This window comes from Coenobita brevimanus, chromosome 98 (genome assembly GCF_032717465.1).
Source record: "Coenobita brevimanus isolate Jiangsu-jjx chromosome 98, ASM3271746v2, whole genome shotgun sequence".
Lineage (NCBI taxonomy): Eukaryota > Metazoa > Arthropoda > Malacostraca > Decapoda > Coenobitidae > Coenobita > Coenobita brevimanus.
The window spans coordinates 29185902-29762617 of record NC_137051.1 but is presented as its reverse complement, the minus strand read 5'-3'; the positions used below and the strand labels follow the sequence as shown (position 1 = coordinate 29762617).

At 43.0% G+C, this 576716-nt stretch overlaps 2 protein-coding genes across 3 annotated transcripts in view; one reads left to right on the top strand and one right to left on the bottom strand.

Moving 5' to 3' along the window:
* LOC145414009 (uncharacterized) overlaps positions 1–62870 on the top strand; it is a 110953-nt gene extending 48083 nt beyond the window's left edge. The window contains exons 2-3 of the mRNA XM_080283578.1: positions 60484–60622; positions 62757–62870. Coding sequence (XP_080139704.1) covers positions 60484–60622; positions 62757–62870 — 253 coding nt within the window. The remainder of the gene's footprint in view (positions 1–60483; positions 60623–62756) is intronic.
* A 51925-nt stretch (positions 62871–114795) lies between these two features.
* On the bottom strand, positions 114796–524446 carry SrpRalpha (signal recognition particle receptor alpha). 2 transcript variants are annotated; one of them, XM_080283804.1, is made up of 14 exons: positions 524278–524446; positions 463766–463963; positions 404260–404455; positions 369119–369157; positions 338427–338518; positions 337560–337709; positions 336519–336641; positions 278915–278993; positions 240980–241146; positions 185980–186171; positions 184174–184338; positions 172428–172562; positions 127694–127870; positions 114796–114943 (listed from the first exon to the last, which is right to left on the bottom strand). In XM_080283804.1, the coding sequence occupies exons 1-14, from the start codon at positions 524401–524403 to the stop codon at positions 114818–114820; spliced, it is 1965 nt and encodes a 654-aa protein (XP_080139930.1). In that variant the 5' UTR covers positions 524404–524446; the 3' UTR covers positions 114796–114817. The 2 variants fall into 2 exon arrangements, with proteins under 2 accessions (XP_080139930.1, XP_080139931.1); XM_080283805.1 differs by lacking the exon at positions 369119–369157.
* Between the last annotated feature and the right edge of the window lie 52270 nt (positions 524447–576716).

Below are 576716 nucleotides of genomic sequence, written 5' to 3'. Positions count from 1 at the left end.
CAGACAGCTGAGTCTCCGTTAGAAAAAGGTGAGGTTTAGAGGAGGAGAGGTGGTGCCAACAGATCGAAAGTTAGAGGAAAGGCCGCGAATGTTGCAGAAATGATGAAGAAGAGAGTCAGACAGTGGTTCCAGGCACCTTGAGTCGTCACCGGGAGAGGGGCAGATGGTGGGGGCATTTGTGGTCCCCCCTCCTGGGGACTCCGAGGCTTGATAAATCGACGCTATTTTTGGTGAATTTTGAATAGGAAGTGTAGTGTGTACTGTGCATGTAGTTTGGTGAAGATAGTTAGAGAAATTTGTACTGGAGAGCATGCTGGCCTACTCTCTGTGTAACTGAGACACTGAAAAAGTTCAGCAAAGGGGGATGGTCAGGAACTAGTCCTGAGGGCTGATGAAACGGGAGCTCCAGCACTCTCTGTCATCAGCTTTCCATCCACCTCGGGAGTACTGCCCTGCTCGACTGGTGCTACAGTCTACCCCACACTTGGTAATGAAAAATACCAAATGGCAACCTTGACAGGGGAGGGGGAAGGGGGGAGGAAGGAAGGGGTGAAGGGACCATGCTGTAACAGCTGTTTGGCGCCACGCGGGAATTTCAAATTACGGGTGGGAAAAAAGTCATATTTTTTTATAATTTTTTGCGGTTTTTGGCCCACTTTGGGAATATTGGATCCCGGGACGATTATGTCCAATTAGTGGGGATGTTTGGATATTGGGCGTTCGGATATTAGAGGGATTACTGTATATATACAGTATATATATATATATATATATATATATATATACAGTATATATATATATACTGTATATATATTACTGTACTCTCTTTCTCTCTCTCTATGTATAGGACACAAGTCAAGAGTGAAAGCAGTGGAAATGAGTTATTTAAGAGGAGCCTGTGGAGTCACATGGAGAGAGAGGCTGACGAATGAGGATATAAAGGAACGTTGTGGTGTTGATGTGGATGTGATAGGGAGCGTTATGAGGAACACACTGAGGTGGTTTGGCCATGTGGAGAGGATGGAGGGTGAAAGACTGACGAAGAGAGTGTATGTGAGTGAGGTGGAGGGGGGAAGAGGGAGGGGGAGGCCGAGGATGAGATGGAGGGATGGGGTGGAGAGGTATATGAGAGAGGGGGGGTGTGAGTTGGGAGCAGGGCAGTGAAATGGCGGGGGACGGGGCGACTTGGAGGCGATATGTTTGTGGCCACCCCAAACGGGATTGAGGCGTCTGGCAATAGATAGATATATATATATATATATATATACAGACGCACATATATGAGGCCCCGCATGCAAGAGTATACTCATGCACCATTTTTTAAAAGTGGCAGAAATTGCTTTTAAAGTTTTTACAACTTTGAAGAACGATACTGCAAAGACTATTATACCTAGGATAATGGCGTTTACATCATTTTGAAGCTGATTGTCTCTACTTTATCTAAAAACCTTTTAGTAAAGGTGCTGTTGTTTTTACCTGAAAAAAAAAAAAATCTACATATTAGCATAAAATGCCGCTACTTTTATGCATAAACTAGCACCGCAGGCCAATAGCCAGTGAGTTCCTTTGTTTTGTAAGATGAAGTTGAATGTGTTTATAGTGGTTAGTTATGAATTTGCCTGGTTATTGTCATAAAAAGTAAGTTTTATAATTTTTCAAAAAAATTATCAATACACACATTGTTTTTTTTACCTGGTCCTCGTTTTTGTGTGTTCGTATTTGAACAATAGACACTTTACATCTCTTAAATGCAATAACAAATAAATTAACAACAATAATACTAGGAATAATGATGTTTTACATTAATAATATTATGAACGAATACAGTGGTTGCACTTGATAAAGGGTAGTTATGTAAACCCTGTGTTATTTCTGTGGGTTTTCGTCCTTATGTCTTGGATCATACATCACAGTCACCAAGTCCAAATGAAAGTACTGTACATACTCTGAGAGACTGTGGGATAGCATTCTCTCAATTTTCGACAAGGTGGTGCATGGGTATACTCATGCACATGGGGCCTCATGTATATATATATACTGTATTTACACAGTGCGTTCTCAAATTTCGCTGGGCATGGGTACCTAAAAATCACCGCGAAATTCAAATCATTGAAATTTAAACTGAACATCTTATGGGAAAAATTAGTTTGGGTCCGGGGCCTCTGAACCTAACCACGTAAAATCATGATTGTTTGCCCACACCCCCTGTAAACTTTATGAACTATAATTGTGGTTAAGTAACTAGTTCTTCATTGTATTGCCATACTGTCAAAAAGTGTATACTTGGTGTATTTCTGCCCTTTCCTGTATTGCCATTTCTCCTTTGGCTACGAAGATTTGGAGGTGCCAAGCTGCACTTGACATTACCAGTGCCACCCAAAGAACCACTCTTGCTTGCCATCTTGAAACAGATAAGTTGCAACGAAAATACAAAGAAAATACATACAACAAAATTGCAGTGAAATGCATGTCCACAGGTGGAAGGTTCAGGCTGAAAGTGCAACACTTTGCTGTAGAGGGCTGGCTGCTGGCAGGACAGTTGTAAGATGGCAGCCGACAACTGAACATCACCTTGCACATGGCATGTTGTTGATGGTGCCTACTCCCATCCAGGAGCTCTTGTCTTTGAACAATATGACTTTTTTTTTCTCAGTCTCTATTCATTTCTATGTTGCTCCTTATATTCATAATTCTGTATAGTGAGTCCTTGATATACAAAAGGGATAGGGACCCACAAAAACTTTCGTAATTCGAAATTTCGTATATCGGAATGATTTTCCCCATTGAAATACACATATATGTACTGTATATATATATTTTTTTTATGTGAGGAAGAAGGAACCAAAGGCCATGAGCCTGCAATAACAGTTCCCTCCAAGAGAAAAACAAAATACAAGAGAGAGCCAAATTCAAGATCCATTCATTTCGAGACACCTGGACACACTGCGTTTGAAAGACTGGAGATCATAGGCAGCAGGAAATACAGACAGAGGGAGACAGTTCCAGAGTTGACCTGTTGCATAAATGAAGGACTGGGAGTAATGGGTAACTCTTGCATTAGAAAGTTGGAAAGAAAGGGGATGAGAGGTTGCTGCTAGATGGGTGCTACGCGCCCATCGTAGAGGTGGAGGAATGCAAGCAGACAGTTCAGAGGAGCAGTGACCATTAAAGTAGTGATAGAAAAGAGATAAAGATGCGGCGAAGAGACAGAGGTTGAAGGGAGTCAGTAAGAGAAGTAGAGTTAATGAGACGAAAAGCCTTTGACTCCACCCTATTCAGAAGAGCTGTATGTGGGGAGCCTCCCCACACATGAGAGTTGTACTCCACACAGGGGCGGATAAAACCCCTGTATAGAGTCAACAATTGTGCAGGGTAAAGAAAGAACGGAGTCGGCTTATCACACTCAATTTCTTGTAAGCAGATTTTACAAGAGATGTAATATGATCTTTCCAAGGTAAGTCCTGAGTAAATGAAACCCCAAGAATGTTCAAGGATGATGCAGGATTAAGCTGAATATTATTAAACATTAGTGGGTATACCTGTGGAAGATTTTGATGGGTTGATAGGTGTAAGAACCGAGTCTTAGATGCATTAAAAACAAGATTACTTTTACCCCAGTCAGAGATACGAGCCAAGTCAGACATTAGGTGTGCCATAGCCTCATCCCTTGTTTGTTGAAGTAACTGCTGAGATGGGCATTGCAGGAACTGAATGGAAAGGTGAAGGGTGGTGTCATCAGTGTATGAGTGGATAGGGTTAGATGTACAGCTTAGAAGGTCATTGATGAATAAAAGGAAGAGAGTTGGTGATAGGACAGAGCCCTGAGGAACACCACTGTTGATAGATCTAGGAGAAGAACTGTGGCTGTCTACAACAGCTGCTATAGAACGACCAGAAAGGAAACTAGTGATGAAGGCACAGATAGAAGGATAGACCGTAAGAGGGCAGTTTGGAAATTAAAGATTTATGCCAGACTTGATCGAAAGCCTATTGAGATGTCAAGTGCAATGGCAAAGCTTTCGCCAAAGTCCCGAAAGGAGGATGACCAGGAGTCTGATAGGTAGGTGAGAAGATCGCCAGTGGAACGTCCCCGACGGAACCCATACTGATGATCAGAAAGAAGGTTGTGATAGGAAAGATGCCTTAAAATTTTTCTATTGAGTATTGACTCGAAAACTTTTGCAATACAGGACGTTAAAGCAATTGGACAATAGTTGGAGGCTTGGGAATGGTCACCCTTCTTTGGGACTGGCTGAATGAGAGCAAACTTCCAGCAAGAAGGAAAGGTATAAGTTGATAGACAAAGGCGAAAGAGTTTGCCTAGGCAGGGTGTAAGCACAGAAGCACAGTTCTTGAGAACAACAGGAGGGACTCCATCAGGCCCATATGCGTTATTAGTATTGAGGCCAGTGATGGCAGAAAATACATCAGCTGAAGAAATTTTAATGTCAGCCATGAGGAAGTCAGAGGCGGGAAGTGATGGAGGAACAGCACCGGAATCGTCTAAGGAGGAACAGCACTGGAATCGTCTGAGGTGGAATTGGAGGAGAAAGTCTGTGTGAAGAGATCTGCTTTATCAGTAGAAGGAATAGCTACAGAACCATCAGAGTAGAAAAGAGGAGGGAAGGATGATGAGGTAAAATTGTTAGAAAGGTTTTTGACAAGGTGCCAGAAGGAGCGGGAAGAATTCGAGTTGGAGAGTTGAGAGCATTTAGTACGGATGAAATTATTTTTAGTAGAGTGAAGAACAGACTTAGCACGATTCCGGGCAGAAACGTAAAGATGATGTGATTCAGGGGTGGGTTGGCTCTGGTACCTTTTGTAGGCCCTCTCCTTGTTGCGGATAGCATTAGAACAAGCGTGATTAAACCAAGGCTTTCTTGCGTTAGTCAAAGGATATGAGAAAGGAATGTATGCTTCCATGCCCGAGAGAATAACCTCTGTAATGCGCAAGTCACACTCAAATGGCTCCCAGCCGTGGAAGCAATAATCATACCAGGGAAAATCAAAGAAGTACTGCCTGAGGGCCTCCTAATCCGCGGCTCCAAAATGCCACAGACGACGTTTCCCTGGAGGGTCCACAGGCTGTACCGGAGTAATAGGACAGGTTAAGGTGATAAGGTTGTGATCGGAGGAGCCCAACGAAGAGAAAAGATTAACAGTGTAAGCAGAAGGATTAGTTGTAAGGAAGAGGTCAAGTATGTTGGAGCTCTCTCCAAGGCGGTCTGGGATACAGGTAGGTTGCTGTACAAGCCGCTCTAGGTCATTAAGGATAGAAAAGTTGTAGGCTTGTTCACCAGGTGGATCAGTGAAAGGAGAGGAGAGCCAAAGATGGTGGTGAACATTGTAATTTCCTAGAATGGAGTTTTCAGAGAAAGGAGAAATGGATAGAATGTGTTCCATCGTAGGAGTAAGATAGTCGAAGAATTTTTGATAGTCAGTAGAATTTGGGAATAAGTAAACAGCACAGATATATTTAGTCAGAGAATGACAAGAAAGCCGAAGGCAGAGTGTAGAGAATTCTGAAGAATCAAGTTCAGGAACACGAGAGCAAGATAAGTCGTTGCGTATATATACACAACAGCCACCTTTGGCTTTGAAATGTGTGTAGAGAAAGTAGGATACAGAAAAGTGTTTGCTGTCAGTTGCCTCAGACAGCTGAGTCTCAGTTAGAAAAAGAAGGTGAGGTTTAGAGGAGGAGAGGTGGTGCTCAAGAGAGTGAAAGTTAGAGGAAAGGCCGCGAATGTTGCAGAAATGAGGGAGAGAAGAGTCAGACAGAGGTTCCAGGCACCTCGAGTCGTCACCGGGAGAGGGGCGGAAAGTGGGGGTATTTATGGTCCCCCCCCCCCTGGGGACTCCGAGGCTGGGTGATGAGATGCCATGATTTTTTTTTTAAATTTTGGAAAAGGAAGTGTAGTGTGTACTGTGCATGTAGTTTGGTGTAGATAGTTAGAGAAATTTGTGTTGGAGAGCATGCTGGCCTACTCTCTGTGTAACTGAGAAACTGAAAAAGTTCAGCAAAGGGGAATGGTCAGGAACTAGTCCTGAGGGCTGATGAAACGGGAGCTCCAGCTCTCCCTGTCATCAGCTTTCCATCCACCTAGAGAGTACTGTCCTGCTCGACTGGTGCTACAGTGTACTCCTCATATAAATGGGAGGATGTGTCCCTGAACCCCCTCGGACCCCCACCTAAACTTCACCCCCCCCCATTAAGACGTAAGCAATACCTGTATAGAATTGTAGAGAAGTGGCCATATTCTTGTACATCTCCTTTTTCTTCATCATAGTTCCAGTGGTGGAAACAGCAAGGCCTAAAGCACGCCCAATCTCCGAGACTCCCTGCCCCTCCTCATGGGGTCTTATAATTTCCAATTTCCTTTTCAGAATTAGAGTACGGTGCTGCTGCTTCTTTGCAGCGGGCTCCCCCAATGCTGGAGATGATGCAGGGTGCTTGGAAGACATGGCGAAACAATACAAAAAGGTGAAGGGCTGCAAAAATATCCTCACGTACAGCGAGGCTGTGAGGAGAGGAGGGACGTGGACTCAACTGAGAAGCATGCAAAAATTTGTTTACCAGAGAGGGTTTAGTTCGTTTTCTCTCGACAAGCAAGTGAGGCGCTATGCACCGCACCCATTTTGAATTTTTCATACAGTATTCCGTTAACCCCTTCGTAGTTGCCGGCCTTAAACAACACTTCACTGTTTTGGTGTGAATGATGTTGAGTTAGGGCACTATAAAAAACTGCGAACAATTACGTAAAGAGAACGAAGGTCACTGGTGTGTGTACATGACCATACTCTACCATCCCATCAGTCATGCTTTCTCTTCACTCCATGCTGATGTTTACATGCTTGTGTTACATGCACCCTAATTTTGAGTAAGTTTCTTTCAGCAAGAGAACATAATGTACCATCCTCAAAATAGTCAGAAAAATATAGAAGACAAAACTAGAGGAATATGAACTGAACTGGTATGGTCTTTAGGCTGTATGCTTACACGAAAGATTATGGGTTTTACAATTTTAAGAGACGATATGGAACGAGTATTTGCTAATCAGAAAAAAATTACTCTTTCGTCCCACATTTTCTTGCGGGTTAGCATTCAGTTCCACATTCTTCGTTCGGTATCACCCTTCCCAATATATTTCGGACCGACTGAGCACAGTTATTTCTGCTCCTTAGAGTTAGTGTACATTTACTGCTCATTCTTTTGTTTGTTTTTATGTGTATGAGTGAAAGAGAGAGGATTGATACAAACAATAATGTATTCCATTATCGCTTTCATAGCTGCTGGTGCTGAACAACGCCTTACTGTACAGGTCCCACTTGTTCTCGTAGGTTAGCATTCAATTCCACATTCTTCGTTCGGTATCACTCTTCCCAGTATATTTCGGACCGACTGAGCACAGTTATTTCTGCTCCCTAGAGTTAGTGTACACTTACTTCTCATTCTTTTGTTTGTTCTTGTGTTTATGAGTGAAAGAGAGAGGACTGATACAAACAATAATGTATTCCATTATTGCTTTCATAGCTGCTGGCGCTGAACAACGCCGTACTGTACTGGTGTCAGTAACGTTGAGTTAGGGTGAGCTAAAAAAAACTGTGAGCAATTATTGGAAGGGAATGAGGGTCACCGGTGTGTTTACACGACCCTACTCTACCACCTCAAGCAGTCTGGCGTTCACAGTTCACTTTGTCCCAGATGTTATCGGCCGATGTATACATGCTGATGTACACACATCCTAATTTTATTAATTCTTACACGAATCATAGCAAATCATAGGATGGGTTTAGGGGAAAAAATAATAAAAAACAAAAAAAGTCAGGTGTGCCAGACAAGTCTTTTCCATATGTAAGAAAAAGAAATTGATTTTAGAACTTTGAAAAAATGGTCCCAAGGCTGACCACGGGAGCACGCAAATATCTGATCCCACAGCCACTAAGGGGGCTAACCATATGTTTTACTTTAAGCAGTAAAAGCATCTTACCAAATCAATTCTTCCTGATAGTCTGTTATATTTTTCAGTTTATTTCTGGGTTGGTAAATACAGTAAACGTTTCTTATTAAATCTGTTTCCCCGTCATTTTTAGCTGTTATGGTGTGACAACTCTTGTTTATTTTGTTAACATAATGGCAGAAAGGACTGTTCCTCCTTAATTAAGTGTTTAACTAAACCTGGCCTAACCGAGCTTATCTGTACCTAATAATTTTAACCTAACCTAACCTCCAGTTGGGAAATTATGAATCGATATCCACCTTTGAGCACGTTGAGTTTCTTCCACTGCGCTGGAAATGATCGTCAGGGAAAGTGACGATAATAACTGGGTGGAAATTTTTCAGCAAGAAAAAGTAATTTGCCAAACTGAAAGTTGTCAGAAAATTATGGAAACAAGCTGGAGGATTATGCATTGAATTGATAAGGTCTTTCTGCTGCTTCAAGTGTACGATGAACGACACAAGTACACTCAATCCTCGTAAACCGCGTGTTTATAAACCACGGATTTGTAAACTGCGGCAAAGTGGCTGTCGGACTGCTGGCACCCTTATATCACTGTTAAGTCACAAAAATCGCGGATCTAGGCACCGAAGTGGGCCTTTTCTGAGAAGAATTGTAAACCATGGCATTCAATTTGATAACGGTGACCCAACAACCATCATCATCAAGCATCAGTCATCTCTGAGGCAGACTTTGAGGGCTTCCTGAGGGAGGCTGAGGAGCTGGAGAAGGGAGAACAGCATGAGGGAGCACCCCCACCTCATGCTGAGAGATTCTAAGTTCTTCCCAACACCACCCCACTTCATTCACTTAAGCAATATTGTCATAGGATTAAGGTGAGATCCCTTAACATTGCTTATTTCTATTAAATACATGCACTGAATACCTGTATTCCTAAATTTGTATGTTTGTGTTTGATGGTGTCTAGATAGATGTAGGTAGGGTGCTTTGGGGGGTGGTTGGCCAAAGTCCAGACCCTAATTAATTTTTCACATAAGAGTTATTATTTATAAACCGCAGATTTTGTAAACCGCGGCAGTAGTCCAGACCCAAATTGCTGTGGTTTATGAGGATTGAGTGTATCTTCCCAAAATTTGACGAATACAACATGGAAAAATCGAACCATTTGAAACATGCACTAGTAGAAACAGGGTTTTCATTGTATTTCGCCTGGTGTAAATTTTCTTCAGACTGAACTGGGAAGATAGTTGCGTCTTTCATTGTACATTTACCGGTAAATAAATCAATCTTACTACTGTATTTCCAATTTCCTCTCAAGAGTGACAGTATGATGCTGTTTCTTCTTTGCACCTGGTTCCCCGGATGCTGGAGATGATGCAGGGCGCTGGGGAGGCATGGTGAAAATACGAAAAGGTGAAGAACAGCGAAAAACAGCGTAACTTACAGCGAAGCTGAGAGGAGAGGACGGACGTGACTTGACTGGGAAGCGCGCGAAAATGTGTTTACCAGAGAGGGGTTAGTTCGTTTTCTCGTCGCAAGCGAGCGCGGAGCTGTGCAGTGCGCCCATTTTGAATTTTTCGTATGTCCTCTCGTACCGTTTTTCATACCATTGAGACAGATACTTTCGCACTGTGGAATTTGTCCTACATTTATCACTTTCGTACCATCGGAAATTCGTACTTCGAGTTTTCGTATTTCAAGGACTCACTGTACTTCTCTTTGTTTCAGTATTCTGCCTTCTGTATTTGCTACCACCCATACAGATATTCATTTTGTTTTAGTATTTTTATTATTGATTCTTTTTGTTTGTCTTGTTATATCTTCGAGTTATTAAAGTATTGATTAGTTAATAATACTGTAAGTATATTTATAGAATGACGAGGAATAGTCCAGGGTGCGAATTGTCCTGACGGGAAATTGTCCATGTTTTGACGGGGAATTATCTGACGGCAAATTGACTTGATGGTGAATTGTGTCAGAACCTTATCATCGTGTGCTCCGCATGTGAATAAGTGATGTTGATTTTCATTCTCGTCTTGTCACGTACGATATTAGGTTAGGCTCATAATTTTTCTTATAATTTTCCTTCACTTCTAGCATTTTGGTTCACATAAAAAATATTATCTTTGCTTATTTTGGTTGGAGTCTGGCCCTGAGAGCACTTGTCACATACGATATTAAGTTAGGCTTATAATTTTTCTTATAATTTTCCTTCACTTCTAGCATTTTGGTTCACATGAAAAATATTATCTTTGCTTGTTTTGGTCGGAGTCTGGCCCTGAGAGCATCGAAATACACGACTTTTTGCATTGAAAAATGAGGTAGGCAAACTACTCCAATATGCATCGAAATTTGATTAATCGAATTCTAAACTGTCGAAATTCAAGAATCCGCTGTATATATATATATATATATATATATATATATATATATATATATATATATATATATATATATATTTATCTATCTATCTATCTATCTATATACCTAGGCTGCTTCCCCCAAGGAAAGGGAGGTAGCCGAGACAGGACGACTCACTCTCCATTTACTCATCCATTCAAACACATTTATTCGCATCTTAGCCCCAAAGGGGAGAACGGACAGATCCTCACTGCATCACAACGCACAAGGGTCAACTGCGCAATGCAATCAGTGACATCCACAGCAGGGCCCGACAGCAGAACTGGTTTACCCCTGCCACATCATAACAGACCCATCCCCTTACCCGCACCTGACCTGACTAGCTGATCAGACCAAAAGCGGGAGAATATCCCTCAGGGCTGCGTCATCACTTATTCATTCACAATTTCTCTCCATTTATTTCTGTCACGCACAGCCACTCTTCCTTGCTCAACAGACATCCCTCTCGCATCCAGCGCTCTCTTCACACTGTCCATCCATCCTATTCGTGGTCTTCCTCTCAGTCTTACACCTCTCACATCAGATCTAGTTATCTTTTTCACCAATCGCTCATTATCCATTCTCTCCATATGCCCAAACCATTGCAACACCCTCTGCTCAACTCTACCAGCCATCTCCCGAACAACTCCAGTTCTCCTTCGCACTTCATCATTTCGCACTCGATCCATACGCGTCACTCCACACATACTCCTCAGACATCTCATCTCCATTACATTCAAACTTTTCCTCTCTGCTACACCCATATTCCATGTTTCAGCCCCATATAATGCAGTCGGTACCACAACACCCTCATACAGCCTTCTCTTTACATCCATTCTAAGCGAACGACATTTAAACACTTTTTTCATTCCTCCCAGCACCTTTCCTACTTCATTTATTCTAAACTTCACTTCTGCATCTATTCTTCCATCCACAGCAACATGTGACCCTAGATATTTAAAACAATCTACCTCCTCAAGCAACTCACCATTCAAAACTATATTCATCCCCCTACCATCTATCAACCTCGTACACTTCATCACTTTACTCTTATTCTCATTTACTTTCAATTTCCTCCTTTCACACACCCTTCCAAACTCCTCTACCAACTGTCTCAATCTCTCCTCTGAATCAGTCACCAGTGCAGTATCATCTGCAATCAGCAGCTGCTTCAGATTCCACTCTCCTCCATCAACATTTACCAGACTCAGACCACCTAAAACTCTTGCATTCACCTCCCTTACAACACCATCCATGTAAATATTAAACAACCAAGGCGACATCACACATCCCTGTCGCAGCCCCACTCTCACGGGAAACCAATCACTCACAGCATTTCCCACTCTTACACACGCTCTACTATGTACATAAAAACTTTTCACCCCTTTTAGTAACCTACTATCAAGTCCATACAATCTTAAAACAGTCCACAAAGCCTCCCTATCAATTCTATCATACGCTTTCTCTAAATCCATAAATGCCCAAAACACATCCTTGCCTTTCGCTAAATACTTTTCACACACTTGTCTCACAGCAAACACCTGATCAACGCATCCCCTCCCTCTCCTAAAGCCACACTGCTCATCACTAATCACTCCCTCTGTACCCTCTCTAACTCTCATAATTAACACTCTACCATACACTTTACCTACAACACTCAACAGACTTATACCCCTAAAGCTAGTACATTCATACTTATCACCCTTGCCTTTATACAACGGGACCACACAAGCACTTGCCCAGTCAACTGGCACCATACCTTTCTCAAAGCACACATTCAATAATCTTACTAACCAGTCAACAATATTCACTCCACCACCCTTCAGGCATTCCACAGCACACCCATCCATACCTGCAGCTTTCCCTGTTTTCATCTCCTTTACTGCCTTCTCCACTTCCTCCTTCGTGATCAAAGAATCATTCAACTCTCCCAACACATTTATTCCTTGCACCCTTCTATCTGCCACAATCTCAGCCACCCTTTCCTCCTCTACATTTAACAATCTTTCAAAATACTCTGCCCATCTCTTCCTTACTGCATCCATCTCAATTAACATCCTTCCATCCTCTGCTTTTACTCGTTCTTCCTTCCCAGACTCTCCCTTTCGCACCCTTTTCACCTCCTTCCAAAACATTTTCTTATTCTGTTGAAAATTCTCTGTCAGCCGCCTACCCCACCTCTCATCTGCTGCCACTTTAGCATCACGCACAGCCCTTCTCGCTCTATTCCTCTTTTCCTTATACCTTTCATATGACATCTCATCCTTCCTCTGCAGCCACACTTCATATGCACGTCTCTTCTCAGCCACAGCCATACTTACTTCCTCGCACCACCATTCACTTCCTTTTCTTACACCACCACCCACATGTCTCACACCACACACCTCTTCTGCATGCCCCACCACAGCACTCTTAAACAACTGCCATTCCTCCTCCACGCTGCCATTTTCCCGATCTTTCACTGCGTTCCACTCATCTCTCAATTTCTCCTGATACTCTATCTTTTTCTCTCTTTTATCCAACTCACTCACTTTCAAAACCTCCCTGCCACACCTAACCCTCCTAGCTCTCACCCATCTCTTACCTACTCTTAACTTTCCCTCCACCAGGTAGTGGTCAGACATACCTCCACCCTCCCCTCTCAGAACTCTCACATCCAACAATCTTCCTATTACATTCCTAGACACAACCACATAGTCCATCAAGGCTCTATCAACAACCCTTCCACCCTCCTGTCTCACCCATGTATACTTATAAATATCTTTCTTCTCAAACAGCGTATTCCCAATCACCATCTCTCGCTCAACACACATCGCTATCATTCGTTCCCCATTTTCATTTCTTCCAGGCACACCATGCATACCAACTACGCCTTCAACTGCTACATTTCCCACTCTAGCATTCAGATCTCCCATCATTACCACATTCACATTCGCTCCAAAACTCTGCAGACACTCATCAACATCATTCCAGAAAGACTCCCTCTCTTGTTCATCCCTTTCACTACCAGGCCCATATGCACTCACAAACACCCACAACTCACGTTCAAATTTCGCTTTCACCCACATCAGTCTCGATGACACCTCCTTCCATTCAATCACACACTGCTGTACTTCCGGACTCACTAACAAGGCCACACCTTCTCTTGCCCTTCCTCTATCAACACCTGACAATCTTCCATTCACACTTCCAAACATAGATTCCCCCTTCCCTTTCATCTTCGTTTCACTCAAAGCTAACACATCCAACTTTCTTCTCACAAACATTCTCCCAATCTCCTCCCTTTTAGCCTCAATTGTACTACATCCACGCACATTCATAGACCCAATCTTCAGGGTACGGGGATAACTCCATCCCCCATCCCTTTCTCTGGCCTGTCTCTTTTTAGGAACTAAAAAACAGAGGAGGGGGTCCCTAGTCCCCTCACCCCGCCCCTTTTAGTCGCCTTTTACGACACGCAGGGAATACGGTGGCAGTATTCTTCCTAACACAACCTGGCCGCAGAGTAGTAGTACCACCCCATAGTGCGGCCAGGTTGTGTCCCCCCCGCCACAGGGGGGGGGGACACATCAAAAATACAGAGACAGTCCTCGACTTATAACACAGGCCCCATATAGTCTTCACAAGTACTTCTGAGTTGCAACCAGCAGCAGTTACAGTCATCAGTGGCCAGTCAGGCAGCGTTCCCGTGGCCTGCTCACATAACAAACTTATTATGCTCCCAGCAGTATGAATAATGATACTGAATACCAAATTATAATACAGTACTGTACAGCTATAATAAACACCTACGTTACAGGTATATGATACTGTTTATTGTTACATGTTACTGTTTACAGTTTCTCTTTACTGCAAAGATAAAGATATGTATATCACACTATGTGATAGTTTGCTACCAAGGATGCACTTGTTTCATCTCAAACCCAAGCCTACAGTCTGTTTTTTATATGTGATGCTAAACGAACATGTGGCCCTGATTGTGATGTGCAGTTTAGTGCAAGTCACAGCTGGTTTATGCTCCTTCCACAACGTTAAGGTGACACGCTGAGGCTGCTGTGCCAACGTGACACCAGCTGAGACATTCATGGTGGATTTTTTTTTTTTTTAATCATCATCCGGACCTCCATTCCCATCCTAGGGAAGGGTGAGGGGTAGCAATGTCCAGACAGCCCAAATTTGCCAATGGGCCACGCTACCATTCACTCATCATTCAAGACCCCGGAATCTTGGTACTATCTGATGTGCAATTTGTAATAAGTAATATCTGGTATAAACCATTAATAATATCTGGTACTTTGTTCATGAATAGTAAACAAACAGAAAACTACCTTACTGCAAAGCAGCACATCAAACACGATCAGTGTGATTATCTTTTCTCTTACTGTGGTGCAATGTGAAGAGACACAGCAACGACTTGTCAACAAGTGCACATATCTTGTTGCCATCATGAAGCCAGGATGGTGAGTTGAGGTGACTCCACTGATGATGGGGCAAGACTGCACTGCACTGCATAGCACTTATGGTATGCCTCCTGCAGACTCTATCTATCTATCTATCTATCTATTGCCAGATGCCTCAATCCCTTTTGGGGTGGCCACAAACAAATCGCCTCCAAGTCACCCTGTCCCCCGCCATTTCACTGCCCTGCTCCCAACTCACACACCCCTCTCTCATATACCTCTCCACCCCATCCCTCTATCTCATCCTCGGCCTCCCCCTCCCTCTTCCCCCCTCCACCTCTTTCACATATACTCTCTTCGTCAGTCTTTCACCCTCCATCCTCTCCACATGGCCAAACCACCTCAGTGTGTTCCTCATAACGCTTCCTATCACATCCACATCCACACCACAACGCTCCTTTATATCCTCATTCGTCAGCCTGTCTTTCCACGTGACTCCACAGGCTCCTCTTAAATAACTCATTTCCACTGCTCTCACTCTTGACTTGTGTCCTTCCAACAATGTCCAAGCTTCACTTCCGTACGTTAGAGTTGGTATCACAATACTGTCATGTAGTAACTTTTTCACTTCCATGCTCACTTCCCTGTTTCTTATCACTGCTTTCAAAGAACCAGCAACCTTTCTTCCCTGCTGTACCCTTTCAAGCACTTCACCCTCCAAACCTCCATCCTTACTCATCACACTACCCAAGTACTTAAACGTACTCACATTTTCCAATTCCTCACCATCCAACCTCGCTGTACATTCATTAACTTCACCTCTCTCAAAGACCATCACTTTACTCTTCCCTACATTCACCTTTAGATTCCGTTTCTTACACACTTTCTCAAACTCATCCACCAAGCCTTGCAGCTCCCCTTTGTCTTCACTCAACAACACAGTATCATCTGCAAACAACAGTACAGGGAGTTTCCAAACACTATCCTCTCTCACCAGGGCCACTCCAACATCCACTACCCTACCTTGTACCTCTTTTATTACCCCATCCATGTACAGATTGAACAACCATGGAGACATGACACATCCCTGTTTCAACCCAACTTTCAAAGAGAAAAATTCACTTAGTTCACCATCCACACGCACTGCAGCCTTCGCACCATCGTACATACTCTTCACAGCATTCAACAACTTCCCATCTACTCCATATATTCTTAACACTTTCCACAATCCTTGTCTATCCACCCTGTCATATGCTTTCTCCAAATCCATGAAAGCCACATACAACTACTTTCCCTTCTCTAGAAACTTTTCCACTAAAGATCTAAGAATGAATATCTGATCTACACAACCTCTTCCCTTCCTAAAGCCTCCCTGTTCTTCTCCAACTAATTTCTCTGTTCTTTCTCTAACTCTGTCTATAAGTATCCTACCATACACTTTTCCTATTATACTAAGAAGACAAATGCCCCTATGATTACCACACACTTCTTTTTCCCCTTTTCCTTTGTACAAGGGAATAATTATACCTGACTTCCAATCCTCCGGGACTCTACCTTCCTCCCAGGCCAATCTGCACATCTTCCACATCCATTCTACTACTATCTCTCCCCCATGCTTCAGCATTACACCACACACTCCATCAATTCCTGGGGCTTTCCCCGATTTAACTTTCTTCATTGCTTCCACAACTTCTATCCTACTGATTTCTTCCTGTCTTCTCACCTCCCTCCTTCTCCCAGCCATTCCCCAGCCACTTATACTCGCATTACTTCCATCCTCTGCGTTCAACAATTCCTTAAAGTGTTCTCTCCATCTGCTCACTTTTTCTCCCTTCTTCACTAGTAATCTACCATTTTTATCTTTCACTCCCCTGCTAACTTCACTTCCACCCTGTCTTACTCTTTTCACTTCTCTCCAGAACATTTTCTTACAGTCCCTCCACTATACACTCAAATTCCTTCCAAATTCCTCATCCACTCTCTTCTTACTCTCTCTTACTAATCTTTTCACCTCTCTCTTTCTTTCCACATATAACTCTTTCTTCTGCCTCTCAACTTCTTCCACGCCCCTATTTCTCATCCATTCATTGTATGCTTTCTTCTTTTGTGCCACAGCCTGTTTCAACTCTTCAGTCCACCACGCTGTTCCTTGCACCTCCCTCCGTCTTCTCTTCCTTCCACACACTACATCACATGCTGCACATATTTCTTCTGTAAATATGCTACACACATCTTCCACGTCTCCCATCTGCTCCACTTCATATTTGCCCAATCGTTCCTCCACTTCTCTCTTATACTCTGCCTTTTTCTCATCCTCTTGTAACCTTTCCACTCTCCTTGCAACTACTCCTTCCTCTCGTCTTTCCCTTCTTCTGTTCCTCCATCTTACTTGCATTCTAATTCTGGCCACCACCAAGTAGTGGTCAGAAAGTCCACTCCCCCAACCTCTATACACTCTTGCATCCTTTACACAGCTTTGCATCCTTTCATCCACACACACATAATTAATCATTGCCTTCCTTTCATTCAGTTCACCACCCACCCTTCTCATCACTCACTATGTATACCTGTGGATCATTTTATGCCTGAAGAGGGTATTGGCTATCACCAACCCCCTCCCAGCACAAATGTCCACTAACTCACTCCTATTCTCATCTATCTCAGCAGGCACACCCCACTCACCAACTATTCCATCCACCTTCACATTCCCAACTTTACCATTCATATCACCAATCAGAAACACTCTCTCATTCCTTCCAAACTTTTCCATTTACACTTCTACATTTGTCCAGAACTCTTCTCTCACTCTTCTAGCACGATCTTGCGTTGGTGCATACACACACACAATCGCCCACATTTGTATTCCAACTTTCAACTTTACCCACACAATCCTTGACCCAACTGATCCATACTGTCTTATGCTCCTCTTCCATCTTTTACTCATAACTATACATACTCCTTCCTTTGCCCTCTCATTCTCACCTACTCCTGCACATATACCCCATCCATACTCCCATTCTCTCACACTTTCTCCTCTCCATTTTGTTTCAGTTATTCCACATACATCCACTTTCGCACCCTCAAGCACCTGGACAATCTCTCTCTCTTTCACCTCATCATTCGCTCCTTGTACATTCCATGTACTCATTACCAAGTCCTTTGTCCGGTCCTGGGTTGTCATCGTTTGGTCAGTCCTTGTCCGAAGCTTCTTCTTTGTTTTTTTAGTTAGTTGTTTTCCGGGGAGGGGCACTAACCCTCCGCCAACCCTTTTAGTCGCCTTTTACGACAAGCAGGGATACTGGGGGAGTGTTCTTGAAAACCCCCCTACCCCCAGGGGGGATATATATATATATATATATATATATATATATATATATATATCTATCTATACACACACAATTGGCGCATCTCGATGCGATCGCGGTGAGTAGCGCGTGGCCAACTTGTGTGACTATTATTTTGCCACTGCTTCCACCACGGAAATGCCACGTGGGATAAAATGACTGCATAGCAACTCTCTCAATTTCTCGTCTGTTGCTTTGTGGGATAATAATGGTCAGTTTTAGTTACACGTGATTGAGTGGACGTTTGCCTTCTCACCCCCACCCCTTTCTCCCTACCCCCTCAGGGGCTTTGTGCAATACCAACAAATTTGCATGTGCATATTTTCCGTGATGTTAAAGGCTTAAACAAGTGAGGGTAATATAGCGAGAGTGACTGAGTGCTACAAATTAAGGCTAAGTACCAAGGAAATAAGTCAGCAAACTGGCGTAAACCAAGTTATATTATGCTGCCTCATATCTAAGTTTAAGGCCTCTGAACAATGTGAGATGCCCCGCCGCAAACATGGTGGGAATGGCATCCCAAGATTAGTGGTAGGACTTTGGCTCACATAAGGTGCCAGTTGGAGAAAAATCCCACCCCTACAGCAAGACAGATAAAGGAACAGAATCCCATGCTACTCCACGATGTCAGTGTACGAACCATTCATTCAAACAAAACTGGGATATCGGAAGATGCGAGCTTAAAGCAAGCCTTTTATTTCCGAGGTTCAGCGGAAAAAGAGGCTAGCTTTTGCACACAAGTACAGCTCCTGGACCGTAGATGAATGGAGACGAATCTTGTGGACTGATGAATCCTCATTTAGAGTCAGTGACACAAAAGGCAAGAGGGTGTGGCACTGGAAAGGGTCGGATCCTTGCGACCCGAAATACACCGCAAAGTCCACCAAGCATCCTCCTTCCCTCATGGTTTGGGGTGCATTCTTGTATGGGGGCATGGCTGATCCACATATCTCCCCCAAAGGCCAGGCAGTCACCAAGGACGTCTACCTGAGCCATTTAGACAACCGTCTGGCAGACTGTTTTGCAGCGACTGGTGCTGAGGTGCTGCAGCAGGACGGTGCCTCGTGCCACACCACGCATGCTATCAAGGAATGGCTTTCTGCAAGGAAGGTGGAGTATATGCCTGACTGGCCAGCAAACAGTCCAGGCATACCACCCACAGAAAACCTGTGGGCCATCGTTAAAGGCAAGTTGAGGAATGAGGACACATACGCATTGGCCAAATTAGAGTCTGCACTTTGTCGTGCATGGAGCAGCATATCCAGGGAAACTTTCAAGAAACTCGTGGAGTCTTTCCCCAGTTGCCAGTTGGAAGTGTGAAAATGTAAAGGTTACTGCATAAGTAAATAAAAGGTTAGTTAATAAGTATTGAGAGAAATTTTCATCGCATTCTGTAATGTAGTTTAGTTATTGTTATCAGTAGAAGTCATGTTGTACATGTTGTTTTAGAGCTATCACGTCGAGATGCGCTGACTGTATATTCTTTATACATATATATACAGTAATCCCTCCACTATCCGATGTAATAGAGCCAAAGACTTGTCCGGAAAGTGGTCCCGTCCGGAAAGTGGGCCCCTGGCTCCTGGACTAATACTTAAGGACCCTAACCCAGGCTAACTTTGAAAGCCACCTTAATAACTCCCTACCGGACATGCATAGCACCTATTTAAACCTATTTAAGACCTTATTCACACCAATAATGGACATAAAGCATGAACTGCTGTAAATGAAAAGGAACCAAAGAATGAGGAATTAGAAGTGACTACCTCAGCCAGGGTACTTACAGCACGTCTATGGCTGTCTGCTCTAAGGCTTTGGCAGTGGTGAAAATGCTCTTGAAGCACGTACAGTAATCCAGCGTTATGCTGCACTTACAGTAATTCTTTGTACTGTGAGTTATAATTGTTTAACACTACACAGTGTTAATTGCACCACACTAGGTTCAACCACCAGTTTCAGCCGCCAGTGTCACTCCACAGTTAATTCTTTGCACTCTAAGTTCTAATTTCTTAACACTGCACAGCACTGTAAATTCCCGTGTTGTCTAGTGGTGAGGTATTGCAGTTTATTCACTGTTTATTCACAAAAAACGAGCACTTTTGGCTTCCATTGTGATAAGCATCTACTCATGATCAAAGTCAGGCAGTAACTGTTGGTGGTGACGGGGAAACAGAGTTGCCAGATCGCAATGGCCACATTACCAAACTCCTCAATTTTCCTTATCAAATTTAAAGTTTCATGACCAATTTCGTAAAGCTAGCATATATTCTTCACTAATTATATATACAGGTGGAAAGTAATCCCTCCACTATCCAACGTAATAGAGCCAAAGGCATGTCCGGAAAGTGGTCCTGTCCGGATAGTGGGCACCAACCTCCTGGACTTGTACTTATGGACCCTAACCCAGAAAAACACCTATACAACTCCCTCTGGACATGCATAGCACCTATTTCAGACCCAAATCACACCAATAAGGGACATAAAAGTCTGAAATAAATGCAAAAGAACCATAAAGTGAGGTTTTTGAGGTGGGTTTAAACAATATCAAACATTCTGGGTACTTACAAGTCCCTGGCTCCTGGAATGGTAGTTATGGACTCTAACCTAGCCTAACTCAGAAAAACACCTCCCTACTGCACGTGCATAGCACCTAAGACACTATTCACACCAATAAGGGACATAAAAGAGTGAAATGAGGTGTTAGAGGTAAGTACAGTATGGAAAATACAGTACAGTACAATATGAAACATTCTGGGTACTTACAGCAAGTCCCTGGCCATCTCGATGAATAACCGCCTCCTCTCAGACTCTGACAGTCAGCTGAAGCACTTGCAGTACACTGTTCATGAAGTCTTGCACTGAACTTAGTCATTCGCAATCAGAAGTCCATTCTCTTTACACTGCACACTCATGTCTTACTTATGCTCCATTGTAACTTAATGAAATAAGTGTTGCACTCTGAATAAGTGTTGCACTCTGCACTTTAAGTCTTTCCACTCATAAAACCATTTTCTAAACAAAACACACTCAAGTTAATTTACGTTAAATTTACAGTCCAAAAATTCTTTGTCTTTTCACTCAGATTTCTAATTTCTTAACAATACTGTATGCACTGTTTTTCTTTCACTGCACAACACTAAATTCCTGTGTGGGCTAGTGGAGAATTTCTTTCCGTTTAATCACTGTCAGAGTCTGAGAGTAGCACAGGGAGGTGACCTAGGGGTGCGTCGCTGGGTCGTGGTGATGGACTACCCACTGCAGACGACTCTGAAGATAGGTGCAAACTCATGTCGAGCGGTGACTCCACCGTGACTGATGTGCTGGGCTGTGGCTCGGAGCATGAGGGCCTGTCTTGGGGAGGCAACGGAGTGGAGCCAGGGCTGGGCACAGCAGGGGCCACGGGCCTGAAAAAGCTGTCAATCGTTGATTGACGCAAGGAACGACGATGCTGATGATTAATGATGCGCTGCCTGAAAGCACGCAATTCCTCCACAAGTCCCAAGGGCTCCATCTCCCTGTCGCAGTCTGGGTGTTCCAGGTGGTCCAGAACAAACTCTAGGTGTTCCCGGATTGCACTCAGCTTGGGGATGGCTGGAGTAGTGTCATGCTGAGAGGAATCCACATCATCGTTTCCATCCTTGTCGGAATCTTCAAGCTGGGTACTGACACCTGCAGCTGAAGATGCGATCTCGATATCAGACAGGGTCTGATACCCAGGATCGCCCTCTTCGTCATCCAACCACTCTCGCACTTCGTCCACATCAACATCGTCGCCATGCGCGGGTAGACGTACATGGAAGTCATCCACATCGAAACCTAGGAAATCGTGCTCCACATCTGTTCCAAGAAGCAGAGAAGACCAACCATTTTCTAGAGTCTTGACAGGGACTTCCTTCCATGCACTGGCCCAGTTGTAGATTGCAGACTTGATGTTGTAGCGGCAAAGGTTTTCTAAAGTCCACTGGCCTCGCGTGTCCTGTCCCTCCCTGTGCTCGTCCTTGTCCTCGAGAACAACCATCACCTCATCCAGGAACTTCTGTCGGTATAGCCGCTTCGTTGCCACGATCACTCCTTGGTCCATTGGTTGGATGAGAGCAGTAGTATTAGGTGGCAAAAACATGCACCTAATGCAGCTATTCTCAGCCACCAAGTCCTTGTCGCACGGGTGGGCAGGTGCATTGTCGAGGAGAAGGAGGGCCGTTACCTGGTCGCGTGGGATTCCCAGTTTCTCCGTCTGGTAATGTATGGCCTTCTTGATGAAATGGCGGTGGAACTAGTCTTTGAAGATGTGCGCTGTGAACCATGCCTTCAAGGAATGGTGCCAGACAGCAGGAAGGACATCCATCACCCCACGAAGACACCGAGGCTGCTTTGCATGGCCAACAATAACGGGCTTAAGCTGGTGCATGCCGTTAGCATTAGCACAACGCAAAGCAGATATCCTTTGCTTAGAGAACTTGCGGCCAGGTACATGCTTCTCTGTCTCCTCGGCTAGAGTGTTCGTAGGCAAAGAGCGATAGAATAAACCAGTTTCGTCAGCATTGTAGACTTGACCGAGAGTGAGGCCCTCCTTGTCGATCAAGCCCTTCACCTTGTGCTGAAACTCCTCTACTCCATCCTCGTTAGCGTCCAAAGCTTTGCCATGAGACATACGGTTGGTAAGGCCATGTCGTAACTTGACCGCGAAGAGCCAACCCTCGGTTGCCTTGAAGTCTAGGGTGTCGTGAAGCCTCGCGAACTTCTCAGCAGCAGCCTTCAGCTCCGTACCACGCACTGTCACACCAGCAGCACGTTGCTGTCGATACCAAATCAACGTGGAGCGGTCGACTTCAGCAAACTTGGGAGTAAACATCATCTTCCTCTCCACGTTGCGTTTGCTTTTCGACGAGAAGTCAGCTGTGTACTGCATGAGTTTGTCTCGGGATCTCTTGATATCAAAGAAAGTAGATCGGGCCAGGTTGAACTCACGAAGGATGCGTGACGAAGCCCATCCTGCATCTACTTTCTCCAATATCTCCCTCTTCTCCAGAGTCAAAACCACTCTCTTCCTCTTCTCAGGCGGTGGGGGCATCACACACACGAAGGAGAGGCACGAGAGCAGCAGGAGAGCCTGCAGCAGGTAAGGCACCACCACAAAAGCGAGCACGTGGGCAGCCATGACGACGAGTGTACACTCATGACAAGAAACGGGCGGTAAGTGGGGAGGATGCAGGGGCGCTCTAGCGGACGTCGGAGAAATGATGCACCAAAACAAAGCTGTCCCGCGCTGCTCGTGCTAAGTTCAAATTACGGGCGGGAAAAAGTCGGATTTTTTTTTTTGGTGGTTTTCGGACCATTTTGGGAATATTGGATCCTGGGATGATTATGTCTGGTAAGTGGGGATGTCCGGAAAGTGGGCTTCCGGATAGTACAGGAATTACTGTACATGTAATCACTTTCCTTATAATTAACAGCATGTTGATTATTTTCACGCTATGTAGGGTAGCAGATTAATCAGAGAGAGCAAACAATGCACCATCTGCATCCTGTGTATCCTCATATATGTGAAAAATCCATTTGGTAATGCATTATTCTGAATCATTACCAAACGAATTTTTCATTACCAAATTGCCCCACATTTGGTAATGAAAAATACCAAATGGAAACCCTGAGAGGGGAGGAGGGAGGAGGGAGGAAGGAAGGGGTGAAGGGGCCATGGTGTAAGCAGCTATTCGGTGCCGTGTGGCAATTTCAAATTACGGGTGGGAAAAAATTAGGATTTTGGGGGGATTTTTTTCATTTTTGGCCATTTTTGGGTTCCGAAGGTCCAGGCCCATAATGTCCAGTAAGTGGGGCTTCCGGAAAGTGAGCATCCGGATAGTATGGGGATTACTATATACAGGTAAGCCCTTAATTCACGCGAGGGTTACGTTCCCAGACCCTTCGCGTATGTGGTAAATTTGCGTATATGTTCTGCCCTTGTGTGCACATAATTATGCATGTCTACTAAGTATATTATATCTGAATAATACTGTTTATGCACTACATACACCTTATAAACTAGCATAAAGTATGAAAAACAACAAAAATGTAAGAAATTTAACACTGACACCTGACAAGCACAAATGTAGGTGGAGACACTTCAACAGTCTGGTGCACAAGCCCTCACTCCTCCCATATGCTACATTCTGCCTTCTTTATTGTCCAAACAGTTGACTCATGCACCCCAAACATACGGTTCCGAGCCAGTTCACAGGCGTAGGTGGAGACACTTCAGCACAGTCTGGTGCACTAACCGTCACTGCCTCCCGTATGCTACGTTCTGCCTTCTTTATTGTAAGAACAGGTGACTCACCGCAAACACACGGTTCCAAGACAATCCACCACTAAGTCAATTCACCATCAAAACATGGATGATTTCTTGTCATTCTATAAATATTCATTCATTCATTGCCAGATGCCATGTATCCCAAACGGGGTGGCCAAGGGCTTAGAGTTAATTGTTTTACGGGGAGGGGCACTAATCCTCCTCCAACCCCACTTGACACGTAGGGAGAACGTTATGCCAGCAGCATCTGGTGTTCCCAGGCGGTCACCCATCCAAGTACTAACCAAACCATTAATTAATTAATACTTTAGTAACTAATTTTCAGGGTAATTTTATAACTCATGTAAGTAAAAAACTAGTGTATTGTACTTGCTAAATAAACTGGTATGTAAATAAATGATGGGGAATCGTCCTAACGGAGAATTGTCGCCAACATTCCTCCATTAAGTTTGTCCAACAATTTAACTTTCTCTGTCAGCAACATCACTTTACTAGTCCGTTTTGGTGTGTTACCACATGCATCACTAGCACTATGCTTAGGCCCCATGTTGGCAGACAAGGCAAGCAATTACTGGAAGGCAGAAAAATAAGCCACAAATAACGATTCGCAAGTCACGCATATTTCGACCGTCGGATTCAAACTGACTGTGTGGTGCGTAGTAGACCGACCTCCCACACACACACACACACACATATATGTATGCACACGGGCAGCAGGTAGGCATTTTTATATTTTATTTTTTTCTCTTATATTAAAATTATTTATTTGAATACTATAATTTTATATTTTAATTATTGTATGAAAAATTCGTGGATAACCGAAATCATGTGAAAAAAGCTTGCGTGAATTAAGGGCTTACCTGTATATATACAGTATATATATATATATATATCTATATATATATATATATATATATATATATATATAGATAGATAGATATTTAGATATATATATAGATTGTGATAGATATATATATATATATATATATATATATATATATATATATATACTGTATATATATATATATATATATATATATATATATATATATATATATATATATATATATATATATATATATACATCTATATATATATATATATATATATATATATATATATATATATATAATACAGTAATCCCTCCACACTATCTGATGTAATAGAGCCAAAGGCATGTTCGGAAAGTGGTCCCGTCCGAATAATGGGCCCCAGCCTCCTGGACTTGTACTTATGGACCCTAACCTACCCTGACTCAGAAAAACACCTATACAACTCCCTCTGGACATGCATAGCACCTATTTAAGACCCAAATCACACCAATAAGGGATATAAAAGACTGAAATAAATGGAGAAGAACCAGAGAATGAGGTTTTAGAGGTGAGTTTATACAATATTAAACATTCTGGGTACTTACAACAAGTCCCTGACTCCTGGACTGGTAGTTATGGACCCTAACCTAGCCTATTCAGAAAAACCACCTCCCTATTGCACATGCATAGCACCTAAGACCCTATTCACACCAATAAGGGACATAAAAGAGTGATATGAGGTTTTAGAGGTAAGTATGGAAAATACAGTACAATATGAAACATTCTGGGTACCTACAACAAGTCCCTGACCATCTCAGTGAATAACCTGCCTCCTCTCAGACTCTGACAGTAAAAAGGAGTACCTGAAGCACCTGCAGTACACTGTACATGAAGTCTTGCACTGAACTTAGTCATTTGCACTCAGAATTCCATTCTCTTAACACTACGCACTCTAGTCTTACTTGTGCTCCATTGCACCTTAATGAAATAAGTGTTGCACTCTGCACTTAAGTCTTTGCACTCATAAATCCATTTTCTTAACATTATACACTCTAGTCTAATTTGTGCTCCATTGAATGTCAATAAAATCAGTGTTGCACTCTGCACTTTAGTCTTTGCACTCACAATTCTAATTTCTTAACACTACGCACTGTTTTCTTCACTGCACAACACTGTAAATTCCCATGTGGTCTAGTGGAGAGTTCTTGCCATTTAATCACTGTCAGAGTCTAAGAGTAGCTGATTCAGGTGGTCTAGGGATGCGTCGTTGGGTCGTGGTGATGGACTACCCACTGCAGATGACTCTGAAGATAGGCGCAAACTCACGTCCAGTGGTGACTCCACCGTGCCTGATGTGCTGGGCTGTGGCTCGGAGGATGAGGGCCTGTCTTGGGGAGGCAATGGAGTGGAGCCAGGGCTGGGCACAGCGGGGATCACGGGTCTGAAAAAGCTGTCAGTGGTTCATTGATGCAAGGAACGACGATTTTGGCGATTAATGATGCACTTCCTGAAAGTGTGCACTTCCTTCACAAGTCCCCAGGGCCCCATCTCCCTGTCGCAATCCGGGTGTTCCAGGTAGTCGAGAATGAACTCTACATGTTCCCGGAGTGCGCTCAGCTTGGGGATGGCTGGAGTAGTGTCACGCTGAGAGGAGTCCACATCATCGTCCCCGTCCTCGTTGGAATCATCAAGCTGGGTACTGACACCTGCAACTGAAGATGCAATCTCGACATCAGACAAGGTCTGATACCCAGGATCGCCCTCGTCATCATCCAACCACTCACGCACTTCGTCCACATCAACATCGTCGCCATGCGCACGTAGACGTGCATGGAAGTCATCAACGTCAAAACCTTGGAAATCGTGCTCCATATCTGTTCTGAGAAGCAGACGGGACCAATTATTTTCTAGAGTCTTGACAGAGACTTTCTTCCATGCACTGGAACAGTGTAGATTGCAGACTTGATGTTGTAGTGGCGAAGGTTTTCGAAAGTCCACTGGTCTCGCATGTCCCGTCCCTCCCAGCGCTCGTCCTCGTCCTCGAGAACAACCATCACCTTGTCCAGGAACTTCCGTCGGTACAGCCTCTTCGTTGCCACTATCACTCCTTGGTCCATTGGTTGGATGAGAGCAGTCGTATTAGGTGGCAGAAACATGCGCCTAATGTTCCCATTCTCATCCGCCAAGTCCTTGTCGCATGGGTGAGCTGGTGTATTGTCGAGGAGAAGGAGGGCCTTTACCTGGTCTCGCGGGATTCCCAGTTTCTCCATCTGGTAATGGATGACCTCCTTGACGAAATGGCGGTGGAACCAGTCTTTGAAGATGTGGGCAGTGAACCATGCCTTCAAAGAATGGTACCAAACGACAGGAAGGACATCCATCACCCCACGAAGACACCGAGGCTGCTTTGCACGGCCAACAATAACGGGCTTGAGCCGATGCATGCTGTTAGCATTGGCACAACACAAAGCAGATATCCATTTCTTGGAGAGCTTGCAGCCAGGTACACATTTCTCCGTCTCCTCGGCTAGAGTGTTCGTTGGCAATGAGTGATAGAATAAACCAGTTTCGTCAGCATTGTAGACTTGATCGAAAGTGAGGCCCTCCCTGTCAATCAAGCACTTCACCTTGTGCTGAAACTTCTCTACTCCATTCTCGTTGGCATCCATAGCTTCGCCATGGGCCTTACGGTTGGTAAGGCCATGTCGTAACTTGAGCGCGAAGAGCCAACCCTCGGATGCCTTGAAGTCTGGGGCGTTATGAAGCCTTGTGAACTTCTCAGCAGCAGCCTTCCCCTCCGTGCCACGCACCAGCACACCAGCAGCACGTTGCTGTCGGTAACCAAATCAACGTGGAGTGGTCGACTTCTGCATACCGGGGAGTAAACATCATCTTCCTCTCCACGTTGCGTTTGCTCTTCGACGACAAGTCAGTCGTGTACTGCATGAGTTTGTCGCGAGATCTCTTGATATCAAACAAAGTAGATCGGGCCAGGTTGAACTCACGGAGGATGTGTGAAGTTGACCATCCCACGTCCACCTTGTCCAATATCTCCCTCTTCTTCACCAGAGTCAAAACCACTTTCTTCCTTTTCTCAGGCGGTGGGGCCACCATTACACACACTAAGAAGAGGCAGGAGAGCAGCAGCAGAGCCTGCAGCAGGTAGGGCACCACCACAAAATCGAGCACGTGGGTGGCCACGATGACCTGCGTGCACTCACGACGAGATGGGCGGTAAGTGGGAAGGATGCAGGGGCGCTCTAGCGGACGATGGTGGAACTACGCACCAAAACACAGCTGGTCCACGCTGTGCGCACCAAATTCAAATTACGGGGAGAAGAAAAGTCGGATTTTTTCCAATTTTTCGCGATTTTTGGCCCATTTGGGGAATATTTGATCCTGGGACCAAAATATCCGGTAAGTGAGGATGTTCGGAATGTGGGCGTCTGGATAGTACAGGGATTACTGTACATATATACAGTAATCACTCCAATATCCGACGTAATAGAGCCATAGGTAGGTCCGGATAGTGGTCCTGTCCGGATATTGGGCCCCAGCTTATGGACTTGTACTTATGGACCCTAACTCAGAGAAACACCTATACAACTCCCTCTGGACATGCATAGCACCTATTTAAGACCCAAATCACACCAATAATGCACATAAATGACTGAAATAAATGCAAAAGAAACATAAAATGAGGGGGTTAGAAGTAGGTTCATACAATAATAAACATTCTGGTGACTGGCTCCTGGACTGGTACTTATGGACCCTAACCTAGCCTAACTCAGAAAAACACATTCCTACTGCACATGCATAGCTCCTAACACCCTATTCACACCAATAAAGGACATTAAAGAGTGAAATGAGGTAGGTACAGTATGGAAAAAAGTACAGTATGAAACATTCTGCCTACTTACAGCAAGTCCATGGCCACCTCGATGAATAACCGCCTCCTCTCGGACTCTGACAGTAAGAAGGATTTCCTGAAGCACTTGCAGTACACTGTTCCTGAAGTCTTGCACTGAACTTAGTCATTCGCACACAGAAGTCCGTTCTCTTCACAGTGTGCACTCTTGTCTAACTAATGCTCCATTGTAACTTACTAAGTGTTGCACTTAAACTTTTTCCATTCTTCTAATAATTTTCCAAAGCCAAAACAAACAAGTCTATTTACGTTAAATTTTGTTTCAATTGAGTCTTTTCTCTCACAACTGTAAATCCTTAACACAACACACTGTTTTTTTCACTGCACAACACTCTAAATTCCCGTGTGGTCTAGTGGAGAAGTTCTTGCTGTTTATTCACTGTCAGAGTCCAAGAGTATCACTGGCAGGTGACCTAGGGGTGCATCGCTGGGTCGCTGTGATGGCGTACCCACTGCAGACGACTCTGAAGACAGCCGCAAACTCACGTCGAATGGTGACTCCACCATGGCTGATGTGCTGGGCTGTGGCTCGGAGCATGAGGGCCTGTTTTGGGGAGGCAACGGAGTGGAGCCAGGGCTGGGCACAGCGGGGGTCATGGGCCTGAAAAAACTGTCAATGGTTGATTGACGCAATGACCGACGATTCTGACGATTGATGATGCGCTGCCCGAAAGCATGCACTTCCTCCACGAGTCCCAAGGGCCCCATCTCCCTGTCGCAGTCTGGGTGTTCCAGGTAGTCTAGGACGAACTTTAGATGTTCCCGGAGTGCTCTCAGCTTGGGGATGGCTGGAGTAGTGTCCTGCTGAGAGGAGTCCGCATCATCGTCGCCTTCCTCGTCGGAATCTTCAAGTTCGGTACTGACACCTGCAACTGAAGACGCGATCTTGATATCAGACAACGTCTGATACCCAGGATTGCCCTCGTCATCATCCAGCCACTCACGAACATCGTCCACATCAACATCGTCGCCGTGCGTACGTAGCCGTGCATGGAAGTCATCCACATCAAAGCCTAGAAAATCGTACTCCACATCCGTTCCTAGAAGCAGATGAGACCAACCATTTTCCAGAGTCTTCTCAGGGACCTCCTTCTATGCACTAGCCCAGTTGTTCAGCGCAGACTTGGTGTTGTAGCGGCGAAGGTTTTCCAAAGTCCGCTTGCCTCGTGTGTCCCATCCCTCCCTTTGCCCGTCCTCGTCCTCGAGAGCAACTATCACCTCGTCCAGGAACTTCTGACGGTGTAGGTGCTTTGTTGCCATGATCACTCCTTGGTCCATTGGTTGGATGAGAGCAGTCGTATTAGGTGGCAGAAACATGCACCTAATCCGGCCATGTTCAGCTACCAAGTCCTTGTTGCACGGGTGGGCAGGTGCATGGTCGAGGAGAAGGAGGGCCTTTACCTGGTCGCGCGGGATTCCCAGTATCTTCGTCTGGTAATGGATGACCTCCTTGACGAATTGGCGGTGGAACCAGTCTTTGAAGATCACAGCTGTAAACCATGCCCTCAAAGAATGGTACCAGACGACAGGAAGGACATCCATCACCCCACGAAGGCACTGAGGCTGCTTTGCGCGGCCAACAATAACGGGCTCAAGCCGGTGCATGCCGTTAGCACTGGCACAACACAAAGCAGATATCCGTTCCTTGGAGAGCTTGCGGCCAGGTACATGCTTCTCCGTCTCCTCGGCTAGAGTGTTCGTTGGCAGCGAGCGATAGAATAGGCCAGTTTCGTCTGCGTTGTAGACTTGACCGAGAGTGAGGCCCTCCCTGTCGATCAAGCCCTTCACCTTGTGCCGAAACTCGTCAACTCCATCCTCGTTAGCATCCAATGCTTCGCCATGAGCTTTACAGTTGGGAAAGCCATGCCTTAACTTGAACGCAAAGCGCTAACCCTCGGATGCCTTGAAGTCTAGGGCGTCGTGAAGCCTGGCAAACTTCTCAGCAGCAGCCTTCAGCTCCGTTCCATGTACCATCACACCAGCAGCACGTTGTTGTTGATACCAAATCAACGTGGATCGGTCGATTTCTGCAAACTTGGGGGTAAACATAACCTTCCTCTCCACGTTGCGTTTGTTTCTCGATGAGAAGTCAGCCATGTACTGCATGAGTTTGTCTCAGGATCTCTTAATATCGAACAAAGTAGACCGGGCCAGGTTAAACTCGCGGAGAATGCAGGAAGAAGACCACCCCACATGTACTTTCTCCAATATCTCCCGTTTCTTCTCCAGAGTCAACACCACTCTCTTCCTTTTCTCAGGTGGCGGGGCCATCATCACACACACTAAGAGGAGGCCCGAGAGCAGCAGGAGTGCCTGTAGCAGGTAAGGCACCGCCACAAAAGCGATCATGTGGGCAGCCATAATGACGAGCGTGCACTCGCGGCGAGAGACAGGCGGAAAGTGGGGAGGATGCAGCGGCACTCTATCGGACGTTGGAGGAATGACGCACCACAACAATGCTCTCCTGCGCCGTGCGCGGCAAGTTTAAATTACGGGCGGGATTTTTTTTTTTTTTTTGTGGGGGGGGGGGGTTCGGACCATTTTGGGAATATTGGAGCCCGGGATGATTATGTCCGGGTAGTGGGGATGTTCGGATATTGGGCGTCTGGATATTAGAGTGATTACTTATATATATATATATATATATATATATAGATTTATGTATATATACACACACGGTATAAATGCAGTACAATAAAGGTATACCTTAATATATAATACCCCTAGATGCTATACCCCAACTTAGTGATGGGGATAGAAATACCACTATACCGCACCTACTGATGGCCAAACCCCGGTTTAATGATGGGTTTTGAGTTTTTAAAATTGATTTTGATGATATTTTAGACTTAAATTTTATGTTTAGGTTGATTTGTTAACTGTTTTTAGATTTAGATCAATGTTTTTTAGTCATGTGTGGGGTGAACATTGTCATTTTGGGGTACAGTTTACTAAGTTTGGTTTTCTCCAGACTTATATATGATGATTTTCAGATTTTATTTTTGGGTTTATGTGAGTTAAAACTGCTTTTAGGCTTAGTTTAGCTTGTTTTAAGCCATGGATTGTGAGCCACAGCTCAGGCTGGGTAGCGTCGCATTGTGAGCCACAACTCAGCCTGTGGTGGCTGTGCATCACCATAAACAACTCGACCCCTACGCAAACTCATTCATGGTGCTGCTCGAAGACGGACAGAGAGAGAGATTTTTTTCTTTTCACTAGATGATGCCCTGGATGTTTATCTTCAAGTTTATAATAAAAAAAGATAAATAAATAAAAATAAATCGTTTTGGCACACCACAGGGTGGGATAAAAAAAGGTAATTGCACAGTGCACAGGTTAAAGCTATTTAGGGGTTTAAGTTAGCTAGAAACTTATTTCTGGACTCATTTGGGTGGGTTTAGGACTTGGTTGAGGGGGAAAACCAAGGCTCAGAAATGCAACCCTACACTCCACATGTTAAATCTACCCCGAGATTACGATATCTCGCCTAGCGATAGTTTTTTACCTAACCATTTTGCATCAGTAAACCGGGATATACCTATATATATATATATATATATATATATATATTATATATATATATATATATTTATATATATATATTTTGTATATGACAAATAATCCAGATCAGTACAGGATAGAGGTACTGTCACCACTTGGATCCTCTGACCACGATCTCATCAAAGCCTCATTAGTTAGCCACCCCAAACCTTCCTGTTCTGAACCTGTCAGGGTGACCTGATGGCACTTTGATAGGGCAAACTGGGATGGATTTAGAAATTATCTTGCTGGCATTCCATGGCAGTCTTTCTTCTCTAGTGATGCCAATCCTACCCAGTCCCACATTTGTGACTTAATACTAGCTGGTATGGATTTATTCATACCAAGTCAGCAGTTCACTAAAAGATCAAACTCTCCAAAATGGTTTAATAGCAACTGTGCCAGAGCAACAGCCCAAAAGTCATTTGCATATAACTCATATTTAAAATAAAAAACATCTGAATCACTCTCTCAATTTAAAATTGCTAGAAACCATGCAAAAGCTGTAATAAATCTTGCTAAATCAAACTTTCTTCAAAATCAAGCATGAAAACTACTTAACAGCCCTAATGGCAATAGAATATTCTGGTCAACTCTCAATTCTTTCAATAATAACTTTAACAAGACATCATCCATTCCCCTACTAAAATCATCAGATGGCAGCGTTACTAATTACCTGCATGGGAAAGCAGATATCTTTGCCAGTACATTTGCCAGAAATTCTACCATAGAGGAAGTCAGCCAGGATGTCCCAGTACTAGAACTTGACCCTCCCAAAATTTGTTCTACTTAAAATTTAGGCAAAGTGCATAAAATTCATCCTAGACAATTTACCCACCAACAAAGCTCCTGGACCAGATGTAATTCCTCCAGTTGTTTTGAAAAAGTGTTCACCAGAACTTTTTTTTTTTTTTTTTTTTTTTTTTTTTTTTTTTTTATGCGAGGAAGAAGGAACCAAAGGCCACGGCCCGCAGTAACAGTTCCCTCCAAGAGAAAACAAAATACAATAGAGAGCCAAATTCAAGATCCGATCATTTGGAGATGCCTGGACACACTGCGTTTGAAAGAATGGAGATCATAGGCAGCAGGAAATACAGATAGAGGGAGACAGTTCCAGAGCTGACCTGTTGCATAAATGAAAGACTGGGAGTAATGGTTAACTCTTGCATTAGAGAGCTGGACAGAAAAGGGATGAGAGTTTGCTGCCAGACGGGTGCTACGCGCCCGTCGTAGAGGTGGAGGAATGCAAGCAGACAGTTCAGAGGAGCAGTGACCATTAAAGTAGCGATAGAAAAGAGATAAAGATGCAACAGTGCGGCGAAGAGACAGAGGTTGAAGAGAGTCAGTAAGAGGAGGAGAGTTAATGAGACGAAAAGCCTTTGACTCCACCCTATTGAGAAGAGCTGTATGTGGGGAGCCTCCCCACACATGAGAGTTGTACTCCACACAGGGGCGGATAAGACCTCTGTATAGAGTCAACAATGGTGCAGGGGTAAAGAAAGAGCGGAGTCGGCTTAGCACACCCAATCTCTTGGAAGCAGATTTTACAAGAGATGTAATATGGTCTTTCCAAGATAAGTCCTGAGTAAATGAAACCCCAAGCATGTTCAAGGATGATGCAGGATTAAGCTGAATATTATTAAACATTAATGGGTATACCTGTGGAAGATTTTGTCGGGTTGATAGGTGTAAGAACTGAGTCTTAGATGCATTAAAGACAACCATATTATTTTTACCCCAGTCAGCGATACGAGCCAAGTCAGACATTAGGTGTGCCATAGCCTCATCCCTTGTTTCTTGAAGTAACTGTTGAGATGGGCGTTGCGGGAACCGAATGGAAAGGTGAAGGGTGGAGTCATCAGCGTATGAGTGGATAGGGTTAGATGTACAGCTTAGAAGATCATTGATGAATAAAAGGAAGAGAGTTGGTGATAGGACAGAGCCCTGAGGAACACCACTGTTGATAGATCTAGGAGAAGAACGATGGCCGTCTACAACAGCGGCTATAGAACGACCAGAAAGGAAGCTAGCGATGAAGGCACAGATAGAAGGATAGAAACCGTAGGAGGGCAGTTTGGAAATTAAAGATTTATGCCAGACTCGATCGAAAGCCTTTGAGATGTCAAGTGCAATGGCAAAGCTTTCGCCAAAGTCCCGAAAGGAGGATGACCAGGAGTCTGAAAGGTAGGTGAGAAGATCGCCAGTGGAGCGTCCCTGACGGAACCCATACTGACGATCGGAAAGAAGGTTGTGATAGGAAAGATGCCTTAAAATTTTTCTATTAAGAATTGACTCGAAAACTTTTGAAATACAGGACGTTAAAGCAATTGGACGATAGTTGGAGGGTTGGGAGTGGTCACCCTTCTTTGGGACTGGCTGAATGAGAGCAAACTTCCAGCAAGAAGGAAAGGTACAAGTTGACAGACAAAGGCGAAAGAGTTTGCCTAGGCAGGGTGTAAGCACAGAAGCACAGTTCTTGAGAACAACAGGAGGGACCCCATCAGGCCCATATGCCTTGTTAGTACTGAGGCCAGTGATGGCAGAAAATACATCAACTGAAGAAATTTTAATGTCAGCCATGAGGAAGTCAGAGGGGAGAAGTGATGGAGGAACAGCACTGGAATCGTCTAAGGTGGAATTGGAGGAGAAAGTTCTGTGCGAAGAGATCTGCTTTATCAGTAGAAGAAATAGCTACAGAACCATCAGAGTAGAAAAGAGGAGGGAAGGATGATGAGGTAAAGTTGTTAGAAAGATTTTTGGCAAGGTGCCAGAAGGAGCGGGAAGAATTCGAGTTGGAGAGTTGAGAGCATTTAGTATGGATGAAATTATTTTTAGTAGAGCGAAGAACAGACTTAGCACGATTCCGGGCAGAAACGTAAAGATGATGTGATTCAGGGGTGGGTTGGCTCCGGTACCTTTTGTAGGCCTTCTCCTTGTTGCGGACAGCATTAGAACAAGCGTGATTAAACCAAGGCTTTCTTGCGTTAGTCAAAGGATATGAGAAGGGAATGTATGCTTCCATGCCCGAGTGAATAACCTCCGTAATGCGCAAGGCACACTCAGATGGCTCACGGCCATGGAAGCAATAATCATTCCAGGGAAAATCAAAGAAGTACTGCCTGAGGGCCTCCCAGTTCGCAGCTCCAAAATGCCACAGACGACGTTTCCCTGGAGGGTCCACAGGCCGCACCGGAGTGATAGGACAGGTTAAGGTAATAAGGTTGTGATCGGAGGAGCCCAACGGAGAGAAAAGATTAACAGAGTAAGCAGAAGGATTAGTTGTGAGGAAGAGGTCAAGTATGTTGGAGCTCTCTCCAAGGCGGTCAGGGATACGGGTAGGGTGCTGTACAAGCTGCTCTAGGTCATTAAGGATAGAAAAGATGTAGGCTTGTTAACCAGGTGGATCCGTGAAAGGAGAGGAGAGCCAAAGGTGGTGGTGAACATTGAAATCTCCAAGAATGGAGATTTCAGAGAAAGGAGAAATGGACAGAATGTGTTCCATCGTAGAAGTAAGATAGTCGAAGAATTTTTGATAGTCAGTAGAATTAGGGGATAAGTAAACAGCACAGATATATTTAGTCAGAGAATGACAGGAAAGCCGAAGCCAGAGTGTGGAGAATTCAGAAGAATCAAGTTCAGGAACACGAGAGCAAGATAAGTCGTTGCGTATGTGTACACAACAGCCACCTTTGGCTTTGAAATGAGTATAGAGAAAGTAGGAGGATACAGAAAAGGGTTTGCTGTCGGTTGCCTCAGACAGCTGAGTCTCCGTCAGAAAAAGAAGATGAGGTTTAGAGGAGGAGAGGTGGTGCTCAACAGAGCGAAAGTTAGATGAAAGGCCGCGAATGTTGCAGAAATGAAGAAGAAGAGAGTCAGGCAGTGGATCCAGGCACCTCGAGTCGTCACCGGGAGAGGGGCAGATGGCGGGGGCATTTATGGTCCCCCCCCCTGGGGACTCCGAGGCTTGATTAGTGGACGCCATTTTCGTTGATTTTTGAATAGGAAGTGTAGTGTGTACTGTGCATGTAGTTTGGTGAAGATAGTTAGAGAAATTTGTACTGGAGAGCATGCTGGCCTACTCTCTGTGTAAATGAGACACTGAAAAAGTTCAGCAAAGGGAGATGGTCAGGAACTAGTCCTGAGGGCTGATGAAACGGGAGCTCCAGCACTCCCTGTCATCAGCTTTCCATCCACCTCGGGAGTACTGCCCTGCTCGACTGGTGCTACAGTCTACTCTGTTCTAGCTAAATTATTCAGACTATGCATACCCACTTCTTCATTCCCTTATTCATGGAAAAAAAAAAACATTATCCACCTAATTCCATAGAAAGGAAGTTCCTCTGACCAATAGCTGTCACATCTTCTCTTGGTAAAGTATTTGAAATTTTAATTAATAAGCATATAGTTAAATATCTTGAATCCAATGATTTAATTAGTGATAGAGAATATGGTTTTTGCCATGAAAGATCTACAGTTGACATACTCAGTCACCTGATTCATACAATTCATCAATCAATCGACCTACATGGAGAAACTCATGCAGTAACCCTTGATATTTCTAAATCTTTCAACAGAGTATGGCACCATTCCCTGCTGTCCAATCTCCCTTGCTATGGACTAACGTCTTTTGTTCCTCTGCTTTCCTCATATCTCAGTGACAGAAAAATAAGAGTAAAAGTAGATGATGTATATTCCACTTTCCACTCAGTTAACACCAGCGTGCCACAGGGACCAGTTCTGGTGCCAACCCCGTTCCTATTAATGATCTCCTATCTGTTACCCACAATCCCATCCATTCATATGCAGATGACACAACACTTCATAGTTCATTCACACTCAGACACCCATTTACAAAGTCTAATATCTCTAATTCTCAATTCAGTACAGCCATCTTCATAAATCAAGACATATTTACGATCAGTGAATGGGGACAAAATAACCTTGTCTCATTTAACGCTAGTAAAACCAAATACTTGTATATACAGTTTACCGATAGACAGATATTGCCAGACTCATATACACTGTATTACTTTCATTGCAACTAATATTCCCATCTCCAAAAGTATTGAAATTCTCAGTGTCCCAACAATGCCCTTAACTGGACCTCTCATGTCAGATCACTTGCTAAAACCGCCTCAAAGAAACTTGGATTATTGTACAGAGTCTGTAACGTCTTCACTGACGAGCAGTTAGCTGTAATTTATGAGGCATGTGCGCTCATAGCTTGAATATTGCTCATCCTTATGGAGTGGATGTGGAGAGGTTGCATTAAAACAACTAAACAAAATTCAGAATAAAGCTGCTGGAATTATTAATAACCCTGCTGTTATAAATAAACTACCTCCCCTACAAGTAAGAAGGAATGTTGCCTCCTTTGCATTATTTTACAGGTATTTTTATGGCAGATGCTATGACGAAGTTGCATCCATTGTGCCTCCTCTCCATGCCTTCCCTCGTGCTACACGGGCATCTGGTAGCGCTTATGACTGGAATGTCACTCTGCCATATTGCAGAATTGCCTATCAGAATTCTTTCATTCCCCAAACTGCATCTCTCTGGAACTCGCTTCCCCAGAGTTGTTTCCCTCCAAACTTCAACCTGTAGCAGTTCAAGTCCAACTGTTGCAGATATTTTATGAATGGAAGACACCAGTAATCTGGTGTATGAATTATTATTTTTACTCATTTGTTTTTCCTTCCAAGCAACATGAAGAAATAAAAGAAGGGAAGGACGGGAAGAAGGAGTAGTTGCAAGGAAAGTGGAAAGGTTACAAGAGGATGAGAAAATGGCAGAATATAAGAGGGAAGTAGCAGAACGATTGGGCAAATATGAAATGGAGCAGATGGGGGACGTGGAAGGTGTGTGCAGGATATTTACAAAAGAAATATATGCAGCATGTGATGTGGTGTGTAAGGTGAAGAGAAGACGAAGGGGGGTGCAAGGAACAGCGTGGTGAAATGACGAGGTGAGAGGCTGTGGCACAAAAGAAGAAAGCATACAATGAATGGATGAGAAATAGGGGCGTGGAAGAAGTTGAGAGGCGGAAGAATGAGTTATATGTAGAAAGAAAGAGAGAGGTGTAAAGATTAGTAAGAGAGAGTAAGAAGAGAGTGGATGAGGAATTTGGAAGGAATTTGAGTGTAAAGTGGAGGGACTGTAAGAATATGTTCTGGAAAGAGGTGAAGAGAGTAAGACAGGGTGGCAGTGAAGTTAGCAGGGGAATGAAAGATAAAAATGGTAGATTACTAGTGGAGAAGGGAGAGAAAGTGAGCAGATGGAGAGAACACTTTAAGGAATTGTTGAACATAGAGGATGGAAGGAATGCGAGTATAAGTGGCTGGGGAATGGCTGGGGGAAGGAGGGAGATGAGAAGACAGGAAGAAATCAGTAGGATAGAAGTTGTGGAAGCAATGAAGAAAGTCAAATTGGGAATTGATGGCGTGTGTGGTGAAGGGATGAAGCATGGGGGAGAGATAGTAGTAGAATGGATGTGGAAGATGTGCAGATTGGCCTGGGAGGAAGGTAGAGTCCTGGAGGATTGGAAGTCAGGTATAATTATTCCCTTGTACAAAGGAAAAGGGGAAAAAGAAGTGTGTGGTAATCATAGGAGCATTTGTCTTCTTAGTATAATAGGAAAAGTGTATGATAGGATACTTATTGACAGAGTCAGGCAAAGAACAGAGGAACTAGTTGGAGAAGAACAGGGAGGCTTTAGGAAGGGGAGAGGTTGTGTAGATCAAATACTCATTCTTAGATCATTAGTGGAAAAGTTTCTAGAGAAGGGAAAGAAGTTGTATGCGGCTTTCATGGATTTGGAGAAAGCATATGACAGGGTGGATAGACAAGGATTGTGGAAAGTATTAAGAATATATGGAGTAGATGGGAAGTTGTTGAATGCTGTGAAGAGTATGTATGATGGTGCTAAGGCTGCAGTGCTTGTGGCTGGTGAACTGAGTGAATTTTTCTCTTTGAAGGTTGGGTTGAAACATGGATGTGTCATGTCTCCATGGTTGTTCAATCTGTACATGGATGGGGTAATAAAAGAGGTACAAGGTAGGACAGTGGATGTTGGAGTGGCCCTGGTTAGAGAGGGTAGTGAGAAGCAGGGAAGTGAGCCTGGAAGTGAAAAAGTTACTACATGTCAGCATTGTGATACCAACTCTAACATATGGAAGTGAAGCTTGGACGTTGCTGGAAGGACACAAGTCAAGAGTGAGAGCAGTGGAAATGAGTTATCTAAGAGGAGCCTGTGGAGTCACATGGAGAGACAGGCTGACAAATGAGGATATAAAGGAGCGTTGTGGTGTGGATGTGGATGTGATAGGAAGCATTAGGAGGAATACACTGAGGTAGTTTGGCCATGTGGAGAGGGATGGAGGGTGAAAGAAAGACGAAGAGAGTGTATGTGAGTGAGGTGGAGGGGGGAAGAGGGAGGGGGAGGCCGAGGATGAGATGGAGGGATGGGGTGGAGAGGTATATGAGAGAGGGGTGTGTGAGTTGGGAGCAGGGCAGTGAAATGGCGTGGGACAGGGCAACATGGAGGCGATATGTTTGTGGCCACCCCGTACGGGATTGAGGCGTCTGGCAATAGATAGATATATATATATATATATATATATATATATATATATATATATATATATATATATGTATCTATCTCTCTATCTATCTATCTATCTATCTATCTATGTGTCTATATATATATATTTATATATTTATATATATATATATACTTATTTATTTATTTATATATAAGTTGTAGTATTATATTTGTTCAAGTAAAATAGAAAACACATACAAAAGATAATGAAGACAATGAATAGTGTAAAGAAAGCATAAATGATGAATATAGAGTTCAATGGTGAAGAGAAGCAAATGAGTGAATAGTTTGGTAGCCTTGCCCTAGGTGCGCCTGGTGATAAGCTGCCTGCCCGCTCTCCTCCCTCACTCCTCCCCTCCTCCTCCCTCACTCCTCCCCTCCTCCTCCCACAGCCAGCAGAGACGTATTACCACTCATGTAACACTCTTGCCTTCGTTTTTCATCCATTTTCATCAATTTATGCATGTTTAGGCTTATTCCTTGATACTTTATTTTTCCGAAAATATGCTGCCCCACACGGTGGTATAATTGATAAGTTGCCCGCCCATAAGAGGTTAATAATATTGTAAGTATATTTATAGAATGATGGGGAATAGTCCAGGGGGCAAACTGTTCTGACGGGAAATCGTCCATGTTTTGACGGGGAATTATCTGATGGCGAATTGACTTGACGGTGAATTGTCACGGAACCTTATCATCATGTGCTCCACATATGAATATATGATGTTGATTTTCATTCTCTTCTGACACGTCACATACGATATTAGGTTAGGCTCATACTTTTTCATATAATTTTCCTTCACTTCTAGCATTTTGGTTCGCGTTAAAAATATCATCTTTGCTTGTTTTGGTTGGATACTGGCCCTGAGAGCACATGTCACATACGATATTAGGTTAGGCTCATACTTTTCCTTCACTTCTAGCATTTTGGTTTGCATCAAAAATATTATCTTTGCTTGTTTTGGTTGGAGTCTGGCCCTGAGAGCATCGAAATGCGTGACTCTGCATCAAAACGTGAGGTAGGCAGACCACTCCAAAATGCATCAAAATCTGATTCATCGAATTCTAAATTATCGAAATTCGAGAAACCACTGTACCACAATGTTTGTTCATGAAATGCCATTCATTAATATGAAATCATGTTTCCCTTGTTTTTCAAGACCAGTTGGATGCGTTTTGGCATAGAATCACTTAGATCTCTAAAGTAAACTAAGGACATTTCTTTGCACCAAACATTTGTCAGTTCAGTCTTGAGGTTGTCCAGATTGGGTGTCTTCTTCTCTGCCTTGATTTTCTTCATCTTTGCCCACCAGTTTTCTATCGGATTTAGGTTCGGATTGTTGCCAGGCCAGTTGAGGACCTCAATCCGATTATCCTGAAGCCATTTTGTCACCTTTCTTGACTTGTGGCATGGAGCTGAATCGTGCATGAAAAAGTCACACCCATGAATAGCAAAAAAGTTTATAAATGATCTTTCAGAACTTGAATGTACTGGCCACCATTCATCATCAGGTTCTTAGGAAGAAAGTAGTGGCCTCTCCATTTCACCTGAGAAACACCCCCATACCATTACTGATTGTGGGTGCTTAACAGTCGGCACCGTGTAAGCAGGGTCATATCAACTGTAGCACCAATCGAGCAGGGCAGTACTCCCAAGGTGGATGGAAAGCTGATGACAGGGAGAGCTGGAGCTCCCGTTTCATCAGCCCACGGGACTAGGTCCTGACCATCCCCCTTTGCTGAACTTTTTCAGTGTCTCAGTAACACAGAGAGTAGGCCAGCATGCTCTCCAATACAAGTTTCTGTAACTATCAGCATGAAACTACATGCACAGTACACACCACACTTCCTTTTCCAAAATTAAACAATCATGGCAGCGCAACACGTGGCCTCGGAGTCCCGGGGGGGGGGGGGACCATAAATGCCCCCACCTTCTGCCCCTGTCCTGGTGACGACTCATGCTGCCTGGAACCACTGTCTGATTCTCCTCTTCTTCATTTCTGCAACATTCGCGGCCTTTCCTCTGACTTTCGCTCTGTTGAGCACCACCTCTCCTTCTCTGAACCTCACCTTCTTTTTCTAACTGAGACTTAGCTGTCTGAGGCAACTGACAGTAGACCCTTTTCTGTTTCCTCCTACTTTCTCTATACTCATTTCAAAGCCAGTGGTGGCAATTGTGTGTATATATATATATATATATATATATATATGCAATGACTTGCTCTCGTGTTCCTGAACTCGATTCTTCTGAATTCTCTATGCTCTGGCTTCGGCTTTCTTGTAATTCTCTTACTAAATATATCTGTGCTGTTTACTTATCTCCTAATTCTACTGACTACCAAAAATTCTTTGACTGTCTTACTTCTACGATGGAACACATTCTATCCATTTCTCCTTTCTCTGAAATTTCCATTCTAGGAGATTTCAATGTTCACCACCACCTTTGGCTCTCCTCTCCTTTCACTGCTCTACCTGGTGAACAAGCCTACATCTTTTCTATCCTTAATGACCTAGAGCAGCTTGTACAGCACCCTACCTGTATCCCTTACCGTCATGGAGAGAGCTCCAACATACTTGACCTCTTCCTTACAACGAATCCTTCTGCTTACACTGTTAATCTTTCCTCTCCATTGGGCTATCCGATCACAACCTTATCACCTTAACCTGTCCTATCACTCCGGTATGGCCTGTGGACCCTCCAAAGAAACGTCATGTGTGGCACTTTGGAGCTGCAGACTGGGAAGCCCTCAGGCAGTACTTCTTTGATTTTCCCTGGAATGATTATTGCTTCTATGGCCTGGAGCCATCTGAGTGTGCCTTGTGCATTACGGAGATTATTCTCTCGGGCATGGAAGCATACATTCTTTTCTCATATCCTCTGACCAGTGCAAGAAAGCCTTGGTTTAATCACGCTTGTTCTAATGCTGTCCTCAACAAGGGGAGGGCCTATAAAAGGTACCAGTGCCAACCCACTCCTGAATCACATCTTTTGTACGTATCTGCCCGGAATCGTGCTAAGTCTGTTCTTCGCTCTGCTAAAAATAATTTCGTCCGTACAAAATGCCCTCAAGTCTCCAACTTGAATTCTTCTGCTCCTTATGGCACCATGCCAAAAACCTTTCTAACAACTTTACCTCATCATCCTTCCCTCCTCTTTTCTACTCTGATGGCTCTCTAGCTATTTCTTCTACTAATAAAGCAGATCTCTTTTGCTCAGACTCTCTCCTCCAATTCCACCTTAGACGATTCTGGTGCTGTTCCTCCATCATGTCCCCCCTCTGACTTCCTCATGGCTGACATTAAAATTTCTTCAGCTGATGTATTTTCTGCCATCACTGGCCTCAATACTAATAAGGCATATGGGCCTGATGGAGTCCCTCCTGTTGTTCTCAAGAACTGTGCTTCTGTGCGTACACCCTTCCTAGGCAAACTCTTTCGCCTTTGTCTGTCAACTTGTACCTTTCCTTCTTACTGGAAGTTTGCTGTCATTCAGCCAGTCCCAAAGAAGGGTGACCATTCCCAACCCTCTGACTATCGTCCAATTGCTTTAACATCATGTATCTCAAAAGTTTTTGAGTTAGTTCTTAATAGATAACTTTTAAGGCATCTTTCCTATCACAACTTTCTTTCTGATCGTCAGTATGGGTTCCATCAGGGACACTTCACTGGCGATCTTCTCACCTACCTTTCAGACTCCTGGTCATTCTCCTTTTGGGACTTTGGCGAAATCTTTGCCATTGCACTTGACATCTCAAGGCTTTCGATCGAGTCTGGCATAAATCTTTAATTTCCAAATGTCCTTGTACGGTTTCTATCTTTCTTTCTGTGCCTTCATCTCTAAATTCCTTTCTGGTTGTGTAGACAGCCATCATTCTTCTTCTAGATCTATCAATAGTGGTTTTCCTCAGGGCTCTGTCCTATCACTGACTCTCTTCCCTTTATTCATCAGCCACCTTCTAAGCTGTACATCTAACCCTATACACTGATGACTCCACCCTTTGCCTTTCCATTCAGTTCCCGCAACGTCCATCTCAGCAGTTACTTCAACAAACAAGGGATGAAGCTATGGCACACCTAATTGTCGGGCTTGCAACGATCAAGTACTTGCCGCCCACCTAAATACCGTTGCTCCTGACATCATCTCCACCTCTTAGTCACACGGCCCCTTCAGACCGAGGCCTGGATTGAGTAGGAGTAGAGGGGGAGAGGAGGAAGGCAGAGAAAGGAGGAGTGAAGGAGAAGACGGATGTGGGGCAGGCAAATATGAAGCAGGGGACGATAGGACAATGGATCGCCAGCGTCAGAAGTTCCTGAAGGTAGCGTTTAAAACACTCCGACATAAGCAGGGTGCTGAGGTTTTGGCACGTGCCCAGCAGGAGTGGGAAAGAGCACAGGGAGCTAGGAGACAGTGAGGGCTGGAGAGAATTGCAGAGGCAAGGGAAGATGAAACACAGGAATAAATGAAGTGAATAAGGGAGTGATGGGAGAAGGAGGGTGACTATGTAAGGGGCAAAAAACACCCAGGACGTAGATTAATAATAGCTCTTGAGGGGCCAGGGTGTAGAGGCTAATGTACTCGGAGTGCCCTGGAGGGTCCCGGAGGTGGCTGTCATCTGTGAAATCTCCACCCATAATGGTGTGCCAGTGAGTGAGAGCAAAGGGTGTATACTGGGATGGAGTATGGTGTATTGGTGACACAATATCTGTATGGAGGTGTATATAAGCACGCTTATGAGAGAGATGGGGCTAGAGAGGGTTTGGCAGTCAGACAAATTGTCTTGTGTCCAGCTGGGACTGACAGGGAGAACAGCCACGACCATGGGCTTTGCGGTACTGGCGAGTAGAAGTAGTTGAAGAATAGTCTTGCGGGAGAGTAACACAAGGTAAGTGCCGTTAAAGTAAAGTAAAGTACCGGCAGTCACTACTCGGAAAAATCAGCAATATTATTTGATGCGTATGTTCCAGGTCGTGGTGAATATTAATTAAGTAGTAGAATTAACTTAGAGTAAGCCTTATAACATTTAAGTGAACATTTATCATTCACGGATGGTTGTCTAGTCTTTTGGATAAGTAGACTAACGTCATATATGGCTATCAAGTTAAGTACTTAGTTGCTGTCAAGTCGTAATTAAGCGATTGAGACTTCCCTTGTGTCGAGATGAGACTCGGGATATTAATGTTATATATAAGCTGTGTAACTTGTTTCCAAAGTAGCGTAAATACTGTGTATCAGATTGTCAAAAATTAAACTAAAAATTGTTTCTGTGTTCTGTAACCTTAGTGTGGAACTGTTAATTTTTGGAAGTCCAGGAGGGAGTCTGGGGCAGAAAGGAGTATTTAATATCTTGTTGTCCTAACCCACGAGGTTTTAGGCCTCCTCTGGGCTTGTCTCCAAACTCTCTGCTGCTAGTGTTACATGCTACCAACTACTAATTAGTGGCAGCCGTTCACCATACTCGGCGAAACTGAGTGCGAAGCATACCAAGGGTTATGTAGAGAGTGTAGGATACGACATAATGTCTGACTTGGCTCGTATCTCTGACTGGGGTAAATATAATCTGATTGTTTTTAATGCATCAGAGACTCAGTTTTTACACCTATCAACCCGACAAAATCTTCCACAGGTATACCCACTAATGTTTAAAAATATTCAGCTTAATCCTGCATCATCCTTGAACATGCTTGGGGTTTCACTAACTTGGGACTTATATTAGAAAGATCATAGTACATCTCTTGTAAAATCTGCTTCTTAGGGATTAGGTGTTCTAAGCCGACTCTGTTCCTTCTTTACCCCTGCACAATTATTGACTCTATACAGGGGTTTTATCCACCCCTGTGTGGAGTACAACTCTCATGTGTGGGGAGGCTCCCCACATACAGCTCTTCTCAATAGGGTGGAGTCAAAGGCTTTTCATCTCATTAACTCTCCTCCTCTTACTGACTCCCTTCAACCTCTGTCTCTTCATCGCACTGTTGCCTCTTTATCTCTTTTCTATCGCTACTTCAATGGTCACTGCTCCTCTGAACTGTCTGCATGCATTCCTCCACCTCTAGGACGGGTGCGTAGCACCCGTCTAGCAGCAAACTCTCATCCCTTTTCTGTCCAGCTCTTTAATGCAAGAGTTAACCGTTACTCCCAGTCCTTCATTTATGCAACAGGTCATCTCTGGAACTGTCTCCCCCTGTCTGTATTTCCTGCTTCCTATGACCTCCAGTATTTCAAACGCAGTGTGTCCAGGCATCTCGAAATGATTGGATCTTGAATTGGCTCACTCCTGTATTTTGTTTTTCTCTTGGAAGGAACAATAATTGCAGGCTTGCGGCCTTTGGTTCCTTCTTCCTCGCAAAAAAAAAAAAAAAAAAAAAAAAAAAAAAAAACTACGGGAGGCAGGGCAACGAACCTTGGCAGAACGCACCTGGAACACTTCAAATGTTCTTTCATCGGAAAACATAACCTTTCTCCACTCATCTGATGTCCAGTGTGCACACTTCTTGGCAAACTGAATGCATTGTTTCCTCATGCAGTCAGTAAGAAACGGTTTCTTGGCTATGGTGTGGCTTAGCAAACCCAGTTCCTTCTGCAAGCGGTGTTGGATAGTTTGAATTGAAACATCATGTAAGAGGTGGGGGATGCATTCTCTTCAATTCTGCTGCTGTCAGTTGAGGATTCTTGATTACTTCCTTCTTCAGAAGCGTATCTGTACCTCTGGAAGTCGTCCTCTTCTTTCCACTGCCATTCTTGTGCATCAGGTGGCAGGCCGCATGCTGCAGCAAGAATCTTCATGACGTTCGACTTTGCACGTCAAGTATGTTGACAGTTCATGTTGACAGGGACATTATCCTGCCTCCATGGAAAGATACGGACCCTCTCATCCCTTGAGCAGTACTTTCCAGGCATGACAACTCAACTCTAGAAAAATAACAGGGCAAACAGTGATGCATCCAAAAAAAAGAGGGAGGTGCAAACTAGGAGCGACGGGAACATATACTCCCACTCTCGCTTCTGGGCAAGCACAGACGTGCTGAGTGTTTCACCACCTCCTGCCAACACCAGAGGAGTTGCCAATTACTTCTTGCCCAAAATATTCATTTGGTAGAGGTGGAGACACAAAGCAAAGACAGACAACTCTCCCATAAAAGGCAATATATTATATATATGTAGCAGCCGTGGCTCAGTGTGTTAGAGCACTCCGCTCTGACCAAAGGGTCGGGGGATCGAATCCACCCAAGAGTCACAGGTATACATCAGGAAGGGCATCTGGTCATAAAATGCTACACGCTTCAATCCAAAAGTCCTCTACCCAGGGGCAACACCTTAGCCCTTCGGGGATACCTGGCGTAAAAGCAAATTGTTATTACAGTTGGATCTCACCAATAATGACTTCAACAATAATGTTTTCAGCAATTACGGTAAGTGAGAATAGATACCCGGTTTCTATAATAACGTTTGGTTTAACATGAACAATGGTTATTTCACAAATGCCAAGCTGTTATACTACGAATATGCCCATAACAAGATGAGGAATGAAACAGACAAACAAGAAGAGGTGAAGGAAATTGTCAAAAATGTGAGCAATAGCGAGGAGGAAAAGGAGGATCCTCCCCTCACCACCTCCCCTGACTCGCCTGCCGCCGTCCCCTCCACCTCCACTGCCCCACCTGACTTACCAGTCGCCTCCCCCTCTGCCTCCACAGCCCCACCTGACTCACCTGCTCCATGTGGCATACCTGCAACCCCAACCATAATTACTGCTGCTGTATTCTGGAAGAAATATAACATTCTACAGGTCATAAATTTCCTCCTCAAAGCCTGGAATAATACAACACTGGCAACCTTTAAACAAGCGTGGTCAACACTCCTGCCACAACTCAAGTCTGTTGAGATGGGGTGAGAGCAGCCATCAGAAATAATGACTAATGATTGGACTTGCAAATCAGATTTCAAGACAGTGCTATAAACAGTATCATGACTGACTGAATGCCCGTCATCAGTCACTCATCACTCGCTTTCTTTCAAAACACTGGCCAGCCAAGGAAGAACAACAGAGAGGGGTTGAGTAGATGATGACATTGATGATACTGGGGACTTGCCTGAAGATTTTGACTTTGTGGGGTTTGATGATCTGTTGACGGAAGTAGGGGACCCTGGCACAAGAGGCAGGAGTGGGGACGAGGCCAGCAAGGGGTCAGAGGGTATGCTGCAGTAGCCTCCATCCACAGGCCTCAAAACAGTCATCACACCAAACACCATATTAGCTCATTTAAGGTGAGTTTTATATTACTTATGACAATTTAACAACTAATCTTATTATTTCAGAAAAAAGTAGTGATAGGAGGGCTGCACATGGAAATAATGGGTAAAAGTTGTGGGGTGGCAGTACCAATAAACCCATTATACATGTATTTTAATGTCACGCAAATAATGTTTTTGCTAATAACGGTGTTTTTCTGGCACCAATTAAACGTTATTGGTGAGATCCTACTGTATTTATATGTATATATACTGTATACATATATATATATATATATATATATATATATTTGTGTGGTAGATGGAGGCGCCCACCATTCATTCATTCAATGTAGTGCTGCTCTCGGGTGTCTGCCCTTTCCTCTCCTCCATCCTTTTTTCCTTCCATCTTCTTCTCTCTTTCTTTCCTCGTCTTTCTACCTGAGGGTGACTTTACACTCCCTCTTCTGTCTTTCATTCCTTCATTCTTTCCTCTTCCTTCTGCCTGTGGGTGACTCCACACTGAGTGACAAGCCAAATGGTTTCCTGTACACCAGGAAACCATTTACTATGCTGGGTGGTAACCATATAACCAAATTTTGGCGCCTGGTGGTTTAGTGGGTAATTAAGTTGCACCAGTCGGATTGAGCTGTTCAAAGTTTATATCCAAGGGGTGGTTGGGGTTTACTGCTCACATAATGCCATTCAGGGATGAGGGAGGCTGGTCACTCTCATCTTAAATGTCAGGACCAACTGCCTAGCCCCGGGTTGCTGCGCTCCTCATGGGGCAATGTGGGATTGGATGATGGATGGATATATATATATATATAGATAGATAGATAGATATACAGTATATATATATATATATATATATATATATCGTTTCGTTTTTAAAGGCTCCAACATGCTTGCATGTGTCAGCCTTGGTCACCTAATGGCGGCTGTCCACGCTGCAAGATCCATTGCAGCCTCCCTGTTCAGTCCCTTAACCCTAAGGTCACAATGACCTCGTCCCATGTATTTCTCGGTCTACCCCTCATAACCCCACCCCCAATATTAACACTTCCCACCTTCCTCACCCAATTATCATCCCCCATCTTCTCCACATGTCCAAACCACCACAATCTACCTCTCCTCATCACAACACCAATACACTCCAGTCCCATCCTACCTCTCAACTTTTCCATCGTAAACCCAGCCCCTCCAGGCCTTGGACGTGGGGACGCACTGCACATCCACCTAATCATTGTCATTTCTGTACGTCTCAGCTGGCGAATATCTTCCTCCTTCACTGCCCAGGTCTCACTACCATACAGCATTACACTCCTAACACATGCTGCATACAAAGACCCCTTAGCACGTAGGGAGAGCCCTCTCAATGTCAGGAGAGGAAAGAGCTCCCTGAACTTCTTCCAACCACCTCTCACCCTAGCCACGGAGCTAGCTCCAGCCCCACCTCCAGCACACAGCATGTCTCCCAAATAACAAAACTCTTCCACACACTCAAGAGATTCACCAGCAAGTTCAATCCTTTCACGTCTGACAATCTCCACCTGCTCACCCCGGCACACCGTACACATAAAATCAGCATTATCTCGCAGTCTACCTCTGATACCACTACATCTCTTATGCACCCATTTATCACACACACCGCACAAGATGGAATTACTTCCCACGCCCTTGTGGCAAACTGCATATGGCCACTCTCCCACGTCTTCGACAGTACCGCCACCAACCTTAGATATCATCACTTTTGTTTTATCTGCATTTACCCTTAAACCCTTTTGCCCCATACCATCTCTCCACTTCCTAAACCTTTCCTTCGCCTCCCTTTCGTTTTCTGCAATCAACACCAAATCATCAGCATACAACAACTTCCACGGGAGTCCATTTCTAAAGTCACGTGAAAGGGCTTCAAGTACCATGATAAACAACATGGGACTCAAGACTGACCCCTGATGCACACCAACAATCACGGAAAACTCATCACTCAAATCTCCATTCACTCTCACCTGGGTGTGAGCACCCACATACATGGCCATAACCACCCTAACCAGCCACTCCTCCAAGCCAAGCTTTCTCATTGCCCACTTCACCACCTGTCTAGGGACTCTGTCAAAGGCCTTTTCCAAATCAACAAAAACAAAATAAAGATCCCTTCTCATACCAATATATTTTTCCTGAAGCTGTCGAACAATGAATATGGCATCAGTGGTCCCCCTACCTAGCATAAACCCAAACTGCATCTCATCAATATTCACTCTTTCTCTAATCATACCTTCTAAAACTCTCTCCATTACCTTCATTATCTGATCAAAAAGCTTTATACCTCTATAATTTCCTCTTTCCAGGGCATCACCCTTCCCTTTATACACATTTACAATTACTCTCTTCAGCCAATCATCTGGGACAGCACACTCATAAATAATCCTATTTATCAGGTCAGTGATTAAACTCACCCCTATATCGCCTGAGGCCTTCAACATTTTGGCAGTCAACCCAGACACACCTGCTGCCTTCCCCACCCTCAACCTGCCTGTTGCCTCACTCACAGTAGCAGTATCAATCAAAGGCCAAGGGCCAGACACTGGATCTGCTGGCTCCAAACCTTCCCTGTCCCAGTCAAACTCCTCATTCAACAACCAGTTATAATGCTTTCTCCATGCATCTTTAATATCCTCACTGTTCACCACTACCCTTCCTTCATCATTCTTCACACACTGCTCACCTATAATATCCCGATTATCCCTCTTCACCTGACCTGCCACCCTAAATATATTTTTCCATTCCCCATGATTTAGGTTATCAAGTAATTGTCTCTGTGACTCAGACTTTGCCTTGTATATATATATATTTTTTTTTCTCCATCAACTACCACTAACTGAAGATGAAGAAGTTGCAAGGCTTGGTGAATGAATTTTGGAGTGTTTGCAAGAAACAAAATCTAAAAGAATGTCAATCAATCAATCAATCATTTCCTGTGGCACCCTCGGGGATGCATAGGGCCTCGATGAACTCACACCACCACATCCTATCTTGTGCTAACTCCTCAAGATCTCCCCAACACTCATCTGCAGCTTCCCGTCTCATTGTCCTCACCCAAGTCTCTTTTGGCCTTCCTCTACCTCTCCTACCAGGTGCCACCCACCCTGGTGTACCTCGTACTATTCCCTGTCTCCTATACACATGTCCTAGCCACTTCCATCGTGAGAATCTAACATATTCATCGATCGGCTGCACTCCCGTTATTTCTCTAATTCTACTATTTGGTATCCTTTCCCACCACTTAATTCCTAATATTCTTCTAAGTGCTTTATTTTCAAACACCAAGAATTTATTTTCCATAGTCACTGTGCTGTACCAAGACTCGTGTCCATAAATTAAGATACTCCTAACCATTACCTTATAAAGTTTGATTTTTGTATGCACAGAGAAATTGTTATTATTCCAAATATTTTTAAGCATTCCCATTGCCTGATTAGCCTTCTTTAACCTTTCCTCGAATTCAAAGTTCAAAGAACCATCCTTGGCTAAATAAGTACCTAAATATTTAAACCTATCAACTTGCTTTACAACCATACCTCCAATTACACATTCCTGCGCATTTTCCATATTCATATTGATTATTTCAGTTTTTCCACAATTAATAACCAAACCCACCTTGCGACCTTCACTCACCAAACAGTCCAACACTCTCTGCATCTCTTCTGGCCCATCACAAATCAAAACTATATCATCTGCATAATCTAAATCCAAAAGTGTCCTGTTCTCTCCCCAAAGTATACCTGCACCGGTTTCTGTTCCAACACGTTTCATAATGTAATCAATGACCAATATAAATAGTAAAGGCGATAGAACACCACCTTGAATTACTCCGGACTTGACTTCAAACAAATCACTCAGACAACCATCAACCATCACTTTACAAAATGTGTCCTCATGCATGTTCATAATGACCCTCACAAACTCCTCTGGTATTCCATAATGTCTCATGATCTTCCCCATAGACTCTCTCGAAACACTATCAAAAGCCTTTTCAAAATCAACAAAACAAAGACTTAATGGTACTCTCATTTCATTAACTTGCTGCATCAAATGCCTAACTATAAAGATCTGATCATTGCAACCACGTCCCTTTCTAAAACCAGCCTGTTCATCCCTCAGAATACCCTCAACCACCGGCTCCAACCTATTTAACAACACTCTACTGAAAACTTTCAAAGCTATCGGTGACAAAGAGATTCCCCTCCAATTACCACATTCACTCAGGTCTCCCTTCTTCGGAACTTTAACAATTACACCATTCTTCCAAACTGATGGTAGCAACCCCGTCACCCATATCTTATTGAATAGCTTGGTCAAGATCATTATTAATCTATCCCCCTCCACTTTAAACATTTCCGGAAATAAACCATCCTCCCCTGGTGCCTTATTATTCTTTAACTGTTTTACTGCTTTCTCCACTTCTGCAAGCCTCAACTCTCCTGTTTCTATATTTAAATCTTCCTGAGCAGACGGTATATCCTCTTCTGGTGGTATTGGTCTATTAAGAACTGTCTCAAAATGCTCTTTCCATCTATTTTTAATATCTCCATCTTTGGTCAATAAATTTCCTTCCCTGTCTCTAATTGGTATTTCCTTGCGTTTACCTGCATTACCACTCAGTTCTCTAATCGATTCATATGCTATTCTTTGACTCTGTCCATCATTTTTGTTTATTAGGATTTCAGTCTCTGCAACCTTTTCATCCACACATCTTCTTTTATCTCTCCTAGCTAACCTTCTTACTTCTGAATTCAAACTCCAGTACGCAGCTCTTGCTAATTCAATCTCTCGTTCATCAACGCATTGCATCTCACTCCTCAATTTAGCCTCACCTCTCTTTTTTTATCATATCCCACGTTTCCTCTGATATCCATTTCTTTCTCCTGAATCTATGTCTCCTTCCAATCATACATTCAGCAGTCTCATGCAAAACTTTGTTCACATCCTCCCACATCTCATCTACACTTCTCTCCCCCTCTTCCAATGTTTCCAACACCAAAAACCTATTTCTGCATTCTAATCTGAATTCCTCCTTTTCTTCTCCTTCTCTTCTAAGCTTAACAATATCGTATCTACCAACACCAGATTTTTCCTTCTTCTGATTTTTAAGTTTAAACCTTATTTTTGCAATGCTGAGTTGATGGTCACTACCAATATCCGCTCCCCGTTTAACATGAACATCTAGCAGAGAACTTCTATGCCTCCTACTGATAGCGATGTGATCAATCTGATTTTTATATTTTCCACACGGCGACACCCAAGTTGTCTTGTGTATATTGCAATGCTGAAAGAGTGTGCCCCCGATGACTAAGTCATTTGCTAGACAGAAGCTTCCAAACCTCACTCTGTTTTCACTCATCCTACTACCAACTCCCATTTTACCCATACATGCCTCAAATCCCTCATTTGAACAGCCCATTACTGCATTAAAGTCTCCAACGCAGATCAAAACATCATGTCTAGGTACCCTTCCTACTCCTTCTTGCAACTTTTCATAAAATGTGTCTTTCCTTTCATCGAGTGCATCATTAGTAGGTGCATAACACACAAACAGACTGATGTTGCCATGATTTGATTTAAACCATGCGTATAGCAATCGCTCATCTATAGGATCCCACTCACATAAAGCCTTATTTGCTTTACAACCCAGCAACAATCCTACTCCCTGATAATGCATTCCGTCCTGTCGGCCAGATATCAATAAACGTATACCATCCTCCAAATCCAACTTATCGACTCCAGTTAATCTAGTTTCTGTCAGAGCACAAAAGAATGTAGTTTTAGTAAAGTCATGGTCTCTTGGAGAAATGAAATAACAGAATGCATAGTGAGAGTGGATGGTCAAGAAAAGGAGAATGTTACAGTTTTCAGATATTCAGATTGTGTAATGAGAGGGATTGAAGTGTAGAGGATGATGTCCATGAAAGAGTACAGTAAGGAAGAAGAAAGGTTGCTGGTACAGTGAAGCAGTAACAAGAAATTGGAAGTGTTTAGGGAAGTAAAAGGTCACTGCTTGACAGCATTATGATTCATATGCTAACGTATGGAAGCGTGGACCCTGTTGGAAGAACACAAGTAAAAAATGAGAGCAGTAAAAATTAGTAATTTCAAAGGAGCCTGTGGAGTTACGTGGTGAGACAGACAGACAAATGAGGAAGTGATGGAGTGTTGTGATATTGATGTGGATGTGATTATAAGTGTTGGGAGAATAATCTGAGATGATTCGGCCTGTAGCCAGGGCAACATCGAGAGGGTTGGACAACGGTCTGTTTTTTATATCTGTGCAAAAAGAGTCACTCCTTTGTTCAGAAGTTTTGTGCTGCTTCTCAACATTGCTTATGCATACATTCAGACCCCCATAATAAGCATGCAACAGACCTTTGGCCTGCTGTCTGCTATGTAACTCCAGATTCAGCAGAAAAGACCCCCTCTTTCCTTTGAGAAGTCTGGCTATGGGCTAGGTGAAGAGGTTGGAGAATGATAGGCTGACTAGAAGAGTGTATGTGAGTGAGGTGAGGGGGGCAGACTTACATGAGATGGAGGGATGGGGTGGAGAGATACCACATACGAGAAAGGGTGGGTGTGAATTGAGGGAGGGCATCCTAACAGCAGAGGACAGGGAAAAATGGAAGCAGTTTGTTTGTGACTGCCTCATACATGATTAAGGCATCTGGTTATAGATAGGTAAAGATATAGATAGAGCTTGTCTCTCAGAAATTCTCCCATGGCATTGGACATAAGCATCCTCCCTGTCCATTTTCTTGGTAGTCAGTGGATTGATTCTGTCCCATAGGTGTTGCAAAAGTAACTTAATTCTGCCGAACACACAAATACAGAAGAATTGTAATGCCTGTAAGGCATAGCCAAGAATTTTAAAGTCTTCTTTGCTGTAAATTTTGATAATAGTATTCTTGATTTTGTGTTTTTCGTTATCATGTGTTTACATCAACCCATTCCCCATATAGCAGTGAGAAGAGGATAAAGATGGAGATAATGATAGGAAATTACAAATGCTTTACTTTATCATATGTAAACTAGCTGTGTACTTAAATGGTACTCCATGACTGATAAATATTGTACAGTGTAATACATTAAGATTGCTGAGGTCTGCCCAAAAGGAAACTGAACTTTTCAAATAGCACACCAGCTATCCAGCACAGTGTGATCACGGCACAAGCGCTGTGTAGCAGCAATTTTGAGCTTTAGTCTAACACTAGCTGCATCACGCCACTTCACATAGTCATTGAGGTACATGTGCTTGAGTGAACGTGTCTTGTGCTCATCTTGGCGTTTGTTGCAAGTTGAACAATGAAGGATCTTGAAGAGCAACGTTTTTACATGCAATTCTGTTTCAAATTGGGGAAACTTTTTTTGAGGCTTTTCATGTTGCAGCAGGCTTATGGAGAGGATTGTTTGAGCCATACACAATGTCATAAGTGGTTCCAGCAGTTCATATTGGAAAGCATTAAAGATGATCTCAAGTCTGGACAGCCTTCCGCATCAAGAGACAACAATCACATTGAGAAAGTGAGTTACTGTGATTTGTGAAAATAGTCGCCTGACTGCCCATGAAGTTTCCACAGAAGTAGGCATCTGTAAAAGCTCGTGCCTCTTGATTTTAACCAAAAGACTGAAGATGCATCATGTTGCTGCAAAATTTGTGCCGCATCTGTTGACATGAGCATAAAGAGAACCGTGTCAGTTCGTCAGGAGTTATTTGATTCTTTGAATGCTGATGAAAACTTTCTGAAAAATGTCACAACAGGTGATGAAATAGAGTGCATGGCTACAATGTTGAAATAAAAAGGCAGTCAATACAGTGGGTTGGAACATCATCACCGAAACCAAAAAAAAGCCTATTGGACTCGCTCAAATGTGAAGGTGAGGTTTATTTTCATTTTTTATTGGAAAGGCATCGTTCATCACAAGTTTGTTCTTTGTGGTCAGGCAGTCAATAAAGAGTTTTACTTGGGTATCTTGAAGCGTTTAAGGGAGGCAGTATGAAGGAAGAGGCCCAAGGCATGGAGCAACAAAACCTGCATGTTGCACCATGACAGTGCACCTTTTTTTTTTATGCGAGGAAGAAGGAACCAAAGGCCATGAGCCCGCAGTACCTTTTTTTTTTTTTTTTTTTTTTTTTTTTAAATGCGAGGAAGAAGGAACCAGAGGCCATGAGCCCGCAGTAACGGTTCCCTCCAAGAGAAAAACAAAATACAATAGAGAGCCAAATTCAAGATCCGATCATTTTGAGATGCCTGGACACACTACGTTTGAAAGACTGGAGATCATAGGCAGAAGGAAATACAGACAGAGGGAGACAGTTCCAGAGCTGACCTGTTGCATAAATGAAAGACTGGGAGTAACGGTTAACTCTTGCATTAGAGAGTTGGACAGAAAAGGGATGAGAGTTTGCTGCCAGACGGGTGCTACGCGCCCGTCGTAGAGGTGGAGGAATGCAAGCAGACAGTTCAGAGGAGCAGTGACCATTAAAGTAGCGATAGAAAAGAGATAAAGATGCAACAGTGCGGCGAAGAGACAGAGGTTGAAGGGAGTCAGTAAGAGGAGGAGAGTTAATGAGACGAAAAGCCTTTGACTCCACCCTATTGAGAAGAGCTGTATGTGGGGAGCCTCCCCACACATGAGAGTTGTACTCCACACAGGGGCAGATAAAACCCCTGTATAGAGTCAACAATTGTGCAGGGGTAAAGAAAGAGCGGAGTCGGCTTAGCACACCCAATCTCTTGGAAGCAGATTTTACAAGAGATGTAATATGATCTTTCCAAGATAAGTCCCGAGTAAATGAAACCCCAAGCATGTTCAAGGATGATGCAGGATTAATCTGAATATTATTAAACATTAGTGGGTATACCTGTGGAAGATTTTGTCGGGTTGATAGGTGTAAGAACTGAGTCTTAGATGCATTAAAGACAACCATATTATTTTTACCCCAGTCAGAGATATGAGCCAAGTCAGACATTAGGTGTGCCATAGCCTCATCCCTTGTTTCTTGAAGTAACTGTTGAGATGGGCGTTGCGGGAACCGAATGGAAAGGTGAAGAGTGGAGTCATCAGCGTTTGAGTGGATAGGGTTAGATGTACAGCTTAGAAGATCATTGATGAATAAAAGGAAGAGAGTTGGTGATAGGGCAGAGCCCTGAGGAACACCACTGTTGATAGATCTAGGAGAAGAACGATGGCCGTCTACGACAGCAGCTATAGAACGACCAGAAAGGAAGCTAGCGATGAAGGCACAGATAGAAGGATAGAAACCGTAGGAGGGCAGTTTGGAAATTAAAGATATATGCCAGACTCGATCGAAAGCCTTTGATATGTCAAGTGCAATGGCAAAGCTTTGGCCAAAGTCCCGAAAGGAGGATGACCAGGAGTCTGAAAGGTAGGTGAGAAGATCGCCAGTGGAGCGTCCCTGACGGAACCCATACTGACGATCGGAAAGAAGGTTGTGATAGGAAAGATGCCTTAAAATTTTTCTATTAAGAATTGACTCGAAAACTTTTGAAATACAGGACGTTAAAGCAATTGGACGATAGTTGGAGGGTTGGGAGTGGTCACCCTTCTTTGGGACTGGCTGAATGAGAGCAAACTTCCAGCAAGAAGGAAAGGTACAAGTTGACAGACAAAGGCGAAATAGTTTGCCTAGGCAGGGTGTAAGCACAGAAGCACAGTTTTTGAGAACAACAGGAGGGACCCCATCAGACCCATATGCCTTGTTAGTACTGAGGCCAGTAATGGCAGAAAATACATCAACTGAAGAAATTTTAATGTCAGCCATGAGGAAGTCAGAGGGGGGAAGTGATGGAGGAACAGCACCGGAATCGTCTAAGGTGGAATTGGAGGAGAAAGTCTGTGCGAAGAGATCTGCTTTATCAGTAGAAGAAATAGCTACAGAACCATCAGAGTAGAAAAGAGGAGGGAAGGATGATGAGGTAAAGTTGTTAGAAAGATTTTTGGCAAGGTGCCAGAAGGAGCGGGAAGAATTCGAGTTGGAGAGTAGAGAGCATTTAGTATGGATGAAATTATTTTTAGTAGAGCGAAGAACAGACTTAGCACGATTCCGGGCAGAAACGTAAAGATTATGTGATTCAGGGGTGGGTTGGCTCCGGTACCTTTTGTAGGCCTTCTCCTTGTTGCGGACGGCATTAGAACAAGCGTGATTAAACCAAGGCTTTCTTGCGTTAGTCAAAGGATATGAGAAAGGAATGTATTCTTCCATGCCCGAGAGAATAACCTCCGTAATGCGCAAGGCACACTCAGATGGCTCACGGCCATGGAAGCAATAATCATTCCAGGGAAAATCAAAGAATTACTGCCTGAGGGCCTCCCAGTCCGCGGCTCCAAAATGCCAGAGACGACGTTTCCCTGGAGGGTCCGCAGGCCGTACTGGCGCGATAGGACAGGTTAAGGTAATAAGGTTGTGATCGGAGGAGCCCAACGGAGAGAAAAGATTAACAGAGTAAGCAGAAGGATTAGTTGTGAGGAAGAGGTCAAGTATGTTGGAGCTCTCTCCAAGGCGGTCAGGGATACGGGTAGGGTGCTGTACAAGCTGCTCTAGGTCATTAAGGATAGAAAAGATGTAGGCTTGTTCACCAGGTGGATCCGTGAAAGGAGAGGAGAGCCAAAGGTGGTGGTGAACATTGAAATCTCCAAGAATGGAGATTTCAGAGAAAGGAGAAATGGACAGAATGTGTTCCATCGTAGAAGTAAGATAGTCGAAGAATTTTTGATAGTCAGTAGAATTAGGGGATAAGTAAACAGCACAGATATATTTAGTCAGAGAATGACAGGAAAGCCGAAGCCAGAGAGTGGAGAATTCAGAAGAATCAAGTTCAGGAACACGAGAGCAAGATAAGTCGTTGCGTATGTATACACAACAGCCACCTTTGGCTTTGAAATGAGTATAGAGAAAGTAGGAGGATACAGAAAAGGGTTTGCTGTCAGTTGCCTCAGACAGCTGAGTCTCCGTTAGAAAAAGAAGGTGAGGTTTAGAGGAGGAGAGGTGGTGCTCAACAGAGCGAAAGTTTGAGGAAAGGCCACGAATGTTGCAGAAATGAAGAAGAAGAGAGTCAGACAGTGGTTCCAGGCACCTCGAGTCGTCACCGGGAGAGGGGCAGATGGCGGGGGCATTTATGGTCCCCCCCCCCTGGGGACTCCGAGGCTGGGTGAATTGACGCCATTTTGGTGAATTTTGAATAGGAAGTGTAGTGTGTACTGTGCATGTAGTTTGGTGAAGATAGATAGAGAAATTTGTACTGGAGAGCATGCTGGCCTACTCTCTGTGTAACTGAGACACTGAAAAAGTTCAGCAAAGGGGGATGGTCAGGAACTAGTCCTGAGGGCTGATGAAACGGGAGCTCCAGCACTCCCTGTCATCAGCTTTCCATCCACCTCGGGAGTACTGCCCTGCTCGACTGGTGCTACAGTCTACTCCTCACATGTCTTCACGCATGTCTTCATATCTGTGACTAAACCTATCGTTCCCCAGCCACCCTGCTTTCCAGATTTGGCCCCTGTAGGACCCCCCCCCCAAAAAAAAAAAAAAAAAAAAAAAAAAATTACCCTGAAAGATCAGTTTCAGATGATAGAAGAGCTAGAAGAAAGTTCATCAGGTGCACTAGTTCTTTCAAGTGCATGTACCTCAATGACTAAGTGACATGGTGTGATATGGCTAGTGTTAGACTAAAGCTCAAAGTTTCCGCAACACAGCGCTCCCATCGCAATCGTGTGACAGTGACTAGTTGGTGTGCTATTTAAAATGTTTGATTTCTTTTGGGACAGACCTAGTACACTTAAGTTTTGGCACTGAAACTGTACAAAATATCGGTTGATACTGCTGTGTTTGAAAGACTACAGTTCCTCCTTTATTTTCCTGAACATTGTCATGATTAATCTTGTGTTTTGCAGATCATTCAAAACTGGATGTCCTGCTTTCATTACTGCATCTGCTAATCGACGCAGAAACAGACTGGTGATTGTCAAGTGTCAGCTGGACCATAGCCATGAAACATCATCAGAAATATATAAAAAGTATCCAGAGGTGAGGGTGAGCAAAGATATAAAAACTTTCTCATTATACAAATTTCATTTACCCCTAAACTGTATTAATGTACAGTATTTTTTTTCTACATACAGTATGCTGCTGTTCTTTTCTTACATGTTTCCTTGTATTCCCACATTTAATCTTTGTATATGTTCAGAATGGTGTGATCTTATCGGCTTACATAGGGTCAGTAATGGACTGAATGCACTTAGGGCCCTTGCAGAGACAGAATATGGACAACAAAAAGAAACACTTCCTACTCAACAACACAAAATCAGATGAGCGATATCCTGCGCTTCCCAGGCATGGGATTCCATCCTATTTTACAGCCACTACAGAACTTTGCAGATCATACAAAACAACACTTATGTATCATCACTGGCTGCACTAGTACTACTCCCATAGCCCACTTTCACTTTGAAAATAAAGTACTGTAATTCATGTTTGAATATGTAATGATGTGAGACACTCAGAGCAAGAAGGGAGTCCGATGCCAAATTTTAGAATTAGAGAAAAATGCAATTAAACATTTCTGTACTTCAAACTGCCATTAAGATTGTTGATTGACATATAGTGCTTGTCAGAAGTATCAAGCGCCCTGAGTCCCTCCTACGAAACAAACCTTTCAACATTGAAAAAACATATAAATAATACATTTTATTTACCTTTAGTGCTTCGTAGGGTATCCTTCTTACACTTCTTCACGGACCTGAGACGTCTTGGAAGTGAAAGGGTGAGGTTCCTGAGGTGCTGGAGGGGTATTTTGTCCCAGGAGTCACAAATGGCGGCTTCCAGCTTTGGCAGAGAGCTCACGTCCTTCCCTTGGAGATTCTTCCTTATGAGGAACCAGAGGTTTTCAGTCTGGGCTATTGCATGGCCAGTCTTTCATGGATGATACCTCGCAGTCACGAAGCCAATTGGTGACCGATTTGGCCTTATGAGCAGGTGCACCGTCCTGCTGAAACACTCGTGCACTTGTGAGCTCGAAGGACTCTGGTAAATGATCACAAAGAAGCTCAAGATAAACGTCCTGATTCACTCTGCAGTTCATGGGAAGCACAACAAGCTTCCCCAAACCTTTACCAGAGAAACAAGCCCATACCATTAGAGAATCAGGGTGTTTAACTGTGCTTTCCACGTAACGTGGGTCAAGCGGGTCACTACGTTTGCACCGGTACACCCGTGCTTGATTACAGGTAACACTAAACGTTGCCTCATCAGACCACAACACTGACAACCATTGCTCCTCACCCCAGTTAAGGTATTTGTTAGCAAAGGCAAGCCTACAGAGTCGCTGGTTACATGTGAGAAAGGCTTTCTCACAGGTCTGTGACTTGTGTAACCAAGTTCATGGACTCTTCGAGACACTGTGCGCACAGACACCTCACCAAACACTTCCAGGTTGCTCTCCTTTATTTTTCTTGCACTCACACGAGGATTAGACTCCACTGCACATTTTAAAACATTAACAGACCTCGGGGAAGTTTTCCTGGGCCTACCAGACTGCGGTTTCATTGTGGGGACGTTACCACTGTTTTCCAATCGAAAACGGGCACACCACCTACGCACTGTCGATCGAGCCACACCAACCAATTCACTAATTTCCTTTGTCTGGTGGCCTGCCTCCTGTAGAGCAATGATCTGGGATATGATTTCACTCGATAGTTCACGGGTAGGTGCCATAACAAAGTGGCGAAAGCCAAAACACTGCGGGACACTCGGTAAAAAATGACGCAAAAAGAGAGGGAGACGCGGCGGAGTTCGTCTCTCTCACGCAGCCCATAGGCAACTGAGGCGGGAACCAACCAGCGCGCAGTAAGGCCTCAGGCTCCCATGACGTCATGCTAGCGCCTCAAACATCTGGCTCAATTTTTAGTACCAAAAACGGGTGATTCTTTTTTGGCCATAAGTATTGTGCACCCTGCCATAGGCGCTTGATACTTCTGACGAGCACTGTACAGTCCAACTTCACTATACAATTGGGTTACGTCTAGTGACAACCAGTCATAATACCAGTGCCTTCATAACATGGGTTCAATAGGGATATGTTTTTGGTCAAGGGTCACCCCCCTAAAAAGTCCAAAACAAATTTCCAGCTCACCAAAAGTGCTTCTTTGGCCTGTCTGATTTGTCACAGTGTGTCCTCCCAGTGGCTGGGGGACAGCTGGTGTCCCTAGATACTCAGGAGCAGGTAATGAACAATGAGGGGAGCGATCCGATGAAGCAGCGGGAGTGTGATAAAGTGGTGTAACAGAAGTGTGATCTGAGTGGGTAGGGGAGCCAGACAGTGAGCAGGAGAAGGGCAAACAGCATAGGGATGGATGCTGCGAGAAGTGAATGGAAAGGTGAAAGGTGGAGTCATCAGCATGTGGGTGGATAGGGTTAGACGTACACCCTCCCAAAAAAGTATCAGCACTCTTACAGCACATACCATTCTGAAACATGGATGAAGCATTGTGATACAGTATATGGGGCATCTTGTATTTATAAATGCAAATTTTATCTTTGGTAATTATTAGAACAAAAAATTGCAACAAGATTCACTTACTGGGTGGTATATGTTTTGAGACACCACATTTATAGACTCATATGTGTTTGTGGAAGTTGCTCATTTTCACAACCATCGTACCCAAAGATCCCAAATAATTTTTGTGTGGATGAATAGAAGGAGGAGAGTTGGTGCTAGGACAAAACTGTGAGGAACACCGCTGTTGATAGCTCTAGGAGTACAGTGGCCATCTACAACAGCAGTTACAGAATGACTAGACTGGAAGCTAGAGATGAAGGCACAGACTGAAAGATAGAAACCGTAAGAGGGCAGTTTGGAAATTAAAGATTTATGCCAGACTTAATCGAAAGTCTTTGAGATGTCAAGTTAAGTTCAGTGGCAAAACTTTCCCCTAAATCCCGAAAGGATGATGGCCAGGAGTCTGGAAAGAAGACGAGAAGGTCGCCAGTGGAGCATCCTTGGCAGAACCCATACTGGCAATTATTGTGATAGAAAAGGTGTTTTTAATTTTTTTTTTAAGAATAGGTTCAAAGACTTCAGAAATACAGGATGTTAAAGCAATTGGGCAATCACTAAGTTTAGAAGGATTATAACATCTTAATGATCATTTGTAAATGATCACAAAGTAATCAGTCATATACTGAAGTTGTGTAGACTGTTCATTCTGATTTTGTTGGAAAGGGTAAGTTTTCTTCCTTTGAAACGATGCATAAAATTTTCTTGTCATAGTAATTATCATGATATCCATCCATTCCTCCATCATCCAATCCTATGTTGCCGCATGAGGAGCGTGGAAGCCTGAGGTTAGGCAAGTTGGTCCTGACATTTAAGATGAGAGTGACTAGCCTCACTCATCCCTGAGTGGCATTATGTGAGCAGTAAACCCCAACCACTCCTTGGATATAAATCTGCACAGGCTCAATCTGTTTGGAGCACCTTAATTGCCCACTGAACCACCAGGTGCCAAAATTTGGTTATATGGTTACCACCCACTGTAGTAAATGGTTTCCTGGTGTACTGGAAACCATATGGCTTGTCACTCAGTGAAGAGTCACTCATAGGCAGAAGGAAGAGGAAAGAATGAAAGAAAGACAGAAGAGGGAGTGTAAAGTCACCCGTAGGCAGAAGCAAGAGGAAAGAATGAAGGAAATAAAGCTAGAGGAGGGAGGAAGGAAAGAAGGAAGACAGGAAAGGGCAGACACCCGAGAACAGCAGTACATCGAGTGAGTGAATGGTGGGTGACAGAAAAAAAAATCTTTGCAGACATCATTGTCTCCAACATCGCTTCTTTTAATGGTCAAAATGATGTTTGATTTCAGTGCATTAGCATCAGATTTGTGTTTAAATGCAGCTTAATTCCTTTATTTTGAACTGGTATAGAAAAAAAAAGTTAATTCACTTTGTTTCCAAAGTGATTGAAACTTAAACAATCGTCAATCAGTAACAGCTCTTTAGTCACAAGTGATAAACTTTAAGTTGGTGTGGACAGAATTAAAAAAAAAAAAAAAGTTTGTACCATTTAATAGCAGAATCATGGTGCTGGATTCCATAAGAAGCCTGAAGCTCCAGCAGAGAGAGCAGTATTCATTATTGTCAGTCAAGTCTTAAGATGCCAGATGGGAGATGTTGTATGCTGATGATTTGGTGTTGATTGCAGAAAATGAAAGGGAGGCAGAGGAAAGATTTAGGAAGTGGAGAGATGGTATGGGGCACAAGGGCTTAAAGGGTAAATGCAGATAAAACAAAAGTGATGATATCTAGGGTTGGTGGTGGTACAGTCAAAGAAGAGGGAGAGTGGCCATGCGCAGTTTGCCACAAGGGCGTGGTAAGTAATTCCATTTTGTGCAGTGTTTGTGATAAATGGGTGCATACGAGATGTAGTGATATCAGAGGTAGACTGCGAGATAATGCTGATTTTATGTGTGAGGCGTGTGAGGGAGAGCAGGTGGAGATTGTCAGGTGTGAAAGGATTGAACTGGCTGGTGAGTCTCCTGAGTGTGTGGAAGAGTTTTGTTATTTGGGAGACATGTTATGTGCTGGAGTTGGGGCTGGACCTAGCTCTGTGGATAGGGTGAGAAGTGGTTGGAAGAAGTTCAGGGAGCTGTTGCCTCTCCTGACATTGAGAGGACTCTTTCTACGTGGAAAGGGTCTTTGTATGCCTCGTGTGTTAGAAGTGTAATCCTGTATAGTAGTGAGACCTGGGCAGTAAAGGAAGAAGATATTCACAGGCTCAAACATACAGAAGTGACAGTAATTAGGTGGATGTGCAGTGCATTCCTGCATGCAAGACCCGGAGGGGCTGGGTTTACAGTGGAGGAGTTGAGAGGTAGGATGGGACTGGAGTGTGTCAGTGTTGTGATGAGGAGAGGTAGATTGAGATGGTTTGGGCATGTGGAGAGGATGGGGGATGATAATTGGGTGCAGAAGGTGAGAATTGTTAATATTGGGGGTGGGGTTGCGAGGGGTAGACCGAGAAAGACGTGGGATGAGGTCATTAAGTGTGACCTCAGGGTTAAGGGACTGAACAGGGAGGCTGCCATGGATCGTGCAGCATGGAGAGCTGCCATTAGGTGACCAAGGCTGAACACATGCAAGCATGTTGGAGCCTTCAAGAACGAAACGAAACGATATATATATACATATATATACAGTAAGCCCTTAATTCACACGAAGGTTTCGTTCCCAGACCCTTCGCATATGTGGTAAATTCGCGTATACGTTCTGCCCATGTGTGCACATAATTACGCATGTGTATTAAGTATATTACATCTGAATAATACTGTTTATGCACTACATACACCTTTTAAACTAGCATAAAGTATGAAAAACAACAAATAAGAAATTTAACATTGAAAGCTGACAAGCACAGGCGTAGGTGGGGACACTTCAGCAGTTTGGTGCACTAGCCCTCACTGCCTCCCATATACTACATTCTGCCTTCTTTATTGTACGAACAGTTGACTCATTCACCCCAAACATACAGTTCCGAGACAGTTTGCAGGCGTAGGTGGAGACACTTTAGCACAGTCTAGTGCAGTAGCCCTCACTGCCTCCCGTATGCTATGTTCTGCCTTCTTTATTGTATGAACAGTTGACTCACCTCAAACGTACAGTTCCGAGACAATTCACCGTCAAAACATGGACGATTCCCCGTCATTCTATAAATATACTTATTATTGATTAATTAATACATTAATAACTAATTTTCAGGGGGATTTTATAACTCATATAAGTAAAAAACTAGTGTACTGTACTTGCTAAATAAACTGGTATGTAGATAAATGACAGGGAATCGTCCTGACGGCGAATTGTCACCGACATTCCTTCCCTAAGTTTGTCCAACACTTTAACTTTCTCTGTCGGTGACATCACTTTACGAGTCCATTTTGGTGTGTTACCACATGCATCACTAGCACTACGCTTAGGCCCCATGTTGTCAGACAAGGCAAGCAATCACTGGAAGGCAGAAAAATAAGCCAGAAATAACGATTCGCAAGTCACGCATGGTTCGACCATCGGATTCAAACTGACTGTGTGGTGCGTGGTAGACCGACCTCACACACACACACACACACACACACACACACACACACACACACACACACACACACACACACACACACAGTAGAGATCAACACATCCGAAGGTAAAGTAATTGTAGCCAATTTGTACATGTCACCCAGATCAAAAACATGGGAAAGAGATGAATATGAGGACCTGGCAGAGAGTACAATTCAGAGTTTAAGATCATTACTACATAAAATGGAAGAGAAATCGGAAAGAATTATACTACCTGGGGATTTTAATACAAATATAAATTGGAATACTCTAGATATAATTAGCCAAGAAAGCTGTTGGGATCAAAAGCTCCTGGATCTTGTGCAAGAGTTTTTCCTAACGCAACATGTGAGGGAAACCACCAGAAAAAGAGGACTTGATGTACCTGCAGTGATAGATCTAATATTTACTAGGCAAGAAAATGATATTGACAGTTTAATATATCACCCTCCACTCGGCAAAAGCGATCATGCAGTACTAAATTATAACTTCAGGATAGCATATAACATAGTAAACAGCAATGACAGTTACAAAAAGAGCCTAAACTATAAAAAGGGAAATTATCAAGACCTAAAGAAGTATTTCTTAGAAGTTGATTGGGAAAATGAGCTTAGAGGACAAGATTTAAATGCTGTATATAAAAAATTCTGTGAATTTTATGAAATAGGAGTCCAGAAGTACATCCCACAGCACAAAGAAGCAGATAAGAAAATACAGAAATGGTTCAATACAGAATGTAAAAAATCAAAAGAAAGAAGAGATTTGTTGTGGAATAGATACAGAAGACACAATAGTGAAACGGCATATAATAATTACAAACAGGCAAGAAACGATTATACAAGATTAAGGAGGGAAGCCCAAAAACAATTTGAGGAGGATATAATAAATAAAAGTAGTGATCAACCAAAGCCGTTTTACAGCTATATCAGAAGCAAAACCAAAGTAAAAGTTATAATACAATCCATTACGGACGAGGGAATCACTTATACACAAGAGAAAGATATTTGTGAAGCACGAAATAAGAATTTCCAATTAGTTTTTACAGAAGAAAAAAATTTTGAGAGGGACTATGTGGAACATGCATGTCCACACATACCACCAGATATACAAATAGCAGAAAAAGTAATACAGGAGGAGTTAAGTTGATTAGACAGAGGAAAAGCAAGTGGTCCTGATGAAATTTCATGTTGGGTACTACGAGAATGTGCAAAGGAGTTAAGTAAACCATTATTTTTAATTTTCAAGAAATCCTTGAGTCAAGGTAAACTACCTGATATTTGGAAAAAAGCAAATATTGTCCCCTTATTCAAGAAAGGAAATAGACAAAATCCACTCAACTACCGACCAGTATCACTGACCAGTGTTGTAAGCAAGGTATTAGAAAAGCTTATAAGAAAAGCTTGGGTAAATCATCTAGAAGAACACAGTATGATAACAGAAAGACAGTTTGGCTTCAGAAAAGGAAAATCATGTGTTACTAATCTGTTGAGCTACTATGACAGAGTAACAAACACAATACAGGAAAGGGAAGGATGGGTGGACAGTATCTATTTAGATTTCAAGAAAGCTTTTGACACAGTACCACACCAAAGACTTTTATGGAAACTGTACCATCAAGGAGGAATTCGAGGCAAACTGTTTTGTTGGATGCAAGACTTTCTCATAAAAAGAGAAATGAGGACAGTACTAAGAGGAAACTACTCATCATGGAAAGAAGTGACTAGCGGAGTACCACAAGGTTCAGTGCTGGCACCAATCATGTTTTTAGTGTATATCAATGATATAAACAGTAACACTGGAAATGAGAGCTATCTGAATATGTTTGCAGATGATGCAAAAATACAAAGGAGAATTACTAACACAGACTCTTGTAGGGAGCTACAAGAAGAATTAAATAAACTTCATGAATGGAGTAGTACATGGCAAATGGAATTCAATGTCAGTAACACTGGAAATGAGAGCTATCTGAATATGTTTGCAGATGATGCAAAAATACAAAGGAGAATTACTAACACAGACTCTTGTAGGGAGCTACAAGAAGAATTAAATAAACTTCATGAATGGAGTAGTACATGGCAAATGGAATTCAATGTGGACAAGTGTCATGTAATCAAATTTGGTAAAAGTGGAAAAAGACCTGATTGGGATTATAAGTTAGGAAATAAAACCCTATACACATCAGAAAGAGAGAAAGACCTAGGTGTGATTATCAATAACAGACTATCTCCGGCTGACCATATCAGCGAGAAGGTACGTAACATGTATACACTGCTTGCAAATATGAGAGTAGCATTCACATACATAAATGAAGACATGCTAAGAAGGATAATAACGTCATTCATTAGACCAACCCTGGAATATGCATCAGTAGTCTGGAGTCCTCATCTCAAAAAGCACATAGACAAGATTGAAAAAGTTCAAAGGGCCGCTACAAGATGGATACCAAGCTTAAGGGACCTAAGCTACGAAGAAAGACTAAATAAACTGAATCTACCAACACTACAGGAGAGAAGTAAAAGAGGTGACATGATAATGCTATATAAGTGAATATCAGGGAAGGAGAAAATAGACATAAATGATTACTTAACATATGGAGAAGCATCAGCAAGAGGACACTGCAAAAAACTGCATAAGAAGAGAGGTGATAAAGACGTAAGGAAATTCAGTTTCCCAAACAGAGCAATTGATCAATGGAATGCACTACCGAATGAAATAGTGTGTGCCAAAACAATTCACAAATTTAAGGATATGTACGATAAATATGGTTTAAGACACGGGACAGCACGAGCTTGACTCATTCCTGTAAAGATACAATTAGGTAAGGTAAGAACACACACACACACACACACACACACACACACACACACACACACACACACACACACACACACACACACACACACACACGAACAGCCGGAGAGAGCAGACGTCCCAGCCATCGCTCCTAGCCTTGAGTAGTTTCAGGAATTTTGTCTGTCCTGTCTCCTAGGGTCCTTCTTTAAATTTAAAATAATGAAAGTTAGTAGACTACCAAAAATGTAAAGATTTGTTGGCTATAGTATACATGAATGTTTGTGGTTTATTCGGTAACAGCTGTTTTGGTACTTTACATTAAACATGGCCGAAAATGTAAACAGTGAGGGAATGGAATTTCAAGGATTTGATGCTAATACTAATGTCATGGACCTGGTGAAAACATTAATTATGAGGATTAGTGAACTCGAAAAGAAAGTAGAGAATCTAGTGATAAAGGATGTGTCAGTAAATACGGAAACCACCATACAGAGTCTGATCCAGTCCAATGAAACAGCCAATGAAGAGATTAGGAATTTGAAGCGGGAAAATGTTGAACTGAGGAGGAAACTAGAAGAGAGTACTAATAAAATGGAGAAGGTGAGTAATGTATTAGAAGAACATAAGGCAAAGTGGGCACACGTAGAAGAAGAACAGAAAGAAGTGGTCAGCTTAAGAGAGATCATCCAGGAAGAAAGGGAAATGAACAAGAAAGAAATGGAAGAAAATGTAGTGAAAATACTGAAGAAAAAAGAGAAAATAGTGAGAGAAACTGTAGAAAGGAACAGATGTGTGGTTAGTATTTGGAAACAGGGAAGAGGAAGAAAAGGTTAGGTTCGTAAGACTCGAGAGAGACACGAACAAGGTGAGAGGAATATTAGGCAAGATTGACCCTGAGGGAGACAAGTGGGTAAAAGAAATTGAGGAAGTAAGGAGGATAGGGCCTTATAAGAAAGGGGAAACAAGACCAATGAGAGTCAAGTTTACATGAGAAAGTGTAATAAATGAGATACTTAAAGTGACCTGGAAATTAAGCAAAGAGGCGGGGATGGAAAATATTATAATAAGAAAAGATCTGAATGAAGAAGAAAGAGAAGTTTTAAAATCATTAAAGGAAGAAGTAAAGGAAAAAAATGATAAGAGGACAGAGGAAGAACGTAATACTTTTTTTTTGGAGAGTATTGGATATGAAAGTAAGGAAATGGTATTTAAGGAAATAGAAGTGAAGGAAACTAGGGGGGATGGTTGTGAAAGATCAGAAGTTGAGGAAGTGGTACGGACAGAGAGTAGGAGAGAAGAGGGTATTAAAAACGTCAAAAATAATTTGAAGATGATATATACTAATGTTGATGGTTTCATATCGACAAGGATCGAAATTAATGATTTCTTGAGAGAACATGAACCTGATGTCATGTGCTTTGTAGAGACCAAATTAAGAGAAGATATTGATGTTCATTTGGGAGATGGTAAATACAAAGTATGGAGAAAAGACAGAAAAGAAAAAAAGGGAGGAGTGATGATAGCAGTGAAGAACAACATAAATGTAGATACTGTGGAAATGGGAGAAGGCAGGGCTGAAGTGATATATATGAAATTAGAAACTGGAGAGAATGTTAAGAGAGATATGACGGTAGTGTATGTCCCCCCAAAGACGAGAGCATGGAAGGATGACGAATACCATGAGATGTTGTCAGATATGGCTAGCTACTTGCAAAAAATAATTGAGAAAAGCAATAATATAATTTTGGTGGGTGACTTTAATTGTAAAGAGGTGAACTGGGAGGAATGGTACTCGGGAGGCGGCGAGGATTCTTGGGGCACTATGTTATTAAAGATAATAATGAATAATGTGATGACGCAATGGGTCAAAGAAGAGACACGGTTTCGAGGTGAGGACACACCAGCAAGGTTAGATTTACTGTTCACCAAAGAACCCGATGTAATAGAATCATTGGAATATCTCTGTCCTTTGGGAAAAAGTGATCACGTGGTCATTGAGTTCCAGATGTTAATAGGAAACGTCGAGCCAAGAGACGAGCTTCATAGACAGGGAAGATACAACTTTGGCAAAGCAAATTTTACAGGATTGAGAAACTTTTTTGAAAATGCGGATTGGAGAAAATTCAGAGAAACAAGAGAGATACAGAGGAAGTGGGATATCTTTCTAGACCTCTATAATTTGGGAGTGGAAAAATTTGTACCAAGAGTAAGAGGGAAAGAAAACAGGAAAAAGGAGTGGTTTAATAGAAGGTGTATGATAGCAAAAAAAAGAGAGAGATAAGGTGTGGAACAATTGGAGAAAGAGAGGTAACGACAGAACAAAGGAAGAATATAAAAGAACAAGAAATGAATACACAAGAATACGTAGAGAAGAAGAAAGGAATTTTGAAAAAGGTATAATTGACAAATGCAAGGATGAACCCAAACTGTTTTATAGATTTGTTAATGGCAAACTGAAACAAAAGGAAGGAATCACCAAGCTGAAAGTAGAAGGAGAGGTCTTTAAGGATGCGGCAATGCAAGCAGAAATAATGAACAAACATTTCCAGTCAGTTTTCACTAAAGAAAAGGAGCTTGTGGAAGGGGAGGGAGTGATTAGAAATGTTCCGGTGATGAAAGATATAAAAGTGGAGGTACAGGAAGTGTATAAATTACTGGAAACTCAAGATGTAAGGAAAGCCCCAGGACCTGATGGAATTTCTAATTGGGTACTGAAGGAATGCAGAGAACAACTGACGGATAAAATTCACAGCTTAATTGTATGCTCACTGGAAGAGGGGAAAGTGCCAAAAGAATGGAAGAGGGCAAATGTGGTACCAATTTACAAGGGAGGAAACAGGGAAGAACCCCTGAATTATAGACCAGTGTCTCTAACCAGCATGGTCGCAAAATTGTGTGAGAGAATCCTGAAAGACAGATGGATAAAATATCTGGAAGAGATGAATATTTTGGCTGAATGTCAGTTTGGATTCAGAAGTGGAAGGTCATGTGTTTCAAACTTGTTGAGCTTTTACTCAAGAGCGATTGATGTGGTACAGGAGAGAGATGGTTGGGTGGATTGTGTGTACTTAGACTTAGAGAAGGCCTTTGACAAGGTACCTCATAAGAGACTAATGTGGAAACTAGAATATATAGGAGGACTAAAGGGGAAACTTCTGGAATGGATGAGAGACTTTTTGAGAGACAGACAAATGAGGACAGTAATAAAGGAAAAGATGTCTGGATGGAGGAAAGTAACAAGTGGAGTCCCTCAAGGCTCAGTGTTGGCGCCAGTAATGTTCCTGATTTACGTAAATGATATGGTAGATGGAGTGAACAGTTACGCAAGTCTGTTTGCTGATGATGTAAAGATCTTGAGGAAGATAGAGGTTGAGGAGGATTGTAAAATACTGCAGGAGGATTTGGATAGGATACACAATTGGAGCTGGACGTGGGAAATGAAATTTAATGTAAAGAAATGTAAAATATTGGAAATGGGTAAAAGTACCAGGAGACCATCACTGAATAATTTTTTGGGTAATGAATTAATCACAAAAAGGAGAGAAGAGAAAGATTTGGGAGTGCTGGTCCAAGATAGTTTGTCACCAGAAAAGCACATTAACAAGATAGTTGGAGAGACTTATAAGCTCTTGACCAACATAAGAGTAGCATTTCATTATATGGATGAGGAAATGATGAAAAAATTGATAGTGGCCATGATCCGCCCTAGGTTAGAATATGCAGCGGTAGTGTGGTCCCCACACAAAAAGAAAGATATAAACAAGATTGAGAGAATACAAAGAACAGCAACCAAGATGGTCCCCAGTCTGACAGACCTGTCATACAGAGAGAGGCTGGAAAAACTGGATTTGCCTTCATTAGAGGAAAGGAAAAAGAGGGGAGACATGATTGCGGTGTTCAAGACCATGGTGGGAGTAGATAAAATTGACAAAGAAGATCTGTTTGTATGGGATAAGAGAGCAACAAGAGGACATGGAATGAAATTGAAAAAGTCAAGCTGCTTGAAGGATATCAAGAAGTATAGCTTTCCTTACAGAAGTATAGACTTATGGAATAGCCTGGACAAAGAGATCGTCCAGTCTAAAAACTTAAACGAGTTTAAAGTTAAATTCGACTTACTGAGAAACAGCGACGGAAACCCACGAGCATAGTACATTCCGTGTATATCACAATTAGGTATATTAGGTAAATACTTAAATATTTGGAACGACTTAGACAAAGAGGTGGTGCATGAGAAAAACATTCATGTGTGTAAAGGTAGACTTGATAAATGTGGATATGGAGACAGGACAACACGAGCATTGCTCAATTCCTGTATACTACAAATAGGTAAATACAAATAGGTAAATACACACACACACACACACACACACACACACACACACACACATATGTATGCACACGGGCAACAGGTAGGCATTTTTATATTTTCGTATTTCTCTCGTATATCAAAATTATTTATTTGAATACTGTAACTTTGTTTTAATTATAGTACGAAAATTTCGTGGATAACCGAAATCGCGTGAAAAAGGGATTATCTGTATATATATATATATATATATATATATATATATATGTGTGTGTGTGTGTGTGTGTGTGTGTGTGTATACAGTCGACCCTTTGTCTTCGCGGGGGTTAGGGGCCTGAGACCCCCGCGATGATCGAAAATCCGTGTAAAATTGGTGCCCCCCTAAAAACACCCCTAGCCCCCCATTTCCTTCTTTAACCCCTACACCGCGGGCATGTTTACCGATGTTTTGTGTGTGCCGTGGGGTTATTCGGGCTCCGACAGACTCTCAAAAAATATTTGCCAAAAATCAGTTATTAGTCCTAGAATATTAAAATTACATATGCTTATGGCACATACCTTCAGCTTTCTCCTGGAATGTTTGTTGAGCCTTCGTCAGTTACCGTAGGACTTGTGGAGACCTCTGAAGTTGGGTAACGAAGTCTCCACTTTACACTTCCCGACAACCCGTAATATGATTACCACAGCCAGATATTAACACTATAAACACTACTCTACGATTTTCAAGTAATTTGGGATCCATACTCCCCCAAAAAAAACACTGTGAAAGCAATGAAAATTACGAGCGCGTCTGACCGTCGCACTGGCACTAGTTCGCTCTTGGTACTCTGTCATTTATTATTCATAAAACCCCTCACACTTTATATTTCTATTACTATTAAACACATATATATATCTACAGTCTTTATCCATAAGTTTCCTTCAGTAGTGTTAGTTTATTGTCACTGTAGGGATTCAATTTCTTTCAGTAAAATACATAGCATTCACTTTCTCGTCCTGTATACTAGCATTGAGAGTGAATGCCACTTTCATCTTCACTTTCATAACTCATAGCATTCAGACATGCTAGAGTGAAACTTTCACTTTCATTACTCCTAGGGTATATACTCGTATTCTTATAATACTGCTCATTTACATTTCTATTTACGTTCTCTATTTTATTTACGTTATTTACATTTCTATTTTATTTACACTGGTATGCACTGTCACTTGAAGTAACTTATAAAACTATTTTCCATTGTTCACGTATATTTACATTCATTACTTTCACTTGCTGTTTACACATTATTTACACATTATTTAGAATTCCACTTGCACTGTTTTACTCAATAGAAAGATCGTAGTCACTCTTTTATCAATTGTCAGCCCTTTACCTCTTTCGACACGAGGTTTAGTAGGGAGTAAAGGTCACAGGGCCCTTTGCATGGGGGTGAAAAAGTCCCTGAAGTCAGCAAGAAGAAACATACGTACCCTCACTTCGGAAGATGAGAGTAAACTGATAACGGAGGGCCGGGGTAGAGGCCTACTTAGGGGATATTCAGTGCTACCAATGTTAGCTCTTGAAACAGCTATGTCTAGCACTGAAATGATTGGCAGGAAATCTAGACAATACATTATAAATTAGATAGTTCCAGGTGAATGTAAATATCACTTAGGCTACTCCCATCCCTCCTTACATGTATATTTATTACGAAAATAGATTATACGGCATATTTCAAGGGGAAAAAAACAGCGAAAATTAGCGAACGAGTGCACGTGAGGTGTTGTCAGGTGATAATTAGCCAATTCCGGGTGTATGGCACTCTCACTTACCTTATTTCTTTCTTGTATATATTATTTGGTATAAGAATAGGACATAGGGCTTATTTCAATGGATGAAATAAGTGAAAAATTCCAGGGAAGATTTACTTAGCGTAGCATGGCCGGGCAGGCGAGAGGATAGGGTAATGGAGGGGAGTCAAGAACGGGGAGAAATGGCTAAATTGTCAACAATGGATGGGAGTACAGATGAGATTAGGAGTGCTGACTAGTGTTGGACATTGGCAGTACTGATAGATGATACAAGCCCCCACTTGGAAGCCCGGGTGAATTCAAAATAACACAGAATCACAAAAGCAACGCCCCGCGGTATGATCCCTTGCTCCCAAGCGTCACGAAAGTGACTCCCCGCGGTTAATGGGTTAATGAAAGAAAACCCCTGTGTACATGTCAAAAAACACTTTATTTATAATTAAAGTATGAAAAAAATAGTTTAATTGCGTAGGTGGATGGCCGCTTACACCGCTCGTCACAGCTACACCCTCACCCTCCACCATTGTTACCAGGATTTTCCCTCCCGTAACTTGTCCAGCAATTCTACCTTCTCCAGCAGGGTCATTACCTTCTGGCACTTTGGGGTGCCTTCAGGAGATGTCTTGGCTGCTCTCTTAGGGCCCATGGTAAATAAAATGATGGTGTCACGGGGAGATCAGCGAGTACAAGCACACACAAGCATGGTCACAGTGAGAATGGGTTTCGGGACAATTCGCCGTCAAGTCAATTTGGAGTCACAACAATAACAAGACACTTCGCCGTCAGGACTTTTCGCCCTCAGGACGATTCCCTGTCATTTATTTACATACTATAATAGTCTTTTAAATATGCGAGTTTTAAAAGTGGTGGTGGTTTATTGTTTTTATAATAAATGTAGTGACATCTGTTGAGGCTCAGCCATATCTTTCCCCACGGTTTGCGTCCATTATGACCGATCAGAATAACACGTTGGATATTGTCATTTGAGATGAATATATACCTGTACCTCTTCAGAGCCGTTTTAAAATATACCCAGGATGTTGTAGTACCAATGAAAATTAATGAATCAGCTACGGATGAAGCTAGAATATAATTCAAAGTTGACTACAGTGAAGTAGAAACACGTTAATTATTGGCTAAAAGTGCAACTTATAAATGATATCCAAAGCCTACGCTATTGAATGAACATAGACTTTGATAGATCCCCCTGAAAATTAGTTATTAAAGTATTAATTATTCAAAAATAAGTATATTTATAGAACGACGGGGAATCGTCCAGGGTGCAAATTGTCCTGATGGGGAATCGTCCATGTTTTGACGGCGAATTGACTTGACGGCGAATGATCTCGGAACCTGAGAATGAGAGAGCCTGCCGCAAGAGATTCAAAACAATGCGGGGGTGGCGCGGGTGGCGCTGCGGGCGGTATACAGCGTGTGGCGTGCGATTTGAATGTGTTTCCATTTTTCTCTGGACTTCAAAAAAGGTGATTTGGTTTCCCTGGTGACAAACCACGAACAATCGAAACTGCAAACAGAGGAACCGCGAGGACAGAGGGTTGACTTTATATATATATATATATACAGTATATATACACACACACACACACACACACACACACACACACTCAAACATTGATTATTGAAGTTATGTGGTCACCTTCTCTGCGACAAAGCTCAAGCAAAAAGTTACAGGATATATAGTTCATTCTTGCGCAGTGTGGTGCCCATCATACAGTGTCAGCTCTACTCAGCTTCCACAGTCCCACTCAAACTATTCCCCTTGCATCTCACCAAAGTCTAGGTGCATTATTATTTGGGTGTAGGTGTGAGTGTGGGTGTGTGTTCTTACCTAATTTTATCTTTACAGGAATGAGTCATGCTCATACTGTCCTGTATATTAAACCATTTTCATCATACATATCTTTAAATTTATGAATACTTTTGGCACACACGATTTCATTCGGTAGTGCATTCCATTGATCAGTTGCCCTATTTGGGAAACTGAATTTCCTTACATCCTGGTTGCATCTCTTTTTATGTATTTTTTTTGCAGTGTCGTCTTGCTGTTGCCTTCCCATAGGTTATATACTCATTGATGTCTATTTTCTCTTTCCCTGAGATGCATTTATGTAGCATAATCATATCTCCTCTTTTCCTTCTCTCTTGTAATGTTGGTAGGTTCAGTTTTTCTAGTCTTTCTTCATAACATAGATCTTTTAGCTTGGTACCCATCTTGTAGCAGCCCTTTGTACTTTTTCAATCTTATCTATTCATTTTTTGAGATGAGGATTCCAGACCACTGATGCATATTCCAGGGTTGGTCTGATGAATAATGTTATTATCTTTCTAAGCATGTCTTCATTTATATCTGTGAATGCTGTTCTTATATTAGTGAGCAGTGTGTGCATGTTTCGTACCTTCTCATTTATGTGGTCAGCCGGAGATAGTCTGTTATTGATAATCACTCCTAGGGGTGTGTGTGTGTGTGTGTGTGTGTGTGTGTGTGTGTGTGTGTGTGAGTGTGTGTGAGTAAACAAAAACAGCAAGCTCAATGCATGAGGCCTGGGATGGCCGTTGTTTACGACATTATTCTTGTCTCAGTGTTATAATGCATTAGTTTCTTATTGCATCGTGTTGATAGTTATAACGCGCTATCACAGAGCACGATTCTCACATAACACGGGAGGTACCATTTTGTGTCCCAAAAATGTTACAACACAGAAATAAATAGGTACAGTAGTCTCTCATTTATCCGAATGCTCAGTATCTGGACATGTTCATTATCTGGATGCTGGACCTTGACTGTATTAAACCATTATCCAAATTTACTTGCTATTATCTGGATGTAACAGTCCTCGAGAACTTCTGCTGGCTGGCCGATATGTTCAAACATTTGGCATCATGGCTGCTGGGCTTGAGCCATGAGCGGGAAGTAGTCCGTAACCCACAACCAGAGCTAAAATGCCCGTCCGCCCCTGTACTGAATGGCCAAAGTCGTGTGCTCATCCTATCACTCCCGACTCACTTCCAGCTCCCTAGTAATACGATTGTAACCCGCAAGCGGTGTCAAAATGTCCGTACGCATCCTCACTGAATGTCCACTGTCGTCCGGCTGTGATCAGTGGGCCAGGTCTTTCCCAACCACCACCACCATCGAACACAGACCACAAGCCATGATTACATGTTTGGTGACAGTGGCTGTCCGCCTCTGTACCAAACGTCAAAAGTTCCCTGTTCACCATGAGTTGTGTTTCCACATGGCCGCTCGGCATCTAACAGACTGCAAGCCATGAGCATACCTATGGTAAAAGCGCCCATCTGCCTGTTGACAGAAGGGGGAGAATCCTACCCAAGGCCTCGCTTCACCCCCATCCCGTCCCTCCTCCATACTCTCCTGGCTCCCTCCTCACTGCCTCAGTCCCTACCCTCCTCCATGATGATAACACTGACTCATGAATTTTCAGAGTTTTTTGCGATTTATTCAACTACTATTGGTTGCATTGAAATTCCGAAGTGACCACGAGAAAGCTCATGAAATTCTGCATCCAGACATATGCCTAACTCTTGGAAGATACTGGCAAAATTTTGCACTAGGATGGTGGGAAGTTATATGAAGGTAAGTTTATTCCTGAACACATTTTTCTTGCAACATTTCTGTACTTTTAATGATCAATCTTATGTGTTTTTATTAGCTTATAGTATAAACACCAGCAAAGATGATGGTTTACCATTTATACCAATACAGTATAACTAATTTCCGGTGGCATATTTGGCCATGGAATACTTTTTGAGCCCCTGGAACAATCACATGTCACAAATGAGATTTTCAAACTGTCATAAGGTTTTTTGTGGATTTTTGTTGATTATGCTTTGTTTTCTTAATGTTTAGCATAATATGGATAATCCTATGTATGTTTTGATGTCTCAATATGGCAGAATGACTGGAAAACAGAACCAAAATTAGGAGGGGTATTGTACTATTGCCGGCACTTATAGCTGGCACAATTAGCGTTGTCAATCCTCTTTTTCTTTGATGTGAATCCCATTCAGCTCGAATCAGTTTCTCCAGATCATTTATTAGTGAGGGGGAGAGTAGCCGAGAGATGTCTGGCGCATGTGTAAGGGGTGGCGTTGTTGGTGGGCAGGGGGTGGGGGTGAGGGAAATGTGACTGAGTAAGTGCGGCACCAGAGGAATACAGATGTGACACCTGCATATTTGTTAAAAACGTAGGTTTACAATGTGAATGAGCTAAAACAACCTCTTTTTAGTGGTAATGACATTGAGTTAGGGATTCCACTTATATCTCAGAATGCTACTACAATCTGTTTGTTGAGGTTAACATATACAGGAACTGTCATTTAACAACAGTGCTAGAAGTCTGATAAATGTTGACAGTTGGAAGTGGTGGCACGTTACATATGTTTTACAGGGTAATAATCAGGGAAACTAATTATAGTTTTAATGAACAAGCGGCAAAAGGTATTGCAGTAGCATCTGACTGTATAATAACCCTTAACCCTTTAACCGCGGGTATTGTTTTGGCCTGACTGTCCTCTCCCGCGGGGGTTTCAGCCAAATGTAAACAAACCTTTAAACCTTAATAACTCTGCACAGAATAAAGCTCGAGAAAAAAATAAGGTACCATTAGAAAGTACTAACCTTCAGCTTTCCATTGATGTAGGTTTCATGACTTTGTTGACTTTCACAGGACGGGCAGTGCCGTTAGATGTGAGGGGTGTAAAATCACTATTTTTCGCTCACACACCATTACCTTCGCTCATACACCATTACCAAATGCCAACCTCATTCTGATAATAATACTATAAACATATATGGACACTGCACATACGATAAACACCCACTCTGTGTTCACTGAGGCAGGTAAAAGGCACTGTAATTACCCGCACTTCACTGCCACATCAGCGGTGTTGTAATCACTATTTTTCGCTCACACACCATTACCAAATGCCAACCTCATTCTGATAATAATACTATAAACATATATGGACACTGCACATACGATAAACACCCACTCTGTGTTCACTGAGGCAGGTAAAAGGCACTGTAATTACCCGCACTTCACTGCCACATCAGCGGTGTTGTAATCACTATTTTTCGCTCACACACCATTACCAAATGCCAACCTCATTCTGATAATAATACTATAAACATATATGAACACTGCACATACGATAAACACCCACTCTGTGTTCACTGAGGCAGGTAAAAGGCACTGTAATTGCCCGCACTTCACTGCCATATCAGCTGTGTTGTAATCACTATTTTTCGCTCACACACCATTACCAAATGCCAACCTCATTCTGATAATAATACTATAAACATATATGAACACTGCACATACGATAAACACCCACTCTGTGTTCACTAAGGCAGGTAAAAGGCACTGTAATTGCGTGCACTTCACTATCACATCAGCAATGTTGTCACTCACACAGCTGGACAGATACTGATGCGTGTTTGGTCCGGGGTGGGGTGGGGGGCCCAGGGGGTGGGAGGTGGGGCCCCAGGGGGGGGAAGAGGGAGGTGGGGGTCGGCTGGAGTGAAAGAACTTAATAGCTACTCTCCCTTGAAACAATTGGCGCATGGAAAAAACGCGGGGTATTCAAAATATTCACAAACATTCGAGAATGACACCCGCGGTTTGGTCCAGTTTTTGCAACGTCATTCTGGAATGACACCCGCGGTTAAAGGGTTAATGGACAACAACAGTAAGTTTTGCATAGTATGACCATACCCACAATAATTTGAGTTTTTTTTTCAAAGTGTGTTCAACATTGCTTAAGAAAGGCTACAATTATTGAATCCATGATGATCCCTTAACATTTGAGACAGATAATTTTAATGTTTACCATGAGATTAGGACTGACTCTTATTGCACAATATGCTATATTTGCTTGTTCATGAATAATTGTTACATTAATCTTACGATTGCCAGGGCATTTATAAGCAGACATGATTATTTATCTTTAGCCAATATAGCACTATCAGATAGGGCACTTACTTTAGATTTCTGTATCTTATCTTTGTAACCCCAACGGTGTTTGCCAGTATAATATACCCAAGTTCTTAGCAGACCTTGAAGGGCTAAAGTCATTGGCACGAGTATATTACTCACTGTGATATTGACAGTTGATAATGCATGAGAACATAATGCAGCATTAATTAAGGGAGTATAATATCACTTGATACATCTTAATTTATTATTTTACAGACATTACACTCAGTAATGAGTCCAGCCACCCTCCTTCTCTACGACCTCCCAAAACCTATTGGGCATTATGGCCACATTATTCCTTACGAAATGTGACTTCCTTTGGAATATTTCCCACTGAGTCATAATGTGGGCCATCAGCTGGTCTGCTGTTTTCTTTCATCCTGGTACCCATGTGTTGACCATGGTTCCCCAGATATTTTCGATTGGGTTGCAGTCACAACCCTCGTTCGGCCAATCTATGAGTTGCAGGTTTTCTTGACTACTAAACCATTCCTGAACCACTCCTGCTGTGTGTTCTGGACAGCGATCTTGGACAAAGATGACTGGTCCAGGGGGGAAGGGGAAATTTTTCTCTTGTAGCGAAGGTGAGGGAAGTCTTGCATAATTTCAATATATTTTTGCGCATTGAATCATCCCTTTACCTTCACTATATCTCTTACCGCATGGATGGAAATATAACCCCACACATTGCATGTAATGTACCCACTTCTCATCTCTTCATAAACATTGTTTTGCTCATAGCTGGCAAGAACAAAAATTACATTGTAGAAGGATACCATGTTTGTATTAATAAAAATTATGACTGATTTGAATTCTATCCTATGCTCATCTCACTACAGTCTCCTTGGAAATCAAAGGAAGGTGATCTGTGGGTAACAACTCTGTATTGTGGAACGTTGTTGCGGAGACGTTTAGGAGTCTAAAAGTAATAAAGGGAGAATATTTTAATAATGCGCCAGTTCACTGAGTGGTCCTGCCATTTGGTGGAAGTCTGTGAGTGTCTCCCAGATACATGATTTGCGGGTGTGAGGGTTACAGCTACCAATATTTGATGTTACTCTACCCAAAGCCAGCAAAAACTGAGTGTTGTTATATTGAACATCAGGTTTACACCAACAAAACTAAGGGTTCTACAGTATTCATGGCCTTATAAAGAAGATGGGTTGGGGAAAAAAGTAGTATTCAAACGTATGTTCTACTTCTGTCTATCAGGTGATTTCTAGGGATGTATTAAAAAGGGTTTATATGGAATTATTGCCTTCATGCATGTATAAGGACGGTAAATAATTCGTATAAGGGTAATAGGATTTCCATTTCTTAAAAACAATGATGAAACATACGGATAAATTCTCCATGTGACATTTCCATGTGGTACTTGGCTCTGCCACACATACGACTGTAAACAAACATGAGACTGGCAAGGTGCGTCGGTGATAGGGATCACTTGGTTCTGAGACATTGACAATGAGAACAGTTAGCAAAATGACAGACATTGTTTGCGCTGTGGCTGACTGCAAATCAAATTCAACTTTCAACGAAGATCAGCACCCATTCATGAAATAAGTGAAAGGATGGGCCAGGTTTCAATCAAAGATGGATGCCAAACATCGTAGGCTGTGGGGGAGACAATGTAGAAGAGGTGAAGAGTGGACAGCAACCAGGAAAACATGTTGTACATTTCTCTGGCAGCAAATTTTAAAATATGGCAAAATTTGTGCTTGAAAACAGTTCTCCATATATTTACCATGTTATAGTCTTACACCAATTATAGGAGATGTTTATTGAACAGTAAATTGTAAGCAGAAGTTAATTCCATGGAGATGATGATGCCTGATTTATGATTTTTTTTTTTCTTTCCTTCTTCTAATGCCACTTACACACCAATAACATGATTGCCAAAGGCATTTGAAAAATTTTGTGATTTGAGGAAACTACATGAAAGTGCATAGAAAAATTTATCTTTGAAACCCGCAAAACATGTTTCTGGGAGAAGTTCACAGACTCCCACCAGATGGCAGGACCATTCAGTGCATTGGCCCATTCAGAACACGCACCAACACCAGGGCCTTCACATTTATCTTTGTTAGTAATTATTGATTTAACGAACTTTCATACCACATTATGATTAGAAAGTGAACCATGGTCTTTCTCATTTCTCATTGTTATTTATTAGTGATTAAACGAACTTATATACCACATTATGATAAAAAGTGAACCTTATCTTGACGAGGTGTGTGTGCGCGTGTGTGTGTGTGTGTGTGTGTGTGTGTGCATGTGTGTGTGTGTGTGTGTGTGTGTGTGTGTGTGTGTGTGTGTGTGTGTGTGTGTGTGTGTGTGTGTGTATGAATTATCAGGTTCAGTTATTTTAATGCAGTAAAACCTCGATATAACGGACTTCAATAGAACAGAATTCACTTTTATTGGACCCGAGAAGGTACTGGACTAAATTCCTATATATCGGAAAAAGTCCGATAAAGCCAGCAGTCTGGACTGCCTGACCACTTCAGCTGTGTTCACCACAATTAGGTAAATAAAAGACATGTTTATCAGTGTACAGTACAGTATTATTATATATATTATACCATTTATTAATGTAGTGAAGTTACAGCACAGTATAATACCACAATAGTTGTCAAAACAGTTTAAAAACCGTTCATGCAATACAGACTAATGTCTGATATATCGGAAAAAGTCCGGATTAGCATGGGGAAGTCCGGATGTTGCTTTTATCGGAATTTCGCATTTTTCGGAATGGTTTGGGTCCCAATTAGTCTATTATAGTGTAGTCTTACTGTATTATTGTTTTAGCATTCTACAGCAGTTCAGTATTAAACATTACTGGGTGTTGATCTTCCTCCACACATGTATATTTCCATGTTGGAAGATTTTCTGATCTGAGAACACCATCCTGGACCAGAAGTCTAGGCCTTTGTTGACATACTGACGTGCAGAGTTAAGCCTGGCAGCATGGTGTGCCTTAGTGAGCAACTCCTTTATGGCCAGAACCCGGTGGTGTATTCTGGCCTTTTAAAGCCGCCTCTGGACTATAGCAACAGACACGTCCAGCTGGAGTCTGCTTCGGAGTGCCACCACGTTCGTTATGGAGGTTTCCTCAGCCACTTGTATAATGTGCTTATCTGTGATGGTGTCGTTACACGGGAGCACGGTGTCCTGGCTGTGAGGAAATGTTATAAAGAGAATACTGTACGTCATTGGAAACAACATCCCCACTATCCGGACATAAGAATGTTTCATACTGTAGTTTTTTCCATACTATACTTACCTCATTTCACTCTTTAATGCCCTTTATTGGTGTGAATAGGGTGTTAGGAGCTAGGCATGTGCAGTAGGAAGGTGTTTTTCTGAGTTAGGCTAGGTTAGGGTCCATAAGTACCAGTCCAGGAGCCAGTCACCAGAATGTTTATTAATGTATGAACATACTTCTAAACCCTCATTTTTATGTTTCTTTTGCATTTATTTCAGTCATTTATGTGCCTTATTGGTGTGATTTGGGTCTTAAATAGGTGCTATGCATGTCCAGAGGGAGTTGTATAGGTGTTTCTCTGAGTTAGGGTCCATAAGTACAAGTCCATAAGCTGGGGCCCAATATCCGGACAGAACCAATATCCGGACCTACCTATGGCTCTATTACGTCGGATATTGGAGTGATTACTGTACGTCATTGGAAACAACTATTTTACATGCTCGTAGGAACGGTGGTTGAGGGTGGAGTGGGGGACCAGGGGGGGGTTGGGGGGGTAGGGAGGGAGAGGAGATGGACTGTGGTGTGAGGGAGGATTGCAAAGGAGATAATATGTCACACAAAATTGACGTCCTGTTACCTGTACAACAGGGTTAGTATAACATGATGTCGTTGATGCTGGTATGCATTTTTGTAGGTAAAAAGTATGTCATACATCGTTGACGCTGTGCTTCGGGTTATTGTCAAATATATAACTATATACAGTATAAGTATTGATGTAAGCAAAAACATTATGAAACAGTCACATCATTCATGTTCGGCATACACAAATGGCAAAAAAGGTAACTACCAACCAAGTCTGCCATAGTTAGGCATTCTTACCCTGTTTAGTAAGATCTGTTTCTTTCCACATCTTGATCCATTTTGCCACAGTTGTTGGGGATATGCTTGGTTGGCGATGGCCCAAATACTTGAGCCTCCATTCTGCAGACCAGTGATCTGCCGTCGCAGGGCTACTTGCTTTTCCTGTCTTTTCTTTGTGAATCCTGAACTGTGAACGGTGTGGGAATGCTATGTATATTTCAATGGGGAAAACGATATACAAAATTTCGGATTACAAAAGTTTTTTTTTTGGTCCCTATCCCTTTTGTATTTCAAGGACTCACTGTATATGTATGTACATGCACGCATGCATGCGCACACAGTTGGGGCATCAGAAAGACAACACTCATATCCCCTTGCTCCGTGCTGGTCACCCTTGGCCACAGCCAGCCATACCTAAATAATATTTTTATATGAGTCAAGCTCTGAATGGTGTTCGAATATAGAAGAGTAAGTTTAAGCAAATGTGTTGTCCAAGTAGCAGAATACAGCCAGTTAGTGCAGGAATGCGCTGATCAAGCATCAAGCTGTGTCGTCTACCTCAGACATGTACCAAGGTGATGCATACTTGTAAGTAGAATTTTTTTCTCAATACCACAGTATTGCAGGAGTTAAGAAAAGGGATAAAGGAAGAAAACAGGATGATGATATCTACCAGGAACTGGTTGAAATGGAAGCATATTACAAACTAGTAGAGAGGGTGTACAGATTGAAGAAGGCATTTCAGAGTGAAAAGGATGAAATAAGAAGCAGTTGCACTTGCAGAAGGAGGAAAATGAAAAATTAGTAAAGGAATTAAACTAGAAAGACACAACAATAGATGAGCTGTCAGTTGAGGTGGGTTCACTTAGAAAGAAGATCAGTGAAATGGCAAGCACAGTTGTCAACCATCAGAGTAATATAGAGGAGTTCAGAAATGATACAGCAAGCAAGTAGTCTGATAGACCAAAGCATTGATATTGAAGAGAAGATAATCCAGGTAAATGAAATAATGCAAAGTTACAAAGATGATGGGGAAACTACATATTCTGAAATGGTGAAAGTAAAGAAAAACTTAGAAACAAGAATTGAAGAAAAAAACATTAGAAAGGAAGTGAAAAAATAATCTAAAACAACCCAAAATTGGTCAAAGATTCAGCAGATATCAACAGATCTATAGTAATCACTGGTACAGATGAGGAAGAAATAAAAAACAATTTCGAGAGAGAAAAAGGAAATGGCAAATATAATGAGCATATTGAAGGAACTATCAGAGGAAATCTTTAATAAAGACATAGAGGAACACAAAAGGCTAGGGAAATATGAGAGAAATAAGTCAAGGCCACTGAAAGTAACTCTCCACAATGCAAACAAACTTATAGGAAAAGAGGGATTTAAAAAAGTATGGATAAAAAGATGGCTAACTCAAGAGGAATTGGGAATACTAAAAGAGAAGAGGGAGGAGGCAAAAACAAAGAACGAGAGAAGGTCAGAGGAAGGGAAGAGTACATTTTTTAACAAAGTAATTGGATCGCAGGTACGAAAGTGGTGCTTAACTAACAGGGAATGAAAAAGAGGAAGGTAGTAGACTCAAGTTATGACAAGTATGTAAACAAGATGATTAAGTTGATGTACTCAAATGTAGATGGATTGGTGTCTAAATTTTTAGAAATAGAAGACTATACCAAAGAAAAGGAACCACATATTATTTTCCTAACTGAAACAAAATTAACCCCAAAGATATCAAAGGGTACCCTAAACTTAGAGGAATTCATTTTATAGAGAAGAGATAGGAATTGAAACATAGGAGGAGGAATTATAATACTAACAAAGAAAAATCTACAGGTCAAAGAAATAGAACTAGATATACCCTCACAAATAGAACTGATTGCAGTAGAGATTAATACATCTGAAGGGAAATTTAAGTGTGGCAAATTTTTACATGCCACCCAAAACAAACACTTGGAAAAGAGGTGAATATGAAGACCTGGCAGAGTGTACAATTCAGAGTTTAAGAGCATTACTATATAGAATGGAAGAGAAATCTGAAAGAATTATATTAACTGGAGATTTCAATACAAATATAAATTGGAATACTCTAGATGTAAGAAGCCATGAAAGCTGTTGAGAGCAAAAGCTCCTGGATCTATTGCAGGCATTTTTCCTAACACAACATGTAAAGGAAAACACCGTAAAAAGAGGACTCAGTGATCCATCAGTACTAGAGCTTATATTTACTATGCAAGAAAATGATATTGACAATATAATGTATCACCCCCTATTCATCAAAGGTGACCATGCAGTATTAAATTGCAACTTCAGGATTTATATGACATAGTTAACAGCAATGGGAGTTACAAAAAGAGCCTAAACTACAAAAAGGGCAAGTACTGTGGCCTAAAGAAGTACTTCTTAGAAATAGATTTGGAAAATGAGCTTAGAGGACAAGATATAAATGTTATATATAGAGACTTCTGTGAACTTTGTGAAATAAGAGTCAAAAATTACATCCCACAGAAAAGTCTGTGAACTTGTGAAGTAGGAGTCCAAAATTACATCCCATAGCACAAAGAAGCAGAAATGAAAATAAAGAAATGGTTTAATACAGAATGTACAAAAGCAAAAGAAAAGAGAGACTTGTGGAATAGATATGGAAGATGCAATAGTGAGACGGCATACAACAAATATAAACAGGCAAGAAACGATTATACAGTATGAGGATAAGGAGAGAAGCCCAAAGACGGTTTGAGGAAGACATTATAAATAATAGTAGTGATCAGCCGTAGCTGTTTTACAGATACATCCGAAGCAAAACCAAAGTTAAAAATAAAATACAGTCCATTACGGACAAGGGGATCATCTGTACACAAGAGAAAAATATTTGTGAAGCACTAAATAAAAATTTCCAATTAGTTTTTACAGAAGAAAATAATTTTGAGAGATGATATGGAACATGCATTCTCACACTTATTACCAGGTATACAAATGTCAGAAAAAGAAATACAGGCAGAGTTAAGTAAATTAGACAAAGGAAAAGCAAATGGTCCTGATGAAATTTCATGTTGGGTGCTACATGAATGTGCAAAAGAGTTTAGACCAATATATTTAATATTCAAAGAATCCTTAGGTCAAGGTAAACTACCTGATATTTGGAAGAAAACAAACATTGTTCCCCTATTCAAGAAAGGGAATAGACAGAATCCACTGAGCTACTGATCAGTATCACTAACCAGTGTTGTAAGTAAGATACTAGAAAATCTGATAAGAAAAGTTTGGGTAAACCATCTAGAACATAATATGATAACAGAAAGGCAATTTGGCTTTAGAAAGGGAAAATCGTGTGTTATTAATCTGTAAAGCTACTATGATAGAGTTGCAGAAACATTACAAAAATGAGAAGGATGGGTGGACAGGATCTATCTAGATTTAAAGAAAGCATTTGACAGAGTACCACACCAAAGACTTTTATGGAAACTATACCATCAAGGAGGAATCCAAGGCAACCTGTACTGTTGGATGCAAGATTTTCTCAGAAAAAGGGAAAGGAGAACAGTACTTCGGGGAAATTACTGTACTCATCATGGAGGGAAGTGACTAGCGGTGTTCCGCAGGGCTCACTGCTGGCACCAATTATGTTTTTAGTTTATATAAATGACATAGATAGTAACATTGGAAATGAAAGCTATCTAAATATGTTTGCTGATGATGCAAAAATACAAAGGAAAATTACTAACAGACTCTTGTAGAGAGCTACGAGAAGAATTAAATAAACTTCATGAATGGAGCGATAAATGGCAAATGCATTTCAGTGTGGACAAGTGTCATGTAATTAAGTTTGGTAAAAGTGGAAAAAAAAAAAAAAAAAAAAAAAACACAGATTGGGATTATAAGTTAGGAAGTAAAACCCTACACATATCAGAAAGAGAGAAGGACCTAGGAGTGATTATCAGTAACAGACTATCTTCGGCTGACCACATCAGTTAGAAGGTACGAAACATGTATACACTGCTTGCTAATATGAGAATAGCATTCACATACATAAATGATGACATCTTGAGAAAGATAATAACATCATTCATCAGACCAACCCTGGAGTATGCATCAGTAGTCTGGAATCCTTATCTCAAGCAACACACAGATAAGATTGAAAAAGTTCAAAGGGCTGCTACAAGATGGGTACCAAGCTTAAGGGATCTAAGCTACGAAGAAAGACAAGAAAAATTGAATCTGCCAACACTCCAGGAGAGAAGGAAAAGAGGAGACATGATTATGCTATATAAATGCGTCTCAGGGAAAGAGAAAATAAACATAAATGACCACAATCTCATCAAAGTCTCATTAGTAAACCCTCCCACACCTCCCCATTCTGAACCTATCAGGGTGACCCGATGGCACTTTGATAGGGCAAACAAGGATGGATTTAGGAATTATTTTGCTGACATTCCATTGCAGTCTTTCTTTAGTGATCCCAATTCTACCCAGTCCCACGTTTGCGACTTAATACTCGCTGGTATAGATTTATTCATACCGAGTCAACAGTTCACTAAAAGATCAAACTCTCCAAAATGGTTTGATGGCAACTGTGCCAGAGCAGTAGCCCAAAAGTCATTAGCATATAACTCTTACTTAAGATCAAAAACATCTGAATCACTTTCTCAATTTAAAATTGCTAGAAATCATGCAAATGCTGTAATAAATCTAGCTAATTCAAACTTTCTTCAAAAGCAAGCATCAAAACTACTTAACAACCTTAATGACAATAGAATATTCTGGTCAACTCTTAATTCTTTCAGTAATAACATCAACAAGTCATCATCCATTCCTCCACTAACATCTTCAGATGGCAACATTACAAATGACCCACGTGCAAAAGCAGATATTTTTGCTAATACATTTGCCAGAAATTCTACCATGGATGATGCCAGCCAGAATGTCCCAGTACAAGAACTTGACTCTTCTGAAATAGTTCCACTTAAAATAAAGATACGTAAAATCCAACCTAGACAATTTACCCACCAACAAAGCTCCAGGTCCAGATGGAATTCCGCCAATTGTTTTGAAAATGTGTTCCCCTGAACTTGCCTCTGTTCTAGCTAAATTATTCAGACTATGCATATGTACGTCTTCATTCCCAAATTCATGGAAAGAAGCCAATATCCACCCAATTCTGAAGAAAGGAAGTTCCTCTGACCCCTCTGATTACAGACCAATAGCAGTCACATCTTCTTTAGTAAGGTATTTGAAACTTTAGTTAATAAGCCCATTGTTAAACATCTTGAATCCAACAACTTAATTTGTGATGGACAATATGGTTTTTGCCACGAAAGATCCACCATTGACATTCACACCATCCTTCAATCAATTGACCTACATGGAGAAACTCATGCAGTAGCCTTGATATTTCTAAAGCTTTCGATAGAGTATGACACCGTTCCCTGCTGTCCAAGCTCCCTTGCTATGGACTAACATCTTATGTTCCTTTGATTTCCTCATATCTTAGTGACAGGAAAATAAGAGTAAAAGTAGATGATGTATATTCCAATTTCCACTCAACTACACCGGCTTGCTGCAGGGATCAGTTCTGGCCCCAACTCTGTTCCTGGTTCATATTATTGATCTCTTATCTGTCACCTGCAATCCCATCCACTCATATGCAGATGACTCAACACTTCATAGTTCATTCACAATCAGACACCCATTTACAAATTCTAATATCTCTACCTCTCAACTCAGTACAGTACAGCCATCTCCATAAATCAAGACGTATCTATGATCAGTGAATGGGGACAAAACAACCTTGTCTCATTTAATGTAGTAAAACTAAATATTTACAATTTAGTAATAGACAGATATTGCCAGATTCGTATATTACCTTCAGTACTACAGTACTAATATTCCAATCTCCAAAAGTATTGAAATTCTCGACGTCTCACTTAACAGTGCCTCAGCTGGACCTCTCATGTTAGATCACTTGCTAAAACTGCCTCAAAGAAACTTGGTTTAATGTACAGAGTCCGTAACTTCTTCATTGACGAGCAGTTAACTCTAATTTATAGAAGTCGTATTGCTCACCCTTGTGGAATGGATATGGAGAGGTTGCATTAAAACAACTAGACAAAATTCAGAAAGCTGTTAGAATTATTAATAACCCTGCCATTGCAAATAAACTACCTCCCCTACAAGTAAGAAGGAATGTTGCCTCCCTTGCATTATTTTACAGATATTTTTATGGCAAATGCTGAGACGAAGTTGCATCCATGGTGCCACCTCTCCATGCCTTCCCTTGTGCTACATGGGCATCTGGTAGCGCTCATGAGAGGAATGTCACTCAGCCATATTGCAAAACTTCTGCCCATTAGAATTCTTTCATTCCCCGTACTGCATCTTTTTGGAACTCACTTCCCCAGAGTTGTTTCTCTCCAAACTTAAACCTACAGCTGTTCAAGTCTAACTATTACAGGCACTTTATGAACAGAGGACACCAGTAATCTGGTGTATGGATTATTTATTTATTTTTTTTTTTCCTTCCTCTGTTCTGATATTTAATATATATATATATATATATATATTGACTGTATATGTATATATATATATATATATATATATACAGTAGAAGTCCGATTTTTCGGCATCTATGGGACCAGGCAAGTGCCGAAAAATCAAAATTGCCGAATTATCAAAAACCCTACCCACTCAGTACCTTATATGTTTCGGTGAACACTATCATCACTACTCATATCATTACAAATGTGTTTGGAGAGAGTACTGTATACTGTTTGATACTGTACAATACTGTAATGAATACAGTACTATACATGAATATGAAAAATAAAGAAATTAGTGAACATACTGTATATAAATGTAATGGTACAGTAGGCCTACAAGTTCACATGCACTTACCAAAACTTATAATAGGTTCCTTATTTACATATGTACAATAGAAGGGGTTGATTGGAGTCTGCTACTGCTGGAAGAAGTCCCCAGCAGTAGAGGGAACGAAAAAAATTGGAAAATCTGGCGAGCGATCAGAGATTTTCGTAAATGGGACTATTTCTCAAAACTGCCGAAATGTCAGATTTGCCGGGGAATTGGATGCCGAAGAATTGGACTTTTACTGTATATATATATATATATATATATATATATATATATATATAACCTATGAGGAAGCATCAGCAAGAGGGCTTTGCAAAAAACTGCATAGAAAGAGAGGTGATAAAGATGTAAGGAAATTCAGTTTCCCAAATAGGGGAATGCACTACTGAATGAAATATCGTGTGCCAAAACAATTAATAAATTTAAGGATATGTATGATAAAAGTGATTTAATGCGTGAGACAGTACAAGCTTGACTCATTCTTGTAAAGATAGAATTAGATAAGAACACACGCATGCACGCGGACACACACACACACACACACACACACACACACACACACACACACACACACACACACACACACACACACACACAGTAACGCTTAAGTATATATGGTACCAAGGCTATAGTTGCAGTGCACGACTCTGAGGTCTTCATTATCGTTCCCTGGCAACCTACCATTCAAAAGTGCGTCCCATTTCATGTATAATATGAGACGCGATTCGTGTATAATATGCTACAAAATCGGACGCACTTTTGAATGCTAGGTTGCCTGGGTACGATAATGACAACCTCAGAGTCGTGCACCGCGACTATAGTGTGTGATAATGAAATTGCATGATAACGAAAGCACAGAACCTGTGAGACTTATTCTAATTGGTACCAGCCACCCCAGTTTTATCTTTTACAACAATTTTGACCCATTAAATATATACATTCTTTTATGGTAAGTGTCAGAAACATGTATAGGCATGGTTAGGTTAATAGAAAATGATGAAAAGGGAACTATCAGGAAGAAACACATAACATAGAGATACCCGAGATGGGATTGAGGATAGGGTTTTGAGCCTAGGGGATGAAGAGATAGTGGTTTCCACCACCTGGGATTAACTCCTCAAGGAGGGCCTCATCTTGAATCCCTCAGAGCCATCAGAAACTACAGATCCTGCATCATCATTGTCTGCAGAACCCAGCTCTGGTGCACAATACAGTAACAATGTTTTTTAGCCGAAAAGTTAATGGTAACAGCAGGAGTTCAGATTTCATATTGCAGTGATAACTAAAGCTGTTTTAATTAATGGGACACTGTATTTCGAAATAACAATATATGTGTATAATTGCTGCAGTTCAAAAGTACCTGTAGTATCATTAGCCTTTCTGTAAAAAGAAAAAAAAAAGAAAAAAAAAAAAAGTAAGGATTTTACAGTAAAACCTTCATGGTTAGCAAAATTCAGCAGTGGGAAACTCATGTTTTGTACACTACCTGTATGGATGGATGTAGACCACTTCCACTCTCTCTTTATATGTTGCAGATTGAGTTAACTGTCATTCATTGTCACTGTTGACAAAGATGGTTTCAGGTGGCTCTGGTGTCACATCTGGTAGAGAGTCCTGAGGTGCTGGGGATGGGGGTCCTGGAGGCTGTACTGTTGGATCCTGAGGCTGGTTGAGGATGTTGATGCCAAAGATACACTGGAGGTCTCTGACTCTGTGCGGATCCACTTAGCAGGAGAGGGCGCAGGCTTAAAATCTGAGAGATCTTAGGCTGGATCTGTCTTTGCTGCTGCAGCTGCATTAGCTCCAACTACAGTAGTGCCAACCTCTCTGATGGTTAGAATTACATTTGCAGCATCAGTGCCTGCAGCCAGAGATGGTCCAGGGGCCTCTACCTCCTCTTCCTGTTTATCTTCCTCTGTGGTCAGTAACATGTTGCAGGTCAGCAGCAATTTCCTTTTCTGTCTGGTGATGGTAACCAGGCACACCAGCATCCTTATCCGGCCATTTTTGCAACCTCCTCTGCAAGATTGCCATGCCCTGCAGCTGCCAACATTTCTGCCATCCTTGGTGGTTCAAACCCCTCAAAATCATATAGTGGTGCTGGAGTCTTAGGGGTCCTGAGGAGTTTGCACCACCCGTTCTTCAGGGTGGCAAGAGACACTTACCTCCATACTTCTGCCCATATCCTTTGACTAACGCAAGAAAGCCTTGGTTTAATCATGCTTGTTCTAATGCTGTCCGCAACAAGGAGAGGGCCTACAAAAGGTACCGGAGCCAATCCACCCCTGAATGACATCATCTTTACGTTTCTTCCCAGAATCGTGCTAAGTCTGTTCTTTGCTCTGCTAAAAATAATTTCATCCGTACTAAATGCTCTCAACTCTCCAACTCGAATTCTTCCCGCTCCTTCTGGCACCTTGCCAAAAACCTTTCTAACAACTTTACATCATCATTCTTCCCTCCTCTTTTCTACTCTGATGCCTTCCCTTGTGTAGCTATTTCTTTTACTGATAAAGCAGATCTCTTCGCACAGACTTTCTCCTCCAATTCCACCTTAGACGATTCCGATGCTGTTCCTCCATCGCTTCCCGCCTCTGACTTCCTCATGGCTGACATTAAAATTTCTTCAGCTGATGTATTTTCTGCCATCACTGGCCTCAGTACTAACAAGGCATATGGGCCTGATGGGGTCCCTCCTGTTTTTCTCAAGAACTGTGCTTCTGTGCTTACACCCTGCCTAGGCAAACTCTTTCGCCTTTGCCTGTCAACTTGTACCTTTCCTTCTTGCTGGAAGTTTGCTCTCATTCAGCCAGTCCCAAAGAAGGGTGACCACTCCCAACCCTCCAACTATCGTCCAATTGCTTTAACCCCTTAAACGCGGATCGTCTCATTTGCGACGCTCGGCCCAAAGGACATAACGGCGGATCGTCGCGTTTGCGATTCTAGTAAATTTTGAATAACCGCGGGCAAGCAGGCTCCAGCTGGTATTGTCTATCAGTACCGCCACCCTTGAGCTACTTTTAGCACACTTGACCTTTGTACTACTGACCTCGGTTGTTGCCAAGTTTAATTTTTTTTACCCACCCACGCACCGATGCGCGGCCCTCCCTCGTCGTGCGATATGGCAGCGTGCGGACGGCTCATATTTGTCAATCTGTGCCTTACTCTCGCAAGCACTTTATGCTATTTGGAAACGCTTGTTTCCCCAGTTGTCACACTAGCATTTTTTCGCGCGGTTTGCCCCTGTTTAGCGTCAGTCCACGCGAATCTTCCAAGGTGACACCATGTCGAATTCAAGCTCTTCCGAGTCTGTGCCTTCCAGCCCTCCGAAAAAGGGTTTTGTGACCTCCACCCCGTACAAAACCTTACAAGGAACTGCTAAGGGACTGAGTGACTCGGCAATAGCTAGTGAATTATTGAAAGCGTCCATGGATTATGGAAGTGATGTCGGTGTTTGGTCTAGCCTGGCAGAGTCGGACACGCAATCGAGTGCTGAGTCTGAGGTGCCAGAAGTGACTGTTTCTGTGCCAAGCACCTCAACAGGCAAGGCTCCTGTGAAAAGAGGCCTAGAATATGGAAAGGGGGCCAAGAGGAAAAGGAGTGGTGACCCCGCTTCACAGCCATTGTCCCCTACGCCACGTCACGCCACCGCCAGCCCGCCACGCACTCCCAGCCCCATTCTCTCGTCCTCCTCTTCAGCTGCCCTTTCTCCGGAGTCTTTGGAGTTGCCTTCACCACCTCGGAAGGGAAGTAGACAGTCGAGTTTACGTAGTAGAGGTTTCCGTAGGCCCAGTGTTCGTGGTAGTAGGGCTAGAACTTTGTTCCCTAGTGTAAGGCTAGCTCATAAGGTTACTCGCACTAGGCAACTCGCCAGTCACGCCACCGCGAGTGACCTTGAACCCTCTGCTAATCTCCCCACCACCACCACCACTACACCAACACGACCTAGGACAGCCTCTGCCTCACGCACTGTCTCACCGCCTGCCTCACCCACTCCCACACAACCTGCCTCACCCCCTGTCGCCCCCAGCACCTCCCAGCCTAGGCAGGGCACTCTTGATGCCTTCGTGTGGTCAGAGGGCTCAGATTTTGTGTTGGAAGATCTGCCCTTTGATGACAGTGGGTGTGGAATTCAGGCTGACTTCCCTGTCCAAGAGGATGGTGAATGCTTGGACTACCTGTTGGCCTTCCTTGACAACGAGGTAATGGAGCAGATTTGTACCGAGACGAACAGGTACGAGGGGCAATCTGCTGCAGTTCGTGAAGGAGAAGGTGAGCCTGCAACGCCATCCACGTCGCGGATGGCAGCATGGGTGCCTCTAACGATCAGGGAACTCTTTGTATTTATTGGTTTGATGTTATTGATGCCCCACAATTGGAAACATAAGCTCGAGGAATACTGGAGTTCAGACGATCTTTGCCCCACACCAATCTTCAATAAATACATGAGCCGCGATCGTTTTAGGCAGCTCATGACTTACCTTCACTTCGCGAACAATGATGAGCCTTCCCGAACTGACCCATTATGGAAAGTGAGGGGAATCCTGAACTTGATCAAGGATAAGTTTACGAGGTTCCTGCGCCCTTTCAAGAAAGTGGTGATTGACGAGTCCTTGGTTTTGTTCAGGGGCCGTCTTCGGTTTGTGCGGTATATTCCAAGCAAACGGCACCGCTTTGGAATCAAGTTTTTTGTGCTGTGCGACTGCAAGACGGGGTTCATCTTAGACTTTGTTATTTACACCGCCAGCAATGTCGATTTGGACAAGACTGACTCCCTTGGATTCTCTGGTTCTGTGGTGAAAGTGCTGTTGGAAAAGTACTTTGGTGAGAATCATGTCCTGTATACGGACAATTGCTATACAGCTCCTAAACTCGCCAAGTACCTTTCTGAACACGGCGTCGGATCCTGTGGCACTGTCAGGAGCAATAGGGCACACTACCCTGCCTTCCCCGAGGCTGAAAAATCAAAGCAGGGAGACGTGCACCTGAAGAAAACTGACAAGATGCTTGCGATCAGGTGGCACGATAAGAGAGTCGTGAATGTGCTCACCACAGTACACAAGGGGGAAATGCTGGCCACAGGGAAGGTCGACAGAAGGATTGGCGAGCCTGTGATGAAGCCTGATGCTGTCATTGACTACAACGTCGCTGGTACAGGAAGGTGTTCTTGCACTTGATTGATATGTGCATGCTGAACGCCTTCATCCTGTATAAGATCAAGAACAGGAAGCCAGCAAACTACTCTCTCCGACGATTTTCAAAGACTTGTGTCTACCAGCTGCTTCAGCGTTATGGGCAGGTACTGCTATCAGGTCCCAAGCGCTACCCACAGACACCTCCAGACCGCCTACAGTGTCAGGCCTACCTTCAGCGACACCGCCTGGAGCCACTGCCTGCCACTGCCAAGAGGGGAAAAGCACTGAGGAGCTGTCATGTGTGCAGCCACACTACCAGGCAGGACAGAACATTTAGGTGCACCTCCTTGCAGTGCAAAGAGTGCAAAATTCCCCTCTGTTCTTACCCGTGTTTCTTTGACTACCACAGCCTGACTAGATATTGAAAATAAGGGTAAGATTCTTGGAAATAATACTGAGAGTGACAGTGATACTAGTGTTTTGTTTTCTTTTACGTACTGACAGTGACAGTCTGATGAGTGTAAATTAGTGTATGTACTTGTAAAAGCACTGACAGTGACAGTGTTTTTTTTGTGTAAATAATTGTACATAGTAATAATATAAGTATTGCGAGTGACAGTCACTCCAGTGTAAGAAGTTGAAAGCATATGTTCCTATTCTATGTTCTGACAGTGACAGTTTGTTGTGTAGAAAATATTATTTTTATAACAATAGACAGTGACACTGATGAATAAGGCAAAAAACGGACAGCTACAGTGAAAGTGAGCGATAGAAATGAAGTGCGAGTGGCCGACCGGAGCGAGAATAAAGTGCCTGCCGAAAGGCTGAATAAACTCGCGCCGCGGTGGTCTTCCTCATTCCCGCTTCACAATACTGGCAGTGACAGTGATTTTTATGGCCGTAATAGTGCCAAGCGAGCCATTGCGAAGTACAGGTAACTCGCACGGAACACGATCTCACGGAACGCGCTCGCAATTATACACGGTAAGGGCTGGGATACATATTAGACAACGTAAGATTAAAAAACCATTATGAAAACTACAAATTAACGCAGGAAAGGCCTTTGAAAGATCAAATCCTCAAACGTCACCGCAGCGCGCGGTTTGTTTTGATTACGTGACGATCTAGGCGGGAAATTATTCAGTGAGTGAGACATTCCCGAGTACAGTAGCACAGTATTTGTAAGTTAAATATTTACAGTGCTGTACTGTTCTGGTAAGTTTATGTGCAACTTAAAGTACTATTAAATAACGTTAAAGCAAGAAATAAAGTCTTATAACCAGTTTACCTGATAGGCGTCAGAATATTGCCTTTTTTATTTGTTCGTTTTTTCCACAGTGCTGTTCAGTATTTGTAAATTAAATATTTACTGTTCTCGTATGTACTGTACTTGTAAGCACTTAAATAAAGTTAAATCATTAAATAAAGCCTTGTAACCAGATAACCCGAATTATATGATTACCCATGATCGGCGTCGGAATATTGCCTTTTTTGTTTGTTCGTTAAACTCTTACTGTACTGCTTTTCTACAGTACTGTATTTGTAAGTTAAATATTTACTGTTCTGGTATGTACTTGTAAGCAATTAAAGCATTAAATAAAGCCTTGTAACCAGTTAACCTGATTTATATGATTACCCACGATCGGCGTCGAAATATTGCCTTTTGTTTGTTTGTTCGTTAAAGACTTATAATAAGAGAAAAATACATTTTTGTCTAGGTATCTTTACCTATTTGCTCAGGTTTGCTGTAATGGTGTGCAACTTGTAGAGAATTGTGAAAACTTTCGGGAAGTGAACGAAAATCTGGGACATGACCTTGACTTCACCGTCTCATGTATCATCTGTCATTTCACCACCGGCTATCGTGATGAGTGGATGTACGATTTTTTCGCTCGTGGCCATGCCTAACCACACATAGTTACACCCATTATCTCGACCCAGACAGAAAATACAACCTTTTTCCTCCCTTGCAAAACACAAACAACCACCCTGTTTACGAGACAGCAATATATATTGCGAAAATAACAAGGTAAAATGATAAAGATGAACGTAAAATGATTGAGAAAGATGAACATGTTATGACGGAAGAAATACGTTTTCCCCGTCTGTAAACGTATTTATTTCTGCTTTGTATCTGTATTCGTAATAATTAGACTTATTGTTAGTTCTGAAACTGCATTACGATTCAATTTTTAGCCATTCTCGTGGTGTGGGAGCTGGAAGTTGTGACGCAACTTCCTTATTGCTAATCGGACTGACCCTCCACTTTATTCTCCCGCGGCAGAGTCTAGCCTTGCAGGACGTGCAGTTTTCTCATTTAGGACTGATAATTCAACTCTTTCGCTCCCTTTTCCAAGCATGGGCACAACGATAACGTAAAAAATAACTCGAAACTACCATAAACATATATCAAAAAGGTGAAAATGTATTCATAACATTTTTTTTTTTTTTCCAGCCATTCCTAACAGATTATGCACTGAAATCATTCGATATCACAGTACTGCATTTCTAAGTTAAATATGTACTGTTCTGGTATGTACTTGTAAGTTAAAGCACTGGTACCAGTTAACCTAATTTATTACCTATGATCGGCGTCGGAATGTTTCCTTGTGTTTACGTACAGTATTTGTGTGTTGAAGTTTTGCTCAGGAGTACTGTATTCGTGAGTTATAAAATTAAATAAATCTTCTAACCACTTAAAGTGCTTTCTAGTGACAGATAACAGCAAAACAACACATTTGGGGGGTCTAGGGAGCAAAATACGGAGTAGTTTAAATATACGCGATTTCGCACCTAACACGGCACGGTAGGAACGAAACCCTCGTGTTCCGTGCGAGTTACCTGTACTATGAAGGAAAATAATGTAGTATACGTGTTTTTAGCCGTGAAAAGGGAAATGTGTGTTCAGTGACAGGAAGATCGCCGCCGCGCTGCATGTCGGCCGTGCGCTCCGTTCATTATAGCCTTATTTTCAGTGCTTATTGTACAAATACGGATTCCAAACAACCTGTACGTTGTTGTATAAAGTGTACTGTGACAGATTGAGGCTGTGGTAGAAAGAAAACCGGGTTTCTGGAGGTGTGAAAGTGAAGACTTTGTTACCCAACTTTGCAAATCTTCACAAGTCCTTTGGTAGTCCACGAAGGCTCAACATCTGTCTCAGGAGAAAGCTGAATGTAAGTACTATATGCCATAAAAATTTTAATGTTCTAGGGTTAATCTCTGATTTTTGGCAAATATTTTCCCACAGGTACTCAGACCCCGCTACAACCCCGCCACAGCGGGGGGATCGGCCGTACACAGCCGCGTTTAAGGGGTTAATGTCCTGTATTTCAAGTTTTCGAGTCAATTCTCAATATAAAAATTTTAAGGATCTTTCCTATCACAACCTTCTTTCTGATTGTCAGTACGGGTTCCATCAGGGACGCTCCACTGGCGATCTTCTCACCTACCTTTCAGACTCCTGGTCATCCTCCTTTCGGGACTTTGGCGAAAGCTTTGCCATTGCACTTGACATCTCAAAGGCTTTCGATTGAGTCTGGCATAAATCTTTAATTTCCAAACTGCCCTCTTATGGTTTCTATCCTTCTATCTGTGCCTTCATCTCTAGCTTCCTTTCTGGTCGTTCTATAGCCGCTGTTGTAGACGGCCATCGTTCTTCTCCTAGATCTATCAACAGTGGTGTTCCTCAGGGCTCTGTCCTATCACCAACTCTCTTCCTTTTATTCATCAATGACCTTCTAAGCTGTACAGTACATCTAACCCTATCCACTGATACGCTGATGACTCCACCCTTCACCTTTCCATTCGGTTCCTGCAACGCCCATCTCAACAGTTACTTCAACAAACAAGGGATGAGGCAGTGGCACACGTAATGTCTGACTTGGCTCGTATCTCTGACTGGGGTAAAAATAATATGGTTGTTTTTAATGCATCTAAGACTCAGTTCTTACACCTATCAACCCGTCAAAATCTTCCACAGGTATACCCACTAATGTTTAATAATATTCAGCTTAATCCTGCATCATCCTTGAACATGCTTGGGGTTTCATTTACTCAGGACTTATCTTGGAAAGATCATATTACATCTCTTGTAAAATCTGCTTCCAAGAGATTGGGTGTGCTAAGCCGACTCTGTTCTTTCTTTACCCCTGCACAATTGTTGACTCTATACAGGGGTTTTATCTGCCCCTGTGTGGAGTACAACTCTCATGTGTGGGGAGGCTCACCACATACAGCTCTTCTCAATAGGGTGGAGTCAAAGGCTTTTCATCTCATTAACTCTCCTCCTCTTACTGACTTCCTTCAACCTCTGTCTCTTTGCCGCACTGTTGCATCTTTATCTCTTTTCTATCGCTACTTTAATGGTCACTGCTCCTCTGAACTGTCTGCATGCATTCCTCCACCTCTGCGATGGGCGCGTAGCATCTGTCTAGCAGCAAACTCTCATCGCTTTTCTGTCCAGCTTTCTAATGCAAGAGAACTGTTACTCCCAGTCCTTCATTTATGCAACAGGTCAACTCTGGAACTGTCTCCCTCTGTACGCATTTCTTGCTGCCTATGATCTCCAGTCTTTCAAATGCAGTGTGTCCAGGTATCTTGAAATGAATGGATCTTGAATTTGGCTATCTCCTGTATTTTGTTTTTCTCTTGGAGGGAACTCTTATTGCGGGCTCATGGCCTTTGGTTCCTTCTTCCTCGCATAAAAAAAAAAAAAAAAAAGTTCAAAATGGTGTCCTTGATGGTGCATTTTTTGATGTTACACAGGGTCTTCTTGCTGCTGGTGTCCTCATAGCCTTCCTGGTCCATCCCATCCTCAGTCACAATGAGACACTGGTGCAGGTAGAGCCTCCTGTAGTACTTTTTTGCACTCTCTAAACTCCCTGGTCCATGAGCTGTATTATGGCAATGGTGTTGGGTGGCAGGGACAAAGCCATGATTCATCTATCCTTGCTGCCGAGTTTGGTGGAGGAAGAATGGAGTGGTGTGTTGTTCAACAGCAGCACTGATCTCATTTTGTCAAGACTGAGGCCAAATTTTTTTATTTTTTTATTTTTTATTTTTTTTTGCTCCTTCATGGAGGGATCAAAGCTGTGGTGAAACCAGTTATTGATGATAATCTGGATTAACCAGGCAGCCTTATTCCCTTAGTACTCCACAGAAAGCTTGACCATGATGTCCTTGAGTGACCTACAGTATGCTGTTTGCTCTTACCTGTTATGGCTGTTTGTAGGTGATGCGACCCATCAGCATTGGGACAGACCAGAATGGAGAGATGCCTCTTCGTTGTTTTATGCCTTGGAGTGCTGCCAATATCTTTGCAAGACTGGGTATTTTAAGGGAGACCACACCAGAAGAACTCAATCGCATATGCATTGTAGATTTGAAACTTGTGTAGGCCCTCCTCCTCCATCAGCTTCCGAAGATGCTAGATGAACTGCTCCACAGCGTTGACATTGGTGCTGAATATCTCCCCAATTATGGCCTTATTAACAGTGCCATGGTGCCTCCTAAACCTCCACAGCCAGCCATCTCTACACTTGAAATTTTCAGCTTCAAAGTGAGTGGCAAGCCTTTGTGCTGCATGGTGGATATCAGGGCCACATACAGAACACCTGCAGATCGCTCCTGCGTGTACCATACATAAACCGCTTCATCTTGATTCTCGTTGGCCAGCTTCCTGCTCCTGAACATATCCTTAGCCTTCCTCACACCTTCCAGTTTTTTTTTCAAAACCTCCCTTGTTTTATTCTTGCACTTCAGGATGTCATGAAGGGTTGACTTCTTGATCCCATATTTACAACTGAGGTGGCCCCTGTTTGTGGCTTTCTTGTGTGTCCTGATCACTTCCATTTTCTTTGCAAGGCTTCAAATCTTTCTCTGCTTTCTCAGTGGAGGAGGGGAGTGATTCCTTATGAGAAGCCATTTTTCACAGTCACTTTAGCAAAACATTTTTTACACTCAAGATGTGAAATATGGCAGCAGAGATGTTAACACAATGAAAGACACAGCATAACTGATTCTAACCGTCTGTGGTACAGTGTGTCCACAGCATCTGTCCCACCCAGGCCTACCAGAAATAGTCCGATACGCCACCGCTTCCCTCCTGCTCCTCCCCAACCTAGCCCAGTGGGTGGGAAAAACTGCCGCCAGCATTGGTAACAGCAGTCTGAGTCACGTTGCGCATGGGAAACAATCCAGTAGCCTTGTGCAATATGCTCTATGTAACAGATAGCATACATTAAATGCAAAAAAGTATCCAATGGACCCAGAGTTTTCCTGTACATCCAGGTGATTTTTTGTCCATTTACTGGATGGTATTCATTATGTACAACAGTTTGTCTGGGGGTCCTCAAATTGTTCATTACAGCCAATATCCGGTAGCAGGGTACAGTAAAGTGAGGGTTTTCTGTACGTCAATATATTACTAAGCTATGGAAATGTTATGTAAAGAAAACTAATATCACATTTTTCTCACTAGTGAAGGATTGTTGATTCATTTAATTCTTTCCCCCCTTCTAATATGGTTTTAGAACTGGCTCTGCGTGGTAAAGCTTGCATGTAACTCATAAAGAAGGTTCAACATCATGCCTCTACTGATGATTGTTGTTGTTGGGGAGGGGGAGGGGAGAGACTGGGGGGGGGAGGATGTGGCCAAGCTCAGAACGTCCAACCCCAAACAAAAATGTAGCTAAATTTGCAGGCATTTCAGCCTTCCACTGCCTAATGGGATCTGTTCCAGTGGTCACATACTGTACTGATATCCATCAAAAAATGGGCTTTGGCCCTGAGTGGTACAATATCCTCTTCTAACTCTGAGCACCTCTTAAGGGAGGCACACTACTCTATGTGACAGTCTGTGCTAACACAATGCAGCTAGCCATATAAAGTATTACCAGACCCTCTTCAACATCCCAACATTCCACCTCCCAACTTCGTACACTAACAATGAATAAACACTTACATACCCTCTTCACGTGCAGGGCAATACAACATATTATACTGTATTGATCGAATGTTATACAAGACCCCCTCCCCTCTCCTGATGTCCACCCATCGCAGGTATCCTTCAGCAGAGTTGATTGACTTCATATATCTAGGCTTAGAGCAGGATATCACCCAGCCCATCAAAGATAAAGGCTTAGATCTGGGTTGAGTGGAATCACAGATGGCACACAATGGAGCACTGCACAGCACATGCTATGCTAAGCTGCAGGCATATCAACAATGTAGAGAACCTAGGGGACAGCCCCACAGGGGCAGTTGCTTATGTGTGGTTGACAGGTCTGCTTGGCCAAGTTGACTGCATTAAAAAAAAAAAAAAAAAAAAAAAAAAAAAAAAAAAAAGAATGGGGCAAATGGAACCCAGATTCCCTTCAGATCATCTCCCTCTCAGTATCATCATAGGAAATACTCCAAACTCGAGCGATTACATGTCGCTTACACTGGCTAAAAGTCCTCAAAGAAATAATAGCACTTCACCATAATGCACTAAGCAACACCCACCACTAACATTGAGAGGCACATTACAAAATGAAACAGGATCATATTAAATGCTGGCAAACACCATATTCCACAAGGTCTCCCCCTTTCCCACACACATAGGACATCACAAGACTCCAGCAGTTGAACAGCAAAATTGAACACAACTTTATCACAAGCATAAAACTAGAAAGCTACTGGAGTCACAAGTTAAGCTCAACAATACACACTTAACAGTAGGTACTACTAACTTGCAAACAAGCACTACCAAGACCCAAGACCCATGCCACCATCACCTCCAGACACTCCAACACTAGCAGTGAAGAAACGCCTACATACGCAATACAGAACCTCAATCAGAACCCTATGGTCTCAAGCCCCTCCCCCCCACCCCCACCCTGCCCCCCCAACATTCACTCATCAGAAGTATCCTGAAATAGAGCTGATCAAGTCCACCCAGGCAGGCATAGATCAGGACCCAGCCCTCCATCTAAGATTTTGGTTGGGTGGAATCACAGATGACACACACCTTGCTTGTAAAATAGGCCCATACAACATAGCACATGGAGCCTACACAACACATGCCACATAAAGATGCAGACACACACATTAACTTGGGGCTGATGGGTCTGCCAGGCCAGGCATGACCACAGTTATCAACAAAAATTATTAACCACTTAAACGTTCATCTTCTCTTACCTATGTTGCAGTATCATTATAAAAATTCTTAATGAACATCAGCCATTTATCTTTCATAAATACATAACCCCCTCCATATTGTTTCTCTCTCCACACAATCATATGCTATTTCCAGCCCCACAAATGCTATAAAGTCACAGAACACAACTAGGCACTTAAAACAGTCACCACATAAACATTAACAAACCCTCTTCAACAAAATCTCAACTCCAGACATTCCAACACTACCAGTTAAGAAACACCAACATACTGTATTCATTTCACTTGCAGAGCAAAACAGTGACATTATCAGAGCACTACAGAATACTATTTGTCCCTCCCTCCCCCTCCTGACATCCACCAATCAGAGATATCCTTAAAAAGAGATAATGATTTCTCCTACTTAAGAAATAGGGGCGTGGAAGAAGTTGAGAGGCGGAAGAGAGAGTTATATGTGGAAAGAAAGAGAGAGGTGAAAAGATTAGTAAGAGAGAGTAAGAAGAGAGTGGATGAGGACTTTGGAAGGAATTTGAGTGTAAAGTGGAGGGACTGTAAGAAAATGTTCTGGAAAGAAGTGAAAAGAGTAAGACAGGGTGGAAGTGAAGTAAGCAGGGGAGTGAAAGATAAAAATGGTAGATTACTAGTGGAGAAGGGAGAAAAAGTGAACAGATGGAGAGAACACTTTAAGGAATTGTTGAATGTAGAGGATGGAAGTAATGCGAGTATAAGTGGCTGGGGAATGGCTGGGAGAAGGAGGGAGGTGAGAAGACAGGAAGAAATCAGTAGGATAGAAGTTGTGGAAGCAATGAAGAAAGTTAAATCGGGGAAAGCCCCAGGAATTGATGGAGTGTGTGGTGAAATGCTGAAGCATGGGGGAGAGATAGTAGTAGAATGGATGTGGAAGATGTGCAGATTGGCCTGGGAGGAAGGTAGAGTCCCGGAGGATTGGAAGTCAGGTATAATTATTCCCTTGTACAAAGGAAAAGGGGAAAAAGAAGTGTGTGGTAATCATAGGGGCATTTGTCTTCTTAGTATAATAGGAAAAGTGTATGGCAGGATACTTATAGACAGAGTTAGAGAAAGAACAGAGAAATTAGTTGGAGAAGAACAGGGAGGCTTTAGGAAGGGAAGAGGTTGTGTAGATCAGATATTCATTCTTAGATCTTTAGTGGAAAAGTTTCTAGAGAAGGGAAAGAAGTTGTATGCGGCTTTCATGGATTTGGAGAAAGCATATGACAGGGTGGATAGACAAGGATTGTGGAAAGTGTTAAGAATATATGGAGTAGATGGGAAGTTGTTGAATGCTGTGAAGAGTATGTACGATGGTGCAAAGGCTGCAGTGCGTGTGGATGGTGAACTAAGTGAATTTTTCTCTTTGAAAGTTGGTTTGAAACAGGGATGTGTCATGTCTCCATGGTTGTTCAATCTGTACATGGATGGGGTAATAAAAGAGGTACAAGGTAGGGTAGTGGATGTTGGAGTGGCCCTGGTGAGAGAGGATAGTGTTTGGAAACTCCCTGTACTGTTGTTTGCAGATGATACTGTGTTGTTGAGTGAAGACGAAGGGGAGCTGCAAGGCTTGGTGGATGAGTTTGGAAGAGTGTGTAAGAAACGGAATCTAAAGGTGAATGTAGGGAAGAGTAAAGTGATGGTCTTTGAGAGAGGTGAAGTTAGTGAATGTACAGCGAGGTCTGATGGTGAGGAATTGGAAAATGTGAGTACGTTTAAGTACTTGGGTAGTGTGATGAGTAAGGATGGAGGTTTGGAGGGTGAAGTGCTTGAAAGGGTACAGCAGGGAAGAAAGGTTGCTGGTTCTTTGAAAGCAGTGATAAGAAACAGGGAAGTGAGCATGGAAGTGAAAAAGTTACTACACAACAGTATTGTGATACCAACTCTAACGTACGGAAGTGAAGCTTGGACATTGTTGGAAGGACACAAGTCAAGAGTGAGAGCAGTGGAAATGAGTTATTTAAGAGGAGCCTGTGGAGTCACGTGGAGAGACAGGCTGACGAATGAAGATATAAAGGAACGTTGTGGTGTGGATGTGGATGTGATAGGAAGCGTTATGAGAAACACACTGAGGTGGTTTGGCCATGTGGAGAGGATGGAGGGTGAAAGACTGACGAAGAGAGTGTATGTGAGTGAGGTGGAGGGGGGAAGAGGGAGGGGGAGGCCGAGGATGAGATGGAGGGATGGGGTGGAGAGGTATATGAGAGAGGGGGGTGTGAGTTGGGAGCAGGGCAGTGAAATGGCGAGGGACAGGGCGACTTGGAGGCGATTTGTTTGTGGCCACCCCAAACGGGATTGAGGCGTCTGGCAATAGATAGATAGATAGAAGCCTATATCCAGACATCACCCAGCCCTCCTCAATTACCAGCTTAAATTTGGGTGGAGTGGAATTGCAGATGACACATCCCACACATGTAAAATAGGCCCACAAAATGTAATACATATAATGGAGCCTTGCACAGCACATGCCACACTAAGATGCAGACACATCATCAAAAAGGTAGGGAACCTATTGGACAGAGGGGCAGTTGCTTACCTTTGGTTGACAGGTCTTCTCATCCAGGCAAACCAAGGTTGAGTAACAACAACAGATGTCATAAACATCATTGTCCATTTTACATGCTTTCTTTACCATCTTGTTTGCAGCAGATACAGTACCATATTTGACCTACAGTACAGTACACATGTTTTGCTGCTTGTGACAATCTGGAAACATGAATCTTGAGCAGTGCATGATCAAAATCTTCTTGGTAACTGGTTATAAAAGTACCTATTAGAATCTAAGTTGTAGGTATATGCAGGTAGACAGCCTAAATTGTTGAGAACAGTCAATGAGAACTGTGATACTGAAACCAAGCTGCAGGCCCTGGTACTCCTAAATGGGGCAATAAAGGATTAGATGACAGATTAGATGTAATCTTTTATATAAAGAAATTTAGTGTAGAAAAATTTGGCATTCTTGACTAAATAAAGAAACAGTATTAACATAAGACTCATTGGTAAGGATTCAGTAAAGTTAGAAATTATTTCTGGGGTAATATAATACAGAAAAACAATATGTGGTGTGAAGTAGGAGAGAGAAAGAAGATGAAATGCGGTCACTGAAAGATTGAAACAGGTGGAAAAATTAGCTTTGATGCAATTCAGTCAGTTTACATTAAACTCTGTCTTACAAATACAAAATGGATGTCTTACAAATACAACATGGAATCAGTTCCAGGGCTTCAATGGTGAGTAAAGAGAGTGACACACTTGGCTAGGTGTTTTGTTGGTAATTCTTTATCAGAGTTTCTGTTGCTTTATAGAGCTTGCCTCACCCCAGCCTTTGGTGGGAAGAGGTGGTTAGGATGATGGTGAAATAAACTAGTGTCCTAGCCATAATTTTTACTGCACCTAACGTTGCCTTACACTAAGGTAAATACTGTAATATGGGAATGTTTATTTATGTTTGTCCAGGTGCGTCGCATTAGTGCAGACTTTGAAGATGCAGCCAACTTACTGATGGACTTCAAGGTTCCAGCCTCCAGTGTGGCTAGACAACTCAGGGAGTCCTCTGGTAAAGTAATTTCCTCCAGGGATGTCTACAACATGCGAGTGAAAAAAATAAAACAAAACCTCAAGTCCACCACATCCCTCACAGACTGCCTTCGCAAAATTCTTTCATGGAATAAGGAAGAGCATTCTGCACTTGGCCATGAAGACCTCCTTCAAAACTTAGCAAAGAGACATCAGGTGGGGGATGAAAGTGCCACATTGGCACTAATAGAGGCTGTGGCCCGACCCAATGCCGCCAATGAAGTCATATCTCAGGCTGAGGAAAGTAGAGAGAGGGGCTATGATATTACAGCAATAGACAGCTCAAACTTTAAGGTGAAATCAGGAGAGGAAGAGTTCAATGTTCTCTTCACTTCAAAGGAAATTGGTTGCACTTGTAATTTTCACATTAAAAAAGGTTTACCTTGTTGCCATATATTTGCTGTCTACCTTCAGTTTCCTGATACACATTTCAGTGAAACTTGGCTTAATCCAAATACCTCCAAAAACTCCAGTCCATCAAAGAAACCAGTGAAAAGTGTCCAGATCAAGGTTGAAACTGAAAACACTCACCATCAGTGTAATCGGAGTGAAAAATATTGTGACATGCATAAGCTTGTGAAGGACATACCTGAACTTTGTGCTGATCTTAGCCACAGAGAGTTTTGTGAACGTTACGAGCTCCTACGTGTTTTACAAGAGGCTTGGAGAGAGAATAAACCTGTACGAATTGTGGTTGGGGAGAGTTTCATGGACACATATGATCACACTTACATACAGCAGCCACAACAAACAATAATACAGGCTGGTAATGGGGACATCCCTACAGTAGAACAAACTATGATTGAAATTGATAATTCTATTGTGACACATGTTATATTTTAATGTTTATCCAGACACTGACCTACAATGTAATATTTTTAAAAGGATGAGTTTTTGTTGACATGAGACTATTTGTAGTATCTGAATTTTTGCACCAGTATAGGGATGAGCATATGTATAGTGTCTCAAAAGTTTTTGAGTCTATTCTTAACAAAAAATTTTTAAAGCATCTTTCCTGTCACAACCTTCTTTCTGATCATCAGAGTGGGTTCCGTTAGGGACACTCCACTGGCAGTCTTCTCACCTACCTTTCAGACTCCTGGTCATAATCTTTTCGGGATTTTGGTGAAAGCTTTGCCATTGCACTTGTATCTCTCAAAGGCTTTCTATCGAGTCTGGCATAAATCTTTAATTTCCAAACAGCCCTCTTACGGTTTCTATCCTTGTCGGTGCCTTCATCAGTAGCATCCTTTCTGGTCGTTCTATAGCTGCTGTTGTAAATCTATCAGCAGTAATGTTCCTCAGGGCTCTGTTCTATCACCAACTCTACCCTTCATCTTTCCACTCACTTCCTGCAGCATCCATCTCAACAGTTCTTCAGCTAACAAGGGTTGAGGCTATGGCACACCTGTTGTCTGCCTTGGCTCCTATCTCGGACTGGGATAAAAGTAATCGTGTTGTTTTTAATGCATCAGAAACTCAGTTCTTACACTTGTCAACCTGAGAAAATCTTCCACAGGAGTACCTGCTAATGTTTAATAAGATCCAGCTCAATCCTGCATCATCTTTAAACATGCATGGGGGTCTCATTGTCTCGGGATTTATCTTGGAAAGATCGTTACATCTCATGTAAAATCTGCTTCCAAGAGAGTAGATGTGCTAAGCCGACTGCGTACGTTCTTTACCCCTGCACGGTTGTTGACTTTATACACAGGTTTTATTTGCCCCTGTATAGAGCACTACTTTCATGTCTGGGGAGGCTCCCCTTATACAGCTGTTCTCAACAAGGTGGAGCCAAAAGGCTATTCGTCTCATTAACTCTGCTCCTCATAGGCTTTCTTCAAATCTTCAACTTATGTTTCTTTGCCACATTGATGCATCTTTATCTCTTTTCTATCATACTTCAATGGTCACTGCACTTTTGAACTGTTTGGTTGCATCCCTCCACCACTATGACAGGTGTGTAGCACCCACCCGGCACCAAACTCTCATCCCTTTCTGTCCAGCTCCCTAATGCAAAAGTTAACTGTTACCCCCAGTCCTTCATGTATGCAACTGGTCAACTCTGGAACTGTCTCCCTCTCTCTGTATATCCTATTTCCTATGATCTCTAGTCTTTCAGATGCAGTGTGTCCAGGCATCTGGAAATGAACGGCTCAAATTTGGCTTTCTGTTGTATTGTTTTTGTTTTTTCTTGGAGGGAATGGTTTGTGCTGTCCTAGCCTTTGGTTCCTTCTTTCTTGCAAAAAAAAAATAAAAATAAAAATAAAAATAAATAAATAAAATAGAAATAATTGGAAATTTTGTTATCTAAACTAATGCAGAGTTTTTACAGTATTCCACAATTATGTAGATTTTCATGGGTGTTTATGTTCTTTTTCCTACAATCAATAAAACTATATCCTTTCAAGAAACAATTTTTTATTTGACAGAAATGATACATAACAAGATTTCACAAATTAAATACTGTCACCTTAGAGCTGTTGATATATTTACAAGTGCTCATTCCATATTTTATACAATGATTTATAGTTGAATAATATTTGCCTCCAACAGCAATATAATCTAGCATATGACACCACAGTAAAAACTTTAACATGTACTGTATATTTCATTATAGTTAGGATATTTAAATAAAAATAAAAAATAAGTGTAATTAAATGTTGGCGCATTAACTCACTGTACTTAACATCTCATACTGAAAGTACAGTGACAAATATTATTAACACTTATACCTGTGTTGGGCTTTATTCAATATTTCCCATTTCAAACATCTTTCCTAAACACAGTCACTGCTTGACACTCAGATACAGTAACTCTGCATGTCTAAAAACTGCATAATGTACTTTTCTCAAGTCTCAGCATTATTACTATTATTATTATCATTATTATTTAATCATCCAATGTATGCACAGAGTCCACACTGGCAGGAAAAGATGAAGATAATGTGCTTTGTTACATACTGTACAATAGGTCTGACAAGTTAATCTGGTTAATATACACAAGTAAACAATAATTTTATACTGAACTTTATTTTTCCTCCAATAACTATGAACACAGCAATAAAAACTTTATGTACTTTATAGTTTCAGTACCAAAATAAATTATTCAGGTACAGTAATATTACCAATACTGCAGTGCTGTACCTACTAATATGCAGTCAAGGAACAGTACTCAAGCATTTCTAATTCTCATGACAGATTATACTGAGGCACAAGTCCACACAATTAAAAAACTGAGGAAACTTCCTCATATTGTGTATATACTAATATTCCGAGTTTATAAAATCTGAGAGAGACACTGCAAGACCATATTCATCCTAAGTATCACTCTTTAGTCACATATCACCCACATGTATGTCCCAATAACCAACATTTAACCACTACTGGAACTGCCTTGGTAGCACTACTGGTATTTCAAAGTAGGATAGTGAAGGGAATTTTGAATGTGCAATAAAATGTGGATTCTGAATAGCAATTTTTTTTCTTTTTTCCCATGGCCCCTTCACTCTGATGACAGAGTATTAGTTTAGTTTGTTCATGCAACACTACTTGTAGATGATTTATTCAACTTGTGAGAACCTCCTCATAATGAAGGGGCTATTAAAGGCTATATCCAACTCCTCCAATTTAAAAATACAGTATCTCCAGGGCAAAATATAATAATCTGGAGGTTTTCAGAACAAAATCAATACAGTGCCCTAAGACAGAAAAGGTTCATCATTCTGTCACTTAGGATATCATTACCCAATACTCTGTTAGTATTTACCTACATTCTATCAATGAAAGTCTTGGTTTAATTTAATGTAACTACAGGAATTACTGATGTAATTGGATTACAAAATGTTCTTAAAAACTATATTCTAATCAGTAGTACCTGTGTATATATATATATATATATATATATATATATATATATATATGCACACACACAAACACACACACCAGGCCCTCCACATTTGCGGATTCTACTCCTGTGGGCTTCACACATTTGCGGATTGTCCCTCTGTGGAGCCAAGACCGAATTTAATGGGTATGATTGCAAGAAGTTGGGGTATATATATAGCTGATGACTTGCCCACAATCATGTGTGGACAAATCATCAGTTATTTGTGATATTTTATGCTGCTTTCAGGTCCCTAATATGGTTTATTAGGTACAGATGTGCACAGTTGCTCAAAGAGGATGATTTGCAGTTGTAGAGGCATTTACGGGAGGTTCACCAAACATTTGACGAAATTCCACACGCGAGGGTCTGTGTCCCCTAAACCGCGCGAACGTGGAGGGCCTGGTATATATTATATTTCTGTCCCCTAACCCCTGTGAATGTGGAGGGCCTGGTATATATACATATATATATATATATATCATCCGGACCTCCTTTCACACCCTAGGGCAGAATGAGGAGTAATATGTATGTATACATAGAGAGAGAGAGAGAGAGAGAGAGAGAGAAAGTGAATGGAATTCCATTCATAAGCAGTAAGAACTACATATTCCCTGCTTGCAATACAATTCTGCTTGGAAAAATAAACCATAACCATTAAGCCTAATCACCTAAATATACTTAGTCACCACTGATAACTAATATAATTTTACAATATACAATGTTCACATCACCCTGCTGGGGGAAAAAAAAAAAAAAAAAAAAAAAAAAAAAAAAAACTTTAATCCCTGGCTAAGTACACTGACATACAGAACTGAACATGTAATGCATATTATAATTACATCCTGTAGAATAGATAATGATGCTCAGTCATTTTTATTATTGGAAAAAAAAAAAAAAAAAAAAAAAAAAAAAAAAAAAAAAGACAATGCTGTTACACTTTACTGTATGATTTTTAACTTTTATTCTGGAATGCTTATCCAGTGCTGTATTAACAGGCTACAGTATAATTGGGTCAGAGATCAGTTTATTATACTCATAAAAATTTTTGATTTATCGAATATTTTCAAGATATTTCAGTACCTTTTTTTTTTTTTTTTTTTTTTCCTGATATGAATTTCCACATAATCATACTCTGTATCAAATGAAATATCTAATGAATACCTAAAATAACAGTCATTCAAGCTTAAAAAGAAAGAAAGAAAAAAAAGGAAGACAATGCAAAATACTACTAAAAACATAAATATAATGCAATGTATCCATTTACACTGTTTTCAATCATAAGTGTTCTGTATATGATGGTAAGTACTTATTTCAGTCATCCTTCCAGCACTGCCTAAAATTCAGAATCACCAAAATATTTATACAGCAACCCTATCATTCTTAAATCCATATTTTTCTTTCATCAATATGGCATTCAGACATCATGAACCAAAAATCCCAATTAATATTTCCTGCCCCCTCCCTTCCTCCCTCCCTCCCTCCCCCCATCACAGCCATGGGTAGCGTGGAAGTTGTTACTTCATAAGTGCATGCACCACTGCTTTGGCATCCAGCTTGCGAAGGTCTGTGTATGTCTGACCAGTCCCCACGAACACAATTGGCTGCCCTGTGATGTATGTCATGGAGATGGCTGCACCAACCTGGGTAATAAAAATCATCATTATCATCATCATCGTCATGACCTTTTTCCCCGCCAAAGAACGGGTGGTAGAATATTAAAATAACAACCTCTATATGATTTTTTTTTTCCTCAATGATAACTTGTGTGACCAATTCTAGTACAGTGCTCTCTCCTTTACCGCGGGTAATGTAGACTGGCCACATGACGCAGTATACTTTTCCGTGGTAAACGTTCCATTTGTTTCCATTATAAAGGGCTAACCTAGACTGGACATTTTCCAAAGTCGCCTTTTTCATCCCAAGTCCCACCCAACCCCTCCAAAAAATGCTGTTCTGACATTCACTGTGGTACTCATACACAGGAAGTTATTGAAAATACATAAGGAAGGTTCCTAGACATTAACCCCCTCGGGCATCATAAGTTTTCTGTAAGTGTATGTGTCATGATCAGAGAAAATGCCACAAGAGCAGGCTGGACTTGCACACAAAGGAAAACATTCCCACATATTTTATTTGCCCTAGAGATTGGCTATAATGGTATAAATTGCATACCATCATCTTACCTGACGTTTATACTATACAATAAGCAAATAAAAACACAAAATTGTTGAATAAAAGTTCTGTGAAAGTACTGAAATGAGGTGAGAATACTGTTGTTGAACAATGAAAATAACTGCCCTACACTGTAGCAGAAAACTTTGCCTGCATGATGCAAGAGCTATGCATATATCTATATGCAGAATTTCATGAACTTTCATGTGGTATTTTTGGGATTCTGATACAACCAGTAGTTTTTGAGTAAATTGCCAACAATAGCGGATGCGCCCCCTCCCCCCCCGAACTAAAAACCATGAGAATGCCGACTATTTGAAAGTTTTGGCCTGGAAATAGACACCCTCCACTATGACGACCAAATATTGACGCATTTCATGCTAAAACATAATTTTTGATGAATATTTTTGTCCAGAATTGCCTAATTGGCATCCCTTCAGACTGCCACTGCAAGTGCGTCATCGGTTCTTCGTCAGACCAAAACTGTATATGTATATATATATATATATATATTCAGTAACCCCTGTAATATCCAGACGCCCATTTTCCGGACATCCCCAATAACCGGACATTTTCGTCCTGGGATCCAATATTCCCAAAATGGGCCAAAAACTGCAAAAAAATTAGAAAAAAATCTGACTTTTTTCCCACCCGTAAGTTGAAATTGCCATGTGGCACTGAACAGCTGTTACACCATGGTCCCTTCACCCCTTCCTTCCTGCCCCCTCCCCCCTCCCCTGTCAGGGTTGCCATTTGGTATTTTTCATTACCAAATGTGGGCAAATTTGGTAATGAAAAATTCGTTTGGTAATGCCAGAATAATATAATACCAAATGGATTTTTCACACTGAGGTGGTTTGGCCATGTGGAGAGGATGGAGGGTGAAAGACTGACGAAGAGAGTGTATGTGAGTGAGGTGGAGGGTGGAAGAGGGAGGGGGAGACCGAGGATGAGATGGAGGGATGGGGTGGAGAGGTATATGAGAGAGGGGGGTGTGAGTTGGGAGCAGGGTAGTGAAATGGCGGGGGACAGGGCGACTTGGAGGCGATTTGTTTGTGGCCACCCCAAACGGGATTGAGGCGTCTGGCAATAGATAGATAGATAGATAGATAGATTTTTCACATGTATGAGGATACACAGGATGGAGATGGTGGATTGTTTGCTCTCTCTCATTAATTTGGTAGCCTATATAGCGTGATAATTATCACCATGCTGTTAACTATAAGAAGAGTGATTACATGTATTTCCACTTGTGTATATAAGCAAGAAGTGGAAGGAGAATATAAGAGAGTATGGAACAGTGGGTGCAAGGATTGTATGGGTGAGGATGAAAGTAGGTATACAAGCATGGGCGATTGTATGTGTGTATGCTCCAACAGAGGATCGAGTGGCAAGAGTGAAAGATGAGTTTTGGGTGAGAGTAGAAGCATGTATGGACAAGTTTGAGAGGAGCGAGAGAGTGCTGTTGATTGGAGACATGAATGGCAAAGTTGGGAATGTACGAGTGGATGGAGTGGTTGGTCAGTGGGGTGTGCCAGCTGAAGTAGATGGGAATGGTAGTGCTTGGTGGACATCTGTGCTGGTAAGGGGTTGGCAATAGCCAACACCTACTTTCGTCATAAGATGATCCACCGGTATACATGGAGAGTAATGAGGAGGATGGATGGTGAACTTGTTGAATGAAAGGCAATGATAGACTACGTGTGTGTGGATGAGCGAATGAGAAGACAAGTGTTGGATGCAAGGGTGTGGAGAGGGTGGGGGAATGGAGTCTCGGACCATCACTTAGTGATGACCAAGGTAGAGCTGGAAAGAAAGTGGTTGAGGAGGCGAAGGGGAAGACAGGAGGAAGCAGCTCCTGTGAGAAGAGTGGAGAAATTGCAAGATAGTGAGAAGAGGACAGAGTATAAGAGCATAGTGGAAGAAAGATTGGGAAGGTATGAGCTAGAGCAGATGGAAGGGGTGGAAGACGTATGTAAGATATTCACGGAAGAGATAAGCGCAGTGTGTGAGGCAGTTTGTGGAGTGAGGAGGAGATGCAAGGGACAGCATGGTGGAATGATGAGGTGAAACGAGCTGTGGAACAAAAGAAGAAGGCATATGGTGAATGGTTGGCGAGTAGAGGTAGGGGAGAAGATGAGAGAGAGAAGAGAGAGGTATATGTGAGCAGGAGAAGGGAGGTTAAGAGACTGGTGAAGGAGAGTAAGAAGAAAGTGGATGAAGAGTTTGGGAGGAATCTGAGTGTGAAATGGAGGGAGGGTAAGAAATTGTTTTGGAAGGAGGTAAAGAAAGTAAGGCAGTGTGAAAGGGGAAATAGTAGGGGAGTGAAAGATAGGAATAATAGATTGTTGGTGGAGAAGAGAGAGAAATTGAGGAGATGGAAGGAGCACTTTGAGGATTTGTTGAATGTAGAGAAAGAGAGCAGTGTGAGTATAAGTGGTTGGGGAATGGCTGGGAGAAGAAGAGATGAGAGGAGGGAGGAAGAGATCAGTAGGTCGGAAGTAGTGGAAGCGATGAAGAAGATTAAGCTGGGAAAGGCCCCAAGAATTGATGGAGTGTGTGGTGAAATGCTTAGGTATGGGGGTGAGATTGTTGTGGAGTGGATATGGAAGTTGTGTAGATTGGCTTGGGAAGAGGGAAGTGTTCCAGAGGACTGGAAATCAGGTATAATTGTTCCTCTGTACAAAGGAAAAGGGGAGAGAGAAGTATGTGGTAACCATAGGGGTATTTGCCTTCTTAGTGTGACTGGTAAAATATATGGTAGAATACTCATTGATAGGGTTAGGCATATGACAGAGGAGCTAGTTGGAGAAGAACAAGGGGGATTTAGGAAGGGAAAAGGGTGTGTAGATCAGATATTTGTTCTAAGATGTTTAGTGGAGAAGTATCTAGAGAAGGGAAGGAAAGTGTATGCTGCCTTCATGGACTTGGAGAAAGCTTATGACAATAGATAGGAAAGGTATGTGGAAGGTATTAAGAATATATGGAGTGGAGGGGAAATTGTTGAGTGCTGTGAAGAGTATGTACGAGGGAGCTAGGGCTACGGTGCGAGTGGATGGTGAGCTGAGTGAGTTCTTTGATCTCAATGTGGGACTGAAACAGGGGTGTGTAATGTCTCCATGGCTGTTTAATATATATATGGATGGGGTTGTAAAGGAGGTACAAGGTAGGGCAGTGGATGTGGGGGTGGCCCTAATGAATGAGGGTGAGATTTGGAAGCTTCCGGTGTTGCTGTTTGCTGATGATACAGTATTGTTGAGTGAAGATGAATGGGAGTTGCAAGGTTTGGTGAATGAATTTGGGACAGTGTGTAGGAGGAGGAAGCTGAAAGTTAATGTAAACAAAAGTAAAGTTATGGTGTTTGAGAGGAATGAAGTCACAGAGTGTGCAGTGAGGTTGGATGGTGAGGATATGGAGAATGTGAGGTGTTTAAGAGGAATGAAGTCACAGAGTGTGCAGTGAGGTTGGATGGTGAGGATATGGAGAATGTGAGTGCATTCAAGTACTTGGGTAGTGTGATGAGTAAGGATGGAACTTTGGGGGATGAAGTACGTGAAAGGGTACAGCAGGGAAGGAAGGTTGTTGGCACACTGAAAGCAGTGATGAGAAATAGGGAGGTGAGTATGGAAGTTAAGAAGTCACTGCATGATGGTATTGTGATCCCTACCCTGACGTACGGAAGCGAGGCGTGGACCTTGCAGGAGGGGAACAAGTCAAGAGTGAGAGCAATGGAAATGAGTTACTTGAGAGGAGCATGTGGAGTGACGTGGAGGGACAGGTTGACGAATGAAGAAGTGAAGGAACGTTGTGGGGTAGATGTGGATGTGGTTGAAAAGATTAGGAGAAATACACTGAGGTGGTTTGGACATGTGGAGAGGATGGAGAATGAAAGACTGACTAAGAGGGTGTATGTAGGTGAGGTGGAGGGAGGGAGAGGGAGGGGTAGACCGAGGATGAGGTGGAGGGATGGAGTTGAGAGGTATATGAGGGAGGGGGGGGTGAGTTGGGGGGAGGGGAGTCAAATGGTGGGTGACAGAGTGACTTGGAGGCGTTTTGTCTGCGGCCACCCTTTGTGGGATTAGGGCGTCGGGCTATAGATAGATAGATAGATAGATAGATAGTATAAAATTAGTGAAGAATAGATGCTAGCTTTACGAATTTGGTAATAAAAGTTAAAAATGGTAATGAAAATTGAGGAGTTTGGTAATGTGGCTGTTACGATCTGGCAACTCTGTTACCCTGCCATCATCAACAGTCACAGCCTAACTCCGATCGAGAGCAGATGCTTATAGCAGTGCAAGCCACAGGTGCTCGTTTTTTGTGAATAAACTGAATAAACTGCAATACCTCGCCACTAGAACACACGGGAATTTACAGTGTTGTGCAGTGTTAAAAAATTAGAATTTAGAGTGCAAAGGATTAACTGTGGACTGCAAACTGACAGTTCAGACCAGTCCAGGAGCCAGGGACTTTTTTGTAAGTACCCAGAATGTTTAATATTGTATAAACTCACCTCTGAAACCTCACTTTATGGTTCTTCTGCATTTATTTCAGTGTCCCTTATTGGTGTGATTTGGGTCTTAAATAGGTGCAATGCATGTCCAGAGGGAGTTGTATAGGTATTTTTCTGAGTTAGGGTCCATAAGTACAAGTCCAGGAGGCTGGGGCCCAATATCCGGACGGGACCACTATCCGGACATGCCTTTGGCTCTATTACATCGGATATTGGAGGGATTACTTATGTATATATATATATATATATATATATATATATATATATATATTGAGCTGGTCAAACCAATATCTTCAACTGATGTATTTCCTGCCATCACTGGCCTCAGTACTAACAAGGCATATGGGCCTATTGAGGTCCCTCCTGTTTTTCTCAAGAACCCTGCTTCTGTGCTTAAATCCTGCCTAGGTAAACTCTTTTGCCTGTGTCTATCAACTTGTACCTTTCCTTCTTGCTGGAAGTTTGCTCTCAGTCAGCCTGTCCCAAAGAAGGGTGATCATTTCCAACCCTCTATCACCCAATTGTTTTAACATCCTGTGTTTCAAAAGTTTTCGAGTCTATTCTTAACAAACTTTCCCATCACAAACTTCTTTCTCATCATCAATATAGGTTCCGCCAGGGACGCTCCACTGGCAATCTTCTCGCCTACCTTTCAGACTCTTGGTCATCCTCCTTTCAGGACTTTAGTTTTGCCATTGCACATGATATCTCAAAGGCTTTTGATCAAGTCTGACATAAATCTTTAATTTCCAAACCGCCGTCCTACAGTTTCTACCTTTCTACAGTATAAGTCCAATTATTCGGCATCTACGGGACCGGGCCAATACTGAGTAACTGGATTTGCCGAATAATCAAAAAACCTACCCACTCAGTACCTTATATGTACTGGTGAAACCTGTCATCAATACTTATTACTTATTACAAAAGTGTTTGGAGAAAGTCTGTATACTGTATGATACTGTAATCAATACAGTACTATACCTGAATCTGAAAAATATAGAAATCAGTGAACATATACAAGTATAATGACACAGTAGGCCTACAAGTTACAGATAACACTTCCTGGACTGTCGAGATTATTTGACATGTCTGCCGAACAATCAAAGACTTTCAAAAATGGGACTGTTTCTCAAATCTGCCAAAATATTGGATCTAACAAATAATCAGCTACCGAATAACTGGACTTTTATTGTATCTGTGCCTTCATCTCTAGCTTCCTTTCTGGTCATTCTATAGCTGCTGTTGTAGACAGTCACCATTCTTCTCCTAGAGCTATCAATAGTGGTGTTCCTCACAACTCAGTCCTACCACCAACTCTCTTCCTTTTATTTATCAATGGCCTTCTAAGGTGTACATCTAACTCTATCCACTCATAAGCTGATGTTTCCAAGCTTCGTCTTTCCATTCTTTTCCCACAGTGTCCAGCTCAGCAATTACTTCAACAAACAAGGGATGACCTGGGGAAGTTCCCCACATACAGCACTTCTCAACAAGGTGGAGTCAAAGGCTTTTCATCTCATTAATCCTTTCAGGTCTCCTGGCCACAATTGTGGCTTTATTGGTACAGGTCTCCTGGCCACGATCATGGCTCGCCTATCTGAGCGCATCTCAAAACTGTGGCGGGAAGCTGGTGAATGTCATCAGTATTTCTCTCAGTATTTACTCATTTTCTGGGTATTGGACAATCAAACTGAGAAGATATAACACAGATTTATGATTTTAGGTTAGCAGGAGTGTACTGTATACAGAAATGCATTTATTTGTGACAACAAAACCCACTCCCTGCACAATTTCCCATCATTATTACGGTTCTTGTATTGTAAATACAGCCCTGATAATTTGCAGACAGATGCAAATTAGTTCCTTATGCATGAATATTATATTTGTTTCTAAATTTACAAACCTTTATTTTTTTGGTCAAAAATGTGATTTTTCAGACTGGACGTGCAAACCTGTTTGCAACTCGAAAGGGTTAACTCTCCTTTTCTTACTGGCTTCCTTCAACCTCTGTCTCTTTGCCACAATGTTGCATCTTTATCTCTTTTCTATTACTACTTGAATGGTCACAGCTCTTCTGAGCTGTCTGCTTGCATCCCTCCACCACTGCAGCGGGCACATAGCACAAGTCTGGCAACAAACTCTCATCCCTTTTCTATCCAACTCTCTAATGCAAGAGTTAACCATTACTTCCAGTCCTTCATGTATGCAACAGGCCAACTCTGGAACTGTCTCCCTCTGTCTGTATTTCCTACTGCCTATGATCTCCAGTTTTTCAAATGCAATGTGTCCTGGCATCTCAAAATGAAACGAATCTTGAATTTTGCTTTCTGTTATCTTGTTTTTGTTTTTTCTGCAAGGGAACAATTTATGGGCTCCTGGCCTTTGGTTCTTTCTTCTTTGCACTGCTAATCTTTACACTAACATGCTCTTTGCCCTTATTTCTCTTTTGCTGCACTCCTTTTCCCCTTACTTGGACCACATAAGTTTCCTTGCACGTGAGGGTCTCTCAGAAGGAGGATGTATCAAAATCCTCCGTGATATATATACTGTATATATATCCTTCCTTCCTCCTATGTCCTTCCTTCCTTCTTTCTTTCCTCTTCCTTCTGCCTATGGGTGACTCTACAATGAGTGACAAGCCAAATGGTTTCCCGTACACCAGGAAATCATTAACTACGCTGGGTGGTAACCATATAACCAAACTACAGCATCAGGTGGTTTAATTAAGGCGCTCCAACCAGACTGAACTTGTGTCGGTTTATATCCAAGGGGTGGTTGGGGTTTATTGCTCACGTAATGCCACTCAGGAATGAGCGAGGGTGGTCACTCTCATCTTAAGTGTCAGAACCAACTTGCCTAGCCCCAGGCTCCTATGCTCCTCACAGGGCAACACAGGATTAGATGATCTATCTATCTATCTATCTATTGCCAGACGCCACAATCCCGTATGGGGTGGCCATTTGACTCTGAGTTATTTGTTTTACAGGGAGGGGGACTAACCCCCCACCAACCTACTTGACACGTAGGGAGTACGTATGGTTTGGTTGTATGGTTACCACCCAGCGTTGTAAATGGTTTCTTGGCTTACAGGAAACCATTTGGCTTGTCACTCAATGTAAAGCCACCTGTAACGGAAAGAAAAGCATTAAGTAGTGACAGGAAAGATGGGAGAAATAGGAAGAGAGTAGGGTAGGCACAGAAAAAGAATGATAAATTCTAAGGAAGAAGTAGGCAGCATTACATCAAGTGAGTGGATGATGGTCGCCACCATCATAATTATATTACAGTAATATGTTACAAGGCTATTAAGGACATGAATGAACATAACAATTTATATCTGTAATATACGCAGTAAGGGAACGGATGTATGGTGCTGTTTTGATACTCTAAGCACTTGCTTGAATATGCTGACTAGCACTGACAGCTTCTTTTCGCAAATGTGCAACTAAGGAGAACACTGAGATGACTGTTTTATGCGTACAAATCCAAAAATTCATTAACTCAGTAAAATGTGATGGCACTGGGTAAACAGATGCTCTCTTACATCTCTCCCAACAAAATTAGGAGAGACAGTGATCAAGTACACTCCTAGAGTATAGGACAGCCCTCGTCCAATAATGTAGCCCGTCCCCACGGGAGCATTTTAATATCCTGAGTTCTTGATAGTATATCTATAGTCCTACATGTCCCAGCTTCCATAATCTAGCACAAACCCATTCTACATAATGAAAATAACTGAATCTAGGAGAGACAAATCAACTGTACTCCCAGAGTAAAGGATAGCCCAATTCTAATAAGTCATCACGGGAGCTTTTTAATAACCTGAGTTCCTGTGGTATCACTGTAGTCCTACATGTCCCAACCTCTATAACTTGGCAGAGACCCATTCTGCTTATTGAAAATATTAGCATGCATCAGAACCCAATTATTTATGTTCACAACTTCAGGGCGTGGGCAACGCTTCCTGAAACTCACCTTCTACCCCCAGCTGTGATGGTATGAGTCAATGAAAAGTGAGTATTTACAGCTAAAAGGTTCTGGCCAATGAAAACAGCTTACTCATGTGATGACATCAACAAATGATGCGCCTGGCCAATGTCTGTAGTCTTGGGCTCAGCCCAGCTCAGGAGTACAATAATAATGTTTGAAGCTGAAAAATGCACAATAATGGCAGGAGTGCTGATTTTCACTGGGGAAGTGATAATGAAACTGCTACAACCAAGTGCACTAGCCAGGGGATCACTGTTGTCATCCTTCAGTATGTGCAACTAGGTGTTAACCTTTGCTTCCATGCATATAATGATCACTTTAGCATATAATAAAGCAAATGAGTTAACAAAGTCTCTGATCTGACCCCAGTTTGCTTACTAAAGCCTCTCAATGACTGCAACCACTCAAAACATATGCTTCCTAAGTGCATATCCTGCTGTACAATGGTAAGGGAACCATGAGACAGTGGCTTTAGGAAGGTTTAAATTGATAAATAAGTGAAAAATTAAGCACTGTACTATAAAGGTACTTCCTAAGGGCATAGCCTACAGGAAAATATAAAGGTACATCACAAACAGGACTGACATTAAAGAGGTTTGAAGGAAGAAAAAAGTATAGCAAATAAGTAATTCAGATATGCTTCCCTAGGGCACAGACTAGTGACATGTCAGTGACACTGTAAAGCTTAAAGCAATAAATAAGTGGGAATTATAGTAAATACCACATACAAAACAATAAATAAGTGAGCAATATGTATCACAGTGACACCCTCTGCTTATGTGAACCAAGCTTGCACAGATTCCCCCAGTGCAGTGCCCAATAGTTGTGCCAATATTCATCCAGGCACCCATTAACCGTGGCCAAATCAGCCAGGCAATTAAAACAAAACTCATATGGCAACATTTATGTAGCCATCTTGCATGTCGGTTCGGCTACAATGAAAATGTGACTACAACTGACCCGCTCTCGATTTGCTACACTATCCCATTAAAAAAGTTTATCATGCAGGCCGAGTGTAATGGGTGTTATCTACAGTTCAGCAGCTTTTTGTGTGACAAGAGCCTGTGTGCTTCCAGTGGTGCCATGCTAGTGACTTTTGCTATAGTTGTGCCCTGTATGCATCTCTCCGAGCCCTGCCAGTGACTCTTGCTAAGGTAGTACAGTGTCAGCATCTCCAGTGGACCCTGACTGCGAAGAGTTTTGAGGGAATGACCTAACACTACTGTAGAGGAATTGGAGGCAAGTTCCACCCTTAGATCCCAAATTTTATTCATCCAACTTGGAGTTGTCAATTTTTTATACAGTATGTCATGCCCTTAGAAAGCATATCTGTGGTCTAGTTTTTGGTAAGCAAATAGGGGTCAGGCTGGAGACTTGGTTAACACACTCCCTTTATTATAATGGGTTAAGAGGCCTGTTTACACAGACTCCTTGTATGTGGTCAGCCAGGCCTGTTTACACAGACTCCTTGTATGCGATCAGCCTGGCCTGTTTACACAGACTCCTTGTATCGGTCAGCCAGGTTCATAATTTTACCTGTTAAAGTGAAGAGGTCACTATACAGTACTCATATATTTCCTAAAGGCTTGGCTTACTGCATGATGATAAAGCTGACATAAAGCACTGACATTAAAGAGAATGAAAACTACTATTATGTGGGAAATAAGCACCTCACTGCACACTCAGCATTCTTTTAACATGTATACAGTAGTGCACCAACTTTCGCTACAGCAGGATTCGCGGAATCCACTTTCGCGGCATGCACCAAATATTCCCTAACTTCCACTTTCACTTGAAAAAAATCGATTTTCGCGCACAAATTTTGGGTTTGGGACAATATTTTGAACTTTGAATTTCCTGCACCGCCCGCCCGCAACCCACCGCCATCTTGAATGACGTCATATCAACACTCTGTCCACCCATTCCCGCCATTGTGTACGAGCGTGCTAGCTCCATTGTGTTGGATTCTCACGGTTCAATGGCCTCTACTATACCTGGTAGTGTGGGGAAAGGGCCTGGTGGTGTAGGGGGAGAGCCTGGTGGTGTGGGGGGAGAGCCTGGTGGTGTGGGGGGAGGGCCGGGAGGCAGTGGTGGTGATAAAAAGTGGCCGGGACATTCAAAGTCGGGAGGAAAGGCCAAGGCTAAAAGAGAGTATCGTGTTGGAGTGAAGAAATGGCAGTATAATAATGAAATGAAAAGGAAGATAGTTGAGCACATGGACAAGGGCGCAAAAAACAGTGAAATCTGCCGTATATTTGACATCCCAGAATCAACAGTGCGTAGTATGAGGAAACAGCATGGTGGTAGCGAGGCAGCAAGAGGTGGTGCCAATACGTCTGGCGTGGCTAAATAAGCCCGCCACGCGCCTCGGATACTTACCCCCAACATCCATTAAACACCTCAACCTGGTCTCTGTGGAATGTTTCTCCTCATATAATGTGTACTGTACAGTTTTTATTGTTTGTATCTCACAATGCAATGTACAATAGTGATTTGATGTACTGTATTGCAAGTGAAAATGAAAATCTGATGTTACTTTAGGATAACCGGGAACCAATTAGCCTTTTTGCCATAAAGACAATGCCCCAACTTTCGCTAATTTCACTTTCGCGCATTATTTTTGGACCCAATTAGGCGCGAAAATTGGTGCCCCACTGTATGGTGTTCCTGTCTGCACTTTGAGTTGCCATGCACTGTGACTCTGTGTATACTTTCTGTGTCCAATAAAGCAGAACTTTAATTAACTGGTGTCCAAATATCTAAGAACTCCAAGCAAATCAAGAGTTCAGAGGGAACATTACAAAACAAAACAAAAATACATAAAAGAAAAAAGTCTATCTATCTATTGCCCGACGCCATAATCCCGTAAGGGATGGCCTTTGACTTTGAGTTGTTTGTTTTATGGGGAGGGGCACTAACCCTCCACCAACCCACTTGCTGACACATAGGGAGCAAGTATGGTTTGGTTATATGGTTACCACCCAGTGTTGTAAATGGTTTCTTGGCTTACAGGAAACCATTTGGCTTGTCACTCAATGTAATGCCACCTGTAAAGGAAAGAAAAGCAATAAGAAGTGACAGGAAAGATGGGAGAAACAGGAAGAGAGGAAGGCAGGCACAGAAAAAGAATGATAAAGGCTATGGAAAAAATAGGCAGCACTACATCAAGCAAGTGGATGATGGTCACCACCACCTACCACCAAGAAGAAAGTGAATATTTAAAAAAAAACTGACTTCATATGACCACTTTAAAACTGAGTCTGCAGATGGTCCTCACCCCACACACACTGTTCAAGAATGCTACTGTCTGGTGACAACTCCATTCCTGCCACCATCTCGTATTTCTGTAAATGAACTAATGCTTCTCATTTACAACCTAGCTGCATCCAACACAAGACTGTACAGTGCAAACCATCTCCACATAAGTGTTTGGTTAAACATTAAAAACTAAAAATAATAAAAATTTAAAAAACAAACAACCTACATGACATCTGCAAAAAAATACTTCAAATGTGGTGCATTAGCTCTCTGTGCAATGTCTTCATGTCTAATACCATATACTGTGATGTCAACACAAATTTACCCCCTGAATTATGCAAGGTATATACAAAATATCCAGTACAGTATAAGAAATATAAATTTTTCTATGACAGATATATCTTTATAACAATAACAAACAGAATTATCCAAGTAAATGATATAAGGCTCTACCTACCTTGTCATCAATGGTGTCAAATTTAGTAAGAAGAATGCCATCAATGACCTGGGGTGAAGAGGAGGTGGAATGGTCAGCCAGGGCACGGTTGAATTTTACAAGCTGATCCACTGCCTCATTACCCACCAGTGCCTCTCCCACAAACAGGGTCAGGTCAGGCTCGTTTACCATGATCAACTGAGGAGAAATACTCTCATATCAACATGAAAATACAAGTACAGTAAACCCTCTCTAATTCAAACCCAAATAATTCGGAAATCAGTTAATTCAGTTCTATTTTGACCACCAGACAAATAATATTAATTTGGACAGAAATTCGAATTAAGCGAGACAAGCCCGAAAATTGATTCAGTGTTAAGAGGATGTGAACAGTTTTTGTGGTGATAAGGTTAGTAATAAAAGTAATTTTTAAGAACTATACAGTACTTTCGGTACAGTTAGGTGTACTGTACTCTGCTACTGTGTTGCATGACTTCATTATCAAGGGTTGACACTATCTTATTTATTGTATTGTGCACTCTTTGAGTATAAATTAATAATATACTGTACTGTTCAATGTTTTTGTGAAATAGCCATGTTTTAGTGAGCAGGGGTGTGATTTGGGGATAAGGGCAAGCATGAGCTCCAATAATTCGGATTTTTGGATAATTCGACACAGTGTTCTCCCTAATTAATCTGAATTATACAGGGTTTACTGGAATGCAGTTTTTTCTAATAAGGCTATAAAAATATCAAACTGGTGATTATATGGTAGCTATGCAAATACTGTATGTCCTCTTAATACATAACACCATACAGCATAATATTAGATGTTGACATTACATTCATAAGAAAATAAAAAAAACTGCCCAGAGTTGCACTGCTGCCTGTAAAACTGATCTGCCAGTTTCATCCAATTTACAGTACTAATTGTAATGAAAAAGTTGTGATACTGTGAACAACATTCTTGACTTACAAGTGGACCTGACTGTTGTAATAACTAGCTTATCTACTGCCTGATGCTAATCTTTGCATCTCATCTTAAGTAGCTGCAATAAAAACAGAGTACAGTTAACTCCTGCAATTTGCAAGGGTTACGTACTGGACCCCTCCCCCAGCGAATGGGTGAAATCCATGAATAATCTGTACCTTCCACAAAATCACTGGTTTCACTATTTTAAATATCCCCATTATGGTACCTACAGACCCACTATGGGACCTGTAAATGCATTTTATGGCACATTAATACCCCCTAAAATGATAGTACATGATGATACACAAGCCTTTCTGGGTACGGGGCACTGCACTCATCCATGCGATGATGACGAAGAGAATGCGGTGCAGTACATGAAGGACAATGAATGATGAATATTTTGTACTGCATGGCAGGATGTGCTCTAGTTGAGCAAAAAAATCACTTATGAAGCACTAGGAACAGTTGATGCCGTAGGAAAAGCAGGAAATATATTTCTGTGAATTTTTGAAATAATTTCCCTTAAAAATCCACAAACATGTGAACCCACAAATAGCAGGGGTTGACTGTATCATGCAAGTTCCCAGTTGCTCATGTCTGCCCATCTTTCTTTGACCATTCACTACACTACTTCCATCCAACCCAACCACATGACCAGACATGGGTAACGCAAACGAAAACTCAATTTCGCAACGCAAATCCCCAAACAACTACCTTCCACAACCGCAAATCCACAAAATTTTTAAAATTTGTGATTCCGCAAATGCAAAAACACAAACACAAACCATTTTTATCCCTTTCAATACCACGGAATCAGCTTTATTTTATTCTGGATACCAATAGAGGATTACGATTAGGATGATATTTTACATAATTATGGGGTTAAAAATCACCTCTAGTTACTCATCTACTACAATTATATCCTTATTTACCCTGTTCTGACTAACGATAAGTGAGTTTATGAAGTGGTAGGTGGGGGTGCCCATCATCAACCTACTTAGTGTAGTGGTACTCTGTTTTTAGGGTAGCTCTACACTGAGTGAGAAACCAAATGATTTCCTGTAAACCATACAACACTGCGTGGTAACCTTATAACTAACCAATATGTGTTCCCTACATGACAACAAGTGGGTTAGCGGAGGGTTAGTGCTCCTCCCCGGAAAACAAGTACTGTACTGTAACTAAAAATACGAACAAGAAGCCTCAGACTAGGACTGATCAACAGGTGATGACTAAGGGCTGAACAAAGGACATGGTATGGATTACAACATGGAAAGTAATGGGTGCAAATGATGAGGTGAGATATTGTCCAGGTGCCTCAGGGATGTACAGTATGTGGAGTAACTGAAACTAAATGGTGAGGTAAGAGTGTGAGAGAATGGGAGTATGGATGGGGTATATGCGCAGGAGTGGGTGAGAATGAAAGGGTAAAAGAAAGAGTTTGTATTTTGTGTGCAAGAGATAGAAGGAGAATATAAGAGAGAATGGATCCATTAGCACAAGGATTGTGTGGGTATGATTGAAAGTTGGACTACAAATGTGGAAGATCGTGTGTGTGCATGCGCCAACACAAGATTGTGCAAGCAGAGTGAAAGAAGATTTCTGGACAAATGTGGATGCATTCATGGAAAGTTTAAAAGGAATGACAGTGTTTTTGACTGGAGATATGAATGGAAAAGCTGGGAATGTGAAGGTGGCTGGAGTAGTTGGTGTGTGGGGTGTGCCTGCAGAAGTGGATGAGAATGGCTGTGTTCTAGTGGACATTTCTGCTGGGAGGGGGTTGGTGAGACCCAATACCCTCTTCAAACACAAAATGATCCACAGGTATACGTGGCGAGTGATGAGAAGGGTAGTGAACTGAATGAATGGAAGGCAATGATTGATTATGTGTGTGTGGATGATAGAATGAGACAGTGTGAAAAGGATGCAAGAGCATATACTGCAGAGGTTGGAGGAGTGGACTTTCTGACTACCTCTTGGTGGTGGTGAAAGTCAAGGTTGAAATGAAGCGGAGGAACAGAAGAAGAGAAGGACAGGAGGAAGTAGTTCTTACAAGAAGGGTGGAAAGGTTGCAAGAGGATAAAAAATGGCAGAATATAAGAGAAAAGTGGAGGAGAGATTGGGTAAATATAATTTGGAGCAGATGAGGGACGTTGATGGTGTGTGCAAGATATTCACAGAAGAAATCTGTGCAGCATGAGAGGTGGTGTGTGGGGTGAAGAGAAGAAGAAAGGGGGTGCAAGGAACAGCATGGTGGAATTAAGAGGTGAGATGGGCTGTGGCACAAAAAAAAGAAAGCATATACTAAGTGGATGAGAAACAAGGGTGTGGAGGATGTTGAGAGACAGAAGAGAGAGTTATATGTAGAGTAGGGTGGATCGTTTTTACACGTTTTTAGAAATTCAAAATCCAATAGTGTTCAAAAGTTGTGTACCCATGAGAAAAAAATTACTGTGAAATATCAAGTTTCTACAACAATATCTTCTGCCTCCCCAAGGTGCACAAACTTTGCAAAATTCAAGATAATATATGATACATTTTGGACTTTTTAACTAGTATACTAAGCAGGGCATAAATCATATAGCAATAGTTATAAATATTTCCTAGTTTGCTTCCTAAACATACAGAAAAAAGTTGCTCTTTACTCTCAACTCAGTACAGCCATCTCCATAAATCAAGATCTAGCTACAATCAGTGAATGGGGACAAAACAACCTTGTCTCTTTTAATGCTAGTAAAACTAAATATATACAGTTTACTAATAGACAGATATTGCCAGATTCGTACATTACCTTCAGTGCTACTAATATTCCCATCTCCAAAAGTATTGAAATTCTTGGTGTCTCACTTAACAGTGCCCTCAGCTGGACCTCTCATGTCAGATCACTTGCTAAAACCGCCTCAAAGAAACTTGGATTATTGTACAGAGTCTGTAACTTCTTCGCCGATGAGCAGTTGGCTATAATTTATAAGAGTCATGTGCGCTCTCAGCTTGAATATTGCTCACCCTTGTGGAATGGTTGTGGAGAGGTTGCATTAAGACAACTAGACAAAATTCAGAATAAAGCTGTTAGAATCATTAACAACCCTGCCATTACATATAAACTACCTCCCCTGCAAGTAAGAAGGAATGTTGCCTCCCTTGCATTATTTTACAGATATTTTTTTGGCAAATGCTCAGACGAAGTTGCGTCCATGGTGCCACCTCTCCATACCTTCCCTCGTGCTACACGGTCATCTGGTAGCGGTCATGACTGGAATGTCACTCAACCATATTGCAGAACTTCTGCCTATCAGAATTCTTTCATTCCCCGAACTGCATCTCTCTGGAACTCGCTTCCCCAGAGTTGTTTTCCTCCAAATTTCAACCCACAACTGTTCAAGTCTAACTGTTACAGATATTTTATGAATAGAGGATACCAGTAATCTGGTGTATGGATTTTTTTTTTTTTCCCCATTTGTTTTTCCTTCCTCCGTTCTGTTATTAAAAAAAAAAAATAATAATAAAAGAAATAATATCTTCTGCCTCCCCAAAGCATCAGTTTATAAACAAATTTTCCTGAAATAACCATTTTTTCATAATATTTCTAAAAATCACAATAGAGCCCAAAACGCTTCTAATAGTTGAAAATATACTATTGGGTAACATACATGTCTGTATTTCAAGTCTCAGTGCTGTAGTCTAATATCTTCTACCTCCCCAGATAGGCTTCATGTCATAACATGTCACTACATGTTTCCTCTTCTCTCACTGTCAGTCAGTCTTTACTTGTCTGCTCCCTACGGAAAGGTCTGATTTGATTCAGAGGGTGGCCTGCCACGAAACAAGACTTGCAAGTATGTGTCCCATTTTTGGGACACCAGATGATTTAAATATGAACTCTCTCCCAATATATCATGATGTAATGAGATATTATTTTTATGTACGGCAAAATCTGAAGACTTCTAAAAAGGAGCCAACATTTTCTGAGATAAGTGTTGCTGTCATTTCAAAGGTGAAGTCTGTGTGGCAGCGAGCTTCAATTCCAACTGTGTCTGATGAACGAGTTAGGCAGATGTTGAAAAGCTATCACAACAAATACAACATATTACAAAAGCCAGGAAAAGAAAGGAAGGACATTAAGACTTACCAAGAGAAAGTATAAGCTTTTCAAAAAGATGCTTTGGACAGATTATTTGATATTACAGCTTGCAAATGTAAGGACTTCAAGACCTGCAAGTGTGAGAAGGAGAAAAGAGTACAACAAATGGAGCAAGAATTTTTAGTGGACCAGAGAACAAAGAGAAAAATGGTTATTGGATCCTTAGATGCTACCACAACTAAAAGAAATGTAAAACGACTGAGTAGAAAACAAACAATGCCGGGACCAAGTTCAAACACCGACTCCTGTGAAATTGAATTGTATTGTAGTACAAGTTCAGCAAGTGAAGATGATGAAGATGATTTTGCTCAACATCTGCCTGCTAGAGCAAAACAGGCAGATGTTGAGCAAAATCATCTTCATCATCTTCACTTGCTGAACTTGTACTACAATACAATTCAATTTCACAGGAGTCGGTGTTTGAACTTGGTCCCAGTATTGTTTGTTTTCTACTCAGTCGTTTTACATTACTTTTAGTTGTGGTAGCATCTAAGGATCCAATAACCATTTTTCTCTTTGTTCTCTGGTCCACTAAAAATTCTTGCTCCATTTGTTGTACTCTTTTCTCCTCACACTTGCATGTCTTGAAGTCCTTACATTTGCAAGCTGTAATATCAAATAATCTGTCCAAAGCATTTTTTTGAAAAGCTTATACTTTCTCTTGGTAAGTCTTAATGTCCTTCCTTTCTTTTCCTGGCTTTTGTAATATGTTGTATTTGTTGTGATAGCTTTTCAACATCTGCCTAACTCGTTCATCAGACACAGCTGGAATTGAAGCTCGCTGCCACACAGACTTCACCTTTGAAATGACAGCAACACTTATCTCAGAAAATGTTGGCTCCTTTTTAGAAGCCTTCAGATTTTGCTGTACATACAAATAATATCTCATTACATCATGATATATTGGGAGAGAGTTCATATTTAAATCAACTGGTGTCCCAAAAATGGGACACATACTTGCAAGTCTTGTTTCGTGGCAGGCCATCCTCTGAATCAAATCAGACTTTTCTGTAGGGAGCAGACAAGTAAAGACAAGTAAACATACATAAAATAACAGACAAGTAAAAACTGACTGACAGTGAAAGAAGAGGAAACATGTAGTGACATGTCATGACATGAAGCCTATCTGGGGAGGTAGAAGATATTAGACTACAGCACTGAGACTTGAAATACAGACATTTATGTTGCCCAATAGTATATTTTCAACTATTAAAAGCATTTTTGGCTCTATTGTGATTTTTAGAAATATTATGAAAAAATGGCTATTTCAGGAAAATTTGTTTATAAACTGATGCTTTGTGGAGGCAGAAGATATTATTTAGTAAAGAGCAACTTTTTTCTGTATGATTAGGAAGCAAACTAGAAAATATTTATAACTACGGTATTGCTATATGATTTATGCCCTGCTTAAAATAGTTAAAAAGTCCAAAATGTATCATATATTTTCTTGAATTTTGCAAAGTTTGTGCACCTTGGGGAGGCAGAAGATGTTGTTGTAGAAACTTGATATTTCACAGTAACTTTTTTCTCATGGGTACACAACTTTTGAACACTATTGGATTTTGAATTTCTAAAAAAGTGTAAAAATGATCCACCCTAATGTAGAGAGGAAGACAGCAGTGAAAAGATTAGTAAGAAAGAGTAAGGAGAGAGTGGATGAGGAATTTGGAAGGAATTTGAGTGTAAAGTGAAGGGAATGTAAGAAAATGTTCTGGAATGAGGTATAGAGAGTTAGACATGGTGGCAAAGAGGCTAGTTGAGGAGTGAGAGAGAAAAATGGGAGAAAAGGTGAGCAGATGGAGAGAATACTTTAAGGAATTGTTGAACATAGAGAATGAAAGTAATGTGAGTATAAGTGGCTTGGGAATGGCTGGGAGGAGGAGGGATGTGAAAAGAGAGGAATAAATCAATAGCATGGAAGTTGTGGAAGCAATGAACAAAGTCAGAGAAGGAAAAGACCCAGGAACTGATATTGTGGTGATAGGCTGAATTATGGAGGAGAGATAGTAGTAGAATGGATGTGGAAGATGTGCAGATTGGCCTGTGAGAAAGATAAAGTCCCGGAGGATTGGAAGTCAGGTATAATTATTCCCCTGTACTATGGAAAAGGAGAAAAAGATGTGTGTGGTAATCAAAAGGGCATTTGTCTTTTTAGTGTAATAGGAAAAGTATATAGTAGGATACTTACTCACAGAGTTAGGGAAATAACAGAGGAATTAGTTTGAGAAGAACAGAGATTTTAGGAAGGGAAGAGGTTGTGTAGATCAGATTTCATTCTTAGGTCTTTAGTGGAAAAGTTTCTAGAGAAAAGAAACAAGTTGTATGCAGCCTTCATGGATTTGGAAAAAACATATGACTAAGTGGATAGACAAGGATTGTGGAAAGTATTAAGAATATATGCAGTGAAGACTATGTATGAGGGTGCTATGGGTGCAGTGTGTGTGTGGACAGTGAACTGAGTGAGTTTTTCTATTTGAAGGTTGGATTGAAACAGAGTTGTGTCATGTCTCCAAGGCTGTTCAATCTGTATATGGATAGGGTTATAAAAGAGATACAAGGTAGGGCAGTGGATGCTGAAGCAGCCCTAATGAGAGAGAGCAATGTGTGGAAGCTCCCTGTACTGCTGTTTGCAGATGATACTGTGTTGTTAAGTAAAGACGAAGGGGAGCTGCAAGGCTTGGTGGATGAGCCTGGAAGACTGTGTAAAAAATGGAATCTAAAGGTAAATGTAGGGAAGAGTCTTTATGGTCTTTGAGAGAAATGAAGTCACTGAATGTACAGTGAAGCTGGATGAGGAGGAAACAGAAAATGGAAGTTTAGAGGGAGAAGTGCTTCAAGGGGTACAACAAGGAAGAAAAATTGCTGGTTCTTTAAAAGCAGTGATAAGAAACAGGGAAGTGAGCATGGAAATGAAAAAGTTACCACATGACAGTACTGTAATACCAACTCTATGCAGTGAAGCTTGGACCTTGTTGGAGGGATACAAGTCAAGAGTGAGGGCAGTGGAAATGAGTTATTTGAAAGGAGCATGTGGAGTCACATGGAGAGCCAGACTGACAAATGAGAAAGTGAAGGAGCATTGTGGTGTGGATGTGGATGTGATAGGAAGCCTTAGGAGAAACATACTGAGGTAGTTTGGCCATGTTGAGAGGACTGAGAGTGAGAGACAAAAGAGGAGAGTGTATGTGAGTCAGGTGGAGGGAGGGAGAGGCCAAGGATGAGATGGAGGGATGGAATGGAGAGGTATATGAGAGAGAGGGGTGTGAGCTGGGAGCAGGGCAGTGAAATGGCGGGGTACAGGGCGAGGTGATTTATTTGTGGTCACCCCTTTAGGGATTAATGCGTCTCACAACAGATAGATAGACACTGTCTAAAGTAATGAATGGGATATATAAAATTATAGGTATAGTATACCTAAAATATATATTTCAATTATTATTATTAGTATATCAGACTGTTTTTACTACAAAAAAAGGGCAAATCCTTCACTACCGTAAAGCATATAAATGAATTATATTTTTACACCTACCCGCTGGGGGTAATTTTTTTTTTTCAAGAATACTCCCCTAGTATCCCTGCTTGTCGTAAAAGGTGACTAAAAGGGTTGGCGGAGGGTCAGTGCCCCTCCCCGGAAAACAACTAACTAAAAAGACAAACAGTAAGCCTCGGAAAAGAACTGACCAAAAGATGACGACCAAGGACTGGACAAAGGACATGGTAATCGCAACATGGAATGTAAGGGAACGAATGATGAGATGAAAGAGAAAGAGATTGTTCAGGTGCTTGAGGGTGCAAAAGTTGATGTATGTGGAGTAACTGAAACTAAATGGAAGGGTGAGAGTGTGAATGAATGGGAGTATGGATGAGGTATATGTGCAGGAGTAGGTGAGAATGAGAGGGCAAAAGAAGGAGTGTGTATAGTTGTGAGTAAAAGATGGAAGAAAAACATAAGAGAGTATGGATCAGTTGGGTCAAGGATTGTGTGGGTAAGATTGAAAGTTGGAATACAAATGTGGGCGATTGTGTGTGTGTATGCGCCAACACAAGATCGTGCAAGCAGAGTGAGAGAAGAGTTCTGGACAAATGTGGAAGTGTGCATGGAAAAGTTTGGAAGGAATGAGAGAGTGTTTTTGATCGGTGATATGAATGGTAAAGTAGGGAATGTGAAGGTGGATGGAATAGTTGGTGAGTGGGGCGTGCCTGCTGAGAGAGATAAGAATGGCAGTGCGTTAGTGGACACTTGTGCTGGGAGGGGGTTGGTGATAGCCAATACCCTCTTCAGGCACAAAATGATCCACAGGTATACATGGCTAGTGATGAGAAGGGTGGGTGGTGACCTGAATGAAAGGAAGGCAATGATTGATTGTGTGTGTGTGGGTGAAAGGATGCAAAGATGTGTAATGGATGCAAGAGCTTATAAAGGCTGGGGGAGTGGACTTTCTGACCACTACTTGGTGGTGGCCAGAATCAAGATCCAAATAAAGTGGAGAAACAGAAGAAGGGAAGAACGGGAAGAAGGAGTACTGTATTTGCAAGGAGAGTGGAAAGGTTGGAAGAGGATGAGAAAAAGGCAGAATATAAGAGAAAAGTGGAGGAACGATTGGGCAAATATGAATTGGAGCAGATGGGGGATGTAGGTGTGTGCAGGATATTCACAGAAGAAATATGTGCAGCATGTGATGTGGTATGTGGGATGAAGAGAAGACAGATGGGGGTGCAAGGAACAGCGTGGTGGAATGAAGAGGTGAGACAGGCTGTGGCACAAAAGAAGAAAGCATACAATGAATGGATGAGAAATAGGGGCATGGAAGAAGTTGAGAGGCGGATGAGAGAGTTATATGTAGAAAGGAAGAGAAAAGTGAAAAGATTAGTAAGAGAGAGTAAGAAGAGAGTGCATGAGGAATTTGGAAGGAATTTGAGTGAGGGACTGTAAGAAAATGTTCTGAAAAGAGGTGAAGAAAGTACGACGGGGTGGAACTGAAGTTAGCAGGGGAGTGAAAGATAAAAATGGTAGATTACTAGTGGAGAAGGGAGAAAAAGTGAGCAGATGGAGAGAACACTTTAAGGAATTGTTGAACATAGACGATGGAAGTAATGTGAGTATAAGTTACTGGGGAATGGCTGGGAGAAGGAGGGAGGTGAGAAGACAAGAAGAAATCAGTAAGATAGAAGTTATGGATGCAATGAAGAAAGTCAAATTGGGGAAAGCCCCAGGAACTGATGAAGTGTGTGGTGAAATGCTGAAACATGGGGGAGATACAGTAGTAGAATGGATGTGGAAGATGTGCAGATTGGCCTGGGAGGAAGGTAGAGTCCCGGAGGATTGGAAGTCAGGTATAATTATTCCCTTGTACAAAGGAAAAGGGGAAAAAGAAGTGTGTGGTAATCATAGGGGCATTTGTCTTCTTAGTATAAAAGGAAAAGTGTATGGTAGGATACTCATTGACAGAGTTAGAGAAAGAACAGAGGAATTAGTTGGAGAAGAACAGGGAGGCTTTAGGAAGGGAAGAGGTTGTGTAGATCAGATATTCATTCTTAGATTTTTAGTGGAAAAGTTTCTAGAGAAGGGAAAGAAGCTGTATGCAGCTTTCATGGATTTGGAGAAAGCATATAACAGGGTCGACAGACAAGGATTGTGGAAAGTATATTAAGAATATATGGAGTAGATGGGAAGTTGTTGAATGCTGTGAAGAGTATGTATGATGGTGCTAAGGCTGCAGTGCATGTGGATGGTGAACTGAGGGAATTTTTCTCTTTGAAGGTTGGGTTGAAACAGGGATGTGTCATGTTTCCATGGTTGTTCAATCTGTACATGGATGGGGTAATAAAAGAGGTACAAGGTAGGGTAGTGGATATTGGAGTGACCCTGGTGAGAGAGGGTAGTGTTTGGAAACTCCCTGTACTGTTGTTTGCAGATGATACTGTGTTGTTGAGTGAAGACGAAGGGGAGCTGCAAGGCTTGGTGGATGAGTTTGGAAGAGTGTGTAAGAAACGGACTCTAAAGGTGAATGTAGGGAAGAGTAAAGTGATGGTCTTTGAGAGAGGTGAAGTCAGTGAATGTACAGTGAGGTTGGATGGTGAGGAATTGGAAAATGTGAGTAAGTTTAAGTACTTGGTTAGTGTAATGAGTAAGGATGGAGGTTTTGAGGGTGAAGTGCTTGAAAGGGTACTGCAGGGAAGAAAGGTTGCTGGTTCCTTGAAAGCAATGATAAGAAACAGGGAAGTGAGCATGGAGGTGAAAAAGTTACTACATGACAGTATTGTGATACCAACTCTAACGTATGGAAGTGAAGCTTGGACGTTGTTGGAAGGACACAAGGCAAGAGTGAAAGCAGTGGAAATGAGCTATTTAAGAGGAGCCTGTGGAGTCAAATGGAGAGACAGGCTGACAAATGAGGATATAAAGGAGCGTTGTGGTGTGGATGTGGATGTGATAGGATGTCTTAGGAGGAATACACTGAGGTGGTTTGGCCATGTGGAGAGGATGGAGGGTGAAAGACTGACGAGGAGAGTTTATGTGAGTGAGGTGGAGGCGGGGAGAGGGAGGGGGAGGCTGAGGATGAGATGGAGGGATGGGGTGGAGAGGTATATGAGAGAGGGGGGTGTGAGTTGGGAGCAAGGCAGTGAAATGGCGGGGGACAGGACGACGTGGAGGCGATTTGTTTGTGGCCACCCAGAACGGCATTGAGGCATCTGCCAATAGATAGATAGATAGATAGACTTCACAGCTCACACTTGACAAGTTGACACACTATTCCACCTCTATTCCTGGGCTCTAACCTCAGTCCTCTCTCCTTAGTCACATTCAAACTCCTCCAACAACTGAGACAACTCTAACATACAGTATATCATCTATACTGACACTGCATGGGGAAAGGTGGTTGTCTGGTAAGGAAAATGGTAAAATTGTGTTCAGTTTCATTTTGTATGTTTCTTGTTTAATCTGTTATTTATCCACCTATGTGATTTTGTTGAGATTGAAATACTGGCACTAGCAATGCTATAAGTCTGACAAATTTGAATTTTAGACTAAAGGTCATACTCTAGTTGGAGTGGGAGGCTTCATAGCACATCTTTGCACTTTTCATCTTGTAAATGACTTGTATGCTAAACAAGTCTTTCAGGATCAATGTACAGTGCTCGACAAAAATATTGCACGCCCTGCACCCCTCCTACAAAACAAATCTTTCAACTATGGAAAAACATGTAAATAATGCATTGTAATTACCTTTAATGCTTGGTAGGGTATCCTTTGCGCTTCTTCACGTACCTGAGACGTCATGGAAGTGAAAGGGCGAGGTTCCTCAGGTGCTGAGGTGATATACTTGTCCAGGACTCATGAATGGCAGCTTCCAGCTTAGGCAGAGAGCTCATGTCCTTCCCTTGGAGACTCTTCTTTACGAGGTACCAGGGGTTTTCTATCGGGTTGAGGTCTGGGCTATTGCCCGGCCAGTCTTTCATGAAGGAGACCTCGCAGTCACGAAGCCAATTGGTGACAGATTTGGCTTTATGAGCAGGTGCACCGTCCTGCTGAAACACTTGTGCACCTGTGAGCTCGAAGGACTCACGTAAATGATCACAAAGCGGCTCTAGGTAAACGTCCTGATTCACTCTGCAGTTCTTGGGAAGCACAACAAGCTTCCCCAAACCCTTACCCAAGAAACAACCCCATACCATTAGAGAATCAGGGTGTTTAACTGTGCTCTCCACGTAACTGGGGTCAAGCGGGTCACTACCTCTGCGCCGGTACACACGTGCTCCTCGATTACAGGTAACGATAAACATTGCCTCATCAGACCACAACACTGACAACCATTGGTCCTCACCCCAGGTAAGGTACTTGTTAGCAAAGGCAAGCCTACGAAGTCGCTGGTTATGTGTAAGAAGAGGCTTTCTCACAGGCCTGTGGCTTGTGTAACCAAGTTCATAAACTCTTTGAGAAACAGTGAACACTGAAACCTCGCCAAACACTTCCGGGTTGCTCTCCTTAATTTTCCTTGCACTCACACGAGGATTAGACTCCACTGCACGTTTGAGCACATTAACAGACCTCGGGGAAGTTTTCCTGGGCCTACCAGACTGCGGTTTCTTTGTAGGAACGTCACCACTATTTTCCACTCGGTAACGGGCGCACCACCTCCGCACTGTCGACCGAGCCACACCAACCAAATCACTAATTTCCTTCATGGGGTGGCCTGCCTCCTTTAGAGCAATGATCTGTGATATTATTTCACTCGACAATTCATGGGTAGGGGCCATATTAAAGCAGCGAAAGCCAAAACACTGCGAGTCACTAGGTAAAAAATGGCGCAACAAAACAGAGAGGAGCGGCCTGGTTCCTCTCTCTCACGCAGCCCGCAGGCAACTGAGGCGCCAGCCAACCAGCGCGCAGTAAGGCCTCAGGTTGCCGTGACATCATGTTAGCACCCAAACTTCTGGCTCAGTTTTTTCTCCCAAAAAAGGGTGATTCTTTTTTCGTCAAAAGTATTGCGTGCCTTGATACAGGTGCGCAATACTTTTGTCGAGCACTGTACAGTACAGTAGCGTACATTATATAGTAGCATACATTATATCATCTAAGAAACTGGAAAACACACTGATCATGAATTAGGCGTTGTATTTTTCTTTATTTACTGGGGGGAAAATGCATCTTTACTGGCTTTCATCCTTAGATTCTTATTCCTTACCCTCCTCCCAGGAAGCACATTCAGTATAACATTATGATAATGTTGTGCAGAACCCTCCAATGTAAAGTGCAAAATGACATACTATAACAATGTTATGCTTTAATATTTAATCACGAGTGCGAACGTTGCCCCCTCTTGGCTTATACAGTAGAGTCTTGATTTAAGACAAAAGAAACAACGATCTTACAATAACACGGATATTTAATTTCTCCCATAATTACTTAACCCCTACACCGCGGGCTTGTTTACCAATAACTTGCGTGTGCCGCGGGGTTATTTGGGCTCCGACAGACTCTCAAAAAATATTTGCCAAAAATCAGTTATTAGTCCTAGAATAATAAAATTATATATGCTTATGGCACATACCTTCAGCTTTCTCCTGGAATGATTGTTGAGCCTTCGTCGGTTACCGTAGGACTTGTGGAGACCTCTGAAGTAGGGTAACGAAGTCTCCACTTTACACTTCCCGACAACCCGTAATATGATTACCACAGCCAGATACAAACACTATAAACACTATTCTACAATTTTCAAGTAGTTTGGGATCCATACTAAAAAAAAAAACACTGTGAAAGCAATGGAAATTACGAGCGCGTCTGATTGTCGCACTGGCACTAGTTCGCTCTTGGTAGTCTGTCATTTATTATTCATAAAACCCCACACACTTTATATTTCTATTACTATATAACACTTATATATATCTATAGTCTTTATCCATAAGTTTCCTCCAGTAGTATTAGTTTATTGTCACTGTAGGGATTCAATTTCTTTCAGTAAAATACGTAGCATTCACTTTCTCGTCCTGTATACTGGCATTGAGAGTGAATGTCACTTTCATCTTCACTCTCATAACTCATAGCATTCAGACATGCTAGAGTGAAACTTTCACTTTCATTACTCCTAGGGTATATACTCGTATTCTTATAATACTACTCATTTACATTTCTATTTACGTTCTCTATTTTATTTACGTTATTAACATTTCTATTTTATTTACACTGTGTTGTGCACTGTCACTTGAAATAACTTATAAAACTATTTTCCATTGTTCACGTATATTTACATTCATTACTTTCACTTGCTGTTTACACATTATTTACACATTATTTACAATTCCACTTGCACTGTTTTACTCAATAGAAAGATCGTAGTCACTCTTTTATCAATTGTCAGCCCTTTACCTCTTTCCACACGAGGTTTAGTAGGGGGTAAAGGTCACAGGGCCATTTGTATGGGGGGTGAAAAAAGGCCTTGAAGTCAGCAAGAAGAAACATACGTACTCTCCCTTCGGAAGTTGAGAGAGAACTGAGTGATAACGGAGGACCACCAGCGTAGAGGCCTGCTAGGGGTTATTCAGAGTTACCAATATTACTTCTTGAAACAGCTAAGTCTAGCACTGATATGATTGGCAGGAAATCTAGACAATACATTATAAATTTGGTAGTTCCAGGTGAATGTAAATATCACTTAGGTTGCTCCCTTCCCTCCTTACATGTATATTTATTACGAAAATAGATTAGAGGCCTACTTAGGAGATATATATATTCAGAGCTACCAATGTTATATCTTGAAACAGCTTTGTCTAGCACTGATATGATTGGCAGGAAATCTAGACAATACATTATAAATTAGGTAGTTCCAGGTGAATGTAAATATCACTTAGGGTTCTCCCTTCCCTCCTTGCATGTATATTTATTACGAAAATAGATTATAGAGCATATTTCAAGGGGAAAAAAACAGCGAAAATTAGCGAACGAGTGCACGTGAGGTGTTGTCAGGTGATAATTAGCCAATTCCAGGTGTATGGCACTCTCACTTACCTTATTTCTTTCTTGTATATATTATTTGGTATAAGAATAGGACATAGGGCTTATTTCAATGGATGAAATCAGTGAAAAATTCCAGGGAAGATTTACTTAGCGTAGCACGGCAGGGCAGGCGAGAGGATAGGGTAATGGAGGGGGGGGTAGGGAGGGGTCAAGAACGGGGAGAAATGGCTAAATTGTCAACAATGGATGGGAGTACAGATGAGATTAGGAGTGCTGACTAGTGTTGGACATTGGCAGTACCGATAGATGATACAAGCCCCCACTTGGAAGCCCGGGTGAATTCAAAATAACACAGAATCACAAAAGCGACGCCCCGCGGTATGATCCCTTGCTCCCAAGCGTCACGAAAGTGACGCCCCGCGGTTAAGGGGTTAATAGCACAGTAATATCGCTAAACTGCGCGAGAGAAACTGTATGGGAAATGGGTGTGTTAGGGCATTGGATTTCCAGATGACTGCGTCTGTTTACAAGTCATGTGTTATGCCCTTGTCAGTTGCTGACTGGCTTCCTCGACCTAACCTGACCCACATGACCCATGTCCCATACCACCTGCCACAGCCTGCCTCAGTGTTGTGTGGGCGGTTGCTGCAATGCGAAGTGTTCATTTGCTTATTTCCTTGCTCCTCATTTCTTCTCAGAACTCTGAGCATGTTGTTCCAAACTAACTTTAGTTATACCTAAGCACCCTGAAAGTGCTATGAACACAAGAAAAGTATTTATTCCAAAGGAAAATGTAAAACTGTTGGATGAATGTGTGGTGTGGGAGCTTAAATGCAAACGATCAGACAAATAAAATGAGTCGGGTGTGTTCATGATGTGGATAGTTTCTTTTTTGGAAAAAAATGTTATTGATGAAGGAGCAGTAAAATTCAAGTTTTCGCCTTTAATTCAAAGTGTGAAAAAAAAAGGGGGGGTGCTTTGTGCCCAGTCTTTGTTATAAACTGATGGTCTCTGGTTGAGAAAATTTGGCTTTTATGGAATGGGAAAACACTGTGTGTTAACGTAAACAGTTAGGTAAGATAATTGTGAGAGTTCAGTTCCTGCAAATTATACTGTTATACAAATTATACTGCTCGGCTGACTTGTTTATTATTCAAGATGACTTCATCTGTGTGTATCTGTGAAGTGAGAAGTACACAATCATTCCATGCTGACGACTTCAGTATATATATATTTTCCTTTATTGCTGATGACTGACATTCAAAAATAGTTTCACAATGCTTTTCTTTTTTTTTTAATGGGCACTGAAAGTGATTCCTAGAGAAATATGTGTGATGCTGGGCGGCCACTATTCACGTGTTGGTTGGGTCAGAAGTTTTTGCTTGATTGGTAATGAGGACTTTCAAGAGGCTTAGTGGCAATCTGTGGTGGTTAAAATTTTTTGGGGAGTATTAAGGGGGCAAAACTAGTCAGTTAGGTTAGGTTGGAATGCACTGATGTGTCCAGTCAGCGAGATCGTATGTAAACACACTGTCCTGGGTGTCATAAGGCAGAGATATTTGTAATAACCTTTCTTTAAATATATTTTTAATGAAAAATATGGGGTTCCTAGAACCTAACCCTCTATTTTAAATGTAAATATATGTCAACTTTTAGTGCGAAATTGATTTTGCACAAAGTTCTGCATAACCAATCTCGAATTGTGTGAAGACTGTACTGTACCCATTTTCATTCCTTTCCTGAGAGCTTGGTATGAAGCCAGTGAATATCAAAGAGATGAATCTGATCTTCAGCAGTTCTCCCTCTCTCTATACTGTACAGCACTTCTTTTTGAAGGAATCATAAAATAATAATGATAAATGCTATTGTACATCATATCATAGGTGAATTTATCTTATATATATACAATATTTATCGTACATATGGCAACAGTGAGGAAGTGACAGGCATCGCCAGCAGGCTGGCGACTCAACCGTCACCTGCCAAGCTAGGCCACACAAATGTTCGTGGGCATATTTGCGTTAGCAGAAGTGCTTAAGCACACGCTAAACTGTGAATTTACATGGAATTTGTTGCAGATGCATATCCGCAAACAAAATCACACTTCCACAATTGTGGAATTTGCGGTTTGTGGAAGTGATTGTGGGAGTGCCCAGCTCTGCAAATGACCTGGAGCGGTGGTGTCTTCGTCGTGGGTCTACCCCCCAGAGGCTGTCGAAGAGAAGAGGAGGACAACATGGGGGCCAAACCACTGCAAACCCCCCCTGCCCCTTATGGGGCTCGAGTACCTGGGAGCGGCTTCGGTCACCCGGGCAAGTACCACATCTCCCAACACAGCACACACAACAACACCGTTTTTTCTACACCGAGAAATGACTCCCCGGCTGTCATTTCTCGACGACTTCTTCTAGCCGGGGACATTGAGAGCAATCCAGAACCCACCAACAAATACTATCTATCTATCTATCTATTGCCAGACGCCTCAATCCCGTTTGGGGTGGCCACAAACAAATCGCCTCAACAAATACACATGTCTAATATCCTCAAAAACTATCACGTCGAGCCGACAGACAAAGGGTTCAGTTCAGTGCAATTCCTGCAAGAACTGGACCCATTACCCCTGCACAACACTTGCATCCAGAAAACATTACACAAACACCAAGACCTGCTCCTTATGCTCCTTCCCCCCACCCATCAACCCCCCTTCCAATCCTACTCCTACTTCCTTCACACCTCCACAGCCAAACCCACCGACCCTTCCCACACCATCCAGTCCCCCAATTCCTCCCATTCCAACCCATCCTAATCCACCTCAACCCTTACCTCCATCACAACTCCTCCTACCCCTTCCCCTCCACCCACACCACCTCCCCCCTGTGCTGCAGCAGCCAACACACATCGCACACACAACATAAACATCCTTCAGTTAAACACAGATGGCATAAACACTAAAAAACATGAACTCACACAATTCATCAAACAACAGAACATACACATTGCCATCTTACAAGAAACAAAACTACACAGAGCACAGAAAACACCGACATTTCATAACTTCACCACCAATCGACAAGACCGGGCTGACGGCGGTGGCGGTGGACTCATCACCCTGGTACACAAATCCATCAACTTTGCAGATATCAGTGCACACACAAAGTCAATTCTCCCCCCACATGACACCACAACAGAAATACAATCAATTGAAATACGCACTGGTAACAAATCACACATAACAATCGCTAACACATACATTCCCCCCCAATCGTCCCCCACAGTACCACATAATTACTCTCCACAGATACACCACATCACTAACATACCCATCATCATCCTGGGTGGTGATTTCAACGCCAAGTCGTCGGCCTGGCATGTCAACAACCCTGACACAGACAGAGGGCTGGTACTACAATCCCAGACGGATCATCTTTCCATACTAAACAGTCTAGACCAACATACCCATATCCCACACCAAGCCCTCTTCCTCCCATCATCTCCAGACATCACCTTCTCCTCCCAAACCTCGCCTCCACTACATCATGGAGAGTGGTCAAAACCCTAGGTTCTGATCACCTCCCAATCATCATCACTACCAAAACCAGAATCACCCCAGCTGGCCACAAACACACATACACTAATTATAAGAGAGCCAACTGGGAGGCCTTTGTAACGGAAACAGAACAACATTTTGAAACACTAAACAGTACACCCATCACAAACATCAACACTGCTGAGAACACTTTCAATACAGTCATAAAAAATGCAGACAAAAGACACATCCCTAGAGGCAACAGAAAGAGACACAACCCCAACTTCACACCAGAAATTCAAGGCCTCATCAGACAAAGGGACACACTGCGACACTCCCCAACACCCCATACACAAGACACCATACAACAAATACAAACTCAACACTCAGATAAACAATAAAATATCAGAACTGCAAACACTAAACTGGAAAAATTACCTCCAAACACTTGACCACAAAGCAAACATCAGCAAACTCTACAAAACACTAAACAGCATCACACTTTCCAACAGCAACACCACACAATCACACGCTGCCATTACAACAACAGACACCATACCCTCAAACAAACAACAAGCAAACACTCTCATCAATCACTTTTCACAAGTCAGCCATCTAAACCCCCATCCTGGAGACAGACGTATCATCTGACATAAGAGACAGTTCCCCAAAGACCCAGACTATGCACCTTTCACTTACAACCAGACAAAGCACATCATTAACAACCTCAAGCACTCATCTGCCTGTGGACCAGACAACGTAAGCAACATTCACCTTAAACACCCAGGACCACAAGGCATACAAGCACTCACCAACATATCAAACTACAGCTACACACACAACATAATACCCAACATCTGGAAGCATGGCAATATCATCACTATCCCTAAACCCAACAAAGACCCCATGTTACCCTCCTCACATCGCCCCATCACACTCCTCTGCACCCCCTCTAAAGTCACTGAACAACTGGTACTACAACTAGTCACACCTCACATTCCCCTAGCCCAGTCACAACATGGCTTTAGGCCACTACACTCCACAAACACCCTTCTTACAGACCTTACACAGAGAGTTTTTGATGGTATGAATTTAGCTAGGCCACCACACAGAACACTCCTAGTCACACTAGACATTAGCAAAGCTTTTGATGCCATCCCCCGCCACAACCTCACAAACAAAATACTCAACACAAACATGCACAATAACACAAAAAGAAGGCTGGCAAACTACTTAGCAGGCAGATGTGTGCACGTAACATTTGCCGGTCAGTCTTCTAACATCAGAAACTTCACAAACGGCGTCCCCCAAGGATCTGTTTTGTCCCCTACACTCTTTAACCAATACATGCATGACATACCCACACCCCACACACCACAGATACACATAGCTTCCTATGCAGATGATATAACACTTACATGTACGCACCAAAACGCAAACACAGCTGCACACATCATTCAACCTTACCTCAACACACTACATGAATGGTTCACCACAAACAGGCTCAAAATAGTCCCAGCCAAATCTACAGTGACTCTTCTCACAAACTAGACAGCAGAACACAGTCACATCCCACACCTCACCATAAACAACACTCCCCTACCACACACACACACACACACCCAAAACCCTTGGTGTAACATACAATACATCAATGTCATTTAAACAACACATCACGAACATTAAAAATAAAATAACACCAAGACTCAATGCTTTGAGGTCACTTGCCCATACAACACTCGGACACAACAAAGAAACCACCGCCACAGTATACAAATAATACATACATTCAGTGATGAATTATGCAAGCCCTGCCTGGGCTTCTAACCTCACCAAAACACACTACAACACTCTACAGACTATATAGAACAAGGCCCTAAAAATAATCACAGGCTGCACAGCTACTACACCCACAGACCACCTATATCAAGAAACCAAAGTCCTCAAAGTCAAGGATCACCTAGACATGAGAGGCACCCAGTTTCTTGCTGCAGCCTCCACAAACCCACAACATCCACTATATTACATGGGAGCACATCCACCCACACCAAGGAACATCAAAACAACACCCACACGATACCATACACAAATACTGTCATCTCTCCCCCCTCGCCCACCTCAGACCAGCTTCCAGAAGCATATCCACACTCAGATCACTCGCCGCTCCATTCAATCACTTAAAGACAACACACAGCTGCATGCACAGCCTCCTGACATCCACCCTTCTGAATCCTATCTACCTCGTGAGGACAGGGTCCACCTGGCCAGGCTGAGATGTGGACACCATCCAGCCCTCCTAAGCTACCAGGAGAGGCTGGATGACTCCATCACTGATGCCTGTCCAGGATGCAACACAGCATCCTATACTATTCAGCACATTATGGAAGACTGCATTGCACACAATCACCTACGCCAACAACACAACAAACACTCTTTGAGAGCTCTGTGTGAAAGCCCGGTCTCGGTCATGGCCTTTCTAAGGGACTCGGGGCTGTTCAGCCAGACCGCCTAGGGAACAACTTTTTTTTTTTTTTTTTGTCCGACTCTGGGCAAAGGCTTCAGGGCCTATATCTTGGGGGCAGTAGCCTATCCCAAGGCCCAGTAGTCCTCCTACACCTCCACATGTCACCACTACTACTACCACTACTACTACTGCTGTTGCTGCTTAACTCCAGTCTCATTGGCAGAGCAGACCTGTTGACCACAGTTAACCCCCATCTGCCAGGTGACATGCATAGCTGTCACGATTTGGGGCGTGGAGCACAGCCAGTTGATGTGTATAGCTGCAAGCATCTTCCCCTACCCTTTGAACCCGCGACCATTTTCTATGACAACTATAGGAGAGGTAGGTCCCCTCGGTATCCCACTGATGCGTGGCTTTGTCTGTACATGGCACTGGTAGAATGTGGAGTGATGTCTTCCTCATCCTCCTTGTCTGATTCCATTCCCCCACGCACAAGGCTAATTGCATCATCGATCCCCACAAAAATTCTGCCCTTACCGCCAGGGAAAGGGCTCAATGACAGTGCTATCAGTTGTGCCTTGGACAATACAGTGTCCTCACATACTCTGAGTGAGAGTACAGTACTTCTTCTGAAGAGAGAAGAAGTTATCATGTGGGAAGTGAACTCTCGCCCTCCGACCCTTTCCTGCTCTCAGATGCCTGAAATGGCTCTCAAACTGCTGCAGGAGGGGGGCGGGGCCTTCGACAGTGATGAGTTCATTGAAGAAGAGGAGGCTGATGAACCAGCATACCAGGCAGGTGAGAGAGGAGTTGGCAGTCATCTGGGATATAAATGACGAGCCATCTCACCGCCACTCTCGCAGCCTGCTTGCTGCTGTCTCGCCCTCGAACGTCCAGCATCACCTCAGCCTACTACTTCAAGGGCCAAATCACCACAACCAGGCCCTTTAGAAGAGGAATTTTCCATATGGGCCCCATGTGATGTGACACAGCAGACAGTGTCTCCCCAGGGAAGGCCCGCGTCAGGTGAGTCATCATCCCCATACTCCCCCCCACCTCCCACTCCTCTCCCTCTCCTTCCCCCTCACCCCTGCCCGTGTGCGTGCACGCACTCAGAAAAGACGTGCTGTCCATGGAAAATGGCTTTTTTGACCAGGTGTGGGCACAGTTGATACCTTTGTGTGGGAGGAAGGAGCAGGATTTGAACCTTCTGTGCCTGTATTCGATGAGGAAGGAGCAGGTTTACCTAACTGTATTTACCTAATTGTGACATACAAGAAATGAGCTACGCTCATGGGGTCCCATCTCCGTTTCTCAACGTCAAATTTAGCTTTAAACTCGTTTAAGTTTTTAGACTGGACGATCTCTTGGTCCAGGCTATTCAACAGGTCTACACACCTATAAGGAAAACTATATTTCTTGATATCCTTCAAGCAGCTTGGCTTCTTCAGTTTCATTCCGTGTCCTCTTGTTACTCTCTTATCCCATAAAAACAGATCTTCTTTGTCAATTTTATCTACTCCCACCATGGTCCTGAACACTGCAATCATGTCGCCTCTCTTTCTCCTTTCTTCTAAGGAAGGCAAATCCAGCTTTTCCAGCCTCTCTCTGTACGACAGATCTGCCAGACTGGGGATCATTTTGGTTGCTGTTATTTGTGTTCTCTCAATCTTGTTTATATCTTTCTTTTTGTGTGGGGACCACACTACTGCTGCATACTCTAACCTGGGGCGAATCATGGCCATTATCAATTTTTTCATCATCTCCTCATCCACATAATGAAAACCTACTCTTATATTAGTCAGGAGTTTATACGTCTCTCTAACTGTCTTGTTAATGTATTTTTCAGGTGACAAACTGTCCTGGAGCAGCACACCCAAATCTTTCTCTTCTCTCACTTTTGTGATTGGTTCATTACCCATCGAATAATTCAATGATGGCCTCTTGGTACTTTTACCCATTTCCAATATTTTACATTTCTCTCCATTTAATTTCATTTCCCACATCCGGCTCCATTCGTGTATCCTATCCAGATCCTCCTGCAGCATTTTACAATCCTCCTCAACCTCTACCTTCCTCAAGATCTTTGCATCATCAGCAAACAGACTTGCATAACTGTTCACTCCATCTACCATATCATTTACGTAAATCAGGAACATTACTGGCGCCAACACCGAGCCCTGTGGGACTCTACTTGTTACTTCCCTCCATCCAGACATCTTATCCGTTATTACTGTCCTAATTTGTCTGTCTCTCAAAAAGTCTCTCATCCATTCCAGGAGGTTCCCCTTCAGTTCTCCTATACGCTCTAGTTTCCACATTAGTCTCTTATGTGGTACCTTGTTGAAGGCCTTCTCTAAGTCTACGTACACACAATCCACCCAACCATCTCTCTCCTGTACCATGTCAATCGCTCTTGAGTAAAAGCTCAATAAGTTGGAAACACATGATCTTCCACTTCTGAATCCAAACTGACTATCAGCCAAAATATTCATCTCTTCCAGATATTTTATCCATTTATCTTTCAGAATTCTTTCGCACAATTTTGTGACCATGCTGGTTAAGGACACTGGTCTATAATTCAGGGGTTCTTCCTTGTTTCCTCCCTTATAAATTGGTACCACATTTGCCCTTCCATTCTTGAGGCACTTTCCTCTCTTCCAGAGAACACACAATTAAACTGTGAACCTTATCCGCCAGTTGTTCTCTGCATTCCGTCAGTACCCAATTAGAGATTCCATCTGGTCCTGGGGCTTTCCTTACATCAAGAGTTTCCAGTAATTTATACACTCCCTGTACTTATACTTTTATATCTTTTATCACTACATTTCTAGTCACTCCCTCCCCTTCCACAAACTCCTTTTCATTAGTGAAAACTGACTGGAAACATTTGTTCAATATTTCTGCTTGCATTGCTGCATCTTTATAGACCTCTCCTTCTACTTTCAGTTTGGTGATTCCTTCCTTTTGTTTCAGTTTGCCATTAACAAATCTATAAAACAATTTGGGTTCATCCTTACATTTGTCTATTTTACCTATTTCAAAATTCCTTTCTTCTTCTCTGCATATTCTTGTGTATTCATTTCTAGTTCTTCTATATTCTTCCTTTCTTCTGTTGTTACCTCTCTTTCTCCAATTGTCCCATGCCATGTCTCTCTTTTTTTGGCTATCATACACCTTCTATTAAACCACTCATTTTTCCTGTTTTCTTTCCCTTTACTTTTGGCACAAATTTTTCCACTCCCGAATTACAGAGGCCTAGAAAAATATCCTACTTCCTCTGTATCTCTTTTGTTTCTCTGAATTTTCTCCAATGTGCATTTTTGAAAAATGTTCTCAATCCTGTAAAGTTTGCTTTCCCAAAATTGTATCTTCCCTGCCTATAAAGCACGTCTCTTGGCTCCACATTCCTTGTTATCATCTGGAACTCAATGACCACATGACCACTTTTTCAAATAGGACACTGATATTTCAAGGATTCTATTATATCGGGTTCTTTGGTAAACAGTAAATCTAGTCTTGCTGGCGTGTCCTCACCTCAGAACCGTGTCTCTTCTTTGACCCATTGCGTCATCACATTGTTCATTGTTATATTTAATAATATAGTGCCCCACGAATCCTCGCCGCCTCCTGGGTCCCATTTCTCCCAGTTCACCTCTTTACAACTGAATCACTCATTAAAATTATATTGTTGCTTTTCTCAATCATTTTCTGTAAATAACTTGCCATGTCCGACAGCATTTCCTGGTATTCATCATCACTCCATGCTCTTGTCTTAGGGCGAACATACTCTACTGCCATCTCTCTCTTGCTATTCTCTCCAGTTTCTAATTTCATATTTATCACTTCAGCCCTGCCTTCTCCCATTTCCACGGTATCTACATTTATGTTGTTCTTCACTGCTATCATCACTCCTCCCGTTTTTTTTTTTTTCTGTCTCTTCTCCACAGTTTGTATTTATCATCTCCCATATGAACATCAATATCTTCTCTTAACTTGGTCTCTACAAAGCACATAACATCAGGTTCATGTAACCTCAAAAAATCGTTGATTTCTAGCCTTGCCGATATTAAACCATCAACATTAGTATATGCCACTTCCAATTATTTTTGATGTTTTTTATACCCTCTTTTCTTCTTCCCTCCACCGGTACCACTTCCTTAATTTCTGATCTATGACTCTCCAATAAAACACTGTCTTCTCTTCCTCAGTTCTCTGTTCGTTTTTTACCTTTGCTTCCTTTACTAATTCCTTTATTTGAGCTCTTTCTTCCTCATTTGCATCTCTCCTTACCCAAACATTTTTTAACCCTTCCTTGTCTGATAATTTCCATGTTCTACTGATAATTTTGTTTACTGTTGCCTGAGACTTAAACTTTATCTTCAATGGCCTTGCCCCTCCTTCCTCGTACTTTCCTAACCTAAACACCTCTTCAATCTCACTTAAGCTTCGTTGTTTTCCTCCATGACTATTGATATTATTTCTTTAACCTTACTCAGTTCTTCTCTTTCTCTTTCTGATCTTATTGTCATACATTTTTCTTTAACTCCTGAAATTATTACACATTCTTTCTTATCTGCAACATCCCTAACTAAAGATTCTCTACTTCTCAGCACCCTAACCACTTCCCTCTCCACCTTTCCCTTGCTTTGTTGTTCTATAATCTCTTTCAAATTTACATTTCCCTCTTCCTGAATTTTCTTCCACCCCTTATGTTGCTCCTTGATCTCTTTAATGTGCTAGTCCTGTATTCTTGATTTGGATTCATACTCATCTAGTTTGCTTTTCATCCTGTCCCTTTCTTCTTCAAACCTATTATTCTCCCTCTTAAGCTGTTATATTTCATTAGAGGCTGATTCATTGTTCACTTTTAATTCAGTAACTTCTCTTTCTTGTTCGTCACGGCGTGTACAAATTTTTTCCAGTTTATTCCGTAAACTTTTGATCTCGTTTTCCTGCTCTATGGTACGTTCCTGCAACTCTTTAATTACTGCTCATACCTTTTTTATCTCCTGGACATTCCTCTCTGCTGTTTTCTCTACGCCTGCTATTCTTGTTTGGTTCAACTTAATACTTCCATTTCCCACATCCTCTTCACAGAAGCCCTCAAACTCTTTCTCGCCGATTGTAAACAATGCACCGTCCCTTTTCGCCGTGATTCAACCATATGGAGACTTTCTATTTGCACTACATCTTGTCCCTTTTATGACCGAAATCGCGTTTTATTTTTTACTACTGTCCGACGGGACCACCACTCACGCACTCATTAACATAATCACAAATAGGTTGCTCTTCCTTTCATCGCAGATTCAGTGATTATTTCCCCACAATCCTGGAAGAACTCCATCTCTCTCTGTCGGCGACCCGTGTGTGTTCAGGAAGATGAGCTTCCCCCCTGGCCCTGGACTATAAGCAATATTTTCAGGGCAATATTCACGACTGCAGTTATGCAATACCTGGTGGAAGAAATTAATTTCCACCAGACTATGTGCATATGCGGTGGCTGGACATGCCTGCCAGCAAAAGCAGGTACATGAGGGACTGGCAACCTGTGGAGGTGGGGGAGTTGTTTGTGTGGCTAGCTCGAACCATGCTGATGGCACACATAAGGAAACATGTGCTCCATACTACTGGTCAGCTGATAAACTCGTGGGCACACCTGTCTTCAGTAAGTATAATACCCATGACAGGTACAGTCAGAGAAAGTTCTGCATTACCCACCTCTCGAAGCACTGGAGTGAGACAGGTGAATGTAAAGCGCAGGCAGACCTCAAGTGTCTGGTAACTGTGAGTGTGAAGCAAGGGAAGGAGGGGCATTGGGAGCAGAGGAGGGTTTGGTGATAGGTTGGAAATCATGTGTAAGTCTGCAGTGAATGACTTGGACGGTGTGTTTGAATTATTTTAGTACGGATATATGACAATATGTTAGCATTTTATTTAAAAAAAAAAAAAAAAAAAAAAAAAAAAATGTAGATGTCTGCAGAGTTAATGTTGTCAGGAAAGTTTTGAAGTTGCTGGGTTCGGACAGAGGTTTGAAATGCTTCCATTCCCTCTCAACTTTAACATGAGATGTTTCCTCAGGAGATATTCATAATGATGTAACATATATTTTGTGTTGACAACAAAGCCACAATATTACATAAATAATGTAAACTCACTGAAATCTGCTTAATTATTTATCCTCTGTCATCCCACAATAAACATCTGCCTGCAAACATTTCCAGTGTTATTCTGGTAATTATTCATCCTGAACTCAGACGAATAATAATAATAATAATAATAAAGAATCTATATAAGCAATTAAGAGATTTTTCGTTTTCCTTTAGAGTTACACAGAATGACATGGGAAGTCCTAATTATAAGATCAGTCTTTGAAAATATCATTCTTATGGAACATTACAAAACGAAAGCAAAGATGCATACCTTTGAGAGTAAACATGTATTCTATATGCAGTAATGTAGACAGACTCCAAGAACGGTGTGATACCATACAAACAACATACCGCTTTTGCACTCCGACAATACGTTGGACGCATTATCATTGGCTATTGATACTGTGACGTAAGCAACTCTCCAAACCCTCCCACCGCTGGCCACCCTCCCTCCCAATCACAGTTACCAGACATGTGGGGTCTGGCTGCTGCTTCATGATTATTCATCGACCACCAATGCTCCGAACAGTGGGTAATGCAGAACTTTCCCTGACTGTACCTGACAATCCTAATGTTCCTCCATTTCAACAGAAATTATGGGCCTGCACTGAATGACAGGTTGTGAAAAATTAGACCCATCCTGACCATGCTCAAAGAGTCATGTTCCAGGGTTTTTCATCCGTTTCAGAAAGGAGTAACTGACGAGTTGCTGGTGTTATTCAGAGGCAGGCTGGCATTTATTCAGTATGTGCCATCCAACCGTCACCGCTTTGGACTAAAATTCTTTGTCCTTTGTGACTGCAAAACTGGATATGTGCTTGATGTGATAGTTTATTCGGCTACGGATGTTGATACACCTAGTGATGATCCTCACAGTTTCTCAGCATCAGTCATGAATGTGCTCATGGAAAGGTACTTCAACAAGCACCAAATTCTATACACCGATAACTATTACACAGCCCCGGCGTTGACAAAGTATTTGCTTAAACACGGTACTGGGACCTGTGGAAATGCCCGGCAAACATAAAATTTTTTTTCCTGTATTCCCAGCAAATACTGAGAAAGGAGCCCTTCTTACCAAGAAATGTGACATGTTAGCCCTTCTCTGGCATGACAAGAGATGGGTTAGCATGTTGTCAACAGTACAAGCAGTCCCCAACTTACAAAAATAATTGGTTCTTAAAGGTCTTTCTTAAGTCATTTTATTTCGTAAGTCCATCTCATTTTTGCTCTCTCTCCCTCTCTCCACTCCATCCCAACCCTAATCCCATAATTACTGAGGTTGAAATTCTTTCTCTCTATCCCATTGCCTTTCTACACCATACCTACTTCTGTGCTATCCTCTCTCTCTCTCTCTTTCTCCAACTCTAACCTCATAATTACTGATGACAAATTTCTTTCCTTCTACCCCATCGCCTTTGTACACCATACCTACTTTTGTGCTATCCTCTCTCTCTCTCTCTCTCCAACCCAACCCAACCCTAATCCCATAATTACTGAGGTCAAAGTTCTTTCCTTCTACCCCACCGCCTTTCTACACCATACCTAGTTCTGTGCTATTTTCTCTCTCTCTATCCCAGATTAAAGCCCACTATTGTCTCCACTCCTCCCCTATCCTTCCCTGAACTGCAATTATCACCTCAGTTCCTTGTCAGTGTCTTCACCTGACTCCATCCTTCCTTGCTATGACTGCCCCCCCCGACACACATCTTTTTCGTATCCGCAGATTTTTTATACGTTGATCCTTTATAAACATGGGTCTAACTGTACATGTAGGTGTGTTTGAGGAAACAAGAAAGAAAGACAGACTACAGGACTGGGAAACCCATGTTGAAACCCAATGCTGTCAACAATTATATTATCAACATGCGGCTTGTTGATAAGTTGAACGTGCAGATTGGTGAGGTTGCTTGCCTTCATAAGTCCTGCCGGTTGTACAAGACGGCATTTTTACACCTTCTTGATATCGTCATCCTGAACAGTTTCATGCTGTTCAAGGAGGTCATCATGAAACCTCTCTCTCTACAAGAGTCTGTGAGAGAGCTAGCACGTGAACTCCTTGAAGAGTATTCAACAGCACAGGTGCCAGGTGCGAGGTAGGGGACGCAGACAGCGCATACAGCTGACAGGTTAAGCTGTACAGACTACTTCTGGTGGCACAGGATGGTAGAGATTGACCGTACCACTGCAGGTCATTAGGCGTACAGGTGATGCCACATTTGTAACACCACCAAATGCCATTCCCCAGCACGAAAACATACAGCCTACCAATGTGCAGAGTGAAAGATCCACCTATGCCCTAAATGTTTTAGCAAGTACCACTTCGAGCGTGAGTGCTGAGCAGGTGTGTGGGAAATTATGGTAAATAGTAAACAGGTACGCATGTGTGTTATTTTTTATACATAAGTGATGTGTAAGATATTATAAGTTGTATCTAGTGTTATGATATAAGGGTTTTACAATAAGTTTTACAAGTCACTGCAATAAGTGATACAGTTTAGGGTTACTGGTGAAACAATGACTGGAAATACCTTGAGTAACCCTACCTGCTTCATGAAAGAAAACCATAAGTGACCGGGAGAGAAAGAGAATTACCTGGTTAGCTATAACTAAATTTTTTCCCTCGTTGCTCTGAAAATAATGCTGAACATGTGAGCATAGGCATACAGTGCTCGTCAGAAGTATCGAGTGTCCTGCGTCCCTCCTAAGAAACAAACCTATCAACATTGAAAAAACATATAAATAATGCATTTTATTTACCTTTAGTGCTTCGTAGGGTAGTCTTTAAGCTTCTTCACAGACCTGAGACATCTTGGAAGTGAAAGGGCGAGGCTCCTGAGGTGCTGGAGGGGTATTTTGTCCCAGGAGTCACGAATGGCGGCTTCCAGCTTAGGCAAAGAGCTCACGTCCTTCCCTTGGAGACTTCTTTATGAGGTACCAGAGGTTTTCAATCGGGTTGAGGTCTGGGCTATTTCCTGGCCAGTCTTTCATGAATGATACCTCGCAGTCACAAAGCCAATTGGTGACCGATTTGGCCTTGTGACCAGATGCACCGTCCTGCCGAAACACTCGTGCACCTGTTAGCTCGAAGAAGTCTGGTAAATGATCACACAGAAGCTCCAGGTAAACATCCTGATTCACTCTAAGGTTCTTGGAAAGTACAACAAGCTTCCCCAAACCCTTCCCTGAGAAACAACCCCATACCATGAGTGAATCAGGATGTTTAACTGTGCTTTCTACATACCGTGGGTCAAGTGGGTCACTACCTTTGCGTGGGTACACACGTGCTCTTCTGTTACAGGTGACACTAAACGTTGCCTCATCAGACCACAACACTGACAACCATTGCTCCTCACCCCAGTTAAGGTATCTGTTAGCAAAGGCAAGCCTACGAAGTTGCTGGCTGCTAGAGAGAAGAGGCTTTTTCACAGGCCTGTGACTTGTGTAACCAAGTTCATGGACCCTACGAGACACTGTTCTCACAGACACCTCACCAAACACTTCTGGGTTGCTCTCCCTTATTTTCCTTGCACTCACATGAGGATTAGACTCCAATGCACGTTTTAAAACATTAACAGACCTTGGGGAAGTTTTCCTAGGCCTACCAGACTGCAGTTTCTTTGTGGGAACTTCACCACTGTTTTCCACTCAAAACTGCGCGCACCACTGACGCACTGTGGATCGAGCCACAGCAACCAATTCACTAATTTCCTTTGTCTGGTGGCCTGCCTCCTTTAGAGCAATGATCTGGGATATGATTTCACTTGATAGTTCAGGGGTAAGTGCCATCACAAAGTGGTGAAAGCCAAAACACTGCGGGACACTTGGTAAAATATGGCGCAAAAAGAGAGGGAGACGCGGCGGAGTTCCTCTCTCTCAGGCAGCCCATGGGTAACTGAGGCGGGAACCAACCAGCACATCGGAAGGCCTCAGGCTACCGTGACGTCATGCTAGTGCCGCAAACTTGTGGCTCAATTTTTACCCCCCAAAATGGTTGATTCTTTTTTGGCCATAAGTATTGCGCGTCTGACGGTAGGCGCTCGATAAATTTGACAAGCACTGTATTGTGAAGTACAAATAATGTATGCTGTGTATAACATTAGTAATATTTTCATGATGCCACTGATTAGTACAAATATGTCAATTTTACTACAAGTGAGGAATTGGAAAATGTGAGTACGTTTAAGTATTTGGGTAGTGTGATGAGTAAGGATGGAGGTTTGGAGGGTGAAGTGCTTGAAAGGGTACAGCAGGGAAGAAAGGTTGCTGGTTCCTTGAAAGCAGTGATAAGAAACAGGGAAGTGAGCATGGAAGTGAAAAAGTTACTACATGACAGTATTGTGATACCAACTCTAACGTACGGAAGTGAAGCTTGGACATTGTTGGAAGGACACAAGTCAAGAGTGAGAGCAGTGGAAATGAGTTATTTAAGAGGAGCCTGTGGAGTCACGTGCAGAGACAGGCTGACGAATGAGGATATAAAGGAGCATTGTGGTGTGGATGTGATAGGAAGCGTTATGAGGAACACACTGAGGTGGTTTGGCCATGTGGAGAGGATGGAGGGTGAAAGACTGACGAAGAGAGTGTATGTGAGTGAGGTGGAGGGGGGAAGAGGGAGGGGGAGGCCGAGGATGAGATGGAGGGATGGGGTGGAGAGGTATATGAGAGAGGGGGGTGTGAGTTGGGAGCAGGGCAGTGAAATGGCGGGGGACAGGGCGACTTGGAGGCGATTTGTTTGTGGCCACCCCAAACGGGATTGAGGAGTCTGGCAATAGATAGATAGAGAGATAGATAGATAGAATTACCTCATACTCAACCATACTGTGTGAAACAGCTACAACATTTACTTTTCAAAGTGAAATTACCTGCAAACGTGATGTCAAGTGCAACTATAAGTGTCATAGTAGAGGGAAATTATTATATTTGATGCAAGAAGTGAGTACAAGAAATCAAAGAGCTATTCTTTTCCCACAGACCTACAGGGCATTGTGGCACTATGAAACGGGCTGAAAACCCTATACGGAGCCACATGAACAGGGTGATGACTCATCCTTATGATGGTGAGTAAGGAAAAGTCAAAGACTGAATGGAAAATTCCAATTTCCTTCGATGGAAGCCCGGGCAGTGTTACAATCACCACTCTGGTCAGTGCTGCCAACCCCAGCCAGTGAGTCCGTCACTGGCAGTGGTGCATGCTTGGAAACAGCCCGTCAAAACATGGAAAACCAGTCATCTTCAACCTATCCTTACTCATCGATGGGACCACCTGGAGACCTGGGGATACTTTAATTTAAAAGAGGATGAGTTGATAAGTCTTATGTATCATTATTTTCTTTCTCTGGCTATTACAGTTTGGCAGATATTAGGGTTTGAAGTAGGGGTATTTTTTTCCAAAACCACAGAAATCCCCCATGGGGAGGAGTGGGTGATGTCGGAAAACCCCTGGCGTGTGGAGGTTAAGCCATTGCTAATGCAGAACTATCCTATACACACATCAGGCAGGGATCCAGAGTCCCAGCACCTTGCCAGGGTCAAACCAGGATCCATCATACAGAAAGGTTCATTCATTCATTCATTCATTGCCAGATGCCATGTATCCCAAATGGGGTGGCCAAGGGCTTAGAGTTAAGTGTTTTACAGGGAGGGGCACTAATCCTCCACCAACCCCACTTGTCACGTAGGATGCTGGGAATATACTGTGTAAGGAGGCTTAGCTCCAAGGTGGACATCACAGCTGCTCCACCAAGTGTGCACAGCACCACCACACACATGGTAGGCTCATCATCAGTGCCACCACATCGCTGTACTTATTTTAAATGAATCTTTTTCTTGTACAGTAATACCTCGATATATGATATCCCTAGATACGATACCCTGACTTAACGATGGGGGTAGAAATACCACCATACCCTGCCTGATAATTGCCAAACCCCAGTTTAACGTTGGGTTTTTATTTTTATTTTTTACCGATTTTGATAATATTTTAGAATAAAATTGTGTATTTACACTGATTTATAAACTGTTTTTAGACCTAGATTAATGTGTTTTAGCCACAGGGGGGGAGAACATTGTTATTTTGGGGTACAATTTACTAGGCTTGATTTTTTCCAGACATATTTGACGATTTTCAGAATTTATTTATTGGTTTTATTGAGTTGTTTACAGGTGTTAGGCTTAGGTTTGCTTCCTTGACAGCTGTCAGGCCATTTAGATTGGCTTTAAACTTGTTTTGAGGCTCATTTGGGTGGGTTTTGGCCTTGGTTTGGGGGTAACTCAAGGCTGGTAAATGCTCCACACTGTGTTACAAGTTAACCCGTTAACTGCTCTATACAGCCTGGGCTGTTCTGAGTGCGACTGCTCAATACAGCCCTGGCTGCACAGGTGAATTTCAAATATAGTGCCATGGTGACCAAGGCCGACCCATGCAAGCATGTTTGAACCTTCAAAACCGAAACCGAAACCGAAAAAGAAACCGAAAACCATATATTCCAATAGGGAATCAGACACTTTGATGTTCATCCATGGCTTGACAAAGGTAAATATAATAATATTGGTCTAATATTTCGTTACTATATACTTTGGCATGTGTTCTCTCAATTCCTTTCACAAAATCAGGCCTTTGGGAAATTTCATTTTTATCCCTATGTCTGCGCACCATGGACACCTCCAAAAAATCGCCATGCGCAGTTAACGGGTTAAAAGTACCCCGATAAACGATACCCCACCTAACAATGGGGTTTTACCCGAACAATTATGTCATTAAACCGAGGTATGCCTGTACCTCTATCTCCATTCCCCACTGCCTAACAGACCGCCGAAGTGATGACATCATGTTACCATGACAAACGCCGTGTTGATCCAACACAAACATCCGACAAGGTTTTACAATGTCATCTTTTGTTTCTTTTTTATGGGAGGAAAGTAGTCAATATTTAAGTGCAAAAAAACACGATAAAATGTATTCATCTATCAACCTTCTCATACTCTTGTGGAGTAATATTTGGTAAAGTTAAGGCTAGCATCAAAGAAAGTCTGCAAACTGGAAAGTGTCAGCTTTGGCTCCAAACTTTTTCTTAATACGCTTTATATCTTTCCTTTATTTAATGATAACATTTAATTCATCAATGCTGGTAAAAGAAAGTTTCTTTATGCAGCCATCATTTTTTGTGTGCCTTGCAAAGCTTAAGTCGGTGAATATATAGTACTGTATTATCAGATGATTTTGGTTTCTGTGGCACACAGACAGCACACTAGAATTCACAACAATGTAAATGTAAGAGAAAACCCTGAGTTAAGCAATAATGCTTATCACTTAAGCATATACTGTAGTACCAATTATCAACTGTTTTCATCTGATTTTATTTTTTGACACAGTACAATACTGGGGCACGCTACTGTATAATACGCTGTGTGCCCAATATCCAATTTAAGGTTCATTCACTATAACTTCAGGTTCTGTGGGTAAGGGCTCCCCTAGGTTTTGTTTGCAGGTAAAGCTACAGTAAGTAAGGTCAGGTCAGAATTTGATTTAGTTAGGTCTAGTGGCAGTTTGTGTTAGGCTCAGTGGCAGTCCATGTTAGGTCTAGTGGCAGTCTGCTAGTCAGGTTTAGTGACAGTCTGTCGGTTAGGTCTAGTGGCAGTCTGTGATAGCCAGGTTTAGTGGCAGTTTGTATTAGTTAGGTCTTGTGGCAGTATGTGTTAGTTAGGTCTAGTGGCAGCCTGTGTTAGTTAGGTCTAGTGGCAGTCTGTGTTAGTTAGGTCTAGTGGTTGTCTGTGTTAATTAGGTCTAGTGGCAGTCTGTGTTAGTCAGGTCTAGTGGCAGTCTGTGTTAGTCAGGTCTAGTGGCAGTCTGTGTTAGTCAGGTCAAAATTTGATCTGGTTAGGTTAGCACTAGTAGCAGTCTAGATTAGTCACCTAGGCTGATTTGGTTTGGTTGGGTTACGTGGTAGACTAGTAGTATGATGAATGATTGCTTTAGTCAATGCTACCAGTACTACTGCATTCTACTTTAATAAGTATAAAACTCTTCCATACAGTTTTACCAAGAGTCTGCACAGCACCCAAAACATGCTGGTATTTCTGGTATTTCATTATCTTATTCACTCAAGCATAAATTTGCCTTTCCATATGTTTTCTGCACCCTGGAACTGTTTTTGCCTCTTTTATTTCACACACTTCTTCTGTACTGTGGAATGGAAGAATAATTTTAAAGACCTTGCATAAAGAAACTTTATTTCTGCCTGCAATGATAAATTAAATATTACCATAAAATAACAAAAAATTATATACCTGCATTAAGATAAAGTTTGAAGCCAAAAGTGACACATTTAACCCGTCACGCCCCGAGGTTTTCCGCACCTATGACATCCCCCAGTCCCGAGCCTTTTTGGAAAAAATTTTTTTTTGCTAAAACTTCCACTTAGGTCGAGAAACGAAGGAAAATCACAAAGAAAGTGGTTCCCGCAGTCTAGAAGTGGTCCGTACAGGTGCGGTTCCCCCCGGCAGGTGTGGTGTTCTGTAATGGGCAGGATATGCGCTTACGTTTTCTATGGTAAGGAATAATGGGAGAAACAACACACAACACCTCTATATTTATTGAATTTGAACTAATAAACAATAACAGTAACAATATAATGGATTTCAGACACATATATATGAAAAATAAGCATTGTACCATCGCGCGAGCATAGCGAGTTTGGTCCGAGTCATAACATGCTATATGCTAAGTGTCTGGTATGAGTCAACCTATCATTTTTTCTACTTGTATATTTCTGTTTCAATGACATTTTACCAATTACAACTGTTTGTAAGTGTTTTCAGATGTTTTCATTCATTATGATGACATGCAGCATAAGTATAGCGCACATCAGCTTAGTAAGCGCACTCGCTATGACTTGTATTTCAACGTACCAAATTGTTTTATCACTTTCCAATTATTCTCCCCTTTACATAGAACCTTTCCTCCACCACTGAAAAGGTTTTCAATTATTTTCATTCATTACGAGGGCATTTAGCGATATGCTAGCGCATGTTCACGTAGCAACCACGATCTCAAACACTCGTGTTTCATCATCTACTTTATTTATTCACTCCAATTATAATTTCCCACTGACATTACACACGTTTACACCCCTATAATGCACTGTACATACTTACTGCCATTATTTATTCAAGTGAGCATGAGAATATTGCATGAAAATACCCTCGCAAGGAATGTTTCGATCAACATAATACTCACACACTTATATACTAATTCTTCACATATATTACACACTTTACCACTTGCTGACTTTTATTTTCACTAATACGTGCCTTATTCATTCAACTGAGCGTCAGGAAATCGCATCTCTATACACACGCTATGAATATTTGACTTAGAATATATATCAGCACTTACAATAATTTGAACTTATATTATACCCGTAAAAATTTCCAATAATAATAATTATATAATTACGGGCCGTATTTATTGCACTGAGCGACAGAATATCGCATCATAAAACCCTCGCTGTGTAAGTTTCAACTTAGGGCAGATTTATATACTTACATACAATGTTTGCACTTATGTTCTACCCGTATGCACTTTATACTAATATTTGGAGATCAACATGACTGATAATTTCACTGAGCGTCTGTCTGTCGCATTTACCTCATAATTTCTGCGTCCTTTCACATTCACACCATACTAAAGTTGCATCAACGTGTGATATTCACACACGTTGATGCAACATGGGTGAATACAGAGACCCACGTCACACTGCACGCACTCATAGCGGGTGTCCTTCCTCTGTGTCGTGAGTCTCACCTGGGAATTACTGCACACGTGACACCTGCGTTGGGGCCTAGGTCTGTTTGGCTGGGGAGGGATAGGAGTGGGGAAATGGTGGCCGGATATTCTCAGGGGAGTTTGGGCAATAGGGGCAGTGCGGGTGCGATGTTGGGGCCTTTCAACAGCATACTTTGCAAAGATTTCTCTTGTGAGCTCCCTCACAAACCCTTCAAATGTTTCCTGAACTCCTGTTGTCATGGCATGAAGGTGGTGGCAATTCAGAGCAGTGATATCTAGCAAGTGAAAGAACAGTTTCTTATACCACTTCATCGTGATCCTGGCACACTCTACCGTCGATATCATGAAGTCTGACTGGTCCACGAGGCGCATGTTTATATTGTAATCCATGACACACTCAGGTTTCCAAACACGACGCCTGTTCTCTCTACGGTAATCTACGGAATCAGTACGGTGCATCAAAGGGCGGTGAACCGTGGACAAGAGGCTTACTTCTCTGTTGTGGTTCCACATTGTTGCAAGGATGTTGTTGGCTTTGAAGAAGACAACCTCATTCCTTGCAAGTTTCCGCCCTACCTTGGCCATGTGACGCCGGTTCACCTTTACGGTTCCACAGACTCCCGTTTCATGCGTGTGAAGATAACGAGCGAGAAGAGGGCTAGTGTACCATTTGTCCAGGTAGAGAACGTGACCACGATAAAGGTAGTCTTCTATCACCGTCTTTACCACTGCTCCCGACAGTCCAATACTTCGATCTTCTACTATGTCTGCCTGTGCACTGGTGTACAAGACTATGTCTTGCACGTATCCAGTCCTACAGTCGCACATAACAAAGATCTTGAACCCAAAACAGTGCCTTTTGCTGGGTATATACTGTCTGAATGAAATATTGCCTCTCCACAACACGAGACTCTCGTCTATGACGAGGTCTCTATAGGGATAGAATGAGGAACGAAAGGTTTGCCTGAGGTGATCAAAGACCAACCTAATTCGCCTCATTTTATCAGTGTTGTTTGCATTTGCAGGGTCATGAGCATCATAGAAATGGAGGCGACTTAGAATTTGTTGAAACCGATTACGGCTCATCACTTGACCAAATATTGGGGTAAACATCACAGGGTCCCTAGTCCAGTAAGAAGGAATTCTATTCTTTCTTATAATACCCATCAAAAGGACCAGGGCAAAAAATAAGAACATTTCTGGAAGGGAGACAGGGTAATCATAGATGATAGAATGCCTACTCCTTGTTCCCAATCTTTCACTCTCTAGGTGCTGGGCGCTTGCAAACAGGTTGGTTTGGTATACAATCTGATCAACAAATGCCTAACTGAAAAACAGTTGGAAAAAATCCAACCTGGTGGAATTACGGTGAATTCCTGGAGCAATGCAGCCAGATCGCCCCTGCTCAGTGAAGGGGTGAATGAGGGGAGAAAAATCACTCCCATCCTCCCAATCCCACGACACAAATCCCTCGTCCCCATCATCCCCATCACTGCCTTCGTCTGGGTGGGGAGGAGATCCTGGTTGGGGAGGTGGGGGAGAAGGAGTGCGGAGGGCTTCCCCACTGTCACTCCTCTTCCCTCTGCCTTTACCCTTTCCCTTTCCCTTACCCTTACGGCCTTGAGGAACATTAGGGGGCTGTGGGGATGAAATAGGGGAATATTGGGGAGCAGAAGACGTGCTGGGGAGTGGTTCCTCCCCTCCATGACAACACCACATGCTTTCTCACGCACCCTAGCTCGACCACGTGTTAGGGGATATTGGGGAGCATAAGACATGCTGGGGAGTGGTTCCTCCCCACCTTCCCCCTCCATGACAACACCACGTGCTCTCTCACGCACCCTAGCTCGACCACGTGTTAGGGGATATTGGGGAGCATAAGACGTGCTTTGGAGAGGTTCCTCCCCACCTTCCCCCTCCCTCACAACCCCACGTGATAAGGAACGCACCCACACTGGCCCACGTGATCCACTACGCCGCCTCACACTACGTAGGGAGAGCAATGACTCACTCACGTCACTCTCACTTTCCCTAATCCTCCCTGGACTTTCCCTTTCACTCCCCACTCCCTCCACTTGACTTCCTAACTCCCCAAACAAAATGCTAGGCCCATACCTGCTCATACGACGTGGTGTGCGCTCTGGGCCACAATGTGTTATCACCTCACATCCATACCACGTGGCAGCACGTCCCACAGCTCCGTCATCGTCCTCATCCTCGAATTCTGGTTCCAAATCACGCTGGGGATAGGGATAGGATATTGCACGTGCCTTCTTTGCCTGCTGCCCCTCTCTAGCAGCACGGTAAGTCACGTACTGCCGCTTCCTGGGAGACGGAACTTCCTCGTCACTGCTGGTGGTTTCTTCCTCCTCTGGCTGCACATAATCCTTGTCCATATCCTTGTCGTCCAGTGGGGAATCACTGTCGCCGGTAAAGGTGTCCAGGGCGACTTGAATTTTGCTGTCTGAGAGACCTCTCTTAGCCATGTCTGAGCAGGACCGTGGCTACCAGGTGAGTGGACAAGTGGTGGGCTAGCGCGGGTCGCGAGGGGTCGCCGAGTGTCCCCGCCTGGTGGCAGGTAGGGGAAGGTCATGCGAGGGTACGTACCGTAAATCAAGCGCGAATTTTGAAAATTGTCGAAATTATGCACATTGCAATTGCACGACGTACCAGTATGTCGCCGGGACTGGCAAATGCAAATCGTTGCAACTTACCCATACGTCGACGGGACGGGGCGGGTTAAGACACCCTCATTTTTGTAGACTTTCTTTGAATCTAGCCTTAACTGTACCACATATTACAACACTAGAATAAATGAAGGTTGATATATGAATACATTTATAGTGGTTTTCATTATTCATTGCCTCCCTCCCAGAAAAAACAAGAAACAACACTGGAGAAGCCCTTTATCGGATGCTTGTGTTGAACCACCAAGTAGGTTGTCATGGTAATGTGATGTCACACTTCACCTTGCAATTTCCTGAATTTCATTAGTAAACTTATCTCCTCCAGCAACTCATGTACCATCATGATCAAAGTTCAATGATGCTTTCCAGCCAGCAGTGGTAACATATACTTGAACTGCTCTTAGCAGTCTACCACATATGTCATTAGTTGACAGCAGAGTACCAGTCAATATGCTTACCTCTCAAGTCATGCTATCCAACATCTATGAATATTGTAAACATCCAATCCTTTAGTGGTATTGTTTAATTATATAAGCAAACAACCTCTAATTGTACAGTATTACTAAAAATTATATGAGCTATTGATTTACAAGATGATAGTGTAATTATTGCAATGTAGAATACAGTAAGTAACTTGTGGGAAAATTATCAGCTGTGAATCCTAGAAAAAAAGATGGGAACCCGGTAACTGAAGTCTACTGGTATGCTCTATTACAGTACTGTACTGCCCTGCCCTATTTATTTCTTCAGTCAGGAGTCGTCTTTTAAGTTTATTCTGATTAATGCTAGATTATTTTATTCAGTTTACAAGAGGCACTTCTCAGCTGTACAAGTTAAGCCCTGCACATATATAATCGTGGCAAACATTTGAGAGAAAAACAAACATATACATCTAGTAATGGATTTTTTTTTTTTTTTTTTTTTGGGGGGGGTTCATTTTTTTAACATAAAAAAAATGTGTTTTTTATCATTTTTCTTATTGTTTTTTTCCCAATTTCCCAATACGAATATTTGATTATTCTCATACCATTTTCTATGCCAAAAGTTCATATTTTTTGGGTCGGACATTAATCAAACATTCTGACAGTCCTGGAAAGAGTAAAAATACAATAAACATTTCCCCTATAACCTGTTTGAACTGAGTTGACAAGGTGTTTATTTATTCCAAAATTTGCAAGAAATTAACCAAGTTTCCTATTCCACGTTAGAGGAGGTAGCAGGGCCAGGAGCCAGGACTAGAACCTCTAACAAGTCTGACCTTCAGGCTTGACAACTGACTGCCTTAAACCTTATAACCACAGTGAAATTTCTTTACTCCTTTCCTAGTTCTTGTTCTCATGATCGTAATTATTTGATAATATTGCTTCAGCCCAAGGCTCAAGCAGTACAGTTAAGTTTATCAGTAGTTCAAATGGTTCTAATTCTATTACACATATGCTAGATTGGCTTAAGGAACTCTTATACTGCTGTAAATTCCTGTAATAACCTTCAAATGAAATATTTTTGTCTATTAAAAAAAAACAAAAAATTTTTTTTTTACTTTTTTTTTTTCCCTATCTATCTATCTATTGCCAGATGCCTCAATCCCGTTTGGGGTGGCCACAAACAAATCGCCTCCACGTCGTCCTGTCCCCCGCCATTTCACTGCCCTGCTCCCAACTCACACCCCCCTCTCTCATGTACCTCTCCACCCCATCCCTCCATCTCATCCTCGGTCTCCCCCTCCCTCTTCCCCCCTCCACCTCACTCACATACACTCTCTTCATCAGTCTTTCACCCTCCATCCTCTCCACATGGCCAAACCACCTCAGTGTGTTCCTCATAACACTTCCTATCACATCCACATCAACACCACAACACTCCTTTATATCCTCATTCGTCAGCCTGTCTCTCCATGTGACTCCATAGGCTCCTCTCAAATAACTCATTTCCACTGCTCTCACTCTTGACTTGTGTCCTTCCAACAACGTCCAAGCTTCACTTCCATACGTTAGAGTTGGTATCACAATACTGTCATGTAGCAACTTTTTCACTTCCATGCTCACTTCCCTGTTTCTTATCACTGCTTTCAAAGAACCAGCAACCTTTCTTCCCTGCTGTACCCTTTCAAGCACTTCACCCTCTAAACCTCCATCCTTACTCATCACACTACCCAAGTACTTAAACGTACTCACATTTTCCAATTCCTCACCATCCAACCTCGCTGTACATTCACTGACTTCACCTCTCTCAAAGACCATCACTTTACTCTTCCCTACATTCACCTTTAGATTCCTTTTCTTACACACTCTCCCAAACTCATCCACCAAGCCTTGCAGCTCCCCTTCGTCTTCACTCAACAACACAGTATCATCTGCAAACAACAGTACAGGGAGTTTCCAAACACTATCCTCTCTCACCAGGGCCACTCCAACATCCACTACCCTACCTTGTACCTCTTTTATTACCCCCATCCATGAACAGATTGAACAACCATGGAGACATGACACATCCCTGTTTCAACCCAACCTCCAAAGAGAAAAATTCACTTAGTTCACCATCCACACGCACTGCAGCCTTAGCACCATCATACATACTCTTCATAGCATTCAACAACTTTCCATCTACTCCATATATTCTTAATACTTTCCACAATCCTTGTCTATCCACCCTGTCATACGCTTTCTCCAAATCCATGAAAGCCGCATACAACTTCTTTCCCTTCTCTAGAAACTTTTCCACTAAAGATCTAAGAATGAATATCTGATCCACACAACCTCTTCCCTTCCAAAAGCCTCCCTGTTCTTGTCCAACTAATTCCTCTGTTCTTTCTCTAACTCTGTCAATAAGTATCCTACCATACACTTTTCCTATTATACTAAGAAGACAAATGCCCCTATGATTACCACACACTTCTTTTTCCCCTTTTCCTTTGTACAAGGGAATAATTATACCTGACTTCCAATCCTCCGGGACTCTACCTTCCTCCCAGGCCAATCTGCACATCTCCCACATCCATTCTACTACTATCTCTCCCCCATGCTTTAGCATTTCACCACACACTCCATCAATTCCTGGGGCTTCCCCCAATTTCACTTTCTTCATTGCTTCCACAACTTCTATCCTACTGATTTCTTCCTGTCTTCTCATCTCCCTCCTTCTTTCAGCCATTCCCCAGCCACTTATACTCGCATTACTTCCATCCTGTATGTTCAACAATTCCTTAAAGTGTTCTCTCCATCTGCTCACTTTTTCTCCCTTCTCCACTAGTAATCTACCATTTTTATCTTTCACTCCCCTGCTAACCTCACTTCCACCCTGTCTTACTCTCTTCACCTCTTTCCAGAACATTTTCTTACAGTCCCTCCACTTTACACTCAAATTCCTTCCAAATTCCTCATCCACTCTCTTCTTACTCTCTCTTACTAATCTTTTCACCTCTCTCTTTCTTTCTGCATATAACTCTCTCTTCCGCCTCTCAACTTCTTCCACGCCCCTATTTCTCATCCATTCATTGTATGCTTTCTTCTTTTGTGCCACAGCTTGTCTCACCTCTTCAGTCCACCACGCTGTTCCTTGCACCCCCCTCCGTCTTCTCTTCCTTCCACACACCACATCACATGCTGCACATATTTCTTCTTTAAATATCCTGCACACACCTTCCACGTCCCCCATCTGCTCCAAATCATATTAGCCCAATCGTTCCTCCACTTTTCTCTTATACTCTGCCTTTTTCTCATCCTCTTGTAACCTTTCCACTCTCCTTGCAACTACTCCTTCCTCTCGTCTTTCCCTTCTTCTACTCCTCCATCTTACTTGTATCCTAATTCTGGCCACCACCAAGTAGTGGTCAGAAAGTCCACTCCCCCAACCTCTATAAGCTCTAGCATCCATTACACATCTTCGCATCCTTTCATCCACACACACATAATCAACCATTGCCTTTCTTTCATTTGGTTCACCACCCACCCTTCTCATCACTCGTCATGTATACCTGTGGATCATTTTATGCCTGAAGAGGGTATTGGCTATCACCAACCCCCTCCCAACACAAATGTCCACTAACGCACTGCCATTCTCATCTATCTCAGCAGGCACACCCCACTCACCAACTATTCCATCCACCTTCACATTCCCTACTTTACCATTCATATCACCGATCAAAAACACTCTCTCATTCCTTCCAAACTTTTCCATGCACACTTCCACATTTGTCCAGAACTCTTCTCTCACTCTGCTAGCACAATCTTACATTGACGCATACACACACACACAATCGCCCACATTTGTATTCCAACTTTCAACTTTACCCACACAATCCTTGACCCAACTGATCCATACTGTCTTATGCTCTTCTTCCATCTTTTACTCACAACTCTACATACTCCTTCCTTTGCCCTCTCATTTGCTCTGCATCACTACATATGGCATCTACTTATATTAATGAATTTTATCTAATAAAACACAGTATGGTACAGTAAGCCATCATATTCTTTCTCATGAACAATGGGCTAGGACTACATTTGTTATATGTCCCTTTCAGCAAATGACTAGACAGTATAATGTTTCCAACAAGACTAGGATGTTTACCTTGGCTAAAGCCCTCATAAGTGGCTCATTGTCTTGCATACGACCAGCAGTATCAATGAGGACAACATCAAAGCTGTTCTTGCGGGCAAACTCAATAGCATGTCGGGCAATCTCAGCAGCATCCTTACCATACCCCTGGAATTGATTAGTGTTTCTTATTATTAAATGTTCCTTATATTCCTATCATCATTTCACATGTAGGTAAGACATAAATGTGATCATATTCAAGGTTTCTGAGTCCCCAAGAGCAACAACAACCAACACTTAGATGAATCAATGTATCCATCTATCATTATTGTATAACAGCAAACCTATATATTCTACTTAATACTGAGTGTGGTACATGCCAGTGCTATAAACTATGTAAGACACAGGCCATCCATCCATCATCCAATCCTATGTCACCCCATGAGAAGCGTAGGAGCCCGGGGCTAGGCAAGTTGGTCCCGACATTTAAGATGAGAGTGACCAGTCTCATTCATCCCTGAGTGGGATTACGTGAGCAATACACCCCAACCACTCCTTGGATTTAAACCTTCACTGGCTCAATCCAATTGGAACACAATAATTACCCACTAAACCACCAGGCGCCAAAATCTGGACAGCACGTTAAAAAAAAAAAAAAAAAAAAAAAAAAAAAAAGTAACATCTAGCTCCATACTACTCCCATCAAGGCAAATGGGTCTGAGGTCAAGCTATTACAGTCCTGAACACTAAAGGGTAAAAGACTGACCCACACCCTTGATAACATTTCATTAGATCAAAAGCCTCAAATCACACCCTTGTGCATATGGCAGGGCCTTCACCAGAAGTGGTATATTCTACTACTAGACCACCAGGTGCCCTATTCAGGGAACTTCCAGGTGAACCAAGTTCACTCGGTAATTCACTAATCTGTTATACAAAACAAAATCCATTTCATTGCCCATCATTAAAATTAAATAACATAGTTCAATCATCAATTTGTCTGAACTATCAAACTAATAAGTACAACAACCTTGGTTATCTGACCCTCCAATCATCATTCTTTGGCAAGGACTTCTGGACACATGTCTGTATTCTGAAGACCAAGGTTAGACTTTTAAATATTATTATGTCTTATTTACACAACGTCAATGGGTGGCAGGTGGTCATGACCATAATTCACTCACTTTTAGTGCTGTCTACTTCTTCCCACGGTGACCCTACAACTAGTGACATACCTAATGGTTTAAACGCTGGGTGGAAACCATATAACCACATAATGAGATGATGTGAAGCCTACTATGGTGCCCGTAAACTGGGTGGAAAGTCACAAATCCAGCATCCATCTAGAAACCAACCCTCCACACACTTCCCTGCACCTTGCTGTGGTGAGACACTGTCCACTGTGAGGGAACATCAGTTCACTGCAAGGGATGGCCCTGCAGGGGCAACAATTTGCCTGTGGTTCATCTTTCTGCTTGGCCAGACAGACCAAGGTTACTCTACTACTACACTACAACACATCATCAATTCCTTTGCACCAGAAATATTTTACTATACCTTGCTGGTTAACCACAGAATGTACAGTAGACCCTCATTCATCCGGATGCTCAGTATCCAGACGTGTTCATTATCCGGACAAAACTACAGAATGCCTGTTACCTTTCCATTCTTCAATTCTGCCACTGTCACATTATCAAGTACAACACTACATTCCCTGCACCTCACCAGGGGAAGGCCCCTGATCTGACCCTGGTGAGGTGCTGTCTATCACATGGGGAAATCGTATCCCTACACAGTGGAACTAATGCACTGTACTGTACCTACACAATGCCAGAGAAGCAGTTACTTACCTGCGGTTGATGAATTTGCTCAGCCAGACAGACTGAGATTTAAGCAACAACTTTCTGTCTACACAAAACACTAAATCTAATCATGATTACCACAACTCTGCTCCTCATTCCCATCATTAATTACACAAAACAGTATTGATGTCTATTCCTTATTTTTCTTCCATTTTATGGCATTCTTCAACCTTCATCTTCTACATTTGCATATACTTTTCTGCATTCATACTATTATTTTAACACCCTTTTCTATAAATTTCCAGTTTTCACAGCTAACATTTATTTTTCGTCCAAATTTCTCATATAACTTCTTTCTTTTTACTGCCAAGGATCATGTAGCACTGATAGCATCTACCAAGTGACCAAATCTGACACATGCATGTACATAGCCTTTCAAAAAGAAGCTCCTTACACATTTTATACCCTTAATTTACTTCTTCTTTACCTAAATTCCGATTTTGCATCCACATTAACCACTCCCCCACCACCACCTCCCCAACTGCCACATCCTTACTTGCTGACATCTTATAACACCACACACTGCTTTAGCATTCCATATCAAGCACTCCTTGCACACACCACTCATTTTCAAGACATAGGTGTTATCTGTTCACTGACCACAATTACTCCAATACCTTTCATTCATAATCCTCTGCATCTTTGTTTTCATCTTTTCCACTTGTACTCTATCCCAGCACTCTCACTGATTTCCTTCATGCTCCTTTCAATTTCACCTTCCATTTGACAATTGCAAAGTCATCCCTCAACTCTGCAATCAATAACACTCCCAAGAATCCACTTCTCTGCAAACACATAATCAGTTTTCCTTAACACCCTCTCATCTCTCACTACCACATTACTCTGTTGTACTTCTCCAACTCAAAATATGAATATCTATACTCAAAATAATGAATACATTAAGACCTCACTATAATGGACTAATTGGGGCCAAAGCCATTCCGAAAAATGTGAAATGCCGATAAAAGCAACATACTGTATGGACTTCCTCCTGCTAACCCGGACTTTATCCAATATATCAGACATTAGTCTGGATTGCACAAACGGTTTTTAAACAGTTTTCACTACCACTGCGGTAATGTACTGTGGTATAACTTCAATACATTAATCAAATGGTATAATATATATAATAATACTGTACTGTACACTGATAAACATGTCTTTTATTTACCTTATTGTGTTGAACATAGCTGAAGTGGTCAGGCAGTCCGGACTGCTTCTGGCTTTATCGGACTTTTTTCAATATACAGTAATCCCCATACTATCCGAACGCCCACTTTCCAGACATCCCCACTTACCGGACATTATCGTCCCAGGATCCAACATTCCCAAAATGGTCTGAAAACCGCAAAAAAAAGAAAAAAGAAAAAAAAATCCGACTTTTTCCCACCCGTAATTTGAACTTGGCGCGCGCGGAGCGGGACAGCTTTGTTTTGGTGCATCATTCCTCCGACGTCCGCTAGAGCGCCCCTGCATCCTCCCCACTTACCGCCTGTCTCGTCGTGAGTGCACGCTCGTCGTCATGGCTGCCCACGTGCTCGCTTTTGTGGTGGTGCCTTACCTGCTGCAGGCTCTCCTGCTGCTCTCGTGCCTCTTCTTCGAGTGTGTGATGATGGCCCAGCCACCTGAGAAGATGAAGAGAGTGGTTTTGACTCTGGAGAAGAAGAGGGAGATATTGGAGAAAGTGGATGCGGGATGGTCTTCGTCACGCATCCTTCTTGAGTTCAACCTGGCCCGATCTACTTTGTTTGATGTCAAGAGATCCCGAGACAAACTCATGCAGTACACGGCTGACTTCTCGTCGAAAAGCAAACGCAAATGCAATTACTCCCAAGTATGCTGAAGTCAACCGCTCCACGTTGATTTGGTATCGACAGCAACGTGCTGCTGGTGTGATGGTGTGTGGCACGGAGCTGAAGGCTGCTGCTGAGAAGTTCGCAAGGCTTCACGACGCCCTAGACTTCAAGGCATCCGAGGGTTGGCTCTTCGCGTTCAAGTTACGACATGGCCTTACCAATAGTAAGTCTCATGGCGAAGCTTTGGACGCTAACAAGGATGGAGTAGAGGAGTTTCGGCACAAGGTGAAGGGCTTGATCAACAGGGAGGTCCTCACTCTCGGTCAAGTCTACAACGCTGACAAAACTGGTTTATTCTATCGCTCTTTGCCTACGAACACGCTAGCCAAGGAGACGGAGAAGCGTGTGCCTGGCCGCAAGCTCTCCAAGCAAAGGATATCTCCTTTGTGTTGTGCTAATGCTAACGGCATGCACCAGCTTAAGCCCGTTATTGCTGGCCGTGCAAAGCAGCCTTGGTGTCTTCGTGGGGTGATGAATGTCCTTCCTGTCATTTGGTACCATTCCTTGAAGGCATGGTTCACAGCCCACATCTTCAAAGACTGGTTCCACTGCCATTTTGTCAAGGAGGTCATACATTACCAGACAGAGAAACTGGGAATCCCACGCGACCAGGTAAAGGTCCTCCTTCTCGACAATGCACCTGCCCACCCGTGCGACAAGGACTTGGTGGCTGAGAATGGCCGCATTAGGTGCATATTTCTGTCACCTAATAATACTGCTCTCATCCACCAATGGACCAAGAAGTGATCGTGGCAACGAAGCGGCTACACCGACAGAAGTTCCTGGACGAGGTGATGGTTGTTCTCAAGGATGAGGACGAGCACAGGGAGGGACGGACATGCGAGGCCAGCAGACTTTGGAAAACCTTCGCCGCTACATCAAGTCTGCCATTTACAACTAGGCCAGTGCATGGGAGGAAGTCCCTGTCAAGACTCTAAAAAATGGTTGGTCTCAACTGCTTCTCGGAATGGATGTGGAGCACGATTTCCTAGGTTTCGACATGGATGACTTACATGGACGTCTACGTGTGCATGGGGATGATGTTGATGTGGACTTAGTGCGTGAGTGGTTGGATGACGACGAGGGCGATCCTGGGTATCAGACCCTGTCTGATATCGAGATTGCATCTTCAGTTGCAGGTGTCAGTACCCAGCTTGAAGATTCCGACGAGGACGGTGACAATGATGCGGACTCCTCTCAGCATGACACTACTCCAGCCATCCCCAAGCTGAGCCCACTCCGGGAACACCTAGAGTTCGTTCTGGACTACCTGGAACACCCGGACTGCGACAGGGAGATGGGGCCCTTGGGATTTGTGGAGGAAGTGCATGCTTTCAGGCAACGCATCATTAATCATCAGAATTGTCATTCCTTGCGTCAACCAACGATTGACAGCTATTTCAGGCCCGTGACCCCTGCTGTGCCCAGCCCTGGCTCCACTCCGTTGCCTACCCAAGACAGGCCCTCATGCTTCGAGCCACAGCCCAGCATATCAGCCACGGTGGAGTCACCACTCGACGTGAGTTTGCGCCTATCTTCAGAGTCGTCTGCAGTGGGTACGCCATCACCACGACCCAGCGACGCACCCCTAGGTCACCTCCATGTGCTACTCTCAGACTCTGACAGTGATTAAACGGCAAGAATTTCTCCACTAGACCAGACGGGAATTTAGTGTTGTGCAGTGAAAGAAAAACAGTGCATACTGTTAAGAAATTAGAATTCTGACTGAAAAGAGACTGATTTAATAGACTTTCAATGTAGCTAAAATTAACTAGAGTGTGTTATGTTCAGAAAATGGATTTATGAGTGCAAAGACTTTAAGTGCAGGGTGCAACACTTATTTCATAAAGTTACAATGGAGCATAAGTAAGACAAGAATGCGCAGTGTTAAGAGAATGGACTTCTGAGTGCAAATGACTAAGTTCAGTGCAAGACTTCATGAACAGTGTACTGCAAGTGATTCAGGAAATCCTTCTTACTGTCAGAGTCTGAGAGGAGGCGGTTATTCATCGAGATGGCCAGGGACTTGCTGTAAGTACCCAGAATGTTTCATATTGTACTGTACTGTATTTTCCATACTGTACTTACCTCTAACACCTCATTTCACTCTTTTATGTCCCTTATTGGTGTGAATAGGATATTAGATGCTATGCATGTGCAGTAGGGAGGTATTTCTCTGAGTTAGGGTCCATAAGTACCAGTCCAGGAGCCAGGGACTTGTTGTAAGTACCCAGAGTGTTTAATATTGTATAAACTCACCTCTAAAACCTAATTTTACAGTTCTTTTGCATTTATTTCAGTCTTTTATGTCCCTTATTGGTGTGATTTGGGTCTTAAATAGGAGCTATGCATGTCCAGAGGGAGTTGTATAGGTGTTTTTCTGAGTTAGGGTCCATAAGTACAAGTCCAGGAGGCTGGTGCCCACTATCCGGACAGGACCACTTTCCGGACATGCCTTTGGCTCTATTACGTCGGATAGTGGAGGGATTACTGTATAGGAATTTAGTCTGGTAGCTCCTCGATTCCAATAAAAGCGAATTCTGGTCTATTGAAGTCCGTTATATCAAAGTTTTACTGTATTTTGAACTTTATTTTTATGAGCAAATGTGAAGCCCTCGTAAGTCTCTTATCAAGTACTGTAGTTGCATTTTCACATGTGAGCAGCCTGACCAGGCCCGGCCTGACCATAATGCTTTTGAGAAGCTCATATCTTGGTAACCGAAGGGCCGATTACTATGTGGTTTGCACCATATGATAGCCCATTTCTTTAAGATTTGTTTTTGATACGTGTCACCACAACCAGGCAGTGCAAGTGGCATGTGACATGTGCCAAGTGCAGCTTGTCGAGAATCTTCAAAAGAGGAACACAGGCCAAACAGTTTGTTGTAATGGCATGAAAATTGGTAAGTAGATTGCCATCAATATATTGTAGGCATCCTTGGTGTAAGGCGACATTTCAATGCTTTCGGATTTAAATGCCCTCGCTTCGCTTGTACCTCGCCGACCAGGGCATTTTACTGGTTGATATATGACTTACTTATGCACTACTCTTGCCTGATATGCCTTTCAGTCAGTCTAAATCTACTTTTCTCACCATTTACAAAGCTCAAACTTCCGTTGAGACTCCCCATCACAAACATACTATAACCCCTTGGCAAGGGCTCCATCATTCTATCTATAAACATAATGATGAAAGTAGGGGGCAGATGCCATGAGGAGCATAGCCACAGTGCTATCTCCTTAACTTAGACCTTTGAGCCTGTACCAAGTTATTCACCACCCATCCTGAGATACAAGGCCACTGCATCATACAGGTTACCACAGTCATGATGGCACCCATCATTTACTCACTTGAAGTAGTGCTGCCTACTTTTTCCTTTATCTTATATTTTTAGTGTGTATGTCCTCTTTTCCTATTTCTCCCATCTTTCCTGTCACTTTTTATTACTTCTTTCCACTTCAGGCTGCTCTACACTAAGTGGCAAGCCTTATGGTTTCCTATAACCCAGGAAACTACTTGCCATAGTGGATGTTACGTAACCATATGACTAAATAATGGTGTGATGTAGAGCCTATTATGGTGCCTCTGTTAACTGGGTGGAGAGAGAGAAATGTGACATCCATCTGGGAACCAAACATATACTGTACACTCTTCCCTGCGTCTCACTGAAGGGGCAGCTGCTTGCCTGCAGTTGATGGGTCTGCTCACTCAATGAAACAATGTTACCACAGTTACCTCCCCTAGTTGTTACCCTAGATATTCATTTTACCTACCAACCCACAAGGGGTGGATGGACACCTTTGCTGAAAGGCACCAACTGCCCATTCCAGAGGGCTGCTAGCTACTCAACCACCATGGCCGTATTCTCTCTAGCTGACCCCAATACCTATCTTTCATTGCCACTTCCACCATATCAAATTAAAACTTGAACTTGAGGTAATACAATCACAATCATTTATTCTTCTTCATCCTTCATCATTCATCAAGACCCCAAGTTCTTTTATCTGTCTATGAGTACTTATATTTGATCTTAAAAATGATATCACACCTTTTCAATTACCAACTTCACTCTGTTTCATCTTCATGTTGCACAATGCCTTCACATTACATCTTTCTACTTTAAGTACCTTCACAAATTTATCTTAATTTCTTCATTCACACCTCTAACATTTGCAACAGCCACATGGTCCTGCTTAGTTTTACTGGTGCTGAGCAGAAGCAAGACCTAGCATTCAGAATTCCTAACTTCCCAATGGCTGTGAGGTAATACATTTGTGTGCACCACAGGCAAGTCCCAGGACAATTTTTTAGAATTCTGAAAAGATTTTTCTTTCTTACAGATGTGAAGAGAATCATCTGGCGCACCTGGCGAAGTGTTTTTAGCTTCCCAAACCTATCCTGTGATTCACTATGATTTGCAGAAAAATTCATCAAATGACTACATACCCACCAATAACATGTAAAGCAATGGGTGATAACATGCAAGATGAACTGACTGCCCGATTTTTTTGTTTCTTTTTTTTAATGCAAAGAAGGAACTAAAGGCCAGGAGCCCACAAATTGTTCCCTCCAAGAAAACACAAACAAAAACAATATAACAGGGAGCCAAACTCAAGATCCATTCATTTTGAGATGCCTGGACACTGCTTTAGAAAGAGTAGATATCATAGGCAGTAGGAAGTACAGACAGAGGGAGACAGTTCCAGGGTTGACCTACTGCATACATAAAAGCCTGGGAGTAATGGTTAATTCTTGTATTAGAAAGTTGGACAGAAAAGGGATGAGAGATTGTGGCTAGACTGGTATTACCACCTGTCATAGTGGTGGAGGGATCCAAGCAGACAGTTCAGACGAGCAGTGGCCATTGAAGCAGCGACAGAGAATGAGATAAAGATGCAACAGTGGGGCAAAGAGACAGAGGCTGAAGGAAGCCAATAAGAGGAGGAGAGTTAATGAGATAAAAAGCCTTTGACTCCATCTTGGTGAGAAAAGCTGTATGTGGGAAGCCTCCCCACATGAGAGTTCTACTCTACACAGGAGAAAATAAAACCTGTGTATAAAGTCAACAACTGTGCAGGGGTTCAGAAAGCATGGGGTCGGCTTGGTAAACTTAATATCTCAGAAGAAGATTTTACGAGAGAGGTAATATAATTTTTCCAAGTTAAATCCCAAGAGAATGAAACCCTAAGCATGTCTGAAGATGACATAGGACTGAGTTGGATATTGTTAAAAATTAGAAGATACTCTTGCAGAAGATTTTGTTGGGTTGAAAGAGTATGAACTGAGTCTCTGATGCATTAATAACAACAAGATTACTTTTACCTCAATCAAACATATGAGCCTAGTCAGATATAAGGTGTGCCACAGCCTCACCACTGTTTGTTGAAGCAACTGCTGAGATGGACACTGCGGGAAACGAATGGAAAGGAGATGGGTGGAGTCATCAAAGTATGAGTGGATCGGGTTAGATGTACGTCTTAGAAGGTCGTTGATGAACAGAAGTAAGACAGCTGGTGAGAGGACAGAGCCCTGAGGGACACCACTATTGACAGCTATTGGAAAAGTACAATGACCTTCAACAACAGTAGCTATAGAATGACCAGATAGGAAGCTAAAGATGATGGCACAGACAAAAGGATAGAAACTGTAAGAGGGAAGTTTCGAAACTAAAGATTTATGCCAGACTTGATCGAAACCCTTTGAGATGCCAAATGCAATCACAAAGTTTTTGCTGAAGTCCCAAAAGGAGAATGACCAGGAATCTGAGAGGTAGGTGTCATCACCAGTGAGGCATCCCTGGTGGAACCCATACTGACAATCAGAAAGACGGTTGTGACAAGAAAGGTGCTTTAAAATTTTTGTTGTTGAGAACAGACTCAAAAACTTTTGTAATACAGGATGTTGAAGTAATTGGATGATAGTCAGAGGGCTGTGAATGGTTACTCTTCTTCAGGACAGGCTGAATGAGAGCAAACTTCCAGCAAGAAGGAAAGGTACAAGCTGACAAAGACAAAAGAGTTTACCTAGGGAGGGTGTAAGCACAGAAGCATAGTTCTTGAGGACAACAAGAGGGACTCCATCAGGTCCATACGCCTTGTTAGTACTGAGGCCAAAGATGGCAAAAAATACTTCAATTAAAGAAATTTTAATGTCAGCCATGAGGATGTCAGAAGGGGAGAGTGATGGAGGAACAGCAACAGAATTGTCTAAGGTGGAGCTGGAGCAGACAATCTGAGTGAAGAGCTCTGCTTTATGAGCTGGAGCAGACAATCTGAGTGAAGAGCTCTGCTTTATAAGTTGAAGAAATAGCTACAGAGTCATCAGTGTGGAAAGAGGGTGGGAAGGATGATGAGGTAAAGTTGTTAGAAAGGTTTTTGGCAAGGTGTCAGAAGGAGCAGGAAGATTTTGAGTTGGAGAGTTCAGAGCATTTAGTATGAATGAACTTGTTTTTAGCAAAGTGAAGAACAGACTTAGCACGATTCTGGGAAAAGAAGAAAAAAAAATGATATTCAAAGGTGGGTTGGCTCTGGTACCTTTTGTAGGCCTTCTCCTTGTGGACTGCATTAGAACAAGTGTGATTAAACTTTTTTTTTTTTCACTGGATATGAGAAAGAAATGTATGCTTCCATTTTCGAAGGAATAACTCCATAATGCGCATGACACACCCAGATGGCTCTCGGCCATGGAAACAATAATCATTCCACTAAAATCAAAGAGGTACTGCCTGAGGGCCTCCCAATCAGCAGCTCCAAAATGCCACAGCCATCTCTTCTTGAGAGAGGTCCACAGGCCTAACTGGAGCGATTGGATAGGTTAAGGTGATGAGGTTGTGACTGGAGGAGCCCAACAGAGAGAAATGAATAACAGCATAAGCAGAAGGATTAGTTGTAAAGAAGAGGTCAAGTATATTGGAACTCTCTCCAAGGTGCATCAGTGATATGGGTACACTGCTGTACAAGCTGCTCCAGGTCATTAAGGATGGAAAAGATGAAGGCTTTTCCACCGGGAGGATCAGTGAAGCGAGAGGACAGCCAAAGGTGATGGCGAACATTGAAATCACCAAGAATGGAGATTTCTGAGAGAGGATACACCGATAGGATGTGTTCCACCTTAGATGTAAGACAGTTGAAGAACTTTCCAGAGTCAGTAGTGGATAGATAAACAGCACAGCTATATTTGGTCACAGAATGAAAGGATAGCAAAAGCCAGAGAGTAGGATAGCTTGGGATGGAAGAGTAGGTTCGTGTAAACATACCATAACTGTTCACAGTTTTTTATGGATCATGCTAATTCGACGCCTACAGCACTCATAAATATAGCATCATTCGACGTCGTCGGCCATTAAGGAGCTAAATTACTTCTGGGTAGAGGTTTTACAGGTAGACAGATTCTTCTTCAAATCATCCCCTTGCTTTTCTCACCTCAACTCATAAAGAGTGTGTCAGCATATTATATCTCTGCCTGTCCCAGGGATACCAGAAGAAAACAAACAAGAAATTAATAAGAATACTCGTAACTATGAGAAACTCGGCATGATTTTTAAAAAATCAAACCAAAGTTTCACCCTGAAAGTAAATGTCTACATGGTGAGCTTCCAATATTGTAGTCACACTTAGCCCTAACTCTCATTTATACCTGTACTTTTGTACATTCTATAATTTGTATATTTGTACTTCAATAGATGAAATATGAATTTTGACTACAAAACTAACTCACTATGCAGGTTTGCTACTACTATACTACATAAATCAACTAGATGCTCATGAGGAGCCTACACGTGGTGGTGGTGTGTACTCTAGGTGGGGCAAAGCAGTTGCATTCTCCACTCAGGAGACAAAGCTCCTCATTTACTTGCACCTCACTGCAGGAGAGGACCCTGATCCAACCCTGGTGAGGTGCTGTCTTCTGTGAGGGGGTGCCAGTTCCCTACATGGTGTACGAGTACATACTGTACTATACTGTACCTGTAGGACAGCCCCCACAAAAGCAGCTGCTAGCCTAAGGTTGACAAATCTGCTCGATCAGACAGATCAGGGTTACGTAACAACAAATTAGCTTACCTGTTCAAAAAGCTGTACCATTGTCACACCATTGTGTTTTTCTGGTGGGTGGAGATTATTAAGGTGGTGCATGTGCGTGCGGAGCTGCTCCACAGCTCCTGCACGGAAGGTATCACATGCAGCAATCAGGACACGGAAGTTATTTTCAATCAACCAGAAGGTGATCTGCCCGGAAGAAGCAAAACTACATTCACCTCTATAGAAAATTTATTCCTACATTCTTGCAACTTCTTCTGAAAATTTCCTCTGTTTACAGACACTCATATTGATCTGTCTTAAAAATGTATTCTTTACTTTCATTTTCATACTCTATACTAAACTCTACACTTTTCTTATTTTTAGTCCTCCTCCTCCTCTTCCTCCTCCTTCCTTCTTCCTCCTCCTCCTCCTCCTCTATTTTTTTTTTTTTTACATAATTCCTTTCTTCCAACCAAACGAACTCCCTTGTATATTCTTCTTCCACTGCTCTTCAAACCTCCCCACCCCACCAAGTCATTCCTCTCTTACTAGTTTATGCCCTTACAATATTGCACACAGCTCTGGCATTACTACATAAACACTCCTTGTATGCACTCTCTTGTACGCACTCCACAAATTTTTAAATTCCATTCGTTCTCATTTCATTTGTCCTAGTCTCCTCCATCACCTTTCATTCACATTCATCTACTGCTGATTTCCTTTATTTTCTTTGTATACTTTCCACACTCATTTTTCTATATGCTCTTGTCAGTTTCACCCTGTATAATACAAATGATCAGATAAACTCTTGCTTTACCCTCTCTTCCTTTAAAGAACTACGTTTTGCAGGTTTCCAGTCACTATTTTTTTTTCCCATTTCTTTTTTTAAACAAAGAAGCTGTCACATATCTTTCTTCATAGCTAACGAGTGACAGCCTCTCTCTTTCTCTCTCTAACACAGTGGTTCCCAAACTGGGGGCCATGGCCCCCTTGGGGTCCATATATCAGAATGTAGGGGGCCATAACCTGAACCGAAGGAGTTTAGCGAGTAGGTAGTCAGTGGAGAGAACTTACACTGAGTGGAATGGGGATTCAAATGAAGGAAAAATGAACCTGGCATGAATGTTCAGAAGCAAATGGTCTGGGAGGAGGTGGGTGTGTCGCAACTGAAGGCCATGGTTGTGACAGATAATTATGACTCACTATTATAGCATATCATTTCAGAATTATAAAGTTATCAGATTTGTAAAATTCAAAGATCAGATCAAATTGCGTGGGATTAATACACTTTTTCAATCCAGTGAATTTTTTTTTTATTGCTGAATCAGCTTTTTGCAATAATGCAATTTTTAATTACTCTAAGTATGGATTTTTTTAAGGTGCATTTTATTATTCTTTTAGTACCATTTCAATAATTATATGATTCAGCTAAGACAAAATACACATTTCTTTATTAATACTTAACAAAAGAGAAAATAAAAAATGGAATCAATAAAATTACAGGATTTGCTAAAGTGATTTTTATATGGACATGATGAGTGTAGGACTGTAGTGTAGACAGTCACTGTAGTCATGGGTTATGGTTGGGGAAGGGGGGCCATGGACAAGGATCATGTATGAAAAGTGGGTAACGACCAGAAAAAGTTTGGGAACCACTGCTCTAGCATAATAAAAAATCAGCTGTCATATATCTTTCTTCATAGGTAACAAGTAACAGGCTCTCTCTCAAACTGATAGACAGACAGATAGATAAATAGATAGACAGACAGATAGATTGATAGACAGACAGATAGATAGATAGGTATGATAGATAGACAGGGTCCACTACAAAACTTAAAGGTCACCCACCTTCGCAAGATTGGTTGACTTGCCTACACCATTGACCCCACAAAAGGCCATAGTGTAAGGCCGGCCAGACTTCTTAGCCTCAACGACATCACGCAAGATATCCAAACGTCGTTTTGGGGTCAGTAGCTGCACCAAGGATTCAGTCAGGGTGGCACGCACAGTACTAGTGACACCTTCAAAAGTACCAATCACCTGTGGAACAAAAGTTTGTTGGCTAGGGGAAATGTACTGTAGACAAAAAAGAAACAACACTAATGTTACGAGGCTGTACCACACCTTACTGTATTTCTGATCATTAATTTTCCTGTAATTAGTGTAAACAAAAATTTTTTCTTTTTAACCCTTCTGTGGCCACCAGTATCGAACAACATTTTATGGCAATGTGACCACCAGCACTGACGTGGAACTACAAGGCTTAGTGAATTAGTTTGGGAGAGTGTGTAAGAAAAGGAATCTAAAGGTGAATAAAGATGATTGTAGGAAAGAGTAAAGTTAAGGTCTTCAAGAGAAACGTAGTCACTGAATGCACAGTTATGGTCTCCAGGAGTAATGAAGTCACTGCATGCACAGTTATGGTCTTCAAGAGAAACGAAGTCACTGAATGCACAGTTATGGTCTTCAAGAGAAACAAAGTCACTGAATGCAGTTACGGTCTTCAAGAGAAACGAAGTCACTGAATGCACAGTTATGGTCTTCAACAGAAATAAAACCACTGAATGCACAGATATGGTCTTCAAGAGAAATGAAGTCACAGAATGCACAGCGAGGTTGGATGATGAAGAAATGGAAAATGTGAGTGCACTTAAGTATTTGGGCAGTGTGATGAGTAAGGATGGAAGTTTGGAGGATGAAGTGCTTGAACAGGTACAACAAGGAAGAAAGGTTGCTGGTTCTTTGAAAGCAGAAATAAGAAACAGGGATGTGAGAATGGAAGTAGAAAGGCACTACATGACTGTATTGTGATACCAACTCTAATGTACAGAAGTGAGGCTTGGACCTCGTTGGAAGGACACAAGAGTGAGAGCAGTGGAAATGAGTTATCTGAGAGGAGCACGTGGAGTTACATGGAGAGACAGACTGATAAATGAGGAAGTAAAGGAGTGTTGTGATGAGGATGTGATGGCAGGCATTAGGAGAAATACAATACACTCTATCTATCTATCTATTGCCAGACGCCTCAATCCCGTTTGGGGTGGCCACAAACAAATCGCCTCCACGTCGCCCTGTCCCCCGCCATTTCACTGCCCTGCTCCCAACTCACACCCCCCTCTCTCATATACCTCTCCACCCCATCCCTTCATCTCATCCTTGGCCCCCCCCTCCCTCTTCCCCCCTCCACCTCACTCACATACATTCTCTTCATCAGTCTTTCACCCTCCATCCTCTCCACATGGCCAAACCACCTCAGTGTGTTCCTCATAATGCTTCCAATCACATCCACATCTACACCACAACGCTCCTTTATATCCTCATTCGTCAGCCTGTCTCTCCATGTGAATCCACAGGCTCCACTTAAATAACTCATTTCCACTGCTCTCACTCTTGACTCGTGTCCTTCCAACAACGTCCAAGCTTCACTTCCATACGTTAGAGTTGGTATCACAATACTGTCATGTAGTAACTTTTTCACTTCCATGCTCACTTCCCTGTTTCTTATCACTGCTTTCAAAGAACCAGCAACCTTTCTTCCCTGCTGTACCCTTTCAAGCACTTCACCCTCAAAAACTCCATCCTTACTCATCACACTACCCAAGTACTTAAATGTACTCACATTTTCCAATTCCTCACCATCCAACCTTGCTGTACATTCACTGACTTCACCTCTCTCAAAGACCATCACTTTACTCTTCCCTACATTCACCTTTAGATTCCTTTTCTTACACACTCTCCCAAACTCATCCACCAAGCCTTGCAGCTCCCCTTCGTCTTCACTCAACAACATAGTATCATCTGCAAACAACAGTACAGGGAGTTTCCAAACACCATCCTCTCTCACCAGTGCCACTCCAACATCCACTACTCTACCTTGTACCTCTTTTATTAACCCATCCATGAACAGATTGAACAACCATGGAGACATGACACATCCCTGTTTCAACCCAACCTCCAAAAAGAAAAATTCACTAAGTTCACCATCCACACGCACTGCAGTCTTCGCACCATCGTACATACTCCTCACAGCATTCAACAACTTTCCATCTACTTCATATATTCTTAATTCTTTCCACAATCCTTGTCTATCCACCCTGTCATATGCTTTCTCCAAATCCATGAAAGCCGCATACAGCTTCTTTCCCTTCTCTAGAAACTTTTCCACTAAAGATCTAAGAATGAATATCTGATCTACACAACGTCTTCCCTTCCTAAACCCTCCCTGTTCTTCTCCAACTAATTCCTCTGTTCTTTCTCTAACTCTGTCAATAAGTATCCTACCATACACTTTTCCTATTAGGCTAAGAAGACAAATGCCCCTATGATTACCACACACTTCTTTTTCCCCTTTTCCTTTGTTCAAGGGAATAATTATACCTGACTTCCAATCCTCCGGGACTCAACCTTCCTCCCAGGCCAATCTGCACATCTTCCATATCCATTCTACTACTATCTCTCCCCATGCTTCAGCATTTCACCACACACTCCATCAATTCCTGGGGCTTTCCCCAATTTAACTTTCTTCATTGCTTCCACAACTTCTATCCTACTGATTTCTTCCTGTCTTCTCATCTCCCTCCTTCTCCCAGCCATTCCCCAGCCACTTATACTCGCATTAGTTCCATCCTGTATGTTCAACAATTCCTTAAAGTGTTCTCTCCATCTGCTCACTTTTTCTCCCTTCTCCACTAGTAATCTACTATTTTTATCTTTCACTCCCCTGCTAACCTCACTTCCACCCTGTCTTACTCTCTTCATCTCTTTCCAGAACATTTTCTTACAGTCCCTCCACTTCACACTCAAATTCCTTCCAAATTCCTCATCCACTCTCTTCTTACTCTCTCTTACTAATCTTTTCACCTCTCTCTTTCTACATATAACTCTCTCTTCCGCCTCTCAACTTCTTCCACGCCCCTATTCTCATCCATTCATTGTATGCTTTCTTCTTTTGTGGCACAGCCTGTCTCACCTCTTCAGTCCACCACGCTGTTCCTTGCACACCCCTCTGTCTTCTCTTCCTCCCACACGCCACATCACATGCTGCACATATTTCTTCTGTAAATATCCTGCACACACCTTCCACGTCCCTCACCTGCTCCAATTCATATTTGCCCAATTGTTCATAAATCACGGATTCATAAATCATGGCTAGGTGGCCATCAGACTGCCGGCAACCTTAAATCACTGTTATGTCACGAAAATCGCGGACCTAGGAACCCAAGTGGGCCTTTTCCGAGGAGAACCGTAAACCGTGGCATCCAAACTGAAAATCACGACCCAACAACCAATAACTGTGCGTCCCTGGTGGCTTATGTGCATACTAATGCTGCCATGTTATTGTTGTTCTTGTCCCGCCAGTCCACACACTACAGACCGTCGCTGTGGAGTACGAGAGTTACCTGCCTTTTTTGTGCAATTTCCCCCCGCCTCCTACCCGCCATGGCCCTTCCCGACCTCCCGATGAAGTGCTCTAAGCAGTATGGCGTCAAGAAGCTGCGGCAGTTGTTGTACAGTAAATGTTTGGAGCTCATTCGTCGTGTTGAGATAGGAGAGAAATTTTCAAAGCTGGCGAAAGAGTTTGGGAAGAACAAGTGCTGAGAGGTTCTAAGGTCTTCCCAACACCACCCCACTCCATTCACTTAAGCAATTTCGTCATAGGGTTAAGGTGAGATTCCTTAACACTGCTTATTTCTATTTAATACATGCACTGAATATTCCTTAATTTGTATGTTTGTGTTTGATGGTGCCTAGATGGATGTAGGTAGGGTGCTGTGGGGGCGGGTTGGCCAAAGTCCAGACCCAAATTAAATTTTCACAAAAGAGTTATTATTCATAAATCATGGAATTCGTAAATCACGGCAGTGGTCCAGACCCAAATTGTCACGATTTACGAGGGCTGAGTGTACATTAAGGTGGTCTGGCCATGTGGAAAGGATGGAGAGCAGGAGGCTAACAAGGAGAGTGTATGTGAGAGAGGTGGGGAAGAGGAGAGGAATGGGGAGGCCAAGGATGAGGTGGAGGGATGGAGTGGAAAGGTATATGAGAGAGGGAGGTGTGAGGTAGTGAAGGGCAGCAAAATGGCAGGGAAGGGTGACATGGAGGCGATTTGTTTGTTGACACCCCTTACAGGATTAAGGGCTCTGACAATTGACAGAAAGCAAAGGGACATCCCTTAGATTAAATCAAAGTGCCAAGGATGCCTTGATTCTTGTCTAATTTATGGTACTGCATATATAATTTACCAATTCTAAGCATAATATAGCAGTTTGGCTGTTAGTGACCTAAGCTGTGCATAAGTATAAGAATGCATGGGTTAGGGAGGCTGTGACTGACCTGTTAAACCTTCTGTGTGCCTTCGAACAGCTACATTTCTCTTCACATGTCTTAATTTACAAGCCAAACTTCACCATACAGGTTAAGCATTTTCTGTTGCAGAAATCTGAATAAAACTTGAATTTTAGTAACAAATTTATGCAAGAATTTTGTGGTTTATGAGAATCTGGGGGATATTTCTTCCATGGGTATCTTCAAGGAGACATGGGACTGTCACAAAGTTGAGAAATTGTTATTATGCCAATTCGTGACATTGAATTATTAGGGGAGCTTGTGACATTGTATTATTATGCGAGCCTATGAACGCAGTGGGAAATCCCAGAAAATTTCGCTCACGCAGCTAACCGTCCTGTGACGGCACTCTAACTGTAACTGTTTTTCAGAACATTCACCACTGCTTCATAAGTGACTGTTCTTATGCATGACATTAGAGCTTCATTGAACAATATTTTTAGTGTAATCATTCCTCTGCCTTGCCTCTCTAGCCATTAAGTCAGGCCACGCCTACTATCGGTGATCATCTATTTGCTTTGAGGCCAGCGTATGAACATTGGCCAGTTGGTGTTGAGCTGTCAAAGGAAGAGGACGTCGTGAGCAGTGCGGAGAAGGCCCCGTTTTAGCTGCTACAGTCTCTAACAGTTCTACGATCCTCGCATCTCCCCACTAAGTTGGTGATCGGCAGCAGTGGATGTCAGCAGTGAGAATTGTTGTGCCTCGAGTATCAAGCAGAGCCGCCCAGTTTATTCCCAACCACGACTCCATTTTCTTCACTGACCAGTATTTCTTTCCTTGTTTTCTAGGCTTAAGATTATTAGGCTGTTGTTTGAGTGCATGAGTGTATTTACTTTCACTGATATTCTGAATTTACTCAAGTTCCCGTGTAACACAAATTTATTTGACATAATTAATAAATTTACAGTTCTTCTTTTTGAGCTCAATTAAATGTAATAACTGTGTTTGATTTCTCCACATTGATCTTACTTTAATTTGCTTACTCCCTGTTTGCACAAACTTTCCTTGTTATTAATCACAACTGGTAGTTAAGCCAGCTCTTTTGTACTGGTTCATAATAAATCTGTTGCGCCAGCTAGGAGTTAGCATCAACAATAGAATCTGTCTGTTAGTATTAATTATAGACTGTCAGGGGTAAGGACACTTTCTCAGACGCTAACAGTATCATCGATTCGGCATTCGTGAGTGATTAGTCTTCGCTGTGTACTGTTGAGGAAGTTTATGAAATTCTTGTCTTTAACAGAATTGGAGAAGTAAGCCAGCATAAAGTAAAAACTTACTACATGATTCCATAAGTCAATTCCTTTTGTGACAACTGACGATTCATTCACAATTTATTCTTATTTTCACTTCCCCCCTTGACATCTGGTGACTTCATTCCAGGATATTAACTCCTAGCATTAAAGTTATTAATGAAATAATAAACTCACTCACTCATAACTAGTTATTTGTTATGATCATTAAAGTTTATAGGCACTACCTTACTGGTGGTTACTGATTCTGCTTGATTGCCAGATGCAATTTTTCATTTCTCTTTCCTTACCACTTTAACTAGATAAAACTGGTCACCACCAACCAGTGCCTATATTCTTTATTTTTGATTATTAGCGTTCAATTGTGAAACAGCAGTCAGTACATCAGTCTTTAGTTCACTCAGTCTCAGTTTGGGTTTGCACCATGGCTACTAGTTCAGACATACAGGAAGCCAAGGATATGGGGCTTACCAATCCCCAGGATTTTAAAGACTATGTTCTCTCACAGTACACTTATGAACAGCAACGTGAGAGTGATGCCTGTGAAGAGCGCAAAATTCAACATGAGGAACGTGAGAAACAGCATGAGGAATGTGAGAGAGAACATGAACTTGAACTTGAGGTGTTGAAGCTCAAACGAGACTCCTTGGCTTCGGGCACATCTGGTGCAGCCAACCCGAGTTCCACGAGTGCTCCGCTGCACATGTTCTGGCAACCCCACACCTCAAGCTTCCTTCGCACAAGGAAGGCAAGTACAAGTCGTGGCTCGCTGTGCTTATGGGTCAGCTAAAGATTTGTCAGGTAAAGGATGCCAGTCAAATGGTGGAAAAGGCTGACACATTCTTCACTGCATATGGGTACCAAACTCGTAAGCAACAGTCCTGGAACAGGGAAGATACTGCCAAGTCTGGGAAGCCATCTCAGAGCAAACCCCAGCATCAAGGCCTTTCTCAAAATAATGGCCACAGTCCAAACAAACCACAGAAAAAGGACCAGGGGCAGAATATGTAGAAACCCGATTGGAAGTGATACAAGCAGTACCCCAACCAGCAGCAGTATCAGCCACGCAATCAACACTCGGGACAATCTTTTCAGCACCAGTCCCAGCGTATCAGAGGCAGGTGGCAAATGCAGCCTCCATTCCTTGACATGCGCAAGATGGTGTCATCCCTAGCAGCACAAGTCCTCCCTCATAAGTAACTAATCCTCAGACAGTGAGCCCTCCTCCACAGGTGGTAAATGTTCCAACTCCCCAGATGGTGATTACGACCCTTCAGGCATCTAGTCCTCTGGGCGTTACATTCGCAGAGTTGTGTGCTATGCAGCCTTATCAACGGCTGGCCACTTCCTCCACAGGCCCTCCCACAGGTAACAGTGCCTTCCTTGTTCAGCCAGGGTTTGTGGGAGGTGTTTCTGTAACTGTCCAGAGAAACAATGGTTCCTCAGGCTGCTCTGTCAGGCAGAGTCTAGTTCAGCCTGAGGAGTACACAGGCAGACAGATCCATGCTCAGCTTATTGATGGATCAGTGAGACTGTTTCCTGAGGCACGTATCTAGGTAGCATCTCCCTTTTACACTGGTTCGACAGTTGCAGTTGTCATGCCAGAACTTTGTTTGACCTTATTATAGGTAATATACCAGGCGCCAAGTATAGTTGCACCATAGATGTCGCTACTCAGACTTCGGCAGCAGAAACATGAGCTATGGCCAAGGCTCCAAACTGTGTCACCCCACTGACCATTGCATCAACACCAGATCTGATTTGTAGTCATGATGTTGTCCTGGAACAACAGTCTGATCCGACACTTTGTGTTGGGCAGAAGAAACTAAAGGGTAATGTGATTAAGTATGCACAGGGAGGTTAAGCCAGGTTCCTTTGTAAACAAGAACGGCTGTACGGTGGGTCACAAACACCCCAGGGTGAGGTTTGACTGCAGCTTGTCGTTCCTGCAACATATCGCCGAGCAGAATTCGAACTGAGTCATTGTTCAGCGTTGGGAGGTCACATAGGCAAAAAGGAAACCCAAGACCATATCTCGGCTGACTTTTTCTAGCCAGGAATGGGACAGAAAATAAATAGGCTTGCGTGCTTCTGCAATGTGTGTCGAAGTACCACCAATTAGGGACATGTCCTTCCTGCGTCATTTGAATCCACGCCCGTAATCTCCGAGTCATTTGAGAGAGAGGGCAGTGGCAATTTGGGTGCACACCTGACCACAGTGTAGAGGCTCAAACAGTGTGCTCATCTTTGGACCAAAATAAGGTTGGTTTTGCCCAGGTCATCTATGATTGGTCACCCTGACCCATGACGTCACTTGGATACCTGCCCTCGACCTGCCTCACTCACGAAGCAGGACAATAGTGTGTTTTTGCCAGCCATTTGTGATGCATAGCCTGCTTTATTTTATACATTTCATGAAGTTACAATGCCTTTCACGATGTGCTGTGTGTTTGGGTGTTCAGGGAAGACATCTGATGGCAAGTTTCTCAGATGCTCTTGCATGCCAAATGATAAAATCAACAGGCAAAAGTGGATACATTTGTGTGGACGGAGTGGCCGTGTCTATGAAAGGCATGTCAGCTCGCGAAAGTATGTAAGAGATCTGCTATGCGAGTTGCTGAGGACACCACTACCAATCAAAAGAAGACTGTTAAATGTGACCTGCCCGAGTTTGCGTATGGATTCTCAACTTACTGATATTGGTGTATGCGTTGAAATACTGTATAAGGGAAAGTATGCTTTTAGGATGTCCGAGTGCATAGGAACAACTACCACCGGACAGTACTTAGACTAGGAACATATGCACAGAGCCCTGAGTTAACACTCACTACTCTTACTTTCGACCTGTGATGGGCTGTGGGTCACTGAGGGCCCTGTTAGTTAATCGGCACCTATCAGGATCTTTTTAACATACCAGGGGTTGATGCTGCAGGGGGTGGATCAGCTGAACCAAAGCATGGTCTCGCAGATGAGAGGAGGAGCTGGTGCCTGACGGATTGCTGTCTTCCTTGAAAGCGCCAGGCAAGGCTTCAGACCTCACCCTTCATATTCACACCGTGTCTATGCGTTAACCATGGAGTACTTTGTTCTCTGATTAACAAAGATATAGGTTTAACCAGTAATCTACAGGCATCCTCAGCAATTTATGTAATCCAAGGACTAGCACATTTCCTGGTTAATAATCTACCCAATAAGAAAATAACGGCAACCTCGAACTTTTGAAGCTTTGGCTGTCAGTTGAATTTTCAGCTGAAGCGTACTTTTCATTGTGTATGCATTGACTGCTACGCATAGGGTAATTGCAATTTAATATAAACTGTTTGTCACATTGACTCTATTGATGCTCCACCCTGATTAATTTCACAGGTATATTTGGCAGGTGATGCAGTTTTGCTGTGAGGGTACAGCACTTTAGCTGATTGTCTCTGCTGCACGCTGCCGCCTCTTCTTCTCTGCCCTAATCATCTCCATTTACTATCTATCTATCTATCTATCTATTGCCAGACGCCTCAATCCCGTTTGGGGTGGCCACAAACAAATCGCCTCCAAGTCGCCCTGTCCCCCGCCATTTCACTGTCCTGCTCCCAACTCACACCCCCCTCTCTCATATACCTCTCCACCCCATCCCTCCATCTCATCCTCGGCCTCCCCCTCCCTCTTCCCGCCTCCACCTCACTCACATACACTCTCCTCGTCAGTCTTTCACCCTCCATCCTCTCCACATGGCCAAACCACCTCAGTGTGTTCCTCATAACGCTTCCTATCACATCCACATCCACACCACAATGCTCCTTTATATCCTCATTCGTCAGCCTGTCTCTCCACGTGACTCCACAGGCTCCTCTTAAATAACTCATTTCCACTGCTCTCACTCTTGACTTGTGTCCTTCCAACAATGTCCAAGCTTCACTTCCGTACGTTAAAGTTGGTATCACAATACTGTCATTTGTATTATATCATTTTAGACATAGGTACAGTTACACTACAACTGTCACACCTACACCGTGTCACATACACCATGCTACATAACAATCAGTTGTTAATGTAAATGTAGCGAACTTTTCTTCAGTTTGACCTGAGTACATTTTTTCTCACCGTTGTCACACAGTTTTTTCCCTCAAGCTTGCTTCTATTAATGTAAATACTAGGTTTTGACACTCACTGATGACAGTGCTCTTCTCCTGTAACAGGATACTACACACACCACAGTGTGAATCTTGTGTGACTCAGTTAGGATGTATATATTACCTACTGTTAAATTTTCTCTGAAAATTTTCATTTTGATGGTGCGTAATGTCATGGATTCATGAGACCGTTATTATGCCAATTCATGACACTGTATTACAGTGAGTCCTCAAAATACGAAAGGGATAGGGACCAAAAAAATCTTTCGTAATCCGAAATTTCGTATATCGAAACGATGTTCCCCATTGAAATATACACATAAAGGGAAGGATGCATTCCAGGACCCCATTGGACTCCCACTAAAACTTTACCCCTCCTATTTAGAAGTATGCAGTACACGTATACAGTACTACAGGTAAGCCTTTAATTCACACGAGAGTTACGTTCCCAGACTCTTCGCATATGTGGTAAATTCGAGTATATGTTCTGCCCTTGTGTGCACATAATTAAGCATGTCTACTAAGTACAGTTACCCCTCCAATATCCGGATCAATAGAGCCATCGGTAGGTTCGGTTATTGGTTTCGTCCGGATATTGGGCCCCAGCTTATGGACTTGTACTTATGGACCCTAACTCAGAGAAACACCTATACAACTCCCTCCGGACATGCATAGCACCTATTTAACACCCAAATCACACCAATAAGGCACATAAATGACTGAAATAAATGCAAAAGAAACATAAAATGTGGGTTTAGAAGTATGTTCATACATTAATAAACATTCTGGTACTTATGGACCCTAACCTAGCCTAACTCTGAAAAACACATTCCTACTGCACATGCATGAGGTAAGTATAGTATGGAAAAAAGTACAGTATGAAACATTCTGGTAAGTATAGTATGGAAAAAAGTACAATATGAAACATTCTGGCTACTTACAGCAAGTCCCTGGCCACCTCGATGAATAACTGCCTCCTCTCGGACTCTGACAGTAAGAACGATTTCCTGAAGCACTTGCAGTACACTCTTCCTGAAGTCTTGCACTGAACTTAGTCAATAACACACAGAAGTCCGTTCTCTTCACAGTGTTCACTTTAGTCCAAATAATGTTCCAGTTAACTTTAATGTTGCACATAAACTTTTCCCAATCTTTTCAATTTCTAAAGCCAAAACAAAGAAGGTTAGTTACGTTAAATTTTGTTTCCACTGAGTCTTTTCTCTCATTTCGAAAACCTTAACACAACACACCGTTTTTTTCACTGCACAACACTCAAAATTCCCGTGTGGTCTAGTGGAGAAGTTCTTCCTGTTTATTCACTGTCAGAGTCCGAGAGTATCACTGGCAGGCGACCAAGGGGTGCATCGGTGGGTCGTGGTGATGGCGTACCGACTACAGAAGACTCTGAAGAAAGCCGCAAACTCACATCGAGCAGTGACTCCACTGTAGCTGATGTGCTGGGCTGTGGCTCGGAGCATGAGGGCCTGTCTCGGGGAGGCAACGGAGTGGAACCAGGGCTTGGCACAGCGGGGGTCACGGGCCTGAAAAAACTGTCAATCGTTGACTGACGCAAGGACCGACGATTCTGGCGATTGATGATGCGCTGCCGGAAAGCACGCACTTCCTCCACGAGTCCCAAGGGCCCCATCTCCCTGTCGCAGTCCGGGTGTTCCAGGTAGTCTAGGACGAACTCTAGATGTTCCCGGAGTGCGCTCAGCTTGGGGATGGCTGGAGTAGCGTCCTGCTGAGAGGAGTCCGCATCATCATCGCCTTCGTCGTCGGAATCTTCAAGTTCGGGACTGACACCAGCAACCGAAGACGCGATCTCGATATCAGACAACGTCTGATACCCAGGATCGCCCTCATCGTCGTCCAACCACTCACGAACATCGTCCATATCAACATCGTCGCTGTGCATACGTAGCCGTGCATGGAAGTCATCCACGTCAAACCCTAGAAAATCGTACTCCACATCTGTTCCGAGAAGCAGACGAGACCAACCATTTTCAAGAGTTTTCACAGGGACTTCCTTCCATGCACTAGCCCAGTTGTACAGCGCAGACTTGATGTTGTAGCGGCAAAGGTTTTCCAAAGTCCGTTTGCCTCAAGTGTCACGTCCTTCCCTGCGCTCGTCCTCATCCTCAAGAACAACCATCACCTCGTCCAGGAACTTCCGACGGTACAGGCACTTTGTTGCCACGATCACTCCTCGGTCCATGGGTTGAATGAGAGCAGTCGTATTAGGTGGCAGAAACATGCACCTAATACGGCCATTCTCAGCAACCAAGTCCTTGTCGCACAGGTGGGCAGGTGCATTGTCGAGGAGAAGGAGAGCCTTTACCTGGTCGCGAGGAATTCCCAGTGTCTTCGTCTGGTACTGGATGACCTCCTTGACGAAGTGACGGTGAAACCAGTCTTTGAAAATCACAGCTGTGAACCATGCTTTCAAAGAATGGTACCATACGACAGGAAGGACATCCATCACCCCACGAAGGCACCGAGGCTGCTTTGCACGGCCAACAATAACGGGCTTAAGCCGGTGCATGCCGTTAGCACTGGCACAACACAAAGCAGATATCCGTTCCTTAGAAAGCTTGCGGCCAGGTACACGCTTCTCCGTCTCATCGGCTAGAGTGTTCATTGGCACCGAGCGATAGAATAGGCCAGTTTCGTCTGCGTTATAGACTTGACCGAGAGTGAGGCCCTCCCTGTCGATCAAGCCTTTCACCTTGTGCTGAAACTCGTCAACTCCATCCTCGTTAGCGTCCAATGCTTAGCCATCTGCTTTACGTTTAGTAAGGCCATGTCGCAGCTTGAACGCGAAGAGCCAACCCTCGGATGCCTTGAAGTCTAGGGCATCGTGAAGCCTTGCAAACTTCTCAGCAGCAGCCTTCAGCTCCGTTCCACGTACCATCACATCAGCTGCACGTTGCTGTCGGTACCAAATCAACGTGGATCGGTCGATTTCTGCAAACTTGGGGGTAAACATAACCTTCCTTTCCACGTTGCGTTTGCTTCTCGACGAGAAGTCAGCCATGTACTGCATGAGTTTGTCTCGGGAACGCTTGATATCGAACAAAGTCGACCGGGCCAGGTTAAACTCGCGGAGAATGCGTGAAGAAGACCAACCCGCATCAACTTTCTCCAATATCTCCCGTTTCTTCTCCAGAGTCAACACCACTCTCTTCCTTTTCTCAGGAGGCGGGGCCATCATCACACACACTAAGAGGAGGGCAGAGAGCAGCAGGAGGCCTTGCAGCAAGTACGGCACCACCACAAAAGCGAGCACGTGGGCAGCCATTGCGAAGAGCGTAGGTCCAGTCGCGGTGAGAGACAGGCGGGAAGTGGGGAGGATGCAGCGGCGCTCTATCGGACGTCGGAGGAATGACGAACCAAAACAATGCTCTCACGCGGCGCGCGCGGTAAGTTCAAATTACGGACGGCAAAAAATCGATTTATTTTTTTATTTTTTTGGATTTTCGGACCATTTTGGGAATGTTTGATCCCAGGACGATAAGGTTCGGTTAGTGGGGATGTTCGGTTATGGGGCATCCAGATATTAGAGTGATTACTGTATATTATATCTGAATAATACTGTTTATGCACTACATACACCTTATAAACTAGCATAAAGTATGAAAAACAACAAAAATGTAAGAAATTTAATACTAAAACCTGACAAGCACAGGCGTAGGTAGACACTTCAGCAGTCTGGTACACAAGCCCTCACTGCCTCCCATATGCTAAATTCTGCCTTCTTTATGGTCTAAACAGTTGACTCATTCACCCCAAACATACGGTTCCGAGCCAGTTCACAGGCGTAGGTGGAGACACTTTAGCACAGTCTGGTGCACTAGCCCTCACTGCCTCTCGTATGCTACGTACTGCCTTCTTTATTGTAAGAACAGTTGACTCACCCCAAACACACGGTTCCGAGACAATTCACCATGAAGTCAATTCACCATCAAAACATGGACGATTCCCTGTCATTCTATAAATATATTTATTATTGATTAATTAATACTTTAATAACTAATTTTCAGGGGGATTTTATAACTCATATAAGTAAAAAACTAGTGTACTGTACTTGCTAAATAAACTGGTATGTAAATAAATGACAGGGAATCATCCTGACGGAGAATTGTCGCCGACATTCCTTCCTTAAGTTTGTTCAACATTTTAACTTTCTCTGTCAGCAACATCACTTTATGAGTCCATTTTGGTGTGTTACCATATGCATCACCAGCACTACGCTTAGGCCCCACGTTGGCAGACAAGGCAAGCAATCACAGGAAGGCAGAAAAATAAGCCACAAATAACGATTCATGAGTTACGTATGGTTCAAACGTCGGATTCAAACTGACTGTGTGGTGCGTGGTAGACTGACCTCACACACAGACACAGACACACACACACACACACACATATGTATGCACACAGGCAGCAGGTAGGCATTTTTATATTTTATTTATTTCTCTTGTATATTAAAATTATTTATTTGAATACTATAATTTTATGTTTTAATTATTGTACGAAAAATTTGTGGATAACCGAAATCACGTGAAAAAAGTTCATGTGAATTAAGGGCTTACCTGTATACTATTGTACAGACATAAAAAATAAAACACAAGTAATTACTGTAGTGTTAGTACGTTAAATATAGACCTGTGCTGTAGCTGGAGATTCGTGTCATTGATATGGTGCTAAGTCACATGGTGGCACCCTATTGCTCCTCTGGTACTTCCTTGACTGGTGCAGATGATGATGCAGAGAGCTTGGGAGGCATGGTGCAAATAGGAAAAGGTGAGAACAGCGAAAAACAGCGTAATGTACAGCGAAGCTGAGAGAAGAAGACGGCCGTGACTCGATTGGGAAGCGCGTGAAAATGTGTTTACCAGAGAGGGGTTAGTTCGTTTTCTCGCCACAAGCAAGTGCGGCGCTGTGCAGCCCGCCCATTTTGAATTTTTCGTATTTCCTCTCATATCGTTTTTCGTACCACTGAGACATACTTTTGTATTGTGGAATTTGTCCTACATTTATGGCTTTCGTACCATCGGAAATTCTTACTTCGAGTTTTCGTATTTCAAGGACTCACTGTATTATGGGAACTCACGACACTGTATTATTGTATAAGCCTTCGAACGCAGTGGGAAATACCAGAAAATTTAGCTCAGGAAGCTAACCGTCCAGTGATGGCACTCCGACTGTAACTGTTTTTCAGAACATTCATACTGCTTCATGAGTGACTGTTCTTATGCATGACATCAATGCTTCACTGGGCGATATTTTTAGTGTAATTATCGTTCCTCTGCCTTGCCTCTCTAGCCGTTCAGTATGGCCACGCCTACTTCCGGGAGATCATCTGTTCGCTTTGAGGATGGCGTGAGAACATTAGCCAGTTGATATAGAGCTGTCACGGGAAGAGGACGTCCTGAGCAGTGCAGAGAAGCAAGACCCAATCTTAGCGGCTACAGTCTCTAGCAGTTCTACGATCCCTGCATCTCCCCACTAAGTTGGTGATCGGCAGCAATGGATGTCAGCAGTGCGAACTGCAGCGCCTCGAGTAGCAAGCAGAGCTGCCCAGTCTATTCGCAGCCATGACTTCATTTTCTCCACTGACCAGTACTTTCTTTCCTTGTTTTCTAGGCTTAAGATTACAGTAATCCCTCCGCTATCCGATGTAATAGTGCCAAAGGCACGTCCGGAAAGTGGTCCTGTCCAGAAAGTGGGCCCCTGCTTGCTGGACTGGTACTTATGGACCCTAACCCAGCCTAACTTTGAAAGCCACCTATATAGCTCCCTACCAAACATGCATAGCACCTATTTAAACCTATTTAAGACCCTATTCACTCCAATAATGGACATAAAGCATGAAATAAATGAAAAGGAACTAGAGAATAAGGAATTAGAAGTGGAAAATATTTAGCAGTGTACAGGGTAACTACAGCACGTCTGTGGCTGCCTCCTCTAAGGCTCTGGTAGTGGTGAAAATGCTCTTGAAGCATGTACAGTAATCTAGTGTTGTGCTACACTTAATTCTTTGCACTGTGAGTTATAATTGTTTAACACTGCACATTCTATTCTTAATTGCACCACGCCAGTTCAACCACCAGTTTCAACTGCCACTTTGCACTCCACACTTAATCCTCTGCACTCTAAATTTTAATTTCTTACCACTGCACAACGCTGTAAATTCGCATGTGGTCTTGTGGCGAGGTATTGCAGTTTATTCACAAAAACGTGCACATGCGGCATCCATTGTGATGAACATCCATCCTCTACAGTGATTAGGCAGTAACTGGTGAGAGGGGGAGGAAGGAAGAGATGGAGAGGTGCATAAACAGCAACTGTTAGGCGCCGTGCGGCAATTTCAAATTACGGGTGGGAAAAAAACTCCGATTTTGGTGGGATTTTTTCTTTTTTTTGGCCATTTTTGGGTTCTGAAGATCCAGGCCCACAATGTCTGGTAAGTGGGGAGTCTGGAAAGTAGGCATCTGTATAGTACAGGGACTACTGTATTAGGTAGTTGTTTCAGTGCGTTTTTTTTTTTTTTTTTTTTTTTTTTTTTTTTTGTCCAACTCTGGGCACAGACTTCACAGCCTGCTCCCACACCCCATTAGTCCTCCTGCAATTACTTTCCTTGATATTCTGAATTTAATTAAGTTTCCTTGTAATGTAAATTTATTTGCTGTAATTAATAAATTTACAGCTCTTCTTTTTGAGCTCAATTAAATGTAATACCCATGTTTGATTTCTCCACATTGATCTTACTTTAATTTGCTTACTCCCTGTTTGCACAAACTTTCCTTGTTATTAATCACGACTGGTATGAATGATAAATCTGTTGTGCTGGCCAGAAGTTAGCACCAGCAAAAATTTATGTTGGCATTATTTATCGATTGTCAGGAGTAAGGACACTTTCTCAGAGGCCAACAGTATCAACGATTCAGCATTCATGAGTAACTGGTCTTCGCTGTGTACTGTTGAGAAAGTTTATGAAACTCTCGTCTTTAGAGAATTGGTGAAGTATGTCAGAATAAAGTAAAAACTTACTACTTGATTCCATAAGTCGATTCCTTTGTGACAACCACCGATTTATTTGCATTTCATTCTTATTTAAACTTCCCCCCTTGACAGGGACCATTTATTTTGCAGTTTTCTTCACTTTTTTTTCTCTCTTTAACAAAGAGCTTCATGGGATTCTTTTAGTATTTTCTGTGTTCAATTTCATGTTTTGATTTTATCATTTCTTTTGTAAGTGGTGAAAAGCATTTAAAAATAGATTTTCATTTGAAATTCTCATGAGACCAAAGACAGACTGACTCCACCTTAGAATACCATCTTTGGTACAAAATTACCCTAGTCAGTGCTGATTTCTCCATACCTAACCTAAGTTTTTTGACATCCAACCTAATTTATCCTACCTTAACCTATTTATACTACCCTAACCAAACTTACTGCAACCTAATCTAACCTATCCCTTATTTGGTATAATCATATTTTCAATGTTCATTGGTGGAACCTCTTCATACTCAAAAATGCACTTCTGTACACCTTTACAGACTCACTGAATCAATTCAGGAGATAATTTTTTTCCCTAATATTTAAGACTTGGTTTTATGTCTCCCTGAAGACTGGCCAAACATTATCTTAATTTTCTGTTAGGCTGTAGTACCAGCCAGTCACAGTGGTATTCTCAAGGGGAATGGGAATGCTGGTGAGAGGGAAAGCTGGAGCTCCTGTTTCACTAGCCACCAGAATATCCTGACCATCCATCTTTGCTGACCTTTGCAGAGTGACACTAACATGAAGACTAGACAGCATACTCTCCCAATCACTTTTCTCTAATTATCTAATGCATTGCCCTACATACACTTTACATACCACACAACATATATAACTACGTCACAGGGGTTGACATCAGCAGAGGTATGCGGCCAGAAAACCTTGTCCTCGCTATCTATAGGCAGACCTACTGAGGGGAGGGGAGGCACTAGCTCCACCAGCATGTTTTTTCTGGACCATGATGGGATGGGGTTCGGATCTGTGCTAGAGGTTACAGGACATTGTGGTTCCCATGCTGGCGCTTCTGCCCAATAGAGAGGGGCCTGAACCCGGACGCAGCGCCCAAGGATGCTGCCTTATCAGTGGGAGTATAATGGTGAGGCAGTTACAGTGCCAAGGTGTGCTTGGAGGGTGTCCCTGTAGCTGTCCTGGCAGGGTGCCCATAGGCCACTGCCATAGCCACTAGTCATGGCTGGTAGGCTATGGGTCCCAGATCCCATGCCTGGACCTGGGACTGTGCAGGTAGGCAGGGCCAGTGGTCTTAATAACAAGGGAAAAATGAGAAAACATGGAAGCCTGATGATACTAAATCACCCATAGGTGGAATGTGGGTAATTTGAAGGGTAGAGCAGTGAAAGTGGTCAAAGCAATGAGCAGGAGGTGGGTGCATGCTGCCTGTGCACAGCAGGTTAGATATAAAGAGGATCAGCCAGAATGACTGCCGGGAGGGATTGTTGGTATAAGATACATTGGCAGAGAAGGGCAGATGGATGTGGTGGTGCAGGTGTGCTGCTTATGGAAAAATGGGTAGAACATGCCATAAATGTAATGAGAGTCAATGAAAGGTGGGCCTCTTGTCCAACCACATATTGCAACAGTAACTCTCAAGAGATTGTTCTTGAGAGTTCTGTACTGTTCATTAACGCCTCTGTCTACGGTTCCCTGTTCAGCCACCACTCTCCTCATCGCGTTATAAAAGGCATCCCTTAATACTTGGATTTCCAGCTTCCATATTTTCCTCCTAGGTACATAAGTCCTCCTTTTCATCACTCGTTCTTTAAGCACCATGTCACAAATCAATAGTTTGTGCTGCTGCACACACTCCTCGCTACCTATAACTTTAACATTCCTCGCTAACCTCCTATCAGCTCTCCTGACCAGAAAATAATCTATCTGACTGCTAATTCCCCTAGACTAGTACGTAATCAACCTAATCTCTCTTTTCCTAAAATGTGTGTTAAACAAAATCATGTTCATTGCCTCCCCAAACTTGAGTATCCTTTCCTCTTTCAAATTTTTTATACCATATGCACATCCCCCATGTACTCCTTCATAACCTTGAGCTGCTTCACCTACATGACCGTTAAGTCCCCTCCCAAGACCACTATCTCATCATCCCCCATACCACCTACTACATGCATTAAGTAATTCCAAAATCTATTCTTCTCTACCTCATGCAAGCCTGCCTGTGAAGCATATGCCGATATAATTGCAATCATCATTCCACCGAACAAAATTTTCACTACCAATATCCTATTGCTTACTCTCATAACGTTCATAACATATTCCACCCATTACTCTGCAACCAACACACCCACACCCCCCTATTCATCTGTCCTCCCCTGCCAAAACAACTTATAGTAGCAATTTTTCCCAACAATCTTTCTGGCTGATCCATCCCTGTACCGGACTTCCTGCAAACATGCCACATCCACCCACCTCCTACTGAATGTCTCATTGACTTCCTCTGCTCTTCCCCTCAAACTTCCTACATTCCATGAACCCACTCGCATCCCCCTGGGCGATTTAATGTCCTCAGGTTTGTTTTGAAGCTTACTCCTGTATTTAGTCATAATTAGTAATAATAAAGGGGGGTAGCCATACCACAGGCCCCACCCACTGCACAGCCCCAGGTCCAGGCAATGGATCTGGGACCCCTAGCCCACCAGCTTACCAGTGGCTGTGGTAGTGGCCTAGGGGCACCCTGCCAGGACAGCTGCAGGGACACCCTCCAAGCGCGCCTTGGCACTGCAATTGCCCCGCCATTAAACACCCACTGATAGGGCAGCCTCTTGGGGCGCTACTCCTAGGTTCAGGCCCCTCTCTACTGGGCGGAAGCGGCAGCCTGGGAACCGCAATGCCCTGTACCCTCTAGCACAGGTTCGAGCCCCATCTCGCCCCAGACCCATGATCTATGCCGGTGGAACCCCCGTCATGCCCCCCCCTCATATCATGAAAAATAATATTTATCTCTATATATTGACACATACTAATTATACTTTAATGGAGATGAACATTAATTCTCAAATACTGTAAGAAAGAAATCAGGCAATTCGTAAACAGTGTTAACATGGCATCATGGAACAAAGTACAGGTTATCCCTTAATTCACGCAAACTTTTTTCAGGCGATTTCAGTTATCCACAAATATTTTTGTACAATAATTAAAACAAAATTATAGTATTCAAATAAGTAACTTCAATATACAAGAGAAATAAATAAAATACAAAAAATGCCTACCTGCTGACCGTGTGCACACATATATGTATGTGTGTGTGGGAGCCTGGGAGGTCGGTCTACCATGCACCACACAGTCAGTTTGAATTCGATGGTCGAATCATGCGTGACTCGAGATCGAGAATCGTTATTTGTGGCTTATTTTTCTGCCTTCCAGTGATTGCTTGCCTTGTCTGCCAACATGGGGCCTAAGCGTAGTGCTAGTGATGCATGTGGTAACACACCAAAGCGGGCTGGTAAAGTGGTGTCACTGACAAAGTTAAAGTGTTGGACAAACTTCAGGGTGGAATGTCGGCGACAATTCTCCGTCAGGACAATTCCCCGTTCATTTATTTACATACCAGTTTATTTAGCAAGTACAGTACACTAGTTTTTTACTTATATGAGTTATAGAATCCCTCTGAAAATTAGTTATTAAAGTATTAATTAATCAATAATAAGTACAGTATATTAATAGAATGACGGGGAATTGTCCATGTTTTGACGGTCTCAGAACTGTATGTTTGGGGTGAGTCAACTGTTCATACAATAAAGAAGGAGAACGTAGCATACGGAAGACAGTGAGGGCTAGTGCACCAGACTGTACTAAAGTGTCTCCACCTACGCCTGTGAATTGTCTTGGAACCGCATGTTTGGGGTGAATGAGTCAACTGTTCATACAATAAAGAAGGCAGAATGTAGCATACGGGAGGCAGTGAGGGCTAGTGCACCAGACTGCTGAAGTGTCTCCACCTATGCCTGTGCTTGTCAGGTTTCAGTTTTAAATTTCTTACATTTTTGTTGTTTTTAATACTTTATGCTAGTTTATAAGGTGTATGTAGTGCATAAACAGTATTATTCAGATGTAATATACGTATAGACATGCGTAATTATGTGCACACAAGGGCAGAACATATACGCGAATTTACCACATACGCGAAGGGTCTGGGAACCTAACCCTTGCATGAATTAAGGGCTTACCTGTAACTTTTTGTAAGGAAGGAGCTTTTTGTTTTCTTTTCCTGTACCATTCTTTTATATAATAAAATAAACCAGTGACTGAACGACAGTAATGATTAAGAGATTCTAATAGGCAAGTGCGTATTTGAGTTAAAACAACGCATATCAAGCAATCTTTCCGCAGTCTTGGTCGAGACAAACTTTTTTTTTTTCTCAGAACTGCCCTTCCACAATTAGAGTGCATCTTTCACACTGCACCGTCTTAGATGCCGTGAAATATGGTATTTCTTACTTGAATCTATAGCCTCTCGAGCCCTATTCCTAAGAGAAACCCGAATCTCTTCCTCAACTGACTTATCCCTGTACAGTTTTCCTTGTTACCATCTCCTCACTAACTTCTGTAATGGGTGATACTTGTTGCTATATTACAGTATATCAGAATACGAAATTGACATGATCACTGACTTCATCTGTATTAATTTTGATTACTCATTACACAAACTAAATTTCCTTAAAATAACCAAATACATCTGTACAGTTTATTGCTCCCCCAGTGCCTCATCAGAACCCAGTGTATTTGACTCTATATCCACAAAGCTGACCAACCTTAACTTCACCCTTACTCCTGAAATAACTGTGTTGGGTGATTTTAACATCCACAATGTAGAATGGTTATTGTTTTCTGCCAGGAATGATGACGCTGATCTAGAGTGCGAGGGTTTGTAGAATTGTTTAATGCCAAGCAACCGAACATATAACTAACCTGAATACCTGACAATCCTAACCACAGCGCTTCCTGACAAACAATGCAGATCAATACAGGATAGAGGTACTATCACCACCTGGATCCTCCAACAACAATCACATCAAACCCACACTTGTCAATTCCCCCAAACCTCCCCATTCTGAACCAGTCAGGGTGATCAGATGGCACTTTGACAGGGCAAACAAGGATGGATTTAGAAATGATCTAGTTGACATCCCATGGCAGTCTTTCTTCTCCACTGACATCAATTCTACCCAGTCCCACATCAATGACTTTAACACAAGTTGGTAAGGAATCCTTCATACCCTGTCAACATTTTACTGCAAGATCAGACTCCCCAAAATGGTTTGACAGCAGCTGTGCTAGAGCTAAGACCCACAAATCTTTACCATATAACTCTTATTTAAAGTAAAAAACTACTGAATCCCTGAATCACTATAAAATTGCTAGAAACCAAACAAAAGCAGTAATAAATCTTTCCCAATCAAACTTCTTCACAACCAAGCATCCAAATTATTAAATAATCCTAATGACAACAGAATACTCTAGGCAACTCTCAGTTCTTTTAATAGTAACTTTAACAAGTTTATCACCCTATCCCCCTTTGAAATTATCAGGCAGGAACACTGTAAATGACCCATGTGGAAAAGCTATACATTCCTGCCAATACATTTGCCAGAAATTCTACCTCAGAGGAAGTCAATCAGAATGTTCCTGTACTAGACCTTGACTCTCCCAAAACTGCTCTACTACTGATACAGACTAAATACATAAAATCAATCCTAGACAATTTACCAACCAACAAAACTCCAGACCCAAATGGAATTCCTCCAATTGTTTTGAAAAAAAGTTCCCTAGAACTTACTCCTGTTCTAGCTAAATTATTCAGTCTATGCTTACATACTTTTTCATTTCCAAATTATTGGAAAGAAGCAAACATTCACCCTATTCCAAAGAAAGGAAGTTCATCTGATCCCTCTGATTACAAACCAATGGCTATCACGACTTCTATTGAAAAAATATTTGAGCCTGTCATTCATAAACACAGTTAACCCTTACACCACGGGCATGTTTACCAATGTTTTGCGTGTCCCACGGGGTTATTCGGGCTCCGACAGACTCTCAGAAAATATTTGCCAAAAATCAGTTATTAGTCCTAGAATATTAAAATTAAATATGCTTATGGCACATACCTTCTGCTTTCTCCTGGGATGTTTTTTGAGCCTTCGTCGATTACCGTAGGACTTGTGGAGACCTCTAAAGTTGGGTAACGAAGTCTCCACTTTACACTTCCCGACAACCGGTAATATGATTACCACAGCCAGATATTAACACTATAAACACTACTCTATAATTATCAAGTAGTTTGGGATCCATACTCCAAAAAAAACCCACTGTGAAAGCAATGAAAATTACAAGCGCGTATGACCTTCCCACTTGCGCTAGTTCGCTCTTGGCTCTCTGTCATTTATTATTCATAAAACCCCTCACACTTTATATTTCTATTACTATATAACACTTATATATATCTGGAGTCTTTATCCATAAGTTTCCTTCAGTAGTATTAGTTTATTATCACTGAAGTCATTCAACTTTTCATTCAGTAAAATAGAGAGCCACGGATTCACTTTCACTGTTATAACATCAAGTATTTGTACTCATATTCTTATATTACTAATTACTTACATTACTATTTACATTTTCTATTGTATTTTCAATATTTACCCTTCTATTTTACTTACACTATGTTATTCACTGTCACTTTCAGTAAGATAAAACTATAATACACTGTTCAATCATATGTACTGAACATCCATTGCTTTCACTTGCTATTTACACATTATTTTCACATTACTTTCCTTTCCCACTTGCACTTTTAGAACTGCTTCTGGCTGTGGTAATCAGAGAAGCAGGTAACACAGAGGGGAACCTGGCACTTAGCGCACTGCCAAGAGGTGCGTTTGTGCTCAGATGTGTGTCGGGTGGTATGTGCACACACCTGGCACCTGCGGATCGAAGCCTTTCTCTTGCCTGTGGCAGGCATTTGCACCAGTCTGTGCCGATCCATGTACGCCCTCTGCTCAAGTCTGTCGGGAAGTGTAACTGGATGGCGCCTTGGAGTTGCTGCTGTCACCCTACCATATCTTTCCAGCACCTGCTGAACACAAGTCCTGGCGAACAACCTCAAGGAGAAGGATTTGGGTGGCTTGACCTTCATCTTGTACAAGATGAAGGCGTTCAGCATCGTCATGTCTATGAGATGCAGAAAAACTTTCCTGTACCCCCTAGTACTCTTCCTGAGGCAGTCGATCTCACCAATCATCATGTCGGACTTGTCCACCAGCCGCATGTTGATATTGTAGTCTAACATAGCATCAGGTTTCATCACAGGTTCGCCTGTCCTACGGTCGACCTTCCCACTGTCTGTCATTTCCCCCTTATGTATGGTGGTGAGCATGTGCACGACCCTCTTGTCATGCCACCGTATTGCCAGCATCTTCTCAGACTTGCGTAGGTGTACATCTCCTCGCTGCGAAGTTCCTGCCTCTGGGAATTTAGGGAAGTGGGCACGATTACTTTTGACAGTGCCGCAGGAGCCAATGCCGTGCTCTGAAAGGTATTTGGGAAGTTTCGGTGCTGTATAATAGTTGTCTGTATACAGCACATGATTCCCACCAAAATACTTTTCAAGGAGCACTTTCACTACACAGCCTGAGAAGCCAAGGGGGTGTGTTTTATCCAGATCGACAGTGCTGGCTGAATAAATGATGAAGTCAAGGATGTACCCCATCTTACAGTCGCACAGTACAAAGAACTTGATTCCAAAGCGATGGCGTTTGCTTGGAATGTACTGCACAAACCGAAGACGTCCTCTGAACAAAACCAAGGATTCGTCAATGACAACCTTCTGAAAGGGGTGGAAGAATGACATAAACTTATCCTTCATTCTGCTCAGAATCTCCCGGATCTTCCAGAGTGGGTCGGTTTGGGAAGGTACTGTAGTTAAAGTTACATAAAAGTTACATCTTGTTAATGCAACTGTTACATAAATTGGTACATATTGTTTGTAGTTACATAATTGTAGCAAGTGTAACATAATGCAATCGTTTGTCGTTACATAATTGTTACATATCGTTTGTAGTTACATAATTGTAATAAGTGTAACATAATGCAATCGTTTGTCGTTACATAATTATACAGTAAAAGTCCTATTATTCGGCAGCTGATTGTTCGGTAGATCCGACATTTCGGCAGTTTTGAGAAATAGTCCCATTTACGAAAATCATTGATTGTTCGGCAGATGTACGGAATCATCTCGGCAGTCTAGGAAGTGTTATCTGTGGCTTGTAGGCCTAATGTTTCATTACACTTCTGTATGTACACTAATTTCTATATTTTTATTCAGATTCAGGTATACTGTAGTACTGTATTGATTACAATACTGCACAGTATCATACACTACAGTAACCACCCCCACCAAATTAGCAAGGGTTACGTTCCAAGCCCCCACGCTAATTCTTGAAATTCTTTCATTCTTGATGCCTTCCTGAAAATGACACCGGTAATTGAGTAGCCCATGAACCACTGACACTGTAATGCATTACCCATAAATAAATGTTGCTTGTTAAATCAGTTTCCCCGTTGTTTTTAGCTGTATGGCTGTAACAGCTCTAGTATTTTTATTCCTCAGCATAATGGTGGAAGGGACTGTCCTGTTTAACTGAACCTAACCTAACCGAGTTTAACTGTACCTTATAATTTAACCAAACCTAACCTAACCTAAAGTCAGAAAAATACTTAAAAATAAACTGGAGGAATATGAATTGCTAAGGTCTCTCTGATGAAAGTTAAACGTACATTTAGTGCTCATTCTTTTGTTTGTTTTTGTGATTAACGTGAAAGAGAGAGCATTGATGCAAACAGTAATATATCCCATTAATCCTTTAATAACCTCCGGTACTGAACAACCTTTTACAGTACCGATGTCAGTGATGTTAATTATAGTGTGAGCTATAAAGAAAACTGAACAATTATGGGGAGGGAACGAAGGTCAGTGGTATGTTTACATGACTATGCTACGATTCCAAGCAGTTAGGCGGTCAGTTAATCTCAGATGTTTTCGCCCATTTGGTAAATACACCGTAACTTTATCAATCTTTCCGTGACTCATAGCGAATCATAGCATGGGTTTAGGAAGCTAAATAACATATTACTAGGTGAGCCAGACGATTATCTTCACATCTTTAAGAAAAATAAATTGATTTCAGAAGAATGGAAGAACTTTACTCTACGTACTCAGACAGGGATTTAATTTCTTCCATTTTCTTATAAGATGTGAAGATAATCGTCTGGCGCACCTAGAAATGTGTTATTTAGCTCCCTAAACCCATGCTATGATTCGCTATGATTGACTGGAGAATTGATAAAGTTACGGTGCATTTACCAAACTGGCGAAAACATCTGAGATTAACTGACCCCCTGACTGCTTGGAATCGTAGCATAGAGTCGTGTAAACATACCAGTGACCTTCGTTCCATTCCCATAATTGTTCACAGTTTTTCCATAGCTCACTAACTCGACATCGGTACTTTAAAGGGTTGTTCAATGTCAGAGGTTATTAAGGGGTTCATGGAATACATTACTGTTTCCATCAGTACTCTCCTTTCACATGTAAAAAAAAAAAAAAAACGAACAAAAGAGTGAGTGCTAAATGTAATTTATGACTTTCATCAGAAAGACCTTACCAGTTCAGATCCCTTTATTTTATGCAATTTTCCGACTATTTTATTTTGTTTGGAAGAAGTACTGTATACAGTACTCACTCCAAACATATTTGTAATAATATAAGTAGTGATGAGTTCACCAATACAAGTGATGTACTGAGCTGGTAGGTAATATTCCGTATCATTTCGACCATCCAGGAAGTGTTATCTGACTTGTAGGCCTACTGTGTCATTACCCTTGTATATGTTCACTAATATATATATATATATATACAGTAACCCCTCCAATATCCGGATCAATAGAGCCATCGGTAGGTTCGGATATTGGTTTCGTCCGGATATTGGGCCCCAGCTTATGGACTTGTACTTACGGACCCTAACTCAGAGAAACACCTATACAACTCCCTCCGGACATGCATAGCACCTATTTAACACCCAAATCACACCAATAAGGCACATAAATGACTGAAATAAATGCAAAAGAAACATAAAATGTGGGTTTAGAAGTATGTTCATACATTAATAAACATTCTGGTACTTATGGACTCTAACCGAACCTAACTCTGAAAAACACATTCCTACTGCACATGCATGAGGTAAGTATAGTATGGAAAGAAGTACAGTATGACACATTCTTGTAAGTACAGTATGGAAAAAAGTACAATATGAAACATTCTGGTAAGTATAGTATGGAAAATAGTACAACATGAAACATTCTGGCTACTTACAGCAAGTCCCTGGCCACCTTGATGAATAACTGCCTCCTCTCGGACTCTGACAGTAAGAACGATTTCCTGAAGCACTTGCACTACACTCTTCCTGAAGTCTTGCACTGAACTTAGTCACTAACACACAGAAGTCCGTTCTCTTCACAGTGTTCACTTTAGTCCAAATAATGTTCCATTTACTTTAAGTGTTGCACATTAACTTTTCCCAAGTTTCATTAATTTTCCAAAGCCAAAACAAAGAAGGTTAGTTATGTTAAATTTCTTTTCTACTGAGTCTTTTCTCCCAACTTGAAAACCTTAACACAACACACCGTTTTTTTCACTGCACAACACTTAAAATCCCCGTGTGGTCTAGTGGAGAAGTTCTTGCTGTTTATTCATTGTCAGAGTCCGAGAGTATCACTGGCAGGCGACCAAGGGGTGCATCGGTGGGTCGTGGTGATGGCGTACCGACTACAGAAGACTCTGAAGATAGCCGCAAACTCACATCGAGCGGTGACTCCACTGTAGCTGATGTGCTGGGCTGTGGCTCGGAGCATGAGGGCCTGTCTTGGGGAGGCAATGGAGTGGAACCAGGGCTTGGCACAGCGGGGGTCACGGGCCTGAAAAAACTGTCAATCATTGACTGACGCAAGGACCGACGATTCTGGCGATTGATGATGCGCTGCCGGAAAGCACGCACTTCCTCCACGAGTCCCAAGGGCCCCATCTCCCTGTCGCAGTCCGGGTGTTCCAGGTAGTCTAGGACGAACTCTAGATGTTCCCGGGGTGCGCTCAGCTTGGGGATGGCTGGAGTAGTGTCCTGCTGAGAGGAGTCTGCATCATCATCACCTTCGTCGTCGGAATCTTCAAGTTCGGGACTGACACCAGCAACCGAAGACGCGATCTCGATATCAGACAACGTCTGATACCCAGGATCGTCCTCGTCGTCGTCCAACCACTCACGAACATCGTCCACATCAACATCGTCGCCGTGCGTACGTAGCCGTGCATGGAAGTCATCCACGTCAAACTCTAGGAAATCGTACTCCACATCTGTTCCGAGAAGCAGACGAGACCAACAATTTTCAAGAGTTTTCACAGGGACTTCCTTCCATGCACTAGCCCAGTTGTACAGCGCAGACTTGATGTTGTAGCGGCGAAGGTTTTCCAAAGTCCACTTGCCTCGAGTGTCACGTCCTTCCCTGCGCTCGTCCTCGTCCTCGAGAACAACCATCACCTCGTCCAGGAACTTCCGACGGTACAGGCGCTTTGTTGCCACGATCACTCCTTGGTCCATTGGTTGAATGAGAGCAGTCGTATTAGGTGGCAGAAACATGCACCTAATACGGCCATTTTCAGCAACCAAGTCCTTGTCGCACGGGTGGGCAGGTGCATTGTCAAGGAGAAGGAGAGCCTTTACCTGGTCGCGAGGAATTCCCAGTGTCTTCGTCTGGTACAGGATGACCTCCTTGACGAAGTGGCGGTGAAACCAGTCTTTGAAAATCACAGCTGTGAACCATGCTTTCAAAGAATGGTACCATACGACAGGAAGGACATCCATCACACCACGAAGGCACCGAGGCTGCTTTGCACGGCCAACAATAACGGGCTTAAGCCGGTGCATGCCGTTAGCATTGGCACAACACAAAGCAGATATCCATTCCTTAGAAAGCTTGCGGCCAGGTACACGCTTCTCCGTCTCATCGGCTAGAGTGTTCGTTGGCACCGAGCGATAGAATAGGCCAGTTTCGTCAGCGTTATAGACTTGACCGAGAGTGAGGCCCTCCCTGTCGATCAAGCCTTTCACCTTGTGCCGAAACTCGTCCACTCCATCCTCGTTAGCGTCCAATGCTTCGCTATGTGCTTTACGGTTAGTAAGGCCATGTCGTAACTTGAACGCGAAGAGCCAACCCTCGGATGCCTTGAAGTCTAGGGCGTCATGAAGCCTTGCAAACTTCTCAGCAACAGCCTTCAGCTCCGTTCCACGTACCATCACAGCAGCTGCACGTTGCTGTCGATACCAAATCAACGTGGAGCGGTCGATCTCTGCATACTTGGGGGTAAACATAACCTTCCTCTCCACGTTGCGTTTGCTTCTCGACGAGAAGTCAGCCATGTACTGCATGAGCTTGTCTCGGGAACACTTGATATCGAACAAAGTCGACCGGGCCAGGTTGAACTCGCGGAGAATGCGTGAAGAAGACCAACCCGCATCAACCTTCTCCAATATCTCCCATTTCTTCTCCAGAGTCAACACCACTCTCTTCCTTTTCTCAGGAGGCGGGGCCATCATCACACACACTAAGAGTAGGGCAGAGAGCAGCAGGAGGCCTTGCAGCAAGTACGGCACCACCACAAAAGCGAGCACGTGGGCAGCCATGGCGAACAGCGTAGGTCTAGTCGCGGTGAGAGACAGGCGGGAAGTGGGGAGGATGCAGCGGCGCTGTATCGGACGTCGGAGGAATGACGAACCAAAACAATGCTCTCATGCGGCGCGCGCGGCAAGTTCAAATTACGGACGGCAAAAAATCGATTTTTTTTTTTTAATTTTTTTGGATTTTCGGACCATTTTGGGAATGTTTGATCCCAGGACGATAAGGTTCGGTTAGTGGGGATGTTCGGTTATTGGGCGTCCGGATATTAGAGTGATTACTGTATTTCAGATTCAGGTATAGTACTGTATTGATTGCAGTATCGTACAGTATACAGTACGCTCTCCAAACACAGTTGTAATACCGTACCATAAGTGGTGATATGTGTTCACCAATATATTTAAGGTACTGAGTGGGTAGGATTTTGATTATTCGGCAAATCTAATTTCTCGGCATCATCCTGGTCCCATAGATGCCGAATAATGGGACTTGTACTGTAATATGGAGTTACATAATTGTTACATAATTGTAATAATTGCAGTCCTAACACAGTACATCATTGTCGGCAAAGTGCAGGTTTCCCATGATGTTCCGGAAGCGATCTCTGGCCATGTACTTATTGAAGGTGGGTGAGGGTAGTAAGGGGTCCATGGACCAGTATTCTTCCAACTCATGCTTCTTTGAGTGTGGCATGAGAAGCATGAGGGCGAAGAACACATACAGCTCCTGCACTCCCAGCATGGACCACTGTTGCATCTTGGCTGCACCTGTAACACTTGCAGCACGTTGTGATTCATACCTGTTGGTCTCATCACATATGTGCTGCATGACTTCATCATCTAGGAAGGCCAAAAGGAAGTCCACACACTCAGCATCATCGTCAAGAGTGAAGGCAGGCTGTACTCCTGAGGAACTCTCATCAAAATCTAAATGTTCTGGGACAAAATCGGACCCTTCCGTCCACTCGAAGGCGTCCGGGATTCCCTGTCGTGGCGGTGTAGGGTGGGTGAGGATGGTGGGTGGCTGTGAGGGAGTTTTACCACGTTCAAGGTCACTCGCACTGACCCTGGGTTGCCGTACAGCACTAGTAGCCCTTACTCTAGTAGCAACTATTTTTACGGGTCATGGATTTACCTCTTCCTCTACGGCCTGCCTTCACTGTTGATGCTGGTGGTGACTCCGACGACGAAGACTCCGGAGATAATTCAGCAGAAGAAGAGGAAGAAATGAGTGAAGTGGGGCTTGGGGAACGGGGAGGTGAATCAACTCGGGACTCATGGCAGGCTGGGTCACGCAGGGCCATTGTTCCGGGGCTAACACGCTGCCTTTTCACTCCCTTCCCAAATTCCTTCCCTTGCTGCACTAACGGCTCCTTTCCCTTGGAGCTAGGGATAACTTTGGACACTGAAGCACTCGTACTAGTATTTTCTGGAACGATTTCCTCACCCGGCTCATCACACGAATCCCCCGAAGGGTCAAAAATCACTATCCATCATCACCATTGACAATTCCGCTAGTTCACGTTCCACTGCAGAGTCACTTAGTCCTTTCCTGCTTCCCTCACGAGTTTTTCTGGGTGTAGAGGTCACGGGGCCCTTTGCAATGGGCGCAGAAGCGGCAGAAATGGTGGGGCGCGAGTGCGACATGTTTTGACCACAGCGGAGGACAAGGAACTAAATGCCGCGGCTTATCTGAGAAGGCAAGGGTTGACAGTGACAATGAGGATGACAGCTGCTAACTTACATGCTAATAAATTACTGGTAGAAAATCTCGGCAATACATAAAGAAATAGGTAGTTCCAGGTGAATGTAAATGTCACTTAGGCTTCTCCCTTCCTTTCTGATATATATTTTTATTACAGAAATATATTACAAGGCATAATTCAAAGGGGAAATTACCGTGGTAATGTAGCGAATGAATGCATGTGAGGTGTTGTCAGGTGATAATTAGCCAATTCCTGGTGTATACCACTATCACTTACCTTATTTTGTTTTGGTATATATTATTTTGTATAAGTATAGGACATAGGGCTTATTTCAATGGATGAAATCTGTGGAAAAATCCGGGGGAGATTTGCTTAGCACAGCTCGGCCGGGGAGGTGAGAGGACAGGGTAATGGAGGGGAGGTAGGGAGGGGAGTCAGGAAGGGGGGAAAATCGCTAAAATGTCAACAATGGATGGGAGTACAGATGAGATTTTGAGTGCTGACTAGTGTTGGACATTGGTAGTACTGATAGATGATACAAGCCACCACTTAAAAGCCCGGGATAATTCAAAATAACACAGAATCACAAAAGTGACGCCCCGCGGTATGATCCATTGCGCCCGAGTGTCACGAAAGTGACGCCCTGCGGTTAAGGGGTTAAACATATTGAATCCAACAACCTATTTAGTGGCAGACAGTATGGTTTTGCCATGAACAATCCACTGTTGATATACTCAATCTCTTTAACCCATAAACTGCTGTACGTCTCTTCAGCGGCTTGGGGGGGACGGCTATACACCTCTTAGATGCCTGATTTTCAAATTCATTCCCCCCAAAATCGTGAGGGATGTACAGCCCTGATATTTTGCACACTGGTAACACTGTCTATCAGGCAGCATACAGCACCCTCACCACTTGAAGCAGAGAGAGAGAGAGAAAAATATAAATATATATATATATATATATATATATGTCCTTTATACCAACCAGTTACTATTTTGGCAACACAAAAAGAAACAAACACATAACTAAAGCAATTCAGCTGACTTGTCTTGAAGACAGCTGGGGAGTCTACACACACTGTTTCCATGACAATGAGGCCATTATCTACCCCTCCCATCCATCCATCCCTACCATCTCACCTCCCTCTCGCTGCGGCAGAGTGGGGTTGCCATTCGCGCCAAGAAATAACTTCGGAGTGCCAGGACAGTGAGTCCTCAAAATATGAAAGGGATAGGCACCAAAAAAAAAAAAAAAAAAAAAATTCGTTATCAGAAATTTTGTGTATCGGAACGATTTTCCTCATTGAAATATACATATAAATGGGGGGATGCATTCTAGGATTTCACTGGACCCCCGACTTAAACTTTACCCCTCCTATTTAGAAGTATGCAATACATGTATACAGTACTATACTATTGTAGAGACATTAAAAAACAAAACATACAACTAATTACTGTAGTATTAGTACACTGTACAGTTAAATATAGACCTGTGCTGCAGCTGGAGATTCGTGTCGTTGATATGGTGCTAAGTCACATGGTGGGACCCTAATAATTTCCAATTTCCTCTCCAGAGTGACAGTACGGTGCTGTTTCTTCTTAGTAGCTGGTTCCCCGGATGCTGAAGATGATGCAGGGAGCTTGGGAGGCATGGCAAAAGTATGAAAACAGGAAGAATAACGAAAAACTGCGTAACGTACAGCGAAGCTGAGAGGAGAGGACGGACGTGACTCAACTAGGAAGCGCGCAAAAATGTGTTTATCAGAGAGCGGGTAGTTTGTTTTCTCGCCACAAGCGAGCGCAGCGCTGTGCAGCGCACCCATTTTGAATTTTTCGTATTTCCTCTCGTATTGCTTTTCGTACCATCGAGACAGATACTTTCGTACAGTATTGTGGAATTTGTCCTACATTCATCGCTTTCGTACCATCAGAAATTCGTACTTCGAGTTTTCGTATTTCAAGGACTCACTGTACATGGAAATGCACGGGAGTAGGGCTGAAATACATGGGAAATAAGTGCTCCATACTATTTCTAAGAGGCTGATTTATGTTTTAGTAATATTCGTTAGAGTCAATTTGTTACCAATACAGCCGCACCAAGGAGTAAGGTTGTCAGAGGCGTTCAGCAGTTTACGGGTTAATCATACCATATATCAGTCAATTAACCAACGTAGAGAAACCCATGCAGTAGCCCTTGGTATTTCTAAAGCTTTTAACAATGTGAGGAATCATTTCCTGTTATCCAAGCTCCCTTGCTACGGCCTATCTTTTGTCCCACTGATTTCCTCATATCTCTGCAACAGAAAGATAAGAGTAAACATAAATGATGGATATTCCAATTTCCACTCAATTAATGCCAGCATGCCACAAAGTTCAGTCCTGTTCCTCATTCATATTTGTCTGTCACTCATAATCCCATTCACTCATATGCAGATGACTCAAACATTCAGAGCTCTTTACAACACTGGGGTATATCATCAGTATGGTATATAGCACAGATATAAAAAGTGTGGTAGGACTCCATATCAATTGGTTTCCTACCCCATTTGAAAAGAAAATATTTCCTACCAATTTTTTTAGCGATGACTATTTATTTAAGGGTAAAGCTTTTGGGCACACTTTTATGGAAACAGACAAGCAGTGACAAAAAGCAGAACTTTATTAGTGAAGTTTATGCAAAAGTGACAATCTCAAAGTGGACTCCAATGGAACTGGGTAAATTTGTGAGCCACTCCCGCCTTTGTTCTCCAAGCCGTTTTTCTGTCATTGTGCATAATTTTTGGAGGGAATTGTTTCTGCTCATCGTCCTTGCATCAAGCGTTGAGCCTCTGAATCATTGCAGTACCTTGTTCTGCAGCATCATTTAAACTTCAATTTTTTACAAAATTGTTGAGGTTGGAGGCGTAAATGTCTTCAGGGACCTCCTGCTAAACTCCAGCCTTAGCAGCCAGCCACCCTAGCCTTTCCTTTGTTCAGATGGTCACAAATCTGATTAGGGTGTCTGCCAGCAATGCTGAAATTTTTCCCTCCAGCCTCTTCAGACACTTTCTGGCTGGCTGGTGAAGGTTTTCCAGCATACAGTAGACCCTTGTTATCTGCAGATTTTGCATCCACGGATTTAAGTTTCCGTGGAGCAATCTTGAACAAATGGTTCAGTGGTATGGTAATACATAAAATCATCAGTACGATAGCTCCAGCTTAAACAGCAAGCATCCGGTTGCTGGCGAGCAAGTCACAGGTAAACAAGCTTGTCTACTCCCCACCCAAACCTGCTCACAACTCGATCACAAGGGTGGTGGTGACTGATAACCTAACTACCTACTGATTTAACCTAACCTAACCTAACCTGGGCTCCAGCTGGGAAACTGGGAAACGAAATCCATGATAGAGTACATTGAGTATGTTTCATCCATTATGCTGGAAACAATCGTAGGTACAGCTTAAGGAATGTTGTGATAATAAGGGAGAAAATCTTTCAGCAGAAGATAATTTACCACCCTCAAAATACAGTAATCCCTGTAATATCCGGACACCCATTTTCCGGACATCCCCAATAACCGGACAGTTTCATCCTGGGATCCAATATTCCCAAAATGGGCCAAAAACCGCAAAAAATTCGAATAAAATCTGACTTTTTTCCCAACCGTAATTTGAAATTCCCACGTGGCGTCGAACAGCTGTTACACCCCTTCCTTCCTCCTTCCTATTGGCCCACATTTGGTAATGAATCAGAATAATACAATACCAAACGGATTTTTCACATGTATGAGGACTTGGTAATGGCAACTTGGAATGTAAGAGGAGCGAATGATGAGGTGAAAGAGAGAGAGAGAGAGAGATTGTCCAGGTGCTTGAAGGTGCGAAAGTGGATGTATGTGGAATAACTGAAACAAAATGGAAAGGAGAAAGTGTGAGAATGGGAGTATGGATGGGATATATGTACAGGCGTAGGTGAGAATGAGAGGGCAAAGGAAGGAGTATGTATAGTTGTGAGTAAAAGATGGAAGAATAGCATAAGACAGTGCAGATCACTTGGGTCAAGGATTGTGTGGGTAAGGTTGAAAGTTGGAATACAAATGTGGGTGATTGTGTGTGTGTATGCGCCAAAGCAAGATCGTGCTAGCAGAGTGAGAGACGAGTTCTGGACAAATGTGGAGGTGTGCATGGAAAAGTTTGGAAGGAATGAGAGAGTGTTTTTGATCGGTGATATGAATGGTAAAGTAGGGAATGTGAAGGTGGATGGAATAGTTGGTGAGTGGGGTGCGCCTGCTGAGATAGATGAGAATGGCAGTGCGTTAGCGGACATTTGTGCTGGGAGGGGGTTGGTGATAGCCAATACCCTCTTCAGGCATAAAATGATCCACAGGTATACATGGCGAGTGTTGAGAAGGGTGGGTGGTGAACTGAATGAAAGGAAGGTAATGATTGATTATGTGTGTGTGGTTGAAAGGATGCGAAGATGTGTAATGGATGCAAGAGCTTACGGAGGTTGGGGGAGTGGACTTTCTGACCACTACTTGGTGGTGGCCAGAATTAGGATCCATGTAAGATGAAGAAAAAGAAGAAGGGAAAAACGAGAGGAAGGAGTAGTTGCAAGGAGAGTGGAAAGGTTACAAGAGGATGAGAAAAAGGCAGAGTATAAGAGAGAAGTGGAGTAACGATTGGGCAAATATGAATTGGAGCAGATGGGGGACATGGAAGGTGTGTGCAGGATATTTACAGAAGAAATATGTGCAGCATGTGATGTGGTGTGTGGGAGGAAGAGAAGACAGAGGGGTGTGCAAGGAACAGCGTGGTGGACTGAAGAGGTGAGACAGGCTGTGGCACAAAAGAAGAAAGCATACAATGAATGGATGAGAAATAGGGGAGTGGAAGAAGTTGAGAGGCGGAAGAGAGAGTTATATGTAGAAAGAAAGAGGTGAAAACATTAGTAAGAGAGAGTAAGAAGAGAGTGGATGAGGAATTTGGAAGGAATTTGAGTGTAAAGTGGAGGGACTGTAAGAAGATGTTCTGGAAAGAGGTGAAGAGAGTAAGACAGGGTGGAAGTGAGGTTAGCAGGGGAGTGAAAGATAAAAATGGTAGATTACTAGTGGAGACGGGAGAAAAAGTGAGATGGAGAGAACACTTTAAGGAATTGTTGAACATACAAGATGGAAGTAATGCGAGTATAAGTGGCTGGGGAATGGCTGGGAGAAGGAGGGAGGTGAGAAGACAGGAAGAAATCAGTAGGATAGAAGTTGTGGAAGCAATGAAGAAAGTTAAATTGGGGAAAGTCCCAGGAATTAATGGAGTGTGTGGTGAAATGCTGAAGCATGGGAGAGAGATAGTAGTAGAATGGATGTGGAAGATGTGTAGATTGGTCTGGGAGGAAAGTAGAGTCCAGAGGATTGGAAGTCAGGTATAATTATTCCCTTGTACAAAGGAAAAGGGGAAAAAGAAGTGTGTGGTAATCATAGGGGCATTTGTCTTCTTAGTATAATAGGAAAAGTGTATGGTAGGATACTTATTGAAAGAGTTAGAGAAAGAACAGAGGAATTAGTTGGAGAAGTACAGGGAGGTTTTAGGAAAGGAAGAGGTTGTGTAGATCAGATATTCATTCTTAGATCTTTAGTGGAAAAGTTTCTAGAGAAGCGAAAGAAGTTGTATGTGGCTTTCATGGATTTGGAGAAAGCATATGACAGGGTGGATAGACTAGGAGTGTGGAAAGTGTTAAGAATATATGGAGTAGATGGGAAGGTGTTGCATGCTATGAAGAGTATGTATGATGGTGCTATGGCTGCAGTGTGTGTGGATGGTGAACTAAGTGAATTTTTCTCTTTGAAGGTTGGGTTGAAACAGGGATGTGTCATGTCTCCATGGTTGTTCAATCTGTACATGGATGGGGTAATAAAAGAGGTGCAAGGTAGGGTAGTGGATGTTGGAGTGGCACTGGTGAGAGAGGATAGTGTTTGGAAACTCCCTGTACTGTTGTTTGCAGATGATACTGTGTTGTTGAGTGAAGACGAAGGAGAGCTGCAAGGCTTGGTGGTTGAGTTTGGGAGACTGTGTAAGAAACGGAATCTAAAGGTGAATGTTGGGAAGAGTAAAGTGATGGTCTTTGAGAGAGGTGAAGTCAGTGAATGTAGAGCAAGGTTGGATGGTGAGGAATTGGAAAATGTGAGTACATTTAAGTACTTGGGTAGTGTGATGAGCATGGATGGAGGTCTGGAGGGTGAAGTGTTTGAAAGGGTACAGCAGGGAAGAAAGGTTGCTGGTTCTTTGAAAGCAGTGATAAGAAACAGGGAAGTGAGCATGGAAGTGAAAAAGTTACTACATGACAGTACTGTATTGTGATACCAACTCTGACGTATGGAAGTGAAGCTTGGACGTTGTCGGAAGGACACAAGTCAAGAGTGAGAACAGTGGAAATGAGTTATTTAAAACGAGCCTGTGGAGTCACATGGAGAGACAGGCTGACGAATGAGGATATAAAGGAGCATTGTGGTGTGGATGTGGATGTGACAGGAAGCATTATGAGGAACACACTGAGGTGGTTTGGCCATGTGGAGAGGATGGAGGGTGAAAGACTGACGAAGAGAGTGTATGTGAGTGAGGTGGAGGGGGGAAGAGGGAGGAGGAGGCCAAGGATGAGATGGAGGGATGGGGTGGAGAGGTATATGAGAGAGGGGGGGGGGGGTGAGTTGGGAGCAGGGCAGTGAAATGGCAGGGGACAGGGCGATGTAGAGGCGATTTGTTTGTGGCCACCCCAAACGGAATTGAGGCGTCTGGCAATAGATAGATAGATAGATGAGGATACACAGGATGGAGATGGTGGATTGTTTGCTCTCTCTGATTAATCTGGTAGCCTATATACCTTGATAATAATCAACATGCTGTTAATTATAAGAAGAGTGATTTCATGTATTTCCAATTGTGTATATAATTAGTGAAGAATAGATGCTAGCTTTATGAATTTGGTAAGGAAAGTTAAAAATTGTAATGAAAATTGAGGAGTTTGGTAATGTGGCCATTGCGATCTGGCAACTCTGTTACCCTGCCATCATCAACAGTCACAGCCTAACTCCGATCGAGAGCAGATGCTTATAGCAATGCAAGCTACAGGTGCTCGTTTTTTGTGAATAAACAGTGAATAAACTGCAATACCTGGCCACTAGAACACACGGGAATTTACAGTGTTGTGCAGTGTTAAGAAATTAGAATTTTGAGTGCAAAGGATTAACCCTTTCCGGTCTCAAATAGGTCCCAAGGTCACGTTTGAGAGAGACATTTTTTTTTTTAAAGTCAGGGTTTGCAAATAAAGAAAAAAATATCATATTCATGCACAGGGAAATAATACACATCTGCCTATAAAACATTAGAGCTCTACTCACTATACAAGTGCAGCAAAAATTATGGGAAGTTGCATAGCAAGTGGTGTGTGGTAGCGTGGTGAGTATTGCCGTCTCGGTGGGTAGGTAATTTCTTGGTGCATAGGCGACATGATTACATTGTTTGTTTGCATGTTTTTTCCATTAAAAAAAAAAAAAAAAAAAAAAAAAAAAAAAATGCACTAATATATGTACATTATATCTCACGTGATTTGTGAATGATTCTTGAGATGTTTTCTTTACAAAAAATAAACTAAACAGTTACAAGATCCATATAAAACTATCACTTACTAGTTACTACTGACATTGATTTTACTTTGCTCTTATTTTGCTTAGTACTGTCCAAGGTGTGGATATGTGAAGTGACCAGGTCAGTCATATGTATCGTAACACATGTATGTAAACCATGTATTGTATATACCACATATACAGTATTTACCCATGCCTCATATACCCTTATAACCATATAACCATTTCTACTTCTCCTTTGTCAAGCCTACATACCCTGCAGTCGTGGCAACCCTGTAATTGCATATGACAACACTGTAAGCCCACCAACGCACGTATGTTGGCTGATCACCACACCAGTGATCTCTTGGTAGGCGGTGGGGCAAGGTCCACACTTTGCCTCACTGTCGTGCCTGTCTGTCCTGTCAATAAACCCAGAGATTAAAAGAACCTACAAACTTTACTTCAGTCCTTCAGTGACAGTGGATGTGCCTACAAACTTTACTTCAGTCCTTCAGTGACAGTGGATGTGCCTACAAACTTTACTTCAGTCCTTCAGTGACAGTGGATGTGCAGTGAGTATGCACATGGCGCAGTGATATTGTGAAAACCCTGGGTTTAAGGTGGGCAACCAAGATCGGATCTGACAACGTCATCTTTCCTTCATTCACAAGGATAATATACTCCCTCCAGCTCTAAGTGCTTCAGTGTAGTGTTGTGTGGTAGTGGGATACTCTCAGTGAAGTGTTGCAGTGGCCTGTGTGCAGTGTGGTGTCAGTGCTGTGAAGTGTTATGTGCAGTGTTAGTGTGCACATGGTGTCGGCGGGTTACGCCTTTTGCCGGGTGTCCCCATTCACCTCTTCCCAGAAAGAGCAGCAGCCAGACGTCCACTCGCTTGCATGTCTGGGGGCCAACTGCCGCCTGGCGCCTGCCCACACACGCACACAGCCACACCACCCATAAACTCTTCATTTGCTGAGATAATTCTGCTTTCTTTTACGTGGTGTTATTAATTCCTGTGTTTGTCACATCTCTCAGGCCAGCACCATGGAATTTTCGCTTTTTCAAGAGGATTCTGACGACACCTCACAAGACAGCAGCCCACACCCCACGGGCTCAGAACAACCCAACCCCACGGGTAACCCCACGAGTCCCCTCACAGCAGGCCAGCGGTCCCCACGGATGCCGCAACTTACGCCCAACTACACGACAAGTACACCTCCGAGTTCTGACTTTCTACACCTGTTACAGTATTTTGAAGAAGCCAGACTTGCTGCGGATTTCAGAGCTGAAGAAAAACGAAGAGAGGACGAGCTCAAACGCCATGAGGAAGAAAGAAGATGGAAACAAGAAGAAGCGGAACGTCGACAGGCCGACTCGGAGCGTTTTCTTCAAATGATGCAAATTTTCCAAGCTTCTAATCAGGTCTTGCTTGCAGTTCACGCACCTAGCCAGCTTAATTATCCAGCTCAAGCTCTTCACACGCCCACACTGAACCCTACGGCCCACCCTTTCGCCCCACATTCAACCCCAGCGACGTGTTCAGCTCCCACCATCAGGATTTCTACGACTCCTACGTCTACTACATCGCCGATTACGACGCCTACAGCCCCTCAGGCGCTGCCTCAGGCAACAGTCACGCCTCCTGCGAGCAAACCTATGGCTCACAGCCCTCCAGCACTCCAAGCGGACGCCAGTTACCAGGTTTTTTGGCAGTGGCGACGCTGTTGGGCAGACTTTTCCATGATGATCGATCTCCCCAAGCTTTCACAGGAGAAGCAACTCATACAGCTATGGATGTCGATATCCCTAGACCAGAGGTACAGCGGATCCTGGAACACACTTTGGGAAAATCTCCGGATACTACTCTCTCTGTTGACGAAGTTCTCGACGCCCTCCAAGACTTCTTCAAAGGTCAACGCAACGAGGTATTACGTCGCTGGGCACTTCTTTGCTGCCGTCAAGCGAAGGGGGAAGACTTCGGAAAATTTTACGTGAGACTCAAGAGCTATGCTGAGGAGGTTGACCTCTGTCCAGGCCACTCTGTTACGTGCGCCGAAACCCAATTAAAGATGGTTATCCTTATGGGTGTCCGGGACGAGGAACTTGACCGAAAGTTAATTTCCCTCGACACCAGTGTTTCTCTGCAAGATGTTGCCAACTGTTGCAGATCCTACGAAGCCACCCGGACCACAGCATCAGCCATTCACACCTCACCTAGCCAGATGTGTGCGGTTTCCTCCTACAAGAAGCAAACACGACAGGAGAAAACCAAGAGAACATTAACTTCAGGTCAAGAAGGAAACTCTACACCACAGCAGTCTTCTGGCCAGCCTTGTCCCTCTTGCGGCCGCAAACATGGCCCCTCCAACTGCCCCGCCAGTGAAGCCACCTGTTCCAACTGCGGGCGCAAGGTCACTGGACCAAGAGAGAGAAGTGTCCTGCCAAAGCAGCCCAGTGCAGGTACTGCAAGAAGATGGGTCACTACGATAAGTGCTGCCGCTTCAAGATGACTTCTTCTGCCACGCCAGCGTCAACCCCCACCCACAAGCGCAGTCAAAGCCTGCCTTCGTGCGGCTGACGTCACGCCTCCAGATTCCAGCTCTCCCAGACCCATCTGTGTCCAAGTCGTTCATGGTAACACGTCTTCCCAGCTACACATGTTACCGGACACAGGTGTGGATGTCACCGTCATCAGAGAACAACATCTCACTGCCCTAGACGTACCGAGGAGCAGTCTCCAGAGTGTACCCACCACCGCTACCCTCACAGCTGACGGCACGGAGATGTCACCTGCCCTTGGGTGTTTCACGGTGACTTTGAGGCTTGGCAGGCAGTCTTGCAAAGCCAAGATTCAAGTTCACAAGGATATTCTGACGCCTCTTCTGTCCTACAGTCACTGCAAGGCGTTGGCCATCATCCCTCAAGAGTTTCCAAAGCCCATTCGGCACGTGCAGCACATCAACCGCTGCACTCAGTTGCCAACTTCTGACACCACATCCCCAGCAGCTGCCAAGGACTACTTCCTCAAGGAGTTTAGTGACGTCCTGGTGTCTAAGGAGGACCTCAAAAACGCCCCCTCAAGGCCATGACGGGTCCGCCCATGCGAATCCACCTGAAGGAGGGTGCTGTCCCTTTTGCTGTACACACCCCTCACCGCATTCCTCTAGCGTTCCAGCAGCAGGTCAAGGACAAACTCTAGTCACTAGTCCGCCAAGGCATCATCAAGCCTGCCAGAGACAAACCGTCCGAATGGTGCCACCTGCTAGTCGTGGTCCCAAAGGACGTGGGTGTAAGGCTCACTGTGGACCTCACGAAGCTAAATTGTCAAGTTGCACGCCCCACACACCCCGCCCCTTCGCCTCTCGACGCCGTCCGCAGTGTCAGCACCTCATCCCGCTTCTTCACCACCATGGACGCCCTTCACGGCTACTGGCAGCTCGAATTAGCGGAGGAGGACCAGTACCTGACCACCTTCATAACACCTTATGGACGCTTCATGCACTGCCGCGGCCACATGGGATTCTCCACCACTGGTGATGAGTATTGCCTTCGCGGTGACACAGCGCTCCAGGGTGTGGAAAATTGCGTCAAGGTCATCAACGACGTTCTTCTTTACGATGAGGACCTGCCCACTCACCTCCAGCGGGTCCACCAGACCCTTACCAGGTGCCGCGAGTTCGGCATCACCATGAACAAAGACAAATTCTACGTGGCAGAGCCCTCAGTTCATTTCTGCGGATACAACATTTCATCTACAGGCATCTCAGCGGACGAGAACCAAATCAGTACCATCCAGGACTTCCCGACACCTGCCAATATCACTGACCTCCGCTCCTTTATGAGCCTTGTTAACCAGCTTTCGGACTTCACACCCGACATTGCAGCTGCCGCCCAGCCCCTTCGTCCTCTACTCAGCCCGAAACGCTCTTTCACCTGGACCCCGGATCACGATGAGGCCTTCTGTCAAGTCAACAGCCTGCTTCTCCAGCCTCCCGTCTTGGCACACTTCAACCCCGCCTTCCCAGTGATCCTCCAGATGGATGCCTCACGACTCAACAGCATAGGATACGCCCTTCTACAAGACCATGGCCAAGGGAGGACCTGTCTGGTTCAGTGTGGCTCCCGGTTTCTCATGGACGCAGGAACGCGCTCTGCCACAATTGAATTGGAGTTACTCGCCGCTGTATTGGCCATGTCCAAATGTAGGCACTACTTGGTTGGCCTACCCTCCTTCACTTTGATGACGGATCATCGCCCCTTGATCCCCATTCTCAACAGTTATACCCTCGAAGCGGTGGAAAACCCACGACTTCAATGCCTCAAAGAGAAAGTCTCACAGTACGTCTTCACAGCTGTCTGGCGCCCCGGCAAGGATCTCTCGATCCCAGATGCCCTATCGCGTGCCCCAGTGGGCCGTCCTGCCCCTGAAGACGAGACTCTGTGCTCGGAAGCAGCCACACACCTGAGGAACATTGTCAACACCGTCGTCAACGAGGATTCTCAAGAGTCAAAGCACCAAGACGCCGACCGGAACATTCAAGACCTTTGAGACGCCGCCCGGATCGACCCAGACTACACACGCCTCCTCGACTGCATCACATCAGGCTTTCCATCACATCGGTATGCGCTACACTCTTCACTACTCCCGTATTGGAAACTCCGCGACAACATCTTTGCAGATGGAGAATTGGTCCTCTACAACCAACGTATAGTCGTCCCCAAAGCCCTCCGACACCGCACCCTTGCTCGACTCCACGACAGTCACTGTGGTGCGGAAGCGACAAATCGCAGGGCACGTCAAACTGTCTTCTGGCCTGGCATAGAAGCAGACATCAAGAGCACCGTCCAAGCCTGCGAACCATGCCAGACCCTTCAACCCAGCCATCAACAGGAACCGCTTCTGTCGGATGATGCCCCCTCCAGACCTTTCGAGTCAGTCTCCGCGGACTTCTTCACTGTCGCTGGAAAATCCTTCCCCGTCATCGTGGACCGCCTATCTGGATGGCTCTCCATCGTCCCCTGTGGGCCCGACACATCTACATCTCGCACAATCAGGATGTTCTGTCGCTATTTTAGAGAAGTTGGTGTCCCCATCCACCTCCGGACAGACGGCGGACCCCAGTTCACCAGCTCCGAATTCAAGTCATTCAAACCACGTGGTATCATCGCCACATTGCCCCCAGTCAAATGGCCATGCTGAGGCGGCTGTCAAATTGGCCAAGTACCTGATCATGAAGACAGCACCCACAGGAAATTTAGACACCAAGGACTTTGACCACGGCCTCCTGGAGCTGCGTAACACACCCACCGCTGCAGGAAGGTCCCCTGCCCAGGTGCTATACGGCCATCCACTACGTTCGTGCATCCCCACCCACTCTGCATCCTTCTCCAAGGAATGGCAGGAACGCACAGAAGATTGCGACCGCCGAGCCGCTGCCCGTGCTGGCCAAGTCACTGACCAGTATAATTAGCACGCACGCCCCCTTCCCAGGTTGAGTGTCGGCGACCACGTCCGCATCCAGAATACAGACACTCACCGCTGGGACAAGGTTGGGGTCGTCATGGGCTGCGGCAAGAACTGGGATAACGAGGTGCGGCTCCCAAGTGGCCGGGTGTGGTGGCGTAATTGCCGCTTTTTACGTCCCATACCGGATCCCAGTGCTGACCCCCTCCCCCACATCCCTGTGGTCCCTTGTTCGGATGAGAAATCCAAAGAAGTAGAGACCCCCCAATGCCCCATGCAGATCTCAAAGGCTCAGAAAAAACACCGCTTGAGACACTGCTACAAGCACAAAGGGGGGAGGGAGGTGTGGATATGTGAAGTGACCAGGTCAGTCATATGTATCGTAACACATGTATGTAAACCATGTATTGTATATACCACATATATTTACCCATGCCTCATGTACCCTTATAACCATATAACTATTTCTACTTCTCCTTTGTAAAGCCTACATACTCTGCAGTCGTGGCAACCCTGTAATTGCATATGACAACACTGTAAGCCCACCAACGCATGTATGTTGGCTGATCACCACACCAGTGATCTCTTGGTAGGCGGTGGGGCAAGGTCCACACTTTGTCTCGCTGTCGCGCCTGTCTGTCCTGTCAATAAACCCAGAGATTAAAAGAACCTACAAACTTTACTTCAGTCCTTCAGTGACAGTGGACGTGCAGTGAGTATGCACACAAGGCTGTGGGGGTGAGGACATGGGGATAAGCCTACGAGCTTGCCTTTTTTATGTACGTACGTTTAGTTTATTGTTGCTAACTATATCGTCCTGTGTACTTACAGGAAGCAGTAGAGACAGTGATCAAATATTTATAATTTCTCAAAATTGACGGTGTTATAAGTATAACCAGGAAATGTGAGAAACTCATGAAATATAAATCAGAAAAAAGTATGGAGACACTAACAATCATTTGTCAATGAAAAATGCAACACTCGCTGCACATGTATGTCTGCCTAGTAACAAATAAATGCATGGTAAATGTATAAAAGGCTATAGCCAACAACCTTAGAAACCTAAAATCATAAATCTGTAATTATTCTCCTTCAGTCAGACACTCTAACGCCCAGGAAATGAATAAATATTGAGACATACAACGCGGTAATCTCTTGCTTGCCTGTGATGCGGCACTATGTGTATAGGTGGGAGGCAAGGGGTGGGGGATTGGAGGGAGAGTGGAGGGTGGAGGGTGGGAGGTAGAGGGGTGGGGGATTGGTGGGAGGTAGGAGGGTGGAGGAAGTAGGGGGTGGGGGATTGGAGGGAAAGTGGAGGGTGGGAGGTAGAGGGGTGGGGAATCGGTGGGAGGTAGGGGGCTGGAGGAAGGGGGATATGAAAAGGAGGAGGGAACTGAGAGCTATGTATCCTCCAGAGCAGTAAAAATATGTTGGAGTGGCCCTGGTGAGAGAGGATAGTGTTTGGAAACTCCCTGTACTGTTGTTTGCACATGATACTGTGTTGTTGAGTGAAGACAAAGGGGAGCTCCAAGGCTTGGTGGATGAGTCTGAGAGTGTGTGTAAGAAACGGAATCTAAAGGTGAATGTAGGGAAGAGTAAAGTGATGGTCTTTGAGAGAGGTGAAGTCAGTGAATGTATAGCGAGGTTGGATGGTGAGAAATTGGAAAATGTGAGCACGTTTAAGTACTTGGGTAGTGTGATAAGTAAGGATGGAGGTTTGGAGGGTGAAGTGCTTGAAAGGGTACAGCAGGGAAGAAAGGTTGCTGGTTCTTTGAAAGCAGTGATAAGAAACAGGGAAGTGAGCATGGAAGTGAAAAAGTTACTACATGACAGTATTGTGATACCAACTCTAACGTACGGAAGTGAAGCTTGGACGTTGTTGGAAGGTCACAAGTCAAGAGTGAGAGCAGTGGAAATGAGTTATTTAAGAGGAGCCTGTGGAGTCACATGGAGAGACAGGCTGACGAATGAGGATATAAAGAAGCGTTGTGGTGTTGATGTGGATGTGATAGGAAGCATTATGAGGAACACACTGAGGTGGTTTGGCCATGTGGAGAGGATGGAGGGTGAAAGACTGACGAAGAGAGTGTATGTGAGTGAGGTGGAGGGGGGAAGAGAGAGGGGGAGGCCGAGGATGAGATGGAGGGATGGGGTGGAGAGGTATATGAGAGAGAGGGGGGTGAGTTGGGAGCAGGGCAGTGAAATGGCGGGGGACAGGGCGACTTGGAGGCGATTTGTTTGTGGCCACCCCAAATGGGATTGAGGCATCTGGCAATAGATAGATAGATAGAATATTCTTTTGCTAAATGAACTGTCTGATACCAAAATAGTAAAAAATATTGCCAGATCAACAGTATAATAAAACCAGTATGTGCAGCCCAACCCCCCACCATGATTAGCTCTTCCCAGACTGTTTAAACTAAAATATTGTGATCTGCACATGCCTGGTGGAAGCAGAGGGATCTGGGGAGCAGCTCGTATCCTCATTTCGTTCACCAGCCTCAAGCAACAGTTTTCATTCATGCCTAAATATGCCGCCACGGGAGTGGCTAGGAGACCCCTATCGGGAAAGCCACTATAGTGGCCAGGAGACCTGAAAGGGTTAACTGTGGACTGCAAACTGGCAGTTCAAACCAGTCCAGGAGCCTGGGACTTATTTTAAGTACCGAGAATGTTTAATATTGTATAAACTCACCTCTAAAACCTCATTTTATGGTTCTTTTGCATTTATTTCAGTCGTTTATGTTCCTTATTGATGTGATTTGGGTCTTAAATAGGGGCAATGCATGTCCAGAGGGAGTTGTATAGGTGTTTTTCTGAGTTAGGGTCCATAAGTACAAGTCCAGGAGGCTGGGGCCCAATATCCGGACAGGATCACTATCCAGACATGCCTTTGGCTCTATTACATCGGATATTGGAGGGGTTACTGTAGTCAAAAATACAGAAGACAAACTAGAGGAATGTGAATTTAATTGGTAAAGTCTTTAGGCTGTATGCTTACACAAAAAACTATGGGTTTCACAATTTTAGGAGACAAAATGGAACAAAAATGTTTGCTGATTTAAAAAAATTACACTTTCAACCCACATGTTCTCATAGGTTAGCATTCAGTTCCACATTCTTCATTCGGTAGCACTCTTCCCAAAATATTTTGGACTAACTGAGCACAGTTATTTCTGCTCCTTATAGTTTATGTACATTTACTGCTCATTCTATTGTTCGTTTCCACGTGTATGTGTGAAAGAGAGAGGCCTGATACAAACAATAATGTACTCCATTATCCCTTTCATAGATACTGACCTTGAACAACACCTTACTGTACCGGTGTCAGTGATGCTGAGTTAGGGCGTGCTATAAAAAACTGCGAGCAATTATGGTAAGGAAACGAAGGTCACTGATACATTTACATGACCCTACTCTACCATCCCAAGCAGTCAGGCATTCACAGTTCACTTCATCCCAAATGTTTTTGCCGATGTTTACATGTTAATGTAACACGCATCCTAATTTTATCAGTTCCTTCATGAATCATAGCAAATCACAGGATGAGTTTGGGGGGGGGGGGGGAAACAGGTGTACCAGATGAGTCTTTTCAAATCTGTAAGAAATTGATTTTAGAACTTTGAAAAAATGGTCCCGAGGCCGACCACAAGAGCATGCAAATTTCTGAACTCACAGCCATTGAGGGGGCTAAACATACTGCTTTACATTAAGCAGTAAAAGCACCTTACTAAATCAGTTCTTCCTGATAGTCTGTTATATTTTTCTGATTATTTCTCGGTTGGTAAATGAGGTTTCTTGTTAAATCTGTTTCCCCATTGTTTTTAGCTGTTCTGGTGTGACAACTCTTATTTGTTTTGTTAACGTAATGGCGGAAAGGATTGTTCTAAGTGTTTAAACCTGGCCTAACCTAGCTTAACTGCACCTAATATTTTAACCTAACCTAACCTAACCTCCAGTTGGGAAACTAGGAAACGAAATCCACCTTCGAGCACATTCAGTTTCTTCACGGCACTGGAAACAATCGTAGGTACGGCTTCAGGAAATTCACGATAATACCAGGGAGGAAAAAAACACCAGTCAGTTTGCTACTTACGTCGTCGTTGCCCTTCTCGTGCTTACAACTCGACTGTATTTTCATTATTTAAGTGAAAAATGACTCCCAAAAAACGAGTAAAGGATAAAAGCAATCCATCTATGCCAAAGACAAAGCATAAGGTGTTATCATTAGCAGAGAAAATAGAGATTTTAGATTTGCTGAAAAGTGAAATGTCATTGGCTGAAGCCAGGTGCTTATGTGGAAATAAAATGCCATTTTGTGACGAGTATCCGCCGAATTTGCCTTCCGCGGGGGTCTCTGGAACCTAAAACCCAGCGGATAACAAAGACCTACTGTACTCTGCCTGGTCTCCAGTTCAAGTCTCTTGTTGAAGAAGCCCAGAGAGATGGCCTCCTTTCTGAAATACTAGAGGTGACATCGAAAGGCCTTCTCAGCCACTGGTGCCACCTCTTGGTCTGGGTAGTTGAGGAGGGCCTTGAGAATGTCCAGACTGTCTTGGAAGCCCTGGTTGGCATGATAGTTTCATGCCAATACAGTACTTGATGTAGATAAATCAGGAAAATTTCACCACTCTCATTATTCCGTGGCCTGCAAATCAATCTGGTGTGCAAAGTGCATAATCTTGCGATTACAGATAGCCCTGACCATTTATCTTGCTTGATGGTATGCACCTGGGGCTCATAATCTGACACCAACTCACTCCTGGACTTCATCCTTAAATTACAGAAGGCAGAGTCTTAGCGGCTCTTCCTAGTCCTCACATGGATGACAGTTGCAGAGAACGCTGTCGATGTATTCCATAACGAAAATGTGGCAAACAGGCGTGACCTCAAAATACACTTCAATTTTTTGAGAGATTTTTGCTTAAACATTTATGGGGAGAGTGAATCACAGCCACAAGTGATATGAACAAACTGTACAATATTTCCAAATATGAAACATCTTATTCACACGTGGATTGCGCAATTACCTTTTTTTATCCCACCCCGTGGTGCACAAAAAATGAAGAAAAGCAAGTTTTTTTTTTTAAGTTTTGTTCATTATAAACTTGAAGATAAACATCCAGGGCATCATCTGGTGAAAAAGAATAATATCTCTCTCTCTGTCTTTGCGTAGGGCCAGGCGTAAGTTTACATAGGAGAGTAGTGAAAAAATGAATTGAAAAAAAAAAAAAAAAAAAATTCTGTTTATTATAAACTTGAAGATAAACATCCAGGGCATCATCTGGTGGAAAGAAAAAAAATCTCTCTCTCTTCATCTTTGCGCTGCGCCATGCGTAAGTTTGCATAGGGGTGGAGTAGTTAGCGGTGATGCATGGTCAGCACAGGCTGAGCTATGGCTTGCAATGCAATGCTACCCAGCCTAAGCTGTGGCTCGCAATCCACAGCTTAAACACCCATTCAAACAATTTGATATCTCTAACTACCAACTGAGCACAGCAATCTCCATAAATCAAGTCTTATCCAAGATCACTGAATGAGGACAAAACAAGTCTCAATTAATGCAAAAAAAAAAACAAATACGTAAAAACTCACTATAACAGACTAACTGGGGCCCAATCCATTCCCAAAAAAGCAAAATTCCAATAAAATAAAAATCTGGACTTCCCCCTGCTAACTCTGACTTTTTCCAATATATCTGACATTAGTCTGGATCGCACCAACAGTTTTTAAACTGTTTTCACTACCATTGCAGTACTGTACTGTATTATACATTCACTACAATAATCAAATGGTATAATATATATAATAATAGTGTACTTTACACTAATAAACATGTCTTCTGTTTATCTTATTACAGTGAACACAGCTGAAGTGGTCAGGCAATCCGGACCTCTTCTGGCTTTCTCGGACTTCTTCCGATATTTAAGAATTCAGTCTGGTAGGTCCTCAATTCCGATAAAAGCGAATTCTGGTATATTGAAGTCTGCTGTATCGATGTTTTACCGTATACATAATTTACTAATAGACAGGTATTGCCCAATTCCTATAATACAGTACCTTCAATGCAAAGAATATGCCTATCTCAAACGTACTGAAATACCCAGAGCTATGCTTAACAATACCCTTGGTTGGATATTTTAGCATGTGATCCAACATGTCTCACATTGGATCACTTGCTAAAACCATCTCAAAGAAACTAGGATTATTATACAGAAATTGTAATTTCTTCACTGATGAGCAGTTAGGTATAATTTACCAGAGTCACGTTCACTCTCAGCTGGAATATTACTCACCCTTGTGGAGTAGATATGGAGATGTTGCACTAAAACAACTGGACAGAGTTCAGAACAAAGTTATAAAAATAATTCATAATTCAGCAATTATAAATGAAGTATCCCCCAGACAAATATGATGGAATGCATTATTTAGAGAGCCCCAGGAACTGATGGCGTGCGTGGTGAAATGCTGAAGCATGGGGGAGAGATAGTAATACAATGGATGTGGAAGATGATGTGTAGATTGGCCTGGGAGGAAGGTAGGGTCCCAGAGGATTGGATGTCAGGTATAATTATTACCTGGACAAAGGAAAAGGGGAAAAAGTATGTGGTAATCATAGGGGCATTTGTCTTCTTAGTGTAATAAGAAAAGTATATGGTAGGTTATTTATTGACAGAGTTAGGGAATTAACAGGAATTAGCTGGAGAAGAACTGGGAGGTTTTAGGAAAGGAAGTGGCTGTGTAGATCAGATATTTATTCTTAGATCTTTAGTGGAATTGTTTCGAGAGAAGGAAAAGAAGTTGTATGCAGCCTTCATGGAGTTGGAGAAAGCATATGACAGGGTGGATAAAGGATTGTGGAGACTATTAAGAATATATGCAATAGATGGGAAGTTGCTGAAGGCCGTGAAAAGTATGTATGAAGGTGCTAAGCCTGCAGTGCGTGTGGATAGTGAACTGAGCGAATTTTTCTATTTGAAGGTTGGATTGAAACAAGGATGTCATGTCTCCACAGTTGTTCAATCTGTATATGGATGGGGTTATAAAAGAGATACAAGGTAGGGCAGTGGATGTTGGAGCAGCCCTAGTGAGAGAGAGCAGTGTTTGGAAACTCCCTGTACTGTTGTCTGCAGATGATACTGTGTTGTTAAGTGAAGACAAAGGGAAGCTGCAAGGCTTGGTGGATGAGTTTGGAAGTGTGTGTTGGGAACGGAATCTAAAGGTGAATGTAGGGAAGAGTTAAGTGATGGCCTACGAGAGAAGTGAAGTCAACTAATGTACAGCAAGACTGGATGGGGAGGAAATGGAGAATGTGAGTGTGTTTAATACTTGGGTAGTGTGATGAGTAAGGATGGAAGTTTAGAGGGTGAAGTGCTTGAAAGGGTGCAGCAGGGAAGAAAAGTTGCTGGTTCCTTGAAAGCTGTGATAAAAAACAGGGAAGTGAGTATGGAAGTGAAAAAGCTACTACATGACAGTATTGTGATACAAACTCTAACGTATGGAAGTGATGCTTGGACCTTGTTGGAGGGACAGAAGTCAAGAATAAGAGCAGTGGAAATGAGTTGAGAGGAGCATGAGGAGTCACATGGAGAGACAGACTGACAACAAAATGAGTGTTGTGGTGTGGATGTGATAGGAAGCGTTAGGAGAAACTGAGGTGGTTTGGCCATGTGGAGAGGATGGAGAGTGAGAGACTGATAAGAGTGTATGTGAGTGAGGTGGAGGGGGGGAGAGGGAGGGGGAGACCAAGGATGAGATGGAGGGATGGAGTGGAGAGGTATATGAGAGAGAGGGGTGTGAGCTGGGTGCAGGGCAGTGAAATGGCGGGGGATAGAGCGCCATGGAGGTGATTTGTTTTTGGCCACCCCTTACAGGATTAACCCCTTCTTTACCGACCCCTCCCACCAATGTAAACATTACATTTACCCCCCATACCGACCTGATAGCTCCCACTCCCGTAGTGTGAGGGGTAGTGTATATTTTTTGCCATGTTGAAACTATTCACTCTTTTTTATTTGTTTGTATACTGATGATCACATAAACCCAGCATGATGTTGGTAATAAAAAAATATTATAAAATAAATCATTAAAGGTACAGTATATAAGTTTACACATCTTATGCTAGAGTTCTGTTACCCAGGTAACTACTGTACAAACTGGCTTGAAAAAAATGTCCTGCACAGATGGATGGTTTATTTATTTACCTTGTAAGCTGAGCATGAAGTGTGTGGACACACGAGATGGTGATGGCGACCTTGACCCATTTGTTGCCGAGAGTGCAGCGACACAAAGCTCACTACTAATTTCCTCCTCCTCCACACTCACATCAACTTCGCTATCATTTTTAGGACCACAGTCATCTACCGACACATCAGACACTGCTGCATCATCATCTGATACATCTAAATAAGTATCCTCATGAGGAATAAACTCGTCACTCTCGGAATCTGCCAGAGATGCCATGACAGAAAAATATCCTATACACCCTCTCTCGTGGTAAAGTGCATGGTAACTGACTCTCTCAGGCAGGCCAAGGAGTGTAAATTTTGCTGTGTGTCAGCAGAAAATATAGTACGATATCTGTAGTAGAAATCATAAATAAAATAATGATTGGTCTAAAAGAGGTTACATCACAGATGAGTGAGCAAGCCACTGGTACCACAGCAACTCAGTCATGACGTATCTTATGATGTCAGAATTTGTCAGAACTTCGTCACAGTCTTTGTCGTCAAAACACAGAGCTGTTGCTAACACGAGGTCCTCAGAAACAGTCTTACCGAGCTACCCTGAGGCCCATAAGCTGCCACTCATTAGAGGGTGTACCAGCGTACCATGGTAGCGGTTCCGGTGTCTCACGGGTGTTTACTGGCGATGTATGGGGGTACATCAAAACACATTTTCGGTAAAGAAGGGGTTAAGGCATCTGGCAATAGATAGATAGATACAGTAGGATCTCACCAATAACATCTAATTGGTGCCAGAAAAACGCCATTATTAGCGAAAACGTTATTTGCGTGACATTAAAATACATGTATAAAGGGTTTATTGGTGCTGCCACTCCAGGACTTTTATCCACTTTTCCCACCTGGAGCCCTCCTATCACTACTTTTTTTTAGCTGAAACAATAAGATTAGTTATTAAATCATCATGAGCAACATAAAACTCACCTTAAAGACGTTATGAGGTGTTTGGTATAATGATTGTTTCGAGGCCTGCGCATGGACGCTACTGCATCGTACCCCCTGACCCCTCGCTGGCCTCGTCCCCACTCCTGCCTCTCACACCAGTGTCATCCACTTCCATCAACACTTCATCAAACCCCATAAAGTCAAAATCTTCAGGAAAGTCTCCAGTGTCATCATCTACTCAACCCTTCTCTGATGTTCTTCCTCAGCTGGCTAGCTTTGTGGAAGAATGGGAGAGATGAGTGACTGAAGCGATGAGTGACTGATGGCAGGCATTCCCTCAATCGTGGTACTGTCTCTGGTATTTTCTTGAAATCTGATTTACAAGTCCAATCATTAGTCATTTATTCTGATGGCTGCTTTCTCTCTGTCTCAACAGACTTGAGTTGTGGCTGGAGTGCCAACCAGGCATGTTTAATGGTTGCCAATGTTGTATTATTCCAGGCATTGACGAAGAAATTTACGGCCTGTTGAATGTTATATTTCTTCCAGAATGCAATAACAGTCATTATGTTGGGGGATGCAGGTATGCCAGGTGGAGCAGGTGAATCACGTGGGGCTGTGAAGGTGGAGGGGGAGGCAGATGTATGAGTCAGGTAGGGCAGTGGAGGAGGAGGGGACGGCGGTGGGCGAGTCAGGGGAGGTGGCAAGGGGAGGACCCGCCATCTCCTCCTCATTATTGCTCACATTTTCGGTGATTTTCTTCATCTTTTCTTGTTTGTCTGTTTCATTCCTCATCTTTTTATGGACATATTTGCAGTATAACAACTTGGCATTCATGAAATAACCGTTATTCAAGTGAATCCAAACGTTATTAAAGAAACTGGGTATCTATTCTAACTTACCGTTATTGCCGAAAATGTTATTGGTGAGATCCTACTGTAGATACTTTTATGGCTAAGGCTCAGAAAAACTTGCATCCATTGTGCCACTTCCCCATGCTTTCCCCCATGCTACACGGGCATCTGGCAGTGCCCACACCTTTGCTGTCACACTGCCATATTGCAGAACTTCTGCCAATCCAAACTCATTTATTCCCAGAATTGCTTCTCTTTGGAACCAACTTCTGATTAGTTTCCTCCCAACCTTCAACATCCAGCAGTTTAAGTCTAACTGTTAGAGATTTTTTATGAAAAGAGGACATACACCAGATTACAACACCTGTAATCTGGTGTATGGAACATTTTTAAAATTTAACATGCATTTCCTTCCTCTGTTCATCTCCTGGAAAAAAAAAAAAAAAAGGACAATGGTGGCTTCTTTATCACCACCACCATTATTGAGCTTACCTTTCTCAAAGCTTGTCCTCATATTCACTTCCCCTTTACACCCCTTCTTAATACTCATATCTTCCACTCACCTTCCCTTCAAGCTTCTTTCCAACTGACTGGCAAAGCTTGTTTGCAATCTCAGCAGCCACATTCTTTCCAATGAGGTGGTCTCGTAGCTTTTCCAGAACTGGGCTGACATCACCCTCAGTCAGTGTCTTTCCACCCACCAGGCCACGAAACATTGAGAACATGCCTCCTGTAACATAACAAAATCAAGACTAACCTTACAACCCTTCATATGGCGTGAGAGTTACCAACATTCACAAAGATATACTGTATGGCTTAATCTTCACTGCTGATCTGTTTTTAATTCATATACATATACACAGACACAACACCAATTTTTCAGCATCAGATGGTATGGTATCTCTTTTTATCCAGGCAAATATACAAGAGGGCACTTGAAATTCACGCACCCATCAGACTAGTTTACTGGGCGGCCACAGATAGTGTTGAGAATAGCGTGTACTCACTTGGACTGCTTACACTGCATGTCATGATGGTGATCCCTGTATTTTGTATGATTATCTCATTTTACCTCCAGTTAACCCAAGCTATGACACCTAAGAAAGATGCAAGTGTCAGTGGTAGTGTCAGGTGGTGGATGAATCGGTAGAGAGGTGGCCTGCAGTCCTAATGGACCCAGGATCAAATCCCGGCTGGGGCAGGGAACAGTTTAAGGATTTGAATTTCCTAAAAAGCAGACTCTCCTGATTTACCAGATGACCTGCCAACATGTCATAAAAATACCCCCGCTAATATCAATACACCAGTCCTGTATGAGACAGCCCTAGCACATATTCAACATGGATGGATGGTGCTAGCACCGAAGTGATGACATGTGGAGGTGTAGAAGGACTACTGGGCCTTGGGATAGGTCACTGCCCCCCAAGAAATAGGTCCTGAAGCCTTTGCCTAGAGTCGGATATGTATTTAAAAAAAAAAAAAAAAAAAAAAAAAAAAGTTCCAATACAATCAAACCACCTTGATCATGGTTAATTGGTCCCCCAAACTACCACAATGACGAAGCCCATCAATAACTAAATAAAGCAATGAACGGCAATAAATGGTGATTGGTTCAGGGCATACAAGTTTACACACATTTTTTTGCCTAACACAGTACCTGAACAAAATCTCCTAAAAAGAGTGGAGGGACTGGATCGACAATGTTTACACCGATTCTGCTACTCTCAATTGTAAACCAGACAACCCTTTCTTTTATATTTCTCCAAACTTTGTGAGCCTGAGGCTGGATTCATTAATGTGTTCATATGGTGAGGCACCTAACTTAAATCTGGTAACTCAGACTGTGCACTATTAAGGCACCGTAACACACACTGCAGCTTGTTATTCACAACCATTTTCAATGGCACCTTACCCAGTTCATAAACTGCATGCACCTCGAGTCTGCTGCACCAGATGACTTTCTGTCCAGCCAGTTGCAGACGCTCTTACGAGTGGACCTTTGACACAATCAACCAATCATAGGGCTTGCTCTCATTAGCTGTCTGGCTCTATAATGTTAACACAAAGTTTGTCTGTCCACTAAGGCAGGACAGAACACAACTATCTCATTATTCATATAAGCCAATGGCAAACATGAAGAGGAAAAGAAATACTCTCAACCCATGAGAACTTGCCTAAAGATGTCCCAGCTTTTCCTGTGATGAACTAATAAACTGTGATGACACAAGGGAATGATTTTTTTTTTTTTTTTTTTTTACGTTATTTTCTTTTGGTGCCAGGTCCAATCAGTGCCACCAGTTACCCTTGGAAATATGCTTACTTGACTAATTCATTGCTCTAGATTATTTATATCTAACACCGTTTCTTAACTTCTAGGTTTTTCATACAGCACAACTCACTTGGATGACTATTCAACACTGGACTTGCTTAGTTTGTGGCATAATCAGCAACTAACCTAAACTAACATAACGTAACCGTACATTATCCAACACACCTTTACCAAACATGAAAAAAAAAAACTAATATTAATACTGATACCATAATGGGGGTTGAAAACCTGACCTAACCTAACTGGGCCTACTGAAAATTTTAGCTTAAATGCCACAACAGCAGGATGTAACTTAATATACTCACACCTGAACTAACCTAAATTCAATGCAGATCCCATAATAGAGGGAGATAACCAGAACTAACCTAACCAGACCTGACAACCTAATTTAATGCATAGCAGACACCACAAAAAAGGAAGACAACCTAACCTAACATTACCAGACCTGACCTAACCTAACTGTAACAAAGATGCCATAAAAGATAACCTAACCAGATTTAACCAAACTTAAATATTAATGTAAATGCCATAACAGAGGGAGATTATCTAACCAGACCTGACCTAACCTAATTTTAATGTGAATGCCATAACAGGTGACAATCTAACCAGACCTGTCCTAACTAATTTTAGGGCAAATTCCAAAACAGAGGGAGATGACCACACCTGATCTAACCTAATTTTCACATTGAGGCCATAACAAGAAATAACCTAACCAGACCTAAACTAACTTTATTTTAAACTAATGCCATAACAGTGGGAGATAACCTAACCAGACTTTACAATCATATTTTCACATACAGCTGCCATAAGAGAGAATTTCTAACCTAACTAGACATGACCTACCATAATTTCATCATTGATGCTGTAAGCTGCCATAGCAGAGGGAGAATTTCTGACCTAACCAGACATGCCCTAACATGATTTCATCGTAGATGCCTTTTTTGCTGCCATAACAGGGGGAGAATTTCTAACCTAACTAGACATGACCTAACATAACTTCATATTTCTAACCTAATTAGACATGACCTAACATAACTTCATATTTCTAACCTAATTAGACATGACCTAACATAACTTCATATTTCTAACCTAACTAGACATGACCTAACATAATTTCATCATGGATGGCATAAGAAATGGAAATAACCTAATCTCGCTTAACCAGATATAACCTAACCAAACTGTACTGTAGATGCTGTAACACAGGGAGATAATCTAACCTATCCTAATCAGACATAACCTAATATTATCGTACATGCCATTAGTGGGAGATAACCAAACCGAACCAGACGTGACAACCTAATTTTTACCAAATCTACCGGTCTATCTATTGACAGCCACACACCTTAATCCAGTAAGGGGTGGCCACGAACAAATCACCTCCATGTTGCCCTGTCCCCTGTCATTTCACTGCCTTCCCCAACTTACACCCCCCTCTCTCATACACCTTTCTACTCCATCCCTCCATCTCATCCTGGGCCTCCCGCTCCCTCTCCCTCTCCTTTCCTCTACCTAACTCACATACAATCTCCTAGTTAGTCTCTCACTCTCCATCCTCTCCACAGGGTCAAACCACCTCAATGTAATTCTCCTGATGCTTTCTATCACATCCATAACCACACCACAATGCTCCTTCACTTCCTCATTTGTCAGTCTATCTCTCCACGTGCTTCTCTCAAATAACCCACTTCCATTGCTCTGGCTCCTGACTTGTGTCCTTCCAACATGGTCCATGCTTCACTTTGATACATTAGAGTGGGGATCACAATACAGTAATCCCCGTACTATCTAGACACCCACTTTCCGGACACCCCACTTACCAGACATTTTGGTCCTGGGATTCAGTATTCCCAAAATGGCCTAAAAATTGCACAAAAATCGAAAAAAATCTGAACCCCCCCCCCCCCCCCCAAATTAAACTCGGCGCACGGTGCAGACCAGCTGTGTTTTGGTGTGTAGTTCCGCCGCCGTCCGCCAGAGCGCCCCCGCATCCACCCCGCTTACCGCCCGTCCCTTGTTGTGAGTGCACGCAGGTCATCATGGCCACCCACGTGCTTGCTTTTGTGGTGGTGCCCTACCTGCTGCAGGCTCTGCTGCTGCTCTCCTGCCTCTTCCTTGTGTGTGTGATGATGGCCCTGCCACCTGAGAAGAGGAAGAGAGTGGTTTTGACTCTTGAGAAGAAGAGGGAGATATTGGGCATGGTGGATGCGGGATGGTCAACCTCATGCATCCTCAGTGAGTTCAACCTGGCCCGATCTACTTTGTTTGATTTCAAGAGATCCCGAGACAAACTCATGCAGTACATGGCTGAGTTCTCATCGAAAAACAAACGCAATGTGGAGAGGAAGATGATGTTTACTCCCCGGTAAGCCGAAGTTGACCACTCCACATTGATTTGGTATCGACAGCAACGTGCTGCTGGTGTGCTGGTGCATGGCACGGAGCTGAAAGCTGCTGCTGAGAAGTTCGCAAGGCTTCACAACACCCAAGACTTCAAGGCATCCAAGGGTTGGCTCTTCGCATTCAAGTTACGACATGGTCTTACCAACCGTAAGGCCCAAAGCTGGACACCAATGAGGATGGAGTAGAGAAGTTTCGGCACAGGGTGAAGCGCTTGATCGACAGGGAGAGACTCACTCTCAGTCAAGTCTACAATGCTGACGAAACTGGCTTATTCTATTGCTCTTTGCCCACAAACACTCTAGCCGAGGAGACAAAGAAACGTGTACCTGGCTGCACGCTCTCCATGCAACGGATATCTGCTTTGTGTTGTGCCAATGCTAACGGCATGCACAGGCTTAAGCCCATTATTGCTGGCCGTGCAAAGCAGCTTCAGTGTCTTCGTGGGTGCTGGATGTCCTTCCTGTCGTCTGGTACCATTCTTTGAAGGCATGGTTCACTGCCCACATCTTTAAAGACTGGTTCCACCGCCATTTCATCAAGGAGGTCATCCATTACCAGACGGAGAAACTGGGAACCACGCATGACCAGGTAAAGGCCCTCCTTCTCCTCGATAATGCACCAGCTCACCCGTGCGACAAGGACTTGGTGGCTGAGAATGGTCGCATTAGGTGCATGTTTATGCCACCTAATACGACTCCTCTCATCCAACCAATGGACCAAGGAGTGATCGTGGCAACAAAGAGGTTGTACCGAAGGAAGTTCCTGGACAAGATGATGGTTGTTCTCGAGGACGAGGACAAGAACAAGGAGGGACAGGACACGCGAGGCCAGCGGACTTTGGAAAACCTTCGCCACTACAACATCAAGTCTGCAATCTACAACTGGGCCAGTGCATGGAATGAAGTCCCTGTCAAGACTCTAGAAAATGGTTGGTTTCGTCTGCTTCTCAGAACAGATGTGGAGCACAATTTCCTAGGTTTTGACGTGGATGACTTCCATGCATGTCTAAGTGCGAATGACGACGATGTTGATGTGGACGAAGTGTGTGAGTGGCTGGATGACGACGATGGCGATCCTGGGTATCAGACCATGTCTGACATCGAGATCGCATCTTCAGTTGCAGGTGTCAGTACTCAGCTTGAAGATTCCGACGAGGACGGTGACAATGATGCAAACTCCTCTCAGCGTGACACTACTCCGGCCATCCCAAAGCTGAGCGCACTCCGGGAACATGTAGAGTTCATTCTCGACTACCCGGAACACCCAGACTGCGACAGGGAGATGGGGCCCTTGGGACTTATGGAGGACATGCGCGCTTTCAGGCAGCGCATCATTAATCGCAAAAATCGTTGTTCCTTGCGTCAATCAACCATTGACAGCTTTTTCAGACCCGTGACCCCCGCTGTGCCCTGCCCTGGCTCCACACCATTGCCTCCCCAAGACAGGCCCTCATCCTCCGAGACACAGCCAAGCACATCAGGCACAGTGGAGTCACCACTGGACGTGAGTTTGCACCTGTCTTCAGAATCATCTGCAGTGGGTAGTCCATCACCACGACCCAATGACGCACCCCTAGACCACCTGAATCAGCTACTTTCAGACTCTGACAGTGATTAAATGGCAAGAACTCTCCACTAGACCATACAGGAATTTACAGTGTTGTGCAGTGAAGAAAACAGTGCGTAGTGTTAAGAAATTAGAATTGTGAGTGCAAAGACTTAAGTGCAGAGTGCAAAACTGTTTTTTTTAGATGTTCAATGGAGCGCAAATTAGACTAGAGTGTGTAATGTTAAGAAAATGGATTTATGAGTGCAAAGACTTAAGTGCAGAGTGCAACACTTATTTCATTAAGGTGCAATGGAGTGCAAGTAAGACTAGAGTGCGCAGTGTTAAGAGAATGGAATTCTGAGTGCAAATCACTAAGTTCAGTGCAAGACTTCATGTACAGTGTACTGCAGGTGCTTCAGGTACTCCTTTTTACTGTCAGAGTCTGAGAGGAGGCGGATTATTCATCGAGATGGCCAGGGACTTCTTGTAAGTACCCAGCATGTTTCATATTGTATTGTATTTTCCATACTTACCTCTAAAACCTCATTTCACTCTTTCATGTCCCTTATTGGTATAAATACGGTCTTAGGTGCTATGAATGTGCAGTAGGGAGGTATTTTTCTGAGTTAGGCTAGGTTAGGGTCCATAAGTACCAGTCCAGGAGCCAGGGACTTGTCGTAAATACCCACAATGTTTAATATTGTATAAACTCACCTCTAAAACTTCATTCTCTGGTTCTTTTGCATTTACTTCAGTCTTTTATGTCCCTTATTGGTGTGATTTGGGTCTTAAATAGGTGCTATGCATGTCCAGTCAGGGTAGGTTAGGGTCCATAAGTACAAGTCCAGGAGGCTGGGGCCCAGTTTCAGGAAGGGACCACTTTCCGGACATGCTTTTGGCTCTACTGCATCGGATAGTGGAGGAATTACTGTGTACTGTCATGCAGTAACTTTTTTTACTTCCATGCTCATTTCCCTATTTCTTACCACTGCATTCAATGAACAAGTACCCTTTCTTCCTTGCCATACCCTTTCCTGCACTTCATCCTCCAAACTTTCATCCTTACTCATCACATTACCCAAGTGCTGTGGGGTTGTCCAGTATGCAGGATCTCAATATGAGAAAAACCTAATATGCAAACTTGGCTCAGGGTGGGGGTCCTCACACACCACTCACTCAATGTAGTGCTGCTTTGGGTGTCTGCCCTTTCCTCTCTTCCTTCCATCCTCCTCTGTCTTTCTTTTCTTCATTCTTTTCTTTTCGTTCTGCCCAAGGGTGACGTTACACTCCCTCTTCTTTCTTTCTTTCCTTCATTCTTTCCTCTTTCTTCTGCCTATGGATGACTCAACACTGTCAAGCCAAATGGTTTCCTGTACACCAGGAAACCATTTACTATGCTGGGTGGTAACCATATAACCAAATTATGGCGCTTGGTGGTTTAGTGGGTAATTAAGGCGCTCCAATCGAATTAGGCCTGTGTAGGTTTATATCCACGGGGTGGTTGGGGTTTATTGCTCACATAATGCCACTCACGGATGAGTGAGGCTGGTCACTCTCATCTTAAATATCAAGACCAGCTTGCCTAGCCCCAGGCTCCTATGCTCCTCATGGGAAAACATAGGACTGGATGATGGATGGATGGATGGATGGCTCAGGAAAAAATAAATTTTTTAGTATCTGAAAAGTGATTCTAAAATGTGAATCTGCTGTCTGTAAGCAAGGGAAAAATGGTGTTCCCACTCAAAATGGTAGTATCTGAAGCAACCACCAGATGGCTGATTGGTTTCACATCCTTTCCCTCCCTCATGGCATCTCTCAAGTCAAGTCTCAAGACTGTTAGTCTGTGTCTGCCCACGCCGCGCTAGCATACTGTGGTGTTTTTAGCACTGTACAAGACCTGCTCTTGCTCACCTGTTACATCATGGCCCCACCACTTCATCCCAAAAATTAGAGGATCACTTTGGAGCTGAATATGAAGGTTATAGTGTTGATTAAGCAAGATAAAAGGAACTCAAACATTGGACATGAACTTGGCTTAGGTGAATCGACAGTGAGGAACATTCTTAAGAACATGGAGCAGAAATATGAACCGCCAAGACTTATGGAGGCCAGCAAGTGGACGGGCACAGCAAAGTTGCCTATCCCGTAATTATACAAATGGAGCATTACCTAGCACACCACATTCACAATTCTATTATCTTTCTTTGAGCAAAAGTCATTCTTAACCCATGGACACTGGGCTAAAATCCGCTCATGCCTCACCTCAGTACAGGTCTCCCTTGTTGTACGACGTTTTGTTTTACGATATTTCGCATTTAAGATCGTTCTTCTTTAGTACCAATCATTTGTTTTATGACTGAGCTCCCCCGCAGTTACGATTGGTAATGTGGAGAAATCCCACGCTCACAGGCAGATCACCTGAGAGATGAGTGGCATACCCACCCCGTGCACACAGGCATATCCATCCCACGCACACAGTTTCCTGTGCTTCCGCCAACCAAGCATCACTGGTTCCAAGACAGTTTGCCATCGTCAATTCACCGTCATACAATTCGCCCTCAAAACATGGAAGATTCCCCGTCGGGACAATTCACACCCTGGACAATTCGCCATCATTCTATAAATATACTTATTATTAATTAATTAATACTTTAATAGCTATATTTCAGGGGGATCCATCAAAGTCTATGTTCAATAGTGTAGGCTTTGGATATTATTTATTAGTCGCACCTTTAGTCAATAATTAACTTGTTTCTTCCTCGCTGTAGTCGCCTTTGAATTATTTTCTAGCATCACCCATAGCTGTCTTCATTAATGACGGCAAATTATCGTTATTTTTGTGATGGCAAACTGACGACGGCAAATTGTCCCGAAACCGCATCACTGCCCAGTCTCACCTGCACGCTTGTTCAGCTTACAACCTCCATGCGTCTGTGTGCATCAGTGCCCAGGATATTACGTTTTCTCCTGTTCTTCATACTTCATGTTGTTATTTATGCTATTTCGTGTCTTTATGTTTCCAAATGTACATTCATATGTGATTCTGATGCACTACAATACATAAAGCATCATTATTATTATTATTATTATTATTATTATTATTATTATTGCATATCAGATCACTTGTATGGGTGTTGGGTGTCTTATATACGAGTCCAGGAACGCATCCCTGTTTTTCCCATTAAACCTTAAGTTCGCTATCCAATATTTTGGTATACGATTGCCTTTCTAGGAACTCACACTGATTGTAAAGTGAGGGAGACCTGTATGAAAAAAAAAAAAAAAAAAAGCTTTACTTCTAATCTTAATAACTCAGAAACCATAGCAGTTAGGGAAATGAATTCTATCTATCTATCTATCTATCTATAGCCCGACGGCCTGTCACCCACCATTTGACTACCCTCCCCCCAACTCACCCCCCCTCCCTCATATACCTCTCAACTCCATCCCTCCACCTCATCCTTGGTCTACACCTCCTTCTCCCTCCCTCAACCTCACCCATATACACCCTCTTAGTCAGTCTTTCATTATCCATTCTCTCCACACGTCCAAACCACCTCAGTGTATTTCTCCTAATCTTCTCCTCCACATCCACCCCACAACATTCCTTCACTTCTTCATTTGTCAACCTGTCCCTCCATGTCTCTCCACATGCTGCTCTCAAGTAACTTATTTCCACTGCTCTCACTCTTGATTTGTTCCCCTCCTGCAAGGTCCACGCCTCGCTTCCATACGTCAGGGTAGGGATCACAATATTATCATGCAGTGACTTCTTAACTTCCATACTCACCTCCCTATTTCTCATCACTGCTTTCAGTGAACCAACAACCTTCCTTCCCTGCTGTACCCTTTCACACACTTCATCCCCTAAACTTCCATCTTACTCATCACACTACCCAAGTATTTAAATGCACTCACATTCTCCATATCCTCACCATCCAACCTCACTGTACATTATGTGACTTCATTCCTCTCAAACACCATAACTTTACTCTTGTTTACATTAACTTTTAGCTTCCTCCTCCTACACACTGTCCCAAACTCATTCACCAAACCTTGCAACTCCTATTCATCTTCACTCAATACTGTATCATCAGCAAACAGCAACACCGGAATCTTCCAAATCTCACCCTCATTCATTAGAGCCACCCCCACATCCACTGCCCTACCTTGCACCTCCTTTACAACCCCATCCATATACAGTATATGTTAAACAGCCATGGAGACATCACACAACCCTGTTTCAGTTACACACTGAGATCAAAGAACTCACTCAGCTCACCATCCACTCGCATCGTAGCCCTTGCTCCTTCGTACATACTCTTCACAGCACTCAACAATTTCCCCTCCACTCCATATTTTCTTAATACCTTCCACATACCTTGCCTATCTATTCTGTCATAAGCTTTCTCCAAGTCCATGAAATGATTTAAAGACCATATTACTCATCAACTCTTCTTGCAAAATGAGAGTATCCCCAGCTCTCTAGGTTGCTGCGCTGATGAGTAATGACGTGAGGAACAAGACTAATTTTCGCCATGAAAAACAGGATGTGTTCCTATGTCTGCCAGTGGCCCTGACCATGGCTTTGCTCTCAATGTGATAACTTCTCCATTACTAGATAAACTAGACAGAATGGTGTCCAAGGCATGCCCTATGACACTATCACCATGCCCTTTCCTAGTATCCTTGGAAACAGGGTTGGCAGGGGTGGATGTGGCTAAAGTCCATGTGAGGCAGGAACGAAATTAGATGAGAAAGGCTAAGAAAAATTGTCCTACACCTGAGAAAGTCACGGAGACGACTGAGGTATGGTTGGGCGAGCTGGTGGGAGTCTCTCCTGAGTTTTTGGTGATGAGATAAACTGGCGGCCACTTCAATTGTTCTGGGAAAACAAGTGCGGTTCTTAATGACACCTGGAGCCACTGCAACACTGATTTTTTGACAGTTCTATCAACACCCAGCGGTTACAGGTTAAAATGATGGTCGGTAATGTGCAAGTACTGTAAATGACAAAAGATAGGGTGAGGTGTCAACCATTTACACTTATTTCCAATGATTCAATGGTTCCTAATACACAAAACTTCTAATACGAGGTGCATTTTGTCAACCATATTCTCGTAGATTCGATGACCCCACTGTACTTAACCCCTAAAATACTACGACTGATGATTGTCAGTTTGCAAGTTTGCCACATAGAGTCCTATGACTGACATCATAGAAGATCTGTCAAAAACTGCTAAGCACTAAGTCAGCCCCTTTCATGATGTAAATGGTTCCTACCCAATCAGAACTAGGTGATGAGGTGGTGGGAAGGAAGATCCCACCCCCTTACCAGGTCTGTGGGGGAGGACCCCCCCCTTAGCCACTTCTCTAACTCCCTCTGGCTGATTGGATACTGCCTTCTCTTTCCCCTCCCACCCAAACTACTCAAAAATACCACATCTACATCGTATGGGGAGGGTGTCTCATGCCTGCTCACCCCCCCCCTCCTCCACCTCCCTTCACTCCTCCCTTTATATCAAATGACGCGACAATTACTCTGCTATAATAGCTTTGTAAGTGTGTTTTCTCCCACCATAATACCCCCCACATCACTTCCCCTGCATTGGGGGTGTTTCTCATCCCCTCTCATCCCCAACAGAGACCTCCCACCCCACCTCCACCTGCCTCCCTCCCTATCCTTTGTCCTGAATATGATGCAGTAATTTCCCTGCCTTAATCAGCCTGTGTCTGTCTACTCACACCAAATATATATTTTTTGCTCCTTTTTTTCTCATGTTGACTCTGGCACCTAGTTTCATCAATAGAAACATATTTTACATTGATACCAATGATTTTGTAAGGTTCTTTAGCAAAAATTAGGTTCTTGCCAAATTTTTCAAGTTTTAGATTTTTTTTTTTTTTTTTTTTTTTTTTTTTTTAAATGCTGACCCCTACACCTAGTTTCATCAATAGAAATTAAACATGTTTTACAATGATTTAATTGATTTTGGTATTACAGTAGAAGTCCGATTTTTCGGCATCTATGGGACCAGGCAAGTGCCGAAATATCAAAATTGCCTAATTATCGAAAACCCTACCCACTCAGTACCTTATATGTTTCGGTGAACACTATCATCACTACTCATATCATTACAAATGTGTTTGGAGAGAGTACTGTATACTGTTTGATACTGTACAATACTGTAATGAATACAGTACTATACATGAATATGAAAAATAAAGAAATTAGTGAACATACTGTATATAAATGTAATGGTACAGTAGGCCTACAAGTTCACATGCACTTACCTAAACTTATAGTAGGTTCCTTATTTACATATGTACAATAGAAGGGGTTGATTGGAGTCTGCTACTGCTGGAAGAAGTCCCCAGCAGTAGAGGGTCCTGCAACAGGCTCTAAGGACTCTTCTCCCTGTTGCTGCGGCAGTAGAGCTTGAGGTTCAGAGACTGCTGTTGGTGATGGACAGGAGGGAGCAGAGGAGCTTACGTTAAACTCATCCATAATCTGTTTCCTACTCATGCCAGCCTCTAATTTTTTCAACAGCTCAATTTTCCGAGCAATAGTCAACATCTTATGTGTACGCTTCTTGCTAACACCAGTTAACTTTCCACACGTGGAGGCCATTTTCAAAGCACACAGAAGATGTTTATACTGTTCACAACACACGGCTGGTCCACTCAGGTGTTACAAAGCTCCTGTCTGATGTTACGGTGCTTACAGCACACTCGAATAGTAATTTCAGAGGTATTTCGGTACGAAGTTCACAAAGCACACAGAAGAATCAAGAGAAGTCGGCAGCAGCACGGCAACAACTCGGAAGAATGGCGGAAGAATGGTGAAACAGATTCTCTTTCCCATGCTAGACTCACTACATGTTTGTCCTCTCTTTATGCTATAGGAGAAAGAGCTAGCCTCTGAGCTTCATGGCAGTGGTAGACTCGTTCCATCACTTTCACTATCTCACTCACTAAGGCGGGTAAAGGCGGGTAGCTAGCTGGCAAGCCTCATGGAGAATTTCAAGACTGACGAAAAAAATCGGAGAATCTGCCGAACGATCGGAGATTTTCGTAAATGGGACTATTTCTCAAAACTGCCGAAATGTCAGATTTGCCGGGGAATTGGATGCCGAAATATTGGACTTTTACTATATTCTGTAGCGAAAATTAGGTTTTTGCAAAATTTTTCCAGACTGGAAAAAATTTATTTGCTTTTTTTTTCTTTACTACCATGCTCAACCCTACACCTAGCTTCATCAACAGAAACATATTTTACATTAATTTCACTGATTTTTGTAAGGTTCTTCAGGGAAACTTAGGTTTCTGCTGACTATTCTCATTTTCTCTCTTACCACCAGGGGGAATTTTTATAATCTTTGATGGGTAGTTTTGTGGTAACCATTATGCCTAGGGGATTGAGATTGGCATTTTCAGGTTCGCAAATTCAAGCACTTTAAATCTGAGAGAAAATTTTACCTTGGTAAAAGCTAAAAATATACCCCATTTGTGGCTGGGGTGGAATATAGCTTCAGAAAAATGTGGTCTTAACCCTTTGCTGGCGGGAGGTTCCCAGCCACCGCACACTCCTCCCTATGGGCGATTTCCGAGATTTTGGAAAAAATACCCTTACTTCAAACCCTTATATATGCCAAACTATAATAGCTGGAGAATCAAATAAAAGTTCCTAAGACTCAACAACTCTTTCTCTTTCCACTGAAGGTATCCTGAGGTCTCTAAGTGGTCCCATCGATAAGTAAGGATGAGTTGAAGACGAATGGTTTTTCACATTCTGGCGCATGGCTCTGAGCTCACACCACTGGCCATGGCCTTGGCCCAGCTGGTTAGCACTGGCAGCACTGACTGGAGTGGTCATTGTAACACTGCCCGTGCATCCTTGATTGGAATGCGGATGATTCCACTCATTTTTTCTACACCTCCTTACTCACTACTGCGAAAATGAGTCATCACCAAGTTCATGTGGCTCACCCAAGGATTTACCACCAGCTCCACCATGCCACTATGTCCCATAGGCGTGTGGGAAAAGAAACATCTCGTCATTTTTCTGTACTCACTTCTTCCGTAAAGAATCATATTTCTCCTTTACTAAGACATTTAGAACTGCACTTTACATCACAATTAAGGGTACAGTAAAACCTCGATATAACGGACTTCAATAGACCGGAATTCGCTTTTATTGGACTCAAGGAGCTACCGGACTAAATTCCTATATGTCGGTAAAAGTCCAATAAAGCCAGAGGCAGTCTGGACTGCCTAACCACTTCAGGTATGTTCACTACAATAAGGTAAATAAAAGACATGTTTTTCAGTGTACAGCACAATATTATTATATATTACACCATTTGATTATGGTAGTGAAGTTATAACACAGTACAGTACCGCAATAGTAGTCAAAACAGTTTAAAAAACATTCATGCAATCCAAACTAATGTCTGATATATCAGAAAGTGTCCGGGTTAGCAGGGGCACGTCCAGATGTCGCTTTTATTGGAATTTCATGTTTTTCGGAATGGCTTAGGCACAAATTAGTCCGTTACAGTGAGGTCTTACTGTAAATGATGTTGCTCTTTCACGCATTATCGTAGAGTATAAGGTAATCATTTGTACTGAAATTTAGACTGCTTTGTATTAATCAGGGTTATAGTGAAAATCATATAAATGTTTTACACAACTAACATTATTTGTACTTCACATCACAGATACACTGATGCTCATATTTGGCACAATCCCCCTGAGTACTGAATGAAATAATTTAGGTATAGCCAAGCAGGTATTGTTCTTTGTGGCCTGCTCACAAGTGGTTTTCTTTCAGGTAATAGGCTGGCAAACACAAGATACTTCCAATAATTTTCTAACCAATATCCAATAAACAGTATCAATTTCTATACTGCACTTACTATAAATCACTTACATGCACTTGTAGAACTTATTATAAAAGACTTATATCTTAGCAGTTACTATAATTCACTTATAATATCACACATTTCACTCATCTAAGAAAATACATAAACTCGTGCATTGCTGTACACTATTTACACTTCCCCACACACCTGCTCAGTACTCACACTCGGAGTGATACTCTGAGAAACATTTGGGGCATAGGGGGACCTTGCATTCTGCACATTGGTATGACGTCTCTTTTCGAGCTGGGGGATGGCGTTTGGTTGTGCGGCAGATGTGGCACTGCCTGTATGCCAGATGACCTGCTGCAGTTCTCCCGATCTCCACCAGCTTGTGCTGCCAGGAATACTCAGCACAGCTGAGCCTGTCCGCTGGAGCCACTGTCCCCCTGCTAGCACCTGTCACCTGAGTAGATGAATATTGCTCAAGGAGTTCACATGCCAGCTCTCAAACTCTCGTAGAGAGAGAGGTTACTTGACAAGATCTTTGAACAGTATGAACCTGTTCAGGACAGCAATCTCAAGAATGTGTAAGAACGCCTTCTTGTACCATCTGCAGGACTTACGTAGGCAATCGACCTCACCAATTTGCATGTCCGATTTATCAACCAGACGCATGTTGATATTGTAATCGTTGACTGCATCTGGCTTTATCAAGGGTTCCCTGGTCCTGTAGTCTGTCTACCCAGTTTCCTCCAACACACCCTTATGAACTGTTGACAACATGTTAACCCATCTCTTGTCATGCCAGAAAATGGCTAACATGTTCCCACATTTCTTTGTCAGAAGGGCTCCTTTCTCAGTATTTGCCGGAAATACTGGGAAATTCTTTCTCTTGGCCCTAACAGTTCCACAGAATCTAGTACTATGTCAAGCACATACTTTGTCAATGCTTGGGCCGTGTAATAATTGTTGGTATACAGGATGTGGTGCCTGTTGAAATACCTTTCCATCAGCACTTTCACTACTGATGCAGAGAATCCATGAGGATCATCGCTAGGTATATCAACATCTGTTGCCAAGTGAACTATTACATCCAGCACATATCCAGTTTTACAGTAAAAAAGAACAAAGAATTTGAAGTCAAATCTGTGATGCTCTGATGGCACATACTGAATAAATGCCAGCCTGCCCCTGAATAACACCAGCGACTTGTCAATAACCACTTTCTGGAATGGACGGAAAACTCTGGAGAATGACTCCCTGAGCATTGTAAGGATTGGACTCATTTTCCATAACCTGTCATTTGGTGCAGGACAGTAATTTCGATTGAAGTGTAAGAACCTCAGGATTGCCAGGTACCTATCACAGGCCATGTACTTGCCGAAGACAGGTGTGCTAACAAGTTGATCCACTGACCATTAGTCGTGGAGCACATGTTTTCTTACGTGCGCCATCAGCATGGTCAGAGTGAGCCACACAAACATCTCCCCCACCTGAACAGGTATCCAATCACGCATGTGCATGCTCTCACTGGCAACCACGTCCAGCCAACGCACGCAAATGGCCTGGTGGAAACTGATTTCATCCACCGGGCACTGCATTATTGCAGTCGAGAAAATGGCTTTGAACAGACTGCTAATAGTCCAGGGCCTAGGGGGAAGCTCATTATCCTGCACATCTGCAGCCTCCTCATCAAATGACGGCACAGATAGCTCAAAGCTGGCACCATTCTCCTGTGCAAATGTATCTTCTCTACCCACACGTGGTAGAGCAGGCCATCTGGCAGTTGCACTACATTTTTTGCATCACTTGTGCATGACCACGTGCACAGCCATGGGCAGGGGGGGGGGGAAGGAGAGGGAGAGGGAGAAGTAAGGGAGGCGGGGGAGTAAGTAGGTGATAACTCACCTGATGCAGAACTTTCAATGGAAGACACTCGGCGCTGTGTAGCACCATGTGGCACCCGTCTTGGAAATACCACTCCCAAAGGGCCTGGTTGTGGAGATTCTGGCCTTGAAGTGGTAGGATGAGATGTGGGGGAGCGCTGGATGAAGATACGTTGGTGAGCAGGCGGCGAGAGCGAGGGGGAAACGGCTCTGAGGCGTTTTTTTTCCGCAGATGACCACCAGGTCCGCGGCACTTTTCTGATGTCCTGGGTAATCTAGAGCCTCCTCATCGCTGAAATCATCACTCTCGTAGGCTGTCCCTTCCTCCTGGAGAAGTTGGAGAGCCTTCTCTGGTGTCGGAGAGCGAGTAGTGGTTGGAGTGCAAGAGAGCTCACTCTCCACGTGGTAGCTGTTTTTCTCCTAAGAGGACGTACTCTCGCTGAGTGTATGAGAGGAGACAGTATCTTCAAGGGTACGTCCTATGGCACCATTGCTTAGCCCTTTCCCTGGCACTAAGGGCTAAACTTTCACGGGGGTTGATGAAGCGATTGACCCTTCACACGGTGGGACAGAATCGGACGATGTCGAGGAAGATGACTTGGCTCCTCCCGCTACCACTGCCGAGTACAAACTGAACTACGCAAGTACGGGTACCTGGGGGTCCTACCTACCCCGTAAGTATCACAGAAAACGGTCCCGCGCTCAAACAGTGGCGAGAAGGTGAGTGCAGTATATTGTCAGCCGGCGGCCCTCCGTGCCCTGAATCCTGTCACATGTACAAGTCAGCCGGTGGATAGGGGTTAAGCGGTTAAGGATACATGCACTTACATTTTCCATTTCCTCACTATCCAGCCTCACTGTACATTCTGTGACTTCATTTCTCTCAAAGACCACAACTTCACTCTTCCCTATGTTCACCTTTAGATTTTTTTTTTTTTTTCTTTATGCAAGGAAGAGGGAACCAAAGGCTGGGGTTGCAAAACAGTTCCTTCCAAGAAAAAAACAAAAACAATACAAAAGAGAGCCAAATTCAAGATCCATTCATTTAGAAATGCCTGGACACACTGCGTTTGAAAGATTGAAGATGATAGGAAGTAGGAAATACAGACAGAGGGAGACAGTTCCAGAGTTGACCTGTTGCATAAATGAAAGACTGGGAGTAAAGGTTAAGGCTTGCATTAGAGAGCTGGACAGAAAATGGATCAGAGTTTGTTGCCTGACAGGTGCTACGCACCCGTCATAGAGGTGGAGGGATGCAAGCAGACAGTTCAGAGAAGCAGTGACCATTGAAGTAGCGACAGAAAAGAGATAAAGAGGCAACAGTGTGGCAAAGAGACAGAGGTTGAAAGGAGCCAGTAAGAGGAGGAGAGTTGCTAAGACAAAGAGCCTTTGATTCCACCCTATTGAGAAGAGCTGTACGTAGGGAGCCTCCCCACATGAAAGCTGTACTCTAAACAGGGGCGATTAAACCTGTGTATGAAGTCAACAACTGTGCGGGAGTAAAGAAGGCACGGAGTCAGCTTAGCACACCTGATCTCTTGGAAGCAGATTTTACAAGAGATGCAATATGATCTTTCCAAGATAAGTCCCAAGTGAATGAAACCCCATGCATGTTCAAGGATGATGCAGGATTGAGCTGGATATTATTAAACATTAGTGGGTACTCCTGTGGATGATTCTAACAGGTTGATAGGTGTAAAAACTGAGTCTGATGCATTAAAGACAACAAGATTATTTTTACCCCAGTCACAGATACAAGCCAAATCAGACATTAGGTGTGCCACAGCCTCATCCCTTGTTTGTTGAAGTAACTGTTGAGATGGACGTTGCAGAAACCGAATGGAAAGGTGAAGGGTGGAATCATCAGCATACGAGTGGACAGGGTTAGATGTACAGCTAAGATCACTGATGAATAAAAGGAAGAGAGTTGGTGATAGAACGGAGCCCTGAGGAACACCACTGTTGATAGATCTAAGAGAAGAACGATGGGCGTCTACAACAGCAGCTACAGAATGACAAGAAAGGAAGCTATAGATGAAGGCACAGACAGAAGGATAGAAACCGTAAGAGGGCAGTTTGGAAATTAAAGAATTATGCCAGACTCGACTGAAAGCCTTTGAGATATCAAGTACAATGGCAAAGCTTTCGTCAAAGTCCCAAAAGGAGGATGATCAGGAGTCTGAAATGTAGGTGAGAAGATTGCCAGTGAAGCGTCCCTGATGAAACCCATACTGACGATCAGAAAGGTTGTGATAGGAAAGATGCTTTAAAATCTTTCTGTTAAGAATAGACTCGAAAACTTTTGAGACACAGGATGTTAGAGCAACTGGACGATAGTTAGAGGGTAGGGAATGGTCACCCATCTTTGGGACTGGCTGAATGAGAGCAAACTTCCAGCAAGAAGGAAAGGTACAAGTTGAAAGACAAAGGCAAAAGAGTTTACCTAGGCAGGGTGTAAGCACAGAAGCACAGTTCTTGAGGACAACAGGAGGGACCCCATAAGGCCTATATGCCTTGTTAGCATTTAGGCCAGTGATGGCAGAAAATACATCAGCTGAAGAAATTTTAATGTCAGCCATGAGGGAGTCAAAGGGGGGAAGTGATGGCGGAACAGCACCAGAATCGTCTAAGGTGGAATTGGAGGAGAAAGACTGAACAAAGAGATCTGCTTTATCAGTAGAAGAAATAGCTACAGAGCCATCAGAGTAGAAAAGAGGAAGGAAGGATGATGAGGTAAAGTAGTCAGAAAGGTTTTTGGCAAGGTGCCAGAAGGAGCAGGAAGAATTCGAGTTGGAGAGTTGAGAGCATTTGGCACAGATGAAATTATTTTTAGCAGAGCAAAGAACAGCCTTAGCACGATTCCAGGCAGAAACATAAAAAAGATGTGATTCAGGGGTGAGTTGGCTCCGGTACTTTTGATAGGCCCTCTCCTTGTTGTGGACAGCATTAGAACAAGCATGATTAAACCAAGGCTTTCTTGCATTAGTCATTGCATTAGTCAAAGGATATGAGAAAGGAACGTATGCTTCCATGCCCGAGAAAATAACCTACATACTCTTCCAATTCATTCACCAAGCCTTGCTGTTCCCCTTCGAATTCACTTAACCCATGGATTGCACAATTACCTTTTTTTATCCTGTCCCGTGGTAAGCAAAAAACAAAGGAATTTTTATTTTGCTTTTGTTTTTATTATACACTTGAAGATAAACATCCTGGCCATTATTTGGTGAAAAGAAAAAAAATCTCTCTTCCCGTCTTTGCGTAGGGCCATGCATAAGTTTACATATGGGAATACAAGTGAAAAAAAAAAAAAAAAAAAAATCAATTTTTGTGTGTTTATTAAAAAATTGAAGATAAACATCCATGGCATCATCTGGTGAAAAGAAAAAAACCTCTCTCTCTCCATCTTTGCGTAGCACCATACGTAAGTTTGCGTAGGAGTCGAGTTGTTTACGGTGATGCATGGCCAGCACGGCCTGAGCTGTGGCTCGCAATCCACAGGTTAACAATACAATATCATCTTCAAACAACAGAACAGGAAGTTTCCAAACTGCCCTCTCTCATTAGGGCCACTCCAACATCCACTGCATATCCTTGTGTCTCTTTTATAACTTCATCCATTTCCAAACTGAGTAACCATGAAGACATGACACATCCCTATTTCAATCCAACACTTAGATAAATTCACTCAGTTCACATCACACACACACTGCAGCCCTAGCACCCTCATACATGCTCTTCACAGCATTCAGCAGCTTCCCATTTACTCCACATGTTCTGAATATTTTCCACATTCCTTGTCTATCTACTATGTCATGTGCTTTTTCCAAATCCACAAAGACAGTGTACAACTTCTTTCCCTTCTCTAGAAACTTTCTCACTAAATACTTTAGGATGATTATCTGATCTACAGAACCTCTTCCCTTCCTGAAACCTCCCTATTCTTCTCCAACTAATTTCTCTGTACAGTACTTCCCTAACTCTGTCAGTAAGTATCCTATCATATACTTTTCCTATTACACTACGAAGAGAAATGCCCCTATGATTACCACACACTTCTTTTTCCCTTTTTCCTTTGTACAGGGAAATAATTATACTTGACTTCCAATCCTCTGGGACTCTACCTTCCTCCCAAACCAATCTGCGCATCTTCCATATCCATTCTACTAATTTCGCTCCCCTGTGCTTCAGCATTTCACCACACTCTCCATCAAATCCTGGGGCTTTCCCCATTTTGACTTTCTTTATTGCTTTCACTTCTTCCATCTGACTGATATCTTCCTCCTTTCTCATCTCCCTCCTTCCCCCAGCCATTCCCCAGCCACTTATACTTACATTACTATCATTCTCTACGTTTCTTCCATCTTTGTATGGACTGCTTCCTCTTGCCCTTTTCTCCTTCTATTCATCTAACACATTTGTACCTTGACTTTCACCAATATAGTACTATTTGGTGGTCAGAGAGGCCACATCCCCAACCTCTGTATGCTCTCACATCCAGCATATCTAAAATTCTCTCATTCACAAACACAAATTCAATCATTGCCTTCCGTTCATCCAGCTCATCACCCACCCTTCTCATCATTCGTCATGTATACCTGTGGATGCCATAAAAGTGAGATAACAACCTAACTTGACCTACATACTTGCCATAACAAGAGAATAATGCTAGAGCAGTGCTTCTCAACCAGGGGTAAATTTACACCCAAAGCGTAAAAAATCCCACGGCCAGGGATAAATATATCAATCCAAAAATACCGTAATACTTCTGAAATATTTGCTACATAAGTAAACTGACTGAGACACTGCGGCAACAATGTTTTCACTTGCAGTGTTTCTGACACTTTTAAATTTCATTCTGACTGATACGAGTGAACTGTATTTTGTCTTCCATTACCAAAAATAATTTTTTACAGTACCTTGATATTAACCCCTCCATGGCTGCCGGCGTCGAATGACGTTTAGCCAATAAATGGCTGCAGGCATCGTTTGAGCGCGGCCTATAAAAAACTGCAAAAATTTTTGGGAAGTGAACGAACGTCTTCACACTGACCTACACTACACTCCCATACACCTCATCACGCAGTTCAAAGCCTGCTGCTGTGAATAGTGGATATTCGATTTTTTCACTCCTGGCCATGCCTAAACAAGCACAACTACACCCATTATCTTAACCCAGGCAGAACATATCATCATTGTCCTCTCTTGCAAAACACACACAACCACCTGCTTACGATTGTGAAGTAATACAGGCACATACAAAAAAGACATGATAATAAGTGAAAAATACATTTTTGTCTTGGTATCTTTACCTATTTGCTTAGGTTTATTGTAATGGTTTGGATCATTTGATGCAGTGCAATGTATAGAAAACTGTGAAAAACTTCGGGATGTGAACGAAAATCTGGGACATGAGACTGACCTTGACTTCACCCTCTCACATATCATCTGTCAGTTCACCACCTGCTGTCACGACAAGTGGATGTACAATTTTTTCGCTCGTGGCCATGCCTAAAAACACATAGTTACACCCATATCGACCCAAACAGAAAATACAATCTATTTCCTCCCTTGCAAAACACATACAACCACCCTGTTTATTAGACAGCAATATATATTGCGAAAATAACAAGGTAAAATGATAAAGATGAACGTAAAATGACAGAGAAAGATAAAAATGTTATTACGGAAAAAATGTTTTCCCCCGTCTGTAAACTTATTTATTTCTGCTATGTATCTGTATTCGTAATAATCAGACTTCTGAAACTGCATTACGATTCTATTTTTAGCCATGCTCATGGTGTGGGAGCTCGAAGTTGCAACTTAACCTCCACATTGCTAATTGGATCTGACCGTCCACTTTATTCTCCTGTGGCAGAGTCTAACCTTGGAGGACATACAGTTTTCTCATTTAAGACTGAAAATTCAACTCTTTCGCTCCCTTTTCCAAGCATGGGCACAACGATAACGTAAAAAATAACTCCAAACTACCATAAACATATTTTATATTAAAAAGGTGAAAAAATATTCATAACAATTTTTTTTCCTGCCATTCCTAACAGATTATGTACTGAAATCATTCAGTATCATCATATCTCATATATGTACATCATTTCAGCACCATTCGCATTGTTTTGGGAGGCAAAAAAAAAAAAAAAAAATAACAACACCTGACCAGTTGCGTTGCGGCAGCGCCCCTGGGCGGCGATATTGATTGCCGATATTTCCGCAACTTCCGCACTCCATTGCAAGCAATAAAATGCATCTAGGAAGCTGGGATGTGCACTGTTAGGTGCATCTGAATCTTTCTCTTCAATATGGCAAGAAAAAAAAATATCAATTTTCGAAACTTCAAAAAATGGCCCCGGTGTCGGCCTGGCGTGCATGGAAAATTCCGGGCCTTCGGCCACGGAGGGGTTAAAGGTATATTCTGTCTTTGTATTTTATGCCTTTGTGTCTTTAATGAGTGGTGGTTGGGGCAGGAGTGGAGGTAAATGGTTGGCTACATCAAGCCTTGAAGGTAAATGACAGAAGAAAAGTTAAGAATCACGAAGCTTGAGAATCCCACTTCCCCCCTCTTTATTTACTTAGGGTATGAAAATGCATTTGAAGCAAATTATTAATTACTTGTATTATTATTACAGTTTTTTAAATGTTATAGGTAGGTTTGTGAGAGGCAGGCCGAAAAAGACCTAAGACAAGGTCACTGAGTGTGATCTCAGGGATAAGGGACTGAATAGGGATGCAGCCAGAGATCGAGTAGCATGGAAAGCTGCCGTTAGGTGACCACGGTCGACGTATGCATGCATATTGAAGCCTTCAAAAACAAAACAAAGCAAAATGAAAGCAGAAGGAACCAAAAACCTGGGGCCCATATAATTGTTCCTTCCAAGAAAAAAAAAAAAAAAAAAAAAAAGATAACAGAGACAAATTCAAGATCTGTTCATTTTCAGACATCTGGACACATTACACTTGAAAGACTGGAGTTCATAGACAGCAGGAAATACAGACAGAGGGACACAGTTCACCTGTTGCATACATGATGAACTGGGAGTAAAAGTTAACTCTTGCACTTGAGAGCTGGACTGAAAAGGGATGAGAGTTTGTTACTAGATGGGTGCTACAAGCCTGCTGTGGTGGTGGAGGGATGCAAGCAGACAGTTCAGAGTAGTACTGACCATTGAAGTAGCAACAGAAAAGAGATAAAAAGATGCAACAGTGTGGAGAAGAGATGGGGTTGAAGGGAGCAAGTAAGAGGAGAGTTATTGAGACCAAAAGCTTTCGACTCCACCTTGTTGAAAAGAGCTGTATGTAAGGAGCTTCCCCACACATAGGGAATTCTACAAAAGGGCGAATAAAATCTGTGTATAAAGTAAAAAAAACTGTGCAGAGTTAAGAGGGCATGGAATCTGCTAAGTACATCCAATCTCTTGGAAGCAAATTTTATCCATCTATCTATCATCCACTCCTATGTTGCCCCAGGAGTAGGAGCCTGGGGCTAGGCAAGTTGGTCCTGACATTTAAGATGTCACTCATCCCTGAGTGGCATTACATGAGCAATAAACCCCAACCACTCCTTGGATATAAACCTACACAGGCTCAATTCGATTGGAGTGCCTTAATTACCCACTAAACCATCAGGCAACATAATTTGGTTATTTGGTTACCAGCATAGTAAATGGTTTCCTGGTGTAAAGGAAACCATTTGGCTTGTCACTCAGTGTTGAGTCACCCACAGGCAGAAGGAAGAGGAAAGAATGAAAGAAAGAAAGACAGAAGATGGAGTGTAAAGTCACCTATGGGCAGAAGGAAGGGGAAAGAATGTAGGCAAGAAAGAAGAGGATGGAAGGAAGAGAGGAAAGGACTGACACCCAAGAGCAGCATTACATTGAGTGGATAGTGAGCTCCCCCCTCCACCATCAAGCAGATTTTATAGGAGAGGTAATACAATCTTGCCAAGATAAATCTTGAGAGAATGATATTCCAAGTATTTTTAAAGATGATGCAAGACTGAGATGGATTTTGGAAAAAATTAGGAGATGCCCCTGCGAAAGATTCTGATGAGTAGAAAGATGTAAGAACTGAGTTTTTGAAGCATTAAAAAACAATAAGATTACTTTTACCCCAATCACAGATATCAGCCAGGTCAGACATTAGGTGTGCCATAGCCTCATCCTTGTTTGTAGAAATAACTGCTAAGATGGTCACTGTGGGAAGTGAATGGAAAGGTGAAGGGTGGAGTCATCAGTGAATGAGTGGACAGGAGTTATATGTACAGCTTAGGTCATTGATAAATTGAAAGAAAAGAGCTGGTGATGGGACATAACACTGAGGAACTCCACTACTGATATTTCTAGGAGAAGAATGGTGACCATCTACAACAGCAGCTATAGAACGACCAGAAAGGAAGCCAGAGACGAAGGCACAGATAGTTGGATAGAAACCGTAAGAGGGCAGTTGGGAAATTAAAGATTTATGCCAGACTTGGTTGAAAGCCACTGAGATGTAATGTGCAAGATGTTTATAGAGCCACCTGAAGTAAGTGATGAACATACTGCTTTCAGTATCAGTTTGCTGAGTGTAAATTTAAAAAAAAAAAAAATACCCTTCCCACATTGCTCAAGCGAACTGAAGATAGCTTTCCCTCTACTATCTCCTTTTTTACACTGTAATTATACCAATGACTGAATATTCTCAGGAGTTTCTACTGTACAAAAATATTATTAAGGCACTTCTTTTATCATTGTAACAGTTCCTTTAATGTATTAATAACATTGATTTGAGTGGAACAGAGTCAGAGACTACTGACAGGACAAGGGATCACAAAAATGATAAACACACTGTTTCTGTATCGTGGCATACGTTAAGGCACTTCTTTTATGACAGGATGAGAAGGTGTGTCATGGATGGAAGAGTATAGAGGTTGGGGGAGTGAACTTTCGGATCACCACTTGGTGGTGGTCACTCTCAAGGTACAAATGAAATGGAGAAAGAGAAGAAGGGAAGGTCAGGAGGAGGTAGTTCATACAAGGAGAGTCAAAAGGTTACAAGAGGATGGAAAAAAGGCAAAATATAAGACGGAAATGGAGGAGTGACTGGGTTGATATGAACTGGAGCAGAAGGGGGATGTGGAAGGTGTGTGCAAGATATTCACAGAAGAAATCTCTGCAGCATGTGAGATGGTGTGTGGAGTGAAGAGAAGACGAAAGGGGGTGCGAGGAACAACATGGTGGAATGAAGAGGTGAGACAGGCTGTGACACAAAGAAGAAACCAAATAGTAAGTGGATGAGAAACAGGGGCAAGGAAGAAGTTAAGAGACAGAAGACAGAGTTACAGTATTTTCAGGCATAAAAGGCGCGCTTTTTTTCCAAAAAAATGTCCCAGAAAATCACCCTGTGCCTTATATGCTCAAGGTCAGGCTTTGGGTAGGCTTGGGCTACTGGCAACTGGTAGTTTCAGTGCTGCGGTAGGTCTACCAGAATCGTAAATGAACTCCAAACACCTTCCTTACAAAGGTGTTTCCCAAATTTCTTTAGAACAAGCAACTAAATATTGTAAATTACATAGTAATACACGTGTAATTATAGTAATAAATTACAAATATAGTTATTCAGTACATAATAAGCAAACCTGTGTCCACAGCAGCTATGTACTGTTTGTTTAAATCAGAGGACAGCGATCAGTATTGCTGAAACAAAAAAATACTGGTAAGTTTTGGTACAATATACAAATGCTGTGGGTGTCTGTCTGATTGTTGACATCTAATATACTATAGCAGTAGCCGTGTGTCTGTGTGTGTATTTTGGGCAGCCAAAGCTGCACATTCAAATCGCACCAAAATTGGCACAAAAATCGCAAAAAATTTGTTGATGTGAAAAAACTTTGTCCCATCACGACTGAAAAACTTTTACTACATTTAATGAGTGATCAAAGTTTGATAAAAAAATGCCGCTCCCAGCGCCCAGTTGGTTGCTGGGGCAGAGTTGTTAATATCTCGGACTTGCGGTGTGGACAACTTGGGTTCCATTCCCGAAGCTGCAAATAACACGATCAATTGGTTAGCTGCAAAAAATCCAAGTGACAACATTAGACTAGAATATCACATAAACGGACCATCATAGGCCCTTCGATGTCGCCTTGACGGCCAATAGTGACAACGTTAGACCAGAACAGCACATAAACGTGACTCAGATTACCGGAAATGATTGCAACAAGTGCGTGAAGCACAAGGAAACAAGTGAGAAACATGAGGAAACAAATGCAAACCATGAGAAAGCAAGTGCCCAGTGCGAGAGCCCTCCACGGGAGCATGTGCGAGAGGGCCCAAAGGGCCCACAAGCACTTGTTATTTACTAAGGTAACAGCACATATCAGCAGTGCTTTCTTGATATAAATTACCACTTCAGCAACTTAAAAAAAACACAGGGGTAATTGTAATAAAGAATAACAAGGGATGTAAAATGTAAACAGCTGTTAACAACTAGTAGCGGTTTGTTTTGGTGGTGATGGTGAGGGTCGGTGGTGATATTTTGTAGTGTTAAGGCAAGTACTGTAACCTAGCCTACCATGATAGCTTACCAGAGGGTGTCAGTCTAAATTTTCGTGATTCCTGTACATGAAAATTTTATAACCAGCACATGAATGGTTATATAGTGGTATGTAAATAGGCTGAGCGCCGAAACCATGAGACATTCAGCTAGGGGGTCTGGGGTTAGGTGCATTTTTTTATTTTCCCAGATAAAGTCTGCCATAGTTGGGGTGCGCCTTATATGCTCGTGCGCCTTATATGCCCAAAAATATGGTATATGTAGAGAGGAAGAGAGGCGAATAGATTAGTAAGAGAGAGTAAGAAGTGGGTGAATGAGGAATTTGGAAGGAATCTGAGCGTAAACTGGAGGGAATGTATGAAAATGTTCTGGAAAGAGGTAAAGAAAGTTGGACAGGGTGCCAAAGATGTTAGCTGGGGAGTGAAAGATAAAAATAGTAGATTACTAGTGGTGAAGGGAGAAAAAGTGAGCAGATGGAGAGAACACTTTAAGGAACTGTTGAACATAGAGAATGAAAGTAATGCAAGTGTAGGTGGCTGGGGAATGGCTGGGAGACAGAGGGATGTGAGAAGAGAGGAAGAAATCAGTAGCATGGAAGTTGTGGAAGCAATGAAGAAAGTTAAAATGGGGAAAGCCTCAGGAATTGATGGAGTGTGTGGTGAAATGCTGCAGCATGGGGGAGAGAGAGTGCTAGAATGGATGTGGAAGATTTGCAGATTGGCCTGGGAGGAAGGTAGAGTTCTGAAGAATTGGAAGTCAGGTATAATTATTCCCCTGTACAAAGGAAAAGAGGGAAAAATTGTGGTAATCATAGGACCATTTGTCTTCTTAGTGTAATAGGAAAAGTATATGGTAGGATACTTATTGAGATAGTTAGGGAAATAACAGAGGAGTTAGTTGGAGAAGAACAGGGGGGTTTCAGGAAGTGAAGAGGTTGTGTAGATCTGATATTCATTCTTAGATCTTTAGTGGAAATGTTTCTAGAGAAGGGAAAGAAGTTGTATGAAGCCTTCGTGGATTTGGAGAAAGAATGACAGGGTGGATAGACAAGGATTGTGGAAAGTATTAAGAATACAGTAAAAGTCCTGTTATTCGGCAGCTGATTATTCGGTAGATCCAACATTTCGGCAGTTTTGAGAAATAGTCCCATTTACGAAAATCTCTGATTGTTCAGCAGATGTCCGGAATCATCTCGGCAGTCCAGGAAGTGTTATCTGTGACTTGTAGGCCTAATGTTTCATTACACTTCTGTATATTCACTATTTTCTATATTTTTTCAGATTCAAGTATAGTGCTGTATTGATTACAATATTGCACAGTATCATACAGTTCAGTAACCACCCCCTCCAAATTAGCGAGGGTTACATTCCAAGCCCCCTTGCTAATCCTTGAAGTTCGTTCATTCTTGATGCCGTCCTGAAAGTGACATTTACCAGTAATTGCATAGCCCTTCAACCACTGATACTGTAATGCATTACCCATAAATAAATGGTGCTTGTTAAATCAGTTTCCCCCTTTGTTTTTAACTGTATGGCTGTGACAGCTCTAGTATTTTTATTCATCAGCATAATGGTGGAAGGGATTGTCCTGTTTAACTAAACCTAACCTAACCGAGTTTAACTATACCTAATAATTTAACCAAACCTAACCTAACCTAAAGTAAGAAGAATACTTTAGCTGGAGGAATATGAATTGCTAAGGTCTCTGATGAAAGTTAAATGTACATTTAGCGCTCATTCTTTTGTTCGTTTTTGTGTTTAATGTGAAAGAGAGAGTATTGATGCAAACGGTAATACAGTAATCACTCTAATATCCGGACGCCCAATAACCGAACATCTCCACTAACCGAACCTTATCGTCCTGGGATCAAACATTCCCAAAATGGTCCGAAAATCCAAAAAAATTGGAAAAAAAATCGATTTTTTGCAGTCCGTAATTTGAACTTGCCGCGCGCGCCGCGTGAGCATTGTTTTGGTTCGTCATTCCTCCCACATCCGATAGAGCGCCGCTGCATCCTCCCCACTTCCCGCCTGTCTCTCACCGCGACAAGACCTGCGCTGTTCGCCATGGCTGCCCACGTACTCGCTTTTGTGGTGGTGCCGTACTTGCTGCAAGGCCTCCTGCTGCTCTCTGCCATACTCTTAGTGTGTGTGATGATGGCCCCGCCTCCTGAGAAAAGGAAGAGAGTGGTGTTGACTCTGGAGAAGAAACAGGAGATATTGGAGAAGGTTCATGCGGGTTGGTCTTCCTCTCGCATTCTCCGCGAGTTCAACCTGGCCCGGTCGACTTTGTTCAATATCAAGCGTTCCCGAGACAAGCTCATGAAGTACACGGCTGACTTCTCGTCGAGAAGCAAACGCAACGTGGAGAGGAAGGTTATGTTTACCCCCAAGTATGCAGAGATCGACCGCTCCACGTTGATTTGGTATCGACAGCAACGTGCAGCTGGTGTGATGGTACGTGGAACGGAGCTGAAGGCTGCTGCTGAGAAGTTTGCAAGGCTTCACGACGCCCTTGACTTCAAGGCATCCGAGGGTTGGCTCTTCGCGTTCAAGTTACGACATGGCCTTACTAACCGTAAAGCACATGGCGAAGCACTGGACGCTAACGAGGATGGAGTGGACGAGTTTTGGCACAAGGTGAAAGGCTTGATCGACAGGAAGGGCCTCACTCTCGGTCAAGTCTATAACGCTGACGAAACTGGCCTATTCTATCGCTCGGTGCCAACGAACACACTTGCCGATGAGACGGAGAAGCGTGTACCTGGCCGCAAGCTTTCTAAGGAACGGATATCTGCTTTGTGTTGTGCCAATGCTAACGGCATGCACCGGCTTAAGCCCGTTATTGTTGGCCGTGCAAAGCAGCCTCGGTGCCTTCGTGGGGTGATGGATGTCCTTCCTGTCGTATGGTACCATTCTTTGAAAGCATGGTTCACAGCTGTGATTTTCAAAGACTGGTTTCACCATCACTTCGTCAAGGAGGTCATACATTACCAGACGAAGACACTGGGAATTCCTCGCGACCAGGTAAAGGCTCTCCTTCTCCTCGACAATGCACCTGCCCACCCGTGCGACAAGGACTTGGTTGCTGAGAATGGCCGTATTAGGTGCATGTTTCTGCCACCTAATACGACTGCTCTCATTCAACCAATGGACCAAGGAGTGATCGTGGCAACAAAGCGCCTGTACCGTCGGAAGTTCCTGGACGAGGTGATGGTGGTTCTCGAGGACGAGGACGAGCGCAGGGAAGACGTGACACTCGAGGCAAGCGGACTTTGGAAAACCTTCGCCGCTACAACATCAAGTCTGCGCTGTACAACTGGGCTAGTGCATGGAAGGAAGTCCCTGTGAAAACTCTTGAAAATGGTTGGTCTCGTCTGCTTCTCGGAACAGATGTGGAGTACGATTTCCTAGGGTTTGACGTGGATGACTTCCATGCACGGCTACGTACGCACAGCGACGATGTTCGTGAGTGGTTGGACGACGACGAGGGCGATCCTGGGTATCAGACGTTGTCTGATATCGAGATCGCGTCTTCGGTTGCTGGTGTCAGTCCCGAACTTGAAGATTCCGACGACGAAGGCGATGATGATGCAGACTCCGCCCAGCAGGACACTACTCCAGCCATCCCCAAGCTGAGCGCACTCCGGGAACATCTAGAGTTCGTCCTAGACTACCTGGAACACCAGGACTACGACAGGGAGATGGGGCCCTTGGGACTCGTGGAGGAAGTGCGTGCTTTCCGGCAGCGCATCATCAATCGCCAGAATCGTCGGTCCTTGCGTCAGTCAACGATTGACAGTTTTTTCAGGCCCGTGACCCCCGCTGTGCCAAGCCCTGGTTCCACTCCGTTGCCTCCCCAAGACAGGCCCTCATGCTCCGAGCCACAGCCCAGCACATCAGCTACAGTGGAGTCACCGCTCGACGTGAGTTTGCGGCTGTCTTCAGAGTCTTCTGTAGTCGGTACGCCATCACCACTACCCACCGATGCACCCCTTGGACGCCTGCCAGTGATACTCTCGGGCTCTGACAGTGAATAAACAGCAAGAACTTCTCCACTAGACCACATGGGAATTTTGAGTGTTGTGCAGTGAAAAAAACGGTGTGTTGTGTTAAGGTTTTCAAGTTGGGAGAAAAGACTAAGTAGAAAAGAAATTTAACGTAACTAACCTTCTTTGTTTTGGCTTTGGAAACTTAAAAAAACTTGGGAAAAGTTAATGTGCAACACTTAAATTTAATGGAACATTATTTGGACTAAAGTGAACACTGTGAAAAGAACGGACTTCTGTGTGTTAGTGACTAAGTTCAGTGCAAGACTTCAGGAAGAGTGTAGTGCAAGTGCTCCAGGAAATCGTTCTTACTGTCAGAGTCCGAGAGGAGGCGGTTATTCATCGAGGTGGCCAGGGACTTGCTGTAAGTAGCCAAAATGTTTCATGTTGTACTATTTTCCATACTATATTTACCAGAATGTTTCATATTGTATTTTTTCCCATACTATACTTACCAGAAAGTGTCATACTGTACTTCTTTCCATACTAAACTTACCTCATGCATGTGCAGTAGGAATGTGTTTTTCAGAGTTCGGTTAGGTTCGGTTAGGTTAGGTTCGGTTAGAGTCCATAAGTACCAGAATGTTTATTAATGTATGAACATACTTCTAAACCCACATTTTATGTTTCTATTGCATTTATTTCAGTCATTTATGTGCCTTATTGGTGTGATTTTGGTGTTAAATAGGTGCTATGCATGTCCGGAGGGAGTTGTATAGGTGTTTCTCTGTGTTAGGGTCCGTAAGTACAAGTCCATAAGCTGGGGCCCAATATCCGGACGAAACCAATATCCGAACCTACCGATGGCTCTATTGATCCGGATATTGGAGGGGTTACTGTATATCCCATTAACCCCTTAATAACCTCCGGCACTGAAGAACCCTTTACAGTACTGATGTCAGTGATGTCAAGATAGTGTGAGCTATAAAGAAAACTGAACAATTATGGGGAGAGAACGAAGGTCACTGGTATGTTTACACGACTCTACACTATGATTCCAAGCAGTCAGGCGGTCGGTTAATCTTAGATGTTTTCGCCCATTTGGTAAATGCCCCGTAACTTTATCAATTTTTCCATGACTCATAGCGAATCATAGCATGGGTTTAGGAAGCTAAATAACACATTGCTAGGTGAGCCAGACGATTATCTTCACATCTTTAAGAAAAACAAATTGATTTCAGAAGGGAAGAAACTTACTCTACGTACTCAGAGAGGGATTAAATTTCTTCCATTTTCTTAAAGATGTGAAGATAATCGTCTGGCGCACCTAACAATGTGTTATTTAGCTTCCTAAACCCATGCTATGATTCAAAGGAGAAGTTACAAAGTTACGGTGCATTTACCAAATGGGCGAAAACATCTGAGATTAACCGACCCTCTGGCTGCTTGGAATCGTATCGTAGAGTTGTGTAAACATACCAGTGACCTTCGTTCCCTTCCTATAATTGTTCACAGTTTTTTCATAGCTCACTAACTCGACATCACTGACATCAGTACTGTAAAGGGTTGTTCAATGCTGGAGGTTATTAAAGGGTTAATGCAATACATTACTGTTTCCATCAATACTCTCCCTTTCACATGTAAACAACAACAAAAAACGAACAAAAGAATGAGTGCAAAATGTACGTTTAACTTTCATCAGAAAGACCTCACCAATTCATATTCCTTCACTATATTTTATGCAATTTTCTGACTATTTTATTTTGTTTGGAAAAAGTACTATACACAGCACTCAAACATATTTGTAATAATATAAGTAGTGATGAGTTCACCAATACAAGTGATGCACTTAGCTGGTAGGTAATATTCTGTATCATTTCAGCCATCCAGGAAGTGTTATCTGACTTGTATGCCTACTGTGTCATTACACTTGTATATGTTCACTAATTTACATATGTATTTCAGATTCAGGTTTAGTACTGTATTGATTGCAGTATTGTACAGTATACAGTACTCTCTCCAAACACAGTTGTGATACCAAAGTGGTGATGACAGTGTTCACCAGTATATTTAAGGTACTGAGTGGGTAGGTTTTTGATTATTCGGCAAATCCAATATCTTGGCATCATCCCGGTCCCATAGATGCCGAATAATGGGACTTTTACTGTATATGGAGTAGATGGGAAGTTGTTGAATTCTGTAAAGAGTATGTATGAGGGTGCTAAGGCTGCAGTGCGTGTGGATAGTGAACTGAGTGAATTTTTCTGTTTGATGGTTGGATTGAAACAGGGATGTGTCATGTCTCCATGATTGTTCAATCTGTATACTGATGTGCTTATAAAAGCGATACAAGGTAGGACAGTGGATGTTGGAGTGGCCCTAGTGAGAGAGGGCAGTGTTTGGATTTTCCCTGTACTGTTGTTTGCAGATGATACTGTGTTGTTAAATGAAGATGAAGGGGAGCTGCAAGGCTTGGTGGATGAGTTTGGGAGTGTAAGAAATGAAATCTAAAGGTGAATGTAGGGAAGAGTAAAGGTATAGTCTTTGAGAGAAGTGAAGTCAGTGAATGTACAGTGAGGTTGGTTGTGGAAGAAATGGAAAATGTGAGTGTGTTTAAGTACTTGGGCAGTGTCATATATAAGGATGGAAGTTTAGAGGGAGAAGTGCTTGACAGGGTGCAACAGGGAAGAAAGGTTGCTGGTTCCTTGAAAGCAGTGATAAGAAACAGGGAAGTGATCATGAGAGTGAAAAAGTTACTACATGACAGTATGTATTGTGATACCAACTCTAACACATGGAAGTGAAGCTTGGACCTTGTTGGAGGGACACAAGTCAAGAGTGAGAGCAGTGGAAATGAGTTATTTGAGAGGAGCCTGTGGAGTCACATGGTGAGACAGACTAACAAATGAAAAAGTGAAGGAGCATTGTAGTGTGGATGTAGATATGATAGGAAGCATTAGGAGAAACACACTGAGGTGGTTTGGTCACGTGGAGAGGATGGAGAGTGAGAGACTGATGAGGAAGGTGTATGTGAGTGAGGTGGAGAGGGGGAGAGGGAGGGGAAGGCCAAGAATGAGAGGAGGAATGGAGTGGAGAAGTATATGAGAGGAGGGGTGAGCTCTGGGAGCAGGGCAGTGAAATGGTGGGGGACAGGGCGAAATGGAAGCGATTCGTTTGTGGCAACCCCTTATGGGATTAAGGCATCTGGCAATAGATAGATGGATAGACTTCTTTTATCATGGCAACAGTTCTTTTAATGCATTAACAACACTGATTTGAGTGGAATAGGGCCAGAGGCTACTGACAGGACAGGGGGTCACATAAATGATAAACACACTGTTTCCTCCCTCCACTTACCTTGCAGTGCCAGATATTTCTTCAAGATGGCTGTGCCCATGCTCTGTGAATGACTATATCTGCTTCAGTGCCATATATTAAGGGAACACTAGGAGATCCAGAACCTTAAATGTTCAGTGAATCTGCCCCACCATTGTTTTGGATGTATTTTGTCTAAGAATATGAAATTATCACAATTAACCATTCTTAACCATCAATTTCTCTCCTCACTATTACAGTACAACACTTCCCATCAAGTTTTTTTTTTGTTACGTTGCTCACCATCCATTCACTCGATGTAGTGCAGCTCTGGGTGTCTGCCCTTTCTTCTATCCTTCCTCCGCCATCTTTCTTTCCTTCATTCTTTCCACTTTCTTCTGCCTATGGGTGACTTTTCGCTCCCTCCTCTGTCTTTCTTTCCTTCTTTCTTTCCTCTTCCTTCTGCCTATGGGTGACTCTACACTAAGTGACAAGCCAAATGGTTTCCTGTACACCAGGAAACCATTTACTATGCTGGGTGGTAACCATATACAGTAATCAAATTATGGCACCTGGTGGTTTAGTGGGTAATTAAATCGCTCCACTCGGATTGAGCCTGTGTGGGTTTAATGCTCACATAGTGCCATTCAGGGATGAGTGCAGCTGGTCACTCTCATCCTGGATGTCGGGACCAACTTGCCTGGCCCCGGGTTCCTGCACTCCTCGTGGGGCGGCATAGGAATGGATGATGGATGGATGGATTACCCTTAACCCCTAAAATGCTAACAGGATCGATCGATCCTTTTTCAGAATTACTCAAAATACCGAATATAATCGATAGAGGAGCTTTTGGGAAAAACTGCGGACACTAGCCTTCGGCCCAACTGTGACATATATCAATGCAAACCAATGAAAACTAAGTCCTGAGTTGGGATGGGGGAGGATCTGGGCCCCTACCCATGGTGGTGGTGGTGGTGGTGGGGGGGATTCCCCCACCGCCATCCTCTCCCCCAATACCTTTGTTCCCTCTCCCCCTCGCCTCTGATTGCCTCCTACTCCCTCCCTCCCCCTCCACCACCATCCTCCATCATGCCACCACAGTTCCCTGCCATCCATGTCTCCCTGGGGAGGGTTATATCCCCCCTACCCCCCTCCACACCCCTATACTCCCTCTCTGCCTGTCCTCTTTGTCTTGGTTCTGTCTCTCACCTCTATACCCCTGTACCACCCCTCCAGGCCTCTCCCCACCCCACTCCCACCCCCACCCCCTGTAGTATGTCATCCACTTACAACTCCCCCCCTCCCTCCCCTGCCTAGAGTATTATACATCATTGTTACTATTCATATTGCATATTTTCATTCAATACCAGATTACTGTTTGTATAACTGCATACAACACAGGAAACATAGAATGTATATTTTTTCAATTTTTTTAAAAATGAATTTCCATGTTTTTTTGCATGTTTTTTTTTGGGGGGAAAAGCGTGTTACTGGCACAACTGAAATTCTTACAGCTACTTAATTTGACAGCTCTGAGAGGAGGGGATGAGGGGGAAAAGGTGAGGGGAGAGGGTGGTGGAGTGTATAACACCAAGAAAAAGATTTTGCATGCTTTTCCTCAATTTTTTTACTCTGATAGCTACATGGCTATGAGGGAAGGTGGGGAGGGGAGGGAAGGTGGGGAGGGGAGGGAAGGTGGGGAGGGGAGAAGTGTTAGGGGAGAAGTGTTGGTGGAGAAGTGTTGGGGGAGAAGTGTTGGGGGGGGAGAAGTGTTGGGGGGGAAGGGTGTTGGAGTGAGTGGGGACCACCAACATAATTATTTTGCATGCTACTGTTTGGGGGGGGGGGGAAAAAAAAAAAAAAAAAAAAAAAAAGCTGGAAAATTCTGAAGAAGGGGTAGATTTAGCTTTTTTTTCCCCTTGAAATTCTTACAGCTACTTCATTTGACTGCTCTGAGGGGAGGGGATGGGGAGAAAGGGGTGAGGGGAGAGGGTGCTGGAGAGTATGAGTAACACCAAAAAAAAGATTTTGCATGCTTTTCCTCTTTTTTTTTTTTTTTTGGGGGGGGGGGGAGTGGCAGCTATACAGCTATGAGGGAAGGGGATGGAGGGAGGGAAGGTAGGGAGGGGAGAAGTGTTGGGGGAGAAGGGTGTTGGGAGTGAATGAGGAACACCAACATAAATATTATGCATGCTATTGCTTGGGGGAAAAAAAAAAATTGAGCTAGAATTATCTGAAAGGAGGGGGGGGGTGTAGTGGGGAGAGGGACACGGGCTGGAGGGGAGGAAGAGGGGGGGGTGATGGGAGTGCATGGGGAAGGTCATGGGAAGGGAGGAATGAGGGAGGGATGGGATGGGAGTGCATAGATAACTGGAGTCGACCTGCCTGGAAGGGTATTTTTTTTCAACTTTGAAGGGCCATAGCTCATGAACCAGTTGGTCTAAAATGCTCTGGTTTGCAGCACAAGGTGTGTAAATTCAAGCTCTAAACATTGGGCATAACACTTTTTACTTTTGTAAGAGCCAAAAAATCAGCTCCATATACAGATTTTCAAAGCAGTAAGGACGATCGAATTGTGTATCCTAGGGGTTAAATACTGTATCACCACTTCAGTTTATTCTGATTTACTACCAGTCAAACCAAAAGGTGATTTCCATCACTGGTATCTACTGAGACACTTTATAAGTGAGTGTGGAGTGCATAAAGCATTATTACAATTTGGGGTTGCTTGCGTGTGGAAATCAGTCACCACAAGGCACACTTTTACCAGAGTAACTGATACAAGGCTACCCAATGACCTGCCACACTGGCCGTCAGTATCTTCACATATACTGTACAGTATTTTCATTCACTGGTCTAGTCAGAATGGTGTATTAACAGCCACTTCATGGGGATTTAATGCAGTAAAACATTTATACTATGCTAAAAACAAAAACAATAAGGCAAGATATGGTAGAACTGTTGAAAAAACTGGACTGTAGTGTTCCCATGCAGAGGGTTTGTGACACATATGGTACTGATCCATCATCTGCTTATGTTATAAAGCAGCAAGGAAAAAAAATACTGAAATTCTGTGCAGACAGTGATTCAAAGACAGCAAATGAACATCAGAATTACTATGCAAGATGGTAAGAATACTAAGCATGATCAAGTGATGATGGAATGGTTTTGACAGCGTTGGAAGAAGCGGACTTGTCAGGTAGCTCAATAGTGAACGAGGTTCATTTGTTCCATAAAGAACTTAAATTAGAACATGAGTGTGATTACACTGAAGGATAATGGGTCAGACGTATTGCTGAATTATTATACAAGACCTCTGCTGGTCCCTGTCGAATTATTATATGTGACATATGTGGCCTCAGTTCTTCTGGCAAAACAATTCATCTGGCAAGGTTCTGGAACCAAGGGTGCCAGAAAATTTGTGTTGTATCTGTACCTGCCATGTGTAACAATTTAGAGTAACTAACATTTACTTAAAAAAAAAAATAAATAAGAACACAAAATGTAGTAGTTTCAAGTAAGTATCTGACAGACTCAGGGAAAATGAATACTGTTTTAAATAGTAAGATCTTAGGAAACTCACACATGCAAATGAATGATAACTTCGAGAAACTTACCAGAGGATACCTTCTTCTCCTGGCTCTCCTTCTCAGTAGGGATGTCCATGCCTCGCAGGTTTCCAGACAGGGTTCCAATCTAGAGGACGACAGATGAAAATACACAGCCTTATAGCAACTGCATTATGTTCAATCAAACACTCGGTAATACTATGCAGAGCACAATACTGTACATGACAAACGTCAGGCATTTGCACGCTGCAAGCTATAATACACACACACATACATACATACATTCAATACCCGTAAAGTATCTATCTATCTATTGCCAGACGCCATAATCCCGCAAGGGGTGGCCATATGACTTTGAGTTATTTGTTTTAAAGTATAATCAGCTATTAACATTGGTGTTATGTGGCATTTTGTTAAATTCATAGAAGCAAGTAAGATTTCCAGTTTACATAAATTACAGAAGGCTGGCAATGAATTCAAGAAAGAGAGATGAAATTATGTCCACACATACACGACCATACTTGCAAGTACAGGAAGACCGCACTATAACGGACTAATTGGGGCCCAAGCCAGTCTGAAAAATGCAAAATTCCAATAAAAGCGACATCCGGAATTCCCCCTGCTAATTCGGACTTTTTCCAATACATCAGACAATAGTCCGGATTGCAGGAAAGGTTTTTAAACAGTTTTGACTACCATTGTGGTACTGTACTGTTATAACTTCACTACATTAATCAAATGGCATAATATATATGATAATACTGTACTGTACACTGATAAACATGTCTTTTATTTACAATAACAGCTGAAGTGGTCAGGCAGTCCTGACTGCCTCTGGCTTTATCGGACTTTTTCCGACATATAGGAATTTAGTCCGGTAGCTCCTCGAGTCCAATAAAAGCGAATTCCGGTCTACTTAAATAGTTATATTGAGGTTTTACTATAATTCAATAGAGTAACAGTTCTCCCGTTAAGGCTCTTACCATAAAACTGCCTAACTTCGGACTTGAGTTCAACTTTGGACATTTGAGGTAAAAATGTAATGAACCAAAATAATGGGAATTTCATTCATTCATTGCCAGACGCCATGTATCCCAAACGGGGTGTCCCAGGGCTCAGAGTTAATTATTTTACAGGGAGGGGCACTAATCCTCCACCAACCCCACTTGACACATAGGGAGCTATATGGCTTTGTATTTTGAAAACCAAAAAGTATTGGCAGTTAGGTGAAGCACTGGAGTATATCATATTAAAACCAAATGAACCTGACATGAATGGAAGTGTGTAAAAAAAAACGCCAAACCTGATTGAAAAAAAATAATGTTTTTTTGTTCCCCTGAAAACTTTGTCTGTGCAGAAATTTTGGAAGTAGATGTGTGAACCAAAATAGGCAGATTTTAAAGAACATTTACTGTAGATGACATGCACCAAAGGAAGTTACAAATGTTGTCACATAATCCTCTAAGAATGAAAACAATAATTTCACTTCAGGTTTTTATTTTTACAGGCTAACTTTGAACACTATGGTCAAGTAAGGTTCTTAAAGCATGTAAGGGGGCATGTCACACCTTTGTTAATCCCATAGTTGATGACTTTAGTGATGTGGATAGAGAAGACATCATTAGGTATTATCAGAGCCTACACTTGACAGTAGGTGTAGAATGATCTTTGATGTTGATATCAATCTCTGACTTAAATAAATCCCTATAGCAATAATAGTATAGTATAGCTTTAACAGTAAAGCCAAAGCTCATGGTTTAAGTTTTGAATGGCTTATATATGGTATACCTATTACTATAACTGTAATGCTCATTATTTTTACGTGAAGGAGCACAAATGAATACCTTTTTAGTTATTTTTCATTACCTGGTAGCCTGATATAATAGGCTTAGTCACAGGGTTTGTGGTACCAGTAATTTTCTTGTGGCCAGTAACATAATATACCACTACATTTATATCTGAAATGTGATATATATACTACTCAGTATTGTGATGTCAATAAGTACAAAGGAATAGTTTTTTAGTTTCTTTTCATTACCCAGTATCGGGTCCGGTAGCTGAAAGTTATAGGTCTAATCACAGGGTTTCAGTTTAGAAAATTTTCTAATGGTCAGTTATGTACACTAATGTGTTCTCATGTGTTTCATCTCCTAGATGAAGGTTTTGTATGAATATGGTTGGCATAAAAAACATCAGTAAGGCAACTACTCGTGAAGTTTTGCAAGAAGAAAAATTTTCATTTCATTAATATTTTTTCAGTATATGGAGTGGGTTTCTTGGGGTGTTTGGGGTCAGAAGTTTGTGGATCCTATGCGATTGTTTTCATATGAAAATCACCTGGTTGCAATGTGAAATTCAGTGCCCAATTGAGTGCTTTCAATTGTAAGGGTAAAAAAATGAATATTTTTGTACTCGGTCTGTTATTAAACTTCTTATTCACCACAGGAGTGTGCAATTTTTTTTTTTTTTTTTTTTTTTGGCTCCAAGTGTCCGAATTACTGCTTGGCTGTTAGAAACTAGCCGCCACTGAAGTCTAAAGGTGTGTATATGGCAAAGCCTGTGTGTGTCCGAAATCAGCCACAGCTGTCCAAAGTTAGCCTATATCAATGATAAATTCGGACGCTCGAAAATTTTGAATAAGTTTTGGCGCTAACTTTTTTTCATTACTTGGTTAACTGCTACATCCCTGGACAATATATGGGTACCAAGAAGGATTAGATAATGCAACTCTACATGAAGTTATATGCAAAAAAAAATCAAAAATGTCCGAAGTTAGGCAGTTTTACAGTACCTGAAACTTGTAACTGACAAAGGAAAATAAGGCACTGAGTTCCATCCACAGTTCAGACTCTTAAATCATTAACCCTGTGTTTTGTTTTATTTCATCAATCAAGTGTTTCAAGCATGTGTGTCCATGCCCAAGTGTTAACAGACTTCTGTATTTAACTTACCAGTAACAGGAAATTATAGTTAATGAAATAAAAACTCACACATGGGTATTCCAAACTTCATTATACAAGCAGACTCTTCATCAATGCATCTTCTGCCTTCAAATGTTTACCCTAACTGTGGCTTTTGGTAGCAAAGAATATGAGAAATTCAAATGCATGGATATATACAGTACCTGCAGAAAGTCTACAGACTATGGGCGGTCTTTTATTGAGTGGTTGGGAGTGCACAGACTTTCCACATTTACCAGCCTACTAAATGTTCAGCTCTTGCTTTACAGGTACTTGGCAACTCTCCCTGATGCTTCCAACACCAAGGGCTGTGGACAGTGTGGAGAGCATCAGTGCTGCATGGGACACGCTAAAGAGAGCATGCTGTTATGAGCTGCTGGACTGACCAGGACTGGCCCTTCTTTTTCGTTTCCTTTACTGTTTGTCCCATTGCCACCCACCTACACCCCAAAATGGAGTACAGAAATCTCACCCAGCAAGAAAAGGCTAGGATTCTTACCCTGAGGGACACACAAATGTTGGTGAAGGAGATCTGTCAGCATACAGAGAAGAGCAAGTCAGCCATATTCAGCCTCTTGCAAAAGCCACAAGTATGCCTCAGGGTGAAGTTCCAGCCCATAATCCTATGCCGGGTGCCCAGAAAGACTTCAGCAGCCACTGACAAGCATCTCATACAGCAGGTATAAATAAATACACACATCACAGCAAGACAACTGAAGAAGGCCAACCTTACCCTCCAAGGAAGTGTTGCAGAATGCACCATTCAAGAAAGCTACCAGAAATTCCTGAACCAGCCTCTTAGCTCCTTGACCAGTAAACCCCTACTGACTCACAAGATGCATGTCCATCTAAGTTTTGCAAGAAAATACGCCAATTTCATCACCGCAGACTGGAGAAGGCTCTTCTGGAATGATGAGTCAACTTTCCAGCGTGGTGCTGAAAGCAGGGTAGTGGAGTCGGTGATATTATTTCCCGACTCCAACTCCGACTCCAGAAATTTTACAAGTACGACTCCTACTCCGACTTGGGAATATAGAGTACTGTAATAATAATATGGCACAAGGACATGAAGCAGGTAAATTAATAATATTCATGAATTTTGATAACGCTGGGTCTGGTTAGTACTTGGATGGGTGACCGCCTGGGAACACCAGATGCTGTTGGCATCCCTACGTGTCAAGTGGGGTTGGTGGAGGATTAGTGCCCCTCCCTGTAAAACAATTAACTCTAAGCCCTTGACCACCCCGTTTGGGATACATGGCGTCTGGCAACGAATGAATGAATGAATTTTGATAGATGCAATTCTTAAATCTTTGTGTTAAATTCTCTACTTATACTGCTTGCATAAGAACAAATACTGTAAACCATTATACATGGTTGTAAATTAAACCGGATAAAGTATTGAAAGTATATAATTGATACCATTTCATAACCAACATGAAGCAGTGCCAAGGCACAGCAAACCCATTCCCGGCAGTCATTTCAGTGCTGACATAAAAACACAACAGGATATCTAGTAAAAGATGTCACATGTCAAGTTCAGAGTAAATCGGGTGAAAACTGATGATTTTATGCCCATTTGAAATTTTAGGCCCGACCCACCTGACACTGACCCCCCCTACCGTTAACTAGTGGGGGGTGATCCCCCAGATGTAATAAGGCATGTTATAGGATGCAGATTTCAAAGATGCACCTTTAGGTTTTGGTTTCATGTCAATATGATGAATCTGAAAGGAGTTATGGCAAAAAAAAAAAAAAATACATTTTTTGGTCCTACAGCTTGGGCCTTGGCCCAATTTGGCCCAAAATTTAATCAGGTGATCAGGTCATGGCCCATCATCCCTGTAATTTTAGTCAAAATCTAACCAATAGTTTTTAGGTAAAGTTGCTAACAGACAGACAGACAAACAGAGAAAAACCAAGTGAAAACAATACCTGTCCCCGAACTGCTCTGTGGTGGGGACGGGTAAAATGGTTGGAGTCGAAGTCTTGGGAATTTTACCAACTCCGACTCTGACTCCAACCAAACAGATGACTCAACAACTCCGACTTCAACTCCGACTCTGGCTCCACAACCCTGGCAGTGAGGCATGGCAAGCCAAGACATCCCTCACACGTAAATCCCCTTGATCTCCGTTATGTATAAATGACACTCAAGAACCCCGAATCGGTTGTGATTTGGGGTTCTTTTAGTGGGGAGTTTGACTGAGGGGGATTTGATGTGCCTTCTCAGAACCTGATAATGAATGGAGACTGCTATGATGAAGTTCTTGAGACCAGATGATGTTTTATGAAATCCACAACTGCAACTTACATGCAAGACAATGCACCTTGTCACAACACAAGGAAATTCATGAAATTGCTGTCAGATAAGCATGTGAACATCCTACCATGGCCTGGGCATTATCCAGACCTGAATCTCATCAAGGAGCTGTGGTCTCACATGAAGTTTATACTCCAAAAAAGGAACATCTCTTCAATTCCTTGCCTTCTTGATTCATCAGACACATCTGGGTGCATGAAACTGACCTTAACTAGTGTAGAAACCTTGCCATGATGTCATATTCAAGATGTTTTGAAGGAATGTGGCCACACAAAGCATGAAATAAAGAAACTGTAAGGAATTGTGTTTTTTTCCCCCATTTCTATGACTTTCCTGGCGTGTCCCCAGGTGGCGGATAGAGGAAGGCCTTGCAGATATACAAGGTACCGTATTAGACAGCGCAGACCATGTGACCCCTGTAGATATATAGGGCTCCACTGAATATAACGAATAAGGTGGCACAAAAATTACATCTCACCAGAAACTATGTGGCAGGGAGGTGAGATTATTTGCCACAATCCTCCCAACCAAACATGAGTTCTATTGCAAATGATTAGATAGACGTTCCTGTTGGATCATCGTCTACTAAAGGTCCAACCGCATTGCCTCCTGTGCTTACAGGCAGTGTGCCACTGTGTTGGAAAATTAGAATCTTTGATATCAAACAAATTGAAATCCATGAAGATCTACGCATACAATGTAAGAAGCACTGCAGAAGATTACAAACTTGATAACCTAATGACTGAACTGGAAAACATCAGTTGGGATATTGTAGGTTTGAGTGAGATCCATAGAAAAGAAGAAAAAGTAATTCAGCTCGAAGACAGCAACCACCTATTTTACTACAGAGGAAAGAAAAATGAAAGGCTTAGTGGTATAAGATTTCTAGTTAACAGAAATCTTGCAGACAACATTGTTAAAATCAGCAGTGTATCTGACAAAGCAGCATTTGTTGTCATTTGTTTGTGCAAAAATTATACCCTGAAAGTAATACAGGTATATGCACCAACTTCTCAAAGCCCAGATGAAGAGATGGAAACATTCTATGATGACAACTCCCAGATTATGGAAGAAGAAAAGACAACATATACTACAGTATACTCATAAGAGACTTCAATGCAAACATTGGGAAGTCGAAAAATGAAGAATCATGTATGGGAAAATTTGGAGTGGGAGAAAGGAATGAAAGAGGAGAAATGCTGGAAAATTTTGCTGAAATGTTTAAGATGAGAATAATGAACACATTTTTCCACAAAAGAACAGGGAGAAAATGGTCCTGGAGAAGCCCAAATAGAGAAACAAAGAATGAAATCGACTTCATTATAGCAGATAAGAATAACATGATCGCAAATGTCACAGTTATCAACAAAGTAAATATAGGTAGTGATCATAGAATGGTGGGTTGCACAGGTAGATTCAATTTAAGTAGTGAAAGAAAGAAGATGATTAAAGATAAAAAGAAATGCCCAATAATAGTAAACGAAAACAAAGGAGCCTTTCAGTTCGAAATAAGGAACAGATTTCAGGCTCTAAGTAATGCTGAATGCGACATTGATGAGCTGAATGACAGACTAACAAAAGTGCTAAGAGAATCAGTGGAAGTAGTAGGAAAACCTAATACAACCAAAGCCAAGAAATACTGTATTCAGAAAAGACATTCGAGCTTATGAAAAAACGAAAGGAAATGAAAGTAAAGGCAAAGAAAGACAAAATAAAATGAGCGGAATTAAATAAGCTTATCAACAAAAGGCAAAGAGAAGAAAAAAGAAAGAGAAACATGGATCAGATCAAAGAAACCATCAAAAATGGAAAAAGTCTGAAACAGGTCCGAAGTAAAATGGCACTAGGAAGCAAACAAATGACATTACTAAAAGACAAAAATGGTGAAATCAATAAATGCAGAGATAACATGGTGAAGAGAGTTGAAGAATTTTACAAAGAACTGTATGCATCAAAGACAGTAGTACCAATAGCTAACTTTTCAGTTGACACAAGGAAATACCTGAGATAACACCAAACGAAGTAAATATTTGTCTTAAAAATATGAAAAGAAGGAAGGCTCCAAGAGAAGATGGACTAGTAACAGATTTACTGTTGGATGCCGGAGTACAAGTACAAAATAGGCTTGCTCACTTATTTACCCACTGTATAAAACAGAAGAAAATTTCCAAAACATGGTGTAATGCAACAGTTATTTTACTCTACAAAAAAGGTGACTCAAAAGATCTTAGTAACTATTGACCCATTAGCTTATTATCAGTCATTTACAAACTCTTCACTAAAGTCCTTATGAACAGAATAACAACAATTTTGGAGGAAAACCAACCTCGTGAACAGGCAGGATTCCGAAGCACGTATTCGACCACTGATCATCTACACACAATGAATCAGGTAACTGAAAAAACTACAGAATATAATAAACCACTGTGCTTAGGTTTTGTTGATTATGAAAAGACTTTTGATTCAGTGGAGCACATAGCAATTATAAATTCACTGAAAAAAGAAGGAGTGAATGGGAACATTGTAAAACTGCTCGAAAACATATATACAGAGGGAACTGCTACAGTTAAATTACGCAAGGACTCGGAAAAAATTAAGATTGAGAAGGGCGTGCATCAGGGAGATACAATTTCACCAAAATTATTTACAGCATGCCTAGAAAGTATTTTCAGAAAGCTAGATTGGGAAAACAGGACGGAACATAGATGGAGAAAAGCTAAACCACTTAAGATTTGCAGATGACATTGTCCTAATCTCAGAAACAGCGGAGGCATTGCAAGAAATGTTAATGACCTGAACAGAGAAAGTCTGAAAGTAGGGCTGAAGATGAACCGGAGTAAAACTAAAGTAATGTTTAATCCGCAAACACCAAAGAGCGTCATCAGAATAAGCGATGAAATTACTGAAGAAGTTGAGGAGTACAACTACTTGGGACAAGTACTAAAATTAACAAAAGATCATGATAGCGAAATAAAAAGACGCATTACAATTGGATGGAAAGCTTTCGGTAAACATAGAGACATTATGAAAAGTAGCTTGCCAGTTTATATGAAACGAAAAGTATATAACGAATGTACAATTCTAGCTATGATGTATGGTTGAGACCTGGAAACTGACAAAATCAATGGAAAATAAATTAATCCGTTTTCAGGGGGCAATGGAAAGGTCAATGTTGGGAATATCTCTAAGAGACAGGGAGAGATCAACTTGGATGAGAAAGCAGACTAAAGTAAAGGATATTATAGAAGTTTAAAAGAACAGAAATGGAAGTGGGCGGGCCATATAGCAAGAATAAGGGATAGCCGACGGAGCAAGATGCTGACTGACTGGACACCAAGAGATTGTAAGTGTAGCAGAAAAAGGCCAGACAGGAGGTGGAGAGATGAGATAGAGAAATTTGCAGGGAAAGCGTGGCAAAGATTGGCTCAGTCAATGAATTTGTGGAAAAGGTTGGGGGAGGCCTTTGTTCAGCAGTGGATTAATTATGGCTGATGATGATGATGATACATATGTATGTATGGACAATGAATACGATATATATATATACAGTAAAACCTTGATATAATGGACTTCAATAGAACGGAGTTCACTTTTATTGGACTCCAGGAGCTATCGGACTAAACTCCTATACAGGTAAGCCCTTAATTCATGCGAGGGTTAGGTTCCCAGACCCTTCGCGTATGTGGTAAATTCGCGTATATGTTCTGCCCTTGTGTGCACATAATTACGCATGTCTATACGTATATTACATCTGAATAATACTGTTTATGCACTACATACACCTTATAAACTAGCATAAAGTATTAAAAACAAAAATGTAACAACAAATTTAAAACTGAAACCTGACAAGCACAGGCGTAGGTGGAGACACTTCAGCAGTCTGGTGCACTAGCCCTCACTGCCTCCCGTATACTACATTCTGCCTTCTTTATTGTATGAACAGTTGACTCATTCACTCCAAACATGCGGTTACAAGACAATTCACATGCGTAGGTGGAGACACTTTAGCAGTCTGGTGCACTAGCCCTCACTGTCTCCCACTGCTACGTTCTCCTTCTTTATTGTATGAACAGTTGACTCACCCCAAACATACGGTTCTGAGACAATTCACCATCAAGTCAATTCGCCGTCAAAACATGGACAATTCCCCGTCATTCTATTAATATACTTATTATTGATTAATTAATACTTTAATAACTAATTTTCAGGGGGACTTTATAACTCATATAAGTAAAAAAACTAGTGTACTGTACTTGCTAAATAAACTGGTATGTAAATAAATGACGGGGAATCGTCCTGACAGAGAATTGTCGCCGACATTCCTCCCTGAAGTCTGTCCAACACTTTAACTTTCTCTGTCAGCAACATCACTTTACAAGTCAGTTTTGGTGTGTTACCACATTCATCACTAGCACTACACTTATGCCCCATGTTGACAGACAAGGCAAGCAATTACTGGAAGGCAGAAAAATAAGCCACAAATAACGATTTGCAAGTCATGCATGGTTCGACCTATCGGCTCCCACACACACATACACACACACACATACATATATGTGTGCACACGGGCAGCAGGTAGGCATTTTTTATACTTTATTTATTTCTCTTGTATATTGAAATTACTTATTTGAATACTATAATTTTGTTTTAATTATTGTATGAAAAATTCGTGGATAACCGAAATCGCGTGAAAAAAGTTCGCGTGAATTAAGGGATTACCTGTATATCGGAAAAAGTCTGATAAAGCCAGAAGCAGTCTGGACTGCCTGACCACTTCAGCTATGTTCACCACAAAAAAGTAAATAAAAGACATGTTTATCAGTGTACAATACAGTATTATTTTATATATTACACCATTTGATTAATGTAGTGAAGTTATATCACAGTAGAGTACAGGCATTACTCGATTTACAATGTTTCGGTTTACGATATTTCGCTACAACAATAATAGAAAAGTTCCACCCCAAAATCCAATTTACAATACTTTTCCCACTATAACAATATTGCCATCGGGAAGCACCAGGCACACGCAAGGTGACCGTCACTTGTCTCATGCAAGATGGCAGCCCCTGCATGCAGCAAATTGTTATGGTTCAGGTCCCACCAAACCCTTCAAGGCCCTGTCTTTTAAACTTGTACATGTGTGCCCCCCCTGTCGTCACCTCTCAGCCAAACATCATACTACAGTAGACATCGTGTAGCATCAGGCCAACTTTACGCAAATGTGATTACTGTACTGTATTGTGTTGTTGCAACGATTTACTGTACGTGAGTAACTCTGCCTGTACTCGTGTGACAGTGTTTCTTTTGGTGAATTACTGTACAGTACTGTGGATTTGTGTACCCAGTGGTAAGGTCAGTGCCAGTGGAGGCCCCAGTGCTAAGGGTGGTGCAGGTATGGGCCCCAGTGCTAAGGTTGGTGTTATGGGTAGTGCAGGTGAGCGCCACAGTGTTACGGGTGGTGCAGGTGGGCGCCACAGTGCTATGGGAGGTGGTAAGAAGCATCGGGCAAGTGAGGGCAATGATGGCCTGTCTAAGAGGGTGAGGTGTTCACTCTCCCTAGATGTTAAGTTGGACATTGTTAGGAGGAACAGGAATGGCCAAGGCCCCGGCAAGATTGCCAGTCCCCTCAAGCTCCCTCAGTCGACTGTCTCAACTGTCCTAGAAAATATGGCGGCTGTACTTGCAGCAAGTGAGACTGCTTCCACAATGGAGGCCAAGAGGATCATCAAGGTCAGGGATCCCTGTATGGAGGAGATGGAGAGCCTCCTGCAGCTGTGGGTGGAGGACAAGACCCGTCGAAAGGCGCTGCTCTCAATGTCCATCATCACATCAAGGCCCTTTCACTGTGAGAGACAGTGAGGAAGAAGGCTGTGGAGAAGCCAAAGGACAATTTTAAGGCCAGTTCTGGGTGGTTTGTCCACTTCAAGAACTGGGCTGGCCTTAAGGGACTGACCCTGCATGGTGAGGCAGCGAGTGCAGACGTTGAGGCCGCCGCCAGTTTCCCCGACCTACTGCAACAACAAATCACAAGAGAGGGCTATAGCCCCAAACAGGTGATTAACTTTGACAAAACCAGGCTATTTTGGAAAAGGATGTCAAAGAAGACCTACATCTTTCAAGAGAAGAAGAAGGCATCAAGTTTCAAGGGATCTAAGAACAGAGTTACACTCCTGTTTGGGGCTAATGCCGAGGGAGACCTAAACCTGAAGCCCCTGATGGTGTATCACTGGGAGAACCCAAGGACCTTGGCTGGGTTTGTCAAGAAGCTGGGGGTTATTTGGAAAGCCAACCCAAAAGCCTGGCTTACCATCAGCCTCTGCCAGAACTACGTCTCTGGCTATCTGTCAGGGGTGCTGAAGGAGTATGCCTCTCGTTGCAACATGGCCAATCGGTTCCTTCTCTTGGTGGACAACGCCCCCGGTCATCCTCCAGTCATGCAGGAATGGGCTGACAACATCGAAGTGATGTTTTTACCACCAAACACCAACTCTGTTCTACAACCAATGGATCAGGGTATGATTGCTGCCATTAAGGCACGTTACCTCCGCCTCATCATGGAGCAATTGATGCGGGCCATAGATACAGATGCCAAGGTGACAGTGAGGGGCTTTTGGAAAGGATACAACATCAAGGCAGCCATTGAGAACATTATGCTGGCTTGGAAGGAGGTGACGCCACAGACACTCAACTCAGCTCGGAAAAAAGTTTGGCTTGAGTGTGTGCACTCCTTCCCTGGCTTTTCCTCACACACTTCAGCATCATCTGTTGGGGATATCTGTGGGCAAATTCTGTCCCTGTCTCATACAGCGGGCTTCCATGAGGTTGATGAGGAAGACGTCGAGGAACTGCTACAGAGCCACGCAGAAGAACTGTCAAATGAGGAGCTCCTCCAAATTCAAGAACAGATAAACTCGGTATACAATAAGGTATGACCTGAAGTAACCTCATGGTAAAATGAGTAATGACTGTACCGCAATGGTAGTCCAAACAGTTTAAAAACCGTTCATGCAATCCGGACTAATGTCTGATATATCGGAAAAAGTCAGGATTACCAGGGGGAAGTATGGATGTCGCTTTCATTGGAATTTCACATTTTTCAGAATGGTTTGGGCCCAAATTAGTCTGTTATAGTGAGGTCATACTGTGTGTGTGTGTGTGTGTGTGTGTGTATATATATATATATATGTATATATATATATATATATATATATATAAATATACATATATATATATATATATATATATATATATATATATATATATACAGTATATAAATAAAAAATATATGGTTGGTAAGGGTGCTCACCATCCACTCACTCAATGTAGTGCTGCGCTCGGGTGTCCGCTCTTTCCTCTCCTCCATCTTTCTTTCCTTCCATCCTCCTATGTCTTTCATTCCTTCATTCTTTCCTTGTCCTTCTGCCTACGGGTGACTTTACACTTCCTCTTCTGTCTTCCGTTCCTTCATTCATTCCTCTTCCTTCTGCCTGTGGGTGACTATACATTGAGTGACAAACCAAATGATTTCCTGTACACCAGGAAACCATTTACTACGCTGGGTGGTAACCATATAGCCAAATTTTGGCGCCCGGTGGTTTAGTGGGTATGTACAGCGCTCCAATTGGATTAAGCTGGTAAAGGTTTATATCAAACAGATGGTTGGGGTTTATTGCTCACATAATGCCACTCAGGGATGAGTGAGGCTTGTCACTCTCATCTTAAATGTCAAGACCAACTTGCCTAGCCACGGGCTCGTACACTTCTCATGGGGCAACATAGGATTGGATGGTGAATGAATGAATATATAATTATATATACTGTATATACTGTATATATACAGGTAACTCGCACGAAACACGATCTCACGGAACGCGCTCGCAATTATACACGGTAAGGGCTGGGATACATATAAGTCAATGTAAGATTAAAAAAACCATCATGAAAACTACAAATTAACGCAGGAGAGGCCTTTGAAAGATCAAATCTTCGAACGTCACCGCACCGCGCGGTTTGTTTTGATTACGTGACGATCTAGGCAGGAAATTATTCAGTCAGTGAGACATTCCCGAGTACAGTGGCACAGTATTTGTAAGTTAAATATTTACAGTACTGTACTGTTCTGGTAAGTTTATGTGCAACTTAAAGTACTATTAAATAACGTTAAAGCAAGAAATAAAGTCTTATAACCAGTTTACCTGATAGGCGTCAGAATATTGCCTTTTTTATTTGTTCGTTTTTTCCACAGTACTGTACAGTATTTGTAAGTTAAATATTTACTGTTCTCGTATGTACTGTACTTGTAAGCACTTAAATAAAGTTAAATCATTGAATAAAGCCTTGTAACCAGTTAACCCGAATTATATGATTACCCATGATCGGCGTCGGAATATTGCCTTTTTTGTTTGTTCGTTAAACTCTTACTGTACTGCTTTTCTACAGTACTGTATTTATAAGTTTAATATTTACTGTTCTGGTATGTACTTGTAAGCAATTAAACCATTAAATAAAGCCTTGTAACCAGTTAACCTGATTTATATGATTACCCATGATCGGCGTCGGAATATTGCCATTTTTGTTTGTTCGTTAAAGACTTATAATCAGAGAAAAATACATTTTTGTCTTGGTATCTTTACCTATTTGCTCAGGTTTGCTGTAATGGTTTGGATCATTTGATGCAATGTAATTTGTAGAAAACTGTGAAAACTTACGGGAAGTGAACGAAAATCTGGGACATGAGACTGACCTTGACTTCACCCTCTCATGTATCATCTGTCAGTTCACCACCTGCTATCGTGAGGAGTGGATGTACGATTTTTTCGCTCGTGGCCATGCCTAACCACACATAGTTACACCCATTATCTCGACCCAGACAGAAAATACAACCTTTTCCCTCCCTTGCAAAACACAAACAACCACCCTGTTTACGAGACAACAATATATATTGCGAAAATAACAAGGTAAAATGATAAAGATGAACGTAAAATGATAGAGAAAGATGAATATGTTATGACGGAAGAAGTACGTTTTCCCCGTCTGTAAACGTATTTATTTCTGCTTTGTATCTGTATTCGTAATAATTAGACTTATTGTTAGTTCTGAAACTGCATTACGATTCTATTTTTAGCCATTCTCGTGGTGTGGGAGCTGGAAGTTGTGACACAACTTCCTTATTGCTAATCGGACTGACCCTCCACTTTATTCTCCCGTGGCAGAGTCTAGCCTTGGAGGACATGCAGTTTTCTCATTTAGGACTGAAAATTCAACTCTTTCGCTCCCTTTTCCAAGCATGGGCACAATGATAACATAAAAAATAACTCGAAACTACCATAAACATACATCAAAAAGGTGAAAATGTATTCATAAATTTTTTTTTTTTTTCCAGCCATTCCTAACAGATTATGTACTGAAATCATTCGATATCACAGTACTGCATTTCTAAGTTAAGTATGTAGTGTTCTGGTATGTACCTGTAAGTTAAAGCACTGGTACCAGTTAACCTGATTTATATGATTACCTATATGATCGGCGTCGGAATGTTTCCTTGTGTTTACGTACAGTATTTGTGTGTTGAAGTTTTGCTCTGGAGTACTGTATTTGTGAGTTATAACATTAAATAAATCTTCTAACCACTTAAAGTGCTTTCTAGTGATTACCAGTGACAGATAAGAGCAAAACAACACATTTGGCAGGTCTAGGGAGCAAAATACGGAGTAGTTTAAATATACGCGATTTCGCACCTAACACGGCACGGTAGGAACGAAACCCACATGTTCCGTGCGAGTTACCTGTATACTGTATATACATGTACTGTGAAATTTCGATATAATGGACTTTAATAGACCAGAATTTGTTTTTATCGGTCTCGAGTAGCTATTGGACTAAATTCCTATGTATTGGAAAAAGTTCGATAAAGTCAGAATCAGTTCGGACTGCCTGACCACTTCAGCTATGTTCACCACAATAAGGTAATAAAAGGCATGTTTATCAGTGTACAGTACAGTATATTTATATATATTAAACCATTTGATTAATGTAGTGAAGTTATAACACAGTACAGTACTGCAATGGTAATCAAAACAATTTAAAAACCGTTCATCCGATCTAGAATAATGTCCGATATATCGGAAAAGGTCCGGATGTCGCCTTTATCAGAATTTCGCATTTTTCGGAAAGGTTTAGGCCCCAATTAGTCCGTTATAATGAGGTCTTACTGCATATATATATATATATACAGGTAAGCTCTTAATTCAAGCGAGGGTTAGGTTCCCAGACCCTTTGCGTATGTGGTAATTCCGCGTATATGTTCTGCCCTTGTGTGCACATAATTACGCATGTCTATACGTATATTACATCTGAATAATACTGTTTATGCACTACATACACCTTATAAACTAGCATAAAGTATTAAAAACAACAAAAATGTAAGAAATTTAAAACCGAAACCTGACAAGCACAGGCGTAGGTGAGACACTTCAGCAGTCTGGTGCACTAGCCCTCACTGCCTCCCGTATGCTACATTCTGCCTTCTTTATTGTATGAACAGTTGACTCATTCACCCCAAACATGCGGTTACAAGACAATTCACAGGCGTAGGTGGAGACACTTTAGCAGTCTGGTGCACTAGCCCTCACTGTCTCCCATTGCTACGTTCTCCTTCTTTATTGTATGAACAGTTGACTCACCCCAAACATACGGTTCTGAAACAATTCACCGTCAAAACATGGACAATTCCCTGTCATTCTATTAATATGCTTATTACTGATTAATTAATACTTTAATAACTAATTTTCAGGGGGATTTTATAACTCATATAAGTAAAAAACTAGTGTACTGTACTTGCTAAATAAACTGGTATGTAAATAAATGACGAGGAATCGTCCTGACGGAGAATTATTGCCGACATTCCACCCTGAAGTTTGTCCAACACTTTAACTTTGTCAGTGACACCACTTTACCAGCCCGCTTTGGTGTGCTACCACATGCATCACTAGCACTACGCTTAGGCCCCATGTTGGCAGACAAGGCAAGCAATCACTGGAAGGCAGAAAAATAAGCCACAAATAACAATTCTCAATCTCGAGTCACGCATGATTCGAACGTTGGATTCAAACTGACTGTGTGGTGTGTGGTAGACCGACCTCCCAGGCTCCCACACACACATACACACACACACACACATACATATATGTGTGCACACGGGCAGCAGGTAGGCATTTTTTATATTTTATTTATTTCTCTTGTATATTGAAATTACATATTTGAGTACTATACTTTTGTTTTAATTATTGTACGAAAAATTCGTGGATAACCGAAATTGCGTGAAAAAAGTTCGCGTGAATTAAGGGATAACCTGTATATATATATATATATATATATATATATATATATAGATAGATATATACACAGTAATCCCTCCAACATCCGACGTAATAGAGCCATAGGCAGGTCTGGATAGTGGTCCTGTCCGGATATTGGGACCCAGCTTATGGACTTGTACTTATGGACCCTAACTCAGAGAAACACCTATACAACTCCCTCTGGACATTCATAGCACCTATTTAAGATCCAAATCACAACAATAAGGCACATAAAAGACTGAAATAAATGCAAAAGAAGCATAAAATGAGAGTTTTGAGGTAGATTCATAAAATATTCAACATTCTGGGTACTTATAAGTCCCTGGCTCCTGGACTGGTACAGGTAACTCGCACGGAACACGTGGGTTTCTTTCCTACCGTGCCGTGTTAGGTGCGAAATCGCGTATATTTAAACTACTTCGTATTTTGCTCCCTAGACCTCCCAAATGTGTTGTTTTGCTGTTATCTGTCACTGGTAATCACTAGAAAGCACTTTAAGTGGTTAGAAGGTTTATTTAATGTTATAACTCACAAATACAGTACTCCACAGCAAAACTTCAACACACAAATACTGTACGTAAACACAAGGAAACATTCCGACGCCGATCATTGGTAATCATATAAATCAGGTTAACTGGTACCAGTGCTTTAACTTACAAGTACATACCAGAACAGTACATATTTAACTTAGAAATGCAGTACTGTGGTATCGAATGATTTCAGTGCATAAGCTGTTAGGAATGGCTGGAAAAAAAAAAAAATGTTATGAATATATTTTCACCTTTTTGATATATGTTTATGGTAGTTTCGAGTTATTTTTTACGTTATCGTTGTGCCCATGCTTGGAAAAGGGAGCGAAAGAGTTGAATTTTCAGTCCTAAATGAGAAAACTGCACGTCCTCCAAGGCTAGACTCTGCCACGAAAGAATAAAGTGGAGGGTCAGTCCGATTAGCAATAAGGAAGTTGTGTCACAACTTCCAGCTCCCACACCACGAGAATGGCTAAAAATAGAATCGTAATGCAGTTTCAGAACTAACAATAAGTCTAATTATTACGAATACAGATACAAAGCAGAAATAAATACATTTACAGACAGGGAAAACGTACTTCTTCCGTCATAACATGTTCATCTTTCTCTATCATTTTACGTTCATCTTTATCATTTTACCTTGTTATTTTCGCAATATATATTGCTGTCTCGTAAACAAGGTGGTTGTTTGTGTTTTGCAAGGGAGGAAAAAGATTGTATTTTTTGTCTGGGTCGAGATAATGGGTGTAACTATGTGTGGTTAGGCATGACCACGAGCGAAAAAATCGTACATCCACTCATCACGATAGCAGGTGGTGAACTGAGTGACAGATGATACATGGGAGGGTGACGTCAAGGTCAGTCTCATGTCCCAGATTTTCGTTCACTTACCGAAAGTTTTCACAGTTTTCTACAAGTTGCACTGCATCAAATGATCCAAACCATTACAGCAAACCTGAGCAAATAGGTAAAGATACCAAGACAAAAATGTATTTTTCTCTTATTGTAAGTCTTTAACGAACAAACAAAAAAGGCAATATTCCGACGCCGATCATGGGTAATCATATAAATTAGGTTAACTGGTTACAAGGCTTTATTTAATGCTTTAACTGCTTACAAGTACGTACCAGAACAGTAAATATTTAACTTACAAATACAGTACTGTAGAAAAGCAGTACAGTAAGAGTTTAACGAACAAACAAAAAATGCAATATTCCGACGCTGATCATGGGTAATCATATAATTCAGGTTAACTGGTTACAAGGCTTTATTTAATGATTTAACTTTATTTAAGTGCTTTCAAGTACAGTACATACGAGAACAGTAAATATTTAACTTACAAATACTGTACAGTACTGTGGAAAAAACGAACAAATAAAAAAGGCAATATTCTGACGCCTATCAGGTAAACTGGTTATAAGACTTTATTTCTTGCTTTAACGTTATTTAATAGTACTTTAAGTTGCACATAAACTTACCAGAACAGTACAGTACTGTAAATATTTAACTTACAAATACTGTGCTACTGTACTCGGGAATGTCTCACCCACTGAATAATTTCCCGCCTAGATCGTCACGTAATCAAAACAAACCGCGCGCTGTGGTGACGTTCGAGGATTTGATCTTTCAAAGGCCTCTCCTGCGTTAATTTGTAGTTTTCATAATGGTTTTTTAATCTTACGTTGTCTTATATGTATCCCAGCCCTTACCGTGTATAATTGCGAGCGCGTTCCGTGAGATCGTGTTCCGTGCGAGTTACCTGTACTTATGGACCCTAACCTAGCCTAACTCAGAAAAACACCTTCCTACTGCACATGCATAGCTCCTAACACCCTATTCACACCAATAAAGGACATTAAAGAGTGAAATGAGGTGTTTGAGGTAAGTACAGTAATCCCGCATATTTCGCGGTAGTTACGTTCTTGTAACCCCCGCGAAAAGTCAATTCCGCGAATACTCTATTAACAATTGAATCTTGCACTTGTGTCCACCATGTTGCCCATCACACAGTCCATGTCCATACTGATTGCGAGACAATTCGCCGTCAGACAATTCCCCGTCAAAACATGGACGATTCCCCTTCAGAACAATTCGCACCCTGGACGATTCCCCGCCATTCTATAAACATACTAATTAATACTTTTATAAATATACTTAATATTAATTAATCAGTACTTTAATAACTATATTTCAGGGGGATCCAGCAAAGTCTATTTTCAGTAGCGTAGGTTCTGGATATTATTTATTAGTTGCACCTTTAGTCAATAATTAACTTGTTTCTTCCTCGCTGTAGTCGCCTTTGAATTATATTCTAACGTCACCCATAGCTATCTTCATTAATGAAGGCGAATTGTCTTGTGTTTGTTGTGACTGCGAATTGTCCCGAAACCTCCATACTCATCCCAAAATACCTTCTTACAAGATTGAAAGCACATACTCCATTATGAAGGAAAAACGTAAACACCATATTGTAATACACAATTATCTACACATTTATTCACAAAACAGTACAAAATAAAAAGATGCATTAACTGATGATAGCAAACACTCGCACGGTCGTTTCTTAGCTTGTCCAGTAACACAATTTTCTCTGCTAAGGTCATAACTTTTCTTGATCGTTTTGTCACTTTGGAGTTCTTACTAATTGTATTATTAGCTTTTGGTGAGGCTGGCTTACGTCCTGGGGACATGTGGAAAGCAAGTGGGAGGCAAGAGGCTCGTATCATAGTGCGGTTACAAGTACACCAGACACGTAAGGCAGTCAGGCGTGGACTGAAGACTGCGAGGCAGAAAGCAGTGTTGCCATATCCAAACAACGAAATTATGCTAGGGCAATGAAAAAATTATGCTAGATTGAGCAAATTTGTTCCAAGTAAAAAATGAATTATGCTAACTTGAAGCTAAATGATAAAATTCTATACATATTCGTGCAACATATTAATTATGTATTGTTTACTTTGAAAATATTAAAATGAACCTACATACAGTAAGAGGATAAATATCGGTTTTCTGCCCATACTGCTTTTTCCCACGAAACTTACGTTTTTCTGATGGATTTTGATGTGATTCATTCGATTTTGTGCATCATTTCCGTCGGAAATAACCAGATTTTGAGATATGACCCCCCCCATCCCCCTGCAATAATGGGGGATCTTTGGGGAATCGGGGGTTATAGGGAGGGGGGGAAACACAGAAAATGGTCATTTCCGACTGAAATGAAGCTGAAAATCGAATGAATCATACCAAAAGCCATCGGAAAAACCTAGGTTTCATGGGTAAAGTACAAAGCTCAAACTTATCCTAACCTAACCTAACCGAACCAAACCGAACCTAACCTAACCTAATCCAACCTAACCTAACCTAATCCAACCCAACCAAGCCCAAACTGAAAGTAACCAACTATTCACACATCTTACCTTATTCCTCTCTCTCTCTCTGATTTGTAGCTTTTATAAAATTATTCCAAAAATATTCCATTCCATTCTAAATTATGCTAGAATGATTCTAAAACTTCTAATATGCTAAAAAATATTCCAGACTTGAAAATTTGATCAAAATTATGCTAAAAGAATAAAATTATGCTAGATATGGTAACACTGGCAGAGGGGCCGCGGGAAAGGGACAGAGGGTGGCGTGAGTTTACCGCGCTACAATTGGAAGCTGCGGGAATTTCAAATTTTTTGTTTTCTGTATATTCAAGGATATTTTTGTTGAACTTATTAATGCTAAGAAAATCCGCGAGAGGGCAAAACCGTAGACAAAAATCCGCAAAAAATGCGGGATTACTGTATAGTATGGAAAAAAGTACAGTACAGTATGAAACATTCTGCCTACTTACAGCAAGTCCATGGCCATCTCGATGAATAACCGCCTCCTCTCGGACTCTGACAGTAAGAAGGATATCCTGAAGCACTTCCAGTACACTGTTCATGAAGTCTTGCACTGAACTTAGTCAATCGCACTCAGAAGTCCGTTCTGTTCACAGTGCGCACTCTTGTCTAACTTATGCTCCATTGTAACTAAGTGTTGCACTCTGCACTTTAACTTTTCATACTCTTCTAACCATTTTCTAAAGCAAAAACAAACAAGTCTATTTAAGTTAAATGTTGTTTCAAAATTGTATTCTCAATCACAACTGTAAATCCTTAACACAACATGCTGTTTTTTTTAATGCACAACACTGTAAATTCCTGTGTGGTCTAGTGGAGCAGTTCTTGCTGTTTAATCACTGTCAGAGTCCAAGAGTATCACTGGCAGGTGACCTAGGGGTGCGTCGTTGGGTCATGGTGATGGCGTACCCACTGCAGACGACCCTGAAGACAGACGCAAACTCACGTCGAGCAGTGACTCCACCGTGGCTGATGTGCTGGGCTGTGTCTCGGAGCATGAGGGCCTGTCTTGGGGAGGCAACGGAGTGGAGCCAGGGCTGGGCACAGCGGGGGTCACAGGCCTGAAAAAACTGTCAATCGTTGATTGATGCAAGGAATGACGATTCTGACGACTGATGATGTGCTGCCTGAAAGCAAGCACTTCCTCCACAAGTCCCAAGGGCCCCATCTCCCTGTCGCAGTCCGGGTGTTCCAGGTAGTCGAGAACGAACTCTAGGTGTTCCTGTAGTGTGCTCAGCTTGGGTATGGCTGGAGTAGTGTCATGCTGAGAGGAGTCTGCATCATCGTTGCCGTCCTCGTCAGAATCTTCAAGCTGGGTACTGACACCTGCAACTGAAGATGTGATCTCGATATCAGACAATGTCTGATACCCAGGATCGCCCTCGTCGTCATCCAACCACTCACGCACATCGTCCACATCAACATCGTCGCCATGCGTACGTAGCCGTGCATGGAAGTCATCCACGTCAAAACCTAGAAAATCGTACTCCACATCCGTTCCGAGAAGCAGACGAGACCAACCATTGTCTAGAGTCTTGACAGGGACTTCCTTCCATGCACTGGCCCAGTTGTAGATTGCAGACTTGATGTTGTAGCAGCGAAGGCTTTCCAAAGTCTGCTGGCCTCGCATGTCCCGTCTCTCCCTGCGCTCGTCCTCGTCCTCAAGAACAACCATCACCTCGTCCAGGAACTTCCGGCGGTATAGGCGCTTTGTTGCCACGATCACTCCTTGGTCCATTGGTTAGATGAGAGCAGTCGTATTAGGTGGCAGAAACATGCACCTAATCCGGCCATTCTCAGCCACCAAGTCCTTGTCGCACGGGTGGGCAGGTGCATTGTTGAGGAGAAGGAGGGCCTTTACCTGGTCGCGCGGGATTCCCGGTGTTTTCGTCTGGTAATTGATGACCTCCTTGACGAAGTGGCGGTGGAACCAGTCTTTGAAGATCTGGGCTGTAAACCATGCCTTCAAAGAATGGTACCAGACGACAGGAAGGACATCCATCACCCCATGAAGACACCGAGGATGCTTTGCACGGCCAACAATAACGGGCTTGAGCCGGTGCATGCCGTTAGCACTGGCACAACACAAAGCAGATATCCGTTGCTTGGAGAGCTTGCGGCCAGGTACACGCTTCTCCGTCTCCTCGGCTAGAGTGTTCGTTGCCAAAGAGCGATAGAATAAACCAGTTTCGTCAGCATTGTAGACTTGACCAAGAGTAAGGCCCTCCCTGTAGATCAAGCCCTTCACCTTGTGCCGAAACTCGTTAACTCCAACCTCGTTAGCGTCCAAAGCTTCGCCATGAGCTTTACGGTTCGTAAGGCCATGCCGTAACTTGAACGCGAAAAGCCAACCCTCGGATGCCTTGAAGTCTAGGGCGTCGTGAAGCCTGGCGAACTTCTCAGCAGCAGCCTTCAGCTCCGTTCCACATACCATCACACCAGCAGCACGTTGCTGTCAATGCCAAATCAACGTGGAACGGTCGATTTCAGCAAACTTGGGAGTAAACATCACCTTCCTCTCCACGTTGCGTTTGCTTCTCAACGAGAAGTCAGCCGTATACTGCATGAGTTTGTCTGGGGATCTCTCGATATCGAACAAAGTAGATCAGGCCAGGTTGAACTCGCGGAGGATGCGGGAAGACCACCACCCCGCATCTACTTTCTCCAATATCTCCCGTTTCTTCTCCAGAGTCAACACCACTCTCTTCCTCTTCTTAGGCGGTGGGGCCATCATCACACACACTAATACGAGGCCCGAGAGCAGCAGGAGTGCCTGCAGCAGGTAAGGAACCACCTCAAAAGCGAGCACGTGGGGGGGGGGGTATTGGATCCCGGGATGATTATGTCCAGTTAGTGGGGATGTTCGGATATTAGAGGGATTAATATATATATATATATACACACACAGTAAAATCTCAATTTTCGACAGGTTAGAATTCGATGAATCAAATTTCGATGCATTTTGGAGTGGTCTGCCTACCTTACTTTTCGATCCATATTCGCGAATTTCAATGCTCTCAGAGCCAGACTCCAACCAAAACAAGCAGAGATAATATGTTTAATGCTAACCAAAATGCTAGAAGTGAAGAAAAATTATGAGAAGAAGTATGAACCTAACATAATATTGTATGTAACATGTGCTCTCAGGGCCAGACTCCAACCAAAACAAGCAAAGATAATATTTTTTATGCAAACCAAAATGCTAGAAGTGAAGGAAAATTATAAGAAAAAGTATGAGCCTAACCATATGTGGACATGCATTTCACTGCAATTTAGTTGTATGTATTTTCTTTGCAACTTACCTGTTTCAAAATGGAAAGCAAGAATGGTTCATTGGGTAGCAGTGGTAATGTATGAGAGCAGCCTGGCACCTCTAAATCTTTGCAGCCAAAGGAGATATGGAAGTTCAGGAAAGGGCAGAAATACACCAAGTATACACTTGCTGACAGTATGGCAATACAATGCAGAACTACAGTTACTTCATCACAATTATAGTTCATCAAGTTTACAAGGGGTGTGGGCAAAAAATCATGATTATAGGTAGTTAGGTTTGGAGGCCCCGGACCCAAACTAATTTTTCCATAAGAAGTTCAGTTTAAATTTCAATGTTTTAAATTTAAATGCGATTTTTGGGTACATATGTCCATCAAAATTTTAGATTTTACTATATATATACAGTAATCCCTCCAATATCCGACGTAATAGGGCCATAGGCAGGTCCGGATAGTGGTCCTGTCCGGATATTGGGCCCCAGCTTATGGACTTGTACTTATGGACCCTAACTCAGAGAAACCCCTATACAAGTCCCTCTGGACATGCATAGCACCTATTTAAGACCCAAATCACACCAATAAGGGACATCAAAGACTGAAATAAATGCACAAGAACCATAAAATGAGGTTTTAGAGGTGAGTTTATACAATATTAAACATTCTGGGTACTTACAAGTCCCTGGCTCCTAAACTGGTTTGAACCTCCAGTTTACAGTCCACAGTTAACCCTCTGCACTCTAAATTCTAATTTCTTAACACTGCACAACACTGTAAATTCCTGTGTGTTCTAGTGGCAAGGTATTGCAGTTTATTCACTGTTTATTCACAAAAAACAAGCACCTGTGGCTTGCACTGCTATGAGCATCTGCTCTCAATTGGAGTTAGGCTGTGACTGTTGATGATGGCGGGGTAACAGAGTTGCCAGATTGCAACGGCCACATTACCAATCTCCTCAACTTTCATTACCAAATTTAACTTTTCATTACCAAATTCATAAAGCTAGCATTTATTCTTCACTAATTATATATACAAGTGGAAATACATGTAATCACTCTCCTTATAATTAACACCATGTTGATTATTTTCACGCTATGTAGGGTAGCAGATTAATCAGAGAGAGCAAACAATCCACCATCTCCATCCTGTGTATCCTCATACATGTGAAAAATTCATTTGGGAATGCATTATTCTGATTCATTACCAAACGAATTTTTCATTACCAAATTGGCCCACACTTGGTAATGAAAAATACCAAATGGCAACCCTGACAGGGGAGGGGGAAGGGGGGAGGAAGGAAGGGGTGAAGGGACCATGGTGTAACAGGTATTCGGCGCCAGGCGGCAATTTCAAATTACGGGTGGGAAAAAAGTCAGATTTTTTTTAATCTTTTGCATTTTTGGCCCATTTTGGGAATATTGGATCCCAGGATGATTACGTCCGGTTAGTGGGGATGTTCGGATATTGGGCGTTCGGATATTAGAGGGATTACTGTGTATATATATATATATATATATATATATATATATATATACAGTATATTGATGGAGTGTGTGGTGAAATGCTGAAGCATGGGGGAGAAATAGCAGTAGAATGGATGTGGAAGATGTGTAGATTGGCCTGGGAGGAAGGCAGAGTCCCGGAGGATTGGAAGTCAGGTATAATTATTCCCTTGTACAAAAGGAAAAGGGGAAAAAGAAGTGTGTGGTAATCATAGGGGCATTTGTCTTCTTAGTATAACAGGAAAAGTGTATGGTAGGATACTTATTGACAGAGTTAGAGAAGGAACAGAGGAATTAGTTGGAGAAGAACAGGGAGGTTTTAGGAAGGGAAGAGGTTGTGTAGATCAGATATTCATTCTTAGATCTTTAGTGGATAAGTTTCTGGAGAAGGGAAAGAAGTTGTATGCGGCTTTCATGGATCTGGAGAAAGCATAGGACAGGGTGGATAGACAAGGATTGTGGAAAGTATTAAGAATATATGGAGTAGATGGGAAGTTGCTGAATGCTGTGAAGAGTATGTATGATGGTGCGAAGGCTGCAGTGCGTGTGGATGGTGAACTAAGTGAATTTTTCTCTTTGAAGGTTGGGTTGAAACAGGGATGTGTTATGTCTCCATGGTTGTTCAATCTGTACATGGATGGGGTAATAAAAGAGGTACAAGGTAGGGTAGTGGATGTTGGAGTGGCCCTGGTGAGAGAGGATAGTGTTTGGAAACTCCCTGTACTGTTGTTTGCAGATGATACTGTGTTGAGTGACGACGAAGGGGAGCTGCAAGGCTTGGTGGATGAGTTTGGGAGAGTGTGTAAGAAATGGAATCTAAAGGTGAATGTAGGGAAGAGTAAAGTGATGGTCTTTGAGAGAGGTGAAGTCAGTGAATGTACAGCGAGGTTGGATGGTGAGGAAATGGAAAATGTGAGTATGTTTAAGCACTTGGGTAGTGTGATGAGTAAGGATGGAGGTTTGGAGGGTATAGTGCTTGAAAGGGTACAGCAGGGAAGAAAGGTTGCTGGTTCCTTGAAAGCAGTGATAAGAAACAGGGAAGTGAGCATGGAAATGAAAAAGTTACTACATGACAGTATAGTGATACCAACTTTAACGTACCAGTATGGAAGTGAAGCTTGGACATTGGTGGAAGACACAAGTCAAGAGTGAGAGCAGTGGAAATGAGTTATTTAAGAGGAGCCTGTGGAGTCACATGGAGAGACAGGCTGACGAATGAGGATATAAAGAAGCGTTGTGGTGTGGATGTGGATGTGATAGGAAGCATTATGAGGAACACACTGAGGTGGTTTGGCCATGTGGAGAGGATGGAGGGTGAAAGACTGACGAAGAGAGTGTATGTGAGTGAGGTGGAGGGGGGAAGAGGGAGGGGGAGGCCAAGGATGAGATGGAGGGATGGGGTGGAGAGGTATATGAGAGAGGGGGGGGGGTGAGTTAGGAGCAGTGCAGTGAAATGGTGGGGGACAGGGCGATGTGGAGGCGATTTATTTGTGGCCACCCTAAACAGGATTGAGGCGTCTGGCAATAGATATATATATATATATATATATATATATATATATATATATATATATAGATAGATAGATAGATAGATAGATACAGCTACTGCAAATTGACTTAGGACCTCTCCCAACAAGGTATTAAAAAACACAGAAATCACAGTATACCACAATGTTTGATCATAAATTGCCATTCATTAATATGAAATCATGTTTCCCTTGTTTTTCAGGACCAGTTAGATGCATTTTGGCATGGAATCACTTAGCTCTCTAAAGCAATGTAAGGACATTTCTTTGCACCAAACATTTGTCAGTTCAGTCTTGAGGTTGTCCAGATTGGGTGTCTTCTACTCTGCCATGATTATCTTCATCTTTGCCCAGCAGTTTTCTATCGGATGTAGATCTGGACAGTTGCCAGGCCAGTCAAGGACCTCAGGCCGATTATCCTGAAGCCATTTTGTCACCTTTCCTGACTTGTGACATGGAGCTGAATCGTGCATGAAAAAGTCGCACCCATGAATAACAAAAAAGTTTAACAAAAAATCTTTCAGAACTTGAATGTACCGGCCACCATTCATCATCAAATTCATAGGAAGAAAGTAGAGGCCTCCCCTTCCCATTTTACCCGAGAAACATCCCCATACCATTACTGATTGTGGGTGCTTAACAGTCAGCACCGTGTATGCAGGATCATATCGACTACGGGAGGCAGGGTGACAAACTTTGGCAGAATGCACCTGGAACACTTGAAATGTGCTTTCATCAGAAAACATAATTTTTTGCCACTCATCTGATGTCCAGTGTGCATACTTCTTGGCAAACTAAATGCGCTGCTTCTTCATGTGGTCAGTGAGAAGCGGTTTCTTGGCTGTGGTGCGGCTTAGCAAACCAAGCTCCTTCTGCAAGCAGTGTTGGATAGTTTGAATTGAGATGTCTTGTAACAGCTGGGGATGCATTCTCTTCAATTCTGCTGTTGTCAGTCGAGGATTCTTGGTTAGTTTCCTCTTCAGAAGCGTATCTGTATCTCTGGAAGTTGTCCTCTCCTTTCCACCATCATGCTTGTGCTCTGGTACGACATAATGTGGCAGGCCGGGTGGTGCAGCATGAATCTTCATGACGGTCGTCTTTGCATGTCCGGTACGTTCACAAATCTTGTTGATAGGGATATTATCCTGCCTCCATGCAATGACACGGACCCCCTCATCCTTTGAGCAGTACTTTTCAGGCATGACAACACAACTCTAGGAAAATAACAGGGCAAACAGTAATGCATATGAAAAAAGAGGAAGGTGCAAGCTCGGAACGACGGGAACATATACTCCCACTCTCGCTTCTGGGTAAGCACTGATGTGCTGAGTGTTTCACCACCTCCCGCAAACACCAGAGGAGTTGCCAGTTACTTCTTGCCCCCAAATTCACTTGGTAGAGGTGGAAACACAAACCAAAGACAGACAACTCTCCCATAGCAGTTCTGTGTGTAGGTCCCAAGTCAATCTGTGATATACTGTATATATATATATATATATATATATATATATATATATATATATATATATATACAGTATATATATATATCTCATCTCATCTCATCAGCCATTTGAGTGTCCACTGCAGGACCAGCCTATCCCAACTGAAGTGAGGACGATACAGCCAATGTATCTCTACCAAGTGGCTTAGGCTGTCTGGTAGAGATTGTATGTAGGGTGAGAAGTGCTTGTAAGTGTAACTGTAGCATTGGAGTGGCTTTGGATGTGTGTGTAGTCTGTGAACCAAGTGTAATCGGCCCACGTAAGCCGACTGGGTGCAAGCATACTTTATAGTATGCGACGCTGGTTCAACCACAGCACCCCTTATGTCTGCCAAGCAGTACATGGCCAGAAGAACGCTCCCAAAATTTATTACCCTGGTGGGGCGCGAACCCTTGTTCGTCAGTGTACGAAGACGCACACTTTACCACTGTATCACAGAGGCTCCATATATATATATATATATATATATATATATATATATATATACATATATATACAGTAAATGTAAAACAATAATATACAGTACAACCTCACTATAAAGGACTAATTGGGGCCAAGCCATTCCGAAAAAAGCGAAATTCCAATAAAAGCGCCGTCTGGACTTCCTGCTGCTAACCCAGGGAGGGTGAGGGGAGAGGGAGGATTACAAGCAGGGGTGGCGAAGGGTGGGGAGGGAGACAAGTGGGGGTAAGGGAGGGCAGGGGGAAGGGAAGGGCAGGGGAATGGGGAAGGAGACAAGCAGGAGTGGGGGAGGGCGGGGGGACAGGGAGGGAGACAAGAAAGCCAAACTACCCAACTACCCACCCCACCCCGTCTCACTCACTCACTCACTGGCTCATTTTCTCACTCATTATTTTGCTCTCTCTCTCTCTCTCTCTCTCTCACACACACACACACACACACATATCCCCTCCATCCCCCCATCCTTCCTCCGTACCCTGCCACAGTTTTTTTTTTTTAATAGTTTTTGGCAATTTACTCAAACTCTATTGGTTGTATCGAAAATCCAAAAACACCACAAGACAGCTCATGAAATTTTGCATCTGGACATATGCTTTGCTGCTGCACAGTATGGGTAAAATTTTGGGCTAGGATGTTGGGAAGTTATTTGAAACTATTTTTACACTTGAACAAGTTTATTCTCACTGCATTCTTGTACTTTTATTCATAAGTTTTGTGTTTTTATTAGCCTATCTTATAGTATAAACATCACCAAAGATAATGGTATACAATTCATACCAATGTAACCAATTTCCAGGTTCCCCCCCCCCCCAAGGCAGAAGCCCCCATAGTTGGGATGGAGGACAGATGGGGGGAGAAGAGAGGGGACAGAGGGAGGACTGGGTGAGCTGTGTACACCACCACATCTGCATTCGGACGCGCTTGTTTCTAGCCTAGGTAGAAGCAAAGCCTGTAGAAAATACTGTATTTTATTGTTACAACTTAATGTTAAACACTTTCAAATACTGTACTGTGCACTTTATACACCTTATTATTTACGATCTTACAAACAAAAGATGTTCACTTTGTATATTTCACTTATCACTTGTCACCCTCAAATTTTTCCCAATATATAAGAATTTAGTCTGGTTGGCTCCTTGACTTTGATAAAAGTGAATTCCAATACACTGAAGTCCGTTACATCGAGGTTCTACTGTACATTTATACATATACTATATATATATATATATATATATATATATATATATATATATTTATACACATACATACATATATATACAGTACAATCCCAGCTATCCGGTATCCAGACAAACGGAATACTCAGAAAAACGGGAAAATTCAAGGGCTGGTAAAAATGTCAGTAAGTTATAACTGTGCGCCAATTTGAATGGACCGCCAAACCGCCATTTGATCGTGTCACGCGAGGCTGGGTGAAGTCAGACAAAGCGAGGTGAATGCATTTCCGGCTAATGTAAATCCCTAGCAAATCCTCTTAACCACCCCTCCTCTCCCCCTCTTTCCCCTACTTGAATTCAGTCATCCTCCACACCCTCCAAAAATCACCAGTCTGCTTTTTGCCACCAGACAGTAAACAAGCTCTCTTGCTATTGTGTTCCTCTGATAGACGGTAATTTGTACACACCAAAATGCCAAAAGTGCAAACTAAACGTAAGCGTATCGTGCTTACCTTGAAAGAGAAGCTGGACATATGCAACAGACTTGAAAATGGTGAACATTATAAAACACTAATGGCTGAATAAAAATGTTAATAGGAATGAAAGTTTACTTTGTTGGAAGAAAAATAAATACAGTAAATAATATGCCTGCATTTCATACGTACATCATTTATTTTATTTTCTGCAAAACAGCTGAGTGGCGGGTGAGGGGTGGAGTGATGGAGGTTAGGTGGGGAAGAAGAAGAACAGTCGGGGTCAGAAACGCAAACAAGACTCACGCGGGGGCACAGGTGTCGTGATAATTCTACAGTGCAGTCTTAACACATCATCAGTTCACTAATAAATGTTCAAGCTTTTATTTCTTTATCTTATTTTTCAATTTTTATGAGTACAGTACATATAATGAATACAGTAATTCGGTAAACAATGGACTGGTACAATTTGCAGTACTGCAAATTGCTAGACATTTCACGCACGTGCGTTATGACCAGGGTGTGTGTTTACAGGCAGTTTTTCAGGCGGAATCTCTTAGTGTAACCCCTAATGTGACTGGTGAGTACCTGAACTGTATTTACTGCTGTGATAGCCTTTGTATAGATTTGACTTGAAAATCAGAAATACGGGAAAAATCTGTAACCGGGAAGGTAAATTCCCCAAGCCACCCGGTTAACTGGGATTGTTCTGTATGTATATACACACTCAACCCCCTGCTATCGCGCGTTCAGCTATCGCGTTTATCCGGTATCGCGCACACATCAAATGCACAACCATACATGCTATCACGCACCCCAAGACCGCTATCACGCGTCGAGCTTGAAGACAGGCTAAGTGAAACTTATTCACACAGCACTCCATATGAGGTTTGCTGAGGATACGATGGTTAATCGGAAAAGTAACGTGGTAAAATTGCCGATGATACCACGGGCATTTGGAATGCATCTGAACAGATTCCTGCCAAGGATAAGACAGGCAAAACAGTGTGAACAAAACCCATTCGAATCAAAAGAATATATCGCACTACAGCATTGAAATTAGCCTAACACTAAATACTTATTAATATTGTATTTTAGAATAAATATCAATCGTTTTGAAACCCTTATAAAGAGTTAATATTTCCTATGCCGAGAAAACTGTGATGTCGATAAAATAATAACAAGTTTACAACTGAGACGGGGCTCTGGCAACAGTATGAGGAACGTGTGTGATAGCGTGCAAGTTTTGTTCCACTTAGATCTTCCTCGGCCATTCCTGATACGATGTACCGTGTGATACTCCCTTTAGCTGTGGACACTAAGAAATCATGGAGACTGCTAAAGAGATCTGGCAGCAATTAAGCCACTCCCAAGCCTCGGAACCCATCAAACCACCCAAGCCTCTATCCTTATAAAAGTTTGATGGCTTTTATGTTGTTTATTTATTCATTATACTGTTATTAATATAATACTGTATACTTATTTTTGAATAATTAATACTTTAATAACTAATTTTCAGGGGGATCTATCAAAGTCTATGTTCATTCAATAGCGTAGGCTTTGGATATCATTTATAAGTTGCACTTTTAGCCAATAATTAACGTGTTTCTACTTCGCTGTAGTCGACTTTGAATTATATTCTAGCGTCACCTGTAGCTGTCTTCATTAATTTTCATTGGTACTACAACATCCTGGGTATATTTCAAAACGGCTCTGAAGAGGTACAAGTATATATTCATCTCAAATGACAATATCCAACATGTTATTCTGATCGGCCATAGTGGACGCAAACCGTGAGGAAAAATATGGCTGAGCCACAACAGACGTCACTACATTTATTATAAAAACAATAAACCACCACCACTTTTCAAACTCGTATATTTAAAAGACTATTATAGAACGTAAATAAATGACGGGGAATCGTCCTGACGGCGAATTGTCTTGTTATTGTTGTGACTGCGAATTGACTTGACGGCGATATTGTCATGACACCCATTCTCACTGTGACCATGCTTGTGTGTGCTTGTACTCGCTAATCTCTCCGTGACAACATCATTTTATCAACCATGGGCCCTAAGAGAGCAGCCAAGACATCTGAAGGCACCCCAAAGAACCAGAGGAAGATAATGACCCTGCTGGAGAAGGTAGAATTGCTGGACAAGTTATGGAAGGGAAAATCCTGGTAACAGTGGTGGAGGGTGAGAGTGTAGCTGTGACAAGCAGTGTGAGTGGCCATCCACCTACGCAATTATACTAGTCTTTTTCATACTTTAATTATAAATAAAGTGTTTATTGACATGTACACATGGGTTTTCTTTCATTAAAGAAGGAAATGGGGGACTAGGGGTGTTTTTAGGGGAGCATCAATTTTACACGGATTTTCGATCTTCCCGGGGGTCTCAGGCCCCTAACCCCCGCGAAGACAGAAGGTCGACTGTATATATATATAACACGCTCAACCCCCTGCTATCGCGTTTATCTGCTATCGCGCACACCTCAAATGTACAGCCATACATGCTATCACGCACCCCAAGACCGCCACCACGCGTCGAGTTTGAAGACAGGCTAAGCGAAACTTATTCACACGGCACTTCATACAAGGTTTGCCGAGGATACGATGGTTAATCGGAACGGTAACGTGGTAAAATTGCCGATGATACCACGGGCATTTGCAATGCATCTGAACGAATTCCTGCCGAGGATAAGACGGGCAAAACAGTGTGAACAAAACCGATTCGACTCGAAAGAATATATCGCACTACGGCATTGAAATTAGCCTAACACTGAATACTTATTAATACTGTACTGTATTTTAAAATAAATATCAATCATTTTGAAACCCTTATAAAGAGTTAATATTTCCTATGTCGAGAAAACTGTTATGTTGATAAAGTAATCACATGTTTACAACTGAGATGGGGCTCTGGCAACAGTATGAGGAACGTGTGTGATAGCGTAAAAGGCGACTAAAAGGGTTGGCGGAGGGTTAGTGCCCCTCCCCGGAAAACAACTACCTAAAAGACAAACAAGAAGCCTCGGACAAGGACTGACCAAAGGATGACAACCCAGGACCGGACAAAGGACTTGGTAATGGCAACATGGAATGAAAGAGGTGCGAATAATGAGGTGAAAGCGAGAGATATTGTCCAGGTGCTTGAGGGTGCAAAAGTGGATGTATGTGGAATAACGAAACAAAATGGAGAGGAGAGTGTGTGAGAGAATGGGAGTATGGATGGGATATATGTGCAGGAGTAGATGACAATGAAAGGGCAAAAGAAGGAGTATGTATAGTTGTGAGTAAAAGATGGAAGAAGAGCATAAGACAGTATGGATCACTTGGGTCAAGGATTGTGTGGGTAAGGTTGAAAGTTGGAATACAAATGTGGGCGATTGTGTGTGTGTATGTGCCAACGCAAGATCGTGCTAGCAGAGTGAGAGAAGAGTTCTCGACAAATGTGGAAGTGTGCATGGAAAAGTTTGGAAGGAATGAGAGATTGTTTTTCATGGGTGATATGAATGGTAACGTAGGGAATGTGATGGTGGATGGAATAGTTGGTGAGTGGGGCGTGCCTGCTGAGATAGATGAGAATGGCAGTGCGTTAGTGGACATTTGTGCTGGGAGGGGGTTGGTGATAGCCAATACCCTCTTCAGGCATAAAATGATCCACAGGTATACATGGCAAGTGATGAGAAGGGTGGGTGGTGAACTGAATGAAAGGAAGGGAACGACTGATTATGTGTGTGTGGATGAAAGGATGCGAAGATGTGTAATGCATGCAAGAGCTTATAGAGGTTGGAGGAGTGGACTTTCTGATCAATACTTGGTGGTGGCCAGAATTAGGATCCAAGTAAGATGGAGAAATAGAAGAAGGGAAAGACGAGAAGAATGAGTAGTTGCAAGGAGAGTGGAAAGGTTACAAGAGGATGAGAAAAAGGTAGAGTATAAAAGAGAAGTGGAGGAACGATTGGGCAAATATGAATTGGAGCAGATGGGGGACGTGGAAGGTGTGTGTAGGATATTTACAGAAGAAATATGTGCAGCATGTGATGTAGTGTGTGGGAGGAAGAGAAGACGGCCGGGGTGTGCAAGGAACAGCGTGGTGGACTGAAGAGGTGAGACAGGCTGTGGCACAAAAGAAGAAAGCATACAATGAATGGATGAGAAATAGGGGCGTGGAAGAAGTAGAGAGGCGGAAGAGAGAGTTATATGTAGAAAGAAAGAGAGAGGTGAAAAGATTAGTAAGAGAGAGTAAGAAGAGAGTGGATGAGGAATTAGGAAGGAATTTGAATGTAAAGTGGAGGGACTGTAAGAAAATGTTCTGGAAAGAGGTGAAGAGAGTAAGACAGGGTGGAAGGGAGGTTAGCAGGGGAGTGAAAGATAAAAATGGAAGATTACTAGTGGAGAAGGGAGAAAAAGTGAGCAGATGGAGAGAACACTTTAAGGAATTGCTGAACATACAGGATTGAATTAAAGTGAGTATAAGTAGCTGGGGAATGGCTGGGAGAAGGAGGGAGTTGAGAAGACAGGAAGAAATCAGTAGGATAGAGGTTGTGAAAGCAATGAAGAAAGTTAAATTGGGGAAAGCCCCAGGAATTGATGGAGTGTGTGGTGAAATGCTGAAGCATGGAGGAGAGATAGTAGTAGAATGGATGTGGAAGATGTGCAGATTGGCCTGAGAGGAAGGCAGAGTCCCGGAGCATTGGAAGTCAGGTATAATTATTCCCTTGTACAAAGGAAAAGGGGAAAAAGAAGTGTGTGGTAATCATAGGGGCATTTGTCTTCTCAGTATAATAGGAAAAGTGTATGGTAGGATACGTATTGACAGAGTTAGAGAAAGAACAGAGAAATTAGTTGGAAAAGAACAGGGAGGCTTTAGGAAGGGAAGAGATTGTGTAGATTAGATATTCATTCTTAGTTCTTTAGTGGAATAGTTTCTGGAGAAGGGAAAGAAGTTGTATGCGGCTTTCATGGATCTGGAGAAAGCATATGACAGGGTGGATAGACAAGGATTGTGGAAAGTATTAAGAATATATGGAGTAGAAGGGAAGTTGTTGAATGCTGTGAAGAGTATGTATGATGGTGCGAAGGCTGCAGTGCGTGTGGATGGTGAACTAAGTGAATTTTTCTCTTTGAAGGTTGGCTTGAAACAGGGATGTGTCATGTCTCCATGGTTGCTCAATCTGTACATGGATGGGGTAATAAAAGAGGTACAAGGTAGGGTAGTGAATGTTGGAGTGGCCCTGGTGAGAGAGGATAGTGTTTGGAAACTCCCTGTACTGTTGTTTGCAGATGATAATGTGTTGTTGAGTGAAGACAAAGGGGATCTGCAAGGCTTGGTGGATGAGTTTGGGAGAGTGTGTAAGAAACAGAATCTAAAGGTGAATGTAGGGAAGAGTAAAGTGAGGGTCTTTGAGAGAGGTGAAGTCAGTGAATGTACAGCAAGGTTGGATGGCGAGGAATTGGAAAATGTGAGTAAGTTTAAGTACTTGGGTAGTGTGATGAGTAAGGATGGAGGCTTGCAGGGTGAAGTGCTTGAAAGGGTACAGCAGGGAAGAAAGGTTGCTGGTTCCTTGAAAGCAGTGATAAGAAACAGGGAAGTGAGCATGGAAATGAAAAAGTTACTACATGACAGTATTGTGATACCAACTCTAACGTATGGAAGTGAAGCTTGGACGTTGTTGGAAGGGCACAAGTCAAGAGTGAGAGCAGTGGAAATGGGTTATTTAAGAGGAGCCTGTGGATTCACATGGAGAGATAGGCTGACGAATGAGGATATAAAGGAGCGTTGTGGTGTGGATGTGGATGTGATAAGAAGCATTATGAGGAACACACCGAAGTGGTTTGGCCATGTGGAAAGGATGGAGGATGAAAGACTGACGAAGAGAGTGTATGTGAGTGAGGTGGAGGGGGGAAGAGGGAGGGGGAGGCCGAGGATGAGCTGGAGGGATGTGGTGGAGAGGTATATGAAAGAGGGGGGTGTGAGTTGGGAGCAGGGCTGTGAAATGGCGGGGGACAGGGCGACGTGGAGGTGATTTGTTTGTGGCCATCCCAAATGGGATTGAGGCGTCTGGCAATAGATAAATAGATAGAGAGATAGATATATATACATATATATATATATATATATATATATATATATATATATATATATATATATATATATATATTGTATACATTCACACAAAGAATGGACAGAAATCATGAAATAAATGAAAAGGAACCAGAGAATGAAGAATCAGAAGTGAGTATGGAAAATACTCTGCAGTGTACAAGGTACTTACGACACGTCCATGGCCATCACGAAGATTAACCTGTCTCTTCTAAGGCTCTGACAGTGGTGAAGGTGCATTTGAACCATGTACAGTAATCCAGTGTTGAGCTGCACTTAATCCTTTGCACTGTGAATTATAAGTGTTTAACACTGCACATACTGTTTTCACTTGTGCCATACCAGTTGCAACACACCAGTGTTGCACTCTGCACTTAATCCTTTGCACTATGAATTCTAATTTCTTAACACTGCACAACACTGTAAATTCCAATGTGGTCTAGTGGCGAGGTATTACACTTTATTCACTGTTTTTTCACAAAAAGGAGCACATGGTGCAGCCATGGCAACAAGCGTGCAGTCATGACGGTTGTTAGGCAAGAACTGGGGAGGGCAGGATGCAATGGCGCTCTACTATGCGCCAAAACACAGCTGTTTATCGCCGCGTGGCAAAATTTAAGTATGGATGAACACATACCGGCTTTGTGTGTGTGTGTGTGTGTATTTACCTATTTGTAGTATACAGGAACTGAGCAATGCCCGTGTTGTCCTGTCTCCATATCCACATTTATATAGTCTACTTTTACAAACATGAATGTTTTTCTCCTGCACCACCTTTTCGTCTACGTCATTCCAAATATTCATGTATTTACCTAATATACCTAATTGTGATATACACGAAATGTGCTATGCTCATGGGTTCCCATCGCTGTTTCTCAGTAAGTCAAATTTAGCTTTAAACTTGTTTAAATTTTTAGACTGGACGATCTCTTTGTCCAGGCTATTCCATAAGTCTATATTTCTGTAATGAATGCTATATTTCTTGATATCCTTCAAGCAGCTTGACTTTTCCAATTTCATTCTGTGTCCTCTTGTGGCTCTCTTATCCCATATAAACAGATTTTCTGGGTCAATTTTATCTACTCCTATCATGGTTCTAAACACTGCAATCATGTCTACCCTCTTTCTCCTTTCCTCTAAGGAAGGCAAATCCAGCTTTTCCAGCCTCTCTCTGTATGGCAGATCTGCCAGACTGGGGACCATCTTGGCTGCTGTTCTTTGTATTCTCTCAATCTTGTTTATATCTTTCTTTTTGTGTGGGGACCACACTACTGCTGCATATTCTAACCTGGGGCGGATCATGGCCACTATCAATTTTTTCATCATCTCATCCATAAAATGAAAAGGTACTCTTATGTTAGTCAAGAGTTTATAGGTCTCTCTAACTATCTCGTTAATGTGTTTTTCAGGTGACAAACTATCTTGGACCAGCACTCCCAAATCTTTCTCTTCTCTCATTTTTATGATTGATTCATTACCCAACAAACAATTCAGTGATGGCCTCCTGGTACTTTTACCCATTTCCAATATTTTACATTTCTTTACATTAAATTTCCTTTCCCACGTCCGGCTCCAATCATGTATCCAACCCAGATCCTCCTGCAGCATTTTACAATCCTCCTCAACCTCTTTACATCATCAGCAAACAGACTTGCATAACTGTTCACTCCATCTACCATATCATTTACGTAAATCAGGAACATTACTGGCGCCAACACCGAGCCTTGAAGGACTCCACTTGTTACTTCCCTCCATCCAGACATCCTATCTTTTAGTACTGTCCTCATTTGTCTATCTCTCAAAAAGTCTCTCATCCATTCTAGGAGTTTCCCTTTCAGTCCTCCTATATATTCTAGTTTCCACATTAGTCTCTTATGTGGTACCCTGTTGAAGGCCTTCTCTATGGCTAAGTACACACAATCCACCCAACCATCTCTCTCCTGTACCACATCAATCGCTCCTGAGTAAAAGCTCAATAAGTTAGAAACACATGACCTTCCACTTCTGATTCCAAACTGACATTCAGCCAAAATATTCATCTCTTCTAGATATTTTATCCATCTGTCTTTCAGGATTCTCTCACACAATTTTGCGACTATGCTGGTTAGAGACACTGGTCTATATTTCAGGGGTTCTTCCCTGTTTCCTCCCTTATAAATTGGTATCACATTTGCCCTCTTCCATTCTTGGGGCAATTTCCCCTCTTCCAGAGAAAACACGATTAAATTGTGAATTTTATCCGCCAGTTGTTCTCTGCATTCTTTCAGTACCCAATTAGAAATTCCATCAGGTCCTGGGGCTTTCCTTACATCTTGAGTTTCCAGTAATTTATATACTTCCTGTACCTCCACTTTTATATCTTTTATCACCAGTACATTTCTAATCACTCCCTCCCCTTCCATAAACTCTTTTTCATTAGTGAAAACTGACTGGAAACATTTGTTCATTTTTTCAACTTGCATTGCTGCATCTTTATAGATCTCTCCTTTTACTTTCAGTTTGGTGATTCCTTCCTTTTGTTTCAGTTTGCTATTAACAAATCTATAAAACAGTTTGGGTTCATCCTTGCATTTGTCTACTATACCTTTTTCAAAATTCCTTTCTTTGTGTGTGTGTGTGTGTGTGTGTGTGTGTGTGAGCGTCCAAGGACCCGAGCCCAAAATGTCCGGGACTTGGGGTGTCCAGGACTTGGGCATCTGGGTCTCAAAGGGATTACTGTATATGTATTCTGTACAGTCATCCCTTAACATTCGCAGGGGGTTAGGTAACAGAGACATCCGCGAATGTTAAAAATCCGCTGATATCTGCTGCCCCCCTTAAAAATACCTCTGGACCCCCCATTTCCTTATATAACTAAAGAAAAACCCTATGTGCATGTTTAAAATCACTTATTTAATACAAGACCACTAAAAAACTACTGTATTTAATACAAGAACACTAAAAGCTAAATATAATGAATAGCGTACTCCTGCATGGCCTCTTCTGATTACTGTGCTCATCCCAGCTCCCTCCAAAAGGAAGAGTGTTACAGTATATTTCAATCACTGGATAATGCCATTACTATACTGAAACAGCCACAAATTGTGTCTGGGATAATGTTACAGTGTCAGCAGAGTTCAAAGTGATTTTTTTTTTTTTTTTCTGTTGCCATCCACGGGTATTCAAAATCATGTATGTTAAAACCGCAGATGTTAAGGGATGACGGTATATATAGAAAGATAGGTAGACAGATACAGAGATAGATAGACAGATAGGTAGATACAGATATAGATAGATAGATACATACATACATAGATACATACATATATATATATCATCCATCCATCCATCATCCAATACTACATTGTCCCATGAGGAGCATAGGAGCCCACAGCTAGGCAGCTGGTCTCGACATTTAAGATGAGAGTGACCAGCCTCACTCATCCCTGAGTGGCATTACATGAGCAATCAACTCCAACCACCTCTTGGATATAAACCTTCACCGGCTCAATCCGACTGGAGCGCAATAATTACCCACTAGACCACCAGGTGCCAAAATTTGGTTATGTGGTTACCACCCAGCATATTAAATGGTTTCCTGGTGTATAGGAAATCATTTGGCTTGTCACTTAGTGTAGAGTCACCCACAGGCAAAAGGAAAAGGAAAGAATTAGGGAAAGAAAGACAGAAGAGGGAGTGTAAAGTTACCCATAGGCAGAAGGACAAGGAAAGAATAAAGGAAAGAAAGACAGAAGAGGCTGAAAGGAAAGAAGGATGGAGGAGAGGAAAGGGCAGACACACAAGAGCAGCACTACATCGAGTGAGTGGATAGTGAGTGCCCCCACCTACAACAAATATACAGTATATATATATATGTGATTCCTTGCTGGTTCCTTGAAAGCAGTGATAAGAAACAGGAAAGTGAGCATGGAAGTGAAAAAGTTACTACATGACAGTATTGTGATACCAACTCTAATGAATGGAAGTGAAGCTTGGACATTGTTGGATGGACACAAGACAAGAGTGAGAGCAGTGGAAATGAGTTATTTAAGAGGAGCCTATGGAGTCACATGGAGAGACAGGATGACAAATAAGGATATAAAGGAGCGTTGTGGTGTGGATGTGATAGGAAGCATTAGGAGGAACACACTGAGGTGGTTTGGCCATGTGGAGAGGATGGAGGATGAGAGACTGATGAGAGTGTATGTTAGTGAGGTGGAGGGGGGGAGAGGGAGGGAGAGGCCGAGGATGAGATGGAGGGATGGAGTGGTGAGGTATATGAGAAAGGGGGGTGCAAGTTGGGAGCAGGGCAGTGAAATGGCGGGGGACACGGCGACATGGAGGCGATTTGTTTGTGGCCACCCTGTACAGGATTGAGGCATCTGGCAATAAATAGATAGATAGACAGATAGATAGTATATATATATATATATATATATATATATATATATATATATATACAGGATATACAGTAATCCGTGTAATATCCGGATGCTCAATTTCCGGACATCCCCAATAACCGGACATTTTCGTCCCGGGATCGAATATTCCCAAAATAAGCCAAAAAACACAAAAAATTCGAAAAAAAATCTGACTTTTTTCCCAACCGTAATTTGAAATTGCCACATGGCACCGAACAGCTGTTACACCATGGTCCCTTCACCCATTCCTTCCTCCCCCCTCCCCCCTCCCCTGTCAGGGTTGCCATTTGGTATTTTTCATTACCAAATGTGGGAAAATTTGGTAATAAAAAATTCGTTTGGTAATGAATCAGAATAATACAATACCAAACAGATTTTTCACATGTGTGAGGATACACAGGATGGAGATGGTGGATTGTTTGCTCTCTCTCATTAATTTGGTAGCCTATATAGCGTGATAATAATCAACATGCTGTTAATTATAAGAAGAGTGATTACATGTATTTCCACTTGTGTATATAATTAGTGAAGAATAGATGCTAGCTTTACGAATTTGGTAATGAAAGTTAAAAATGGTAATGAAAATTGAGGAGTTTGGTAATGTGGCCGTTGCGATCTGGCAACTCTGTTACCCCGCCATCATCAACAGTCACAGCCTAACTCCGATCGAGAGCAGATGCTTATAGCAATGCAAGCCACAGGTGCTCGTTTTTTGTGAATAAACAGTGAATAAACTGCAATACCTCGCCAATAGAACACACAGGAATTTACAGTGTTAAGAAATTAGAATTTAGAGTGCAAAGGATTAACTGTGGACTGCAAACTGGCGGTTCAAACCAGTCCAGGAGCCAGGGACTTGTTGTAAGTACCCGGAATGTTTAATATTGTATAAACTCACCTCTAAAACCTTATTTTATGGTTCTTTTGCATTTATTTCAGTCTTTTATGTCCTTTATTGGTGTGATTTGGGTCTTAAATAGGTGCAATGCATGTCCAGAGGGAGTTGTATAGGTGTTTTTCTGAGTTAGGGGCCCGATATCTGGACATGACCACTATCTGGACATGCCTTTGGCTCTATTACATCGGATATTGAATGGATTACTGTTTGTATATATATATATATATATATATATATATATATACAGCAGTCGGAGCAATGGAAGCGCAACGGAAGTCTGGACCCTATAATTCACACCATATATTTGGAAGGGTCCAGGAAATATTGTAGGAAAATTCCTCTAGTTGGTGGATTTTTTTCCTGGTGGTTTCTAACAACTTTACAGGCTTATCACCACATGCTGTGAGTTTATGAGCTCAGTGCCTGCCTGACTTTGGATGGGAGAGTACGTCAGATTTTCTTGTCCTGCCTGGCCCTTGTTAATTTCAAAGCTCTCTTTTTCACACCCTCCTCTGCCTTAGTGAATCATTGGAGATGGGTCCCAAGCCACTAACTAATGTAGAAAAAGCCCAAACTTTAACTATGAGAGAGAAAAATGTAAAAATTAAGGATATTTGTGTTCGAACTGGGTGAGGAAAATCTACCATTATGTCACTCATTGCTGCTGCCCGCCACCTGGCAAAAAACAGAATTCCCCAACATAAAGACAGGCTAGGACCTAAAAGGAAGACATCACCAACTATAGACAGGTTACCGAAGCAGGCTGTGCTAAAAGACTCACGTTTGACTGCTAGACAACTGAAAGATATGTACCCTGAATTGCTGAAAGATGTGTCTGAAAGAACCATACAGCATCAACTTCAGAAAGACCTCAAGATCCCCAGCCGTACTGCTGCACTGAGCCTCTCCTGACAGAAAAGATGAGGGAGAAACGACTTGAATTTGCAAGACATCAGCACTGGACTGTCCAAGACTGGAGTGAAGTAATGTTCTCAGATGAAAGTACAGTCGACAGCAGAAGTTCGTCCCTCTCAGCGTGCGTGATACGAGCCTGTTGATCTGGGAACTCTGTCAGAGATAGAGTTGTCAGGTATGGCTTAAATGGCTAACATTAAAGAAATGTGTTCGGAGATAAGAACACATTCCCTAATGATAACACTGAACTGCAGCAGGTGGGATAATAACGTTATTGTGAAATTTATGACACTGGTGAATGAAGAGTCTTCGTTAAGGACACAGACACACAGGATTATTTGGACTGAATGATGTTACCAGCAAGTAGTACATGAAATATTATAGAACGTTTGCAGTCCTAATGGTGAGGTTGCAAGAAAACATTGATTACGTCAGTTACACACTAAACAAACACAGAAACTGACAGGTGTGTTTCGCGAGTATACGGTTTTGTTTTACAAGTTAAATCACTTCCCTTCCTGACCTCTCTCCCCACCCGTTTCTCCTCTTCCCAGTCACGCTCTGCCATCATCCACATCTTGTCGCTAATGCTGAAAATCGAATGCTTGTAGGTAGTGTGGAAATATAAAAGTGTTAAATGAGCTTCTTCAACCTCATCGCTATGAAGTGTTATCCATGACTTGAATATAAATGTTAATAATATGAATAAATCGTCACTGTGGTGGTTGGGAGACATTACTCGTCATCATTTATATAACACATATAATCATCGTTAATACAGTGCTTCAACTACAGTACACTCCCTCTCCACCCCCTCGCAGTCCCCTCTCCCCCATCCACTGTCTCCATCACTCCTCCCCCCCTCCCTTCCCCCCCCCCCCTCTACCAGTACCCCTTGTTTCTCTCCCTCAACACCCCCAACCCCTCCACACGGTTTTGCTTAATATACCCTGCTTCGTTTTGTCTCTCTAACTAGATCGGTTATTCATAGTTTGAATACAGTTATCATATACAGGAATTTAAGTCGTAATTGTAGTGACATTATAAACACAATACTCGTGCCCGTTATATAGCCAACTGTATTACATACAAGTAACCAGATTACTTATATTACACAATGTCCATCGTAACTCTTAGTGTTCAATACCAAGGAATAAAGAATTAAAATATGTGTAAGCAAGAGATTAATGGCTACGGAGGAGGGGTAATAAAATGATGGCAGAATTGAAGCACTGACTACTGTTCTTTGAAGAGTTACTGCCTCTTGACCGCCACTGTTAATCTAATAATAATACACACTGTTACAGAATACAATCCAAAAGCATAACCCAAACGTCGTTATATTGTTCGGTTCCTGAGACAAAAATGAAGAAGGGAGAGAAAAGAGAGATCTGAAATAACTAGTAAATGAAGTCCGGCAGGGTCAGTACAATAAAACCGTGGGAAGGGGTTCGGAGTGTTGCAGGCTAGAAACAAGGGGTACTGGTAGAGGGGGGGGAAGGGAGATGGGAGGAATGATGGAGGCAGTGGATGGGGGAGAGGAGACTGCGAGGGGGTGGAGAGGAGACTGCGAGGGGGTGGAGAGGAGACTGCGAGGGGGTGGAGAGGGAGTGTACTGTAGTTGGAGCACTGTATTAACGATGATTATATGTGTTATATAAATGATGACGAGTAATGTCTCCTAACCACCACAGTGACGATTTATTCATATTATTAACATTTATATTCAAGTCATGGATAGCACTTCATAGCGATGAGGCTGAAGAAGCTCATTTAACACTTTTATATTTCCACAATCTACCTACAAGCATTCGATTTTCAGCATTAGCGACAAGATGTGGATGATGGCAGAGCGTGACTGGGAAGAGGAGAAACGGGTGGGGAAAGAGGTCAGGAAGGGAAGTGATTTAACTTGTAAAACAAAACCGTATACTCGCGAAACACGCCTGTCAGTTTCTGTGTTTGTTGAGTGTGTAACTGACGTAATCAATGTTTTCTTGCAACCTCACCTTTAGGACTGCAAACGTTTTATTATATTTTATATACTACTTGCTGGTAACATCAGTCAGTCCAGATAATCCTGTGCGTCTGTGTCCTTAACGTAGAATCTTCATTCACCAGTGTCATACATTTCTCAATAACGTTATTATCCCACCTGCTGCAGTTGAATGTTATCATTAGGGAATGTGTTCTTAACTTATCTCTGAACACATTTCTTTAATGTTAGCCATTTAAACCATACCTGACAACTCTATCTCAGACAGTGTTCCCAGATCAACAGGCTCGTATCACGCACGCTGAGAGGGACGAACTTCTGCTGTCGACTGTACATTTCAGGTGCTTAGCTCACATCGAATCAAGGTACGCAGGCCAGAGGGGACCAACAGGTATGACAGGCGCTACACCATCAAGACCGTAAAGCACAGTCCCTCAGTGATGGTTTGGGCTTGTTTCAGTGCCAAAATGGGCAGAGGTGGTATATATTTCTTACCCAAAAACTGCAAAGTGAATGCTGCTCGATACAGTGAGGTTCTGAAGAGGCATCTATTTGATCATATGGCTATCCACGGGACCTCCATCTTCATGCATGACTCAGCCCCCTGTCACACTGCTCAAAAAGTGAAGAAGTTGCTCCAGAGTAAAAATATTTGCATTCTTCCATGACCAGGCAACAGTCCCGACTTAAATCCTATTGATAATGCATGGAAGGAGATAAAGGACAAGGTAAAGGCTGCCAAAGTGTCGTCAGTGCCCGAGCTCCAGGAGGTTATCAAGCGTGTGTGGTGTCTGGAGATGGATATCAATTACTTCACTAATCTAGTAGATAGTATGCCAAGGAGAATGCAAGAGGTGATCAAGGCCAAGGGGGAAATGACAAAGTACTAATATAAGCACTGAAGTACATTCTCTGTTCATAAATAAATGTTTTCTATGATGATTTGTTGTTGTTTTGGTAGTGCCCTGACTAGGTCCAGACTTCCATTGCGCCGACTATATATTATATATATATATATATATATATATACAGTGCTCGTCAGAAGTATAGAGCGCCCTGCGTCCCTCCTGAGAAACAAACCTTTCAACATTGAAAAAACATATAAATAATGCATTTTATTTACCTTTAGTGCTTCGTAGGGTAGCCTTTACGTTTCTTCACGGACCTGAGACGTCTTGGAAGTGAAAGGGTGAGGCTCCTGAGGTGCTGGAGGGGTATTTTGTCCCAGGAGTCACGAATGGCGGCTTCCAACTTAGGCAGAGAGCTCACGTCTTTCCCTTGGAGACTCTTCTTTACGAGGTACCAGAGGTTTTCAATGGGGTTGAGGTCTGGGCTATTTCCTGGCCAGTCTGTCATGAATGATACCTCGCAGTCACGAAGCCAATTGGTGACCGATTTGGCCTTGTGAGCAGGTGCACCGTCCTGCTGAAACACTCGTGCACCTGTTAGCTCGAAGGAGTCTGGTAAATGATCACACAGAAGCTCCAGGTAAACATCCTGATTCACTCTGATGTTCTTGGGAAGTACAACAAGCTTCCCCAAACCCTTCCCTGAGAAACAACCCCATACCATGAGTGAATCAGGATGTTTAACTGTGCTTTCTACATACCGTGGGTCAAGTGGGTCACTACCTTTGCGTCGATACACACGTGCTCCTCTGTTACAGGTAACACTAAACGTTGCCTCATCAGACCACAACACTGACAACCATTGCTCCTCACCCCAGGTTAGATATTTATTAGCAAAGGAAAGCCTACGAATTCTCTGGCTCTTGGTGAGAAGAGGCTTTTTCACAGGCCTGTGACTTGTGTAACCAAGCTCATGCACCCTACAAGACACTGTTCTCACTGACACCTCACCAAACACTTCCGGGTTGCTCTCCTTAATTTTCCTTGCACTCACAAGAGGATTAAACTCCACTGCACGTTTTAAAACATTAACAGACCTTGGGGAAGTTTTCCTAGGCCTACCAGACTGCGGTTTCTTTGTGGGAACTGCACCACTGTTTTCCTCCCGAAACCGTGCACACCAACGACGCACTGTCGATCGTGCCACACCAACCAATTCACTAATTTCCTTTGTCTGGTGGCCTGCCTCCTTTAGAGCAATGATCTGGGATATGATTTCACTCGATAGTTCACGGGTAGGTGCCATAACAAAGTTGTGAAGGCCAGAACACTGCGGGACACTCGGTAAAAAATGGCGCAATTTGAGAGGGACACTCGGCGGAGTTCCTCTCTCTCAGGCAGCCCGTGGGCGACTGAGGCGGGAACCAACCAGCGCGTCGGAAGGCCCCAGGCTACCGTGACGTCATGCTCGGAGCTCAAACTTGTGGCTCAATTCTTACCCCCAGAATGGGTGATTCTATTGGGCCATAAGTATTGCGCGCCTGGCGGACAACGCTGAATACTTCTGACGAGCACTCTATATATATATATATATATATATATATATATATATATATATATATATATATATATATATATATATATATATATATATATATATATATATATATATATATATATATATATATATATATATATATATATATATATATATATATATATATATATATATATATATATATATATATATATATATATATATATATATATATATATATATATATATATATATATATATATAATATATATATATATATATATATATATATATATATATATATATATATATATATATATATATATATATATATATATATATATATATATATATATATATATATATATATATATATATATATATATATATATATATATATATATATATATATATATATATATATATATATATATATTTCATTCAGTCATTCATTCATTCATCATCCAATCCTACATTGCCCCATGAGGAGCGTAGGAGCCCAGGGCTAGGCATGTTGATCCTGACATTTAAGATGATAGTGACCAGCCTCAATCAACCCTGAGTGGCAGTAGGTGAGCAATAATCCCCAACCATCCCATGGATATAAACCTTCACCGGCTCAATCCGACTGGAGCGCCGTAATTACCCACTATACCACCAGGCACCAAAATTTGGTCATATGGTTACCACCCAGCATAGTAAATGGTTTCCTGTTGTACAGGAAACCATTTGGCTTGTCAATCAGAGTAGAGTCACCTTTAGGCAGAAGGAAGAGGAAAGAATGAAGGAAAGAAAGACAGAAGAGGGAGTGTAAAGTCACCCACAGGCAGAAGGAAGAGGAAAGAATGAAGGAGAGAAAGACAGAAGAGGGAGGGTAAAGTCACCTGCAGGCAGAAGGACGAGGAAAGAATGAAGGAGAGAAAGAAAGAAGAGTATATATATATATGTGTATATATATATATATATATTGCAATACGCCATAATCCCGTAAGGGGTGGCCACCTGACTTTGAGTTATTTGTTTTACGGGGAGGAGCACTAACCCTCCACCAACCCACTTGTTGATACGTAAGGAGCATGTATGGTTTGGTTATATGGTTACCATCCAGTGTTGCAAATGGTTTCTTGGCTTACAGGAAACCATTTGGCGAGTCACTCAATGTAAAGCCACCTGATAAGGAAAGAAAAGCAATAAGATGTGACAGGAAAGATGGGAAAAATAGGAAGAGAGGATATATATATATATATATATATATATATATATATATATATATATATATATCACCTAGGTCCCAATTAGTGCGTGATCAAAGAGTGCGATTCCCAATTAGTACGATCTGTCTCTTAATATCCACAACGTCTCAGATTAACAATGCTGGTGAAGCCACCACAGCAGAAGATGTGATGACTGTAGCATCTGTCAAGGATGCATTACAGGTGAGACAAGAGGAAGTTACACTGATGCCGGCAACACCATGAGAGCTCTTCATAATGCAGATCAGCCGAATCTTGGCTGCTGCAGACATCTTAACCCTTTGGCTGCAGCAGCCATGACGACTGCCTACTGAATGTGCTCAGTGTGGAGAAATAGGAAAAAAAAAAAAGGTGCATTTTCAACTTGTGTTTTATCCCACTTATCCATAATCTTAAGAGCTAATACTTTTGTCACACAAGCTTCAGTCTTTCTACTATCGTTTGCAACAAACTGATGTCCGTATGCACTCCAAGACCGGAGAACGATTTGAGAGATATAAGGTGTGTTTTGATCATCTGACACCAGAGTGAGCCCAGTGAGGCGGAAATTTCCACCAAACCTATCAATCTATCTATTGTCAGACGCCTCAATCCCGTTCGGGGTGGCCACAAACATATCGCCTCCACGTCGCCCTGTCTCCCCCCATTTCACTGCCCTGCTCCCAGCTCACACCCCCCTCTCTCATATACCTCTCCACCCCATCCCTCCATCTCATCCTCGGCCTCCCCCTCCCTCTTCCCCCCTCCACCTCACTCACATACACTCTCTTCGTCAGTCTTTCAACCTCCATCCTCTCCACATGGCCAAACCACTTCAGTGTATTCCTCCTAATGCTTCCTATCACACCCACATCCACACCACAACGATGCTTTATATCCTCATTTGTCAGCCTGTCTCTCCATGTGACTCCACAGGCTCCTCTTAACCCCTTAACTGCGGGGCGCCACTTTCGTGACGCTTGGGAGCAAGGGATCATACCGCGGGGCGTCGCTTTTGTGATTCTGTTATTTTGAATTCACCCGGGCTTTCAAGTGGTGGCTTGTATCATCTATCAGTACTGCCAATGTCCAACACTAGTCAGCACTCCTAATCTCATCTGTACTCCCATCCATTGTTGACAATTTAGCCATTTCTCCCCGTTCTTGACTCCCCTCCCTACCCCCCCTCCATTACCCTATCCTCTCACCTGCCCGGCTGTGCTACGCTAAGTAAATTTTCCCTGGAATTTTTCACTGATTTCATCCACTGAAATAAGCCCTATGCCCTATTCTTATACCAAATAATAAATACAAGAAAGAAATAAGGGAAGTGAGAGTGCCATACACCTAGAATTGGCTAATTATCACCTGACAACACCTCACGTGCACTCGTTCGCTAATTTTCGCTGTTTATTTCTTCTTGAAATATGCTGTATAATCTATTTTCGTAATAAAAATATATATAAGGGAGAAGCCTAAGTCATATTTACATTCACCTGGAACTACCTAATTATTGCAGGCCACCACACTGTATTCTACGCTAAGTAAATCTTCCCTGGAATTTTCCACTGATTTCATCCATTGAAATAAGCCCTATGCCCAATTCTTATACCAAATAATATATACGAAAAAGAAATAAGGTAAGTGATAGTGCCATACACCTGGAATTGGCTAATTATCACCTGACAACACCTCATGTGCACTCGTTCACTAATTTTCACTGTTTATTTCCCCTTGAAATATGCCCTATAATCTATTCTCGTAATAAATATACATATAAGGAGGGATGGGAGAAGCCTAAGTGATATTTACATTCACCTGGAACTACCTAATTTATAATGTATTGTCTAGATTTCCTGCCAATCATTTCACTGCTATATATTAGCTGCTGTCAAGAGGCTGACATTGGCAGTAATGCATTTCCCTAGGTAGGCCACCCCGGCCCACCCCTATCAGTTCACTGTCATCTTCCAATGTGAAGGTACGTCTGTTTGCTCCTGCTAACTTCAGCCACTTTTCACCCCCATGCAAAGGGCCCTGTGACCTCTACCCCCTACTAAACCTCGTGTGGAAAGCGGTAAAGGGCTGACAATTGATAAAAGAGTGACTACAATCTTTCTATTGAGTAAAACAGTGCAAGTGGAATTGTAAATAATGTGTAAACAGCAAGTGAAAGTAATGAATGTAAATATACGTGAACAGTGGAAAATAGTTTTATAAGTTACTTCAAGTGACAGTGCATAAGTGCATAAATAAAATAGAAATGCAAATAACGTAAATAAAATAGAGAACGTAAAGAGAAATGTAAATGAGTAGTATTATAAGAATACGAGTATATACCCTAGGAGTAATGAAAGTGAAAGTTTCACTCTAGCATGTATGAATACTAAGAGTTATGAGAGTGAAGGTGAAAGTGACATTCACTCTCAATGCTAGTATACAGGACGAGAAAGTGAATGCTACGTATTTTACTGAGAGAAATTGAATCCCTACAGTGACAATAAACTACTATTACTGAAGGAAACTTATGGATAAAAGACTGTAGATATATATACAAGTGTTATATAGTAACAGAAATATAAACTGTGAGTGTTTTTATGAATAACAGACAACACTAGCGGCGAACGACCGGAAGTGGGATGGTCATACACCCTCGTAATTTTCATTGCTTTCACAGTGTTTTTTTGGGGGAGTATGGATTCCAAACTATTTGAGAATCATAGATTAGTGTTTCTAGTGATAATATCAGGCTGTGGTAATCATATTACAAGTTGTCGGGAAGTGTAAAGTGGAGACTTCGTTACCCAACTTCAGAGGTCTCCACAAGTCCTACGGTACACGACGAAGGCTCAACAAACACCCAAGGAGAACGCTGAAAGTATGTGCCATAAGCATATGTGATTTTAATATTCTAGGACTAATAACTGATTTTTGGCAAATATTTTTAGAGAGTCTGTCAGAGCGTGAATATGCTCACGGGAGCCGCAAGTCAAAGCAAAACAAGCCCGTGGTGTAAGGGTTAAATAACTCATTTCCACTGCTCTCACTCTTGACTTGTGTCCTTCCAACAACGTCCAAGCTTCACTTCCATACGTTAGAGTTGGTATCACAATACTGTCATGTGGCAACTTTTTCACTTCCATGCTCACTTCCCTGTTTCTTATCGCTGCTTTCAAAGAACCTGCAACCTTTCTTCCCTGCTGTACCCTTTCAAGCACTTCACCCTCCAAACCTCCATCCTTACTCATCACACCAGCCAAGTACTTAAACATACTCACATTTTCCAATTCCTCACCATCCAACCTTGCTGTACATTCACTGACTTCACCTCTCTCAAAGACCATCACTTTACTCTTCCCTACATTCACCTTTAGATTCTGTTTCTTACACACTCTCCCAAACTCATCCACCAAGCCTTGCAGCTCTCTTTTGTCTTCACTCAACAATACAGTATCATCTGCAAACAACAGTACAAATTACAATGATCACAATAATTACAATAATAATATTATTATAAAAAAAAAAAAAAAAAACTTCTAGCCAGTCTTGTATGGTTTTACTACGATATTCCAGTGTTTATGCTAGACTTCAGCGAAACAGTAGTGATAAGAGGAAAATCATTACAACTTTATAAAATTTCATGAATGACCTTTATTACAGCTTACTTTTATAAAAACTTACTGATGTGATGTCATGAGTCACTTCACAGCATACCTACACAGCGTGCAACCACAAAAATGTTTGCGTGCTAAGGTGCTTAGCATATGACTTCTTTAATTATAGCAAAAAATATCACAAAATAAATTGTATTTTAACACAGCAATTCATGGTATTATTATAAAATAACACTTTCAGCTACTCTGGTATGATTTTAGTGTGATCTGGGTGTGTATTACTTCGTATTATTTATGAGAGAGAGTGAGGGGGGTTCATCAAACCGCTTTAGACCAGCTTATCGAGGGTATGTGTAGGAGACACGTGTGCGTGTATGTACTGTATGTATACTATTATTTAGTACTAGGGTAATTATCAATGTTTAGAAGTTTAACCCCTAAAGTTGGAGTCACTCATCCACCAAAAGAATTTTCCCCCATAAGTTATGTATTTCAATTTGTGTGATATCGAATAGCATGTGATCGCACATCCACCATACAGGCGTGTTAATTCAGACCAAGGTGTATATATGTATATATATATATATATACATACAGAAATGACAATGATTAGGTGGATGTGTAGTGAGTCCCTGCGTGAAAGGTCTGGGGGGGCTGGGTTTACGATGGAAGAGTTGAAAGGTAGGATGAGACTGAAGTGTATTGGTGCTGTGATGAGGAGAGGTAAATTGAGATGGTTTGAGCATGTGGAGAGGATGGGGGATGATAACTGGGTAAGGAAGATGAGAAGTGTTAATATTGGGGGTGGGGTTATGAGAGGTAGACCGAGAAAGACATGGGACAAGGTCATTAAGTGTGACCTCAGGGTTAAGGGACTGAACAAGGAGGCTGAAATAGTTCGTACAGCATGGAAAGCTAGACATCTATCTACAGTATCTATCTATCTATATATATATACACACACAGTAATCACTCCAAGATCCAACTTAATAGAGCTTAGGGCATGTCCAGGACTTAGGTTTCTCCGGGACTTGGGAAAATCCCCCCTGCACAGGTACTTATGGACCCTAAACCAACCTAACTTTGAAAACCAACTAACTAAGTCCCTACCAGACCTGCACAACAGCTATTTGAGACCCTATTCACACAAATAAGGGACAGAAACCATGAAATAAAAGAAAAGGAACCAGAGAATGAGGAATTAGAAGTGAGTACGGAAAATATTTGGCAGTGTACAGGGTACTTACAACACGTCTGTGGCCGTCACGAAGATTAACCCGACTCTACTCAGACTATGACAGTACAAAGGTGTACTTGAAGCACATACAGTAATCCAGTGTTGTGCGCCACTCAATCCTTTGCACTCTGAATTCTAATATCTTGACACTGCACATTCTTTTCTAACTTGCACTGCACTTGAAACTCACCAGTGTTGAACTCTGCACTTGTCTTTGCATTCTGAATTCTGTTTTCTTAACACTGCACATTCTTTTCTTACTTGCGCTGCACTTGAAACTCACAGTGTTGCACTCTGCATTTAATCCTTGGAACTCTGAATTCTAATTTCATAACACTGCACATTCTGTTCTTAACACTGCACAACACTGTAAATTCCCGTGTGGTCTTGTGGTGAGTTTTTGCTATTCATTCACTGTCAGAGACAGAAAGTAGGTGTTGCAGGTGGCCGGGGGGCACCTCGCTGGGACACGGTGATGGGCTACCCTCTGCAGACGACTCTGAAGATAGCCACAAACTCCTGTCCAGTGGAGACTCCACCTTGGCCGATATGCCGGGCTGTGGCTCGGAGGTGGAAGGCCTGTCTTGGGAAAGCATTGGTTAGGAGCCAGGGCTGGGCATGGCAGGGGTCGCAGGTCTGAAGAAAGTGTTAATGGTTGATTGACATAATGAATGGCGATTCTGGTGAGTGATGATGCGCTGCCTAAAAGCACGCACTTCCTCCACAAGTCCCAAGGGTCCCATCTCCCTGTCGCAGTCCGGGTGTTCAAGGTAGTCAAGAATGAACTCGATGTGCTCCCCAAGTGCGCTCAGCTTGGGGATGGCTGGAGTAGTGTCACGCTGAGAGGAGTCCGCATCATCCTCGCTGTCCTCGTGGGATACTTCAAGCTGGGTACTTGTACCTGCACCTGAAGATGAGATCTTGATATCAGATATGATCTGATACCCAGGATCACCCCCATCATCATCCAACCACTCACGCACTTCGTCCACATCCACATGAACGCCAGCCGCACAAAGACGAGCATGGAAATCATCCATGTCAAAACCTAGAAAGTCGTGCAACACATCAGCTCCGAGAAGCAGACGAGACCAACCACTTTCCAGAGTCTTGACAGAGACTTCCCTCCATGCACTTTCCCAGGCGCAGATGGCTGACTTGAGGTTGTAGTGGCGAAGGTTTTCCACAGTCCGCTGGTCTCGCGTGTACCATCCTTCCCTGCGCTCATCCTTGTCCTCGAGAACAACCATCAGCTCATCCAGGAACTTCCAACGGTACAGCCTCTTCGCTGCCATGATCACTCCTTGGTCCATTGGTTGGATGAGAGCAGTCGTCTTCGGTGGCAAAAACAAGCACCTAATGCGGCCGTTTTCAGCCACCAACTCTCTGTTGGACGGATGCGAAGGTGCATTGTCCAAGAGAAGGAAAGCCTTTACCTGGTCGCGTGGGATTCCCAGTGTCTTCGTCTGGTAATGGATGACCTCCTTGATGAAGTGCTCCTGAAACCAGTCTTTGAAGATCTTGGCTGTGAACCAAGCCTTCACAGAATAGTACCAAATGACAGGAAGGACATCCATCAACGCACGAAGGCACCGAGGCTGCCTTGCACGGCCAACAATTACGGGCTTGAGCTGGTGCATGCCATTAGCGCTGGTGCAACAGAAAGCAGATATCCGTTGCTTTGAGAGCTTGCATCTAGGTACATGCTTCTCCGTCTCCACTGCTAGGGTGTTCGTGGGCAGCGAGTGAAAGAAAAGACCAGTTTTGTCAGCATTGTAGACTTGATTGAGAGTGAGGGCCTCCTTGTCGATCAAGCTCTTAACCTTCTGCCGAAACTCTTCTACTCCATCCTCGTTGGCGTCCAAAGCTTCCCTATGGGCCTTACGGATGGTAAGTACACGTCGTAACTCAAAAGCAAAGAGCCAACCCTCGGATGCCTTGATGTCTGGGGTGTTGTGTAACCTCGCGAACTTCTCAGCCGCAGCCTTCAGCTCTGTACCACGCACCAGCACCACGTTGTTGACGATGCCAAATCAGCGTGGAGGGGTCGATTCCTGCAAACCTGGGAGGATACATAATCTTCCTCAGCACGTTGTGTTTGGTGTTCAGTGCGAAGTCAGCTGTGTACTGGATGAGCCTGTCTCAGGATTTCTTGATATCGAACAAGGTAAAGCAGGCCAGGTTGAATTCTTGGAGGATGTGGGAGGTCGACCATCCCAAGTCCACCTTCTACAATATCTCCTCCTCCTTCTCAAGTGTCAGAACCACTCGTTTCCTCTTCTTGGGCAGTGGGGCCATTGTCACACACACAAGTAAAAGGCAGCAGAGGAACAACAGGGCCTGCAGCAGGTAAGGCACCACCACAAAAGTGAGCACATGGGCAGCCATGGCGACGAGCATGCAGTCACGACAGGAGGTAGGTGGGAAATGGGGAGGAGGCAGGGGTGCTCTGCTGGACGTTGGAGGAACTACATGCCAAAACACAGCTGGTCATCACCGCACAGGAAGTTCAAAGCAGGGTTGAAAACTTTTGTGTGTGTGTGTGTGTGTGTGTGTGTGTGTGTTCTTACCTAATTGTTCTTACCTAATTGTATCTTTACAGGAATGAGTCAAGCTCGTATTGTCCCGTGTCTTAGACCATATTTATCGTACATATCCTTAAATTTGTGAATTGTTTTGGCACACACTATTTCATTCGGTAGTGCATTCCATTGAACAATTGCTCTGTTTGGGAAACTGAATTTCCTTACGTCTTTATCACCTCTCTTCTTATGCAGTTTTTTGCAGTGTCCTCTTGCTGATGCTTCTCCATATGTTAAGTAATCATTTATGTCTATTTTCTCCTTTCCTGATATGCACTTATATAGCATTATCATGTCACCTCTTTTCCTTCTCTCCTGTAGTGTTGGTAGATTCAGTTTATTTAGTCTTTCTTCGTAGCTTAGGTCCCTTAAGCTTGGTATCCATCTTGTAGCGGCCCTTTGAACTTTTTCAATCTTGTCTATATGCTTTTTGAGATGAGGACTCCAGACTATTGATGCATATTCCAGGGTTGGTCTAATGAATGATGTTATTATCCTTCTTAGCATGTCTTCATTTATGTATGTGAATGCTATTCTCATATTTGCAAGCAGTGTATACATGTTCCGTACCTTCTCGCTGATGTGGTCAGCCGGAGATAGTCTGTTATTGATAATCACACCTAGGTCTTTCTCTCTTTCTGATGTGTATAGGGTTTTATTTCCTAACTTATAATCCCAATCAGGTCTTTTCCACTTTTACCAAACTTGTGTGTGTGTGTGTGTGTGTGTGTGTGTGTGTGTGTGTGTGTGTGTGTGTGTGTGTGTGTGTGTGTGTGTGTGTGTGTGCTTGTGGGTGTGTGTGTGTGTGTGTGGGGGGGGGTGCTTTTTCACGTTTTGGGCCATTTTTGGATTCCAAAGACCCGAGTCCAAAATGTCCGGGACTTGGGGTGTCTGGGACTTGGCCGTCCGAGTCTAAATGGGATTATTGTTCCTGGGTACAGTGACAGAAAAGAGAGGAACAGAAAAGAGAGGAAAATGTGCAAGAGAAGTGGAAAGTAGACTGACACAAGGAAGGAAAGTAGATGGTGCAATGAAGGCCTTGAAACAAAGGCTTGTGTGTTGCAGCTGCACGAGACTTACATGAAGGTGTGTTAGTGCCAACTCAAACATATGGATGTGAGACTATGGTGTGGCATGAAAGTGAAAAGTCAAGAGTGAAAGCAGTGGAGATGGAACTGATAAGGAATATATGTGGAGTACTATGAGTGGATAGGATATGAAGTAATGTGATTCGAGAAAAATGCAAAGTGAGGAAGTAGGTGGACACCAGAAGCAAAGAGAGTGTACTGAGATGGTATGGTCATGTGTAGAGAATGGATAACAATAAAATGGTGAAAAAGGTATATATGAGCGAATCTGAAGGAGGGAGGAGGTGAGGTAAGCAAAGGAGACGGTGGAGGGATATGATGGATGAGCGTGTGAGGAAGAAAGGTATGGAAGCCGGTAAGGCTAGGGGATTGACAAGAGATCGAGCTGGCTGGATGAATGTTGTGAGAAGAAGTGCGTGATCAGGGATTTGGCACCCCTTTTTAACGAGACAGCATCCAGATTGACTCTATCGGATACACATATGTGAAGCTATAGAATGTGGTGAAAGTTTTTGGCATATCAGATACAACCAGGATTCCGGGGACTCGACTGATGAGTGAATGGAAGCGTGGACCATTGGATTGCCAAACTTAAGCTGTCTGGACGTCGCTACTCCTCACCCTGCCCTAGGGTGGGAAAGGAGGTCCGGATGATGATGATGAAATTATTATTACCTCACTGAACACATTCCCCATCCTTCATTCCATTCACTCCAGCTCTCACCTGTGACTGATCAGGCAGGAAGTCTGGGCGGAGGGAGGATAGAGTGGAGTCCCCTGCCTTTGAGGAGTAATCCAGGCTCTTGGAGTCTTTTCCACTCAGGTCCCACACTGTTCCCTCCTTGCCCTGTAAAATTGCAGTTACAAAGAGCTGTTTTAAATTTTACAAAATGGAAGAGGTAAAAGGGTGGTATTTCGTAAGGAGAGAATGCAAAGAACATAGTGTACTTTGCTCAGAGTTATGGAAAAAAAAATTGGGGAAAATTTGTTTGTTTTCAACACTGTCAAGAATATCCGGTTGTGAGCTTTATCAGTAAAACGATGACAGTAACTAACTGCAATATGGGCATGAGAAACTATAAAAGTGACATCCAGCCTATTCTTTAAGAACAAAAACTGTAGACAACTATCTATTCCTGTCTGCTACATAAGATGATTAAATATGGCATTAATGGGGAAGCAAGAAACCCAAACTCTTTATACTAACTACAGGATATGGCAAACCCACTCCTCAGCACACATGATGCTGACAGCCTTCTGCTCCTAGAATATGACTAGATTGTTTCCTCCACTGATGAGTCCACAAAGTGATCAAGGAGCCTTGTTCTGGATCTCCCCTCATCAGATCAGATTCAAGTGATAATCTTCACCAAATAGTATCTGAGTCTGGAAGAGTTTCATGACAGGAGGAAGTTGAGACTCAACACATGAAAAGGCAAGGTGATGTAGTACACAAACAGAATTATATGAGTCCAAGCCTAAAAGGGGAAAATCTGAAAGAAGTGAAGTGCTTTAAGTGTTGTACAGCAACAAATCGAACTATGGGACCGTGAGTACGTCACGGTACAGAAAAGTTAAAAAATAATAGGTGCTCTCAGAAGCATGTGCAAGGAAAGATCACTTAGGCAAAGATGGGATTCATGATGGGTTAGTGGTGCAGACTGTGCTGTATAATGTGAGGCACAGGTCCTGAATGCTAGGGCCTGGAAAAGAGTGGAAGTGTTAAAAATGATGTGAAAGAAAAAGTCGTAACACCCAAACTTACTTTCTTCCCTTTGGCTGGCTTGGGACTCTTAGTTTTGTCAAGCTTGGAAGCCTTGGGGGTGGTGCGCTTGCCAAACATCTTTTCGCGGTTCTTACGCAAAGTCTCCTCATCCAGGTTTATATCATTTTCTCCTGAAGCTGGCACTGCAATCTACAAGTTCAAAAATAAAGAGAGGAAGTACAGCATAGTAGCTTAGTACTTCTATTTCAATGCAATTAAGTCATTTGCACTGCAGGCAAAATATACTCCACAAAAAGGGCAAAAAAAAAAAAAAAAAAAATGATGATAATAGATCAATCTATCTATCTATTGCTAGACACCTTAATCCTGTATGGGGTGGCCACAAACAAATTGCCTCCATGTCGTCCTGTCCCCTGCCATTTCACTGCCCTGCTCCCACCTCACACCCTGCTCCCTTATATACCTCTCCACTCCATCCCTCAATCTCATCCTTGGCCTCCCCCTCCCTCTCCCCCCTTCCACCTCACTCACATACACTCTCCTCATCAGCCTCTCTCTCTCCATCCTCTCCACATGGCCAAACCACCTCAATGTGTTTCTCCTAGCACTTCCTATCACATCTGCATCCACACCACAATGCCCATTCACTTCCTTATTTGTCAGTCTGTCTCTCCATGTGACTCCACATGCTCCTCTCAAATAACTCATTTCCAATGCTCTCACTCTTGACTTGTGTCCCTCCAACAAGGTCCATGCCTCACTTCCATAAGTCATTGGGTTATCACAGTACTGCCATGTAGTAACTTTTTCACTTCCATGCTCACTTCCCTGTTTCTTATCACTGCTTTCAAAGAACCACCAATAATAATAATAACAATGATAATCGATATCCCTCTGAAATCTTACTTCCTCTACTGTTTCGCCATTAGCTATGACTTCCATCTCTTCTTCTTCCTCCTCCTCTTCTATTTCCACTTCCTCCACACGAGCCCCCTTGCCTGCCAAAGAGAATAAGTATTAGCAATGACTACACTTGTATAACAGACTGACTGACAATGTATGACAGTAACTGCAAATATGCCATTACATTTCAAGTATATAATTCCATCCATCCATTATCCACTCCTACGTTGCCCCATGAGGAATGTAGGAGCCCAGGGTTAGGCAAGGTGGTCCTGAAATTCAAGATGAGAGTGACCGACCTCAATCATCCCTGAGCGGCATTACGTGAGCAATAAACCCCAACCATCCCTTGGTTATAAACCTTCACTGGCTCAATCCGATTGGAGTGCCGTAATTACCCACTAAACCACCAGGCACCAAAATCTGGTTTTATGGTTACCACCCAGCATAGTACAGTAAATGGTTTCCTAGAGTACAGGAAACCATTTGGCCTGTCACTCAGTGTAGTCACCCACAAGCAGAAGGGAGAGGAGAGAATGAAAGAAAGAAAGACACAAAAGGGGGTGTGAAGTCACCCGCAGGCAGAAGAAAAAGGAAAGAAAGGCAGAAGAGGATGGAGGGAAAGTGGGATGGAGGAGAGGATATGGCAGACCCCTGTGAGTAAATTATTTTAAGTATGGTAGAATTCAGTTTTTACAAAAATGACCCCTCCCTGTAAAAAAAAATAACTCAGAGTCAAATGGCCACCCCGTATGGGATTATGGTGTCTGGCAATAGATAGATAGATAGACATTTTTTCCCAAAACTAGAATATTGAACAATTACACTTTGAAACAGTACCCATTAGTTTTAAAATCCAATGCATCACACACCTGGCAAGTATGGTCTCACCATGTTTAATATAAACACATGGGTCTGGTGATAATGGCTGAGTGGTAAAGAGCTTAACATACTGCAATGTTTCACTGCTCATGAATAATAACAACAATAATCCAGCCTTTTCTTTCTTAAAAGTGCCAATTCGTCAAAGGGAATTCACTACACATTTACAGCTTTACACTTCAAGAACTGTGACACCATTCATATATAATATGGTAAAAAAAAATTTTGGCAGAAGGGGTATAATCCAGTCCCTGCTCTAGAGACCCGTATACATCATCCTAAGAAGAGAATTTGACTGGTGATTTGAGTAAGGGATACCGCCAGCTTCAAAACATTGTTAGGTGGAATTGCTAGAATCACAGCATAAGAAAGAAAATGGCGGTTTTCAAAATGGCTGCCAGCGGGGTCTTTCAGGACTATAAAGCCTTGCAATTTCTAACAGAAATATTGTACCTGGAAGACTTTTATGAGGTTTTCAGGTACGACTGACACGTTGATGCTTATAGGAAATAAATATGACTTTGCATAGTACCCAAAATCCAAGATGGCTGCCATTCGGACCCTCCCCAAACAAGAAATTCAAGTATCTTTTGAAAGAAACATTGTGACACGATAATTTTTATGTTAATTATGAGGTTTTCAGGCTCTGCCTAAACCACAGTGCCTTTAATGATTCGATATCGCTGCGCTTCATACCCGAATTCAAGATGACGCTCTTCTAAAATCTGTAGCTAACAAGAAAGTTGTCTAATTTTTTATATAACTGGAATAAAGCAAAGCTGTCCTCTCTGGATATTACTATTTCTGTTTTTTGTAAATGTCTGCTTGGCAGCGTGATGTTAAGAAGATCTTGAATGTCCTTATATCTGTTCCATAATTATACTAGGTACTCTATTCTACACCATTTACGAGTCAATTTGGATAAAATGAACATCAATTTACAGCAACAGTATCTGAACTATACATACTCCTTCCTTTGCCCTCTCATTCTCATCTACTCCTGCACATGGATGGGGTATATGTGCAGGAGTAGGTGAGAATGAGAGGGCAAAGGAAGGAGTATGTATAGTTGTGAGTAAAAGATGGAAGAAGAGCATAAGACAGTATGGATCACTTGGATCAAGGATTGTGTGGGTAAAGTTGAAAGTTCGAATACAAATGTGGGCGATTGTGTGTGTGTATGCGCCAACGCAAGATCGTGCTAGCAGAGTGAGAGAAGAGTTCTGGATAAACATGGAAGTGTGCATGGAAAGGTTTGGAAGGAATGAGAGAGTGTTTTTGATTAGTGATATGAATGGTAAAGAGTGGAATGTGAAGGTGGATGGAATAGTTGGTGAGTGAGGTGTGCCTGCTGAGATAGATGAGAATGGCAGTGCGTTAGTGGACACTTGTGCTGGGAGGGGGTTGGTGATAGCCAATACCCTCTTCAGGCATAAAATGATCCACAGGTATACATGGCGAGTGATGAGAAGGGTGGGTGGTGAACTGAATGAAAGGAAGGTAATGATTGATTATGTGTGTGTGGATGAAAGGATGCGAAGATGTGTAATCGATGCAAGAGCTTATAGAGGTTGGGGGAGTGGACTTTCTGACCACTACTTGGTGGTGGCCAGAATTAGGATCCAAGTAAGATGGAGAAATAGAACAAGGGAAAGACAAGAGGAAGGAGTAGTTGCAAGGAGAGTGGAAAGGTTACAAGAGGATGAGAAAAAGGCAGAGTATAAGAGAGAAGTGGAGGAACGATTGGGCAAATATGAATTGGAGCAGATGGGGGACGTGGAAGGTGTGTGCAGGATATTTACATAAGAAATATGTGCAGCATGTGATGTGGTGTGTGGGAGGAAGAGAAGACGGAGGGGGGTGCAAGGAACAGCATGGTGGACTGAAGAGGTGAGACAGGCTGTGGCACAAAAGAAGAAAGCATACAATGAATGGATGAGAAATAGGGGCGTGGAAGAAGTTGAGAGGCGGAAGAGAGAGTTATATGTAGAAAGATAGAGAGAGAGGTGAAAAGATTAGTAAGAGAGAGTAAGAAGAGAGTGGATGAGGAATTTGGAAGGAATTTGAGTGTAAAGTGGAGGGACTGTAAGAAAATGTTCTGGAAAGAGGTGAAGAGAGTAAGACAGGGTGGAAGTGAGGTTAGCAGGGGAGTGAAACATAAAAATGGTAGATAACTAGTGGAGAAGGGAGAAAAAGTGAGCAGATGGAGAGAACACTTTAAGGAATTGTTGAACATAGAGGATGGAGGTAATGCGAGTATAAGTGGCTGGGGAATGGCTGGGAGAAGGAGGAAGGTGAGAAGACAGGAAGAAATCAGTAGGATAGAAGTTGTGGAAGCAATGAAGAAAGCTAAATTGGGTAAAGCCCCAGGAATTGATGGAGTGTGTGGTGAAATGCTGAAGCATGGGGGAGAGATAGTAGTAGAATGGATGTGGAAGATGTGCAGATTGGCCTGGGAGGAAGGTAGAGTCCCGGAGGATTGGAAGTCAGGTACAGGTCTCCCTCGTTTTACGATTGGTATGCGTTCCTAGAAAGGCAATCGTAAACCGAAATATCGTAAAGCGAAATTAAGGTTTAATGGGATAAATAGGGATGCGTTCCTGGACTCGTGTATAAGGAACCCAAGACCCATACAAGTGATCTAATATGCAATAATAATGATGATGCTTTATGTATTGTAGAGTCGTGCTTGTCTCCCCAGCTTTCTTAATGTTGACAGCATGCTTTATAACAGTCGATACAGTCAACTGTGCAAGACTCAAGGAATGAGCAATGGAGTTTGCCCCCTCACCTGCTTCACAATATTATGCTTAGACTCCAGGGTAAAGGACGTTCTTGCTTTCTTTGGCTTCATATCACCAGTACCAGATGTTGCAGGGCGTTTACAAGACATCACGGTGGTGGCACTAAGGGTGCAAAATATGAAGAACAGGAGAAATAGTAATATCATAGGCACTGATGCACACAGATGCACAGAGGTTGTATGCTGAACAAGCACGCGGGTGAGACTGGCAAAAGCGCGGGAAACTGTGAGGGTGGGGCGGGTATGCCACACATCTCTCAGCTGATCTGCCTGTGAGTGCAGGATTTCCGCATGTCCAATCGTAAATGCAAGGGAGCTCAATCGTAAAATGAACACTTGGTACTAAAGAAGAAGGATCGTAAATGCAAAATATCGTAAAACGATACAACGTAAAACAAGGGAGACCTGTATAATTATTCCCTTGTACAAAGGAATAGGGGAAAAAGAAGTGTGTGGTAATCATAGGGGCATTCATCTTCTTAGTATAATAGGAAAAGTGTATGGTAGGATACTTATTGACAGAGTTAGAGAAAGAACAGAGGAATTAGTTGGAGACGAACAGGGAGGTTTTAGGAAGGAAGGAGGTTGTGTAGATCAGATATTCATTCTTAGATCTTTAGTGGAAAAGTTTCTAGAGAAGGGAAAGAAGTTGTATGCGGCTTTCATGGATTTGGAGAAAGCATATGACAGGGTGGATAGACAAGGATTGTGGAAAGTATTAAGAATATATGGAGTAGGTGGGAAGCTGTTGAATGCTGTGAAGAGTATGTATGATGGTGCTAAGGCTGCAGTGCGTGTGGATGGTGAACTAAGTGAATTTTTCTCTTTGAAGGTTGGGTTGAAACAGGGATGTGTCATGTGTCCATGGTTGTTCAATCTGTACATGGATGGGGTAATAAGGGCCAGGACACCATTTACTATGCTGGGTGGTAACCATATAACCAAAGGTGGTTTAGTGGGTAATTATGGTGCCCTAATTGGATTGAGCCAGTGAAGGCCTGTATCCAAAGGGTGGTTGGGTTTTACTGCTCACACAATGCCACTCAGGGATGAATGAGGCTGGTCACTCTCACCTTAAATGTCAGGACCAACTTACCTAGCCACGGGCTCCTACGCTCCTCATGGGGCAATGTAGGACTGGATGATGAATGAATCAATGAAAAGAATGGATGCGCAGGAAGCACTGACCAGCATGGCATCCCTATACACACACACACACACACACACACACACACACACACTCCTCTGCATCTCACGAAACACTGCATCAATCTTTGGGCGATGAGCACCATAAGGGGAGCCATAAATAAAGCAGTTGATCATCACTGTGTAACTCACCGCGTGAACAAGATTGTCTTGCTGAGAAAAGACAAATATGTCAGCTCTGTCTGACACATGCTGCTTTCCTATCTTGTTGGGGGGGAGGGGGTTCAAACCACTGAGAATTATCACATGCAATGATGCTCTCCACTACTTCAGGATAATGGTCAAAGATAGGCTCATACTCTTTACTATAAACTGTACTGCAAACCCTCGATATACACAACCCTTTTTTAACAAATTTCAGTTTTAATGACCGCCCTAAGCTGGCCAAACATTATGTTCATTTAACAAATTTTCGTTCAACTCTTCATGGGGAAACATAGGATTGGATGATGGATGGATGGATGGATGAAAAGAACAGATGCGCAGGAAGCTCCAACCAGCGTGATGTTCCTATACACACGCACACAAACACACACACACTCCTCCGCATCCCGCAGAACGCTGCATCAGTCTGGGTGACCAGCATCGTGAAAGGAACCACAAATAGAGCATTTATTTTAAAAAGCAGCCATTTAGACCTAGCTGTATGTTACTGTGTATGACTGTATGGCCAAACAATGTTCTGTATTTAATGATCTTTGTTCCTCAAAAGCCACAAAAATTACCAAACAGCATGGTGTTTGGTTTTAATGTCAAGGGTCTGGTACCAATAAGTTCGTTACATTGAGGGTGTACTGTATACAGGTACAGTATTTACTAGATAATCAGAAGAAAGAGCAGAAGAATCAGTGCAGTTAAAATGCTAAATGACTTCACAACAAATCAGAAGGTGGTCAACATTCCTTTAATTTCTGACCCTGATAATCTTTCGATGTCTTTTTTATTTTTTTTCAAAACCAAAAGTTATTGAAGCATGGTTGCAGATAAAGGAGTCACTTAAATCAACCTCCATGCCCAATATGCACCTGCAACTAACAAAGAATATGATAAAATCATTGACTTGTCCTGAGATATGAGTTGGTTGATACACAACTGAATAAAATTATTCTGGTTGATCAATTCAAAGAATCTGGAAAAAAAAAAAGGGTTTCAACTGTGGGTTGCCGATCCGACAAATGAAATTACAGTACCCTCGCGTCCAGCACGGTAATATTGTCATGCATGGGTCACGCGTTGGACCAAAAACGTGTTGGACTAACAATAGAGCTTATGGGGAAAAATGAATTATGTCAGCAACCCAAGGAAAAGTCACCCTAAATACCTACCATATACCTATACATACATTGGTACTACTGTTATTATAATAAATGTTACTGTACTATGAATGATAACTAACCTTTTAGGATAGTGCTGGTGGGCTTGCTGGGAATGGAAGGGGATATCCGAGGCTGTAGGTAGTCCTACTGGTTCCCCGAAAGATGGCTGTTGGCGTCACTAGCGGGTAATGGCTGCTGCTCCTCCTCAACCTCCCTCATAAATCCTTCGAAATCACATTCAGAATCACTATCCTCGTCCGCATCCATGGAAGGTCCTGCTTCTGCCTGTTCTAGCACTCTTCTCTCTTCCTCCTTTTGCTGGAAGAAGCTAGTGATGAGTGTCTGAGTCCTCTTGTTAATGTGTCTCCTGTACAGATCAGCATAGTAACGCACACTGTTTTCCACGGTATGTATCACTTCCTGGCGTTGGATTTCATTAGGATCCCTGTTCATGGCCTCCTTAAGAATTTCAACAGCATGAAGGATCTCGGTAACATCTTGCATCTTCAGGGGGGAAGCTGGAGGTGCGTTGGAGTCTGCAGCAGCCATTCTCACCTCCTCTACCTGCGCCTCGTCAACTGCAGCAACTCGACAAACAGCTTAGTCCAAGGTGGTCTCCTCTCGGCATTGCACAAGGTCTGTTAAGTCCTCCTCTGCAACCTCCTCACAGCCTGGGACCCTCTGAAGTTTTGCCAAGGTTGCCTGCCTGCTGTCCTCAGGGCACTGAAGTGAATCTTATTGGTGAGAAGTGGTGAAGTACGGAGTTAGCTTGCGCCAGGCATGGTTGATTGTTGCCACGTTAACATTATCCCAGGCAGCCACAATATTGTCAACACAATTTTTCATGTTGTACTTTTTCCAAAACTGTACAACAGTCATAGCAGCAGGGTTACTTGGAGTAGTTGACGTCATGGCAGGGTGGGGATATTCCTGAGGTGGTGATGCTGGCAGTGGTGTGGCAGCGCTTGCTCCTGGTACAGATGAGTCAAGATCAGGTGAGGACGAGTGAGATGATGCTGGTGAACTGTCGGGGCTTCCACCCAATTCTGCCTCCATCGGCTTCACTTCTGAAAAAGTTTCTGTTGCTTTCTGAAGATGTCGGCTTAGTCTCTGATTGTAAAACATCTTGAAGTTACTTATGACCTCCTGGTCAAGAGGCTGCATAAGTGACGTGGTGTTGGCTGGTAAAAACACCACCTTCACTGCTGGGTCTACGTCAGCCAAGATCTGAGGATGTCCACGGGCATTATCTGCTAACAGGAGGAATGTCTCAGGAAGTTTCAGAGCTCTCATCTTGCGTTTTGCATCAGGGATGAAGTGTTTCTTAAACCATTCTATACAGGATACTGCCGTCATCCAACCTGAGTTATTTTTATGCCAGATAACATCCAGATCTGCCATTGAGCTGTTGTAGAAGCACCTGGGGTGTGCCACCTTGCTTATCAAAAACGGTCTCATTTTATGAGACCCGGAGGCACTGACGGTTAGAAGCAGAGATACACGGGACTTGTCGACCTTCCTGCCTCGTCCCTGGCGGCTGGTTTTCATGATGTAAGTGTTGTTAGGCATCTTCTTCCACTGTAGTCCCGTCTCGTCCATATTGTACACGATGTGCTGTATACCCTTCCTTCTCTATGATGTTCTTCAGTAGAGCTGGGAATTCTGAGGCAGCAATGTGGTCTGCTGAAGCAGTTTCTCCATGCAACTTGGCCCGCCGTATCTCCTTCCTTTTCAAAAACGATGCAAACCACCCTGTAGAGGCACGGAATGAATTAGGCTGTGACCCAGTCCTCCTAGTAGCCACACTACAGAACTTCTTCGCCATCTCCCTGATGTTCAAAGAATCTACAGGAACACCCTCTGCCTCCTTCCTCCGTACGTACATACTGAGGTACCGCTCCATTATAATGATTGCTGGGTCAGTAGGCTGCACCTGGAGTCAAATGGCCCGCCTCCGTAAGCCTTCACTGCCGCCAGGATCTTGTCTTGGTTTTTTATTATTGTTCTCATGCTGGCTTCATTCAAGTCGTAGGCCTTGGCGATGTCCACATTCCTCTCCCCTTTCTTCTTCCTCTCGATAATTTCTAGCTTGGTGGCCTGAGGGAGGTGCCGCCGCTTCTTGGGGTTCTCAGAAGGCTTCCTAGGCATCATAAGCAGGGTAAAATGCAGTACCAAGGGCAGAAATTTAGAAAATGCTGCGAGAAAAAAGCACCGTCCAGTGCGAATTAGGAGTGGAGCTGTGACGGGAGAAATTTAAACAAAACATCACGTGACAGCAGAAGCGTTTTTAATTGGGCGGCATCACGATCACGTCACGATAGCGGGCGGGGAAGGCTACTTGATCAGAAGTTTTCATTGGCTATCATCATTATGGGAATGTCCAGTATGGCCGTGTTGGACCGGGGGTGATCGTGCTAGAGTGAACTCTGCGGATTTGGCCCACTTCTCGGAGCTCTGTGCGTGTTATGCTAACACACTCGTGTTGCAGTAATTAAATCGTATTAAATAATACTAATTAATTGCTCACCGTGCTGGACTCAAATCGAGCTGGACTAACGCGTGCTGGACGTGAGGGTACTGTACAGTAAAACCTCGATATAACGGACTTCAATAAACTAGAATTTGCTTTTATTGGAATCGAGGAACTACTGGACTAAATTCCTATATATTGGAAAAAGTCCGATAAGGCCAGAAGCAGTCTGGACTGCCTAACCTCTTCAGCTATGTTCACCACAATACGGTAAATAAAAGACATGTTTATCAGTGACCAGTACAGTGAGTCCTCGAAATATGAAAACCCGAAGTACAAATTTTCGATAGTACGAAAGCGATTAACCCCTAAACCGCGGGGTTGTTTTTGCCTGACTTGCGTGTCTCGCGGGCATATTCGCACTCCAACAGACTCTCTAAAAATATTTGCCAAAAATCAGTTATTAGTCCTAGAATATTATAATTAAATATGCATAAGGCACATACCTTCAGCTTTCTCCTGGGATGTTTGTTGAGCCTTCGTCGAGTACCGTAGGACTTGTGGAGACTTCTTTAGTTGGGTAACGAAGTAAAGTCTCCACTTTACACTTCCCGACAACCCGTAATATGATTACCACAGCCTGATATTATCACTAGAAACACCATTCTATGATTCTCAAATAGTCTGGAATCTATAATCCAAAAAAAGAAAAAACACTGTGAAGGCAATGAAAATTACGAGCATGTATGACCTTCCCACTTCCGATCGTTCACCGCTGGTGTTGTCACTTATTATTCATAAAAACACTCACAGTTTATATTTCTGTTACTATATAACACTTACATATATCTACAGTCTTTATCCATAAGTTTCCTTCAGTAATAGTAGTTTAATATCTACAGTCTTTATCCATAAGTTTCCTTCAGTAATAGTAGTTTATTGTCACTGTAGGCATTCAATTTCTCTTTCAGTAAAATACGTAGCATTCACTTTCTCGTCCTGTATACTAGCATTGAGAGTGAATCTGTCACTTTCATAACTCATAGTATTCATACATGCTAGAGCGAAACTTTCACTTTCATTACTCCTAGCATATATACTCATATTCTTATATTACTACTCATTTACATTTCTATTTACATTCTCTATTTTATTTACATTATTTGCATTTCTATTTTATTTACAGTGTTATGCAGTCACTTGCAGTAACTTATAAAACTATTTTCCACTGTTCACTTATATTTACGTTCATTGCTTTCACTTGCTGTTTACACATTATTTACAGATTATTTACATTTCCACTTGCACTGTTTTACTCACCAGACAGATCGTAGTCACTGTCTATCATTTTCATTGACAAATTAGCCAGTTCATGTTCCACAGCAGTCACTTAGCCCTTTACCTCTTTCCACACGAGGTTTAGTAGGGGGTAGAGATTACAGGACCCTTTGCATGGGGCTAAAAAGCTGCGGAATTGGGCAGGCGTGAATCCGACGTGCTCTCACCTTGAAAGATGACAGTAAACTGAATACAGTGTGGTGGCCTGCCTACGGGGAAGTGCAATGCTGCCAATGTCAGCGGGGTGAAAGCTGCTAATATATACGCTATGAAATGATTGGCAGGAAATCTAGACAATACATAATAAATTAGGTAGTTCCAGGTGAATGTAAATATCACTTAGGCTTCTCCCTTCCTTTCTTATATATATTTTTATTACGAGAATAGATTATACGGCATATTTCAAGGGGAAATAAACAGCGAAAATTAGCGAACGAGTGCACGTGAGGTGTTGTCAGGTGATAATTAGCCAATTCCAGGCGCATGACACTATCACTTACCTTATTTCTTTCTTGTATATATTATTTGGTATAAGAATAGGGCATAGGGCTTATTTCAATGGATGAAATCAATGGAAAATTCCAAGGAAAATTTACTTAGCATAGCACGGCTGGGCAGGCGAGAGGAGAGGGTAATGGAGAGAAGTCAAGAATGGGGAGAAATGGCTAAATTGTCAACAACGGATGGGAGTACAGATGAGATTAGGAATGCTGACTAGTATTGGACATTGGCAGTACTGATAGATGATACAAGCCACCACTTGAAAGCCTGGGCGAATTCAAAATAACACAGAATCACAAAAGTGACGCCCCACGGTATGATCCCTTGCTCCCAAGCATCACGAAAGTGACGCCCCGCGGTTAAGGGGTTAACATAGGACAAATTCCATAATACAAAAATATCTGTCTCGATGATACAAAAATCGATACACGATACGAAAGGAAATACAGAGATAGCACGATTATCCAGATTATATGGTGTGAAGAAGTGCTGGAATAGTCTGAAAACACAATTAATCTGGCGGAAACAAGACACAAGTATTGTTAGATTGATTTATTTACCGGTAAATGTACAATGAAAGACATAGCTATCTTCCCAGTTCAGTCTGAAGAAAATTTACACCAGGTGAAATACAATGAAAACCCTATTTCTACTAGTGCGTGTTTCAAATGGTTTGATTTTTCCACGCTATATCCGTCAGACTTTGCTAAGATCCTTGTGTCTTTCATTGTACACTTGAAGCAGCAGAAAGACCTTACCAATTCAATTCATAATCCTCCAGTTTGTTTCTGTAATTTTCTGAAAACTCTCAGTTTGGTAAACTACTATTTCTTGCTGAAAAATATCCTCCCTGTTATTATCATCACTTTCCCCTACCATTGTTTGCAGCGCAGTGGATGAAACTCAACATGCTCAAAGGTTGATATCGTTTCCCAATTTCCCAACTGGAGGTTAGGTTAGGTTAAAAAATTATTAGGTACAGATAAGCTCAGTTAGGCCAGGTTTAGTTAAACACTTAGAGAAAAACAGTTCTTTCCGCCATTACGTTAACGAAATAAACAAGAGTTGTCACACCAGAACAGCTAAAAATGATGGGGAAACAGATTTAATAAGAAATGTTTACTGTATCTACCAACCCAGAAATAATCTGAAAAATATAACAGACCATCAGGAAGAACTGATTTGGTAAGGTGCTTTTAATGCTTAAAGTAAAACGTATGTTTAGCCTCCTCAATGGCTGTGGGTTCAGGTATTTGCGTGCTCCCATGGTCAGCCTTGGGACCATTATTTCAAAGTTCTAAAATCAATTTCTTTTTCTTACATATGTGAAAAGATTCGTCTGGCACACCTGGCTTTCCCCCCCCCCCCAAACACATCCTGTGATTTGCTACGATTCGTGTAAGAATTAATAAAATTAGGATGCGTGTTACGTCAGCATGTAACCATCGGCAAAAACATCTGGGACGATGTGAACTGTGAACGCCTGACCCTGGTAGAGCAGGGTTGTGTAAACATACCAGTGACCTTTGTTCCCTTCCCATAATTGCTCGCAGTTTTTTATAGCTCACCCTAACTCAACGTCACTGGAGCGGTGGCACCTTCGTCGTGGGTCCACCCCCCACAGGCTGTCGAGAGAAGAGGAGAACAGCATGGGGGCCAAACCACCGCAAACCCCCCCCCCCAGCCCCTCACAGGGCTCGAGTACCTGGGAGTGGCTTCGGTCGCCCGGGCAAGTACCACATCTCCAATACAACACACACAACAACACCGTTTTTTCTACACCGAGAAATGACTCCCCGGCTGTCATTTCTCGACAACTTCTTCTAGCCGGGGACATTGAGAGCAATCCAGGACCCACCAACAAATACATATGTCCAACGTGCTCAAAACCTATCACATCGAGCCGACAGACAAAGGGTTCACTTCAATGCAACTCTTGCAAGAACTGGACCCATTACACCTGCACAACACTTGCATCCAAAAAACATTACACAAACACCTGGACCTGCTCCTTATGCTCCTTCCTCCCACCCACCAACCCCCCTTCCACTCCTACTCCTACTTCCTTCACACTTCCACAGCCAAACCCACCGATCCTTCCAACACCATCCAATCCCTCAACTCCTCCCATTCCAACCCATCCTAATCCACCTCAACCCATACCTCCATCACAACCTCCTCCTACCCCTTCCCCTTCACCCACACCACCTCCCCCCCGTGCTGCAGCAGCCAACACACATCGCACACACAACATAAACATCCTTCAATTAAACATAGATGGCATAAACACCAAAAAACAAGAACTCACACAATTCATCAAACAACAGAACATACACATTGCCATCTTACAAGAAACAAAACTACACAGAGCACAGAAAACACCAACATTTCATAACTTCACCACCATTCGACAAGACCAGGCTGACGGCGGTGGCGGTGGACTCATCACCCTGGTACACAAATCCATCAACTTTGCAGATACCAGTGCACACACAAAGTCACTTCTCCCCCCACATGACACCACAACAGAAATACAATCAATCAAAATACGCACTGGTTAACAAATCACACATAACAATCGCTAACACATACATTCCCCCCCGATCATCGCCCACAGTACCACACAATTACTCACCACAGATACACCACATCACTAACATATCCAACGTCATCCTGGGTGGTGATTTCAATGCCAAGTCGTCGGCTTGCATGTCAACAACCCTGACACAGACAGAGGGCTGGTACTACAATCCCAGACAGACCATCTTTTCATACTAAACAATCTAGACCAACATACCCATATCCCACACCAAGCCCTCTTCCTCCCATCATCTCCAGACATCACCTTCTGCTCCCCAAACCTCGCCCCCACTACATCATGGAGAGTGGTCAAAACCCTAGGTTCGGATCACCTCCCAATCATCATCACTACCAAAACCAGAATCACCCCAGCTGGCCACAGACACACATACACTAATTATAAGAGAGCCAACTGGGAGGCCTTTGTAACTGAAACAGAACATTTCGAAACAGTAAACAGTACACCCATCACAAACATCAACACCGCTGTGCACACTTTCAATACAATTATTCAAAATGCAGACAAAAGACACATCCCTAGAGGCAACAGAAAGAGACACAACCCCAACTTCACACCAGAAATTCAAGGCCTCATCAGACAACGGGACACACTGCGACACTCCCCAACACCCCATACACAAGACACCATACAACAAATACAAGAACTCAACACTCAGATAAACAATAAAATATCAGAACAGCAAACACTAAACTGGAAAAATTAACTCCAAACACTTGACCATAAAACAAACACCAGCAAACTCTACAAAACACTAAACAGCATCACACTGTCCAACAGCAACACCACACAATCACACGCTGCCATCACAACAACAGACACCATACCCTCAAACAAACAACAAGCAAACACTCTCATCAATCACTTTTCACAAGTCAGCCATCTAACTCCCCATCCGGAAGACCGACGTATCATCAGACGTAAGAGACAGTTCCCCACAGACCCAGACGACGCACCTTTCACTTACAACCAAACGAAGCACATCATTAACAACCTCAAGCACTCATCTGCCTGTGGACCAGACAACATAAGCAACATTCACCTTAAACACCTAGGACCACAAGGAATACAAGCACTCACCAACATATCAAACTACAGCTACTCACACAACATAATACCCAACATCTGGAAGCATGGCAATATCATCACCATCCCTAAACCCAACAAAGACCCCACGTTACCCTCCTCACATCGCCCCATCACACTCCTCTGCACCCCCTCTAAAGTCACTGAACAACTGATACTACAACTAGTCACACCTCACATTCCCCTAGCCCAGTCACAACATGGCTTTAGGCCACTACACTCCACAAACACCCTTCTTACACACCTTACACAGAGAGTTTTCGGTGGCATAAATTCAGCTAGGCCACCACACAGAACACTCCTAGTCACACTAGACATTAGCAAAGCTTTTGATGCCATCCCCCACCACAACCTCACAAACAAAATACTCAACACAAACATGCACAATAACACAAAAAGAGGGCTGGCAAACTATTTAGCAGGCAGATGTGCACACGTAACATTTGCCGGTCAGTCTTCTAACATCAGAAACTTCACAAACGGCGTCCCCCAAGGATCCGTTTTGTCCCCTATACTCTTTAACCTATACATGCACGACATACCCACACCCCACACACCACAGATACACATAGCTTCTTATGCAGATGATATAACACTTACATGTACACAGCAAAATGCAAACACAGCTGCACACATCATTCAACCTTACCTCAACACACTACACGAATGGTTCACCACAAACAGGCTCAAAATAGCCCCAGCCAAATCTACAGTGACCCTTCTCACAAACTGGACAGCAGAACACAGTCACATGCCACACCTCACCATAAACAACACTCCCTTACCACACACACACACATACACCCAAAATCCTTGGTGTAACATACAATACATCAATGTCATTTAAACAACACATCACAAACATTAAAAATAAAATAACACCAAGACTCAATGCTTTGAGGTCACTTGCCCATACAACATTCGGACACAACAAAGAAACCACCACCACAGCATACAAACAATACATACGTTCAGTGATGAATTATGCAAGCCCTGCCTGGGCTTCTAACCTCACCAAAACACACTACAACACTCTACAGACAATACAGAACAAGGCCCTAAAAATAATCACAGGCTGCACAGCTACTACACCCACAGACCACCTACATCAAGAAACCAAAGTCCTCAAAGTCAAGGATCACCTAGACATGAGAGGCACCCAGTTACTTGCTGCAGCCTCCACAAACCCACAACTTCCACTACAGTACATGGCGGCACATCCACCCACACCAAGGAACATCAAAACAACACCCAGCACACGATATCATACACAAATACTGTCACCTCTCCTCCCTCGCCCACCTCAGACCAGCTTCCAGAAGCACATCCACACTCAGATCACTCGCCACTCCATTCAGTCACTTAAAGACAACACACAGCTGCAAGCACGGCCTCCTGACATCCACCCTTCTGAATCCTATCTTCCCCGTGAGGACAGGGTCCACCTGGCCAGGCTGAGATGTGGGCACCATCCAGCCCTCTTAAGCTACCAGAAGAGGCTGGATGACTCCGTCGCTGATGCCAGTCCAGGATGCAACACAGCACCCCATACTATTAAGCACATTATGGAAGACTGCATTCCACACAATCACCTACACCAACAACACAACATACATTCTTTGAGAGCTCTGTGGGAAAGCCCGGTCTCGGCCATGGCCTTCCTAAGGGACTCGGGGCTGTTCGGCCAGACTGCCTAGGGAACAACTACTACTACACCAGTACAGTAAGGCATTGTGCAGGACCAGCAGCTATGAAAGAGATAATGGAATACATTATTGTTTGTATCAGTCCTCTTTCACACATACACATAAGAACACACAAAAGAATGAGCAGTAAATGTACACTAACTCTAAGGAGCAGAAATAACTGTGCTCAGTCTGTCCGAAATATAATGGGAAGAGTAATGCCGAACGAAGAAGGTAGAACTGAATACTAACCTATGAGAACATGTGGGATGAAAGTGTAATTTTTTTTTCTGATTAGCAAACATTCTTGTTCCATATCGTCTCTTAAAACTGTAAAACCCATAATCTTTCGTGTAAGCATACAGCCTAAAGACCTTACCAATTCAGTTCATATTCCTCTAGTTTGTTTTTTCTTACTACAGTAATCCCTGTACTTTCCGGACGCCCACTTTCCAGACATCCCCAGTTACTGGATACTGTAGGCCTGGACCTTCGGAAACCAAAAAAAAAAAAAAAAAAATCTGAATTTTTTCCCATCCATAATTTGAAATTGCCGCGCAGCGCCGAACAGCTGTTACACCATGGACCCTCACCCCTTCCTTCCTCCCCCCTCCCCTCTCCCCTGTCAGGGTTGCCATTTGGTATTTTTCATTACCAAATGTGAGCCAATTTGGTCATGAAATAATCGTTTGGTAATGAATCAGACTAATGCATTACCAAATGGATTTTTCACATGTATAAGGATACACAGGATGGAGATGGTGGATTGTTTGCTCTCTCTGATTAATCTGCTTACGTACATAGCGTGAAAATAATCAACATGCTGTTAATTATAAGAGTGATTACATGTATTTCCACTTGTATATACAATTAGTGAAGAATAAATGCTAGCTTTACGAATTTGGTAATGAAGAGTTAAATTTGGTAATGAAAACTGAGGAGTCTGGTAATGTGGCCATTGCAACCTGGCAACTCTGTTTCCTCCTCACCAACAACCAAACAGTTATTGCCTAACTTCGATCGCGAGTGGTAGCTTATCATAATGGAAACCAAATGTGGTCATTTTTTTGTGAATAAACACTGAATAAACTGCAATACCTCGCCACTAGACCACACGGGAATTTACAGTGTTGTGCAGTGTTAAGAAATTAGAATTTAGAGTGCAAAGGATTAACTGTGGAGTACAAACCTGGCAGCTGAAACTGGCCTGATGCAATTAACAATGTGCAGTGTTAAACAGTTATAACTCACAGTGCAAAGAATTACTGTACGTGCAGCAAACACTGGATTACTGTACGTGCTTCAAGAGCATTTTCACCACTGCCAAAACCTTACAAAAGGTGGCCACAAACGTGCTGTAAGTACCCTGGCTGAGGCACAGTCACTTCTAATTCCTCAGTCTTTGGTTCCTTTTCATTTATAACATGCTTTATGTCCATTATTGGTGATAATAGGGTCTTAAATAGGTTTAAATACGTGCTATGCAAGTCCAGTAGGGAGCTATTTAGGTGGCTTTCAAAATTAGGCTGGGTTAGGGTCCATAAGTACCAGTCCAGGAGGCATGGGCCCACTATCCAGACAGGACCACTTTCCGGACATGCCTTTGGCTCTATTACATCAGTTAGTGGAGGGATTACTGTATTTTGAGGGTGATAAAGTATGTTCTCTTGCCAAGAAAAACTTACTCAAAATTAGAGTGCATGTAACATAAGTATGTAAACATCGGCGAATACATCTAGAGTGAAGAGAACGCCTGACTGATGGGATGGTAGAGTAGGGTTGTGTAAACACACCAGTGACCTTCGTTCCCTTCCTGTAATTGTTCGCAGTTTTTTATAACTCGCCCTAACTCAACGTCACTGACATCAAAACAGTGAAGTGTTGTTCAAGGCCGGCAGCTATGAAGGAGTTAATGGAATACTGTATGAAAAATTGAAAATGGGCACGGTGCATAGCGTCGCGCTCGCTTGCCGAGGGAAAACGAACTAACCCCTCTCTGGTAAACAAATTTTTGTGAGATTCTCAGTTGAGTCCATGTCCCTCCTGTCCTCACAACTTTGCTGTACGTGAGGATATTTTCGCAGCCCTTCACCTTTTTGTATTGTTTCGCCATGCCTCCCAAGCGCCCTGCATCATCTCCAGCATGGGGGTAGCCCGCTGCAAAGCAGCAGCAGCACCATACTTTAATTCTGGAAAGGAAACTGGAAATTATAAGACTCCATGAGGAGGGGCAGGGAGTCTCGGAGACTGGGCGTGCTTTAGGCCTTGCTGTTTCCACCGTTGGGACTGTGATGACGAAAAAGGAGATGGCCACCACCTTCTCTACAATTGTATACAGGTATTGCTTATTTCTTAATGGGGGGGGGGGGTAAAGTTTAGTTGGGGGTCTGAGGGGGTCCTGGGATGCATCCCTCCATTTATATGTATATTTCAATGGGGAAAATTGTTCCAATATACAAAATTTCGAATTACGAAAATTTTTTTTGGTCCCTATCCCTTTCGTATATCGAGGACTTACTCTACAGCATCATTATATATATTATACCATTTGATTAATGTAGTGAAGTTATGACACAGTACAGTACGGCAATGGTAGTCAAAACAATTTAAAAACCGTTTGTGCGATCAGGACCAATGTCTGATATATCGGAAAAAGTCCAGGTTAGCAGGGGGAAGTCTGGATGTCGCTTTTATTAGAATTTCATATTTTTCAGAATGCCTTGGGCCCCAATTAGTCCGTTATAGTGAGGTCTTACTGTACCACAAACAAGCTGTCCACCAGGTTTAAGACAAAATTATTCAACAAACTGACCAAACTCCTCCATAAAACCTCGATTCACATCTGAATGGCCTAGTCAATAAAAAAATGCAATGCTCATAGTTTTCCAACTAAAATTCATTAATGCTTTCATGAAACATACGTGTGCACCACAAAATAAATGAGTATTATACTTCAACCTCAATGTTCAACAGCAGGCCTGGGAACACATACAGTAATCTCTCGATTATCCGACTGTCCATCACCCGCACGCTGTGATCTGGCTTTCTCAAGCCATTATTCGTACATTTTTTTCCCACTATCCGGAAAAAATGACTGCCTCTGTTTCTAAGGTCGCACAAAAAATTTCCACATAAACAGGCAAGAACAGCCTGGTGCACTGCCCTGTCAGGCTGCTTTGTTCACCCTACATCTGCTAAAGACCCTGATGCTGGCTCTCAGTCCCCGCAAGACGTTTGTGTTGTGCGCAGTCCCTCCTGGGCCGTTGTTAAGGCGGCACACGTGGTGGCTCCCTACCTGCTAGTCCTTGCATGCCTCTTCCTTGGGTGTGTGATGATGGCCCCTCCAGCAGGGAAAAGGAAGAGGGTAGTGCTGACTCTGGAGATGAAGCGGGAGATCCTGAGGAAGACTGATGAGGGATGGTCCACTTCCCGCACCCTTAAGGAGTACAACCTGGCCCGCTCAACCCTACACTACATAAGGAAAGTCAATGACAACTCACCCTGTACAGGGCAGACTTTGACCAAAAGAACAGACGCATTACCGAACGGAAGACACTGAGTTTACCCTGGCAGGCTGAAGTCATCCGTTCAACACTGTTCTGCAACCGTCAACAACAGGCTGCAAGTATGCTAGTGTGAGGCACTGAGTTGAAGGCTGCTGCCGAGAAGTTTGCCTACCTTCACAACGTCCCCGACTTCTAGGCATCCAAAGGTTGGTTGTTCAGGTTCAAGCTTCGACATGTCCTTACCAATCATAAGACCCATGGCGAAACTTTGGATGCTAGTGAGGAGGGAGTGGAGGAATTTCAGCACAGTTTGTCGGGCCTGACTGAGAAGGAGGGCCTTGCCTATAGTCATGTCTATAATGCTGACGAAACTAGCCTCTTCTACCACTCAATGCCCGCAGACACTCTGGTAGATGAGAAGGAGAAGCACGTGGCCAAAACCTGTCTAAGCAACCAGTACCTGTTTTGTGCTGTGCTAATGCTAATGGGTGGCAATGGCTCAAACCCATTACTGTTGGGTGTGCTAAAACAGCTCTGTTGCCTTTGTAGGCTTAGGGATTCCTTCCTATTGTGTGGTACCATTCTGTGATGGCCTGGTTTACCTGCAAGATCTTCACAGATTGGTTCCACAAGCATTTCGTCAAGGAGGTTATCCATTATCAAACACAGAACTTGGAATCCCTTGTGACTGGGTAAAGGTTCATTTCTCTTGGACAATGCTCCCACTCATCCCTCCAAGAAACAATTGACTGCAAATGACGCTTGCACTAGTTGAATGTTTTTGCCACCTAATACCACTGCTCTGATTCAACTAATGGAACAGGGTGTGATCGTGGCCACAATGAGGCTGTACCGACATAGACTCCTCAATGAGGTAATGGTTGTTCTCGAGGACAAGGACGAGCAGAGTAAGGGGCTGGACACATGAGGGCAGAGGACACTGGAAAACCTGCTGGGCTACAACTTTAAGTCTGCAGTGTACAACTGGACACGTGTATGGATGGAAGTCTCCATGAAAACCCTCAAAAGTGGTTGGTTTCGTCTCCTTCAGGGACACGAGAACAAACACAACTTTTTGGGTTTTGACGTGGACGACTTCCATACTCGTCTTCGTAACACAGGCAAGACTGTGAATGTCGATGATGTGCGGGAGTGGTTAGACAACGATGGGAGTGATCCCAGCTATCAGGTTATATTGGACTTCGAGATTACCACTTCTGTTGTTGCTGCCCAGCCAGATGAGATTGATGAGGATGACAAAGACGACGCGGACGACCCAGAGAAGTGCAGTGCTCCAGCCATCCCTTGCCTGAGCACATTCCGGGCACTTCTCGGGCAGGTGCTTAAGTATGCTGAGCACCTGGAATGTGACAGAGAGATGGTGCCTCTTCGCCTTGTGGAGGATCTGCGTTCTGTGCGGGAGAGTGTCATCCAACGCCTGAATCGTGGAAACTATCACCAGTCAAAATCAATTCCTTTTTCAAGCCTCTGACCCCCACTCAGTCCACCTCTACTCTGGCACCACCACAGCACCATATCACGCCTTCAACAACGAAGCCTCAACTTACCACATCGTCATCCACTGTGTCTCCCCTGGACATGAGTTTGCAGCTGTCCTCAGTCACCTGAAGTAGGCAGTCCATCACCACGTCCCACAGTTGCTCCCCTGGGGTGACTGCCAGAGATCCTCCTTGACTCTGACTTGAACTAAGCTCTTCAGACTACACCATTAGACCACATGGGATGTACAGTACTGTGCAGTGCAACAGCTTTGTCAGCAGCAGTACAACAGTCAGAGTCAAGAAGGTAGTGGGTTATTCAGCACGACGCCCAGTGAGGAATTGTGAGTGTTTACGTTGACTTTATTCCAGATTACTGTACTCTACCATGATGTTATTCTATTTTACCATTATGTTTAGTGTGCCCATTGCATTTTTCTTGTGTAGATGGCTTTCTCATATATTTTTCATGTCAATGCACTGTATGGCCCTGCATTAGTGACTGTCCGACTGTGGCTGATGGGTCTACTTTACCATGGTAGCTGCTTGGCTGTGGTTTATAGGTCTGCTTGACCAGAGAGAGTAGTGTCAAACAACAGAAACAAGTGTTGAATGATGTACTGTAGTGGCCTTTTACACCAGCTTTCAAAGTTAGGTTATGTACAAATGGGGGCAAGGGGAGCAGTCCACTACCCGACAGCCACCAACCGGACATGCCTTTGGCTCTACAGTATTACGTCGGACAATCAAGGGATTCCTGAATTAACGAATGCGTCTTACATAAAGCCCTGCAAACACTGATATCAGATTCATACAACCAGATTTCATTCAAACATAAAATGTCAAGCTGATGTTGATTTTAAAGCTCTTTTACTACAGTATCCTGTAGTTCATTTTGTTATGGATGGAATGAATGTTTGGAAGACCGATTTATAACTGGCTCAAGGGGGGACTTCTTAATTTTTTGAGTGGATAAAGTTGGTGTTTTCAAGCAATCTACTCCAGTAGGAAATCATAACTGGCCAATCTCTACTGCAGAAACAAAATGAGCAACTGACTGATGACTCAAATAAGCTTCTCAATGTCTCTGAAATGGCAGTTTATTAATTTGAGGGACCCTTTAGACTCCAGCACAAAAAACGCAATTGGGATCATTTTTTTTTTTTTTTTTTTTTTTTTTTTTTTTTTTTTTTTTTTTTAGATGCATGACCAAAACCCTGGCAGTGATGACACTGAGTAACCCAGAGTCAATAGAAGGCATGGCATCTTTAACCCCTAAAGTACTAAGCTTGTAGATTGAGCTTTTTGCGCAATTTCTTTAAAGGACAAGCAACGCCGATCATGCAACATCCACAAAAAACTGGCGGCAGCTGGGTCCACCCCGGCTGTGACATAGATGGCTTCTAACCAATCGAACTAAGTGTTGGACAAACCTGAGTGGGGACCCAGGCCATACCCAGGTGGTGGGGGGTGTACACCCCCACCTCCCTCTCACCACATCCCTCTACCCCACTAACTTGTTACTACCCTACCTCCCACCATTCTTACCACCACCATCACCCCTCCCACACCTCCTCATGCATCCCCCCCCCCTCCCATGTGGATCCCCCCATGTCCCCCTTCCCCAGTCATCTGGGGGGAGGATATTTCCCCCCTACCCTCCCTCCATGTCCCTGTACTCCACTGGGGCCCTTCCATTGTGTCTGGTGGTGGTCTCCTCCCATCTCTTCATCCCCATACACCCCCTCCTGGCCTTACCACCTCCCACCACCAACCCCCACCCCCACCCCCACCCCCACCCACTAGCACGCTATATCTTTACCTCTCCGGCCTTGAATATTTTGTGTATTTTTTACCCTTGATGGCGCGTGTTTTTGAATCATTACCTGTAATTTACTCGTATCTTTGCATACAGATATGCACACCACAATTATTTTATTTATTTATTTTTGTGTGTGTGTGTTTTTTTTTGGGGAAAAAAACTTGTTATCTGCCTACTTTACCTGCCTATGGATATAGTTGTGTACCTGTCAAAGATTATAGAGTATTTTTCAAATACCATAAATATTTAGCTCTCTTTATTCGAAACTCACTTGAAAAACAAATCTTATTTTCCCTAGCTAGATTTGACAGCTTGGAGGGGAGAGAGGGGAGGGGGGAGGGAAAGGGGGAAGGGGAGGGAAAGGGGGAAGGGGAGGTTAGGTGAGGGGAGGGGAGGGAAGAGGAGTGCATGGAAGGGGAGGAGAGAGGAGGGGAGGGAAGGGAAGGGGAGGGAGGGGACTGGAGGTATGGAGAGGGGAGAGGAGAGGAGGATAATTTTTACTATTTATTATGTTTTTATTGGGGGATTCATGACCATTTTCCCTTGCTAGATTTGACAGCTCGGCAGGGAGGGGAGGAGGGAGGGGAAAGGGGGAGGGGAGGTTAGGCAAAGGGAGAGGATGGGAGGGAAGGGAAGGGGAGGGAGGTGATTGGAGGTATGGGGAGGGGATAATTTTCACTATTTATCATATTTATTGGGGGAGGGGGTTGTCACAATTTTATTTTTTTCTAAGCACATTACAATGGTTTATAACATCTATACACACACACACACACACACAAAATTGACTTTGGTGACTTTAGTACGTATTTTTGTGAAGAAAACAGGTGCAAGTGGCGTATTTTCTTTCTTGCCAGGGCCGTGATGGGTAACTATTACCAACTTTGATGGGCCATAGCTCAGTAACTATTGGGTCTAGGAGGGTGGGGTTTTCAGGTGTGTACATTCAAACTCTATAAATCGGACATAAAACTTTTAACCTTTGAGAAAGTCGAAAAATAGGCCTGTTTTTGCGTCCTGGGGGGCAGTTGAGGCTGGAGAATTGAGTACCCTAGGGGTTAATGACTGACAGATGTAACTGCCCTGTTCCACAATGAAGGAGCAGACCTATGGAGACATCTTTAAAACACCAGTTTTTATATCACTTAGTTCTTGCAAGTTTAGATGACGAAGTGCTTGAAAGGGTACAACAAGGAAGAAAGGTTGCTGGTTCCTTGAAAGCAGTGATAAGAAACAGAGAAGTGAGATGGAAGTGAAAAAGTTTCTGCATGACAGTATCGTGATACCAACTCGTTAACACATGGAAGTGAAGCTTGGACCTTGTTGGAAGGACACATGTCAAGAGTGAGAGCAATGGAAATTAGTTATCTGAGAGGAGCATGTGGAATCACATGGAGAGACAGACTGACAAATAAGGAAGTGAGGGAGCATTGTGGTGAGGATGAAGATGTGATAGGAAGCATCAGGAGAAACACACTGAGGTGTTTGGCCATTTGAGGAGGATGGAGAGCAAGAGACTGATGAGGAAAGTGTATATGAGTGAGGTGGAGGGGGGCAGATGTAGGGGAACACAAAGGATGAGATAGAGGGATGGTGTGGAGGGGTAAATGAGAGAGGGGTGTGTGGGCTGGGAGCAGGGCTGTAAAATGTCAGGGGACAGGGTGACATGGAGGTGATTTGTTTGTAGCCATCCCTTACGGGATTAAGGCACCTGTCAATAGATGTACAGATAGATAGTTCTTGCAAACAGAAGACTGAAAGTGCAACCACTATCCATAAGCACCTTAACAATGTTCTCATTCAAAATAATAAGAATGATGTCTAAGTCGTTCAGGGAAAGAGAGGGGCCTGTAATGATTACCTCTGGTGACACTTTCCTTGGCTCAGATATGTGGTGAACAGCATAGGATTTTTTTTTTTTAATGAGATAATTATCCCCACTGCCAATGCCTGTGGCAGAGAAAAACAAGATCTCCTTAACATTCAGAATATATATATAGAGAGAGATAGAGGTATATATATATATATATATATATATATATATATATATGGGTTTACAATGGAAGAGTTGAGAGGTAGGATGGGACTGGAGTGTATTGGTGTTGTGATGAGGAGAGGTAGATTGAGGTGGTTTGGACATGTGGAGAGGATGGGGGATGATAATTGGGTGAGGAAGGTGAGAAGTGTTAATATTGGGGGTGGGGTTATGAGGCGTAGACCGAGAAAGACATGGGACGAGGTCATTAAGTGTGACCTTAGGGTTAAGGGACTGAACAGGAAGGCTGCAATGGATCGTGCAGCGTGGAGAGCCGCCATTAGGTGACCAAGGCCGACACATGCAAGCATGTTGGAGCCTTTAAAAACGAAAACGAAACAATATATATATATATATATATATATATATATATATATAAAATTCTGAGGCAGGGGAAATGGTAAACAAACTCATTCAGGAGTATGGCATGGAAATACAGTATTCAGATGACTGATCGAGTTGAGCAGAGGGTGTTGCGATGGTTTGGGCAAATGGAGAGAATGGATTTTTTTTTTTTCTTTTAATGTGCTCAACTCTGGGCATAGGCTTCACAGCCTGCTCCCAAAGCCCAGTAGTCCTCCTACATATCATACACCTCTACATGTCAGCACTTCAGCGCTAACACCCACCATCCATATTGAATACATGCTAGGGCTATCTCATACAGGACTTGTGTACAGGTATTAGCAGTGGTATTTTTATGTCGGCGGGTCTTCTGGTAGATCAGGAAAGTCTGATTTACATGAAATTCAAATCCTTAAACTGTTCCCTGTCCCAGCAGGGATTTGAACCTGGGTCCGGTTGGAATACAGGCCACCTCTCTACCGATTAAGCCCGGTGAAAACGATAACTGGATCGGACGTGAGAGGTGTATGGCTGAGAGGAAGACCACGAATAGGACGGGTGGATAGCGTGAAGAAAGCATTGGATGCAAGAGGGATGTCTGATGAGCAAGGAAGAGTGGCTGCGCACGATAGGAATGACTGGAGAGAAATTGTGAATGAATAAATGATGAAGCAGCACTGAGGGGATATTCTCCCGCATATGGTCTGATCAGATGATCAGGTTAGGTGTGGGTAAAGGGATGGGTCCATTATGATGTGGCAGGGGTAAACCACCTCTGCTGTCAGGCCCTGCTGCGGATGTCGCTGACTGCACTGCACAGTTGACCCTCGTGTGGTATGGTGCAGTGAGGATCTGTCCCTTCTCCCCTTGGGGCTAACATGCGAATGAATGAATGTGTGTGTGTGTGTGTGTGTGTGGATGAGTAAATTAAGAGAGTGGCATTCTGTCTCAGCTACTTCCCTTTCTTTGGGGGCAGCAGCCTAGGTATATAGATAAACAGATTTTACAGTAGCTATCGACTGATTTGTGATAATGATTAGTATGGAGAGGTAGGTGGGGGCACTCGCCATCCACTCATTCAGTGTAGTGCTGCTTTGGGGGTCTGCCCTTTTGACTTGTCCTTCCTTCCTCTTCTGTCTTCTTTCCTTCATTCTTTCCACTTCCTTCTGCCTACAGGTGACTTTACACTCCCTCTTCTGTCTTTCTTTTTTTCATTCTTTCCCCTTCCTTCTGCTTATGGGTGACTCTACATTGAGTGACAAGCCAAGTGGTTTCCTGTACATCGGGAAACCATTTACTACACTGGGTAGTAACCATATAACCAAATTATGGTGCCTGGTGGTTTTGTGGGTAATTAAGATGCTCTAGTCGGATTGAGCTTGTGCAAGTTTATATCCAAGGGATGGTTGGCATTTATTGCTCACATAATGCCACTCAGGGATGAGTGACGCTGGTCACTCTAATCTTAAATGTTAGGACCAACCTGCCTAGCCCTGGGCTCCAACACTCCTCATGGGATAACATAGGATTGGATGACAGATGGATGGATGGATTTTATTCCTGGAAGTTAACAGATGCCAGATCATGAAAGCTGCTAATGATTACGAAAATTTACCTCCGTCTTCTGTCTTTCTTTCCTTCACTCTTTCCTCTTTCTTCGGCCTACAGGTGACTTTACACTCCCTCTTCTGTCTTTCTTTCCTTCTTCCTTTCCTCTTCCTTCTGCCTATGGGTGACTCTACAATGAGTGACGAGCCCAGAGGTTTCCTGTACACCAGGAAACCATTTAATAAGCTGGGTGGTAACCATATAACCAAACTATGGCACCTGGTGGTTTATGGGTAATTAAGGTGCTCCATCTAGATTGAGCCCATGTAGGTTTATATCCAAGGGGTGGTTGGGGTTTACTGCTCAAGTAATGCCACTCAGGGATGAGTAAGGCTGGTTACTCTCAACTTAAACGTCAGGACCTACTTGCCTAGGCCTGGGCTCCCACACTCCTCATGGGGTGACATAGGACTGGATTATGGATGGATGGATGGAACATTTTGTCACTTCCTGGAAGGGTAATCCAGCAAGGACTGCCTGACAGGGAAAAGACCTAGGTACCGCAGTTGGCCATCTATGGACAAGTATCTTTATTGGTACTTCCATAATTGTATATTAATATTTCTCAAACTTCATTAGTTAAATGAAGTAACAGGAATAATGACGATGGCATACATACCATGTCCCTGAATGATGTAGTAACTCCAGGAGGTGACTTGGGCTAAATTTCAATAAAAATAGGCCATATCAACATGGGTACAATTCTCAACCCCCATGATGCTACAATTACCGAAGACCTTAACCCTTTAACCGCGGGTATTGTTTTGGCCTGACTGTCCTCTCCCGCGGGGGTTTCAGCCAAATGTAAACAAACCTTTAAACTTTAATAACTCTGCACAGAATAAAGCTAGAGAAAAAAATAAGGTACCATTAGAAAGTACTAACCTTCAGCTTTCCATTGATGTAGGTTTCATGACTTTGTTGACTTTCACAGGACGGGCAGTGCCGTTAGAAGTGAGGGGTGTAAAATCACTATTTTTTGCTCACACACCATTACCTTCGCTCATACACCATTACCAAATGCCAACCTCATTCTGATAATAATACTATAAACATATATGAACACTGCACATAGAATAAACACCCACTCTGTGTTCACTGAGGCAGGTAAAAGGCACTGTAATTACCCGCACTTCACTGCCACATCAGCGGTGTTGTAATCACTATTTTTCGCTTACACACCATTACCAAATGCCAACCTCATTCTGATAATAATACTATAAACATATATGAACACTGCACATACGATAAACACCCACTCTGTGTTCACTGAGGCAGGTAAAAGGCACTGTAATTGCCCGCACTTCACTGCCATATCAGCTGTGTTGTAATCACTATTTTTCCCTCACACACCATTACCAAATGCCAACCTCATTCTGATAATAATACTATAAACATATATGAACACTGCACATACGATAAACACCCACTCTGTGTTCACTAAGGCAGGTAAAAGGCACTGTAATTGCCTGCACTTCACTATCACATCAGCAGTGTTGTCACTCACACAGCTGGACAGATACTGATGCGTGTTTGGTCCGGGATGGGGTGGGGGGCCCAGGGGGTGGGAGGTGGGGCCCCAGGGGGGGGGAAGAGGGAGGTGGGGGTCGGCTGGAGTGAAAGAACTTAATAGCTACTCTCCCTTGAAACAATTGGCGCACGGAAAAAATGCGGGGTATTCAAAATATTCACAAACATTCGAGAATGACACCCGCGATTTGGTCCAGTTTTTGCAACGTCATTCTGGAATGACACCCGCGGTTAAAGGGTTAAGGCAAAAACGATCTTCATTATTCATCCATAAGAAAATCAGTAACTGTAGCTCTGTACTGGTTGGTCTAAAGACTAAATAGAAAACACTACTTCACCAAACAATCATGGTTTACTGAAATGAATGTGGACTCCAGCAATTCTGTTAAAAAAAGAATTTTACTGTGTGTACAGCTGCAAGAAGAATAGCTGTATTTATCATATCTTAATACTGTACTGTAAACATCTTTTAACTCCTTAACCGTGGAGCGTCACTTTCGTAACGCTTGGGAGCAAGGGATCATACCTCGGGGCGTCACTTTCGTGACGCTTGGGAGCAAGGGATCATACCTCGGGGCGTCATTTTTGCGATTCTGTGTTATTTTGAATTCGCCCGGGCTTTCAAGTGGTAGCTTGTATCATCTATCAGTACTGCCAATGTCCAACACTAGTCAGCACTCCTAATCTCATCTGTACTCCCATCCATTGTTGACAATTTAGCCATTTCTCCCCATTCTTGACTCCCCTCCCTACCTTCCCTCCATTACCCTCTCCTCTCGCCTGCCCGGCTGTGCTACGCTAAGTAAATCTTCCCTGGAATTTTCCACTGATTTCATCCATTGAAATAAGCCCTATGCCCTATTCTTATACCAAATAATATATACAAAAAAGAAATAAGGTAAGTGAGATTGCCATACACCTGGAATTGGCTAATTATCACCTGACAACACCTCATGTGCACTCGTTCGCTAATTTTCACTGTTCATTTCCCCTTGAAATATGCCCTATAATCTATTCTCGTACTAAAAATATATATAAGGAGGGAAGGGAGAAGCCTAAGTGATATTTACATTCACCTAGAACTACCTAATTTATAATGTATTGTCTAGATTTCCTGCCAATCATTTCACTGCTACTGCTATATAATAGCTGCTGTCAAAAGGCTGACATTGGCAGTAATGCATTTCCCTAAGTAGGCCACCCCGGCCCACCCCTATCAGTTCACTGTCATCTTCCAATGTGAAGGTACGTCTGTTTGCTCCTGCTAACTTCCGATGCTTTTTACCCCCATGCAAAGGGCCCTGTGACCCTTACACCCTACTAAACCTCGTGTGGAAAGAGGTAAAGGGCTGACAACTGAAACAGAGTGACTACGATCTTTCTCTTGAGTAACACAGTGCAAGTGGAATTGTAAATAATGTGTAAACAGCAAGTGAAAGCAATGAATGTATATAAGCGAAGTGGAAAATAGTTTTATAAGTTACTTCAAGTGACAGTGCATAACACAGTGTAAATAAAATAGAAATGTAAATAATGTAAATAAAATAGAGAACGTAAATAGAAATGTAAATGAGCAGTATCATATGAATACGAGTATATATACTAGGAGTAAAGAAGTGAAAGTTTCACTCTAGCATGTATGAATACTATGAGTTATGAGAGTGAAGGTGAAAGTGACATTCACTCTCAATGCTAGTATACAGGACGAGAAAGTGAATGCTACGTATTTTACTGAAAGAAATTGAATGCCTACAGTGACAATAAACTACTATTACTGAAGGAAACTTATGGATAAAGACTGTAGATATATATAAGTGTTATATAGTAATAGAAATATAAACTGTGAGTGTTTTTATGAATAATAAATGACAACACCAGCGGCGAACTAGCGCAAGTGGGAAGGTCATACACCCTCGTAATTTTCATTGCTTTCACAGTGTTTTTTTTTTTTTTTTTGGAATATGGATTCCAAACTACTGTATCTGAGAATCATAAAATAGTGTTTCTAGTGATAATATCAGGCTGTGGTAATCATATTACGGGTTGTCGGGAAGCGTAAAGTGGAGACTTCGTTACCCAACTTCAGAGGTCTCCACAAGTTCTACGGTACTCGACGAAGGCTCAACAAACACCCCAGGAGAAAGCTGAAGGTACGTGCCATAAGCATATGTGATTTTAATATTCTAGGACTAATAACTGATTTTTGGCAAATATTTTTAGAGTCTGTTGGAGCGCGAATATGCCCGCGGGTGCCGCAAGAAAAAGCAAATCAAGCACGTGGTTAAAGGGTTAAACAATACATGAAGAAAAATACTATAATACATATCTATATTTACAGAAGTTAAAATACAGTAAAGGTATCAGTAAGCATACAGAATACAGTATTAGTAGCAACTGTGCTAAAGCAACAATAATGCCCATGCACTTTACTATGTTATATTACTAAAGGATTTAGTGTACTTACTATTGTTATTGCACTCATTGTCCCGTTTCTTGGCTTTACCTGAAACAAGACCTCAATGTTAATTTCCCACCACCACTAAAAAGCTAAGCTCTCAAAATTCCAAAACAAACTTTGGATTCAAGTGTCACCAAGCTCTAGTTCAAACCTCCCACATCACACAGACATCACCAGCTCTCCTACACTATAGACGTTCACCAGAGCCAAACATCAACATCTATACAGTGAATAAAGCAATTAACCTCTTCAATCCATAACAGTAATGTGTTTTAAATTTTATTCTTGCTTTCCCTATATGATATTATTCACACTGGAACAGACATCAAATTGTGGAGGTTAGATATATCCTTCACTAATCCCTTTACTGCAAGATGTCTCCCCTAAACCAAATAAAACCATCTGGAAGTGACAAGAATAACAGTAAGATATATCACTGAACTGAAGGGATTAAAAAACATGAATATTACGGTAGTTAAAGGAGGTACGGAACAAAAAGAAAGATACAGCAAGCCTTATCATACAAATGTCGCAGTCTTCACTTTGCTGACCTCAACACCCATCTACCCACCCACCCACCCAATTTTCCCTGTACGTTTCTTAAGAAATAGTGAATATGTATTCCATCCCCCACCCAAAACTCACAAATATGTAATCTACTAACAAAGGACATAATAAAACTGCTGATGTTTATAACAAGAACTGTATAATGGATGTCTAATGGATTTATTTATTCTGAAAGTAAATGCTTACATATTTGTATGGTAACCAGTTTGGGCAGTTATTTGTTAAACTCACAGTACCATGCAAACCAGTACACAATCAGTCTTGCGCACACAGGGATATGGTTTTTCCATTATACGGGTAAAACCTCAAGTTGACAGACCACAAATTTATTCATTGCTCTTCCCTCCCCCTCTATTTTTCTCCCACTTTTCCTCTTCCACTGTTCTTCTTCTCTAATCCCTTTTCTCCTCCTGTTCTGTCTGAACCTCTCTCTTATTCATTTTCAAGTCACATCTATTGGGTATAAAATAAAACAATGAGAAATGCAGAAAAAAAGGAAATACAGGAGACATTTGTGTATCTCGTCCTCTTATCACTTGCCCAGACAGTGTTTTCACAAGGCCCTTACAGGCAATTTTGGCCTGTGTGTAGTTGATGGGAGCACCCATCATCCACTCACCCAATTCAGGGATGTCTTATGGTCTCTACACTAAGTGACAAACCAAATGGTTTCCTGTACCCAGGAAACCATTTACTCTGCTGGGTAGTAACCACATAACCAGGGTTTTTGGCCAGGGTAAGTATCCCCCAGATTCCCCTATCCAAAATCACTGAATCATGGCAGACGTTTCAGAGAGCATCGGAGGGCCCAATACCTGCCCAGGGACCCAACCAAATGGGCAGATTCGCATGGCCATGTGGAATGTGAGAGGTGTGAATGAGGAGAGCGCGTGGTGCTCAAGAGTGCGAGATATACTGTGATGGCATTGTATGAAACAAAGATGAAAAGGTGTGAAGTGGAGAAGTGGGAGAGTGTGAAATGTGTAAGATTGGGCATGAATGGGCGAGGACAATGCAAGGAAGGCGTTGCTTAGTTGAGGAATGAAGTGTGGCAAAGTGGAATGAGAGATTACAAATGTGTCAGCTCGAGATGTATGTATGTCAAGTTTGAGTCTGAAAGGGTGAAAGTGAGAATACTTGTAGCGTATGCACCATGTGATGACAGGAGTGAGAGAGAGAGTAAGAAGGGTTTTGCGATGAGCTGGATGATGCAGTGGCAGAAATGCCCATGAGCTACAAAGTGATCATAATGGGTGATATGAATGGAAGAGTAGGTACTGGTCCTGAGGATGACATAATGGGTTGTAATGGAGTACCAGGAGAAAATGATAATAGGAAGTGATTGAAGGATATGAGTCAGGAAAGAAGGTTGTGCATTTGTAACTCGTACATCAAACACAAAGATAAATAGACATGGTATAGAGGGAATGGGGATCGTGTTAAAAGGAGCCTGATTGATTACATGCCTATAGAGAGGCCAATGCTGGCAAATGCTACTGATATGAGGGCCATGAGAGGATGATGTGGAGGTCTGTCAGATCATTTGATTGTGGTATGCAAGATCAAGCTGAGAAGAGTGAGGTGGACCAGGAGAGAGAGGAGCAGTCAGAGAGAATGACTGAAAGTCAAGAAGCTGAGGATCAAAGAAATGGCAGATGAATACAGGACCAGTGTAAGGGAGGAGTTGGAATCAGTGAATTGGAATGATTTGGATCTGGACAGCCTGTGGAATGCACATAGGGATTGCTTAGTTAGGAATGCTAAAGTGGTGTGCCGTGTGGCAAGAGTAACAACAAAGAAGAAAGGTACGGCATGGTGGGATGAAGAGGTTAAGAGAGCAATGGAGGAAAAGAAGAAGAAGGGGCTAGAGTGGTGACAGAAGAGGGATTCAACTGAAATAAGAACTGAATATACTGCAAGGAAGACGCACGTAAAGAGGCTAGTGAACAGAAAAAGGAGGAGGTAAATGATGAGCTGGGAGGAAATATGAATGCAAACTACTCTGATAATAGGAAGTTATTCTGGAAAGAGGTGTGGAAATGTAGAAGTGACAGTGGAAAGAAATGTGAAAGTGTGAAGGATGTAAGTGGCAGATTATTAACCTGTGGGGATGAAGTACAGACCAGATGGAAAGAATATTTTGAAAGCCTGATGAATGGGAATAGAAAGAGCAGAGCGCTGTAAACATGATTGGTTTTGGAGGCGTGCAGAGAAAGAATACAGTGCCAGGAAACGTGACACTCGCACAGGTGAAGAACGCCGTGAAGCGGCTGAAAAACGGGAAAGCAGCTGGGCCTGATGAGGTGTATGCAGATTAACCCCCCCCCATCTCGACGTTTTCTGGGCAGTGGTACGCCCCAGTCCCGACATTTTTGGACCTTTTTTTTTTTTGGCTCAAACATCCGCTTTTGGCAAGAAACATCGAAAATTCATAGAGAAATCGCTCACCTGAGGTTTAAAATACTCGATCCAGGTAGGAGTACCTCCTTACCTTACAGGGTTTTCTATCAGGCTGGCTGCAAAGAAAACGAGTTCTATGGGAGGATAACTATTCCACACCACTCATAAACGGTATTCATTTATTTATTTGGTACGAATTTATATGTAGTACGAGAGTATATTGGTTTTCAAACAGTAATATAGGCATTATAAGCATTGTTTCACTCACTAACTCATCACCATTCCTGACCTTTTTTTGCCGCATTACCTGATCATCATTTCTGACTGTTTCTTCCTCTAATGTTTGTCCTCCACATTGTCATCGATTGGAGAATCACTCTGGCCCTGAATTTCGTACCGTGGCATGACATGGTTTTACTGGCAAGGTCACTGATAACAGGTGAATTGCTGAGAAAAGGGCATGCAGGGGGGGAGGAGGTCATGCTGGGTAAGGCATTGTCCCTGCCTGGCATCTTGTAGAGGAAGGTGTCCCGTGTATACGTGCCAAAAATCACTCGCGAAAATTGAAAATTGTGCAAATTAAATTGAAAATTGTGCAAATTAGGGACCTTGCAATGTTGCTGCGTTAATTTACGTCTCCGGGATATGAGTAACATCATGTGAGGACGTGAATTCACGTCTCCGGGAGGGGGCGGGTTAAGTGTAGTGGAGAGAACAGAATGAAGTGCTTGTTGCAGATATGTAAGAAGGCATGGATAAGTGAAACTGTGCCAACAGAGTGGAAAAAGGCTGTGATTGTACCCATCCATCCATCCATCATCCAATCCTACGTTGCCCCACGAAAAGCCTAGGAGCCCGGGGCTAGGCAAGTTGGTCCTGACATTTAAGATGAGAGTGACCAGACTCACTCATCGCTGAGTGGCATTATGTGAGCAATAACCACAACCACCCCTTGGATATGAACCGTCACTGACTCAATCCGACTGGAGCGCCGCAATTACCCACTAAACCACCTGGCGCCATAATTTGGTTTTATGGTTACCACCTGGCGCAGTAAATGGTTTCCTGGTGTACAGGAAACCATTCGGCGTGTCACTCAGTGTAGAGTCATCCATAGGCAGAAGGAACGAGAAAGAATGATGGAAGGAAAAAAGACAAAAGAGGGAGTGTAAAGTCAACCGTGGGCAGAAGGATGAGGAAAGAAGGAAGTAAAGAAAGACAGAAGAGGACAGAAGGAAAGGAGGGAGGAGAGGAATAGGCAGACACCCCAAGAGCAGCACTGCACTAAGTGAGTGGACAGTAAGCACCCCCACCTACCACACCCCTGTACAAAAATAAAGGTGAGCAAAGTGAGTGCCAGAATTATTGTGGCATAAGTTTTCTGAATGTTGTAGGGAAGGTATATGGAAGAATTATTATACAGAAAGTAAAGGATACCAGAAGTCCTGGTGAGTGATGAACAGGGTGGCTTTAGGAGTGGCAGAGAATGTGTGGATCAAATATTTCCAGTGACACAGATGGTAGACAAGGCTTGTGAGAAGGACTATAAGGTGTTTATGGCATTCACGGATCTGGAAAAAGCTTACAACAAAGTAGAGAGATAAGTCTTGTGGAAGGTTTTGCAAAATGAGCGCAAAAATTATTGTGGCATAAGTTTTTTGAGTGTTGTAGGGAAGGTATATGGAAGAATTATTATACAGAAAGTAAGGGATACCGAAAGTCCTGGTGAGTGATGAACAGGGTGGCTTTAGGAGTGGCAGAGAATGTGTGGATCAAATATTTCCGGTGAGACAGATGGTAGACAAAGCTTGTGAGGACTATAAGGTGTTTATGGCATTCATGGATCTGGAAAAAGCTTACGACAAAGTAGAGAGATAAGTCTTGTGGAAGGTTTGCAAAATGAGCGCAAGAATTATTGTGGCATAAGTTTTTTGAGTGTTGTAGGGAAGGTATATGGAAGAATTATTATACAGAAAGTAAGGGATACCGAAAGTCCTGGTGAGTGATGAACAGGGTGGCTTTAGGAGTGGCAGAGAATGTGTGGATCAAATATTTCCGGAGACAGATGGTAGACAAGGCTTGTGAGGACTATAAGGTGTTTATGGCATTCATGGATCTGGAAAAAGCTTACGACAAAGTAGACAGATAAGTCTTGTGGAAGGTTTTGCACATGTACAGTGCAGACAGTAGGCTGCTAGGTGCCATCAAGAATTTTTATGATGGTAGTGAGGCATGCGAATGGCTAAATGGGCATCTAAGTGAATGGTTCTCGATCAATGTGAGCGTGCAACAAGGTTGTGTGATGTCCATATGTTGTTCAATATATACATGGATGGGATGATGAGAAAAGTAAAAACACGAGTAACAGAGAGAGAGGAATGAAGTTAGTAATGAAAGGTGATGGATGGATTATCTCAAATTAGTTGTATGCTGATGATGCAGTGCTACTTGCAAACACAGAACAAGATCTTGTTAGACTTGTGCAGAATTTTGCTGATGTCTGTGACCATCATACCTTGAGAGTAAATGTAGAAAAGAGTAAAATGATAGCAATCGAGAGAGAGGGTGATTCGCAGTGTGATGTTAGGGCCCGGACACACTTGCCCCTAAACATGTGATCGACAAGACAAAATGAAGTACCGGGTTAGAGCTGCTTCAATAATCGAGTTTGAACACTGGACGGACCTGTGAGCCTCGTTTCTTCTTGACAATCACGTTTGGGGGAGGCGGTGGCTCAATCGGTAGAGAGGTGGCCTGCAGTCCTAACGGACCCAGGTTCGAATCCCGGCTGGGGCAGGGAACAGTTTAAGGATTTGAATTTCATTAAATCAGGCTTTACTGATCTACCAGTAGACTAGCCGACATGTCGTAAAAATACCCCCGCTAATACCAATACACCAGTCCTGTATGAGACAGCCCTAGCATGTATTAAATATGGACGGTGGGTGTTAGCGCCGAAGTGGTGACATGTAGAGGTGTATGGTATGTAGGAGGACTGCTGGGCCTTGATAGCAGGCTGTGAAGCCTATGCCCAGAGTTGGACACATAAAAAAAAAAAAAAGTGTGTCCAGGCCCTTACAGTGAATGGAGAGAGACTGGAATTGGTGAGAGAGTTCAAATACCTGGGTAAAATGATAGAATAGAGAGGAAAATGTGCTAAAGAAGTGGAAATAGAGTGACACAAGGAAGGAAAGTAGCTGGTGCAATGAAGGTCTTGATAAGAAACAGAGGCTTGAGTGTTGCAGCTGCATGAGGCTTACATGATGGAGCATTAGTGCCAACTTTTGCATATGGAGGTGAGATTATGGTGTGGCATGCAAATGAAAAGTCACGAGTGAGAGCAGTGGAGATGGGACTGATGAGGAACTTACGTGGAGTAGAGAGAGTGGACAGGATACGAAATGATGTGATTCATAAAAGATGCGGAGTGAGGAAGTATGCGGACACCAGAATCGAAGAGAGTGTACTGAGATGGTATGGTCATGTGGAGAGGGTGGATAACAATAGAGTGGTGAAAAAGGTATATCTGAGTGAATTTGAAGGAGGGATGAGGCACGGTAGGCCAAGGAGAAGGTGGAGAGATATGGTGGATGTGTGTGTGAGGAAGAGGTATGGAAGTTGGCAAGGCTAGGAGACTGACAAGAGATCGAGCTGGCTGGCTGAATGGTGTGAGAAGAAGTGCATAATCAGGGATTTGGCACCTCTTTTTAACGTGACAGCATCCAGATTGACTCTATCGGATATGTTTATGTGAAGCTGCACTATGTGGTGAAAGTTCCTGGCATATCAGATAGAGCCAGGATTCCGGGGGCTTGAATGATGATTGAATGGAAGCGTAAGCAAACTTGGGCTGTCTGGATGTTGCTACTCCTCAACATGCCCTAGGTGGGAAAGGAGGTCTGGATGATGATGATGATGATGATGATGATGATGATGATGATGATGTGGCTGTCAGAAGGGATACGTACTTTTGCACTCTCTCTCTCTCTTTACCCTTTCCTCTTTCCCTCCTTCAATGCTCCTGCTTCTTCTATCCCTCTCATTCATTACTGATGCCATATCCAAAGGTTATGGATAATAATAATAATAATAATAATAAGAAGAAGAAGAAGAAGAAGAAGAAGAAGAAAAAGAAGAAGAAATAGTTCAGCAGAAGAAGAAATACACAAAATTTTTGTTCATCGCCAACTTCCTGAGAGATGTTTACCTCAGTCAGGAAGGTGATTTTGGCCTTTATTTGAATGGCAGAAGAATAATTTTGTTCTCTCTCTCTCTTTTTCCTTTCCTGGTCCTCTTACTTCTATCTCTCTCTCTTAATCATTTTCGAGTCACATCCAAAGGTAATAAAACACGAGAAAATTCAGGAAAATAGGTAGTGCACAAGTTATTACAGTTTCTCTCTCTCTCTCCTGTTACAGGCAAACCCTGGTTTAATGATGCAATAGGTTAAGTAAAACCCCATTGCTAGGCAAGGAATCGTATCTCGGTAGATTTAACGTGTAAAGTACAGGCATATCCCGGTTTAACAATGCAACTGGCCCATCGCTGAGTGGGTTATCGTATCTCGGGGTAGATTTAACACGTAAAATATAGGGATGCATTTTTGAGCCTTGGATTCCCCCCAACCAAGTCCTAAACCCACTCAAATGAGTCCAAAAAGAAGTTTAAAACCAAACTAAATGGTGTAACAGCTGCAAAAAAAAGCTAACCTAAGCCTAAAATCAGTGCCCGTCTCACTTGTACCCAGTCGAGGTCACTGAAGAATGCGATCTCTGACTTGTTTCAAACTCGGTAGAGAAGATGCAGCAGCATTGTATACAATCCCACCATCAGACGGTCCCGGGACAATTAAACATTCTGTTATGCATAATAATAATGTTTGAATCACGCACAATCATCCAAAGGTGCGAACTGTTGTAACGGAAAATCACTAATGTTCTGACAGTGAATTTTCTTGACAAGGAATGCGATTGATGATGCGATCGGGACAGCCTCTTCAACAGCCCCTCTTTATGTAGTTTTTGTTATTGTTCTGGTTGCTAAGCTCCTTTATTTTCTACTACCTTATTTTCCGATATTTATTTAGAAATTCCTTTGTATTCTGAAAGCGTTTTCCCTTGAACAACCCAAATATAAACACGTGGTTTATCGATCGAAGGTGCGATCAGGATAGCCTGTTCAAAGGCCTCTCTTTATGTCATTTTACGTACTGTTCTGGTTGCTGAGCTCCTTTATTTTATTTTCTCTTATTTTCTAACATTTATTTAGAAATTTCTTTGTATTTTCAAAGCGTTTTTCCTTGAACAGCCCATATGTAAACACATGATTTACCGAAGTCACAGTTTTCATTGATGCATGAAATATTTACTCTTTAAGGTTTTCATAATTATTAATATTTTTTTAAAGGTTTTCAGAATTATTAATATTTATTAAAAATTATTATTATGTTTTCCATGATAGGTTAGATGACAGTTCAATGGTCAAACATGAAATATTCTTTGTTGAGTCGCCTTGTTGTCCACACTGTTTTGTACCCCGTCTGATGGATGAGAATCCAAACCCCAAATAATGTTCGCATCACCTATGACTAAAACACATTAATCTATGTCTAAAACAGTTTATAAATCAACCTGAACACAAAATTTAGGTCTAATACTGTATATCATCAAATTCGGTAAAAAAAAAAAAAATCAAAACCCAACACAAAACAGCGGGTAGGCCTGCGGTAGGTGGGCTACTTCCAGGGTATCGTGTCCAGGGGTATCATAAATTGGGGTCTGCCTGTATAGGGATGTGTTTTTGAACCTTGTGTCCCCCCCCCCCCAAGTCCTAAACCCATCCAAATGTCAAAAAAAAAAATAATAAAATAAAAAAAATAAAAATAAAGCCAATCTAAATGGCCTAATAGCTGTAAAAGAGACTAAGCTAAGCTTAAAACCAGTGCCAGTCTCACTTGTACCCAGTCAAGGTCACTGAAAAATGCAATCTCCAACTCGTATTCAAACTCAGTAGAGAAGAAGCAGCAGCATTGTATACTATCCCAGCATCAGACGGTCCCAGGACAATTAAACATCTGTGATGCATAATAATAATGTATAAATGACACAGAATTGTCCAATGTGCGAACTGTTGTGACGGAAATTGTTGATGTTTAGACTGGGAATTCTTTTGACGGGGAATGCGATCAATGATGCTATTTAGACAGTCTCTTCAACAGCCTTTCTTTATGTCGTTTTAGTTACTGTTCTGGTTGCCGAGCTCCTTTCTTTTCTTCTCTTATTTTCCAACATTTATTTAGAAATTACTCTATTTTCAAAGCGTTTTTTCCATAAACAACCAAAATGTAAACGCATGACTTATCGATCAACGATGCAATTGGGATAGTCTTTTCAACAGCCCTTAAGTCGTACTAGTTACTGTTCTGGTTGCTGAGCTCCTTTAATTTCTTCTCTCTTATTTTCCAACGTTACTTTAAAAATTCCTTTGTATTTTCAAAGCGTTTTCCTTGAACAGCTCAAATGTAAAAACAAGATTTATCAATGTCGCAGTTTTCATCAAGACATGAAATATTTACTCTTTAAGGTTTTCGTAATTACTAGTAATCCCTCCAATATCCGATGTAATAGAGCCATAGGCAGGTCCGGATATTGGTCCCCAGCCTTCTGGACATGTACTTATGGACCCTAACTCAGAAAAACACCTATACAACTCCCTCTGGACATGCATAGCACCTATTTAAGACCCAAATCACACCAATAATGGACATAAAAGACTGAAATAAATGCAAAAGAAGCATAAAATGAGGGTTTTGAGGTAGGTTCATACAATATTCAACATTCTGGGTACTTTTTTTTTTTTTTTTTTTTTTTTTTTTAATGTGTCCGACTCTGGGCAAAGGCTCAGGGCCTATTTCTTGGGGGCAGTTGCCTATCCCAAGGCCCAGTAGTCCTCCTACACCTCCACATGTCACCACTTCGGCGCTAACACCCACCGTCCATATTGAATACATGCTAGGGCTGTCTCATACAGGACTGGTGTATTGGTATTAGCGGGGGTACTTTTACGACATGTCGGCGGGTCATCTGGTAGATCAGGAAAGTCTGCTTTTAGGAAATTCAAATCCTTAAACTGTTCCCTGCCCCAGCCGAGATTCGATCCTGGGTCCATTAGAACTGCAAGCCGCCTCTCTACCGATTCAGCCACCGCCTCCCCCAACTTGCAAGTCCCTGGCTCCTGGACTGGTAGTTATGGACCTTAACCTAGCCTAACTCAGAAAAACACCTCCCTACTGCACATGCATAGCACCTAAGACACAGCATATTCACACCAATAAGGGACATAAAAGAGTGAAATGAGGTGTTTGAGGTAAGTATAGTATGGAAAATACAGTAGAGTACAGTATGAAACATTCTGCCTACTTACAGCAAGTCCATGGCCATCTCGATGAATAACCGCCTCCTCTCAGACTGACAGTAAGACGGATTTCCTGAAGCACTTGCAGTACACTGTTCATGAATTCTTGCACTGAACTTAGTCATTCGCAATCAGAAGTCCATTCTCTTAACACTGCGCACTCTTGTCTTACTTATGCTCCATTGTAACTTAATAAGTGTTGCACTCTGCACTTTAAGTCTTTCCACTCTTAAAACCATTTTCTAAACCAAAAACACACAAGTTAATTTACGTTAAATTTAGTCCAAAAATTGTTTGCCTTTTCACTCACGACTCTAAATCCTTAACACAATGCACTGTTTTTTTCACTGCACAACACTGTAAATTCCCGTGAGGTCTAGTGGAGAAGTTCTTGGCGTCTAATCACTGTCAGAGTCTGAGAGTAGCACAGGGAGCTGACCTAGGGGTGCGTCGCTGGATCGTGGTGATGGTGTACCCACTGCAGACGACTCTGAAGACAGACGCAAACTCACGTCGAGTGGTGACTCCATCGTGGCTGATGTGCTGGGCTGTGGCTCGGAGCATAAGGGCCTGTCTTGGGGAGGCAACGGAGTGGAGCAAGGGCTGGGCACAGTGGGGGTCATGGGCCTGAAAAAGCTGTCAATGGTTGATTGACGCAAGGAACGACGATTCTGACGATTTATGATGCGCTGCCTGAAAGCACGCACTTCCTCCGCAAGTCCCAAGGGCCCCAACTCCCTGTCGCAGTCCGGGTGTTCCAGGTAGTCCAGAACAAACTCTAGGTGTTCCCGGAGTGCGCTCAGCTTGGGTATGGTTGGAATTGTGTCATGCTTAGAGGAGTCTGCATCATCGTTGCCGTCCTCGTCAGAATCTTCAAGCAGGGTACTGACACCTGCAACTGAAGATGCGATCTCGATATCAGACAGGGTCTGATACCCAGGATCGCCCTCGTCGTCATCCAACCACTCACGCACGTCGTCCACATCAACATCATCACTCTGCGTACGTAGACGTGCATGGAAGTCATCCACGTCGAAACCTAGGAAATCGTACTCAGCATCTGTTCCGAGAAGCAGACGAGACCAACCATTTTCTAGAGTCTTAACAAGGACTTCCTTCCACGCACTGGCCCAGTTACAGATTGCAGACTTGATGTTGTAGCGGGGAAGGTTTTCCAAAGTCCGCTGGCCTCGCGTGTCCCGTCCCTCCCTGTGCTCGTCCTCGTCCTCAAGAGCAACCATCACCTCGTCCAGGAGCTTCCGGCGGTATAGGCGCTTCGTTGCCACGATCACTCCTTGGTCCATTGGTTGGATGAGAGCAGTAGTATTAGGTGGCAGAAACATGCACCTAATGCAGCCATTCTCAGCCACCAAGTCCTTGTCGCACGGGTGGGCAGGTGCACTGTCGAGGAGAAGGAGGGCCTTTACCTGGTCGCGTGGGATTCCCAGTTTCTCCGTCTGGTAATGTATGACTACCTTGACGAATTGGCGGTGGAACCAGTCTTTGAAGATCTGGGCTGTGAACCATGCCTTCAAAGAATGGTACCAGACAACAGGAAGGACATCCATCACCCCACGAAGACACCGAGGCTGCTTTGCAAGGCCAACAATAACGGGCTTAAGCCGGTGCATGCTGTTAGCATTGGCACAACACGAGGCAGATATCCTTTCCTTGGAGAGCTTGTGGCCAGGTACACGCTTCTCCGTCTCCTCGGCTAGAGTGTTCGTTGGCAAAGAGCGATAGAATAAACCAGTTTCGTCAGCGTTGTAGACTTGACCGAGAGTGAGGCCCTCCCTGTTGATCAAGCTCTTCACCTTGTGCCGAAACTCGTCAACTCCGTCCTTGTTAGCGTCCAAAGCTTCACCATGAGACTTATGGTTGGTAAGGCCATGCCGTAACTTAAACGCGAAGGGCCAACCCTCAGATGCCTTGAAGTCTAGGGCGTCGTGAAGCCTGGCGAACTTCTCAGCAGCAGTCTTCAGCTCCGTACCTCGTACCATCACACCAGCAGCACGTTGCTGTCAATACCAAATCAACGTGGAGCGGTCGACTTCAGCAAACTTGGGAGTAAACATCGCCTTCCTCTCCACGTTGCGTTTGCTTCTCGTCGAGAAGTCAGCCATGTACTACATGAGTTTGTCTCAGGATCTCATAATATTAAACAAAGTAGATCGGGCCAGGTTAAACTCGCGGAGGATGCGTGAAGAAGACCACCCCACATCTACTTTCTCCAATATCTCCCGCTTCTTCTCCAGAGTCAACACCACTCTCTTCCTCTTCTCAGGAGGCGGGGCCATCATCACACACACGAAGGAGAGGCACGAGAGCAGCAGGAGTGCCTGCAGCACGTAAGGCACCACCACAAAAGCGAGCATGTGGGCAGCCATGACGACAAGCATTCACTCGCGAAGAGAGACAGGCGGAAAGTGGGGAGGATGCAGGGGCGCTCTAGCGGACGTCGGAGGAATGACACGCCACAACAAAGCTGTCCTGCGCCCCGCGCGCCACGTTCAAATTATGGGCAGGATCCCCCCCCCCCCCGGACCATTTTGGGAATATTGGATCCCGGGACAATTACATCCGGTTAGTGGGCGTTCAGATATTAGAGGGATTACTTACTTCAAACTATTATTATGTATTCCATGATAGGTCAGATATTCAACAGTCAAACAAGAAATATTCTTTGATGAGTTGCCTAGTCGTCTACACTGTTTTGTACCTCATCTGACGGGTGAGAATACGTACCCCAAACGAGTGTTCACTACACCTATGACTAAAATACATCAATCAAGTCTAAAAACAGTTTATATATTAACGTAAACTTAAAATTTAAGTCTAAAATTTGTCATCATACTTGGTAAAAAAAAAATATAATAATAATTGCAAAACCAGGGGGGTAGGCCTATGATAGGTGGGGTAGGGTGGTATTTCTACCTCCATCACTATGCCAGGGTATTGCATCTAGAGGTATCATAAATCAGGGTTTGCCTGTACTTCTAGCCCTCTCTCTTATTCATTTTCGAATCACAACCAAAGGTTATAAAGGAAAACAATACAAAAAAATTCATTAAAAGTAGAAATAAACATGAAATTGGCATCCCTCACCCACTTCCTGAGAGATATTTACCAAAGCTGAGGTAGGTGATTTTGGCCTCTATCCAACTGGCAGAAGAAGTGCTTTGCTTTCTCCCTCTATTTTGGCCTCTATCCAACTGGCAGAAGAATGGTTTTGCTTTCTCTCTCTCTCTCTCTCTCTCTCTCTCTCTCTCTCTCTCTCTCTCTCTCTCTCTCTCTCTCTCTCTCTCTCTCTCTCTGTAAAAGGGAAAATTTGGGTTTATAAGTGGGGTGCCAAGTACTAATTTGGATAAAACCCATAAGTTCTATGCTTTCACTATCATGCACTAGACTTGGCACCAATTATGTGAGCTAACCAAGGAATCATTGTATTTACTATCTTTTTTGACACTCAGAAGCATTCAGAGGTGTCATAGGCATGGACGCTTTCTCCCATACAAAGGCTGATCTTGCACTCAGCACACACAGTCACATGTGACCCATGTGAATCATTCATCTAGCACAATCAAGAGTTAGGCGGGAATAAATGAGTGCAAAAAATACAAAATTTCCTGCAGTCCTCTGGAAGGACCATTGCAGCCACCTTCTCAGTCCATCCAGATGGACCTTCACAGTCTAAGTGTTAACCTCTAACCGCTGGGTGCTGGTCAGAACTGTCAAGAAATTGGTGGCCAGGCAGGCCAAGCTATCAGTCAGAACCACACTTGTTTTCATGCGACAGTTTGAAGTGGCCGCCACTTTATCTCATCACCAAAAACTAGGGAGGGACTCCCACCAGCCAAGTCAACCATACCTCAGTCGTCTCTGTGATTCTGCTACGCGTAAGACGATCTTTTCTTAACCCTTCTCGTCCCATTTTGTTCCCACCTCATGTGGACTTTTCCCTCATCTACCCCTGCCAAGCCTCTTTCGAAGGATACTAGGAAAGGACACAGTTATAGTGTCATGGGCGTGCCTTGGACACCACTGTGTCTAGTTTACCTAGTAATAGAGAAGCTATCATGTTGAGAGCAAAGCCACAGCTGGGGCCCCAGGCAGAAGCACAAACGCGTTCTGTTGTCGCAGCAAAAATTAGCCCTCTTCTACATCATTACTCATCAACGAAATGACCTACAGACCTGGGGATACTTTCATCCACAAGAAGATGAGTTGTTGAGTAATATGGTCTTTAACATTTCCTTAACTGCTATAGTTCTGAGGTATGATGGTCAGAAGGCTATTTTGTGAAATTTTTCTGTACTGAGGTGATGCACGAGCAGATTTTAGCACAGCACCCAGGGATTAAGGAAACCCAATATTAATGTTCGGTAAAGTATATATAGTTGATGTTTTCTAAAAATTGGAAGGTAAGCCAAATACCTAAACCAGCTAATTACTTCTCAAGAGTTTCTGGAAGCAATTGGGGAAAACAACAAATCCAAGACCTGTAACACTTTCTGTAAACGTGAGAATATAGGTTTGATATATGATATACTTGTGCATGGGTTTCCTACTTAAGAGTGATGCCTGTGTGGTTAGCACAGTAACTAAGCTTATAGCCACATTTCACTCATAATAATAACTTCCAGGACCAATAGTACCCATCCATCTACTACATATAAAAGTTATTATCAAGGAAGACATGGAGGTTTATTTTTTTGTACTTTCACCTTCATTCATTACCAAAAGCCCTGCCCCACTTGACTGGCTGGAAAGTGTTATTATGGTATATATATGTCTACTGTATAAGGGGAAGTGGGATGACATGGCAAGAGGAAGTTATAAAGATATAAAGCTTTCTTACCAAACTATGAAGGTAATGGAGAGAGTCCTGGCAGGTATGATAAGGGAAATAGTGAATACTGTACTGACGAGATGTAGCTTGGATTCACATCAAGCAAAGGGACAACTATTGCAGCATTCCTTGCCTGATAGCTTCATAAAAAATACAAAAGAAGAAAGGGAGAGTTGTATTATGCTTTTTTTAGCAGATACTGAAGGTAATGGAGAAAGTCCTGGAAGGTATGATAACGGAAAGATTGAATACTGATGTGATGCATTTTGGAATTGTGCCAGACAAAAGGAATATTGTTGCAACACTCACTGTCTGATAGTTTCAGGAAAAATACATGGGAAGGGAGAAAGAGTTGTACATGCTGGTACTATGTTTTTGTTGATTTAGAGAAGGCTTTTAACAGAGTGCCCTGGGAGGTGATAAAGTGTGCAATGGAACTGAGGAGTGGTTAGTTAGTGGTTTTGGCACTGTACAAGGGTGCTCACACCCAGGTGAGGGTGAACAGAGTTTTGAGTAATGAACTTTCCCGGATCAGTCTTGAGCCCTTTATTGTTTGCCATGGTGCTTGAAGGTCTCTCACATGACTTCAGAAATGAGTTCAGATGGGAGATGTTGTATCCTGATGACTTGGTGATGACTGCAGAGAATGAAAAGGAGGCTTAGGAAAGATGTAGGACGTGAAGAGACAAAAGGGGACACAAGGGTTTGAGAGTAAATGCAGATAAAATAAATGTGAAGTGACCTACAGCTGGTGGTGGTATTGTCAAAGCAGAAGGAATGTGGCAATGTTTTTTTTTTTTTCTAATACAGAAAATGAACAGAGGAAGGAAAAAGAAACAAGTAAAAAAAAAATAATCCATACACCAGATTACAGATGTCCTTAATGCATAAAAAATCTGTAACAGTTGGACCTGAACAGCTACAGGCTGAAGTTTTGGGGAAAACTATTCTGAGGAAGGGAGTTCCAAAGGCATGAAGTTTGGAGAACACAAAAATTCTGATAGGCTGAAGTTCTGCAATATGGTAGTGTGCAACTCCAGCCATGAATACTACCAGATGCCCAAGAAGTGCTGGGGAAGGCATGGAGAGATGCGACAATGGATGCCACTTCGATTATTTGCCATTAACCCCTATCCACCGGAGGTTTTCCCGCCTTTGCCCACTCCACCTTACAGGGAATTTCCGAGATTTTTGAAAAAAAATACCCTTACTTCAAACCCTAATATCTGCCAAACTATTATAGCTAGAGAAAAAAATAAGTATACATAAGGCTCATCAACTTTTCCTCTTTTAAATAAAAGTATCCCCAGGTCTTCAGGTGGTCCCGTTGAAGACGACTGGTTTTACACACTTACGCGAGCTGGTTCCGAGCACGTGCCACTGGCAGTGACCTTGGACTCACTGGCTAGCGTTGGCAGCACTGACTGGAGTGGTGATTGTAACACTGACCGGCCTCCTGGAATTTTCCACTCATTCTTTCGACTTTTCCTTACTCACCGTCATAAGGATGAGTCATCACCCTGTTCATGTGGCTCCCCATGGGGTTTTCCACCCGTTTCATAGTGCCACTATACCCCACAGGTGTGTGGGAAAAGGATAACTCTGATTTTCTATACTCACCTCTTGCATCAATTATAAAAATTTCCCTCTACTGCAGCACTTGTATTTGGGCTTGCCATCACAATTACTGGTAATTGCACTTTGAGAAGTAAATGCTCTGGCTGTTTCATGCAGTATGGTTAAGTATGAGGTAATTACTTGTAGAGAAATTGTGACTAATTTGTACTAATCAGGGGCATCATGAAAATATTACTGTCATACACAACTTATATTTTTTGTACTTCACATCACAAATACGCTTATGCTCACATATTCACCATTGTTTTCTGAATAACGAGGGAAAAAATTTAGTTACGGCCAACCAGGTCATAATCTTTCTCTCCTGTGCACTCGTGGTTATCTATGATTGTACCTGATAGGGTTACTCAAGGTATTTCCAATCATTGTTTCACAAATAACCATAAACAGTAACACTTATTGCAATGCACTTGTAAAACTTATTATAAAACTTATAATAAAACTTATTATAACACTCAGTAGATATAACTTATAATATCTTACATGTATCTTATGCATAAAAAAAATACACTTGTACATAATTGTTTACTATTACAATTTCCCACACACTTGCTCAATCACTGAGCACTTTCCCCAGCGTTAAGGGCAGAACTTTCGAGGGGGTCAATGATGCAATAGGCCCCGCACATGGGGAAGAGGAATCGGACGAGGAGAACGAGGAAGACATCACTCTACTCTCTACCAGTGCCATGTACAGACAGCTGTGCGTCAGTGGGGTACCTTGGGTACCTACCTACCCTACCCTATGGTAGTTAGGTAGCGAGTTCAAAGGGCAGCAGGAAGATGCTTGCAGCTATACAAGTCAACTGGCGTTGCTCCGCACCCCAAATCATGACAGTATAACACATCAACTGGTGCGTAGTGGCTAATGTACAGAAATCTGCGCAATGATGCAAGGGAGGCAACATTCATTCATGTAGGGGAGGTGGTTCATTTGTAATAGCAGGATTATTAATAATTCTTACAGCTTTGTTCTGAATTTGTCCAGCTGTTTTTGTGCAGGATCTCCACATCCACTCCACAAAGGTAAGCAATATTCCAGCTGAGAGCACACATGACTCTTCTAAATTATACCTAACTGCTCATCAGTGAAGAAGTTAAGGATTCTGTACAATAATCCAACATTCTCTGAAGCGATTTTAGCAAGTGATCTAACATGAGCGGTCCAGCTGAGGGCACTGTTAAGTGAAACACCAAGAATCTGACTATTTTTCAAGATAGGAATATTAGTAGCAATGAAGGTAATACAGGATTCAGGCAAAATTTGTCTATTAGTAACTTGTATATACAGTACTGTATCTGTTTTTCCTGGCGTTAAATGAGACAATGTTGTTTTGTTCCCATTCAATAAAAACCTTGATATAACGGACTTCAATAGACCGGAAATTGCTTTTATCGGAATCAAGGAGCTACCGGACTAAATTCTTATACAGTCATTACTCGTTTTATGATGTTTTGGTTTACGATATTTCGCTATAACGATTTTGCCAAGGTGACTGTCGCTTGTCTCAGGCAAGATGGCAGCCCCGGCGTGAAAGCATTGTTATGGTTCAGGTCCCACCACCCCTTCAAAGCCCTGTCTTTTCAACCTGTTCATGTGTGCCCCACTGTTATCATCACCTCTCAGCCAAACACCGGACTAAAGTACAGTAATCCCTAACACTTACTGAAAACTGATAAGCACAGGCATAAGTGGAGACACTTTAGAACAGTCTGGTGCACTAGCCATCACTGCCTCCCGTATGCTACGTTCTGCCTTCTTTATTGTAAGAACAGTTGACTCATTTACCCCAAACATACGGTTCCAAGACAATTCCCCGTAAAGTCAATTCACCATCAAAATATGGACGATTCCCCGTCAGGACAATTCGCACCCTGGACGATTCCCCATCATTCTATAAATATACTTATTATTGATTAATTAATACTTTAATAACTAATTTTCAGGGGGATTTTATAACTCATATAAGTAAAAAACTAGTGTACTGTACTTGATAAATAAATTGGTATGTAAATAAATGACGGCGAATTGTCACCGACATTCCTTCCCTAAATTTGCCCAACATTTTAACCCCTAAACCGCAGGCTCGTTTTGCTTTGAATTGCGTGTCCCGCGGGCATATTCGCGCTCCGACAGACTCTCTAAAAATATTTGCCAAAAATCAGTTATTAGTCCTAGAATATTAAAATTACATATGCATATGGCACATACCTTCAGCTTTCTCCTGGGATGTTTGTTGAGCCTTCGTCGAGTACTGTAGGACTTGTGGAGACCTCTGAAGTTGGGTAACGAAGTCTCCACTTTACACTTCCCAACAACCCATAATATGATTACCACAGCCTGATATTATCACTAGAAACACTATTCTATGATTCTCAAATAGTTTGGAATCCATACTAAAAAAAAAAAAATATAAAAAAAAAATAATAAATAAATAACTGTGAAAGCAATGAAAATTACGAGCGCATATGACCTTCCCACTTCTGATCATTCGCCGCTGGTGTTCTGTCATTTATTATTCATAAAAACACTCACAGTTTATATTTCTATTACTATATAACACATATATATCTACAGTCTTCATCCATAAGTTTCCTTCAGTAATAGTAGTTTATTGTCACTGTAGCGATTCAATTTCTCTTTCAGTAAAATACGTAGCATTCACTTTCTCGTCCTGTATACTAGCGTTGAGACTGAATCTGTCACTTTCATCTTCACTTTCATAACTCATAGTATTCATACATGCTAGAGTGAAACTTTCACTTTCATTACTCGTAGCATACATACTCGTATTCTTATATTACTACTCATTTACATTTCTATTTACATTCTCTATTTTATTTACATTTCTATTTTATTTACACTGTGTTAGGCACTGTCACTTGCAGTAACTTATAAAACTATTTTCCACTGTTCACTTATATTTACATTCATTGCTTTCACTTGCTGTTTACACATTATTTAAATTTCCACTTGCACTGTTTTACTCATCAAAAAGATCGTTATCACACTCTATCATTTTCATTGACAAATTAGCCAGTTTACATTCCACAGCACTCACTTATCCCTTTACCTCTTTCCACACGAGGTTTAGTAGGGGGTAGAGGTCACAGGGCCCTTTGCATGGGGCTAAAAAGGGGAGGAATTTGACAGGCGCGAATCCGACGTGCTTTCACCTTGAAAGACGACAGTAAACTGAATACAGTGTGTGGTGGCCTCCCTAGGGGAAATGCAGTGCTGCCAATGTCACCCTGGTGACACCTGCTAATATATTCGCTATGAAATGATTGGCAGGAAATCTAGACAATACATAATAAATTAGGTAGTTCCAGGTTAATGTATCTTATGCATTAACCTGGAAGGCTTCTCCCTTCCCTCCTTATATACATTTTTATTACAAGAATAGATCATACGGCATATTTCAAGGAGAAATAAACAGCGAACGAGTGCACGTGAGGTGTTGTCATGTGATAATTAGCCAATTCCAGGTGTATGGCACTATCACTTACCTTATTTCTTTTTTGTATATATTATTTGGTATAAGAGTAGGGCATAGGCTTATTTCAATGGATGAAATCAGTGGAAAATTCCAGGGAAGATTTACTTAGCGTAGCACAGCCGGGCAGGTGAGAGGAGAGGGTAATGGAGGGGAGGTCGGGAGGGAAGCCAAGAATGGGAAGAAATGGCTAAATTGTCAACAATGGATGGGAGTACAGATGAGATTAGGAGTGCTGACTAGTGCTGGACATTGGCAGCACTGATAGATGATACAAGCCACCACTTGAAAGCCCAGGCAAATTCAAAATAACACAGAATCACAAAAGTGACGCCCCGCGGTATGATCCCTTGCTCCCAAGTGTCACGAAAGTGACGCCCCGCGGTTAAGGGGTTAACTTTCTCTGTCACCAACATCACTTTACGAGCCCACTTTGGTGTGTTACCACATGCATCACTAGCACCACACTTAGGCCCCATATTGACAAACAAGGCAAGCAATCACTGGAAGGCAGAAAAATAAGCCACAAATAACGATTCGCAAGTCACGCATGGTTCGACTGTCGGATTCAAACTGACTGTATGGTGCATGGCAGACCAACCTCCCCCCCCTCCCCACACACATATGCATGCACACTGGGAGCGGGTAGGCATTTTTATATTTTATTTATTTCTCTTATATATTAAACTTATTTATTTGAATACCATAATTTTGTTTTAGTTATTGCACAAAAAATTCGTGGAAAATCGAAATTGCGTGAAAAAAGTTCGTGTGAATTAAGGGATTACTGTGGATTTATGTGCCCAGCGGTAAGGTCAGTGCCAGTGTAGGCCCCAGTGCTATGGTTGGTGCAGGTATGGGTCCCAGTGCTAAGATTGGTGCAAGCTTGGGCTGGATTCCCCTCCCTCTAACCTATTCCTGTCTGACTCAGAAGCTTGCCACTAGTGCCTGTAAGCACAGGCTGTCCCCCAGCCTCAGGAGGGGGACGACGACGACTTGGAGACGACTTGGACCATCACAGGAAGGAATGAAGGTGGGTTGTCATTTATGGTTCAGTCTTGGTTAGGTGACTTTGGGAAGTTGAGTTGACGTAATCCCCTATTTATAATGGGTTTCAATCTACTGATTTACAATAAAATTGGTAGGATGGGACTGGAGTGTATTGGTGTTGTGATGAGGAGAGGTAGATTGAGGTGGTTTGGACATGTGGAGAGGATGGGGGATGATAGTTGGGTGAGGAAGGTGAGAAGTGTTAATATTGGGGGTGGGGTTATGAGGGGTAGACCGAGAAAGACATGGGACGAGGTCATTAAGTGTGACCTTAGGGTTAAGGGACTGAACAGGGAGGCTGCAATGGATCGTGCAGCATGGAGAGCCGCCATTAGGTGACCAAGGCCGACACATGCAAGCATGTTGGAGCCTTTAAAAACGAACGATACGATAAGGTATGACCTGACATAACCCCATCGTAAAACGAGTAATGACTGTACATATGAAAAAGTCCAATAAAGCCAGAAGCAGTCCGGACTGCCTGACCACTTCAGCTATGTTCACCGCAATAAGGTAAATAAAAACATGTTTATCAGCATACAGTACAGTATTATTATATATATTATACCATTTTATTATTGTAGTGAAGTTATAACACAGTACAGGACTGCAGTGGTAGTGAAAACAGTTTTAAAACCGTAGGTGCGATCTGGACTAATGTCTAATATATCAGAAAAAGTCAGGGTTGGCAGGGGGAAGTCAAAATGTCGCTTTTATCGGAATTTCGCATTTTTCGGAATGGCTTGGGCCCCAATTAGTCCATTATAGTGAGGTCTTACTGTAATCATAGATAAGTCTTGATTTACGGGGATTGCAGTTGTGGGTTAGAGATATTAAACCTTGTGAATAGGTATATAAGTGTGAATGAACTGTGAGGTGTTGAGTTACCTCCATATGAGTAAATGGGATTATGGGTGATAGATAAGAGATCATTAATATGAATTAGACATAGCATGGAAGGTATTAATGCGTTGGCTGCATCAAGGATAGCGAGAGTCAAGCCCCTGGTGCGTCAATCCAGCTCAAAATTACCCATTTTCAACTCAAATATTTTCATTCTAATACACAAGATAAAGAAAAAATAAAACATGCACAAGAAAGCTCAAAAGTTCTTCTTACCTATGAGCATTTCAGTGAAGGTCTAGAATCTCTTATGTTGCCGTAGAGGTGAGTGGAATCAACATCATTTTGCGTGTTGGTGAAGCTGTGAGCAGCTTCTCGCATCACCTGCATCTCCACCATGGTGGCGCCCCTCCACCACCCCGCTCCACCAATTTCATTTGCACTATGGTGTGTGTGTGTCCTTTAGTACTTCAGTGATTATTTTACAAAAATAGTGTTATACTGAACAGCGAAAACTTATTCAGTAATAGTAAATAATGCTAAACTTTGGAAACATTTTTCTTTTTTTCTCTTATAACTCCAACTTCAGAATCACCGCCACTATCAGTTGCAGGTGTATATTTATGTTTTTGTTCGTCTTTTTTCACTGTAGCTCTTCCCTGCTTGCCAACACCACGTGATGTAAAGGGTTCAGGGGAACGTGAAGCACTAGGTGCTGACTCCCTGATTTCTGAATGCAGAATGGGCTTCATTGTGTAAACCACATGCTCAGCAGGAAGCAAAAATGATTAATTAGCAACCCCAAGTAGGCATGGATGAATACCTTATATCTTCGCGCCATAACTCAGGGCGCATTTTTAAAAACAAAATTATGGATTTTACAATGAATGTCGTGGCTTGTCGGCCGGACCTTTTAAAAGGAAAGTCGCAGCCTAGGGATTAAGAATATATGGAGTGGAGGGGAAATTGTTGAATATTGTGAAGAGTGTGTACAAAGGAGCTAGGGCTACAATGCGTGTGGACGGTGAGCTGAGTGAAGTTCCTTGATCTAAATATGGGACTGAAACAGGGATGTGTGATGTCTCCATGGCTGTTTAATATATACATGGATGGGATTGTAAAGGAGGTGCAAGGTAGGGCAGTGGATATGGGGGTGGCTCTAATGAATGAGGATGAGATGTGGAAGATTCCGGTGTTGCTGTTTGCTGATGATACAGTACTGTTGAGTGAAGATGAATAGGAGTCGCAAGGTTTGGTGAATGAGTTTGGGACAGTGTGTAGGAAGAGGAATCTTAAAGTGAATGTAAACAAGAGTAAAGTTATGGTGATTGAGAGGAATGAAGTCACAGAATGCACAGTGCGGCTGGATGGTGAGGATATAGTGAACGTGAGTGCATTCAAGTACAGTACTTGGGTAGTGTGATGAGTAAGGATGGAACTTTTGGGGATGCAATGCGTGAAAGGGTAGAGCAGGGAAGGAAGTTTGTTGGTTCACTGAAAGCAGTGATGAGAAATAGGGAGGTGAGTATGGAAGTTAAGAAGTCACTGCATGATAGTATTGTGAACCCTACCCTGACATATGGAACCGAGGCATGGCCCTTCCTAGAGGGGAACAAGTCAAGACTTAAAGCAGTGGAAATGAGTCACCTGAGAGGGGCACGTGGAGTGACATGGAGGGACAGGTTGACGAATGAAGAAGTGAAGGGACATTGTGGGGTGGATGTGGATGTGGTTGAGAAAAGTGGGAGAAATACACTGAGGTGGTTTGGACATGTGGAGAAAATGGAGAAGGACAGACTGACTAAGAGGGTGTATGTAGGTGAAGTGGAGGGAGGGAGAAGAAGGGGAAGACTGAGGATGAGGTGGAGGGATGGAGTTGAGAGGTATATGAGGGAGGGGGGAGTGAGTTGAGGGGAGGGCAGTCAAATGGTGAGTGACAAAGTGACTTGGAGGCATTTTGTCTGTGGCCACCCTTTGCAGGATTAGGGCGTCGGGCTATAGACAGATAGATAAATAGAACAGTGGAGTCTCTTTTATCCGAAAATCATGGGACTTTCAAGGTTTCGTTTAATCGATTTTTTCAGATAAAAGATACTAATAATATGTAGGATACAAGTGAACACTATTGTACTCACCCATCACCCATTTCTGGCGATGTCTAGCCCACCATCAGCACCCCAAAAGCAATTCAACCATTACCAAAACAATCAATACACCGTAGTAACTACGTATGTAACTGCACTTGTGTAACTGTAATAGAATTGTCAACTTAAATGAATCTTCACTCAAGTAAACTTAAAATATAAACCTTCACCAAAACGGTTACATAATTCACTGTAAGCAATTCGAACAAATAATGTCTCAAACCTAATTGTTTTTTCATATTTTCTGTTTCCTTATTCAATCATTTCCACATCATCCACATCATCTCCCACATCATCCAAATCTTCCGCGGTGGTGGATGGGGGCTGGCACAACCAACGTTAGCTCTAGTGACTAGCGGAGCAACTATAAACTAACGCTAGTGGCACAAAAGAAGCCTGCCGTGTTTGAATTTTCGGACAGATTTCAGATTTTTGCAGTTAATCGAAATGAGAACGTTTTAGTAAAACTTGCGGTTAATGGCATATTACGGTTAAAAGAATTCCGGATAAAAGAGACTCCACTGTAATAGTGTTGGAGTCATGACTGATCCGTGTGGCAAGCCAGCATTAATTGAGAGAAAATTGGAATATGTATCATCTACTTTTACGTTTCTGTCACTGGGATATGAGGAAATCAGTGGAACAAATGATGACAGGCCATAGCAAAGGAGTCTGAATAGCAGGTAATGGTGCCAAAGTCTGTCAAAACCTTTAGAAATATCAAGGGCTACTGCATGTGTTTCTCCATGTTGGTCAATTGATTGATGGATGGTATGAGTTAGGAAATTCAGTGTATCAACAGTTGATCTTTCATGGCGAAAACCATATTGTCTGTCACTAATTACATTGCTGGATTCAAGACATTTAACCCCTTAACCGCGGGGCATCACTTTGGCAACGCCCGGGAGCAAGGGATCATACCGCGGGGCGTCACTTTTGTGATTCTGTGTTATTTTGAATTCGCCCGGGCTTTCAAGTGGTGGCTTGTATCATCTATCAGTACTACCACTGTCCAGCTATACTCGGTGCTAATGTCATCTGTACTCCCATCCACTGTTGACAATTTAGCCATTTTTCCCCTGTCCTTGACTCCCCTTACCTACCGCCTGTCCACCTATGCTGCGCTACACAAAACCTGGGCAAATTTTTCTACTCATTTTATCCACTGAAATGTGCCCTATGCCCTATTCTTATACAAAATAATATATAAAAAGAGAAAAGGCAATTGATACTACCTTACATCTGGAATGGGCTAATTATCACCTGGCAACACCCCACGTGCACTCGTTTGCTAATTTTCCCTGTTTATTCCCCTTGAAATATGCTGTATGATCTATTCTCGTAACAAAAATATATGTAAGAAAGGAAGGGAGAAGCCTAAGTGACATTTACATTCACCTGGAACTACCTAATTTATTATGTATTGTCTAGATTTCCTGCCAATCATTTCATAGCATATAAATTAGCAGCTGTAACCACATTCACATTGTCAACCCTTCCCTCCCCCTAGGCCACATCATTCAGTTTACTGTCGTCTTTTAAGGTGAAACCATGTCGGATTAGCGCCTGTTCAATTCCGCCGCTATTTAGCCCCCTGTAAAGGGCCCTGTGACCTCCACCCCTACTAACCCTCAAGTGGGAAGGGGTAAATGGCTATGTGACTCTGCTGTGGAACGTGAACTGGCTAATTTATCAACGATAATGATAGACAGTGACTACAATCTTCCTGGTGACTCTAAAACAGTGCAAGTGGAAATGTAAATAATGTGTAAATAATGTATAAATAGCAACTGAAAGCAATGAATGTAAATATATTTGAACAGTGGAAAATAGTTTTATAAGTTACTGCAAGTGACAGTGCATAACATGGTGTAAATAAAATAGAAATGTAAATAATGTAAATAAAATAGAGAATGTAAATAGAAATGTAAATAATTAGTAATATAAGAACACAAGCATAAATACTTGGAGTAATGAAAGTGAAAGTGAAAGCTTCGCTCTAGCATGTATAAATACTTTGAGTAATGTAAGTGAAAGTGAAAGCTTCTGCTCTCTATGCTATTTTACTGAATGAGAAAGTGAATGCCTGAGTAATAATAAACTACTATGGTCCTTTCATCGCAAGAAGTCCGTTCAGGGTGGGGCCCACCTGGTGAATCACCTCTAGCGATGCTGCCAAATCAACCGTAGTACATGCCTCTCTCTCTCTTATTTCCCATCTATGTGCTATTTGAAATTGTTTTTTATATTCTGTTTATAATAAAGGAAGCTATATAGTACAATGAGTATCACTTTTTAGAATTATAACAACGATTTGAATGAATTCTATGACACGTGGCAGCGCTTTTTTCCCATGTTGCCACGCCGAGGTCAGCGAGGGACCCAGGGTCAGAGAGAGGATTAGGCCTACAGGGGAAACCTCTTAAAAATAAAACGTGCCTAGACTTTTCCCTCATAGGTGGTGTGGAAAAATAGTTGAAAATAAATAATAAATATATATACAATATACATATGTATAAATATATATATATATACATATATATATATATATATATATATATATATATATATATATACATAGAGAAAGAAAGAGAGAGAGAAAGGGAGAGAGAAACAGGTGGGATGGGGGTAGGTAGGGAGACAGTGATAATCCGATAATTGGCGGTCAAATTGGCAATGTCGCACTCGGGGAAATCCCAACTTCTGCCACACCCTGAACAGACTTCTTGCTGCGAAAGGACCATAGTACTGAAAGAAACTTATGGATAAATATTGTATATATAAATAATTGTAATAAGTACTAGGAATATAAAATGTGAGTGTGTTTATAAATAATAAATGACAACTCCGCCTCAGAATACCAACGTGGAACGAGCGCGGGTGGAAAGCTCGTATGCACTCATTATTTACATTGCTTTCATTGTCTTTTTTTTTTTTTGGAATATGGATTCCAAACTACTTGAAATTCATAGAATTGTGTTTGTAGTTATAATATCAGGCAGTGGTAACCATATTACGGGGTATCGGGAAGTGTAAAATGGAGACTTCGTTACCCAACTTCAGAAGTCTCCACAAGTCCTACGGTAGTCGACAAAGGCTCAACAAACATCCCAGGAGAAAGCTGAAGGTATGTGTCATATGCTTATGTAATTATAATATTCTAGGACTAATAACTGATTTTTGGCAAATAATTCTAAAAAGTCAGTCAGAGCGAGATTATCCCCCCGGGACGCACACGGTACACTCCCAACATCCATGTGATTAAGAGGTTAACAATGTGCTTATTAATTACAATCTCAAATACTTTACCAAGAGAAGGTGTGACAGCAATTGGTCCGTAATCAGAGGGGTCAGAGGAACATCCTTTCTTTAGAACTGGGTGAATATTGGCCTCTTTCTAAGAAATAGGGAATGAAGAAGTGCGTATGCATGGTCTAAATAATTTTGCTAGAACAGGAGCAAAATTCTGGGGAACACTTTTCAAAACAAATGGAGGAATTCCATCTGGATCTGGAGCACTGTTGGTTGATGTACTGTCTGGGATGGATTTTACTTATCTAGTCTGTATCTTAAGTGGAGCGATTTTGGGATAGTCAAGTTCTAGTACAGGGATGTTTCTGATTGACTTCCTCTAAGGTAGAATTTCTAGCAAACATACTAGCAAGGATGTTCGCTTTTCCATGAGGGTCATTTACTGCACAGTGTTACCATCTGAAGATTTTAGTGGGGGAATGGGTGATGACTTGTTATTATTGAAAGATCTGACAACTGACCAGAATATTCTTTTTTTTTTTTTTTTTTTGCCAGATGCCATAATCCCATAAAGGGTGGCCATTTGACTCTGAGTTATTTGCTTTATGGGGAGGGGCACTAACCCTCCACCAACCCACTTGTTGACACATAGGGAGCACGTATGGTTTGGTTATATGGTTACCACCCAGTGTTGTAAATGGTTTCTTGGCTTACAGGAAACCATTTGGCTTGTCACTAAATGTAAAGCCATCTGTAAAGGAAAGAAAAGTAATAAGAAGTGTCATTAGGATTATTTAAAGTCTGGATGCTTGGTTTTGAAGAAAGTTTGATTTTGCAAGATTTGTTTCTGTATTTGCATGGTTTCTTGCAATTTTAAATTAACTGAAGGATTCAGATGTTTTTTTATTTTACGTAATAGTTATAAGCTAAGGACTAATGGGTCATTGTTCCGACACTATTGCTGTTACACCACTGTAAGGAGTCCTACCTTTAGTAAACTGTTGACTAGGTATGAACAATTCCATACCAGCTTGTGTTAAGTCACTGACATGGGACTGGGTGAAACTGATGTCAGTAGAGAAGAAAGACTACTATGGAATACCAGCATAATTTCTGAATCCATCCCAATTCACCCTATCAAAGTGCCATCTGATCACCCTGACAGGTTCAGAAAGAGGGGGTTTGGGGCAAGTGACTAATGAGGCTTTGATGAGACTATGGTAGGAAGATCCAAGTCGTGACAGTATTTCTATCCTGTACTGATCTGGGCTATTTGTCGGGAATAGGTCCAAGAGACAGGCATTATGGTCTGGACTATCAGGTATTCTGGTTGGTTGTTTTACCAATTGCATGACATTAAACGATTCTGCAAAAAGCTCGCATTCTAGACCAGTATCATCAGTCCTAGCAGAATGCAATAATCATTCTACTTTATGGATGTTAAACTAATCCAGAATGGTAATTTTAGTGGTAAGGGTGAGGCTAAAATTGGTCAACTGTGTGGATATGGAGTCAAATATGCTGGGTTCTGAAGATGCATTGGGGGAGCAATAAACTATACACATGTATTTGGTAATATTTTGATAATTTTGTTTGCATAAAGAATAACCAAAGTTGGCTGAAGTGAAGTTCAAAACACTGTCAACTGCAAATTCAGACAATATAACATCAGGTGCCACCCTTGTTATGGAAGTTTGTGAGGAGATGGTAACCAGGACAACAAAATGGGAAAATGTCAATGGTCAGAGAGATTTAATTTTCTGTGAGGGAAAAGGACTACATGAGATACTGACTTAGTACTAATCTGAACAGAATTCAGATTAGTAATATGATCATGGATAATAGTGAAACGTAAAGCTGAACCCGCACTTCTCCACTGACGAGCATGAGTGTCCGCAACAACCGCTGTTGGCACAGTCGCTTGATTGCGACCACGAGGGCCCTGTGCTGCCAGCTCTGCCAGTGGTGGCAATCCAAGGTACCACCGAATTTGTTGATAATAATGCAAAGGCCGATTGCAAAGGGGAGACAGAAATAAAAGGTGTGATGTCTAATGTGACTCTGAGAGAGTGTTACTGGATAACCTAAACAGCACTGAAAGGAAGCATATTTTTAAGGTGGCAAATCAGATGAAGAGGGATAACATGGATATCATAGGTGAGCAGTGTGTGAAGAACGATGAAGGAAAGGTAGTGGTGAACACTGAGAATATTAATGACGTCTGGAGAGAGCAGTATAGTCAACTGCTGAATGAAGAGTTTGACTGGAACAGGGAAGGTTTATTGTCAGTGGACCCGATGTTTGGTCCTTGGCTTTTGATTAATGTTGCTACTGTGAGCAGGGCAACAGGGAGGATGCAGGTTGGGAACCCGGCAGGTGTGTCTGGGTTGACTGCTGAAATGTTAAAGGCCTCAGGAGGTATAGGAGTGAGGTTAGTTAGTGATGTGATATATCCGACTATACATGAGTGTGTTGTCCCAGATGATTGGCTGAAGAGTATGTACATGGGAATAGGTGATGCCTTGGAAAGAGAAAATTATGGAGGCATAAAACTTTTGGACCAGACAATGTAGGTAATGGAGAGAGCTCTAGAAGGTATGATTAAAGAGTGTGAATACTGATGGAGATGGAGTTTGGGTTTATGCCTGGCAAAGGGACCATTGATGCCATATTCATTGTTTGACAGCTTAAGGAAAAATATATAGGAATGAATAAGGAACTGTACTGTGTTTTTGTTGATTTGGACAAGGCCTTTGACAAAGTCCTTAGAGAGGCAGTGATGTGGGCAATGAGAAAGCTCGGGATTGAGGAGTGGCCGGTTGGAGTGGTTATGGCTATGTATGTGGGTGTTCACACTCAGCTGAGTGATTGGAAATTCAGTGATGAGTTTCTCATGAATGCTGGTGTGCATCAGGGGTCAGTCTTGAGCCCCATATTGTTTACTGTTTATCATGGTGCTTGAATCCTTCTCATATGACATCAGAAACAGACTCCCGTGAGAGATGTACGCCAATGATTTGGTGTTGATTGCAAAGATGGTATGGGGCACAAGGGCTTGCAAGTAAATGCAGACAAAACAAAGGTGATGTAACCTAAGCTTCGTTGCAGTACTGTCAAAGAGGAGGGAGAGTGGCCATATGCATTTTGTAACAAGGGCATGGGAAGTGATTTCATCATGTACAGCGTCTGATAAATGGGTGCATAAGAGGTGATGGTATCTAAGGTTCGTTGCAGTACTGTCAAAGAGGAGGGAGAGTGGCCATATGCATTTTGCAACAAGGGCATGGGAAGTGATTCCATCATGCGCAGTGTCTGTGATAAATGGGTGCATATAAGATGTAGTGGTATCAGAGGTAGACTGCAAGATAATGATGATTACAGGTGTGTGGTGTGTCGGGGAGAGCATGTGGAGATTGTTAGGTGTGACATGATTGATCTTGCTGGTGAGTCTCTTGAGTGTGTGGAAGTTTTGTTACTTGGGTGACATGTTATGTGCTGGAGATGGGGCTGGCATTAGCTCTGTAGCTAGACTGTGGAAATGTTGGAAGATGCTCAAGGAGCTGCTGCCTCTCCTGCCACTGAGAGGGTTCTCCCTCAGTGCTGGGGGATCTTTGTGTGAAGCATTGTTAGGGAGTGTGATGTTGTGTAGTAGTGAGACCTAGGCAGTAAAGGAAGAGGAAATTCACAGGCTCAAACGTACAGAAATGAAAATGATGGATGGATCCGTGGTGTGTCTTTGAGTGCAAGGCCTGGGAGGATTGGGTTTACAATGGAAGAGTTGCATGGAGGAATGGAACTGGAGTGTACTGGTGTTATGATAAGGAGAGGTGGATTGAGATGGTTTGGGCATGTGGAAGGGATGGTGGATGACAGTTGGGTGTGGAAAGTGACTAATGTGAATGACACGGGTGGAGCTGCAAGAGGCAGACTGAAAAAGACCTGGGATGAGGTCACAGAGTGTAACTTCAGGGATAAGGGACTGAATAGGAAGGCTGCCAGAGATCAAGCAGCATGGAAAGCTGCAATGAGGTAACCAAGGCCAACACATGCAAGCATGCTGGAGCCTTAAAAAATGAACGAACGAACTTATTTCTCGCAGTTTTGTATGATGGCATGGAAACTACAGGCTGTATGGCAACAATGGGATGCTCCCAGCCATGCTCCTGCCTGCTGTGACTGACCAGCCTGCCTTAAGGGGCCTCAGTCATTGTCACGCTGTTGTTATGGATAGTCCACGGGCTTTGACCTCTCTTGCCCGCTCCCCTCCACCACCCACTGTGGGTGGTAGAAGTTCTGACTGTGCGAAGCATTCCAGGCTGCCCAAGCCCCTAAATCCAATAAAAGAAAAAACACCAAGGTTATTGGATACATCAGGTGATATAAATCAGGAGTTAGCAAATCTAAGTACTGAATACTCAGATGACGAACACAGTGACCACAGTGAGCATGTGCCAAGTGATGCCAATGATGCTTTTCATTTCTTTCATTTTTATAACATACCCTAGTATATTTACAGTAAAACCTCGATACAACGGACTTCAATAGACCGAAATTCGCTTTTATCGGAATCGAGGCGCTACTGGACTAAATTCTTATACAGTACAGTATATAAGAAAAAGTCCCATAGAGCCAAAAGCAGTCCGGACTGACTGACAACTGTTATGTTCACCACAATAGGGTAAGTAAAAGACGTCTATCAGTGTATGGTACAGTATTATTAATATATATTATATCATTTGATTATTAATGTGAATGAATAATACAGTACAGTACTGCAGTGGTAGTGGCAACAATTTAAAAACCACTGGTGTGATCCGGACTACAGTAGGATCTTGCCAATAACGACTTCGACAATACCTGTAAGTTAGAAGAGATACCCAGTTTCTATAATAACGTTTGGATTCACATGAATAATACAAATACTACAAATATGTCCATAACATGATGAGAAATGAAACAGACAAACAAGAAGAGGTGAATGAAATTGCCGAAAATCTGAGCAGTAGCGAGGAGGAAATGGAGGATCCTCCCCTCACCACCTCCTCTGACTCGCCCGCCGCCGTCCCCTCCACCTCCACTGCCCCACCTGACTTACTAGCCGCCTCCCCCTCACCTCCACAGCCCCACCTGACTCACCTGCTCCACGTGGCATACCTGCAACCCCAACCATAATTACTGTTGCTGTATTCTGGAAGAAATATAATATTCGACAGGTCATAAATTTCCTCCTCGAAGCCTGGAATAATACGACATTGGCAACCGTTACACAAGCGTGGTCAGCACTCCTGCCACAACTCAAGTCTGTTCAGATGGAGTGAGAGCAGCCATCAGAAATAATGACTAATGATTGGACTTGTAAATCAGATTTCAAGACAGTGCTATAAACAGTATCATGACTGACTGAATGCCCGTCATCAGTCACTCATCACTCGCTTTCTTTCAAAATGCTGGCCAGCCGAGGAAGAACAACAGAGAGGGGTTGAGTAGATGATGATATTGATGACACTGCGGACTTTCCTGAAGATTTTGACTTTGTGGGGTTTGATGATCTGTTGACGGATGTAGGGGACCCTGGCACGAGAGGCAGGAGTGGGGACGAGGCCAGAAAGGGGTCAGGGGGTGTGTCGCAGTAGCCTCCATGCACAGGCCTCAAAACAGGCATCACACCAAACACCTTATTAACTAATTTAAGGTGAGTTTTATATTACTCATGACAATCTAACAACTAATCTTATTATTTCTGAAAAAAAAGTATTGATAGGAGGGCTGCAAATGGAAAAAATGGGTAAAAGTCGTGGGGTGGCGGTACCAATAAACCCATTATACATGTATTTTAATGTCAAGCAAAAACGTTTTCGCTAATAATGGCGTTTTTCTGGAACCAATTAAACATTATTGGTGACATCCTACTGTAATGTCTGATATATCGGAAAAAGTCCGGGTTAGCAGGGTGAAGTCCGGATGTTGCTTTTATCAGAATTTTGCTATTTCGGCAGCTTGGGCCCCAATTAGTCCATTATAGTAAGGTTTTACTGTATAAGGTTAAAATTATTTCTGAGATACTTAATTTTCCTCATACTGTAATATGTCCAACTGTGAGTTATGCTACATACCTTTTTTGCCCGCTGCGGAGTGGTTTAACGCATACAACAAAGTTAAATCTTTTCCAGTTCACTGGCACTGCCAACTTAAGCTCCTAACTCTAATGACAACATACAAATATTTATTCTTACCACTTTACATCGATTTTCTTCAACTTACAAAAGATTTCTCATACTGAATGATTTAACAAAGGCTGTACATAAAACTCCTATAGTTTGAAAAGTCTCTCCTAATCTGTATATCATCATCTGGAAGCAGCAAGAATAAAACAACAGAATCTGGCACCTGAATGAAGGGGTTCACCAATTCTAACATCTATCTATCTATCTATTGCCAGACGCCTTAATCCCATTTGGGGTGGCCACAAACAAATTGCCTCCACATTGCCCTGTCCTCCGCCATTTCACTGCCCTGCTCCCAACTCACACCCCCCTCTCTCATATACCTCTCCACCCCATCCCTCCATTTCATCCTAGGCCTCCCCCTCCCTCTTCCCCCCTCCACCTCACTCACATACACTCTCTTCATCAGTCTTTCACCCTCCATCCTCTCCACATGGCCAAACCACCTCAGTGTGTTCCTCATAACGCTTCCTATCACATCCACATCCACACCACAACACTCCTTTATATCCTCATTCGTCAGCCTGTCTCTCCATGTGACTCCACAGGCTCCTCTTAAATAACTCATTTCCACTGCTCTCACTCTCGACTTGTGTCCTTCCAACAACGTCCAAGCTTCACTTCCATACGTTAGAGTTGGTATCACAATACTGTCATGTAGTAACTTTTTCACTTCCATGCTCACTTCCCTGTTTCTTATCACTGCTTTCAATGAACCAGCAACCTTTCTTCCCTGCTGTACCCTTTCAAGCACTTCACCCTCCAAACCTCCATCCTTACTCATCACACTACCCAAGTACTTAAAAGTCCTCACATTTTCCAATTCCTCACCATCCAACCTCGCTGTACATTCACTGACTTCACCTCTCTCAAAGACCATCACTTTACTCTTCCCTACATTCACCTTCAGATTCCATTTCTTACACACTCTCCCAAACTCATCCACCAAGCCTTGCAGCTTCCCTTCGTCTTCACTCAACAACACAGTATCATCTACAAACAACAGTACTGGAAGTTTCCAAACACTATCCTCACTCTCCAGGGCCACTCCAACATCCACTACCCTACCTTGTACCTTTTTTATTACCCCATCCATGTACAGATTGAACAACCATGGAGACATGACACATCCCTGTTTCAACCCAACCTTCAAAGAGAAAAATTCACTTAGTTCACCATCCACACGCACTGCAGCCTTAGCACCATCATAAATACTCTTCACAGCATTCAACATACATACAGTATTTAAACAAAAATTTTCGTCTCTAACCTTCCTTCTTCTTCTGCTGCTTCTTGGATTTCTGCTGTTGTTCCCCACCACGCTGCAAAATCATGGAGTCCACATTCTTCTTGGATTTGAGGGACTCCTCAAAGGTTCTTGGTTTACGAGGTTCAGCCTTTATCAGCTTGCTTTCCTGCTCAGCGTGGCGCAAGATGCGTTCATAGTCCTCAGAAAAATTAAAGCTCTGTGGAATAACAAATATCTAATTAGTTGTACTTTATGTATTATTAAAAGTAGCCCTATTCCACAACAGACCACAATGCAAGACACAATAACACCTACAATGAACCTCTTCCTTTTTAAATCAGAGCAGCCTCATTATACGATGCCTCATTATGTGATAAATCGCTACAAAAATAATTCAAAAGCTATACCCTGCCTCGGTACAACAACAGAATCTCAATTTTGCCACAACGATATTTTCAACAGATGCCTCCAAGAATTTCATATGGATGTCAAGATACACACAAGTTAAGACGGCTGCCCAGTGTTTACATTGGCTCTGATTGCTGCCTTTTGTTATATTTTGTGCATGAAAGCCACTGAAATACCATTATTATTGTCAAATAACAGTGCAAACACTTAACCCTCTGGTTGCATGAAGCAACTGTGATCACCCAACTAAATATTCTTCATGACGCGTCAGGCGATTTATCTACAGCCAACAAAAGTACCATGTAAGATGACTGCATTCACTCGAATCAGAGTTGTGCACCAACCTAAGATATTCTGCCGTCTGTTGAGACAAAGGGTAACTAAGCCTGAATAACAATAACGGCCTGAATAATAAAACAAAAACACACTGATTATCATGTTTTGCCCAGTTTACCCAAGATGGCTCCAACTGATGGTTAGTGTTATGACTGTTATAGACAGTACCTCATAACTGGTCTTACTGCACAATGATAAATGAACTCTTGTGAAAGGAAAATTGGTTCTCAGGCACAACCATGCTTCTGAAAAGCATTTTAGGTGTGAACAATGTAGTCACTATATGTGCAAAATTAGACAATGGCAAAAAATAATTGTTTTTGCATTTTTTCTCAGAAAAATGACAATTTTCTCATAGAAAGGTAAATTTTTGGCCATTACCACAGTAAAAAATGGAAACTTCATGGTCTTTTCCTATTAGAAAAGTAGCAACGAAGTTATAATTAGCACTTTCATTTGGGTAGAACTTAATCCACGTCCATGGGAATGACCGAGAAATACTAGGTGGCAGCCAAAGGATTAACAAATAATGCAGTGTGCAATATCAAGTGAAGTGATACTTTTTTGTGTGTGAAATACTGAAACTTGTGACCTGGAAATTGTGTCCACCATACATGACCATCATTCCTATTACAGGCCTCTACTCAGCTGAACTGAGCCAAGATGCCCACCCAGCGTTTACATTGGCTGTAATCATTGCCTACTGTTCTATTTTCCACATGAAGAACCACTGAAACACCACTGTTATCCCCAAATAACAGTGCAAAAGCTTAACAAATAGTCTATCTACCTATCTATAGCCCGACGCCCTAATCCCGCAAAGGGTGGCTGCAGACAAAACGCCTCCAAGTCGCTCTGTCACCCACCATTTGACTACCCTCCCCCCAAATCACCCCCCCCCTCCCTCATTTACCTCTCAACTCCATCCCTTCACCTCATCCTCGGTCTACCCCTCCCTCTCCCTCCCTCCACCTCACCTACATACACCCTCTTAGTCAGTCTTTCATTCGCCGTTCTCTCCACGTCCAAACCACCTCAGTGTATTTCTCCTAATCTTCTCAACCACATCCACATCCACCCCACAATGTTTCTTCACTTCTTCATTTGTCAACCTGTCCCTCCATGTCACTCCACATGCTCCTTTCAAGTAACTCATTTCCACTGCTCTCACTCTTGACTTGTTCCCCTCTTGCAAGGTCCACGCCTCGCTTCCATACGTCAGGGTAGGGATCACAATACTATCATGCAATGACTTCTTAACTTCCATACTCACCTCCCTATTTCTCATCACTGCTTTCAGTGAACCAACAACCTTCCTTCCCTGCTGCACCCATTCACGCACTTCATCCCACAAAGTTCCATCCTTACTCATCACACTACCCAAGTACTTGAATGCACTCACATTCTCCATATCCTCACCATCCAACCTCACTGTACATTCTGTGGCTTCATTCCTCTCAAACACCATAACTTTACTTTTGTTTACATTAACTTTCAGCTTCCTCCTCCTACACACTGTCCCAAATTCATTCACCAAACCTTGCAACTCCCATTCATCTTCACTCAACAATACTGTATCATCAGCAAACAGCAACACCGGAATCTTCCAAATCTCACTCTCATTCATTAGAGCCATCCCCACATCCACTGCCCTACCTTGCACCTCCGTTACAACCCCATCCATGTATACATCAAACAGCCATGGAGACATCACACAACCCTGTTTTAGTCCCACAATGGGATCAAAGAACTCACTCAGCTCACCATTCACTCGCACCGTAGCCCTAGCTCCTTCATACGGTACATACTCTTCGCAGCATTCAACAATTTCCCATCCACTCCATATATTCTTAATACCTTCCACATACCCTGCCTATATATTCTGTCATAAGCTTTCTCCAAGTCCATGAAGGCAGCATACACTTTCTTTCCCTTCTCTAGATACTTCTCCACTAAACATCTTAGAACAAATATCTGATCTACACACCGTTTTCCCTTCCCAAATCCCCCTTGTTCTTCTCCAACTAGCACCTCTGTCATATGCCTAACCCTATCAATGAGTATTCTACCATATATTTTACCAGTCACACTAAGAAGGCAAATACCCCTGTGGTTACCACATACTTCTCTCTCCCCTTTTCCTTTGTATAAAGGAACAATTATACCTGATTTCCAGCCCTCTGGAACCCTTCCTTCTTCTCAAGCCAATCTACACAACTTCCATATCCACTCCACAACAATCTCACCCCCATACCTCAGCATTTCACCACACACTCCATCAATTCCTGAGGCCTTTCCCAGTTTGATCTTCTTCACTGCTTCCACTACTTCCGCCCAACTGATCTCTTCCTCCCTCCTCTCATCTCTTCTTCTCCCAGCCATTCCCCAACCACTTATACTCGCACTGCTCTCACTCTCTACATTCAACAAATCCTCAAAGTGAAGAGAGAACCTGTATTTTTTACACAGGAAAAATCATCAGAGAAATTATCAATATGCCGGGAATCGAACCCGGGACTCTCAGGTGAGAGCCAGGCAGCATACCACTACACCACGACCAGGTAAAAGTTAACTCACGTTGTCACAATCTTGTAACCAACGTCCCTCCGCCCCCCACTGTGGGCATGAAGAGGATGAGTTAACCCCCTGGCACTCGGGCAAGTAGATGCTTTTAATCTATCCCAAACACTTACGGCAAGTCAGAATGAAGAGAGAACCTGTATTTTTACACAGGAAAAATCATCAGAGAAATTACCAATATGCCAGGAATCGAACCCGGGACTCTCAGGTGAGAGCCAGGCAGCATACCACTACACCACGACCAGGTAAAAGTTAACTCACGTTGTCACAATCTTGTAACCAACGTCCCTCCGCCCCCACTGTGGGCCTGAAGAGGATGAGTTAACCCCCTGGCACTCGGGCAAGTAGATGCTTTTAATCTATCCCAAACACTTACGGCAAGTAAAAAATACAGGTTCTCTCTTCATTCTGACTTGCCGTAAGTGTTTGGGATAGATTAAAAGCATCTACTTGCCCGAGTGCCAGGGGGTTAACTCATCCTCTTCAGGCCCACAGTGGGGGCGGAGGGACGTTGGTTACAAGATTGTGACAACGTGAGTTAACAATACCTGGTCGTGGTGTAGTGGTATGCTGCCTGGCTCTCACCTGAGAGTCCTGGGTTCGATTCCCGGCATATTGGTAATTTCTCTGATGATTTTCCTGTGTAAAAATACAGGTTCTCTCTTCATTCTGACTTGCCGTAAGTGTTTGGGATAGATTAAAAGCATCTACTTGCCCGAGTGCCAGGGGGTTAACTCATCCTCTTCAGGCCCACAGTGGGGGGCGGAGGGACGTTGGTTACAAGATTGTGACAACGTGAGTTAACTTTTACCTGGTCGTGGTGTAGTGGTATGCTGCCTGGCTCTCACCTGAGAGTCCCGGGTTCGATTCCCGGCATATTGGTAATTTCTCTGAAAATCCTCAAAGTGCTCCTTCCATCTCCTCAATTTCTCTCTCTTCTCCACCAACAATCTATTATTCCTATCTTTCACTCCCCTACTATTTCCCCTTTCACACTGCCTTATTTTCTTTACCTCCTTCCAAAACAATTTCTTACTCTCCCTGCATTTCACACTCAGATTCCTCCCAAACTATTCATCCACTTTCTTCTTACTCTCCTTCACCTGCCTCTTCACCTCCCTTCTCCTGCTCACATATACCTCTCTCTTCTCTCTCTCATCTTCTCCCCTACCTCTACTCGCTAACCACTCACTACTGTATATGCCTTCTTCTTTTGCTGCACAGCTCGTTTCACCTCATCATTCCAACAAATAGTGCAGTGTGCAATATTAAGTGATGAGAAGGGTGGGTGGTGAACTGAATGAAAGGAAGGTAATGATTGATTATGTGTGTGTGGATGAAAGGATGCGAAGATGTGTAATGGATGCAAGAGTTTATAGAGGTTGGGGGAGTGGACTTTCTGATCACTACTTGGTGGTGGCCAGAATTAGAATTCAAGTAAGATGGAGGAATAGAAGAAGGGAAAGACGAGAGGAAGGAGTAGTTGCAAGGAGAGTGGAAAGGTTACAAGAGGATGAGAAAAAGGCAGAGTATAAGAGAGAAGTGGAGGAACGATTGGGCAAATATGAATTGGAGCAGATGGGAGACGTGGAAGGTGTGTGTAGGATATTTACAGAAGAAATATGTGCAGCATGTGATGTGGTGTGTGGAGGGAAGAGAAGACGGAGGGGGGTGCAAGGAACAGCGTCGTGGACTGAAGAGGTGAAACAGGCTGTGGCACAAAAGAAGAAAGCATACAATGAATGGATGAGAAATAGGGGCGTGGAAGAAGTTGAGAGGCGGAAGAGAGAGTTATATGTAGAAAGAAAGAAAGAGGTGAAAAGATTAGTAAGAAGAGAGTGGATGAGGAATTTGGAAGGAATTTGAGTGTAAAGTGGAGGGACTGTAAGCAAATGTTCTGGAAAGAGGTGAAAAGAGTAAGACAGGGTGGAAGTGAAGTTAGCAGGGGAGTGAAAGATAGAAATGGTAGATTACTAGTGGAGAAGGGAGAAAAAGTGAGCAGATGGAGAGAACACTTTAAGGAATGTTGAACGTAGAGGATGGAAGTAATGTGAGAATAAGTGGCTGGGGAATGGCTGGGAGAAGGAGGGAGGTGAGAAGACAGGAAGAAATCAGTAGGATAGAAGTTGTGGAAACAATGAAGAAAGTTAAATTGGGGAAAGCCCCAGGAATTGATGGAGTGTGTGGTGAAATGCTGAAGCATGGGGGAGAGATAGTAGTAGAATGGATGTGGAAGATGTGCAGATTGGCCTGGGAGGAAGGTAGAGTCCCGGAGGATTGAAAGTCAGGTATAATTATTCCCTTGTACAAAGGAAAAGGGGAAAAAGAAGTGTGTGGTAATCATAGGGGCATTTGTCTTCTTAGTATAATAGGAAAAGTGTATGGTAGGATACTTATTGACAGAGTTAGAGAAAGAACAGAGAAATTAGTTGGAGAAGAACAGGGAGGCTTTAGGATGGGAAGAGGTTGTGTAGATCAGATATTCATTCTTAGATCTTTAGTGGAAAAGTTTCTAGAGAAGGGAAAGAAGTTGTATGTGGCTTTCATGGATTTGGAGAAAGCATATGACAGGGTGGATAGACAAGGATTGTGGAAAGTGTTAAGAATATATGGAGTAGATGGGAAGTTGTTGAATGCTGTGAAGAGTATGTACGATGGTGCGAAGGCTGTAGTGCGTGTAGATGGTGAACTAAGTGAATTTTTCTCTTTGAAAGTTGGGTTGAAACAAGCATGTGTCATGTCTCCATGGTTCTTCAATCTGTACATGGATGGGGTAATAAAAAAGGTACAGGGTAGGGTGGTGGATGTTGGAGTGGCCCTGGTGGGAGGGGGTGGTGTTTGGAAGCTCCCTGTGCTGTTGTCTGCAGATGATACTGTGTTGTTGAGTGAAGACGAAAGGGGAGCAAGGCTTGGTGGATGAGTTTGGGAGTGTAAGAAACGGAATCTAAAGGTGAATGTAGGGAAGAGTAAAGTGATGGTCTTTGAGAGAGGTGAAGTCAGTGAATGTACAGCGAGGTTGGATGGTGAGGAATTGGAAAATGTGAGTACATTTAAGTACTTGGGTAGTGTGATGAATAAGGATGGAGGTTTGGAGGGTGAAGTGCTTGAAAGGGTACAGCAGGGAAGAAAGGTTGCTGGTTCTTTGAAAGCAGAGATAAGAAACAGGGAAGTGAGCACGGAAGTGAAAAAGTTACTACATGATAGTATTGTGATACCAACTCTAACGTACGGAAGTGAAGCTTGGACGCTGTTGGAAGGACACAAGTCAAGAGTGAGAGCAGTGGAAATGAGTTATTTAAGAGGAGCCTGTGGAGTCACATGGAGAGACAGGCTGACGAATGAGGATATAAAGGAGTGTTGTGGTGTGGATGTGGATGTGATAGGAAGCATTATGAGGAACACACTGAGGTGGTTTGGCCATGTGGAGAGGATGGAGGGTGAAAGGCTGACGAAGAGAGTGTATGTGAGTGAGGTGGAGGGGGGAAGAGGGAGGGGGAGGCCGAGGATGAGATGGAGGGATGGGGTGGACAGGTATATGAGAGAGGGGGGTGTGAGTTGGGAGCAGGGCAGTGAAATGGCGGGGGACAGGGTGACTTGGAGGCGATTTGTTTGTGGCCACCCCAAACGGGATTGAGGCATCTGGCAATAGATAGATAGATAGATAGATACCTATTGTATGAAATACTGAAACTCGTGGCTTGGAAACTGTGGCAACCTTAAGTAATTTTGATGCCCATAACAGGCTTCTAATCAGATGACTGGACCAAGATGCCGGCCCAGTGTTTACATTTGCTGTGACTGTCAGCCATTCATTTTATACTGTGCATGAAAGGCCACTGAAGCACCATTGTGATCGCCAAGTACAGCAACAGAGCAAGTGCTTAACATAATCACTACAGTAGTGCAGTGTGTGAAATTAAGTGACGTGATACCGTATCTTTTTGTGTGGAATGATCATCCAGACACATCAACTATCCCCCAACCTCAGAGGTTGGGGGGGGGGACACCTTTTACCTGCATAAGACAAACTACAGGTGGGTGGCAGAGACTTTTTTGGTCATTCATGGTTGAGGTCACCCTCCCTAACTCCACTGAACCCATGTTATATTGACCTTGTTATGTGATACAGTAATCCCTCCACTATCCGATATAACAGAGCCAAAGGCATGTCCAGAAAGTGGTCCCATCTGGAAAGTGGGCCCCTGCCTCCTGGACAGGTACTTAAGGACCCTAACCCACCCTAACTTTGAAAGCCACCTAAATAACTCCCTACCAGACATGCATAGCACCTATTTAAACCTATTTAAGACTGTATTCACACCAATCATGGATATAAAGCATGAAATAAATGAAAAGGAACCAAAGAATAAGGAATTAGAAGTGGCTGTACCTCAGCCAGGGTCCTTAGAGCACATCTGTGGCCGCCTTCTCTGGCTTTGGCAGTGGTGAAAATGCTCTTGAAGCAAATACAGTAATCCAGTGTGTTGTGCTGCACTTAATTCTTTGCACTGTGAGTTATAATTGTTTAACACTGCACATTGTTCTTAACTGCACCACGCCACTTTCAACCACCAGTTTCAACCGCCAATATGCACTCCACAGCTAATCCTTTGTACTCTAAATTCTAATTTCTTAACACTGCACAACACTGTAAATTCCCGTGTGGTCTAGCGGCGAGGTCACTGTTTATTCACAAAAAATGAGCTTGTGTGGCTATTACTGCGATAAGCATCTGCTCTCGATCGGAGTTGGGCTATAACTGTTGATGATGGGGTAACAGAGTTGCCAGATCGCAACGGCCACATTACCAAACTCCTCAATTTTCATTACCAAATTTAACTGTTCATTACCAAATTCGTGATGCTAGCATTTACTCTTCACTAATTATATATACAAGTGGAAATACATGTAATTACTCTTCTTATAATTAACAGCATGTTGATTATTTTCATGCTATGTTGGCTAGCAGATTAATCAGACAGAGAAAACATTCCACCATCTCCATCCTGTGTATCCTCATGCTTGTGAAAAATCCGTTTGGTATTGCATTATTCTGATTCATTACCAAACGAATTTTTCATTACCAAATTGGCCCACATCTGGTAATGAAAAATACCAAATGGCAACCCTGACAGGGGAGGGGGGAGGAAGGAAGGGGTGAAGGGTCCATGGTGTAACAGCTGCTCGGCGCTGCGTGGCAATTTCAAATTACGGGTGGGAAAAAAAATTCGGATTTTGAGGGGATTTTTTTCTTTTTTAGGCCATTTTTGGGTTCTGAAGGTCCAGGCCCACAATATCTGGTAAGTGGGGTGTCCGGAAAGTGGGCGTCCAGAAAGTACAGGGATTACTGTATTTCATTCTGGAATGGGTTTTCACTTGATGCAACCCTATTGCATAACAAGGCAGGATTGTAATCCTTTTGCTGTAGGTGGTACTCTCAGTTGATATTTTATCCAGGATAACAACAAAGGAGATGGTTAACTGAGAAAAACATGGCTGTAAAAGTGTTCAAATCCTATACTGAGTAACATTTTCTCTGCTGCTGATACTCCTTTAGTTTTATTCAGGCTTACACCAGAGAAAGCAGAAAAGAAGAGAATACTGATTGTGTGAAAAGAAAGATATAGAGGAAGTGTGATGCAGATGAAGCAGTATGTGGATAGTCAATAGTAAAAAGAGGTAAGAACATTGAAGTACAGTAAACCCCAGCTATTTGCAAGGTTACATACCAGACCCCCCCACCGAATCGGTGAAATCCGCAAATAATCCATATAGTCCGCAAAAATCAATGGTTTCACTGTTTTAACTATTCCCACGCACTATGAGATCTTAAAATGCATTTTAAAACACATTAATTCTTCCTAGAAAGACAGTACAGGATGATACACAAGCCTTTCTGGGTACAGTGTACTGTACTCATCCATGCGAAACAATGAGAAAGTGCTGTGCAGTACCTGATGGACAATGAATGATGAATGTTCTGTACTGCACGGTAGGATGACAGTACAGTATTTCTCCGTGGGGAAAAAAAAAAAAAAAAAGCCACTAAGAACAGCTGATGCCGTAGGAAAAGCAGGAAGTATTTTCCTGTGAATAATTTCCCAGAAAAATCTGCCAATATGTGAACCCACAAACAGCTGGGGTTGACTGTAATCTGTGGTATATTAAGGGCAGAGATGTCTATCTATATACCTTGGCTGCTTCCCCCAAGGAAAGGGAGGTAGCCGAGACACGACAACACACTCCCAATTTACTCATCCATTCAAACACATTCATTCGCATCTTAGCCCCAAAGGGGAGAACGGACAGATCCTCACCACATCACACCACGCGAGGGTCAGCTGTGCAGTGGAATCAGTGACATCCACAGCAGGGCCCGACAGCAGAGCTGGTTTACCCCTGCCACATCATAACAGACCCATCCCCTTACCTGCACCTGACCTGACTAGCTGATCAGATCAAATGCGGGAAAATATCCCCTCAGGGCTGCGTCATCATTTATTCATTCACAATTTCTCTCCATTTATTTCTGTCACGCACAGCCACTCTCCCTTGTCCAACAGACATCCCTCTCGTATCCAGCGCTCTCTTCACACTGTCCATCCATCCTATTCGTGGTCTTCCTCTCAGCAGAGATGTAGCCCTATAAAAAATTACTTAATTAAACAAAAAACAATGTATGAAAGATGCTTTACAGGAGTGTTTGTGGCAAAACAAGAGAGAGAAGAAAGCAAGAATAAAGGAGACTGAGACTAAAATGTATGATAAAAGCCAGACTTTTAGTGGATAATGAGCATTAGCAATGAGTACAAGAATTATAAAAATACTATGAGACATGACACAGTAAAGGAAGCATGAGAAATTAAAGTGAATGGAGGGTTAGGGGATAATTACTGGAGTATGGATTGTACTGTGCTAGCGTGAAAGGAGGGTTAGGGGATAATTACTGGAGTATGGATGGTATTGTGCTAGATAAGGATAATATAGCTGAGAGATGGAGAGAATATTTTTATTCTCTGGCAGTAACAGATAAGAAACATGCAACAGTTACTTGCTGGTGCATGGATAAGGGAATTGGTAGATCTGAGGAACAGGGATCAATCAGCAGAGGGGAACAGTGCAATTAACAACATGAAGTCCCGGAGGACTGGAAGTCAGGTATAATTATTTCCCTGTAAAAAGGAAAAGGTGAAATAGTAGTGTGGTAATCATAGAGGAATTTGTCTTCTTAGTGTCAAGGTAAAAGGTAGGATTCTTATTAACAGAGTTAGGGAAATCTATCTACCTATCTATGTATCTATAGCCAGAATCCTGAAATGGGTAGATGTCTGACTCTGAGTTGGTTGTTTTACAGGGGGAGACACTAACCCACTGCCAACCCACCTGCTGAAACATAAGGAACAAATATGGGTTGGTTATATGATTACCACCCAGCATTGTAAATTGTTTCCTGGTTACAGAAAACCATCAGCAATGCCACTTACATGCATCTGGCAGAGCGGCAGACTCCCCCCACTGTGATAGGAAAAACTTTCTACACCAATATCGCTCAATATTTCAGAGCAGGCAGGGATGAGCTATGCTTATGAGGACTGCTGAGTCCCTCAGCAGCATGAAATGGTATGGACACCAGTGGGTCATATAGAACTATGAAAAAACTCCAGTTCTGTATATCACACTTTTGCGATATGACCCACCTGTGGATGTACCTTGTGCGTGACCACCCCTGGGTCACATCGCATTATGAGTAATGTGTATGATTCTTTTACGATATGACCCACTGGTGGACATACGGTACACTATTTGTGGATATTATTTGAAATACTATGATTTATGTACAGGTATATCATATTATTGTATTCCTTTTGTGTATTTCAGACTTGAAAGATGGTTGTTACTAAATTTCAAAGAGTCCCTCATATTGTCACTTTTAATCAATTCTCCCACTGAACCACTAAGTCATGGCAAAAAAATGTAGAAGTACTGGCAACTCCTCAGGAGAACAGCACTACTAATTAGAGGCAGAAAGGCCAAAAAGGAAGTCTAGAATGAGGTGTGTAAACTGCTTTGAAATAATATCCATAAGTGAAGGATCCAGGGTGGCTTCAAGAAAAGCAAAAAAAATATCAATTTCTCCAAGGTATGCAACTGGTAGCCTTACCTCTATGTCCCATGCTATGCCACCAAACAGAACTGAATTCCATGCTCAGGTTGCCTAGCATATCATGCATTTTCTTCACTTTTTCCCAGAATATAACTTTGTACTTATATATGTATATATATATATATATATATATATATATATACACACACACACACACACACACGTTCCTTACGTATCATAACTCAGTGTCGTATTGTATTTACATAGCCTAGCAAGGCCAATCTGTTTGATTTTTCCTTTTCCATTCAGACAGAATACTGTTATATATTTTCATTTTTCCTTTTTTGAGGGATATAGGGAAGTGTGTACTATTTACACAGAGCACTGAAGAATATGTCCATTATCTGCCTCTGCCAAGGAGGTACTGTTTTACCTTGCATTGGTTTGTTTGTCTGTTTGTCTCTTTTACGAAGATTACTCAAAAAGTTATGAACAGATTTTGATTAAATTTTGTGGAAGAGTGGGCCATGGCCCGAGGAAGAGATGGTTAAACATTGGGCCGGATCTGGATCCGGAGTATGCCGAACAATATCTCCAAGAGTTCTTAATGAATTTCAATGAAATTTTGTGGAAAGATGGACCAAGGAATATTGGATTAAATTTTGAGGTGGATCTGGATCCTATATCCAAGGATCTGTTAGTAGGATTACTCAAAAAGTTATGAATGGATTAAACTGAAAATTTGTGGAAGAATGGGCCATGGGCCATGGAAGAAATGATCAAATTTGAGGGAGGATCCAGAGTATCCCACACATTATCTCCAAAAGTTCTCAATGAATTTCACTGCATTATTGAGGAAAGGTGGGTCATGGACCAAGGAAGAATTGATTACATTTTGGGGCGGATCTGAATTTGGATCAGGGTCTTATATCCACAAATCTAGATCTGGATCCTTGTCAATGGCAATGGCATTGGTGAAGGTCTGCCTTCTCTGAGCACTTACTAGTGTTAGTGCATACTGCTGTTAGTGTGTGTGTGCGCACACACTTCTGTTATGTCCCGAGTAGTGACGTCACCATAAGGGTCCTGCAGTGTGCAGGCAGGGCCTGTTCAATTGGCAGTGTGAAGCCGGTGAGTGAGGTTGTTTCACATTCTAATACTGGTAGCAGAGTGCAGTCGGAATATAATGGTGTCGTGCTCAACTAAGTGGCCTCCAAAACTTGAAAATTATTCTGCCTATGAGAGTTGGTGGAAGGCATCGGCATTTGGTGCAAACTGACGGACTTATCAAAAAAGAAGCAAGCTCTCGCCATTCACCTTTCATTGTCAGGAAGAGCGAGGGTGGCATCTTCGGAAATTGACGCCGCTGATTTGAAACAAGATAATGGTGTTCAGACCTTGTTGAACAAACTAGACAGTTTATTTCTCATGGACAAAGGACATCAGCAGTTTGCAGTTTTTCATGAACTGTACAACTTCAGAAAAGCCGGTGATATGAACATTCATATGTTTGTGACAGATTTTGAGCATGTTTATTTCAAACTGATGAAGCAGGACATGGAACTGTCGAATTCTGTGATGGCTTTTATGCTTCTGGCTTCATGTAAACTTTCAGATAGTGAGCAACAACTAGTGATGTCCGCGATAACTGTGGTAACTTACGAAAATATAAAATCTGCCCTGAATCGTATTTTCACCGGTGAAATTTGCCATCAGAACTATGCATCGGTGTCTGCCAGTGAGGTGAAGAGTGAACCAGTCTTTTGGAGTGACGAAGTCGGGGGTGAGGAGACGTTTTAAGTTAGAGATACTCGACAAGGAAGGACACCGTTTCTGGGTGGTGCAGTACGTGATCGAGGTCGTGGTGATGGCCGATATTCAACTATATCTGCTAGAATTTCCCAACACTCATCCACCGGCAAGAGGCAGAACCCTCTCAGGCCTGACAGAAGGTATTGAGGTGTTTAGTGTGTGATTCTCGATTTCATTGGGCACATGATTGTCTGGATGCATACGAAAATAATGGCAGTCGTGAAGAAAATTCTGAAACAGTGCATCTGTCATTATTTACGGGCTATGTGGATGCTGCTGCTAGTAGAGGTAAATTACAGATGCTAGTAGAAGAATCTAAGGCAGGTGCTGTTCTAGGCACAGGGTGTTCTACAACTGTATGTAGAGCTAAATGGATCAATTGCTATCTAAGTGAGCTCAGTGATTACGAACGTAAAGCTATACCAGAAGAAAAGTCATCCTCAACTTTTACTTTCGCTGATGACGTCAGTTTTATCCCTCAAACGTGTTACTCTGCTCTGCTATGCTGGAAATATGGGTGCAACCATTGTGACAGATGTTATGAACTGCAATATTCCCTTGCTGCTGAGCAAACATTCCATGAAAAAAGCAAAAATGCTGATTAACTTTGAAAGTGACCAGGCCAAAATTTGTGGAACTATCATTAATTTGAAGTCCTCATCTTCACGCGATTACCTGCTTCCAATTTCTTTATGACTAGTCCGAGAATTTTGTGAAACGATCACGCTGGCCGCGCTGCCTTCTCTTGGGGGTGATGTACAAAAAATGGCTTTGATGCTTCACAGGCAATTTCGACACCCAACGTCGGCGAAACTAATCTAACTTATTACAGATGCTGGAATTAAAAGTTCAGAACTGGAGCAGGCTATCAAGGCTGTATCTGATGAACGTACAGTCTGTTGTAGATTCAAGAAAGCCAAGCCCTGACCCGTAGTCAGTTTGCCCACGGTGTCTAAGTTTAACGAAGCCATAGCCATGGATTTGAAAGCTTGGGGAAGGCATTATTTCTTAGTCCTTGTTGATCTGGCAACCAAGTATTGCATTGCAATAGTAATCGCGGACAATGTGCGACCACCATCATCAAAGGAGTACATGTATTCGGAGCTGGATTGTTGTGTTTGGCGCACCTGGAAAAATTCTTACATATAGTGGTTGTGAATTCAACAATGCTGATATGCAAGCATTGGGAGAGGCCTTCAATATCAAGATCATGATGACATCTGCAGAGAATCCACGAAGCAACAGAGAATGTGAGCATCAAAACGCAGTCATTGGTGACGCTGTTAGGAAGATAATGGCTGGTAGCCAATGTGGCTTGGATGTGGCCTTGGCCTGGGCAGTATCGGCTAGAAATGCTCTCACCAACTATGCAGGTTTTTCTACTAACCAACTTGTTTTTGGTCAAAACCCTGCCTAATGTGTATGCAAATGATCCTCCAGCCTTTGAACCTACATCTCATCAAAAATTGTGAGGGACAATTTGAACGCTCTTCATTTAGCAAGACAAGAATTTACAAAGACTGAATCGGGTGAACGTTTGGCTAGGGCTCTGCGGCACAACATACGTTTGAGTGATTTAAACAACATCCAAAATGGAGATGAAGTCTTCTTAAATGACAGTCATGAGTGGCATGGTCCTGGAACTATAACAGGCAGAGATGGAAAACAAATTCTGGTGAGACACGGCAGAGTCTACGTCTGAGTGCACGTGTGTCGTCTAGCACGTGCTCCAGACCAAAATACTACAGTTGAGAGCAGTGTCAGAAGTGATGAGAAGAACAATGTAGTCTAGGAGAAGCCTAATGATGATTCTTCGCAAGTGCTGAATGACTATCCACCAGATGACGAGTTGGAAAATGGTGAAATTCTGGTTGATCAGCCTCCCACAGTTTCTATTCCGGTTAATCAGCCTCCCAAAGTTTCTATTGGTCAACATATAAAGGGAATACATTCAGAAAGTGGAGAGTTGGTGTCTGGAAGGATTATGAGTTAGGCGGTTAAAGCCACTGGAAAATACAAACACTGCTACAATTTGAGGAGGGACTCTGACAGCAACACAGATTGGGTGGATTTGCAAAATGATTTTAGCACATGCAAAGTAGATGATGATGCAGAAATGCTTGTTCTTTTCAACTCTGAGGATATATTATGTGCCAAAGAAAATGAAATTACAAACTGACAGAATAATAACGTGTATGAGGAAGTAGATGATGCTGGGCAGGGTGCCATAACGATTCGATGGGTTGTGACAGAAAAAATGAAAAATGGAAAGCCGATTGTTAAAGCCCATTTAGTCGCCAGAGGATCTGAGGAAGGCACAGTGGATCTCCGGCAAGACTCTCCTACATGCTCAAAAGAAGCTGTGCGTTTGGCACTTTCTTTTGCCTCCACCAACCAATGGGATTGCCAGGCTATGGACGTGAAAGCTGCCTACCTGCAAAGTAACAACAACGAGTGAGTTGTTCATTTATGTCCTCCGCCTGAATATGCAAACAGTAAGCTAAGGAGACTAAAGAAAATGGTTTTCAGCCTTTGTGATGCTGCTAGGCATTAGTATCTGCGCATAAAAGATAAATCGTTGAGTCTCGAAGCTAAAGTGTCATTACTGGATTCAGCACTGTTCTCTTGGAGAAATAATGGCAAAGTCCAAGGCACTGTATGTATTTATGTCAATGGCTTCCTTTGGGCTGGTACACATGAGTTCGAACAGCAAGTGATAAACTGCTTGAGTCAAATATTCCTCATCGGCAGTTTGGAATCAAAAGCTTTCAAATGCGTTGATCTTAATGTCGTCTCTAACATCGATGGCAGCATAATGCTTGACCAATTCCGGTACGCTTCGTTTTTCAAACCAGTTATGCTGAGCAGACATCGTGCAGCAGTGAAATCAGAAGAGCTGTCTGAGTCTGAGAAAACGGAGTATCGAGCTTTAATCAGGCAACTCAATTGGACTGCCACACACACACTCAGCCAGATACTGCCTTTGAGGTGTGTCAGTTGAAAGTGACTAGCACCCGAGCTACCATAGCAGATTTGCTTAGGCTCAATTAGGTGATTGCAAGGGTGAAGACTGACAACATGAAGCTATACATTCCAAGAATGGGGCTGCTCGACAACTGTTATACAGAGTGATTTTTGGGTGCCTCATTTGCCAACCTTGTAGGCAATGGGCCTCAGGGAGATTTTGTGATCTTCCTACAGGATGCTAGTGAGGCGAGATGTCCCATATTCTGGCAGCCTAGAAAGATCAGGCAGGTCATCAAGTCTATCTTATCTGCTGAAGTGTTGGCACTGCTTGAATGTGCTGAGAATGCTGTATATCTCGCTAACGTATTGCGTGAGGTCTCTGGATGTGGAAAAATCAAGATCAAGTGTTTCGTCGACAACCAGATTCTGGTGGACACCCTTTACTCCTGTAGGAGCATAGAAGACTGGAGATTGCGCATTGATATTGCTGTATTACACAACATATTGGAGTAAGGGGAGACTGATGAAGTGTCTTGGGTGGATACATCACAACAACTGGCTGACTGTCTCACCAAAAAAGGTGCCTTGACCGAGCAGCTGCATGTAGCAGTTGGCTGGGACTAGAAGGATTGTAATACTTCAAAGGATATCACATATCTGTATGTGGCCACAGACTGGGTCTTATGGTACTTAAGCAAAAGTCTATGTATTGAATACATAGCGTGTATCGGACACAAAAGTCTATGTATTGGATACATACTGTGTACTGGACACCAACAGTCCATTCAGCTCATCCCTAGAATCTTTCATCAAATTAAGATGAGAGGACGAGAGTGTTAGTGCATATTGCTGTTAGTGTGTGTGTGTTCACACACTTCTGTTACGTCCCGTGTGATGACATCACTGGAAGGGTCCTCCGGTTTGCAGGTGGAGCCTGGTCTGTTGGTGTTGTGAAGCTGGTAAGTGCGCTTGTTTCACATTCTAATAACTAGTTTTGTTATATGATTATCAAAAGAAAGTTCAAATGGAGGGCACAGGTTAGTGCTACAGTGATAATGTGCATTATTTGCTAATACAGCCTATGCCATTTGAGTTTCTGTTATGTATATACCATATCAGGATATTGTTTTGTATGTAATGCATACATTTATATGTGTTTTAATAGAAAATATTCTCTACTGAAATGATATCTCTATGACGATTCAGAAAATTCCTTTAAAATTTTGGATGGTGCAGTACCCTTCCACAGTGAATGTATTCAGAGTAAACGATCTGCCCAGTGAACGTATTGGGGGTAATCCCCATGTGAATGAAATTGGGAGAAAGAGTAGGCCATAACCACCACCTCCCATATTGAATGACCTCCACCGCCCCCCCTCCAGTAGAGGCAGCACAAAAGGCCAGATACGAGCAACCTGTTGAGCAGAATCCAATGGAGGACACAAATTTGCCTATGTCGAAGATCAGTAAAATTCTAGTGCCAGTGGATGTTCTGAGAGATGAGGTCATGGCACATGAAGCCAGCTACCTTAGGACACGGGAAGTGCTCAGTGGGGTAGAGATCACTTTTTGTTATTACAATGAGAGGCACAATTCGGAAGTCCACAGATGAAAAACACTCATCACAAGCTACTATGAACTCAGGAACAACAGGAGCCAGTTGCCTCTGCATCATCAGTGAGACTTCTTGGGGAAGATGATGATGATGTGATGTCAGTGGTGTCATCTTTGGACTGAAGGTTTTATGGCAGAGGTGAATGAGGTAGAGGCACGTGGGGAACTGGTTCAGTCAAGTAATGAGGACGAGACTGGTGAGGGCAATGAGGAAGTGGAAGGTGATGTGGCAGGGACACCCTAAATGTATCTCCCTGCCTTGGAACAACCTGTATTCAAGCCATCAGGACTGCCATCTGCTCCATTTAAGGCAAATAACCATGTTTCTTATATTTTATATATCTGTACTGTATGTTTGAAATGTGCCCTTTCGTACATATGGCTCAAAAAGTGGACTTCAAGGGTGTGGTGCCGCCCAGATGCTATTTCTCCCATGAGACCTGTTGTTCACAGTGAACAAGTTCATCTGCTGCTCATAAACTCGTTCACTTGAAAGGGTACTATAATTGCATTAAAATTATGTACTTTTTCAAATAAAAAGTGTAAAACTGACAAATATGTATGTTTTCATACCTTAATCCCCTACTGGTAATAATACAATAGCATATTATTGAATACACATTCATATTGACATAAAAAAAAAGAATATGGTACATGAATATCTATATATGGCCTACTGGTGAATCATACTGAACAAAAAGAGAATAACCCTTGACCCACCGGTGGGTCATATCGCATTTAACGTGTTAATGTAAAACCACCTGAAAAGCAAAATCACAGAAAGTGGCAGGAATTATGGGAAAATCAAGAACAGAGGAGAGCAGACACAAAAAAGGAATGATAAAGGTGAAGGAACAAGTAGGACGCACTACATCAAGTGACTGGATGATGGCTGCCACCACCTACCACAAAATAACAAAGGATTTAGTTGTGTGAGGTCAAGTAGATCAGATATCTGTCATAAGATCTTTAGTGGAAGAGTTTCAAGACATGGGAAAGAAGTAGAATGCTGCCTTTATGGATTTGTTGAAACATATGACAGACTGGATAGAAAAGAATGGGGAAAATATCAAGAATACAAGGAGTAAGAGGGAAGCTGTTGATTTTTTTTTTTTTTTTAAATAACAGAAGAGGGGAAAAAAAAAACACACACACATGCCAGATTACAGGTGTCCTTCATTCATAAAAAATCTGTAAAAGTTGGACTTGAACAACCGTAGGTTGAAGTTTGGGGGGAAACCACTCTAGGGAAGCAATTTACAAAGAGATGCTTTTCAGGGAATAAAAGAATTCCGACATGCAGATATTCTGCAATACAGTTGTGTGACAGCCCAGTCATGAGTGCTACAAGATGCCCGTGTAGTACGGAAAAATGCCATGAATAGTAAGCATAAGGGAGCTAAGGCTGCGGTGCATGTGGATGGTGTGAACTGAGTGAACTTCTCTTTCTCAATGTTGGACTGAAACAGGGATGTGTCATGTTTCCATGATTGTTCAATCTGTGCATGGAAGGAGCCATAAAGGAAATACAAAGGTAGAGCAGTGGACGCTGGGACGGCCCTAATGAGAAAGGGAAAAATTTAGTAAATTCCCATTCTGTTGCCTGCAGATGATACTGAATTGTTAAGTGGGGATGAGGGGGTACCGCAAGGCTTAGTGAATGAGTTTGAGAGAGTGGGTAAAAAAACAAAATCTAAAGGGAAATGCAGTGAAGAGTAAAGCTGATATCTTCGAGAGAAAGGAAGTAACTGAGAGCACAATGAGACTGTATGATGAGAAAATGGAAAATGTGAGTGCATTTAAGTACAAGTATACCTCAACATACAATACCCCCGAGATACGATACCCCAGCTTAACGACAGGGGTAGAAATACCACCATACCCCGCCTAACGATGGCCAAACCCTGGTTTAAAGATGGATTTTTACTTTTTTTTTACCGATCATGATGATATTTTTGACTAAAATTGTGTTTAGGTTGATTTACAAACTGTTTTTAGACTTAGATTAATGTGTTTTAGCCATAGGTGGGACAAAAATTGTCATTTTGGGGATACAGTTTACTAAGCTTGATTTTTTCCACTTATATTTGACAATTTTTTTTTTTTTTTTTTTTTTGGTGAGTTATTTAGAGGTGTTAGGCTTGGGTTAGCTTCTTTTACAGCTGTCAGGCCATTTAGACTGGCTTTAAACTTGTTTTTGGACTCATTTGAGTGGATTTTGGACTTAGCTGGGGGGGGGGGGGACCCAAGGCTCAAAAATGCATCCCTATACTTCACATGCTAAATCTACCCCGCCTAATGATGGGTTTTTACTTAACCGACTGTATCGTTCAACCAGGGAATACCTGTACTTGGGCAGTGTGATGAGTAAGAACAGATGTTTAGATGATAAAGTCCATGAACGGGTACAACAAGGAAGAAAGGTTGCTGGTTCTTTGAAGGCGGTGATAAGGAATTGGGAAGTGAGCATAGATGCAAAACAGATGCTGCATGATAGTATTATGATACTAACTCTAACATAGGGAAGCAAGACCTAGACCTTGTTGGAAGGAAACAAGTCAAGAATGAGAGCAGTGGAAACCAGTTACTTGAGAGGAGCATGTGAGTCAAATGGAAAGACTGACTGACAAATGAGAAAGAGAAGGAGTATTGTGGTGTGGATAATGGATGTGATACAAAGCATTAGGAGATATACACTGAGGTGGTTTGGCCATGTGGAGAGGATGGAGAACAAGAAACTAGCGAGGAGGGTGTATGTGAGTGAGATGGAGGGGGGGACCAAGGGTGAGATGGAGCGATGGAGTGAAGAGGTACAGTATAAGAGACAGAGGAGGGTGTGGTGGGAGGAGGGCAGCAAAATGGCAGGAGACAGGATGATATGGAGGTGATTTGTTTGTGGCTGCCCCTTACAGGATTGAGGAGTCTGGCTATAGAACAATAGACACAAGGGTGAGATGGAGCAATGGAGAGAAGAGGTATATGAAGGTATACGAGAGAGAGAGGAGGGTGTGGTGATAGGAGGACAGCAAAATGGCAGGAGACAGGACGACATGGAGGTGATTTGTTTGGGGTCGTCCCTTACGGGACTGAGGAGTCTGGCTATAGAAATTTTGACACTGCAGAACAACATGAAGCTACATAAGTCACCAGTAGCAAATGGCATCAGTGAAGAACTGCTGAAGTATGGTGGTGATAAGACTGTCACCAATATGCAGCCACTGTGCATAATGCTCCAACAGTGTGTGCAGATTGGCCTGGGATACAGAGGAAGATACCAGATGACTCACAATTATAGTCACGCTGTACAGTATAACGAAAAAGAAAATAAGGAAGAATTTAAGAATCACATGAGAATTAGTTTACTTGGCATAACTGGGAAGGTGTATAGGGTATCACTGAAAAGCATCCAACCATATTGTCGAGACAGTGGCGTGTGGGGTGGGAGGAGGTCATGTGGGGTAAGGCATTGTCCCCGCCTGGTCTTTGGTAGAGGAAGGTGTCCCGCGTATACGTACCAAAAATTACGCACAAAATTTGAAAAATGTGCAAATGATGGACCTTGCAATTGCAGCATGTTTATAAACATCAATGAGAGTCACAGTGACAAAACGTTTGGGTGCATGTGTACGTCAACGGGACGCGGCTGGTTAATGCTTTTAGTATACCACTATTTCATTTACAGGTACTTTACTAAAACCACCTTGTGTGTGTGTGTGTGTGTGTGTGTGTGTGTGTGTGTGTGTGTGTGTGTGTGTGTGTGTGTGTGTTTACCTAACTGTGATATACAGGAAATGAGCTACGCTCGTGGGGTCCCGTCTCTGTTTCTCAATAAGTCAAATTTAGCTTAAAACTCGTTTAAGTTTTTAGACTGGAAGATCACTTTGTCCAAGTTATTCCACAGGTCTATACATCTGTAAGGAAAACTATATTTCTTGATATCCTTCAAGCAGCTTGGCTTCCTCAGTTTCATCCCATGTCCTCTTGTTACTCTCTTATCCCATATAAACAGATCTTCTTTGTCAATTTTATCTACTCCCATCATGGTCCTGAACACTGCAATCATGTCGCCTCTCTTTCTCCCTTCTTCTAAGGAAAGCAAATCCAGCTTTTCCAGCCTCTCTCTATACGACAGATCTGCAAGACTGGGGACCATCTTGGCTGCTGTTCTTTGTATTCTCTCAATCTTGTTTATATCTTTCTTTTTGTGTGGGGACCACACTACTGCTGCATATTCCAACCTGGGGCAAATCATGGCCACTATCAATTTTTTCATCATCTCCTCATCCATATAATGAAAAGCTACTCTTATATTATTCAGGAGTTTATACTGTACGTCTCTCTAACTGTCTTGTTAATGTGTTTTTCAGGTGACAAACTGTCCTGGACCAGCACACTCAAATCTTTCTCTTCTCTCGCTTTTGTGATTGGTTCATTACCCATCAAATAATTCAATGATGGCCTCTTGGTACTTTTACCCATTTCCAATATTTTACATTCTTTGCATTGAATTTCATTTCCCACATCCGGCTCCATTCGTGTATCCTATCCAGATCCTCCTGCAGCATTTTGCAATCCTCCTCAACCTCTACCTTCCTCATGATCTTTGCATCATCAGCAAACAGGCTTGCATAACTGTTCACTCCAGCTACCATATCATTTACGTAAATCAGGAACATTACTGGCGCCAACACCGAGCCCTGTGGGACTCCACTTGTTACCTCCCTCCATCCAGACATCTTATCCTTTATTACTGTCCTCATTTGTCTATCTCTCAAAAAGTCTCTCATCCATTCTAGGAGGTTCCTTTTCAGTCCTCCTATATGCTCTAGTTTCTACATTAGTCTCTTATGGGGTACCTTGTCAAAGGCCTTCCCCAAATCTAAATACACACAATCCACCCAACCTTCTCTTTCCTGAAGCACGTCAATCGCTCTTGAGTAAAAACTCGACAAGTTGGAAACACATGACCTTCCACTTCTAAATCCAAACTGACTATCAGCCAAAATATTCATCTCTTCCAGATATTTTATCCATCTATCTTTCAGAATTCTTTCACACAATTTTGCGACCATGCTGGTTAGGGACACTGGTCTATAATTCAGGGGTTCTTCCTTGTTTCCTCCCTTATAAATTGGTACCACATTTGCCATCTTCCATTCTTGAGGCACTTTCCCCTCTTCCAGAGAGCACACAATCAAACTGTGAATCTCATCTGCCAGTTGTTCTCTGCATTCCTTCAGTACCCAATTAGAGATTCCATCTGGTCCTGGGGATTTCCTTACATCTTGAGTTTCCAGTAGCTTATACACTTCCTGTACTTCCACTTTTATATCTTTTATCACTACATTTCTAGTCACTATCTCTGCCTCCACATATGCCTTTTCATTAGTGAAAACTGACTGGAAACGTTTGTTCATTATTTCTGCTTGCATTGCCACATCCTTATAGACCTCTCCTTCTACTTTCAGTTTGGTGATTCCTTCCTTTTGTTTCAGTTTGCCATTAACAAATTTATAAAACAGTTTGGGTTCATCCTTACATTTGTCTATTATACCTCTTTCAAAATTCCTTTCTTCTTCTCTGCGTATTCTTTTGTATTCATTTCTAGTTCTTTTATATTCTTCCTTTGTTCTGTTGTTACCTCTCTTTCTCCAATTGTTCCACGCCGTGTCTCTCTCTTTTTTTGCTATCATACACCTTTTATTAAACCACTCTTTTTTCCTGTTTTCTTTCCCCTTTACTCCTGGTACAAATTTTTCCACTCCCAAATTATACAGGTCTAGAAAAATATCCCACTTCCTCTGTATCTCTGTTGTTTCTCTGAATTTTCTCCAATCTGCATTTTCAAAAAATGTTTTCAATCCTGTAAAGTTTGCTTTCCCAAAGTTGTATCTTCTCTGCCTATAAAGCTCGTCTCTTGGCTCCACATTCCCTGTTATCATCTGGAACTCAATGACCACATGATCACTTTTTCCAATAGGACACTGATATTTCACGCACTCTATTGCATCGGGTTCTTTGGTAAACAGTAAGTCCAGTCTTGCTGGTGCATCCTCACCTCGAAACCTTGTCTCTTCTTTGACTCATTGCGTCATCACATTGTTCAGTGCTATATTTAATAATATAGTGCCCCACGAATCTTCGCCGCCTCCTGAGTCCCATTCCTCCCAGTTCACCTCTTTACAATTGAAGTCACCCATTAAAATTATATTGTTGCTTTTCTCAATCAGTTTCTGTAAATAACATGCCATGTCTGACAGCATTTCCTGGTATTCATCATCACTCCATGCTCTTGTCTTAGGGGGAACATACACTACTGCCCTATCTTGCTTGTTATTCTCTCCAGTTTCTAATTTCATATTTATCACTTCGGCCCTGCCTTCTCCCATTTCAACGGTATCTACATTTATGTTGTTCTTTACTGCTATCATCACTCCTCCTCCTGTTTTTTCTTTTCTGTCTCTTCTCCACAGTTTGTATTTACCATCTCCCATATGAACATCAATATCTTCTCTTACCTTGGTCTCTACAAAGCACATAACGTCAGGTTCATGTCTCCTCAAAAGATTGTTGATTTCTAACCTTGCCGATATTAAACCATCAACATTAGTATATGCCACCTTCCAATGATTTTTGATGTTTTCTATACCCTCTTCTCTCCTTCTCTCTGCCGGTACCACTTCCTTAACTTCTGATCCATGACTCTCCAATAAAACACTGTCTCCTCTTTCTCTGTTCTCTGTTCGTTTTTTACCTTTGCTTCCTTTACTAAGTCCTTTATTTTAGCTCTTTCTTCATTTGCATCTCTCCTTATCCAAACATTTTTAAACCCTTCCTTATCCGATAGTTTCCATGTTCTACTGATAATTTCGTTAACTGTTGCTTGGGACTTAAACTTTACTTTCAATGGCCTTGCCCCTCCTTCCACGTACTTTCCCAACCTAAACACCTCTTCAATCTCTTCTTGAGCTTCGTTGGTTTCCTCCATGACTATTGATATTTCTTTAACCTTACTCAGTTCTTCTCTTTCTCTGTCTGATCTTATTGTCATACGTTTTTCTTTAACTCCTGAAATTATTATACATTTTTTCTTATCTGCTACATCTCTAACTAAAGATTCTCTACTTCTCAACACCCTAACCACTTCCCTCTCCACTTTTTCCTTGTTTTGTTGGTCTATAATCTCTCTCAAATTTACATTTCCCTCCTCCTGAATTTTCTTCCACCCCTTATGTTGCTCCCTGATTTCTTTAATGTGCTCTTCCTGTATTCTTGATTTGGATTCATACTCATCTAGTTTGCTTTTCATCATGTCCCTTTCCTCTTCCAACCTCTTATTCTCCCTTTTAAGCTGTTTTATTTCATTCGAGGCTGATTCATTGTTCACTTTCAATTCAGTAACTTCCCTTTCTTGTTCGTCACTACGTGTACAGATTTTTTCCAGTGTACTCCTTAAACTTTTGATCTCGTTTTCCTGCTCTAGGGTCCATTCCTGTAACTCTTTAATCACTGCCCATACCTTTTTAATCTCCTGGTCATTCCTCTCCGCTGTTTTCTCTACACCTGCTATTCTTGTCTGGTTCAACTTAATACTTCCTTTTCCCACATCCTCTTCACAAAAGCCCTCAAATTCTTTCTCACTGATCGTAAACAATGCACCGTCCGTTTCCTCCGTGATTCAACCATACAAGGACTTCTGTTTTCACTTTATCTTGTCCTTTTTATGACCGAAACCACGTTTTTTTTTTTTTTATTACTGTCCGACGGGACCACCACTCACGCACTCATTAACACAGTCACAATTAGGCTCAGCTTCCTTCCATCGGTAGTTCAGCGATTATTTCCCCACGATCCTGGAAGAGGTCCGTCTCTGTCGGCGACCTGTGTGTGTGTGTGTGTGTGTGTGTGTGTGTGTGTGTGTGTGTGTGTGTGTGTGTGTGTGTGTGTGTGTGTGTGTGTGCACTTACCGAATTGCATCTTTACAAGAATAAGTCAAGCTCGTACTCCTATGTAGTAAACCATTTTCATGATACATATCCTTAAATTTATGAACAGTTTTGGCACACACTATTTCATTCAGTAGTGCATTCAAATGACCAATTGCTCACTTGGGAAACTAAAATTCCTTATGTCTTATCACCTCTTTTCATGCAGATTTTTGCAATGTCCTCTTGCTGATGCTTTCCCATAAGTTATATACTAATTTAAGTCTATCTTTCTCTTTCCCTGTAATGCATTTATATAGCATTATCATGTCTCCTCTTTCCCTTCTCTCTTGTAATGCTGGTAGGTTCAGTTTTTCTAGCCTTTCTTCATAGTTTAGATCCCTTAAGCATGGTACCCATCTTGTAGTGGCCCTTTGTACTTTTTCAATCTTATCTCTGTGTTTTTTGAGAAGTGAACTCCAGACTATTGGTGGATACTCCAGGATTGGCCCCATGAATGCTGTTATTCTTTTCTCAGCATGGCTCTATTTTGTTTCATTTCTGAAGGCTCCAACATGCTTGCACGTGTTGGCCTTGGTCACCTAATGGCGGCTCTCCATGCAGCTCAATCTCTGGCAGTTTCCCTACTTAGTAACTTATCCCTTAGGTCACACTCAATGACCTCATCCCAGGTCTTTTTCGGTCTGCCTCTTGCCACCCGGCCCCCAAAACTAACACTTCTCACTTTCTGCACCTTCCATCACCTCCCTCTGAACTGGCCACCTTGGCTGTAACTGGCCACACCTAAATAGCATCTTCATATGAGTCAAGCTCTGCACCAGGGTAAATTAAGTGATGTTCTAATATAGTAGAGCACAGATAAGCAAACGTGTTGCCCAAATAACAGAATACATCCAATTACTGCAAGCATCCACTGAAACAATGCATCATCAGCTGGGTGTTGTCTGTCACCAGGCTGGTAGCAGGAAGATACAAACGTGTAAGTAGAAGATATCTTTCTAAGTGAGAATTATCACAAGATGAGCACCATCTTTAGTTACGTGAATATGGAAATAATTAAGAAAAGGGATAAAGGTAGAAAACACAATGATGATTTCTACCCAGAACTGGTTGAAATGGAAACATATACTAAATTATTAGAGAAAGTGAATAAACTTAAGAAAACTTTTCAAAGTGAAATAGATAAAATTAAAGCCTATGCCCCATTGTCAAGAACTTTTCCATGACACGCCATGATCTTCAAGTCCTGGTGTGTTGCCGCATGTCGTAATGAGCAACAAGGCCTAACTTAGGTGTGACGAAGTGTTGTTGCAATAACTTGCACTTGGCAACTGACACCTAGCCTCGCACAGAAGATTCCGGCCATTGTCGTGTATCGTCATATATCTTGATAATCTTAGTGGTGACTTAGCTGTACATTAGCGGTTCTGTAGCGTGTCGCAGCTTGTCGTAGCATGTTGTGGCAATGTCTTGGCATGATGTGGAGTCAAAGTGACAGCTGTTTTTGAACTGAGGGATGATTGTAGTGTGTCATCAGGATAACATGACACTTCCATTGGGTGTTGTGGGATGCCATAGCAAGGTCTTTGTGTGTCTTAGCACTAACATGACTGTGTCGTGATTTGGCTGTTTAGGCCTACCATTTGAGGTGTGATTGTGGCATTTCACCAAGATCATACCTCACAGGTAAGATTGTAGTGATTGGGGCCATTCTCGAAGATGAACTTCAATATGGGACACAGGCTTAAGAAGCAATTAAATATGCAGAAGGAAAATGAAAAATTAGTAAAGGAATTAAATAAAAAAGACACAACACCACATGGGCTATCAGTTCAGGTAGTTTCACTTAGAAGGAAGACCAGTGATATGGTGAGTACACTTGTCAACCATGACAGTATTATGGAGGAGTTAAAAAATGACACAGATACAATTAGGTAAGCAAGCCGTCTGATAGACCAAAGCAGTGATATTGAAGAGAAGATAACCCAGGTGAACGAAATTATGAGAAGTTGCAAAGATGAAGCAGAAACTACGTACAGTAGGTACCCACAGTATGCGAGTTCAGAGTATGCGATCCTCAATGCATACGAGGACCTATTTTTTCCCTAATTTTAGTGTATTTTTCAATAGTACGCAAATTGAACTCGTTGTAGGCGACACGACAGCAAAGAGTGGCCCAAATCCAGGGTTTGCCCCAAGCACACGACATCGCCACCCCAAGAAGCGCCAACCACCAGTGATGAAGAGTGGAGACTTGTCAATGATGGAGCTCAGCTGGGTATTGTGTGCCCTAGATAAATTCAAGGAAGAATTCATCGAACACTGCCAGCTGCCAGAGCAGGAAGTGATGACTTCACTCTCAAGGGTTTATGAACGAAGTGAGTGCATTAGCTAGTAAAAGTGTCAAAAGTGCTGGTGACGAGAGTAGTGTGCCAGGTGGTGTGGCGAGTGGTGCATGCTTGGGTTCCAAGAAAATTCACCATCAGACAATAATTGTTTCTTCCCCACTGTTGTCACCTTTTAATATATATTCTAGCATCACCCATAGCTGCCTTCATTAACCCCTTAACCGCGGGGCGTCACTTTCATGACGCTCAGGCGCAATGGATCATACCGCGCGGCATCACTTTTGTGATTCTGTGTTATTTTGAATTATCCCGGGCTTACAAGTGGTGGCTTGTATCATCTATCAGTACTGCCAATGTCCAACACTAGTCAGCACTCCAAATCTCATCTGTACTCCCATCCATTGTTGACAATTTAGCCATTTTTCCCCGTTCCTGACTCCCCTGCATTACCCTGTCCTCTCACCTCACCGGCTGCGCTGCGCTAAAGCAAATTTCCCCCGGAATTATCCACTGATTTCATCCATTGAAATAAGCCCTATGCCCTATTCTTATACAAAATAATATATACCAAAAAGAAATAAGGTAAGTGATAGTGCTATACACCTTGATTTGGCTAATTATCAACTGACAACACCTCATGTGCACTCGTTCGTTAATTTCCCACGGAAATTTCCCCTTTGAAATATGCCGTATAATCTATTTTCGTAAAAAAAATTTATGTAAGAAAGGAAGGGAGAAGCCAAAGTGACATTTACATTCACCTGGAACTACCTACTTTTTTCTGTATTTTCGAGATTTCCTACTAATCATTTTTTAGCATGTACTGCTACTGTCCACCAATAGTCGGCACTCCTAATCTCATCTGTACTGCCATCCATTGTTGACAATTTAGCCATTTTCCCCCGTTCTTGACTCCCCTCCCTACCTCCCCTCCAGTACCCTCTCACCTCTCCCTACCTCACCTCCTTTACCCTTTCCTATTGCCTGCCCTGCTGCGCTGCGTTAAGCAAATCTCCCCCGGATTTTTCCACAGATTTCATCCATTGAAATAACCCCTATGCCCTATACTTATACAAAATAATATATACCAAAAAAATATAAGGTAAGTGATAGTGGTATACACCAGGAATTGGCTAATTATCACCTGACAACACCTCACATGCATTCATTCGCTAAACTCCCACGGTAATTTCCCCTTTGAATTATGCCTTGTAATCTGTTTCTGTAATAAAAATATATATCAGAAAGGAAGGGAGAAGCCTAAGTGACATTTACATTCACCTGGAACTACTGTACCTATTTCTTTATGTATTGCCGAGATTTCCTACCAATAATTTCTTAGCATGTAAGTTGGCAGCTGTCAGCCCCATTGTCACTTTCAACCCTTGTCTTCTCAGATAAGCCACGCCATTTAGTTCCTTGTCCTCCTCTGTGGTCAAAGCATGTTGCACTCGTGCCCCGCCATTTCTGCCGTTTCTGTGCCCATTGCAATGGGCCTCGTGACCTCTACACCCAGAAAAACTCGTGGGGGAAGCAGGAAAGGACTAAGTGACTCTGCAGTGGAACGTGAACTAGCTAAATTATCAATGATAATGATGGATCGTGTGATGAGCCGGGTGAGGAAATTGTGCCAGAAACTAGTAGTACGAGTGCTTCAGTGTCCCAAGTTACCCCTAGCTCCACGGGAAAGGAGCCGTTAGTGCAGCAAGGGAAGGAATTTGGGAAGGGAATGAAAAGGCAGCGGGTTAGCCCCGGAACAATGGCCCTGCATGACCCAGCCTGCCATGAGTCCCGAGGTGAATCACCTCCCCGTTCCCCAAGCCCCACTTCACTCGTTTCTTCCTCTTCTTCTGCTGAATTTTCTCCGGAGTCTTCGTCGTCGGAGTCACCATCAGCATCAACAGTAAAGGCAGGCCATAGAGGAAGAGGTAAATTCCTGACCCGTAAAAGTAGAGTTGCCAGTAGAGTAAGGGCTGCTAGTGCTGTATTGCAACCCAGGGTCAGTGCGAGTGACCTTGAGCCAGATAAATCTGCCACACAGCCACCCTCCACCCTCACCCACTCTACACTGCCACGACAGGGAATCCTGGACGCCTTCGCGTGGACGGAAGGGTCCGATTTTGTCCCTGAACATCTCCATTTCGACGAGAGTTCCTCTGGAATACAGCCTGCCTTCACTCTTGATGAGGATGCTGAGTGTGTGGACTTCCTTTTGGCCTTCCTCGATGACGAAGTCATGCAGCACATATGTGATGAGACCAACAGGTATGAATCACAACGTGCTGCAAGTGGTACAGGTGCAGCCAAGATGCAACAGTGGTCCATGCTGGGAGTGCAGGAGCTGTAGGTGTTCTTCGCCCTCATGCTTCTCATGCCACACTCAAAGAAGCATGAGTTGGAAGAATACTGGTCCATGGACCCCTTACTACCCTCACCCGCCTTCAATAAGTACATGGCCAGAGATCACTTTCGGAACATCATGGGAAATCTGCACTTTGCCGACAACAATGTACCTTCCCAAACCAACCCACTCTGGAAGATCCGGGAGATTCTGAGCAGAATGAAGGATAAGTTTATGACATTCTTCCACCCCTTTCAGAAGGTTGTCATTGACGAATCCTTGGTTTTGTTCAGAGGACGTCTTAGGTTTGTGCAGTACATTCCAAGCAAACGCCATCGCTTTGGAATCAAGTTCTTTGTACTGTGCGACTGTAAGACGGGGTACATCCTTGACTTCATCATTTATTCAGCCAGCACTGTTGATCTTGATAAAACACACCCCCTGGCTTCTCAGGCTGTGTAGTGAAAGTGCTCCTTGAAAGGTATTTTGGTGAGAATCATGTGCTGTATACAGACAACTATTATACAGCACCGAAACTTGCCAAACAGTGTACCTTTCAGAGCACGGCATCGGCTCCTGCGGCACTGTCAAGAGTAATCGTGCCCACTTCCCTAAATTCCCAGAGGCAGGAACCTCACAGCGAGGAGACGTGCACCTACGCAAGTCTGAGATGATGCTGGCAATAAGGTGGCATGACAAGAGGGTCGTGCACATGCTCACCACCATACACAAGGGGGAAATGACAGACAGTGGGAAGGTCAACCGTAGGACAGGCGAACCTGTGAAGAAACCTGATGCTGTCTTAGACTACAATATCAACATGCAGCTGGTGGACAAGTCCGACATGATGATTGGAGAGATCGACTGCCTCAGGAAGAATACTAGGTGGTACAGAAAAGTTTTTCTGCATCAATAGACATGACGATGCTGAACGCCTTCATCCTGTACAAGATGAAGGTCAAGCCACGCAAGTCCTTCTCCCTGAGGTTGTTCGCCAGGGCTTGTGTTCAGCAGTTGCTTGAAAGATATGGTAGGGTGACAGCAGCAACTCCAAGGCGCCATGAAGTAACACTTCCCGACAGACTTGAGCAGAAGGCGTACATGGATCGGCACAGACTGGTGCAATTGCCTGCCACAACCAAGAGGAAGGCTGCGATCCACAGGTGCCAGGTGTGTGCACATACCATCCGATGCACACCTGAGCACAAATGCACCTCTTGGCAGTGCGATGAGTGCCAGGTTCCCCTCTGTGTTACCTGCTTCTTTGATTACCACAGCCAGAAGCAGTTCTAAAAGTGCAAGTGGGAAAGGAAAATAATGTGAAAATAATGTGTAAATAGCAAGTGAAAGCAATGGATGTACAGTACATATGACTGAACAGTGTAATATAGTTTTATGTTACTGCAAGTGACAGTGAATAACATACTGTAAGTAAAATAGAAATGTAAATATTGAAAATACAATAGAAAATGTAAATAGCAATGTAAATAATTAGTAATATAAGAATATGAGTACAAATACTTGAGGTTATAACAGTGAAAGTGAATCCGTGGCTCTCCACGTATTTTACTGAATGAAAAATTGAATGACTTCAGTGACAATAAACTAATACTACTGAAGGAAACTTATGGATAAAGACTGCAGATATATATGTTATATAGTAATAGAAATATAAAGTGTGAGGGGTTTTATGAATAATAAATGACAGAATACCAACAGCGAACTAGCGCAAGTGGGAAGGTCATACGTGCTCGTAATTTTCATTGCTTTCACAGTGTTTTTTTTTTGGAGTATGGATCCCAAACTACTTGATAATCATAGAATAGTGTTTCTAGCGATAATATCTGGCTGTGGTAATCATATTACGGGTTGTTGGGAAGTGTAAAGTGGAGACTTCGTTACCCAAATTCATAGGTCTCCCTAAGTCCTACGGTAATCGACGAAGGCTCAACAAACATCCCAGGAGAAAGCTGAAGGTATGTGCCACATGCATATGTAATTTTAATATTCTAGGACTAATAACTGATTTTTGGCAAATATTTTTTGAGAGTCTGTCGGAGCCCGAATATGCCCGCAGGACACGCAAAACAAGCCCGCGGTGTAAGGGTTAATGACGGCGAATTGTCTCGTTATTGAAGTGATGGCGAATAGACTTGATGGCGCCTCACCCTGCCTCGGATCCTCTTCTTACCTCCATTAAGCCTGTTGTCCTCTTGAGTTAAGGTAAGCAGCCATATTCTTGTTGGTTTAGTTAAGCCATATTCTTGTTGATTTAGTAAAGCCATAATCTTGTTGGTTTACTTTATCTTAGATAATATGTCTTTGATAGTTTCCCTGTACAGTACAATATTCAGGTCTGAAAGGAGTCTCAGTTGTTGCCCATGAAGGGGGGTGCCACCCATATGAAATTTTTCCCAGAAGTTTATGTATTCAGAGTATGAAAATTCCTAGTACAGTAATCCCGCATATTTCGCGGTAGTTACGTTCTTGTAACCCCCGCGAAAAGTCAATTCCGCGAATACTCTATTAACAATTGAAAACTTGCACTTGTGTCCACCATGCTGCCCATCACACAGTCCATGTCCATACTGATTGCGAGACACCCGTCAGACAATTCCCCGTCAAAACATGGACGATTCCCCTTCAGAACAATTCGCACCCTGGACGATTCCCCGCCATTCTATAAATATACTAATCAATACTTTCATCAATATACTTATTATTAATTAATCAATACTTTAATAACTATATTTCAGGGGGATCCAGCAGTCTATGTTCTGTAGCGTAGGTTCTGGATATTATTTATTAGTTGTACCTTTAGTCAATAATTAACTTGTTTCTTCCTCGCTGTAGTCGCCTTTGAATTATATTCTAGCGTCACCCATAGCTATCTTCATTAATGAAGGCGAATTGTTTTGTGTTTGTTGTGACTGCGAATTGTCCCGAAACCTCCATACTCATCCCGAAATACCTTCTTACAAGATTGAAAGCACATACTCCATTATGAAGGAAAAACGTAAACACCGTACTGTAATACACAATTATCTACACATTTATTAACAAAACAGTACAAAATAAAAAGATGCATTAACTGGTGATAGCAAACACTCGCACGGTCGTTTCTTAGCTTGTCCAGTAACACAATTTTCTCTGCTAAGGTCATAACTTGATCGTTTTGTCACTTTGGAGTTCTTACTAATTGTATTATTAGCCTTTGGTGAGGCTGGCTTACGTCCTGGGGCCATGTGGAAAGCAAGTGGGAGGCAAGAGGCTCATATCATAGTGTGGTTACAACCACAACAGCCACCTAAGGCAGTCAGGCGTGGACTGAAGAATGCGGGACAGAGAGCAGTGTTGCCATATCCAAACAACGAAATTATGCTAGGGCAATGAAAAAATTATGCTAGACTGAGCATATTTGTTCCAAGTAAAAAATGATTTATGCTAACTTGAAGCTAAATGATAAAATTCTATACATATTCGTGCAACATATTAATTATGTATTGTTTACTATGAAAATATTAAAATGAACCTACATACAGTAAGAGGATAAATATCGGTATCTACCCATACTGCTTTTTCCCACGAAACTTACGTTTTTCTGATGGATTTTGATGTGATTCTGCTCGATTTTGAGCATCATTTCCGTCGGAAATAACCAGATTTTGAGATATGACCCTCCCCATCCCCCTGAAATAATCAGGGATCTTTGGGGAATCGGGGGTTATAGGGAGGGGGGAAAACACAGAAAATGGTCATTTCCGACTGAAATGAAGCTGAAAATCGAATGAATCATACCAAAATCCATCGGAAAAACCTAGGTTTCATGGGTAAAGTACAAAGCTCAAACTTATCCTAACCTAACCGAACCAAACCGAACCTAACCTAAAACCTAACCTAACCTAATCCAACCTAACCTAACCTAACCTAACCTAATCCAATCCAACCTAACCTAACCTAACCTAATCCAACCCAACCAAGCCCAAACTGAAAGTAACCAATTATTCAAACATCTTACCTTGTTCGTCTCTCTCTCTCTCTCTCTCTCTCTCTCTCTGATTTGTAGCTTTTATAAAATTATTCTAAAAATATTCTATTCCATTCTAAATTATGCTAGAATGATTCTAAAACTTCTAATATGCTAAAAAATATTCCAGACTCGAAAATTTGATCAAAATTATGCTAAAAGAATAAAATTATGCTAGATATGGTAACACTGGCAGAGGGGCCACAGGAAAGGGACAGAGGGTGGCGTGAGTTTACCGCGCTACAATTGGAAGCTGCGGGAATTTCATTTTTTTTTTTTTTCTGTATATTCAAGGATATTTTTATTGAACTTATTAATGCTAAGAAAATCCGCGAGAGGGCAAAACCGTAGACAAAAAATCCGCAAAAAATGCGGGATTACTGTACGCGACGTCCTCTGACGCCCATATACTCGCATACTGTTGGTACCTACAGTACTGTATGCTGAAATGGTGAAAGTAAGGAAAGACTTAGAAACAAAAGTTGAAGACAGAAGCATTAGAAAAGTGAAAGAAATAATTAAAAACAACCCAAAACTGCTCAAAGATTCAGCAGATATCAACAAATCTACAGTAATCACTGGTATAGATGCAGAAGACATAAGAAACAAAATTTCAAGAAATAAAAAAGAAGATGGCAAAAATAATGAACCTACTGGAGGAAGCATCAGAGGATATCTGTGACAAAAACACAGAGGAACACAAGAGGCTAGGGAAATGTGAGTGAAATAAGTCAAGGCCCCTGAAAGTAACCTTCCAGAGTATGAACACTGTGGGGGAAATACTAAAAAATGCAAACAAACTTATGGAAAAATTAATTGAAAAAAGTATGGATAAAAAAAGGGCTAACTAAAGAGGAATTGGGAATACTACGAAGGAGGAAGCAAAAACAAAGAACAAGGATAGATCAGAGGAAGAGAAAATTGTTTAACAAAGTATATGGATTGCAAGAACGCAAGTGGTACATAACCAACAGGGAATAAAAAGAAGGAATACAGTTGACTCAAGCTATGGCAAGTAGGTAAACAAGATGATTAAGTTGATGTACTCAAATGTAGATGGGATGGTGTCTAAATTATTAGAGATGAAAGACTATACCAAAGAAAAGGAACCACATATTATAGCCTAAATGAAACAAAATTAACCCCAAAGATATCAAACGATACCCTAAACTTTGAGGAATACAATATATAAAGAAAAGACAGAAATTTAAGAAAGGGTGGAGAAATTATAATATTAACAAAGAAAAATCTACAAGACAGAGAAATAGAACCAGATACACCCTCACAAGTGAAACTGATTGCAGTAGATATTAACAAATCTGGAGGGAAAGTAATTGTGGCAAATTTATACATGCCACCCAGACCAAACACTTGGGAAAAAGGCACATATGAAGACCTGGCAGAAAATACAAATCAGAGTATAAGAGCATTACCACACAGAATGGACGAAGAATCTAAAAGAATTATATTAACTGGAGATTTCAATACAAAGTGGAATACTTTAGATGCAAGAAGCCATGAAAGCTGTTGGGATCAAACTTCCTCGATCTTGTGCAGGAGTTTTTCCTAACAGAACGTGTAATGGAAAACACCAGAAAAAGAAGACTTGATAATCCATCAGTACTAGATCTTATATTTACTTGGCAAGAAACTATTACTGACAATACAATGTATCACCCTACACTCGGCCAAAGTGACTATGCAGTATCAAATTGCAACTTCAGGATTGCATATGACACAGTTAACAGTAATGAAAGACTGAAAGTTGGAATACAAATGTGGGCGACTGTGTGTGTGTATGTGCCAAAGCAAGATCGAACAAGCAGAGTGAGAGAAGAGTTCTGGACAAATGTGGAAGTGTGCATGGGAAAGTTTGGAAGGAATGAAAGAGTGTTTTTGATTGGTGATATGAATGGTAAAGTAGGGAATGTGAAGGTGGACGGAATAGTTGGTGAGTGGGATGTATCTGCTGAGGTAGATGAGAATGGTAGTACGTTAGTGGACGTTTGTGCTGGGAGGGGGTTGGTGATAGCCAATTCCCTTTTCAGGCACAAAATGATCCACAGGTATACATGGCAAGTGATGAGAATGGTGGGTGGTGAACTGAATGAAAGGAAGGCAATGACTGATTATGTATGTGTGGATGAAAGGATGCGAAGATGTGTAATGGAAGCAAGAGCTAATAGAGGCTGGGGGAGTAGACTTTCTGATTAATACCTCGAGGTGGCCAGAATCAAGATCCAAGTAAGATGGAGAAATAGAAGAAGGGAGGGACGAGAGGATGGAGTAGTTGCAAGGAGAGTGGAAAGGTTACAAGAGGATGAGAAAAAGGCAGAATATACGAAAGAAGTAGAGGAACGACTGGGTAAATATGAATTGGAGAAGATGGGGGACATGGAGGGTGTGCAAGGTATTCAAAGAAGAAATATGTGCAGCATATGATGTGGTGTGTGGGGTGAAGAGAAGACGGAAGGGGGTGCAAGGAGCAGCATGGTGGAATGAAGAGGTGAGAAAGGCTGTGGCACAAAAGAAGAAAGCATACAATGAATGGATAAGAAATAGGGGTGTGGAAGAAGTTGAGAGGTGGAAGAGAGAGTTATATATAGAAAGGAAGAAAGAAGTGAAAAGATTAGTAAGAGAGAGTAAGAAGAGAGTGGATGAGGAACTTGGAAGGAATTTGAGTGTAAAGTGGAGGGACTGTAAGAAAATGTTTTGGAAAGAGGCGAAGAGAGTAAGACAGGGTGGCAGTGAAGTTAGGAGAGGAGTGAAAGATAAAAATGGTAGATTACTATTGGAGAAGGGAGAAGAAGTGAGCAGATGGAGAGAACACTTTAAGGAACTGTTGAACATAGAGAATGGAAGTAAGGCGAGTATAAGTGGCTGGGGAATGGCTGGGAGGAGGAAGGAGGTGCGAAGACAGGAAGAAATCAATAGGATAGAACTTGTGGAAGCAATGAAGAAAGTCAAATTGGGGAAAGCACCAGGAATTGATGGAGGACATGGTGAAATGCTGAAGCATGGGGGAGAGATAGTAGAATGGATGTGGAAGATGTGCAGATTGGCCTGGGAGGATGGTAGAGTCCCGGAGGATTGACAGTCAGGTATAATTATTCCCTTGTACAAAGGAAAAGGGGAAAAAGAAGTGTGTGGTAATAATAGGGGCATTTGTCTTCTTAGTGTAATAGGAAAAGTGTATGGTAGGATACTTATTGACAGAGTCAGGGATATAACAGAGGAATTAGTTGGAGAAGAACTGGGAGGCTTTAGGAAGGGAAGAGGTTGTGTAGATCAGATATTCATTCTTAGATCTTTAGTGGAAAGTTTCTAGAGAAGGGAAAGAAGTTGTAAGCGGCCTTCACGGATCTGGAGAAAGCATATGACAGGGTAGATAGACAAGGATTGTGGAAAGTATTAAGAATGTGTGGCGTAGATGGGAAGTTGCTGAATGTTGTAAAGAGTATGTATGATGGTGCTAAGGCTACAATGCATGTGGATGGTGAACTGAGTGAATTTTTCTCTTTGAAGGTTCGGTTGAAACAGGGATGTGTCATGTCTCCATGGTTGTTCAATCTGTACATGGATGGGGTAATAAAAGAGGTACAGGGTAGGGCAGTGGATGCTGGAGTGGCCCTAGTGAGAGAGGGTAGTGTTTGGAAACTCCCTGTACTGTTGTTTGCAGATGATACTGTGTTGTTTATTTAAGACAAAGGGGAGCTGCAAGGCTTGGTGGATGAGTTTGAGAGTGTGTGTGTAAGAAATGGAATCTAAAGGTGAATGTAGGGAAGAGTAAAGTGATGGTCTTTGAGACAGGTGAAGTCAGTGAATGTACAGCAAGGTTGGATGGTGAGGAATTGGAAAATGTGAGTACGTTTAAGAACTTGAGGAGTGTGATGAGTATGGATGGAAGTTCGAAGGGTGAAGTGCTTGAAAGGGTACAACAAGGAAGAAAGGTTGCTGGTTCCTTGAATGCATTGATAAGAAACAGGGAAGTGAGTACGGAAGTGAAAAAGTTACTACATGACAGTATTGTGATCCCATCTCTAACGTATGGAAGTGAAGCTTGGACATTGTTGGAAGGACACAAGTCAAGAGTGAAAGCAGTGGAAATGAGTTATTTAAGAGGAGCCTGTGGAGTCACATGGAGTGACAGGCTGACAAATGAGGATGTAAAGGAGCATTATGGTGTGGATGTGGATGTGATAGGAAGTGTTAGGAGGAACACACTGAGGTGGTTTGGCCATGTGGAGAGGATGGAGGGTGAGAGACTGATGAGGAGAGTGTATGTGAGTGAGGTGGAGGGGGGGAGAGGGAGGGGGAGGCCGAGGATGAGCTGGAAGGATGGAGTGGAGAGGTATATGAGAGGGGGGTGTGAGTTGGGAGCAGGGCAGTGAAATGGTGGGGGACAGGGCGACATGAAGGCAATTTGTTTGTGGCCACCCCATACGAGATTAAGGCATCTGGCAAATAGATAGATAGAGAGTTCCAAAAAGAGCAACCACCATGACCTAAAGAACTTTTTAGAAACAGATTGGGAAAAGGAGCTTAGAGGACAAGATTTACATGTTATATATAGAAAATTCTGTGAATTTTTGAAACTGGAGTCCAAAGTTGCATCCCTCATCACAAAGAAACAAAAATGAAATTAAAGAAATGGTTCAACACAGAATATAAAAAAATCAAAAGAAAAAAAGAGATATGCTGTGGAACAGACACAGAAGACACAATAGTGAGAAGGTATATAACAACTATAAACAGGCAAGAAATGATTATACAAGGATAAGGATAGAAGCTCAAAGACAGTTTGAGGACGTTATAAATAAAAATAGTGATCAACGTAGGCTATTTTACAGCTACATCCAAAGCAAAACCAATGTTAAAGATAAAATACGGTCCACTATGGAAAAAAGGATCATCTATACCTGCGTTTTTCAACCTTTTTACCCTTATGGAACTCTTGAAATAATTTTCATGTCTTAGGGAACCCTTACATAAAAATTATTATATACTGTATCATTATTAATATTATTCTTTCTCCTATATGAACTTAAACAAACATAATATATTTTTTCTGATAACTGGTTTAAGCAAAAAATAACTTACGTTTATCTCAAGTTTACTGACAATGCAAAATATATATATATATATTAAATAAATAATAAAAATAAATAACTGAAATCAAACTGCTTGTTCAAGAGACCTCATACGGAGGTTTTCATTCACATACACAAAAAAATAAACATAAATAACCAATATCATATATAACACATATAAACAGAACGAAAATATAATAACTACTAATACTACTACAATAACTTGATAAATGAACCTTAAAATAACACTAAAGTAAATTAAGGCAACAGAAGAATTAACTTTGGAAGAGAGAGAGAGAAAGAGAGAGAGAGAAACACACACTTTTCCCATAAACTAACAAAAAATCATAAACATAAATTGTTAAAATTCATATAAAATCCCTAAATGATGGGTAAAACTTACTAAATAACGTGGGTGAATGAGGGACTGTACCAGCATGCAAGGAAATACATAGGGGACTGATGGAGACCGTGCATGTGTCCTGAACTCGAGTGAGTCACTTGATACACGAATCAGTCACGTATAGCTGCTGTTTACTGACCACTAAAGGTGGTTGCACACTGGTGCCGTAAAGACGTCACTAAATATATTCCCTATAATTATTATACTTTTAAATGATATAACAGTTAAATGATATAACAGGTTAAGACTTTAAGATAATACCCAAGAATTTTACAAGAATATGCCATACATATATAGTAAAATTACGATATGAAATTAAACACAAAAATTACTAAAAAATGCATTTACATATGATTAGCCCATTTATCACTATTTCTCTCGGAACCCCTAGCAACCTCTCGCGGAACCCTAGCGATCCGGGGAACCCCAGTTGAGAAACGCTCATCTATACACAAGAGAAAGATATTAACCCCTTAAACGCGGCCAAGTACAGTCGTTCCCCCCCGAGTGGCGGGGTTGTATCGTGGTCTGAGTACCTGTAGGAAAATATTCGCCAAAAATCAGAGATTAACCCTAGAACATTATACTTGGTATGGCAGATAGTACTTACATTCAGCTTTCTCCAGAGACAGGTGTTGAGCCTTCGTGGACTACCCAAGGACTTGTGGAGACTTGCAAAAGTTGGGTAACCAAATCTTCACTTTCACACCTCCAGCAACCTGGTTTCCCCTCTACCACAGCCTCATTCTGTCACAGTAAACTTTATACTACAACGTAAAGGTAGTTAGGATTCCGTATTTGTACAATAAGCACTGAAAATAAGGCTAAACTCAACGGAGCGTATGGCCGACACGCACTGTGGCGGCGGTCTTCCCGTCACTCAACAAACATTTCCATTTTCACAGCTAAAAACATGTATACTACATTATTTTCAATCATATTACTTCCCAAAAGATCACCACGGCGCGCTTTTTATTCTGCCTTACGCCCGCCACTTTATTCTCGTTCCTGTCGGCCGCTTGCACTGACTGGGAAGAGCTAGAACTCGCCATAATGTCACTTTGAAAGCCTGCAGTAAACTGACGCTAAACAGGGGCAAACCGTGAGAAAAAAAGCTAGTGTTACAACTGGGGAAACAAGCGTTTCCTAGTAGCATAAACTGCTTGTGAGAGGAGAGCGCAGATTTACAGTTCTGAGCGCTCAGAGCGCTGCCATGTATCACAGCCAGGCTGGCCGGGCCATGGTGGGGGGGGGGGGACGGGGGGAAAATGCGATACTTGGCAACAACTGAGGTCAGTAGTACAAAGGTAAAGTATGCTAGTTGTAGCTAGAGGGTGGTGGTACTGATAGACAATACCAGCTGGAGCCTGCTTGCCCGCGGTTATTCAAAATTTACTAGAATCACAAACGCGACAATCCGCCATTATGTCCTTTTCACCAAGCATCGCAAACGCGACGATCCGCGTTTAAGGGGTTAAATAAAATGTAGGGAGGAGTAAAGTTACAGTCTTCGAGAGAAGTGAAGTCAGTGAATGTACAGTAAGGTTGGATGGGGAGGAAATGAAAAATGCAAGTGCATTTAAGTACTGTACTTGGGAAGTGTGATATGTAAGGATGGTAGCTTAGAGGATGAAGTGCTTGAAAGGGTACAACAAGGAAGAAAAGTTGCTGGTTCCTTGAAAGCAGTGATAAGAAACAGGGAAGTCAGCATGGAAGCGAAAAAGCTACTACATGACAGTACTGTGATACCAACCCTAACCTATGGAAGTGAAGTTTGGACCTTGTTGGAGGGACAGAAGTCAAGAGTGAGAGCAGTGGAACTGCGTCATCTGAAAGGAGCATGTGGAGTCACATGGAGAGACAGACTGACAAATGATGAAGTAAAGGAGCATTGTGGTGTGGATGCGGATGTGATAGGAAACGTTAGGATAAACACACTGAGGTGGTTTGGCCATGTGGAGAGGATGGAGAGTGAGAGACTGTCGAGGAGAGTTTATGTGAGTGAGGTGGAGGGGGGAAGAGGGAGGGGAAGGCCAAGGATGAGATGGAGGGATGGAGTGGAGGGGTATATGAGAGAGGGGGGTGTGAGTTGGAAGCAGGGCAATGAAATGGCAGGGGACAGGGTGGCATGGAGGCGATTTGTTTGTGGCCGCCCCGAACAGGATTGAGGCGTCTGGGAATAGATAGATAGATAGAGAGAAGTTCGACTCCACACATATCAGAAAGGGAGAAGAACCTAGGAGTGATTATCAATAACAAACTATCTCTGGCTGACCACATCAGTGAGAAGGTATGTAATATGTATACACTTCTTGATATATGAGAATAGTATTCACATATATAAATGAAGACATGTTGAGAAAGATAATAATAACATTCATCTGACCAATCCTGGAGTATGCATCAGTAGTCTGGAATCCTCATCTAAAAAAACATAGATAAGATTGAAAAAGTACAAAGGGCCACTGTAAGATAGGTACCGAGCTCAGCGGATATAAAGAGGTAAGGAAATTCAGTTTACCAAACTGATCAGTGGAGAGCACTACTGAATAAAATTATGTGTGCCAAAACTATTCATAAACTTATGGATATGCATGATAAAAATGGTTTAATACACGGGACAGTATGAGCTTGACTCATTCCTGTAAAGATACAACTAGGTAAGAACAATTAGGCAAATAGGTGAGAATACTCCAGTCCTATCCTACCTCTCAACTCTTCCATCATAAACCTAGCCCTCCCAGGCCTCGCACTTAGGGACGCACTGCACATCCACCTAATCACTGCCATTTCTGTATGTCTGAGCCTACAAATATTCTCTTCCTTTACTGCCCAGGTCCCACTACCATACAGCATTACACTCCTAACGCATGCCGCACACAAAGATCCCTTAGCACAGAGGGAGAGCCCTCTCAATGTTAGGAGAGGCAACAGCTCCCTGAACTTCTTCCAACCACTCCTCATTCTAGCCACAGAGTTAGCTCCAGCCCCACCTCCAGCACATAACATGTCTCCCAAATTACAAAACTCTTCCACACACTCAAGAGACTCACTAGCAAGTTCAATCCTTTCATGTCTGGCAATCTCCACCTGCTCTCCCTGACACACCATACAGTACATATGAAATCAGCATAATCTCGATGTTTACCTCTAATACCACTACCGTACATCTCTTATGCACCCACTTATCACAAACACTGCAAAAGATAAAATTACTTCCCATGCCCTTGTGGCAAATTGCACATGGCCACTCCCCCCACTTCTCTGACCGTGCAGCATCCAGACTTAGATACCATCACTATTCTTTTATCAGCATTTACTCTTAAGCCCTTGTGCCCCTTACCAGCACTCCATTTCCTAAATCTTTCCTCCACCTCCTTCTCATTCTCAGCAATCAACACCAAATAATCAGTATACAACATCTCCCATGGAGTCCCAATTCTGATGTCAGGTGAGAGGGTTTCAAGTACCATAAAATAAACAAGAGGCTCAAGACTGATCCCTGATGCACACCAACATTCACAGAAAACTCCTCACCCAAATCTCCATTCACCCTTACCTGGGTGTGAGCACCCACATAAATGGTCATAACCACCCTAATGGGCCACTCCTAGATCCCAAGTTTTCTCATTGCCCACTTCACCACCTCTCTAGCGACTCTGTCAAAGGTCTTCTGCAAATCAACAAAACAAAAAAGAGTACAGTTCCCTTTTCTTTCCTGTATATATTTTTTGAAGCTGTCGAACAATGAATATTGCATTTGTGGCCCCTTTGCCTGGCATAAGCTCAAACTGCATCTCAACAATATTCACTCTTTCTCTGATCATACCGTCTAGAACTCTCTCCATTACCTTCATTATCTGGTGCAAAAGCTTTATGCCTCTATTATTTCCTCTTTCCAGGGCATCACCCATCCCCTTGTACACATTTACATTTACAATTTTCACCCAATCACCTGGGACAACACACATATATATAATCATATTTATCAAATCAGTGACTAACCCCACTCCTATATCTCCTGAAGCTTTCAACATTTCTGCAGTCAACCCAGACACACCTGCTGCCTTCCCCACCTGGTTACCTACTGCTCTGCTCACAGTAGCTGCATTACTCAAAGGCCAAGCACCAAACACTGGATCTGCTGGCTCCAAACCTTCCATGTCAAAGTCAAACTCCTCATTTAACAACCACTTGTAGTGCTCTCTCCAGGCATCTTTAATATTCCCACTGTTCACCACTACCTTTCCTTCATCATTCTTCACATTTATTTATGTGAATGCTATTCTCATATTAGCAAGCAGTGTATACCAGTGTACTTTCTCACTGATGTGGTCATCCAGAGATAGTGTGTGTGTGTGTGTGTGTGTGTGTTCTTACCTAATTGTATCTTTACAGGAATGAGTCAAGCTCGTACTGTCCCGTGTCTTAAACCATATTTATCGTACATATCCTTAAATTTGTGAATTGTTTTGGCACACACTATTTTATTCGGTAATGCATTCCAATGATCAATTGCTCTGTTTGGGAAACTGAATTTCCTTACGTCTTTATCACCTCTCTTCTTAAGCAGTTTTTTGCAGTGTCCTCTTGCTGATGCTTCCCCATATGTTAAGTAATCATATGTGTCTATTTTCTCCTTCCCTGATATGCATTTATATAGCATTATCATGTCACCACTTTTCCTTCTCTCCTGTGGTGTTGGTAGATTCAGTTTATTTAGTCTTTTTTCGTAGCTTAGATCCCTTAAGCTTGGTATCCATCTTGTTGCGGCCCTTTGAACTTTTTCAATCTTGTCTATGTGTTTTTTGAGATGAGGACTCCAGACTACTGATGCATATTCCAGGGTTGGCCTGATGAATGATGTTATTATCCTTCTTAGCATGTCTTCATTTATGTATGTGAATGCTATTCTCATATTTGCAAGCAGTGTATACATGTTCTGTACCTTCTCACTGATGTGGTCAGCCGGAGATAGTCTGTTACTGATAATCACACCTAGGTCCTTCTCTCTTTCTGATGTGTGTAGGGTTTTATTTCCTAATGTATAATCCCAATCAGGTCTTTTTCCACTTTTACCAAACTTGATTACATGACACTTGTCCACATTGAATTCCATTTGCCATGTATTACTCCATTCATGAAGTTTATTTAATTCTTCTTGTAGCTCTTTACAAGAGTCTGTGTTAGTAATTCTCCTTTGTATTTTTGCATAATCTGCAAACATATTTAGATAGCTTTCATTTCCAGTGTTACTGTCTATATCATTTATATACACTAAAAACATGATTAGTGCCGGCACTGAGCCCTGTGGTACTCCACTAGTCACTTCTTTCCATGATGAGTAGTTTCCCCTTAGTACTGTTCTCATTTCTCTTTTTATGAGAAAATCTTGCATCCAACAAAACAGTTTGCCTCGAATTCCTCCTTGATGGTAGTTTCCATAAAAGTCTTTGGTGTGGTACTGTGTCAAATGCTTTCTTGAAATCTAAATAGATACTGTCCACCCATCCTTCTCTTTCCTGTATTGTGTCTGTTACTCTGTCATATATATATATATATATATATATATATATATATATTTATATATATATATATATATATATATATTTTTTTATGTGTCCGACTCTGGGCATAGGCTTCACAGCCTGCTATCAAGGCCCAGCAGTCCTCCTACATACCATACACCTCTACATGTCACCACTTCGGCGCCAACATCCACCGTCCATATTGAATACATGCTAGGGCTGTCTCATACAGGACTGGTGTATTGGTGTTAGCAGGGGTATTTTTACGACATGTCGGCAGGTCTTCTGGTGGATCAGTAAAGCCTGATTTAATGAAATTCAAATCCTTAAACTGTTCCCTGCTCCAGCGGGATTTGAACCCGGGTCCGTTAGGACTACAAGCCAACTCTCTACCGATCGAGCCACCGCCTCAACAGATTAGTAACACATGATTTTCCTTTTCTGAAACCAAACTGTCTTTCTGTTATCATACTGTGTTCTTCTAGATGATTTACCCAAGCTTTTCTTATCAGCTTTTCTAATACCTTGCTTACAACACTGGTCAGTGATACTGGTCGGTAGTTGAGTGGATTTTATCTATTCCCTTTCTTGAAAAAGGGGACAATATTTGCTTTCTTCCAAATATCAGGTAGTTTACCTTGACTCAAGGATTTCTTGAAAATTAAAAATAATGGTTTACTTAACTCTTTTGCACATTCTCGTAGCACCCAACACCAAATTTCATCAGGACCACTTGCTTTTCCTCTGTCTAATCTACTTAACTCCTCCTGTATTACTTTTTCTGATATTTGTGTATCTGGTAGTATGTGTGGGCATGCACATTCCACATAGTCCCTCTCAAAATTTTTTTCTTCCGTAAAAACTGATTGGAAATTCTTATTTAGTGCTTCACAAATATCTTTCTCTTGTGTATAGGTGATTCCCTCATCCGTAATGGATTGTATTATATCTTTTACTTTGGTTTTGCTTCTGATGTAGCTGTAAAATAGCTTCGGTTGATCACTACTTTTATTTATGATATCCTCCTCAAACTGTTTTTGGGCTTCCCTCATTATTCTTGTATAATAGTTTCTTGCCTGTTTGTAATTATTATATGCCCTTTCACTATAGTGTCTTCTGTATCTATTCCACAACAAATCTCTTCTTTCTTTTGATTTTTTACAGTCTGTATTGAACCATTTCTGTATTTTCTTATCTGTTTCTTTGTGCTATGGGATGTACTTCTGGACTCCTATTTCATAGAATTCACAGAATTTTTTATATACAGCATTTAAATCTTGTCCTCTAAGCTCATTTTCCCAATCAATAAGCTCATTACATTTGCCATCTCCTTTTTGTCTCCTGAGATCTTGTTTTTTACTTCTTCCTCTTCTATACCAGTGATTACTATAGATTTGTTGATATCTACTGAAACTCTGACTAACTTTGGATTGTTTTAGATTATTCTTTTCACTTCCTTTTTAATGCTTTTTTCTTCCACCCTTGTTTCTAAGTCTTTCTTTACTTTCACCATTTCAGTATACGTGGTTTCCACATCATTTTTGTAGCTTTGCACAGCTTCATTCACCTGTGTTATCTTCTCCTCAATATCACTGCTCTGGTCTATCAGACTGCTTACTTGCCTAACTGTCTCTGTATCATTTTTGAACTCTTCCATAATACTCTCGTGGTTGACTACTGTACTTGCCATTTCACTCATTTTCATCCTAAGTGTACTCAATTCCACTGTTAGTTCACTAATGGTTGTGTCTTTCTTGTTGACCTCCCTTCCTAGTTTTTATATTTCTTCCTTTTGCAAGTGCATCTGCTTCTTTATTTCATCAATCTCATTTTGAAAGGCCATTTCCAGTTTGTGTACATGCTCAACCAGTCTATTCTGAGTCTCCAATTCAACCAGTTCTTGGCAGAAATCATCATCTTGCTTTCTACCTTTATCCCTTTTCTATCTATCTATCTATTGCCAGACGCCTTAATCCCATTTGGGGTGGCCACAAACAAATCGCCTCCAAGTCGCCCTGTCCCCCGCCATTTCACTGCCCTGCTCCCAACTCACACCCCCCTCTCTCATATACCTCTCCACTCCATCCCTCCATCTCACCCTCGGCCTCCCCCTCCCTCTTCACCCCTCCACCTCACTCACATACACTCTCTTCATCAGTCTTTCACCCTCCATTCTCTCCACATGGCCAAACCACCTCAGTGTGTTCCTCATAACGCTTCCTATCACATCCACAACCACACCACAATGCTCCTTTATATCCTCATTCGTCAGCCTGTCTCTCCATGTGACTCCACAGGCTCCTCTTAAATAACTCATTTCCACTGCTCTCACTCTTGACTTGTGTCCTTCCAACAATGTCCAAGCCTCATATACGTTAGAGTTGGTATCACAATACTGTCATGTAGTGACTTTTTCACTTCCATGCTCACTTCCCTGTTTCTTATTACTGCTTCTAAGAACCAGCAACCTTTCTTCCCTGCTGTACCCTTTCAAGCACTTCACCCTCCAAATCTCCATCCTTACTCATCACACTACCCAAGTACTTAAACGTACTCACATTTTCCAATTCCTCACCATCCAACCTCGCTGTACATTCACTGACTTCACCCCTCTCAAAGACCATCACTTTACTCTTCCCTACATTCACCTTTAGATTCCATTTCTTACACACTCTCCCAAACTCATCCACCAAAGCCTTGCAGCTCCCCTTCGTCTTCACTCAACAACACAGTATCATCTGCAAACAACAGTACAGGGAGTTTCCAAACACTATCCTCTCTCACCGGGGCCACTCCAACATCCACTACCCTACCTTGTACCTCTTTTATTACCCCATCCATGTACAGATTGAACAACCATGGAGACATGACACATCCCTGTTTCAAACCAACTTTCAAAGAGAAAAATTCACTTAGTTCACCATCCACACACACTGCAGCCTTCGCACCATCGTACATACTCTTCACAGCATTCAACAACTTCCCATCTACTCCATATATTCTTAACACTTTCCACAATCCTTGTCTATTCACCCTGTCATATGCTTTCTCCAAATCCATGAAAGCCACATACAACTTCTTTCCCTTCTCTAGAAACTTTTCCACTAAAGATCTAAGAGTGAATATCTGATCTACACAACCTCTTCCCTTCCTAAAGCCTCCCTGTTCTTCTCCAACTAATTTCTCTGTTCTTTCTCTAACTCTGTCAATAAGTATCCTACCATACACTTTTCCTATTATACTAAGAAGACAAATGCCCCTATGATTACCACACACTTCTCTTTCCCCTTTTCCTTTGTAAAAGGCAATAATTATACCTGACTTCCAATCCTCCAGGACTCTATCTTCCTCCCAGGCCAATCTGCGCATCTTCCACATCCATTCTACTACTATCTCTCCCCCATGCTTCAGCATTTCACCACACACTCCATCAATCCCTGGGGTTTTCCCCGATTTAACTTTCTTCATTGCTTCCACAACTTCTATCCTACTGATTTCTTCCTGTCTTCTCACCTCCCTCCTTCTCCCAGCCATTCCCCAGCCACTTATACTCGCATTACTTCCATCCTCTATGTTCAACAGTTCCTTAAAGTGTTCTCTCCATCTGCTCACTTTTTCTCCCTTCTCCACTAGTAATCTACCATTTCTATCTTTCACTCCCGTGCTAACTTCACTTCCACCCTGTCTTACTCTTTTCACCTCTTTCCAGAACATTTTCTTACAGTCCCTCCACTTCACACTCAAATTCCTTCCAAATTCCTCATCCACTCTCTTCTTACTCTCTCTTACTAATCTTTTCACCTCTCTCTTTCTTTCTACATATAACTCTCTCTTCCGCCTCTCAACTTCTTCCACGCCCCTATTTCTCATCCATTCACTGTATACTTTCTTCTTTTGTGCCACAGCCTGTCCTACCTCTTCAGTCCACCACGCTGTTCCTTGCACCCCCCTCCCTCTTCTCTTCCTTCCACACACCACATCACATGCTACACATATTTCTTCTGTAAATATCCTACACACACCTTCCACGTCTCCCATCTGCTCCATTTCATATTTGCCCAATCGTTCCTCCACTTCTCTCTTATACTCTGCCTTTTTCTCATCCTCTTGTAACCTTTCCACTCTCCTTGAAACTACTCCTTCCTCTCATCTTTCCCTTCTTCTATTCCTCCATCTTACTCGAATCCTAATTCTAGCCACCACCAAGTAGTGGTCAGAAAGACCACTCCCCCAACCTCTATAAGCTCTTGCATCCATTATACATCTTCACATCCTTTCATCCACACACACATAATCAATCATTGCCTTTCTTTCATTCAGTTCACCACCCACCCTTCTCATCACTCGCCATGTATACCTGTGGATCATTTTATGCCTGAAGAGGGTATTGGCTATCACCAACCCCCTCCCAGCACAAATGTCCACTAACGCACTGCCATTCTCATCTATCTCTGCAGGCACACCCCACTCACCAACTATTTCATCCACCATCACATTCCCTACTTTACCATTCATATCACCGATCAAAAACACTCTCTCAATCTTTCCAAATTTTTCCATGCACACCTCTACATTTGTCCAGAACTCTTCTCTCACTCTTCTAGCACGATCTTGCGTTGGCGCATACACACACACAATCACCCACATTTGTATTCCAACTTTCAATCTTACCCACACAATCCTTGACCCAACTGATCCATACTGTCTTATGCTCTTCTTCCATCTTTTACTCACAACTATACATACTCCTTCCTTTGCCCTCTCATTCTCACCTACTCCTGCACATATACCCCATCCATACTCCCATTCTCTCACACTTTCTCCTCTCCATTTTGTTTCAGTTATTCCACATACATCCACTTTCGCACCCTCAAGCACCTGGACAATCTCTCCCTCTTTCACCTCATCATTCGCTCCCCTTACATTCCACGTTCCGATAACCACGTCCTTTGTTCGGTCCTTGGTCGTCATCGTTTGGTCAGTCCTTGTCCGAAGCTTATCGTTTCTTTTTTTAGTTAGTTGTTTTCTGGGGAGGGGCACTAACCCTCCACCAACCCTTTTAGTCACCTTTTACGACAAGCAGGGATACTGGGGGAGTATTCTTGAAAAAAAAAACCTACCCCCATGGGGTAGTATGTGGCCATTTTGCAATACTAAAAGCACAGAGTACAGTACTTACATTCCCTGGGGCAGTTGTAGTCTAAACAAACATCAGCTGACTGAGCACATTCTTTTGATACTCGGTTCTCTTTTCTGTTTGAACAAGTCTTGTTTAAACTTTTTCTTATTTTGTTTTTTTAGTAATAAAAAACCATTTAGTCTAACCTGGTACAGAGCTTGACTCATATAAAGATAGTAATTTAGGTAATGCCACTGGCCGTGCTGGCTCGGTATGCAGCGCTGTCGGCCCACATCTGCACTCCTTGATGTCTCCCGTGTGTGTGTGTGTGTGTGTGTGTGTGTGTGTGTGTGTGTGTGTGTGTGTGTGTGTGTGTGTGTGTGGTGTAAGACCCTGGTGGCGGCATGGTGGCACGGTGGTGAGGTGTTTGTGAGCTGAGCCAGCCTGCCTTAAGGTCGTAGCTATAGTAACCGCACTCATGTCACACTTCTTAAAACCTACATGGAAATGGTGTTTGTGGTTGACTGCGGTCTTCTGGCAGTGTTATTACTGTGGAGGGCTAGTATAAGCCTTAGCTGTGCCACCGCACCTCAGCCATGCATACGGACACAGGCAAAAAAAAGAAAAAACAAAAGTAGCCCCAATTCCCAACTCTCTCTCTCTCTCTCTCTCCGACTTCAGGGACAATCTGAGGCCATCAGCTTGAAGTCAAAGGATTGGTAAGCATTATGACACTTACAGGTATACCTCGAGATACGATATCCCTAGACGCAATACCCCGGCTTAACGATGGGGATAGAAGTACCACCATACCTCACCTAATAATGGCCAAACACCGGTTTAATGATGGGTTTTGATTTTTTTACCGATTTTGATGATATTTTAGACTAAAATTGTGTGTTTAGGTTGATTTAAAACTGTTTTAGCCATAGGTGGGGTGAACAATGTCATTTTGAGGTACAGTTTACAAAGCTTGAATTTTTCCAGACATAATTGACAATTTTCAGATCTTATTTGTTGGTTTTAGTGAGTTATTTACATGTGCTAGGCTTAGGTTAGCTTCTGTTACAGCTGTTAGGCCATTTCGATTGGCTTTATACTTGTTTTGGGGCTCATTCGGGTGGGTTTTGGACTTGGCTGGGGGGGGGGGGAAACCCAAGGCTGAAAAATGCATCCCATTACTTTACCTGTTAAATCTACCCCGATATATGATACCCTGCCTAATGATGGCTTTTACCTAACCAAATGCATCGTTAAACCAGAGTATACCTGTAGTTTTTTATTTCTGGTAAAGTATTAGCTAAGACATTAAGGTTTTAAATAAGGTGATTTTCTCTGAAATGCCCGGCTAAGAGAAGGGTCAGAGGAAATAAATGCCGGACACCATGGGTTATAGCGAATGAACATATTGTAAGATTTTTACCTGGCTCTGATTCATGACATTGCTTGAGAGGGTTGGGGAAGGTGGAGGGGTTCCGAGACTTGAGATGGACTACAGCCCCTCAGCAAGAGGTAAGTGTGCTGCCACCTCATGCTGTCGCCTCTGTGGCGCTTCGTCCTCATCAACCCCTCAAAGTCCAGTGTGGAGACAATAGAAGCAGTATTGTCATCGCCCTCAGCTGCCTCTATGTCGTCGTAAGAGTCATCGATCCATTTATAAAGGATTACTGTTGAGATTAATTCTTTACCAAATGGGCACAGCCTTTCCATATTATCTACTGAAAAGAATCTTTCACAGATTACTTCTTTTTCCTGGATTACCACAACTATTTGACATTTTTATAAACTTACTTCTGAAAGCCACAAATGAGGATTTACAATGCACGATACACTGGCGCGTCCAGTCGGTGTGGTGGTTGGTAAACAATGAAGCCAGTTGGAGAGATCGTTGGTCAACACTGCCACAGGTGACCTGTCCGCTTCCTTAACCCCTTCTTTACCGACCCCTCCCCCCAGTGTAAACACTACGTTTACCCCCCATACCGACCTGATAGCTCCCACTCCCGTGGTGTGAGGGGTAGTGTATATTTTTTGCCATGTCGAAACTATTCACTCTTTGTGATTTGTTTGTATACTGATGATCATATAAACGCAGCATGATGATGATGGTAATAAAAAAGGATCATAAAATAAATCATTACGGTATATAAGTTTACACATCTTATGCTGAAGTACTGTTACCCAGGTAACTACTGTACACACTGGCTTGAAAAAAATGTCCTGCACAGATGGATGGCTTATTTATTTACCTTATAAGCTGAGCATGAAGTGTGTGGACACACATGATGGTGATAGCGACCTTGACCCACTTGTTGCCGAGAGTGCAGCGTCACTAAGCTCACTACTAATTTCCTCCTCCTCCTCACTCACATCAACCTCGCTATCATTTTCAGGATCACAGTCATCTACTGACACATCAGACACTGCTGCATCATCATCTGATACATCTAAATAAGTATCCTCGTGAGGAATAAACTCGTCACTATCGGAATCCCCCAGAGACGCCATGAGAAAAAAATATCCTGTACACCCTCTCTCGTGGTCAAGTGCGTGGTAACTGACTCTCTCAGGCAGGCCAAGGGGTGTAAATTTTGCCGTATGTCAGCAGAAAATACAGTACGATATCTGTAGTAGAAATTATAAATAAAATAATGATTGGTCTAAAAGAGGTTACATCACAGATGAGTGACCAAGTCATTGGTGCCACCGCAACTCAGTCATGACGTATCTTATGATGTCTGAATTCGTCAGAACTTCATCACAGTCTTTGTTGTCAAAACACAGAGCTGTTGCTAACATGAGGTCCTCAGAAACAGCCTTACCGGGGTCCCCTGAGGCCCATCAGCTGCCATTCATTAGAGGGTGTACCAGTGTACCACGGTTGCGGTTCTGATGTCTCACGGATGTTTATGGGCGATGTACGGGGGTACATCAAAACACATTTTTGGTAAATAAGGGGTTAAATACCTCAAAATAGGTATACAGTAAAACCTTGATTTAATCCCTAAAGTACTAATGTCATTGATCGGGCTTTTTACGCAATTTCTTAAAAGGAGGAGCAACACCAATCGTGCAACATCCACAAAAAACTGGCAGCAGCTGGCTTCACCCCAAATGTGACGCAGATGGCTTCTAACCAATCAGAACTAAGTGTTGGACACACCAGAGGGGGGACCCAGGCCCGTACCCAGGCGGTGGGGGGTGTACCTCCCACCTCCCTCTCGCCACGTCCCTCTACCCCACTACCTTGTTGCTACCCTACCTCCCACAGCTCTTACAACCATCACCATCACTCCCACACCCTCCTCATGCATCTCCCCCCTCCCATGTGGATCACCCCATGACTGGGGGAGGGTATTTCCCCCCTACTCTTCCTCCATGTCCCTGTACTCCACTGGGGCCCTTCCTTTGTGTCTTGTGGTGGTCTCCTCCCATTCCTCCATCCCCATACTCCCCCTCCTGGCCTTACCACCTCCCATCCCTACCCCCAACCCCCCACCCCCACCCCCAACCCCTACCCTCACCCCCACCCCGTAGCATGCAGTATCTTTACCTCCCCAGCCTCGAATATTGCATATTTTTTACGCTTTATGGCGCGTGTTCTTGAATCATTACCTGTAATTTATTTGTGTCTCTGCATACAGATATGCACACCACAATTATTTTAGCTGTCTTCATTCAAAACCCACTCGAAAAAGAAATTTTATTTTATGCCGACGCATGCAAACATGTTGGAGCCTTCAAAAACGAAAAGGAACGAATACAGTATAGCTAGATTTGACAGCTTGGGAAGGAGGGAGGGGAAAGGAGGGAGGGGAGATTAGGTGAGGGGAGGGAAGGGAAGGGAGGAAAGAGGAGGGGGAGGGAAGGGAAGGGGAGGGAGGGGGCTGGAGGTATGGGGAGAGGAGGATAATTTTTACTACCTGTATTTATCATATTTTTATTGGTTCATGACCATTTTCCCTAGCTAGATTTCACAACTAAGCAGGGAGGGGAGGGGGGAAGGGAAGTTAGGCAAGGGGAGGGGAGGAAAGAGGAGGGGAGGGAAGGGAAGGCGAGGGAGGCGATTGGAGATATGGGGAGGGGAGAGGAGGGGAGGATAATTTTTACTACAGTATTTATCATATATGTGAGCAGGAGAAGGTATATGTGAGCAGGAGAAGGGAGGTTAAAAGACTGGTGAAGGAGTAAAAAGAAAGTGGATGAAGAGTTTGGGAGGAATCTGAGTGTGAAATGGAGGGAGAGTAAGAAATTGTTTTGGAAGGAGGTAAAGAAAGTAAGGCAGTGTGACAGGGGAAATAGTAGGGGAGTGAAAGATAGGAATAATAGATTGCTGGTGGAGAAGAGAGAGAAACTGAGGAGATGGAAGGAGCACTTTGAGGATTTGTTGAATGTAGAGAGTGAGAGCAGTGCGAGTATAAGTGGTTGGGGAATGGCTGGGAGAAGAAGAGATGAGAGGAGGGAGGAATAGATCAGTAGGGCGGAAGTAGTGGAAGCGATGAAGAAGATTAAGTTGGGAAAGGCCCCAGGAATTGATGGAGTGTGTGGTGAAATGCTTAGGTATGGGGGTGAGATTGTTGTGGAGTGGATATGGAAGTTGTGTAGATTGGCTTGGGAAGAGGGAAGGGTTCCAGAGGACTGGAAATCAGGTATAATTGTTCCTTTATACAAAGGAAAAGGGGAGAGAGAAGTATGTGGTAACCATAGGGGTATTTGCCTACTTAGTGTGACTGGTAAAATATATGGTAGAATACTCATTGATAAGGTTAGGCATATGACAAAGGAGCTAGTTGGAGAAGAACAAGGGGGATTTAGGAAGGGAAAAGGGTGTGTAGATCAGATATTTGTTCTAAGATGTTTAGTGGAGAAGTATCTAGAGAAGGGAAGGAAAGTGTATGCTGCCTTCATGGACTTGGAGAAAGCTTATGACAGAATAGACAGGCAAGGTATGTGGAATGTATTAAGAATATATGGAGTGGAGGGGAAATTGCTGAGTGCCGCGAAGAGTATGTACGAGGGAGCTAGGGCTACGGTGCGAGTGGATGGTGAGCTGAGTGAGTTCTTTGATCTCAATGTGGGACTGAAACAGGGTTGTGTGATGTCTCCATGGCTGTTTAATATATACATGGATGGGGTTGTAAAGGAGGTGCAGGGAAGGGCAGTGGATGTGGGGGTGGCTCTAATGAATGAGGGTGAGATCTGGAAGCTTCCGGTATTGCTGTTTGCTGATGATACAGTACTGTTGAGTGAATATGAATGGGAGTTGCAAGGTTTGGTGAATGAATTTGGGACAGTGTGTAGGAGGAGGAATCTGAAAGTTAATGTAAAAAAAAGTTAAGTTATGGTGTTTGAGAGGAATGAAGTCACAGAGTGTGCAGTGAGGTTGGACGGTGAGGATATGGAGAATGTGAGTGCATTCAAGTACTTGGGTAGTGTGACGAGTAAGGATGGAACTTTGGGGGATGATAGTATTGTGATCCCTACCCTGACGTATGGAAGCGAGGCATGGACCTTGCAAGAGGGGAACAAGTCATGAGTGAGAGCAATGGAAATGAGTTACTTGAGAGGAGCATGTGGAGTGATGTGGAGGGACAGGTTGACGAATGAAGTGAAGGAATGCTGTGGGGTGGATGTGGATGTGGTTGAGAAGATTAGGAGAAATACACTGAGGTGGTTTGGACATGTGAAGAGAATGGAGAGTGAAAGACTGACTAAGAGGGTGTATGTAGGTGAGGTGGGGGGAGGGAGAGGGAAAGGTAGACCGAGGATGAGGTGGAGGGATGGAGTTGAGAGGTATATGAGGGAGGGGGGGGTGAGTTGGGGGGAAGGTAGTCATATGGTGGGTAACAGAGCGACTTGGAGGTGTTTTGTCTGCGGCCACCCTTTGTGGGATTAGGGTGTCGGGCTATAGATAGATAGAGATAGACAGATAGATTTATCATATTTATTGGTGGCGTTTGTCACCATTTTATTTTTTCTAAGCACATTACAATGGTTTATAACATCAATACATACCAAAAAAAAATTGATTTTGGTGCTTTATGTACGTATTTTTGTGAAGAAAATGGGTGAGAGTGGCGTATTTTCTTTCTCGGCGGGGCCGTGACAGGTAACTATTATAAACTTTGACGGGCCATAGCTCGGTAACTATTGGGTCTAGGAGGGTGAGGTTTGCGTTTTCAGGTGTGTAAATTCAAGCTCTATATATCGGGCATAAAACTTTTAACCTTTCTCAAGTAGAAAAAAAGGCCTGTTTTTGCATCCTGGGGGGCATTCGAGGCTGGAGAATTGCGTACCCTAGGGGTTAACAGCACCCTAGGGGGCCCTGAGCATGCGCAAAAAATGAAATTCCGTTAGATTGGGGCTTACACCTATCGATACCCCTGGAACTCACGATAACACATTTTAACACATTTTTAAGCATTTAAACATGTGCAGACATTCAAAATCAATAAAAAAATATTATATTCAGAACAAAAGAAAGCAAGTAGGTGTGGTGTTGTACCGTAGTACAGTACCGTACAGTAATCCAGGTAAGTACAGTACAGTAATCCAGGTAAGTTAAGGGGGTATCACACAGTACCTCGTATCAGGAACGGCCGAGGAAGATTTAAGTGGAATAAAACTTGGACGCTATCACACATGTTCCTCGTATGCTCAGCACACGACATGCTTCTCACACTGTTGCCAAATCCCCATCTCGCGACTGTGGAAAGTGATCGCTGTCGCTGACTCGGCAGAGAATAAGGGGAAGCAACTTTGTTTACAAACAGGTACACACGCTGATGAGATGTATACATCACATCACATTACCCAGGAGTTGTTGTTGTGACGTTTTCAGGTGGCGACTGGTAGCAGTATGTCTACCTGCAGTGGAGTCCTCAGTTGTAAACACATAATTATTTTATCGACATCACAGTTTCCTAGGTACCGGTATAGGAAATATTAACTCTTTATAAGGGTTTCAATTTATTAAAAAATATTAATAAGTATTCAGTGTTAGGCTAAATGTTCAGTGCTGTAGAACGATATATTTTCTGATGAGTTGCTTGGGTTTTGGTCACACTGTTTTGCCCGTCGTATCCTCGGCAGGAATCCATCCAGATGAATTCCAAATGCCCGTGGTATTGTCGGCAATTTTACCACATTACCGTGCCGATTTACCATCGTATCCTCGGCAAACCTCGTATGAAGTGCCGTGTGATTTTTCGCTTTGGGGTCAGGCTCGGCAGGAGGAAGACTGGGTGAGCACAAACATACCCAGTTGGTGGGAAACTGCAAACAGACGATCGAGATGCACACGGCAACCGCCACATTTGAATTTCTTTCTAATTTTTACCCATTTGGGGGGAATTTAAAATTTTTTTTGCATAAATATTCCTCGGGAGATTTGTGCTGTTAGTTTGTGGTTGCCATTAGAATAAATGCCATTACATTGAGGTTTTCCTGTATTTTGTTTTTTTTTTCCACTCACTTCTTGCAGTCACAATTCAACAGTTAACTATCTGTGTTCCGTATGTACCAAAATAGCTTAATTTAAGATCGTGAGTTTGTTACAATATAGCTGGAAATGCCATGCTTGTCTGGTAAAGAATTACCTCGCTGAGTCTGTAATGGCAGGCAACTTTGGCCTTCTCGCCGCCGTCAATCCTCCTTATTACATCTAACTTTTGGGTGTAAGTTAATGCTGACTGCCGCTTCTTCTCCTTCCCCTTCCTTGAAGAAGTTGCAGGATTAGGAGGATTATGATCTGCCATGGTAACTCTGGGCAGGGGGAAGAAGCACAGGGAAAAAAAAAAAAAAAAAAAAAAAAAAAAAAAAAAAAAATCCTCTCACCACCTCAAAACCTCACACTAACAATGGGGAGGAAACAATGCACTTAGCCAGGTGCCAGGGCATCAAGCACATGTGTCCTTATGTCTGGCATGGGAGAAAAGTGCTGTGATTGGCTTACAGTAAGGGCTATGCTTGAATATGATTAGTTTAGTAATTACTATGCTTGACTATAACTGGTTTATGCCTGGCATGATGCGCGGGCTTAAGGTAATGGTGACATGTACAGTATTACACGAGGCATCAGAAAAGCATCCTTCTGACATTGCATTCACAAATTTCATGTAATTTCCACACATTAATGATACTGCAAACTGTTGCTGCGTTTTATGAATCCACTTTTTAGGATCAGGCGATTTAGGAGATTCCACTGTATTTTCACTTTTCACTAGGTTAATCAGCTAACAACTGAAGTTAATGGGACTTGTCTGTTTAACACCACCGCCATTGGTGTCACCCACTACACAACCCTCTACATGGCTTCGTATACTTATACCTGGAATATGGAGTGTTGTGTTATTTCTGTTGCAGGTATTATGCTACTATGAGTGTTACTGAGGGCTGAGCGACTTCTACTCCACTTACAGTACAGTACTGTGGTGCAGTAAGCATGTAATGAATATATCATGACCAGATATGTAGGAAGGGGGGCTGACTAAAATGACATAGTGTAACCTTCAATGGCTACTTGACACAACCCTAAAGAAACCATGTTATATCAATCAAAATCCAAAAAATCGCTAACTGAAAGGCCTTTCTTGACGTAACACTTTCAGCTAAGGAGGGATTCCTGTATAAATCATGCTGTTCCACTCTTATATGCTAACCTCCTTGTTAAACAATGCACATCTACTATAGTATTTATAAACAGGCACTCTCTGAATACTACATAACCCAACAATTTTGTTTCTGCTGTCAGTTGCTCTCTTTTTTGTTGTGTACATAACGTTCGCAGTCATTATGTGGAACTTAGACACCATGAAACTCGGAAAATCAGTGTACTGTTGATAATAAAGGTTCTGTTGCAATTGGTACTAATGATAAGCTTTGGTAATCAGAAAGTGTTCTCACCTGATAGTAAAGGCCTTGGCGTAGCTGGTCACGGTAACGCTCCCTAAACTCCCGCTGGATGTCAGAGAGGAACTTGTCAACATAAGAAAGCTGCAGTATGTTTTGGTATACTGCCACAAATAGCAAATCAAACTCATTGTCTAGCTGCTGCTTGAGGGCCAAGTTGCCATGGCAGAAGATATCCATTCCCCCCCGCTCCTGAAAAGAAGTTAAAATATGATACAGTATTAGTTGTCATTTAGCTCTCCAGCTCCAAAAAGTATCGTACATGACAAAGGCAATAATACCCTAAACCATCAATGCAGCTTGTAATGTCCCAAGGAAAGTAATCTATTACAGTATCACCTTAATACGTTTAGAATTACAATACTGGTGAGATGAGGAAACATCTCATGCATGCAATAAAATGCATTCTGATCAACATTAGGTGGGATCATTTTGCAACAACCACCTACTGAAGTGCCAAATTGTCTTAAGTACAGTGTACACTGATAGCTGCTGCTGAATCCCAGTCACACCTGGCACAGCAGATCAGTCGACTGCCTGTATGCAACTACCCCATGGGATCTTCACATAGGTTCCTTACACCAATGATGATGTGTTTGTGTCTTAAAGGGCATGTATTTGCAATGCTCCATCATGTTTTATGTTATATGGACTTATTCTACATGCAGGGCACATCATCTGTGATTCTACCCAACCCAAATCTGAGCTGGTAACGTAGGAGGGTTGGGTAATGTTCTGATCTAAGCCTAGCTACATGAACTCGAAAGAGCTATTTAAGGATACCTCTGAAGAGTGAATGTCAAGAGGGGGGCTTGTAGTGCAGTATTCTGAGTGAGGCGCTGTACAGCTCTGCATGTAAATGTTTCTTTTCCTCAGTAGTGTTGGAATATCTGGAGGGGGGATGTAGCTGAAAAGGGTTTGGTAAAGTTTGTGTGGTGATAATTTTATATCTATTGAGTTGCGTGGCTGTTACATAATGACAGGGGTGTTTGCTAGTGCAGATTGCTGGGTAGAATTGTGCCTCTAATGTCAAGACATTCTCTAACAAGGTGAACTTTTAAGTTTCAAAATGTAGGTGAGCTGTGAGAGTGGTATTGTTGCAGCCAGTGATGTGGCATATTGTTTTGTATGGTCAGCAAGGTTTTGTGGTGGAGCCCAACCTGAGGAGGCATAGGTTCTGATATAGCTACTACGTGCAGAGTAGGGAGACTGTTTTTATTATATGTCATTTGTAGTATAGTAAGAGCAAGTACAAGGAAGTAATGCATGAGAAAAGCCTGAACAAACTTTGACACCCATTGTCATGAAACTAGGTTTTTGTATATCAAGTGTAAAGTAGAGGGACTGTAAGAAAATGCTCTGGAAAGAGGTGAAAAGAGTAAGACAGGGTGGAAGTGAAGTTAGCACGGGAGTGAAAGATAAAAATGGTAGATTACTAGTGGAGAAGGGAGAAAAAGTGAGCAGATGGAGAGAACACTTTAAGGAATTGCAGAACATAGAGGATGGAAGTAATGCGAGTATAAGTGGCTGGGGAATGGCTGGGAGGAGGGAGGTGAGAAGACAGGAAGAAACCAGCAGGATAGAAGCTGTGGAAGCAATGAAGAAAGTAAAATTGGGGAAAGCCCCAGGAATTGATGGAGTGTGTGGTGAAATGCTGAAGTATGGGGGAGAGATAGTAGTACAACGGATGTGGAAAATGTGCAGACTGGCCTGGGAGGAAGGTAGAGTCCCAGAGGATTGGAAGTCAGGTATAATTATTCCCTTGCACAAAGGAAAAGGGGAAAGAGAAGTGTGTGGTAATCATAGGGGCATTTGTCTTCTTAGTATAATGGGAAAAGTGTATGATAGGATACTTATTGACAGAGTTAGAGAAAGAACAGAGGAATTAGTTGGACAAGAACAGGGAGGCTTTAGGAAGGGAAGAGGTTGTGTAGATCAGATATTCACTCTTAGATCTTTAGTGGAAAAGTTCCTAGAGAAGGGAAAGAAGTTGTATGCGGCTTTCATGGATCTCGTTTCGTTTTCGTTTCGTTTTTAAAGGCTCCAACATGCTTGCATGTGTCGGCCTTGGTCACCTAATGGCGGCTCTCCATGCTGCACGATCCATTGCAGCCTCCCTGTTCAGTCCCTTAACCCTAAGGTCACACTTAATGACCTCGTCCCATGTCTTTCTCGGTCTACCCCTCATAACCCCACCCCCAATATTAACACTTCTCACCTTCCTCACCCAACTATCATCCCCCATCCTCTCCACATGTACAAACCACCTCAATCTACCTCTCCTCATCACAACACCAATACACTCCAGTCCCATCCTACCTCTCAACTCTTCCATTGTAAACCCAGCCCCTCCAGGCCTTGGACGCAGGGACGCACTGCACATCCACCTAATCATTGTCATTTCTGTAGGTCTGAGCCGGCGAATGTCTTCCTCCTTCACTGCCCAGGTCTCACTGCCATACAGCATTACACTCCTAACACACGCTGCATACAAAGACCCCTTAGCACGTAGGGAGAGCCCCCTCAATGTCAGGAGAGGCAAGAGCTCCCTGAACTTCTTCCAACCACTTCTCACCCTAGCCACAGAGCTAGCTCCAGCCCCACCTCCAGCACACAACATGTCTCCTAAATAACAAAACTCTTCCACACACTCAAGAGATTCACCAGCAAGTTCAATTCTTTCACGTCTGACGATCTCCACCTGCTCACCCCGGCACGCCGTACACATAAAATCAGCATTATCTCGCAGTCTACCTCTGATACCACTACATCTCTTATGCACCCATTTATCACACACACCGCACAAGATGGAATTACTTCCCACGCCCTTGTGGCAAACTGCACATGGCCACTCTCCCTCGTCTTTGACAGTACCGCCACCAACCCTAGATATCATCACTTTTGTTTTATCTGCATTTACCCTTAAACCCTTTTGCCCCATATCATCTCTCCACTTCCTAAACCTTTCCTCCACCTCCCTTTCATTCTCTGCAATCAACACCAAATCATCAGCATACAACAACTCCCACGGGAGTCCGTTTCTAAAGTCACGTGAAAGGGCTTCAAGTACCATGATAAACAACATGGGACTCAAGACTGACCCCTGATGCACACCAACATTCACGGAAAACTCATCACTCAAATCTCCATTCACTCTTACCTGGGTGTGAGCACCCACATACATGGCCATAACCACCCTAACCAGCCACTCCTCCAAGCCAAGCTTTCTCATTGCCCACTTCACCACCTCTCTAGGGACTCTGTCAAGGGCCTTTTCCAAATCAACAAAAACAAAATAAAGATCCCTTCTCCTACCAATATATTTTTCCTGAAGCTGTCGAACAATGAATATGGCATCAGTGGTCCCCCTACCTGGCATAAACCCAAACTGCATCTCATCAATATTCACTCTTTCTCTAATCATACCTTCTAAAACTCTCTCCATTACCTTCATTATCTGATCTAAAAGCTTTATACCTCTATAATTCCCTCTTTCCAGGGCATCACCCTTCCCTTTATACACATTTACAATTACACTCTTCAGCCAATCATCTGGGACAACACACTCATAAATAATCCTATTTATCAGGTCAGTGACTAAACTCACCCCTATATCGCCTGAGGCCTTCAACATTTCGGCAGTCAACCCAGACACACCTGCTGCCTTCCCCACCCTCATCCTGCCTATTGCCTCACTCACAGTAGCAGTATCAATCAAAGGCCAAGGGCCAGACACTGGATCTGCTGGCTCCAAACCTTCCCTGTCCCAGTCAAACTCCTCATTCAACAACCGGTTATAATGCTCTCTCCATGCATCTTTAATATCCTCACTGTTCACCACTACCCTTCCTTCATCATTCTTCACACACTGCTCACCTATGATATCCCGATTATCCCCCTTCACCTGACCTGCCACCCTAAATATATTTTTCCTTTCCCCATGATTTAGGTTATCAAGTAATTGTCTCTGTGACTCAGACTTTGCCCTATATACCTCTCTCCTAGCCCTACGCTTGGCAGCCAAATATTCCTCTTTGCTACCACCCTTCTTCCATTCCCGGAAAAGCCTTCTTTTCTCCTTAATTGCAGCTTCTACACCCTCATCCCACCACCAAGTTACTTTATGTCTTGGTGGTCCTCTTGTCCAGCCGCATGTTACATCAGTAACTCTCAAGAAATTGTTCTTGAGGGCTCTGTACTGTTCATTAACGCCTCTGTCTACAGCTCCCTGTTCAGCCACCACTCTCCTCAACTCGCTATAGAAGGCATCCCTTACTACTTGGTTTTTCAGCTTCCATATTTTCCTCCTAGGTACATAAGTCCTCTTTTTCATCATTTGTTCTTTAAGCACCATATCACAAATCAATAGTTTGTGCTGCTGCACACACTCCTCACTTCCTATAACTTTAACATCCCTCACTAACCTCCTATCGGCCCTCCTAACCAGAAAATAATCTATCTGACTGCTATTTCCCCCAGACTCATACGTAATTAACCTACTGTCTCTTTTCCTAAAATATGTGTTGCACACAATCATGTCCGTTGCCTCCCCAAACTCGAGTATCCTTTCCCCTTCTGCATTCCTTAGACCATATGCACATCCCCCATGCACTCCTTCATAACCTTGGGCTGCTTCACCTACATGACCATTTAAGTCCCCTCCCAAAATCACTATCTCATCATCCCGCATACCACCCACTACACGTATTAAATCATCCCAAAATCTATCTTTCTCTGATTCATCCAATCCTGCCTGTGGAGCATATGCCGATATAATCACAGCTATCTTTCTTCCCAACAGAATTTTCACAACCAATATCCTATCGCTTACTCTCAAAACATTCATAACATATTCCACCCATTTCTCCGCAACCATCACACCAACACCTCCATATCCGTCTGTCCTCCCCTGCCAAAACAACTTATAGCAACAGTCCTTCCCAACAATCTTTCTGGCTGATCCACCCCTGTACCGGACTTCCTGCAAACACGCCACGTCCACCCACCTCCTACTGAATGCCTCAACGACTTCAACTGCTCTCACACTCAAACTTCCCACATTCCATGAACCCACCCTCATCCCCATGGGTGATTTACTGTCCTCAGGCTTGCTTTGAAACCTTTTTTGTTTTGTCATCTTCAGTATTAATAAATGGGGACAGACACAGCACAGGTTCCACTCACCGCACAATCCCAGGTCCAAGCAATGGATCTGGGACCCCTAGCCCACCAGCTTACCAGTGGCTGTGGTAGTGGCCTCGGGGCACCCTGCCAGGACAGCTGCAGGGACACCCTCCAAGCGCGTCTTGGCACTGCAACTATCCCGCCATTATACACCCACTGATAGGGCAGCCTCCTGGGACGCTACTCCCAGGTTCGGGCCCCTCTCTATTGGGCGGAAGCGGCAGCCTGGGAACCGCAATGCCCTGTACCCTCTAGCACAGGCCCGAGCCCCATCTCGCCCTGGACCCATGATCTATGCCGGCGGAACCCCCGCCACGCCTCCCCCCAGAAGTCCGCCACTAGGTAGCGGGGAGAAAGCATATGACAGGGTGGATAGACAAGGATTGTGGAGAGTTTTAAGAATATATGGAGTAGATGGGAAGTTGTTGAATGCTGTGAAGAGTATGTATGATGGTGCTAAGGCTGCAGTGCGTGTGGATGGTGAACTGAGTGTATTTTTCTCTTTGAAGGTTGGGTTGAAACAGGGATGTGTCATGTCTCCATGGTTGTTCAATCTGTACATGGATGGGGTAATAAAAGAGGTACAAGGTAGGGTAGTGGATGTTGGAGTGGCCCTGATGAGAAAGGGTAGTGTTTGGAAACTCCCTGTACTGTTGTTTGCAGATGATACTGTGTTGTTGAGTGAAGACGAAGGAGAGCTGCAAGGCTTGGTGGATGAGTTTGGGAGAGTGTGTAAGAAACGGAATCTAAAGGTAAATGTAGGGAAGAGTAAACTGATGGTCTTTGAGAGAGGTGAAGTCAGTTATTGTACAGCGAGGTTGGATGGTGAGGAATTGGAAAATGTGAGGACGTTTAAGTACTTGGGTAGTGTGATGAGTAAGGATGGAGGTTTGGAGGGTGAAGTGCTTGAAAGGGTACAGCAGGGAAGAAAGGTTGCTGGTTCCTTGAAAGCAGTGATAAGAAGCAAGGAAGTGAGGTTGGAAGTGAAAAAGTTACTACATGACAGTATTTTATACCAACTCTAACAAATGGAAGTGAAGCTTGGACGTTGCTGGAAGGACACAAGTCAGGAGTGAGAGCAGTGGAAATGAGTTATTTAAGAGGAGCCTGTGGAGTCACATGAAGAGACAGGCTGACAAATGAGAATATAAAGGAGCGTTGTGGTGTGGATGAGGATGTGATAGGAAGCATTAGGAGGAATACACTGAGCTGGTTTGGCCATGTGGAGAGGATGGAGGGTGAAAGACTGACGGAGAGAGTGTATGTGAGTGAGGTGGAGGGGGGAAGAGGGAGGGGGAGGCCGAGGATGAGATGGAGGGATGGGGTGGAGAGGTATATGACAGAGGGGGGAGTGAGTTGGGAGCGGGGCAGTGAAATAGCGGGGGACAGGGCGATGTGGAGGCGATTTGTTTGTGGCCACCCCAAACGGGATTGAGGCGTCTGGCAATAGATAGATAGATAGATAGAAATTCTAATTCTGTCAATATTTACAGATCAATATTAATTCTGTTCATATTATTTTAAAGCTCCTGATATTGTCCAAATCTAATGGACAGCAAATATCCATCAGCTTTATATGGTACATTGTTTTCTTCATTTTTTAAACCCTAAACCGCAGCCGTCGACAGCCGACCCCCCCCCCCCGTGTGGCGGGGTTGTATCGTGGTCTGAGTACCTGTAGGAAAATATTTGCCAAAAATCAGAGATTAACCCTAGAACATTATAATTTTTATGGCAGATAGTACTTACATTCAGCTTTCTCCAGAGACAGGTGTTGAGCCTTCATGGACTACCCAAGGACTTGTGGAGACTTGCAAAAGTTGGGTAACAAAGTCTTCACTTTCACACCTCCAGCAACCCGGTTTCCCCTCTACCACAGCCTCATTCTGTCACAGTAAACTTCATATTACAACGTACAGGTAGTTTGGAATCTGTATTTGTACAATAAGCACTGAAAATAAGGCTAAAATCAACGAAGCGTACGGCCGACATGCAGCGCGGCAGCGGTCTTCCCGTCACTCAACAAACATTTCCATTTTCACAGCTAAAAACACGTATACTACCTTATTTTCAATCACATTACTTCCCAAAAGATCACCGCGGCACGCTTTTTATTCTGCCTTACGCCCTTCACTTTATTCTCGTTCCTGTCGCCCGCTTGCACTGACTCGGAAGAGCTAGAACTCGCCATAATGTCACTGTGAAAGCCTGCAGTAAACTGACGCTAAACAGGGGCAAACCACACGAAAAAAGCTAGTGTGACAACTGGGGAAACAAACGTTTCCTATTAGCATAAACTGCTTGTGAGAGGAGAGCGCAGATTTACAGTTCTGAGCAGTCAGAGTGCTGCCATATATCACAGCCAGGCTGGCCGGGCTGTGGTGGGGGGGGGGAGAGGGGGGAAAAACGCGATACTTGGCAACAACGGAGGTCAGTAGTACAAAAAAGTATGCTAATTGTAGCTAAAGAGTGGTGGTACTGATAGACAATACCAGCTGGAACATCCTTGCCCGCATTTATTCAAAATGAACTCGAATCGCAAACGCGACGATCCGCCGTTATGTCCTTTTTGGTGAGCGTCGCAAATGGGACGACCCGCGCTCCAGGGGTTAAAGGTGCGACTGAAATAAAGAAACAACATTAACATTTTACCACATGGGCACAGGTGTTCCAAATACAGTATTCTATCAAAATGGGTCTTTCACAGGATATTTGTTAAACAGATTACCACAGGTACTGGGCATTTTTAAAATATTACCTGTGAAATACATAAAGACTTGTTACATCACACATACTATCCCTCCAGCAGTTACTACCAAAGGCAAAACTTGCTGTCAAAGGCTCCTACCACTCATCTCATTTTTGGCGTATTTTCAAATACATTACTGATTTGGTAGGCTTGGAAAATTTCAGGTAAGTTAGGACAGGCTAAGTTAGGTTACATTACATTAGGATAGGATAGGATTGGTTAGACTAGGATAGATTAAATTGGATTTGGTAAGTTATGTACAATGTGTGGTCTCTGTAGGTTGGGTTAAGTGGCAATCCTAGATGGTTAAAATCAAGGGGAGTCTGAGAGGCAGAACTCTCCAGTCAGGCAAAGCTTGGTGAGGATTGGTTAGGTTAGGCTGGATCACTAAGTTCTCTTCAGGTGTCATTGTCTGATGCAATGATGCATCCTATCGGCAAGATCGTCAATAATCAACATATCCAGCTGGTAAAAATCCTGCCACAGGCAAACTGGCACCTTCTTTAAATGTCTAATAACAGGAATATTTTGCTTTTCCTATCCACTTTATCTGTCTATCTATCTATCTATTGCCAGACGCCTTAATCCCATATGGGTGGCCACAAACAAATTGCCTCCACGTTGCCCTGTCCCCCGCCATTTCACTGCCCTGCTCCCAACTCACACCCCCATCTCTCATATACCTCTCCACTCCATCCCTCCATCTCATCCTCAGCCTCCCCCTCCCTCTCCCCCCCTCCACCTCACTCACATACACTCTCCTCATCTGTCTCTCACCATCCATCCTCACCACATGGCCAAACCACCTCAGTGTGTTACTCCTAACGCTTCCTATCAAACCCACATCCACATCCACACCACAATGCTCCTTTATATCCTCATCTGTCAGCCTGTCTCTCCATGTGACTCCACAGGCTTCTCTTAAATAACTCATTTCCACTGCTCTCAATCTCAACTTGTGTCCATCCAAAAACGTCCAAGCTTCACTTCCATACGTTAGAGATGGTATCAAAATACTGTCATGTAGTAACTTTTTCACTTTCATGCTCACTTCCCTGTTTCTTATCACTGCTTTCAAGGAACCAGCAACCTTTCTTCCTTGTTGTACCTTTTCAAGCACTTCACCCTCCAAACTTCTATCCTTACTCATAACACTCCCCAAGTACTTAAATGTACTCACATTTTTCATTTCCTCACAATCCAACTTCACTCTACATTCACTGACTTCACCTCTCTCAACCATCACTTTACTCTTCCATACACTCACCTTTAGATTCAGTTTCCTACACACTCTCCCAAACTCATCCACCATGCCATGCAGCTCCCCTTCGTCTTCACTCAACAACACAGTATCATCTGCAAACAACAGTACAGGGAGTTTCCAAACACTACCCTCTCTCACTAGGGCCACTCCAACATCCACTGCCCTACCTTGCATCTCTTTTATTACCCCATCCATGTACAGATTGAACAACCATGGAGACATGACACATCCCTGTTTCAACCCAACCTTCAAAGAGAGAAATTCACTCACTTCACCATCCACATGCACTGCAGCCTTAGCACCATCATACATACTCTTCACAGCATTCAACAACTTCCCATCTACTCCACATATTCTTAATACTTTCCACAATCCTTGTTTATTCAACCTGTCATATGCTTTCTCCATATCCATGAAGGCCGTATACAATGTCTTTCCCTTCACTAGAAACTTTTCCACTAAAGATCTAAGAATGAATATCTGATCTACACAACCTCTTCCCTTCCTAAAGCCTCGCTGTTCTTCTCCAACTAATTTCTCTGTTATTTCCCTAACTCTGTCAATATGTAACCTACCATACACTTTTCCTATTACGCTAATAAGACAAATGCACCTATTATTACCACACACTTCTTTTTCCCCTTTTCCTTTGTACAAGGGAATAATCAGTGGTGGGCAGTGCAAACGAAGAAGGACCTCACGCAAGCGCAAAGCGGAATCCACAGTTCACTACCTTGCACAAGCGCAAATGTGCAATCTGACAAATATTTAGCTTGCGGAATGTCGCAAAGCACAAGCACAAACCATTTGCATATATTTTTGGGAATTACTGAAAAATATTGAGATATTTAAATAAAACAGCATACCTACTTACTTTTATCTATTATTATTATTTTCTATTATTTGTAATTTGCGCAAGTGCGCAATCTAATATTTAGTTTGTGCAATGTCGCAAAGCGCTAGTGCAAATCATTTGCATATATTTATGGGAATTACTGTAAAATATATATTGGTATAATTAAATAAATTACTAAATTAGCAACCTGCCCTGGCATGCAGAGCGCAATCCACAGGGCAGGTGCGCAAGGGCAAATTTAGCTGTGCAAGCGCAACTAAGTTTGCGCTTGCGCACCTGCCTTTTCATGTGCACAAGCGCAAAATTGTGCATGGTCTTGAGCGATGCGCAATTGCGCTTTGCGCAAGAGTTTGCGCACCTGCCCAGCACTGGGAGTAATTATACCTGACTTCCAATCCACCGGGACTCTACCTTCCTCATAGGCCAATCTGTATATCTTCCACATCCATTCTACTACTATCTCTCCCCCATGCTTCAGCATTTCACCACACACTCCATCAATTCCTGGGGCTTTCCCCAATTTGACTTTCTTTATTGCTCCCACAACTTCTATCCTACTGATTTCTTCTTGTCTTCTCCCAGCCATTCCCCAGCCACTTGTACTAACATTACTTCCATTCTCTATGTTCAACAATTCCTTAAAAGTATTCTCTCCATCTGCTCACTTTTTCTCCCTTCTCCACTTGTAATCTACCCTTTTTATCTTTCACTCCCCTACTAACTTCACTGCCACCCTGTCTTACTCTCCTCGCCTCTTTCCAAAACATTTTCTTACAGTCCCTCCACTTTACACTCAAATTCCTTCCAAATTCCTCATCCACTCTCTTCTTACTCTCTCATACTAATCTTTTCACCTCTCTCTTCCTTTCTACATATAACGCTCTCTTCCACCTCTCAACTTCTTCCACGCCCCTATTTCTCATACATTCATTATATGCTTTCTTCTTTTGTGCCACAGGCTGTCTCACCTCTTCATTCCACCATGCTGTTCCCTGCACCCTTTTCCATCTTCTCTTCGCTCCACACACCACATCACATGCTACACATATTTCTTCTGTGAATACCTTGCACACCTTCCATGTCCCCCATCTGCTCCAATTCACATTTATCCAATCGTTCCTCTACTTCTTTCTTATGTTCTGCCTTTTTCTCATCCTCTTGTAACCTTTCCACTCTCCTTGCAACTACTCCTTCCTCCCATCCCTCCCTTCTTCAGTTTCTCCATTTTACTTGGATCTTGATTCTGGCCACCACCAAGTAGTGGTCAGAAAGTCCACTACCCCAACCTCTATAAGCTCTTGCATCCACTACACATATTCGCATCCTTTCATCCACACACACATAATCAATTATTGCCTTCCTTTCATGCAGTTCACCACCCACATTTCTCATCACCTGACATGAATACCTGTGAATCATTTTGTGCCTGAAGAGGGTATTGGCTATCACCAACCCCCTCCCGGCACAAATGTCCACTAACGCACTGCCATTCTCATCTATCTCAGTAGATACACCCCACTCACCAACTATTCCATCCACCTTTACATTTCCTACTTTATCATTCATATCACCAATCAAAAACACTCTCTCATTCCTTCCAAACTTTTCCATGCACACTTCCACCTTTGTCCAGAATTCTTCTCTCACTCTGCTTGTACGATCTTGCGTTGGCGCGTAAACACACACAATCACCCACATTTGTATTCCAACTTTCAATCTTACCCACACAATCCAATCAAAAACACTCTCTCATTCCTTCCAAACTTTTCCATGCACACTTCCACATTTGTCCAGAACTCCTCTCACTCTGCTTGTACGATCTTGTGTTGGCGCGTACATGCATACAATCGCCAACATTCATATTCCAACTTTCAATCTTACCCACACAATCCTTGAGCCAACTGATCCATACTGTGTTATGTTCTTCTTCCATCTTTTACTCACAACAATACACACTCCTTCTTTTGCCCCATCATTCTCACCTACTCCTGCACATATACCCCATCCATACTCCCATTCTCTCACACTCTCTCCTCTAAATTTAGTTTCAGTTACTCCACATACATCCACTTTCGCACCCTCAAGCACCTGGACAATCTCTCTCTCTTTCACCTCATCGTTCGCACCCCTTACAATCCACGTCGCGATCCGTACCATGTCCTTTGTCCGGTCCTTGGTCGTCATCTTTTGGTCATTCCTTGTCCGAGGCTTCTTGTTCGTCTTTTTAGTTAGCTGTTTTCCGGGGAGGGTCACTAACCCTTCACTTTTTGCCACCTAAAATGAACAAATAACTATCTGCTTTGCACACTGTACAACACTTACAATCCTGAATGTGAGACTGCAAAATGGCAGTTGGAATCACTGCACCCTTGTGGTAACATTTTACCAAAAAAGTGCTCCACAAGCTTTATTTTTACACCTATAAATTTTGCTATTCACCACTTGTTTATCTGAATGTTTAGAATTAGCCATAAAAATCTGTACATTCATTTTCATTCATTCATATAAAAATCTGTACACAATCCTTTAAAAGATTTTAATTATTCAAAAACATGAAAAACATGTGCAAAACAAGAAAAAATACTGCATACATAAACTGATCTAATCTACTGCTTGAAAAACTTTTAAAGTGGTCCATTTAACATATGCTAGTTTTGTAAATACAATAATTAAAATTTCCAATATGTGACCATCACCCTATGAGATCCAAATTATATCCTAATTATCCATCCCCAAGTGGGAATTAAACTCAACTGGGCGAGGATGGGAGGGGGCAGAAAGTAATGGGACACTAAAAACTAATCCATCTATCTACTTACAGCCAGATGCCACAATCCCATATAGGTATGCGGTCTGGCTTAGGTTTAGTTGTTTTACGGGGAGCAGCACTAACCCTCCGCCTACCCACTTGCTGACACACAGAGAGCACATATGGGTTGGTTATATGGTTACCATCCAGCACTGTAAATGGTTTTCTGGCATCTAATAGCAAGATTCAACATCCCTGGGGGAAGGGGCACCATAAATGCCCCCACCATCTGCCCCTCTCCTGGTGACAATTCAACGAGTTGTCTGGAACCACTGACTGACTAACTCCTTCTTCATTTCTGCAATATTCGCGGTCTTTCCTCTAACTTTTTCTCTGTTGAGCACCACCTTTCCTCCTCTAAACCTCACATTCTCTTCTTAACTGAGACAGCTGTCTGAGGCAACTGATAGCAAAACCTCTACTGTATCCTCCTACTTTCTCTATACTCATTTCAAAGCCAAAGGTGGCTGTTGTGTATATGTAAGCAATGACCTACCTTGCTCTAGTGTTCCTGAACTTGAATTCTGAATTCGTGACTCTCTGGCACGACTTTCCTGTCATTCTCTGACTGAATACAGGTAACTCGCACGGAACACGTGGGTTTCGTTCCTACCGTGCCGTGTTAGGTGCGAAATTGTGTATATTTAAACTACTCCGTATTTTGCTCCCTAGACTCCCCAAATGTGTTGTTTTGCTGTTATCTGTCACTGGTAATCACTAGAAAGCACTTTAAGTGGTTAGAAGGTTTATTTAATGTTATAACTCACAAATACAGTACTCCACAGCAAAACTTCAACACACAAATACTGTACGTAAACACAAGGAAACATTCCGACTCCGATCATAGGTAATCATATAAATCAGGTTAACTGGAACCAGTGCTTTAACTTACAAGTACATACCAGAACAGTACATATTTAACTTAGAAATGCAGTACTGTGATATCGAATGATTTCAGTACATAATCTGTTAGGAATGGCTGGAAAAAAAAAAAAAAAATGATATGAATACATTTTCACCTTTTTACGTTTATGGTAGTTTTGAGTTATTTTTTACGTTATCGTTGTGCCCATGCTTGGAAAAGGGAGCGAAAGAGTTGAATTTTCAGTCCTAAATGAGAAAACTGTACGTCCTCCAAGGCTAGACTCTGCCACGGGAGAATAAAGTGGAGGGTCAGTCCGATTAGCAATAATGAAGTTGTATCACAACTTCCAGCTCCCACATCACGAGAATGGCTAAAAATAGAATCGTAATGCAGTTTCAGAACTAACATTAAGTCTAATTATTATGAATACAGATACAAAGCAGAAATAAATACGGTTACAGATGGGGAAAACGTACTTCTTCCGTCATAACATGTTCATCTTTCTCTATCATTTTACGTTCATCTTTATCATTTTACCTTGTTATTTTCGCAATATATATTGCTGTCTCGTAAACAGGGTGGTTGTTTGTGTTTTGCAAGGTAGGAAAAAGATTGTATTTTCTGTCTGGGTCGAGATAATGGGTGTAACTAAGTGTGGTTAGGCATGGCCATGAGCGAAAAAATCGTACATCCACTCATCACGATAGCAGATGGTGAACTGACTGATGATATATGAGAGGGTGAAGTCAAGGTCAGTCTCATGTCCCAGATTTTCGTTCACTTCCCGAAAGTTTTCACAGTTTTCTACACGTTGCATTGCATCAAATGATCCAAACCATTACAGCAAACCTGAGCAAATAGGTAAAGATACCAAGACAAAAATGTATTTTTCTCTTATTATAAGTCTTTAACGAACAAACAAAAAAGGCAATATTCCGACGCCGATCATGGGTAATCATATAAATCAGGTTAACTGGTTACAAGGCTTTATTTAATGCTTTAATTGCTTACAAGTACAGTCACTCATAAAAGAAACGACCCCCCCGGCCAAGACACCTTTCAACCAATATGATATCAGTTCTGGTAACACTGTAAATGACGTCAGGTGAGGGGGTGTGAAGCTGCGTTTGAGGGAAGTTCATTCAAAGTTCATTCTAAATGTGTCGAGCCCATTCATTTAACTCTTGAGGCCGGGGGTTTCATTTGCATCTTATTCCTGCCACCGGGTGACGATTTTATTCAGCTAATGATAAACTTTTTCAAATGTGATGGGTTACATACATATGCCTTGATAACAAGTCAGATATAATGTATGTTTGACTCAAAATGTGGATTGAAGCAGTGTTTCGTGCAGATTAACTCCGCCCTCCTCTCAAACACCCCTCCTCATCCCCCCATATGGCTGACGTCAAATACACTGTTACCAACACTGAATACCCCGAGGTATATTGGCTCTAACGCAGGGGGGGGTCTTTTCTTTTATGAGTGACTGTACATACCAGAACAGTAAATATTTAACTTACAAATCCAGTACTGTAGAAAAGCAGTACAGTAAGAGTTTAACGAACAAACAAAAAAAGGCAATATTCCGACGCCGATCATGGGTAATCATATAATTCGGGTTAACTGGTTACAAGGCTTTATTTAATTATTTAACTTTATTTAAGTGCTTACAAGTACAGTACATACGAGAACAGTAAATATTTAACTTACAAATACTGTACAGTACTGTGGAAAAAACGAACAAATAAAAAAGGAAATATTCTGACGCCTATCAGGTAAACTGGTTATAAGACTATTTCTTGCTTTAACGTTATTTAATAGTATTCTAAGTTGCACATAAACTTACCAGAACAGTACAGTACTGTAAATATTTAACTTATAAATACTGTGCTACTGTACTCTGGAATGTCTTACTCACTGAATAATTTCCCGCCTAGATCGTCACGTAATCAAAACAAACCGCGCGCTGTGGTGACATTCGAGGATTTGATCTTTCAAAGGCCTCTCCTGCGTTAATTTGTAGTTTTCATAATGGTTCTTTAATCTTACATTGTCTTATATGTATCCCAGCCCTTACCGTGTATAATTGCGAGCGCTTTCCGTGAGATCGTGTTCCGTGCGAGTTACCTGTATATCTGTACTGTTTACTTATCCCCTAATGATACTGACTATGAAAAATTCTTCGACTATAGTCAGTCTTTCCCTAACACGGGTATTTGCTTCCACACCGAAATCGTGTTAGGGAAATATAGCATTACAGGGACTCTCGAAAACCCCTATTTCCTTCCACATCCCTGCCCAAACTCCACTTTTCCTCCCTTGTGGTGCAATTTTTTTGGTACTTCCCAATTTAAACCTCCTAAATGCATTAATATGGTCATAAAAAATACATTAGGTCAATAGGACCCTTTTATTTATTGTATCTTATGTGAAGCCAAATGGTTTCCTGTAAGCCAAGAAACTACAACGCTGGGTGGTAACCACATAACCAAACCATACGTGCTCCCTACGTGTCAAATGGGTTGGTGGTGGGTTAGTGCCCCTCCCCATAAAACAAATAACTCAAAGTTAAACGGCCACCCCTTACAGGATTAAGAAATCTGGCAATAAACAGATAGACAGAATCTTATGTGAGGAGAAGAACAGTCAATGTCGCCAGATATGAGGTTGATGGGGAGAACACACACTACAATCCTTGAAAGTCTATTTCACTAGCAACACTCCTAACATCAAAATCTAAGTCCTCCAAAGCTTCTTCTTCATGCTGTTGCCAGAATTCCTCTTGCTGTAGACCAGCGGCAGCTTGTCTGGCAAAGTAACGAGTGATCAGTGACTGTTTACGGCGGTTTTCTCGGCTGGCGTGCATACAATTGTGATGCTGACTGCATCAACAATCTGCTTAATCACATCGTTACCTCTTGCAAGGGAAGGGTCGCTGTCAAAGATGAACTCCTTGAGAGACTCAGCTCGACTCAGGATTTGACTTAACACTTCACTGCTGAGCGCACCTGCTGGTCTTGCCTCCCTCTCCTCCTCTAGCTGTTTCCTCTCCTCTTTGTCCCTGTCTTGTTGCTCAACTTCCTGTATAATTTGCTCATCTGAAGAGTCACTGGTATCCCTGGGAATCTCCATACCTCTTTCATCACTGACTGGTTGGGTGGGTGGGAGAGCGAGAAAGGTGAAGCTTGATTGGTGGACGATGATGTCATGTATTGTGAGGCTGCACGATGCACATCACGTCACAGCCCGACTGGTTCAAATTACCGAGTTAAGCTAACAGTGTCCCCATTAAAATGTTTATTTCCTTCTGCAAAATCATGCTGTGTTAGAGCAATATCGCGCTACAGCAAACCACATTAGGGGAGGTCTGACTGTATCTTACTTCTACAATGGAACACATCCTATCTGTTTCTTTCTCTGAAATCTCCATTCTAGATCTTAATGCTCACCAACACCTCTGGCTCTCCTCCCCTTTCACTGATCCACCTGATAAACAAGCCTAAATCTTTTCTATCCTTAATGACCTAGTGCAGTTACAGCACCCTACATGTATCCCTGACCACCTTGGAGGGAATTCCAACATAGTTGACCTCTTCTTGACAAATAATCTTTCTGCTTACATTGTTAATCTTTCCTCTCCATTGGGTCCCTCCAATCACAATCTGATTACCTTAACCTGTCCCTGTCCTATCACTCCAGTATGACCAGTGGACCCTCCCAAGAAATGTCAGTTGTGGCACTTTGGGCTGATTGGGAGGCCCTCAGGCAGTATTTTTTTTATTTTCCCCGGAATGATTATTGTTTCCATGTCCAGGAGCCATCTGAGAGTGCCATGCACATTAAGAAGGTTATTCTCTCAGGTATGGAAGCATACATTCCTTTCTCATATCCTTTGACTATTGCAAAAAAGCCTTGGTTTAATCATGCTTGTTCTAATGATGTCCACAAGAAGAAGAAGGCCTATAAAAGGCACTGGTGCTAACCCACCCCTGAATCACATGTTTTTTATGTTTCTGCCTGGAATCGTGCTAAGTTTGTTCTTTGCTCTGCTAAAAATAATTTCATCCATACTAAACGCTCCCAACTCTCCAACTCGAATTCCTCCCGCTCCTTCTGGCACCTTGCCAAAACCCTTTCTAACAACTTTACCTCATCATCCTTCCCTCCTCTTTTCTACTCTGATGGCTCTGTAGTTATTTCTTCTGCTGATAAAGTACATCTCTTCACTCAGACTTTCTCCTCCAGTTCCACCTTAGATGATTCCGGTGCTGTTCCTCCATCACTTCCCCCACTGACATTCTCATGACTAACATTAAAATTTCTTCAACTTATGTATTGTCTGCCATCACTGGACTCCATATTAAAATCGCATATGGGCCTGATGGGGTCCCTCCTGTTGTCCTCAAGAACTGTGCTTCTGTGCTTACACCCTGCCTGGATAAACTCTTTCGCCTTTGCCTATCAACTGTACCTCTCCTTCTTGCTGGAAGTTTGCTCTTATTCAACCAGTCCCAAAGAAGAGTGATCATTCCCAACCCTCTAACTATTGCCCAATTGCTTTAACATCCTGTGTCTCAGAAGTTTTTGAGTCTATTCTTAACAGAAAATTTTAAAAACATCTTTCTTATCACAACCTTCTTTCTGATCGTCAGTATGGGTTCCGTCACGGATGCTCCACTGGCGATCTTCTCACCTACCTTTCATGCTCCTGGTCATCCCCCTTTTGGGACTTTGGCGAAAGCTTTGCCATTGCACTTGACATCTCAAAGGCTTTTGATCGAGTCTGGGATAAATCTTAAATTTCTAAGCTGCCCTCTTATGGTTTCTATCCTTCCATCTGTGCCTTCATCTACAGCTTCCTTTCTGGTCGTTCCAGAGCTACTGTTGTAAACAGCCATCGTTCTTCTCCTAGATCTATCAACACTGGTGTTCCTCAGGGCTCTGTCCTATTACCATCTCTCTTCCTTTTATTCATCAGTGACCATCTAAGCTGTACATTTAATCCTATCCATTCATATGCTGATGATTTCACCCTTATCTTTCCATTCTGTTCTCTGCAGTTACTTCAACAAACAAGGGATAAGGCTACGGCACTCCTAGAGTCTGACTTGGCTCGTACCTCAGACTGGAATGAAAGTAATGTTGTTGCTTTAATGCATCAAAGACTCAGTTCTTACACCTAACAACCTGACAGAATCTTCCACAAGAGTACCCACTAATGTTTAATAATATCCAGCTCAATCCTGCACCATCCTTAAACATACTCAGGGTTTCATTCTCTCAGGATTTATCTTGGAAAGATCATATTACATCTCTTGTAAAATCTGCTTCCAAGAGATTAGGTGTGCTCAGCCAACTCAGTACCTTCTTTAACCCTGCACAGTTGCTGACTTTATATATGGATTTTTATTTCCCCCTGTGTAGAGTACAACTCTCATGTGTGGGGAGACTCCCTACATACAGCTCTTCTCAACTGGGTGGAGTCAAAGGCTTTTTGTCTCATTAACTCTCCTCCCCTACTGCCTCCCTTCAACCTCTGTCTCTTTGCTGAACTGCTGCATCTTTATCTCTGTTCTATTGCTACTTCAATGGTCATTGCTCTGAACTGTCTGCTTGCATCCCTCCACTTCTTCAACAGGTGCGTAGCACCCGTCAAGCAACAAACTCTCATCCCTTTTCCGTCCAACACTCTAATGCAAGAGTTAACTGTTACTCCCAGTCCTTCATTTATGCATTGGGTCAACTCTGGAACTGTTGCCCTTTGTCTGTATTTCCTACTTCCTATAATCTCCAGTCTTTCAAACGCAGTGTGTCCAGACGTCTTGAATTCGGCTCTCTTTTCTATCGTTTTGTTTTTTTCTTGGAAAGAATGGTTTGCGGGCTCCAGGCCTTTGGTTCCTTCTTCTTTGCATAAAAAAAAAATACAGGAAACTATTAGGAATGTCACTCAATATAAAGCCACCTGAAAAAGAACAAGAAATAATAAAATGTGACTGAAATCATGATATAAATAGAAAAAGAGGTGGGCAGCCATGGAAAAAAAATGATTAATCCCTAAAGACCACATTTTTCTGAAGCTATGTTCCACCCCTTGTGGTGGGAGGGACACAATCTGGCCGCACTATGGGGTGGTACTACTACTCGGCGGCCAGATTGCATAAGCAAGAATTCTGCCACCGCATTCCCTGCATGTCGTAAAAGGCGACTGAAAAGGGCGGGGTGAAGGGACTAGGGACCCATTTCTCTTTTTTTTTAGTTCCTAAAAAGAGATAGGCCATAGTAAGGGATGGGGGATTAAGTTATCCTCATACCCTGAAGACTGGGTCTAAGAATGTGCGTGGATGTAGTACGATTGAGGCTAAAAGGGGAGAGATTGGAAGAACGAGAAGAAAGTTAGATGTGTTGGCTCTGAGTGAAACAAAGAAGAAAGTGAAAGGTGAGTCTAAGTTTGGAAGTGAGAATGGAAGACTGTAAGGTGTTGACAGAGGAAGGGCAAGAGAAGGTGTGGTTTTGTTAGTGAGCCCGGAAGTACAGCAGTTGTGACTGAATGGAAGGAGGCATCATCGAGACTGATCTGGCTGAAAGCGAAATTTGAGCACAAGTTGTGTGTATTTGTGAGTGCATATGGGCCTGGTAGTGAAGGGGATGGAGAAGAGAAGGGGTCTTCCTGGAATGATGTCGATGATTGTCTGCAGACTTTTGGAGCGAACATGAATGTGGTAATGATGGGGGATCTGAATATTGGAGTGGGAAATGTAGCAGTTGAAGGTGTAGTTGGTATGCACTGTGTGCCTGGAAGAAATGAAAATGGGAAATGAATGATAGGGATGTGCACTGAGCGAGAGATGGTGATTGGAAATACAGTAGGTACTCACAGTAAGCAAGTTCAGAATACGTGATCCTCATTGTACGCAAGGACCTATTTTTTCCCCAAATTTTAGTGTATTTTTTAATAGTATGCAAATTGAACTCGTTGTAGGCGAGACGGCAGTGAAGAGTGGCCCAAATCCGGGGTTTACCCCGAGCATGCGACATTGCCACCCCAAGAAAAGCCAACCACCAAAGATGGAGAGTGGAGACTTGTCAATGATGGAGCTCAGCTGGGTATTGTGTGCCCTAGATAAATTCAAGGAAGAATTCAAGAACATCGAACACTGTCAGTTGCGAGTGCAGGAAGTGATGACTTCACTTTGAAGGTTTTATGAACAAAATGAGTGCATTAGCTAGTGAAAGTGTCGAAAGTGCTGGTGACGAGAGTGGTGTGGCAGGTGGTGCACGAGGGGCACACTAGTGTTCTGAGAAAATTTGCCATCAAGTCAATTTCCCGTCAGACAATAATAAACTTGTTTCTTCCTCGCCGTAGTCGCCTTTGAATACATAATTTAGCGTCACCCACGGCTGTCTTCATTAATGACGGAGTATTGTCTTGTTATTGTTGTGATGGACAACTGACTTGACTGGAATTCTCCTGAAACCCACACTAGATGCCTCACCCTGTCTGGGATCCCTGTCCTAACTCATTAAGATTGTTGTCCTCTTGGGTCAAGATAAGCAGCCATATTCTTGTTGGTTTACTTAAGCCATATCCTTGTTGATTTAGTAAAGCCATGATCTTGTTGATTTACTTTATCTTAGGTAATATGTCTTAGATAGTTTCCCTGTACAGTACAATATTTAGGTCTGAAAGGAGTCTCAAGGGTTGCCCATGAAGGGGGGTGCCGCCCATATGTAATTTTTCCCAGTTTATGTATCCAGAGTACGCGAATTACTAGAATGCGACGTCCTCTGCTGCCTATATACTCGCGTACTATGAATGCCTACTGTACCTTGTTTGAGAAGAAAGATATTTATAAGTATACATGGGTGAGACAGGAGGGTCGAAGGGTTGCTGATAGAGTATTGATGGACTATGTGGCTGTGTCCAGGAATGTAATAGGAAGATTGTTGGACGTGAGAGGTTTGAGAAGGGAGGGTGGAGGTATGTCTAATCACTACCTTGTGGAGAGAAAGTTGAAAGTAGATAAGAGATGGGTGAGAGCCAGGAAAGTCAGGTGTGGCAGGGAGGTTTTGAAAGTGAGTTGGATAAAAGAAAGAAAATGATAGAGTACCAGGAGAAACTGAAAGATGAGTGGAATGCTGTGAAAGATCAGGATCATGGCAGTGTGGAGAAGAAATGGCAGTTGTTTAAGAGTGCTGTGGTGGGGCATGAGGAAGAGGTGTGTGGTGTGAGACAAGCAGGTGGTGGTGTAAGAAAAGGAAGTGAATGGTGGCGCGAGGAAGTAAGTATGGCCGTGGCTGAGAAGAGAAGTGCACATGAAGAGGAAGGATGAGGTGTCATATGGGAAGTATAAGGAAAAGAGGAATAGGGCAAGAAGGGTTGTTCATAATGCTAAAGTGGCGGCAGATGAGACATGGGGTAGGCAGTTGACTGAGACTATTCGGCAGAATAAGAAAATGTTTTGGAGGACGAAGAGGGTGGGAAAGGGAGAGTCTAGGAAGGAAGAGTGAGTAAAAGCAGAGGATGGAAGGATGATAAAATGAGATGGATGCAGTTAGAAAGAGATGAGTGTAGAATTTTGAAAGATTGAGGTGAAAGAGAGATTGTCCACGTGCTTGAGGGTGCAAAAGTGGATGTATGCGGAGTAACTGAAACTAAATGGAGAGGAGAGAGTGTGAAAGAATGGGAGTATGGATGAGATATATGTGCAGGAGAAGGTGAGAATGAGAGGGCAAAAGAAGGAGTGTGTATTGTTGTGAGTAAAAGATGGAGGAAGAACATAACACAGTATAGATCAGTTGGCTCAAGGATTGTGTGGGTAAGATTGAAAGTTGGAATATAAATATGGGCGATTGTGTGCGCGTATTTGCAAACGCAAGACTGTACAAGCAGAGTGACAGAAGAGTTCTGGACAAATGTGGAAGTGCGCATGGAAAAGTTTGGAAGGAATGAGAGAGTGTTTTTGATAGGATTGTGTGGGTAAGATTGAAAGTTGGAATACAAATGTGGGCGATTCTGTGAGCGTATGCGCCAAAGCAAGATCGTACAAGCAGAGTGAGAGAAGAGTTGGGAAAAATGTGGAAGTGTGCAAGGAAAAGTTTGGAAGTAATGAGAGAGTGTTTTTGATAGGTGATATGAATGGTAAAGTAGGGAATGTAAAGGTGGATGGAATAGTTGGTGAGTGGGGTGTGCCTGCTGAGATAGATGAGCTGGCCGGAAGGGGGTTGGTGAGAGCGAATACCCTCTTCAGGCACAAAATGATCCACAGGTATACATGGCGAGTGATGAGAAGGGTGGGTGGTGAACTGAATGAAAGGAAGGCAATGACTGAAAATGTGTGTGTGGAAGAAAGGATGTGAAGATGTGTAATGGATGCAAGAGCTTATAGAGGTTGGGGGAGTGGACTTTCTGACCACTTCTTGGTGGTGGTCAGAATCAAGATCCAAGTAAGATGGAGAAACAGAAGAAGGGAGGGACAAGAGGAAGGAGTAGTTGCAAGGAGAGCGGAAAGGTTACAAGAGGATGAGAAAAAGGAAGAATATAGGAGAGACGTGGAGGAACGACTGGGTAAATATCAATTGGAGCAGATGGGGGACGTGGAAGGTGTGTGCAAAATATTGACAGAAAAAATATGTGCAACATATGACATGATGTGTGGGGTGAAGAGAAGATGGAAATGGGTGCAAGGAACAGCATGGTGGAAGGAAGAAGTGAGACAGCCTGTAGCACAAAAGAAGAAAGCATACAGTGAATGGATGAGAATTAGGGGCGTGGACGAAGTTGAGAGGCGGAAGAGAGAGTTATATCCAGAAAGGAGGAGAGAGATGAAAAGATTAGGAAGAGAGAGTAAGAAGAGAGTGCATGAGGAATTTGGGAGGAATCTGAGTATAAAGTGGAGGGACTGTAAGAAAATGTTTTGGAAAGAGGTGAAAAGAGTAAGACAGGGTGGCAGTGAAGTTAGTAGGAGACTGAAGGATATAATTGGTAGATTACTAGTGGAGAAGGGAGAAAAAGTGAGCAGATGGAGCGAACACTTTAAGGAATTGTTGAACATAGAGAATGGAAGTAATGCGAGTATGAGTGGCTGGGGAATAGCTGGGAGAAGGGAGGTGAGAAGACAGGAAGTAATCAGTAGGACAAAAGTTGTGGAAGCAATGAAGAAAGTCAAACTGGGGAAAGCCCCAGGAATCGATGGAGTGTGTGGTGAAATGCTGAAGCATGGGGGAGAGATAATAGTAGAATGGATGTGGAAAATGTGCAGATTGGCCTGGGAGGAAGGTAGCATCCCGTAGGATTGGAAGTCAGGTATAATTATTCCCTTGTACAAAGGAAAAGGAGAAAAAGAAATGTCTGGTAATCATAGGGGCATTTGTCTTCTTAGTGTAATAGGAAAAGTGTATGGTAGGATACTTACTGACAGAGTCAGGGAAAGAACAGAGGAATTAGTTGGAGAAGAACAGGGAGGCTTTAGGAAGGGAAGAGGTTGTGTAGATCAGATCTTCATTCTTAGACCTTTAGTTGAAAAGTTTCTAGAGAAGGGAAAAAAGTTGTATACGGCCTTCATGGATTTGGAGAAAGCATATGACAGGATGGATAGACAAAGATTGTGGAAAGTATTAAGAATATATGGAGTAAATGGGAAGTTGTTAAATGCTGTGAAGAGTATGTATGATGGTGCTAAGGCTGCAGTGCATATGGATGGTGAAGTGAATGAATTTTTCTCTTTGAAGGTTGGGTTGAGACAGGTATGTGTCATGTCTCCATGGTTGTTCAATCTGTACATGGATGGGATAATAAAAGAGATACAAGGTAGGGCAGTGGATGTTGGAGTGGCCCTAGTGAGAGAGGGTAGTGTTTGGAAACTCCCTGTACTGTTATTTGCAGATAATTCTGTGTTGTTAAGTGAAGACAAAAGCGAGCTGCAAGACTTGGTGAATGAGTTTGGGAGAGTGTGTAAGAAACAGAATCTAAAGATGAATGTAGGGAAGAGTAAAGTGATGGTCTCTGAGAGAGAGGTGAAGTCTGTGAATGTACAGTGAGGTTGGAAGGTGAGGAAATGGAACATGTGAGTACGTTTAAGTACTTGGGGAGTGTTATGAGTAAGGATGGAAGTTTGGAGGGTGAAGTGCTTGAAGGGTTCAACAAGGAAGAAAGGTTGCTGGTTTCTTGAAGGCAGTGATAAGAAACAGGGACGTGAGCATGGAAGTGAAAAAGTTACTACATGACAGTATTGTGATACCAACTCTAACGTATGGAAGTGAAGCTTGGACATTGTTGGAAGGACACAAGTCAAGAGTGAAAGCAGTGGAAATGAGTTATTTATGAGGAGCCTGTGGAGTCACATGGAGAGACAGGCTGACATTTGAGGATATAAAGGAGCGTTGTGGTGTGGATGTGGATGGGGATGTGGATGTAATAGGAAGTGTTAGGAGGAACACACTGAGATGGTTTGGCCATGCGGAGAGGATGGAGGGTGAGAGACTGATGAGGAGAGTGTTTATGAGTGAGGTGGAGGGGGGGAGAGGGAGGGGGAGGCCAAGGATGAGATGGAGGGATGGAGAGGAGAGGTATATGAGAGAGAGGGGTGTGAGTTGGGAGCAGGGCAGTGAAATGGCGGGGGACAGGGCGACGTGGAGGCGATTTGTTTGTGGCCACCCCATATGGGATTAAGGCATCTGGCAATAGATAGATAGATAGATAGTTAAATGTAGAGGAGGAAAGGGAGGTTGAGACCATGGCAGATGGAAGGGTGCAAGGAATAAATGCGTTGAGAGAGTTGAATGATTCTTTGATCACGATGGAGGAAGTGCAGGAGGCAGTGAAAGAGATGAAAACAGAGAGAGCTGCAGGTATGGATGGGTGTGCTGTGGAATGCCTGAAAGGTGGTGGAGCAACTACGGTTGACTAGTTAGTAAGACTGTTGAATGTGTGCTTTGTGTAAGGTATGGTGCCAATTGACTGGGTAAGTGCTTGTGTGGTCCCGTTGTATAAAGGTAAGGGTGATAAGTATTAAGTACCGGTACTGTACTAGCTTCAGGGGTATAAGTCTGTTGGGTGTTGTAGGTAAGGTGTATGGTAGAGTGTTAATTAACCCCTTAACCGCGGGGCGTCACTTTCGTGACGCTTGGAAGCAAGGGATCATACCGTGGGGCGTCGCTTTTGTGATTTTGTGTTATTTTGAATTCACCCGGGCTTCCAAGTGGGGGCTTGTATCATCTATCAGTACTGCCAATGTCCAACACTAGCCAGCACTCCTAATCTCATCTGTACTTCCATCCATTGTTGACAATTTAGCCATTTCTCCCCGTTCTTGACTCCCCTCCCTACCCCCCCTCCATTACCCTATCCTCTCGTCTGCCTGGCCGTGCTATGCTAAGTAAATCTTCCCTGGAATTTTTCACTGATTTCATCCATTGAAATAAGCCCTATCCCCTATTCTTATACCAAATAATATATACAAGAAAGAAATAAGGTAAGTGAGAGTGCCATACACCTGGAATTGGCTAATTATCACCTGACAACACCTCACGTGCACTCGTTCGCTAATTTTCACTGTTTTTTTCCCCTTGAAATATGCCATATAATCTATTTTCGTAATAAATATACATATAAGGAGGGAAGGGAGAAGCCCAAGTGATATTTACATTCACCTGGAACTACCTAATTTATAATGTATTGTCTAGATTTCCTGCCAATCATTTCAGTGCTATACATAGCTGTTTCAAGAGCTAACATTGGTAGTACTGAATATCCCCAAGTAGGCCTCCACCTGGCCCTCCCTTATCAGTTTACTCTCATCTTCCGAAATGGAGGTACGTCTGTTTCGTCTTGCTGACTTCAGGGACTTTTTCACCCCCATGCAAAGGGCCCTGTGACCTTTACCCCCTACTAAACCTCGTGTGGAAAGAGGTAAAGGGCTGACACTTGATAAAAGAGTGACTACGATATTTCTATTGAGTAAAACAGTGCAAGTGGAATTGTAAATAATGTGTAAATAATGTGTAAACAGAAAGTGAAAGTAATGAATGTAAATATACGTGAACAATGGAAAATAGTTTTATAAGTTACTTCAAGTGACAGTGCATAACACAGTGTAAATAAAATAGAAATGTAAATAACGTAAATAAAATAGAGAACGTAAATAGAAATGTAAATGAGTAGTATTATAAGAATATGAGTATATACCCTAGGAGTAATGAAAGTGAAAGTTTCACTCTAGCATGTCTGAATACTATGAGTTATGAGAGTGAAGATGAAAGTGACATTCACTCTCAATGCTAGTATACAGGATGAGAAAGTGAATGCTAAATATTTTACTGAAAGAAACTGAATCCCTACAGTGACAATAAACTAATACTACTGAAGAAAACTTATGGATAAAGACTGTAGATATATATAAGTGTTATATAGTAATAGAAATATGAAGTGTAAGGGGTTTTATGAATAATAAATGACAGAGTACCAAGAGCGAACTAGCGCAAGTGCGACGGTTAGACGCGCTCATAATTTTCATTGCTTTCACAGTGTTTTTTTTTTTGGAGTATGGATCCCAAACTACTTGAAAATCATAGAGTAGTGTTTATAGTGTTAATATCTGGCTGTGGTAATCATATTACGGGTTGTCGGGAAGTGTAAAGTGGAGACTTCGTTACCCAACTTCAGAGGTCTCCACAAGTCCTACGGTAACTGACAAAGGCTCAACAAACATTCCAGGAGAAAGCTGAAGGTATGTGCCATAAGCATATGTAATTTTAATATTCTAGGACTAATAACTGATTTTTGGCAAATATTTTTTGAGAGTCTGTCGGAGCCCGAATAACCCCGCAGCACACGCAAAACATCGGTAAACATGCCTGCGGTGCAGGGGTTAAGAGAGTTTGAGGGTACAGAGGGAGTGACTGGTGATAAGCAGTGTGGCTTTTGGAGAGGGAGGGGATGCATGGATCATTTGTTTGCTGTGAGAAAGGTGTGTGAAAAGTATATAGCGACAGGTAAGGATGTGTTTTGGGCGTTCATTGATTTAGAGAATGCGTATGATAGAACTGATAGGAAGACTTTGTGGACTGTTTTAAGACTATATGGACTTGACAGTAGGTTACTAAAAGGAGTGAAAAGTTTTTATGTAAATAGTAGAGCGTGTATAAGAATGCGAAATACTGTGAGTGATTGGTTTCCCACGAGAGTGGGGTTGTGGCAGGGATGTGTGATGTCGCCTTGGTTGTTTAATATTTATGTGGATGGTGTTGTAAGGGACATGAGTGCAAGAGTGTTAGGTGGAGGTCTGAGTCTGGTGAGTGTTGATGGTAGAGAGTGGAATCTGAAGCAGCTGCTATTTGCGGATGATACTGCACTGATTCAGAAAGAGATTGAGACAGTTGGTAGAGGAGTTTGGAAGGGTGTGTGAAAGGAGGAAATTGAAAGTAAATGAGAATAAGAGTAAAGGGATGAAGTGAACAAGGCTGGTAGATGGTAGGGGGATGAATATAGTTTTGAATGGTGAGTTGTTTGAGGAGGTAGAGTGTTTTAAGAATTTAGGGTCACATGTTGCTGTGGATGGAAGAACAGATGCAGAAGTGAAGTTTAGAATGAAGTAGGATAGGTGCTGGGAGGAATGAAAAAAGTGTTTAGATGCTGTTCGCTTAGAATGGATGTAAAGAGAAGGCTGTATGAGGGTGTTGTGGTACTGACTGCGTTATATTGGCTGAAACACGGAATATGGGTGCAGCAGAGAGGAAAAGTTTGAATGTAATGGAGATGAGGTGTCTGGGGAGTATGTGTGGAGTGATGCATATGGATCGAGTGAGAAATGATGAAGTGTGAAGGAGAACTGGAGTTGTGCTGGATATGGCTGATCGAGTTGAGCAGAAGGTGTTGCGATGGCTGGGCATATGGAGAGAATGGATAATGAGCGATTGGTGATAAAGATAACTAGATCTGATGTTAGAGGTGTAAGGCTGAGAGGAAGACCACGAATAGGATGGAGGGATAGTGTGAAAAGAGCGTTGGATGTGAGAGGGATGTCTGTTGAGGAAGGAAGAGTGGCTGTGCATGACAGAAATGAATGGATAGAATTTGTGAATGAATAAATGATGACAGCCCTAAGGGGATATTCTCCTGCATTTTGTCTGACCAGCTGATCAGGTCATGTGCAGCTAAGAGGATGGATCCATTATGATGTGGCAGGGGTACACCAGCTCTGCTGTCAGGCCCTGATGCGGATGTCACTGATTGAACTGCACAGTCGACCCTCATGCAGTGTGTTGCGGTGAGGATCTGTCCCTTCTCCCCTTCAGGGCTAAGATGCGAATGAATGTGTTTGAGTGGATGAGTTAATTGGAAGTGTGTCGTCCTGTCTTGGCTACCTCCCTTTCCTTGGTGGAAGCAGCCTACTAACGATTTCAGGGGCAGTGTCCAACTGTTTTTTTTAAATAACGTCTCAACAAAGCGTCGGACAAGGATTTAACTTTGGTAGTGCATGTTTGAGACCCCGACCTAATTTGTAAAATTATGCTTTTGTACCAAATGTGTATGATTAAGGCATTTATAAGAGTAAATGTAGGGTAAACTTAGCTAAAATCGTCAGAGGCATGTAGCGAGGCTAGCTTCGGTCATGATACAAGCCCCGCCCACAATTCGGAACGTGACGTCGGTGTGACGTAGTAGTAATCACCGACGCAAGTGGCATTTCTATCTTTCTAACCCCCCCCCCACATACTGTACTTTCTCTCTCTCTCTCTCTCTCTCTCTCTCATATCCCTTTCTTTTCTCGGCGTGGGTTTAAGTCACAATATGTGTAAGAGGCCAATGCATATACTATATACTAATAGGGAGTCTGGAGGGATGTACAGTCACTCTAAAAATCAGCCGCAGCTCAGAAATATGAGTAACCCTGAGGCACTGAATCTGAAGCAGCTTACATAAAGACAGAACTGCCACTTGCGTCGGTGATTACTACTACGTCACACCGACGTCACGTTCCGAAGTGTGGGCGGGGCTTGTATCGTGACCGAAGCTAGCCTCGCTACATGCCTCTGACGATTTTAGCTAAGTTTACCCTACATTTACTCTTATAAATGCCTTAATCATACATATTTGGTACAAAAGCATAATTTTACAAATTAGGTCGGGGTCTCAAACATGCACTGCCAAAGTTAAATCCTTGTCCGACGCTTTGTTGAGACGTTATTTAAAAAAAACAGTTGGACACTGCCCCTGAAATCCTTAGTATGTTACATGCACCGAGCATGTAGCAAGGGCCGTATTTTCCAAGTAAATGATAAGTAATTTCCTTCGAGTAAACCTTTTTTTTCTCAAACGTTCTTCTCATATAAGGATCATACTGAATCTGTAGTAGGGGTGAAATATTACTTTGGTGTGTGTGTGTGTGTGTGTGAGAGAGAGAGAGAGAGAAAGTACAGGTAACTCGCACGGAACACGATCTCACGGAACGCGCTCGCAATTATACACGGTAAGGGCTGGGATACATGTAAGACAACGTAAGATTAAAAAACCATTATGAAAACTACAAATTAACGCAGGAGAGGCCTTTGAAAAATCAAATCCTCGAACGTCACCGCAGCGCGCGGTTTGTTTTTGTCATAAAGACTTTGTAGTTACTTGTAGAGAAGTACAGTAACCCCTCCAATATCCGGATCAATAGAGCCATCGGTAGGTTCGGATATTGGTTTCGTCCGGATATTGGGCCCCAGCTTATGGACTTGTACTTACGGACCCTAACACAGAGAAACACCTATACAACTCCCTCCGGACATGCATAGCACCTATTTAACACCCAAATCACACCAATAAGCCACATAAATGACTGAAATAAATGCAATAGAAACATAAAATGTGGGTTTAGAAGTATGTTCATACATTAATAAACATTCTGGTACTTATGGACTCTAACCGAACCTAACCTAACCGAACTCTGAAAAACACATTCCTACTGCACATGCATGAGGTAAGTTTAGTATGGAAAGAAGTACAGTATGACACTTTCTGGTAAGTATAGTATGGGAAAAAATACAATATGAAACATTCTGGTAAATATAGTATGGAAAATAGTACAACATGAAACATTCTGGCTACTTACAGCAAGTCCCTGGCCACCTCGATGAATAACCGCCTCCTCTCGGACTCTGACAGTAAGAACGATTTCCTGAAGCACTTGCACTACACTCTTCCTGAAGTCTTGCACTGAACTTAGTCACTAACACACAGAAGTCCGTTCTTTTCACAGTGTTCACTTTAGTCGACCGGGCCAGGTTGAACTCGCGGAGAATGCGAGAGGAAGACCAACCCGCATCAACCTTCTCCAATATCTCCCGTTTCTTCTCCAGAGTCAACACCACTCTCTTCCTTTTCTCAGGAGGCGGGGCCATCATCACACACACTAAGAGTAGGGCAGAGAGCAGCAGGAGGCCTTGCAGCAAGTACGGCACCACCACAAAAGCGAGCACGTTGGCAGCCATGGCGAACAGCGCAGGTCTTGTCGCGGTGAGAGACAGGCGGGAAGTGGGGAGGATGCAGCGGCGCTCTATCGGACGTTGGAGGAATGACGAACCAAAACAATGCTCTCACACGGCGCGCGCGGCAAGTTCAAATTACGGACGGCAAAAAATCGATTTTTTTTTCCAATTTTTTTGGATTTTCGGACCATTTTGGGAATGTTTGATCCCAGGACGATAAGGTTCGGTTAGTGGGGATGTTCGGTTATTGGGCGTCCGGATATTAGAGTGATTACTGTATATTTTAGACTTGTGGTCGAGTGGCTTTTATATCTTGTAGTAGCTTCCCCACCAGATGTCATGTAGTGACGGGAGAGGTAAAGAATAGTATGGGACTATTTTTATTTGTCTTGGAAATATTAAACAGGTCTCTCACACGGAAAGAGTATAAGTCCCGGGTAGCTACCTCCCTGTCTCGCTATCTCTCTCTCTCTCTCTCTGTTCTAAGGCTAATCTCCGTCTCAACCTCTCTCTAGGGTTGCTTGTCTCCTTCTAAACTCTCTTTCCTAAAATCTGGTGTAGCAGGGGTGTGACACGTGTGTTCCTCGTGGTTTGTAGGTCTTTGTTCACGAGAGGACTGCTGACAGCTAACTGCATCATCTCCTTACTGGCCGCTGTCGTCAGCTTTCCTCAGTGTTAAGAGTGTGTAAGCATGTTTAGCACTGCTCGATTCTCGCAGACACAACACCTTCTCATCATCTGACTCCCTGCTTCTATCTGTCTCTCTATCTATCTATTTATCTATCTATCTATTATGTAGTCCTACATTTGCTCGGCCGCGCGAAAATGGCGTACCATCGACATTTAATAGTTATAACATATTAATACATATTATATATACATTATAATGAACTTATAAGCTAATTAAGTGAAATATATAATATTGTAAAGTAACATAATTGTATGAATATTGTATACATATAATATTTATAGTAAATAGTGATTATTCAGTAATAATACATTTTAAACAAGTTGTATACACATTTGAATAAATGCAATGGTTGTTGTATAACACTTTGTAAGACGTGCATGTACAACAGACGTACGCATATAATTGTGCAATGGTAATACTGCTAGGTTATACATTACATATTTGAGTTATCACTTTAGTAATGTCTAATATTTCACCTAACTTGTATAATGATACTGGTAATACAGAATTGTGCTATAATTGTATGACTTATATTGTGTTAATGCATAATTGTGTTGGCCTTATAATTGTAGTTACATTTTGTTAATGCAACTCTTACATAAGTGTCTTGGCCTTATAATTGTAGTTAAAGTTACATAAAAGTTACATTTTGTTAATGCAACTGTTACATAATTGGCAAAGTGTAACATAATGCAATCGTTTGTCGTTACATAATTGTTACATATCGTTTGTAGGTACATAATTGTAGTTAGTGTAACATAATGCAATCGTTTGTCATTACATAATTGTTACATATCGTTTGTAAGTACATAATTGTAGTTAGTGTAACATAATGCAAACATTTGTCGTTACATAATTGTTACATATCGTTTGTAAGTACATAATTATTATATGGAGTAACATAATTGTAATAACTGCAGTCCTAACATATGCTGCGGTCGATGATAGTGATGATGTGTCATGCCACTTGTTTGTGGAGACACAATTTGCTTTTTTGTTTGTAGTTTATGTGGTATTTTGGCATATGTAGTAACACTTACACTTATTTTCATTTGTTTGTTATGTGATCTTACTCTGTTTCTTTTTTTTCTTTCTTACTTTTCTTTTTTTTTTTTTTTTTTTTTTATTGATTTTCTATAGTTTGTTTCTCTTTGCTTGTGTACGCTTTTTTCCATTTTGTTCATGGTTGCATAATTACTGGTTAATTTCCTTGGGATACTTTTTCAAAGTTTAGTTTATATTGCACAGATATTATTGAAAACGATATTATATAGTCCCATATTTTGTTATTTTATATAAAAAATATATACATATATACAGTATTAACTATATACACTGATTTGTTGTTCACCTGTACCTATCGTGGGTAATATGTGTGTCAGCACTGTGTGGAAATCATTGTCTTCACGATTGTGTTGAAGATGTTCACTCTTGCTAACGGCATTTGTGTTGGCCATTTTTTTTTTTTTCTAGTTTACCTTGTAACTTAATTTATATGTTTCCACTAGGTAGCTTTAATTAATAAATGTTTAATACAGTTCTTTTAATTGCTCACTGAGTAACTGTGATGGTATATTTTCTTTATTACTTTGTAGATGTAATAATGTATAATTGTATATATGAAACACGTATTTTATGTAGGTATAAATGGTAACACTCGTTGGTAGTAAATAAATGTTATAATAAATGAATGAATATATACTGTGTAGAATATTTATTGTTGGTGATTATTTAGTGATTGAGTTATGCAGATAACTGAAGTAAGTATGTGTATTTAAGCTGTAACTATACAACACGTTTTATATGTTTGTGCAGAAGCTTATTGTCTATCACTGTGTATTGTATAAATGAAGTAACTATGCAACTCACTAATTTTTACCGTGGTGGGAATGGTGAGAGTGGTGGTGCAGGTGGTGTGTTGACTTACGTGGCGTCTGTTCAGCAAGCACGCATGATGACCTCAACTTCCCACACTGGTAGCTGTGGTGAGTGAATGAGTAGCGATGAGTAACTTGAGTGAAGATGAGTGAGTAAGATGAGTTATGAGTCGTGTCTCACTCTTCGTTTGTTTGTTCCGTTTTTCTATGTCGATGTTTTCTCGGTCCTTTTCTCTAGTGATTTACTCGTTGTGGGATGAAGACTGCCGCTACTTGTAGGTGCGTGTAGAAGATTATACAGACGACGTAGAGTTGTTAATTGTAGTTGATTGTAGATGGCTGTAGTTCGCTGATTCGTCGTACACTTGTAGACTATTTGCACTGTAGGCTGTATTTTGTAGGATTCAATGTAGAACTGAAGCTAATCTTGTAGTCTCGGTTGCTTTTGTAGAAATTTGCTTTTAATTCGGAGACGATGTCCGCAGATTTGCTGGTTTGTCGTTAAGCTACTTGCAAGGCGTAGTGTGATCTCTTAACCTCTGCATCAGCGTAATGATCTGGGAGACGGAGGGGGCTGGATGGAGAGAATACTGTCAGGAGCTGATGATGTTGGTTGTTTTCAATCTTGATATTTTGTAGGAATTTAATGTTGATTCGTAGACGAGGTTCGTATACGTTCGCTGCCACCAAATGTCATAAAGACTTTGTAGTTACTTGTAGAGAAGTATATTTTAGACTTGTGGTCGAGCGGCTTTTATATCTTGTAGTAGCTTCCCCACCAGATGTCGTGTAGTGACGGGAGAGGTAAAGAATAGTATGGGACTATTTTTATTTGTCTTGGAAATATTAAACAGGTCTCTCACACGGAAAGAGTATAAGTCCCGGGTAGCTACCTCCCTGTCTCGCTATCTCTCTCTCTCTCTCTCTGTTCTAAGGCTAATCTCCATCTCGACCTCTCTCTAGGGTCGCTTGTCTCCTTCTAAACTCTCTTTCCTAAAATCTGGTGTAGCAGGGGTGTGTCACGTGTGTTCCTCGTGGTTTGTAGGTCTTTGTTCACGAGAGGACTGCTGACAGCTAACTGCATCATCTCCTTACTGGCCGCTGTCGTCAGCTTTCCTCAGTGTTAAGAGTGTGTAAGCATGTTTAGCACTGCTCGATTCTCGCAGACACAACACCTTTTCATCATCTGACTCCCTGCTTCTATCTGTCTCTCTATCTATCTATTTATCTATCTATCTATTATGTAGTCCTACATTTTGATTACGTGACGATCTAGGCGGGAAATTATTCAGTGAGTGAGACATTCCCGAGTACATTAGCACAGTATTTGTAAGTTAAATATTTATAGTACTGTACTGTTCTGGTAAGTTTATGTGCAACTTAAAGTACTATTAAAAAACGTTAAGGCAAGAAATAAAGTCTTATAACCAGTTTACCTGATAGGCGTCAGAATATTGCCTTTTTTATTTGTTCGTTTTTTCCACAGAACTGTACAGTATTTGTAAGTTAAATATTTACTGTTCTCGTATGTACTGTACTTGTAAGCATTTAAATAAATTTAAATAATTAAATAAAGCCTTGTAACCAGTTAACCCGAATTATATGATTACCCATGATCGGCGTTGGAATATTGCCTTTTTTGTTTGTTCGTTAAACTCTTACTGTACTGCTTTTCTACAGTACTGTATTTGTAAGTTAAATATTTACTGTTCTGGTATGTACTAGTAAGCAATTAAAGCATTAAATAAAGCCTTGTAACCAGTTAACCTGATTTATATGATTACCCATGATCGGCATCGGAATATTGCCATTTTTGTTTGTTCGTTAAAGACTTATAATAAGAGAAAAATACATTTTTGTCTTGGTATCTTTACCTGCTGTAATGGTTTGGATCATTTGATGCAATGAAACTTGTAGAAAACTGTGAAAACTTTCGGGCAGTGAACGAAAATCTGAGACATGAGACTGACCTTGACTTCACCCTCTCATGTTACGTATCATCTGTCAGTTCACCACCTGCTATCATGAGGAGTGGATGTACGATTTTTTCGCTCGTGGCCATGCCTAACCACACACAGTTACACCCATTATCTTGACCCAGACAGAAAATACAACCTTTTTCCTCCCTTGCAAAACACACTCAACCACCCTGTTTACGAGACAACAATATATATTGCGAAAATAACAAGGTAAAATGATAAAGATGAACGTAAAATGATGGAGAAAGATGAACAAGTTATGACGGAAGAAGTACGTTTTCCCCGTCGGTAAACGTATTTATTTCTGCTTTGTATCTGTATTCGTAATAATTAGACTTATTGTTAGTTCTGAAACTGTATTACGATTCTATTTTTAGCCATTCTCGTGGTGTGGGAGCTGGAAGTTGTGATACAACTTCCTGACCCTTCACTTTATTCTCCTGTGGCAGAGTCTAGCCTTGGAGGACGTGCAGTTTTCTCATATAGGACTGAAAATTCAACTCTTTCGCTCCCTTTTCCAAGCATGGGCACAACGATAACGTAAAAAATAACTCAAAACTACCATAAACATATATCAAAAAGGCGAAAATGTATTCATAACATTTTTTTTTTTTCCAGCTATTCCTAACAGAATATGTACTGAAATCATTCAATATCACAGTACTGCATTTCTAAGTTAAATATGTACTGTTCTGGTATGTACTTGCAAGTTAAAGCACTGGTACCAGTTAACCTGATTTATATGATTACCTATGATCGAAGTCGGAATGTTTCCTTGTGTTTACGTACAGTATTTGTGTGTTGAAGTTTTGCTGTGGAGTACTGTATTTGTGAGTTATAACATTAAATAAACCTTCTAACCACTTAAAGTGCTTTCTAGTGATTACCAGTGACAGATAACAGCAAAACAACACATTTGGGGGGTCTAGGGAGCAAAATACGGAGTAGTTTAAATATACGCGATTTCGCACCTAACACGGCACGGTAGGAACAAAACCCACGTGTTCCGTGCAAGTTACCTGTACAGTATGTGGGGGGGGGGGTAGAAAGATAGAAATGCCACTTGCGTCGGTGATTACTACTACGTCACACCGACGTCACGTTCCGAATTGTGGGCGGGGCTTGTATCGTGACTGAAGCTATAGTAGCCGCAGCGAGAAATGAACGCTGTGGTGGGGCAGGCGGGATGACCTGGGATTCCCCCACTGTTGCCATATCCACATGTCACCGACCATAGAGGTAGGATGTCACCGACCATCGGCCACCGCTGCAGCCCCGCTCCATGATCCTTACCCTGTGTCTCTGGCTTTCTCTTTCTCTCTCGGTTTCTATATAAACTGGTGTATTTCCGAAACTAATTATGAAATTATTATGACTTTTGTTCCACACCACCACTGAGGTAAAAATCAAGGAGAGTTTTCTGTATAAAGGTTTCCCCCCCCCTCCTAAATGTGGCATATGAGCGGGGGAGTGCGGCCTTGCCGATACCTCCACCTGACCTATAATTATACACTCGCCAGAACTGACCTGCCCTCAGAGAAGGGGGGGGAAACCTTTATACAGAAAACTCTCCTTGATTTTTACCTCAGTGGTGGTGTGGAACAAAAGTCATAATAATTTCATAATTAGTTTCGGAAATACACCAGTTTATATAGAAACCGAGAGAGAAAGAGAAAGCCAGAGACACAGGGTAAGGATCATGGAGCGGGGCTGCAGCGGTGGCAGATGGTCAGTGACATCCTACCTCTATGGTCGGTGACATGTGGATATGGCAACAGTGGGGGAATCCCAGGTCATCCCGCCTGCCCCACCACAGCGTTCATTTCTCGCTGCGGCTACTATAGCCTCGCTACATGCCTCTGACGATTTTAGCTAAGTTTACCCTACATTTACTCTTATAAATGCCTTAATCATACACATTTGGTACAAAAGCATAATTTTACAAATTAGGTCGGGGTCTCAAACATGCGCTGCCAAAGTTAAATCCTTGTCCGACGCTTTGTTGAGACGTTATTTAAAAAAAACAGTTGGACACTGCCCCTGAAATCCTTAGTAGGTATATAGATATAGATAGATGTTCCACCCCAGCAACTAATTCGGGGTCGAGTTTTCAACTTTTACCGGGGTAAAATTTTTTCTTACAAGTTTGAAGCTCGAATTTACACCCTAAAAATGTTAATCTCAGTCCCCTAGGACTAATGGTTACTGCAATGCTGGCCATCAAAGAAGTCCCCTCTGGTGGTAAGAGAGAAAACAATTGGCAGAAATGTAATTTTCCTTAGAAAACCCTACAAAAATCAACATGAAGCAGTGCCACTGCACAGCAAACCTGTCCCTGGCAGTCATTTCAGTGCTGACATATAAACACAACAGGATATCTAGTCAAAAACGTCACATCAAATTTGGAGTAAATCGGGTGAAAACTGATGATTTTATGCCCATTTGAAATTTTAGGCCTGACCCACCTGACACTGACCCCCCTACCGCTAATGGGGGGTGACCCCTCTGATGTAATAAGGCACGTTATAGCGCACAGATATGAAAGATGAACCTTTCGGTTTTGGTTTCATGTCAATATGATGAATTTGAAAAGTGTTATGGCGAAAAATCATTTTTACCCATCCCTGGTGTTTTACATTTTTTGGGCTTACAGCCTAGGCTTTGGCCCATAATTTAATCAGGTGATCAGGTCATAACCAATCATCCCTATAATTTCAGTCAAAATCACGCCAACAGTTTTTGCGTAAAGTTGTTAATAGACAGACAGACATAAGGACAGACACAAACAAACTGAGTGAAAATAATAACCGTCCTCGAGCCCCTCCGGGAAGGGGACGGGTAATGAAATCAATGAAAAATGTTTCTACTGATGAACATATGCGTAGGGGTCGGCATGAGTTAAACAAAAAAAATCCAAACGAAAAATTCAGCAAAAAACTAATTTTCACTAAAGAACTTTACACAATTAATGAAATCACCATAAAATATGTTTCTGTTGATGAAACTAGGTGCAGGAGTCGGGATGAGAAAAAAAAAAAAAAAATGGCGAGGGTAGACAGACACAGACTGATCAAGGCAGGGTAATTACTGTGTCATATTTGGAACAAAGGACAGGGAGTGAGGAAGGTGAAGGTGAGGTGGGGGGATCTCTGTAGGGGGTGAGGGGGGATGAGACACACCCTCAATACAGGGGAGGTGGTGTGGGGAGTATTAGGATGGGAGAAAACACAATGCGATCATAGCAAGGAAATTGCCATATTATTCAATATACTGTAAAGAGTGGGTGGAGGGAGGTGGAGGAAGGGGAGCTCAGGGGGATGGTCAGCGGGCATGAGACACCCCCCTATACGATGTAGATGTGGTATTGGTGAGCAGTTTGGGAGGAAAGGGACAGAGTAGGCTGTATTCAATCAGCCAGAGGGAGGTAGACAGGTGGCTGGGGGGGAGGGTCTCCCCACAGAGCTGGTGAGGGGGTGGTATCTTCCCTCCCACAACCTCATCCTCTAGTTCTGATTGGGTAGGAACCATTTACAGTACAAGTCCTATTATTCGGCATCTATGGGACCGGGATGATGCTGAGAAATAAGATTTGCCGAATAATCAAAAACCTACCCATTCAGTACCTTAAATATATTGGTGAACACTGTCATCACCACTTATGGTATTACAGCTGTGTTTGGAGAGAGTACTGTATACTGTACAATACTGCAATCAATACAGTACTATACCTGAATCTGAAATATATATGTAAATTAGTGAACATATAGAAGTGTAATGACACAGTAGGCCTACAAGTCAGATAACACTTCCTGGATGGCCGAAATGATACGGAATATTACCTACCAGCTCAGTACATCACTTGTATTGGTGAACTCATCACTACTTATATTATTACAAATATGTTTGGAGTGAGTACTGTATACAGTACTTTTTCCAAACACACAATAAAATAGTCAGAAAATTGCATAAAATAAAGTAAAGGGATCTGAATTAGTAAGGTCTTTCTGATGAAGGTTAAACGTACATTTAGTGCTCATTCTTTTGTTCGTTTTTGTGTTTAATGTGAGAGAGCATTGATGCAAACAGTAATATATCCCATTAACCCCTTAATAACCTCCGGCACTGAACAACCTTTTATAGTACCGATGTCAGCGATGTTAAGTTAGTGTGAGCTATAAAGAAAACTGAACAATTATGGGGAGGGAACGAAGGTCACTGGTATGTTTACACGACTCTAGCTACGATTCTAAGCAGTCAGGGAGTCAGTTAATCTCAGATGTTTTCGCCCATTTGATAAATGCACCGTAACTTTATCAATTCTCCAGTCAATCATAGTGAATCATAGCATGGGTTTAGGAAGCTAAATAACACATTGCTAGGTGCGCCAGACGATTATCTTCACATCTTATAAGAAAATGGAAGAAATTAAATCCCTCTCTGAGTACGTAAAGTTCTTTCATTCTTCTGAAATCAATTTATTTTTCTTAAAGATATGAAGATAATCGTCTGCCTCACCTAGCAATGTGTTATTTAGCTTCCTAAACCCATGCTATGATTTGCTATGAGTCACGGAGAGATTGGTAAAGTTACGGTGTATTTACAAAATGGGCGAAAACATGTGAGATTAACCGACCGCCTGACTGCTTGGAATCGTAGCTAGAGTCGTGTAAACATACCACTGACCTTCGTTCCCTCCCCATAATTGTTCAGTTTTCTTTATAGCTCACACTAACTTAACATCGCTGACATCGGTACTGTAAATGGTTGTTCAGTGCCGGAGGTTATTAAGGGGTTAATGGGATATATTACAGTTTGCATCAATGCTCTCTCACATTAAACACAAAAACGAACAAGAGAATGAGCACTAAATGTACGTTTAACTTTCATCAGAGAGACCTTAGCAATTCATATTCCTCCAGTTTATTTTTAAGTATTTTTCTGACTTTAGGTTAGGTTAGGTTTGGTTAAATTATTAGGTACAGTTAAACTCGGTTAGGTTAGGTTCAGTTAAACAGGACAGGCCCTTCCACCATTATGCTGAGGAATAAAAATACTAAAGCTGTCACAGCCGTACAGCTAAAAACAACGGGGAAACTGATTTAACAAGCAACATTTATTTATGGGTAATGCATTACAGTGTCAGTGGTTCATGGGCTACTCAATTACCGGTAAGTGTTATTTTCAAGAAGGCGTCAAGAATGAAAGAATTTCAAGAATTACCGTGGGGGCTTGGAACGTAACCCTCGCTAATTTGGTGGGGGTGGTTACTGTACTGTATGATACTGTGCAATAGTGTAATTAATACAGTACTATACATGAATCTGAATAAAAATACAGAAATTAGTGAACATACAGAAGTGTAATGAAACATTAGGCCTACAAGCCACAGATAACACTTCCTAGACTGCCGAGATGATTCCGGACATCTGCCGAACAATCAGTGATTTTCGTAAATGGGACTATTTCTCAAAACTGCCGAAATGTCGGATCTACCGAACAATCAGCTGCCAAATAATAGGACTTTTACTGTACATCACAAAAGGGCTGGCTTAGTGCTCAGCAGTTTCTGACAGACCTTCTATGACTGTCAGTCATAGGACTCTACTGTACAAGGAAAATCTGCAAACTGACCATCATCAGTCACAGTATTTTAGGGGTTAAGGTGAAGGAAGTCCTAGACAGCACTACATCAAGTGAGTGGATAATAGTGGATGATAGTCACCACCTACCATCAAAAAAATGAAACAAAATACAGTAATTCTTCAATCATCCGGATGTCCATCACCCGGACCATCCATTATCTGGATGCTGGAATCTGACTGTTCAAAACTGTTATTCATACATCTTTCCATTTTATCCGAACAAAATGCTTGCATCCAGGTGGATATTATGGCCGTGCAAACATTTTCGCTTCACCAGATGGAGTAGTGTAAAACACCAAGAATAAATGTTGTACGATGTACTGTACTGTAGTGGCCTTTTACAATGGCTTTCAAAGTTCGTGTATATGCAAGGAGGGTCCAGGGAAGAAATCCATTATCCAGATGGTACCACTATCTGGATATGCCTTTGGCTCTATTACACTGGATAATTGTGGATTACTGTATATAATACTGGAAATAATCCTACAAGATAATAAAAAACAGCTACAATGGTATACAACAAAAAGAACAGGTGAAACAAATGAGTTTAAATATCACCAAAAACTCCTTCACACAAAAACTGTTGACTCTTTGAACAATTAACCCACACATGTTATGGATGCCAATTCGGTGAACCAATTTAAGAGGAGGGATGCTATGAATATGTTAACAAATGAAAAGGAGACGGGAAATAATATCTATCTATCTATCTATTGCCAGATGTCATAATCCCATACAGGGTGGCCATTTGTCAACTGTTTTATGGGGAGGGGCACTAACCCTCCATCAACCCACTTGCTGACACGTAGGGAACATGTATGGGTTAGTATTATGGTTATCACCCAGTGTTGTAAATGGTCTCCTGGCTTACAGGAAATCATTTGGCTTGTCACTCAATGTAGAACCAACTGAAAAGGAAAGATGAGCACTAAAATGTGACAGGAAAGATGGGAGATATAGGAAGAGTAAGGATAAAGGAGGCAGTACTACACCAAGTGGGTAGATGATGGTCACCACCAGTAATCCATTTGACTTACAGAGGCACAGATTTAAAGAATTTGAGTCATGTCAGGTTTGGTATTAGAAAATCCTTCATGTATTATATACAACACCGATGCAGCGTTTCCAAATTTCCTATTGGAATGAAGTGTCGCCAGGATCCTTTGTTATTTTTTATAGATTAGCGTATACAGTGGGCTTTTAAAATGTTTGTTTTAAAAAATGTTCGTAAATAGGAGGTTCCATTGTTGTGCAGAATACTGCATGTATCAGTGCAGAATACTGCATGTATCTTATATTTTACAGAATATGAAGTGATTTAATTTAATCACCTAGAGCTGTTTTACTAACCTGTATCATAATTCAATGGATGTCTCCTGTGTGATGTATATAAAGATTTTATTCATGATCGCACCTACCTTCACCATCGCATGGTCGTGTGACGACTGTGCTATGATTAATGAACACTATTAACCCCTAGGCGCTGGGTGACAGTTATATCTGATGCAAAGTTTGTGGATTGGGTACGCTGGGTAACGACTATAGCTGCATTTGATTTTGCGCCATAATTTGAAGCGGCCACCAATTTATCATATCACCAAAGGGTGTTGGCATACTCCCGCCTCAGCACTGGAGCATGACTCAGTCTCTCCTGTGCCCTGGTCAGCTGTAGTACAATATCTTCTGGATCCTCCTCATCCAATTCTGTCCCCGCTGCTCGCGGCCCCTTTCCATCACTCCTGCCAAACTCCTGCCGAAGGACGCAAGGAAAGGGCTTAGTGACAGTACTATGGGGTGTGTACTGGATGATGTTGTGTATACTCCTGCCGAAAGTGTTGAAACTTCCTCTGAAAACAGTGGAAGTTACCATGTTGAGAGCGATGTGTCACGTGTGCCAGCCCCTGCTCCCTCAGAAAAGTCGGATAAGGAACTGAAAGTGCTTCAGGAGGCTGGAGAAGCGTACAAGAGTGACGCTTTTGTTACAGGGGAAAAGAAGGACATGCTTGGAAGTGTGGAAAGTGAAGAGGATGGTGGTGACGATGACATTCACGTACCACATAAATGCAACCGCCACATCTCTCCACCACACTCCGAGCATGAAGGTCGCCTTCCCTCCCCGTCACGACCTTCATCACAACCTAGCACCTCAAAGGCCATTTCCCCAAAACCTGGCCCTTCACATGTGAGGGTAACAAGGTCGTCGGCACCAGCAAGGAAACATGACCAGCCAGCATCACCGCAGGGAGTCCCGCTACAGGTGAGTCATCACCGGCATCCTCTTCCACCTCCAACTCTCCTTCCCCTCCCTTCCCTGCCTGTGGCTGTGGAGGTCCTTGTGATGCCAAGAGGCGCCTTGTTCCTGCCAGATCATGCCGTAGCAGCTCTGACGTCAGTAGGTTTGACTCTTTTGTGTGAGAGGAGGGTGAAGGCTTCCAGCCTACCCTAACTGCCTTTGATGTGACTGGGGCAGGTGTTCAGAGCCAGCAGCTGGGGGCAGGAGAACCAACCATCCTATCCTTTTTCCAAGCTATATTTACAACTGCAATTATGCAGTACCTGGTGGAGGAGATAAACTTCCACCAGGCTATACATCTGTTTACTGGCTTGAGGTGTCCCTGTCCCAAAGTACAAAAATGAAAGAATGGAAGGTAGTAGAAGTGGGGGAAATGTATGTGTGGTTCGCACTGATGATGATAATGGCACACGTAAAGAAGCATGTCATTCACGATTATTGGTCTGTGGATGAAATCTCACACACATCTGTCTTTGGTAAGTGTACAGCCAAGGACAGGTACTTGGCTATTCTCAAGTTCCTACACTTCAACAGGAACCATGGCCCAGCCCCAAATGACAGGTTGTGGAAGATCAGGCCATTTCTTACCATGCTGACGAAGTCATATCAAGCTTTTCTGGCGGTTTCAGAAAGTGGTTACTGACGAGTCACTTGTTCAATTCCAGTACCGTTTAGCATTTATTCAGTATATGCCTTCCAATCGACATTGCTTCAGCCTAAAGTTCTTTGTCTTATGCAACTGCAAGACTGGATATATGCTAGACGTGATAGTGAACTTGGCTGCAGATGTGGATATACCCAGCAATGATCCCCATGGGTTTTCTGCTGCTTAAAGACAGGTACTACCACAAAAACCACATCCTGTACACCGACAATTACTACACTTCTCTGGCATTGATGCAGCATTTGCTGCAACATGGGACTGGTTCCTGTGGTACCGTACTCTTCATACCCGAAGAAAGAATTTTCCATCACTCCCAGAAAAGACTGAGAAAGGTACCCTCTTAACCACAAAATGTGGTAGCATGTTGGCCATTTACTGGTACGACAAGCGAATGGTGAATATGCTTGCAACAGTTCACTGCAGGGTTATGCAGGACACAAGCAAAACAGACTACAAGACCAGGCAACCACTGTTGAAGCCAGATGCTGTCAGTGATTTACAATATCAACGAGTGGATCGTGGATAAATCTGACATGGAGACTGGGGAGATTTACTGCCATCATAAGTCTTGCAAGTGGTATTAAAAAGCATTCCTGCACCTTTTGGATATCAGTACAGTACTGGATTCTTAATAGTTACATCCTTTACAAGGAGGATGTGGGTAAGAGTCTTTCCTTACGCAAGTATGAGAAAGAACTGGCATGGCAGCTCCTTGAAAAGTAGGAACAGTTGAGGTTGCAAGTGGAAGGAGGCAAGTGCACCAGATGCCACTGGCTGATAGGTTGGCCAGGGCACAGTACAGTAGTGTACCTGGAAAGGCATAATCTCATCAATCTTGGCCGAACTCCCGCAGGACGAGTAACCCACACGCGTTGTTGTGCGTGTTCAACGATAAAACATTGGCCCATCCCATGGAAGCAGACTGTCTATCAGTGTCATGAGTGCAAGATTGCACTTTGCCCAGAGTGCTTCTCTGTGTACCACCGTGAATGTGAATTCTAAGCACTGGTGTGTGGGAGAATGTTTGTAAATAGTGGACACAGACAACAGCATTGTATGTTTGTGTTTTTTTCTGTCATAATTGCATAAGTCAAAGTTGACGTGAAGTGGTTATAAATATGTCTAGTTACCCCACCATTTACAAAAGAAAACCTTATTCACACCTGAAGAAAACTGCTTTTTGTGGTAGTACTTAGGTTTATTTCTTGTCTTTGTTTTACTGTGTAAAATAAGTGATATGCTCTGTACATGTGATATCAAGTGCCGGTAGAATAAGTAATATATACTATAATTTGTGAGAAAAGCATTAGCCCCATCCCAAGAAAATGTGCCAAAAAGCCTCACCAATAGTACAAACATCTACCTCATGGTTTAGAATAAGGTATTTATCACACGTGTGTGTTAGCTGAGGAAAAAGTGAGATGGAAAGAAGGACAGTGAAGGAAAAATGGGTAAGTATTGTGTCCTTCACCTTCTCCCACACACAAACTGGGCAAAGTGCAACGCTGTTATGGACAGAAAACAATATAGGTGAGCCACATGTACCAGGTGATGACTCATAACCATAGCTATGAGCAGGGAAAGTGAGGGAGATGGGTTACTAAAAATGGAAACTTCCATGGCGAGAGGTCAGGCAGCATTGCAAACACACCGCTCTCCCCAGGAAGTCAGTGTTACAAATGCTAGCCAGAGTGCAGCCGCTAAGCCCGAAGTCTGGGCCATGTGTAACGGGTCGGACACATCCTGACTCATGCGCTGCAAGTAAGTGTCTTTTTTATGTCCCTATTCATCAACGGGACCACCTACAGACCTGGGGATGCTTTCATTCACAAGAAGATGAGTTGGTGAGTAATATGGTTTTTTATTTGTTTCTCTAACTGCTACACCGTCCGAGATATTAAGGTTTGAAAACAAGCAATTTTGGAAAAACTGTCTGTACTGAGAGACTTGCGGCGGTAAAAATCACCCGGTGTTTGGGGGTTAACGCACAATGCTGTTTTGGTGCAAGGTTTATGTAATACATATTTTTGTCTGCATGCACTTATGTATGTTACAATCATTGTGGGTCTGGGGAGCAATGCCCCCCAGTGATAAAACAGAATGGTAATTATTAACCAAACGGGCACAGCGATTCCAACTACTGTATATTATAACAAACTCCTGATCTCAAGGTAAGTAATTTTGATTCATAAGCAACACAGATACTTAACTGTTCCATTGTGACTGCAAGACAAAATATATCTATTTTGGGATATTTAAGGAAACGGCCAGGTCACCTGCGGCAATGTTTGCCAAAGATTTCTCGCACTGGCCATGTTGTTTACCAGTGGATCAACTGGATGTGTCAGTGTATCCCATGTCAAAGCAATGGGAAACTTAATGATTAAGCCAAACCTAATCCAACCTAACCTCACGTGCATTTGACAGTCAGCTTTCAAATTTAAAAATGCGCGCTAGGAACATTCAATTTGGCAGAATATTTATGCATTCTAAATCCTCATCTATAGCTTTCAGAGGTACAATTAGTTTATAAAAATCCCCAGTAGCTGTGGTAATCCAGGAATAACGATAAGTAACTTGTGAAAGCTTCATCTCAACAAAAAATATGGAAAGGCTGGGCCCGTTTAGTATGGAGTTAATAGAGAAATTATAACACTAAGAGGTGGAACGAATGTTTGTAAAATTACAGTACATCTTAGATTGCAATTACCCAACAAATGGGGGTTAGTCTTGGTAAATTTTCAGAAAACACCCCACTAACTGATACTGAAATTAAAATGCTCATTGGTGAATTTATGCAATTCTAGTCACTTTCTCTTATATAAGCATTCATCACAACTGCTTTTCTTCATACACAAGAAAAGGAGATGGGGAGGGGGAATATACAGCTCCTATCTCCATCTTTCTTTGCATCTGACTTAACTTACCGTAACCTAATTTAACCCAACAATTTCATCCATTCTGTACGAACCTAACTTAACCTAACATAATATGATCTAGTCTGAACGCAGATTCCATAACAGATACATGCTGAACAACCCCCACTCCCACTCCTTGTCTACTTAGTACTGTACTAAAAAGTACAATTATGATGGATGGATGAAGAAGAAAAAGTAATTAAAACTGCAAAAGCTAAATGACGAACATATTAATTTCAATCTCCGCTAGTTGGGTGCAATTCTGAAAAAATAACTAGAGTAATTCTTTATCAAATGGGCATGGCAATTCCACCTATAACAACTCCCAATCACAAGGTAAGTAATTTTGGTACATAAGCAATAGTTAAATGTTCCATGGTGGCTGCAAGAAGTGAATGGAAAAAGTCAAAATACAGTAAAACTCAATATAACGGACTTCAGTAGACCGGAATTTGCTTTTATCAGACTTGAGGAGCTACTGGACTAAATTCCTATACATCGGAAAAAGTCTGATAAAGCCAGAAGCAGTCCGGACTGCCTGACCACTTCAGCTATGTTCACCACAATACGATAAATAAAAGATATGTTTATCAGTGTACAGTAGAGTATTATTATATATATTATACCATTTGATTAATGCAGTGAAGTTATAACACAGTACAGTACAGCAATGGTAGTCAAAACAGTTTAAAAACCATCCATACGATCCAGACTAATGTCTGGTTTATCGGAAAAAATCCGGTTTAGCAGGGTGAAGTCCGGATGTTGCTTTTATCAGAATTTCGCATTTTTCGGAATGGCATGGGCCCCACTTAGTCCGTTATAGTGAGGTCTTACTGTATACCTATTTGGGGGTATTTAAGGGGGTGGCTTGGTTGCCTGCAGCAATGATGACTGACAATCTCTCCAACTGGCCGTGTTGTTTAGCTACCGACTGTTGCTCCGACTGGATGCGGCAGTGTATCCCATGCCAAAACAACGGGAAACTTAATGATTTAACCAAATCTAACCTAACCAAACCAAATATTCTCTTCACAAAACATATGATAGAAGATGAAGGAAATAAGCTCTTAAAAGAAATTTTTACCAAACGGTATGAAATAGGAAAAGCAACGTGGATAAAACAACTAAAGATCTATTTAAAAATTGTCAACATAAGCCTAACAGAAATTAGAGATATGACAGAAAATGAAATAAAGAAAGGTCAAAGACTGGGATATCTTAAAATCGAAAGATGAAATAATTACAAAAACTACTCTCACCCTCTACAGACAATATAAACGCAACATAAAAGACGTAACATGGTTTGACAATACCAAAGGATCAAGCCTCCTAATAAACGCTAGAACACATAAAAATTAAACTGGAGAAGCGACACCAAAACCAGGACACAACATGCCCATCCATGTGGAGAATCAGAAAACACAAGAACACTTTATACTTGAATGTTTCGCTTATGACACCATTAGAAGAAAATATACCTTCATGCAAAGAACATATGAAAATGAACAGGAGAAAATGGCAGAAGTACTATTATTACCAGCAAAAAATGAAGACATAGAAGAAAAGCAAAGATTCATCAAGCAAGTATGGAAGAAAAGTAATCAATGATAAGGAAGAGTAAAAAATTAACGACGCAGCAAGGGAGCCGTGGCAAAGGTAATTCCAACACTTTACGGGACTGGACTGAACCAAACCTGATCCAACCTAACCTCACTTGGATTAGACAGCCAGCTTTCAAATATAAAAATGTGTTAGGAATGTTAAACATGGCTGGCTACTGGCAGACATTAGTGGAATACAGTAATCCCTGTACATATGAAAATGAACAGGAGAAAATGGCAGAAGTACTATTATTACCAGCAAAAAATGAAGACATAGAAGAAAAGCAAAGATTCATCAAGCAAGTATGGAAGAAAAGTAATCAATGATAAGGAAGAGTAAAAAATTAACGACGCAGCAAGGGAGCCGTGGCAAAGGTAATTCCAACACTTTACGGGACTGGACTGAACCAAACCTGATCCAACCTAACCTCACTTGGATTAGACAGCCAGCTTTCAAATATAAAAATGTGTTAGGAATGTTAAACATGGCTGGCTACTGGCAGACATTAGTGGAATACAGTAATCCCTGTACAGTACTATCCGGACACCCACTATCTGGACTCCTCACTTACCGGACACTGTGGGCCTGGACCTTCAGAACCCAAAAATGGCCAAAAATAGAAAAAAAAAATCCTCCTACAATTCAAATTTTTTCCCCACCCGCCATTTGAAATTGGCGTACAGTGCCGAACAGCTGTGTTTATGCACGGCCCCTTCACCCCTTTCTTCCTCCCCCCTCACCAGTTACCGCCAAACCACCGTCGTGAGTTGATGTTCATTGCAATGGATCCCGCACGTGCTTGTTTTTGTGAATAAACAACAATACCTCGCCACTAGACCACATGGGAATTTACAGTGTTAAGAAATTAGAATTTAGAGTGCAAATTAAGTGTGGAGTGCAAAGTGGCGGTTAAAACTGGCGTGCTGCAATTAAGAACAGAATGTGCAGTGTTAAACAATTATAACTCACAGTGCAAAGAATGGGGTGCTTTCAAAGCTAGTATTCCAGTAGATGTCACCACCACTGAGACAAACACATTCCCCGCACTTAATTACGCCTAGTGGGTATCTTGACTCATTCAGTCTGTATGTGGGCAGAAATTTACTGTTGAGTAAATACTGGAACTCAACATTTTGCTCACTCCCTTCACGCATGTGCACAAGACAGTCCAGGGTTTAAGATTTTTCACAGAAGATTTGTTTTCAAAACAAACGCAAGAGGACTAATGCTTAAAATAATACAATTTAGACTACTTGTTAGGCTGGTTAGGTTAGATAAAGTAAGGTACTGTAATTGCTTTGGAAGGTCTGAGGGGGCAACACTACGGCCTTCTCAAAACATGGCAACACGGGTCTTGCGGTGTGCATGGGTGAAGGGAGTGAGCAAAATGTTGAGTCCTAGTATTTACTCAACATTAAATTTCTGCCCACACAGAGACTGAATGAGTCAAGATACCCACTAGGTGTAATTTCTGTTTATGATAAATATAAACAATTCATGCTACGTTATATACAGTAAAACCTCTACAATTCGGCATCCTTCAAGTAGGAAACTTCTACAACTCGGGAAGGCTCCAAAACATTCATTTAAAAAATCAAAATTCAAAAAAATTCCCATAAATGCACACATGAGAGGAAGAGAGTCGACTCGATAAGATGCCAAGTTGTATCGAGAATCAGCAAGAGTAACCCGGCATCACGTGTGCACAGGGATGTAAATAAAGCCTGTTGTATGTCACATGTGGGCCAGTTTGCCTTCGTCCGCTGCCCGTGTTGCATTCTCTCCTCACTCACTCTGCTTGTGACTAAGTGTTATGCACTCTTAAGTGGATTGTACAGTAATCCCGCATATTTCGCGGTAGTTACGTTCTTGTAACCCCCGCGAAAAGTCAATTTCGCGAATACTCTATTAACAATTGAATCATACACTTATGTCCACCATGCTGCCCATCACACAGTCCATGTCCATACTGATTGCGAGACAATTCGCCGTTAGACAATTCCCCGTCAAAACATGGACGATTCCCCTTCAGAACAATTCGCACCCTGGACGATTCTCCGCCATTTTATAAATATACTAATCAATACTTTTATAAATATACTTATTATTAATTAATCAATACTTTAATAACTATATTTCAGGGGGATCCAGCAAAGTCTATGTTCAGTAGCGTAGGTTCTGGATATTATTTATTAGTTGCACCTTTAGTCAATAATTAACTTGTTTCTTCCTCGCTGTAGTCGCCTTTGAATTATATTCTAGCGTCACCCATAGCTATCTTCATTAATGAAGACGAATTGTTTTGTGTTTGTTGTGACTGCGAATTGTCCTGAAACCTCCATACTCATCCCGAAATACCTTCTTACAAGATTGAAAGCACATACTCCATTACGAAGGAAAAACGTAAACACCGTACTGTAATACACAGTTATCTACACATTTATTCACAAAACAGTACAAAATAAAAAGATGCATTAACTTGTGATAGCAAACACTCGCACGGTCGTTTCTTAGCTTGTCCAGTAACACAATTTTCTCTGCTAAGGTCATAACTTTCCTTGATCGTTTTGTCACTTTGGAGTTCTTACTAATTGTACTATTAGCCTTTGGTGAGGCTGGCTTACGTCCTGGGGCCATGTGGAAAGCAAGTGGGAGGCAAGAGGCTCATATCATAGTGCGGTTACAAGTACACCAGACACGTAAGGCAGTCAGGCGTGGACTGAGGAATGCGGGGCAGAGAGCAGTGTTGCCATATCCAAACAACGAAATTATGCTAGTGCAATGAAAAAATTATGCTAGATTGAGCAGATTTGTTCCAAGTAAAAAATGAATTATGCTAACTTGAAGCTAAATGATAAAATTCTATACATATTCGTGCAACGTATTATGTATTGTTTACTATGAAAATATTAAAATGAACCTACATACAGTAAGAGGATAAATATCAGTTTTCTCCCCATACTGCTTTTTCCCACGAAACTTACCTTTTTCTGATGGATTTTGATGTGATTCATTCGATTTTGAGCATCATTTCCGTCAGAAATAAACAGATTTTGAGATATGACCCCCCCCATCCCCCTGCAATAATGGGGGATCTTTGGGGAATCAGGGGTTAGAGGGAGGGGGGGAAACACAGAAAATGGTAATTTCCGACTGAAATGAAGCTGAAAATCAAAAGAATCTTGCCAAAATCCATCGGAAAAACCTAGGTTTCGTGGGTAAAGTACAAAGCTCAAACTTATCCTAACCGAACCAAACCGAACCTAACCTAAAACCTAACCTAACCTAATCCAACCTAACCTAACCTAACCTAATCCAACCCAACCAAGCCCAAACTGAAAGTAACCAACTATTCAAACATCATCTTACCTTATTCATCTCTCTCTCTCTCTCTCTCTCTCTCTGATTTGTAGCTTTTATAAAATTATTCCAAAAATATTCCATTCCATTCTAAATTATGCTAGAATGATTCTAAAACTTCTAATATACTAAAAAAATATTCCAGACTCGAAAATTTGATCAAAATTGTGCTAAAAGAATAAAATTATGCTAGATATGGTAACACTGGCAGAGGGGCCGCGGGAAAGGGACAGAGGGTGGCGTGAGTTTACCGCGCTATAATTGGAAGCTGCGAGAATTTCAAATTTTTTGTTTTCTGTATATTCAAGGATATCTTAGTTGAACTTACTAATGCTAAGAAAATCCGCGAGAGGGCAAAACCGTAGACAAAAAATCCGCAAAAAATGCGGGATTACTGTACCTGCAGAAGCTAACCATGGCGTCTCCTAGTGCTACCCCAGTGTTTAGTGAATAAGTTCTGTTCAGTAATGTTTAGGTGTTTAGTCTTTAGTTCCCCAGTATAGTACAAGTCATAAATACATTACAGTATGGCCTTTATAGTGTTAATTGTGCTTTACATAGTGTACAACATCAAGTACATCACAGTAAAGATGTGCCCAAAAGTGATCTTGAGCCCCCCTAACACCTCCAAAAACTACCAAAAGTCCTCCTCCATGCCTGCAATACATCCTACAACTGCGTGGAATCATGGTAAGGCAGCTTTTACAGTTTATTGTAAAAACGTTTAATTTTTTTCCATTTTTTCCTTTTGTGTGTGTGTGTGTGTGTGTGTGTGTGTGTGTGTGTGTGTGTGTGTGTGTGTGTGTCTGTGTGTGCTGGAGGGGATTTTAAAGTTCACCCCTACAATTCAGCAAGGCTTGCACATGTATTATGCCAAATTGTAGAGGTTTTACTGTATATGTGTTCTATTTGTATTAATTATATTACGGTATATGACATTACCACGATTCACAGTTTCACACAACAGTGTAGATATTTAACAAAGAAAAATATGCTTTTTAAACAGCGCGGGGACTGTGTTTGTCCCAATGGTGGTGACATCTGCCGGAATACTAGGCTTTTCAGAAGCACCCCATTAGGTGTAGAACAACATTGCATTACTGTACGTGCTTCAAGAGCATTTTCACTATAGCCAGAGCCTTAGAGGTGGCGACCACAGACATGCCGTAAGTACCTTGCACACTGCTAAATATTTTCCATACTCACTTTTAATTTCACATTCTCTAGTTCTTTTTCATTTATTTCATGCTTTATGTCCATTATTGGTGTAAAGTGGGTCTTCAATAGGTGCTATGCATGTCCGGTAGGGAGTTATAGTGCTCGTCAAAATTATCGAGCGCCTACCGCCGGGTGCGCAATACTTATGGCCAAAAAAGAATCTCCGATTTCTGGTGGTAAAAATTGAGCCACAAGTTTGCGGCACTAGCATGATGTCACAGTAGCCTGAGGCCTTCCGACGCGCTGGTTGGTTCCCGCCTCAGTTGCCCACGGGCTGCCTGAGAGCGAGGAACTCCGCTGTGTCTCCCTCTCTTTTAGCGCCATTTTTTACCGAGTGTCCCGCAGTGTTTTGGCTTTCACCACTTTGTTATGGAACCTACCCGTGAACTATCGAGTGAAATCATATTCCAGATCATTGCTCTAAAGGGGGCAGGCCACCAGACAAAGGAAATTAGTGAATTGGTTGGTGTGGCTCGATCAACAGTGCGTCAGTGGTGCGCGCAGTTTCGAGTGGAAAACAGTGGTGAAGTTCCCACAAAGAAACCGCGCTCTGGTAGGCCTAGGAAAACTTCCCCAGGGTCTGTTAATGTTTTAAAATGTGCAGTGGAGTTTAATCCTCATGCAAGTTAAAGGAAAATAAAAGAGAGCAACCCGGAAGTGTTTGGTGAGGTGTCTGTGAGAACAGTGTCTCGTAGGGTCCATGAACTTGGTTACACAAGTCACAGGCCTGTGAAGAAGCCTCTTCTCACCAAAAAACCAGTGACTTCGTAGGCTTGCCTTTGTTAATAAATATCTTAATTGGGGTGAGGAGCAATGGTTGTCAGTGTTGTGGTCTGATGAGGCAACGTTTAGTGTAACCTGTAACAGTGGAGCACGTGTGTACCAGCGCAAAGGTAGTGACCCACTTGACCCACGGTATGTTGAAAGCACAGTTAAACATCCTGATTCACTCATGGTATGGGGTTGTTTTTCTGGTCAAGGTTTGGGGAAGCTTGTTGTGCTTCCCAAGAACATTAGAGTGAATCAGGATGTTTACCTGAAGCTTCTGTATGATCATTAAGCCCTTAACCGCGGGGCGTCACTTTTGTGATTCTGTGTTATTTTGAATTCACCCGGGCTTTCAAGTGGTGGCTTGTATCATCTATCAGTACTGCCAATGTCCAATACTAGTCAGCACTCCTAATCTCATCTGTACTCCCATCCATTGTTGACAATTTAGCCATTTCTCCCCGTTCTTGACTCCCCTCCCTACCCCCCCTCCATTACCCTATCCTCTCGCCTGCCCGGCCATGCTATGCTAAGTAAATCTTCCCTGGAATTTTTCACTGATTTCATCCATTGAAATAAGCCCTATGCCCCATTCTTATACCAAATAACATATAAAAGAAAGAAATAAGGTAAGTGAGAGTGCCATACACCTAGAATTGCCTAATTATCACCTGACAACACCTCACGTGCACTCATTCGCTAATTTTCACTGTTTATTTCCCCTTGAAATATGCTGTATAATCTATTTTCGTAATAAAAATATATATAAGAACGGAAGGGAGAAGCCTAAGTGTTATTTACATTCACCTGGAACTACCTAATTATTGCAGGCCACCACACTGCATTCTACGCTAAGTAAATCTTCCCTGGAATTCTCCACTGATTTCATCCATTGAAATAAGCCCTATCCCCTATTCTTATACCAAATAATATATACAAAAAAGAAATAAGGTAAGTGATAGTGCCATACACCTGGAATTGGCTAATTATCACCTGACAACACCTCACGTGCACTCGTTTGCTAATTTTCGCTGTTTATTTCCCCTTGAAATATGCCGTATAAAATATTTTCGTAATAAATATACATATAAGGAGGGAAGGGAGAAGCCTAAGTGATATATACATTCACCTGGAACTACCTAATTTATAATGTCTAGATTTCCTGCCAATCATTTCACTGCTATATATTACCAGCTGTCAAGAGGCTGATGTTGGCAGTAATGCATTTCTCTAGGTAGGCCACCCCGGCCCACCCCTATCAGTTCACTGTCATCTTCCAATGTGAAGGTACGTCTGTTTGCTCCTGCTAACTTCAGCCACTTTTCACCCCCATGCAAAGGGCCCTGTGACCTTTACCCCCTACTAAACCTCGTGTGGAAAGAGGTAAAGGGCTGACACTTGATAAAAGAGTGACTACGATCTTTCTATTGAGTAAAACAGTGCAAGTGGAATTGTAAATAATGTGTAAACAGCAAGTGAAAGTAATGAATGTAAATATAAGTGAACAGTGGAAAATAGTTTTATAAGTTACTTCAAGTGACAGTGCATAACAGTGTAAATAAAATAGAAATGTAAATAACGTAAATAAAATAGAGAACATAAATAGAAATGTAAATGAGTAGTACAGTAATCCCGCATGTTTCGCGGTAGTTATGTTCTTGTAACCCCCGCGAAAATTTAAATCCGCGAATACTCTATTAACAATTGAATCTTGCACTTGTGTCCACCATGCTGCCCATCACACAGTCCATGTCCATACTGATTGCGAGACAATTCGCCGTCAGACAATTCCCCGTCAAAACATGGACGATTCCCCTTCAGAACAATTCGCACCCTGGACGATTCCCCGCCATTTTATAAATATACTAATCAATACTTTTATAAATATACTTATTATTAATTAATCAATACTTTAATAACTATATTTCAGGGGGATCCGGGATCCAGCAAAGTCTATGTTCAGTAGCGTAGGTTCTGGATATTATTTATTAGTTGCACCTTTAGTCAATAATTAACTTGGTTCTTCCTCGCTGTAGTCGCCTTTGAATTATATTCTAGCGTCACCCATAGCTATCTTCATTAATGAAGGCGAATTATCTTGTGTTTGTTGTGACTGCGAATTGTCCCGAAACCTCCATACTCATCCCGAAATACCTTCTTACAAGATTGAAAGCACATACTCCATTATGAAGGAAAAACGTAAACACCGTACTGTAATACACAATTGTCTACACATTTATTCACAAAACAGTACAAAATGAAAAGATGCATTAACTGGTGATAGCAAACACTCGCACGGTCGCTTCTTAGCTTGTCCAGTAACACAATTTTCTCTGCTGTCATAACTTTTCTTGATCGTTTTGTCACTTTGGAGTTCTTACTAATTGTATTATTAGCCTTTGGTGAGGCTGGCTTACGTCCTGGGGCCATGTGGAAAGCAAGTGGGAGGCAAGAGGCTCGTATCATAGTGCAGTTACAAGAACACCAAACACGTGAGGCAATCAGGCGTGGACTGAAGAATGTGGGGCAGAGAGCAGTGTTGCCATATCCAAACAACGAAATTATGCTAGGGCAGTGAAAAAATTATGCTAGATTGAGCAAATTTGTTCCAAGTAAAAAATGAATTATGCTAACTTGAAGCTAAATAATAAAATTCTATACATATTCATGCTACATATTAATTATGTACTGTTTACTATGAAAATATTAAAATGAACCTACATACAGTAAGAGGGTAAATATCGGTTTTCTGCCCATACTGCTTTTTCCCACGAAACTTACGTTTTTCTGATGGATTTTGATGTGATTCATTCGATTTTGAGCATCATTTCCGTCGGAAATAACCAGATTTTGATATATGACCCCCCCCCATCCCCCTGCAACAATGGGGGAGCTTTGGGGAATCGGGGGTTATAGGGAGGGGGGGAAACACAGAAAATGGTCATTTCCGACTGAAATGAAGCTGAAAATCGAATGAATCATACCAAAATCCATCGGAAAAACCTAGGTTTCATGGGTAAAGTACAAAGCTCAAACTTATCCTAACCTAACCTAACCGAACCAAACCGAACCTAACCTAAAACCTAACCTAACCTAACCTAATCCAACCTAACCTAATCCAACCCAACCAAGCCCAAACTGAAAGTAACCAACTATTCAAACCTTACATCTTACCTTATTCATCTCTCTCTCTCTCTCTCTCTGATTTGTAGCTTTTATAAAATTATTCCAAAAATATTCCATTCCATTCTAAATTATACTAGAATGATGCTAAAACTTCTAATATGCTAAAAAATATTCCAGACTCGAAAATTTTATCAAAATTATGCTAAAAGAATAAAATTATGCTAGATATGGTAACACTGGCAGAGGGGCCGCGGGAAAGGGACAGAGGGTGGCGTGAGTTTACCGCACTACAATTGGAAGTTGCGGGAATTTCAAATTTTTTGTTTTCTGTATATTCAAGGATATTTTAGTTGAACTAATTAATGCTAAGAAAATCCGCGAGAGGGCAAAACCGTAGACAAAAAATCCGCAAAAAAAGCGGGATTACTGTATTATAAGAATACGAGTATATACCCTAGGAGTAATGAAAGTGAAAGTTTCACTCTAGCATGTATGAATACTATGAGTTATGAGAGTGAAGGTGAAAGTGACATTCACTCTCAATCTAGTATATATACAGGACGAGAAAGTGAATGCTACGTATTTTACTGAAAGAAATTGAATCCCTACAGTGACAATAAACTACTATTACTGAAGGAAACTTATGGATAAAGACTGTAGATATATATAAGTGTTATATAGTAACAGAAATATAAACTGTGAGTGTTTTTATGAATAATAGACAACACTAGCGAAGAACAATCGGAAGTGGGATGGTCATACACCCTCGTAATTTTCGTTGCTTTCACAGCTTTTTTTGGGGAGTATGGATTCCAAACTATTTGAGAATCATAGATTAGTGTTTCTAGTGATAATATCAGGCTGTGGTAATCATATTACGAGTTGTCAGGAAGTGTAAAGTGGAGACTTCGTTACCCAACTTCAGAGGTCTCCTCAAGTCCTACGGTACTCAACGAAGGCTCAACAAACACCCATGGAGAAAGCTGAAGGTATGTGCCATAAGTATATGTGATTTTAATATTCTAGGTCTAATAACTGATTTCTGGCAAATATTTTTAGAGAGTCTGTTGGAGCGCGAATATGCCCGCGGGAGCAGCAAGTCAATGCAAAACAAGCCCGCGGTGTAAGGGTTAACCATCCTTCGAGCTCACAGGTGCACGAGTGTTTCAGCAGGACGGTGCACTTGCTCACAAGGCCAAATCAGTCACCAATTGGCTTCGTGACTGCGAGATATCATTCATGAAAGACCGGCCAGGAAATAGCCCAGATCTCAACCCGATTGAAAACCTCTGGTACCTCGTAAAGAAGAGTCTCCAAGGGAAGGACGTGAGCTCTCTGCCTAAGCTGGAAGCCGCCATTCGTGACTCCTGGGACAAAATACCCCTCCAGCACCTCAGGAGCCTTGCCCTTTCACTTCCAAGACATCTCAGGTCCGTGAAGAAGCATAAAGGATACCCTACAAAGCACTAAAGGTAAATAAAATGCATTACTGTATTTATATGTTTTTTCAATTATGAAAGGTTTGTTTCGTAGGAGGGATGCAGGGCGCTCGATACTTCTGACGAGCACTGTATTTAGGTGTCTTTCAAAGTTAGGCTCCATAAGTACCAGTCCAGGAGGCAGGGGCCCCCTATCTGGACAAACCCACTTCCTGGACATGCTTTAGGCTCTATTACATTGAATAATGATGGGATTACTGTATTTATACATTCAAAATCCTCATTTATAGCTTTCAAAGGAAAGTTTATAAATATCCCCCAGTAGCTGTGGTAATCCAGGAATAATAAGTGCAAGGTAGCCTGTGAAATACAGTAATACCTCAACATATGATACTCTTAACTTAGATGCGATACCCCGGCTTAACAATGGGAGTAGAAATTGCACCATACCCCACTTAACAATGGCCAAACCCCAGTTTAACAATGGGATTTGATTTTCCTTACCAATTTTAATGATATTTTAGACTAAAATTGTGTTTAGGCTAATTTATAAACTGTTTTTAGATTTTGATTAATGAGTTTTAGCTATAGGTAGGGTGAACGTTGTCATTTTGGGGTGCAGTTTACTAAGCATGATTTTTTTTCCAGACTTATATTTGATGATATTCAGACATGCTTTGTTGTTTTAGTGAGTTATTTACAGGTGATAGGCTTAGGTTAGCTTCCTTCACAGCTGTTAGGCCATTTAGATTGCCTTTAAACTTGTTTTTGGGCTCATCTGGGTGGGTTTTGGACTTGGTTTGGGGGGAAACCAAAGGCTGGTGAACAGTCCACAATGAAATATGTCAAAAATACCCCAATATACGATACCCTGCCTAACGATGGAGTTTTACCTAACCAGTTATATCGTTAGACCGGGGTATGCCTGTACTCTCATTTCAAAAGAAAATATGGAAAGACCACACCAGTTCGATAACGAATTAATAGGTAAATTTTTAGAAGTAACCAACGTTTTCTTTTATTATTTTTTTTATGGTTTCCAATGCAAAATACTGTGCTTTAATTAGTTTTGACCCTCATTTTGGGGGGAAAATCCCCCTTATGGAATTTTGAGTAAGATTTCCAAAAGTGGGTTTATCCCCCAAAATCAAGATCAAGATTAATTAAAAATACACTATTTTGCATTAAACTAACCCAAACTAACCTAACCTAACCTAGGCCTGATCTAGAGCCTGACATAGACCGAATGCACACGCCTGCACCAGCCAATATGGCGCAACATTCATCCGTTACTGAGCGACAGCCTAACCTAAGTCACTATATCACTATCCCTACAAAATTTGCTCCCCCAACTGAAACTAGGCTTAAAGGGTAAGTCTTAGTTAGAATAGTTCAGGGGCGTAATATAATGAAAATTGGTAACGTTGGTTACTTCTAAAGTTATACCAATTAATACAACTGGAATTTTAACGATAACAGTCTCAAAGTAGTAGCAGTAATTTCACAATTTCGTTACATTTGGTTGGCTTAATGTTACTGTGTTCCTAACCATCTGGTGACTTTCAACTGTTAATATTCATGTACCTACACATATTAGGAATAAAAATAATGGCATTCTACAAACAGAAGAATGAATTTCTTTAAAATGTGTGTTTACTTTGTCAATGACAACAAGCCATAAGGTCAAAGAGGAAGTAGGCTATGGTCGTCACTTTCCCTGTCATTACCTGCAGCACAACGTTTTTGATGAGGGCATTAATAGCGTCAATGGAGGTTTTGAGTTGTTGAGCAGCATCCTGAAAATACCACAGCACCAGGCCCCCTTTAGTTATGACAGCGAAAAAATCAAGCATCGTTGTGGTCCTTACTGCGTCAGCTGAACCATTTGTTTTGATGGTGCTGCTGTCAACTAGGGACCTTCGACTTTCCGATGACTTTCTTTTTATCTACATTACAAAATTTAATCACTGCTTAATATTAGTGTCAACTAGGGCAATATATTCTTTTCTGTTCCATGTCATCAATTACAGATTATCACAGCAGCAATAGTTATAATTTTTTTTTACAATATTTTACTCATGAGATCACTATTTATATAAAATTCTTTACACACCCACACACACCCACATACACACACACACACACACACACACACATATATATATATATATATATATATATATATATATATATATATATATATATATATATGATGTGTGTGTGTGTGTGTGTGTGTGTATTTATATATATAATATATATATATATATATATATATATATATATATATATATATATATATATATATATATGTATATATAGACAGATATATATGTATATATAGACAGATATATATATATATATAAATATATATATATATATATATATATATATATATATATATATATATATATATATATATATATATATATATGTGTGTGTGTGTGTGTGTGTGTGTGTGTATTTACATATATATATATATAAATATATATATATATATATATATATATATATATATATATATATATATATATATATATGTGTGTGTGTGTGTGTGTGTCTGTGTATTTACATATATATACATATATATATATATATATATATATATTGCCAGACGCCTCAATCCCGTTTGGGGTGGCCACAAACAAATCGCCTCCAAGTCGCCCTGTCCCCCGCCATTTCACTGCCCTGCTCCCAACTCACACACCCCTCTCTCATATACCTCTCCACCCCATCCCTCCATCTCATCCTCGGTCTCCCCCTCCCTCTTCCACTCTCCACCTCACTCACATACACTCTCTTCGTCAGTCTTTCACCCTCCATCCTCTCCACATGGCCAAACCACCTCAGTGTGTTCCTCACAACGCTTCCTATCACATCCACATCCACACCACAACGCTCTTTTATATCCTCATTCGTCAGCCTGTCTCTCCACGTGACTCCAGAGGCTCCTCTTAAATAACTCATTTCCACTGCTCTCACTCTTGACTTGTGTCCTTCCAACAATGTCCAAGCTTCACTTCCGTATGTTAGAGTTGGTATCACAATACTGTCATGTAGTAACTTTTTTACTTCCGTGCTCACTTCCCTGTTTCTTATCACTGCTTTCAAGGAACCAGCAACCTTTCTTCCCTGCTGTACCCTTTCAAGCACTTCACCCTCCAAACCTCCATCTTTACTCATCACACTACCCAAATACTTAAACGTACTCACATTTTCCAATTCCTCACCATCCAACCTCGCTGTACATTCACTGACTTCACCTCTCTCAAAGACCATCACTTTACTCTTCCCTACATTCACCTTTAGGTTCCGTTTCTTACACACTCTCTCAAACTCATCCACCAAGCCTTGCAGCTCCCCTTCGTCTTCACTCAACAACACAGTATCATCTGCAAACAACAGTACAGGGAGTTTCCAAACACAATCCTCTCTCACCAGGGCCACTCCAACATCCACTACCCTACCTTGTACCTCTTTTATTACCCCATCCATGTACAGATTGAACAACCATGGAGACATGACACATCCCTGTTTCAAACCAACTTTCAAAGAGAAAAATTCACTTAGTTCACCATCCACACGCACTGCAGCCTTCGCACCATCGTACATACTCTTCACAGCATTCAACAACTTCCCATCTACTCCATATATTCTTAACACTTTCCACAATCCTTGTCTATCCACCCTGTCATATGCTTTCTCCAAATCCATGAAAGCCGCATACAACTTCTTTCCCTTCTCTAGAAACTTTTCCACTAAAGATCTAAGAATGAATATCTGATCTACACAACCTCTTCCCTTCCTAAAGCCTCCCTGTTCTTCTCCAACTAATTTCTCTGTTCTTTCTCTAACTCTGTCTATAAGTATCCTACCATACACTTTTCCTATTATACTAAGAAGACAAATGCCCCTATGATTACCATACACTTCTTTTTCCCCTTTTCCTTTGTACAAGGGAATAATTATACCTGACTTCCAATCCTCCGGGACTCTACCTTCCTCCCAGGCCAATCTGCACATCTTCCACATCCATTCTACTACTATCTCTCCCCCATGCTTCAGCATTTCACCACACACTCCATCAATTCCTGGGGCTTTCCCCGATTTAACTTTCTTCATTGCTTCCACAACTTCTATCCTACTGATTTCTTCCTGTCTTCTCACCTCCCTCCTTCTCCCAGCCATTCCCCAGCCACTTATACTCGCATTACTTCCATCCTCTACGTTCAACAATTCCTTAAAGTGTTCTCTCCATCTGCTCACTTTTTCTCCCTTCTCCACTAGTAATCTACCACTTTTATCTTTCACTCCCCTGCTAACTTCACTTCCACCCTGTCTTACTCTTTTCACTTCTCTCCAGAACATTTTCTTACAGTCCCTCCACTTTACACTCAAATTCCTTCCAAATTCCTCATCCACCCTCTTCTTACTCTCTCTTACTAATCTTTTCACCTCTCTCTTCCTTTCCACATATAACTCTCTCTTCCGCCTCTCAACTTCTTCCACGCCCCTATTTCTCATCCATTCATTGTATGCTTTCTTCTTTTGTGCCACAGCCTGTTTCACCTCTTCAGTCCACCACGCTGTTCCTTGCACCCCCCTCCGTCTTCTCTTCCTTCCACACACCACATCACATGCTGCACATATTTCTTCTGTAAATATCTTACACACACCTTCCACGTCTCCCATCTGCTCCAATTCATATTTGCCCAATCGTTCCTCCACTTCTCTCTTATACTCTGCATTTTTCTCATCCTCTTCTAACCTTTCCACTCTCCTTGCAACTACTCCTTCCTCTCGTCTTTCCCTTCTTCTATTCCTCCATCTTACTTGCATCCTAATTCTGGCCACCACCAAGTAGTGGTCAGAAAGTCCACTCCTCCAACCTCTATACACTCTTGCATCCTTTACACATCTGCGCATCCTTTCATCCACACACACATAATCAATCATTGCCTTCCGTTCATTCAGTTCACCACCCACCCTTCTCATCACTCGCCATGTATACCTGTGGATCATTTTATGCCTGAAGAGGGTATTGGCTATCACCAACCCCCTCCCAGCACAAATGTCCACTAACGCACTCCCATTCTCATCTATCTCAGCAGGCACACCCCACTCACCAACTATTCCATCCACCTTCACGTTACCAACTTTACCATTCATATCACCAATCAAAAACACTCTCTCATTCCTTCCAAACTTTTCCATGCACACTTCCACATTTGTCCAGAACTCTTCTCTCACTCTTCTAGCACGATCTTGCGTTGGCGCATACACACACACAATCGCCCACATTTGTATTCCAACTTTCAACTTTACCCACACAATCCTTGACCCAACTGATCCATACTGTCTTATGCTCTTCTTCCATCTTTTACTCACAACTATACACACTCCTTCCTTTGCCCTCTCATTCTCATCTACTCCTGCACATATACCCCATCCATACTTCCATTCTCTCACACTTTCTCCTCTCCATTTTGTTTCAGTTATTCCACATACATCCACTTTCGCATCCTCAAGCACCTGGACAATCTCTCTCTCTTTCACTTCATCATTCGCTCCTCTTACATTCCATGTACACATTACCAAGTCCTTTGTCCGGTCCTGGGTCGTCAACGTTTGGTCAGTCCTTGTCCGAGGCGTCTTGTTTGTTTTTTTAGTTAGTTGTTTTCCGGGGAGGGGCACTAACCCTCCGCCAACCCTTTTAGTCGCCTTTTACGACAAGCAGGGATACTGGGGGAGTATTCTTGAAAAAAACCCCTACCCCCAGGGGGTATATATATATATATATATATATATATATATATATATATATATATATATATATATATATATGTGTGTGTGTGTGTGTGTGTGTGTGTGTGTGTGTGTATTTACATATATATTGTAATGCTGTGTTTTTAAGGCGACTTCTCGTCGTAAAAACACGAGCACTGGAACGGGGTCCTTTTACTAGACCGGATGTAATTCACTAACAAAGGAACATGGCATAAAAAGAGACAGTACACCGAATCACATCTATTGCTTAAATTCTACTCCTTACAGTGTACATACAACAATATTTGACACATAATAGAACAGAGATACAATAATACACTCGTTTACATAACTTGATCCAATATACATTAACACAGGGCAGTCATGGATATGTGTTACTGTTACTTAGAGGAGATATCACTTCACTGCGGTTGTCAGTTGGGATTAATTGTCGTGCCACTGGTGGACAATAATAAACGGGGGAGTCTCACTTTGGTTCACTGTGATCGGGAGTCTGTGGGGGAGATATTACTATAATAGAGGTAGGGTGCGTATGGCGACATCCGACACTGTCACCTAGTCGCGGGGGAGCACTTCACTTGCCTTTCGGCTCACTCACGCACCTACCTCCAATTCCACAGAAAACTCCCCGCTTGCTTCCTATAGAGAGGGGACTGAACTGTTTAACGTTTACGCACGACTTGCTATGATACCACTGTTTAATATAACTTTTATTAGACACTGCCACTGTGCATTGGATCACTGTCACTGTATTAGGGGTCACTGTCACTCTCACTGTTTTACCCTTGTTTCTTGGGTAGTTGAGTCACTGGTACTTACTGTCAGGGAGGCTCCCTGGTTTAGGGCCTCGACCTGAGGAGCGGCTCCTTCCTAGGGCCGCGCTGGTGGGGTGCAGGGAGGCCCTGCAGTCTGGGGGCCTCGACCTGATCGGGGGCCCTCGGGACTAGGACCGAACAGTCGGAGGATTCGGGCCTGCTTCCTCTGCTGCCGGGGCGTGAGGGAGCCTGGGTCACCGTCGTCGGGGACCGTGGTGGAAGGCCTGGGCGTCCGGGGGCTGCAGGTGCTCAGGGGGAGAGGCGCCGTCAGGGCTGGGCTGCGGCAGCGTCTCCTGTAGGGCTCCGACAGTGCTAAGGAGCGTCCGGGTGTGGGCGGTAACTCCGCAATCGGGCCTTGCCACCACTCTAACGACTCCGCTTGGCCAAGAAGCCTGGATGGCGATGAAGGGCTCCCCAGAGGGAAAGAGGCTTGAGGGAGACTCATGCTCTTCGTGGTTCCCTGAGTGTGTTCATTGGGCTGAGGTGGGGCTCTACTTCCCCTAGTGTGGACTTTGGCTGGAGCCGTGAACTTGCCCGGCGTGCGAGGGACACCAGTAGGGTGATCGGGGTCGCCCTTTCGCCGAGGCAAGAGGCCGTCAACGTGGTGTTCCTCCCGCAGTAGGGGACAAGCCGGAGTGAGGGGCTCAACTTCCGCACTCTCTCCAATACGGACAGATCCTACCGTCAGGGAATTCTCCACCCTGGTACGTGCCCCGGCCGTAGCCGAGTGTCTGCCCGTACGGGAAACGACTAACGGAGAAACGGGATCACCTGTCTGCTCCGGCGAGAGGCCGGCCCCGAGTCGCCGCTTCCGTAATTGGGTAGCGCTACACGTACGGTAGCAGGGTCTCTCTACCCTGGACCGTATTCTGGCCGTAGCCAAAGTACAACTGGAGAGGGATGCACACAGGCAACTCTCTCTCCTCAGCGTGTTAAGGCCGGAGCCTGGGGTCACCTTCCCCTTTACACACTTTGTCAGGCCGTAGCCTGTGTCTATTTCTCTTTTATGGCCGTAGCCTTGGGCCTCTTCCTGCCCTTGGGCCTCTTCCTGCCCTAGAGGGTGTAACAAGACCGTCAAGACGGTGTTACCTGGGACTGACCTCTTTTCAGTCCCACCCCTGGTCTGACGGTCACTACCCCGCCCGCACAGTAGTTCAGTTTGCCTGAACGTCTGGGGTTGGGGTACTTGCAGGGAATAGGGGCTCAGGGTCGGGATGCCCTGATGACCCTCTTGCCCGGGGTCACTAACCTCACCGGTGTGTCCTCCCAGGGTGGTGGTGGGGTGGCGGCTCGGTGGTGGTGTGGGGGGTGGTGAGGTGGGAGGTCCTGCGGCGAGCATTATATATATATATATATGTATATAATGCAGCATATTGCCCCCTTGAACACCCAGACACCCCCACAAGGAATGCAGCATAGTGCCCCCGTGAACTCCCGGACACCCCCACATTGAGCTCACGGAGGAGCAGCAGCAGCGCTCCGGGACTCCGTGCGACAACGGCCTAAGTCAGCCCGGGCAGCGCGCCCCTATGACCCGGAGCCCATCCGCCGTCACCATAACAGGAGTACTGCACTACTTTCCGGGCGAGCCTTCACCAACCAGCTAAGGGGTGGAGCTGCCCATCCAGCTCCTGCCAGCACTCCAAAGGAGACGACCAGTAGCTGCTCCCGCCTTCATCAGGAGACGGACGGTAGCCTCTCTGAAGGTGTCTTCCTCTTTGAGACAGCCAGTAGCTGCTCGCCCCTCGCTAAGGAAATGGCCTGCAGCCGCCTTGAGGGTAATCATGAGATGGCCAGTAGCTGCTCCCGCCTTCGTCATGAGACGACCTGTAGTCGCGATGAAGGTGTTCTTCCAGAGATGGCTGGTAGCCGCTCCAAACCCATCCTGAAGGAGACGGCCTGTAGCTGCTCCCACCTTTGTCAGACAGCATGTAGCCTCTCCGAAGGTGTTCCCCCTGAGACGGCCAGTAGCTGCTCACCCTCACTAAGAAGACGGCCAGTAGCCACTCTGAGGGTAACGAGGAGACAGCCGGTAGCCGCTCCCGCCTTTGTCAGATGGCCTGTAGCCATTCCGAAGGTGCTCCCCCTGAGACGGCCAGTAGCCGCTCATCCCTCCTGAAGGAGATGGCCTGTAGCCACTCTGAGGGTAACGAGGAGACAGACGGTAGCCACTCCAGCCTTCATCAGACGGCCAGTAGCTGCTCTGAAGGTGTTCCCCCTGTGTCGGCCTGTAGCTGCTCGACACCCCTCCTGCAGGAGGCAGCCCGTAGCCGCTCCTGCCTTTGTCAGACAGCCCGTAACCGCTCCAAAGGTGCCCCTGGGTTTGCTGGCAGTCACTCACCCTCTCAGGCCACGGCCAGTAGCTGGGCCTTGGCGGCTTGTAGCCATGCCCTCAGGAAGCGACGGCCAGTTGCCGGGCCCTACAGCAGAAAGCGGTTGATAGCCGCCCCGCTGCCTTAACTTGATGCCAGTTCCCCGACTCCCGACACAGAGAGCATAGAGGAGTATTGGAGAGGCCCTGTAGTATCCCCCGGCCTCTGCTCTCTACAACTGGCTCTGGAAGAGACCCACCTGACAGATACTGATGCAGACTGGTGCCGCAGCCGCTTCCTATCGGTCCCGCCCAGCCCTGGGGACCACAGTGCTCGGGAACCCCAGACCATCCCCAGAATGCCCGGGCAGGAACTCCCCACACCTAGATGGCAGAGGTCCTCATCCTCCATCAGGAGCCTGAATGACCGGTTCAGGCAATTGTTTGACCCCAGCCCTGAGAGCACAGAACCCTTCGCCACCCACATCCCTGGACGAGAGCAGACGCCCCTGCGCGTGATCCCGTGCCCCCTGAGCACGGAGTCTCCTGGTGGTGTTCAGCCCCGTCGGTAGCAGAGCTGCGTCACCCCTCCGTCGCGCACCTGGCGCCAGATTCAACCATAGTGACTGTAACTGTGCAATGATAGTGGTCGAGCAGTGACAAGGCGGAACAGCGAATTGACAGTGATAGTACCAAAGCATTGGAAAGAATTGGCACAGTGAACAACTATATAGCAATAAGACAAACACCAAAGCAGTGGAGTAAGTGATGATAATTGATGAAAAGCAACATACGAGTAGAGAATAACAAAGTGAATGCGCTACCATCAGACCGTACCTTATACTACCATAATCGTAGTTAGACCCCAGTGCCTTACCAATTTAGAATATTCTGCCTCGAGTGTTATTTTCACTGTATCCCCAAACAGTATCCTGTGAGATACTATTAATCCTATCTAGTTATAAGAGTTTATAATCACCCAATATATTGTGTGTAACATCTGCTGATTCCCCTGTCTGACTAAGTAATATATGTGTAAGGTTATTGCCTAGAGTTTTTGTGTCCTGCCTCCCTCTTATTTGTCTAAGCCCTTGTCTCGAAAGAGAGCCCCGCTATACGTTAGGCGTTTAAGGAACGGGAAGCCGAGCCAAAAACACCTAGCATTACACTGGTGGACAGCGGTGGTTCTGGACCCAGGCATACGAGAGAGGTAGTCAGGAAATACCGGATAAATGGCAACCAAACCACACGTGCAATTGCCTAAGTTCGACCCCGAAGGTACGATGTTCATACATATCTGGTGATCATCAAACCTTTACTAGATATCGGTTTTGAAAATGACCAACAAAAAATTGCAGTTACACTCCCACTGCTGGGCAAAGCGGTGGCTAATATAGCACCAAAAATCGTTTCAGAGCTCACCTGGTAGAATTTCACGAGACTCGTGATCCAAGCCATCACCCCATCACTAGGGAAAGTGGTGGCATTTTCCCAACTGGATAGTTTGACTTTCGACGGGAATCTAGATGATACCCTAATTCGGGCAAGATGCCTGGTCACCGCTGCCTACCCGGAGACAGATGATGGAACCCGGGAACACCATACCTTTAACACTCTCCTGAGAGTACTCCCCAGGGTTGTAAAAGAACACTTTACGACCCATGACCCGACTGGAGACATGGATAGAGACATCCAACTAATACGATGCCTCCTGACCTCCTGCCCTGCACCCCAGCAGATTAACATGGTAAAAAAGTTTCCCACCAAAATTCCGGTTCCCCCAGTCAAGCCACGTCCGCCTATGCCCCGCACCAGCCCCACCCCAGCGCCTAGCCCACCTAGGGCACACCCCACACACCGGCGCCCCGCCCACAGGGAGAACCCCAACCTTATCCTAGTGAATCCCTGGGAATTCTCAGCGTGCAGCTCCAGGTGCCCACTGCACGATATTCGGGACCAGTTGAAGGCTGCACGTCGGAAAACTACCACCCCAGGCCAGAGCAGTCTCCTCTCTAGAGGATGGGGCAACAGAGGACAAACCCGCACCCGTGGAGGAAACCGATCCTGGGGAACAGGAGCTGGAACAAGAAGAAGGCCCCAGACAGCTGGATTTTTAGGCCCGCCCTCACACTCTCCCACGGTGGCGAGGGCCATTTCCCCCAAATATTGCCCCCCAATTTACCACAAGATGAAGCTGAACGGGGTGAAAGTCAGACTTCTGGTTGATACGGGAGCAGCCAGATCCTGCCTTTATAGCCATTACTTCTCCTGTCACAAATAGACCTTTGCCCCGCTCTGCCCCACAGCTACTCACCTTGTGGACGCAGGGGATGACCCCCTGTCCATCTGTGGGGAGACACGCGCCCTAAGAGTCGAGACCCACCAACTGGTGTCAACCCAGCACCAGTTTATAATTTTCGACTCTTCCTGCCAGAATTACGATGGGTACCTGGGGCTGGACCTGTTGCAGAAGCTAGGGACCACCATAGACTGCTGCAACAGACAGCTCCAGTTCCATGCACCGCCCGACCCTCCCCCCCCGGACCGTCTGCACCTGCACGCCACGGCCCCGGCCGGAAGACTCCACCCCCCCTTCCTTCCTCTCCCTGCTCCCTCTCTTATCCCCCCACCCCCCTTCTCTCTTTTCCTGCCACCGTTTCTGCCGCCGTCACCATTCCCCCCCGCCATGAAGCTTGGGTGCCCCTTAACCGGCCCTCCGGCCCCTCTGTCCTATTCTCCCCGCTCCTGCTGCCGAGAACCCTCTTGGTCTGCCTTCTGCCTCAGACTTTCCTCTGCGTCATACGGCAGTCCGAATTGCCAACCTCGCCCCTTCACCCCTCACCCTCCCTAAAGGGCTCGTAATCAGAGAGATGGAGGAAACCGAGCCCTGCACCCCTTTCCCCTCCCACTCCCCCGCCCCTCTGCCCCCCATCCCCGACCATCTCTCCGCCCATCAGTCAGAAACCCTCCGCTGCCTCCTCCTGGATTTCCAGGATCTGTTCGCAGCAGGGCCAGCAAACATCAGACACACCACCTACCTGGCTCACGAAATTCCTACGACGGGCCCATCAACCCGACAGCCATCCCGACGGAAGAACCCCAAACAACAGGAAGAGGAAGACCGCCAGGTGCAGGAGATGCTCGAAGCTGGAGTCGTCTCCCCCTCCACCAGCCCCTGGTCCTCCCCTGTCAACCTTGTAAAAAAGAAGGACGGCACGATGTGATTCTGCGTCGACTACCGCCGACTTAACAACATAACTACCAAAGACACCACTCCACTCCCATGTAAAGACGATTCCCTGGATTCCCTGTATGGAGCATCCTGGTTCTGTACCCTGGACCTTCAGTAGGGGAATTGGCAGGTTCCCGTGCGACAGGAAGATCGAGGCAAAACTACTTTCTCGACTAGCAACAGGAAACATTACGAGTTTAATGTCCTGCCGTTCGGTCTCTACAACGCCACTGCCACCTTCTCCAAGTTAATGGAGTCCGTCCTCAGCCGTCTCACATGGGAAATCTGCCTGGCATACTTAGATGACGTCAGTGTTTTCAGCCAAACATGGGCCGACCACCTGCAGTGCCTCTGCCGGGTTTTTACCAGGATCCGACAGGCAGGCCTCAAACTCCAGCCCACCAAGTGCGTTCTAGCTGCCAGAACCATCTTGTTCCTGGGGCACGTCATCTCCCAGGCAGGAATATCTCCCAACCCTGACAAACTCCGCGCCATCGCGGATATACCCTCGCCGCAGGACGTTCACAGCATCAGAGCTTTCCTCAGCTTGATGTCCTATTACCGCCGCTTCGTAAAGGGATTTGCCCACATTGCCAAACCATTTCACGACCTGACCCGTAAGGGGGAACCTTTCCTCTGGACGGACGAGAGACGAGCTGCCTCCCAGCAGCTTAAAGACAAACTCGTTTCCACCCCCATCGTGGCTTTTCTTGACTACACCCTCCCATTCCACCTCTATACCGACGTCTCCCTCCTTGCCATAGGCGCTGTGTTGGCACAAGTCCAAGAGGGCCACGAGCACATCATCGCCTGCGCCAGCTGTACCCTGAATCAGGCGGAGAAAAACTATGCCGCCACCAAGCGAGATTGCTTGGGCATAATCTGGGCGCTTGAACACTTCCGGGCATATCTCTCCGGGACCCAAGTCACCATCATTACGATCACCAGTCCCTCCAGTGCTTACGACAGTCTGACACCCACAACGCCCAGCTCATCAGATGGCATGAAATCCAGGAGGAATTCAATTACGAGATTTCATACCGCCCCGGCAAACTCCATATCAACACGGACGCTCTCTCTCGGCTCCCCATCCACGCAGCCCAGCCAGAACCAGACCTCCTCCAGCAGTGGCACTGCAAGGAGGGGCCCCCTTGGATTCCTCACCACCTTTTCAAAAAACTGTATCGGCAGGGGGATCACCTCCTGATCCCCTCAGGTCATATTCTCCTAGCCCCTGACACCGCCCTCAATGCCCTACAACACCTTCACACCCACAACGGCATTCACCTGGGCACAAAAAAACTGCTGCAAGTTTTCAGTGACGCCTACTGGGTGCCCAACCCTTCTGCCCTCACCAAAGAAATTGTCCAAAGCTGCTGTGCCTGCGCCCTTGGTAAAGACATCACACGCACCGCAAGACCATCGGGCCATATCACCGCCCACAAACCCTGGCAGCTGTTAGCAATTGACGTGGTAGGGGCTCTACCTGCAAAATTTGGCTATAGATACGTCATCATGTTCATAGACACGTATTCCAAGTTCGTCATGGCCCGCCCAGCAAAGGAACACCACACTCACAGTAGCCAACGCCCTCCATCGGCACTTTTTTCCCTACTTAGCATTCCCCAAGCGATCCACTCAGATAACGCACCTGAATTCACCAGCAAGATCTGGGACGAACTAGCCCATATTTTCGGGTACATCTCCCACTCCTCCCCATACTGGCCACAAGGAAATGAAGTGTGCGAGCGCAGCCATCATACCCTGATGAATCAGCTCCACACATGAATAGAAGCCACTAAGGATGATGACTGGCCCGCCCATGTAAAAATTGTACAATGGGGCTTCAACTCCTTCCCCCGAGACGATGGAATTTCGCCATATGAGCGAGTGTTCAGAGAAACACCCCTCCAGCTGCACCTTCGGCAGCACTGCAACGTCCCACCTCCGCTCCAACGATGGACCCACTACACTACCTCAAGCGCCGTTTGACCCACCTCCAACACAACCTAGACCTCAGCCCTGACACAGCCTTCAACCCCTACAAACTGGGAGACACAGTCATGATCGCCCAGCTCCCCACCCCTCACAAACTCGCAGCCCGCTTCACAGGACCCCACACCATCACTCGCATCCCTAACACCAATCAGTTCATCGTTAACTACCACGGCGCCCCTCACACCCTCCAAAACAGGCACGTGAGCCCCTTCCATGCTCCTGCCCCCACTGCCCTGGCCCCATGCCCCGTCCCACCCTCTACCCCCTGCGCCACCCCCCCCCTACTACCTACGAATGCTACATCTCCTCCCCATCCCCCGCCCCTGCCATTTCTGCCTCCTCGGCCACCACGCTGCATCGCACCTCACCTGACAACTCACCTACACCACCAACACCCCACTGCTCCTCCACCCCTTCCCTACCCACCATCCCCTCCCCCACACCCAGCACCACATGTCCAGCCTCCACCCCCACACCTCCACCTCCGCCCTCACCCACCGCCACCCCCACACCTCCACCTCCGCCCTCACCCACCACCACCCCCACACCCTCCAGCCCACTGCATCCCCACACCCCCACTCCTAACTCCCCATGCCCTGCCTCAACCACCCCCCACCCAACCACACACGCCTCACGCCCACACCAACCCCGCACACCCATGTCACCACCCACACCAACACTCAAAACAACCACCACCAGCTCCGGGCACCTCTCCCACGCACCCGCCTGATACACTCACTCCCCCACCTCACCTGCCTTGCTGCAAAATCACACTCCCACCCCTGCCCTAAACCATCTCACACTCATGATACATCAAGTCCAAATCCCAGCCACCTATACTCCCCAGAGACACTATGCCACCTTACCCCGGCATAAAACCCGACACCTACCATCCATCTCAAGCATTCAACACCACACCACACCACGGGCAACAACTACCACCATAAAGATACGGCGATCTGTATGGGCACCGTCACTCGGACTCAACCAACGAGCCCAAGGACCACACCACCTCCTCCAACTCCTCTGCTCCTCCACCACCACATCCGCCCTCTTCCTCACTTGTGACGCAGAACAAGATGAAAACACCACCACCACAGCCTGGCACGCCCTCCTCCGACATCTACAGCCAGTCTATGCCACCCATGATATGCAAGTCTACCACCTCTAGTCATAGGGATGTGACTTTTTCCCAGCAGGCTGTGGTAAAATGCAGCATAGTGCCCCCTTGAACACCCAGACACCCCCACAAGGAATGCAGCATAGTTTCCCCGTGAACTACCGGACACCCCCGCAAGGAGCCCACGGAGGAGCAGCAGCAGCGCGTCGGGACTCGGTGCGACAACTGCCTAAGTCAGCCTATGACCCAGAGCCCGCCTGCCATCACCATAGCAGGAATACTGGACTACCTTCCGGGTGAGCCTTCACCAACCAGCTGAGGGGTGGAGCTGCCTATCCAGCTCCTGCCAGCACCCCAAAGGAGACGGCCAGTAGCCGCTCCTGCCTTCGTCAGGAGACGGCCGGTAGCCTCTCTGAAGGTGTCTTCCTCTTTGAGACAGCCAGTAGCCGCTCGTCCCTCGCTAAGGAAACGGCCTGCAGCCGCCCTGAGGGTAATCAGGAGATGGCTGGTAGCCACTTCCACCTTCGTCAGGAGACGACCTGTGGTCACTCCGAAGGTGTTCCCCGTGAGACGGCCGGTAGCCACTCCACACCCCTCTTGAAGGAGTCGGCTTGTAGCCACTCCCGCCTTCGTCAGACGGCCTGTAGCCACTCTGAAGGTGTTCCCCCAGAGACGGCCGGTAGCTGCTCAACCCTCCTGAAGAAGACAGCCTGTAGCCACTCTGAGGGTAACGAGGAGACGGCCGGTAGCCACTCCTGCCTTCATCAGACAGCCAGTAGTTGCTCCGAAGGTGTTCCCCCTGAGTTGGCCTGTAGCTGCTCCACACTCCTGCTGCAGGAGGTGGCCTGTAGCCGCTCCCGCCTTCATCGGACAGCCTGTAGCCGCACCAAAGGTGCCCCTGGGTTTGCTGGCAGTCACTCACCCTCTCAGGCCACGGCCAGTAGCGGGGCCTTGGCGGCTTGTAGCCGCGCCCCCAGGAAGCCACGGCCAGTTGCCAGGCCCTATGGCAGGAAGCGGCCGATAGCCACCCTGCTGCTTAAACTTGACGCCTGTTCCCCGACCCCTGACACAGAGGGCATAGAGGAGTATTGGAGAGGCCATGTAGTCTCCCCCGGCCTCTACTCCCTACGACTGGCTCTGGAGGAGATCCACCTGATGGACCCTGATGCAGACCGGTGCTGCAGCCCCTTCCTGTAGGCGCTGCCCAACCCTGGAGACCGCAGTCCTCAGGAACCCCAGACCATCCCCAGAACGCTCAGGCAGGAACTCCCCACACCTCAATGGCAGAGGTCCTCATCCTCCATCAGGAGCCTCAACGACTCAGGCAATTGTTCGGCCCAGCCCAGAGGGCCGCATCCCTGTCCCCAGCCCTGAGAGCACGGGACCCTTCGCCACCCACAGCCCCGGACGAGAGCGGACACCCCTGCACATGATCCCGTGCCCCCTGAGCACGGAGTCTCCTGATGGTGCTCAGCCCCGTCAGTAGCGAAGCTGCGTTGCCCCTCCGACGCGCCCCTGGTGCCAGATTCATCCATAGTGACTGTGACTGTGCAATGATAGTGGTCGAGCAGTGACAAGGCGGAACAGCGAATTGACAGTGATAGTACCAAAATATTGGAAAGAAGAATAGACACAGTGAACAACCATACAGTAATAAGATAAACACCAAAGCAGTGGAGTAAGTGACAATAATTGATCAATAGCAACATACGAGTAGAGAATAACAAAGTGAATGCGCTACCATCAGACCCTGCCTCATACTAACATAATCGTAGTTAGATCCAAGTGCCTTACACCCCCCCCCCCTTTGTGAGAAATAACTCTAGCATTTCCACTCACTTAGATATCCTTGACTATACCAATTTAGAATATTCCGCCTCGAGTGTTATTTTCACTGTATCCTCAAACAGTATCCTGCGAGATACTATTAACCGTATCTAGTTATAAGAGTTTATAATCGTCCAGTATATCGTGTTTGTAACATCTGCTGACTCCCCTGTCTGACTAAGTAATATATGTGTAATGTTGTTGCCTAGAGTTTTTGTGTCCTGCCTCTCTCTCATTTGTCTAAGAGAGCCCGGCTATACGTTAGGCGTTTAAGGAATGGGAAGCGAGCCAAAAACATCTAGCATTACAATATATATATATATATATATATATATATATAGATATATATATATATATATATATATATATATATATATTATGCGAGGAAGAAGGAACCAAAGGCCATGAGCCCGAAATAACGGTTCCCTCCAAGAGAAAAAAAAAAATACAAGAGAGAGCCAAATTCAAGATCCATTCATTTCCAGATGCCTGGACACACTGCGTTTGAAAGACTGGAGATCATAGGCAGTATGAAATACAGACAGAGGGAGACAGTTCCAGAGTTGACCTGTTGCATAAATGAAGGACTGGGAGTAACGGTTAACTCTTGCATTAGAGAGTTTGACAGAAAAGGGATGAAAGTTTGCTACTAGACTGGTGCTACGCGCCCGTCGTAGAGGGAGGAATGCATGCAGACAGTTCAGAGGAGCAGTGACCATTAAAGTAGCGATAGAAAAGAGATAAAGATGCAACAGTGCGGCGAAGAGACAGAGGTTGAAGGGAGTCAGTAAGAGGAGGAGAGTTAATGAGACGAAAATCCTTTGACTCCACCCTATTGAGAAGAGCTGTATGTAGGGAACCTCCCCACACATGAGAGTTGTACTCCACACAGGGGCGGATAAAACCCCTGTATAGAGTCAACAATTTTTTTTTGCGAGGAAGAAGGAACCAAAGGCCATGAGCCCGCAGTAACACTTCCCTCCAAGAGAAAAACAAAATACAATAGAGAGCCAAATTCAAGATCCGATCATTTTGAGATGCCTGGACACACTGCGTTTGAAAGACTGGAGATCATAGGTAGCAGGAAATACAGACAGAGGGAGACAGTTCCAGTGCTGACCTGTTGCATAAATGAAAGACTGGGAGTAACGGTTAACTCTTGCATTAGAGAGTTGGACAGAAAAGGGATGAGAGTTTGCTGCCAGACGGGTGCTACGCGCCCTTCGTAGAGGTGGAGGAATGCAGACAGTTCAGAGGAGCAGTGACCATTAAAGTAGCGATAGAAAAGAGATAAAGATGCAACAGTGCGGCGAAGAGACAGAGGTTGAAGGGAGTCAGTAAGAGGAGGGGAGTTAATGAGACGAAAATCCTTTGACTCCACCCTATTGAGAAGAGCTGTATGTGGGGAGCCTCCCCACACATGAGAGTTGTACTCCACACAGGGGCAGATAAAACCCCAGTATAGAGTCAACAATTGTGCAGAGGTAAAAAAGAGCGGAGTCGGCTTAGCACATCCAATCTCTTGGAAGCAGATTTTACAAGAGATGTAATATGATCTTTCCAAGATAAGTTCCAAGTAAATGAAACCCCAAGCATGTTCAAGGATGATGCAGGATTAAGCTGAATATTATTAAACATTAGTGGGTATACCTGTGGAAGATTTTGTCGGGTTGATAGGTGTAAGAACTGAGTCTTAGATGCATTAAAAACAACCATATTATTATCACCCCAGTCAGAGATACGAGCCAAGTCAGACATTAGGTGTGCCATAGCCTCATCCCTTGTTTGTTGAAGTAACTGTTGAGATGGGCGTTGCAGGAACCGAATGGAAAGGTGAAGGGTGGAGTCATCAGCGTATGAGTGGATAGGGTTAGATGTACAACTTAGAAGATCATTGATGAATAAAAGGAAGAGAGTTGGTGATAGGACAGAGCCCTGAGGAACACCACTGTTGATAGATCTAGGAGAAGAACGATGGCCGTCTACAACAACGGCTATAGAACGACCAGAAAGGAAGCTAGCGATGAAGGCACAGATAGAAGGATAGAAACCGTAGGAGGGCAGTTTGGAAATTAAAGATTTATGCCAGACTCGATCGAAAGCCTTTGAGATGTCAAGTGCAATGGCAAAGCTTTCGCCAAAGTCCGAAAGGAGGATGACCAGGAGTCTGAAAGGTAGGTGAGAAGATCGCCAGTGGAGCGTCCCTGACGGAACCCGTACTGACGATCGGAAAGAAGGTTGTGATAGGAAAGATGCCTTAAAATTTTTCTATTGAGAATTGACTCGAAAACTTTTGAAATACAGGACGTTAAAGCAATTGGACGATAGTTGGAGGGTTGGGAGTGGTCACCCTTCTTTGGGACAGGCTGAATGAGAGCAAACTTCCAGCAAGAAGGAAAGGTACAAGTGGACAGACAAAGGCGAAAGAGTTTGCCTAGGCAGGGTGTAAGCACAGAAGCACAGGTCTTGAGAACAACAGGAGGGACTCCATCAGGCCCATATGCCTTGTTAGTACTGAGGCCAGTGATGGCAGAAAATACATCAACTGAAGAAATTTTAATATCAGCCATGAGGAAGTCAGAGGGGGGAAGTGATGGAGGAACAGCACCGGAATCGTCTAAGGTGGAATTGGAGGAGAAAGTCTGTGCGAAGAGATCTGCTTTATCAGTAGAAGAAATAGCTACAGAACCATCAGAGTAGAAAAGAGGAGGGAAGGATGATGAGATAAAGTTGTTAGAAAGATTTTTGGCAAGGTGCCAGAAGGAGCGGGAAGAATTCAAGTTGGAGAGTTGAGAGCATTTAGTACGGATGAAATCATATTTAGCAGAGTAAAGAACAGACTTAGCACGATTCCGGGCAGAAACGTAAAGATGATGTGATTCAGGGGTGGGTTGGCTCCAGTACCTTTTGTAGGCCCTCTCCTTGTTGCGGACAGCATTAGAACAAGCGTGATTAAACCAAGGCTTTCTTGCGTTAGTTAAAGGATATGAGAAAGGAATGTATGCTTCCATGCCCGAGAGAATAACCTCCGTAATGCGCAAGGCACACTCAGATGGCCCCCGGCCATGGAAGCAATAATCATTCCAGGGAAAATCAAAGAAATACTGCCTGAGGGCCTCCCAATCCGAGGCTCCAAAATGTCACAGACAACGTTTCCCTGGAGGGTCCACAGGCTGTACCGGAGTGATAGGACAGGTTAAGGTGATAAGGTTGTGATCGGAGGAGCCCAACGGAGAGAAAAGATTAACAGTGTAAGCAGAAGGATTAGTTGTAAGGAAAAGGTCAAGTATATTGGAGCTCTCTCCAAGGCGGTCTGGGGTACGGGTAGGGTGCTGTACAAGCTGCTCTAGGTCATTAAGGATAGAAAAGATGTAGGCTTGTTCACCAGGTGGTTCAGTGAAAGAAGAGGAGAGCCAAAGGTGGTGGTGAACATTGAAATCTCCTAGAATGGAGATTTCAGAGAAAGGAGAAATGGATAGAATGTGTTCCATCGTAGAAGTAAGATAGTCGAAGAATTTTTGATAGTAGAATTAGGGGATAAGTAAACAGCACAGATGTATTTAGTCAGAGAATGACAGGAAAGCCGAAGCCAAAGTGTAGAAAATTCGGAAGAATCGAGTTCAGGAATACGAGAACAAGTTAAGTCGTTGCCTATATATACACAACAGCCGCCTTTGGCTTTGAAATGAGTATAGAGAAAGTAGGAGGATACAGAAAAGGATTTGCTGTCAGTTACCTCAGACAGCTGAGTCTCAGTTAGAAAAAGAAGGTGAGGTTTAGAGGAGGAGAGGTGGTGCTCAACAGAGAGGATGATACAAGCTCTTATGCAATAATATAGTAAATCAAGAGTTTTTTTTTTTTTTTTTTTTAAAGCCACACTCCCTCCAGGTGCTGATGACTCCAGTGCGAACCCCCTTCCACAAAACAAGCACCGGTTAGAGTGTTTGCGTACATAGACTCGTTATTAGTGAATAAAAAAACCAAATTTCAGGGATTAGAGAAGAGATGTAAACACTCAACAATATATTCTGCTAAACTAGAAGAGTTCCTACAAGTACCTCGGGGTCCAGCTTCGCTTCATAAAGGCCCAGAATGCGTTGATTACGTTTGTAACCTCTGCCTTCGTAGACTTGTACACCACTGCAAGTGTTGGTTAACCGGGGAAGGGGAGTTGGCATTGGAAACAGTGGAAAATGCAGTAATGAGGATAGTACTCAGTTGTTCGAGGACAACTAAGTAATGTGGGTTGAACTGGAACTGCTAAGTATCGTAGCTAGGATACAAGAAACTGCGTCACGTACGGTACTCAGGATGATTAAGTATGAGCCTGAACAACTAAGACACTCCCTGACGAACTTCCATAACAATGCTTGTACGTAGGCTACCTTGGTCATATCTACGAACTCTTGAGCAAAGTTAATGTCATAACCATACTCCTTGCATTAAACACAAGGTCGGGCCACCTAGAGTCCTCGCAGAGTGAATATTGACATAGCAAAACTCCACAAGCCAAGGATCATTGGCTACCCTGTGACCTTAAATTGCAGTTCATGACAAAGTTGGAGACAATAGGTCGTCACCAGACTGTACACATATATTATGACGGGTCCGTAGATGGCACTAAGTCTGGGTGTGGACTATTCATTAGGGAATACAGTATGAATCCCCCACACAGTTCGTGGACACCATAATTTCAGAAAGACTCCCTGACTGTCTTTCTTCCACAAGGGCAGAACTATATTCGATAGAAGAGGGTTCAGGCTGTGTTGTGTCTACGAGTATATAAGAATGTTCCATTGTGGACAGTCAGGGAACTCTGAACGAATTATTGTATAGCCTACTATCCCCACAGACTGGGATATTGTTGACAGATGTCTATCGACCATCCGATGTATTGAAAGCACAGGTCATAAAGTCCACATCACATTGATTCTTTCCCATATAGGGATCGCCTGCAACGAAAAGGCAGACGACCCAGTTCATACAGCTCTGCTTCATAACTCCTGATACAAATACTGAATATATATACACTACAGTCAAAAGCATGGTTTCTTGTTACCCAAGGTATTACTAGACAACTTCATGATAGCATAACAATTGGCAGCACTGCTCTCTTCACTATGTAAATGTGGCTCAGAATACTCCGGTAACATATGTCCAAAGAGGTGGACTTACTGGGAATTCGCCAGAGAAGATCCTGTACCATGTGCAGTTTGTGGGATGCCTGCAGCACACACTGCATCATTACATAAAAAATGTCCACTAACTGCTAAGTACAGAAACCCAAAACTCTTGATGCAGAATGAGCAAATCACATGGTTGATCAATGAAACTCTGCTACTTCCAGTTCTTCATGAATATCCTGAATTTGTACCTGAAATACCCCCCACGACGAGACACCATCGGGATGTTGCAACGCCCACCCCAGGGGAAGACCATGGAGGGGCTTCGAGGGCGCACACGCTGCCCAGACAGTATGGGCCTATGTCCCCTACTACCTTGTGCCCTTATTCCCCGCAACAGACCCAGCAAGAATTATTCAGTGCCAGGGCATTACCCTCCAGCCTGACTTGCCCTTACCAGATTCGGGGTGGGGCTGATAATTCAGTCCCAGACAGCACCAGAGTGACGGCCACTAGCCACAGTAGGATTGAGATGGCCACTAGCCGCTCACTATCTGCATACCCCCCCCTGCAGATACTAGTGATGGCTACTAGCCACACTAGGGGAGAGATGGCCACTGCTTGCTCTCCTTCTGCAGCTGTCTCAGAGAGCTGGACCTCAGTGACAGCCACAAGCTGCACCAGCAAGCAGGTGACGGCCACTAGCCGCACTGTGTCTGCCTTCCCCTCTCCTCAGGACCTTAGTGACGGCCATTAGCCGCACCAGTGAGCAGGTGATGGCCACTAGCCGCACTCAGCCCACAGTCCACCCGGAGAACAAGGCCCTGGCGATGGCCACTAGCCGCATTCAGCCCCCAGTCCACCCGGAGAACAAGGTCCCGACGACGGCAACTTGCCATGCCTCCCCTCACAGGACGTTGGTGACGGCCAATAGCCACACCCTTGGACAAGTGACGGCCACTAGCCACACCTCACCTTCAGTCCTACCAGGAAGTTGGGCCACAGTGACGGCCATTAGCCACAGAGACAGGAGAGGGACAGCCACTAGCCGTCCTACCCGTTGCCCTTGTGACCTTGGTGACGGCCACCAGCCACATCAGGGAGAGACCAGACACCACCTGTCTCTCACCCCCTGTGACTTCCCCTCTGGAGGACGTCCCTTGCTCAGCCCACCCCTCCTGCGGCCGAGCGGGACACCCCTCCTGTTCTACCTGCAGAGGCAGCCCCCAGGAGGAACTATCCTGTCTGGAGAAGGTCTGGCAAGGCCCCATCGTGACCCCGGGAGTGCAAGCAGTGCAGCTGGCACCCAGGTGAGACCACCCGCTGTCAGACATACAGAGGAGAGGACGCCGCAGACAACACCTGACGGTGACCTGACCCGAGGAAGACTGCAGTCTCCGTACTCCCCAAGTTGCCCCTCAGACCGCGGGGCGTGACCTCCCCAGCCCCAGATGATGAAAACCCTCTCTCCTGCGTGGGCGCAGACAAGCACATCTACTGTCCCTATTTGGTCCCAGTCCTAGGGACCAAACACCCCACCGAGGTCCCACTAGAGAAGGGCCTCACTCCACGCCGCCCAGCAGCCCGCTCAAGACGACGCAGACCCTGAGGGTAGTCCCATGACCTCTAAGGGAAGGCACACCTGACGGGACCCCTCCCACACCTGGCCGGCACAGGACTTCAGTAGCCCCTAGGAACCCTCCTTTCGCGAGGTTGACTTTGTACCCAGACAGTGTATTGTGCCTCAATTGTATCTACATTATCTCTAGTGGTTTGTGAGTTTAAGATAATACACGTGTAAGGTTGATTGGCCAGAGTTTTTATGCCCTGTTCCTCTCGTGGTGCATTCTGGTTCCGTTCTCGAAAGAGAACCCCGGCTCAGCAGCTAGTGTTCTTAGGGCGAGGAGCCGCCCTAAAAACACCTAGCATAACAGTACCAAAGTACTAGAAAGCACTACATCCAAACATGTATATTTACACATAGTAACACTGGTTATCCTTCCATCTATCTTAGACAAGCAACATTCATCAAGCTTTGTGCTACCTAGCTCCAGCTAATGTCAGGGAGAATTGAAATATTTATTGTTGTAAAAGGTATAGAAGCGCTAATATCACAAAAGAAGGTGGTGGGTCACACACCTTCTTCAGCCAATACAGTTACATGCAATTAGTGATTGGACATTCGTCGGTGTGACTACACCGTGGTTTTTGGATGTAGCCACATGCCCTTTGATAAAAATAAGTTACACTCTGTGTTATAAAATACAGAAGCATTCGTAAGATGTATTACATACAAGAGTAAGGTGTGGTATATATTACAGTAGTAAAGGAATACAGTGAACATAACAGTATCAGCCCTGACCGAAGGTGATGACAGCATCGCCTTATCACAGGTCGGTGTGTGATGGGCACAACACCCTCCAGTCTCCACCACCATCACACCTACTACACTCTCCAACCACTACACTCTTCGTTTCAGATCTTCACTTCCTTTTGTTGTACATATATTTTATACATATTCTTCGCTGTTACACAGGAGCGTTTTTCTTACATTAGTTTGAAGTGGTACAGTCACGCGTACTAATTTCTGCTCAGGGGTTACCCCTTCCTTCCCCCCTCTACCCTGGACAGAGGGAAGGGGGGAATCGCGAACAAGTCTACCCCGCCGTCTGCCCCAACTCATCCACCTCCAGCTGCCAGTTACTGATTAGACACAAATTTTCTCATGTCCTTGTAAACATGACTAAACTGTCGTAAACAGCTAACGGCCAAAATTTGGACTATACTTTTAGAATAAATTATTACCGTATTGAACTGCATTCTCAAATTGAAAATATTCACCATCATTGTAATCAGTGTCAGTAGCTGCACAATTTTGGTTCCAGTGGTTACCTTTTCACTTCCCCCAGCTGTCTCTCTCTCTCTCTCTCTCTCTCTGAATTTACTTCCCACTCACTCTTTCTTTTAAATTTATATAACTTTCTTCTTCTCTCCCTCTCCCCTTCTCTCTCGTTCTTTGTCTTGTCTTCCCCACCTCTCACCCCCTCCTCCCCACCTTAGGCCTGATCAGCAGTCAGTTATACACACGCTCTTCGTGTATCGTGTGCAGGCAACATTTATCACACATGTACTTAGGTCAGATGTATGGAAAACTATTTATATATATATATATATATATATATATATATATAGATATATATATATATATGTATACATATATATAATTGTATTTCTCATTATGAGCCAAGTTCAAATAGAGAACACCAGACCAATATTCGTAATTTTTATTAGAGTGACCGTTCCACTCACATAGCTGGGTAGTTGGGTTATAAACTGCGCACACACACACACACACACACACACATACATACTATTTACGACTTAAATTTTGCACTGACAGCGTGGCGACTACAAATATAGTCATTCTAACAAGTGGATCTGCTGGCTCCAAACCTTCCCTGTCCCAGTCAAACTCCTCATAACCTCATTCAATAACCGGTTATTGAATGAGGAGTTTGACTGGGACAGGGAAGGTTTGGAGCCAGCAGATCCACTTGTTAGAATGACTATATTTGTAGTCGCCACGCAGTCAGTGCAAAATTTAAGTCGTGTGTGTGTGTGTGTGTGTGTGTGTGTGTGTGTGTGCGCAGTTTATAAGCCCAGCTACCCAGCTATGTGAAGTGGAACGGTCACTCTAATAAAAATTACGAATATTGGTCTGGTGTTCTCTATTTGAACTTGGCACATAATGAGAAATACCGTTATATATAGATATATTTATATATATATATATAAAATTGATATATATATATATATATATATATATATATATATAAAGATATATATATAAATAGATAGATATATAAATCGATATATATATATATATAGATATATAATAGATTTATATATATATAATAGATATATATAATAGATATATATGATATATATATATATAATAGATATATATATAATATATATATATATATATATATATAATAGATATATATATATTATAAGTATATATATATATATATATAAATTAGCTTTCCATACATCTGACCTAAGTGTGTGTGAAATATTGCCTGCACACGATATACGAAGGAGCGGTGACGGTATAACTGACTGCTGATCAGGCCTAAGGTGGGGGGAGGGGAGGGGGGAGAGGTGGGGAAGACTTATGACAAAGAACGAGAGAGAAGGAGGAGAGGGGGAGAGAAGCAAAGAGAAAGGTATATAAATTTAAAAAGAAAGAGTGAGTGGGAAAAGTAAATTCAGAGAGAGAGAGAGAGACAGCTGGGGGAAGTGAAAAGGTAACCACTGGAACCCAGAATTGTGCAGCGGACGACACTGGATTACAATGATGGTGAATATTTTCAATTTGAGAATGCAGTTCAATACGGTAATAATTTATTCTAAAAGTATAGTCCAAATTTTGGCCGTTGAAAGCGTGTGCGACGACAGTTTAGTCATGTTTACAGGACATGAGAAAATTTGTGTCTAATCAGTAACTGGCAGCTGGAGGTGGAGGGTGGGGGAGTTGGGGGCAGAAGGCGGGGTAGACTTGTTCGCGATTCCCCCCTTCCCTCTGTCCAGGGTAGAGGGGGGAAGGAAGGGGTAACCCCTGAGCAGAAATTAGTACGCGTGACTGTACATTTGTTAGATATGGCTAGTTAACATAAGGCACGTACACCTTCTAAGATTACACCTCTCTTTCTCCGTTTCGTATCATCACAACTGTTTAATTGATCATACAGTCTATGCATGACCCTCATTTGTAGATAATTGTATTTTCCCCTTACACTGGCTTGGAAGCACAGTTGTTAGCGGCTATTGCTGGGTAGCAGAGTGCTCGATGAATGTTGCTGGTCCGTATAAGGGCGCGCCCACACGTGCACTCGAACATATGTTGGTAACACAGCTGGCATCATGTTCGGGAACATGCTTGCAGGAGTATTTGGACAGATGTATGCAAAAATGTTTCAGAGCAGCTTCGAATACTGGGAGCAGAGGTGATGGGATAAGTGTGTCCATACGAGGCAGCTGAGCTTCAATATGATGTTGCCAACATGATCTGGACGCTGCTGTTTCCAACATGTTTGCAGCGTGTTCGTTAGTGTTGCTTACATGTTGCCAACAATTGTTTAAGCACACGTGTGGACGCGCACTAAGATAGAACGAAGGATAGCAAGTGTTTGTAAGTGTATGCTAAATCAGGGCCGATAGAGTATCTGTTGGTCTTTGTGTAAACATGTCTGAATGTATTGTTTGTTAATACTGTAATACATATTCCGGATATGCACGGAGAACTGGGAGTAACAGTTTTTCAATGATTAACTGTAATGCTGGGCGTTTTAGGGTCGGCTTCCCGTCCCTCTAACGCCTAATGTGTAGCTGGGTTCCCTTTCTAGACAGGAGCGTAGACAAATAAGAGAGAGGCAGGACACAAAAACTCAAGGCAACAACCTTACACGTGTATCGCTAAATTCTACAAGTGGAACTGGTAGATGTCACAAGAGTAATTATACTGAACAATTATAAACCTTAGGCCTAGAGTGTCAGTGCTAGTATCACGCAGGATAGGCCTACTATCTGGGACAAGATCAGGTAAATTGAATAGCACTACGATCAGGAGTCCTAGGCAGTGAGACCAAATACTATCACTTAGGGGAAGTCCAGGTTTTATCTATCGGGTGGAGTTCCGTTCATTAGGGCCGTGGCACTGTTTTCACTGTTGGCAGTCTGACTTGTTTGTCCGTCGTGTTACGAAGGGTGATCAGAAAGTAATGACAGTTCGTGCTATAACATGAAAACCTTGAATGATGGGAGGTAGGGGAGCAAGGAGAGTGCAGAGTTGCCTGTCCTTACGAGTTTGAACTTGTCGCCGTATGCCTGACTTTTCTTGTTTTATTGTTGTGAGTGAATGCTTCACTCTTGTTTTTGCTCTCTGGCCAGAAACATGGATTACTCGAAAGAAGGCTGCAGGTTCTACATTTTTACGAGGTGGAAACTGGGAAAGAAAGCAACAGAGATTCGAGGGGAATTATTACAAGTTTATCCAGACACTACTCCTTCCCTGGAAACTGTTTCCCGCTGGATTCGTGCTTTCACAGCAGGAAAAACTGAATTGAAAGATGAACAACGCTCTGGACGCCCCCGGACATCCGTGACCGAAGCAACAACTGTCCGTGCATGGTCCATCATTGACGAGGATCCAACTGTAACTCTTAGGTTGTTAGCCTTGGAGCTTGATATCAGTTATGGGAGTGCATAATGACATCGTGCATGAACAGTTACACCTGAGGAAGAAGTGTTGTCGATGGATACCCCATTTGTTGACTGATGAGCAAAAGGCTGAACGGGTGAGGATTTGTCGTGTCTGGCTTGCTGAATTTGAACCAAATGGTCCAAAACGGTTCTCAGATGTTGCTACTGGAGATGAGTGTTGGATTTCATTCTTCACAACCCGTGACAAGCAGTCAAACATGGTGTGGTTGGGCGATAAAGACCCTCGACCTCAGATTTTGAAGGAAGGATTTCGCAGCCGGAAGCGCCTTTTCACCATCTTTTTCAATTCTCAAGGACCAATATGCGTGGATGTGATGCCTGAAAAGTCCACTATCACAGCCCAATACTACACAGACCAGGTCCTTCCACAAGTCTTGGAACACAAGGCCAACACCGCACCAACCCGCCGTCGGTCTCGCCTTTTGCTGCACCACGACAATGCTGCACCCCACAAAGCTCGCCTCACTATGCAGTACCTGGAACAACAAGGTATAACTCTGCTCCCCCACCCACTCTACTCCCCTGACCTGGCTCCCTGTGACTTGGTTGTTTCCAAAAATTAAATCTGCCATCGCTGGGAAGCAATTTCATCGCATCCAAGACTTGGCAAGGACCGTCAATTCAGAACTCCGAAGTATACCGTCTTCAGAGTACCACGCTTGCTTCATGAAGTGGAGAAAGAGAATGGAACGCTGCATAGAGGTTGGTTAGGGGAGTACTTTGAAGGAATGTGAGTCATAGTTTGATAGTTCTTCATGCTAATAAAAGTTTATGGAGTCACTGTCATTTCTTTCTAATCACCCCTCGTATTAATCATTGTTATTGCACTGGAGCCTCCATATGATCTCGGCGTGAGGTTTATCACTAAGATGGTAGCGTGTTCACTCAGACAGACACATATTCCATTGCCCGGTGTATCGTTTAGATCTGACTCCCTCGCTAATCGTGACTTCTTGCGTTCATTGCGCATGCGCCGTCGGCTACCAGACGTACGACTCATTCGCAGCAGAAGCCCTGCAGAGAGAAGAACTAGAGGGATGATTGGTTATTTCGTACGTCAATGGACTCGGGAATTTTCTCAACTAAATCCGTGCTGATTTCACAATTCAGTCCCATAATTTTTAACACTCTTACTTGCCATTATAAGGTCTCTTACTCCTCTGAACCGTCTACAATGAGCCTAATTCGGTGGGCCAAAAATAAGGACGAATCCTCAGTAAACAATAGTAGTTGCGTGTTGAGGAAGACAGATTACCCGCTGATATTTTCAATGGGGTGCTTCTGAAAAGCCTAGTATTCCGTCAGATGGCTCCACTGTAGCAGTAAACACATTCCCGCGCTGTTTAAAAAGCATAATTTTATTTGTTAAATATTTACACTGTTGTGTGAAATTGTGAATCATGGTAATGTCATATGCCGTAATATAAATAATACAAATAGAACACGTATATATAACGTATCATGAATTGTTTGTATTTATCATAAACTGAAATTAAAATATCACTGATGGCATGTGATGGCAATCCGCCATTTCAGTGGTCCTATATTATTTAATTTCTGCTACATTTAGTGCAAGTTAGATTCTTAATACATAGTTTGTTCAGAGTGTAAAGTACGCCTAGTGGGTATCTTGACTCATCCAGTCTCTATGTGGGCAGAAATTTAATATTGAGTAAATACTGGCATTCACCATCATAAGTCATCCGGTCTGAGGAACCGTCCCAAAACCAAGATCGTTTACGCGTCATTTTTTGCCCGGTCTCACCGAGGACAGACGACTGGGGAAGGTAAACAAGCCGAGACATCGCCTCCAAGTGATCCACAAGATTCACACAGAGTCAAGTTCAGTATTCACGATTATATATATATATATATATATATATATATATATATATATATATATATATATATATATATATATGCAAACGTGAGAACACATGACGAGTAAATACTACTGCATCCTCTTAAATGTCTACCCCCAGTGAGATTGCATCCAGGTCATGAGGACTGGTATGTGCACAAGCTACTGCCTCAGTCAGTGGAAGATCTTACAAACATACGTGTGTCGACAGGTGGCCTGGAGACAGTTCTCACATGACCATACCATTAGGGACTTGCCAAGAGGGGGCAATGTGTGTAAGATATTGATGATAAGATGACCTTAAGGTATTTATTTGGTAGGCACTTGGTGAAATGTAAAAATTAAAATAACCACTAATTCTCAACAGAAAAAGACAAAACTTCACTGTAACACTTTATTTACAAAAAGCTACAATGATACATATGAATATGACTCACTCATGGTGCAAGGAAGCTGCAGGGGAAGGTCTCTCTCTCTCTCTCTCTCTCTCTCTCTCTCTCTCTCTCTCTCTCTCTCTCTCTCTCTCAGCTTAAGTCAGGAACTCTCTCTCTCTCTCTCTCTCTCTCTCTCTCTCTCTCTCTCTCAGCTTAACAGTCAGGAGCTCTCTCTCTCTCTCTCTCTCTCTCAGCTTAACAGTCAGGAACTCTCCTCTCTCTCTCTCTCTCTCAGCTTAACAGTCAGGAACTCACATTACTGAACTATGTGTGTTTGTGGGTGAGTCCATTTACGACAGTAATGTAACCAACGTCGGGTACAGGGACATGAGAAATGGGCGTAGCTTAGTTCACAGCTAGAGAGGCAAGATGTGGGAATGACAATTACACAAAGATATCGCTCTGTGAAACACACTGCCTATACATAGTCACTTATGAACCAGTGACGAATGTTATGAATATAGCTCGTTTCTACTCTGAGTGAATCCGTGACATTACACGCCATCAAAATAAAATTTTTCATGGAAACTTGACATTCCTCGTGAAGAAACTTAAACACGGGACTCTTGTGGTGCGCATGCGTGAAGGAAGCGAGCAAAATGTTGAATGCCAGTATTTACTCAACATTAAATTTCTGCCCACATAGAAACTGGATGAGTCTAGATACCCACTAGGCGTACTTTACAGTCTGAACAGACAATGTATTAAGAACCAAATTTGCACTAAATGTAGCAGAAATTAATTAATATAGGGTCACTGGAAGGACGGGTTGCCATCACATGCCAGCAGTGATATTTTAATTTCCGTTTATGATAAATATAAACACTTCACGATACGTTATATATAGGCGTTCTATTTGTATTATTTATATTTCGGCATATAACATTACCATGATTCACATTTTCACACAACAGTATAGATATTTAACAAAGAAAAATATGCTTTTTAAACAGCCCGGGGAAGGTGTTTACTGCAACAGTGGAGCCATCTAGCGGAATACTAGCTTTGAAAGCACCCCATTTGATTGTAGTTATGACCCTATTAAAGCTATTACAAGAGATTTAAATAGCTTACATGTAGTTTCTTCGAAATTATGTGTGAATGTAATCAGTGGTTTCGAGATGGTTAAGCCATTACCAACGATAACGAATGTGCTGTTGATCATGGTGAAGCGTACAATTAATGAGATTGTTGGCCAAGATAAGAAGTTAGTTGAGAGTCTGACTTCCAGAGTAAGAAGGGGAGACCAAGGACGAGCTGGAGGGATGGAATGGAGAGAAATATATGAAATGGGGTGTGTGAGTAGGAGGGATGGCAGCCAGTGACAAAAAAACTCACTGGTTATTATGCTTTATTAACAGTGTATTATCTCGTGGTTTCTGCACGTTTCCCACAATTATAGTCACTGAATATTCCATTTATATACTATATGTAACCTGTTTCTCTTATTTCGTATACATTGACATTTCTACCTTTTTGCTTCACCATGATCAACAGCACATTCGTTATCGTTGGTAATGGCTTAACCATCTCGAAACCACTCGTTACATTCACACATAATTTCGAAGAAACTACATGTAAGCCATGTAAATCTCTTGCAATAGCTTTAATAGGGTCATAACTGAAATACCCGCCGCTGCCGGACTTACCCCCCCCCACCCAACCACCAAGTCGCCGCCTCACCACCACCCCAGGAGGACGCCACGGAGGGCCGGATCACCGAGAGGTCAACCCGGGACAAGAAGGACGTTGGTGCTCCCCTGTCCTGAGTCCCTCTGTCACTCAACCGGTCCGACAGATGCTACGCCGGCAGAAGACACGACCCTGCAGGTGGGACAGCCTTCACCAGGTTCGGGGTGGGACTGAGCCAGATTCAGTCCCAGGCAACACCGCAGTACGGCCACTGTACGTGCTGGGGAGGGTACGGCCACTGTATGCCCCTCAGTTGCTTTCCCCCTGTAGCGCCGCCACAACGGCCACTGTACGTGTGGGGGAAGGAATACCCACTGTACGCCCTTCAGCTACAGCCACATCTGGAGACGGCCTCAGAGTGTTAGCTATTGAGCTCACTCCAACTGGCAAAGGAAGGAGGAGTGGAACCGCGATAACGGCCACTGTACGTGTCAGGGAGGGTACGGTCAATGTACGACCCTCATCCACTACCTCCTTCTCCTACGGGAGTAACACCACCGGAGTGTTAGCTAATGAGCGCACTCCGGCTGGCAAAGGAAGAAGGAGTGAAACCACGATAACGGCCACTATACGTGTCGGGGATGGAGCGGCCACTGTACGCCCCTCTTCCACTACCTCCTCCTCCTACGGGAGTAACACCGCGGTAACGGCCACCGTACGTGCTGGGGAAGGAGCGGCCACTGTATGCCCTTCAGTTACTTCCCGTGGGGCAGGTAGACCCACGGTAATGGCCACTGGACGTGCCGGGGAGGGAGCAGCCACTGTACACCCCTCATCTGCCTCTTCCTCCTTCGGGAGCAGCATCGCCACAACAGCCACTGTACGTGTGGGGGAAGGAGCAGCCACTGTACGCCCTTCAGCTGTGGACCCTGGGGATTACGGAACCGCCACAACGGCCACTGTACATGTGGGGGAAGGAGCGGCCACTGTACGCCCTTCATCCGTGATTCCTGAGGTCCTCCCGGATAAGGAGGTCCCTTGCGCGGCCGGCTTTTCACCTCTCGGCTGTGTGGGACGCCCCTCTCTTACTCCCTCCAGGTGTGGTTCCCCAGAGGTGCTGCTGGAGTGGTGACGCAGCCCTGTGTCGGTCCTGCTGCCTACCCCTGGTCGGCCCCGGTCCCTAACGGACGCCAGAGAGAAGAGGTGCTGCAGTCTGCCCCTGACGGCGCCCCTCCCTACAGGCAACCGGAGCACCCGGGCTCCCAGACCAGAACGGCGGGCCCCAGAGCCAGGCTGTTTGGGCTCCACTCCCCCCACAGCTCTCCACCCGGAATAAGAGGTGACAGGCCCGTCTCCTGCAGCTGTTCGGCCCCAGTCCCAAGGACCGCCCTTCAGGTCGAGGTCCCCAGGTCGGGGGGCCTCCCTGCACCCCACCAACGAAGCTCCAGCACGAGGGCCTCTCAGGTCGAGGCCCCCAGATGGGAGAGCCTCCCTGCACCCCCCTGACGAAGAAAGCCCGGGCAGTGACACCCCTACGGGTAGTGTACTGTCTCCTGCAGGAGGGCTCCCCAGTAGAGCCCCCTCCCACGCCCAGGCGCCTCCTATGTTAAGCCCAGGAAACAAGGGCAAGTATTGACTTTAACGCATCTCATGTGCCTTGAAAAAACACAGAGACGGGAGTGAACAGTGACAGTGAAAGAGTGAGGCCAGAATAATATAAGTGGCACACAGTGAGACAAATATCCAGGCAGAACAGAAAAGACTAGTGAGCACGGACACAGAACCAGATGGAAACGGCAAGAGCGCGAGGAAAAGCCAAAAGTCTGTGAACAGTGTCTCCGCAACTAAGTAACTATCCCGAGTGTCGCGACTCGCACTCTGGCAAGTTATAGTAATATTCATTCTCTCGACCCCTGGCCCTCTTTACCCCTAGTGCATCTGGTTGAGACTATTCAATACTAATTCTGCCTATGGACATAATACGGGTATATAGAAATTACAACTCACCATCGATGTATAATTGCAGAACTCCACTCTCTGCCTGTGCTGTGTGTGATACATTATATTGGGGAGCTAACTCTGTGAACCTGTCTCCATCATATCCTGTAACTCTTTGTTTTTATATTGTAACAGTGTATTGAAATAAGTCAATAGATGTGTTAAGGTGTACTGCCTAGTTTTTATGCCTTGTTCCTTTTTAAGTGTTTTATTTCTGGTCAGGAAAGAGGACCCTGCTCAGTCGCGGACGTTTTTAGGATGAGGAAGTCGGACTAAAAACATCCCGCATAACAATAACTACAAGCAAAATGAAAATATCAGTGGGTAATCTGTCTTCCTCAACACGCAACTACTTTTGTTTATTGAAGATTAGTCCTTAACTTATTTTTGGCCCACCGAATTAGGCTCATTGTACACGGTTCAGAGGAGAAAGAGACTATAATGGGAAGTAAATGTTAAAAATTATGGGACTGAATTGTGAAATCAGCACGGATTTGGTTGAGAAAATTCCCGAGTCCACTGACATACGAAATAACTAATCATCCCTCTAGTTCTTCTCTCTGAGGGCCGTTGAAAAGGCTATCCCTCTACCAATCATCGCATGCAGGGCTTCTGCTGCGAATGAGTCGTACGTCTGGCAGCTGACGGCGCATGCGCAATGAACTCAAGGAGTCACGATTAGCGAGGGAGTCAGATCTGAATGCTAAACCGGATGTATTCACTGTCTCACTGTTACTTTATTTATTCCACCTTTCCTTTACACTAACACTGACGTTTTATTTCTGACCTCCCGTATTCTGATAATTCACTGTTCTGCCCATGCCTCACTGTATCACTTTCTCTGTGCTCTCACTGTCACTCACTTTCGGGACTGGGTGTAGTGGCGGTCATGAACGAGGGCGGCAGGAACATCAGCCTAACTGCTGACGGAGCTGAGTTCTACCAGGGGCCTCCTTATTCAGGGGCCACGGGATCCCACATATGGGTGTCCTGTCTTGTCCGGGGCTGCTGGTGACGAAGGGTCCTGTGCTCTCGGGGCTCGGGGCGGGAGTCTGGCCCTCTGGGCTGGGGCCAAACAGCTGCCTGGATCTCTCGCTCAGGCACCGGATGGAGGATGAGGGTCTTCGGTGTCGGGGTGTATGGATGTCCCGCCCGGGTGTCCTGTGGGAAGTCTGGAGGTCCCATGGGCTGTGGTCTCCGGTGGTCAGGGACGCCATCAGGAATGGGCTGCGGCGTTGGCCTCCGTCTGGGTCTGTCAGGCAAGGCCTCTCAGGGACTGGCTGTAGTGAGAAGAGCCTGGTGGTGGTCACGAAGCCTCTCCAGTAGTCCTCCAGGCTGGGGCCTCTCTCTGGGTCGTAGTCTCGTGTAAGGGAGTCAGCACCTGATGGAGGAGTGGCTACCGGCTGTCTCCTGCCATAGGGCCTGGCTACTGGCTGTGGCCTTCTAGGAGCGTGGGTACCGGCCATCGGAAAGGCCCAGCTTCTGGCTGTGGCCTGGGGAAGGGAGCAGGTACAGGCCAACTCGAGGGCACCTTCGGAGCAACTACTGGCTGTCTCCTGACGAAGGCAGGAGCGGCTACCAGCTGTCTCCTGCAGGAGAGTTGAGTAGCTACAGGCCGTCTCTGTTAGGGCACCTTCGAAGCGGCTACCGGCTGTTTCCTGATGAAGGTGGAAGCTCCTCATTACCTCTAGAGCTGCTATCGGCCATCTCCCGTAGGAGGGTCGAGCGGCTACAGGCTGTCTCTGTTAGGGCACCTTCGGAGTGGCTACTGGCCATCTCCTGATGAAGGCAGGAGCAGCTAACGGCCGTCTCCTTATTACCTCCAGAGTGGCTACCGGCTGTCTCCTGTAGGAAGGTTAAGCGGCTACAGGCCGTCTCTTTAACGGCTTCTGGCTGTCTTCTGATGAAGGCGGGAGCAGCTACAGGCATCTTATTACCTCCAGAACGGCTGCAGGCGGTCTCCTGTAGGAGGGTTGAGCAGCTACCGGCTGTCTCTGGGGTGCTGACTGGAGCTAGAGTAATAGCCCCACCCCGTGGTTGTTGGTGGTTGGCTCGCCCGGAAGGTAGTCTCTTTTTCCTGCTATGGTTGCGGCAGGCGAGTTCCAGGTCATAGGGGCGCTTGGCCCGGGCGGACTTATTTCCCTGTCACCTGGAGTCAGGTCGCGCTTTATTTGCCCCTCCATAGGCTTCTTCTGGGGGTGTTGGGCTGTCCTCCATGAGACTATACTGCATTTTACCACCGTCTTCCGGGAAAAAGTCACGTCCCTGCGACTGGAGGTTGTCAACTTATGTGTTGTTGGTGTGGTATACTGGCTGCAGGTGTTGGAGGAGGGCGTGCCAGGCTGTGGTGGTGGGATTTTCATCTAGCTGGTTGTCGCAGGTGATGAAGAGGGTGGATGGGTTGGTAGAGGAGCAGAGGAGGTGGAGGGGTCCACGGACTCGGTGTTTACATCTGAAGGGCGGTGCCCTTATGGCTCAGTGAATCCTCATGGTGGCAGGTGTTGTCTCCTGTGGAGAGCTGTGCTGAAAGCTGGAGATAGACGTCGAGTGTGGGGTTTTATGCCAGAGTGATGTGGCACGAAGTCTCTGGTGAGAGTAGGTGGCTGGGATTTGGGCCTGGTGTAGCATGAATGTGAGATGATTTAGGGAAGGTGAAGTGTGATTTTGCGGCACGGTGGGTGGTGTGGGAGTGTTGGTGTATCAGATGGGTGTGCGTGAAAGGCAGCTGGAGGGTGTGATGGTTGTTTTAAGGGCGGGTGTGGGCATTGATGTGGGTGTGCGGTGTCGGTGTGTGTGGGAACTGCGTGGGGCAGATGTGAGGAGGTAGGGGTGGGGGTGGCACGGGGCTTCGGGTGGGGTTTAGGCCTAGTGGGTGGTGATGTAGTGGGTGTGTGGGCAGAGCAGGTGGGGTGCGGTGTGGGGAATGGGGCAGGCGGGGCTGAGGGGGCATGAGAGGGAGGCAGGTGGAATGATTCTGGGCCGGGGTGGGTGATGGTTGGAGCGGGGGTGTGGTGTTTGGAGGAGGTGCGAGTGTGTGGGCGGGGCACACGGTGCTGGGAGTGGGGGATGGGGTGGTTGGTGGCAAGGAGGTGGGGTAGAGATCCGGACTTGGCGGTGGTGAACCTTCAGGTGAGTGTGAGGCAGCATTGCAGGGGGTGAGGTGGAGGCGTCGGGGGAGGGGGAGGGGGAGAGAGACGGTGAGGGGGAGATGTAGCAGTCATAGAAGGTGGAGGGGAGTGGAGTGGGGGTAGCGGGTGGGGCAGGGCGCAGTGCAGGGGCGGAGAACATGGGAGCGTGAAAGGGGCATACGTGACAATTTCTGAGAGTGAGGGGGGTGCCATGATATTCAACCATCACTTGGTAGGGGTTAGGGACGCGGATGATGGTATGGGGTCCCGTGAACCGTGGCGCAAGCTTGCTGGGAGTTGGGAGCTCCGCTATCATGACAGTGTTGCCTGGTTTATAGGGGTTGGTGGCAGTGTCGGGGCGAAGGTCCAGGTTGTTCTGAAGGTGGGATAGCCGTTGTTTGAGGTGGTGAAGGGGGTCACATGTGGGAGAAGAGGTGGGGGGCTGTAAGTGTTGTCGCAGAGGTAGGAGGAGAGGTGTTTCCCCAAACACTCGCTCTTACGGTGAAATTCCATCCTCTCAGGGGCAGGAGTTTATGCCCCATTGCATGATTTTCACATGGGCGGGCCAGTCATCATCTTTGGTGGCTTCTATCCGAGCACAGAGTTGGTTCATTAATGAACGATGGCTTCGTTAACACATAGCGTTTCCTTGGAGCCAGTAAGGGGACGTGTGAGAGTTGTTGTAGCTGAAGATGTGGGCTAGCTCCTCCCAGATATTGCTGGTGAACTCTGGTGCGTTATTGGAGTGGATTGCCTGTGGGATACCAAAGTATGGAAAAACGTGCCGAATCAGGGCGTCAGCCACTGCGACAGCATGGTGTTCTTTTGCTGGGCAGGCTATGACGAATTTTGAATATGTATCAATGAAAGTGATAACGTACCGATAGCCCGATTTCGGGGGTAGAGGTCCCACCAATAACTGCCAAGGTTTGTGGGTGGTAATGTACCCTGATGGACTGGCGGTGCAAGTGATGTCCTTATCGAAGGCACACACTCGGCAAGATTGGATAATCTCCTTGGCCAGGGTATAGGGACTGGATGCCCAGTAGGTGTCGTTAAAGACCTGCAGGAGTTTCTTCGTGCCCAGGTGAATTCCGTTGTGGGTATGCAGGTGACCATCAAGGGCGGTGTCAGGGGCTAGGATGATATGCCCAGACGGAGTGAGCAGGTGGTCGCCCTGGCGATATAGCTTTTTGAAGAGATGTTGAAGAATCCATGGGGGTCGTTCCTTATGATGCCACTGTTGGAGGAGATCTGGCTCCTGTTGGATGGCACTGATGGGGAGCCGGGAGAGAGCATCTGCGTTGGTGTGGAGTTTGCCAGAGTGGTACGAGATTTCATGGTTAAACTCCTCCAGTGTCTCACGCCATCTGATGAGCTGGGCGTTGTGGGTGTCAGACTGCTGCAGCCATTGCAGGGACTGATGATCAGTAATGATGGTAACTTGGGTCCCTGATAGGTATGCCAGGAAATGCTCCAGGGCCCAGATGATGCCTAGGCACTCCCTCTTCGTGGCGGCGTAATTTTTTTCCGCTTTGTTGAGGATACAGTTGGTGCAGGCAATGATGTGCTGGCAGCCCTCTTGGACTTGGGCCAGCACAGTGCCTATCACAATCAAGGAGACATCAGTGTTGAGTCAGAATGGCAGGGCATAGTCGGGAAAGGCCACGACTGGGACGGAAACGAGTTTGTCCTTAAGTTGTTGGAAGGTGGCTCATCTCTCGTCCGTCCGGACGAATGGTTCTCCCTTCTGGGTCAGGTCGTGGAATGGCTTAGCGATGTGAGCGAACCCCTTCACAAAACGTCGGTAATAGGACATTAGGCCGAGGAAGGCCACAATTCCATGAACGTCTCGTGGTGGGGGTATGTCTGCGATGGCATGGAGCTTATCTGGGTCGGGAGATATGCCAGCCTGGGAGATGACATGTCCCAGGAATGAGACGGTTTTGGCGGCCAGGACGAACTTGGAGTACCGGAGTTTGAGACCTGCTTGTTGGATTCGGGCGAAGACCCGGCAAAGGTGCTGAAGGTGGTTGGCCCAGTTCTTGCTAAAGATGATGACGTCGTCCAAGTAGGCTAGACAGATCTCCCAGGTGAGGCCACTGAGGACAGATTCCATTAGTCTTGAGAAGGTAGTGGGGGTGTTACAAAGGCCGAAGGGTAGAACATTAAATTCATAATGTTTCCCATTGCTGGTCCAGAAAGCAGTCTTGCCTCTGTCTTCCGGTCGCACCGGGACCTGCCAATAGCCCGACGGGAGGTCAAGGGTGGAGAACCAGGAGGCGCCGTACAGGGAATCTAGGGAGTCGTCTATTTGCGGGAGTGGAGTAGTGTCCTTGGTGGTTGTGTCATTAAGCCGGCAGTAATCTATGCAGAACCACATTGTGCCATCCTTCTTCACGAGGACGACGGGGGAGGACCAGGGGGCTGGTGGAGGGGGAGATGACTCCAGCCTCAATCATCACTTGAACCTGGTGGTCTTCCTCTTCCCGCTGTTTGGGGTTCTTCTGCCAGGATGGCTGTCAGATCGGTGAGCCCGTCATGTGGATCTTGTGAGCCAGGTAGGTGGTATGTCCAATATCAGCGGGTCCCGCTGCGAAAAGGCCCTGGAAATTCAGGAGGAGGCAGCGGAGGGTGTCTGAATGGTGGGTGGAGAGATGGTTGGGAATAGGGGGTAGAAGGACAGGGGAGCTAGAGGGGGAGGGGGCGCAGGGCTTGGCTTCCTCCATCTCTCTGATTACGAGCCCTTTAGAGAGGGTGAGGGGTAAGGAGGCAACGTTGGCAATTCGGACTGCTGTGTGATGAGGGAGAAGGAAGGTTGGGGGCAGGAGGCAGGCCGAGAAGGTTCCAGGTGGCAGGTTTGGAAGAACAGGATGGATGTACCTGAGGGCTGGTTGAGGGGCACCCAGGCTTCGTGGTGGGGGGAATGGTGACAGCGGAGGAAATGGTGGTGGGGAAAGAGGGAGGGGGAGGAGAGAGATTGGGGGAAGGGGGGGTATGGAGTCATCTGGCCGGGGCCGTGGTGTGCAGGTGCAAATGGCCTGCAGGGGAGGGGAAGGGTCAGGAGATTTCTAGAATTGGAGCCGTCTGTTGCGGCAATCAATGGTGGCTCCTAACTTCTGCAACAGGTCCAGCCCCAGATATCCGTCGTAATTGCGGCAGGAAGAGTCGAACATGATGTACTTGTGGTGTGTCAAATCCAGTTGATGGGTGTCAACACACAGGGCCCGTGTTTCCCCACGTTCGGCAGGGGGCCATCCCCCGCATCCACAAGATGAGTAGCCGTCGGGAATACCGGGCCGAAGGTCGACTTATGATGGAAGAAGTAGGATCTGGCCGCACCCGTGTCTACCAGAAGTCTGACTTTCACCCCGTTCAGCGTCATCTTGTGGTAAACTGGGGGGCAGTATTTGTGGGAAGTGGCCCCCGCCACTGTGGGAAGGTGCAGGGGCAGTCCTAAAAATCCAACTGCCGGGGACCTCTTCTTCCTCCAGCTCCTGTTCCCTGGGTTCGGTATCTTCCGTGGGTGCAGGTTTGTCCTCTGGCTCGTCGTTCTCCAAGGAGGAGACTTTACGTCGGCCTGGGGTGGTGGTTTTTCGCTTGGCAGCTTTCAACTGGTCCCTGATATCATGTAGTGGTCACCTGGAGCTGCAAGCGATCTCCCAGGGATTCACCAGAATGAGGTTGGAGTTCTCCTTGTGACTGGGGCGCCGGTGGGTGGGGTGCACCCTAGGCAGGTTGGGTGCTGGGGTGAGGCTGGTGTGGGGCATAGGCGGACGTGGCTTGACTGGAGGAGCCGGGATGTTCGTGGGGAGCTTTTTCACCACGTTGATTTGCTGGGGTGTAGGGCGGAAGGTCAGGAGGCGGCGTATGAGTTGGATATCCTTATTCATGTCTCCGGTAGGATCATGGATTGTAACATGCTCTTTGACCATGGTGGGGAGCACTCTGAGGAGAGTATTGAAAGTGTGTTGCTCCCAGGTTTGATTATCTGCCTCCAGGTAGGCAGCAGTGACCAGACATCTGGCCTGGATTAAAGTGTCACCCAAATTGCCATAAAAAATTAGGCTATCCATTTGGGATAGCGCCACCACTTTACCTAGTGATGGAGTGATGGCCTGAATCAAGAGTTTCGTGAAATTCTGCCAGGTGAGCCCCGGGACGATCTTGGGTTCGACATTGGCTGCTGCTTTACCCAGTAGCGGGAGTGTAACCGCGATTTTTTGCTTGTCGTCTTCGAACCCAATGTCTATCAAAGGTTTAATAATTGCCAGGTATGTGAGAACATCATAGCCTACTGTTCGGGGTCGAATTTATGCAGTTGCACATGAGGTTTGGTTGTCATTTTGCTGGTATTTCCTGATTACCTCTCTCGTATGCCCGGGTCAAGAACCGCAGCTGTCCACCAGTGCAATGCTAGGTGTTTTAGGGTCGGCTTCCCGTCCCTCTAACGCCTAGTGTGTAGCTGGGTTCCCTTTCTAGACTGGAGCGTAGACAAATAAGAGAGAGGCAAGACACAAAAACTCAAGGCAATAACCTTACACCTGTATTGCTAAATTCTACAAGTGGAACTGGTGGATGTCACAAGAGTATTTATACTGAACAATTATAAACTTTAGGCCTAGATTGTGGGTGTTAGTATCACGCAGGATACTATTTGGGACAAGATCAGGTAAATTGAATAGCACTACGATCAGGAGTCCTAGGCAGTGAGACCAAATACTATCACTTAGGGGAAGTCCAGGTTTTATCTATCGGGTGGAGTTCCGTTCACTAGGGCCGTGGCACTGTTTTCATTGTTGGCAGTCTGACTTGTTTGTCCGTCAGGTCATTAATTATTGTTATTGCACTGGAGCCTCCGTATGTTCTCGGCGTGAGGCTATATCACTAAGATGGTAGCATGTTCACTCAGACAGACACTTATTCCACTGCCCGGCCGTATCCACTGTCCCACTGTTACTTTATTTATTCCATCTTTCCTTTACACTAACACTGACGCTTTTATTTCTGACTTCCTGTATTCTGATAATTCACTGTCCTGCCCTTGCTTCACTGTATCACTTTCACTGTGCTTTCACTGTCACTCACTTTCGGGACTCGGTGTTGTGGCAGTCATGTACAAGGGTGGCGGGAACAACTCTACATAACTACTGCCAGGGCTGAGTTCCGCCGGGGGCCTCCATTTTCAGGGGCCACGGGATCCCGCGTAGGGGCGTCCTCTCTCGTCTGGGGCTGCTGGTGGCGAAGGGTCCCGCACTCTCGGGGCTTGGGGCGGGAGTCTGGCCCTCTAGGCTGGGGCCAAACAGCTGCCTGAATCTCTTGCTCAGGCGCCTGATGGAGGGCGAGGGTCTCCGGCATAGGGGTGTAGGGATGTCCCGCCCAGGTGTCCTGGGGATGGTCTGGAGGTCCCGTGGGCTGCGGTGTGGTCGGGGATGCCGTCAGGAGTGGGATGCGGCATCGGCCTCCATCGGGGTCCTTCAGGCAATGCTTCTCAGGGACCGGCTGTAGTGAGAAGAGCCCGGTGGTGGTCACGCGGCCTCTCCAGTAGTCCTCCAAGCTGGGGCTTCCCTTTGGGTCGTAGTCTCATGTAGGGGAGTCAGCACCTGACAGAGGAGTGGCTACCAGCCGTCTCCTGCCGTAGGGCCCGGCTACTGGCTGTGGCCTTCTAGGGGCTCGGCTACTGGCTGTGGCCTGGGGAAGGGAGCGGCCACAGACCAACTCAAGGGCACCTTCAGAGCGGCTACCGGCAGTTTCCTGAAGAAGGCAGGAGCGGCTACCGGCTTCTCCTGGTTACCTCCGGAGTGGCTACCAGCCATCTCTTGAAGAAGGCAGGAGCGGCTACTAGTCATCTCCTGGTTACCTCCGGAGTGGCTACCGGCCATCTCCTGCAGGAGGGTCGAGCAGCTACAGGCCGTCTCTGTTAGGGCACCTTCGGAGCGGCTACCAGCCGTCTCCTGATGAAGGCGGGAGCGGCTACTGGCCGTCTCCTTATTACCTCCAGATCGGCTACCGGCCGTCTCCTGATGAAGGCGGGAGCAGCTACAGGCCGTCTCCTTATTACCACCAGAGTGGCTGCAGGCTGTCTCCTGTAGGAGGGTTGAGCGGCTACCGATCATCTCAGGGGTGCTGATTGGAGCTAGAGTAATAGCCTCATCCAGTGGTTGTCGGTGGTCGGTTTGCCTGGAAGGTAGTCTCTTTTTCATACTATGGTGGCGGTGGGTGAGTTCCGGGTCATAGGGGCGCTCGGCCCGGGAGGACTTATATGTCCCTGTCGCCCGAAGTCAGGTCGTGCTCTATTTGCCTCTCCGTAGGCTCCTTCTGGGGATGTTAGGCTGTCCTCCGTGAGACTATACTGCATTTTATCAATCATGTGATTTGTTCTGTCAGCGTCAAAACTTGTGGGTTTCTGTACTTAGCAGTTAGTGGACATTTCATTATATAATGATGCAGTGCGTGTGTGTGCCGCCACCGCCCCACACACTGGACATGGTGCAGGATCTTCTCTGGCGAATTCCCAATAATATAGCCTAGTCCCAGTCTCATGATAACAGCGTCATGAAGTCCACCTCTTTGACCATATGTTACATCAGTATTCTGAGCCACATTTACATAATGAAGTAAGCTAGTGCTACGATTTGCTATGCTATCATTAAGCTGTCTAGTAATATCTTGGCTAACAAGAGAACTAATCATGCTTCTGACAGTAGTATGACTATATTCAGCAAATATATCAGGAGAATCGTAGGCCGAAAGCAGAGCCTTGTATACGAGATAGATCGTCAGCCTTTTCATTGAAGGTTATCCCTATACGGGATGGAACCCATGTGAAGTGTACTTTATGACCTGTGCTTTCAGCACACCGGATGGTTGATAGACACCTATTGACAATATCACAGTCTGTAGGAGTAGTAGACAGTAATTCGTACGGAGCTCCTTGATTATTCACAAAAAAGTAAACATCCTTAGATAAAGACACAACACAGCCTAGTCCCTCTTCTATCGAATATAGTTCTGCCCTTATGGAAGGAAGACAGTCAGGGAGTGTATCTATCTATAGCCAGGCGTCTTAATCCCTTAAGGGGTAGCCACAAACAAATCACCTCCATGTCGCTGTCCCCCGCCATGCCACTCCCCCTTTCCCAACTCACCCCCCCCCTCTCTCATAGACCTCTCCACGCCAACCCTCCATCTCATCCTCGGCCTTTCTCTCCCTCTCACTCCCCTCCACCTCACTCTCATACACTCTTCTTGTCAGTCTCTCGCTCTCCAACCTCTCCACATGGCCAAACCACAGTGTGTTTCTCCTAACGCATCCTATCACAACCACATCCACACCACAACGCTCCTTCACTTCCTCATTTGTCAGTTTGTCTCTCCATGTGACTCCACATGCTCCTCTAAAATAACTCATCTCCACTGCTGTCACTCTTGACTTCTGTCCCTCCAACAAGGTCCAAGCTTCATTAGAGTTGGTATCACAGTACTGTCATGTATCCTAGTAAGTTTTTCACTTTCATTCACACTTCCCTGTTTCTTATCACTGCTTTCAAAGAACCAGCAACCTTTCTTCCTTGTTGTACCCTTTCAAGTACTTCACCCTCCAAACTTCCATCCTTACTCATTACACTACCCAAGTACTTAAAAGTACTCACATTTTCCATTTCCTCCTCATCCAATCTCACTGTACATTCATTGACTTCACTTCTCTCGAAGACCATAACTTTACCCTTCCCTACATTCACCTCAAGATTACGTTTCTTACACACACTCCCAGACTCATCCACCAAGCCTTGCAGCTCCCCTTCATCGTCACTTAACAACACAGTATCGTCTGCAAACAACAGTACAGGGAGTTTCCACACACTGCCCTCTCACTAGGACCGCTCCAACATCCACTGCCCTACCTTGTATCTCTCTTATAACCCCATCCATATACAGCTTGAACAACCATGGAGACATAACACATCCCTGTTTCAATCCAACCTTCAAAAAGAAAAATTCACTCAGTTCACCTTCCACATGCACTGCAGCCTTAGCACCCTCATACATACTCTTCACGACATTCAACAACTTCCCATCTGCTCCATATATTAACACTTTCCACAATCCTTGTCTATCCACCCTCTCATATGCTTACTTTCCATGAAGGCCGCATACAAAGTCTTTCCTTTCTCTAGAAACTTTTCCACCAAAGATCTACGAATGAATATCTGACCTACACAACCTCTTCCCATCCTAAAACCTTCCTGTTCTTCTCCAGCTAATTCCTCTGTTATATCCCTAACTCTGTCAATAAGTATCCTACCATATAGTTTTCCTATTACACTATGAAGACAAATGCCCCTATGATTACCACATATTTCCTTTTTCCTTTGTACAGGGGAATAATTATACCTGACTTCCAATCCTCCGGGACTCTACCTTCCTCCCAGGCCAATCTACACATCTTCCAGATCCATTACACTACTGTCTCTCCCCCATGCTTCAGCATTTCACCGCACACTCCATCAATTCCTGAGGCTTTCCCCATTTTAACTTTCTGTAATATATTTTATCCCACCAGTTGACACCAGTGTAACGACGGGTTTTTGAGATCTTTCCCCGCCGCTTGTTATTGTTCATCAGTGTAATGCTAGGATTTATAATCTTACCGGTTGTTGGTTATGTTCAACTTACCCATTGATAATACAAATGGTACTCGACTTGGTCTCCCCTCCTTCGTTGATAGAAAATTCACTTCAGTAAAACAAAAGGGGGAGGGGGTGGTGTTTTTACTTGGTATGGTAAAGTTTAATTGTTTAAGATAGTTTTGGTAGTGTTTGTAGTTTTTGGCAGTCGAGATTGTCAGTACCACGTGTAGTCGTCGTTCCCAAAGCGGAGGAATCTTGAATTGGAAGGGGAGTGAGTTAGGCAGGAGAGGACATAATTCCCTTGATTGGGTATAACAAAAAAAAAAAAAAAAAAATGACATACTTTACTTTAATAATTCTATACTGGTTTTCAACAGACATTTTTAATTACATGACCTTTAGTCATATGAAGAAGGGTTGTACATTAAAAGCATGGTTTGGGTGATCATTCTTACAACATTGTCACCAGGCGAAACAATTTGGTACATGCAAGCGATTTCTGAGGTCATCGTATCTTACTTTTTATTGTCAGTTATTCTTGGGCTCGACAATAGCCTCAAGACAGGTACATTTTACGAGCTTGGGTTATCTTTTCGGGCTGGCATAGCCTCGAACCAATAAAAATAATCACTCGTGTTCTATTTCGTCCGCGTAGTATAACCTCATCATGCAATTCACTATGATTCTCAAACACTATCAATTTATAATTGTTATTAGTTCATAATCATCATTAAAGGATAATCACTAAAAATACATAATCACTCGGGCTTGTTTAGCCTCGAGGAACAACTCGAAATCGCATAATCACCAAGAATACATAATCACTCGGGCTTGTGTAGTCTCGAGGAACAACTCAAAATTGCATAATCACCAAGAATGCATAATCACTCGGGCTTGTTTAGCCTCGAGGAACAACTCAAAATTGCATAATCACTAAGAATACATAATCACTCGGGCTTGTTTAGCCTCGAGGAACAACTCAAAATTGCATAATCACTAAGAATACATAATCACTCGGGCTTGTTTAGCCTCGAGGAACAACTAAAAAAAAATCACATTATTGCTCACAACCACTAAGTTCTCTTCCACGCTCCTAATTTTCTAACATATTAATATAAGAGAAAGAAAACGGTTAATGTATTTGAATTTCGCCTTTCCGTTACATAATCACATCATTTATCAAACTTCTATTCATCTAAAAAAAAAAAAGTTTACTTGATAGATCAATAGTACCATTTGAACTAAATTTGGTTTATAAAATAATTCAGGGGTAGTGTAAATGTGTATGTAAGAGTCTATGGGCAATACCACGAGAAGGCCTCGTGCACACTCTGACGTCGCCGGTGTCTGGGGACTGAACCAACGTCCATTACACAGGATGTTTGAGCAGCGAATCTACGTTAAGCTTTTAACAATATTACGTCATATGGTTCACGCAAAGTAAGGATTAAACAAAGAAAAAGGGGGGGGGGAAGGAGGAATGTGGAGAGCTCACCTGAACCAACGTCCATTACACACGATGTTTGAGCAGCGAGTGAGCCTCCCTGGGCACGCCAGAGACGCCACTGCTAGATCAAATGAGATGGTGTTTTTGCAATATGGTGGGTTTTAATTATCTTCACTATTTATTTAGTAGTGTACACATGGCGTTAGGACTTTTGATTGAATTGGGGAAAATTTGGGATTGAATCCTTACTTTAAATACTGAATTTACCACTATCCCGCCTTGAATTTGGGGCAGCTTATGCCATCTAGTGACGGCTAAGGTAAGCGGGACTATTAAATCCTCACAAATGACATTATTTAGGCCTTTTTGACTGTTAATCTTACATATTTGGGTTCTAGCAGCTTCATTAGTAAGCATTTCACAACTAGGATATGGAGAGAATTGTATACCCATCATTACTCTGTTTAAGGTTTAAACTTGGTGCCCAACAACGACGCACAACAAGGAGAAAGACTGCTCGCATATGTTATTCATTACTCGACCAGACGGAGGAATTCCCATATCTCAACATTCACAATTACATCACCCAATGCATAGATACAGAGATGTATACATATGAAAATAAGGTTAACCCTACATCAGTCATTAACATATGAACTACTACTTAGGACAGAAATTTATAGACTAGTATTCAGATTACACCCTATCTAACTTAGAAATTACAGTACCTCTAAACACATACATGAATACTAAATTTGTGGCACTACATTTCTTCATTGCATCCACAACTTCCATCCTACTGATTTCTTCCTCTCTTCTCCCATCCTTCCATCTGCCAGCCATTCCCCAGCCATTTACACTTGCATTACTTTCATTATCTATATTCAATAGTTCCTTAAAGTGTTCTCTCCATTTGCTCACTTTTTCTCCGTTCTTCACTAGTAATCTACCATTTTTATCTTTCATTCCCTAACTAACTTCTTTGGCACCCTGTCTAACTCTCTTTACCTCTCTCCAGAACATTTTCTTACATTCCCTCCACTCTGCACTCAAATTCCTTCCAAATTCCTCATCCACTCTCTTCTTTCTCTTACAGTACTAATCTTTTCATCTCTCTCTTCCTCTCAACATATAACTCTCTCTTCTGTCTCTGAACTTCCACCCACCCCTGTTTCTCATCCACTCACTATATGTTTTCTTCTTTTGTGCCACAGCCTCTCTCGCCTCTTCATTCCACCATGCTGTTCCTTGCACCCACTTTCGTCTTCCCTACACCCCACACACCACCTCACATGCTGCACAGATTTCCTCTGTGAATATCTTGCACACACCTTCCACGTCCCCCATCTGCCTCAATCCAAATTTACCTAATCGCTCCTCCACTTCCCTCTTATATTCTGTCTTTTTTCCATCCTCTTGTAACCCTTCCACCCTCCTTGTATGCACTACTTCCTCCTGTCCTTTCCTTCTTCTATTTATCCATTTCATTTGGACCTTGAATCTGGCCACCACAGTCCCCCAATTTCTATATACTCTTGCATCCATTACACATTCTCTCATTTTGTCATCCACACGCACAATCAATCATTGCCTTCCGTTCATTCAGTTCACCACCCACCCTTCTCATCACTCGCCACGTATAACTATGGATTATTTTGTGCCTGAAGAGGGTATTGGGTATCATCAACCCCCTCCCGGTACAAATGTCTACTAAAGCACTGCCATTCTCATCCATCTCTGCATGCACACCCTGCTGACCAACTACTCTATCCACCTTCACATTCCCTACTTTTCCATTCATATCTCCAATCAAAAACACTCATTCCTTTCAAAGTTTTCCATGCACAGTCAGGGAGTCTTTTTGAAATTACAGTGTCCACGTTCTGAGTGGTCGACTCATACTCCCCAATGAACAGTCCATACCCAGACTTAGTGCCATCTACAGACCCGTCACAATATATGTGTACAGTCTGGTGACGATTTATTGTCACCAACTTTGTCATGATGTGGGATTTAAGTTCACAAGGCAGCCAAGGATCCTTGGGCTTGTGGAGTTTCTCGATGTCCACAGTCACTTTACGAGGACTCCATGTGGCCCTACCACATGCAAGGAGTTATGACAATGAAGTTGTTTCAAGAATTTGTACTTAAAGCCGAGGTATGTGTTTCGAGGAGAACGAGCACTGTTCTGAAAGGTCGTCAGGGAGTGTCTTAGCCTGTCAGACCCGTATTTAATCATCCTTACTGTTCGTGACGCAGTTTCCCGTATCCTGGTTACGATACTTGGGAGTTCCAGTTCAGCCCGCATGACCTCAATTTTTGCTGTCTTGGGGCAACCTAGGACTACCCTCATTGACTCATTTTGTACAATTTCCAATTTCTTAAGGTTATTTCGACTATATTGTACCAAGACAGGGGCTGCGTAATCTATCAATTACCTAACAGTACTAATATACATCTTTCTGAGTATTGGAATGCTGACTCTTCTTCCTCTATTAGCCAAGATTTGCAATGGTTCAAATCGAGGAAGGCATTGATTGCGAACGTAATCAATGCATTCTGGGCCTTTATGATAGCTAAGCTGGACCCCGAGGTATTTGTAGGTACTTACTCGTTCTAGTTTAGTAGAATTTATACATGGAAGTTTGCATCTCTTCTCTAATCCCTGAAGTCTGGTTTTCGACTCATTGATAACGAGTCCCACGTGCACACACAGAGCCTCCAACTGGTGCAGGGCTTCGCATAAAATGGAAGAGAATTTGCACTGGAGCAAGATATCATCAGCACAGATCGATAAGTACCTCCATGCCTAGAGGGAAAGTGTGGCGTGCAATTTGTCCATTAATATATTGAAAAGCATCGGACTGAGGACTCCTCCTTGTGGAGTGCCCAGTCCAGTTTCTCTTTCGTCAGAAAACTGTCCCTGCAACCAAACCCTTGCTGACCAGTGGCAGAGACTTCAACAAGCTGATTACCATCACTCCCCCGACAGCAATGACTGCAAGACTCTGCATAAGAATATTATTGTACTGTGTGAACTTGTTGACTTTCCCATACCCATCAGTCCGGCTAGTTTATATGAAGGCGGTCTTGGCATAGAGGAGACACTAAAGAGAAATGTACCACCCCAGGTGTTTCTTGATGTTCAGTAACTGTCTGTCTATCTATTGTATATACCTAGGCTGCTTCCCCCAAGGAAAGGGAGGTAGCCAAGACAGGACGACACACTCCCAATTTACTCATCCACTCAAACACATTCATTCGCATCTTAGCCCCAAGGGGAGAAGGGACAGATCCTCACCGCACCACACCGCACGACGGTCAACTGCGTAGTGCAATCAGTGACATCAGCAGCAGGGCCTGACAGCAGAGCTGGTTTACCCCTGCCACCTCACCTGATCAGCTGATCTGACCAAATGTGGGAGAATATCCCCTTAGGGTTCTCATCATTTATTCAGCGGACCAAATGTGGGAGAATATCCCCTTAGGGTTCTCATCATTTATTCAGCAGACCAAATACGGGAGAATATCCCCTTAGGGCTCTCATCATTTATTCACTCGCAATTTCTCTCCAGTCATTTCTATCATGCACAGCCACTCTTCCTTGCTCAACAGACATCCCTCTCGCATCCAACGCTCTCTTCACACTGTCCATCCATCCTAATCGTGGTCTTCCTCCCAGCCTTACACCACTCACATCAGATCTAGTTCTCTTTTTCACCAATCGCTCATTATCCATTCGCACCACGTGCCCAAACAATCGCAACACCCTCTGCTCAGCTCGATCAGCCATCTCCCGCACAACTCCAGTTCTCCTTCGCACTTCATCATTTCTCACTCGATCCATATGCGTCACTCCACACATACTCCTCAGACACCTCATCTCCATTACATTCAAACTTTTCCTCTCTGGTACACCCATATTTATGTTTCAGCCCATATAACGCAGTCAGTACCACAACGCCCTCATACAGCCTTCTCTTTACATCCTTTCTAAGCGAACGACATCTAAACACTTTTTTCATTCCTCCCAGCACCTTTCCTACTTCATTCTTTCTAAACTTCACTTCTGCATCTGTTCTTTCATCCAGAGCAACATGTGACCCTAATTACTTAAAACACTCTACCTCCTCAAACAACTCACCATTCAAAACTATATTCATCCTCCTACCATCTACCAACCTCGTACACTTCATCACTTTACTCTTATTCTCATTTACTTTCAATTTCCTCCTTTCACACACCCTTCCAAACTCCTCTACCAACTGTCTCAATTTCTTCTCTAAATCAGCCACCATTGCAGTATCATCCGCAAACAGCAGCTGTTTCAGATTCCACTCTCTACCATCAACACTCACCAGACTCAGACCCCCACCTAACACTCTTGCATTCACCTTCCTTACAACACCATCCTTATAAATATTAAACAACCAAGGCAACATCACATATCCCTGCCGCTGCCCCACTCTTACGGGAAACCAATCACTCACAGTATTTCCCACTCTTACACACGTTCTACATTTTACATAACTTTTCACTCCTTTTAGTAACCTACCATCAAGTCCATACAATCTTAAAACGGTCCACAAAGCCTCCCTATCAATTCTATCATACGCTTTCTCTAAATATATGAACGCCCAAAACATATCCTTACCTTTCACTAAATACTTTTCACACACCTGTCTCACAGCAAACACCTGATCCACGCATCCCCTCCCTCTCCTAAAGCTACACAGCTCATCACCAGTCACTCTCTCTGTACCCTCTCTCACTCAATTAACACTCTACCATACACCTTACCTACAACACTCAACAGAATTTATACCCTTAAAGCTAGGGCATTCATATTTATCACCCTTACCTTTATACAACGGGACCACACAAGCACTTACCCAGTCATTTGGCACCATACCTCTCACAAAATACAAATTCAACAATCTTACTAACCAGTCAACAATAGTCGCTCCACCACCTTTCAGGCATTCCACAGCACACCCATCCACACCTGCAGCTTTTCCTGTTTTCATCTTCTTTACTGCCTCCTGCACTTCCTCCTTCGTGATCAATGAATCATTCAACTCTTCCAACACATTTATTCCTGCCACAATCTCAGCCTCCCTTTCCTCCTCTACATTCAACAACCTTTCAAACTACTCCGCCCATCTCTTTCTTACTACATCCATCTCAGTTAATATCCTTCCATCCTCTGCTTTTACTCGCTCCTCCTTCCCAGACTCTCCCTTTCGCACCCTTTTCACCTCCTTCCAAAAAATTTTCTTATTCTGTTGAAAATTCTCAGTCAACCGCCTACCCCACCTCTCATTTGCTGCTCATCTCACACCACACACCTCTTCCGCATGCCCCACCACAGCACCCTTAAACAACTGCCATTCCTCCTCCACACTGCCATGATCCTGATCTTTCATAGCATTCCACTCATTTTTCAATTTCTCCTGATACTCTATCATTTTCTCTCTTTTATCTAACTTACCTACTTTCAAAACCTCCCTGCTACACCTAACTCTCCTAGCTCTCACCCATCTCTTATCTCCCCTCAACTTTCCCTCCACAAGGTAGTGGTCAGACATACCTCCACCATCCCCTCTCAAAACTCTCACATCCAACAATCTTCCTATTACATTCCTGGACAAAACCACATAGTCCATCAGTGCTCTATCAACAATCCTTCCACCCTCATGTCTCACCCATATATATATCTTTTTACTCAGACAAGGTATTTCCAGTCACCATCTCTCGCCTATTGCGTATCCCTATCATTCGTTCCCCATTTTCTTTTCTTCCAGGCACACCATGCATACCAACTACACCTTCTACTGCTACATTTCCCACTCTAGCATTCAGCTGTTCCATCATTACCAGGTTCACATTCCCTCCAGAACTCTGCAGACACTCATCAACATCATTCCAGAAAGACTCCCGCTCTTCTGCATCCCTTTCGCTGCCAGGCCCATATGCACTCACAAATACCCACAACTCATGTTCAAATTTCGCTTTCACCCACATCAGTCTCGATGACACCCCCTTCCATTCAATCACACACTGCTGCAATTCGGGCTCACTAACAAGGCCACACCTTCTCTTGCTCTTCTTCTGTCAGCACCTGACAATCTTCCATTCACATTTCCAAACCTAGACTCACGTTTCCCTTTCATCTTTGTTGCTCTCAAAGCTAACACATCCAACTGTCTTCTCACAAATATTCTCCTAGTCTCCCCCCTTTTTGCCTCAATCGTACTACATCCACGCACATTCATAGACCCAATCCTCAGGATACGGGGATAGCTCAAATCCCCCATCCCTTACTATGGCCAGTCTCTTTTTAGGAACTAATAAAAATAGAGGAGTGGATCCCTAGTCCCCTCACCCCTCCCCTTTTAGTCGCCTTTTACGACACGCAGGGAATACGATGGCATAATTTTTCCTAACATAACCTGGCCGCAGTGTAGTTGTACCACCTCATAATGCGGCCAGATTTTTTTTTTTTTAAATAAATAACAGAACGGAGGAAGGAAAAACAAAT

What these genes read in the sequence shown, in the direction of transcription:
- SrpRalpha (XM_080283804.1), bottom strand. Translation starts at nt 524,403, where the DNA reads ATGCTTGATTTTTTCGCTGTCATAACTAAAGGGGGCCTGGTGCTGTGG. An exon ending in GCCAAGGCCTTTACTATCAG is followed by an intron (nt 404,456 to 463,765) that starts GTGAGAACACTT and finishes GTTATTCCACAG; the next exon opens with AGCTTTAATTTTTCTGAGGA. An exon ending in TTGACACCATTGATGACAAG is followed by an intron (nt 114,944 to 127,693) that starts GTAGGTAGAGCC and finishes TTTATTACCCAG; the next exon opens with GTTGGTGCAGCCATCTCCAT.